General features: G+C 41.8%; 17 protein-coding genes across 29 annotated transcripts; 10 read left to right on the top strand and 7 right to left on the bottom strand.

Annotated features, from left to right (window-relative positions):
- Nucleotides 1–42,515: 42,515 nt before the first annotated feature.
- LOC306994000 (uncharacterized protein) lies at nt 42,516–48,102 on the bottom strand (the record flags this gene model as incomplete). The annotated part of the gene is made up of 4 exons (XM_079604271.1): nt 47,855–48,102; nt 43,551–43,627; nt 43,148–43,266; nt 42,516–42,705 (listed from the first exon to the last, which is right to left on the bottom strand). Exons 2-4 carry the CDS (start codon nt 43,590–43,592, stop codon nt 42,516–42,518), a joined length of 351 nt encoding a protein of 116 aa, XP_079460397.1. The 5' UTR covers nt 43,593–43,627; nt 47,855–48,102.
- Nucleotides 48,103–48,226: 124 nt separating this feature from the next.
- On the top strand, nt 48,227–162,631 carry spire2 (spire-type actin nucleation factor 2). 4 transcript variants are annotated; one of them, XM_079603000.1, is made up of 16 exons: nt 48,227–48,329; nt 86,460–86,777; nt 99,707–99,747; nt 99,839–100,216; nt 134,625–134,705; nt 134,843–135,007; nt 135,261–135,347; nt 137,319–137,439; nt 137,583–137,749; nt 137,965–138,187; nt 147,023–147,147; nt 150,889–151,026; nt 151,122–151,189; nt 151,317–151,344; nt 156,983–157,074; nt 161,745–162,631. In XM_079603000.1, exons 2-16 carry the CDS (start codon nt 86,507–86,509, stop codon nt 161,959–161,961), a joined length of 2,202 nt encoding a protein of 733 aa, XP_079459126.1. In that variant the 5' UTR covers nt 48,227–48,329; nt 86,460–86,506; the 3' UTR covers nt 161,962–162,631. The 4 variants fall into 4 exon arrangements, 3 of the variants coding, with proteins under 3 accessions (XP_079459126.1, XP_079459127.1, XP_079459125.1); XR_013796428.1 differs by lacking the exon at nt 151,317–151,344; XM_079603001.1 differs by lacking the exons at nt 48,227–48,329; nt 86,460–86,777 and adding an exon at nt 49,173–49,247.
- LOC306993338 (uncharacterized protein) lies at nt 129,868–180,604 on the bottom strand. 3 transcript variants are annotated; one of them, XM_079603042.1, is made up of 2 exons: nt 179,394–180,604; nt 129,868–129,975 (listed from the first exon to the last, which is right to left on the bottom strand). In XM_079603042.1, exon 1 carries the CDS (start codon nt 180,309–180,311, stop codon nt 179,397–179,399), a length of 915 nt encoding a protein of 304 aa, XP_079459168.1. In that variant the 5' UTR covers nt 180,312–180,604; the 3' UTR covers nt 129,868–129,975; nt 179,394–179,396. The 3 variants fall into 3 exon arrangements, with proteins under 3 accessions (XP_079459168.1, XP_079459166.1, XP_079459167.1); XM_079603040.1 differs by lacking the exon at nt 129,868–129,975 and adding an exon at nt 176,648–176,738; XM_079603041.1 differs by lacking the exon at nt 129,868–129,975 and adding an exon at nt 176,720–176,766.
- Nucleotides 164,386–190,764, top strand: sntb2 (syntrophin, beta 2). The gene is made up of 7 exons (XM_079603015.1): nt 164,386–165,156; nt 172,093–172,294; nt 173,033–173,240; nt 181,214–181,356; nt 181,531–181,727; nt 183,161–183,339; nt 188,592–190,764. Exons 1-7 carry the CDS (start codon nt 164,610–164,612, stop codon nt 188,682–188,684), a joined length of 1,569 nt encoding a protein of 522 aa, XP_079459141.1. The 5' UTR covers nt 164,386–164,609; the 3' UTR covers nt 188,685–190,764.
- A 41-nt stretch (nt 190,765–190,805) lies between these two features.
- vps4a (vacuolar protein sorting 4 homolog A) lies at nt 190,806–216,793 on the top strand. Of its 2 annotated transcripts, none has more exons than XM_079603025.1 (11): nt 190,806–191,083; nt 193,020–193,131; nt 193,759–193,903; nt 194,018–194,079; nt 197,647–197,766; nt 199,200–199,356; nt 199,434–199,582; nt 207,993–208,074; nt 208,148–208,367; nt 210,661–210,801; nt 214,934–216,793. In XM_079603025.1, exons 1-11 carry the CDS (start codon nt 191,063–191,065, stop codon nt 215,033–215,035), a joined length of 1,311 nt encoding a protein of 436 aa, XP_079459151.1. In that variant the 5' UTR covers nt 190,806–191,062; the 3' UTR covers nt 215,036–216,793. The 2 variants fall into 2 exon arrangements, with proteins under 2 accessions (XP_079459151.1, XP_079459152.1); XM_079603026.1 differs by lacking the exon at nt 190,806–191,083 and adding an exon at nt 192,129–192,240.
- A 907-nt stretch (nt 216,794–217,700) lies between these two features.
- Nucleotides 217,701–250,394, bottom strand: cdk10 (cyclin dependent kinase 10). Of its 2 annotated transcripts, XM_079603032.1 has the most exons (14): nt 250,100–250,394; nt 249,385–249,617; nt 248,309–248,381; nt 248,114–248,185; nt 233,935–234,037; nt 233,736–233,817; nt 232,168–232,235; nt 230,278–230,330; nt 228,781–228,850; nt 228,628–228,687; nt 223,807–223,930; nt 222,650–222,789; nt 221,676–221,728; nt 217,701–218,267 (listed from the first exon to the last, which is right to left on the bottom strand). In XM_079603032.1, the coding sequence occupies exons 3-14, from the start codon at nt 248,343–248,345 to the stop codon at nt 218,173–218,175; spliced, it is 957 nt and encodes a 318-aa protein (XP_079459158.1). In that variant the 5' UTR covers nt 248,346–248,381; nt 249,385–249,617; nt 250,100–250,394; the 3' UTR covers nt 217,701–218,172. The 2 variants fall into 2 exon arrangements, with proteins under 2 accessions (XP_079459158.1, XP_079459157.1); XM_079603031.1 differs by lacking the exons at nt 249,385–249,617; nt 250,100–250,394 and adding an exon at nt 248,481–248,619.
- ccdc136a (coiled-coil domain containing 136a) lies at nt 248,446–323,357 on the top strand. 4 transcript variants are annotated; one of them, XR_013796430.1, is made up of 11 exons: nt 248,446–248,757; nt 292,890–293,114; nt 296,964–297,038; nt 297,279–297,581; nt 301,357–301,392; nt 310,395–310,506; nt 311,011–311,290; nt 311,381–311,512; nt 317,194–317,259; nt 322,531–322,598; nt 322,910–323,356. XR_013796430.1 is itself a non-coding variant. In XM_079603029.1 (9 exons), exons 2-9 carry the CDS (start codon nt 292,922–292,924, stop codon nt 317,227–317,229), a joined length of 1,167 nt encoding a protein of 388 aa, XP_079459155.1. In that variant the 5' UTR covers nt 276,992–277,115; nt 292,890–292,921; the 3' UTR covers nt 317,230–317,346. The 4 variants fall into 4 exon arrangements, 1 of the variants encoding a protein (XP_079459155.1); XR_013796429.1 differs by lacking the exon at nt 248,446–248,757 and adding an exon at nt 275,461–275,562 and having other exon boundaries at nt 322,910–323,357; XR_013796431.1 differs by lacking the exon at nt 248,446–248,757 and adding an exon at nt 276,992–277,115 and having other exon boundaries at nt 322,910–323,347.
- Nucleotides 323,358–335,178: 11,821 nt separating this feature from the next.
- Nucleotides 335,179–356,192, top strand: flnca (filamin C, gamma a (actin binding protein 280)). Its single transcript, XM_079602980.1, has 47 exons — nt 335,179–335,920; nt 338,538–338,786; nt 339,845–339,942; nt 340,547–340,697; nt 340,948–341,066; nt 341,166–341,243; nt 341,354–341,516; nt 341,599–341,799; nt 342,423–342,560; nt 342,730–342,856; nt 343,157–343,293; nt 343,384–343,577; nt 343,672–343,785; nt 343,938–344,081; nt 344,232–344,355; nt 344,439–344,599; nt 344,693–344,783; nt 344,860–345,029; nt 345,141–345,258; nt 345,363–345,625; nt 345,711–346,308; nt 346,403–346,579; nt 347,128–347,290; nt 347,420–347,580; nt 347,661–347,828; nt 348,021–348,144; nt 348,252–348,408; nt 348,565–348,754; nt 348,852–348,875; nt 349,015–349,259; nt 349,445–349,544; nt 349,636–349,776; nt 351,206–351,334; nt 351,425–351,598; nt 351,712–351,873; nt 351,954–352,157; nt 352,252–352,404; nt 352,506–352,628; nt 352,730–352,966; nt 353,080–353,349; nt 353,445–353,582; nt 353,680–353,795; nt 354,143–354,275; nt 354,491–354,667; nt 354,775–354,993; nt 355,245–355,457; nt 355,546–356,192. Exons 1-47 carry the CDS (start codon nt 335,548–335,550, stop codon nt 355,731–355,733), a joined length of 8,097 nt encoding a protein of 2,698 aa, XP_079459106.1. The 5' UTR covers nt 335,179–335,547; the 3' UTR covers nt 355,734–356,192.
- A 10,179-nt stretch (nt 356,193–366,371) lies between these two features.
- Nucleotides 366,372–431,940, bottom strand: kif15 (kinesin family member 15). Of its 3 annotated transcripts, none has more exons than XM_079602913.1 (35): nt 431,818–431,940; nt 431,564–431,588; nt 429,327–429,510; nt 429,168–429,244; nt 429,058–429,095; nt 426,942–427,039; nt 424,922–425,101; nt 424,537–424,746; nt 423,003–423,128; nt 422,803–422,925; nt 422,579–422,708; nt 422,353–422,450; nt 420,846–421,043; nt 418,097–418,283; nt 417,023–417,164; nt 416,776–416,917; nt 416,514–416,696; nt 415,497–415,625; nt 415,312–415,417; nt 414,902–415,067; nt 406,330–406,480; nt 404,406–404,491; nt 404,054–404,132; nt 403,855–403,941; nt 403,023–403,127; nt 402,820–402,942; nt 402,412–402,558; nt 397,241–397,333; nt 396,979–397,143; nt 396,529–396,632; nt 396,386–396,449; nt 395,651–395,688; nt 378,430–378,562; nt 368,090–368,221; nt 366,372–367,000 (listed from the first exon to the last, which is right to left on the bottom strand). In XM_079602913.1, the coding sequence occupies exons 1-35, from the start codon at nt 431,834–431,836 to the stop codon at nt 366,941–366,943; spliced, it is 4,128 nt and encodes a 1,375-aa protein (XP_079459039.1). In that variant the 5' UTR covers nt 431,837–431,940; the 3' UTR covers nt 366,372–366,940. The 3 variants fall into 3 exon arrangements, with proteins under 3 accessions (XP_079459039.1, XP_079459040.1, XP_079459041.1); XM_079602914.1 differs by having other exon boundaries at nt 422,353–422,435; XM_079602915.1 differs by having other exon boundaries at nt 422,353–422,432.
- Nucleotides 431,941–434,527: 2,587 nt separating this feature from the next.
- LOC306993653 (histone H3.2-like) lies at nt 434,528–435,010 on the bottom strand (the record flags this gene model as incomplete). Its single annotated transcript, XM_079603599.1, has 1 exon — nt 434,528–435,010. The coding sequence occupies one exon, from the start codon at nt 435,008–435,010 to the stop codon at nt 434,600–434,602; it is 411 nt and encodes a 136-aa protein (XP_079459725.1). The 3' UTR covers nt 434,528–434,599.
- A 492-nt stretch (nt 435,011–435,502) lies between these two features.
- On the bottom strand, nt 435,503–436,005 carry LOC306993469 (histone H2A-like). Its single transcript, XM_079603266.1, has one exon. The coding sequence runs from the start codon at nt 435,972–435,974 to the stop codon at nt 435,588–435,590; it is 387 nt and encodes a 128-aa protein (XP_079459392.1). The 5' UTR covers nt 435,975–436,005; the 3' UTR covers nt 435,503–435,587.
- A 1,572-nt stretch (nt 436,006–437,577) lies between these two features.
- Nucleotides 437,578–440,555, bottom strand: LOC306994229 (piggyBac transposable element-derived protein 4-like). Its single transcript, XM_079604708.1, has 3 exons — nt 440,305–440,555; nt 439,465–439,542; nt 437,578–439,263 (listed from the first exon to the last, which is right to left on the bottom strand). Exons 1-3 carry the CDS (start codon nt 440,460–440,462, stop codon nt 437,685–437,687), a joined length of 1,815 nt encoding a protein of 604 aa, XP_079460834.1. The 5' UTR covers nt 440,463–440,555; the 3' UTR covers nt 437,578–437,684.
- A 15,822-nt stretch (nt 440,556–456,377) lies between these two features.
- Nucleotides 456,378–457,145, top strand: LOC306993344 (histone H1-like). The gene has a single exon (XM_079603049.1). The coding sequence runs from the start codon at nt 456,410–456,412 to the stop codon at nt 457,043–457,045; it is 636 nt and encodes a 211-aa protein (XP_079459175.1). The 5' UTR covers nt 456,378–456,409; the 3' UTR covers nt 457,046–457,145.
- Nucleotides 457,146–457,703: 558 nt separating this feature from the next.
- On the top strand, nt 457,704–459,057 carry LOC306993754 (histone H2A-like). Its single transcript, XM_079603753.1, has 2 exons — nt 457,704–458,462; nt 459,034–459,057. Exon 1 carries the CDS (start codon nt 457,749–457,751, stop codon nt 458,133–458,135), a length of 387 nt encoding a protein of 128 aa, XP_079459879.1. The 5' UTR covers nt 457,704–457,748; the 3' UTR covers nt 458,136–458,462; nt 459,034–459,057.
- A 624-nt stretch (nt 459,058–459,681) lies between these two features.
- LOC306993744 (histone H3.2-like) lies at nt 459,682–460,303 on the top strand. The gene has a single exon (XM_079603742.1). It carries the CDS (start codon nt 459,747–459,749, stop codon nt 460,155–460,157), a length of 411 nt encoding a protein of 136 aa, XP_079459868.1. The 5' UTR covers nt 459,682–459,746; the 3' UTR covers nt 460,158–460,303.
- An 856-nt stretch (nt 460,304–461,159) lies between these two features.
- LOC306993699 (histone H4) lies at nt 461,160–461,837 on the top strand. Its single transcript, XM_079603703.1, has one exon. It carries the CDS (start codon nt 461,180–461,182, stop codon nt 461,489–461,491), a length of 312 nt encoding a protein of 103 aa, XP_079459829.1. The 5' UTR covers nt 461,160–461,179; the 3' UTR covers nt 461,492–461,837.
- Nucleotides 461,838–462,260: 423 nt separating this feature from the next.
- LOC306993348 (histone H2B) lies at nt 462,261–464,669 on the top strand. The gene is made up of 2 exons (XM_079603053.1): nt 462,261–463,544; nt 464,613–464,669. The coding sequence occupies exon 1, from the start codon at nt 462,290–462,292 to the stop codon at nt 462,662–462,664; it is 375 nt and encodes a 124-aa protein (XP_079459179.1). The 5' UTR covers nt 462,261–462,289; the 3' UTR covers nt 462,665–463,544; nt 464,613–464,669.
- Nucleotides 464,670–467,164: the final 2,495 nt, after the last annotated feature.

The following is a 467,164-nucleotide window of genomic DNA, read 5'->3' as shown; positions in this document are numbered from 1 at the left end:
TTGGTGACTGCAAAATACACTGGCACGGTCGCGAATGTTGGGACTGTGCGAGCGAGACATTTTAGTGAAATCCGGCCGCGGCGGGATTTTAACACTGTAGCTTTCCTCGAAGCAGAAATGCGCATCCTGGCTGAAAACGGGGCTTTCCGGGACTCCGCGATTTCCTCGTGAATTCAGGAAGAAAAAGGCGCGGGTCGTGAGGACGGTAACGTACGTTCCTCTGCAGAAAAGCAGCCATCCAGCCGGTAAGCGCATCGATGCTGGTCTTTCTCCGTCGACGCTCACGAGCGGCGGGGGAGGGGAGATCCTCGGAGCTCGCCCATCCCTCGCTACCCGAAGCGAGGAGAGAACAGCAGTCGTCCTTCACAGACACGGCTTCATCTTCCTCATCCATGACGGACGCGGCGGCACACAGCGGCCCTTGTCCGTCGGTCAGAGAGTCGAGCGAAGCGGGCGGAGAAGCTAGCGGCAGCAGCGGCGAGCATCTCGTGGTGGAGGGAGGTTCCGGGCTCCGCTGAGCACGGCGCTTTTCACGGCGCGGCACTACAGCGGGCGGAAAAGGGTGCAGCTTCAGTAAATGAACGCCAGGCGAGTCCGCAGAGTCACCGTAGGCATCAAATCACAGTGATGGCAGCCGCCATCGACGAGAGCTGAAGCTGCGTGATACTCACAGGCAGGAAACACAAGCACGTGGTCCCCGTCGCTGAGCGGGGCTCTACACGAGCCACAGGAGGTGCGAGACATCTTGAAAAAGACGCTCGGCTCTTTTAGTGTGGAAAAACTGTGTGACGCGACGGCGAACACACACACAAAACACACACACATAATGTAAAGGATATTCCACGCCGGAGAAGCGCAGCAGGGAACGGCGGCTGAAGGCGGCGATGACCAGCGGCTTCAGGTAAGAGGCGCGTCCTGCTGAGGTGCTTGTTCCAAACGGCTGTGGCGGCTCGAATCCAATCCAACGATGCGTGCAGCTTCGTGAATTTAAGAAAATCGGCGTGTTAGACAGCTATGCTCGTATTTATAGGCCTAGGCCACGCCTGTTTGGGCGGGAGGTGACGCAGAAGGGCGCGAAGCGTCCTCATTGGTCAGCGTCCTGGCCTCGCATAGGCTGTGCTTTTCTGGCAGAGCAGCCAATGGGTGAGCTGTATTGCTCCGCCTAGGTTGTATGCTTCAGAAAAGCGTTTTACAATATTACAAAATTAAGGATTAATTTTTGGCTTCAATCTCGACAAAGAAATATCTTTCCTGTAGCGTTCTTCGACGCAGTACGAGAGAACTCTACGTAAGAGAACCCAAAATTCCTATCTCAAAAAATTAGCATATCATGAAAAGGTTCTCTACACAAGCTATTAACCTAATCATCTTAATCAACTAATTAACTCTAAACACCTGCAAAATATTCCTGAGGCTTTTAAAAACTCCCAGCCTGGTTCATTACTCAAAACCGCAATCATGGGTAAGACTGCCGACCTGACTGCTGTCCAGAAGGCCATCATTGACACTCTCAAGCAAGAGGGTAAGGTAAGACAGAAAGAAATTTCTGAACGAATAGGCTGTTCCCAGAGTGCTGTATCAAGGCACCTCAGTGGGAAGTCTGTGGGAAGGAAAAAGTGTGGCAAAAAACGCTGCACAACGAGAAGAGGTGACCGGACCCTGAGGAAGATTGTGGAGAAGGACCGATTCCGGACCTTGGGGGACCTGCGGAAGCAGTGGACTGAGTCTGGAGTAGAAACATCCAGAGCCACCGTGCACAGGCGTGTGCAGGACATGGGCTACAGGTGCCGCATTCCCCAGGTCAAGCCACTTTTGAACCAGAAACAGCGAAAAGAAGCAGCACTGGACTGTTGCTCAGTGGTCCAAAGTACTTTTTTCGGATGAAAGCAAATTTTGCATGTCATTCGGAAATCAAGGTGCCAGAGTCTGGAGGAAGACGGGGGAGAAGGAAATGCCAAAATGCCTGAAGTCCAGTGTCAAGTACCCACAGTCAGTGATGGTCTGGGGTGCCATGTCAGCTGCTGGTGTTGGTCCACTGTGTTTTATCAAGGGCATGGTCAATGCAGCTAGCTATCAGGAGATTTTGGAGCACTTCATGCTTCCATCTGCTGAAAAGCTTTATGGAGATGATTTCATTTTTCAGCACGACCTGGTACCTGCTCACAGTACCAAAACCACTGGTAAATGGTTTACTGACCATGGTATTACTGTGCTCAATTGGCCTGCCAACTCTCCTGACCTGAACCCCATAGAGAATCTGTGGGATATTATGAAGAGAAAGTTGAGAGACGCAAGACCCAACACTCTGGATGAGCTTAAGGCTGCTATCGAAGCATCCTGGGCCTCCAGAAAACCTCAGCAGTGCCACAGGCTGATTGCCTCCATGTCACGCCGCAGTGAAGCAGTCATTTCTGCAAAAGGATTCCCGACCAAGTATTGAGTGCATAACTGAACATAATTATTTGAAGGTTGACTTTTTTTGTATGAAAAACCCTTTTCTTTTATTGGTCGGATGAAATATGCTAATTTTTTGAGATAGGAATTTTGGGTTTTCATGAGCTGTATGCCAAAATCATCAGTATTAAAACAATAAAAGACCTGAAATATTTCAGTTGGTGTGCAATGAATCTAAAATATATGAAAATTTAATTTTTATCATTACATTATGGACAATAATGAACTTTATCACAATATGCTAATTTTTGGAGAAGGACCTGTATTTATATATGTCAGACCAGACACCGTCGGGTCTAGAATAATATACATGTCAGCACTATCACCGACATAATATACCCAATAACCATGACACCGTCAGGATACAGTATGGGAATTTTTAACCAGCAAAAAGCGGGTTTTATATATGAATGTGATTATGCACAGTAGTATTTAGTAGGGCTGCAACTAATGATTATTTTAATAATCGATTAATCTGTAGATTATTTTTTCGATTAATCGGATAAAAAATCAATAAAAAAAAAACATTAATTTCCAACCCTTTATTCAAAAACAGAACTGACAGTGCAAATTCACAGTGCAAAAAAAATCTTCAGAAAGTGCACAAACAGGCTCAGCTCCTTGAACATCCCTGAGCTGTTAAAGTAATATTTTTTTTTTAATTGACTAACACAAAAAACATACACATGTATGCTTTACATCTGCCAAATATATACGTTTTTTTTTAAGCGCACAAAAAGCTGTATATTTTTGTTTAAGGGACCTGAGCTGTCAGAACAATAAATAATTGTTAAAAAATAAAGAAAAATACAAAGCAGAAAACAGGATTTGTTTAAACGTCAGAACTTGTTCTCTACACTATACTCACAGACGCACACATTTCACAAAAAAATACAATGGATTGACCACCTCGTATGGTGTGTATTTTGCAGCTCATCCTTTCCGAGCATATAGTGAAGTTTCTCTGAATCATTTAGAGCAGTGGTTCCCAACTTTTTTTTGTCTGAGACCCCCTTTTTCCCAAGAAAATATTTTAGGGCCCCCCTTCACATTTAATGATATTATTATCGCTCTTATAAGCTTGCAGCAAGGATGACAAAATATGTTGTTTTCAAACAAACGGTATGTTTACTATTAGCCTATCAGATATGTTTATGCACAAATAATAGCCTATAATATTTAAAATATAATAAAAACATCAGTAGGCCCTTTGGAATTTAAGCCTAGGAGTAGCCTATAAATTGGCCCTATTTGAAATGCAATAACAAAAATATCAGTATTCACACTGGTGTGTAGGTATAGGCCATTAAAAGAATATAGGCCATTACTAAATGACTGCTGTCTGGGACCTCAATACTTGCATGTTATTTGTGAGGTTTTATCAATGTGAGGCTTTATCAATGTGAGGCTTTATTTTTGGCGATATAGCGAGCGATAATAAACTTGCGTTTATTATCAGAATAATGCTTCTTTCGGAAGAACAATGTAGCCGGAACTACTTCTCTCTGTGTACGTGTATGACGAGTCACGCAGGCACTGGGCTACTCCGCAGCGGCAGCGATCCCAACCAGTGTAAAATAGTCCCAATGTAAACACTTACAGTGTAGTGTACCATAGCGATTCAGGATAAGACAAAAACACGGTTTGGAAAATGGATTCATGATGAACTCGCTCAATTATATACATTTTGTAAATTTTGAACAGAAAAAAGTTAAGGACTTTTATTTAGTGCTCATTGCTTAAAACTTTTCAAAATATGACGCTACCCCCACAGAGCTCGCTGAGGCCCCCTTGTGGGCCGCGACCCCCCTGTTGGGAACCGATGATTTAGAGTAAAGAATGAAAAATTCAGTGCTGCAAATTGTGGAAAAAATATTCCCCTTGTAATGGTACTTGGGACAGACAAGAAAGTGTTTGCATCTTCTGTCTGTCTGCTAATTTAATGGATTTTTTATATATATATATTGTTGTCTATTTATCAAATTTCCATGTCTCTTACTGGTCCGTAGCCAGCCTATTGAAAGGGGGGGTTCTTTTTTTCCAAAAAGTGGACCTTTTTGCAGTTTTTCTCCACCTTTTGTATTTAATTATGATGGTTCAAATACTTCATTTTGGTGACCATTTATGTACATCAAATAGCCTACAATATTTTTGTAAGTGGAGCTCGTTACCTCTAGGGGGGTCCGGGGACATGCCCCCCCGGAAGATTTTTTTTGTACATTTTAAAGATAAATTCATTAATCTGGTGCACTTTGAGTCCCCTTAATTTACTGAAGACTACAAATTATATTATAATATTAATTCTCACTATGTAGGCTACACATTCATATTAACCTGTGCCTTGAAAACGGCTTTGTTAATGTTTTTTGTCCCCTCCCCTCACAATGACAGTAACGTTAGCCTTAACTAATTATTAGCTACATTACATGAATCACATTACATAGGCCTATTTTCAGTTAAAAATGGCGAAATTAGACAAAGTTTATTAGTTTGCCTGATTATTTCTAACATGTAGCCTATGACCTAAAACAGCTGTCAAATACACGGGTTTCTGTGCAACGTCATTACGTAGATGCACGCGCATCTAAGAGGCAGAAAGCAACAGTCTTTACGGCTATATCTAGCAGAAGCAGAGATGACGCGGAGCTGTTGTGCTGTAAACTAACCTAAATGCATAGGGTATGTCATGTTTTTATGATTCGCAAACTTAGTTGGACAATTTCATACTAGTCAACTAACTAACTTTTTACATAATGTTATATTAATATGCAAATGAAACACAAGCAAACAGATTAAACTCTGAAATTGCAGTTTATTATTGAGTCAACAAGAATTTACAAACAATGCGAAATCTACGTTAATTACAATGTTCTTTTACAGAACTCGGCATAACATATAGCGGTCTTGCCTCTTGGATGCGCGCGCATCCGGTATTGTTTGTATACAAGAAACCTGTGTATATGAAATGTTTAGTTTAGCTACTGTTGTGTTTATGTACTGGTCAGGAGGTGGCGCTGGAGTCCATACTCATGTCTTATAAAAGGTGTAGAGTAAGAATGAGAAGTGACACACCTGCTAGTAATCAATGTAATGCCTGTCCACGTTGGCTTGCTTGTGGAAGCTGAATAAAAAACACTAAGAATGGAGAATTACCTTGTCCTCATGCTTACCAGGATTTAACCATAACAAATTGGTGACGAGGATTTTGCTTTTCTTCATGAAAGATGTCTGCTGTTGCTTCATTTCCAACACCATTCTTGCCATGTCCTGGTGAGCCATCCATACCTTTCAACGTCTGGCTAAAGATGTTTGAGAACTACTTACTTGTTGTAAATGCATCAGGGGATGACTGGCCAGTTGCAAGAAAGAGAGCTTTGTTTCTTCATTGCCTTGGAACAGAAGGCCAGAAACTGTTTTATACTTTTCCAAATCAAGGAGAGACAATGGAGGAGGCTATTGAAACTTTGAAACTGCACTTTATTCCTCAACGTAATGTTGTTGCTGAACGTCATGCATTCAGGAAACGAATTCAAGCATCAGGGGAAACAATCCTGCAGTATGTTGCTTCTCTACGGGGCCTTGCAGCCACATGTGAGTTTGCTTCTAATAATGATGAAATGTTGCGAGATCAATTAGTAGAAAATGTAAACAGCCATGGTATTAGAGAACGGTTGCTGTTGGAGATTGATTTGATACTATTGCTACACAAATGGAGGCTGCTGCTGAACAAGCTAAGATGATTTCAAACCAGACTTCAGTACCTGTTCAAGCAATACAAACAACGGGTGTGCCTGCTGGTGATCGGTACAAACGAAAGTCCTCAAAGGTTTTTGCTACTTCCTCGACTCGTGCATGTTATCGTTGTGGATCTATCGAGCATCTTGCAAATGATTCCAGATGTCCTGCAGTTTCTGTGAAGTGCAATAATTGTCAAAAGTTTGGACATTTTTCAAGAGTATGTCGTTCAACGCAAACACGTTCTGTACGTGAGATTGAATTGCCTGAGCTTCAGATTCTTTACATGCATGATTCAGTATCTAATAAGATAAAGTGTATTGCTACTATCATGACTAAGTCTGCCTCTGTACCTGTGGAGTTGATTGTAGATTCTGGATCTTCCGTTTCCATTCTGCCAAAAGCGGTGTATGAAAAACACTTTAAACAAGATGTCTTGCTGCCTCCTTCTGTTAAATTAGTGACTTATTCACGTGATCCAATACCAGTGCTTGGCTGTCTACCTGTTACTGTTACCAAGGATGATCTTAACTGCAATACGTCAATTTTTATTATTGAATGTGGCTCTGCTCTTCTTGGAATGGATTTGATTAATGGACTGCATCTCAAGTTTGAGGGTTCTTCCATTCTTCCAGGACCGGCTTCTTCACCAATACCAGTAATGCGCCTGTCTACTTCTGTGCCTGTTGCTAAACTGGGATTTGCAAAAGACTTTGTGCATAAGGTAAAAATTTCTCCAGATGTGAAACCTGTACGTCAGAAACTCAGACGGCTGCCATTGTCTGTTAGAAATGCTGTCAGTGATGAACTTCAACGCCTTCTTGGCTTGGGTGTCATTGAGCGAGTGGATGCATCACCGTGGATTTCTCCAATAGTCGTTGTTCAGAAGTCGTTGGGTGGCATTCGCCTGTGTGTAGACCTGCGAGAACCAAACAAAGCTGTTATTGCAGACAGTTATCCGTTGCCCCATATTGATGAATTGTTGTCTATGCTGCGTGGAGCAACAGTTTTTTCTACAATTGATTTGGAAAATGCTTACTTCCAGCTTTTGTTACACGAAGAAAGTCGTGATCTGACTTCATTTATCACCCATGAAGGTTTATTCAGATTTTGTCGAGTACCTTTTGGCCTAGCTTCAGCTCCCTCTACATTTCAGAAAATGCTAGCAACTGTACTGCAAGGATTGCCGAACGTAGCCAATTATCTGGATGATGTTATTGTCTGGGGACGCACGAAAAGTGAACATGACCACATGCTCAAGGTGGTTCTTCAGCGCATACAAGATGCAGGCTTACAGTTGAATAAAGCTAAATGTCACTTTAATAAAAGCAGTTTGCGCTTCCTTGGTCATACTGTATCTGCACTGGGTATTTACCCAGATGAAGGTCATCTCAGTGCAATGCTTCATGCTCCTGTTCCTAATGATGCACACCAGCTCCGTTCCCTTCTTGGATTGTTGTCATGGTACAATAAATTCATACCAAATTTTGCCACAGTAGTAGAACCATTGCGTGCATGCATCAGACAAGGTACTGAGTTCAGCTGGTCAGATGAAGCTCAGAAGAGTTTCAGTGCTGTAAAAGAGTTGTTACTTCAAAGCCCTGCTTTAGCATTGTTTGACCCTAACTTAGCCACTGTCGTATCAACAGATGCATCAAATTATGGGCTCGGTGCTGTACTCTCTCAAATTCATGAACGTATTGTTGCATTTGCTTCAAGAACATTGTCAACAGCTGAACGCAAATATTCAACGATTTAAAAGGAAGCGTTAGCATGTGTCTGGGCTGTTGAAAAATGGAGAACTTACCTCTGGGGTCGGAAATTTCTTCTACGTACGGATCATCAGGCCTTGACAGTGCTCCTCTCCTCTAAAGGCACAGATCGCACTTGAATGAGGATAGCGCCTTGGGCAGAGCGACTTTTGTGTTTTAATTATGAGGTGAACTACTATCCTGGCTCTCAAAACCAGGTTGCTGATTATCTGTCTCGCCTACCCTTGCCAGCTTCTGATGAGGATTTTTCAGATACTGAACCTGAGTTTGTGGCATTTTTGTCTTCTGAAATGTCTGCTGTGTCTCCAACTGAATTTGCTTCTGTCTCAGCATCATGCTCAGAAATGGCTGCATTACGTGCTCAGATTAGTCGTGGATGGCCTTCTTCGTCAGCTGCTGTGGATTCTGTTCTACGTCCATATTTTCAAGTACGTCATGAACTTGCTGTGCAAAAGGACTATGTGTTTAGAGGGTCACGTCTTCTTGTTCCTGTTTCATTGCGACGTGTCTTAGTGAATTTGGCTCACGAAGGTCATCAAGAAATAGTGCGCACGAAACAGCGCATTCGTGAACTGTACTGGTGGCCTGGTATTGACAGCTTGGTCAAGGAACAGATTAAGAATTGTGAAGTTTGTTTGTCTTCTGATAAGTCTACAACTGTTTGTGCTGCACCTTTACAACCTGTACCTTTTCCATCCATGCCATGGGGAAAAGTGGCTGTTGACATTGTTGGGCCATTTGAAACCGCTACCTGGGATTGTCGGTACATCATGACATTGATTGACTATCATAGTGAGTGGCCAGAAGTAGCATTCACTTCTTCAATCACAAGTAGAGATGTGATCAACTTCTTGACATCAGTTTTCAGCAGATTTGGAAATCCTCATTACATTGAATCTGATAATGGATGTCAATTCAAGTCATTGGAGTTTGCTGCTTTTCTGAAAGATAGAGACATTCAACACATACATACGTCAGTCTATCATCCAGCTGCAAATAGAGCTATCGAGAGATTCCATAGAGTATTGAAGGGTTCTATTCAATCTGCTATTCTTTCTGGGAAACCATGGAAAGCAACAGTAACAGAGTTTCTTCAAACTTACCGTGCTACTCCACATTCTGTTACTGGACAGTCTCCTTCTGAGTTACTCTGTGGTAGAAAAATGCGTACTCGTCTCAATGTTCTTCCTTTCCCTATCATTTGTAAAGATACTGCCGTGAGTCAGAAAGTGTCATCGTCTCAAAAGAAGATGAAAACATACACCGACCTCAGACGAAGAGCTTGTATTCCAGAGTTCAAATCTGGAGACTGGGTGCGTATAAAGATTCCAGTTTATGTGCCTAAAGGACATCCTAGATTTTCAAAGCCTTTGAAAATTACACGTCAACTTGGTTCATGCACTTAACAGTTATCGGATGGGAAAACTTGGCATGCGTCTCGTCTCTCTTCAGCTGGTGCACCTTTGGAGAATGTCATTGATGGTGAACTTGTGTCCTTGCCTCTCAAGTCAGGTTCCTCATCTACTGTGTTACCTAAAAGTGAACTTGTGAACGTACCTATTGCAATTGCCCCTCCATCGGTTCCTGAAAGGTCTTCATCACGAGTGAGACGTCCTCCACGTTGGTTGCATGATTATGTAACGGAGAACTAAAAGAGATTGGTTACCTTGAGCTAATTGAGAAATTCATTCTAGTTGAATGGGTACTGTTGCAGAATACCATGTATTGTTAAATCAAGTGAATTAGATGTAACTATTGTATTGAACTGAAATGCACAAAGAATGTATTCTTGGGTGAGATTTACAGTTAAGTAACAGGGGAATGTTGTGTTTATGTACTGGTCAGGAGGTGGCGCTGGAGTCCATACTCATGTCTTATAAAAGGTGTAGAGTAAGAATGAGAAGTGACACACCTGCTAGTAATCAATGTAATGCCTGTCCACGTTGGCTTGCTTGTGGAAGCTGAATAAAACACTAAGAATGGAGAATTACCTTGTCCTCATGCTTACCAGGATTTAACCATAACAGCTACTTACACGATTCTTATCTCGCACTTGAGCATAAACTACTGACGCGTCGAGGTGCGCCTCGCGAGTCGCGCTGCTGCTAAAATTCACGCTCAACCGCTTCTGTGAACATAAAGCCCGCCTACTTTGATTTGATTGGTCATCTAAATTATTCTGACATTGACGGGCAGTGACGGACCAATGAGGCTCGGATGAACACACACACCCTGTCGTAATCTCACTTCTGCTCGTATTGTTTGGAATATTCTATGATTCATAAATATGCGATATGCCGAGCGAATTATACGTGCACTCATAATGATTTCTGCTTTTCCTCTTGTGTTTTCAGCCAGCGAAGGGAGACTGGATTTATCCAGCATGGTTGTGTTGCCATCCAGTGGATGATGGATGTTCTGCACTATTGAGGCGGTGTAAGCATAGACAGTATATAAGATGGACACAGCGACCCCATAGATTTCAACGGAGAAAAGTGAAGCCCATTTGAAGCACTCACTTCCTGATCGCCAGGTGTACTGCGCAGGCTCAAACTGAGCTTGATGACGTAGATGTGACGTGGGTCTTCTAGTAGCTGTGCCGACAGAAATCTGAATCATTTCCTTCCGAATCTCGCAGAGACGGAGAGCGTGATTATAAGTTGTCAATGAGCTAGCAGCATGAGCAACTTTGTGAATCTCTATGGGCTTCTCCCTTGACTTTATGTCTCCACGTCCCCCCGATTGCTTGCGAGCCTGTCCGCCGGTCTATACGGTAATTTCTCTACAGTGCGACAGAGAGTCGCGTGGGTATGACGCAATCGTTAGCCTATTTTTTACAAAAACGGCTTCTACGAAGTCATAACGTAAGATACAAAGTAATGGAGCCTTTTATACATTGTCGTGTTTCTTTAGAAATAAATAATGGACAAATGGAGTCTTTGGACGCTTCAGATGTAAAGTTATTCGCTGTCAAAGTGACGCAAAAATGAATGGGAGTCAATGGAATGCTAACAGCAGGTGAAGTTCTGCTACAATGGCGGCTCCCGCGGAGGCTTCAGTTTCCGGCGGATGGATTAACCCCTTGGGTGTAAGATCATTTTCACAGGTCGATAAAGTTTTCAGATATGTGTTTTTGGGGTATTAAGTAATACCAATTTAAGTAAAACAATACAAATACAACTTAACGCTTTTGTACTTTCTCTGTTTGTGTAAACCTACTTAGGGGTTTAGAGTATTTTTCCCCCCCCCCGCATTAATTTCACACACGTCTTGTACTACAATTATGTGGTTTCTTTTGTGTAATAATATTACCCTGAAAGAATGGAAGTGGAATGTGACAACATGCCCCATATGAGGGGGTCATTGTAACATGATCATACGATAGAATATCGTAGTTCTAATAGTCAATAATCATTGTAACGCAGTGTGACAACATGCCCCGCCTACACATCAGGGATTTAAACCTGTTGAGTATCTTCTGCTGGTTAGATCAGCTTTAAATAACTATCTCAACTGTTAAATAACAGATATAAAATTAAAATAAACACAATTTTGGCTATTAAATAAATGTTCAATGATATCTTCGAAAGATTTCTAAATTTTGTTGATATGGCAATTAGTAAATACGCTAAGTTTCGTCATGCTGGTACGTGTGGAAGTATTTAAAGCAAGTGTGTTATAACTAGCCTACACACACACACACACACAGTAAAGTCTGGTACATTTCAAGTTCTCAATAATTTATTGTTCAGTCATTGAGTGTCTTGTTAACTGGTTTTGAGATCTTTAATACATTGTCTTGTCAAGTCAAGAATATTTGTATAGCGCTTTTCACAATACAGATTGTATCAAAGCAGCTTCACAGTATTAAATTAAAATAATAATAAAACGTCCATGCTTGGTTATGCTAATCAATAGTATTATTCATTGATTAATTAAATTGAATATCCCCAACTGAGCAAGCCAAAGGCAAACAGTGGCAAGGAAACGAAAAACTCCATCAGGTGACCTAATGGAGAAAAAAACCTTGGGAGAACCCAGGCTCAGTCGGGGGCCAGTTCTCCTCTGGCGGTTATGAACTAGAGGCCGGATTTAACTGTAAGATTTAAAAATGTATATGAATGCCTGGCTGAAGAGATGCGTCTTTAATCTAGTTTTGAACTGGGAGAGCGAGTGCTTTCATTGCATGCTTTCATAAAAAACATTGCATTTCTATACTTCAGCCTCTGAACCGACGAATCCCAGTTTTCCCGTTATAGAGCGATGTGAACCAGTGCTCGGTGTGGAGTTTTTGTTGCTGGCTCGGGTTCTTCTTCTTCGGTTTCCCAGCTGTCATCTTCAACCCCGCTGGACGAGGTCCCACTGACTGACCCAGAGAACTTCACCACCTTTAGAGGTTTCTGTGATGGAGGAAAAAAAAGCTTTAAAGTCACGATTAATCGGACAGATTGTTTCTTTTTCTGTACATTTGAGTGAAGCAGGTTATCTGGGAAAAAAGTAGGATGGAGACTTTACATCAGCTAATTGTTGGTTGAATGTTGAGGTGGCAGGGCTAAATGCAGGCTTTTGTTAGAGATAAGAAAGGGGCGGGCTTTAATTATCCAGCATACATCAATTCACTGGAAGATTGAGTTTTTATAGATGTTTTAATAAGTGCTGGGCAACGATTAATCACATCCAAAATAAAAGATTGTGTTTACATAATATGTGTGTGCACTGTGTATAATTATTTTGTATATAAATACACACACACATCCATGTATATATTGTAAACTTCACACACAAGGCTGAGAGGGTTAGCTCTGGAATTCAGAGTAAATCATTCACCAGGCCGAACTTCACTGGAGCAAAACTTAGTTCTTTTTTTTTTGTCATAAAGCAGGGTTAAGGGTAAAGGGGAGAAAACTTGAACTTAGGTACTTCTTTCTCAGGTGGCTCCTTTTGCATCAATTTAGTTCTGGAAAAGAGGCAGAAGAGGTGTAGGATTAGTTGAGGAGATTCACTTTACTCACGCCGTCAATTAAGCCTCTATCTTCAAGAGGGTAGTTGGGCTGGCTGGGCTTGAATGCATCCAACACTGTGTCTGTCCTCTTCCCCTGCTTCTCTCCCTACTGTTCTTCTTCTTCTTCTTCTTCTTCTTTTTAATTGGCGGTTTGCAACTATTTCTTGTGCATTACCGCCACCACTGGACTGGAGTAAGGCACGGGAATTACTAGCTATTATTTACTGTTATAAACAAACTAAATATACCAGCAATTAAACTAATATAAAAAAAAAACAATAAAAAAAAAAAAAAAAAAAAAAAAAAAAAAAAACAAACACTTATATCCTTTTTAACAGGCCTGTACTTTTCAAAAAAAATAATAACAAACCAAAATTTTCCCTTGAGCTTCTGTTCAATAGTGTTTTAGTGTCTAAATACATTTTCTTTGTTCTCAACTCATTAACAAGCCTCTGCCTTGCCTCATTGTATTTATGACACTGCATTATTACATGCTCTACTGTTTCAGGTATCTGGCAATACTCACAATTTCCATCTCCATGCTTTTTTATTAAGAACATTGTACTATTTAACTTTGTATGACCGAACCTCATCCTAGTTAGTACAATTTCTTCCTGTCTTGTTCCGGTTATGTGTGTGTCTTTTCCCACTTTCCCTTGTATCCTATAAAGATGTCTTCCTGTGTACCCATTATCCCAAATATGTTGCCACTTTTTAATAGTTTTAGCCTTTACTATACTTTTTATTTCTGCTTTACTGTACTTTACATCTACATCTATATTGATTTTTTCTGTTGCTCTCTTTGCATGCTCATCGGCCAGTTCGTTAGCCTCTACTCCTATATGGGCAGGAACCCATAAGAATGTCACCCTCCTTCCTGATGCTTGTATTCCATTTGCCAGCTGTAAAATTTCGATTAAAATATCTTCCCTTGAATCAGACCGATAGTTCTGAACACTAAACATTGCTGAACTTGAATCAGAGGCAATCACTGCCTGCAGACAATTATTAGACTCTATCCACACGAGTGCTAACCATATGGCAACCAGTTCAGCAGTGTACACTGATAAGTCATCATTTATCCTTTTTGCCTTTGCTATTCCCATCTCAGGGATTACATAAGCTACCCCTACTCTCTTTTCCATATTTTTAGACGCATCTGTAAAAACCTTTACACACTCTTTGTATTTCCCTGTTATATAATTTCTTACCCCACACTTATCCACTCCATCTTTCTTTCTTTCCTCCAACAGTCCTAAATCAACCCTCAATTCTTCCAACATCCAAGGAGGCACTACTGGATATGCCACTGTTGGGCTGATGTTCAGTGAACCAATTCCCATATTATTCACCTTATCTTTTATAACCCACCCATAACTTTTAACTTTCAAACTTTCTTTTTCCTGACATTCTCTTAATACTGTCTGAGACATGTGGTTCTCTTTATGACCCCTGATATTTGCCCAGTATACCAGTGCTAGCTGGTCCCTCCTCAAATGCAGTGGCATCTCACCCACCTCTACTTGAATTGCAGCTACTGGAGAAGTTTTTATTGCTCCACTAATTATCCTCATTGCTTGATTTTGCATACCATCAAGTTTGCTTAAGCTTGTCTTGGAGGCTGATCCATATGCTATACAGCCGTAGTCAAACACTGATCTCATTAGACCTGTATAGATGGTTTTTAATGCTGACCTTGTAGCACCCCAATCTATCCCGCATAGACACCTCATGACATTTAGTATCCTTTTACATTTTCCTACCATCTTTTGGATGTGACATGCCCATGTTAACCTCTTATCAAACCAGACTCCCAGATATTTAAAGATCTCAACCCTCTCCAGCTCTTTACCAGACACCATTATTTTTAATTCTCTGCAAATTTTTTTCCTTGTAAAGAACATAACCTTTGTCTTCTCTATTGAGATTCTAAACCCCCATTTCACTCCCCATTGCTGAACTACATTCACAGCATCTTGCATCTTACGCACAATAAACTCAATGTTCCTTCCCTTCTTCCACATTGCACCGTCATCCGCAAATAACGCTACTCCATCTAGGCCATGCAAGTCTTTAAATATCTGGTCTATCATAATTACAAATAATAAAGGACTCACAATGCTTCCTTGAGGGGTTCCATTTTCTACTCTAAAACTCTCACTTATTTCCCCATCAATTTTAACTCTCAATGTTCTTTCAGATAAGAAGTCTCTGATCCACTGATACATCCGTCCCCTAACTCCCATCTGATTTAATTTAATTAATAGTCCTTCTGTCCACATCATGTCATAGGCTTTCTCTATGTCAAAAAACACTGCCACTACAGTCTCTTTATTCACTTGAGCCTTTCTGATGGCTTCCTCCAGGCATACCACTGGATCCATAGTACCCCTTCCCCTTCTAAAGCCACTCTGGTAACACTGCAACAATCCTTTTGACTCCACCCAATACATCAGCCTATCATTTATCATTTTCTCCATTGTCTTACCCATCTGCGATGTCAATGCTATAGGTCTATAACTGCTTGGACTATGAGGGTCTTTCCCTGGCTTCTTAATTGGTACAATGATAGATTCCTTCCACTCTTTAGGGATAATTCCCTCCATCCATATCTTATTGTACAACTTCAACAGGACATCCTTACCACTATCACTCAGATTCTCTAACATTGAGTAGCATATAGTGTCTTTTCCTGGAGCTGACTTTCCTAACTTCTTCAGTGCTCTATTCAATTCTCCTTTAGTTAATTTCTTATTCAAACTATCACTTTCCCCATTCCCATTCTCAAACACCCTTTGATATTTAGACACAGTTTCTTCTCTCCCTTTTCTCTCTTCATAACTAAGGTTTTTCTGAACTGTGTACTTTAGCTAGTGTTTTTCCTATAACTTCTGCTTTCTCCTTACTAGAAGTTATACTGTCATCTCCATCAATTATCACAGGATATCCATATTCCCTACCGTTTCCTTTCATTTTCCTAATCATCCCCCAAACCTTCTCTATTGGAGTAGTTCGTCCTAAAGAATCACAAAACGTCCTCCAGTACTCCCTTTTTGCTTTCCTGACATTTTGTCTTACCATTGCTTGCGCTCTCTTGTATTCTATCAAATGTTGGAAATTGTGTGTCCTCTTAAGTAATCTAAATGCCTTATTTCTTTCTTTAACAGCTTCCTTGCACTCTCTTGACCACCATGGCACTATTTTATTCAAGCGTCTAGGTTTGGATTTTGGAATAGTGGCATCCGCTGCTGCTATAATGCTTGACCTTATTTCTCTAGTTAACACTTCAATACTTTCACTACCATCAACACATGACAGCCATTCCTCACTTAGCTCTTCAAACTTATTCCAATCAGCTTTCTCCACAAACCACTTCTCTACTTTCACTTCTTTCTCTTTCTCTATCTCCACACCTATGTGTACCTTTATAGGGTAGTGATCACTACCCACTGTATTTCCTCTTAACACCTCCCATTCACATTTGTCTGCCACATTTCTCGTGCCCAAGGTTAAGTCTATTGCTGACTCTTTTCCCCTAGATATCTATCCTTGTACAAGTTCCATCATTAAGACATACTAGTTCTTTCTCTTCTATAAATTCTTCCAACACATTCCCATTTACATCATCTTTATCACCCCATAAGGTGCTATGTGCATTAAAATCACCACACCAAATAACTCTGCCCTCCAAATCTTTCCAAATTTCCTCAATCTGGCTGCTTTTTAACTGATTACATGGATTGTAAAAATTTATAATTTTAATATTACCCTCTTTTGCCCACACTTCCACAGTGACATATTCCAATTCCTCTCCTTTCTTAATTTCCTTATACTGCAGCCCTTTCTGTATAAAAGTCATAATCCCTCCACCTTTCCCATTCTCTCTATCCCTTCTTACTGCATTATATCCTTTTATGATAAAATCTAGCCTGGGAATTAACCACGTTTCTTGGACACATATAACATTGGGCTTTTCCTTAACATCTTCCACATACTTCTTAAACTCCTGGCCATTCGCAATTAAGCTCCTGGCATTCCATTGGAGTATTATTAACACCATTAAGAGGAGCCAACCCATGACTGTGATTGTTGAGTTTCCTCAAGGGTTTCTCTAATATTTTCCCACTGTAACCCTTTTACATCCAAATACTTCTCAGCAGTTTTTACTATAATCTTAATCCTTTCAGTCCTGCTAGTCGTCTGGGCTGTGCAGTTAATGATTTCTGCCATGAAAAGCACAAAGCCTATTTTGCTCACTATCAATGTTTCTTCCTGAATCCTGTCACACTTTACACATCCGTCATTGCCTTTACTCTTGTTCACTGCATTTTGTGGTATCTTTGGTACTCTTCTGGCTGCTTCAGCATACGTGATTTCCTGATTCACTTTAACCTTCTGAACTTCTTGCATTCGCTTGTACACTTCACACCCACCATATGCCGCACTGTGCTCTCCCCCACAATTGCAACATTTTTTCCTTACCCCTTCCTCACACTCATCATATTTGTGTTCACCGCCACATTTACTGCATCTTATTTTCCCTTTACATGCTGCTGCCACATGCCCATATCGCTGGCAGTTGAAACACCTCAAAGGGGGTGGTATGTACATCCTAACATCGTAGCTCATGTACCCTATAAAAACTTTCTCTGGAAGTCTTTCTTCTTCAAAGGTAAGCAGTACTGAGAGACTATCACATACTACACCATCTCTTTTTGTTTTTAATCTTTTTGCCTCACTCACCTTTACATTTTTTATATTTGTACACATTCCTTCCATTGATTCCTTCTCAGGGATTCCTGTTATTACTCCTCTAATTCGACTTTGAACTTTCACCCCTTTTACTTTCTGTCCATTTAATGCATTTGCCCTTACTGCCTTCTTTTGTTGATCCTCATCCTTACACTTTACAAATAGTGATCCATTCCTTAATTTTTTCACACTATTTACATCCCCTATTTCCTTATGTATGGCTTTCGAAAGTTGTATTGGACTCCATACATCAAATGTCGCTTCCTCCTGCACCAGTGTGATAAACACATTAAACTCTTTTACTTTTTCCCTATCTTTTACCTCAGAATAATCATCTGATATTTCCAATGATTTCTTTTTCTTCCGCTTATTTCCACTCCCACCCGCGCCCTCTACCTCCATCATTTCCTACTCCGTCCTTCCTCCAGTCCCACGTGGTGCGTTTACTTCCGTGCCGACCGTCCTGAACCCCAGGAAGTTTCGGTTTGGCGTCACACCCTCTCCCTACTGTGGCTTCTTTGTTCACTTTTATGTGATTACTAATTGGGCCCAACAGCCTGCAGCTGAGGCTGCCTGTCAGAGGGAAATGCTGCACACCTGTGTTAGAGCTGTCCTTGGTCCTGAACACCACTGTTTCACCCAAACCTTGTGCCCTCTGACGGTGCTCTCCATGGTGCTGTAGGTGACTGTGCTGCATTGTGATGGACTGTTTCCTTCTGGCCACCACAATATTTAATAACTATTTGCATGTATACACTGTATATTTACTTTACATCATTTATATTATATATAATTTTATTTATAATTAACACATTTCTCTTAAACGTATACAAGCATTTGTGTGTATTTATATGTACAAAATAATTATACACACACATTTTATGTAAACACAAACTCGTAAAAATGAATCGTTGCCCAGCATTATTTTTAACAATCAATTATGAGAAGAAACATGCATTGATGAATCACAATAGCATGTGTGTACAAATTAGTGTGAATTTTCATTTCATGCACACTCGTGTTCACTTTGCCACTGTTGTGGCAAAAATTCATCAAACAAACATCACTGCGTAAGGGAGACTCAGAGTCAAATTATAAAATAGAAGTATTTATTCTTGCAAGAAGGAGCAGTCTAATACACAGCTGTTACCCTGTGCAGAAGAGTGACACACCCCCAGACAGACTGAACCTGCTTTTTTCTCCTGGCTCTTCCAAGGTCTTCTTGCCAGAGCCATCCTCCCAGTAGTCTTCCATTCAGTAATTTTCCATAGACAAGGAAGCCATAACACTAGTTTCGATTCGTCACTAGAGCCAACTCCTAAGCCCTCCTTCACCAAATGGCCTTCTGACATCTAGGTCAGAGGTCCTCGTTCGTCTGTTCTCTGGAGTGTCTCTCCCTTCTGCCTTCCCAGGTACATAAAAAGAATCTTCTCTCACTACAAGTGAGAGTCACACATGTGACATTCTTTGAATCATCTATATTTTACTAAAGATCAGTGAATATCATAAAATAGCCACTACACTCCTCACTTTTTATCATTATTAATCAAACATAATAATAATAATAACAATAATAATAAAATGCAAGTTCAAGTCATTACATCACACATCATAAAAGATCATTCTCCTTGAACCTGTGAAGAAAAAGTTTAGAATGAAGAAGCATAAGGCTGTTTTTGTTGGGGAAAGCCCCATTAATTATTTAGCAAGCAAGTAAACAATTTACTAATGCCGGGCTCACTACCGCAGTCACACTAGTAAGGAAAAAGATTATAGCACAGTAGGAAAACAAACAGATAATAAATAAATAAATAAATAAAAATAAAAAAATAAAATAAAATAAATAAAAAAATCCCTCAGTTTCAAACCCTGTCCTTGTACGCCATCTCGTAACACGGATGACTGCTACTTTTAACCCTCTTCACATATCAATTGTTCTCAAAAAGAAAAGAAAACACCAACACATTAAACTGTAATCTCTACTTGAATCATCTGCATAATTTTGTTCATCATCATCATCATCCAGATAGACTGTCATTTTCACCAATGAAACAGACATTCCAGTTTTCTCATATTCACCCATGAATAACAAAATGATCAGAATAACACATACAATCATAACTCATACACTACACATTCAACATTTTCCCCATATCCATTTCCCTAACCATATTTTGTTCTTTTACTTTTAATTCAATCAGGCAGTGGTTCTACTTGATAAGCTTCAATAATCCCTATAATTTACATTAATTAATAGATCTTCTCTTCCTGAAAACATTTGCCTTAAATATTCTCTAATTAATCAGTAACCAATCAAATCATTTGTCATATACCAATATCAATACTAAGCCCTATTTCGATATAATCAAATAAAATCCTCAAAATCATCACAAAACCACATTCTTAATTCGTTAGTTGGCCAACATCCTCTCGTTCGCCCCATGGACTAATGGGATGGTTGCGGCCTGTTGGTGTAGGTGAGCGGCTTGGACCCAGGTGTCACCTGTGAATGGAGACTTTAAGTATTTTGTTAGTGATTTGTCTTTCCCTCATCCCTTTTGGTGTGACCTGTGGAATTTTTTTACCATCTGTTTACAAACTGAAACATATTATCATTAGACATTTCTTGCTTAATAAAGTCAGAGTCCTTTTCCCCTGAAAAACATATCCACGTTAACAAGTCAATATTCATACATTTGGAAAACAGAATCAGTTCAGCTTGATGCAATCCATCCTGACATTCTGAAAAAGGAAAATTTTAAAGTTATGCTCTGTACACCTTTCCACAATAATAACAATCAGGCCAGGACCGTTACCAAAATTCATCCATAGCCATTATTCAACACATTTTGCCCTGTCTCCCAATCCTCCATGCTCTCTGTAAAGCAAAACAAATTTCGAGGTTATCGTTAGATAGTAAAGTACGTAGTTTCCACGGCCTTCGATGTCCTGGCGTTTCCTGTTGAAACAATCCAGACAGCAATTTTGTTAGGCAGAAGAATGGCTTCTTTCAGGGCTTTACCCAATTACCCCTAGTGTTCTTCCCAACATTTATTCCTAATAAAACATAAAGCATCCCCCTTTTGATGGTCGACACAACTCGATCATCAATTTAACATAACATTTAACATAGTGTTTTCGATAAAGTTTACCCTCAACACTAACCCAACCATTGTCCTTCAGACAAATTTTCTCCAGACATCTTTCTCTGCCTCTGAAACAAAAATATTACATTCTTCACTTAAAGCCACAATTTCATTTTCTTATCGAAGTATTTGAAGGGCAACGGCCCTCAGTCTCGCCACGTATCCTGCTTTTTCAGGTCTGTTGTTTGGTCTTGCAACCATTTTTAAAAGTCAGGTCGTGCTGTACAGACTTGGTCAATGTCAGTCAAAAAAACAAAACAAAAACATTCTCCTCTTGTTTACGATAATCATATATGGCTCTCTGCATAATTTGATATTGACTTAGCCAATGTGTCACATCTTTGTTGTTGCTGTCAAATCTATAACATCTTCTTTTATTTCAACCCAGGATCTACAACTCCACAATTCCAATTTATATAAATACCTAAACTTATCCAAAAGTAATTCAAATCCACATCATAAATGACAAAAGTAATTACTATCAGACGGAGCGTGATCTTAAAGCTCGTCCCATGTTCTCTATCATCTTCTCATCAGATTCACTCAGCATTTGCCTTCTTTACAATTTGTCACTTGCCTTAACACATCTGTAATGAAAAAACACTCTCCAGAGGTTAAAGACACAATATACTCACTATTCAGGCGGAATAGCTGCCCTAAACTAACACAAGACATAAAGTGCTGTCCCCATCACACACACTTATGCTAGACACACATACAGCATGTTAACTGCTCATTTACAATGTTCGCTTTTTTTTTATATTAACTCTAAAAGTATAATATTTAAGGTTTAAATAAGATTTAACCTTCACATCTTTCTGTAGCTTTTATATAATTTTACATGGCCTTTCAAACCGTTTCAAATGTTCTATCTGTTCATTATTCATTTTTCTTTAGAAAAATCCGCTGGGTTGTTTTGGTTCATTATCATTATTTTGTTTAAACTTGCCTTACCATGCCTGATAACAGAAAGACAAACAGAGTACCAAATCCCTTCCTCCACTCAGCAGTCTCTCTTACACAAATAATCTTTTCAAACAGCCTCCTAAGACTGAAACTTAATTAATCATAGTCTAGAACCCTTAATAGTTCACAAATGTTAATATACAAATGTTTAACTCAAATTAGAACCATTACAATAATCTAAAATACATTATGCTATGAGCATTCCTAAGATTGTCTTTAATTTGAATACTTGTATAAATTCTCAATTCCTAACCTTTGTTATCCAAACTCTACTAAAAACTGTCTTAATCTTTAGCCACCCACCATGTCTCATGATTTTCAGGAGTTAAAACCATCTTATAGACATATTAGTTCAAAATCAACACTTCTATAATTTTCCTTGCCCATAAGGCAACAACATCATGTTCCTGATATAAATTAATATTAATATTATTATTAATGTCTCCCCAACAAATAAAGACAATCAACTCATGGTCTCAGCTGGCTCTTGAAAGCACATTTCACATTAGCTCTTTATCTATAATTTCCATCAGACTTGTCACAATTGAAAACAAGCCATACAGTGAATTGCGGGGTTTTCTCTGGTGAGTGGTATAGAGGAACTTACATTATCTCGGTCAAACAATGCTCTGCTGACCCCACAATGCTCTGCTGACCCCAGTTGGCCTCTAGTAGTCAGCGCTCAACTCTCATACCTTCTCACATATAACACCTCCATCCGGAGATGCAGTGTCCGGGACCCCCTGCGTTAGAATGTCTCCTGGCCAGGAAAATCATCCCGTCTTTGAGTAGCCACGTACCCACTGGTGACCCGCTCGCATCACACAATCAGTTTCTTCAACAGAACTCAGCTGTTTTTCTGGAGCTTAGGAAAGACACATTCAGGAGTCACCTCTATCTGGACTGCATGCCTAATAAATGTTAAGGGAGACAGGTCAATAACAACAGTATTTAATCCTGTCTGAATCAACAGTGAACTTTATTCACATCCATCTATTCAGTGTACATCTATAGCATGGTCATAGGTCCTGTGTCATGGTGAAGGCTAAGATCAGACAAATACGTTACTGGTCCTAAAATAACAAAGTACAAAAATGTCACTTCTGTCATTCAGGTCTACATTATTATTTTAAAGACTTCTTTAAAGTCATTCAGTTTTACAAATCTAAAATATTTAAGTACAAATTGCCCTCTGAATGGCAATGATTTCCTTTAACATGATTTCTTTTAACATCTGTGTCTATAATTTTCAACTGAAACACTGTGCTTTACTAAATAGCTTATTGTCATGACAGGCTAGATAACAGCCTTCTGACATTGAATGAGACAGAGACTCTGAGGCCTTCAGGACTTGGTACACTTTTTTGTCATACTAAACATTCTCTACTTTATCTTTTAATTCTGGCAGCTTAAGGCATCTTTGCCAGAAATTACATACGTTTTCAATATTAAAATAATTTTATAGTTGTCTTTTGCCCATACATCAGGGAATTTAAACATTACAAATTTCCACTCATATTGAGTCAGTTTCAGCCAAGTCCCAATCTTATCTTTTGAAACCAAAACATCTTCTAGCTGCTTCATGGTCAACACTACCAAGCTGTTTGTTTAATCAGATCCCTTTCTACATTTTTTACATTTAGCAACAAATAGTTATTCTATTTCTCAATAACGTTTCATTAAAACATCTACATTTTAGTTGTCAGGTTTTCAATTACAACTTTATCTGACAATATTTTCCATATTTTCTCTTCTAGGGGTTTACCAATCTACAATTAGGATCTTCCAAAACCTTTTTTTTTTTAAGCGTTTCATTATAAGACAATCATATTTTTAGTTACCTTTACTTTTACAAATATTTTGCTTATCTGCAATTTACATCTACTGGTACTTTAGTTCTTTCCTTTTAAAAGGATTTCCTTACGACTTAAATCTTTCAACTTTCTTTTCTCTTTCAATCTACTTACGACTTCCATCTATCAACTTTCATTTCTCTTTCAATCTACTTACGACTTCCATCTATCAACTTTAATTTCTCTTTCAATCTACTTACGACTTCCATCTATCAACTTTCCTTTCTCTTCATTTACTTGCACTTTTCACTTTCCTTAGCCCTGCATTCACATTCTTAGTTCTTTCTCAGACGAAAACTTTAATATCGTCTTCAAATCCTGTTCTACTTTCAAACCCACATTAATACACGTCACTTTCACATTCCATCAACTTTCTTTTCTACCTTTCTGAGTGGGCATTTACAGTTACTGCTAAATGCAGCTGACCACAATTAAAACACTCTCTGTCCCCTTGCCTATAGTTCGATCACCTTGAGCTTTCTAGCAGCACCAACTTACTGACACCCTTGAAGCAGTGTGTTCCAATCAGTTTGTAAACAGAGCTGATAAGCAGTTCTCTGTTCCTCTTATAGTCCACCAGTGGCGGATCACACTAGCCAAATCATAATCTTCATCATTATTATTGGCAGAACATTAATTTTCATAAACTGCACGGAAATCCATAAATTGTTTCTAAGTTGTTTTCACAAAGTTTCTGTTTAACTTTAACACTTGTCCAGGGAAAATTATCCCCGACCCATAATTTCCTTTATAAAACAGACAATGTCTTTTTCCCTCAATGACTTAATATCAACCAAATATCTGACATTTTACATTATTGAATTCCAAAATATGTCTTTACATCTCTCTAATTCGGTATTATTATCACCAACACTGATTACAATAGCAAGTACACATTTAACATCCGGAAGCCGGGCTGAATAAGCACGCGCTGTTGCTGTACTCCCAGCATAGCTGGAGTCTTTAGGTTCAAAAGATAATGGTCAAACCAAAAATAAACATAATTTCACTCTTTATTTTACAACTAAAATATAGAATTGTTCCCCATTTTGCTTAATGAAACATTCATTATCTTAAATCTTTTCAATCCCTGTTAATCATACTCAATACCTTATCAGTTATATTCAATCTTACTATATGGAAATACATTCTACATCGACTCTTTTATCTTTTTTCTTCTTCAAGCCAACAACTCATTGTCTTTTCACACTTTTACACACGTTGAACGCAGACACAACAACCTTTGTTTCTCTCTGCCCTGTTCAACTGATTCCCGCACCGTCTTTAATCTTGTTTCTCAATATCATACATTTCTGCCCTTAATTTCTATCTCATTTGACAAAACACCGGTGTACCAAATTTCGCAAGCTTGCTTTTGAGACTTCGCCATATTGACCGCTTATCTGCTTTCTGTGGATTTCTCTTTTACGCGCGTTCTCTTTATTTGTCAAGCGTCCCCGACAAACCCGACCTTTCTTTTAACCCAGTCGGACGGGTTACACTATTAGTGTCCTCCTAATTACGGTTTACCAAAAAATCTGTTACGACTTTCTTGGCTCCCCCTAATTAGCCTCAGCACCCAAAAATACTTTGCTCCGTGGTGGAACAATTAATTTCCAGGTACCTATCTGTATGAAATGTCTTGGTCTGTCACAGTTCTCAATTAATTCCAGATTATTTATCTGCTTGAAATATCTTGATCTGTCCGTAGATCTCAATTAATTCCAGATTATTTATCTGCTTGAAATATCTTGTTCTGACACAGACCTCAATTAATTTCAGATTATTACCACAGAAAACAGTCCCCAGCCAATATGGTTCAATTTCACTCTTCCCCCAATTAAACTGAATTTAATTACCTTACTCAGAGATGTTGTTCTGTGCCACCTTGAGTTCTTTTGATTTCCAGTGGTCGATCCTCCCGGGGCTCTGACATCGGCCGGCCTCTCTCTCTCAAGTTTACGAGGTAGAGCTGGAACTTACTCAGTCCAGGTGGCCAAACACCGTCCGATCTCAGGTCCAGGAGGCATCGTCCAAGGAATCTCACTTCTGACACCAAATTGTTGTGGCAAAAATTCATCAAACAAACATCACTGCGTAAGGGAGACTCAGAGTCAAATTATAAAATAGAAGTATTTATTCTTGCAAGAAGGAGCAGTCTAATACACAGCTGTTACCCTGTGCAGAAGAGTGACACACCCCCAGACAGACTGAACCTGCTTTTTTCTCCTGGCTCTTCCAAGGTCTTCTTGCCAGAGCCATCCTCCCAGTAGTCTTCCATTCAGTAATTTTCCATAGACAAGGAAGCCATAACACTAGTTTCGATTCGTCACTAGAGCCAACTCCTAAGCCCTCCTTCACCAAATGGCCTTCTGACATCTAGGTCAGAGGTCCTCGTTCGTCTGTTCTCTGGAGTGTCTCTCCCTTCTGCCTTCCCAGGTACATAAAAAGAATCTTCTCTCACTACAAGTGAGAGTCACACATGTGACATTCTTTGAATCATCTATATTTTACTAAAGATCAGTGAATATCATAAAATAGCCACTACACCACCGTTTAATTATTTACATTGTGTTTCACAGAAGGGTTGGAAGCATGATGAAGGCGAGTAAATGAAGAAGAAATTAGCTCCGCCTTTAAAAATGTGAATTAGGATCAAACCTGTTTGTTAGTCTCTTCTCGAGGATAGCGTGCAATGTTTTCTCTCCTTTGCTTGACCTTTTCCCAGTCGGCTTCCCAGAGTTTCCTCCTGTAGTCAGATTTCTGCGACAGGATTCGCTGGTAGATCTCCTGGTTTTCATGAGTACTGGAATACAGGAATACTTTGAATGTAATGGCTTGAACACAGATTTCCAACATGCTTATAGACATAACCATTCAACTTGTTCCGCCCGTACAGTAGTGACAGATGACTGGCTCAAGGAAATGGATCATTTAAAGATGACTGGTGCAGTATTACTTGATTTTAGTGCGCCATTTGATGTCACAATCTACTCATTGGTAAACTAGAATGCTATGGATTTAGTCCAACTGCCATCCAATTTATGATGAGCAATCTCACATGTAGGACGCAACGTGTTTATTACACTGGCAGCTGGTCTCACTCTAAGGTCTTGGACTGCGGTGTCCCGCAAGGGAGCTGCCTGGGACCACTTTTATACGGGAACCAATAGAACAGGTAGATAAAGTAAAATTACTGGGCACAATAACAGATAGTCAGCTGTCATGGGTAGAACATATTGATATCATAGTGAAGATGGGTTGTGGTATCTCTATGGTGAGGAAACGTCTTTCTTATGTCCCTACACACATTGTGGGACCGGTGGCTAAATCTTTAATTTTATCTCATCTGGATTATTGTGCCCCTGTATGGTCATCTACATCTAAAGGTCAACTAAAGAAATTACAAACTGCCTTAAACAGAGCTGCCAGGTTAGTATTACATTGTCCCATCAGAACAAACACTATCAGTATGCACTGTCGACTCTCGTGGTTAACGGTGGAGAAAAGGCTGGTTTTCAATACAACTACGTTTTTCATCTCAACCCGTTTTCTTATACAACCAAATTGTTAGATGTGATCAGGTTCATTCTCATTTGACTAGGTCAGCTGATGATGGCCAGATGATGTTACCACGCCCAAAATCAAATGCTTTAAAGAGAGCGGTTATTTATCGTGCCATCAATCATTGGAATAACTGCCCACTGAATACACGTAAAATGAATGGCAAAGACTCTTTCAGGGACCATCTGAGAATGCACTATTTCAAATTGTAACTAGGGAATGGACATATTTACTGTATGAATGTAATACTGTTAAATGTATTCTGATTAATTTTATGATGATGTTTGTAATGATGTCTACAATGTTTTACTGCTTTTGGATTATCATTGTTATGTGATCTTTTTTCTCTCTCTCTCTTTTTTTGTTGTGGAAGACTAGCTCGTCTCACTTTGGTGACAGCTAATGGGGATCCTGTTAACAATAAACAACAATGAGTCACCTGTAGAAGTTTCTCCTCTTCTTCTTCAGTGCGTTCACTGCACCGGGAGAGACTTCCTGAAGAAGCGTCGACACACTAGCTCGTTGTAGTAAAATCCCCTATTCAGAGATATCGACACGAAGACCAATCGGCTCCGGAGCGGAAGACATCCACTTCCGTATTTATACCTGGCTCCGGGGTGGGGGGTGTGATGCAATTCACGCATGCCAATGTCCATTGGCTCGTTTGTCCAGTACTTGAAGATGACTGGCTCCCTGGCGTGATCCCAATCGGTCCACACGTCGACTACGTCGAACGTGACAGACTTAAAGGGAACTCATTTTGCAGTTCTTCATCGTATAGGCCTATATCATGTTTACTCTACTCCACAACTTCCCTGTTGCTACTTACCAGTGGGATTAATATCCTGGCATGATTCAAAACTGAAAACTCGAAAAGATGCAGCTTCAGTAATTGAACGCCAGGCGAGTCCGCAGAGTCACCGTAGGCATCAAATCACAGTGATGGCAGCCGCCATCGACGAGAGCTGAAGCTGCGTGATACTCACAGGCAGGAAACACAAGCACGTGGTCCCCGACGCTGAGTGGGGCTCAACACGAGCCACAGGAGGTGCGAGACATCTTGAAAAAGACGCTCGGCTCTTTTAGTGTGGAAAAACTGTGTGACGCGACGGCGAACACACACACAAAACACACACACATAATGTAAAGGATATTCCACGCCGGAGAAGCGCAGCAGGGAACGGCGGCTGAAGGCGGCGATGACCAGCGGCTTCAGGTAAGGGCTCGTCCTGCTGAGGTGCTGTATCAGACGGCTGTGGTGGCTCGAATCCGGTCCTACGATGCGTGTACATGTAGCTTCGTGAAGTAAAGAAAATCGGAGTGGAAGTAGCTATGCTTGGTATTTATAGACCTAGGCCACGCCTGTTTCGGCGGGAGATGACGCAGAAGGGCGCAAAGCGCCCTCATTGGTCAGCGTCACTGGCCTCGCATAGGCTGTGCTTTTCTGGCGGAGCAGCCAATGGGCGAGCGGTATTGCTCCGCCTAGGGTTGTATGCTACAGAAAAGCGTTTTACATATTACAAAATTAAGGATTAATTTTTAGGCTTCAAGCTCTTCAATTTCAAAGAAATATCTTTCCCGCAGCGTCGATTCGACGCAGTAGGAGAGAACTCTACATAAGAGAACTCAAAATCTTACAAAAAAGTTTTGCAAAAAGCTTGCAAAATGTAAAAAAAAAAAAAAAAAAAAAAAAATCTCTGCAAACATTATGTTGTTTTTGAGATTTCCTTCTTCAGAACTGCAAAAAAAAATTGGACGGTGTTGTGCAATAATTTTTTCAGAGTTTTTAATTTGTCCCTGTTCTCCCAGTGTATAGTTTGTTTTCCAGATTTGAAACCAGAGTTGTCACGCAGCTCTGCTCTGAAACTCGGACTGAGCGAAAATGAAGCTTCGCAACCTCGGCCTTCTGCTCTTGGCCAATGCTAATGCTGTCTGCTGACGTACAGTCCAATCACAAGTCGTATTTACTGGAAAGGTGGGATTGACCGACGGCTCCGCCAATGACGAAAGCGCACAGGATACGCAAACAGGATGCACGGCTCTCAGGCCACAAGGCGGTCCCGTCTAGAGCTGCAAGAACCGCGTCCATGGCTGGGAGAGTATGGCGGTCCGGAAGGTCCAAAAATAGGACTAATCCTGTGGGAAGTCACTTTACTATAGCCACTAGCTACTGACTTTCCCACTAATAGGCCAGCGGTGGATCTGTATACGTACTCTTCTCACACAGCGAGCGACCACGCAGCGAGCGACTCACTTTCCTCACGCAGCGAGCGACTAACTCTCCTCAGCGAGCGACTCATGTACATTGGCCTAATATTATAATAAAATCGTACCCTTGGCCTTTTCAAATACTGTGGTGGTGCAATAAAGTGTTACATTTTTGTGTTGTAAAAGTAATTTATTCTGAACCAATGATTCTCATTGCATTTTTTTTACCTTAATAAAGGCAATTTCCCCCTAACATCTTTCATTTCAAATTCTATACATTTTAAGTCACTATATGGCTTTTACCAATCAAATTGACAATCAACTAAAATATTTTTTCCCACTGCAGAGAAAACAGAATCGGCATCAGAGGTGGCATTTAGATATACAAATTTGAATATGCAAAACAAGCATAAAAAACATTGTTTAGCCACTTTAAAATAGACATCCGTAAAGCTTTTGTGGATTTAAATAAATTATCTTTAAAATATAATAATCTGAAAAAGTGAGATTTCCATTTTTGATGATTCACATTGGTTTAAAAATAGGTAAAACTCATTTCAAAGTTACATACACCATTATGTTTTATATCACATTCGTTAACTGTATGACTTACTTTCATGTTGTTGTTTTTCTCTATCAGCTTATAACAGATTATTATTTGATAACACCATTCAAATGAGTATTCAACATGAATGCCCCGTGAAGTTATATGACATTTTAGTTTTTTAATTCCAATTGTGTTGATACGTTTTTGGAAAGTAACTTAAAAAGTCATACATAATGTTGAGTAGTTGTGAGGAGGGGCATCGGACAGGGGGTAATAGTGGAACAGAGTAACAGGGGCCCACAAAGATATATTGATATATATTACGCTGTAGTGAGGGGCCCGCCCCTTGGTTCTGTGACCGGGGCCCAACATTTGGTGCTACGCCCCTGCTTGTGAGTTCGATCTAGCTTGTAAAAGTTCATTTAACTCGTGTCTGCAAGTTAAACTTTGGGGGAGGGTTAATACAGAGCAAATACCACAAAATACAGAGACGTTGTCTCCATTTTGAGTAAGAGCAGCGGCCAGCAGCAGTCCTTACGTGAATTCGTATTGAGAAACACAAAATATTTTTCTATTTAATTTGTAAATATCAATTAAAGTGCCCCTATTATGGATTTTTGAATAAAACATTTCATGCGGTGTGTAACATAGTATGTGAATGTACACAGTCTGCAAAGTTGTAAAGCTAAAAGTGCTTGAGGGAAGTCTTTGGTCTTATGTCATTTGGTGATTCATTGTGTCACTGGTGTAACTGTCTTTTTTCTGTCACATAAAATAAAATGTCACATGTGACATGATAATTTTACATCCATTTAATTCTGCTACACTCAAAAGTTAAGATTTAAAGGATTGCATCATTAGTTGATTTTAACTGGTTTTCAAATATTTTCATCGTTATAGCAAATACATGGTTGCGCAAATTAACTAACATCATTTATTTTTGATGTTATAACACATTTCATAAAAACCTTTAATATTGCCAAAGAAGTGCCAATGACAAAAAAATGCGGTCTTAAAATAAATGCAAAAAATAAAAAAATAAAAAAATCATTAAGCTGTCCTCTATGTGTATTCATAAAGTCAAAGTAAATTCTAATAATGTGGTCTAAGTTTAAATGTTAGAAAAATAAATACATTTTAAGACATCTTGCCATACCAAAAGTGGACGTTTCTGTAGAATGACCCATAGCCTATATATTATTATAATATCTATATATTATCTATATTAGTTCTCAGTCCTCTTCTAGGTATACTGCACAATAATCATTGTTAATTAATAATTTTGTAAGGCAAGGGAGGCACGTCTCCTAAAACAATTATAAATAACGACTTTATTATACTGGTTCAGAATAAATGTACATTTACAACACAAAATTTAAACACTTTACTGAAGTAGCTATTGCGCCACCACCACAGTATTTGAAAGGGGTATGATTTTATTATAATATTAAGCCAATGTAGGGTAGACTGTGTACAGTTGAGACACCTTAGATAACTTGTGTGCGCAGCAAACACAAGTTGTGATTTTTGCTGTGCACATGCGTATTAGTGTCGTCTTTGATCCTGGAAAATCTGAAGAACGGACTGATCCGAAGATATCTGCAAAAGTTTTTTTTCTAAGTAAGGCGTTCACTTTTCTGTGCACACTCCACAATGAATAACTTATTATCCTTAAGTGACTGTTAAACGTAAGTGGTACCATCACAAACGTCATTCTGTGCCCAAAAAAATTTACATATTTCATGGTATTGTGTCATGCAAGGTCAATGCAAAATCTAGAGAAATGTGCGAGGTGGCCAGCGGGGGAGACACAACTGTACCCCCGATAGAGTTATTACATCACACGCTGTTTAGTTGTTCAGTGTTATGATAACAGGTTAAACGTCGTAATTAGCCAGCATAGGACGCAATTGAAAATAAAATCTCATATTTATTATATTTAAACTGTGTATTATTAATGAATATATTAAATATCTTGTTAATGTTTTATACATTTTAACCAGTGCTAATTTTCATAAAATTAATGAATTTAAATGGATGAATAAACAAAAATTGTTGCCCAATTGTTATTTTCTTAATTTGTCTTTATTTATTTATTATATTTGCAATGCATGGTTAGTTACCTTTCCATTATTAAAAATGGGTGTCTCAATTGTACCTTGGTACTGTCTCAACTGCACCACATATAGGTACAGTTGAGACGGAGTTGACACAAAAAGAACCTTATTTTTATTCGCTAATTGTGGAAAATATAAACTACTTATGGGTATTATTGATTGATAATATATTAGTCTACAAGCTAATTTAACGTCATGTGGCATTTCATATGGAAATTCACTTCTTTTCAGTATCTATTTTTGTGTGAAAAATCAAAATCCAAAAAGTGTCTCAACTGTACAGTCTACCCTACATTAGTCGCTGCGTGAGGAAAGTGAGTCGCTCGCCGCGTGAGGAAAGTGAATAAGTCGCTCGCCGCGTGAGGAAAGTGAGTCGCTCGCCGCGTGAGGAAAGTGAATAAGTCGCTCGCCGTGTGAGGAAAGTGAGTCGCTCGCCGCGTGAGGAAAGTACTGATCCACTTGTCCGACACGAATGTCGTGTGGTGTCGCGACGCCTCCCCACATGTGTACGTTGATGGGCGTTCCTCTAGTTTACCGCTATGGGCGTGGTTTTGAGCCAGCGGCCAATCTAGAACAAAGGACCCGCGAGAAACTTCCCCCCCTGTCTCCATGTGCTTGCTTCTGTGGAGTACAGCGCGACGGAAGTGTCGCACGGACAAGTGGATCACCGCCGTGAGTGGCTCGCTGCGTGAGGAAAGTGAGTCGCCCGCTGCGTGGTCACTCGCTGTGTGAGAAGAGTACGTATACAGATCCACCGCTGGCCTATTAGTGGGAAAGTCAGTAGCTAGTGGCTATAGTAAAGTGACTTCCCACAGGATTAGTCCTATTTTTGGACCTTCCGGACCGCCATACTCTCCCAGCCATGGACGCGGTTCTTGCAGCTCTAGACGGGACTGCCTTGTGGCCTGAGAGCCGTGCATCCCGTTTACGTATCCTGTGCGCTTTCGTCATTGGCGGAGCCGTCGGTCAATCCCACCTTTCCAGTAAATACGACTTGTGATTGGACTGTACGTCAGCAGACAGCATTAGCATTGGCCAAGAGCAGAAGGCCGAGGTTGCGAAGCTTCATTTTCGCTCAGTCCGAGTTTCAGAGTTTCAGAGCAGAGCTGCGTGACAACGCTGAGATTTTGAGTTTTTGTACACTTAGTTTCAACCTTTCATAACCATATTTTCAGTTTTGGCAGGATATTAATCCCACATTTAACTGGAAGATTACTCTCTGTGCTTCATCTCCGATCGCCTGCTTCCTGTCTTCTGCTTTCTGCCCGCTGCATCCACGCTCATCATCTACAAACAAAGAGATCATTAAATTTTTAAAAAATATTTTATTTCGGCTATTTTTAAATAATTTCTAAATGTTGTTTAGATTTGATATATATGTATATGTAGTAGACATGAAAGTATTCATGTTTTTGATGGTCACATGATCATGGTGGGTGGTCACGGGATTACGTGGGAAAGTGAATATTAGTCCCCTTTTCACTGACTGAGAAAGGGAGAGGGGGTGAGCAAGGACAATGTATTCTCTGTTGACCACTAAACTTTGTACCATCAAGAAACATCAGTCTGTGCAATAAAGAAAAGCTAGCAAAAGTTATTTTTCTTTAACAATGTTTTATATGTGCGTCACAAGTGCATAAAAAAAATAAAAAATATGTATATATATATCAGAGGCTAAAATCAGGCTTGGAAAAATGAAATTATGAAAAAAATACTAACATTATAAGGGAACCCCAGGAAACATTATAAAATAATAAAATAATCCAGTTCACGACCCCTTTAAACGGGCAGTTATGACCCTTGTTGCTGATTGGTCAATAGCGGTGTCATATATAAAGATCTGTGTATCATCCTTCCTTAGCAACCACCCGTAACAACATGCGTTTTTGTTGGTAAAACTAAACTAACAGCCCAGAATGTTTAAAAGTAAATTTTCCTTCTGAAATACAAAAATGTGTTGGAGATTTATTATAGTGCTAGCCGTTCTATAAATAAACGATTTATAACCGTTAATCGTGTTGTTGTTGTTTTTTGCACATTTAACATGGTTTATTAAAATACACCTGAGACAATGAAGCACTACTTGCTCTAGTTTAAGTTAAAGGATTAGTTCACCTCAAAATGAAAATTTCCTGATAATTTACTCACCCCAATGCCATCCAAGATGTTCATGTCTTTCTTTCTTCAGTGGAAAAGAAATTAAGTTTTTTGAGGAAAACATTTCAGGAATTTTCTCCACAACCAAATTGTTGAAGTCCAAATCAATGCAGTTTCAAAAGGGCTCTGAAGTGCTTCACAGGGCTCTGCACGATCCCAGCTGAGGAATAGGGTCTTATCTAGTGAAACAATCGGTCATAAAAAAAATAATATATATATATACTTAACCACAAATGACCGTCTTGTACCATCTCTGGATGCGCTACGTATTACGTCGTCACGTTGGAAAGGTCACGAAAAAAATAAAAACAAAACAAAAGTTGGAGGAGAATATTAGATTAATTTTTCGCCCTCCGCTACCTTTTTGAACCGGAGTATACAGACAAATAACTTGGATGACGTGACCCGTGACCTTTCCAACGTGATTACGTAATTCCTCGCGCGTTGCAGACCAGCACAAGACGAACAATTGTGGTTAAAAAGTATATACATTTTTATTTTATTTTTAGAAAATTACCGATAGATAAGACCCTATTCCTCAGCTGGGATCGTGCAGAGACCTTTGAAACTGCATTGATTTGGACTTGGTTTTGGACGCTGGATTTGGTTGTGGTTTAAGTCCATTGTGTGGAGAAAAATCCTGAAATGTTTTCCTCAAAAAGCTTAATTTCTTTTCCACTGGAGAAAGAAAGACAAGAACATCTTGGATGGCATTGGGGCGAGTAAATTATCAGGAAATTTTCATCTTGAACTAATCCTTTAACTGCCAATATGGCTTTTTCTATGGTTTGCAGGTTCACCCATTAGTGTGTATATTACAAAAAACTTTGCCCAACTTGTCTGGGAAAAGGGGGTTACAGGGCATTTTACACTTGAAGCTAAGTGGATACAAGATCTAATTTCTACCTCAGCATTACTAGCACGAGTCGTTTGATACTTATAAGATGTATTGCATACATTGTGTTTTGTTGTGTTGATGGGTTAGAATAGAAAAACAACACACTACATCTCACCACTGAAATTGAGGCTAGCCCACCGTAATCTGCTGTACAAGAGCAAGTATCGTCCGTACAAAATCTTAATATACACTACATTTTTTATTAAAAAAGCAAAGTTTAATTCTCAAGAACGCAGCTTCCTGGTCACCGACAAAGATTACTTTGGCTACGCTTGAGAATCTTTGGTCATTATTTACTTTGGTTGTCAAGGAAACGGGAGGTTTTCTAACGTTATGATTAGTAATGTATGTCTAGTAAAGACATACATTGTAAGTATTAAATTGCTAATTTCGAGGTCCGGCCCACCGCCTAAATGTTTAAAAGTAAATTGTGATCTTTGGAGTAGTGTGACAGTCGATTTGAGTAACAATTTGGAGATCCTTCTGAAATACAAAAATGTGTTGGAGATTTAATATAGTGGTCGTCCTTTTATAAATAAATTACCGTTAATCGTGTTGTTGTTGTTTTTTGCACATTTAACATGGTTTATTAAAATACACCATCAAAACGGTTCAATGTATTATTATATCAGCAAAAATAATGGTTTATTAATTATACATTAAAGGGACAATAAGTAGGAATTACTCCCATCTAGTGGTGAATTTGTATTTTGCATTCAAACTAATTTTGCTCTCCAGCGCCTCGCTTTTTCAAATGCGCATTGCATCTACGGTAGGCGATATGTACCAAAAAGCTTTGACAGAATGTCTTCTAATAGCACTTCGTCGAGTTTTCCTTCAGGTGAACAGGTGTGTTATTTCAAACAAACTGCAACATGACAACAAACAAACGAATGTTACAGTATGAATTACTGACTGTGAAAAACATGAAATATTGTAGTTATGCCCAGGGTGCGATTTGTGAAAAAAAAACAGAGGGGAGGGGGGGGATGTTTTGAAACATTGTTATTCATAAAAATAAATCATGAGAACATGAACTTCATCACTGCATTTGCAGGAATTGTAAAATCTTTTTTCTTATTAACTGAAGTAGCCTAACGCAATATTTTTACTCTAATAGCTTATCTTTCCCCACACATATGAACTATGATCATGCAATAACGTTAACTTTACATCGCGATGCTGAGCTACAGTGAAATGATAGAAAAGACATTATCTGTGATAGCAATTCGCCTCATTCGCGCAAACTGGACGCGCGAATGAGGCTCGCGTCTGCCGCGCTAAACACCGCGCCGCAGGACCTCTAGACGCGCATAAACGCATCTTTACATTGACTTTACATTGAAATCACAAGAGTGAGTGAGTAATCATTTTAAAATAAAATTGACTTTAATCAAACCACGGATCCGTGATAAGTTTTGTGATCCGTCTCGCCACTAGTGTAGTAGCACTGATCACTTTGAGGGGAGGATAAATTTATCCCCACCGGGGATAAAAATAATTAAGCAGAGGCAGGGATACATTGACCAGAAAGGGGGAAATCCCACGCATCCCCCCCGGCAAATCGCACCCTTCTTTATTCGTTATATTTTCTATATTATGTTCATTGTTAGATATCATCATCAGATGATTCAACAATAGGGAGAGGAAGAGGTAGAGGACAGAGAGGCAGTGGATCAGTGGGATCTAGGCGAGGAGGTGGACGACGAGGAAGAGGAGGAGAGCGAGAGTCAGGCATACAGTTCTATGCACGTAGCAAAATATTCACAACTTGAGCTAATGGATTGTTTTTGAAAAAGGAGAGCTATATAAAATTAGCCACATTAGCGACATTAACTCTTGTTTTCTGTAATCTACGGTCACGTTTCCTTTTACGTTCTATTTTTGACTTTTTTGGCGACGATGTTTTCTTCTCCTGTGGCGCGGCATATGTATGGTCCATAATAACAATGCAATCCAGACTTTTAAACTTGCCGGTGCAGTTTCAAGCTCCTCTCACTGCTCTGCACCAGCATTTCTGCTGGTTTCAGTCACGCAGACTGGCTGGCTCTGAACGAAAACGCGTTGTGGAAACGCGTTGGCTTAGTACTTTTTGTCCCTCTCTGCCATTATAGTTTTGCAAGATGGCGGAACTACATGGAAGCCTCCGTGGACCTACCCGTCCCATGTATATAAAGATAATAAATTCTTAATTTATAAGGATAAGTCAGATAATTGGCTGAGGTATTTGTACACCATTGAGGACATATTTATGAATAAAAATATTAATTTTAGATAATAAAATACCTAAAAAGATACTTATTGTCCCTTTAAAGTCGCCATGGTATCGCAGTGAAGTGCAGTTTATAGTGTGCCTTGTAATCTTGAATATGAATAACTTCCTCTCGCAGGATCTCTACTCTTCTCTGATGATGAGGGGGGGGCAACCTGTCAGTCACATAAGATCAGCCAATAGCAAACCAGCCAATCAATTCCCTATGCACAAAATTAAGCCCCGCCCTACTAGTGTTGTTTTGGGCTGCCTTTTTTAATTTTATGTTTGAAATTGCGCTGCTAGAGAAAGCGAAACTAAAAATCACCCGCAGGTGTGAAACGCACTTTAGCCTACAACTAAACTTGACGCGCCTTACCATGTCTAATATCAAGCACAAACTGCGATAAAAAGAATTTGACATGCAAGTACAAATGTAAGCTATCTGTCCTACAGCGTTTTTCTACTTTACCACAGTAAAGAATATGAATATAATAGGCCTAATTAAAAGCGAACCAATGAAGAAACGTTTATAATCCCCTTAGAAAATGGGTGAGACGTGAGTGAAGATTTGGGAAAAGAAACAAGAGATTCCATGCAGGGATGAGTCATGATTTTTGAATATTCGATTAGTTTATTTCATAGGTTGTGCGATTATTCTCTAAAATAAAATCTCCATGTTTTCGGTGCTGATGCGGTGGTGACACGTTCATGTAACCGGAGGGTGACGCTGCCAATTACGCACATAACAGCTGTCACAAAGAACCGACAAAAGTAATGATTATGTGGCAAATATATCAATGAGACATTTTAATGGAATAACTAATGGAATAATATTGTTAAATTCGCTTATAATCGGGTAACCAGATCACAAACCAGAATTCAAAGCAAGCTTAAATTTATGGGCTCACGCACAACTCTCTCATTCGGCGTGACGTTACATTTCGTCTCGTCTCGTTTTGGTCAACGAAAATGAAGAGACATTTTAGTCTCGTTTTTATTCGTCAACAATATTACATTATACATTTAATTATAGTCAGCGTCACACCACCAGCATTTACGTCTCGTCTTCGTCAGTTTTCGTCAAAGGTCGACGAAGATATTTCGTCATAATTTCCGTTGACGAAAGCAACACTGCGTCCTACATTTTTTCTTGTTGGAGAAACTGTTGTGTTGACAAATCAGGTCCTCCCTTGAAATCGGGTTGATTTTTATCTCAATAACTTAAAGGGATAGTTCACTATAAAATTAAAATTCTGTCATCATTTACTCACCCTCAAGTCGTTTCAAACCTGTATTAATTTCTTTCTTCTGCTGAACACAAAGGAAGATATTTTGAAGAATGTCGGTAACCAAACAGTAGACTGTACCCATTGACTTCCATAGTAGGAAAAAAAAATACTATTGAAGTCAATGGGTACAGACTACTGTTTGGTTACCGACATTCTTCAAAATATCTTTCTTTGTGTTCAGCAGAAGAAATAAATTAATACAGATTTGAAACAACTTGAGGGTGAGTAAATGATGACAGAATTTTAATTTTAAAGTGAACTATCCCTTTAAGTCTTAAATGCTTTTTTTTGGTTGTAAACACCTCTTTCAAAAAAAAGCTGGCTCATGTACTGGGGATCTAAACCATTCAGTGCTTTGAGATAATCAATCAATTATGAGAAGAAACATGCATTGATGAATCACAATAGCATGTATGTACAAAATAGTGTGAATTTTCATTTCATGCACACTCGTGTTCACTTTGCCACCGTTTAATTATTTACATGCGATTTCAAACCCACATGCCATGCTTTTTTTCACAGGCATTAACAAGAGCAGCGTGAGCATCCAAAATGTGTGCTATTGTGTTTCACAGAAGGGTTGGAAGCATGATGAAGGCGAGAAAATGAAGAAGAAATTAGCTCCGCCTTTAAAAATGTGAATTAGGATCAAACCTGTTTGTTGGTCTCTTCTCGAGGATAGCGTGCAATGCTTTCTCTCCTTTGCTTGACCTTTTCCCAGTCGGCTTCCCAGAGTTCCTTCCTGTAGTCCGATTTCTGTGACATGATTCGCTGGTAGATCCTCTGGTTTTCTTTAGTCAACTCTACAAGTTTCTCCTTTTTCAGGGTGTTCACACTGTAAAACCAGATATATAACATTATCATAACATGTTCATTACTTAAACATAAATGTTGAATGGAAGCTTGTTTCTGCCACAGAATAAAAACGGTACTACTTTTTATCTCACAATTCAGATTTTTTTTTCTTGGAATTGCGTGATATAAAGTTGCAATTATCTTTTAAATTGTTTTATTCTGTGGCGGAAAACAAGCTTCCATTATATATATATATATATATATATATATATATATATATATATATAAACAAATATAATATATATTTAAATAATGAAATAAAACATAAATAACTTAAACTTATTTCATTTTAGATAGTTTCTGAACATTTCTCGTTTTATAAATGCTTTCTTACATTGATGTACTAAAATAACAAACTAAAATTTAAATACAAATTTATAAAAACTATATAGAGATATATTTTTTCAAAATAATAAAAATGACAAAAGCATTAAAAAAGCACTAAGGATACTTTTACACAACAACAATGTACTATACAAACGGAAAAGTTCTTCCTTTGTGTTTTTCACGTACAGACGACAACATTGTTAAAACGATCCCTGTTCACACAAAGTTCACACGAGTTAAACCGCAGTATTCTGCTGTCATGCCAGTAGATGGCGATGTCACATCGTAATGAAACACGCGTCTATAGACTGAACACACAATATGCATACGCTGTTTTCACAAATTTGTGTTCATGTAGTTTTACACAGAGACGGTGACAATATCGTTTTCAAAAACTTGCACTTTGAATCCCGTTTTCCAAAGTTTTAGTTTTCAGCGCTGCAAAAATCAGTTGCCATGTAAATGAACGGCCAAAACGCATGGAAAAATTAAATCAAGCACGATTCAAACCTTTTTTTAACCAAACTATCAATCCTGCCATGATACTGTAGGATCCCTCAGGAATGATGGAGAATACGTCTCTCAATAATATTCATAAAGCTTTTGTCAACAGCCGAGCGTTAATGATTCAGACTGTCAGTTTGAGATGACATGAGACGCAGCGGGAGATCCGACAACTAAAACCCAGCTCAAATAAACACCTCACTGAGTTACTATGTTAACCAGCTAAACACACACACACACACACACACACCTGAGCTGTGGGCAATTGTTCCTGGAGTCCACCAGTCCTTTAAAGCGAGCGATAGCAGGAAGTTTGCTGGCCAGATGATGATTGTCTTCTTTCTGCAACTGAAGACAACAACTGTTATCATGCATTTCATTACTCCACGTTACTTCATAAAACATCACTATAATGCAAAAGTACTGTTATAGAGCTCACAAAATCATTGTTGTCTACTTATAGGCTAATAATTATTGGAGTACGTTCAACTGTTTGGTTACCGACATTCCTCAAAATATCTTCTATTGTGTTCAGCAGAAGAAAGAAACTCATACAGGTTTGGAACAACATGAGGACGAGTAAATGATGACAGGAAAATACATTCTTGTGTACATATTAATAAATCAGACATGCGCAGATATGTGCCGGTGTCTCCATGCCCTTGGTGTCGATGACAGGTTTCTCTGCCCTAGGAGGCCACTCCCAAGCCACGCCTACCGGTAAGAGATCGCACTTAAACAAAACAACAAAGCTAAGCTACTAGTGAGTCTGCCCGGTATTTTGAGATCGTCCAAAATGTCCAGGATTCGGCTTTTGCGTTCTCCAGTCGCCGTTCCTCATGTTCACTGCAGCGAGCAGGACGACTGGCGGCCGCTGGAGATCCTTTGGATTGGCCACCGAAGCAGACAAAGAGCTGTTCTGACAGCCTATAGGACGCAGAGTGCTCCAAATAGACCTTCAGAGCCCTGACAGGGCCAAGTAAATTGACTTCCCCGTCCCCATCGGAAGGGGGAAGAGCTAACAGTGTAATAACTTGTGCTCTGAACAGTGTTGAGAGCACCTTAGGGACATAGACATGTTTTGGTTTGAGAGTGACTTTGGAGCTACCTATACCAAACTCCAAACAGGAGGGGTTCATAGAGAGCGCCTGCAGATCTCACCTTCGCTTGATAGACGCCAGTGCCAACAGGAGAGCAGTTTTTAGAGGAAGTGCTTTGAGATCAACCGACTGAAGCGGCTCAAATGGCGGACCCCTCAGGGCCCCAAGGACTGTGGAGAGGTCCCAGGACGGTATAGACGGGGGTCTGGAGGGTTTCAACCTCCTGGCTCCCTTTAGGAACCGTACAACCAAGTCGTTCCTTCCTAGTGATTGGCCAGCCACCGGAGCATGATGAGCTGCTATGGTTGCACGTACACTTTGAGCGTGGACGGGGAATGGCCCGCATCCAGCAGCTCCTGAGAGTATCAACGATACCTCGCATGACTGGGGTTCAAAGTGTCTATCCGAGCACCAGCCGGAGAACACTGACCACTTCAGAGCATAGAGACGCCTGGTAGACGGGGCTCTAGCCTCAGAAATGTGTTCAGGACCTTCTCAGGAAGGTACCCAGATACCCGTTGAGGGGCCACACACTTAGAGCCCATAAATCAGGACTTTTAGTTTCATTAGTTTTCAAATCAGGACTTTCAGGACCATTAATCAGGACAATTTTATAAATAAAATTGACATTGACATTGACTCAGGAGAATGACTCCCGAGGACGAGAGTCCGGTAATTCTGCTAATGGAACAGCACGTTCTTGAAAGCATCACTCAGCTCACTCTGCTACTCCGGTTATCTCTGTATGTACATTTTAGGCAACAATAAAACTATATATTTCATAAAACACCACTCTGCCTCTTTTCGTTTTCATTTTAATACATTTTAAACATTATAGGCACACAAATGTGGTTCAGGCAATGCATATTGATTGTATTCACTGCATGTATAACGTTAGCCTATTTATAACAAAACAAAATATAAAAAACGCAAATAATTGCGTACCGTACTGTACCGTACCATGCAGTGGAAAAAGCGCTAATAAAGGCTCCGCCTTTAAAAATGTGAATTAGGATCAAACCTGTTTGTTGGTCTCTTCTCGAGGATAGCGAGCAATGCTTTCTCTCCTTTGCTTGACCTTTTCCCAGTCGGCTTCCCAGAGTTCCTTCCTGTAGTCCGATTTCTGCGACATGATTCGCTGGTTGATCCTCTGGTTTTCTTTAGTCAACTCTACAATTTTCTCCTTCTTTTTCAGTGTGTTCACACTGTAAAACCAGATATATAACATTATCATATCATAACATAAATAACATTTTCATTACTTCAAAATAAATGTCAAATGAAATAAAATAAAACATTAAAAAAATATTTTATTTTGGCTATTTGTAAATAATTAGGAAACTAATTATATTTTCTAATTATAACTAATTTTAACCACAGAATAAAAACGGTATGTTTGAGATAACATGAGACGCAGCGGGAGATCCGACAACTGAAACCCAGCTCAAATAAACACCTCACTGAGTTACTATGTTAACCAGCTAAACACACACACACACACACACACACACACACACACACACACACACACACACACACACACACACACACACACACACACACACACACACACACACACACACACACACACACACACACACACACACACACACACACACACACACACACACACACACACACACACACCTGAGCTGTGGGCAATTGTTCCTGGCGTCCACCAGTCCTTTAAAGCGAGCGATAGCAGGAAGTTTACTGGCCAGATGATGATTGTCTCTCTCTATGATGGCCATCCTTTCTTTCTGCAACTGAAGACAACAACTGTTATCATGCATTTCATTACTCCACGCTACTTCATAAAACATCACTATAATGCAAAAGTACTGTTATAGAGCTCACAAAATCATTGTTGTCTACTTATAGGCTAATAATTATTGGAGTACGTTCAACTGTTTGGTTACCGACATTCCTCAAAATATCTTCTATTGTGTTCAGCAGAAGAAAGAAACTCATACAGGTTTGGAACAACATGAGGACGAGTAAATGATGACAGGAAAATACATTCTTGTTTACATATTAATAAATCAGTCACCTGTGGTCTCTTTAGACTCTGTCGAATATGCGGTGTCTCCATGCCCTTGGTGTCAATGACAGGTTAGCGTTTCTCACCTGAGACAAAGAGAAAATCAATATATATGGTCATTCCTGGTGTGCGGTGACATTTTGGCTTCGAAAAAAAGTACATGATTTTCATGTTTTTAACATTCTACCAAAATAGTGACATGTTTAACTATAAGGAATACATATTGGTCAAGATCAGGGACTCAAAAAAATAATAGTTTTAACAGTTACTAATCACTGAAACTAATAGTGGTACTTATGTTTCTTTGAAAATAATGAAATAGATTTTTTTTTTTTTTACATTATAGACATTCACATTACAGTATAGGCTAACTGCGATCAATTTTAACATTATTAGGCTTTAAAAATAACTTTTAATCTTAAGATTAACCTTTTTAATAACAGTTTATTTTTATTAATCAGAATCTTTATATTATTATTACAATTTCAAAGAAAATTTTAAGAAATAAAACATTTCTGAGCTCCAAAAAATCAAGCAAAATTAATCAATGAGGCCCTTTTTATGCATTTTATATACATTTTATATATAATATAAGATTTTTTTCTTATATTCTTTTGTTCATCTTCATTACCTAGAGGTATAATTATACATAATTAAAAAATTAGTTAAAACACAGAACATCTAACAGATCATAGGCTAAGTTGTTTATGTTTTACAATGTTGTTATTTTTTAATTAACGAAATGTTAATCTTCATAACAGAAGATAAAATACAATACAACAATCTTCAAGATAAAGTAAATCTTCAAATGTGTAAAGAATTGTCACCTTAAAAACAGTCTTTTGTGGTGGAACAAGCAATGCTATATAGAAATATATAGTTAGCATCTTTAAAAGTGGTTTTATTATTTTATTAGTTCATTAACTAATTGTTAACTCAACTAATTTAATGTAAAGAGCTAGAAACTAGAATTACTAATTAAATAAATGTAAACTAGCCTAACGTTAAATGCATTGATTAGAGTTGCCATAGACTAAAGATTTGTCTAGTCGACTAGTAGTCATTCATTTAAGCAATTAGTCGACTAATCTCACGTTTATATTCATTTCTGCTTAAATACTGAGTGCATGGAGAAAATATATATATTTCTAAATCAGTGTGGGCTGCAAACATACATCTCCACTGTAATGCGCCTCAAGAGAGAATAATGCACCTTTCATATGGATTACATAGCCGAATCAGCCGGTATTTGCCTTCAATTCTATTTTTTTTTCGTTTAAAAGTGGACATTTCGAGTTTTATATAGAAATATTCATCATGTCTGTGAGGCTATACTGTGTTTCAGTTCATTACTGAGACGCGCTCCAGTTCACGCTACGGAGACCATGAGCGAGCAATGTTTGCTTTATTTTATTTTACAAAAGCACAACGTTTTCTTGTTAGTGTGAGTTTACACAAATAAAAGTAGTTGTGACTGATCCATCTTTTCTGTATGACCAGAAAAGATTGAGTATTTCAAGTTGTTTCCACTGTTGGTAGGAAAATGCTATTGTTCGCTCCACACTCCGCACACACACTTTGGATATCCACCTAATAATAGCGAACATTTATCTAGGGGTTAATCTAGGTATCTAGGTTGAAAATCTAGGTTAATCTAGGTTGAAACTCAACAGCAGTGCAAAATATGAAAAGACAATGCAGAAAAGCAGAGCGCATGTGGCGGAAGACAAAACTTGTAGTCCACTATAACATCTACAAAGACACCATCCATGCTTTCAATATGGAACTAGGCAAAGCTAGACAAACTTTCTTCTCAAATATTATAAACAGCAACTTAAACAACACACGCACTCTTTTTGCTACTGTAGAGAGACTGACAAACCCCCCGAGCCAGATTCCCAGTGAAATGCTCTCAGACAGCAAGTGCAGTGAGTTCGCTTCTTTCTTCTCTGAGAAAATCAACAATATCAGAAAGGTGATCAGCACATCCTTGAGTTGCACTGGGGTCAGACAGATCAGACCACAACCTGAGAAAGTAGTTACTATGTCTGATTTCAAAGAAATTGATGGAAAATTTTTAGAAGAAACCGTACAGCACCTTAAAACATCGACCTGCGCCCTTGACGCTCTACCCACATCTTTCTTCAAAAGTGTGTTAAACAGCTTAGAAGCAGATCTGCTAGAAGTGGTTAATGCCTCACTTCTCTCTGGAAGTTTTCCAAACTCCCTGAAAACTGCAGTTGTTAAACCCCTCCTGAAAAAGAGTAATCTGGATAAGACTATATTAAGCAATTATAGACCGATCTCAAATCTTCCTTTCATAGGCAAGATCATTGAAAAAGTTGTTTTCAATCAGCTGAACAAATTCTTAAGCTCGAATGGATACTTTGACAATTTTCAATCTGGTTTCCGATCGCATCACAGCACAGAGACAGCGCTCATAAAGATAATTAACGACATTCGCTTAAATACTGATACAGGCAAATTATCAGTGCTGGTACTACTCGACCTCAGTGCTGCATTTGACACTGTTGATCACAACATACTTCTTGACAGGCTGGAAAACTGGGTGGGGCTTTCTGGGATAGTCCTAAAATGGTTCAGGTCATACTTAGAAGCGAGAGGTTATTATGTGAGTATAGGAGACCATAAGTCTGAGTGGACATCCATGACATGCGGAGTTCCTCAAGGCTCAATTCTTGCGCCACTCCTATTCAACCTGTACATGCTTCCAATGAGCCAAATAATGAGAAAGAACCAAATCTCTTACCACAGCTATGCAGACGACACACAGATCTACTTAGCCCTATCGCCTAACGATTACAGCCCCATTGACTCCCTGTTCCAATGCATTGATGAAGTAAACAGTTGGATGTGCCAAAACTTTCTTCAGTTAAACAAAGACAAAACTGAAGTCATTGCGTTTGGAAACAAAGATGAAGTTCTCAAGGTGAACGCATACCTTCACTCTAGAGGTCAAACAACTAAAAATCAAGTCAGGAATCTTGGTGTGTCTCTAGAGTCAGACCTTAGCTTCAGTAGTCATGTCAAAGCAATAACTAAATCGGCATACTATCATCTGAAAAATATTGCAAGAATTAGATGCTTTGTTTCCAGTCAAGACTTAGAGAAACTTGTGCATGCTTTCATCACCAGCAGGGTGGATTATTGTAATGGACTCCTTACTGGCCTTCCCAAAAAGACCATAAGACAGTTGCAGCTCGTACAGAACGCTGCCGCCAGACTTCTGAGCAGAACCAGAAAATTTGAACACATCACACCAGTCCTCAGGTCTTTACACTGGCTTCCAGTCACATTTAGGATTGATTTTAAAGTATTATTACTGGTATATAAATCATTTAATGGCCTTGGACCTCAATACATTGCAGATATGCTCACTGAATATAAACCCAACAGATCACTCAGATCATAGGTTCACATCAGCTAGAAATACCAAGGGTTCACTCAAAGCAAGGAGAGTCCGCTTTTAGCTATTATGCCAGCCGCAGCTGGAACCAGCTTCCAGAAGAGATCAGGTGTGCTCCTACAGTAGCCACATTCAAATCCAGACTCAAAACACTTCTGTTTAGCTTAGCATTTACTGAATGAGCACTGTGCCACTGTTCGTCCGACTGTTTGCACTGTATTTTATTTTCTAAACTGTTTTAATTATTCTTACTTCCTTTATTACCTATGTAATTATTTTAATTTCTTTGTAAAGCACTTTGAATTACCACTGTGTATGAAATGTGCTATATAAATAAACTTGCCTTGCCTTGCCTTGCCTAGGTACACACACACACACACACACACACACACACACGGCTCCAGACTAACTTTTTATAGTTTTTAGTTGTTAGTCACATAATAAAAACACCATACAATGTTTATAATATATATTATTATATTTATTTAGCTCCATTCAAAGTAGCTATCTGTAAACAGGTAAAAAAAAACTGATTTAATAAAAAAAGACAGGAGTTATGCTTTTTTATATTCATGCAGAACAAATCTTTTTTTTTAATACATACAGCTCAAAACGTTTCAACAATTCAATATTAAGGACACAGACCGCATTAGGTTTATTATCCACTGTCACTGGCATTTTCTAAGTAAGTTACCCTAATAGGCTAGTAATAAATGAACACACATACAAAAATGTCTTTCGTCCTGTATGGCGTCCTGGAGAATATTTCTGTACGTCCTAAACACATTGCAGCTAGTCTCGAGCCCTGACACACACACACACACACACACACACACACACACACACACACACACACACACACGCGCGCACACACATCTCGGCATACCTTGTGGATCTCGCAGGTGGACTGGTCCAATTTCTGCAGCAGGAACCGCTAACGTTAGCTGGTAGGACTTTAGTATCTTGTGACAAATTTCGTTATAAAAATACGTTATACAAAAGTTCGTTATACAAACACAAAACTCAAACCAAACCAAACGCTAGAAACCAAAGCAAACCAAACCAAACGCTAGAAACCAAAGCAAACCAAACGCTACAAACCGACAGTTGTAAACAGTAAAGGCTTGTGACGTCACAGGGCAGCTGTGTAGACCGCCTTTGCAGTAGAACATCAGCGCCTACGTCACATCACCGCGTCATGGCGCCGCCCTCTGGAGCGTACAATTATTCATATTTTTCAAGATTTCTCGGCTAGCGTGCAGAAGAAGACAGCGGAGACGGTAGAGGCCCGAAGAAGACGACGACTGCGGGAAGCAGGATTCAAATATGCCTTCATCTACCCTGCCTGTTCAACGCAGCTGGTAAAGACACACACACGTCTACGAACACCACCTTCGACTCCGCAAATGTATATCCCCTCGCTGCCTCGCAAGTACTTATGTTATGACGTACGTAACGTGAAAAGTACTATTGAATATTGTCTGCAATTAATGCATAGGAGGACTGTAATAAACTGTTTGGCTCTGAGCAAAGTTCTTCTTCTGTAGTTTTTTTGGCAGTTTGCAAACGAGGTGCATTGCCGCCATCTTCTGGACTGAGGTGTGATCTCATTAGGCTGTCAGTTTACACGATGAAGATAAAAAAAATAATAAAATGAAAAATGTCTAAATCCTATTTGCAAGCTGTGCCACACAAACTCAACAGGTTTTTTAAACTCAATCCATTCTTCGTTACCCTCTCTAGTTCTTTCCTTTTTTCAGAATACTTTCTACATATCAAGAGTACATTTTCCATTCTCCAAAATGTATACATAGTCCATTCTGGTGTTCTCCTATTATATTTAAGCAGCCGTTTAATCTTGTGTGCCCTAATCTATATGCTCTACTACATATAGGGCTTCTTTTGCTAACTTATCCACCTTTTCATTTTTCCCACATGCGCTGGAACCAACATAAACTGTATATATATTTTTATTGATTTAAACTAAAAAATTAATTGATTTATTCCATCTAAAAGATCTTGCTTACATATTGATTTCCCACTTGAAATTATGAGCGACTCTGCCTTGTGTTTTTCCCATAGACAGTATGTAAACTGGACACAGCGACCCCGTAGGTTTCAACGGAGAGAAGTGAAGTCAATTAGAAGCCAGGCGAACTACGCAGGCTCAAACTGAGCTTGACTACGTAGATGTGACGTGAGCAACCTGTAGGTCTTCTAGTAGCTGTACCGAGAGAAATCTGAATCATTCCCTTCCGAATCTCGCAGAGACGGAGAGCGTGAGTATTAGCTGTCCATGAGCTAGCAGTGGGAGCAACTTTATCACTCTCTATGGGCTTCTCCCTTGACTTTATGCCTCCACGTCCTCCCGATTGCTTGCGAGCTTCTCTGCCTGTCCATACGGTAATTTCTCGACTTGTGCGACAGAGTCGCGCGGTTATGACGCAATCGTTAGCCTATTTTTACAAAAACTGCTTCTACGGGGCCATAACGTAAGATACAAGGTAATGGAGCCTTTTATACATTTTCGTGTTTCTTTAGAAATAAACAATGGACAAACGTTGTCTTTAAACGCCTCAGATGTAAAGTTATTCGCTGTCAAAGTGACGCCAAAATGAATGGGAGTCAATGGAATGCTAACAGCAGGTGGGGGTCGGCTAGCCAATGGCGGCGCCCGGGGATGCTTCAGTGTTTTTCCAGTAGTGTGTTCCTGCACAACCGGAGGCTGCAGTTTCAGGACTTTATTTTTTTGTGACAGCGCCACCTACCGAACTGGATGATATAGCGGCGGCTGCAGTTTCAGGACCCAGGTGTTTAGTTTGTAAGATCCACCTATTATCTTCTATGATTATCTTAAGTCTTGTTATCCAGCCGGGTTCGTCACTTATTTGTTTCCCCTGGAAACTTTTCTGTTGTGGTTTGTGTTATTTGCAATGTGTTTCTGTATTTGGTATTATTTTATTAGATCAGAGATAACATTTAAATCTGTCATATAATCATGTTACAATACAACCTTCATATGGGGCATGTTGTCACACTCCACTTCCATTCTTTCGGGGTAATATTATTAGTTACACAAAACCACATAATTGTACTAGACGTATGTGAAATTAATCCGGGGGGAAATAAATACTCTAAACCCCTAAATAGGTTTACACAAACTGAGCAAGTAAAAAAGCATTAGGATTAGCATCTGTAATATTACAGAGCACTTTTATAGCTTTGTAATCTTACTGGGTGACAACTAGAGACTCAGTTGTGTTCGTTTTTATTTCTCATAAAGGATTTATAGTAGCCTACTTAAATATCCCAAAACACATATCTGAAAACTTTATCGACCTGTGAAAATGATCTTACACCGCCTCAATAGTGCAGAACATCCATCATCCACTGGATGGCAACACAACTATGCTGGATAAATCCAGTCTCCCTTCGCTGGCTGAAAACACAAGAGGAAAAGCAGAAATCATTATGAGTGCACGTATAATTCGCTCGGCATATTGCATATTTATGAATTATAGAATATTCCAAACAATACGAAGTGAGATTTCTGAAGACAGGATGAGTTCGGCCTCCTGTTCTGGTGCATGGGGTTATTTAAAGCATTTATTAAAAGTGTTTTTCATCACAGAAGTCTCTGTCACAGACAAAACATCCTGTTCTTTTTTTCATGTGTAGCAGGGTGACTGAATCCACTATATCATTCACCTGTGCTTAATTTGTTACCACCCCGCGCCTTGTCCTATATATGAGATGCGTGGTGGCCACTTTGTATGCGTCTTGGTATCGCCAACTTGACGTCATCTGTGGCTGCCGCAGGTATGTGATTGTATGGGGAAACTCGCGCTTTCTCGTCTTGTGCTGGCAGTTTATACAAATTTCTCTTGCTGTCAGGTTGCGACGGTAGGCTGTTCCTCCCGCTGCTGTGTGTTTGCTGCCCACTTCTCTCAGGTATGTGTAGCCTCTTCGTTCAATGTGAATATATTGGCTGCGTTTGACAACTTGTGATTTTAATATCTGCAGTGACAACGATAGAATGTCATCTATATTACCTGAGTGAGAAGCTGTATTATATTATGGTGTGCGACTACGAAGCAGTTCTCTTACGAGAGTTCTCTCGTACTGCGTCGAAGACGCTACGGGAAAGATTATTTCTCGAGATATTGAAGCCTAAAAATTAATCCTTAATTTTGTTATTAATGTAAAACGCTTTCAGCAGCATACAGCCTTAAGCGGAACAGCTTGCGCGCCCATTGGCTATTCTGCTGGAAAAGCAGCAGCCTATGCGAGGCCCCTAGTGACGCTTGACCCAATGAGGACGCTTCGCGCCCTCTGCGTCACGTCCCGCCGAAACGGGCGTGGCCTAGGCCTATAAATGCTCGAGCGGGGCTGCCACACACTGATTTTCTTTACTTCAGCGAAGCTCCCGCATCGTTGGAATCTGGATACAAGCCGCCACAACCATCGAGAAAGCACCTCTGCAGGACGCGCTCATCTCTGAAGCCGCTGGTCATCGCCGCCTTCAGCTGCCGTTCCCTGCGACGCTATCCGGCGTGGATCTATATCCTTTATATTGTGTGTGTGTTTTGTGTGTGTGTTCGCCGTCGCGTCACAAATTTTTTCCACTCACAAAAGAGCACAAGCGTCTTTTTAAAGATGCCTCGCACCTCCTGCGGCTCGTGCAGAGCCCCACTCATCGACGGGGACCACCACGTGCTGTGTGTTTTCTGCATGGGTGAAGAACACGCAGCTATCGCACTCTGTGATGGCGGCTGCCATCACTGCGACATGATGCCTATGTCGACTCTGCGGACTCGCCTAGCATCGTTCGCCGAAGCTGCACTTCTGCCCGCCACAGTGCCGCGCCATAAAAAGCGCCGCGCTCAGCGGGTCCCGGAACCTCCCTCCACCACGAGAAGCTCGCCGCCGCCGCAAGCTTCTCCGTCTGCTTCCCTGGAGTCGCTCACCGATGGACAATGGCCGCTGTCTGCCGCCGTGTCTGTCATGGACGACGAACAGGAAGCCGCGTCTGTGGGGGAAGACGACTGCTGTTCTCTCCTCGCTTCGGGAAGCGAGGGATGGGCGAGCTCCGCGCTTCGCCGCCCTCTAGACATGCCCCCTTTCTTCATGAGCTTCACGAAGAAGTGGCGAAGTCCTGGAAAGCCCCTTTCTCAGCCAGAGTGCGCACTTCTGCCCCGACAGCATTCTACGCGGTGGACGGTGCTCGAGACAGAGGCTACCACTCTCTTCCTCCGGTGGAAGAGGCCGTAGCGACTCACCTTTGCCCACCCTCTGCTGGACGGCGGGCTAAGGGAGTGTTACCGTCGAGAGCCTGCCGCACGTCGTCAGCTTTGAACGGCCGCGTTTACTCCGCCGCTGGACAAGCTGCATCGGCGCTGCACACCATGGCGCTGCTTCAGATCCACCAGGCTAACCTTTTCCGCAAGCTGGACGAGGAAGGCCTGGGAGCGGTCAACGTGCCGGACTTACGTAGCGCCATGGACCTCGCCCTTCGCGCTACAAAGTCCGCTGCACACGCCATTGGGAGGATTATGGCCTCCGCGACAGTAGCAGAGAGGCATCTGTGGCTGACGCTCTCCGAGATGGCGGAGTCAGAGCGCTCTGCGTTCCTCGACGCTCCCGTCTCGACGACTGGCCTCTTCGGATCATCCGTCAAGGATTTCGCGGACCGATTCGCTGAGGTACAGAAAACGTCGCAAGCCATGACACATTTCCTGCCCAAGCCTGTTCGAGCTCAGCAGCGGCCCGCGCCCGCCGCGGCAACCCAGCAGCAGATGGCCCGAGACCAGAGACCACGCTCTCGCTCAGCCGGACGCCGCCCCCCGCCGCGTGTGCCTCGGCCGAAGATGTCAATCAAGCCCGAGGCCTCTGCGCCTTCCTAGCCCGGCTAGGAAAAAGAAGGTGTTCAGGTCCCGCTGCGGCCGGACTTCCACCCAAGATTCCCGCTCGTACAGCCCCAGCACTCGCGTTTGTACAAGTGTATACTGCAGCCAACAAACCGGCAGTAAAGCCCGTTTGCCTGCACACAAACGCCGTTTTCACGGCGACCCAGATAAATCTGAAAAAGAGTTTAATTTCTGGTATTTCGGCCACGGCCGATGGTGTAATGCCCACCCAGTGCCCATTCGTACACACAAGCACAGCCCTGTACAACACAGGGTCTGCACACATAAAATCGACTCATGTCGATTGTGCATCACACGTAGTGAGCGTGCCCACTATTCAGTGCCCACAACCACTACACGCTGCACGTCCCGCGGTTTCTGTAAAAACGAAACCAACGCACGGTCAGTCAGTCCTAACAGACAGTACCCCCAGTGTAATAAATGTGCCCGCTGTCACGCACCCACATTTATCCACGAACATAACGAGCCCTACGGGGCTCGCCCCGCGCGCTCTCTTTCAACTAAGAGAGTTGAGCGCGCACGGGATGCCCGCTCGATTAAACGCGCCCCCCGCCTCAAACGCTGCAAACACGGCGTCCATGTTACAGCACACGGTTGCTCTCGCGTCGCCGCCATTTCGCGACCAGGGGCCGGAATTCATTCGACCCCTAGTTACTCGTGCGGATGCATGGGAAAAAATTCCCGGGGTTTCAGAATGGGTGTTGAACATCATAAAAAGAGGCTATTCGCTACAGTTCTCTCGACGCCCTCGCCGTCACACGGCGAGAGTCGGGACTATGGTAAAAACAGAAGTAGCACACCTACTTCGGGCCGAAATAGCGAAGCTATTGAGCAAAGGGGCCATAGAGCCTTTATCTTAAGCTCAGAGCGAAGGGGGTTTGTACAGCAGATATTTCCTGGTGCCAAAGAAAGACGGGGGTCTCAGACCCATTTTAGATCTGCGGCAGCTGAACGAAACGCTTATGAAGCGAAAGTTCAGAATGCTCACGACCAGAAAAATCCTCGCGCAGATACGCATCTACTTATGACAATAGATATGAAAGTATTTTCAAATACAAATTGCGTCACGTCACAGGCGATTCTTGAGATTCGCCTTCGCGGGCCAGGCATATCAGTACACAGTCCTGCCATTCGGCCTGTCTTTAGCACCTCGTACATTTACAGTGTGCATGGACGCGGTGCTGGCACCCCTGAGACTCCGAGGCGTGCGAATTCTTGAATTATTTGGAGCCCAATCGCGTTCAGAACTCGTACGATGTTTAGGTCTCAGAGTCAACTGGGAGAAGAGTTCACTATTTCCCAGTCAAAGGGTTTTCTTTTCTGGGAATGGTACTGGACTCGCTGTCTATGACGGCACAGCTGTCATCACAGCGCAGACTGAGTATTCTGCATATGATAGCATCCTTCCGCAGCGGTCGCATAGTCCCGCTCAGGAAGTTTCAGAGGACGCTGGGCCTTATGGCCTCGGCGTCATCAGTACTACAGCTGGGTCTGCTGCGCATGCGCCCACTGCAGTTCTGGCTGAAAGCGCGAGTGCCGCGCCGAGCATGGGTTTCCGGTCTTTGTCGCCTCAGGGTCGATCAAGAATGCATGTCAGCCCTGACACCATGGAGAGCGTCAGACTGGTACCGATCAGGTGTAAGCCTGGGGACTTCCTCGAGCGTGAAGGTGGTGTCCACGGACGCGTCCACCTCAGGCTGGGGAGCGCTGCTCGAGGGCAGACCGTTCTTTGGCCAGTGGCCAGAGCGGGTCAAATCACTACACATAAACTGCCTGGAAATGTTGGCAGTGGACTTAGCGCTGAGGCGCTTTTGTCCCAGGATAAAAGGACACCACGTCCTGGTCTGTTCGGACAACATGTCAGTAGTGGCCTACATAAACCGCCAGGGGGGTGTAAGATCCCGAAACCTCTACAGGTTGACGGAACGCCTCTTGGTCAGGGCCCAGCACAACCTGCGCTCACTGAGAGCAGTACACGTGCCAGGGCACCTGAACGTAGGCCCGGACAGACTCTAACGGAACAACGTTCCTACGGGAGAGTGGTCTCTACACCCACAGACAGTGCAACTGCTGTGGAAAACGTTCGGTAGAGCAGAAACAAACCTGTTTGCATCTCAGGAGAATGCTCAAGGCCCGAAATTCTTTTCAAAGAGCATGAACGCGCTGGCCAGTGCCTGGCCCCGCTGTCCGCTCTATGCTTTTCCTCCTGTCTCACTCCTGCCTCAGGTGTTGGAGCGAATCAGAGAAAGCGGATGCTCAGTGCTACTCGTTGCTCCGCTCTGGACGAACCAAGCGTGGTTTCCAGTATTGGTGCAGCTGACGAGCACTGCTCCATGGCCGATACCGGTGAGGAGGGACCTCCTCTCTCAGGCCGAGGGCTCGATTTTGCATCCTCGCCCAGAACTATGGTCCCTACATGCGTGGGCTATAAACGGGTACCCACTAACCTCCCGAAGAGAGTACTAGACACGATCGAGCAGGCTAGAGCCCCGTCCACTAGGCGGCTCTATGCCTCTAAATGGTCTGTGTTTTCGGGTTGGTGTTCAGCCCGGGGTCTATCACCCCTACATTGCGGGGAGACGGAAATGCTCTCCTTTTTACAAGAGCTGCTGGATAGAACCCCATCCACGCTCAAAGTCTATGTGGCGGCTATATTAGCGTTCGTTAATCCGACGCTTGGCCGTTCACTGGGCAGGAACGACCTGGTGGTTCGTTTCCTTAAGGCGAGCTAGGAGGTTGAATCCTCCCAGACCTCCTTCAGTCCCCATCTGGGACCTTTCTACGGTACTGAATGCCATGAAAGGTGCCCCATTCAAGCCTGTACACTCAGTTGAGATGAAGCACTTGTCTTTCAAGACTGTGTTTCTTCTGGCTCTTGCTTCAGTGAAGCGCGTGGGGGATTTGCAGGCACTCTCAGTGAGAGCGTCATGTATGGAGTTCGGGCCTAACGACTCTAAAGTCGTACTAAAACCGAAACATGGGTACGTGCCTAAGTCCCGCAACACACCGTTCAGGGCTCAGGTCATCTCCTTGTCGGCTCTGCCGGCCTCCGAGGACGGTAATAGCTCCCTTTGTCCGGTCAGGGCATTAAGAGCTTATGTGTCTTATGCTGTTTTTCGACAGACGGAGCAGCTCTTCATTTCGTTCAGTGGGCGTTCTAAGGGACGAGCCGCGTCGAAACAAAGCCTGTCTAGATGGGTGGTGGATGCCATAGCGATGGCCTACGGATCGGAAGGTTTAACATGCCCACTGGGCATCAGAGCACACTCTACGAGGGGCATGGCCTCCTCGTGGGCTTGGTATAGTGGAATCTCGTTGCAAGATATCTGTATGGTGGCAGGCTGGGCCTCCCCGTCTACATTTATAAGGTTCTATAACCTAGAGGTTCCCGCGTTGCAGGCCAAACTACTCTCGGTCTAGAAGACCCAAAACGGTGTTCCTGCCCCGCCTTGCGGCCCAGACCACCTAATGTTCTAAGCATCACTCACTGACAACTGCGTCCTATGAGCATGCTATGACCCGCCATATATATTTATTCATTTACGTATATATGTTATTATGTCCTTCGGGGCACTATTATAAAGGGATGATACTATTCTAGCCGCTCTCCCTATAAACTCTCTGTAAGTTTTTTGTGTTCAGGCACTTATATGCCCCGGGCGCGCGCGCCCTGGGGTGTCTGTGTCGGATCGGAGCACGCACGGCGTTTTACACGGGGTTCCTGTAGCGTCTTCGACGCAGTACGAGAGAACTCTCATAAGAGAACGTACTCGGTTACTAACCTAACCTCGGTTCTCTCCATAGACATGTATAGAAAGGCTAGATGGCTCAAGGCGGAGTCAGCTGTGTCGTCACTTGGCGGCCATCTTAGGTCAGGAGACTGCGCTGCTGCTCCCTGCTGCTGTGGACGGAAGGTGAGTGACATACGCCAACTAAAATGCTCGTAACTTGCTGAATTCTTGACAGATTTACAAACGGTTTGGTTTATTACAAACCTTATTAACGTGGCTATGATTTGTGCTGATGCCGATGTTTAATAAACTCAGTGGCTATAATTTTTCACAAGTATGCAGTTAAATAGCCGCATCCCTGACGTTTATGACACACCAAGCCGTTTGAAAATCGGTTGAAAATTGAGCAAAATATAGTTATTTCAGCACTACATGCACAATAGACTTTAATGTTTTAACTGGACGAGCGGTCCTGTCCTAAGATGGCCGCCGTGTGACGTCGTCGGGTCCCATTGGCTCTCAGCGCCGGTAAGCCATCTAGCCTTTCTATACATGTCTATGGGTTCTCTCTAGAAGAGGGACGAGTACTGCGTCTCCGTGCCGTGCATGCCCACTCTGCGTCGCTTCATTGGCGAAAATCAGTGTGTGGCAGCCCTGCTCGAGCATTTATAGGCCTAGGCCACACCCGTTTCGGCGGGACGTGACGCAGAGGGCGCGAAGCGTCCTCATTGGGTCAAGCGTCACTAGGGGCCTCGCATAGGCTGCTGCTTTTCCAGCAGAACAGCCAATGGGCGCGCAAGCTGTTCCGCCTAAGGCTGTATGCTGCTGAAAGCGTTTTACATTAATAACAAAATTAAGGATTAATTTTTAGGCTTCAATATCTCGAGAAATAATCTTTCCCGTAGCGTCTTCGACGCAGTACTCGTTCCTCTTCTAGAGAGAACCGAGGTTACGTTAGTAACCGAGTACGTTTGTGAGCAGTACCTCCCCGTGGTATGTAAGATTATGTTTTTGGATATTAATAACTTACTGTTGTTATCTAACATTATCTTTCTGCTCGGCAGGCCCCCCCTGCATAACCGAGTCTCTTGCGCTAATTATGGGAACCGTGTATCATTGATGTCTGGTGATTGCGTATAATTATGACTGTTTTAAATATTCGCTGTTTTGCCTCGACTTAAGTGATGTAAACTTTTCTACTGCTACTACTTCCCTCGCATGTCGGTTGAGACGATTGTGCATTTAGTTGACTTTGTGGAAGGCCTGTCTCTACTGGTCACTGCCGATTGGAACTAACGGGTGCGTTCAAGCATTTCTTTTGCGAGCCTTGTGTAAACTGGCTGTCGCCATGAACCCCATTGACCCATAAGTGTGGATGTTTGATTGATTATTTATTTTCTTTTTTTCCTCTTTGTTTATTGTGGATTATTTTCTTTACTAAAGGTTAAAGCCTTGAAATATCTGATCTTGGACGCGTGACTTGTGTGTTTATTTATTTTTCTTTTCTTGTTGCAGGAGCTGGGTGGGGGGTTTCTGGAGGGCGAAGGTGAAGCTGCCAAACTGTAGGGTGTGCTCACATAGAGTGTTGTGTGTTTTCTGGCATTAAACCTTCACGTGTGCAGTGGGTATTTGCAGTGGCCTATTGTAGACTTGTAGTCAAGACCGCCTAAACCGAGACCAAGACACTACCAAGACCAGAGGGTATAGAGACCAAGACCAAGTCGAGACCAAGACCGAGACCAAGTCGAGACCGGAGGGGGAAAAAAACAGACTAGTGTTGAAGCTAAGCAATAACCTGTATGAATTCAAGAACAACAGCATACTAGGGTTCAGCCGCAGTTTACATTCAATACATATTAGACGGTATTACTTCAACTACACATGCAGAACAACAGAGACAGACCATGTCGTGTGTGTGACTGTGAGCTCACTGTAAATGTTTTTGCAGACTGGGTGAGATCAACAAATGTGTAGCAATTGCATGACGGCTGTTACTGCACTATTAGACTCCCTTAACTTTTGTGTACTGTTGAGGACTGACATGACTGGTTTATCTGACAAAACATCAAACACCATCTTGCTCCTCCAACAACTGTCTAAAGAATGAGAAATATGTAACCAATTGAAATTATACTTAATGTGTAGATGAAATCATAACATCATATTAAAGATACACAATTATAAACTTGGATTATGCCTAATGTTTAGTCAACACAACGGATATATGCAGACGATATTTAAGACCATTTATTTAGTTTAACACCATCTTAAATACAATACTGTAATCAAATAACACACTTATACAACCACACGCTCAAAATCATCTGTCAGTTGTGCAGTTACCCAAAATCTCCTGAATGAAGTTAAAACCCATCATGTCACTGATATGTGGTTTTTAAATGAAGTGATCAAAGTGCTCGTTGCCGGCGCTGCGATCATCAGTGGCGCGGATACAGTGTTTTCTCGTGTGACTCGCGCACACGCCGCACTGTCTTCACTCGGACGAGCGCTTCAATCCATTGCAGATACTCTCTATTCGTTCTGGTGAAATCACAAAACATAATGCACACAAACGGTTTGATACAACCACTGATGAACATAATCGGTTTTGATGAGAGAAGAAAAAAACTATACGAGAAAAGTTTTACCACTGGACCATGAAGATATACATTGTTCAAATAGGTGAAACAGCTGTGTCACAAAAAATACATGCATGTGATTGGTTCCATTTGAATGGCGCGAGATAATTAATAATGATGCATTATCGAACGTTGTGTCGTCGTGGATATTGTAGTATTGTATAAATCCCCCGACCACTATGTCGGTCTGAGACAGCGAGACCTAGACAAGACCGAGAGCTCCGAGACCAAGACAAGACCAAGACCAAAGACCGTCAAGGCCGTGACAAGACCGAGACCACGTAAAAGTGGTCTCGAGACCAAGACCGGTCTCAAGACACACATCACTAGCCTATTGTGGGGAGGGTTTGTCTTCCAATTTGGCAGCTGACCCATACCTCCAGACACCCCCGCTCTTAGTTAAATTTGTTTCTTTTAATTGAATGTGTGCGTGTATGTGTATGTGGTGCTGATTAATGGTGTCTTTCATTATAATGCTTGTGTCGAATTTTAAACTTTGAATTTCTAAGTATTTAATATTTTGTTGACGAACAAAAATAAACTTTTCTATTCTCTAGACTCATGTCTTTTCACCCATCCACGCAAAACGAACTGGTGTGCCCTTAGGGCTATTTACCTGGTTTTCCGGGGTGGCGTAGTCGAGCGTATTATATTGTCATTTCTGTTAGAAGTGTGGTAAAACCCTTGTTAGTTCTGTCCAGACTTCTTTTCTCGTACCCACATCGCTACAATCTGGCGTAGTCGGCAGGGTATTATATTGTCATTTCTGTTAGAAGTGTGGTAAAACCCTTGTTAGTTCTCTCCAGACTTCTTTTCTCGTACCCACATTGCTACAATCTGGCGTAGTCGGCAGGTTAAGGGTTTTGGTCCCTCTCTTTATGTGGGTTGGGTGAAAACTTGAGTGTATATATAAAAAAAAAATATATATATATGTTTTTGTATTGGTGTTTGTCTGTATTGAGTTTTTTTTTTTTGAGGCAAAACAGCAACGTAGCTACTGTGATCCGGACCTCCCCTGTCAGTCGGCCTCCCTCTACGATTAGTGAGTACATTTATCATGGAAGAGGAGTTGCAACAGTTAAGAGAGTTGGTGGCGCAGCTAAAATTGAATAATTTGTCCTGATAATGAAAAATTGCATCAGGAACGTACTGTCAAATTGCCAGGCCCAAGTGTAGCAATTAGTGCTCCAGTAATGCCTGTAGGGGCACCCGTACCCTCGGGTACGGCTGCCACCCAGCCGGAAAGATTTGTTTTCGTACCTTCTGAGAACCTTTTACGCGACCAATTTGTTGAACGTGGTGGATAGTTCTCTGCGTCGTGAGCTTAAACAGCTAGTTCGCCGCCAACCTACTTCCAGTTTGCTAGAGGTTCGTAGAGAAGCAATAAGATGGGAGCGGGAGGGAATGCCGGGTGGGGTACGTGGGTGAAGTCAGTCCGTTCCAGTAGTTCCTTTGATCCAATATGGTGTGCAGGGGGGCCGTCGCCAAATACTGCTAGTTTAAGGACAAACTCTGAGTTAAGTGAGTTGAGGGAAATGTTGAAGTCTCAACAGGTACAGCTAGATCAGCTCACTAAGGGTTTGGCATTATTACAGGGTCCTGCTCCTGCTGCTCGGAGTCAATCTCCACATTCGTCGGGTTATCTGTCGTATCCACGGAATAAAGTTTCTCATTCTAATCCAATAATATGTAGAAGATGTCAGCAGCTGGGTCATTTTGCTAGGGAGTGTGATGGGGAACGTATTCCTTCTCGTTCCAAATCTCCCTTCACGGCTCCTCGTGCAGGGGGGAGTGGGCAGCCTCATCTTCAGCGGCCGTCGGAAAACTAGTTCCCACCAGGCTGCAGAGCCTCCGCTCGGTTGGGGAAAAGAATGGCTTAGACGTTTGTCCGAATATTAGTCCGGTGCCTCATTTGATGTCGTCATGCCCGCATTTGGTTGTCCTTATTGGTGGGGTCCAAGTACCTTGTCTGTTAGATACTGGCTCTATGGTGTCCACCATTACTGAGAGTTGTTTTTTACAGCATTTTGAGCCATGGGGTCAAGATCGCCTTCGTTCGTGCCAGTGGTTGCAGTTGCGGGCTGCCAACGGCCTGGACATCCCTTATATTGGGTATGTAGAATTGGATGTTGAGCTATGCGGCCGGTTGGTGCCAAACTGTGGGGTGCTTGTCGTCAGGGACCCTCCTGGCAGCTTGTGTTCCAAAGTACCAGGTATTGTGGGAATGAATATTCTCAGTCGTTGTTACCAGGAGCTTTTTGGCCAGCATGGTCCTGCCCTCTTTGAACTACCATCCTTATTGCAGGCCCCCGATTTTGTAACTCAGGCATTTCAGCATTGTCATAAGGTGGGTGCCCGTTCGGATGTCGATCGGGTAGGTCAGGTTAGAATACGAGGCCGTCGGGCATGGCGTATTCCAGGAAGTACGTTAAAATTAGTACCGGCAACTTGTTCTGAGCAATTCTCACTGGAGACTGTGTTATTCGAGCCTGTAGAGTCGGGCCTACCAGCTGGATTGTTAGCATCATCATCGTTGGTACGGGTAAACCGTGGGACTGTCTCCGTACCAGTGGTGAATGTAGGGACGACGGACGTAATGTTTTATCCTCGGGTTAAAACGGGCCCTCCTGGGCTCTCTCACAAGCTTTTATGTGGTGAGTTTGCCCAGAGGGGTTACGGAGGTTAATTCTGTCCTTGCTGCTTTTGGCCCCCTTGGCGCCCAGGTCGCTCCCACTGTAGAGGAACAGATTAGGTCTATTAACCTGTCTGTGTTGTCGTCGCAAGATCAGGATCATGTTAGGACCTTATTACTGGAGTACCAGTGTGTGTTCTCTGCTCATGAGGGGGACTTGGGGTGTACTAGTTTACTGTCACACGACATTCCTTTGTTGGATGACACCCCTGTCCGGCAGCGTTACCGCCGGATACCACCCTCAGAATATGAGGTAGTGAAGGCCCACATTGATACACTGTTAGAGTCACAGGTTATACGGGAAAGTTGCAGTCCTTACGCATCCCCGATAGTCTTGGTTAAAAAGAAAGACGGTAGTCTACGCATGTGCGTGGACTACCGTCAATTGAATTCCAAGACTAGGAAGGATGCTTTCCCCCTTCCGAGAATCGAGGAGTCCTTGGACGCCTTGACCGGTGTCCGTTGGTTTTCCACTATGGATTTAGCCAGCGGGTACAATCAGGTTCCTGTTAGTGAAAGGGATAAATCTAAGACTGCATTTTGCATGCCATTCGGGCTGTTCGAGTGGAACCGGATGCCCTTTGGGCTTTGTAACGCTCCCGGTACATTCCAACGCCTTATGCAACGATTGTTCGGTGACCAACAGTGCCAGTCACTATTACTGTACCTAGATGACATTGTCATCTTTTCATCTTCAGTGGTGCAGCACCTGGAGCGCCTGGAAGGTGTACTGAGTAGGCTGAAGTGTGAGGGCCTTAAAGCAAGGTTAAAGAAGTGTTCGTTTTTTCGCCCGGAGGTAGTATACCTTGGTCACGTAATATCGGCTGATGGCGTTTCAACTGACCCAAGAAAGATCGAGGCGGTGGCTGCGTGGCCAAGGCCCAACAGCGTTTCCGAGCTCCGCTCTTTCTTGGGCTTCGCCAGCTATTACCGCCGCTTTGTGGAGGGGTTTGCCAAGTTGGCAGCCCCTCTGCATATGTTGGTAGCGGAGCTTGGATGTGTTGGGCCCAGGAAACGAGCGGAGCAGAATTTTGCTGATGCTTGGACAGTACAGTGCCAAAACAGCTTTGATGTGTTAAAAGCAATGTTTGTTAAGGCCCCGGTGCTTGCCTACGCAGATTTCTCCCTACCGTTCATTTTGGATGTAGATGCCAGCCTGAGTGGTTTGGGGGCGGTCCTTTCACAGGAACAAGAAGGGAAGGTGAGGCCTATTGCATACGCAAGTCGTGGTCTTAGGCCCCCTGAGCGTAATATGCTAAATTACAGTTCAATGAAACTTGAATTTTTAGCGCTCAAGTGGGCCATGACCGAAAAATTCAGAGAGTATTTATTGGGTAATAAATGTGTAGTTTTTACAGACAATAACCCCCTTAGCCATCTTATGACAGCAAAGCTTGGCGCCACGCAGCAACGATGGGCGGCACAGCTCGCATGCTTTGATTTTGAGGTCAAGTATCGCCCAGGCAGGGTCAACAAAAACGCTGATGCCTTATCAAGATGCCAGCCACTAGTTTCAGGGGTGTTGGACAACCTGCTGCCGGGGGCGGTCATTCCGGCCTCCATCCAGCATGCTGAGAACTCAAGGTCCTCGGCTAGCCAAGCCACTGTGGTTGCCTTACCGGGGCATTCACCTGCTGATTTGCGTGCTCTACAAGAGGCAGACCCAGTGATTAGGGAAGTTTTATTCTTTTTCAGAGAGGGTGAGTTCCCTGGGCCTTATGAGCGTCGACAGCTCTCTAGGGATGCATCGACCCTACTTCGTCAGTGGGATCGGTTGATGGAATCACAAGGGGTATTATACCGTCGCATTCTCCGCTCGGATGGTGGCGAAGAGATCTTCCAATTGGTGTTGCCTTCTGTTTTGCATGTGGAGGTCTTAACCGGGTTACACCAAGAGCATGGGCACCAGGGTATCGAACGCACCACAGAGCTGGTACGTCAGCGCTGTTATTGGCCAGGCATGTCAGCCATGGTGGCAAAATGGTGTCAGGAGTCGAGAGGTGCCAGGCTGCTAAGGATCTACAGCCAGGTGCCCGCAGTTTTATGGGTCTTCTCGACCAAACGAAATTGTGTCCATCGATTTCACCCAGCTCGAAGCATCCTGTTCAGGGTTTGAAAACATCTTAGTAATGACGGATGTCTTTACAAAGTATACTATTGCAGTTCCTACTCGTGACCAGCGGGCTGAGACGGTAGCGCAGGTATTGGTTACCGAGTGGTTCTATCGGTTGGGGGTGCCTGGGAGAATTCATTCAGACCAGGGCCGTAGCTTCGAATCATTCCTGATCCAGCAACTTTGTAAATTGTACGGGGTTGAGAAATCTCGTACTACTCCTTACCACCCTTCTGGTAATGGGCAGTGCGAGCGATTCAATAGAACATTGCACAACCTATTGCGCACCTTACCGGTTTCACGTAAGAGGGACTGGGCGTCTAGTCTCCCTCAGGTGCTCTTCTCCTATAACATCACCCCGCATCAAGCCACTGGGGAGTCTCCTTACTTTTTGATGTTTGGCCAGGAGCCACGTCTCCCAATTGATTTCTTGCTTGGTAGAGTTCGAGAGCCGGTGGCTGGTGATGTGCACGAATGGGTGGTGGAGCATCAGACAAGATTGAAAGTGGCGTTTGCGGGAGCACAAGAACGACTGAGACAGACGGCTGATCGACGCAAAACGCAGTTCAATCGACATGTTCGAAATTCACCACTGGATGAGGGCCAGCGCCATAAAATCCAAGACCTGTGGAGTCCGGTGGTGTATAAGGTGGTGGAGGCTCCTAGATCTGGGGGTGCCGTGTATAGCATTGCACCAATACATGAGGAGAGTAAAGTAAAAAGAGTTCAACGGTCACTACTAAAGGCTAGGATCCAAAGGGGCCCTGTCCCTGTTGTGCCCGATGGGCCAGTGGTGGAGCTTGAACAGGAGCCAGAGGAGGAGGTAGAGGAGGCAGATTTGTGGGTAGTAATACCTGAAGGCCCCCAACTTGTATCGGGCCCGGTTGGTTCCGCCCCTCCGGTACTCGAGCCTAGAGTGGTAAGAGAGCAAAATCAACCCTGTGGCCCAGAGGTTGGCCCATTGTTGTCCTCAGGTACTTCAGTTATGGAGTCACCTCCTGTTCTTGAGGTTGGCCCAGGGAGATCAAGGAGGGCCACAGCTGGCCAACATACTAATATTCATCGTTTACCTAGGGCCGTGGGGGAACGAGCGACTGGTGCTGTAATCCCGGGGCTGGTGTCCAATGCAATATCGGCCCTCTTTAGACCTTGGGACTAACTGGGCAAGCGAGTTTATCGTCGGGGCGACGATCTGTAATTGGGGGGTAGACTGTAGCAGGGTAACTGAATCCACTTAGGAGGATATCATTCACCTGTGCTTAATTTGTTACCACCCCGCGCCTTGTCCTATATATGAGATGCGTGGTGGCCACTTTGTATGCGTCTTGATATCGCCAACTTGACGTCATCTGTGGCTGCCGCAGGTATGTGATTGTATGGGGAAACTCGCGCTTTCTCGTCTTGTGCTGGCAGTTTATACGAATTTCTCTTGCTGTCAGGTTGCGACGGTAGGCTGTTCCTCCCGCTGCTGTGTGTTTGCTGCCCACTTCTCTCAGGTATCTGTAGCCTCTTGGTTTAATGGGAAGATATTGGCTGCGTTTGACAACTTGTGATTTTAATATCTGCAGTGACAACGATAGAATGTCATCTATATTACCTGAGTGAGAAGCTGTATTATATTATGGTGTGCGACTACGAAGCAGTTTGTGAGCAGTACCTCCCCGTGGTATGTAAGATTATGTTTTCGGATATTAATAACTTACTGTTGTTATCTAACATTGTCTTTCTGCTCGGCAGGCCCCCCCTGCATAACCGAGTCTCTTGGGCTAATTATGGGAACCGTGTATCACTGATGACTGGTGATCGCGTATAATTATGACTGCGTCGCTGTTTTGCCTCGACTTAAGTGATGTAAACTTTTCTACTGCTGTAATTCCCTCGCATGTCGGTTGAGACGATTGTGCATTCAGTTGACTTTGTGGAAGGCCTGTCTCTACTGGTCACTGCCGATTGGAACTAACGGGTGTGTTCAACCTTTTTTTTTATGAGCCTTGTGTAAACTGGCTGTCGCCATGAACCCCATTGACCCATAAGTGTGGATGTTTGATTGATTATTTATTTTCTTTTTTTCTCTTTGTTTATTGTGGATTATTTTCTTTACTGAAGGTTAAAGCCTTGAAATATCTGATCTTGGATCACAGTGACTTGTGTGTTTATTTATTTTTCTTTTCTTGTTGCAGGAGCTGGGTAGGGGGTTTCTGGAGGGCGAAGGTGAAGCTGCCAAACTGTATGGTGTGCTCACATCGAGTGTTGTGTGTTTTCTGGCATTAAACCTTCACGTGTGCAGTGGGTATTTGCAATGGCCTATTGTGGGGAGGGTTTGTCTTCCAATTTGGCAGCTGACCCATACCTCCAGACACCCCCGCTCCTAGTTAAATTTGTTTCTTTAAATTGAATGTGTGCGTGTATGTGTATGTGTTGCTGATTAATGGTGTCTTTCATTATAATGCTTGTGTCGAGTCTTAAACTTTGAATTTCTAAGTATTTAATATTTTGTTGACGAACAAAAATAAACTTTTCTATTCTATACGACTCATGTCTTTTCACCCATCCACGCAAAACGAACCTGTGTGCCCTTAGGGCTATTTCCATGGTTTTCCGGGGTGGCGTAGTCGAGTGTATTATATTGTCATTTCTGTTAGAAGTGTGGTAAAACCCTTGTTAGTTCTCTCCAGACTTCTTTTCTCGTACCCACATCGCTACACATGCATAACCATAAAATATCACGCATGCAAATGCATGTTCACCACAAACAGGGAATCGTGGTTATGAAAAACCTAGTTGTGCATGATGTATCGTAAGGTTTGAGTTGAGTTAGATTTGATAATGTGCTTGAAATCTGATCAGAAATAGCCTATAGTAAAAACCGTAATATTGTGAAAAAATATGATTTAAAGGGATAGTTCACTTTAAAATTAAAATTCTGTCATCATTTACTCACCCTCAAGTTGTTTCAAACCTGTATTAATTTAAATTAACACAAAGAAAGATATTTTGAAGAATGTCAGTAACCAGACAGTACTCTGTACCCATTGACTTCCATAGTATTTTTTTTTCCTACTATGGAAGTCAATGGGTACAGACTACTGTTTGGTTACTGAAATTCTTCAAAATATCTTTCTTTGTGTTCAGCAGAAGAAATAAATTAATACAGGTTTGAAACAACTTGAGGGTGAGTAAATGATGACAGAATTTTAATTTGAAAGTGAACTATCCCTTTAAAATAGTTTTCTATGTGAATATACTAGTGTCACATGATCCTCCAGAAATCAGTAAAATATGATGATTTGATTATCAAGAAACAATGTTAATGTTGAAAACAGTTATTTTTATGGAAACCGTAATGCGTTTATTTTTTAAGATTCATTGATGAAAAGAAAGTTCAAAAGAACAGCATTTACTTGGAATGGATCATTATATTTTTTACCAACCCGTTCTCATCAATCTGCGTATAAATAACAAGACTTTACACAAATTGCGTATAATGCATACTCCAAAGTCCAATTTTGCGTGCTTATGATACACCAATCCTTCCCATTAACTTCGGTGGAGAGCAGATGTGTCTAAATAACACGCATCACCTTCAACGGGGAATGACAATGACGTCACCAGCAAGGCTCAGTTCGCCCAGTTCACCTGCACCTGGTGCGCGTTAGGGATGGCGAAAACTAAAAAAATTCTTGACCGACCACCGATCCTCATTAGCCGGTTGAAACCGGTTAACCGATTAGTTTATAATATGCTACGCTATTTGAAATAACAGCCATTTCGAGCCGCGCCTGCAATTTCGCAACTCTGTCGCATCTCTCCGCCGCTCTGCCTCCCGCTCACACACACACACACACACGGCGCCGCCCTTCATATCGAAGGCCAAAAGGGCCAAAACGTGTGAAACTTACGCGTTAACACGCATTTACGCGTTAACACGCATTTACGTGTTAACACGCAATTTACGTGTTAACGCGTAAATGCGTGTTAACGCGTAAATGCATTTTTGGGACATTAGCACCACCTGCTGGTTTGCTGCTCAAACACAGAGAAAGCTTGTAAATACCAGTTTTTAATGTGAAATACATGTTCAACAATGTACTTTTCATCGGTTAAAACTAGGCATACATACAGCATATTTTAAATAAGCCTCTAAAAGTCATGCCATTTTCACAAAGTTTTGTTTGGATAATTACACATTTCCTTCAAATAGTATTTTCATGTAGCCTACACTTCTACTGTAGCATATTTCTAAAGCATCTTTTTATAATTTAACTATATGCATTATAGTATATAATAGCCCCTTCTGATAACACATTAAGCCTTGTGAATCTGATTGATATATAATATATAAATATACTTTTTAATAAAATAGCAAAACATATATTATTTGATTAAAATCAATGGTTATATACATTTATTCTTTGAAATGTGGGGTTTTATTTGTAAAAGTGGAGATATAACCTTATAATTCCAAACAGAATCAGAGCTCTCAGAATTATAAGGTTCTATCTCCATTTGGGCCATCTTAAAAAAATATAAAGTATAAACTATATTTTTTTTTTATATAATTGATATCGATGATTTAATTATCTTGTAGGCTAAATACCATACAAATGTGGGGAAATATTAAATGTGTTAAGACATAGGCTAGCCTATGCTAGTAGTATAACTCGCTGTTAATAGACATATCACAGGGGGTTAAATGACCAAATAAGTCGAAGAAAATGCATAACTCTGAAACAACATAAACTCTTATGGATTCCAACTGCAACGGCATTTTTGATGTATTGCATATAATGGCAGGCTGTCGCGCTAATTGCGAAGCAACAATCTCATGACAAAATTAAATAGGCATAAGTAGGCTAAATAAAATATATGGCATAGCCTATTCAACCCACCGTAATATGTTTAACAGTTTTTATTAGGCTATAACCGAAAGCTAGTTTGTTTTCACAGTTACCTGTAAAGAAGTGTAATATATAATTTGGAAAAATTATGTATAGGCTAGGCTATGGATTCCCGTCTCTCTATACGAAGCTCATCACCGGCGCGCACCGAACGGAAGATGTCAGGTGACGTAGGCTCATCGTAACCATTAGGTAAGCGCTTTTTCACAATCTCATGAATAAATACAATAAAATGAAGGTGTGCATCACTAAATTAATAGTCATGAGAATGATTACAAACAGTAACGACAGGCGGTGTCATCGTGACACAACACCTTTATTTTATTTGCATTATTCATGATAGAGTGACTCAAGCACTACGCTGAGCTTACCTCATGAGCCATCGTGAGCGATGAGCCAAGGACACTGATGGCAGTTTCCAGGAAACTGAATAGATAGATCACGAGTATTAGCACTCCAAATCTATCCAACATTTAGGCGAGAATATGCATATATATGATTACGTTTGGTCCTATATTCATTTCACATTTTAATATCCATTGTAAAATGACATTAAAAGCGGAAGTTCTGTTTGAGTTCATTTATTAAAAATTCAAGCCACTAGACTAGATTATTATTATTACGCATGTGTGTGTGTGTAGTGTGTAGTAATATATATATATATATATATATATATATATATATATATATATATATATATATATATATATATATATATATATATATGTGCTTCTCAATAAAGTAGGCTAGACTCATTACATGCAAAGTGAGATATTTCAAGCCTTTATTTGTTATAATTTTGATGATTAGCTATGGCTTACAGCTTTTTAACCCCCCAAATTCAAAGTCAAAATTTGAATATTACATGAAATCAACAAAAAAAGGATTTTAAATACAGAAATGTTCCTCTCAAAAATATAATCATGCATATCAGTAGGCTACTTGGTTTGGGCCACTTTTGAGTGAAGAATTTCAATTAAGTTCAGAAATTGGTATATACAAAAGTAAATATTTGCTGCATGTTTGTATTGGATATGTAATTGTTTGGGGTATCAGTATGTTTAATGTAATATAATGTGTAAAGTGTAGTGTGTGTGTGTTGATATATATCAATCAGATTCACAAGGCTTAATGTGTTATCAGAAGGGGCTATTATATACTATAATGCATATAGTTAAATTATAAAAAGATGCTTTAGAAATATGCTACAGTAGGAGTGTAGGCTACATGAAAATACTATTTGAAGGAAATGTGTAATTATCCAAACAAAACTTTGTGAAAATGGCATGACTTTTAGAGGCTTATTTAAAATATGCTGTACTTATATGTATATGCCTAGTTTTAACCGATGAAAAGTACATTGTTGAACATGTATTTCACATTAAAAACTGGTATTTACAAGCTTTCTCTGTGTTTGGGCAGCAAACCAGCAGGTGGTGCTAATGTCCCAAAAATGCATTTACGCGTTAACACGCAATTTACGTGTTAACACGCATTTACGCGTTAACACGTATATTGCGTGTTAACACGTAAATGCGTGTTAACGCGTAAATGCGTGTTAACGCGTAAGTTTCACACGTTTTGGCCCTTTTGGCCTTCCATATCCACTCACGTCACTTTTTTGAAATCCCCAACAGCGTGAAACATGAGTCCCGCAAACGCGGCGCCGAGGAGCTTGTAACGTTATGTAATCGGCGGACAAATGGCTCCTTAGTTTCTAAATGGTTCGGGTACAAGGTGATCGCGTTGAAAATAAAGGCGTTTGTCTAGCATTAGAAGCTCATTTGAAACATTGCCGCGGCTCATTTAAGAAAATGACAGCTCCGAACCGAAGAGACGCCGCTTTAGTGGCGCTTTAGTTTGAGGTAGTGCTAACAATAATAAAGAAAGATGATGATCATCATCACCTTATCTGTTACCACTGAAATGTATTTGTAATGTATTTTCATATTTAAGCACTGTATCACAAGTTGCAACTTACGTACATCTGTGTCATTCTGTTTGGTGAAATGGTCCCACACACTACTCTTCTTTGCACGCTTCCTCCTGTCGTCTGCCCTGGCTCTAACCGCGAGTGTGTTAGCCCGTAGCCTTTACTTTTCGCCAACCTTGTGAGCGCGCGAACCCAAACGCTGTGACCTTGCGCCGAATGTTTTTATTGGTTTATTAAGTACAAATGGGCGAGTTATGAAAAATTGAGTGAGAGGGATTTGTTCACTTCGCACAAAAAGATCTTGGAATGTGACGGCTAACTGTAGTAGCGTTTAGTCCACTGTCTATAATAGACTAATTTAGAGATCACTTTTTTTTTTTTTTTAACCGACTACCAACAACTTTGATCGGTTAACGTTGATACGATCAACCATCGGTTAAAGGTCATCGGTTAACATCCCTAGTGCGCGTACCGTTACACCTTCAAACAGGTAAGTAAGGGCAGAAATCTTTTTTTTTGTTTTTGTAATGAGATCACGGTGTTAACTGTATTATTTTAATTATTTCAGTGTTTCTGTTACGTGGGTCCATGTGTCAAAATGGCAGCGTTAATGCGTTAAAATTAGTTAGTGGAACCGTCCGTTAGCACAGCTGGTATCCATTGACATTAACACGGTGAGTAATGTCTTGTCCTGTTATTGTCACCTGCACTTCATGTCACGTTTACCATAGCCTTCTCTGTCGGCAATATAGGATTTATATGTGATAAATGCAAGGAGACAGTCAGGCTGACGGAGAAGATTTCAGAACTAGAGACACGCATCCAAACTTTAATCGAGAATAGTAAGAAGAGTGCTAGAGCTTTAGATACTATTTTGGATGTGCCTAGCCTAGTAAACTCTTTACATGAGTCGGTTCCGGCTGAAGTAGAGCCCGTGCAGCAGGGCAGATGGGTGACAGTGAGGGATCGCTCTAGTCGCGGATCAAAAAAACACTTTTCCGTTCCGATAACAAATCGATTTGCCCCGCTCAGTGAAACACCCACTGAGAATTATTCTGATTGGGCCCTGGTCAGTGTTGGGTATAGTTACTTTGGAAAGTAGTTAATTAGGTTACAACGTTACCATCAATTAAAAGTAATCAGTTATGTTACAGCGTTATCTATTCATAAAAGTAACGCGTTTGAGTACTCATGCGTTACCAAAAATTAAAAGCTGTTTGCAGCGCCTCACACATGCTGCAGCTTAATTGACAGACACGGCCCCCTTTAAATGCACCTAGAAGTCGTGACTCCTGGCAATGAATAACGTCAGTCATCCGACTAAATTAACACTGCAGGATAACAATAACAGGAAAGACAGTCATCAATAGGCTATTCCACATAGCGTTTTATTTATTTATTATCACAGAACATATTAATCAAAATTCACACCTTCCCAGCCCGGGTAGTAGAGATGCGTGGATGGGCTATTATTTCAATAAAAAAATCAATAATTATAATGCCGATATTATTTCAGTATAGAAATGCAGACATCCCAAGTCTACCGGAAGGTCCGGGAGTCTCCCGCATATTGATAGCGGCTCACTGATGTCCGCGAATTAGATTCTCTCCCGGAATCTAGAGCGAGCGCGCCCGCGAGACAGAGACTGTGCTCAAAACCGCGTAGCGCGTGCACAGCAGAGAGGGAGAGAGAGCAAGAGACCGCGCGCGTGTGCCGAGACTCCCGAGGCTGAAAAGCCTCTCCACGGGTTCGCTGGAGGGTGGTGGGGTATTGAAGCGCAGAAACACTGTCTTGATCCTGGGGAATTTTTTTTATTCGGGATTTTCCTTTCCTTAAAATAACGGATTACTTTTTTTTAAAAATAACGAAGTTACTGATTACTTAACGCACAAAACTAACGCGTTAAGTTACACATTTCACGAAAAAGGTAATTAGAGTACTCTAACGCGTTACTTTATAACACGTTACCCGCAACACTGGCCCTGGTAATTGGTGATTCGATCACACGAAAAGTGAAAATAGAGACACCAGCCACCATAGTCACATGTTTGCTGGGAGCCAGAGCGCCTGACATCAAAGCAAATTTAAAAGTGCTGGCTAATGCTAAACGTAAATTCTCTAAGATTATTATTCACGTCGGCACTAATGATGTTCAACTCCGCCAGTCGGAGATCACCAAAATTAATATTAAAGAGGTGTTGAACTTGCAAGTACGATGTCAAGCACTGTAATCTGCTCTGGCCCCCTTCCTGTTCGCAGGAGTGATGAGATAGTTAGTAGATTGTGTTCACTCACTGGCTGTCTGGGTGGTGTCCGCAAAATAATATAGAATTCATAGACAATTGGAAAAGTTTTTGGGGCAAACCTGACCTGTTGAAAAGAGATGGTATTCATCCCTCCTGGGATGGTGCTGCTCTTCTCTCTAGTAATTTGGCTCATAGTCTTAGAGATAAAACATGACAATCTGGGGCTCAGGTCAGGAAGCAGACAGACTGGCTTAACCGACCGTCTGCTAGCGGCCTCACGTCACCAAGGTCAGATAAATCCCATCACATAGACCCTCTTTCACCTAGATATCATCATATAGAGACTGTGTCTGTTCCCCGAACTTGGAAATCCAAAAAACTTTCAAACCCATCTAAGGTTAAAAATGTAATTGATGTTCAACAAATAAAAAACAGATATAATACAAATGAGCAAATGATAAAGCTTGGGTTGCTGAATATTCGATCTCTTACTTCAAAAGCGCTAATAGTTAATGATATGATTTCAGATTATTTCCATAGTAGGAAAAAAAAATACTATGGAAGTCAATGGGTACTGTCTACTCTTTGGGTCCATTCTTCAAAAATCTTTCTTTGTGTTCAACAGAAGAAATGAATTAATACAGGTTTGAAACAACTTGAGGGTGAGTAAATGATGACAGAATTTTAATTTTAAAGTGAACTATCCCTTTAATGTAAAAATATATAGTGTAAACGATAAATCACGTTTGAGAATTCTGCTGGCTACTGTATACAGGCCACCAGGGCACCATACAGACTTTATCAAAGAATTTGCTGACTTTTTATCAGAATTAGTATTGGCTGCAGATTGGCTGAAAGTACTAATTGTTGGTGATTTTAATATACACATAGATAATGAAAAAGATGCATTGGGATTGGCATTTAAAGACATTGTAAACTCAATTGGAGTTAGACAACACGTGTCAGGACCGACTCATTGCCGTAATCATACTCTAGATCTAATATTATCACATGGAATAGATGTTGATGCCGTTGAAATACTGCAGCAGAGCGATGACATCTCAGATCATTATCTAGTCTCGTGTAAATTACATTTAGCTTAGGCTGCAAAGCCGACTCTGTGTTATAAATATGTTAGACAGATCACTTCTGCTACTAAAGATTGCTTTATCAATAATCTTCCTAATCAGTTTCATCATCTCAGCATCCCGGATAGCTTAGAAGAACTTTATATTGCAACAGAAACTTTTAACTCTCTCTTTTCCAGCACTTTAGACACAGTTGCTACGTTGCGCTCAAAGAAGATTAAAGAACATAGTCCAACGCCGTGGCACAATGAGAACACTCAGGCCCTTAAGAGAGCAGCCAGAAAAATGGAGCGCAACTGGAAGAAAACAAAACTAGAGGTATTTCGGATTTCATGGAAGGAGAGCTCGATTGCTTACAGAGAGGCTTTAAAAGCTGCTAGATCTGCTTATTTTTCAACCCTATTAGAAGAAAATAAACATAATCCTAGGTATTTATTTGAAACAGTGGCTAAACTAACGAAAAAGAAAGCTTCAAGCCCAGAAGTTTCCAAGCAACACAGCAGTAATGACTTAATGAACTTCTTCACTTATAAGATCGATAATATCAGGGACAAAATTATAACTATGCAACCGTCTACTACAGTATCGCATCAGGAAGTGCGTTGTAGTCTCCCTGAGGGAAAATTTGATTCATTCATTGCTATAGGAGAGGAAGAATTTTGCAAACTCGTCAAATCATCTAAATCGACAACGTGCATGTTAGACCCTATACCAACTAAGCTGCTGATAGAGATGCTTCCAGATGTCATAGATCCTCTTCTTAATATCATTAATTCATCTTTGTCTCTAGGATACGTACCAAAAACCTTTAAGCTAGCTATGATTAAACCGCTTGTTAAAAAAACGCAACTTGCACTGCACAACACTGCATTGGCTGCCTATTAAACATCGTATACATTTTAAAATATTGCTGATCACTTACAAAGCACTAAATGGTTTAGCTCCTCAGTACTTGAGCGAGCTCTTAACGCATTATAGTCCTTCACGTCTACTGCGATCTCAAAATTCCGGCCAGTTAATAATACCTAGAATATCAAAATCGACTGCTGGCGGTAGATCCTTTTCCTATTTAGCACCAAAACTTTGGAACAGTCTTCCTAACATTTTCCGGGAAGCAGACACACTCTGTCAGTTCAAATCTAGACTAAAAACACATCTCTTCGGCCTAGCATACACATAACACATTATAGACTTCTATAATTCAATGTTAGGCTGCATAGTTTAGAACAGCCGGGACCAGGAACACTTCCCGTAAATCCTGATGTACTTGGTACATCATAAGAAGGATGGCGTTCCTTGCCGCTGTTGCCTTGCCTTCTGGCTTGCTTAGTTGGGGACATTTAATATTCAACAATATTATAGATCTGCCTTAAAGGTGGATGATGATGAAATTGTTTTTTTGTATTATTTTCATGTTATCACTGTGAAGCTGCTTTGATACAATCTGTATTGTAAAAAGCGCTATATAAATAAAGGTGACTTGACTTGACTTGACCAAATGGAAGAACCCGATACTGGTATGCCTTGCCCCTGAAAGCAAACCTCAGGAACCTCCTGTGATGAGGATGGATAAGTAAGCGTCCTTCAAGTCTATTGTGACAAACCGGTCCTCGGACTGAATCTGTGAACAATCATATTAGCGTAAGCATACTTTGAACTTGAGATTCTGAAACCTGCTGTTTAATTGACGCAGATCTAGAATAGGACGCAACCCTTCATCCTCTTTCGGAACAATGACGTAACGGCTAAAAAACCCTGACTGTATGCTGGGAGGAGGAACCCCTTCTATAGCTCCTTTTGCAGAAGTGTCAGTACTTCCTGCTCCATAACCAGAGCCTGCTCGAGGTCCACCACTGTGGGGAGGACCCCTAGAAATCTGGGCGGACGAGAACCGAACTGAATTCTGAAACCCTTCTATAGTGTGCAGGACCCACTGAGAAATATGTGGCAGTAGTAACCACGCTGCCAGAAATTCTACTACGGGCGTCTCTGGAGACTGGCCTCTGGATTTGGTTGAACAGGCACTTCGGTGGGGCAGGGAAACCGAACTGACAGTTCTACGACCCTCCTCGGAGGATCGTATAGGGACGCTGACACCTCGGTGCCCTGAACGGCGAACCGGCAGGGAACAACCGAACTGGCAGCGCTGCGACCCTCCTTAGAGAGTCGCAACCCAGAGGGCGCCGAAGAGAAACGATTTCTCAAAACCGTCCTACCCCGGAGGAGACCACCCTCAGAAGCCTGCAGCCTCTTTCTTGAAAACGGATTTTCCCCTCTGAGAATTATTGGCGTCAGGCTTCTTCTTTATAACTGGCTAGACTGCGACCGCCACCCAGGTCCCTCTCGATTGTGGAAGAGCCCGAATGGCGACGCACTGTTTTCTTTTTGCAGCACTTTATGCTGCGAGGAGCTTTAGTAGGCTGAGACTGCTCCCGCCCAGCAGTCTCAGGAACATTAGATCGGTGAGGAAGAAACCTCTGGAATGCTGCTGAATAGTTTATTCCTTCATTTATTTAAAAGCGGAGAGTTCAGAAGAACAGACATGTTTTATATTATTTTTCTTTACATCAGAAAAACTTTATATATATCACTCCGTGGCCACCAGCAGGAAACAACCGAACTGGCAGCGCTGCGACCCTCCTCAGAGAGTCGCCCTCCAGAGGACGCAGAGGAAAAACGATTTCTCGAAACCGTCCCTCCCCGGTATAGTTTGTCTGTTGCGCGACGCAATTCTCGAATAGCGTCAGCACTGACATCCTCACATTCATCCATGTCCTTATATAAATATATATATATATACTTTACCGACCAGCGCTGCCTAATAATATTTATCTATTATTTATGATTGCTGGTGGGTAATGTCGGTGTTATAATGACGCCGACTCAGGAGAGAGATAGCTTGCAAGCGTCTCTTTAACCCGAGGCTCTGTCATACCATGATACTAAATACCCATAACATTACTATAGTAGAAGTTTGGGGATTTAAACACATAAATAGAAACCGGATTATTCCACGATCTCGACACCTCAGTGTGGAGATAGGGAAAAAACGGCAATCCCCGACGAGGAGGCTGAGATATAGAGGTTTCCTTATATTAGCACTCTCATAATGTTGGCTGGCCAGTAAATATTTAACTTAGCAACAGCACTAGATAAAACCTCCTTTTATAAGCTCCTCTTTATTCAACAGAGTTATTATTCAAATATTTTTATTGGGTTTTGAATTGTATACACTTAACAATTAACAAGTCCCCATACAGCAACCCCAACATACACAATAATAAATGACAATAACAATAAAAAAAAATAAAAATAAAAGATAAAAAAATAAACTGACACGTTACAGAGTTACAGAGCCTGTGAATCAATTATGTCCCAATGTTTCCAGCAGGAAATTGTAAGTTAAAATAATCCAGAAATGGCTGCCAGACCGTATAAAATCTCTGGGTTGAACCCCTGATCGTATGTTTCAACTTCTCAAGTTTCAAGTGTGCCATTACATCCTCAACCCAGCACCTGTGTGTGGGAGGCATATCAGACTTCCAATTGCGCAAAATAAGACGTCTGGCCAATAGAGATGAAAACGCAATGGCGTCTGATTGTGCACCAGATATTGCCATCCCAGCAGGGGTCACACCAAATATTGCGATTTCAGGAGCAGGGCTTATCTCTCTATCACAAATGTAAGAAAAAGTGTCAAAAATTAAAGACCAAAACTGTATTAACTTTGGGCAAGCCCAGAACATATGATAGAGGGTAGCCGGAGCCTGACGGCATCGGGAGCAGGTCGGGTCGACATCTGGATATATCCTGGCAAGCTTGCTCCTAGATAAATGAAGCCTGTGGAGCACCTTAAACTGAAGCAAACCATGTCTGATACAAATCGAAGTTGAATGTATTCTCTTAATTGCGCTTTGCCAAGAGTCGTCCGACAATCTAAATCCTAGTTCCCCCTCCCATCCTGCCCTAATATGACTAAGTGACGGCGAGGCGATCATCTGAATATCCTCATATAATCTGCTCACTCCTCCTCTTTGATTTAGATCCAACTCCAACCACTCCTCTATCCAGTTATTTGACGAGAGTAACGGAAAGGAAGGGAAATGTTTCCGAACAAAAACACGCACCTGCTGATACCTGAAATAATGCGAACTAGGTATATTATACTCATTTACCAGCTGCTCAAATGACATAAGCCTCCCGCCTCTTTCTGTTTCTCCAGATGTGACCTCCTTATTCGTGGGATGGTCTTGTTCCAGATAAAGGTAGATATAGATTTATCTAGCTCTTTGAAAAAAGACTTTGGGATAAAAACAGGTATTGTATGAAACAAAAATAAGAACCTGGGCATAATTATCATCTTGACAGAATTAACCCTGCCAGCAAGCGATATAGGCAGCGCTGACCAACGGGAAAGGTCCTGTTTGGCTCTTTCCAGGGCTGGTTTAAAGTTATGCTTGAATAAATCCCTGTATTTACTGGTTATTGAGACACCAAGATAGGTAAAAGTGTCACGAGTTTCTTTTAGTTGATATGCCTCAAAAGACATCTGTCGAGCCTGGTCGTTAATAGGGAAGAGCAAACTCTTAGTAAGGTTGATTTTGTAGCCTGAAATCTCTCCAAAGTTAGCGATAATTTCTAATGCCTTAGGAATAGAGGTGCAAGGATCGGACAGGTACAGTATCAGGTCGTCCGCATATAGAGACAGTTTGTGATTTTGGCCCCCCCTGACAACACCAGTGAGCTCCTCGGCACTCCTAAGTGCAACCGCTAGTGGTTCGATGGCGAGGTCAAACAGAAGTGGGCTCAATGGACAGCCCTGTCTTGTCCCCCTACCTATAGGAAAATAATTGGAGATTATTTTATTAGTACGGATGGAGGCCTGCGGGGTAGCATACAGGATCCTTATCCACGAACGAAAAGCCGGTCCAAAGCCCAAATTTTTCTGAATGGTTTCATGCATATAGTCGTGTTAATAGTGTCCTATATGAACATATTCTGCATTTATTTTCCCCAGGTTTTTTTTTTTTTTCTTGAAAATCGTATTTGAATGTGCGGCAACTATAGTTGCCGGTGGGCAAATATGTTGTATGCACCCCCTCAATGTAAAATATGAATAGGAGGAGAACATTTGGCATCATGGAAGAGGTGTTAGTGAGATTCTTAAATCTTAAAACACAACAAACAATAAATCCATTTGTCTTAACCCTTGTGCGCTGTTCGGGGTCTTTTTGACCCACATTTCTAACTTTCATTCATGGATAACATGGATAATTTGACACGGTTTAGTGTAAGATTTTTGCACATCTTTTGGAAAATGCAGTTCCCTTTCAAGGCGGTAACTTCAACATTACGTCAACTGAGACGTATATGGGAACTCCTCCCTTCTCCATTTTTGCTGAAATCTTATAAGCTAACGCCAGCTGAGGGACAGCTGGCCAATTGATGCGAAGCATGCAAATACTGACAGGTTCGCGGGCAGTATAAAATGCATGGGCGCGACAATTGCGTCAGAATCTCTTTCTTCACACTGAATGACGAAACGTGCGCCCACTGCGCCGAGCTGCCAGTGCGCGCCCTCAGAGCCAGAAGGGAAGTGGCTCGAGCAACAGTAGGGATGAGGCCCACTGCCGCCAGCGAGCCGCTGGTGGGCCCTCCCCCGCCCGAGGACGAGGTTTTCGACGCTGTCAGCTTCGCGGACGCAAAGGGATATGCGGGAAGACGAGTCCATGTCGCTCTCGGCGTCGGAACAGGAATGGGCGTCTCAATCAGAACGCCCTGACCAAGAGGGCCCTGCAGACCTCCAGGAGGAGCTCGTCAGGGTCCTCGGTAAGGCCATCACGGAGCTGGACCTCACGTGGAGCGCCCCGGATGAGCCGGTGAAAAGCAAGCTGGACTCGTGGTTCCTCCAGTCGAACCGTCATCAGACTGCATCGAGGAAAAGTACCCCGTTCTTCCCGGACGTCCATGAGCACGTGGTGAAGTCGTGGGCTGCGCCCCAATCGGCGCGCACCCACTCTAACACGCAGGCCATGTTCGCGCACGTCGACGGGGCGGAAGCCCACGGGTATGTGCGCATGCCTCCCGTCGAGGAGACCGTTGCCGCGCACCTGTGCCCGTCTTCGACTGCGCTGGGTTCGGACCGCAGCCTGCCCTCCAAGCCGTGCAGGTTCACAGCCCACCAGGCAGACAAGGCCTATACATCTGCGGGGGAGGCAGCTTCAGCTCTTCACGCCATGGCAATCCTGAGGGTGTTCCAGGCAAAGCTGCTCCAATCCTTGGACGACGGTGCAGTGGACCCTGACGTCATCAGGGATCTGCGCGCGGCAACGGACCTCGCACTGATGGCCACCAAGCGCTCTGCACAGGCTATCGGCCGCTCCATGGGATTTATGGTTGTCCTCAACAGGCACCTATGGCTAACCCTAGCTGACCTGAAGGACTCAGACCGCAAGACGCTCCTGAACGCTCCAGTCACTCCCTCCGGCCTCTTTAGTGACGCCGTGGAGTCAGTCACGGAGCGTTTTTCCGAGACGCAGAAGCGCGCCAAAGCGATGAGCCACGTGATGCCCCGTCGCTCACTCCAGTCACCTGCGAGGTCCCGCTCTTCTTCGGCTCCTCGCCAGGCTCAAGGACAGCCTAGACAGTCCGCCGTGGCGCCCAGCGGCTGCCCCGAACCGGACGCTCGTTTCGGCCGGAACTAGCAGTGGACGGGGCCTGGAAGGAAACGCCAGGGTCAGAAGAGGAGCCCGCGCCGCGAGAGAACCAGCGCGCCGTCCTCGGCTTAGTTTTTGACACGGTTTAGTGTAAGATTTTTGCACATCTTTTGGAAAATGCCGTTTTTAAAGTAACAAATTATCACTTTAACCAGTAGATGGCTATTTGCTATTTGACTAACTGAAAGACATATTTTCACAACTTTTTCCAGTTGTATTCATATACATATTATGAATTAATAATAATATGTAGATATGATTTGAGAAAAGTATGCCTTTTAGAGCTCTGCAGCCATCTACTGGTTAAAGTGATATTTTTTTTACTTTTAAAATGGAATTTTCCGAAATATGGGCAAAAATCTTACACTAAACCATGTCAAAGTATCCATGTTATCTTAATGAATGAAATTTAGAAATGTGGGTCTTTTATAAGGTGAATTTGACATAAAAAAAAAAAGTCAAATGTTTTTTTTATATCTTAAAATATTTTTCTATATATTAAAAATATTTTTTTTACATTTATTTATATACATTTTGTGGAGTAAAAATGTCCAAATGTGAAGTAAAAACATTAATAAACTGAGTAAAATGACATTGTGAAAACAAAAACAAAAAACAATTTTTTTGTTACAATATCAGCCTACATTTTGTTGCCTGGGGTCTCTAAGACTCCAAACAGCCTGACTGTAAACCACAAACGAAACACGCACAAGGGTTAAGGCCCTTTCACACCAGACGCGTACACGAAAAAGCGAAACGAAAAAGCGAATAGTTCGCGTGCGAAATAGGGACAATTTGAGGAGGTCGTTCAGACAGTGGCACCGCATCTGACGAGACAAACCACTAACTTTCAGGGAACCAATCGGTCCGGAGCAGCGTCTGGCAGTCTGCTGAGGTGAGGGCTACGTTTACATGCAATCAAATAAACAATCCACTGTGTGTGATTGGCTGAAGCCTTTTCTGTCGCCGCAAAAGTAAAAAAAAAATCGACATCGAAGCGGAAAAAAAAAAAGTCGTTTTTTCGCCGCAGCACATTCGCGTTCGGTGTGTAAGCACTCATTACACAACAGCTGATCAAAAAATAAAACCATCGCGCGAACTATTCGTGCGTCAAAATCGCGTCCAGTGTGAAAGGGCCTTTAAAGTGGTGGAACATAGTTCAGAACAAAGTGCAGCCATACCATTGTGTATCAAAAAGTTAAATGAAAATAAATAAATAAATACAAATAAATAGAATGAAGAAAAAAATATATCTATATAACAAACAAAAAAACAAATAACAAAATGGCAAATAACAAAAATAACAGTGCATACAGATGTCATTTAAAGGGTTAAGTTATGTTTATGCACTAAACAAGACCAATAACCTTGATTTATTAACCTATTAACACAGTATAATCCATTTTCCCATGATATATGTACTTACAAGGCATTTGCCCACCTATAGTTGCCGCTTGGACTTTTGACTAAGTATACAAAAAACTATAGATCTCTTGTAAGATTTGTTTTGTTTGGATGATTCTAGAGACCTTCATGATTATGTAGATATATATATATGTCAACAAAAAAAGGAAAATGACAACTATATACTGCGGCAACTATAGTTGCCGGTGGGCTTAAATGTTTAAGTTAGAGGCTTCTACTCTATTCTTATTCACGTATCATTTAATTGGTTGATTGCCTAAATGCTAAAGCTATAAAAAAGTTAATTGGCAGGAGGAGGCACTTTGACAAATTATTATATGATCTTTTGTCTGATACAGGTTAAAGCATATCCCTGCCTATAAGAGACCAAATACAGTATACATGTACTGTGTATATCCAAACACTAAAGGTTTTTAGCCATAAGGGAGATCTGTATCAACATCGGTTTATTATTAATTACATGTTTTAATAAGAAAAGTGCTACAGTGAAATCATTATCATATCTGACCCAACACTGACCTTCTGTGGTGACAGTAAAAGTTGCTGTTTTAAAATAATGATTCGTTTTGGATGATTTTCAACTAAAGGAAATAACTTTGAAATAAGATCACATTTAACGTCTGGTTGAATTTAGTTGTTAGCCCAGCCAGAACTGCAGCGGGCGCATGCGAAGCAGGCCTAGCTGTAGTACTGATGATGCTGAGGCTATGAGACCCAGCATCCTCTGAAACTTCCTGAGCGGAACTATGGAGCCGCGGCGGAAGGTTTTCACCATGTGCAGAATACCAAGTCTGCGCTGCGGTGATAGCCATGCAGTAATGGACAGCGAGTCCAGTTCTGTGCCCAGAAAATATATTTTCTGACTGGGAGACAGATAACTTTTCGCCCAGTTGACTCTGAGACCTAAAACCTCGAGGTGTTCGAGTAATATGGTCCTGTGCTGTACGAGCTCTGATCGCGATTGGGCTAGAATCAGCCAATCGTCCAAGTAATTCAGAATTCGTACGCTTTGGAGTCTCAGGGGTGCCAGCGCTGTGTCCATCCACACTGTAAATGTACGAGGTGCTAGAGACAGGCCGAACGGGATGACTGTATACTGATAAGCCTGGCCCTCAAAGACGAATCTCAAGAATCGCCTGTGACGCGACGCTATTTGTATTTGAAAATACGCGTCTTTCAGATCTATTGACATAAACCAGTCCCGTCTGCGAATCTGCGCGAGGATTTTTCTGGTCGTGAGCATTCTGAACTTGCGCTTCACTAGCACTTTGTTCAGCTGCCTTAGATCGAAAATGGGTCTGAGACCCCCGTCCCTACCAGGAAATATCTGCTGTATAAATCCCCTTCCCTCTGAGCTTGAGATAAAGGCTCTATGGCCCCTTTGCTCAATAGCTTCGCTATTTCGGCTCTAAGTAGATGTGCTACTTCTTTTTTCACCGTAGTCTCGACCCTCGCCGTGTAACGGTGGGGGCGTCGCGAGAACTGTAGCGAATAACCTTTTTTTATAATGTTCAGCACCCACTCTGAAACCTTGGGAAGCTTTTCCCATGCACTCGCATGAGTAGCTAGGGGTAAAATGAAATCTGGGTCCTGGTCGCGAAATGGTGGCGACGCGAGAGCAACCGTGTGCTGTAACATGGGCGCTGTGTTTGCAGCGCTTGAGGCGGGGGGCACGCTTAATCGAGCGCGCTCAGCTCTCAGCGGGGCTCCCTGTCTCCCTGTGGGGCTCGGCATGTCTGGGAATAAATGTGGGTGCGTGACAGTGGGTACATTTATAGCACTGAGAGTACTGTCTATTAGAACTGACTGACTATTGGTCAACACTAATTGGTTTAGTTTTTACAGAAACTGTGGGACATGCAGTGTGTAGTGTTAGTGGGCACTGAATAGCGGGCACATTTACTACCTGTGATGCACAAACGACATGAGTCGATTTTATGTGTGCAGACCCTGTGTTGTGTAGGGCTGTGCTTGTGTGTACGAATGGGCACTGGGTTGTGGGCATTAGAGTTACACACATTACACCATCGGCCGTGGCCGGGACACCAGAAAATACACTCTTTTTCAGATTTATCCGGGTCGCCGTGAAAACGGCGTTTGTGTGCAGGCAAACGGGCCGTAATGCCGGTTTGTTGACTGCTGTATACACTGGTACAATCGTGTGTGTTGGGACTGTACGAGCGAGAATCTTTGGTGGAGGTCCGGCCGCAGTGGGACTTGAACACCGTCTTTTTCCTAGACGTGCTAGGAAGGCGCGGAGGCCTCGGGCTTGATTGCAATCTTTGGCCGAGGCCCGCGCGGCCTGGGGTGGCGTCCAGCTGAGCGAGAGCGCGGTCTCGGGCCTGTCGCTGCTGGGGCGTCACACCAGGCGCGTGGTGGAGGGAGGTTCCAGGATCGGCTGAGCACGGCGCTTTTTACGGCGCGGCTGCAGCTTCAGCGAATGACGCCAGGCGAGTCCGCAGAGTCACCATAGGCATCAAGTCACAGTGATGGCAGCCGCCATCAGCGAGCGCTATAGCTGCGTGATCCTCACCCATGCAGGAAACACAAAGCACATGGTGGTCCCGTCGCTGAGTGGGGCTCTACACGAGCCACAGGAAGTGCGAGGCATCTTGAAAAAGACGCTCGGCTCTTTTAGTGAGTGGAAAAATGTGTGATGCAGCGGCGAACACACACACAAAACACACACGCTTTAAAAGGATATCATTCCATGCCGGATAGCGATGCAGGGAACGGCAGCTGAAGGCGGCGAGATGTCGACCAGCGGCTTCAGAGAGAAGGCACGTCCTGCAGTGATGCTTCTCGACGGCTGTGGCGGCTTCCTATCAGGATCCAACGATGCAGGAGCTTCGCTGAATTTTAGAAAATCAGAGGTATGCAGCCGATTTCGCTTATTTATAAGCCTAGGCCACGCCTATTCTGGCGGGACGTGACGTAGAGGGCGGGAGGCGTCCTCATTGGGTCAAGCGTCATGGAGGCCTCGCATAGGCTGCTGCTTTTGCCGCAGAGCAGCCAATGGGCGCGCAAGCTGTTCCGCCTAAGGCTGTATGCTGCTGCAAAGCGTTTTACATTATTACAAAATTAAGGATTAATTTTTAGGCTTCAATATCTCGAGAAATAATCTTTCCCGCAGCGTCTTCGACGCAGTACGAGAGAACTCTCGTAAGAGAACTGCGTATCATATGCACGCTAAAACTATTTTGGGCGTATAAATGGCAGGAGCAATAACTTTCATAGTATAGATACGCACTTTCATGAGATCGGGCTGGCGCAGCTCTGTTTGGAACTATTGAGAGTTATTAAACCACGTGACCGCGTGGCGGCGAGATCACAGAGTGTCGCAACTCTGGTGAAGGGGAATTAGGCTACATAAGAAACAAATGAATTTAAATAACCACAATAAGGTAATGTATTTAAACCATGTTTTCTATTGGTGAACGTGATTTCAGCAAGTACAACATGTTCCTATCAACCAATCAGATTTGAGCTCAAGTAGCCTACCCTTTATTTTAGGGAGAAGTTATTGGCAGAGTTAGCAGGATTATGTTTTCAGAGAGGAATGTTGATCCAGGATCATGTCGTGAGTTACAAACCATCCTTTTAGTTATGTCACAACTGCACTTTTTTTTTTACTTTAATTTTTAGATTCTTATAAAACTTAATAACCGTTATTTTTTTGTTATTTAAAAAGCAAACAAACAGTTATATAGTCTAAACAATATTCAAGATTCGAGATCACCTTCAGTTATTTATCCTAACTAGTTCCTCTGCAAGTTGAGCTGATCTGCTTCATTGGTCCAGTAGCCTATGTGGGTGGAGCTCAGAAACACTTTGCAGAGGATGCAGAAAACGACACCCATCCAGACATGATGCAGGAAACTTGACCGATGCGAAAGATGCATCACATAACAACACACATGAAGGCAATATACTGTTAAGAAGTTTGTTCTTTTCACGCTTATGTTCTATGTTTCGCTACAATGGCGCATTCCGAGAGATGTCCTTCCGCCTCCGCTCGCCTCCTCATAACTGACTGACGCTTCTCCAATGAACCGCAGAATCATCACTCTGTTCTCACACAGATTCAAGAGGATCCTGAGGAAACTGTAGGCTTAAAACCGTCCTCGTCATGGCCAGATCAGCGAACAGAAGCGGGAAGGACGGAGACTCAAGGGTATGCGCTCCCGCGGAGAGAGGAGAGATCAGGGAACTGTCTCTGGAGGAGGTGCTGAAGTCTTACGAGCAGCCCATCAATGAGGAGCAGGCTTGGGCAGTGTGTTTCCAGTGCTGCAGAGAGCTGAGAGAGCAGAGAGCGCCTGCGCGACGCGTCCTCATCCGCGGTCCGGCTTCCATCATCCTGCACGGGGACGGGACCGTCACGGCACTCCTGGAGAGCAGCGGTGAGCTCTTGACATTCATTTAGTCAAACTTTCGGTAACACTTTACAATACGGTTAATTAGGCCAGTGACCAAAGAACGAACGGTCTTCAGCATTTATTAATCTTAGTTAATATTAATTTCAACATTTACTAAAATTCTACGTTATTAAAATCATTTGGTTGTATTGGTTAACATAGTTAATGCGTGACATGAACAAACAATGAACAGCTGTATTTTTAGTAACTAACATTAACAAAGATTAATACACAGTGTCCTTCAACAGGCTCAAGAATAATGCAGGTTGAAGGGTTTCTGAATAATTATATTATTCTATTTTACATGTATATTCCGAATGTATTAAATCAGCAATTAGGCTACTAAAACTGCATTTAAATTTTTTTATTTAAAATCAAAATAATATAATAAAGTTATGGATTTGATATGAATACAACACTGACAGCACTTAAATGCATCCGAATTTGGTTATTCTAATCCCCATTCAGTCAATCTTTTGTTTATCCTTTATTGATTCCTGGAGCATTCTTCTGCATCATGACTTGCTCTGTGTTTAGTATAAAGTGGGTGTCTCGTGTTGTTTTGCCGAAGGCTTTGTCTTTTAAATAATGTGTTTTATTGGATTTGCGATTCAACATGTTGTATACAGTGTTAAAACTTCTATGTTTTACTCTAAAATACTTCTGCATCAAGAGTGTTGTTGGTCTGACAAACTCTGGCACCAGGGGACGCTGCAGTGTTTGTTTAGGGTTGACTCTCACCCTACGCTAGTTATGGGTTCATGGATTCACAGCCACAGCTTGAGCTCAGCTTGACTGAGCATGCACTAACATTTGTCTTTTACACTATATTTTAGTAGTATTAGCATGGATTGTTTAAGGCAAATGACATAGATATAAGAATTAATACCACACAAGCTTAACTAAAAAAAATTCTCAACCGCTTAGAATGTGAATGAGAACCTGGAATGAGAAACCTAGGTTCAGGGCCCAGTTGTTCAAAAAAAGTTTTATCTGGATCAGAATGATCTTGATTTGGAAATCCCATTGTTTGCTATCCAGGATCAGGTAATCCATAACTGTTCATAAACACATCAGATTTCCAGTGCTCCAAATGGTTTTACATTTCACAATTGTAGGCTACTAACTATGAAAAGAACAACAGATTAGTCAGTGTGGGGTCAATTTAGTGCTCATTTAGTCCGTTTTCAATTTCATTTAAACATCTGACCCATATGCACTAAACACGGTGATGGAAAAATATGAGATGGGAGAAAAAATATATAGTTCACTGCGTTGAGCTCTTGCTAAAAAAGTCACTTGTTAAGAACTCAAAAGTTTTGAGAGTGAATGCAAAGTTTCTTAGGTGGACACAAAACATTTGCAAGACAACACAAAAGCATTCAAATATATTTTCCTTTCATCTCATATTTTTCCCCCTTCACCATGTCCCTTTAGGGGCTCCGTAGCCCCTCATGTGACTCACAACAAAAACACACACACACACATATACATGCAATAAGGGATGCAATAGTTAGAAACTGCTTTTGACTGGTTCATCTCTGATGATTGTGCCAATGTAGTTCATATTTAGGGATAAAAAAAACTTTTAATTAAATGTATCATTTTTGTTTAATATTGGCAGCTGTTTGGAGGATTATTTTATGGCATCAGAAAATGTTTATTTACTGCACTGAAAGGCACAGCCTAATGCCTTACTTCTACTTTATTACTTTAACGGTTAAACTAATAAAGACAAAATAAAAAATATAAATGTGTGTATATATTACATAATACAAATGTTGTATTTTTTGACCAATTTGAAAGTTTTATAAAATTTTAGTTCTTTAAATTCACCCTTCTGCTGAGATCAGAATAATCCGAAGGGATCCCAATCTTACAAACAAACAAAAAGTAACAACACATAATGATCGTTTTATGATCTAATCTGATTTCAGAATCTTTCTTTTTCTTGAAAAACCCATTTTCAAGATCTGATCCAATCCAATAACTGAAATCTCATATCACTTTTGAACTACTGGGCCCATCTCTTTTCTACAATTTGCACAATAACTAAATGAACATGGCTTGCTGATCAAAGCTGATGAGTTGAGACTAAATCTGTCACACGTACTGTATATCACATACATATCTATGACCTCATTGCATGTTTGTGATATCAGCTAAATTGGCAAATACTATACTAATGAAATAGGAATCACAATTTTACCAATCAACCAATCAAGTTTGGAAGTTATGAAGCTTGCTTAAATAAAGTTTATTTTCTATTTATGACTTTACATGTAAGAAATATGTAAAAATGGACATGCAAATGTAAATTTAGCAAAGATAAATGCAATTTATACATACAAATGTGCATATTATTTTCCTTGTGTACTAAAGTATTGACTTAAACCTGCTGTTGATATCTGTATCTAAAAGGCTTAGACAAAGAAAAAAAAACATTCAGACAAAACTTATATTCTTTTATTATATAGTAAGCAGTCAATGTCAACATAAAAATAGAACAAAAATGTAATTTGTATATAAGAAAATTTTTTCAAGGTTTCAAGGACTGGCATGGTAAAACAAAATATCTAAACATTTTGACCAGTACACACGTTTCCGTTTCCGGACCCCAGCCTGGTACCATCCGCGGGACATAATTGCAGAGTTTGAACGTTTCTAAGGGTACGTTTACATGACAGCGATGTACTAAAAACGGAAACGTTTTTCACACGGATCCGTGAAAACGATCCGGATCTGATGAAGGACCTGCGCCTGGACACGACGACAACGCAGTCCTGAAGTGTCAACTAGGCCTATATAGTCTCTCCCCTGTGAAGGCTTCCCTTTACCTCTGTACAGATAAAACGCTGTCGGGATAATTCCGGTTCACGTGGCTATGCGGAAGCGATAATTCTGTATTATACATTTTTCAAGGCTTGTACCTTGGAACTTATTTCATGGTTTGCGTTCTCGAGCGACCAGGCACTGTTTTGTGCAAATGAGCGGCCGGATCACATTAAAGGACAAGTTCGGTATTTTACACTTAAAGCCCTGTTTTCAGGTCGTTTCTGATGAAATAGAACGGTTAAGACTGAAATTTGGACAGATGCTGCTGTCCCGAGAATTTTCGGTTTCTTTCGCTTTCCCCCCACCTCCACAATGGCTGCATAGGTGCACTGGAATATCCTTCCTAAAACGCATTAAACTTTCGTTTACAAAGCCAATGTGGAGGTGGGGGGAAAGCGAAAGAAACCGAAAATTCTCGGGACAGCAGCATCTGTCCAAATTTCAGTCTTAACTGTTCTATTTCATCAGAAACCATCTGAAAACAGGGCTTTAAAGGGATAGACCACTTAAAAATGAAAATTCTGTCATCATATACTCACCCTCAAGTTGTTTCAAACCTGTATGAATTTCTTTCTTCTGCTGAACACAAAGGAAGATATTTTGAAAAATGTCAGTAACAAAACAGTTACCAGGTCCCATTGACTTCCATAGTAAGAAAAAAATACTATGGAAGTCAATGGGACCATCTCTGATGACTATTTTGAGTGTTTAGGATTTTTTTCTTTTACAAAGTACAACGGCTGCCTCGTTGGAAAAGTATAACTGTTCCAAAAAAGTATTATTCAGTCCTCCGATGGGGAGTGTGGCGAGCAGGACGAGGTCGAGGGACGTGAGAGCGGCGCGAGACCGGTGTCGCTCATCAGTAATCACGCCACCGGTCTCGCGCCGCTCTCACGTCCCTCGACCTCGTCCTGCTCGCCACAGGGAGGAAATAGAGACCGTTTTCGTATCAACGTATCTTTTGATTTGCATGTTTTTTAAATCATGTTTAAAAAGTTTGGGCCTCTTTATCTCTGTATTCGAGTCACATTTGCTAGGTGATATCGCAGACAGAAGAGAGTATCCGTTCGTTATGCCTATACCCAACAACACTGAATTGCTGAGTCTTAATGGGAGAAAATGTGAAGTCAGCTGATTCACAGACGGATGAGAACACAAGTACTGACTCACAGGCTTCCTCATCATCAATTCAAAATCTTCCCCACACAAAGTAAGGGAGTTTCAGTAGAAGCACTTGGATCAAATATCCACTGGTAAAGCTCATCCAACAGTCATCTCCTTCAGCGGGTGGACAGAAGTTAAGTTACCAGGCCCATCCAGCGTAACCAGTTCTGCTTCTGCCAGTCCCAGCTGCTAGTGAATTTAGGGATTGTAGAGATGCAGATTAAAACGAGAACAAGAACAGGATGGCTGCTATTGCAAAAGTTAAGGTTATAATGCTGCCTTCACATGCTATTGGAATTATTGTAAATATCCTAATCAGAAATTGGACATGAACGGCCTCTCAAGACATATTTATGACTGGGAAACTCTGAGATAATTTTGATTCCCGAGTTTCCGAGTTGTGCGGGCCATAATTTGTAAACATACCGGAAAAGAGAACTATTGCTGGAGTGACTGTTAAGTTGTATTTGTTTTTACCACAACATCTACAGTACATTGCTTTTTCTTGCCATTAGTCATGTATTTACATATTTAAATAACCATTTCCTGCAATGTTGTATGTATGTTACACAGCGAAAACATCCTTTATGTGACCAAAATTCCAGAATCGTCAGCAAACTGACAATAACACGGTGACTGTACACAATAGCAGATAATGTTTATATGGTTGTCAATGAATGGGAGGCTACATTTTATTTAAAGTTGGTTATTGACTAAATATCTTCAGTACATTTAAGATTTTCCCAAGGCAAGAATGAAATTAATTCCTATTCTTTCCAACGACAAAGCACTTGAATGTGACAAACGTCTCTGGTTACGTATGTAACCTTAGTTCCCTGAGAGGGAACGAAACGCTGCGTTTACGCAATGGGAACACTTCCAAGTGTCTCGTCATGAAGCACATGTATAATCAGTCCAATGAATGAGCAGGACGTCAGGTGACGTCATAGACCAGGAAACTATAAATCACCCCTGAACGCAGAGCGTGACAGCTTCTGAAAAACCTGAAGCAAGTCGATCAGGGCATGCAGGAAGTATGGCAGGCGAACGCAGCGTTTCGTTCCCTCTCAGGGAACTAAGGTTACATACGTAACCAGAGACGTTCCCTATCAAGGGAACTCCCGCTGCGTTTACGCAATGGGAACCCCATACCCACTACGCCATAATTACAAGTGCCCGTTCTGTGTGAGTCCTGCGCACACTAAGAAGCGAGCAACCTCGCCCCCGGAGTGGAGAGGTCTAAATCATAAAATTCGACAAATGTATGCGGTGAGGACCAGCCTGCCGCATTACAAACGTCATGAAGGGAAACTCCCGAAATCAAAGCCGTAGAGGCAGCCATACTCCTTGTAGAATGAGCACGGACAGCCAAAGGTGAAGGCTGTCCGACTGCTTGATAAGCAAGTGAGATGAGCAAGACTACCCACTTGCTCATAACCTGTTTCGATGCAGGGCAACCCTTCTTGGTTGAACCGAAGAAGACAAATAACTGCTCTGATCTACGCCACAGGGCAGCTCTGTGAACGTAGGCATCCAAAGCCCGAACTGGACACAACAGATTTAGTCTTTCCTGATCTGGGGTATTAAAAGTTGGACGACAGAAGGCCTGCAGCACAATTGGGCCTGCAACATTAGTCAGTATTTTAGGAATGTAACCCGGCCTAGGGTGAAGAAATGCCTTAACCATACCAGGTGCAAATTCTAGGCATGTTGGAGCAACCGACAGGGCCTGCAAATCTCCAATTCTCTTAATTGAAGAAATGGCAAGTACGAATAAAGTTTTTAGTGTAAGGAACTTTTCTGAAACCTCTTCAATAGGCTCGAAGGGGGCCAGGGCCAGACCCTCAAGTACAATGGCCAAATCCCAAGCCGGCGCTCTAGAGTGCAGTGCAGGCCTCAGCCTCAATGTGCCACGGAGAAAACGATTAACCAAAGGATCTCTCCCCAGAGAAGTAGCCCCCAGAGGGGTGAGATATGCCGATATAGCTGCTACGTACACCTTTAAAGTGGAAGGAGATAATCCAGCAGAGAAACGGTCTTGAAGGAAATCGAGAACTGTACCCACCGGGCAGTTAACAGGATCCAAATTACGTTCTCCACACCAGGTAGAGAATAATTTCCATTTCAAAGCATAAAGTTTTCTCGTGGAGGGAGCTCTGGATTGCAGGATGGTCTCCACGACCTCAGTCGAGAGACCGGATTCTATGAGCTGGGCCCCCTCAGAGGCCAAGCCCACAGTCTCCACAACTCTGAGTGAGGGTAAAATATTGTGCCCCTTGCTTGGGACAGCAGGTCCCTCCTGACAGGAATCTCCAACGGAGAGCCGTCCAGAAGAGACACTAGATCCGAGAACCAAACTCGGGCCGGCCAATATGGGGCTACTAACAATAGATGAGCCCCTTCCCGGCGAACCCTCTCCAGAACTCCCGGGAGCATTGATACCGGGGGGAAGGCGTACAGTTGTGACCTCGGCCACACCTGTACCATGGCATCCAGTCCGAGAGGAGCTGGATGAGTGAGGGAGAACCACAGCGGACAATGGGTTGTATCGTACGATGCAAAAAGATCGATCTCTGCTCGACCAAAGTTCTCCCATAGGAGCTCCACCACTTCGGGGTGAAGTCTCCACTCCCCGGGCCTCAGCCCCTGCCTCGACAGGATATCTGCACCCACATTCAGATGCCCTAGAATATAAACTGCCCTGAGAGACAGCAATTTCCCCTGGGCCCATAGGAGGATCTGATGAGCCAGTTTGCACAGTATACGAGACCTCAGACCCCCCTGATAGTTGATGTAAGAAACCACCGACATGTTGTCTGACCGGACAAGCACATGGTGGCCTCTCAGGTCCGGCAGGAAGTATTTGAGAGCATGAAATACCGCCATCATTTCTAGCCGATTTATGTGCCAAGAGAGCTGATGGTCCTGCCAAAGACCGGTCGCCGAGCGGCCACTCATGACCGCCCCCCATCCTGTGAGGGATGCATCCTTCGATAGCGTTAAGCGTCGACAAGAAGCCCCCAACACTGGGCCCTGGGCGAGGAACCAAGGCTTCTTCCACATGACCAAGGCACGTAGGCAGCGCCGCGTGACCTTGATCATGCGGAAAGGATTTCCCCTCGGAGAAAACCCCTTGGTCCTGAGCCACCACTGCAGGGGTCTCATGTACAGAAGGCCAAAAGTTATCACGTTGGACGCAGCTGCCATGAGACCCAACAATCTCTGAAACTGTTTCACAGTGTGTGACTGGCCTAGTTTCACTCTTTTTACGGCTGTGAGAATCGCAGAGATACGTGCTGGAGACAATCGTGCTTGCATGGTTGTCGAATCCCACACCACCCCTAGATAAGTGGTCCTCTGAGCTGGGAGGAGCACACTTTTCTTGGCGTTTAACCGTAACCCCAACAACTTTATATGAGACAGAACGACATCTCGATGCCGAACTGCCAACTGCTCGGATTGAGCTAGAATCAACCAGTCGTCGTGTAATTTAATACGTGAATGCCCTGGAGTCTCAGAGGAGCCAGAGCTGCATCCACGCATTTTGTAAATGTGCGGGGTGATAATCCTAGGCCGAACGGAAGAACCCGATTTTGGTATGCTTCGCCCCCGAAAGCAAACCTCAGGAACTTCCTGTGATGAGGATGGATAGACACATGGAAGTACGCGTCCTTCAAGTCTATTGTGACAAACCAGTCCTCGGACTGAATCTGTGACACAATCTGTTTTAGCGTTAGCATTTTGAACTTGAGTTTCTGAACTCTGCTGTTTAAATGACGCAGGTCTAGAATCGGACGCAACCCTCCATCCTTATTCGGAACGATGAAGTAATGGCTGTAAAACCCTGACTCTCTGCTGGTAGGAGAAACCTTCTCTATAGCTCCCTTTTGAAGAAGTGTCAGTACTTCCTGCTCCATGACCAGAGCCTGCTCTGGGTCCACTACTGTGGAGAGGACCCCTAGAAATCTGGGTGGACGAAAACCGAACTGAATTCTGTAACCCTTTTCTACTATACGCTAGACCCACTGAGAAATATTTGGCAGAAGTTTCCACGCTGCCAGAAATTCCACTAAGGGAACCAGTCTCTCGAGACTGGCCTCTGGATTTGGTTGAACAGTCACTTCGACGCCCTGAAACGGCAAACCGGCAGGGAACAACCGAACTGACCGCTCCACGACCCTCCTCGGAGGATCGTATGGGGACGCTGACACCACGGTGCCCTGTAACGGCGAACCGGCAGGGAACAACCGTTGTGGCAGCGCTGCGACTTTCCTCAGAAAGTCGCCCCCCAGAGGGCGCCGAGGAGGAACGATTTCTCGAAACCGTCCCTCCCCGGAGGGGACCACCCTCAGAAGTTTGACACCATAGGCGTCAGGACTTCTTCTTCTTAGACCAAGCCTTCTTAGATATGTCAGTCCTCAGATCTTGCCTATCACCAGATGGCCTGGCCTGCGACCGCCACCCAGACCCCCCAGGTTGTGGAGGAGCCCGAGCGGCGACGCTACGTTTCTGTTGCACTCTGTGCTGTGAGGAGCTCGTAGACGGCCGAGGCTGCTCTGATTTAATGATTTTACGAAAAGCAGTCTCGGGGGCATCAGATCGGCGAGGAAGAAACTTCTGGAACGCTGCAGATTGCTTTTTTGTTTCTTGAAACCTATCAACGACACAATTTATGGCATCGCCGAACAGACTTGTAGGAGAAAGCGGGGCGTCCAGAAGAACAGATCTATCTTTATCTTTGATTTCAGAAATATTTAACCATAAATGGCGCTCCGTGGCCACCAGGGCTGCCATAGACCGGCCCACTGATTTGGCCATCTCCTTGGTGGCACGGAGAGATAAATCTGTCGCGCAACGCAATTCTCGAATTGCGTCAGAGCTAACTTCCTCACTTTGATCGATATCCCTCAGCAGGTCGGCTTGATAAGCTTGCAAAATAGACATTGTATGCAAGCACGCTGCTGCCTGACCTGCTGCCGAAAACGCTTTACCCACAAACGATGATGTAGCTTTTAATGGTTTAGTGGGTAATGTCGGGGCTTTCAGTGATGACGCTGACTCGGGAGAGAGATAGCTCGCAAGCGTATCTTCAGCCTGAGGCATTGTCACGTAACCAAAATCTTTAATACCTTTAACATTACTATAAATAGATGTTTGGGGATTAAAAACTCTGAAAGATACCGGTTTATTCCACGATTTCGACACCTCAGTGTGGAGATCGGGAAAAAACGGGAGTTCCCGACGGGGAGGCTGTGATCTAGATGGAAAATAGCGATCATCTAGTAAACTCTTTTTAGAATCACATTCAAAATCATCGGCTGGCCAGTCAATATTTAATTTAGCTACAGCGCGAGATAAAACCTACATAAGCTCCTCATCACAAGAGGTATGAGCTGGCGAAAACTCATAATCCCCTGTATCAACACTGACAGCGTCCAATTCCTCGGAACTGGATAGCTGCGGCATTGGTGCCTCAACCCGGGGAGAAGAAACCGCAGGGCGGGCTTCCCCCTGGGCAGAGACACTGGATCCAGCAGGTAAAGGCTGAGATAGGGCGGTGCCCGTCTCAAACCCCGCTGCTAGATCCATCTGCGAACCCCAAGATACGTTTCGCCGCTGTGCCTCGGCAGCAGCGGGACCCGTACCTCGGGGAGCGCGGACCGAAGCGTCCTCCTCAAAGAACGCCCGGCGAGAGCGGAGCGTCCTCACGGACAGCAGCTCGCAATGCTCACAGTCAGCTCCCTCGAGAACTGACTGGGCATGCTCCACTCCCAAACAAGCAACACAAAGCTGATGTGTGTCCCCACCCGTGATGTAACGAGGGCAGGGAACAACACAACGCTTGAAATCTTGCTTGCTCGCCATAATATATATATTGAGTGTGTTTGTAGGAGTTCCTTGATAGGGAACTCATTATTATGACAGGGGTCAACACAAGATTTTTCCAGCTTGGGTCAGTTGTCAGATTTGTGTAAATTCATATTTATAAAAGTATTCATATCATATATTTAAATGTTAAAATAGTTTCTTTACCTTTGTCTAGATTTTTTTAAAGGCAACACCTTGTGGTACCATCCCAAACGAGTCACAAAATCACCATCACTAACCTTTACCTGACCTGCCCATCTCAACCCGAGCCTTTAGCAACTTTAGAAACGGCTAAATACACATCTTTTTCATCAACACGTGACACATTAATCACAACACTTACTATTCTATAATATTTTTATTCTATTCTATCTATTTATATTTTATATATACATTGGGGAGAACAAGTATTTGATACACTGCCGATTTTGCAGGTTTTCCCACTTACAAAGCATGTAGAGGTCTGTAATTTGTATCATGGGTAGTACTCTTCAACTGTGAGTGACGGAATCTAAAACAAAAATCCAGAAAATCACATTGTATGATTTTTAAGTAATTAATTAGCATTTTATTGCTTGACATAAGTATTTGATACATCAGAAAAGCAGAACTTAATATTTGGTACAGAAACCTTTGTTTGCAATTACAGAGATCATACATTTCCTGTAGTTCTTGACCAGGTTTGCACACACTGCAAGCAGGGATTTTGGCCCTTTCAGCTGCCTCCAAAGATTTTCTATTGGGTTCAGGTCAAGACAAGTTTATATGCTTAGCTTGCACAAATCTTTAGTTTACATAGTTGAGAGCAATTTCATATGTACAGTAAGGCAAATGTGGCATTGCAATCATAAACCTTTAAATTTTTTTTATTATCATTTCTTGTATTTGTATTCACTTAAAATGGTTCTGACACTAGTACAGTGTTAGTAGATCAGTCGAGTTACAAAAACATCTAGAAATGTAAATGATGTTTTATTAACAAAGTTCGGGAGGACCACGTTCAGATAATTAACCCTCTGGGGTCTGAGGGGTTTTCTGCACTTCTCTCTCTCTCGCTCGCTCTGAGTCTCTCGCACGCACTTCTCTCTCTCTCTCGCTCGCTCGCTCTGCGTCTTTCGGGCGCACTTCTCTCTCTCTCTCGCTTGCTCGCTCTGCATCTTTCGCGCGCACTTCTCTCTCTCTCTCTCGCTCGCTCGCTCTGCGTCTTTCGCGCGGCAGAGAGGAGCAGCGTTTTAATTCAGTTAAGTACAGATATTATGTTGCTTCTCTAATTTTACATGCAAGTATTGCCGAAATCACAGCACAGATATTGTTTTTATCTTATGTGTATTTGATTTCATCAGACGACGGATCGATTATCAGGATTTTTGTCCAGATTAACATCTTGGAAGGGAAAGCTGGTTTTGTCTTAAAGGGGTGGTAAAGTATGATTTCACTTTTCTAACTTCAGTTAGTGTGAATTGTTGCTGTTTGAGCATAAACAACATCTGCAAAGTTACAATGCTCAAAGTTCAAAGCAAAGGGAGATATTGGCTTTTAAAGAAATTGTTTTTTAAGGACTACAACAAACGGCTGGTAGGGACTACACGACATTCCTCCGGGTTTAGTGACATCAGCAAGTCTAAAATGTGCATAAACCCCGCCCCTGGGAACATGCAGTCCATGTTGAGAAGAGGAAGAGTTGTTGTATGTACATTTGTGAGTCAGCTCAAACTTTAGCATCCATCTTTTCACATGCAATCGAAAGTCACTCTGTGTGCATCTCACAACAGTTCCTATACGAGCGATTTATAGATCATCATGACAGAATATCCTAATTGAAGATATTTAACTCCACATCAGCAACATACATTCATCAACTAACCATTCAGAGACGTCCTGTTGCAATCTACATGTTGTCACTTCTTCTTGAGTCTCTCCATCTTTGTCTGACTCCATCTTTGTCTGACAGAACAGTTTCTGTCATTTTAGCGTGTCTGCTGCATGAGGTAATCGCAGCTGCTAACACAGGCGAGCTCTTGAAACCCCGCCTCTGTGCAGCTCATTTGCATTTAAAGGGCCAGGCACAAAATGGTGCGTTTTTGCAAATCCTCAAACAGTGACAACTTTAACATGCTTTATAAAAAATATCTGTGGGGTATTTTGTGCTAAAACTTCACACACACACTCTGGGGACATCAGAGATTTATTTTACATCTTGTGAAAATGGCATTTTACCACCCCTTTAATGGGTCGCGTTTCAGTCACTATTTCATATCAATTCGTTCTTTCTCCCTTTCCCCCCGTGATTTTGTCTATATCGCGAATATAAGATGACCCCCCATTTTTCAGCCTATTTTTAGGACAAAAACCTTGTCTTATATTCGGGTATACGGTACTTAAACAGAGAATATTTGTTTTCGTTTTGAATCAGATCATTTAAAACTACACACTTAAATGTTTATAAAGATATAGAGCTCATAAATGTGTGACAAGTATTCGCTGAGTTTTGTTTATGTTTAGAGATGTGCTCAAGAAAAAAAGTTCACGAGACGGAGAGGCAGAAAGCACACCCGATTTAATTTCTTTATTTTACAAAGCACAACGTTTTGTTTTGATTGTAAGTGGACACATACAAAAGTAGACATCTCACTGATTCTTTTTTCATATTTATTAAGTCTGTATGACCATTAATGACGGAGTATTTTAAATTTATTTAGCTGCTATGTGGAAAAAATTGCGCAAATCACGCCGGCGTGATTGCCGACCCCAGAGGGTTAACACAAGTGGAGAGCACTCGGCAATCAATGATAAGAGGTATAGATTCAGAAGTCTCTCCTCAATCCATTGACAGTTTAGCAGCATCCCTCTACCACCTCTTCTCCACACTTCTAGTCCTAACCAATTACATACGGGGGGAGTACTATGGGTTTGGGCCGAACTCCGAGCTCGGAGCCCTTCCCTCAGGACAGCACGCCAAATACACATTAAACTTTACCCCCTCTAATTGTATGTTAGTGTGAACTCTTGAATTGACTGTTTTCTTCCTCTAATCTTTTCTTTCCTAGATGACAGTAATGCTAACTGTGCTTCTGCTGCTGATGGAAAGGTGAGACTATTATGGCACATTATATAATTATGTAATATTTGCGGTCTCCATCCACTAACAAACCCCATTTCTTCACCCTACATGTGTGCAGCTGGTTCAGTCCATGGGTGCTGCGATCTACGGTGCTTTGGACTGGGGACTGGATGACAGTGAGGAACGGGAATTGAGCACTCAGCTTGAACAGCTAATTGAGTTTATGGTCGGTGGTCAGGACTGCAGCGAATCTAAACATTGTGGCAGTAATGCAGCTAAAGACGAGGGCTACAGTGGTCAAGAGGAGGAGGAAGAAGAGGAAGAAGAAGGCAAAGTGCATGGCATTCATACTGTTCATCAGGTGATGACACTTTGTTCCCGCCGACTGGCAAATCCAGCTTTGGCACCAGAACACTACCAGGCTGTGTGTCGGGCGCTTTTCCTGGAAACCCTTGAGCTTCAGACCTTCCTCAGCAGGATAAGAGATGCCAAAGAGGTAAGAAGCCATACTGATTGAACCATGGTGCTCACATGGGTCATGTCTGAAATATGGGTCATATTTCTTGTAAAGAATATTTAATTTCATGCATCTTTAATTAAACATGTAACATTGAAATAAAAGTAGAAATTGTAGGGGGAAAAACACAATCAGTGGTTGGTTGCAAACTAAACTAAACTAAAACTAAATAAATGTATTACACATCATTTCTGATATCATTCAGTAGAGAAAAAACTATAAATGCAACTAAACATATAACTAAACATATGCATAGTCAAAATAGTCAAATAAAAAGCCTCATCTTTTAAAAGAGAGGAGAAAGTCTTTGATTTTGTTATCAAAGTTCTTGTGAAATTAGATTGATGACAACAGGTACAGGTAGCATGACTTGCCTTCATCCTTGAAAATCATGAACAAAACTATGTAAGGTATAAGTGTCATGATTGATACAAAGAGGCTTTAATCAACACAGGGAATACACAAAACAAAATACTATGACACTGAACTGTGGGGTTTTACATCATACACAGATAATGATCAAACAAGGAACATGTGAGAACTAATTAGAATCCTAGAAACAAATGAATGAGAAGTCAGGCAAAGCCGGTGACAAAGAAAACCATAACTTGTAAACTATACAGAACATGATAATGAAACTATTAAACTAAATAAGACATGAAAATGAAATGATAACCCACCCCCCGGGAAGCGTGTCCTTGCAGAGCAAAAAAACAACAAAGACGGGAAGGAGGAGGCTCCAGAGGAGGATGAGGATCTAGAGACAAAGGTGACCGATAGGGCCTGACAGATGAAAACACCAAAGTAGAAATGATGAAGGGGGAAGCCAGGCAGGAGGCGATGGAGCCAGGGGATGACCCAGAGCAGAGACAGGATGAAGGTCCATGACAGATCTAATCGAGGGAGGAGCCCGGAAAGAACCAAAGTCAGACTGACTGAGGTGACGACGTGATTAGTGGAGACCCAAGCGGAGCTGAGGAGACGTAGACCCAGGGTGACACGAAAGGCCTGGGGGCCAAGGTGGAGCTGCAGGCGTGCATGGCCGAGGTGACGGAGCAGATGACTGGGAAGCCCAAGGATGATCTGATCAGCAGGGTAGAGGCAACAAGGGAGGGGCAGAGGGGCTAAATGGAGACAGCAGAGGAACTAGATGACTTTGGCAGAGGAGAGGAAGAGGGAAGCGTGGGTGGGGCCATCTGCGACAAAGGAGATTTGGAGTTGGACAGAATCAATGGCGACAAAGTTGACTTGGAGCTAGGCAAAGCCAATGGAGATGAGGGTGACTCAGAGATGGTCTGATTCAATGGTGACGCAGATGACTTGGGACTAGGCTGAACTGGCAGAGACAAAGATGACTAAGGACTGGGCTGAACTAGGAGAGACGAAGACATCTTGGGACTGGGCTGAACCAGTGGTGATGAAGATGACCTGGGAGTGGGCTGAACCAGCAGATACGAAGACAGCTTGTGACTGGGCTGAACCAGTGGTGACAATGGCGGAAACAGAGGGAAGGAGGAGCATGGCAGAGCCAGAAGGGTGAAGATTCAAGGCAAAGACAAAGATCTGTAAGTCTAAAGTAAAGTCAGGGTGACGATGGACCGGCGAAGCCTGAGTGAAGACAGACCACAGTGAAGGAGGGATCACGGAGGGATCCTCAGAACAACACAGTGCTGACAACCGGGAAGCCCAAGGTGGATCTGAGAAGCAGGGCAGATGCACAGAGGAGCCATGCAGAGGAGCTGGGCAAAGACAATAGGGACACAGGAGACTTGGAGCTTGGCAAATCCAATGGAGACAAGGGTGACTTGGAGCTGGTCTTATTTAATAGGGATGAAGACGACTTGGGACTGGGCTTAACCAGCAGAGAAAAAAGACGCCTTGGGACTGGGCTGAACCAGCAGAGACAAAGACGACTTGGGACTTGACGGGACCAGCAGAGACTGTAGACCATACAACATTTCATCATTCAGCTCATCAAATAATACATTATTGGGGACCCTCAGCAAAGACCACAAGAACCAGACAAGTACTCTGCACAGACCTATGACCAGCTTCATCTCCATACTGGTGTGATGAATCCGATCTTCAAGCAAAAGCTTCGACCGCTCACTGAGGCTGGTGTTGAAGAATACACAGAATGAGCAGTTGGAGTAATGAGTGAAGCATGTCAGATCCATGAAGTCTCTTGTATGATCCTTGAGGGAGCGATCACACTTTATGAGAAGAAGCAGGCAGACTCGTTATGAGGGTTCGGTGTTCTGTCACAGGTGTTGTGTTGTTCAAATTCGAAGAACGACGCATGACACAGAATATCCGATACAAAGATACTTTAATCAACACAGGGAATACAATGAACATTGATGACATTAACTGAGGGAGAACTCAATTAATGAGAACTCATGACAATGAAACAAACTAAACAAGACATGATAATGAAACTAAAAGTAACATGACTGTGACAAAAAGAAAAAAACAGCTAAGACTTAGTGAGTACTCACACTAGGGATGGTTGCCTTGTACCGTGCCCTGACTTGATTCCCTGAAGGAAGGAACAGAGGACGTAGTCGACGTCGACTGAATGGGGATCACGCTTAGGGAGCCTGTCTTCTTCGTACTACTATTTAATCAAGCCAATTCAACATTGGTGTGCATGATTACACACTCCGCCCCGCAGCACGGGTATAAACATGGAAGTGGACACGCACCAGTTGCTTTTTCGCTGAGGAGCGACATATGGGATCACCATAGGGATCGCAACATATAGACCCAGCCTAGCACAAGTTCTACCAGTGCATATGAGTGGTAGACCTGGCGACGGATGCGGCGGAGCGTCCGAAGTCAGTGCTAGGCTGGGTCCATATGTTGCTCCACACAGAGGGTGTGGAGGAACTCAACAGGGTTCGGTTTAAGAGGAAACTCTACTGAAGCAAGAATTACACACATATCCAGTCCATAGGAGGGGAATGTCGCAGCAAGCCGACACTTCAAACCGGGCTCACAGTGAAACTGGCTTCATGAGAAGGGAGTCCACAGGAAGCACCGGTGCAACTCTAGGTGCCCAGCCCCCAACTCTAGAATATCTGTCAGCGAAGCACGCTGTGTCAACGCCTAGGCTGGAGCACACACTCAATTCAGAGGAGCTCACCACCTAGGTGGACACGTGCATCTTGGGATTTTCACCAAGATGAAGGCAGCCACCATTTCAGTGGGCCAACCTCGCTTGGAAAGGTCCTAAGGCTTGCGTTCTGTGCACGTATAACCGCAATGAAGCGGACGGACAGAGAAAGCCAGAGCTGGGTCTGCCTTCTCCGGGGCAGCGCTTGCAGGCTCACCACCTGGTCCCACCTTTAGGGAGAGGTAGGAACCTTGGGCACATATCCAGGCCAGGGTCTCAGCTCGGCCCGAATTCCAGGCACAACTCATTGACCGAAAGCGAGAAAGTCCCTACCCTAGTAGAGACCACGGGAGCAGGAGAATCTGTTTTTTTAAAAACAGAGTTTTTTAACTCACTGCCTGCAGTGACTCAGGGGCGGTCTCTGCAGTGCAGTAGCACCAGAGATAAGGCCCAAGAGGATAAAGAGGGGCGCAAGGCAGATTAATTTTCCTTGCTCCCTCAGTAACCTGACGATCAGGACATGTTTCCCATACAACTGCATCATGTGCGTCAAAAAATAGAGGCAGCATCATTTTGAGGGTGGAGGACACGGCCCTCACTCCAACCCATCTTGCAGGAAAGAGAGCACTGAAATGACTGAACGCCTTCAGGATCTCCTCACAGAGAGAAGACTCACTTAACGAATAGGTTCCACTTCTATTTGGCATAAGCAAAACTTCCCTTTTAGGGGTTGCTCTAGCAGAAGTGGTGGTGACTACTACATAAACCTGTGGCAGGTACCTGAACCTCTGCGTCCATTTTTAGGACCGGCCTGGAATCCCTCAAGGGGTCTGAATGCGGGTGCCATCATGCCCTGTCCCTGAGAATGTATTCAGGGGAAAGTCAGGAAGGGCTGTCGAGGGGAGCAAGTTGAAGCGAACTAAGTCTGGTTGGGCCAGTAAGGGGCAACTATCAAGACCTGCTCCACTCCTGTCCTAGCACAGTACATGCAAGCGACATGCGCACAAGACAGGAGCACTGCTCAACACTAGGTGTTAAGAAAATCACTGAGCTTCAGGAGCATCTCTGCTCAACACCTTGAGTGTGATGATAATCACTTAACTTGAGCGGGCACCAAGCGACAATGAATCACATAGCCGCTTTTGACAAGGCTCACTGAGGAACGCATTTCTGCGGGGCCCCTGGGACCAGCTAAGAGTCAGTGTCTGTCCAAGGGTTGTCCGCCCAGGAGCCTCTGAAAGTTATTTCAGTGGGACCCTTTCTCACTTCTGTATATCACCTACCGGACACACACTCTTCTTGAAGAGGCGTGTTAGACCGAGTCCATCTCCACACCGTAAAAGAGTTCCTCAGCCCGTGGGCGAGAATACTCTCTCAGTTGACCTGAAGACCCAACTGGCTATGGAGCACTCGAAGGGTAGGACTCTGTACTGATACTTCGAACCCTCAAACGCAACAGGCAGGATAGCCAGTGGTGCAGAAGGTTAGAGATCTGAAGTACATGTCGTTCAGGTCAAAAGCTGCAGACCATGCTTGGGGACGGGGCATTATGAAAAAATGCCTCTCTGTGTTAACAACTTGGACGGAGGCTTTCAAAAAAGGGCCCGTTTCATGTGACACAGGTGCAAGATGGTCATGACCCATCACATACTAGGTACAATGAAGAACGGGTTTATATAAACTGGCCTGGAGGAGTGGCTATATCGCATCCTTCGCCAATAGGACAGTGACATACGCGCACAAGACAGGAGCACTTCTCAACACTAGGTGTGAAAAATATCACTGAGCTTCAGTAGCATATCTGCTCAACACCTAAGTGTGATGACTATCACTGAACTTGAGCGGGCGCTGAGCGATAATGAATCACATAGCCGAGTCTGATGGTCACGGTCTGGTCCGGACTGGTTCGGAAGCCTTTTCTGCTTCTACGAACTAGGCCCAGAAGACCACAGACGTACCAGAGGTGGGGCAGCGAGGTAGAGGACAGGGACCCGGCTCACACTCAGGGTCTGTCACCACAAGATGCGTGAGAAGGCGGATGACCAGGTCCTTGAACGCATCGTGCTGCCGACTGGCGAACAAGAGGGGGCTGAGGGGTGCAAGGCAGGTCGCACACCGCCAGCCTCGCTGCTGCTGGGGCCCCGCGGAACCGGAGGCAGATGCAGGGGGACGCCCTCGGCGACAAGCAGGCGGAGGAACGGCGGGGTGGAGGCAACAGCGGGCCGCCGGGGCAGGATGTGTCAGGTGGCCTCCGTCGTCTGTGCCTGGGAGGCGGAGAGCTATGGGTGGCGGGTGCAGCTCTCCACCGCGCCGAACAACCGAACCTGGGAAATTGGGGAGTCCAGGAACCGAACCTTGTCCGCATCCGCCATCTCAACCAGGCTGAGCCTAAGATGGCGCTCCTGGACCACTAGAGTGGACATTGCTAGACCGACCGTGCACGCTGCAATGCTCATGTCTGTGAGGGCGAGGTCAGTAGCAGTGCGGAGCTCACTCATGAGCGCACGGTCTAGACTACCCTCATTGCATGTCCATGAGTGTCTTGGCCTGATAGACCTGCAACAACGCCATGGCATGCAAAAAGTAGGCGGCTTGTCCGCAAGCTTTGTAAGCTCTGACCGTCAAACCTGATGCGAGCTCACAGGTCTGCGAGGAGAGACAAGGATCCCTCAGATGCAGCGGCCATTGGACACAGGTGTGTCGCAACAGAATGCTCAACTGGAGGGATAGCTTCATAACCCTTCACCGCTCCTCTCTCAAGGGTAGCAAGGGGGGAAGAACCAGGCAGTTTTCGGCAGTAAAAGGTGCCTTTCACGACGTAGTAAGCCCTCCATGCACTTCGGGAAAGAAGGGCACTGGGGCGGCGGCTGTGAATCAGCACGGCCCGCATCAAACTATCAATCATTCAACCGAGACTAAGCTGAACACGGTAGAGGGTTCCACTCGAGCCCGACAGCCTCGGCAGCCCATTTTAGCATAGGTGACAGTTCTGGCTTGGGCAATGTTACGCTCCAAAGGGAGATAACGCTCTGGGGGAGCCCCTGGTGAAACGGCCGGCCCACCCATTACAGATGGACCAGCACGCTCCACGGGGGACTCCACCGGCTGCGGTGGAAGGGAGGAGTGAGGCATCCAACACTATCCTCCTATCACCCACCCCACGCGGCACCCGAGGCCGAGGCGTGGTAATGGGGACCCGCACTTTGTGGACAAAGGCGAGTCTTGGCCAAAACATCGCGACATGAACTGTCCACAAAAGCTGCTTCAGCGTGCTGTAAGCCCAAACATGTGATGCAACAATTGTGACCGTTTCAGAGAGAGACAGGGAACGAACGTATCCAGAAACGCACATGAATGACATCTTTTTTTTTCTTTTTTTTTGAAAAAGACGCAAACGCACCTGTGGTGTTCTTTTAGGAAATGAGATTGTCACCAGTGCCGGAGCACACAGGGAATGACCGCGGCAACACTGAATCAGCAAACTGAAACTGTGAAGCACTCACTTCTCGCCCTCTAACCAACCGTCAAACACACAAACAAATTGAAATTTTAATGCTGTTAAAACAGCAGTTGAGAGCTTAAGAAGCTTGCGATCACCGCTGCACTCGTGCTGTAGAAACACCAACACTGGAGGTCTTCCCGCAAGAACACCGGCACACTTGCTTGTTGTGTAAACTCCTTATGCAATTGCTCGCACCTCAATCAGCTCAGTCTCAAACAGTATAAATAAACCGAATATCTGATTTATTTTATCAATATATACAAATCTTCCCTTTAAATGATCTCTTGTAAATTGATACTCCATAACTGGCCCCCACATCCGGTTTCAACTCTGTGATAAGCTTCTGTTACTCGCTAGGAAATGCATTCTAATTGAGTGGATTCACTCTAGACCCCCTTCACTCTCACTCTGTTATCGAGAAATCTTCCGATATTTGCCTATGGAGAGACTAACCGCAGTGGTTAGGGGAGATATTACCATGTTTGAACAGGTTAGCAGATAAAGCTATGCCTTTTGCTGGCAAACCAAGTAAGAAAAACACAGGGTCAAAAGTTACGTTAAAAATATCACCCATTAGATCTTCATTCTTACTCTAGGTTTTTTCCCGTGCCAAATGAAATATGAAAACCTTCTTTCCAGATCAAGAATATTCTTCATGGGAAACATGGGAAAAGTGGTAACATTTGCATCGGATATAATATTCTGGGAAGGATATTTGTTTTAATGAGATTAATTATTTCCATCCAAGATAATAGGAAGGTTAAACCAACGTTCCAAATCATCTTTTATACTTTTAATAAGAGGGATTAAGTTAAGTTTCCATAGCTCTATTAGCTGACAGACGAATTCCAAAATATGTGAAGCCTGTTCTAGACAATTTAAAAGGACAATTTGACAGTGAGCTAGTACAGAAATCTTCCCTTAGGGGCATAACCTCTGATTTATCATAATTTATCTTATAAAAGTCTCCTGACATTAGAGGAAGTCAGCCTTTGTTGAATAAAACCTGTCTGGTTTTTAGCTGAGGGAGCAAAGTCTTGCTTAAAGCTTAGAGAGCAACTTACAGTCTACATTTTACAGGCTCACAGGTCTATAAGAACCGCATTAGTCAGATGGCTTCTTTTTTTCTGAATCAATGAAATATATGCTATGTTTAGTAGCAGATAGACAGCCCTTTTTAAACTAATCAATGTACATCTCTGTTAGAGGTCTTAAAATAAATGTACCAGTTTTTTTTTTTTTTTTTAGAACTTCTGGTCAAAACCATAAGAGCCCTGGATCCCTACCACCTTCCAAAGACTTACAGTAATTGCCTCTAGCACTTCTTCCTTTGAGATGGGCTTATTCAGGTCTGCCTGTTGCTCCTCAGATAGTCTAGGGAGTTTGATTTGGTTTAAAAAGGAATTATATGAATTTTATCAGAAAAACTTCTGATAAAAACTGTCTAATAATAGTGTTAATTTGTTTTGAATCATGAGTTGAACTGCCCTTGCCATCTTTGAGTGATTAAATCATGCTTATCTCATTCCTGCCTCTAGCCAATTGTGCTAGTAAATGACCTGGCTTATTGCTATATTCGTAAACCTCTACCTTGCAAAGAGCATTGAGGTCTCCGCCTTCCTAGTTAAGATTTGATTTAAGGCTGAGTGAGCTGCACCAAATTCTTTCCGCAAAACATGTGAGGGGTTTTAATAAACCTATTCTCTAAATCCTTAACAAGGTGTTCTAACTCAAGTTGTTTTTCCTTAAGATTCGTTTTCTGTGCTGCAGAATAAGTCAAGTCAAATCACCTTTATTTATATAGCGCTTTTTACAATACAGATTGTACCAAAACAGCTTCACAGTGATAACATGAAAATAATACAACAAAGTTTGTTTCTAGAAGAAAATTGCATCATCGTCCACCTTAAGTAAAGCAGATCAATAATATTGTTAAATATTAAATGTCCCCAACTAAGCAAGCCAAAAGCCAAAGGCAAAACAGTGGCAAGGAACCAAATCTCCATCAGGTGACAGAATGGAGAAAAAAACTTGCGAGAACCCAGGCTCATATGGAGGGCCAGTTCTCCTCTGGCCAACGAACGAACAGTGTATGATTTGATTCGGGCAGCATTACAGGTCAGAAGTCAGATTGGATCTGAACATTTAGAGTATTTATCTATTTCCATCTGGTTGGAAGTCGGAGTCATCACGCCGGTATGGAGACGGGTTTGTTGAGTATGGCTGTCGTGTCGATGAGGCCTTCACAGGGCTGATAAGGCTGGCACTTCAGGGATTCGTTGTGGATGGGTCCAGGCGCAGGTCCTCCATCTGATCTGGATATGGCCCAGATCTGGCTTACTTCAGTAAACCTCAGAATAAACAGAAAGACTAACATTAGCGTAGATGCCATTCTTCTTATGATGATCAGGTAAATCAGGTGTTATAGGAAGTGTCCCCAGTTCCGGCTGACCTAATGTATGCAGCCTAATAATAATTTAACTGATTTGAATAATAGAAATGTATAATGATCTATATGAATGCCAATTAAAAGAGATGTGTTTTTAGTCTAGATTTAAACTGACGAAGTGTGTCTGCTTCCCGGACAATGTTAGGAAGACTGTTCCAAAGTTTAGGTGCTAAATAGGAGAAGGATCTACCACCTGCAGTTGATTTTTGATATTCTAGGTATTATCAACTGGCCGGAACGGTTCTAGCATCACGTTTCCAGATGCTAGAAATGTGGCTTTCAAATTAAAGATTGGTATCAAAGAGCATCCCCAGGTTCCTAACCAACGACGAAGAATGGATAGAGCAGCCATCAATTGTTAGACAGTATTCTGCTAATAGAGATATAAAACACATTTTAAATCTTAATATTAAGAAGTGTGCATTGTGCAATAAAGAAGTACTTCAAATAAGGTGTCATTATATTGATATCAGTAAGTCTCAAGCGATATGTCAGTCAAAATGACCCAAGGCAGAGCTTACTAGGGAGACCGCAGCTTCACTGCGTCTGCCCACAACTCCCAAGAGTAAGGGAAACTAGGCTGTTCGTGGACATTTGCCCATTCATTTAAGCTGCCATTGGACACTTAAGCACTCGGAGGGATCGCTGCACCAAATGGACGCCCATTTGCCGCTTAAGTCAATGGTGAAATGGACACTTTGCGTTTTCGAGGGGTAAGGCGTAGCAATGCACTGCATTGCCCATAGGGCCCTGTATGGACACCTCTAGGGGGCGACCACGCTCCATCGGGGGTGTCCACGGAGGGCCTACGAAGTCCACGGGGCCCCAGTGTCCAAGAACTGCACATACCATCCCCCTAACAGCCTATTCTTCATCCTTTCGTCCACAAAGTGCGTTAGGTGTCCCCTGACTGCTTAATACCTACCATAGTCTTCCTCTTGTCCACGGGGAGCCTAGACGTCCCCCTAACAGCCCGAAATGTCCACGGACAGCCTAAACATCCCCCTTACAGCCTAAATGAAGCCAGGGGGGCGGGGATCGATCCCGGACACGCCCCCTGTCCACGGACAGCCTAAACATCCCCCTAACAGCCTAAAATGTCCACGAGGAGCCTAAATGTCCCCCTAACAGCCTAAAGTGTCCACGGACAGCCTAAACGTCCCCCTAACAGCCTAAAATGTCCACGAACAGCCTAAACATCCCCCTAACAGCCTAAAATGTCCACGGGGAGCCTAAACGTCCCCCTAACAGCCTAAATGAAGCCAGGGGGTGGGGATCGATCACGGACACGCCCCCTGTCCACGAACAGCCTAAACATCCCCCTAACAGCCTAAAATGTCCACAGGCAGCCTAAACGTCCCCCTAACAGCCTAAAGTGTCCACGGACAGCCTAAACGTCCCCCTAACAGCCTAAAATGTCCACGAACAGCCTAAACATCCCCCTAACAGCCTAAAATGTCCGCGAACAGCCTAAACATCCAACTAAGTGTCAAATGTCCACGAACCACCTATGAAAATGCATGCAATAAGTTGCACGTGTCCTCGGCTACTGTTCGGCCCCCGGGGGTCCGAGGGGCCCCAAACTTCACATCCTGGTAGCCTAGGGGCCCCATTGCCACATACTATGAGGACGAGTCCCTAGGGCGCAGGGAAATTTTTTGCCCCCACCTAGGCCCCTGAAACTCAAGATCCTGAACGGGGGGCCCCTGGACTACCACCGTGCCAAATTTGGAGCCCCTGCGACCTTTTGACCCCTGCTTTCCAGACGTCCGTCCTGCAACCTATTTGACATAGGCTGTTCGTAGACAATTGGGCCAATTAAGCACGAAAACGGGTCGAGGGGACACGAGGCTCCAGATACGGCCCCAGGGGCCCCTGACGAGACGTGGGCGTCGATTTGGGGCCAATCGGACCTTTTGGTCCACTGTCCACGAATCACCTATGAAAACGCATGCAATAAGTTGCACGTGTCCTCGGCTACTGTTCGGCCCCCGGGGGTCCGAGGGGCCCCAAATTTCGCACGCTGGTAGCCTAGGGGCCCCACTGACACATATCAGGAGGACGAGTCCCTAGGGCGCAGGGAAATTTTTTGCCCCCCCCGTGGCCCCTGAAACTCAAGATCCTGAATGGGGGGCCCCTGGACTACCACTGTGTCAAATTTGGGGCCCCTGCGATCTTTTGGCCCCTGGTCTCCAGACCTTTTGTTACACCATCCAACGAACCACCTATGAAAACGCATGCAATAAGTTGCACGTGTCCTCGGCTGCTGTTCGGCCCCCGGGGGTCTGAGGGGCCCCAAACTTCGCATCCTGGTAGCCTAGGGGCCCAATTGCCAAATTCTATGAGGACGAGTCCCTAGAGCGCAGGGAAATTTTTTTGGCCTGCTCTGTAAAAATCTCTCACAAGGCCTCTCTCACTTATAGACAGAAAGACCCTTTCCAAAGGTCACAATGAAAAGATAGGGTAGGGTTAAGAAAAAGACTTGGGGTCGAGCTAGGACCCTGAAATTCTGGATCCTGACTCGGGGGCCCCTGGACTACCACCGTGCCAAATTTGGAGCCCCTGCGACCTTTTGACCCCTGCTTTCCAGATGTCCGTCCTGCAACCTATTTGACATAGGCTGTTCGTAGACAATTGGGCCAATTAAGCACGAAAACGGGTCGAAGGGACACGAGGCTCCAGACACGGCCCCAGGGGCCCCTGACGAGACGTGGACGTCAATTTGGGGCCAATCGGACCTTTTGGTCCACTGTCCACGAACCACCTATGAAAACGCATGCAATAAGTTGCACGTGTCCTCGGCTACTGTTCGGCCCCCGGGGGTCCGAGGGGCCCCAAACTTCGCATCCTGGTAGCCTAGGGTCCCCACTACCACATACTAGGAGGACGAGTCCCTAGGGCGCAGGGAAATTTTTTGCCCCCCCCTAGGCCCCTGAAACTCAAGATCCTGAATGGGGGGCCCCTGGACTACCACTGTGTCAAATTTGGGGCCCCTGCGATCTTTTGGCCCCTGGTCTCCAGACCTTTTGTTACACCATCCAACGAACCACCTATGAAAACGCATGCAATAAGTTGCACGTGTCCTCGGCTACTGTTCGGCCCCCGGGGGTCCGAAGGGCCCCAAACTTCGCATCCTGGTAGCCTAGGGGCCCCATTGCCAAATACTATGAGGACGAGTCCCTAGAGCGCAGGGAAATTTTTTTGGCCTGCTCTGTAAAAATCTCTCACAAGGCCTCTCTCACTTATAGACAGAAAGACCCTTTCCAAAGGTCACAATGAAAAGATAGGGTAGGGTTAGGAAAAAGACTTGGGGTCGAGCTAGGACCCTGAAATTCTGGATCCTGACTCGGGGGCCCCTGGACTACCACCGTGCCAAATTTGGAGCCCCTGCGACCTTTTGACCCCTGCTTTCCAGATGTCCGTCCTGCAACCTGTCAATTAAGTTACAGGAGGGCTCTAAACTTTGAACGGCTATAACTCAGGGGCCCGGCCACCTAGCAACACCAAACTCGGGTCAAAGTAAGGTCCCGAGGGGCCCTCTCCAACGGGCCATGGCCCGTGCTTCTAGCGCCCCCTAAGGCCGAGATACGGGGGCCAACAGGAAAGGGTGCAATTCAGAAGGAAGGGCCCCAGAGGCTCGGGACTCTGGGGTCTGAGAGGGCCCCTGGGGGACCCTCACCACCCCGAAGGACGACCCGCTGGGACTCGTACTTTCCGAGATATCGACCGTTTTGTCCAAAAGTCCCCTATGTATAACCGGGTGTATCTTGGGAGTTAAGCCGAATTGGAGCTCTAATCTCCGGGCAGGAGGAGGGCCCTTAGGGCCCCTTCAGACTCCACCGTCTCCAGCTCCTGGGCCTTTCCGTTTCCGAGATACGGCCACTTCCTGTCCAGCTTTGACCGGGTTTATCTCGGAAACCCAGCCGACTTGGAAGTCCATACTCCGGGGTTGGGTAGGCACCCATGGGCCCCCCATGACCCCAGAGTATGGAGCCCAAAGTCGGCTTGGTTCCTGAGTAATGCCCTGTCAAATATGGGACTTTGACCGGGTGTATCTCGGAAACCAAGCCGACTTGGAGGTCCATACTCCGGGGTTGGGTAGGCACCCATGGGCCCCCCATGACCCCAGAGTATGGAGCCCAAAGTCGGCTTGGTTCTTGAGTAATGCCCGGTCAAAGATGGGACTTTGACCGGGTGTATCTCGAAAACCAAGCCGACTTGGAGGTCCATACTCCGGGGTTGGGTAGGAACCCATGGGCCCCCCATGACCCCAGAGTATGGAGCCCAAAGTCGGCTTGGTTCCTGAGAAATGCCCGGTCAAAGATGGGACTTTGACCGGGTGTATCTCGAAAACCAAGCCGACTTGGAGGTCCATACTCCGGGGTTGGGTAGGCACCCATGGGCCCCCAATGACCCCAGAGTATGGAGCCCAAAGTCGGCTTGGTTCCTGAGTAATGCCCGGTCAAAAACAGCATCCCACCTGTAACTTAATAAGCTACTCACTGGACTTCACCACATGTGATGAAATCCCCCATTCTTTACAGGGATTCACCCGCTGAAAATTTCTAAGTCAAAAACAGCATCCCACCTGTAACTTATTTGACGGTGCCCCTGTGAGCAGTTGGTGGACAGTATGATTTTATGCAAATTATGCATAATTAATGGCTGTGATGTACATCAGTGTGTGGAGCTGTGTCCCCTGAGTGGTGTACAGTAGGTTTCACCTATAAATTAACATTTTCAGATAATCAGACCCAAGGTTCCTGAGGATCCACTTCCTCCAACCCAAGGTTCCTGAGAATCCACCCGCTGAAAATTTCTAAGTCAAAAACAGCATCCCACTTGTAACTTATTTGACGGTGCCCCTGTGAGCAGTTGGTGGACAGTATGATTTTATGCAAATTATGCATAATTAATGGCTGTGATGTACATCAGTGTGTGGAGCTGTGTCCCCTGAGTGGTGTACAGTAGGTTTCACCTATAAATTAACATTTTCAGATAATCAGACCCAAGGTTCCTGAGGATCCACTTTCTCCAACACAAGGTTCCTGAGAATCCACCCGCTGAAAATTTCTAAGTCAAAAACAGCATCCCACCTGTAACTTATTTGACGGTGCCCCTGTGAGCAGTTGGTGGACAGTATGATTTTATGCAAATTATGCATAATTAATGGCTGTGATGTACATCAGTGTGTGGAGCTGTGTCCCCTGAGTGGTGTACAGTAGGTTTGACCAAAAATAACCACATTATTTGTGAAATATGACCATTTTAATGCAATGTCCACCGGGAGCCTACAGGGGATCCGTCAAATAAGTTACATGTGGGCTCCAAACTTTGAACGGCTATAACTCGGGGGCCCGGCCACCTAGCGACACCAAACTCGGGTCAAAGTAAGGTCCCGAGGGGCTCTCTCCAACGGGCCCTGGCCCGTGCTTCTAGCGCCCCCACAGGCCGAGATACGGGGGCTAACAGGAAAGTGTGTAATTCAGAAGGAAGGGCCCCAGAGGCTCAGGACTCTGGGGTCTGAGAGGGCCCCTGAGGGACCCCCACCACCCCGAAGGACGACCTGCTGGGACTCGTACTTTCCGAGATATGGACCGTTTTGTCCAAAAGTTCCCTATGTATAACCGGATGTATCTTGGGAGTTAGGCCGAGTTGGAGCTCCAAACTCCGGGCAGGAGGAGGGCGCTTAGGGCCCCTTCAGACCCCACCGTCTCCAGCTCCTGGGCCTTTCCGTTTCCGAGATACGGCCACTTCCTGTCCAGCTTTGACCGGGTGTATCTCAAAAACCAAGCCGACTTGGAGGTCCATACTCCGGGGTTGGGTAGGCACCCATGGGCCCCCCATGACCCCAGAGTATGGAGCCCAAAGTCGGCTTGGTTCTTGAGTAATGCCCGGTCAAAGATGGGACTTTGACCGGGTGTATCTCGAAAACCAAGCCGACTTGGAGGTCCATACTCCGGGGTTGGGTAGGCACCCATGGGCCCCCCATGACCCCAGAGTATGGAGCCCAAAGTCGGCTTGGTTCCTGAGAAATGCCCGGTCAAAGATGGGACTTTGACCGGGTGTATCTCGAAAACCAAGCCGACTTGGAGGTCCATACTCCGGGGTTGGGTAGGCACCCATGGGCCCCCAATGACCCCAGAGTATGGAGCCCAAAGTCGGCTTGGTTCCTGAGTAATGCCCGGTCAAAAACAGCATCCCACCTGTAACTTAATAAGCTACTCACTGGACTTCACCACATGTGATGAAATCCCCCATTCTTTACAGGGATTCACCCGCTGAAAATTTCTAAGTCAAAAACAGCATCCCACCTGTAACTTATTTGACGGTGCCCCTGTGAGCAGTTGGTGGACAGTATGATTTTATGCAAATTATGCATAATTAATGGCTGTGATGTACATCAGTGTGTGGAGCTGTGTCCCCTGAGTGGTGTACAGTAGGTTTCACCTATAAATTAACATTTTCAGATAATCAGACCCAAGGTTCCTGAGGATCCACTTCCTCCAACCCAAGGTTCCTGAGAATCCACCCGCTGAAAATTTCTAAGTCAAAAACAGCATCCCACTTGTAACTTATTTGACGGTGCCCCTGTGAGCAGTTGGTGGACAGTATGATTTTATGCAAATTATGCATAATTAATGGCTGTGATGTACATCAGTGTGTGGAGCTGTGTCCCCTGAGTGGTGTACAGTAGGTTTCACCTATAAATTAACATTTTCAGATAATCAGACCCAAGGTTCCTGAGGATCCACTTTCTCCAACACAAGGTTCCTGAGAATCCACCCGCTGAAAATTTCTAAGTCAAAAACAGCATCCCACCTGTAACTTATTTGACGGTGCCCCTGTGAGCAGTTGGTGGACAGTATGATTTTATGCAAATTATGCATAATTAATGGCTGTGATGTACATCAGTGTGTGGAGCTGTGTCCCCTGAGTGGTGTACAGTAGGTTTGACCAAAAATAACCACATTATTTGTGAAATATGACCATTTTAATGCAATGTCCACCGGGAGCCTACAGGGGATCCGTCAAATAAGTTACATGTGGGCTCCAAACTTTGAACGGCTATAACTCGGGGGCCCGGCCACCTAGCGACACCAAACTCGGGTCAAAGTAAGGTCCCGAGGGGCCCTCTCCAACGGGCCCTGGCCCGTGCTTCTAGCGCCCCCACAGGCCGAGATACGGGGGCTAACAGGAAAGTGTGTAATTCAGAAGGAAGGGCCCCAGAGGCTCAGGACTCTGGGGTCTGAGAGGGCCCCTGAGGGACCCCCACCACCCCGAAGGACGACCTGCTGGGACTCGTACTTTCCGAGATATGGACCGTTTTGTCCAAAAGTTCCCTATGTATAACCGGATGTATCTTGGGAGTTAGGCCGAGTTGGAGCTCCAAACTCCGGGCAGGAGGAGGGCGCTTAGGGCCCCTTCAGACCCCACCGTCTCCAGCTCCTGGGCCTTTCCGTTTCCGAGATACGGCCACTTCCTGTCCAGCTTTGACCGGGTGTATCTCAAAAACCAAGCCGACTTGGAGGTCCATACTCCGGGGTTGGGTAGGCACCCATGGGCCCCCCATGACCCCAGAGTATGGAGCCCAAAGTCGGCTTGGTTCTTGAGTAATGCCCGGTCAAAGATGGGACTTTGACCGGGTGTATCTCGAAAACCAAGCCGACTTGGAGGTCCATACTCCGGGGTTGGGTAGGCACCCATGGGCCCCCCATGACCCCAGAGTATGGAGCCCAAAGTCGGCTTGGTTCCTGAGAAATGCCCGGTCAAAGATGGGACTTTGACCGGGTGTATCTCGAAAACCAAGCCGACTTGGAGGTCCATACTCCGGGGTTGGGTAGGCACCCATGGGCCCCCAATGACCCCAGAGTATGGAGCCCAAAGTCGGCTTGGTTCCTGAGTAATGCCCGGTCAAAAACAGCATCCCACCTGTAACTTAATAAGCTACTCACTGGACTTCACCACATGTGATGAAATCCCCCATTCTTTACAGGGATTCACCCGCTGAAAATTTCTAAGTCAAAAACAGCATCCCACCTGTAACTTATTTGACGGTGCCCCTGTGAGCAGTTGGTGGACAGTATGATTTTATGCAAATTATGCATAATTAATGGCTGTGATGTACATCAGTGTGTGGAGCTGTGTCCCCTGAGTGGTGTACAGTAGGTTTCACCTATAAATTAACATTTTCAGATAATCAGACCCAAGGTTCCTGAGGATCCACTTCCTCCAACCCAAGGTTCCTGAGAATCCACCCGCTGAAAATTTCTAAGTCAAAAACAGCATCCCACTTGTAACTTATTTGACGGTGCCCCTGTGAGCAGTTGGTGGACAGTATGATTTTATGCAAATTATGCATAATTAATGGCTGTGATGTACATCAGTGTGTGGAGCTGTGTCCCCTGAGTGGTGTACAGTAGGTTTCACCTATAAATTAACATTTTCAGATAATCAGACCCAAGGTTCCTGAGGATCCACTTTCTCCAACACAAGGTTCCTGAGAATCCACCCGCTGAAAATTTCTAAGTCAAAAACAGCATCCCACCTGTAACTTATTTGACGGTGCCCCTGTGAGCAGTTGGTGGACAGTATGATTTTATGCAAATTATGCATAATTAATGGCTGTGATGTACATCAGTGTGTGGAGCTGTGTCCCCTGAGTGGTGTACAGTAGGTTTGACCAAAAATAACCACATTATTTGTGAAATATGACCATTTTAATGCAATGTCCACCGGGAGCCTACAGGGGATCCGTCAAATAAGTTACATGTGGGCTCCAAACTTTGAACGGCTATAACTCGGGGGCCCGGCCACCTAGCGACACCAAACTCGGGTCAAAGTAAGGTCCCGAGGGGCCCTCTCCAACGGGCCCTGGCCCGTGCTTCTAGCGCCCCCACAGGCCGAGATACGGGGGCTAACAGGAAAGGGTGCAATTCAGAAGGAAGGGTCCCAGAGGCTCGGGACTCTGGGGTCTGAGAGGACCCCTGGGGGACCCTCACCACCCCGAAGGACGACCCGCTGGGCCTCGTACTTTCTGAGATATCGACCGTTTTGTCCAAAAGTCCCCTATGTATAACTGGGTGTATCTTGGGAGTTAAGCCGAGTTGGAGCTCCAAACTCCGGGCAGGAGGAGGGCCCTTAGGGCCCCTTCAGACCACACCGTCTCCAGCTCCTTGGCCTTTCCTTTTCCGAGATACGGCCACTTCCTGTCCAGCTTTGACCGGGTGTATCTCGGAAACCAAGCCGACTTGGAGGTCCATACTCCGGGGTTGGGTAGGCACCCATGGGCCCCCCATGACCCCAGAGTATGGAGCCCCAAGTCGGCTTGGTTTCGGAGATACACCCGGTCAAAAACAGCATCCCACCTGTAACCTATTTGACAGGGACAGTTACATTTTATGCAAAAAATCTCGAAGACCACCCTTCCAAAAAATTTGAAACTCTGGTCGATTGTAGGTCTCGAGAGGGCGTATCCAATGAGCCAACCCCCGTCCCCGTGGGCGGTCGGGCCAGGGAGTTACGCCCGGTCAAAGGCGCACCTTTTTCGCCTCATAACTCGAGAGCCCCTCGCTCAATATTCTCCAAACTCTAATCGATCGGTGGGCTGGACGAGGCCTTTCGAAAGAGCCCACCCACGAGGTCCAACTCGCCGGGGTCCCCGAGTTACGGCCGTCCAAAATCCCTGGTCCCGGCGAGCGGCGGCGCTGTAGGGGGCGTCCTCGAGGCCCGCGACCCTCGCGTTCGGGCAAGGGTCCCCGCGGGACCTCCTCACCCGAATTTGAGCTCTCTGGGTTTTCGCGTTCCCGAGATACGAGCGATTTTCTTCTGAGCCCGTGACGTCACCGGCGGCCGCCATTTTGACGCGCTCCCGGTGGTTTTCGGCTAATATCTCCGCGAAAACAGCACCAAAAATCATGAAACTGGTATCTTTATTTTCAGTTCAACTAGACGGTTTTAAAGAGCTCGGTTCTTGCCAGATCCGTTTAGTTTTCGCCGAGATATTTGCGTTTTTCGCATTCGTTTGGCTCTATCTCGGGCCCCCGGGGGGACCCGAGGTCGTGGGTGGGCTCGTTGGAAAGGTCTTCTCTCGTTCTAAACTCGATAAAAATGTGGCGTTGATTGGACGTGGCCTCGCCGAGTTATTGGCGTTTAAATAAGTTTTCATTGGGTTACCGTCCTTCTAACTGCATGTGCTCGTAGATGGGTAAGCCCGCGGGCGGGCCGTCCTACTTCATACCCGGCTCGGATTCCCCGGCCCCGCAGTTGTCCATTGGGCTTGTGGCTTGACTCTTGGGGCTAAGTTCACTCCAAAACCTAAAGTCCAAAACATTGCGGTACACTTGGGGATCCAGGCAGTCGGGACTCCTCGGCCAGCCCCGTGGAAGGTGGCCCTTTGTGGGTCAAAGACAGATTTAACTGCCACCCCTGGAAGTCCACCTGGAGCTAAGACGGTCTTAAAATGGCCCTCCGGGGTTGTATAGAGGGTACTGTGGTGGAGGGGGCACCCTGACACAGACCATTTCGAGTCCCACTCAGAGTCACTCTGGTTGGGGATAAATCTTGGAGGGAGAGGGCCTCCAGTAGCAAACCAAGCCCAGCCTGGGGGCACTCTGGCTGGGGATAAATCCTGGAGGGAGAGGGCCTCCAGTAGCAAACCAAGCCCAGCCTGGGGGCACTCTGGCTGGGGATAAATCCTGGAGGGAGAGGGCCTCCAGGAGCAAACCAAGCCCAGCCTGGGGGCACTCTGGCTGGGGATAAATCCTGGAGGGAGAGGGCCTCCAGGAGCAAACCAAGCCCAGCCTGGGGCCTCTCTGGCTGGGGATACATTTTTCCAAAACCCAAGTCCAGTTGTGCAGTACCCGTGGGGCTCCATACACTCGTGACTCCTCGGCCTGCCCTGGGAAGGGTGGACTTTCCTGGGTCAAAGGCAGATTTAACCGCCACCCCTGGAGCTCCACCTGGAGCTAAGACGGTCCTAAAACGGGCCTTCGAGTTTGTATTGGAGAAGGTGAGTGTGGTTGAGGGACACGGCACCCTCCCACAGACCATTGTGATACCCACTCAGAGTCAATCTGCCTGGATAAAATTTCAATTGGGCCATGCCATGGAGCTCTGGAAGTCCTGGAGGGAGAGGGCCTCCAGGAGCAAACCAAGCCCAGCCTGGGAGCACTCTGGCTGGGGATAAATCCTGGAGGGTGAGGGCCTCCAGGAGCAAACCAAGCCCAGCCTGGGGGCACTCTGGCTGGGGATAAATCCTTCCAAAACCTAAGTCCAGTTGTGCGGTACTCGTGGGGCTCCATACACTAGAGACTCCTCAGCCTGCCCGGGAAGGGTGGCCTTTCCTGGGTCAAAGGCAGATTTAACCGCCACCCCTGGAGCTCCACCTGGAGCTAAGACGGTCCTAAAATGGGCCTTCGGGGTTGTATGGGAGAAGGTGAGTGTGGTTGAGGGACATGGCACCCTCACACAAACCATTGTGGCTCCCACTCAGAGTCAATCTGGCTGGGGATAAAATCTAAATTGGGCCATGCCGTGGAGCTCTGGAAGTCCTTGAGGGAGACGGCCTCCAGGAGCAATCCAAGCCCAGCCAGTGGGCACTCTGAGTCGGGCAGAGGGTGGACCAAGGTGGGGGTCCCAGCCCGGAGCTCTGGTTTTCCAAGTCGGGCAGAGGGTGGACCAAGGTGGGGGTCCCAGCCCGGAGCTCTGGTTCTCCAAGTCAGTCAGAGGGTGGACCAAGGTGGGGGTCCCTGCCCGGAGCTCTGGTTCTCCAAGTCTGGGCAGACGGTGGACCAAGGTGGGGGTCCCAGCCCGGAGCTCTGGTTTTCCAAGTTGGGCAGAGGGTGGACCAAGGTGGGGGTCCCTGCCCGGAGCTCTGATTCTCCAAGTCTGGGCAGACGGTGGACCAAGGTGGGGGTCCCAGCCCGGAGCTCTGGTTTTCCAAGTCGGGCAGAGGGTGGACCAAGGTGGGGGTCCCAGCCCGGAGCTCTGGTTCTCAAAGTCAGTCAGAGGGTGGACCAAGGTGGGGGTCCCTGCCCGGAGCTCTGGTTCTCCAAGTCTGGGCAGATGGTGGACCAAGGTGGGGGTCCCAGCCCGGAGCTCTGGTTCTCCAAGTCGGGCAGAGGGTGGACCAAGGCAGGGGCTCCCTGCCCGGAGCTCTGGTTCTCCAAGTCGGTCAGAGGGTGGACCAAGGTGGGGGTCACAGCCCGGAGCTCTGGTTCTCCAAGTCAGTCAGAGGGTGGACCAAGGTGGGGGTCCCTGCCCGGAGCTCTGGTTCTCCAAGTCTGGGCAGACGGTGGACATAGGTGGGGGTCCTTGGCCAGAGCCCTGGATCTGTGAGTCGGCCTGAGGCTGAAGAACCCCGGCCGCAGGGAACCAGCGAACCGGGCCAACCGCCAAAACCTAAGTTAATTTTGGGTTACCAGTGGCCTGGTTCTCTGGTGGCGCAGGGTGGCTGGGACAGTAATGCCCGGGCTTAAGTGTGGGACCCCCGGGTTCGGCCGGTGCGCAGGTGAGGGTGCAGTGGGGTAGCTCTGGTTCTCTGAGTCGGGCAGAGGGTGGACCACGGTGGGGGTCCCTGTCTGGAGCTCTGGTTCTCTGAGTCGGGCAAAGTAGCTCCAAAACCCAAGTCCAATGTGCGTTACCCGTGGGACTCCATACACTCGTGACTCCTCGGCCTGCCCCGGGAAGGGTGGCCTTTCCTGGGTCAAAGGCAGATTTAACCGCCACCCCTGGAGCTCCACCTGGAGCTAAGACGGTCCTAAAACGGGCCTTCGGGGTTGTATGGGAGAAGGTGAGTGTGGTTGAGGGACACGGCACCCTCCCACAGACCATTGTGACACCCACTCAGAGTCAATATGGCTGGGGATACAATCTAAATCGGGCCATGCCATGGAGCCCTGGAAGTCCTGGAGGGAGAGGGCCTCCAGGAGCAATCCAAGCCCAGCCAGTGGGCACTCTGAGTCGGGCAGAGGGTGAACCAAGGTGGGGCTCCCAGTCTGGAGCTCTGGTTCTCCAAGTCGGTCAGAGTGTGGACCAAGGTGGGGGTCCCAGCCTGGAGCTCTGGTTCTTTAAGTCGGTCATAGGGTGGACCAAGGTGGGGGTCCTAGCCCGGAGCTCTGGTTCTCCAAGTCAGTCAGAGGGTGGACCAAGCTGGGACTCCCAGTCCGGAGCTCTGGTTCTCCAAGTCGTTCAGAGGGTGGACCAAGGTGGGGGTCCCAGCCCGGAGCTCTGGTTCTCAAGGTCAGTCAGAGGGTGGACCAAGGTGGGGGTCCATGCCCGGAGCTCTGGTTCTCCAAGTCTGGGCAGACTGTGGACATAGGTGGGGGTCCCTGCCCAGAGCCCTGGATCTGTGAGTCGGCCTGAGGCCGAAGAACCCCGGCCGTGCGGAGCCATAGAACCGGGCTGGCCGCCAAAACCTAAGTTAATTTTGGGTTACCAGTGGCTTGGTTCTCTGGTGGCGCGGGGTGGCTGGGACAGTAATGCCCGGGCTTAAGTGTGGGACCCCCGGGTTCGGCCGGTGCGCAGGTGAGGGTGTAGTGGGGTAGCTCTGGTTCTCTGTGTCGGGCAGAGGGTGGACCACGGTGGGGGTCCCTGCCCAGAGCCCTGGATCCCTGAGTCAGCCTGAGGCCGAAGAACCCCGGCCGTACGGAACCAGGGAACCAGGCCGGCCGCCAAAACCTAAGTTAATTTTGGGTTACCAGTGGCCCGGTTCTCTGGTGGCGCGGAGTGGCTGGGACAATAATGCCCGGGCTTAAGTGTGGGACCCCCGGGTTCGGCCGGTGCACAGGTGATGGTGGAGGCCCAAGTTGTGCAGGAGCTCTGGATCTCCGAGTCGGGCAGAGGGTGGACCAAGGTGGGGGTCCCAGCCCGGAGCTCTGGATCTCTGAGTCGGGCAGAGGGTGGACCACGGTGGGGGTCCCTGCCCGGAGCTCTGGTTCTCCAAGTCTGGGCAGACGGTGGACCAAGGTGGGGGTCCCAGCCCGGAGCTCTGGTTCTCCAAGTCGGGCAGAGGGTGGACCAAGGTGGGGGTCCCAGCCCGGAGCTCTGGTTCTCCAAGTCGGGCAGAGGGTGGACCAAGGTGGGGGTCCCAGCCCGGAGCTCTGGTTCTCCAAGTCGGGCAAAAGGTGTACCTAGGTGGGGGTCCCTTGTCGGAGCTCTGGAGCCAACACACTCCAAAAATCTAAGTCGAAAACAGCATCCCACCTGTAACTTATTTGACCGGGTCAAAATAGGCTCTCTGTGGACAGTCCAGATTTTTGCTAATAAAACATATTTAATGGCTGTAATGTACATCAGTGTGTTGATTCGTGTCCCCTGAGTGGTGTACAGTAGGTTTCACCTCATAAATTACAATTTTCAGAGAATCAGACCCAAGGTTCCCGAGGATCCACTTTCTCCAACCCAAGGTTCCTGAGGATCCACCCGCTGAAAATTTCTAAGTCAAAAACAGCATCCCACCTGTAACTTATTTGACGGTGCCCCTGTGAGCAGTTGGTGGACAGTATGATTTAATGCAAATTATGCATAATTAATATCTGTAATGTACATCAGTGTGTTGTGGTGTGTCCCCTGAAGGGTGTACAGTAGGGTTTGACCACAAATAACCACATGATTTATGAAATATGACCTTTTAATGCAATGTCCACGGGGAGCCTACAGGGACCCTGTCAAATAAGTTACAGGTGGGACTTCAACCAAAACATCCCACCTGCAACTTATTTGACGGTGCCCCTGTGAGCAGTTGGTGGACAGTATGATTTTATGCAAATTATGCATAATTAATGGCTGTAATGTACATCAGTGTGTGGAGCTGTGTCCCCTGAGTGGTGTACAGTAGGTTTGACCACAAAAAAAAACACATTATTTATGAAAAATGACCTTTTAATGCAATGTCCACGGGGAGCCTACAGGGGCTCCGTCAAATAAGTTGCAGGTGGGACTTCCCCAACTGGAACTCATAAACGGCTATAACTCCGCGACCAAGCGGCCTAGATGCACCAAACTCGGGTCAAAGTAAGGTCCCGAGGGGCCCTCTCCAACGGACCCTGGCCCGTGCTTCTAGCTCCCCCACAGGCCGAGATACGGGGGCCAACAGGAAAGGGTGTCATTCAGAAGGAAGGGCCCCAGAGGCTCAGGACTCTGAGGTCTGAGAGGGCCCCTGGGGGACCCCCACCACCCCGAAGGACGACCCGCTGGGACTCGTACTTTCCGAGATATGGACCGTTTTGTCCAAAAGTCCCCTATGTATAACCGGGTGTATCTTGGGAGTTAAGCCGAGTTGGAGCTCCAAACTCCGGGCAGGAGGAGGGCCTTTAGGTCCCCTTCAGACCCCACCGTCTCCAGCTCCTGGGCCTTTCCGGTTCCGAGATACGGCCACTTCCTGTCCAGGTTTGACCGGGTGTATCTCGGAAACCACGCCGACTTGGAGGTCCATACTCCGGGCACTGGGGGGTACCATTGGGCCCCCCATGACCACAGAGTATGGAGCCCCAAGTCGGCTTGGTTCCTGAGATATTCCCGGTCAAAGATGGGATTTTGACCGGGTGTTTCTCGAAAACCACGCCGACTTGGAGCTCCATACTCCGGGCACTGGGGGGTACCATTGGGCCCCCCATGACCACAGAGTATGGAGCCCCAAGTCGGCTTGGTTCCTGAGATATTCCCGATCAAAAACAGCATCCCACCTGTAACCTATGTGGACACTTTAGGCTGTTAGGGGGACGTTTAGGCTGTCCGTGGACACTTTAGGCTGTTAGGGGGACGTTTAGGCTGTCCTTGGACATTTTAGGCTGTTAGGGGGATGTTTAGGCTGTCCGTGGACAGGGGGCGTGTCAGTGATCGATCCCCACCCCCTGGCTTCATTTAGGCTGTTAGGGGGACGTTTAGGCTCCCCGTGGACATTTTAGGCTGTTAGGGGGACGTTTAGGCTCCTCGTGGACATTTTAGGCTGTTAGGGGGACGTTTAGGCTGTCCGTGGACACTTTAGGCTGTTAGGGGGACGTTTAGGCTCTCCGTGGACATATTAGGCTGTTAGGGGGACGTTTAGGCTCCCTGTGGACATTTTAGGCTGTTAGGGGGACGTTTAGGCTCCCCGTGGACATTTTAGGCTGTTAGGGGGACGTTTAGGCTGTCCGTGGACACTTTAGGCTGTTAGGGGGACGTTTAGGCTCCCCGTGGACATTTTAGGCTGTTAGGGGGACGTTTAGGCTCCCCGTGGACATTTTAGGCTGTTAGGGGGACGTTTAGGCTGTCCGTGGACACTTTAGGCTGTTAGGGGGACGTTTAAGCACTTCGTGGACGGCCCCGCCCACCCCGCGACTTCGGCCAATGGCGTGGAGCGTGTAAGGGTGAATAGGCTGTAAGGGGGACGTTTAGGCTCCCCGTGGACAATTTAGGCTGTTAGGGGGACGTCTAGGCTCCCCGTGGACGCCCACCCCTGACTTATTCGACGCCCGTCGAATAGGTTGCGGGTGGGACGTCGGTGAGCCACCTGGTGGCCGATGCCCGAACTGCGGTTTTGGTGAGGTAACTTCTGGCCCCTCCCATGTGGCCCCTGGGGGGTCCAGAGTCTTGGGACCACCTCTCAGGTGACCTTGGGGACGGCCCCTTGCGGGAAGGGGCGTCACGGGGCCCCCCAAAAATCATCTAGGGGGCGCTGCGCAGCGTCCACGGAGTGCGTCCCACTTCGCGTCAATTGAGTGGCGCCGTGTACCCGTTTCAAATCCACTTCCCTAAAGTGAGGAAGGGGGCAGACCAAAGCAATGCTGTCCCACCATCCGAACACCTGGCCATAAGCTCTCATGTGTAACCTAACCTACATGAAGCATAGAATAAGCCTCCTGTCCTCAGGACTTGAAGAGGCTTCAGGAGAGAGCCATGCTCTACTCTACCTTGGGCGGCAGTGGCTCAGTGGTTCATGTAGGTTGTCTACAAACCTGACCAAGTGTCGAGGTGTCCATGAGCAAGACACCTAACCACCGCCGTTGGTGTATGAATGGGTGAATGTGAGGCAATATGTAAAGCGCTTTGGTGGCCATTGGGTCTGTGAAAGCGCTATATAAATGCAGTCCATTTACCATTTACCTAAGAAAAACTGCAAAACTGCTTTCGGGAAGCCTAGTGAGAGAATACTTGAGAATGGAGCACCTATAGCGGCATCCATGTCCTCCTGCTTTTTATTACTGACCAGCCAAAAGGGCGTCGCCCCTGATGACACCCCACCTCCATAATATGGAGGGAGCCACGAAGAAAGAGGGGTGCCATGGCAATAACAACCACTTCTTCCTCAAAGAACTCCATTACCGAAAGACTTGCAAGGGACATTCCACCTGTTAGCCAAGTGGCCCTATCGGCTAGAGGTTAAACAGTCCTACGATTCTAGTGAGGAAACGTAGATTTTACCTCTGCCAAAGTACTGGCAGAGAGTGGGTCGCAATGGCAACAATATTCACCTTTATTGCTCCTCGTGAACTGCCAGGAAACAGTATTGGCATAGCACCATCACTATGTCCACACTATCACCTCCAGACTAAGCTGGAGGGGCAACAGATGAGGCAGTGGGACGCGGGTGGTTTCCATGCCCATTCTCCTCTCCTGTATAGCCCATTCATATATGATTACATGGGTTAGCAAAATGAATGCAACCTTGTATCTATTTGAATCGGAGGGGCTGACATATATGAAAGCTGGATGCTGTTAGTGGTCATAGATGATGTTAGCTTTTCAGAGTTGTTTTTCTTAGCCACTCTGATCTCCTTTGTCAGTGTGTTTTTGGCCTGATTATACAAGACTCTGTCCCCACTTCTGTAGGCATCTTCTTTGGCATGATGAAGCTGTCTGAGTTTTGCTGTGAACCATGGATTGTAATTGTTGTATGTTAAATGAGTTCTGGTAAGAATGCACATATCCTAACAGAAACTGATATATGATGTTACAGAATCTAATCCAGATCTGTCAGCACTCGGTACACTTTAAAGGGACTTGTAATGCCCACTCTGTTTATTTGGTCCATCTCTTCACAGTCCTTACTAAAGCTTTAGATGATTTAAGTTTCTGCCTGTAATATGGTATAAGACGAATCTGACAGTTATTGGAGAGCCCCAAAGCTGTTTGGTGTATGTGAGGCAACATGTAAAGCGCTTTGGTGGCCATTGGGTCTGTGAAAGCGCTATACATGCAGTCCATTTACCATTTACCATAAGACGAATCAGACAGTTATTGGAAAGCCCCAAAGCTGCATGTGGAACAGAGTGATATGCATCCTTTTATTTTGGTGTAAGTTCTGTCTCTGGTAGGACACATTTATTTTATGTGCTGTCTGTATTTTGGCAGTACACAGAAGAGAGTTGCTTTTTAAAGTCCCCGGGAATGATTATAACAGAGTCCGGGTGTCGTTGCTCCGTGTCTGTGATCTGATCATACAACTGTTGCAGCGCCGCATTCATACACGCTTGAATGAACAAGGAATGAACAAGGAAAACTCCAGCGGGGAATAGAAAGGCTTACAGTTGATTAAGAGCGCTTCTAGATCAGGACAGCTCATCTTCTTCTTGTTACATCTGTCCCAGTCCTTTTTTTGACCCACCGCCTCTTGATTACAGGTTTCCATGGAACAGAGTTTGAAAATTCCTTATTTGTTCGGAACAGGAGAAATGTTTTTTGGGGTAGAACAAAAACACATTTCTAAAGCTGTGCTGTGCACTAGTCAAGCATTGCAGTGCTTGACTGGTACGCCGGCTCGCTTCCCAAGCTTTCGCGTCTTAGAATGCTTTAGCTATGCCGCTCCAAATATACAAACAAATGGCTTCCTGAAGACAAAGACGCTGATTTCTCCAGGTGCCCTTTTGTAGCATATTGGCGTGCCTGTGCCATCACCTGACTATGGTAGCCAATCAAGAATGCAATGTATTCTCAATTTCACACATGCTTCAGACACTGGCTCACACGAAACGTTCCCATAGCGTCAACAACTCTACGACACAGCGCCGCACTCATGGAGTTGTCACACAGTCAGCATGTGTGGTTTTTAGATGCTGCTCCGACAGGGATCTGCAACAGATCTGCAAAGTCAAGGGACTGTTTCTGGTCTCATAGCAGCATGATTTATTAGAACTACAGGAATATTGGTATTTATCAAAATATGAAATATTTTGTAAAAATATCAGAAATATCACGAATGGATCCAATTGCGGCAAATATCTATCTGGATGTTCTGCCAACACTATACTAAGATTAAGGTTATGGTTAAGGTAAAAGATAAAAAAATGCTTTTACATCACATAAAACACCACATTATATAGATCTTATGCGCCAGAGAAACAAGGGTGCAGCCATCTTTAGAATATTGTCTTTGAACTTCCATTTTTGCGGTCGCTCTGTATATTTCTATGGCATTGCTGTCCAGAAGTATTTACGTATGCCGCTTTTCCATTACCAGAACCAGCTCAACTCGACTCGACTCGGCTCGCTTTTCGCTCCGTTTTCCATCGCAGATAGTACCTCCACAATAGTACCTGGTCGTCATAGCGACGCCGCAGGAAACTGCCGTGACATAATCTTCTACGCGACACACACCCGCTACCCACACACACAGGACAATGGAGGATATCGAGTGTATGCTGTTTTACATAATATTAGTAATGGGTATATCACGCAATCTCTGGCCAAACTATTTAAAAATGTCGGGGTTATTCAGGATTCTCCGTCTGGCGCGTGCAATGATGACGCAGTGAATAGTGACGATTCTCTCTGACCAATCAGCAGTCTGCCGTGTTTCACGTCACATTTTAGTATCGCCTCAGCTCGCTCAGAACCTCGCCGGAGGTGATACGAAAAAAAGTATCTGGAAGCAAGTACAGTTACAACTTTTACACAGTGGAAAACCAAACAAAGTCGAGTCGAGTCGAGGCGAGGCGAGCTGGTACTGTGTAGTGGAAAAGCGCCTTTTATGTACTTTACATTAAGTAAATCTCTGGTTCATTAAGTAAAGTTAACGAAAGTTGTCATGAGGATTGTAATGTTTAAAGCATATGTCTTAACAAATGTCAGTAGACCGGAAAGATTTTAAAACGAGCCGTTCATTCATAAATACGCAAGATCGCTGTGAAAATACAGACCGGAAGACATGCCTTTGGCTTGCTCAGTTGGGGATATTCAATTTAATTAATTAATGAATAATACTATTGATTAGCATTACCAAACATGTCAAGTCAAGTCAAGTCATCTTTATTTATATAGCGGTTTTTACAATACAGATTGTATCAAAGCAGCTTCACAGTGATAACATGAAAATAATACAAAAAACAATTTCATCATCGTCCACCTTTAAGGCAGATCTATAATATTGTTGAATATTAAATGTCCCCAACTAAGCAAGCCATAAGGCAAGGCAACAGCGGCAAGGAACCAAAACTCCATCAGGTGACAGAATGGAGAAAAAAAACCTTGGGAGAACCCAGGCTCAGTCGGGGGCCAGTTCTCCTCTGGCCAATGAGTGAACAGTGTATGAAGTTCAGAATGAATCAGAGTATTTGTCCAGTTCCGGTTGGTTGAAGTCGGAGTGGAGAGGAGGAGAGACTGGTTGACACTTCAGGGCAGCGGCGTCGTCGTGTCCTGGCGCTGGTCCTTCATCAGATCTGGATACGGCCTGGTTCCGGTGGACAGCGGTAAACCTCGGGATAGACAGAGAGACTAATATTAGAGTAGACGCCATCCTTCTTATGATGTACCAAGTACATCAGGATTACGGGAAGTGTTCCCGGTCCCGGCTGTTCTAAACTATGCAGCCTAACATTGAATTATATAAGTCTATAATGTGTTATGTGTATGCTAGGCCGAAGAGATGTGTTTTTAGTCTAGATTTGAACTGACAGAGTGTGTCTGCTTCCCGGACAATGGTAGGAAGACTGTTCCAAAGTTTTTGTGCTAAGTAGGAAAAGGATCTACCGCCAGCAGTCGATTTTGATATTCTAGGTATTATTAACTGGCCGGAATTTTGAGATCGCAGTAGACGTGAAGGACTATAATGCGTTAAGAGCTCGCTCAAGTACTGCGGAGCTAAACCATTTAGTGCTTTGTAAGTGATCAGCAATATTTTAAAATTTATACGATGTTTAATAGGCAGCCAATGCAGTGTTGACAGAACGGGGCTAATATGGTCATACTTCCTGGTTCTAGTAAGAACTCGAGCTGCTGCATTTTGAACTAGCTGTAGTTTGTTTATTAAGCGTGCAGGGCAACCACCCAGTAGAGCATTACAATAATCTAGCCTTGAGGTCATAAACGCATTAACTAATTGTTCTGCATTATTCATTGAGAGCATATGACGTAATTTAGATATATTTTTAAGATGGAAGAGAGCGGTTTTACAGATACTAGACACATGACTTTCAAATGAAAGATTGGTATCAAAGAGCACACCCAGGTTCCTAACTGACGACGAAGACTTAACAGAGCAGCCATCAAGTGTTAGACAGTACTCTAGGTTATTACGTGTGGAAGTTTTTTGTCCAATAATTAGAATCTCTGTTTTTTCTGAATTTAGTAGTAGGAAATTACTAGTCATCCATTTTTTTATATCAGCTATGCATTCCGTTAATTTTGTGAATTGGTAGGTTTCGTTAGGTTTTGAAGAAATATACAGCTGAGTATCGTCGGCATAACAGTGAAAGCTAATTCCATGTTTCCTAATGATATCTCCTAATGGTAGCATATACAGAGTGAACAGCAGCGGTCCTAGTACTGAGCCTTGTGGTACGCCATACTGAACTTGTGATTGATAAGACATCTCTTCATTTACTGCTACAAACTGATAACGGTCAGATAAGTATGATTTAAACCATGCTAGTGCAATTCCACTAATGCCAACATAATGTTCGAGTCTATTTAAAAGGATGTTGTGGTCAATGGTGTCAAATGCAGCACTAAGATCAAGTAATACTCATAGAGAGATACAACCACGATCGGATGATAAGAGCAAATCATTTGTGACTCTAACGAGAGCTGTCTCGGTACTATGGTACGGTCTAAATCCGGACTGAAAATCCTCGCAGGTATCATTTCTTTCAAGAAAGGAACACAGTTGTGAGGATACTGCTTTTTCTAATATCTTTGACAGAAATGGCAGATTAGAGATCGGCCTGTAATTGACTAGTTTTGTAGGATCAAGTTGCTGTTTTTTAACAAGCGGTTTAATCATAGCTAGCTTAAAGGTTTTTGGTACGTATCCTAGAGACAAAGATGAATTAACGATATTAAGAAGAGGATCTATAACATCTGGAAGCATCTCTTTCAGCAGCTTAGTTGGTATAGGGTCTAACATGCACGTTGTCGATTTAGATGATTTGACGAGTTTGCAAAATTCTTCCTCTCCTATAGCAATGAATGAATAAAATTTTCCCTCAGGGAGACTACAACGCACTTCCTGATGCGATACTGTATTAGACGGTTGCATAGTTATAATTTTGTCCCTGATATTATCGATCTTATAAGTGAAGAAGTTCATAAAGTCATTACTGCTGTGTTGCTTGGAAACTTCTGGGCTTGAAGCTTTCTTTTTCGTTAGTTTAGCCACTGTTTCAAATAAATACCTAGGATTATGTTTATTTTCTTCTAATAGGGTTGAAAAATAAGCAGATCTAGCAGCTTTTAAAGCCTCTCTGTAAGCAATCGAGCTCTCCTTCCATGAAATCTTAAACACCTTTAGTTTTGTTTTCTTCCAGTTGCGCTCCATTTTTCTGGCTGCTCTCTTAAGGGCCTGAGTGTGCTCGTTGTGCCACGGCGTTGGATTATGTTCTTTAATCTTCTTTAAGCGCAGCGGAGCAACTGTGTCTAAAGTGCTGGAAAAGAGAGAGTTAAAAGTTTCTGTTGCAATATCAAGTTCTTCTAAGCTATCCGGGATGTTGAGATGATGAAACTGATTAGGAAGATTATTGATAAAGCAATCTTTAGTGGCAGAAGTGATAGGTCTAACATATTTTTAACACGGAGTCGACTTTGCAGCCTTGGCTAAATGTAATTTACACAAGACTAGATAGTGATCTGAGATGTCATCGCTCTGCTGCAGTATTTCAACGGCATCAACATCTATTCCATGTGATAGTATTAGATCTAGAGTATGATTACGACAATGAGTAGGTCCTGACACGTGTTGTCTAACTCCAATTGAGTTTATAATGTCTTTAAATGCCAATCCCAATGCATCTTTTTTATTATCTATGTGTATATTAAAGTCACCAACAATTAGTACTTTATCTGCAGCCAATACTAATCCTGATAGAAAGTCCGCAAATTCTTTGATAAAGTCTGTATGGTACCCTGGTGGCCTGTATACAGTAGCCAGCAGAATTTTCAAACGTGATTTATCGTTTACACTAGATATTTTTACATTAAGCACCAACACTTCAAAATAATTATATTTACAACTAGATTTCTTAGTGGTTTTGAAAATTACAGCAACACCTCCTCCTTTGCGTTTCAGACGAGGTTCATGTTTATAACCGTAATCTTGTGGGGTTGACTCATTTAAAGCAATGTAATCGTTTGGTTTTAGCCAGGTTTCTGTTAAACACAGCACATCTAGGTTATAATCTGAAATCATATCATTAACTATTAGCGCTTTTGAAGTAAGAGATCGAATAGTCAGCAACCCAAGCTTTATCATTTGCTCATCCGTATTATATCTGTTTTTTATTTGTTGAACATCAATTACATTTTTAACCTTAGATGGGTTTGAAAGTTTTTGGGATTTCCAAGTTCGGGGAACAGACACAGTCTCTATATGATGATATCTAGGTGAAAGAGGCTCTATGTGATGGGATTTATCTGACCTTGGTGACGTGAGGCCGCTAGCAGACGGTCGGTTAAGCCAGTCTGTCTGCTTCCTGACCTGAGGCCCAGGTTGTCATGTTTTATCTCTAAGACTATGAGCCAAATTACTAGAGAGAAGAGCAGCACCATCCCAGGAGGGATGAATACCATCTCTTTTCAACAGGTCAGGTTTGCCCCAAAAACTTTTCCAATTGTCTATGAATTCTATATTATTCTGCGGACACAACCCAGACAGCCAGCCATTGAGTGAACACAATCTACTAACTATCTCATCACTCCTGCAAACAGGAAGGGGGCCAGAGCAGATTACAGTGCTTGACATCGTACTTGCAAGTTCACACACCTCTTTAATATTAATTTTGGTGATCTCCGACTGGCGGAGTCGAACATCATTAGTGCCGACGTGAATAATAATCTTAGAGAATTTACGTTTAGCATTAGCCAGCACTTTTAAATTTGCTTTGATGTCAGGCGCTCTGGCTCCCGGCAAACATGTGACTATGGTGGCTGGTGTCTCTATTTTCACGTTCCGTGTAATAGAATCGCCAATAACTAGGGCACAATCAGAATAATTCTCAGTGGGTGTTTCACTGAGCGGGGCAAATCGTTTTGTTATCGGAACGGAAAAGTGTTTTTTTGATCCGCGACTAGAGCGATCTCTCACTGTCACCCATCTGCCCTGCTGCACGGGCTCTACTTCAGCCGGAACCGACTCATGTAAAGAATTTACTAGGCTAGGCGCATCCAAAATAGTATCTAAAGCTCTAGCACTCTTCTTACTATTCTCGATTAAAGTTTGGAATGCGTGTCTCTAGTTCTGAAATCTTCTCCGTCAGCCTGACTGTCTCCTTGCATTTATCACATATAAATCCTATATTGCCGACAGAGAAGGCTATGGTAAACATGTGACATGAAGTGCAGGTGACAATAACAGGAGAAGACATTACTCACCGTGTTTGTTGACTGATTCTTACTCACCTGGGCTTTTATGAACTCAAAGGCGCGGGCTCGCGAGAGAAAAATAAATAACTGAGCGCACGGGTGGTGCGTTAAAAGGCTAGCGAGTTAGCGTGTTGTGCTGACAATAACGGAAGCTAGCAATGTCAGGTTAATCTGAGATGTTGGGTAAGCTGTATTTAGTAGTATAAACAACTAGAAACGATAATAAATGATGGTTCAAAACAGAAAGAAATACGAAGCTAATTCGAGGCTTAGACGCAGCAAACAAACTCACAGCAGCAGCAGTCACAGCGAGGCAGACAGGAGCAAACATGGACGTTTTATTATTATTTTAATTAATACTGTGAAGCTGCTTTGATACAATCTGTATTGTGAAAAGCGCTATACAAATATTCTTGACTTGACAAAAGACAAGCAAAGCGCTGAAAAGGGGCGGGGCTACATAAGGTCTATGTTTGTGGGAGAATTTAATATTCAAAGCTTTATACCCTTCTCTCGTATGTTCTGATAAGTATCTGATATTTTCCTGTAGATGCTGAAGAAGATCAGAACAGAGGAACCACACGAGGAAAACTCTACCACTGAGCTTGATGCTCTTCAACACACTGACTGGGTAAAAGACGTGCTTATTAGAACAGTAGTTGAACTGGTAGTTTCATATACTCATATTTGTCTTCGTGATGTCCAGAAGTATGAGCTATGATTAATGTAATAATGGAAACCGTGTGTGTTTGTCTTTTGTTCATTTAGACTCGGCTGTGGGTGCAGCTAATGAAGGAGTTGAGGCAGGGTGTGAAGCTCAAGAAGGTGGAGGAACAGCCGTTTAACTCTCTCCCCACCGAGTTCAGCCTCACGCCCTTCGAGATGCTCATGCAAGATATTCGTTCACGCAAATATAAACTTCGCAAAGTTGTAGTGAGTCCCTTCTAACTATGCTAACTCATGCTGAGGGCAGTGAAATGGCACTGAGGTAGCTGTAGTAAGCACATTTTAAGTGGTTTATCCCTGAATTAATCTTATCCTAACTCGGTAAGTCGACTATATTATGTGTGAGATTACGGCTTTGGAAAGACTTTTCAGCTGATGCAGCATGACAGCGATTAACCAATGTTTTTATATTTGATAATAACTATAATATCATGAATCTATGCCTCTTTTTCTTTTGCAGGTAGATGGAAATATTCCCACGTGTGTTAAACGAAATGCTCACGAGCTGATTTTGGACTTTATCAGATCAAGACCCCCTCTTAAACCAGTTAGTCGCTGATAATATTTTGTAACTTGTGCAATAACACCATGTCCTAACCAGACACAATACAAATACAGTTTCTTACATTGTTATTCTAACTAACACTTTTTAGTTACATTTACTTAAATTTCTTAAAAACTTAATTGTAAAAATCTAGTAATCTGTACTATTCACATACTATTCCATGATTACTCGGAAAACCCAGGTTCAGAATAATTGATTGGTTTGAGTGCAATTTTGTCAAGCAAAATTTCCTCCGAGCTTATTTCCTCTACTTCTGCCAATATCTTTCTCTAGTTGCATTCACTCATTTCCCAAAGTCATCTTGAATATTGTCAATACAACTGAAAACTTTGAGAGAACCACATAAGCTGACTTAAGCTGACCTAAAATGTTTTTGTTTGTAGTGGTTGTAGTAGATGTTTTGCAACCATCCCTTTGGTTGGGCACTTGGAACGTCATTTATATTATTGTAATTCCTATTGATGCAGCGATGAAACAAGAAATCACAGTTATTTGGTTTCAAAGGAAGGGAATAAATTGGTTGCTTTTAAAAGGTGACCTATAGCTTCTAACAAAATCATTAACTAGTCTATTTTTCATGTTGAATAATGATAAACATCCTGTGAAACTTTTCATTGGGTTGATACAATCCCTCTATATATTTGACAATATCTTGCAATTAAACATACTTGAGTCACACACAAACTTCAACATTCAGCATGACAAACACAACAATGGTGGCAATTAAATATTATTTATTTTTATCAATTGTATGCAATGCACTCTGGGAGTAATTCTGAGTAGCTATAGTAGGTTAAGAGTAAATCTAAAGTAAATGATCAAGTACTCTCTTCAGTTCTTTCTAGAGCTCTTGTGTAAGTGAACTATACTAACTAAGCATTTTTTAGCACAACATAACTACCGGTATTCCTATTTCACTTATTTTTTTAGGCCAATCGGTTTGCATGCTTAAGTCTAACTAATTACAATTTACAGTGTACTAGTCACAATCACGACAAGCAGAAGGATACTTTGTTTTGTCAGCTGGTTTCTATTTTTATTCTATTATTATTCTTGCGCAGGGCAACATCCATCGTTCCTCTCCACATAACTGTTTATTCGAACAGTGACCAACCACTTTTTCAGCAGGCCTTGTTTCAGAAGTATTTTTCACATTAAGTTTCTCCAAAAAAAAGCTTCTATAAAGAATTCTATTTCATGTACCAAACCAATCAAATTAACTGAAAATTTAATTTATAAGATTTACTTGTACTTGGTGAGCTGCAATGAGCTGCTTATTAAGCATTGCCAATAAATGTAATCGAATCAAAAACGTTAGTACAATATGACTAAACAATTGACAATATGTCAGTATGGCAGGTGCAAAATATTCACATAATATAAATGTAGAAGTAGTGAAGAGATATTTTAAGACAACTTTAATTCTGTTATTTGCATTGCTTGACAGGAGTGAGACACTCTTGTGCTGTGATTTCAGTTTTCATGGTAACTGCGACTTATATGATTGATCTCTGTTCATGATTATGGGAAGTGCTGTTTTTAAATCAGAATTTTAAAATGTTAATTTGGTCCCGTTTTATATACCGTTTTATAGGCGTCTTTAACTACTATTTATATATTAAAAATGTGATTAAATGCAGGTAGCTACTTTTAAATGTAAGAACAATGTAACAACATGTATTTATAAGTAATTTGCATCAAATGCTGTATTTTAACGTAAGTAGATAGTAGGTAGAGACACTTTTTTGTTTTTATTTTATTTTTGCTTTTAGTTACGACAACGTTAAAAGACAAACTACTTGTCACTGGAAATGTTTCACATTGTTCCAGGTTTGGACACGGTGTAAAACTTTTGCATTCACAGCTTTCTCTGAAGAAGAGAAAGAAAGAGTGGTTAAACCATCAGCAAAATGTATGTACGGTTTTGTTTGAAGACTTCCCTGACGTCCGCAGGTGTCTGAACGCTGCTTGCCTCCTGCCCCTCAGCGACCGCAGTCGCTCCATGATCGAGTCCTGGCTGAGATCAGACAGGATCACAAACTGAAACCTGTGGAGACACACAGTCCAAAGAGATGTATGTTATTCTCGTATCACACCGGAACAACACAAGCTTTTAGAAACAGCGTCCTTAACACTATCAGTCCTCCTTGACTTCTGTAGGTCTATTCAATCGTGTGTTACGTAGATCACTCACAGCAATGTTTTGTCACTCTTCAGCATTTGGCTCATTACCGTGTCTGGCACACACCTGCCAATGTGACATCAAATCCACTTCCTGCATTGACCTGTCAATCACAGGAGCAGGGTACCGCCCACCGTCCCGCATGCGTGTTCTTCTAAAAGCTCCAACACTGGAAGAAATGGAGGAGATGAATATATTTGAGGTAAGATATTTCAGTGCAGTCAGCATTTCTTTTCTGATCTTGCTCTTTCCTTTGTGGCTACAATGGTCATGGAGAAAATGTAGACTTTAAGACTTTAACCAGCATAATTCACATGATCATTTCAGAAGCCGGTTTGTTGGAAAACTCTCTGACTTAGTTTGTTTGAATTGTATTTTTAATTGAAATAATTGCGCCTCTATGTTTTTTTTATGAAGGATGAAGAATCTCCAGATGGTGTGGATATCAGGCGGGTGGAGAGCTCTCCTACACCTCTGAAGAGAGATCGCTCCTTCTCTGAACACGACCTGGATGAGCTCAGAGGGGAAATGATGTCATCCCGCTCAGAATCACCTCAGCTCACAGGCGCTGGTTCCCTGAGAGGAGAGAGACCTCGATCACACACACTGACGGGGGTCAGACCACCACACATCTATCAAGGTCAGACCTGGATACATATCTGGAAAGACGTAAAAGTAGCTCAGCAAATTGAACAAATATATAATTATTTTTCTGTCAAAAAAAGGGTGTCAACATTAAACTTGAACACACACAGTACAATTACGCTTAATACAACTAATAATGCTTAGAAACACAGTATTTCTTTTATTTAAAGACCCCCTGTGGTGAAAATAAGTTTTTAATGTTGTTTATGTGGTGTTTTTAATATGCTTTAAAACAAACCATGTGCAAATTCATAACTCAACAGCATTGCTGAGTATGAAATGGGTTTGAAATCGTTGGTATTTCTTACGTCACAAAAACCTACTTTGTAACCAGTCAGGTCAACGTAGTGGGTGAATTATGTATATAATGTATATTACGATGTTATGATGAACTATACGCCGTTCTCCACTGACATAGTTAAAAGTGTTTCTAAGGATGTTGAAGGCAGCTGTCTGACTCTGAGCTGAGGAACGCGAACATGGTTTGTGTAATATTAAATGTCATATTAATTACAGCTATGTGTCCGACGTTGTAGAGAGCAATACATAAAATGCAAAACCATTCTGATAGGCTACATCGACTTGTCGACGACCCTGAATGAGTGAGAAGCGGGGCTCATTTGCATATTCACGGATCTGCATACTATATAAAGCGAGGGGTTAGAGTTACATTCAAGTTATTTTAAGGCATGAATATAAAAAATTTCACAGAAAAAAAAGTTTACATATGCTATTTTGATGATCAAAGATGAGTTTTAAGGAAAAAAATTATTGACTACTGGGGGACTTTAACTTAATAACAATACATTTACCATAAATTACATGCTGGTACTTTTGTGAACACTGATGTGTGATAAAAGGAAAGCAGTTCTGTTTTTGAATCAGTTAATTGGAATGAACCCTATGAACAAACCGATTTGCAAAAGCAAAATGGTATCTGCTACACTATGTTGAATGAATGATGAATGAATGAATGTCTTTATTGTCATTGCATTTGTGTACAATGAAATTATAGAGCCACTCTAATAAGGTGCACCATTATAACTTAAACAATATAAGACTCCTATCATGACACACTCAATTACAATCAATATAAAACACTAAAAATATAAAAAAACTCCTATCACAACATACACAATTGCGGTCATACACATACACCCCCCCCCCCCCCCCCCCCCCCCCCCCTAATACACACACATACCCGCGCACCCACGTGTACATTCAACTTCTCACTCATCATTCATCCCAAATTTAATCCACATAAATTTACTCATTCATTTATTAGTGGCTAATAAATATCTTTTAAAATGTTAAGTAGCTATGCAAACTGCATCAAAAAAACTTAAAAGGTTTAGTTTCATTTAGGACTGTTATTGCTTTAGGAAAGAAGCTGTTCTTAAATCTACTAGTCCTTGTCTTTTGACATCTAAAACGTCTCCCTGAGGGCAAGAGTTCAAACAGCTGGTGACCAGGGTGAGAACAGTCAAGTGCAATTTTGGTTGCTTTTGACATCAGTCTTGAAGTAGCGATTTCCTCTAGTGAAGGGAGAGGACAACCGACGATCTTCTGTGCTGTGTTGATTACTCTCTGTATCCTTTTTTTGTCAGCTACAGAGCATCCAGCGTACCACACAGTTACACAGTACACCAGGATGCTCTCTATGGAGGAACGGTAAAAAATTACCAGCAGTTTCTCAGACAGGTCGTTTTTCTTAAGGATCCTGAGAAAATACAGGCGCTGTTGTGCCTTTTTTACCACTGCTGCTGTGTTGTCCGTCCATGTGAGTCGGTCCGAGATAAGGGTTCCCAGGAATTTAAAATTGTGCACTCTCTCCACCGGGTACCCATTGATGGAAAGAGGTCGGTGCTCAGCGCTGCACTTCCTAAAGTCTATGATCAGTTCTTTGGTTTTCCCAATGTTGAGAGACAAGTTGTTTCCTGTGCACCATGTGACCAGTCTATGGACCTCTGCTCTGTAGGCCGACTCGTCACCCCCTGAAATGAGTCCGACTACTGTTGTATCATCCGCGAACTTTATTATGCTGTTGCTGGGGTACACAGGGGTACAATCATGAGTATACAATGAGTATAACAAAGGGCTCAGCACACAGCCCTGAGGGGAGCCGGTGCTGAGAGTAAGAGTGGAGGACTTATGGGGGCCAAGCTTCACACTTTGGGGCCGGTTAGTTAAAAAATCTGTAATCCAGTGGCATATTTGTGTGGATAGTCCTAGGTCAGACAGCTTACTGGTGAGGATGTGTGGGATGATCGTATTAAATGCAGAACTGTAATCTACAAAAAGCATCCTCACATATGTCCCACTGTGCTCTAGATGGTTTAGGGCTGTATGAAGGGCTAAGGTGATGGCATCATCCGTCGACCTATTTGCTCTATATGCAAACTGGTATGGGTCTAGGGTAGATGGTAGACTGGTTTTGATGTGTTTTAATACCAGCCTCTCGAAGCACTTCATAACTACAGAGGTGAGTGCCACCGGTCTGTAGTCATTTAGACCGCTGGGGGAGGGTTTCTTTGGAACCGGGATGATTATTGATGTTTTTAGGCAGGATGGAATGGTGGCTTGGGCGAGTGACAGGTTGAAGATTTTGGTGAACACTGCAGTAAGCTGGCCAGCACATTCTTTAAGCACTTTCCCGGGTACACCATCTGGACCGGCAGCCTTACTTGGGTTCACAGATCGGAGCACCCGCCTCACTTCCCATTCTTGCACTGTTAGTGAATGAGTGCTGGAAACAGATGGAGATAGCAGCACACTCGATGTTTGTTTTCCCACCTCAAAGCGAGCAAAGTAATTGTTTAGTTCCTCTGCTAGCAAGGCATCTGTATTAGAGAGCGTGGAGTAGCTGCTCTTGTAGTTTATAATGTTTTTTACACCCTGCCATGTCCGCCTTGGGTCGTTCTCTGTGAAGTGATCTTCTATTTGTTTTTTATAATCCCTTTTCGCCTCCTTAATGGCCCTTTTCAGGTCAGCTCTAGCTGAGCTGTACCTGGCTGTATCCCCAGACCTAAATGCATCATCTCTGGCTTTTAAAAGTGTCCGTACTGTTTTATTCATCCAGGGCTTCTGGCTAGGAAAAACTTTGATATTCCTGTTCACAGTAACAGTGTCCACGCAAGCTGTAATGTAGAATAGCACAGTTTGGGTGTATTTATCCAAGTCTGGTTGTGCAAATATATCCCACTCAGTGTGCTCAAAGCAGTCTTGTAACTGTGCAAGAGCCCCCTCTGGCCATGTTTTAATAGTCTTTACTTCAGGCCTAGTTCTCTTCCTAAGGGGTCTATATGCTGGAATAAGGAGCAGTGAAATATGGTCAGATAGTCCCAAGTGTGGCAAGGGAACTGCCCTATATGCATGCTTAATATTTGAATAAACATGATCCAGTGTGTTTTGGCATCTGGTTGCACATTTCACATACTGGATGAATTCTGGTAGTACAGTTTCTAAGCGTGCCTGGTTAAAATCTCCAGCTATGATGTGAACGCCGTCAGGGTGGGCCCTCAGCTGTTTATTTATTGTGACGTGCAGGTGGGCTAGCGCTGAGCTAACATTAGCATCTGGGGGTATGTATATAGCTGTGACAATCACAACCGTCAGCTCTCTAGGTAAATAGAATGGTCTACACATGACTGACAGAGCCTCTATGTCAGGGGAGCAATAGCTGTGTATAGTTCTGCTGTTCAAACCCCAAGCATTGTGCACGTATACACACAGTCCTCCTCCCCTTGTCTTACCGGAGTCTTTGCTGCGGTCCTGTCGGTGCATTGTGCGTCCCACTAGCTGTACCGTGTTGTCAGGGATATCCGGGTGGAGCCAGGTTTCTGATATCACTAGCACACAGCAATCCCGCAAGCAGTTGTTATTCGCCAGCTGTAGTTCTATGTCGTCCATTTTGTTGACCATGGACCTAGCATTGGAGAGAAATATGCTCGGTAGCGGTGGCTTGTTCGGTTGTTTCCGTAACCTGGCCAGTAATCCGGCTCTGCAGCCCCGCTTCTGCTTCCTCTCCCTGCGCCGCCTCCGCTGTTTGACAGAGCCGATAACAATCCAGGGAGAGCCTGGTGATCTCGCTATCACCGGGGGAATGTTGTTAGTTCTCTGGTAGTCTTTAGTAATCACTCCATTGAGCTGTAATCCCAAGTTTATAAGTTCGTGACGCTTGTATACATAATTTGCTTGACATTGCTCCAAAACAACTATTAAACAAAGAAAAAAACTCCATACTGGGCACCAAATTAGAGAGCTGTAAGCCGCTGCACTCGCGCGCGCCGCCATTAGCCAGGTTAAATTCTTTTAACTTCTAAAAAACTTCTTGACGATACTTTTGACTTTTTTACAATGTAAAAGTGCGCTCCGCACATCCACATAAAATTCAATCAATAATTTTTTCAGTGTTCGTCGGTTTAACTCAGCAGTTCCTCTCTGCCCAGCCGTGCTTGCGAGTCCCAGTTTGTGTCTCTCCCATTCCTCATTTCCTGTTGGTTTTTATCCTGTCTCTCCACCCCAATTACTGAAACAAGAGACAGGTGTTTATCATTTGATCTTAACCTACTTACATGCTGCTCGTCCTCTGGCTCTCTCTCCCGTTGCAGACCTAGCTAAACCACGCCCCCATTGCCACAACGTTGTAGAACAAAACATCCAAGTATGTTCAAGTTATGTTGTCCACAGACCTTATTTTACTCATAAACTGAAAACCTCATTATAAAACCCTATAGGAAAATCTTGAAGATTAGTCGTCAGGGTTTTGACGTCATCCCTGCAACACTCTATTGCTACTTTGGCTAGTTACTCCTTAGACCCGGCACATGCTCTACACTAGTGTCAGTATATTACAAAATGCATCAGACTCCAATTCAAAATGCAATGCAAGTACAAAATGAAAATGAGACGATAACTAAATAAAAACCAGTTTATAAACCAATACCAAACTAAATAAAAACCAACACCAAACAAAAACCAACAACACCGGAGGGCGAAGGGGGGAACAAGAGTCAACGGGGCTTGGGAACTGGGGACAGAAGGGCTTGGGGACCGAAGTGCTGTGGCCAGCAAAGCACGGGGTCCAGGGCTGCGGAAAGCAGCGTAGGTGGAACCCCTCTGGCGGCCGAGCAGGACTTCAAAGACACTCTGGAGGCTGGCGGCGAAAACGGAATCCCTCTGGAGGCCGAGCAGGACATCGAGGACTTTCAGGAGGTCGAGTAGGACGGCAAAGGCGAAGCCCGTGTGGAGGACGAGCAGGTCGACGAAAGCAGAGCCCCTCTGGAGGCCGAGCAGGTCGGCGATGGCGGAGCCCCTCTGGAGGCCGAGCAGGACGGCGAAAGTGGAGCCCCTCTGGAGGCCGAGCAGGTCGGCGATGGCGGAGCCCCTCTGGAGGCCGAGCAGGAAGGCGATGGCGGAGCCCCTCTGGAGGCCGAGCAGGTCGGCGATGGCGGAGCCCCTCTGGAGGCCGAGCAGGTCGGCGATGGCGGAGCCCCTCTGGAGGCCGAGCAGGTCGGCGATGGCGGAGCCCCTCTGGAGGCCGAGCAGGACGGCGATGGCGGAGCCCCTCTGGAGGCCGAGCAGGACGGCGATGGCGGAGCCCCTCTGGAGGCCGAGCAGGTCGGCGATGGCGGAGCCCCTCTGGAGACCGAGCAGGATGGCGATGGCGGAGCCCCTCTGGAAGCCGAGCAGGTCGGCGATGGCGGAGCCCCTCTGGAGGCCGAGCAGGTCGGCGATGGCGGAGCCCCTCTGGAGGCCGAGCAGGTCGGCGATGGCGGAGCCCCTCTGGAGGCCGAGCAGGACGACGATGGCGGAGCCCCTCTGGAGGCCGAGCAGGACAGTGAAGGTAGAGCCCCTCAGGCGGCCAAGCAGGACGTCGAGGACTCTTACGAGGCCGTCTAAATAATGAGACTAAGTTTGATACTTGCATGTATGTGTCTCGCCCATTTGAATTAAACTGTCCTGATGCAATTTGTTGAGGCTCCAATAGATCTTTGCTGATGTTGTCTTGATGAGAGAGAACCAGTGTGAGTCAGAGGGTCTTTGGTAAATAGAAAGACAAGGCCGCAGCCTGGCACAAGCTTGGGGGTCCTTGGGGGACTTCTAGTTCAGCATCATCTTCACATTAGGACTTCTCAGGAAGGGCCAAAAGAGTAAGAGAGCAAGAAGCAAGAGAGAGCTAAGAGGCTAGTGGTGGGTTCACACCGGACACGAATAGCACGTCAAATTCGCGCCTGCCGCGTCTAGTTATACGCTTGACCACTTTGTGTCCATTCGCGTGTCAAGAGCGAAATTGATGCGCGTAAAAACATAAGTTTGAAGCGAAATTGACGCGCTTCGATATATTGACGTGGTCGATATGGGTCCCGACGACATTCCCCGCTTCAATTTCAATTTCACCGCACGCGAATAGCGCGTTAGGCGCGAGTGATTTCAATGTTAAGTCAATGCAAAGACGCATTGCGCGCGTAAAAAAAACCTGCGGCGCGAAAGAGGCGTAGAGTGCGGCGCGGTAGACGCGAATACGCGTCATTCGCGCGTCAAGTTTGCGCGAATGGCGCGACTAGGAAGGCTGCACGTCAGCTGGGACTCAAGGCTGCTCAGTTCAGGAACACTGGTCTGCTCAGGCTCTGGAACACTGGTCAGCTCTGGAACACTGGACAACTGAGGCTCTGGAACACTGGTCAGCAAGGACACGGGGCCGAAGAGAGGTTGAAGCGGGGAATGTCGTCGGGACCCATATCGACCACGTCCTCTCTTGCGACCTCCACGGGTCCCAGGGAATATGGCTAGGCAGGTTTCCTCAAAGGATTGCTTGTAGACAGAGGTTTGCTGAACAGGTATCCGTTGTGCTGACGGAAGGGAGGTCAGGGAAGCTTCTAGTAGCAGTACTGGACCTTTCCCTTCCAGCTTGACGGCTGGTTGCTATGGTCTCCTCAGTCTTTCGAGCACACATGGCAAAATACTCGAACAAGGTCATATAAGTCCCTGACTCTCCTCCAGGTAGAGAAACATTAGGACTGGGAGAAGCAGGCAAAGGGGCAGGCCGGGCAACAGACAAGGGAAACACAGAGACTAAATACACAGGGTAATGAGAAAACAAGGAACAGGTGACACTAGAGCTGGGGAACAGGTGAAACAAATTAGACAATGACAAGGGCGGGAAACCTCAAAGACAGGAAGTAAAACAAGACAAGACAAAAATAATACAGGACACAAAAACTAACAATCCTGACAGCGTGGTAGATGCACACATTTGAATTGTTACGTACTGATCTACCCAGCGGGACATAAGTTGGCATCATAGACTGTATAAAACAATAGATGTAGTGTCCGTTACGTCACCCGAAGGTTTCTGAAGAGCATTTTTGAAGCCCAAAGTGGGCAGAGCCGGCAAACCGAAGATGGGCAAAAAGGCTGGATTAGCTGAGGTGACGTGACGGCTAATAGTGACAGCAGCGGCAATCCACCTGTCACTCAAGTGGCCACACCCTTAATTATGCAGAACTTTAAGGCTTAATATAATTTAAACCGATGAGTTATAAAAAAAATCACTGCCCCTAAAATTAGCTATATAGACCAAAACCACTTTTTTGCACCAGGCTGCTTTTTTTCTGCTGTAAAGTTGGGCATTTTAACTTGGGGGTCTATGAGATTAACTCTCTTTTGGAGCCTGTCTCTAGAGGCCAGTCGATGAACTGCAGTTTAAGTCACTTCCGTGTTGGATTCAAGAGAGAGACCAGAAAGTTGCTGCTTGGTTGGCATACACTTGCTGCATGTCTCATAAAACTGCTAATAGCGCCGCGCTGCTGTGGAGGGAGGAATGTCAGTAAACAAGAAATATGGATCAATGGATTACGTGAACGATTCGTTCACCTAAAAGATTTGTTCAAAAAAGAACGATTCGTTCACGAACGTAACATCACTAGCCGCCACTGATCTGTTACCATGGACACGAACACTAATCATCACAACTGTTCGTTAGTTGATCATCACTGTGCATTTAAGTTCCTATCTTTGTTCTGTTCATTGTCCAGTATTGCTGTAAACATGCTATCTTGCATGATGGCTGTTACTGAAATAAACCTTGTATTATATTCTCATCATCTTTTTCTTCCTTTTGGATTGAGCGTTACAGTTGCCTCCAATAGATGTTTAAAGGGTTTGTTCACCCAAAAATTAAAATGCTGTCATGAATTACTCACCTTCATGTCGTTTCAAACCCGTAAGACCTTCGTTCATCTTTGGAACACAAATTAAGATATTTTTGATGAAATCCAATGGCGCGTTAACGAGAACACCACGACGCATGCGTGCAGGAGCTGGCGTTCTGACATATGACGTCGTGCTGCTCTCATGAAGGCGCGTCGGAGACGGATACGGAAGAGAAGAAATTGTTGAATAAAGTCTTTACTTTTTGTGCGCAAAAAAATTATATTTCTCGTCGCTTCATAAAATTAAGGTTGAACCACTGTAGTCACATGGACTATTTTAACGATATCTTTCCTACCTTTCCGGGCCTTCAAAGTGTTAATTAAATAAATAGCTGTCAATAGAGGGGCCCTGAGCCTTCGGATTTCATAAAAATATCTTCATTTGTGTTCCGAAGATGAACGAAGGTCTTACGGGTTTGAAACGACATGAAGGTGAGTAATTCATAACAGCATTTTCATTTTTGCCTGAACTATCCCTTTAAGCTAGAATATTTTAGCATGTTTGAGCACATTGATAGCATGTTTAAGCAGATTTAGCAGATAGACTACTGTATATATAAAGATGTCTGACTGTCTTTCTTTCTTCTCCACATTTTTTTCCTTCTTTCTTTCTCCAGCCTCATTTCCTGTGTGTGACAGGATGCCCCAGTCCACCTGTCACTCCTTTAGCTCTGAAGACAACAGCAATGATGGTGCAGAAAGTGCTGCAGCGTCTCACGGGCTCTCGAGACGTCAGTGGATGGTCAGTGGTATTTTGCCCTAGTTCTTAAAGGAATTAAGTGGGCAGCATCTGTAACATGCTGTCGATTACCACAGACAATTATTTCCCTTTGTTTCTTTAAATGAACATATTTAAGGCGAGACACGGCAGGCAAAAACATCGTTTTTTTTTCACTGGTCAATTTTGAGATTTTGGGCTATTTGTCTTCAATAACATGTCTTCTTTCAGACTTGTGGTGAAAAAAAGTCCAAAATACACATTTAGACCCATTTTGGATCTAAGACGTCTGAACAAAGCGCTAGCAAGGCGAAAGTTCAGAATGCTCACGACCAGAAAAATCCTCGCGCAGATTCGCCGAGGAGACTGGTTTATGGCGATAGATCTGAAAGACGCGTATTTTCACATACAAATTGCGTCACGTCACAGGCGATTTTTGAGATTCGCCTTCGAGGGCCGGGCATATCAGTACACAGTCCTGCCATTCGGCCTATCCCTAGCACCTCGTACATTTACAGTGTGCATGGACGCGGCGCTGGCACCCCTGAGACTCCGAGGCATTCGAATTCTGAACTATTTGGACGATTGGCTGATTCTGGCTCAATCGCCTTCAGAACTCGCTCACCACAAGACACTAATACTCGATCACCTCGAGTGCTTAGGTCTGAGAGTCAATTGGGAGAAAAGTTCACTGTTTCCCAGTCAAAGGGTCTCCTTTTTAGGACTGGATCTGAACTCATGTGCCAGGCCACCTGAATGTAGGCCCAGACAGACTCTCACGGAACAATGTTCCGACGGGAGAGTGGTCTCTACACACACAGACAGTGCGTCTGCTGTGGAAAACGTTCGGCAGAGCGGAAATAGACCTGTTTGCAAACCAGGAAAACGCTCACTGCCCAGAATTTTTTTCGAAGAGCACGAACGCGCTGGCCAGTGTCTGGCCCCGCCGTCCGCTCTATGCTTTTCCCCCTGTCTCACTCCTGCCTCAAGTGCTGGAGCGGATCAAGGAAAGCGGATGCTCGGTGCTACTAGTCGCTCCATACTGGACGAATCAACCCAGGTTCCCAGTTTTGATGCGACTGAAGAGTACTGCCCCGTGGCCGGTTCCAGTGAGGAGAGACCTCCTCTCGCAGGCCAAGGGCTCGATTTTGCATCCTCGCCCGGAGCTCTGGTCCCTACACGTATGGGCCATAAACGGGTACCCGCTAACCTCCCAAAGGGAGTGTTAGACACGATCGAACAGGCTAGGGCTCCGTCTACTAGACGGCTCTACGCTTCCAAATGGTCGGTGTTCTCTGGCTGGTGTTCAGACCAAGGTCTGTCACCGCTCCAGTGCGGGGAAACGGAGATTCTCTCCTTCCTCCAAGAACTGTTGGATAAGGGAGAACCCCATCCACGCTCAAAGTCTATGTGGCTGCCATATCAGCGTTCGTTAATCCAACGCTTGGCCATTCACTGGGCAGAAACGACCTGGTGGTCCGTTTCCTTAGAGGAGCCAGGAGGTTAAACCCTCCAAGGCCTCCTTCAGTCCCCGTTTGGGACCTTTCTACAATGTTGAACGCTATGAAAGGGGCCCCTTTCGAGCCTATTCACTCAGTTGACATGAAACACCTGTCTTTTAAGACCGTGTTTCTTCTGGCTCTCGCTTCAGTGAAGCGTGTGGGGGATTTGCAAGCGCTCTCAGTTAGAGCTTCTTGTATGGAGTTCGGGCCAAACGACTCTGTAGTCGTGTTGAAACCGAAGCATGGGTACGTACCTAAGTCCCTCAACACACCGTTCAGGGCTCAGGTCATCTCCCTGTCGGCCCTGCCGGCCTCGGAGGACGGAAATAGCTCCCTTTGCCCGGTCAGGGCATTAAGAGCTTATGTGTCCCGCTCTGCTGTTTTTCGACAGACGGAGCAGCTCTTTGTTTCGTTCAGTGGGCGCTCTAAAGGGCGAGCCGCGACGAAACAGAGTCTATCTCGATGGGTAGTGGATGCCATTGCGCTAGCCTACGCATCTAGAGGTTTGGATTGCCCCCTGGGCATCAGAGCACATTCTACGAGAGGCATGGCCTCTTCGTGGGCTTGGTATAGTGGAATCTCGCTACAAGATATCTGTATGGCGGCAGGCTGGGCCTCCCCGTCTACATTTATACGGTTATATAACCTAGAGGTTCCTGCGCTGCAGGCTAAACTGCTCTCGGTCTAGAAGACTATGTTTTAGTGTTCCTGCCCCGCGTTGCGGCCCAGGTCACTTCAATGTTTAAGCATCACTCACTGACATGGTGTCCCATGAGCATGCTATTACCCCTCATATATATATTTATATTAATCATATATATGTTATTATGCCCTTAGAGGCACTACTATAAAGGGATGATGCTATTTTAGCCGCTCTCCCTATACTTCTTGGGGTAGGCACTTGTATGCCAGGGCGCGCGCGCCCTTAGGTGTCTGTGTCGGTCCAAGAGCACGCACGGCGTTTTACATGGGGTTCCCGTAGCGTTCTTTTGACGCAGTACGAGAGAACTCTACGTAAGAGAACGTACTCGGTTACTAACGTAACCTCGGTTCTCTCTAGGAGAGGGAACGAGTACTGCGTCTCATGCCGTGCGTGCCCACGCTGCGTCGCTTTCGTGACAAAAATCGGTGTGTTAGACAGCTATGCTCGTATTTATAGGCCTAGGCCACGCCTGTTTCGGCGGGAGATGACGCAGAATGGGCGCGAAGCGTCCTCATTGGTCAGCGTCTCTGGCCTCGCATAGGCTGTGCTTTTCTGGCGGAGCAGCCAATGGGTGAGCGATATTGCTCCGCCTAAGGTTGTATGCTACAGAAAAGCGTTTTACATGTTTACAAAATTAAGGATTAATTTTTAGGCTTCAATCTCGACAAAGAAATACTTTCCCGTAGCGTTCTTTCGACGCAGTACTCGTTCCCTCTCCTAGAGAGAACCGAGGTTACGTTAGTAACCGAGTACGTTTTTGACTGTTTTTCTGCTCAGTTAAAGGCCATAAATGCTGTGTTTATAAGTTTTGATGTGATTAAGGTGGTTTGTATTGTTGTTGCTAATTATTTGATAAGATATTGTGTCAGTAAATAGTTGTTTCTACTAAAAAAGTATGATTTTTTACATTACAAATCTTTAAATGCCTTTTTCTCAAAATGGGTTTTTTGTCATTCTCCAGTATTAACATCTCAGCCTATGTAGCACCCATGTACACCAAATTTTCCAGTTATACACTTAGCAGTATTCTGAAGATATGTTCAGAGGGATTTGTTAATAAATCATTCCTGGCCTGATTTATGGGACATTTTAATCCAAAAAATATGGCGAAAATCAATTTTTTAAGGCTATGGACAGTATATTTTGATTTCCTAGGTAATGAAAGCATATATTCTGAAATCCCTCTGAACATCTTTTTTCATCTTGTGTGTAAACAAAATGAAAAAAGAATTTTGCACCTGGCTTTATCATATGTCCAGATCTATCTACCGAAAATATATGCAAAAGTGTGCATATTTAATGAGATAATACCTAATTTGCATAATTAAACATACAAATTTCAAAAACTTGTAATACATTTTTTTTATGAACTTGTGTAAGTAATCAACTGAGGAAGTTTCATGGTGATATCTATTATTTAAAAATTGTACCCTATTCACCTGTAGTGTCTCGGCTTAACAAAATTTCCCCTATAGTGATCCATTGTAAGTGGACTACATTATTGTAAAATTGTTACAGACTGAAGAACCTGAGTCTTCTCTTTATCTCACTCTCACACAGGAGGAATTCTGTCATCCAGTCGACAGTCTGGCCTTAACAGTAGATGAGGTCATCAACGTGCGCCGGATACTTGTCAAGGCTGAGATGGAGAAATACATGCAGAACAAAGAGCTTTTTAATAATCTGAGGAAGGGCAAGGTGTGAATGTGTGTATGATTCATGGATAATTTGAGTAACATCAGTCCAACAGCCCAAACTGTGTTTGTCTTTGTTTTGTTCATCTTGTTTCTTAGATATGTTGCTGTTGTCGAGTAAAGTTTCCACTGTTTTCATGGCCGTCCAGGTGCCTCCTGTGTAAAAGGTCTCAGTTTCATTTTCATAAATATTTAAATAGATATTACATATCATAGACAATAACTGAAACAAGGAATATTAACATGGTCTGATTCACGGTTTTGAACATTCAGTTGTGATTCTTTCTCTTTTAGGTCTGTCTGCAACTGTTGTAGTGCAAAGGTACTAAATATTTATTTCATATAAACCTCATGTAGCTCTATAGTAGTACGTGTCAAACTCCGCTGCTGTAGGGCTGCTGTCCTGCAGACTGTTACTCCAACCAGCTCCAAAACACCCGGCTGGACGTTTCATCTCAAAGACCTTGATTAGCTGGTTCAGGTGTTTAATTAGGGTTGGAGCTGAACTCTGCAGGACAGTAGGCGAATCCCAAACAGCATTTTTGCAACCTTCAAGGGCACTTCGGGAAGAGGCGCCATGTATAGGGGCGTTCCAAAAGAAAGTGAACATTTACATTTATTAGTCAAGTCGAGTCACCTTCATTTATATAGCGCTTTTAACAGTATGGATTGTTTCAAAGCAGCTTTACAGTGATAAATGAAATAAGATCATTAGTCATTAACTAAGGGGGCGCTAACACGACACCGTGTTAACAGAAAACCCTTAACGCGCTCCGGCCGCCCATCCGCACAAAAAGTGCCTGGTGTCTCGAGAACGCACTCTCTGAAATAGGTTAGAAGGTGCAAACGATTATCCGTTTTCTCTGCGCAAACCTCAGAAACGTAAACCCGCGAAAATGCAGGCGGCACTGTCTGCTGTTCGGTCGATAGGTATGCGCGTTTGAATATATATGTGCGCAGGCGTGTAGTCCTTCACAAATCAACCCTCAACAAACTACTTGTTAGGCCTTAAAAATAATAATTCAGAAATGTTTGTCGCGTCTGCGTAGCCACGCAAACCGGAATTATCCCGACAACGTTTTATCTGTACAGAGGTAAAGGGAAAGAGGCCTTCACAGGGGAGAGACTAGGTGACACTTCAGGACTGCGTTGTCACCATGTCTAGGCGCAGATCCTTCTTCAGATCTGGATACGGCCTGGATCCGGCGGACTGCGGTAAACCTCGGGATAAACAGAGAGTGTAGCGTAGCGGAGCGGAGCATATTAGCGTAGACGTACCAAGTACATCAGGATTTATGGGAAGTGTTCCCGGTCCCGGCTGATCTAAACTATGCAGCCTAACATTGAGTTATAGAAGTCTATAATGTGTTATGTGAATGCTAGGTCAAAGAGATGTGTCTTTAATCTAGCTTTGAACTGACAGAGTGTGTCTGCTTCCCGAACAATGTTAGGAAGACTGTTCCAAAGTTTTGGTGCTAAATAGGAAAAGGATCTACCGCCAGCAGTCGATTTTAATATTCTAGGTATTATTAACTGGCCGGAATTTTGAGATCGCAGTAGACGTGAAGGACTATAATGTGTTAAGAGCTCGCTCAAGTACTGCGGAGGTAAACCATTTAGTGCTTTGTAAGTGATCAGCAATATTTTCAAATGTATACATTATTTAATAGGGAGCCAATGCAGTGTTGACAGAACGGGGCTAATATGGTCATACTTCCTAGTTCTGGTAAGAACTCGAGCTGCTGCGTTTTGGACAAGCTGTAGTTTGTTTATTAAGCGTGTCGAGCAACCACCCAGTAAAGCATTACAATAATCTAGCCTTGAGGTCATAAACGCGTGAACTAATTGTTCTGCATTTTTCATTGAGAGCATATGACGTAATTTAGATATATTTTTTATATGAAAAAATGATTTTTTACAGATACTAGACATGTGACTTTCAAATGAAAGATTGGTATCAAAGAGCACACCCAGGTTCCTAACCGACGACGAGGACTTGACAGAGCAGCCATCAAGTGTTAGACAGTACTCTAGGTTATTACGTGTGGAAGTTTTTCGTCCAATAATTAGAATCTCTGTTTTTTTCTGAATTTAGTAGTAGGAAATTGCTAGTCATCCAGTTTTTTATATCAGCTATGCATTCCGTTAATTTTGTGAATTGATAAGTTTCATCAGGACATGAAGAAATATAGAGCTGAATATCGTCGGCATAACAGTGAAAGCTAATTTCATGTTTCCTAATGATATTTCCTAATGGTAGCATGTACAGAGGGAACAGCAGCGGTCCTAGTACTGAGCCTTGTGGTACGCCATACTGAACTTGTGATCGATAAGACATCTCTTCATTTACTGCTACAAACTGAAAACGGTCAGATAAGTATGATTTAAACCATGCTAGTGCAATTCCACTAATGCCAACAAAAGTATATTTAAAAGGATGTTGTGGTCAATGGTGTCAAATGCAGCATTAAGATCCAGTAACACTAATAGAGAGATACAACCACGATCGGATGATAAGAGCAAATCAATTGTGACTCTAACGAGAGCTGTCTCGGTACTATGGTTACTATGATTTAACGAGTTTAGAAAATTCTTCCTCTCCTATAGCAATGAATGAATCAATTTTTTTGTCAGGGAGACTACAATGCACTCCCTGATGCGATGTAGTAGACGGTTGCATAGTTATAATTCTCTCCCTGATATTATCATAAAAGTAAAGAAGTTCATAAAGTCATTACTGCTGTGCTGCTTGGAAACGACTGAGCTTGAAGCTTTATTTTTCGTTAGTTTTGCCACTGTTTCAAATAAATACCTATGTTTATGTTTATTTTCTTCTAATAGGGTTGACAAATAAGCAGATCTAGCAGCTTTTAAAGCCTCTCTGTAAGCAATCAAGCTCTCCTTCCATGAAATCCGAAATACCTCTAGTTTTGTTTTCTTCCAGTTTTTCTGGCTTCTCTCTTAAGGGCCTGAGTGTGCTCGTTGTGCCACGGCGTTGGACTTTGTTCTTTAATCTTCTTTCAGCGCAACGGAGCAACTGTGTCTAAAGTGCTGGAAAAGACAGAGTTTAAGGTTTCTGTCGCAATATCGAGTTTGTCTAAGCTATCCGGGATGCTGAGATGATGAAATTGACCAGGAAGATTATTAATAAAGCAATCTTTAGTGGCAGAAGTGATAGGTCTAACATATTTGTAACATGAAGTCGGCTTTGCATCCTTGGCTAAATTAAGTTTACACAAGACTAGATAATAATCTGCAGAATTTCAACGGCATCAACATTGATTCCATGTGATAATATTAGATCTAGAGTATGATTACGACAATGAGTCGGTTCTGACACGTGTTGTCTAACTCCAATAGAGTTAAGAATGTCTTTAAATGCCAATCCCAATGCATCTTTTTCGTTTAGGACTTTATCTGCAGCCAATACTAACTCTGATAGAAAATCCGCAAATTCTTTGATAAAGTCTATATGGTACCCTGGTGGCCTGTATACAGTAGCCAGCACAAATCTCAAACGTGATTTATCATTTACACTCAAAATTGTTATATTAAGCACCAACACTTCAAAATAATTAAATTTGAAACTAGACTTCTTAGTAATTCTGAAAATATTACTATAAATTACAGCAACACCTCCCCCTCTGCCTTTCAGACGAGGTTCATATTTATAACAGTAATCTTGTGGGGTTGAGTCGTTAAAATAATGTAATTGTTTGGTGTTAGCCAGGTGTCTGTTAAACACAGCACATCTAGGTTATGGTCTGTAATCATATCATTAACAAAAGTGCTTTTGAAGTAAGAGATCGAATATTCAGCAACCCGAGCTTTATCACTTGGTCATTTGTATTATATCTGTTTTTTTATTTGTTTTGAACATCAATTAAATTTTTACCCTTAGATGGGTTTGGACATTTTTTGTATTTCCTTATTGTGGGAACAACACACAGTCTCTATATGATGATATCTAGGTGAAAGAGGCTCTATGTGATGGGGTTTATCTGACCTGGGTGACGTTAGACAGCTAGCAGACGGTCGGTTTAGCCAGTCTGTCTGCTTCCTGACCTGAGCCCCAGATTAATTTAGCAGATGCTTTTATCCATGAGAACAATAGAAGCAGTTAAACTAACAATAGGACAACAATATGCAAGTGCTATGATCATTAACAGTTTAATCTAACGCAGTGTGTGTACTTTTTTTATATATATTTTTATTTATTTATAAACATAATAGATATAGAATAGAAGATATAGAATAGAAGAAGTATTAATGGATCCAGTGTTGCCGAAAAAGGTCTTCAGCTGTTTCTTGAAAATGGCCACGGACTCAGCAGCTCTGATTCAGTTGGGCAGGTCAGACCAGGAAAAGGTCCGAACAACTGAAATTGTTTTTAAACGAAATTGAAATTATTCAAAGCCTTCACGAAGGGCCCTTTCACAAGTCCGTTAGCGAAGGGAGCATGTGATGGTCACTTCAAGGAAGTCATTTAATCGTTTATGGTCATGTGACCCAGGTTGACCTTGTGATTCATTTTAAATCTAGTTGGAGTTAACGTATAAACAGAATAATTCAATTTGTTTGGTTGTGATAAATTACACACATTTTTGTCATGCATTTCATATTAAGTTTTATAAAAAGTTTCATAGGTAAGGAATGTGTTTAATTTTTAATGTTTGGTGCTTAACTTATAGAGTTAGGAGCAGATCAGGAACGCACACACACACACACACACACACACACACACACACACACACACACACACACACACACACACACACACACACACACACACACACACACACACACAAAGCTTATTTTAAAAACGTCATTATAAATGTAGATTTATCTGTATCATTTTAACAGCAAAAATAAGATATTCCTGTTGTCGCTGCTTTGCGCGTTGTCATGTTGGCACGTGAAGCTAATGAGGAAATTATGTGGTCTTTAGTTGCTCCCTTCGCCAAGTGCGTTCCAAACTACATTGACACGCTAGTGCCCTGCTGTCTCCAAAGTCCCACTTCAAGGGCTCTGGCACAGGGATGCTCACTTCCCATTGGAATCTGCCCAGTGGCCCTCCAGAAACTGAGTTTGACACCCCAATATGTTTCAATGTTTAGTGTCATCCATGTAACAAAGATGTTACTTTACAAACTTGTCCATCCACAAATCATAAGTAGTTCTCGCCAAATGATACTTGGTTAGTCCACCTCTTTTTTTCTTCAGTAAACAGATTTGACATTGGACGCTGTATAGAAGTTTTTGAGAGAAAAAAAGTTCTTATCAGCATTTACTTTAATTTATGACCATGAACTACATAGGATCAATAGTAGCCTATGCTAAACTAATAGCATGACTTTGCATTTTCCGGTGGACGACAGTGAGAAAACCTGTGTTAACTGGCCTACAAATTCCAGAAACAGTACAATCTTTACTGGCCTGAAATCATATTTTCATATTTATAGTTTATAGTTGATCTATATCTATTTATTTAACATGTTCTGTACCCAGTGAAGATATGTTATAGCTTCATAGAATTATAATGGCAAGTGAACCCATATTTAATGTGTACGGCTGTGTATTTTTTTAGTCTGTGTAGTTTTTATCATGGTTTTTGAGGATGGGACAATGTCATAAAATGTTGGCATCTGCCAGTAATCGATGAATTTCCTCCAAAATATAATAATTGTTTGATTGGTTGCACAGCCTTAAATGTCAGCAACAAATTATATCTTCCAAAAGCATATACGTTTATTTATTTTGCTAACTTGCTTTTTGCATGATTATTGTATTATATGTTACATTCTATTCTATTATTACCTGCTCTCCCACCATTCGAGGACCACGGGCTTCTTGTTTAAAATTGTTTGCTAAACTCTGTTTTCTCAATTAATTCTAATAACACATTATTTCAAACTCACAAACTCCATGAGTGATTTTGCTTTAATTTGTCCTTTTAACAGATGAAGATTCCCTACAAAAAGATGGCACACATTCCAGTGTACACTGTGGGATTTCACAGCAGTGCGAAGAGTCACAAGAGTGATGTCTATAAGTGAGTAAATATATACTATGTCTAAGTTAAAGGATTACAGCCACATTCCACACTGGGAACGGTCTGTGCTCACATCCTAAAAAAATGTTAAATATGCTTGTTTAGTAGCCTACAGTACTTCCGGTATATATTACTGTAGTCAGGGCTTGTCCAGTAAGCATTTGATGTGGGTTAAAATAAGTTTGACAATCACATATTGACCTGTCGCTGGTGATGGATACAACTTTGCATAAGTAGGAGAGTTTACTTATGTCGATAGCATTCTGACTCAAACCTGTCTCCTCTCATCACACTCACTAATTAGTGCTGTGTATTTCATTTTGGATTTTTCGAAGTTGTAAATAAAAGAAAGATTATTGTGGTATGTTTTACAAGAAAATACAGTTTCACTCTTTCTACTTCAAAGTTTCATGTTTAATTGAATGTGTTACTTGCAGTTTCTTTGTAATTGTTACATTTCCTAGCAATTTCTGAGTGAAAATTGTTTCTACACCATTTGTTTTTCAGTGTGATGTTCAGCATGATTATTGCTTTTATTTAGGCTTTGTAAAAGCAATACAAACCCTAAGTAAAATTCTCCTAACCATAATTATTACATAACTCCTGATTTTTTAAACTAATTTTAAACTTTTACTTTTTAAACTAAATCAGACTTACAGTTTATGGCAGTGGATAATAAAAAGGCAGAAAAATCCCATAAATTGAAGGAGGGACCCAAGCTATATCTCGAGGTCAAGAGTGTTATCAGGTGTATTCAGATGTAAAGTGTTTTTTTAAGCAAACTCACAACTGTATATTAGTTTATGTGTATAAAGAGAAAGTGTGTATTTTAATGGCGCATTCCCCTTGCGAAGGGTCACTATGCAACCTTGATAAGCGCATATGCACCAAATCTGGATGCTGAAGAAAGCATCAAAGACACTTTTTACGAGTCTCTTCTCACGGCTCTCCTTAAAGTTCCTCATACTGATAAACGTGTACTTCTGGGAGACTTCAATGTCAGAGTAGGCACCAGCAACATGCTTTGGTCTGGGGTAATTTGGAAAAATGGATTAGGCAACATGAACAGGAACGGCCTGTGACTGCTCTCCCTCTGCTCTGAGCACAAACTGGTCATAACCAACACAACTTTCCAAATGAAAAACAAAAACAAAGCATCATGGATGCACCCCAGATCCAAACACTGGCACCTACTGGACTTCATTATAACCCGGCAACAAGATCTACATGAAATCTCCAACCCCCGAGCAATGCGTGGTGCGGAGTGGTGCAGATACTTTAGGTGTATCTGATCAGATCCAAGATACACCTAAAGGTCCGACCTCAACACACTAGGCACCAACCCTCAAGACGGCTCAACTCCCGAGCCCTAAAATCCCCTGACATCACTGCATCGTACCGTCGCTGCTTGGCTGATAACCTTTCCTCCGCTCTCATTTATCCCCTACACAATGCAGCGGAAAGCGCATGGGCTAACCTTAGCTCAGCTATACAACATGCCGCTACTGACACAATTGGTTTCACTTCCAAACGTCACCATGTCTGGTTTGACGACAGCTCCCCCGAAATACTCAACCTGGAGGAGAAGCGTAAAGCCGTCACTGCCCACCTTCTGGAGGAGAAGCGTAAAGCCATCACTGGCACTGCCCACCTTCTGGAGGAGAAGCGTAAAGCCGTCACTGCCCACCTTCTGGAGGAGAAGCGTAAAGCCGTCACTGCCCACCTTCTGGAGGAGAAGCGTAAAGCCATCACTGCCCACCTTCTGGAGGAGAAGCGTAAAGCCTTCACTGCCCACCTTCTGGAGGAGAAGCGTAAAGCCGTCACTGCCCACCTTCTGGAGGAGAAGCGTAAAGCCATCACTGGCACTGCCCACCTTCTGGAGGAGAAGCGTAAAGCCGTCACTGCCCACCTTCTGGAGGAGAAGCGTAAAGCCGTCACTGCCCACCTTCTGGAGGAGAAGCGTAAAGCCTTCACTGCCCACCTTCTGGAGGAGAAGCGTAAAGCCTTCACTGCCCACCTTCTGGAGGAGAAGCGTAAAGCCTTCACTGCCCACCTTCTGGAGGAGAAGCGTAAAGCCGTCACTGCCCACCTTCTGGAGGAGAAGCGTAAAGCCATCACTGCCCACCTTCTGGAGGAGAAGCGTAAAGCCGTCACTGCCCACCTTCTGGAGGAGAAGCGTAAAGCCGTCACTGCCCACCTTCTGGAGGAGAAGCGTAAAGCCGTCACTGCCCACCTTCTGGAGGAGAAGCGTAAAGCCTTCACTGCCCACCTTCTGGAGGAGAAGCGTAAAGCCTTCACTGCCCACCTTCTGGAGGAGAAGCGTAAAGCCGTCACTGCCCACCTTCTGGAGGAGAAGCGTAAAGCTGTCACTGCCCAACTTCTGGAGGAGAAGCGTAAAGCCTTCACTGCCCATCTCTCCAATCCACAATCTCCCTCTCTGCGCTCACACTGGAGTAATATCCGTGCTGAGGTGCAACGGCGGCTTCGGATAATGGAGAATGACTGGTGGCTGAGGAAAGCCCATGAAATCCAAGGCTATGTGGACACCAACAACTCTCCAGCTTTCTACGATGCAATAAAATCCCTATATGGACCCCAAAAATGCAGAATCACGCCTATCAGATCTACAGACGGCACAATACTGCACAAGGACAAACAAGGAATTCTTGAGCGTTGGGCTGAACATTTTAACAACCTCCTTAATCAAAATAATCCGACTGACCCCACTGTCCTGCAGAAAACTGTCCTCCCAAAGCTCCCGCCTGTGCATGAGCTCGATGACCCACCCAGGTCCTCAGAAGTCCTCGCAGCAGTACGACGCCTCTAGGACAATACATCTGCTGGTCCTGATGGCCCTGCAAAGGCTCTAACGAAAGGCGGGTACCTGCTCACCAAAAACCTCCACCAACTCATCATGATAATATGGGCACAAAAAACTGTTCCACAAGGCTGGAAAGACTCACACATTGTTACCATCCACAAAAAAAGTGTGACAAGTTCATCTGTGGAAACAGTCATGGCATATCCCTGCTCTCTGTGGCAGGGAAAGTATTAACGATGGTCATGCTGTTGACACCATTGACCGCCAAGTCCTTTGGGTCATTCTGGAGAAGTTTGGGGTGCCACCAAGGTTTCTGGACATCCTACAACAGTTTCACGTTGGCATGCAGGCTTGTGTGATTGCGGGTACATCTCAATCTCCCTCCTTTCCTGTGCAGGTAGGAGTGAAACAGGGGTGTGTACTGGCTCCAGTGATCTTCAACCTCTTCCTGGCAGCAGTCACCCCCCTCACCCGCAACTCCCTCAGCCCCGAAGAGGGTGTTTGCCTACAGTTTCGTCTGGACGGGAACCTCTTTAACCTCCGCCGCCTGCAAGCCATCATCAAGACCACTACCATCACAATTCATGAACTGCCCTACCGCAATGCAGCACACACTGGATGTTGTATGTGCAGTCTACCAAGCTTGTGGCCTACAAGTCAACATCCAAAAGACAGAGATCATTGCACAGACCACGGTCCCCACACCCACACCCCCTGAATCCTACATCCATGGCACACCAGTAAAGGTTGTTCAACACTTCCGCTACCTGGGAAGCATCCTAACACCCACCTGCCTCAGACAACGAGATCCAGGCATAAACCTCGCCTCCTCTGCCTTTGGTAGACATCAATCTCGAGTCTTTGTTAATAAAGATCTCCATACCTTCACCAAAGCGGCCTTCTACCAGGCAGTCTGCGTTTCCACTCGGCTGTTTGGTGCAGGAGCTTGGACCCCCAACCGCAGTCATATTCAGTGTCTCGAGGGCTTTCACATCAGATGCTCCAGCGCATACTAAGTGTCACATGGAAAAATAAAATCCCCCACACGGACATCCTACAGCACACCAACTCCAGCAGCATGGAGACAGCCCTTGCTATGCGGCAACTGTGATGGGTTGGACGTGTAATCCGCATGCCATCCTACCGCCTACCCCGGCAGGTCCTCTATGGGCATGTACGTTTTTTTATTTTTTAATAAGATTTTAAGCTTTACAATTTTGCCTTCAAATCTTCCAAACAAATTTGTCCCCAAGGTCTCTGTAACCTTGATTTGTACTTTTCTTTAAAGCAAAAGGGGTGTCAACTTTTTAAATCAACATTATGCCACACATTTAGACGTAAAATTTAATTAGTTTCATAATTGCTAAGCTTTTCACTGTTATTGAACTGAATCAACTCTGAACTGTCTTGAGCTAAATAAAGACACCATTGTCTTCTAAAGCTACTTAGTTCAATGGAATTTATTTTATAATTAAAGACATTCAACACTAATACTTTTGGTAACACTTTATTTTTTATAGTGTCCTTGTTACACATTACATATACAGTAGTTATTTTAGTGATAGCTATAAATGATGCTTAATTGCATGTAATAACCCTAAACCAAACCCTGTAGCAAGTACTTGTAGTTCATTAATATTACGCAAGGACGCCTTATAATAAAATAAAGTGTTACCATAGCCTACTTTTATTTTCTGTGAAGCTGTATTTAACAATTTTATCACTGTATAAATAAATGAAATTCAGTTGTTTTATTTGCTACATGACTGGAGATTTGTCATTAGAATGTGTGTGTGTGTGTGTGTGTGTGTGTGTGTGTGTGTGTGTGTGTGTGTGTGTGTGTCTGCAGGTCTCTGTGTTCTCTCTCCAGACACTCAGTCGAGGAAGAGTTTCCACACCTGTACGCCGCGGGCTGCAACCTGAGAGATGTGTGCTCGGACTGCACCAAGTTTGTGGCTGATGTCATTTCCTCCAGTCGCAGAAGCTTGGACTTCATCAACAACACACCAAAACGAAATAAACGGACAACCTCGACATATACACAACCACATCACAACCATGTGTGAATGTATCAGCAGATGTCTGAATCCAAGACTCTAAACTCCCTCAGAAATATTCACCGTGTGTTAGACGATATGAATCATTTCTGCCTTATCACCCCCTCCTGCACTATGTACATCTATCCACAATACTGTCTGTATAGATTAAGCGAGGCAATGCTTCACCCCCTTTAGAAAAAAATGGCACAAAAAGCTGTCACTGGGATTATAATATGTACACTTTTGGTACCAATATGTACCTTTGAGGCACTAATATGCACTCTTCAGCTACAGAGGTGTACCTTTTAAAAGAGTAGCGCCCCAGTGACAGCTTTTGTACCTTTTTTCTGAGGGTTCTGAAGGCTTATGGTAAAAAAAGACAATCCTTTTGCTTGATTTTTAGCTTGAAAATTATTATAGCGGATCCAGGACTGTCCATGCTTAGCAGACATCCTTATACAGTAAATGCATATTTCTAATAGCAAATGTATTTTTATGCTATGGGACTCGATCTATTTAGCACCAGAGTGTCATGTAATTACCTTGGGACTGATTTGTGAAAGTGAAGGTCAGAATGAAGCAGATAATATCTTATTCTCAATAGAATAAAGTGGCCTTTTAATCCGCAGCTCGAGCTCATGTTTAACTCACTCTTATTTTGTAAGGTCTGCAAGTATGCAATAAAACCAATGCACACAAAACTGCTGCGCTCTCCAATGCGCTTTTTTCCTATTTCAGAGGAGACCATATGTGGTGTATTTTCTGATTATTGCGTTATATATTATTATGTGTTATTAAAAAAGACTATGGATGAATATCTCAAAACCTGTCAAGAACATCTTCAAGACACACTTTACCCCAAAATTCAAAAGAAAAAAACTACATTGATATTTTGCTCAAAGAAAACGAACAATTTATTAATTTCTGAGCTTTTTTGCACATACGCAAGTGATGAAAATGATTTATCATTTATTAACTGTAAATAAATTAACAATCTGTACATGAAAGCTGAGCCGAGACATTTAGAGTATGAATAACACTTTAAAGAAAATGAGAATAGTCAACATCTTTTACTGAGTCAATATTATTTAGAGCTGACAGACACATATGTGTTATATTGACCAGTAGATTTACCAAACATTTCACTTTAACACAACAGCGCTTAGTTTCCTTCAGTCACAGATCAAAATAGATACTATGAATCATGATCGGCCAAACAAAATCTTACTGAAAGCTCATTTTTTTGTTTAGATTTATGGCTTTGATTTTCTCACAGTTTTAGAGTAAAATGTGTTTTGGAAAATATATATATTTCATATAAAAATTGTGCAGTTTTTATAACAATACATGTAGATTTTTAAAAAACTTTTTTCAAGTTCACTTTTTAAAACTTTTTTTTTCACTTTAGTAATAATCCACCAAGTGTCTTCTTTAAAAAGAAACCAAACTTAATGAGCTCAAAAGCATTCAAGATTCATGACAGTTTAAGTTGGAAATTTCATTTTCAAGTCCATGCAAAAGTGAATAGATGGATTAGGCCTATAACTACTGCATAAATATAATTAAGTACCATAAATCCCTTAAAAATACAAAATATTAAATAAAAATCATTATCGAAGTAAAATATAGTACAATCATTTCATTGAAATACTAAAAAAATCTGTCATTTTACCAGTGTACAGTTCTGGCACCATTAAAGCTATATAGCTATAGTCATTGTAGTTTGTTATAGAGATGGAGACGTTTATATTAATCCTGGTTTTCTCCAGAGATATATATATTAATTAACTAAATTAATGACTTTTTACAATAAAAATGAACCATCACTGAATTTACTTAAGCTGGACTGTGACGCTATTTTTCTTCTAAAAACAAACTTTGTTGCATTATTTTCCTGTTATCTCTGTACAACTGCTTTGAAACAATCTATATTGTAAAACGCACTATATAAATAAAGATGACTTGACTAGTCAGTATCAATCTACTAATGCCTAATAAATAATAAGTTTCTTGGCAACAGCAACACCTGTGTTATAGGCTAATGAATTATATTGCTTGGCAGATTAAATTATTTAGTTGGTCCATTATTAATATATATATATATATATTTTTTAAATTAATTGAACACTAGTGTATTTTACCTTATAACTATCGGTGTCGTTTTATAAAAAAAGATTAGATTTGAATAAATTATTTTTCAATGAGAGAGGCGGGGATTTAAAAAAATTAAAGTTTTTCTATCATACCCATACCAAAAGAAAAAGGCCAATAGTAAATAAAGCAATAAGTCCATTAATACAGTTACAATATTTTAACCAAATTCAATCTGCACAGTTTCCCCTGGTGAATCTCTGCTCAGCACAAACTCCAGCGGGTTGCTGTCACTGTTGGCTTTAGTGAGGAGGGAGGAGACATAGTTTTAATTCCCCGCCCCTTCATGAATAATTAATTAGATACAAATCTAATGGTTATCTCCGCCGTCCGATCTAAGGATGTTTTTAATTTTATAGTTTCTTCGTGCAGTGATCACACATTCAAAGCGCTGCAGAGATATAACGATGTTTTAACTAATAAGTTACAGACATAAAATCGGATCCTCTCGCTTCCTCTGGGGAAATGTGCGTGTGAGTGGGTGTGTCGAGGGTTTAAACTTTATGATGAGTTAAAGTTTGATCATGGCCGTGTGGACCCGCGCGGAGAAACAGGGTCTTCTGGACCTGCTCCTGAGTGACCGCTGGGTCCGGGTCTCCGCGGAACTCACACGGGACACTCTCACACTGACGGCGGAGGGCGAACCGTGCAACCCCGCGGGATATTCGGAGCACAACTCGCATTTAAGAAACGGCGTTTCCAATGGCAACGACCAGAACCGAGATGTTTTTCAGAGCCGCGGACAATACGACAGCCCGGGTCGGTTCAACGGGACCGGCTCAGACTCGGAGTCCAGCGGTTACTGTGACCCGGCGGGGCCGGAGGGGGTTCGGAGAGTTCGGATAGTCAAGCAGGAGTCCGGCGGACTGGGGATCAGTATTAAAGGGGGTCGGGAGAACCGCATGCCCATCCTCATATCAAAGATCTTCCCCGGTTTAGCGGCGGATCAGAGTCGAGCCCTGCGCGTCGGCGACGCGATCCTGACCGTCAACGGCAGCGACCTCCGCGACGCCACGCACGACGCGGCGGTGCAGGCGCTGAAGAAGGCCGGGAAGGAGGTGACGCTGGAGGGTAAGACGATCACTCGAGCCGCGGGGATTCAGCAGGCCCGCACGAAGCGTCTGAGAATGACACACAGTTGATCATTAGTCTAGGCTATTATTTTGAGTTCAAACTGGTTTTAACTAGTAAACAGTAGTTAATTTTACTCTTTTGAAAGAAAGATAATTCAGGTTGATAAGAGGCACGAGTTACATTAACATTTGAAAATCACTCGCAGAAGTTATGAAACTTATAGAAGTAACGTTAACGTTAGGCTAAGCTACATGCATATGTCTTTTCTGGTATTAAGCAGATCATCTACCTCGCTCCAATAGCATGTGGTTATTAATGTTTCTCCAAACATCCGGCGTGAATGTGTGGGAATGGGATATAGAGAGAGGGAGATTGACAGTTGTACTGTACTTGGCTATCAAGGCAATCTTTTTTGTGAAGACATCTGTTTATCGATTTTCGTCTCAAAAAAATCAAAATTTCATTTAGTTTTTTACAATTCCTATTTTTTTAATGGAATGCTGCAGTATTTATTATCAATTATTTCTCCATGCACGCATTTAATTTATTTTGTAACAAATGTGTCCTTGTTATCTTTAATCAAAAACAATTACATTCATTTAGTTTGCAACACCCACTTTCTACAATCCAATCGATTCTCAATGGACAAAATCAAGTTCAACCAACTTCATGCTTTTTGTTGTTGTTGTTGTTGTTTGTTTATGGAAACATGGCTATTGACACCGATATCACAAATCGATTTGATTTCAAATCACAAGCTCTTGATTTAATTTTGATTTGTTTAGATGTATATACGGTACAGCACATGTCAATTTTTAATTAGTCTCTTAAAGAATTTATACATATGCATATTGCATAACTCCTTCCAAATCAAATAGACCACCACAGTGCAACACAGAGAAATGGAGACTGACGGTGAAATAAGTGGAACAGGTCCGCATGAGATGGGCTCTGCTCACACACACACACACACACACACACACACACACACACACACACACACACACACACACACACTATCCTCTGTGGCACTGGCCTAATTAAAATCAGAATTATATTTGATGGTCCTGGTGGATCTAATGAGATCTTAAAATGGCTTAGAAATTATCCAATGATGCCGCACAATACCAGTACTGGAATATTCCACTGGAAAAGTGAAAAAGATATGCATCTACAACATCGAGATGCTGTGTGACATTATTACACCGAGCTCAATCAGCAATGAGTGATTCATTCAGCTCTAGCTTAGAAGAGCTTGCAGAAATGAAGAGAAATATATCCAGCCAGCCATAATTAGCAGCTTTCAATAAAAACATAACCCAGTGACATGCTTGATAGTTCAAGAATCAGTCTTCTAGGGTTTGAACCTGCAACCTTTGGGTTAAAGGATTAGTTCACTTTAAAAAAAAACTTTTGCTGATAATTTACTCACCCCATGTCATCCAAGATGTCCATGTCTTTCTTTCTTCAGTCGAAAAGAAATTAAGGTTTTTGATGAAAACATTTCTCCATATAATGGACGTCAATGGGCCCCAAATGGTTCAAGGTCCAAATGACAGTTTCTGTGCCGCTTTAAACGACATCAGACGATGAATAAGGGTCTTATCTAGCGAAACGCTCGGTCATTTCAAAAATAAATAAAAAAAGTGTGCGTTTTATAAGCACAAATGCTCGCCTTGCTCTGTTCTGTGATGCGCGTTCGTGACGTCACGTAATACGCAATTACATTGAAAAGGTCACGCTTCTATGAAAAGTAAAACATTTCTGTCCTGACGAAAATTTCTTTTAGGCTTTTTAATATTACAACACCCAGGATACGCACACGAAATGGCCATTTTAAACGATAAACTGACACAAAGACATTTGAATATGTGTGTATGGTCCTCCTTCCGCACATTTGTAAACACTGACTCGTCAAGCGTGACCTTTTCAACGTAATTGCGTATTACGTGACGTCACGAACGCGCATCACAGAACAGAGCAAGGCGAGCGTTTGTGCTTATAAAACGTAAACTTTTTTATTTATTTTTGAAATGACCGAGCGTTTCGCTAGATAAGACCCTTATTCATCGTCTGGTGTCGTTTAAAGCCCGTTGAAGCGGCACTGAAACCACTTATTTGGACCTTGAACCGTTTGGGGTCCATTGACGTCCATTATATGGAGAAATGTTTTCATCAAAAACCTTAATTTCTTTTCGACTGAAGAAAGAAAGACATGGACATCTTGGATGACATCGGGGTGAGTAAATTATCAGCAAAAGTTTTTTTTAAAAGTGAACTAATCCTTTAATGACCTAATTAGTCGCAAATAGGTGTTGTTGCTGCTAGTTTTTTAAAATGTATTTATTGTTTTAATCTGACCATAGGGTTTAAACAATTGTGTAGTAGTAGCTTTCTTGCTGCTTAAAAATATACTTTTTTCAGGGAATGTAACGCTCATGTTGCCAGAAATTGGTCATTATTATTAAAAGTAAATGGCTTTGCCAGTGCAAATTGCTGTCAGTGTGAATGCACATCGAAGGGATCTAGTCCACACAAAATTCATGAAAATCATTTACTCACACTCATGCTTAACTTACTGTCTTCAGGAGAACACAAATGAAGAATTTGGGAAAATGTTTCCATCTATGAAACCAGCCTGTGGATGTTTGGAAACACACATACGTACACCCTTATTCTTGTCCTGCAAATACTTGCACGCATTCATCTATCCAAACTGAATTCCTCAAATGTCTTTGGCCCAGCCAAGTGTTTTTCTGCTCAAGTATCAGAAACTATGTTCGTGTGTGTGTGTGTGTTTTCCTCACACAGTCCTGTATGTTCAAACTTCTGTAACAATTAGCTAAACGCATCAGCTTTCCAAACATTTAAATATAAAAAGAATTCAAGTATTTTATGTAGGTCATAGATTTCAATGTGGCTTTTGGATCTTCCTGGTAAATGTTAAAGTCCACATGATATCAAAATCCATATTTACTTTGTTTGCCTAAATTGATCGTTTTGTGGTGAACAATTCATCCATGCAAGTCAATCCACACAAAAAATGTTTTTGGCTTCATAATCTTTAATTAAAATCTGAAAATGCCCCTCGCCTCTGCATTGGAGGACCTTCCCTGATGACGTAGGTTTGACGGTTTTGGTGTCTGCTTAACATCCGTAACCACGCCCTGAAACACCTTCAAAAAAAAGTTCTAGACCCAATCAGGTGCTAGTTGGGGAAAAAAGCCACGCCCACTATTTTTCCTCATTTAGTATTCCGTTTCTCTCGGAAATACGTCACAACACAAGGTTGTAGGGCTGTAAACGATTAATCGCGATTAATCAAATCCAAAATAAAAGTTTGTGTTTACATAATATATGTGTGTGTATTGTGTATCATTATTTTGTATATATAAATACACACACATGCATGTATATATTTAAGATTTTTATTTATGTATAAAATAGTTATATTTATATTAGGGCTGTCAAAAGATTAATCGTGATTAATCGCATCCAAAATAAAAGTTTGTGTTTACATAATATATGTGTGTGTACTGTGTATAATTATTTAGATTTATAAAAAAAACACACAATCATGTATATATTTAAGAAAAATTGGTAATATTTATATATAATATAAATTATATAAATGTATATACAGTATATAAATGCAATTATTTCTTAAATATATACATGAATGTGTGTGTATTTATACACAATAATTATACACAGTACACACACACATATATTATGTAAACACAAACTTTTATTTTGGATGCGATTAATCTTTTGACAGCCCTAATTTATATATAATATAAATCATATAAAAATATATATGCAGAATATAAATGCAAATATTTCTCAAATATATACATGCATTTGTGTGTATTTATATATACAAAATAATTATACACAACACACACACATATATTATGTAAACAAACTTTTATTTTAGATTCGATTAATCGCGATTAATCGTTTACAGCCCTATTACAAAGTAACTTCAAGTGCATTCCATAAAAAGAAGCGAAGTAAAGCAGTTTTTAGGGAGTAATGCAATATCGTAACACATTAAATGTAATAGAAACATACCCCAACACTAGGGGTGTAGCAGTACACCGAAGTCACGGTTCGGCACGTACCTTGGTTTTGGAGTCACGAGTTCGGTACAACAGGATAAAGCAACAAATCCCCAATGCTAGGTTTCTCTTAATCTATTTTGCACAGACAGTAGTGCAAGTTACAGTTTGTTCCACCTGGCGGCATTTAGTCCCCCTGAGGTAGTTGTACGTTTGACTGAACTGTTTGCTTGTCTTTATTTCTTATTGTAGAGCTTCTTATACTTTACACTTATACTTTAGGTAAGGGATAATGTACGTCCAGCCGGTTCTCTCAGAATAAACCCCCCACAGGGTGATGAGGACCCCGACGCGAAGTTCAAGTTCAAACTAGACGGACATTTAAGTCATGCGGTGCGGTTTACAGTTATACCACATTACACAGCATTTCGCCACATAAATAATTATGGAGATAAGAGACATTGATTTCAGATTAAACCATTTTAAAATCGTACCTGTTTGTTATCCTATAATCCAACAGTGTACAAAACAATAGTTGTTGTGAATTCCCTGCTGGGAGGAGGTCACGTCACAGCAAGCTGTTGCATGCAGAGACTGAGGGACTGTTTGCGCATGCGCAGTGTGTTCGGGAAAACTTCCTGTGTAGTCAATAGTTGGATTTCCACCGACAGTCCGTGGTATTCATTATTACTTTGTACAACAGTGTGCGTCGGTGATGATGTAAGTTACGTGATGAGTAGATGTTGTTTATATATTTGAATGTGGCGTGATCTATTAATATTACTGGGGTAATATGTTTATTTGTTAACTTCATATGTAGCATGTGTTGCTGAGCCCGTGAAACAGACGGCCTGACATGTTATTTAGTTAATTACCTCACATTTCATTTACTTATTCTACTGTTTATTTAGCTGTGTAGTTTTGTTTATTGAAGGCCGTTATTATTTTGACGTTAAAGGAGAACTCCGGTCAATTTTAACATTGAGCTCTATTTTTAGTAAATTTGGAGTGCTGTCAATACAGAGAACAGCGACAAAAATCGTGTTGCCTGCCTTAGTTCCTGTTTTCGGTCGAAGTCCAAACTATTCGATTGTCGATTTCACGCGCGTGATCATAGGTAACTAAACCTATGCGCGTGAACTCGACAATCGACTACTTTGGACTTCGACCGAAAACAGGAAGTAAATACAGGTATGTGCGCTGGCTGATATAACATCATTTTTATTCATATCTTTCACATCTACTGCAGTCAGATTCACCGTGTTCACTCTGAAGGAATCACTCAACATGGCTGGGCACTTGTAATGACACATCAAGGATGATAAGAGAAATAAAAGCAGGTTTAAAATTTGCCCCATTCAAGTCAATAGGGTGCAAATTTTAAAAAGAGGATAACACAGTGTAGGCAACACCGATTTTTGTCGTTGTTCTCTGTATTGACAGCACTCCAAATTTACTAAAAATTGAGCTCAATGTTAAAATTGACCGGAGTTCTCCTTTAATGTGTTAAACTACAGATTGGTAGCTGACAGGGCTTTCTCAGTTTAGCTTGGTCACGTTACCTACCTATGGCGTGAAGCTGTGGTGGTGTTTAATGATCCTACACTGACCTTTAGTGGCGATTTGCAGTATTACACACTGTTCATATCTGTTGTAATTCATATTATTTACCATTGATGCCACTAAACTTTAATTAGTATTAATATTGTTTTACTGTTGTTAATTTCTGCAGGCATCACAAACCACACATACACATATTACAGTGCCCTGTAGAGTTGTAAAAGGACCAATAAATTCATCTAAAGAAAGAAGTTTCTGCATCTTCTCTGACCGGAGGATTAGGCCAGTATACATACAGCCAGTATTTCATCACCGCAGCTGTTCCGTTACAATAGTCACAAAATGGCAGCAGCTGCGTATGTATGAAACGAGAGAGTGAGTCCCCTGGATGGCATAATTAAATAACTACACAAAATATTGATTTGACTGAGTTTTAATATTTTATTAGCTCCTAATATTTTAAATCCGCTCCTAGTAAACGTGTAACACTGACTTCAGTGACCCGGATGAGCCTAGCGGCTGTTATCAGGGAACAACACACCGCTGGGTGGCACTATTGACCAATCAGAATCAAGTATTCCACAGAGCCGTGTAATAATAATGGATATTGATCATTAAAACTGACATTTAACAAAAAGTGACAGGGTTGTGTCATTTTATTATACATGTCCACAGTGAAGATAATCCGTGAGGATAATCAGATAATCCGTGGATTGCTGTGACTATTCGTCGTCTGACTGTACACACACCGAACCGTGACAGTTCGGGACGGACCCAATACTGAATATATATATATTCCTAATATCTTCATTATTAATCCGTATAGTATCTTTATTCTGTTCATTTCTTTTATGTTTAAAATAAAAAATGCATGAAATACACCGATTTTTATCGAACATCCCCAATATAAATATCCACATCCTTCCAAATTTTTTTTTTTACATTTTCCAGAACATGCTTGACATAAAAACAAAACTTGAAGTTTAACAATATGGTTTCATTGTTCCTCCAAACTGCTCTCCGTTGGTTTAGAGGATTTTTTTTCTCCAAACATCCCTCTATTATTGTTTTTCATAGCTTTTTGGTTTTATTAGTGTTGTTTTTCCTTATTCATGCATGTCTCTTTAGCATTCTAATGCGTCAATAAACTTTAAGCAGTAGCTACAATGTTTATATAATGCAGTATGTATGAAATGTGTGTCTGTGTGTGTGTTATTAGCCCATTCCTATACATTATGTGATGAAATGAGAGCAATGAATGCAGTGTTTTTCTTGTGGATGTTCCTGATGGTGAACTGTGTTTTGTGTGCAGTGAAGTACATCAGGGAGGTGTCTCCACTCTTCAAGAAGTCCTCTATGAGTGCAGATCTGCCCTGGGATGGACATCTTCAGTCTCCAAACCTCAGCGGCAGCGACGAGTCGCCCAAGAGCAGTGTGACTCGTGACAGAAAGATCATCCCGCTTAAAATGAGCTTCATCAGCCGAAACCTCACCATGCCTGACCTGGAAAACAGGTATGTGTGTGAGAGGTGTGTGTGTGTGTTTGTGTGTGTGAGGTGTGTGTGCGTATGTGCGTGTGTACTTGTACAACTATCTTTGTGAGGACCAGTTTGAGTTTTAGACCATTGGAGTGAGGACAAAGAGAGTTAAGTGAGAACATTTTGGCCGGTCCTCACTTTCTGAGACCGCTTTAAAGGCCTGTTTGAGGGTCAAGACTTGGTTTTAGGGATAAGGTTATAATGAGGTTAAGGGTCGGTTTAGGGTCAGGGTTCGGGTTAGGCACTTAGTTGTGATGGGTAAGGTTAGGGTAAACTGCTAGAGATTGCATTGTGTCAATGAATGTCCTCATAAAGATAGATGTACATGTGTGTGTGTGTGTGTGTGTTTGTGTGAGAGAGAGATTACAAAAGTAACCAAAAGCAGCATTTTGTTCCTGGGGTTTTACAGTAGCAGCTACATTTGAATTTGAATCTCATAAAACATATCCAGGTTTTGTTTCAACCCGAAATAAACTCTAGCTTGCTGTGAATTATTATTTCAACCAAATATTATTCATGATATTACAATAATGACAGTATTTGCTTATTACAAATAAAAATAGTGAAATAAATTCATAGAAACTCTGGTATTATTTTGTACATTCAAAAACTTGATACTTAACTCATTACTTTCAAGAAGTTCTGATTATATAATTACTTGTAAGCCCAGCACTGGAATGATAGCAGTTTTCTGTAATGCTTTGTTTTGCACAGGTTGTTGGAGCTTCACTCTCCGGACGGCCAGCACACTGTGGTGTTGCGGTGTAAAGACGGGGCCACTGCTCACTCCTGGTTCACGGCCATCCACACAAACATTGCTGCCCTATTGCCACAGATGCTGGCCCACGTCAACTCCTTCCTGAGCAACCCTAGCGCCAACGCACACTGCACGCTCAAACACATCGGCTGGCTGGCAGAGCAGGTATCTCAAACACACACACACACACACACCGAATGTCTCTTGTATTCTGAGGTCAATCATGACATGCAGATCAAAACACATGTCAAGTAAATGGTCACTTTACCAAAGCTTTTGTGATCCTCATTAACATGTACAAACAGCTGATGCAGTCTAGTAAATCTAAATATTACATTTTGACTTCTTTAACTCTTTCCCCACCATATTCACAAAACTTTAGTTGCCCCCAGAATATTTTGTTTTATAAATATGGGCCCTATCTTGCACCCAGCGCAATTGACTTTGAACACCGACGCATGTATCATTCCTATTTTGCACCCGCGCACAGCGGACTTTTCCCTCCACAGACGCACGTCGGTAAATTAGGGAATGAACTTGCGCTCGCAGGGGCGGTTCAGCGAAAAGAGGAGGCGTGTTCCGGCGCAAACGTTCCCTGGTGCTGTTTTGGAGTTTAAGAAAACAATTTTGCCACTGACCAGGAAAAACCCAGTCTAAAGACAGTGGCGTTTAGTCATATGCTATTTTAAGGGCGCGTGCTTGGCCATAATGTAGCATGTGAACAACGCGCATACACTTTGATTCTCTAATCTAAACAGACGCAGCAGTTTTCATTTTTGCAAATCAAACATTATTACAAGGAAAAATATTAACACACGAGGGAAATCATTGTTGTGTCCGTGAAGATGTGAAAAAATAGGCATAAATCTAGATTACACATTTACCCAAATTATTATACGCCTGTTTAACCGAAGCTAATTAGTGTTGGTTTCTCCATCATCCCCAATGTCACTTCTCTGTGTTTTACGGTCCTGACGAGAATGTCGGCCTCCTCGGCTGTGAACCGCTACTGGCGTGCGCTGGCAAATCCGCAGTTAGAAACATATAATGCGCTGTTGCATTCTCAATATTTAGTCATTTTACCTCAGATACAGGATTATGTATATGGAAGTAAAATTAGGCCAAATGTTTTTTAAACAAAAAAGCTTGTTGAATTGCACTAATTGAAAAAAATATGCATTGCAATAAAGTGCTTGCATTTTTATGGGCTGAAATTCAACATGGTTTAAGGCCATTGCAAAATTTTCGTATGCGTTTTTTTCGTATTCGTGATTCGGTGGCTCTGAATTGTCAAAGCACCATTCAAACACCATTCAAACTGCTTGTTACGGATGCGAAAAACGCAGAAAATCGAACCCGTTTCGATTTTTTTTTATGACGGACGAAAGTTTCGGAGGCAGTGTGCAAGCGTGATTGACAACGTGAGGTTGTATTTATTTTTTAACGTGCGAAAATTCAGGATGCGAATTTCGGACTCAGTGTGCAATGGCCTTTAAGCTGTGAATATTTCAATTCAAAACATTTCATACACATTTTCATTATTAAAAATTCAATAATCCGTACTCACCTTTCAGATTTCACTTCCAAAATATGAATTCTGTTTAGAAATACAACCTATAATATTCGACAGGCAAATTTCGGAAATTTCAAATTCGACTGAAAATTACATTTCAACATTTCACATGCATGAGTGTCAATGCATGATCTATATATATTTAACATATATATATATATATATATATATATATATATATATATATATATATATATATATTAGTGCTGGGCAACGATTAATCACGATTAATCGCATCCAAAATAAAATTTTGTGTTTCCATAATATATGTTTGTGTACTGTGGATAATTATTTTGTATATATAATATAAATACACACACGTGCATGTATATATTTAAGAAATATTTGCATGTATATACTGTGTATAGATTTATATATAATTTATATTATATATAAATAACAATTTTTTCTTAAATATATATATATGTCTGTGTGTGTATTTATATATACAAATATTTATCCACAGTACACAAACATATATTATGGAAACACAAACTTTTATTTTGGATATTATACATTCTACATATATTTCTCTCAGTTGTTTAGTTTACTTAACTTCATGTGCACCGCCGTGCTGAAGAACTGGGGGTTTCCTCAATACGTCATTCTCCAGGATTCTCCTGCCATCGGGACATATAAAATGCTTAAAGGGATAGTTCACTTTAAAATGAAAATTCTGTCATCATATACAAAATCATATCATATACAAAACAGTTACCAGGTCCCATTGACTTCCATAGTATATATTTTTCCTACTATGGAAGTCAATGGGACCTGGCAACTGTTTGGTTACTGACATTTTTCAAAATAACTTCCTTTGTGTTCAGCAGTAGAAAGAAATTCATACAGGTTTGGAACAACTTGAGGGTGAGTATATGATGACCGAATTTTCATTTTAAAGTGAACTTTCCCTTTAACTTAATGGACTAATAGTGTGATATAAAAAAACGAACTTGCACGGTATTGGGAATGTAGGCTATACTATATAGACTACAGGCAAGCTCATGGACTCGTAACGTGAAAGTCTCACTCTAAATCTTTCTCAGTGATATACTGGCATAAAGTTGGCTTGACATTGGAAGTTCGCTAGAGACCGTCTCTAAAGTTACGACATTGGTACACACGTTTCTAACTTGTATAGCATTTGAAGAGAATTACTTACAGCCATAAAAACTGTAAAGTGTTCATGTAGCTGTCAGGCATGACCTTTTAGATTCTTGAAAAAATAAACTAAGTCATGTGTAAATATCCCTATTTTTTCACTATGGCATTAGCTCATGTTTATTTGATCAAATATCAGGAATCTTGAAGGTGTGCATCATGCCTGACACCTACATGAACACTTTACTGTTAGTTTAATGACTGTAAAGCCCCGTTCACACCGCCAGCGATTTTGTCGCTGTGTGTCGCTAGTCTCTGTACTGTGAAGTCGCTTGTGGGCGTTGGTAGTGCGGTCGCTCTGTTATTGGTTGACTGGACGATCTGGCCATATCTATACTAAATACCATCAAAAGTGAACTATATAATTATAGGCTCAAAAGAAACAGTATGCTGTTGGGAGAGTGTTTTTATATTCCCATAGCAGTATTCAGTGGATTAAATCATTTACTAGATTAACGATCGATCAAGCAACAAATTAAACTCACTCATACGGTCATAAATGACTAAAACGTCATTCGTATTTGACAAATAATAAATTTTCTTGTCCCTAATAGTCAACACAATGCAGAGGAAACTGTAAAGTGAACTGCAGCAGTGCTAAACTTGCATCAAAAACGTACAACACTCAAACTATAAATGCATGAAATAAACTCACTGAGACTGTCGACAGTTTCTTTTCCATGCATCATTTTATTATATCCATGAATTCAATTCAATTCAATTCAAGTTTATTTGTATAGCGCTTTTCACAATAAATATTGTTTCAAAGCAGCTTTACAGAAAATGCATTTCAAAAATATACATACAAAAATACAGTTAGTTAATCATAAAATTTAGGGCATAACATATCGCCGGCGTTGGGTCGTCTCTTCACAGGCGTCGAGTCGTCTCATCACAGGCGTTGGGGCATCTGAAGTCTCCATGAGAGGCTGGATACATAACTGGAGCTGACGAACTCTATTTGAGTTAACAACAAAAAAGGCAGATGGGAAATAATTAGCGTAGCTAACTGCTGTTCATAATATGAATGCATTTGATCTGATTTAACTGTAGTATAAAAGGTATGAGATGCATCATGTGAATGCTTGGCTAAAGAGATGTGTCTTTAATCTAGTTTTAAACTGGGAGAGCGAGTCTGAACCTCGGACAATATCAGGAAGGCTATTCCAGAGTTTAGGAGCTAGATGTGAAACGTCCATCTAGATTAAGGTTGTATTGTAAGAGGTTTTGTGGGCAGTTTTTTGGACCAATCAGTAATACCTCCGTTTTATCTGAATTTAATAGAAGAAAATTACACGTCATCCAATATTTTATATCTTTAACACACTCTGTCATTTTAGATAATTTAGTGTTATCATCTGGTCTTGATGAAATATATAATTGAGTGTCATCAGCATAACAGTGGAAACTTATTCCATGTTTTCTTATAATATTACCAAGTGGCAGCATATAAATTGAGAATAGCAGGGGGCCTAATACAGATCCCTGCGGCACTCCATAATTTACTGACGTTATCTTTGATTTTTCCCCATTTAAATGGACAAAATGGTAACGGTCTGATAGGTACGATCTAAACCAGCTTAATGCCTGTCCCTGAACACCAGTGTAATTTTGAAGTCGATCTAAGAGTATTTTATGATCTATAGTGTCAAACGCAGCACTAAGATCGAGTAAAACTAGTATTGAGATACAGCCTTGGTCAGAAGCTAAAAATAAATCATTTGTAATTTTAACTTTAACTAGCAGTTTCTGTGCTATGATGTGGCCTGAATCCAGACTGAAACTTTTCATAGATATCGTTTTCTTGCAAGAAAGAGCACAGTTGAGCGGACACAACTTTTTCTAGTATTTTAGACATAAATGGAAGATTTGAAATGGGTCTGTAATTTGCTAGGTTATTTGGATCTAATTATGGTTTCTTAATAAGAGGTTTTATAACTGCCAGCTTAAATGTTTTTGGAACATGTCCTAAAGATAGAGACGAGTTAATAATATTGAGAAGAGGCTCCACTACAGGTAACACTTCTTTCAGTAGTTTAGTGGGTATTGGATCTAATAAGCATGTTATTGTTTTAGATGCAGTGATAAGTTTATTTAGCTTTTCCTGTCCTATAGTTGTAAAGCGCTGTAGTTGTTCTTGAGGGGCGATAATTGAGGCTGAATCATAAGACGCTGTCAAAGATTGTACATTTACAATTGTGTTTCTGATGCTTTCTATTTTCTCAGTGAAGAAATTCATGAAATCATTACTATTAAAATGTAACGGAATATTTTGTTCAGGTGATGTCTGTTTATTTGTTAATCTAGCCACAGTGTTAAATAAAAACCTTGGATTGTTTTGGTTATTTTCTATTAGTTTGCGGAGATGCTCAGCCCTGGCTGCTTTTAGAGCCTTTTTATAACGTGACATACTGTCTTTCCACGCAATTCTAAAGACCTCTAAATTTGTTTGTTTCCATTTGCGCTCTAAGTTACGAGTTTTTCTCTTTAATAACATGCGTAGCACTGTTGTACCATGGTGCTTTAGTTTTCTCTCTAACCTTTTTTAATCTAATTGGTGCAACAATTTCTAATGTACTAGAGAAAATGGTGCTCATACTGCTAGTCATTTCCTCTAGCTCATCTGTTTGTTTGGGTTCACTGAGAAGCTGAGATAGATCAGGTAAGCTATTCAAGAATCTATCTACAGTGGTTGGAAGGATTGTTCTGCCTGGTCGATAACGCGGCGCAACATGACACATTTCAGCCGTACGTAGTATGCAAGTTACCATGTAATGATCAGTGACATCATCACTTTGCGGTATAATATCCATATCGGTTGGATCGGTTCCATATGATATAATTAAATCTAGAGTATGATTAAGACGATGAGTGGGACCACTAACGTTTTGCTTGACCCCAAAGGAGTTTAATAAATCCGTAAACGCAGCCCCTAACGCATCATTTGTGTTATCAACGTGTATGTTGAAATCTCCAACAATTATTGCCTTATCGACATTGACCGATAGATCTGAGAGAAAATCTGCAAACTCTTTTAGGAAATCAGAGTAAGGCCCTGGCGGTCTATATACGGTAGCCAAGGCTAGAGATAATAGGGATTTCTTTCTTACATCTAGGAGCGTAACATTTAGCACAAGTACTTCAAACGAATTAAACCTGTGGCCTGTTTTCTGAGTAACATTAAGAATATCTCTATAGATTGTTGCAACACCGCCGCCACGACCAATCAGACGGGGCTCATGCTTATAACCGTATCCTGGTGGAGTGGACTCATTAAGACCGAAATAATATTTCGATTTAAGCCAGGTTTCAGTAAGGCAGAGTACATCGAAGCTGTTATCAGTGACCATTTCATTTACGATCTAATGTTTAGAAGACCTAGCTTTAGAAATTGTTTTTGTTCACTAATATTGAGATTTTCTGGTTTAATCACAATTAGATTTTTCTTAGATCCTACAGTAGATTTATTGTTTGGCCTCACTAAACGAGGAATAGACACAGTTTCTATAAAGTGTTCTACACTGGTTGGTACTTATATCAATTAATTTGGGACAGCAAAGAATGTGATTTGGACTTTGACTTACTAGTCATATGGTGTGTAACGTCTTGGAGATGTTGTCCGACAGAACAGCCGCTCCGACTCTGCTGGGGTGCAGGCCATCAGCACGGTAGAGCCTAGGTCGCTCCCAAAACAGATTCCAATTATTTACAAAGAGCAGTCTCTGTTCATTACACCATGACATTAACCATTCATTTAGTGCAAACAATCTACTGAACCTTTCTTGTCCTTGTCGGTACGTGGGAAGCGGTCCAGACACGACGATCGTTGCTTCAGGCGATGTTCTGCGTACCGTCTCGATCAGGCTCCTATAGTCCCTCTTCAGAACCTCCGTCTGCCGCAGCCTGATGTCGTTCACCCCCGCGTGCAGCACGACAGCTCCGACGCGCTCGTCACCGTTCAGGATCTCGGGGACCTGCGCAGCGACATCGAGAACACGAGCACCAGGAAAGCAGTGAGTGCGCACCATACCTTTACCTGAGGTAGCGCGGACATGCCGGACCATGGAACTGCCGATGATCACAGCGTCGTCGCGTTCCGTCTCGCGAAGAGGGGAGAAGCGGTTCCGGCTGGAGATCTCGAAGACCAGGAGGGGCGGAGAGGTCCTTGCTCTGGTCCTGGCTCGCGTCTTCCGTTGTGGAATCATCCAGGGTCCATGGTGCTGTGTCGGTGCCGGGGTGAATGAGGGCAGGGATGCTCGGGTCCTGTGCAGAGAAATACACGGAGTAGAGGAGGCCGGAGTCGAAAAGTTACTAACCACTGACTTGTGAGCATCGGCGCGTGATGCTTCAAGCGCTGATCGTCGGTCTCGCAGCTCGGCCTGCCTCCCCAGCAGATCACGGATCTGCTTCTCCACGGACTCCAGCTCCAACCACACCGAATGCAGCTCAAACGTGTCCTCACCTGCACTCAGAGGTAGACACACATCTGATGTATTCGCCATTATGACAGATGAACAATAAATTAGCAGTGATGCTACCAATATCACTACTAATTTAGGACTGAAATCATGGATAGAACCCGTATCCTTCCAGTGATTCGAGTTTAAATAAGACGGTCGATAGGCGAGACCACGCGTGCAAATGCTAGCGGGCTAACGTTAGAGATAGTAACGGAAGTTCGGAAAGTTGGATATAACCAGCGATATCAAAGCAATCCGATTGTTTTTTATAGAGAGTAGTATCGGAGATATGTTCACACGCTGGAAAAATAGAAAATGCTCGTTTATAAATGAGTGTAACGAAGAAAAAAAATCAAGGATTTATGAATCAATTCGACGGAGCTCCAAACACAAACAAAGCAATTCGAAACACAACACAAACTCCAAACACAAACAAACATGAATGTGGTTAGTCAAATCATAAAACAGTGAAATCGCCCTCGAACTCTGTCTTGCCTGCACTCGAGACGGTGACGTAACGTGAGCTCCACTGAAAGTCTTCTTTCCTATTGGTTGTCGCTCGCGAAAATCGCTTCTCATTTGCATAAAGTTGACATTTCTGAACTTTTGTCGCTTGTCTCCTGTCGCTTGACACGCCCACATTCTGTCGCTCGTGTCGCCGGAAGTCGCCAGCGCTCCACTGAAATGAATGGGATCTTGTCGCTTTGTCGCTGCGTGTCGCTGGCGTTGTGAACGGGGCTTGAGTCAACTTTTGAAACTAGAGTCTATCTAATGAATGGGAAATATATCCACATTTTTTTTATTTAAAGCTGTGCGATGATATATTTGCATATAGTAATGTTCCAAGCAAGACGGTTGCCTTGTTTACAGCATTCTTTCAGAGAGATTTTTTCCTTTGCATATGAAAACTGTATGGATTATGAATTGAGTGTCTGATGTTTTAGCTTGAGCTGGATGGCGGGCGGCATCAGCACAGACGTGTCATCATGGCGCTCACAGAGAAAGACATCTTGCTGTTCCAGTCAGTGCCGTGGACGTATGAGAGCTGGACCTCTCCGCTCTTAACACACCCACTACTCGCCACACGGTAAGAGTTTGAAGCATTCGTTATTTAGTTTTTCCACCCTATCTGTGACCCCTCCATTTAAACAGGCTACTTAGCATCTTCTTTTTATTTTATTGTCTTCCCAGCCTTTTATTCAAATATGAATAAGGTTAGCCTCTGAATAAACTCACACTTTTGTATTGGTTCTGTCCACAGGCTTGTCCACTCAGGCAGCGTCCGCAGTTCTCCGGCTCTGGGTGCAGATTTGGTGTTTGCTACACGTACAGGCACAGGTCGAGGGATCGAGTCTCATGTGTTTCGTGTGGAGACACACTGGGATCTGTCCACATGGACACGTGCACTGGTGCAGGGCGGACATTCGGCTGCTGAACTCATCAAAGAGGTTTCCATAGGTGTGTGTGTGTGTGAATATACAAATAAGGAATCTACTCTTCGTTAAGACCCACCTTAAAAACTTTACAGACCAATCCTACCTTAGAAGATGTCCATCCCTGTATTATTATTATTAGACACTTTGGGATTGTTTTTGTCATTATGTAAGTCCATAGAAGGCATGAAATGAAAATTCACCTCATAAATTTTCTAAATGCTTGTTATAGATCTTATTGTGAATGATTAGTGTAAGTTTCCTTTTTTATTTTGTCCTCATAATAATCAAAAAGCTCGATCTTCTGCTGAAACTGACAGACTTCTCTCTCGTGACATATGCAGGACTTCTCCAATCATTTAGTTCACTTAAACCCCGCCCCCGCAAGCTTGTCAAGTCAAGTCATCTTCACTTATATAGCGCTTTTAACAATGAAGATTGTTTCAAAGCTGCTTTACAGAGATAAACTTATAATTTAAGGTAACAGATTGTTTTGGCTTTATAGCGGTTCTTGAATAATGTTACTTTCCAGCTAAAGTTAGTTTTGATTGATTCACTTCCGTCGAAAGGATCATTTGTTATTAAATTAGGGGCCGCTAAGACGACACCGTTCTCTCTACACAGACTTTAAACGCGAACCTGTGAGAAACGCTGATGGCGCTCACGTGCGCATCAAGAATTAATTCTATAGTTATGTGCGTTTGAATATATGTGCACATGTTTGTAATTCTCTACAAACCAAGCCTATACAAACTACTTGTCCTGCCTATACATTTGATACAGAATTTTATTTTATTTTATCTCTCCGAGGTAGATGCGCAAATTTTCCACAATGCTTGTGTTCATTTGCCTCAAGTTTTGAGTGCAACACCCACATCTTAACATCCAATCAACAACAGCCTCGGTTGAAATGTTAATTTTGTTTATTTCAAATAATTTTTATTTATTTAGTTTTGATTGTGGTTATGATGGTTCATAAATGTTCACTGTACCATATCATACCAATTGCACTGAAATTCTGCCGTTTTTAATCAAAATACTTTTTGTAAGTTAACAATTAATGAATAAATGAACGAATTAAAAGATTAATTAATTAAAATGTACTTTTAATGTTATACACTGAGTAGATATTAATCTTGTAAGATTAATATCCATACAGTGAGTACACAACATTTTAAATTCTGTTTTTCTTTGAAAAGTCCAAATTCATTCCCGTGGGATGTTCTGTAACACTTGTCTGGTAAACCATGGGCTTAGCACAGGGATAACTGAGCGGGAAAAAGGCTGGATTGAGAGATCTACTGTATTTCCCTGTGGTGTGGAACAATAGCTGGCGGGAGGAAATGTTGGAAATATTTAGTGTTTTCCTTCCTGAGTTCCAGCCAGGCAATAAAATATAAAGTCACATGAATTCACCCTCTCATGGTTCTTATCTGTGTGTTTGTCTGCACTCCTCAGGCTGTGTGTTGAACGGACAGGACGTTTGTCTGATCCTGCATTATGACAGAGGTTTCACCGTGACGCGGGAATCTGGGGAGTCTGTGCTTCTTCACTTTCCCTACGAGCGGCTCAAAATGTCTGCAGATGATGGAGTCAGGAATCTTTACCTGGACTTTGGTGCTCCAGAAGGCGAAATGGTATGACACGAAATATCATATTTACCCGTGACGATGTCATGAGTCCTTAATGTCATTTAGAATGAAAGTCTGTTGGTCAACATGACGGTTCGGTATGTACAGGCATTTTTACTGCATGATAAATATAAGCAGCACGGAACAACGGTTCATGTGTTCATTGTCTCTAAATTAGGACCAGAAATGGATAAATATTAAGTCTGCTGTTTAAATCAAGTAAAGAATCAATGTAGAAGAATAGTTATTATGTGCAAAAAGCAGGAAACGGGAATACCATTTTTTGAGCTTCGAAGCTTCAGTAGTAATGAACATCGAATATTCTAAGCTTCGGAGAGAGGGGCTGAATATATTCTTATCTCTAATAAAGGCAGGAATCTCTATATGTCTGTCTGTCCGTTTGCATTTTGAGTAATTCGAGAACCGTTCATCCAAACGACTTCACAAGGGAGTGCAGTGTCGTATTTGCTGCAATATAGATAGGCGAGACGCGACACGTTCAGAATTAATAAACTTTTAATAAACTACAGAACAGCGCGAGCGGGAAGCGGCACGCCTCACGCGAGCAGAGCTTATATGCTCCAGAACGGACACTGCACTAGTTATATAAAACAAACACACACACACAGGTATTTTAAGTTAATTAATATTTAAAAAAAAATATATAATATTTATATTAAAAAAATATAATATTTTTCTCACTGACAAAGTAGGGTAGATTTAAATAAATAAAAACTAAATTTAAATAAATAAAAACTAAATTTAAATAAATAAAAACTAAATTTAAATATAGAAAAACTAAATTTAAATTGATAATAACAACGGGTAAAAAGGATAATACATTTTGTTTCTATTATTATATTTTCCACAATGTCAAAGCAACGCAGCTTAACCCAAAACACAAGCTTCTGTCCACAAGCTTCCACAAGTCTACAAGCTTCTGTCCACTTCTGTCCATACAAACTCCGCCATCCAAGTTGTATGTTAAGTATTATATTTCACCAGATTTTATAGTGTAAAACATATCCAAGCGCGAATGAGAACCGTTTTGAGGGGGATGCCAGGTGTGCAAAAAAACAAACAAACAAAAAACACGAATATTCGAATGTCAAATTTTCAAATCGAATACCAAACCCACTGAACGAATATTTGAATATTCGGGTCCAGCCCTAGAAACTCTGTATATTTGTGCAGTGTGCGCATGTCAAAAAAATGTATTCTGATTTGAAGCTTCTGACATAAACGCGCACTTCAACCCGATCACTTGTTTAGCGTTCATGTAAACACTACATTCAGATTACCTAACCCTACCTTACTTAAACCTAACTCTACCTTACTTAAACCTAACCCTACCTTACTTAAACCTAACCCTACCTTACTTAAACCTAACTCTACCTTACTTAAACCTAACCCTAACCCATCAATCGGAATGAATTCAGGGTGTCATAAACACTAAACTTTTGTTGTTGCTCACTCTTTATTTCCGTTTTCTGCAGTAACTGAGCACTTCATATTCTTTATCCTGACTGAAGCACTTTTGTTTCAATCTATAAGAATAATATAATCAGCCTATGTTATAGTTTAAAGGTAAAGATATTAATATTAATAAGTTGAGAGTCTTGTGTTTATTCAACAATGATTTCACATTTATTGTTTACGGCTAAATAAAGATTAGAAGATTAACATACATTTATTTGAACCATTTGTATTTCTAAAATATTATATAGTTTTAAAGGAGGAGGTTTCAGAGAGTTGGCGAATTCATTTTTCAGAAGTTTGTAGGTACAGACATTCATTGTGGACGTTCTTGGCAGTTTTTCTAAAGCTTTTATATTGTTCATATCTATATCGGAATTATATTGTATTGACCGTGATATAAATTTTGGCCGTATCGTCCAGCCCTACTCTAAATGCATCCTTAGTTTCCTGTGCAATGAAGGAAACAACTTCGCGACCTTGCCTATCCCAAAATGAATCGGCACCAGTGACGACAGGATTTTTTTTGAGAGAAATTGCCTAATTACACGTCTAAACATAAGTATTGTGTTTCAACTTATATCTGTATCTAATGATGCAAATGTAAAAATAAAAACACCCTTTAAATCGGTTCAAATGTTGACGTATATCTTACTAAGATGCAATTATATATAGTTTATACTCTTATATACAGAAATGGACCACGGAGAACACATTTAGACAGTTTGTGAAACTCAAACTTTGTTTTCAGAGTTTTATTTAAGTTTCAGAAAAGTCCAGTACAAACGTCACAGTCACTCATCAAGGGCAGCTGACACAGTTGCTAGGCGACAAGAACAATCCTCCGTAGGCCTGACCGCTCCGTTTGACAACGCTCGCTCCGACCTTCATGGCCTTCGAAGTCTGCGTCCTTTAAAGAACGCAGCATCTGAACTGGGACACAGCTGTAGTCTTGTAATAAGCCTTTAACATTTTTTTTGCCAGCATGTTCTGAAGATGATCAGAGCCAATTTTACTGAAAAATTAATGAGCTGGATAGAGAGCCTAAGTCCCTCCCCTTCCGGTTGACCACCATGGGGCCTTATTTCGGAAAAATATTGTATGGTAGTCAATGGCGAGAGACAACAAATATTTTGATCTCGTTTGAATTGTGCCCTGAATTACACATATGATGTTTGTCCATTTAAAAGATACATTTTAAAGTCGAGAAAGTCTGTGAATAGGTATAAGACTGTGAAAATACGTCATTACAAAGACTACAAACCCAAAAGGCGCTCATGTGACGTCGTACCTTTTCTCTCAATGAATGAAGCTGACTTTACTGAAGCTGACTTTACTGAAGCTAACTTTACTAACTTTACTGAAGCCAACTTTACTGAAGCTAACTTTACTGAAGCTTACTTTACTGAAGCTAACTTTACTGAAGCTAACTTTACTGAAGCTAACTTTACTGAAGCTAACTTTACTGAAGCTTACTTTACTGAAGCTAACTTTACTGAAGCTAACTTTACTGAAGCTAACTTTACTGAAGCTAACTTTACTGAAGCTTACTTTACTGAAGCTAACTTTACTGAAGCTAACTTTACTGAAGCTAACTTTACTGAAGCTACTTTACTGAAGCTAACTTTACTGAAGCTAACTTTACTGAAGCTAACTCTACTGAAGCTAACTTTACTGAAGCTAACGTCTGTCATGTTTTCTATAGTCTTACGTTATAATCGTAACGTTACGCCGTCATGCCGGAGTGTGTTGTACCAGACTGCACACACACGAGCAACGGTGACGAGAGATGTAGTTCATTGAGCAATTTCCACATAAAACTAAATGTTACTCTTCTGTTTTATGACAAACTCTATAAAGTGATCATAATTTACGCTATAATGGTCAAAAGTATTTGGACTACATTTTTTTCATTTAGTTGTTTCAATCAAACCCATTGCCCGTGGTGCTGTGATAGGATGCCACCTTTGTAATAAGTCAGTTCGTGAAATTTCATCCCTGCTAGATATTCCACAAAATTTCAAAGACCACGTAAAGTCATATAACAAACTGGTGCTGAGGCGCATGGTGTGTTAAAGTCACCAACTTTCTGCTGATTCCACAGCTGAAGAGAACTTTTGTTGTGGTTATTATCAGCACAAAAAACTGTGCGGCGGGAGCTTCGTGAAATGGGTTATCATGGTCGAGCGGCTGCATGAAAGCCTCAGTTCAATGCCAAGTGTTGGATGGAGTGTGTAAAGCACATCACTGGACTCTGCAGTGGAAACTTCGAATCACGCTTCTCTGTTTGGCAGTCTGAATGGTCTGGGTTTGGCGGATAGGAGAACGTTACCTGTCCGACTGCCTTGTGCCAAGTGTAAAGTTTGGTGGAGGAGGGGGGATAGTGGTGTGGGGCTGTTATTCAGGGGATGGGTTAGCTTAGGACCCTTACTTCCAGTGAAGGGAATCATAATGCTTCAGCATGCCTAGACATTTTGGACAATGCTATGCTTCCAACTTTGTGGGACAGTTTGGGGACGGCCGTTTTGTATTCCAGCATGACAGCATGACTGTGTCCCAGTGCACAAAGCAAGGTACATAAAGACATGGTTGGATGAGTTTGGTGTGGAAGAACTTGACTTGACTGACCCACACAGAGCTTCAACCCCATCCGACACCTTTGAGATGAACAGGCCTTCTCGTCCATAACCAGTGCCTGACCTCACACACAACCGGAATGAAAGGGCAAAAAATCCTCACAGAAACACTCAATCTTGAGGAAAGCATTCCCAGAAGAGTAGAAGGTGAAACTCGAAAAATTTGAGTATCGTGCAAAAGTTAATTTAGTTCAGTAATTCAACTTAAAATGTAAAACTAATATATTATATAGACTCATTACATGCAAAGTGAGATATTTCAAGCCTTTATTTGTTATAATTTTGATTATGGCTTGAAAACCTTTTCACAATATTCTAATTTTGAATTTGGTATTTTAATAAGCTGTATGCCATTATCTTCACAATTATAACAAATAAAGACTTGAAATATCTCACTTTGCATGTAATGAGTCTATATAATATATTAGTTTCACCTTTTAAGTTGAATTCCTGAAATAAATGAACTTTTGCACGATATTCTAATGTTTCGAGTTTCACCTGTAGCTGCAAAGAGGCAAACAAGCCCTCCATATTAATAATGTCTATGTATTTTGAATGCAATGTCATTGTTGGTGTAATGTTCAGTGTATGTGTGGACTCATAATCAACATTTCAATTTAGATGAATCGCATGTTATAGGATATCAGAGGACAATTCAAATGAATATGAAGATATCATTTGCAGCTCAAAGCTTTATTTCCCTGAAGCATTTATCTTAAGGTCCTTTTCATTTAATATTTAATATAATATGTAATAATAATACATAATAAACTTTGCTTTAAAGGCGCTATATAAAATAGTTTCTCAAGGCACACAATAAAAATACAAAAAGAGAGAAAAAAACAGATGCAAAGCATACAAAAAACAAGAACACACTAGAATACAAAATAATTGTAAAAAGCTACGGTAACCTAAAAAAAAAATGAGTTTTTAGATTGTTTTTAAAAATGCGTAGATTTCGTCCATCTTTAATATGAGAAAGAAGTGCATTCCAGAGTCCGGGAGCATACGATGACGAGAAAGCCCTCCGTACAGATAACCTGACCTTTAAAACTGTGTGAACCATTGTGCAGAAACTCTTCATGTGAACTGTTTTGTCGAAAGGAAACAAAGTAAGGACTTTTTTTCTTTGTTTCTCTTGTGTAGGTGTTTGAGCTTCACTCGGGGCCAAAGCCTGTGGTCTTCGTGCTTCATTCCTTCCTCTCCGCCAAACTGGCTCGCTTGGGACTGCTCTCATAAACCCACAGGAGATGATCGAGGTTCACTTATTTCTTTGGTTTATTGACAGCTACTATTTTACTCGAGCAGTGTTCTCATAGTGTCACTTGTCCTCTAACTGACACATTCGTTCAGCTGTGTGTGTGTGTGTGTGCGTGTGTGTGTGGCTTTCTAAAGCAGAATACAATCTTATTTTCCTCTGATCAGGAACACCAGTCGTGCCTTTTCATCTGGAGTCAACAAGCTTTTACAGATATTTTTTGAGGCGTAAGATCACAGTAAAGCTTTGCAAAATAACCAAAATGAATATTATTCTTGTATTATCTATGTTGTTTTTCATGTAACTCTCTTGTATTTATGTTTATATGCATTGCATGGCAAAGACTGTTACATCTATGTGTTATAATCTTAATGAATGTCATGTGAACACGGCAGTAACAGACTGCGGTTCATGCGAAAATGAAGCTTTAAATACATTCTCTCATGACGGACCAAAAATAACCTCCCTAAAGCTTAAATTCTCCTCTATAAGGTGTTGAATAGGATTTATTGAGTTCAAAGAATATTTTGAAATCAATATAAAGTATAGGAATGTTTTATATCTGTTCTTTACATTTCATGAACAATATTTTTTCTCATTTATGACCAAACCAGATCCAGGCCTTGATTAGTTTTGTCCTTTTCCGCTGTACATTAATGATCTGCATTAGATAAGTGATTAGTCCTCATTACGGGATTCCCAATATCAGCGAATTTTCTGGTTTCCATGTTTGGAAATGTGAAGAAAATGAATGAACTTTGAAATGAAAGAAATCATGGAGAAATTATTTCTATAGTAAATAGTTTTTTTTTTTTTTCTTCTAGATATAATTAGCTCTTAAACAACTCAGCCTTTCGTGAGTACAATCTTTATAAAACAACTTTTAATCGTCCGGTTATCATGCAAGACTGAAAAGGTCGTGGGAATTCGCCGGTCAGGTGGTTGTGGCGGCCGTGTTATTAGCACTGATGTGGTTTGTTTTGGCAAATTCACTTCGTCTTATCAGTAATATCAATTATAGCATCAGTATATATTCTTTATTAACATATTAGCTTTTTATGTAATGCATGTAATGAGTTTGAGCTCATTATCTCCTACAGTAACCAATCAGCCTTTAGACTTTGTAAAAGCAATCACAGAAAACATGCCTTCGAAACCTTCATTGCATAGACCGCATGCAGAATGGAGGCAGTATGTGTTTATAGGAAGAGAATATGAACAATATCACAATGTATAGAGGTATTAATGTCTTTTAAATGATTGTATAAACCGCATTCCTTCACAAAACCATTGCACAAGGTTAACAGAAGCAATATTTTCGCATAAGAGTCACTCCACAAGTAAGATGGTTAGGTCCTTTTTTCTCTCTTTTTTAAAGGACCACAGATACAACCTCTGATGTGTTTAAGTGCCCTTCAACTTTTATAGTCTATTGTACGTACTAGTACAATAAATCTTTGAAAATGAGAGGGAGTGAATTTGTGAAAATTCAAGTGAATTCTTAGTCACATGGAGACCACCTTGGTTTCTTCTAAAGTGTCTATTAAAATAAAACATGACACTTTTGTCTGTGATTACGGATAGTTTTTTGAGGTTGGTGATCCGTCATAGTTTTGGACATCTTATGTGCTGCCTCATTATTTTCATTAATGTTATGATGTCAGACCTCGTACTGAGACCCATTGCATTGCGCATTGTCTTAACTATGAAACTGTGTTACAAACACTTGGCCAGGTTAATAAATTGCACTTGTGTAAGTGATATGTTTGGACCTGACATCAGCCTAATATTTGACATGACAATGAATGTACTTTATAGACCCATAGATACATGCCTCGTTTCATTATTTGTGTAGGGTTTTGAGTTAATAGATTTATTCTTCTTTATTTTGAGGAAATGTTTAAACCAAAGTTCACTTGTGGCAGCTTGCAGTACACAATCAAATGCGAAAAAAGCTAATTTGTTTGTGCGTGTATGATAATTCAAAGCCTGTAACCAGAAGCTATGCATTATGTCTGTATGTAGATTTCATATATAAATAAAACATCCTAATTAAATGAGTGATGTATTATATTTAATTCCATTACGTGACATTACTACTTGTATTATTTTATTTTATTTTGTTTTAATCAAGCTAGGGAACAAATGTGAACAGCTTTTGTTTCCGGGGGACAGTGCTGTGGTGAACACTGGATGGTAGCAACTTCCTTTTTCTATGCTTACTTATACCACATAATATGAACCTTCATTATACTATTTTATACTATTTTACTGTTGTCGTTATTTAACGAGCAATTTAAATATAGTATAAATAGTAATAATAGGACACTGCAGTGAAACCGCAGGCGCGTGAGATGAAATGACAACGTCAACACTGCAGGTGAGTTTACATTAGCTTTAGCTTTAGCATATCATCATCATCCTTATTTAATAATATAATTTACTGAACATTGGCTGAACAAATAATCTGTAATTACTGGTCTTTCATAATTCACACACATCAGGGGGTTTGAAGGGTTGTAAACATGATATCAGAAATCGGCGGAGATATTAAAGGGACATAATAAGCAACCACAAAACAACATTTCAGTTCATATTAATGTATACGATATTTAATTTAATACTGAAGCGCTATCAAGCGAAATGTATTTGTAAATGTACAATGCATTAATGATTTTATTTTTGTAATGGCTGATGTAACGTTATATTACCAGTAACGTTAGGCCTTTCTAGCTGTCATTCTCTCGGTCTACAATTTAATGACAGCAAATCAAATGTACATGCAAGTGCTGAAAGTAAATAAGCATTTACACGTATTTTCAGTTTTCTTTACACCATATTTTCACTCTAAATAAAGAGAAAATATTGAATACCATTCTACATAAGCTGTTGGAAGGGTTTTGACACACACTTGTCTATTTGGAGAAGGGCCAAATATAAAGGTAATACAGTTTAAGTGAGATGTACACAGAATTTCTGAAACTCAATATACACATAAATCCTCCCAAAACATTTTGAAAACAGAAATTGAGTATAATTTGCAAGGTTACACTTTTATGTCCCTTCCTAACACATTGATTTAAGACAAAATGTGGACTAAGACACAAAGTTGGGTGAGTAATGAGTATTGCTTCCAATTTATTAAAAAATACTTGAATATCTTTAATATTTCTGGCTTGGAATAGACTTTTAAGTGTCAAGTCAAGTCAGGTCACCTTTATTTCTATAGCAGCTTCACAGTGATAAACGGGAAAATTATGTATTTTGGCTGAAGTCAGTTCAGTGCTGGTTCAGATCCGTTGTAAAAGATCTTCAATTATTAAAATACTTATTTTTATTTATAAAGCAGTTCAGCAAAAAAATGATATCATCCTCCAGCTCAGTTCAGTTCTCATACAGCAGCGTCAGTACAGTCAGATCAATAATATTGTTGAATATTAAGTGTCTATCAGGTGACAGAATGGAGAAAAAACCTTGGGAGAAACCAGGCTCAGAAACCAGTTCTCCTCTGGCCAACGAACGAACACGGTGTGATAAGTGAGAATACTTCTTTACAAATGGGTCTGTCAGTCTCCAGGAATAAAATGTTTAATTTTGGTTCCAAAATCTGATTCTTTTTGTCTGCAAAGAGGAACGTCTCATAAACAAATAATGTTTTGAACTAGGAGTTTGCCTAATTTCTCTCAATCAAAACAATTGCATAATTATAAAATTGTATATTAGACCCAATAAATTGACCCACAGGATAAAAAAAATTTTTTTTTTGAAATTTGAAAAAGTGTATTTTTGAACTCAAAATTCAAGATTTTTAAATGATTGTTTATGTAAATAATTTGTTACTTTTCAGAATTTGTACAGTAAAGATAAGCAAGCCAGAGTTTTGTTTTGTTGGAAAAGAACAGTGCAAATACGATCTGGTCTCTTATAACCAATAAAAATGGCCTTAAATATTAATATAGTGATATGAAAGTTGTTTCTGGAGGTATAGGCACACCAGTTTTCATTTGATATAATATAATCTTTGTTTACAGTCAAATGAATGAAGCTGCAAGCTTTCCAAAAGTCTTTTTTTTTTTTTGTCTCTTTCTTCAAAGATTAACTGAAAATTGTAATTTTGAACACCCTTCAAGAAATAATACATTTCTTAGAAAATATTTGATATAATTTGTTTTTCTCTAACCTGGAGGGGAAAAGAAAAGATTGAAAAATCGGACCTCTGGTTGAATTGGCCTGAAATGGCCGTTTCTAAATAATATTTTGGTCTGTCACCGAGTGACTATTTAAACCAGTAACTGTAAATGTCTTTTCTTGTTCAGAAAGCGATTGAGCTGGTGACTAAAGCCACAGAGGAGGACAAGGCCAAGAACTATGAGGAGGCGCTGAGACTCTACCAGCACGCCGTGGAGTATTTCCTGCACGCCATCAAATGTGAGTCAAGCTTATTGCTGAATGAAGTTATTGTCCAGCTAGTTTTAGTCAGTTTTTGATTGATCCACTTCCATTGCAAAGATCATTAGTTGGTTAGGGCCGGTAACACGACACCATTTTAACTGAAAACAGAAAACTTTTAACGCGTTCTGGCAGGTCATTTGCACGACAACTATGTAGCAAGTTTAAAAAAATGTTGATCTCTGTGTAAAGTTAAAAAATGTGAATCTGTGAAGACGCTGACGGCGTGCACATTCGTATTATGCGTTTAGTCTATAGGTATTATAATATATATGTGTGCAGGCGTGTAGTTTTTTTTTTTTTTTTTTTTTTACAAATTCACATCACCAAATGACTTGTCTGGCCTTAAAAATGTATAATATAGAATTATTAGTCGCTTCCATGCGAACTGAAATAATTTTTGACAACGTTTGATCTGTACAGAGGTAAAGGGAAGGAGACCTTCATAGGGGAGAGTCATAAACTATTTCCTTTCAGGCATTTTTGGGGGTTTCAGTTTTTTAATGAAAGTGAGATCGAACTAATTACATTTTCTCAAGATTCTAAACGTGTAAATGTAGCATTTCTTACCAAAGATTTTAAGAGTTCGATGCTTTTGTGTCTCAGATGAAGCACACAGTGACAAGGCAAAGGAGAGCATACGTGGGAAGTGTATGCAGTATCTGGACAGAGCCGAGAAACTCAAGGACTACTTGAAAAACAAGGACAAGCAGGGCAAGAAACCAGTGAAGGAAACACAGAGCAATGACAAGTTTGCCTTCATTCATTATTTGTTCTGCTGGATGTTGTTGATTAATTGAGTATAGTGCATCGCTCACTGTGTGTGTGTGTGTGTGTGTGTGTGTGTGTGTGTGTGTGTGTGCAGAAGTGACAGTGACAGCGAGGGAGAAAATCCAGAGAAAAAGAAACTCCAGGAGCATCTGATGGGTGAGTCTTGTGTTTCATTTTTGTTAATGCAACCAATACGACAATTCACCATGACGTCACGACAGCAATAGACGTTCTTCCGGGTGGCAAAAGCCGGAGCGTTCCTATGGCAACGCTAGTAAATTGCTTGGAAAGGAGACCCACTGTCGGCAGTAAAAATGTAATAAAAATCAAAATGTTAATTAACCCTTTAGAACCGAATGTGTCGTCGCCGACACAGATCAGCAAGCTGCGTTCATTGTACCGTAACTCTTCAGCCGTTTGCACTATCAAAACCATTCAAATTGCCCCTGACAGTAGACAACATGCGCGTTTCGGCAATATACGGCTTATTACGGTAATTTCATGCTTTCCGTCAGCAAATGATAGCAGGCTTTCTGGCAGAGCGGGAAGGAAGGATTCGAACCGAGAGATACGAAGCGCGGCAGGTTAGAGTGTTTTGGATTGCATAAAATAATAAAAGACACGAACAAATACATGGTGAAAGAAGTGGTAGACAGCAGAAGAGGGGATTGGGATGCTTTTTAATGAAACTTGGGAGGCGGATGGCCGTTACTTTTCCACGTATCTTTACATGTGGTTAGTTTCTTTCGTTCGTGATTTTTCAGTTTTTTTCTAAATAAAAATCGGAAAAATGTATTCTCGTTTTTTTTATTTTTGTCTATTTAAATTGTATTTACAAACTCACCAGACACAATAATGGTCAATAACTGTAATTTTTTTGAAAGCTAATCTTTTTCTGAAAAAGATGACAACTTGCACATGAAGATAGCACATTGTTTTAGAATTTTACAGTCATAAAATCAAAATATGTGAAAACCACCCATTTTAGCTTCAGGTTCTAAAGGGTTAAATATAATGCGTTTTTTATCATAATAACAACTGTATTTAATTATATAAGTAAAAAATATAATATTGTAAGCCTACACATAATTAGCTAAATACTTTTTTCTAGCCAAAATAACGTGCTATATGCTATAAATCATGGTCATTAAATGGCTTTCCTGAGGTAAATGTTATGTGGAAAATTCGCGTATCTCCCCCGTAGTGATAAAATAAAATAAAATTCTGTATCAAATTTATAGGCAGGACAAGTTGTTTATTTTAGGCTTGGTTTGTAGAGAATTACAAACATGCACACGTATATTCAAACACACATAACTATAGAATTAATCCTTGATGCGCACGTGAGCGCCATCAGCGTTTATCACAGGTTCGCGTTTAAAGTCTGTTTAGAGAGAACGGTGTCGTCTTAGCGGCCCCTAATTTAATAACTAATTATCCTTTCGACGGAAGTGAATCAATCAAAACTAACTTTAGCTGGAAAATAACATTATTCAAGAACCGCTATAAAGCCAAAACAATCTGTTACCTTAAATTATACGTTTATCTCTGTAAAGCAGCTTTAAAACAATCTACATTGTTAAAAGCGCTATATAAATGAAGATGACTTGACTTGACATGTGACATAATTGTTCTCCAGCTGTTATACTGACCTCTGTGCGGTTGAAAAACACTGATTGGTCGATATTATGTATGTATGAGGAATATACATTTGGGTAAGTTGCGTGAGAAAATGGATGTGTGGCGTGAGAGCGTGTGAGTCTCACGGTCAATGCGTGAGAGTGGGCAGCGCTCTTTTCCTTCAGGCAGTGACTGGCAATGAGTCTGATCTTCAATAAAGGCAAGTTTACTAATATAGTCTCAAATTTCCCCGGCTGAAGATAAATGCTCTGCCATGATTTTGTTGATGGACCGTTTTGAGAATAACGTTACACGAAGCAGAGTTGAAGGGCAAGCATGTTGGCAGCAGAAAGGTAAACGTTGGATGAATCATATAATTTAGGGGATCATTAAGATTTCCTACTTTTAGCCAGTGTTGTATAAAGTACTAGAAAGCAATACTTGAGTAAAAGTACAAGTATGGTACTAGAAAAAGACTTTGGTAGAAGTAAAAGTTACCTTTTAGAATATTACTTAAGTAAAAGTCTTAAAGTATCTGATTTATACTGTACTTAAGTATGAAAAGTAATTTTCTGATATTTAATGTACTTAAGTATTTTAAGTAAAAGTAAAAAGTTTTTTTTTTTTTTTTTAAGCAAGCGGTTAACTTTGATTGTGAACTTTATTGTGGATTTCTTATACTAGGCATACTATTAACTGGTACAACCTGCTGTTGTTTGTGTTTTGTAGCCTCCAGCCTGTACTGTACTTGTGTTATCGTTTATCTCCCACTCCATGTACCTTAAGTTAACTGCTCTACTAAGAAAAAATATATTTTCAGCCCTGGAGTTTCATGCCTTAGTCCGGCCCACTTTAGTTCCCGACTGACTATATTAAAATAATATAATTAAACCCTCAGTATATTAGTCTGCAATAGTGCACTGTTCTGTATAGTCTTCAGTCTTATAATTCATTGTATTTTTCAAAAATGTAATTTTATATTCAGTGCACTAGCCGTACACAGGGTTTTATAAATACAGAGGTCTCAAAAGTGATCTTGCTAGGGGGTTCGGGGGCATATTATTTTTCCACTGTCATTGGCAAAAAACATATGTATATCTCTGTTAAATAGGAATCCATTGTAATAAAGTTATTCTCATTCTGGGCACAGTATGCAAAAGGCTATTGCTCTACCTGCTCCCCTCTCTCATCTCCATCTCTCGTTCTTCTTCTCTCAGTCTCTTTATCTTTACCTGTAAATCTCCCCTTCCCGAAGCTGAGCTTTGATTACAGTCTTTGCAAACTGATTATTTATGTCGGTCGTTTAAAACTTCTATCGTAAATCAGCGGTTTAGTTTAGCCACTTGCATCTTATCTTGTGAAGCGTCGCGTTGGGATTCGCGCGCGGCCGCGGCTCGCGCTTCCATGGCGGGTTCAGTTTTGCATCCTCCTCCTTTGGCAACAAACAAGCATTACGCTGAAATAGAGTGTGCGTAATGTAATCTAGGAGCAGTGATTCGCCAAACCTCAAACCACATTTCTTCTGATTTTATTTTGTAGTAACGAGTAACGAAGATGCTTAGTGGAAATATAGCGGAGTAAAAGTATACATTTTATCTAGGAAATGTAGTGGAGTAAAAGTGAAAGTTGACATTCATTTAAATAGCGAAGTAAAGTACAGATACGTGAAATTTCAACTTAAGTACAGTAACGAAGTATTTGTACTCCGTTACATTACAACACTGCTTTTAGCACTACTTTCGATAAAACCCTACACCTTTTGCTGTATATCTGGCGGCGCAACCCCAAACACAACACGTTTTCATCATCGTTTCAACTTTGATCAACAACAATGTTTTTAACTATGTGACTGTTACCGCAGCTGGCTGGATCTCTTCAGTTAGTCAGTCGAAGCCGCTCGCGTTCTGCCACCCGGAAGTATCTTGGTGCCTATTAAAGGACAAGTTCGGTATTTTACACTTAAAATAAACCTAAAGTTCTCGGGACAGGAGCATGTGTCCAAATTTTAATCTTAACCTTTCTATTTCATCAGATATGATCTGTAAACAGGGCTAAAAAGTGTAAAATACCGAACTTGTCCTTTAATGTTATTGATGTCTTCAGGTGCGATTGTGATGGAGAAGCCCAATGTGAGGTGGAATGATGTGGCCGGACTGGAGGGCGCAAAAGAAGCCCTGAAGGAAGCTGTCATTCTACCCATCAAATTTCCACACCTGTTCACAGGTCAGTCTCAGAATCAATTATGTAGCGTTCACATGTTTTTCATCAGGAGAGATCGGGGACAATTATAAACACACAGAATAGAATGAGGCATTTATACAGCGCTTTCATATGTACTACTGTACACCCAAAGCGCTTTACAATCATATCAGAGGTTCTCTCCTCAACCTCCACCAGTGTGGCTTTCTTGTATTCAATTATTTTTCAGTTTAAATCAGAGGTCTTCAAATACGCTCCTGGGGACCCACTGTCCTGCAGAGTTTATTTCCTGCTTCAGCACACCCGTCTGTGATTTATTATTATTATTTTCTTCTTCTTCAGTCCTGAAGAGCTTGATTAGCGCAGGTGTGTTTGAGCTGAGCTGTGCTGGACAGAGGCACTGTGTCTCTGAATATGCCTTCTTCCATACTGTATAGTGAATAGGGTTGGGTATCGTTTGAATTTGAACGATTCCGATTCTGATTCCTTGTTTCGATTCTGGATCCTAACGATTCTCGGTTCCGATTCTTTTAAGGAATTCTTAAAAAAAAAAAAAAAATTTTTTAATTTTTTAAATGTTTTATATTTTATATTATATTAGGTATAAGTTTTAAACCTGCTTTTATCCTCTTAACATCCTTGATGTGTCATACAAGTGCCCAGCCATGTTAGATGATTTCCGACTCCAAATACCTGTATTTACATCCTGTTTTCGGTCGAAGTCCAAAGTAGTCGATTGTCGAGTTCACGCGCATAGGTTTAGTTACCTATGATCACGAGCGTGAACTCGACAATCGACTACTTTGGACTTCGACCGAAAACAGGATGTAAATACTGGTATGAGCGCTGGCTGATATAACATCATTTTTATTCATATCTTTCACATCTACTGCAGTCAGATTCACCGTGTTCACTCTGAAGGATCTCGCAACATGGCTGGGCACTTGTAATGACACATCAAGGATGATAAGAGAAATAAAAGCAGGTTTAAAACTTGCCCTATTGAAGTCAACAGGGTGCAAATTTTAAAAAGAGGATAACACGGTGTAGGCAACACCGATTTTTGTCGTTGTTCTCTGTATTAACAGCACTCCAAATTTACCAAAAAATGAGCTCAATGTTAAAAATGTTCTCCTTTAACGCTGGAGTAATGGATACTAAAAATACAACTTTGCCATCACAGGAATAAATAGCATTTGCATAAATTACATATTAAATTAAAAAACTGTTTTTACTAAGCAAAAAAGAATAAGAGACGCTTTCATTTCAAAAACATGATAAAAGCCTTAGACGGCGGTGTATGTTTCTTATAAATAATCTGTTCTAAATTAATATGTAAAAAAAAAAGTACCTTGATGTCCTTATGTCATTCTTAAGCTCATTCTTTTAATGACTCAAGATGCTGTTTTTTTCCCATTCTTTGCAAGACTATAATCTGTGTGTACATTGTGATGCAGGCAAGCGCACCCCGTGGCGGGGCATTCTCCTGTTTGGGCCGCCCGGCACTGGGAAGTCTTATCTGGCCAAAGCTGTCGCCACCGAGGCCAATAACTCCACCTTCTTCTCCGTGTCTTCATCTGACCTCATGTCCAAGTGGCTCGGCGAGAGTGAGAAGTGAGCTTCAGTCTCTGCTCCCTGTGCTGACCGTCTGCAAGTGCAGGACTCTCTGAATGATGTCTTGTGTCTTCCAGACTGGTGAAGAACCTGTTTGATCTGGCTCGCCAGCACAAGCCCTCCATTATCTTCATCGACGAGGTGGATTCTCTCTGTGGATCCAGAAATGAGAATGAAAGTGAAGCTGCTCGGAGGATCAAGACGGAGTTCCTGGTGCAGATGCAGGGTGAGAAACACTCGATGGCAGTTTGTGACTGCGAACACAAATAACAATATTACTGTTGCTGGAGCATCTACATCGTAAAACGGACACTAAACCCTTAGAACTGTCAAATCATGTTTTATCTGTTAGCATTCTTAATATATTCTATAGAATATAGTAAATGTATACCATGGTAAAGAAAATTATAAAATATATATTTTTGCATCACAGTGGTTCTTGTAAATATTTAATTTATTTTAATAAAAAAATGGGTTAAATATAGTAAAACACGGTAGGGTTACACTTTACTTTAAGGTGTCATTGTTGCGTCGTAATTATATATTTAAGTACTGAGTAATATTAAGCAACTACATGTAGGGGAGAGCCGGGACGATTGAAACAGCGCCTCCTGCCAGTTAAACCTGGTCATAGGAAAACCGCTGTTAAGGCTTTTCAACTAGTAAACACTCAATATGACTCAAGGAGGAAGTGTAAGATAATTAATTGTAAACGGATTTGTCTGTCTTCGTCAAAATAGCCTATTAGAAAGATTACACAGAATGCGCATATGCTTATCGCCTATGTTTATTGGGCAATAGAACAAAAATGGTTAAAATGATTTTTTTTAAATTAAAATAAATGACAAAATGCGTTTGTAACAATATGTACATAAGTTACGTGTCAGGTATTGTTCATAAAAACAAGCATTAGATGAATAATTGCCGTTTAAACTGTTATGTTCTCTTACGAGAGGTTCTCTCGTACTGCGTACTGAAAGTACGCACCGGGTAAAGTCTCTTTGCTCGAGATATTGAAGCCAAAATTTATCCTTAAATTTCTATATATTGTAAACGCAGTGCAGCAGCAGTCAGACCTAGAGCGGGCAATCTAGCGCGCTCATTGGCTGCTCCGCGGCAACTGCTGCAGCCTACCACTGAGCCCCTAGCGTGACGTCACGCCCAATGAGGGCGCTTCGCGCCCTCACGCGGCAAAGCCCGCCAAAATGGGAGTGGCTTAGCGTATATAAGGGGCCGTCAGGCTGCTAACACTCGATTTTCATCTCTTCAGCGACGCTCTACGCTTCGCTGACCTCCGAGAGAAGCCGCCGCCGTCGAATCCAGCGACCAGCCAGCTTAGGACAGCGCCTGAGGAAGCCGGCCGTCTTCGCCACCTTCAGCCGTCCGTGCCAGCTACGCTATCCGGCGACAAAAGTATCCTTTCTATATACCTCTCCGTGAGCTCGCCGCCGCGACTCACGTCCTAAAAGAGCAGGCGTTTGTACAAAAATGCCTCGTCTTTCCTGCGGTTCGTGCCGAACCGCGCTCAGCGACGGAGACCGCCACGTGATATGCGCTCTCTGCCTGGGCCGAGACCACGCAGCCATCGCTCTCTCGACGGGTGGCTGCATCGAGTGTGATGAGATGGCGATTTCGACCCTGCGGGCTCGACTCGCCCTCTTCGACGTCGAGGCTGTCGCTCCGCCTCTCTCCAGTGGCCCGCGAAAGAAGAAGCGCCGTGCCCAGAGACTCCCGGAGCCCGTCGCTCGCGAACGCTCGCCGGAACCTTCCCCTCGAGCTTCGCGTTCTCCTTCACCGCCCCCCCTTCCCGACGCGCAGATGACGGCTTCGGCCCTCACTGCCGTCGACACAGGGGACGAGGCGGGGGACGACGCCATCGACAGCTGTTCTCTCCTGGCGTCGGACAGTGAAGAGTGGTCTGGATCAGCACACTCCACCTCCTCTTCGACGCAGGAACCTGGCAAGGCCCGGTCTAATGTGGACGCCGAACTTATCCGCCTCCTCACCATGGCCGTCGACCAACTGGGCCTGGACTGGTCTCCACCGGAGGCGCCCGCGCCCAACAGGCTCGATGGGTGCTTTCTACCTAGCCGCCGCCTAGCGCCTGCCTCTAGGTCAGCACCCTTCCTGCCGGAGCTCCACAGCGAGCTCTCTAAATCGTGGAATGCTCCATTCTCCGCGAGACTCCGCTCCCCTGCTTCCTCGACTCTCTCCCAAGTGGACGGAGCCGTCGAAAAAGGTTACAGCCGGATTCCCCCAGTGGAAGAGGCGGTCGCAGTGCACCTTTGCCCGCCATCACCAAAATGGCGCTCAAAGTCTGCCCTCCCGTCGAAAGCCTGCAGGACCACCTCAGCCCTTGTCAGACAAGCCGCTTCCGCCCTGCATTCTATGGCTGTCCTCCAGATCCTCCAGGCTGAACTCCTCCGCCGTTTGGACGAGAAACGCCCGGTTCAGGACATCATGACGGATCTGCGCAGCGCGACGGATCTTTCCCTCCGCGCCACGAAATCCGCAGCACAGGCAATGGGACGATGCATGGCTTCGCTCACGGTAACGGAGAGGCACCTTTGGCTGACGCTCGCCGAGATGAGTGAGGCTGAACGCGCCGTGTTCCTCAACGCCCCGCTCTCCCCCGCCGGCCTCTTCGGCCCTGCGGTGACCGGGATTGTGGACAGATTTTCTGAGGTACAGAAAACATCTCAAGCCATGAAGCTGTTCCTCCCTCGACGCGTTAGCTCCGCTGCAGGCCGCTCCCAGAACCAGCCTCCTGCACGAAGCTCATCGCAACAGCGCCCATCGCAGCCTCCATCAGCTTCGCAGCAGCGACAGGGCGGCCGCCCTCGATCGCGCTCAAACAGCCGTCACAGACCGCCTCCCCCCCGGGGACCGCGACAGAAGATCGTGCTGAAGCCTGAGGCCGCGAAATCCTCCTAGCCACCGCGAAGAGGAAAAGATGCGCGAGTCCCGCCGCCGCCGCCGGACCGCCATCAAAGTTAGCCGCTCTGTCAGTCCCCTTAAACAAGGCTACTGCAGTTGTGTATTCAGCAGCCAACGAGCCACTCACAGTACACGCTCGCCTGCACACAAACGCCGTTTTCACGGCGACCCAGATAAGTCACAAAAAGAGTGTAATGTCTGTTCATACGGCTCACGCCGATTGTGTTCTATGTGTAGAAAATGTGCCCACTCCAATGTGTTCACCCCTACACACAAGCACGTCCCCCATATTTGTCACAGAGCCCACTCACATAAAGCGGGCACGTACCGCTCGAGTGTTAAATGTAGGACTTGTGCCCACGTCCCAGTGCCCACACCTACAAAATGTCCGCTCTGTTGTACAGTTATCTCGGGGGGCGAAACTAATAAAGCCAATAGGCCGTGTTTATATATAAGCGCTGCACATGCTCACGAGCACGCGCGCTCACTGACGAACACTGTTCCCCCCATATCGCTCACAAGCACCGCTGTTCGCGCCACAGACTATTCTCCGTCCCTAGCGACCGAGTTACTGAATGTGAAACGGCAGGCTGCTGTAACCAGCGAGCAGCATTACTCAGCAAACGAGGGCGCGCGCGCCGCGCTGATACCTCCGTTTCAGTTTCTCGAGCCCGCGCAGTGCGGCGCTCAGAACGCGGAGACCATTCTGCCCCTAGCTATGCGTGCGAAAGCATGGGAAGCGATCCCGGGCGTGTCAGAATGGGTGCTGAATGTTGTAAGACAGGGCTATACACTTGTTGTGGAAATTATTCTATTTGAAAAGTGAGGAGGAAAAACAGACAAGTGGAACCTTCGAAAAGTCAAAGTATCAAAAGTTTATTTCTTGCAAGAAATTGGCATTCACATACAGAGAACGTCTGATATGAGAAGGCAAAGGTCAGTCCCTTTTGCCAAGATTATATACCCTCAACACATCCTGAGTGGGTTGCATCTTGTCATAAAGATTTGTCTCGTTTACCTTAAAAGGAAACGTCTGTATACGTCCGTGTTCAAGATCTCGTCTAATCATAAATTCTATCTGAACAGAACAATGCCTTGTCTGCCCAAAAAAACCCCTCTCTCAGCCCCTGCTCTTTTCACACCTATTGCCTATCTTTAGTTCGAACAAAGCTACACACACACATATTTTCTTCACACTTGGAGTACAAAAGGTCACTTGCTACTTAGTTCTTCTTAGAACATATTGTTCCTGCAAGCTTATTCTAACTTATGCATCTCTAAATGTTTGGTTACATATTTTATTATTGTGCTTCAGCTTATATGATTATATTCCTTTAAATGCTTATGAGTAAATAAAAGTTCAACGTTAATACAAGTCGTATATATTCAAAAACACATCTAAAGTAAAATAAACACATCTAGAGTAAATGAAACACATCTAAAGTAAAATAAACACATCTAGAGTAAAAGAAACACATCTAAAGTAAAATAAACACATCTAGAGTAAAAGAAACACATCTAAAGTAAAATAAACACATCTAGGATTAAAATTTCCACCACACACTGCAGTTCGCTCGCCGTCCCCCGCGCTTCCGAGCCCGTACAGTGACGAGCGTGAACCCAGAAGTAGCACACCTACTTCGCGCAGAAATAGCAAAACTGTTATGCAAGGGGGCGATAGAGCCGGTACGTCCTTCTATGAGCGAGTCAGGCTTTTACAGCCGTTATTTTCTCGTGCCCAAGAAGGACGGAGCGCTCAGACCTATATTAGATCTGAGACATTTGAACAAAGCTCTTATGAAAAGACCGTTCAAAATGATCACGACCAGACAAATCCTCGCGCAAATTCGCCCGAGGGACTGGTTCATTTCTCTCGATCTGAAAGACGCGTACTTTCAGATTCAGATCATACCCCGTCACAGGCCATTCTTGAGATTCGCCTTCGACGGTCAGGTATATCAGTACACCGTCCTGCCGTTCGGCCTGTCTTTAGCACCCCGTACATTTACGAAGTGCATGGACGCGGCGCTCGCTCCCCTGAGGCGTCAGGGGATGCGAATACTGAACTATCTGGACGACTGGCTGATTTTAGCACAATCAGAGGCGGAACTCGTGTCTCACAGAGCTGTGCTACTCAGTCATCTGGAAAACCTGGGTCTCACGGTCAATTGGACCAAGAGCTCACTGCTGCCCCGTCAGTCAGCTTCCTTTCTAGGAATACAGCTCGACTCGGTGGCAATGACGGCTCGCTTGTCAACACAGCGCGCGCGCCGTGTTCAGCGTTTGGCCGCATCTTTCCAGAAAGACAAAGTGTTTCCCCTGAAAACGTTTCAGAGATTGCTGGGCTTTATGGCCTCGGCCGCAGCAGTGCTCCGGCTAGGTCTATTGCGTATGCGCCCCCTGCAACGATGGCTCAACGCTCGTGTACACCACCGAGCCTGGGCTTCCGGCGGTTACCGAATCAGTGTGACTCAGAGCTGTGTTTCAGCTCTGCAGCCCTGGCTAGTGACCGACTGGTATCAGCGGGGAGTTATGATGGGAACTGTCTCGTACCGAAAAGTTATCTCGACGGACGCTTCCAACCTAGGTTGGGGCGGGGTATTCGAGGGCAGACCGGTCTTTGGCCTATGGTCAGACACGGAGAAGCTCCTCCATATAAACTGTCTGGAGATGATAGCGGTCGAGTACACTGTGAAACACTTCCTCCCTTTTCTGCGGGGCCACCACGTACTGGTTCGAACGGACAACATGTCTGTGGTGTCGTACGTGAACCGCCAGGGCGGTGTCAGATCCAGGTCACTCTGCGATCTGGCGGAACGCCTCCTCGTCTGGGCTCAGCACCACGTGCGCTCGCTCAGAGCCACGCATGTGCCAGGACGCCTGAACGACGGACCGGACAGACTGTCCAGGAACAACATTCCCCTCGGGGAATGGTCCCTGCACCCTCAGTCAGTCCAGTTATTGTGGCACCGCTTCGGCAAGGCGGAAGTCGACCTATTCGCGTCGACAGACAACGCCCATTGCCTAAGATTCTTTTCGAAGAACGAGGACGCTCTGGCCCAGACATGGCCCAGATGCCCGTTATACGCGTTCCCTCCGGTCTCATTGTTACCACAAGTAATCAAGAGAATCAGGGAAATGCGTCACTCGGTGCTCCTCATAGCCCCCCGATGGGAGAACCAGACATGGTTCTCGGAGTTGGTGCGGCTGTCAGACTCAGCCCCATGGCCGATCCCGGTGAGGAAAGACCTCCTTTCCCAAGCCGGCGGATCGATTTGGCACCCTCATCCAGAGCTATGGTCTCTGCATGCATGGATAGTCAACGGGTACCCGTTGCTTTGCCAGAAGGGGTCGTGAACACGATCACGCAAACTAGAGGCCCCTCTACCAGGCGGCTTTATGCGTCTAAATGGTCGGTGTTTACTAAATGGTGCACGGACAAGGGCATACAGCCACAAACGTGCGGAGTTTCGTGGGTGCTTTGCTTCCTTCAAGAGATGTTGGACAGGGGCAGGTCCCCCTCCACGCTCAAAGTATATGTCGCGGCCATCGCAGCGTTCGCCGAGTCGACGCTCGGCCAGGCGATAGGAAGGAATGAGCTCATCATCCGCTTCCTTAGAGGAGCCAGGAGGATGAATCCCCCACGGCCCCCCTCGGTTCCTATCTGGGATCTTTCCCTGGTCTTAGAGGCCCTGAAAGCGCATCCCTTCGAACCGCTACACTCTGTGGAGTTGAAGTACCTCGCGCTCAAAACCGTGTTTCTGATCGCTCTTGCATCAGTTAAACGTGTGGGTGACTTACACGCGCTCTCTGTGAGTGCTACGTGCCTCGAGTTTGGACCTAATGACTCTAAAGTCATCCTTAAACCGAGACATGGTTATGTCCCCAAAGCGATCGGTACCCCGTTCAAAGCACAGATCATTTCACTCTCAGCTTTGCCGGCATCGGGCAACGAGGTCGATGCGAACCTCCTTTGTCCTGTCAGAGCACTGAGAATTTACGTCACGCGCTCCGCCGCCTTCAGGCGCTCGGAGCAGCTTTTTGTTTCGTTCGGTGGGCGCACCAAAGGTCTCGCCGCCTCGAAACACAGCCTATCCAGATGGATAGTGGACGCTATTGTTGCGGCTTACGCGTCAAAAGACCTGCAATGCCCCTTGGGCGTTAGGGCTCATTCCACCAGAGGCATGGCCTCTTCGTGGGCTTGGTCCAGCGGGATTTCTATTCATGACATTTGTACGGCGGCAGGCTGGGCCTCCCCGTCTACATTTGTTAGGTTCTACAACCTAGAAGTCCCCGCCTTGCAGGCTAGACTCCTTTCAGTCTGAAAAAAAAAAAAAAAAAAAAAGTCCTAGCGACTCACTCGTGAACTGCGCTACAAGGGTAGATGTGTTCAGTATAAGACCGGCAGTGCCGCTCTGTATGTATATCCCCTCATAAAGTGCTTATGTACAGGTGCGAGCCCACTCTGTTGGCCACCTAAATTTCACTTATCCATGTCCCCCGGGGCGTTCCCCCCTGGGATTCATATAGTGACTGCTTAAGCGCACACGGCGTTTACAAGGGGTTCCCGGTGCGTACTTTCAGTACGCAGTACGAGAGAACCTCTCGTAAGAGAACGTACTCGGTTACCTAACGTAACCTCGGTTCTCTCTAGAAGAGGGAACGAGTACTGCGTTCCCTGCCGTGTCGCGCTTCGAGCTCATTTCGCTTCAGTGATGAAAAAATCGAGTGTTAGCAGCCTGACGGCCCCTTATATACGCTAAGCCACTCCCATTTTGGCGGGCTTTGCCGCGTGAGGGCGCTTCTGCAGCAGTTGCCGCGGAGCAGCCAATGAGCGCGCTAGATTGCCCGCTCTAGGTCTGACTGCTGCTGCACTGCGTTTACAATATATAGAAATTTAAGGATAAATTTTGGCTTCAATATCTCGAGCAAAGAGACTTTACCCGGTGCGTACTTTCAGTACGCAGTACTCGTTCCCTCTTCTAGAGAGAACCGAGGTTACGTTAGGTAACCGAGTACGTTTCATCCGTCCCACCCCTGTGTTGCAACCGTCCCGCCGGGGAAACAAAGCACAACTACCGTTCAATTTTTACTTAAATCATTCTATATTTGTAATAACAGATGATACTAAGAGAACACATATGTGAGTTGTTGATCACACACAACAACAAAAATCGATCTGTAACCTTATCTTAGAAAATTACGTTTATCTGAAAAGTGTTTCAACTGTGCCGGCGCTCCCCTACTTACTATAGGATTAGGATTTGTTTGAGGATTAGTTGCATGTAATTATGCATAATTTACTGTTGTTACTATGGTAAGTACATGTAACATATGTAACAAGGACAGGGTAAAAGTGTTACCCACGGTAGCATTTTAAAACGTGGACATTTTTGCACATTCCCTCATTAATAAGAAGAGACTGTTTAGATACAATATAGTTTTTGTTGCATTTTGTTTTTAATTATACCAGTTTTATGAGCTCCCGTTCCATCGGGTCAGAACTGGTGGGGGAATTAAACTGGAACCGGGAATACGACAGGTGTATAAAGGTTTTGAATGTAGTATGCGGGTTACATTTTAAATATGATTAAAAATATTGACCCACACACAGAATGTTGCAGGATTTCCTCATAATCTTCTATAAGCTCATCTGTCTTGACATCGTGTAATGGTTTTCTGGCGTCTCTCTTTGGCAGGTGTTGGTAATAGCAGTGATGGGATATTAGTTCTCGGTGCTACTAACATTCCCTGGGTCCTTGACGCTGCTATTCGCAGGAGGTCAGTGTAATAAATGTAAAACACAGATCATGTTCTACACCCGTGTTTAACCGGTCTCCCCGCGGTCTCGCAGGTTTGAGAAGCGCATCTACATCCCCCTCCCCGAGGAGCCTGCGAGGTCGGCCATGTTTCGCTTGCATCTGGGCAACACTCCTCACAGCCTGACCGAGGCAGACCTGCGGCAGCTGGCCCGCAAAACAGACGGGTATTCTGGAGCCGATATCAGCGTCATAGTACGAGATGCTCTCATGCAGCCGGTCAGGAAAGTGCAGTCCGCCACGCACTTCAAAAAGGTAACCACAGTTATCAGCGGTGTCAAGGTCATCAGTTAGGAAATAAATGTGTTTTAGCTCAGGGTGCAATAGATCGTGTCCAACTGATAAACTTTCACTCTATAATGGTTCAACTTAACAGTTAATCAGTGAATCACATGCTGGATCACGGATCAACTGCTAAGTTGAACCATTATAGAGTGAAATTTTATCAGTTGGACGTGTTTTCTCCTGCCAATTTACACATTCAAACTATTTTTAAATGCGGAAGAAGAGGCGAAGAAGAGGGGGATATTAAGAATATCTTCTTCTATTATTTAGTTATTTACAGTCATGCCAATAAAGCACTATTGAATTGAGAGATACACTTCAGATAAGCGCTCGAATTCTCTTTCGGGTTTCCTTGAACTTGAACGGACACACACACTCTCAAAATACACGTCTCAATACCAGTCTTGGCAAGTAGTCTCTCGGTTATGTCATAAGTAAACAGTTGTGATAGAAACCGGATGTTTTTCAGTTTATTCGGTCTTAAAGTGAAGCCTAATATTCCTTAATGTTAATAAAACAACAAATACATCCAGAGTTTTGTGATCAGTTGCACCACTAGCTCCAGCTATAAGCAGCTCTATTATTCTACTCTATTCAGATCAATGTTGTTTCAATAACTGTCAATGTTGCAAATTGCGTCAACTATAAAACGACTTGAAAGGCTCAGCAGAAGACAACAGTGCCATCGTCCATTCAGTTCAGGTCAAAATCAACTCAATGAGAAGAACTGATGCCAGGGGTGCAAACAGCGCGCTTTTCGGCGCCTCCCGGTTTTTTCACGTCAGTTTGGGTGACTTGTGTGAATCGTGCAGATCCGAAAAGTTTTTTTTTAAGGGGGGGTTTAGGGGGTCTGATTATAATTTAACCAACAGTAATTCTGGATTGCGTCCACCAACAAGTAAATAGGAAATAAGCGAATCAGAACACTGCGCGCCAAACCAGCAGTATGTGCGCAAGCGTGAACCACTAGTGTTTCTGTCTCACTCTGGATCTGCCACTGCATCACATTTCTCTCTGCGTGGCGTGTAGTGTCCGTTTTTATGTCGGCTCTCATGTTAACTGGTTAGAGCACAATGCCTGCATGACACACACACTTCTCGAGCTGCGCCGAAACCGCGTGCTAAAAATAGAACCGCAACCGACGCCTATTTTTCACGCGACACGCAAGAGTGTTGGAAGTTTTCAGACATAATAGAAGGCGCAAATACATATTAATAAATTACATTTTGATGCTTGAAAGTCTCTCGGTTTTGACAAATGCATATATAATTGTAATAAAAAAATAGGCCTAATTATCGATTTTCAAATATTGCCCCTGTCAGAACTAAATATTCTGTAGCCTATTTTGCCGTCAATACTGCCGACGTTGTCTTTGCTGTATCAGGCTATATTATGTTTAACATCCAAATGTAGATGCTCTGTCGGCGCACAGAGCCACGCAGTCGCAGACAGCACGTGAAGTTTCCTGAACACCGAATTCCCTTTTCTATCTTATCTATTTGTGTTTGAACAGACATGTGCACGAAAAAATAAGCCAGTGTCCGTCTCAACGAGTTTCCCTGTAAACGCAGTCAAAACGGATGCGTGTCATTATTACCAGTATTAGATACGAATTAAGGGACAGCACCCAATATACCTGCAGCTGTTTGTGTCACCAAAGTTAATCAAACAACAAAAGAGAAAGAGAAAAATCACGTTTTGTCAAAATATAAACTATATTAATACTTAATACAGCTAATTTACCTGAAAAACAGAAAGCACTGCTTCATTTCTTGTGTATTTGTGTTTTATTGTATTTATATTTGTATTTTGTTTATTAGTTTCTATGCAGATGCACTAGGCCTGCCCTACACAATTACCCCAATCATCCTAGAATTATTAATTCTTTACAAAAAGAGCTATTCAAATCATCAGGTGAAATTGTTTTCATGAAATAGCAGTAATATATATTTGTATAATATATTTGCCGCAGGACTAGGGCTTCGATTACCTCTCTCTTTTTTGACCATACATGTGTTTGCACCCCTGTGATGCACAAGGATGATTGAATTGTACATCAGAGATACAGTAGCTTTCTATTGCGTATCTGGTTTGAGACCGCTGATGAATTAATAACATGAGTTATTACATGCATTAGAGGGGAAAGTGACGAACTAAAGACATAATTAGTGTGTGGCTTTTAAATGAACGGTTAAATCTGTAACCTCAAACTCGATGTTCTAGAAGTGTATTTTTAGGGTATTTTGCTCTCTTTGCTCATCAGGTGCGAGGGCCGTCCCGCAGTAACAGCTCTCTGATGGTGGATGACCTCCTGACCCCGTGTTCTCCCGGTGACCCTGAGGCCATAGAGATGACCTGGATGGACGTACCAAGTGACAAACTACTGGAGCCCATAGTGTGCATGGTGAGATCAGTGACTTCTTTTCACATTAAGCTCTGAACTCATAATGTGCTAAGTAGACCAGACATAAGTTAGGGCTGCACAATTTATCGAATTTTAATCACGATCAAATTTCGATCAAATTCGTGTGATCGTGCGATATATAAAATGCGTCATTCCGTTCATAGAACGCTCCATATTAAAGTTTTTTATTTTTTTTTGCAAAGCCAATCTAGCGCTGGCTCCATGACGAGCCAATAATCAGAGTGGTTCCCTGCACCGCGCAGCTTAAGGCAAGTTCACACTACAGGATTTTAAAACGTCAGGCTGAACTGTGCAGTTCACACTACATGACTCGCTCTCTGTGAAATCAGGAGTGTTCAAGTTGTTGAGCTGTTCACACCACACGACACAGCGTGATTGATCCGCAACAGGAGGTAACTCACTACACGAGGTGACAACAACTCTGTCACCCAACGATTCTATCTTGTCTACAAACCACGTTTTATCATGAAAAATCACGCGATAAAACAAACCGGAAATGACGCAATACAGCACGCGCGCCACTACCCAGCGAAGAAGAACACAAGTACACAACACGCGAGTCTTTGTTTGAATATGGACGTCAGACAGAAATTAGTGCTGCAAACTGTTTGCGCGATGATTTTCTCTGAAAAAAAAGAAAAAAAAAAAGCGTATTTTCCATAGACAGTATATAAACGGTATTTTCCCAGTGACCTCAACCCATGCTTCATGACATCACATGTGGTTGAGTCGTGCAACAGCTCCAGATATCTAGTATGCTAGATATTTTTCTGGGCTCGGCGACGCGTCTGCGAGGGGTCTGCTTTCGTCTTGATGCGTTGCGATGCGTTGTTGGCGGGCGTTCATTGGCCGCTAATCCCCCGCGATTTGCACGCGATAACAACCCGACCTGTCGGCGAGCTCAACGATTTGCAAATCGGGCTTAAATCGGGCTTAAATCCTGTAGTGTGAACTAGGCATTAGTTTCTAGATGTAGAAACTTTAATGTTTTGCCGGACTGGACAAAAGCAAAGCGAACTGGGCGAGAGACCGAGTGTGTCTGCGCGCGAGCAATAGTGCGCGAGAGATTTCAAATAACAATGACTAAATTTTATTCACCGACATGGGGATCCCGCTTACATGGCTACCTACCAAATAAATCAATAATTTGACACAAAATATTGATTTAAAAAGGAGTTTATTGATTTAAAAACAATTGTATTGCTTCCGTTGAAGGACACCGTGTCCATGGCAACGGTGTGTTATCTAGAAATAACAGACCGCATTCTACATTAGAATTGAACCAAGCCATGTAATAATAGGTAATAATAATTATAATAGAAGATACTATCTCTAGTCTATCCTAATATTAATTATAATTACAATGTATATAAAATATAAATAAAGAATAAATAAAAATAAATAATTTATTATTTTATATTGTAAGGCACACGCGCGCAATTCTATATTGTTTGTTTGTGTGTTGTAAATTTTGATGTAAATTGTCTATGTAAACTTAGCTGCCTATCTTGGCCAGGACACTCCCGAAAAAGAGATTTTAATCTCAGTGAGTTTTCTTCCTGGTAAAATAAAGGTTATAAAAAGGAGATGCACTGAATTTTGGTGAATAAGAGGACCCATTTTATTTTGATGCACATATTTGTACATTAGCAGGAAATGTAGCACAATATGGACGTGAAAGCAGTTATCAGGGATGTGATTTTTCCGGATTAATCCGGAATTCCGGATTTTCCGACCAGAAAATGTGACCTACGTGAATCATGCAGATCTGTAAAAAAAACAACAACAACACACACACAAAAAAAAGGTGCTCCAAAGTCCAAACCGCGTAGCGCGTGCATGACAGAGGGAGAGAGAAGAGAGCAAGAGACCGCGCGCTGGTGCCTCATGAAGCACATGTAAGACAAACTCTACATTATCCCGCTTATTACATGGCTACCTACCAAATAAATCAATAATTTGACACAAAATATTGATTTTAAAAGGAGTTTATTTATTTAAAAACAATTTATTTTGCTTCCGCTAAAGAAAATAGTCCATCTCACTTTTCGTACTCAAGTAGAAGTACAGATACTTCTGTTAAAAAATGCTCTGATAAAAGTAGAAGTACTGATTTAACTTCTTTACTCAAGTTAAAGTACCAAGGTACAGGCTTAGAAATGTACTTAAAGTATAAAAGTAAAAGTAGCCATGCGAATGATAACCATTTTTTAATGCAAAGCTAACGTTACCTGGACCACACAAATCCTAGAGTGCAAGCTGAGAAACCTAAGTGGATATGGAAGAAGGGTTCTTTATAAACATTGCCTACATTTTAAATGGTCTCAGTATATTTTCCTGCTTTTTTGTCCTTAGCCAATCACATGCCTGAGTTATAATTAGCCTGTGACACTAACATTTGTTTTGGTTCATATCAACAAATAATCGTGATCTCAATATTGATCAAAATAATCGTGATTATCATTTTGGCCATAATCGTGCAGCCCTATTATAAGTACTAATTATTTCACACATATATAACCATAGAAATTAATGATGCTCCGAAAGGAGAATTCTGGTCCAAAACCAAAAAGTCTGGATGCACTTGGCCGAAAACGATTAAAAATGATTTATTATTTTAAATGAGCTTTTTTTGTATAATTGTATTAAAATTAGACTTTTTAACAAAATTCAATAATGTTAATGATACTGAATAAAAAAGTACAGTGTGTTAAAAGTAACACTAAAATTGGACAGAAAATATAGTAACTATTTCCCCGCCAGCGTTTGCCGGCCATTTTCACGAAAACGTCATGGCCCACACTGAATATTGTGTTGCATGAATATCTGAACATGCAATATATCAAAAGAAAGAACAGAACCTTTTCTTTTAAACTAACAATTGTATTTATTTATTCTAGCTTCATGCATTCTTTTATATCAACATTTGAAAAAAAAAAGCAACATTTTGAGCAAAAAGCGGAGAAAATCACGTTTTTGTCAGACTACATCCAGATGGGATTCAGAACGATGATCAAAACACAGATGAGTAGATCGAGTCCATCAACACCTCAACGCTTCACAGTCCTGTAGCTCGTCCTGGCTCGAGTTTTGATTTTTATGCTGTTTAATGTTGATGATCGTGTTATCGTGATATCGCTCGTTTCTGCTTCTTCTTCGCCTGTTTTGATCCGGAGATTCAGTACTTATTCAGAAGATGTGTAACAGCGCCCCCTACCGTATAACACGGAAAACCGGGATATTCTGTCAATGGCGGAGAAAGAGTTAATATTAAATATAAATATATTATTCTTTATTCAATTATATGCAACACAGGCGAGGGGCGCCCTATATTTAAAGAACTGATTGGTCAGATGGCCTAGTCAGTTGTGATTGGTCGACGGCTTACAGCACGTGTCAGAAACGAAACGATGATTACAACTTCTGCTCTTCCTCAGCACTAGATTCACAGCGATACGAACAGTAGCGATGGTGTCGGTTTAACCGGATCAAGTCTTATTGTTTGGAAGTGCATACAAAGTGGATTTGCTTTCACAGTGTCTTCTCGACATGAGGAAAACACAAACCAAACGTTTCCAGGCCTCAGCTACAACTACAGTGTGTGAGGGTCACAGTAGTTCACGGGCAGCCAGTGGAGACCATTATGCAAATCTTTTACAAACCTGGGTTTGTTCAGGAAGTTACCGCACTGAAGACCGCTAGAATTACTGATGTTTCAGGTTTTCACAATCAGACTAACTCAATTTGATATTTGAAGACCTTTTACATTCACACACAACTACATTAAACGGCTATAAGGTAACATCCAAAAAAAGACACAATAGGTGTATTTTAATATTAAAAGTTTTGTGTTTAAAACTTTAATCTCATAGCATTATGTATGTAATGGAAGTGTAAGTACATCTAAATGTCTTATATTCATCTTCTGCAATGTGGAAATACTTGTGTACAGTAAAATGTGCAAAGAACTTGACATAAATGATGATATATCTAATAAAGCTAGGAAAAATTGGCTTTTATGAAGGTGAAAATGCCCCTGGAAATCAGTTTAATGTGTCAAATACACAGCTAATGTGCTGTTGTGTAACGGAGTGTGTGTGTGTGTTTGCAGTCTGACATGCTGCGCTCTCTGGCCACCACACGCCCCACCGTCAACAAAGATGACCTGCTGAAGGTGAAGAAGTTCACAGAGGATTTCGGACAGGAGGGCTGAGCCTCCACATGCTCAGTTCACACACACCGACTCATGTGTCCAGCAGCTGTCCCAACTCAACCAGGACAACCACTGTAACTGACCAGCAGGAGCATGTGACCTAACACCGCCCAACACTACTGAACATCACACTCATCACTTTAATGTTAATCCAGAAGCATGAAGCTTGCTGTACATTGTTTTATGTTTACATGATCAAATTAGTTGAAGTGTTCATTTCATGAAGTTGTTTTGCCTGTCTGCCCTTTAACATTTCAGCTCTGAGTATTTATTTTAATTTATTCTCTATAAGCTCCTCCAGATCGCTTTGAGCTTGATCAGTATCTGTTGTGTCCAGCGCAGTATTGCAGGACTTTAATTTCTGAACGCCGCCTGGGTCGATCTCACCGAGACGATGCCCGGGTCACTTTCAGCCCTGAATTAAAAGGAAGGAAATGTATTATTTATGCTGATGATTTTTATCTCTAGATATAGAAATTTGCTTTATGAAAAAAAAGTGTCACAATGCAAAATCTTAATGGTATTAAAATAGGCTTGATGATCTTTATTCATATTGTAAGGAAAGAAAATCAAGCCTATTTTCCAGATTTTCCCCCTTTTGTCTCTACAGTGAATACATTTGCCAGCCTCGCCATCAACATTTCACTGTGTGTTATTGATAGCTGAAGAAAACCACGCTGACCTGATAAAAAATGACTTTTAAAACAATGTGTGCAGCTGTATTTACTTCAACCGATCCGATCTGCTTAAAATGGATACACTTGTCTTCTAACAATAGTTGTTACATTAACAATTTTGATTTAATCAAAGGATAATTTTCTCTGAACATGCTGTGTATGTTTTCAGAAAGGGAACATAAAATGTTTCGGAAAAATGAAGAATGCTGTGAAGTAAATATGTAGAGTTAAACGGTTAGTTCACCCAAAAATTTATATTCTGCAATAATTCTTTCCCTCGTGGTGTTCTAAACCCATAAGACTTCGGTTTCATAAAACATCTTCATTTGTGTTTAGAAGATTAACCAGAGAGATTTCTGTCCCTTCTAATGAAAGTCCAGGTAACCCAAACTAGAAAGTGATTTAATCCAAGTCTTGTGAAGAGATATGATTGATGTAGATGATGAACATTTCATTTAGTCTTTTATTCCTGATGAAGAACTGACGGTGGAAATATTGTGCTGTTTATTAATAAATGTTTTTGGAGCTGTATGCGAACATTACTCTTTTTATTCTTATTCACACACACACACACGCACATTACACATGAAGCTTGTGTGTGCAATGAAAACCAATGAGGTTTGTTCTAGTGTGTGAGACACGCACATGCTTCTGTGGGTGTGTGTTAATCTTTTTATTATTATTAATAAATGCTTAACTTTTATCTGTTTATCATATAAAGTGATTGTATGTTCACATGTATACGTTTTACAATGCCTTAAGGTTTTGGTTATCTGGACTTGAAATGAAATGACAATCTTCTCAGGTTTCAACACTTTAAGCGGTGTTCAATAGACATGAAAATGCAATTCCGAACTTAAATGGTTGTAATTTAAGAATGCTTTGGAATATAGATGTATTATTGGTCTTGTTTTAAAGAAGACATTTGGCAGATTTTTGTAGAAGTGAAATAAATTATGGAAATTAAACAGAAAAAAAGTTATAGAAGTTTGAGTTTATGAAAATGTACAATGTTAAAATTTAATTATTCATATTTTACATAAAATATATATTTTCAAAACCTGGTGGACTCTAAAAATGCAAAAAAAAAAAAAAATCAAAGCCAAAAATCTGAACAAGTTGTTTTTCAAATTTAAGGTTGATACTTCAAAAAATATGACATTACTGCCCATATAAGGGCGCCTCCATTTCCATGTGTTGTTTGAGTGATCTGAACCATTATTTTTTACAATTTTCATACAATTTATGAAGTAGACATCCTATTCAGAAGTAGTATTGGAAGTTTGGCAGATTTTAAAATTAATTCAACCTCTTAAGAAACAAAAAGATCACGTATGTGCATTATAGCTCGCTGCCACATCACAAATGGTGAATCTATATTTTTTCTTTATATTTAAAACATTTTCAGACCTTTTTTTATAAAATAATTGAATGGATGCTATCTTTTGAACTCTTGGCATGAAAACAAACTGAGGTTTCTACCATTCTTTCATGATTTTCATGTTCATCACTATTTCAAAATAAAGGTCTTAGGAGTATGAGAATATTCTTGTTGCAAATTGATAAATTACGGCTCCTCTGTAATTTACATTGAAAATCAGTCACCAAATATGTAAACTAGAGATTGTAAGCTTTCAAATGATATATAGTTTGTCAAGATTAGTTTAGGTTTAGTAAAGCATATTACTGTTTTAAATATGTAATGGCTGTGCCAATATAAGGGGTTAAAATTATATTGTTTTGCATTTCTAAGATTAACGAAAATATTATGGGTTTGGAATGACAGGAGGGTGAGTACATGATATACAATTTTAAGTTTGGGGTGAAATGTCCCTTTAAATGTGGTGTAAATCCAGGTATTCATTTTATGTGGCAACCAATGAGGATATTCCACAAGATCAGCATTCTTACTGATACTGATATTGTGAGGAAATGTTGTAGATGTATGTATATTTGTTTTACTAGAAAGCATTCATGTGAAATTCCTTACTTTCTGCCAAGGTTTATCAGAGAAATACATTGGATTGCATCCAATTAATTCTGAGAATAAAGCTGGCGGGACAGACACCGGACCCATCGTGTCTCGGACACTTATCAACCATACTCTTCAAATCATACTTTTTCAAGCTCATTCTAGGCCATTGGTTTATCAAAACTACATACATGAACAAAAAAAAAAAACAGGTTAAGCCCACAATGGTTACATTTTTATAGAAATAAATCACATAAGTGACATTAGATTGTATTTAGAACAGTTTTTTTAATATTTGTACAAAAAATGCAGCAGCATAATTTAAGTATAACTAGCTTAACAAGGATATTTGTATTATTTACAATGTATCTTGTGTCTGTAAGTCTGAACTTTAACATGTAATTTGCAAAATATCTTACAGTATAAGAACACAAATGTCCATTTGGAAAGTGAAACTCGTTTGCGATATCCGTGACTGCCGCAGAATATCATACTTTGCTTCTTTTGGACTGGCTCTCGTTCCCAGAAGCACACCGCTTGTTTCTGTGGTGAGGAAACGTGGGCATCAGCTCTGGTTCACATGCTGCAGACACAAACATGGAGAACACATCTGCTTAAAACAACATCTCAACACAGAGAAATGCGTATCACTTTACAGTGAGCATTTTTTAATATTGGTTCATGGTTTAGTAAATGATTAAATTAACATGACGCAATCAAAGGTTGTATTTGTTAACGTTAGTTAATGCACTGTGAACTAACATGAACAGCTGGATTTTTATTAACTAACATTGAGCAATACATTTGTTACAGTATTAATTCATCTTTGTTATTGTTAGTTAATACATTAAAGCTACAGTATGTAAGATTTTAAGCCACAAGAGGGCGCTGTTTCCAACAATAACAAAGGCGAAACTTGATGATGCTATGAAGGAGAGTGGAACGATGGGAGATGTAGTTTTCAACATCCAGAGACGCATGGAATTAATGAATCATGATCACGGATGAGGTCATTTATTAGTTTTTGTATTACCTGTACGTCTGAACGCAAAATTTTATGCCATGATAATGAATTAACTACAAGGAACTCGAAATGTTATGCTATATTATCCTGTTACAGCTATTTGTCAAATGATTTGTTAGGTTAATGCTGTGTAGTTTTAGGATGTTTATAGTTAATGAAGTGTTGTTTTACGTGTTCAAACCAATCGTAGTAAAATTTAATTTGAACGGACATTTGCAAGTAATGGCTTCATATTTTTTAACAACAGATATCCGATTGTATTTAATTGCACTGCCATAATCTCGGTCACGGACTGGCCGGCCAATGTGGGCTGGCCCACCTGGTACACAAATATATTAAAATAATGACGGAAATCATAATTACACAATTTTGTATAATTTATACTGTTGATATATCGCATCACGATAGTGTCGTGGGCAAGTGTGCCATCATAAAACCTGGGAGACCCGAGTTCGTGTCCCAGCTAGAGGAACTTTACTGATTTTGTCCCCCTTCTCTCTCACTCGCGAAGCTCTCTCCATCTCGAAAACGGCACACCGATATTTATCCTCTTTTTATTCCTCCGTTTGTCACAAATTCTGCGTGTCTCCCCATATGGACGCTTACGTTTTGTTGGCACTTCAATACTCGCCAAAGAGTAATCGTGATCCATGATGTACACAACAGCTATAACCACCACTTCCGCATTTGTCCACGTGATATTGCGGAAACCAAGGATAGAGCGGATATTGCGTCATTGACAGGCCAGTCCCTCCAGAAAAACGCGGAGTTTTTTTGTGATTGTTGCGGGCAAAAATCCTTGATTATGCGGCACGTTTTCTTAAAAAATGCGATGGAATATGCGGGATATTTATGCAATTTAATGCGATGAAATTGCGGGAACTTGCCAAAACTGCGGTTTGATGAAAAAGAGAGAAATTTTTTTTTTTCCCCAACACCCTATTCACTAGGCTACTATTTTAATGTAAAGAGTCATTTCTTATTACTTCCTATGATAAGCAAGCATACTACCTCACATAAAGTGCTGGGAATATTTAAGTTCTCATCTTGTTTTATTTCAGACCTTAATAAACACATGGCTCAAACTTACAAAACATTGATGAGTCGAACAAGTTCTGTAGCTTTACAAAATGAATATGCTACAACTTCTGTAAAAATGACAAAGTGGTTGTCCAGCGTCGACTTCCGCCTGTGGTCCAACACGCAGTTGCACGGAGTACAAAATAATTTGCCCCCACTGTCATGTAACGCACTGGGAAACTGCTTTGCGCGGTCTTTTGCGCTTATGTTTGTTGGCAAATGAGAATGATTTGCGGGCTTCATCATGGTTTCATCAGCATCGCAGGGTTTGCAGCTTTTCAATGATGTCACGCAATTACGTCACTTCATAACGTTCCCATGGCAACAGGGCAAATGGCTGCGCTTGTGTGAAGTAAACGCAACATTTTTCAACTTTCTGCTAAGATATATGTGACTTTTTGCAACGAAAATGCGGGGATTATGAAATCATGCAAGCCCGCATATTTTGCGCGCGGAAATCTGCAATTTATGTGGCGAAAGTGCGGCGTATTTGAAAAAATGAGCCCCCCCCCCCCATGGTTGCATTGAATCATGCGATCACATAATCGCGTTTTTCTGGAGGGACTGACAGGCGACATTTTTTTTCGGGACGGACAATTATTTAAAATTGGAATTTCTCTGAAATAAAAAATCTTTGGAGACTTTTGGGATATTGTAAGTACATAACTGCAGGAAATATATCACACTGTCCAAGTGATTTTTGGATCTTTTATTACAAAATTGTAAAATATTGCAGGGTTGCCAACTTCGGGACTTTGGCTGGAGTGAGACTTTGTAAAATTTCAGTGCGCGCAAGCGGAGACCATTTTTGGTAACCCTAATTTAAAAAATGTCAGTCCTTGTTTACTTAATATAAACCCATATTTATGCAACAACAACAAAAAAAAAACTAATAGAATGGGAACACTTTTTCAAAATGTACAATTAATTTATTGACTGCACTATAAAAAAAAAAGATAGAGGTGATTAAATAACAAACATGTAAAACAACAACATCAAAACAATAAGAAATCCATAATAGTTACACATAATAGGGACACATAATAGTTACTCCACCTCCCCAGAAAACCGAAAAAAGGTTCGCTCAGCATCCACATTTGAGCAATGTTGGGTAAGTTACTTAAGTTAAAAAAGTAATTAGTTACTTCACACAAAAAGTAACTGAGTTAGTAATTGAGTTAAATCATTACAAAAGTAACTTATTACCAGGGAAAGTAATTTTGTTACTTAAAAAAAAAAAAAAAAATACCCCCAATATTAAATATGTTTAATGAATGCAATGGACACTAAATAAAACAAATTATTATTATGAAACATTGTATACACTAACAAAAAGTGCTCTCAATATAATAGTGAACAATGTACCAACATAAATAATAATAATAAAATATAATATCTTGGGGTTTTATTTGTAAAACCTACAGGTCATCATCAGAAGATATTTAAGCCAAATTCTAGTCGTGCATCAGTGGCTCCGACTCCGAACCTATGCTCCGAACTCTCTCTGAACTTCTCACACGCAACTGACGTATCAGGTGCAAAGGTTTTCAGCGAATCAACGATCAGCAAATACTGCAGTAAGAACGTTGTTGGCAGATGTTACAGCTGTGGGCTCAGCTAAACTCCTCTCCTGTCATTAATACACTGTGGTCTAGTCAATAGTCATCAATAGAAAATGAACGGATTGAGAGGGGAGAAAAATGGATTTTGGCGTGACATTTCTTGCCTGTGCGTGAGAGCGTGAGATTGATGCTGAAAGCGTGAGTATCACGCCAGATGCGTGAGAGTTGGCAACCCTGCATATTGTATCTTTAACTAATGTTAACCAATGAGACCTTATCATAGAGTTACAGAGAAATGTGTACAACTCAATAAGCCTGTACTTACGCAAGGGCTTTTCCTTGAAGTAGGAACTTTCCAAACAATCTTTAGCTGTGGCTCTATAAGAAACATGCAATATTAAATGAAATCAATCAAAAATAATCATGACATTATTTTAGGACCACAAACATCAACTAAACTGTTTGTCACTTAGATTCAAGCTACTGCAACATTTAAAATGCATATCTAAATAGAAAAAAACACAAATATAATTTAAATTAAAGCACCCTAAAATAGTTTCCCACCATTTATCAAATATATATAATTTATATATATAAATATATATATATATATAATTTATATATATATATATATTATATATATATATATATATAAAAACAAAGATTCAGGTACAAATTGTAAACTTTTAATATCAACATTTGTCAAACATTACAAAAAATAATAATGTGTAAATAATAAAAAAAAAAAATAATAATATGTCAAAACACATCAGCATGTTGAAACTTTGCATGCATGTTCATGATGATAAATAAGAAAAAGTCACAAAATATCAAGAAAAAAAACAAAGGTTTAATTTTATTTCAGGTAGCTTGAAAAAATAAATGATAGCTAATTTTTGCTATCTGTGGCTGACAAAATATTTTTCTGTATTGAAATAAGTATGGGAAAGCTAATTTTTTAGCTTCATAAGGTAGTAAAAAGCCACAATAACAAAATTTAACCAATAAATGTTATTATTTTGGGTCGGTACAGTTGCCTTAGAGCGTTAAAATATGTGGGTCAAATTGACCCGCGAACATCACAAACGTAATAGTAATTTTGTTTGTATATGTCAAACACATCAGCATGTTGAAACTTTGCATGCATGTTCATGATGATATATGAGAAAAAGTCACAAAATATCAAGAAAAAAAAACATAGGTTAACCAGTATTTCCAACAACTAGAAAATCGAAACGTGTTATGTTGCGGGTCAATTTGACCCAAGGGATATACATATGAAATGTGTGTTTATTGTACCTGCGCTGAGGGTTGTACATGAACAGAAGGTTGAGCAGTCTCAGACCAGCTTCTGTTAACCAGGTGAACTTGTTCTTCAAGTTGTTGTAGGGCTGCTTCCTCAGACTGTACTGCCCAACCAGAGGTAGACGCGAGAATCCCTACAATTCACAAGAAATTCCATATTTAAAGTCCCACTGTGGTAAAAATCAAGTTTTTAATGTTGTTTATGCGTCTATGTGGTGTTTTTAATATGCAATATGAATTTGCAAATGGTTTGTCTTCAAGCATAAGTCAACACCATTGCGGAGTATTTTCTGCAGTGAACCAAAGACGCGGTTTGAAATCGCTGGTGTTTCTGACATCACAAACTACCTTGTAACCAATCAGATCAACGTGCCGGCGGGGTTTAGCATATCATTACTATTCACTGAAGCAGGGGAGTCTCAAGAGAAGCAGTTTATCCCGGTGTATTTTTCTGTTGATATGAAAAATCGTGTGCATTTAGCAATATAGCGGGTGAATTATGTAAATGATTTATATTACGATGTTATGATGAACTATATGCCTTTTTCCACTGATGTTCTGAGTGTTTTTAAGGATGCGTTTTTTTAGAAGACCGCTGTCCGACTGAGGTGGTGAACGGGAAACATGGTTTGTGTAACATTAGCAACACATTATTAGCTGTTTGATAACGGTAATTTATATGAATAGCCTTTTGCTTGAATATGTTATGTGTCCGACGTTGTAGAGAGCTATACATAAAATGCGTTACCATTCATGGAAAATTTTATTATGCTGAATAATTCACTTTTCCACTTCTTCTGAATCTGTTTCAAACATACAGTATATGGTTAAATTAAACTTGCTATAGTAAATTCGACCGAGTGGATCTCTGAGCTTGTGTGATTGAGAGGAGCCGGGGCTCATTTGCATATTCATGCATCCGTGTGTACTAAATGAAGCAATTACATTCAAGCAAATTTAAGGTATGAAGAATTTTTTTTCACAGGAAAAAAAAAAATTAATATGGAAATTTTGGTGATCAAAAATTAGTTTTAAGGGATACAATTATTGACTATAGGGGGGCTTAAAAACATTGATACTACAAGTATTTTTTCACTTCTAAAACACATTTCCTACATTTATGGATCTCATTTTGAAGCTAAACTCAGTACCGGCCAGATGCTCTCGTTGGGCGTTCCCAAAAGCTGTACGATCAAATCCAGCTGCTGGATCTCTGAAGCTCCAGGCAGAAGAGGCTTATGGGCAAGAAGCTCCGCAAAGATGCAGCCAACGGCCCTGCAAGAGGAGAAGAGACATCGGTTCATGAAGCACTGAAATACATTTCACTGAAAAGATTCTGCTCTGGGTTTGTGGGAGTCCAAGATCAGGAAAGGGAGAGAAAGATCTACAACCTAGACTTTAAAGCGACAGATTATGATTATATGTAGAGTAACCGCTGATAACTTTTAAAGGAGAACTCGGGCAATTTTTAAGTGAATCTTGACCGTTATACCTTTGTAGTAGAGTTCTGTCTATAGAAAAAAAAAAAACGAACCGGATTGCTGCTTGCAACATGGAGCTGCTACCGCTAATGCCCAGAGCTCCCACTCAGCTAAAGCGGCAGTTATGGGGGCATATTCATAAAGAGTGTTTTTGTACCTCTTAACAGACACAAAATGCAATTAAAATGTCTGTCCAACATGAACAGGGTCCTCCTTACATGACAACAAGATGCGTTTAGCAACTTAGCCATTGTTTAAATTCACCTAAATAGTGTTTGAGACGGCTAGCTGTAGTCTCGCGCTGAAGTCCCGTGGGAACTGCCGTTGTAGCCGGGAAATGTAAATAGAAGTGTGCAGGTGGAGGAGCGTCGTGTGTGTGAAGAGTGATGATCGGAGTTGCTCACAAATGAAGAAAAAATGGTTCGTAACGTAACTATGGGGAATATAGAAGATTTTGAACACATGGAAGAGGCTTCTGAGTTTGATGGTCGTCCTTATTTATTCGAACCCGAGTATACAGACGAAGAACTAGCCTCACACTCTTCAGTCAACAATACCTTTTCCCGGCTACAATACAACGGGAGTTCCCACGGGACTTCAGCGCGAGACTACAGCTAGCCGTCTAAAACACTATTTAGGTGAATTTAAATAATGGCTAAGTTGCTAAACGCATCTTGTTGTCATGTAAGGACCCTGTTTGTGTTGGACAGACATTTTAATTGCATTTTGTGTCTGTTAAGAGGCACAAAAACACTAATTATGAATATGACCCCATAACTGCCGTTAGCTGAGTGAGCTCTGGGCATTAGCGGTAGCAGCTCCGTGTTGCAAGCAGCAATCCGGTTCGGGTTTTTTTTCTATAGACAGAACTCACAAAGGTATAACGATCAAGATTAACTTAAAAATTGCCCGGAGTTCTCCTTTAAGTGTAACTCTCCACAAAATAGATGACGTTACATTTTGTTTTGAAGGAAAGGGTGTTTTTATCAATGTATTTTTTATCTCTCTTGGGTGATCCGATCACAATTGGCCAAATCACTTTTTAGACCTTTTAACATGCAACTCAAATGTGTCTTCTGTGACTCTCTCTAATCAGATTTTGAGTCTCTGATTGCATACATTACTAGGCATAGGCATTACTATGTTACGGTGTTGATATATGCATGCATAAAAAGATAAGGGGTGTTTTTCCCCCATATTAATTTTAATCTTAGTACAAACATCAGAATTCTCAGGTGTTGTAGAGCAGATGTAGCACACTGAAGTTTTGTGAAGTCCTAAGTATATATGCACTTTTTTATTTTCATGTCACCAGCCATTTTTAAACCCTTTTAGTGCAGCGGTTGACTGCAGGGGTGGGAAGAGTACTGAACAAATATCCTTAAGTAAAAGTACCATTCCATTACTTTCCAAAAATTGCAGTGTGGGAAGAGTAAAAGTACTTGTCCGAAAAACTACTTGAGTAAAAGAGTAGCTTATTTACTCATGAGTAGTGAGTTGTGAGTATTGAGCTGCACCCTTATAATAAACATATTCACTGTAACATATTCACTATAATCACTGTAATTCACATTCTCTTTTGTAGTTTGTCAGAAAGAATCAAGAATATCTATCATTCAACAGGTTTAATTTTGACTTTTTAAAATACATTACTTATTAGTGATAAACTGTATCTAAAACAACAGGGAAATACTACAGAGACGAAAAGATGAAACAGTTACAGTGATGTGATATAATACAGTGATAAGTCACGTTCGCATTATGTCAAAACTGAAAACTCAACTGACGAATTGGAATCTCGCCTGAGAGCCAAACCACTTTCGAGTGTAAACTGAACGAGCCAATGGACATTGGCGTGTGAGATTTGCATCGGCCACCCCTCCCCGCAAAGTAGGTATACAAGGAAGCGTGTTTGCACTCGCATATTGAAGCTTTTGTCGGTTTACAAATGTTGACGAAACCAGAAGAAGCTCCAGTGGTCGCCATTTAAAGGGACACTGAACTCTCTAAAAGAGCATTTATCTGCAGTTGAGCTAAGAGAGTTCCTGTGCTCACTGCAGGCTTCTGATAGTCTTGCACGCTGTGCAGCAATAATTCCCCTGTGCGCTTCAGCACTACGAAAGAGCCATTTCCTTAAAAGATCAGGTACCATTCCACCCGTTTGTTTCTGGATGTGGTCGTTACCTGGCCCCGTCTGACAGTCACGATTGGTGCCTCACGTGAGGAGTCATGTACCCACTGCGGAAAGAAGACCATCAGTGCTGCGGTCGAAGCTCAAATACCCCAAACGAGGTGGAGTCCCCTCACCTATGCCCCGATCTAGTTGCTCTGCCCAGCACAGGGCTACTTCTGTGAATACACGGATCAGATGTCGATCGCTGCATCGGAGGGTGGGCTAGAGTCCTGTGGGGATGAAGACCCGGCTGCGTTGCTCCCTTCGGGGAGAGTAGTGTAGATCGGTCGGACCCAGAGCTTTCCCGGGCGGCTGAGAGAGTCGGCTCGAGTGGAGGCGTCCTGCCCGAGTGCCTTTCTTTCCGGAAGTGCATGAAGAGGTTACCAGGTAGTAGAAAGCAATTTTTTTCCCCACACTACCCTCGATGTTGGGGTGGCCAAGGGGAACATGGAGATCCCCCCGGTGGAGCGTGCAGTTGTGATGCAATTGTGTCCACAAAGCGCTGCCACCTGGCGGGGTACCGACTGTACTGGCTTCTGTTGAGAGGGTGGGGGACTTGAAGGCATCTGCAGTCGACAAATAGTGCCTGGAATTCAGACCAGCCAACTCTCACGTAATCCTGAGACCCCGGCCCGGATCCATGCCCAAGGTTCCCACCCCTCCTCTTAGGTATCAGGTGGTGAACCTGCAAGCAGGGCCAGATTTATGCATAGGCATTCTAGGCACGTGCCTGTTCTCGCATGACCAGGGGAGGGGGATAAATAATTTTTAATTACTATTATTATTTCACTCTAATGCTAAAACTATGTAAGACTTTATAATATATATATATTTTTTAATATAGTACTTTTTAACATAAATCATTACTACTTTTCACCCTTTACGCATTTGAAGTGCCACAAGCAGTTTGGAGAGTCTCTGCTTATTTACTATGCAAGGGTAAATAAAGAACTGGCTCTCTTAATAAGTACAGTGTATTCTTTACTTAAGGAAACACTTTATATATAATGTAATATGTAATATATATATATAATATTTACTTGAGGAGTGGAGAACAGTGTCAACGCTTCATTATAATGTGAGATTTTGGCCAAATGACAGAGAAAAACTGAAAAAAAAAAACAAGCCCCAACATAGCTAAAATAATCTTCATAACCTTTAAACAGATTTAAAACGTGATGTGATGGACTGACTGCCTCAGATTCAGCTGTTCTAACAACGAAAAAACTTCATAACTTATTTTGTGCTTGATTTTAGTAGTGTTAATAATGACACATGTGAGTATATGATCACATACAGTGAGTATAAAGCAACAATATCATATTTGACATAACAGTTTAATTATTATTTTTAAGTGTTTTCCCCCCATTTCCTTCAAAAATAGCGGTTTTGGTCATATGGTGTGAGGGTCCAAAATTTGCTTTTGCCTATGTCACAATATGAGGTAAATCCGGTCCTGCCTCCAAGCGCTGCCACCCGGAGGAAACAGATCCAGCCTTTGCTTTGCTCTTTGTCCCGTTCACATGGACCGAATGCAGAGCTTCAGGACCTCGGACCAGCTCTTTGTCTGCTCTGCCAGCAAAAGGGAAAGGTTGGCCCACTGGATAGTGGACACCATAGTCTTTGCAGATCAGGCTCAAGACCAGCCGTGACCCCTTGGGGTGCCACATTTACTGTACCACAGCCGGTACACACCATCTCAGCTCCTCAGCACAAAACTGGAATGTGCGAGTGCAAGCGCGCTTCCTTGCGGGCCGGGGGGTGTGATGCAAGCAAATCTCGCACGCCAATGTCTATTGGCTTGTTTGGTTTACACTCAAAGGTTGATTGGGCTCTCAGACGAGATCCCAATTCGTCAGTTCAGTTCTGACGTAACGTCTCCATTCCCTCCTTTAGGGAACAGGGGTTACATTGACCTAGACGTTCATATAATTGTAGTATAATGACAATAATGGAGATGCACTGTTAAATAATAATAGCAGTAAGAGTAATAATATCAAAGCTGATGCAAAAAAAAGGGTGCTAGGTTCAGTAGGTGACTTAAATATATAAAAAATATTGATCACACTTTCACATTTTTTTCTTATACTTATTTTTACGGACTTATTTTGTTTCCATTTTGTACTCAGTGACCAATGGTATCATTTCCATTGACAGCTGCCAATCTGAAATACTGTCTCGACACGCACAACCAAAAAGCTTATGTCTTTAAAGACTCTCCGTTCCTTCTGCTTCTTTCCACTCTGTCTTGACTAATATCTAAAAAGGTAATCTGATTACACAAGACTTTGTTCTGGCACTGTTTGTCCAGTTCTCACCACATGTCCAGGGCAGTCGTCTGAGTTTTGGTCCCTAGGAGGAGCTCTGGTGCACGATACCTGTGAAGAAAACATTGTCAGTAATGGAAAGAGGGATTTGATGGATTAGCGGGATGATAGAGAGACTAATCAGCCTGAAGTTTATCTGCTTACCACAGAGTGACTACTCGAGGAGTCATGGGCTGTAAAGGGATACCATAAACACGCGCCAGACCAAAGTCAGCTGAGGAAAAAAACATCAGACATCCATCAATGACAGAAAACAGAAGTCCACATACAGAGCAGCTCATTGAGTTCCTGATTCAGAATATGTGCGTGAATCTCATTAAACCTGCCAAGAACATTGTCTAGGTCATAGTTCACCCCAACATTTAACAGTTGGGGGGGACAATAAACATAAAATTTCTCAACAGGGGACACAAATAATGTTGTGTAAGGATAACTGTTCTTGTAAGGATAGGTGTACAGTGGACAACAACACAAAGCGATAGTTGTTTAAATACGACTTAGGTTCATAGGTTCACCACGCGGTCATATGATAATTAAATTATCTAGCGTCCTCATAGTAATATATACATCGTATTTTAGGTTACGTCTCTTTAGGGACGTCTCTTACTTAGATATTCAACTGTAGCAAGCCCACTGATCTGCCACTTAACATTATATTGAGCAAAGCCCAACACAACGGTAGATCTACAATATTAGCCTAATACCAGTTTACACATAGGCTTATCACCATGTTAGTTGTAGTGGGTGACTTACTATCCAACAAGCTACGGTATTAAACAAGCTAGGTAACGTTTTAATCGCCAATATAGCGGACTCATAGAAAAATACATTGGATATCATAATTTTATTTGATTGATTTATTATTACTCAACTGATGCAGATGATTCTGTATTAAATAGAAAATAATCACTTCATCCGATGTTTAAAGTGAACAAGATAAGCCTAGTTTCCAGCAAGAGATTCCTGCCAGTCCTGTTGTCTCTATTGTAAGTTAAATGAGTCAGATTACTGAGACTCTCACCCTTTGTCTTCATTGGCCCTTGGAGCCCCTGTCCCAGTCTTTGAATAGTTATGCTGATTGGATTAGGATTGGTAACACTCTAGAGTCTGGGGCAGGTTCCTATAACTGTATACTTAATTTGCATCCTTTGTTTAAGGTTGTCACATTTCTAAGCACTACTCAAAACTAGCGTTCCGGAGGGTACAATCTGTTTTTTTTTTTGGTGGGGTTCCCCTTTTATACCGCGTTACTGGTGTCGATTCAACCCACAGACTTCAAAAACAATCTGGGGCAACAGTGTAAAAGCAGCCCATTCGGCGGGAAAACCGCAGACTTGGCAACACGGCCACAGTGGACCAAAGCACTGTAAGGCAAGGGAGGGAGGACTCAACATTTTTCTTTTTACTAACTAAATTATTTTAAATGTATATAATTGTATTATTTAAAATACACAGCATGATTTTTATTGATAATTTTCCCGACTCCCCTGCGATTTCTGCCTATGCATAAAGATAATCAAGTCTACTTACAAGAGCATTTTCACATTATTCACGCCAATTAAGTCCCATTTCCACTCAAATTCACACTATTCTCTACATTTTATTTACATAAAAGAAAGTTTTTTTTTTATTTCCACTCACCTATCTTAACACAGCCCTTGTCTGTCATCAGGAGATTGGACACCTTCAAATCCCTATAAAAAAAATCATAAGCATCAACATGAGAAATAACGAAATTCATAATTTAAGTTCCACATTATTCATACTGGATAATCAGTATATGTCTGTCTAAAGTTTGGAAACATTAAAATTTTTAAAGGTTTTGACAAAGTCTCTTTTGCTCACCAAGGCTGTATTTATTTAATAAAAAATACAGTGAAAAAAAAAACAGTGAGTAATATTGCGAAATATTATTACAAATTAAAATAACGGTTTTCTATTTGAATGTATTTTAAAATGTAATTTATTCCTGTGATCAAAGCTGAATTTTCAGCATCATTACTCCGGTCTTCAGTGTCACATGATCCTTCAGAAATCATTATGAGGATTTGATGCTCAAGAACATTTCTGATTATTATCAATGTTGAAAACATCTGTGCTGCTTAATATTGTGGAAATTCAATTGCGATGCTTTTTTCAGGATTCTTTGATGAATAGAAAGTTCAATGAACAGCATTTATTTGCCTTTATTAAATATACATTTTATGTAACATTACAAATGTCTTTACTGTCACTTAATAAAGATAATAGTATTTATAAATGTATAAATACTGTGTAAAATGTACACAGTAAATGTAAATTCTCTCTTTTTTAAATTTTACTACACTTTTTATTATTTTTAAATGGTTTTACTTTTTCCACAAAAATGTTAAGCAGCAAAAACTGTCAACATTGATAACCATAAGAAATGCATCTTAAATGCAAATCAGCATAAAATGAATTCTGAAGGATCATGTGACACTGAAGACTGGAGTCATTGTGTAATTTATTCATCACAGTAATACATTACATTTGAAATGTACGGAAGAGGATTAGGGCCAAGCAATAATAAAAAAATAAAACCATCTCGAGATTAAAGTCATTATAATGCGAGATTAAACTCGTTAAATTTCGAGAAAAAAAGTCAAAATACAATCTTGAGAATAAACTCATTACATTTCGAGAATAAAGTCGTTGTGTTTCGAGAAAAAACTCGTTAAATTGCAAAACTGTCTCCATGTTTACTTCGTAAAAACCTTTGCATTGCTGCCAGAATACCATTTTCGGCCCCATGTCGGCGCGGATCATCTCGGGACACCCTCCTATGCCAGTAACTGTTTTTATGAAGTAACTGGCTATTACTTTAGGATCGTTGTTGGTTGTGTACAGAATGTACCGTAATGACTGTAACCATCTGTACAGCCATTAATGGCAATGCCGTACGGTTTTAATTTATCATAGCTGTCCATATGCTAGAGTGCATTTGGGCCTTCGCAAGTGTACTGGCGTCTTCTCAAGCGTCTCCTTCGTCGAAATTCCACACGTTTGTGTACAAGATTGTATTTAGACTTTTTTCTCGAAATTTAATGATTTTTTTCTAGAAACACAACGACTTTATTCTGGATATTTAATGAGTTTATTCTCAAGATTTTATTTCGACTTTTTTTCTCGAAATTTAATGAGTTTTTTCTCGAAACACAACGACTTTATTCTCGAAATGTAATGAGTTTAATCTCGCATTATAATGACTTTAATCTCGAGATGGTTTAATTTTTTTGTTATTGCTTGGCCCTAATCCTCTTCCGTAGAAATGTATTCAAATAGAAAACAATAATTTTAAATTGTAATCATATTTCACAATATTACTCTTTTTTTATTAAATAAATTCAGCCTTGGTGAAACTTTTGACAGGTACAGTAACACTCAGTAGCAGAAGGTTATTAAATGTAGAAAAGAAAATGTTCACTCAGTGTTCACTGTGCAGTTGAAGAAATAGACCTGAAATGTCTCACTGAACAGAACAAGCTTTAATTAATATTAGTACGCTCTGACCTGTGAAGAATGAAGTTGTGATGTAAATACTCCAGTCCTTTAAGCAGCTGAAGAACTATACACTTCACCTGTGAAAGCAAACACAATATCAGTGCAGCTGCCAGCAGCAATTCCGGGACCAAAGGACAACAGTGCCATATATATATATAACGAATTAATTCAATTAGAGATAGCATTTCCAATGATAATTGTAATAAACATCTTGTTGGGTGTCCTCGACATTGAATTATTCATGCATTAAATGCAAACCATTTGACCTATCAGAAATTCAAAAACTTTTAACAAGCATGATCTGAAGATGGTCACATGGTCACAATTTTGTGGAGATCTGAAAAATGCTGTAGATCATCAAAGTAGGGGCCTCATTTATAAATACGCATACAATCATACTTGATCCTAAATTCCATGGCTTCCATCAAAACGGGATTTTAAAACTGATGTGAAAAGTTCTTACGCGTATGCCAGCAGAAGAGCATGTATACAAACGTTCTGTGCTTATAACCTAACATCATTTATTATATCTAACATCATTTGCTAAAATGTAAAGATAGAGAATCATGTTCAATATACACTAATATTGTTATATGTACACATGAGCAACATGAACTCTAATAACATAATTCTTTATGTTTATGAATTTTCTTGTGTGTGAATTTACACATACACACGCTGGCCAGAAACTGGGCCATGCCTAGAATATATAAACCCATGATGATGAGCGTCATACTCCTTATGAACCATAATTTGAAATTCTGTATTCTGCCCATTCAATAGATGAGTCGAAACGCTCGTTCACTTGAACTAAAGATGAACTGCATTTTATTAAGAGGGATGCAGTTAAGAACGTTTTTGTGCGTACAGCTGTTGTAGGAACTTTTAGAAAACTGTCAAACATCCAAATATAGGATATGATATGATTTTAAACGAGGTTTTAATTTAAATACTTGTATCACTTTAATCTGCATGACCAAATTCATTTAAAGCGAGCACTCAGGACAATATTTATAAAATGTTATGCTTCCTCCAAATTTCTTAGGTACTTTCAGAGCCTGGTGCTCACGTGACCAAAGAGTTGGTAGAGCTGAAGAGCAATATAGCCCAATAAAGAAGAGTATTCACAATATGGCCACGGTCATTTTCAGATTTATTGACCTGTAGTGCCGTAACTGCTCGGTATCTTCAGGTGTGCTGGCGATGACATATCAAACTTCGCTTCAACAGGGTAAAGAAGCATTACAGCCTCACTTCATGTTCTCTGACAAATTCATTGAAGCGTATATAAAAACGGTTTGGTATAATGAAAAGCTTTTAATATCTTTTGATCATGATGTCCTCAAGATGCTCTAGCCATAGGAAAGAGATAAAAAAAAGCATGTCTATTTAAAAACAAGACATTCATATTGATAAAACCATACACATGCTGCAGACTGTTGCTTCTTTCTTAATATCTGTATGTGTTTCCAAAGTCAAATTTCTCATAAGAGAATTCTTACCATGTCTTTAAAAACCTATTCTGATTTCAGACGTATGGCAAAGTGTATGAAGATGAGGGAATTCCTCAAACGCACCTGAGCTTCAGAGAAAGGCGACTGCATGTTCTCTAGCAGACTGGCGAGATCTTGCTCACAGTAACTCATCACCAGAAAGAGGCTGACGTTAAAAATAATAAAAATAAGGCATTATGAAATAAGACACAGTAAAACAAGACTTAAATACATTTCATACAACTGTTTATATCTGTGAATGAACAGTATTTGCTTTAGTCACCTCTCTAAATGGCTTCCCACCACCACCTCCTTCAGCTCTACAATGTTTGGGTGTCTCAGTCTGATCAGCAAGTTAATTTCCCTCAAACTGCTGATGGGAATCCCTAAACATAGAGAAACAACATAAATACCATACAAGGTTTCGGTTTCTACCGATGTGAAATGCAGTTCAGGTGTTCCTTGGGAGTGTCATATTGTATATTAACTATATTTGTATTTGATGAAAATGTAAATGTGTATAATAATTAGTTCATGTTACACTTAAGGGATAGTTCTTTACTCGCCCTCATGTCGTTCCAAACTCGCAAGACTTTCGTTCATCTTCAGAAACACAAATGAAGATATTTTTGATGAAATCTGTGAGCTTTCTATCCCTCCATTGACAGCTACGCAACAACCACTTTACACTTCAAAAAGTTCATAAAGAGATCGTATAACTAATCCGTCTGAATTGAGCAGTTTAGTCCAAAATTTCTGAAGAGACTTGATTGCTTTATATGATCAACAGATTGAATTTAGGCTTTTATTTACGGTAAACAAGATAAACAAAAGCTAAAGCATGTTCAGTTGACGTACAAGAGCCAATGAGGTTCATTCTCATGTTACGTTGCTCATTTGAAGCTTGCCAATGTTTTTGTGTGAATAAAAGCCTAAATGAAATCCGTTCATCACATCTTCAGAAAATTTGGACTAAACCGCTCAATTAATATGGATTAGTTTTACAATCTCTTTATAAACTTTTTGAAGTGTAAAGTGGTAGTTGCACAGCTGTCAATGGAGGGACAGAAATATCTTCATTTATGTTCCGAAGATAAACAAAAGTCTTATGGGTTTTGAACGACATGAGGGTGAGAAATGAATGACAGAATTAACATTTTTGGGTGAACATTAATGTGTATCATTCACTAAACCTCATATACTCATTTCAAACCTGTACTTTTTCCATGAAATACAAAAGGTGAAATTTAGCAAAAATCCAAGCTGCTCTTTTTCATACAATAAAAGTAAATGGACAATGGGGCTATCAGACACCAACAAGGACAAAAATAAATCCATATGGTGTGTGTGCTATACTCCAAATTTTCTGAAGTTAGGGTTAGCATTGTGTGTGGACACACATTTACAAATCTTACCTTTAGTCCTGACTCTCAAACTTGGCTGCATATCCTATCTAATACTGTAAGATCTTAGCGCCGCCTTTGAAACTATAGCCTCCGCCTTGGACCTTGGCGCCTTGGACCCACCGCTCTGCACATTTTGTATGTCGCTCTTATCTGATGCCTGCTATATAGACTAAAGACAGATTTCAGCAATCCTTTAAGATCATTACAAATCACATAGTACGACATGGATCTAATAAACTTGGGTTTATGTAAGGTGAATGTAAGGTGATGACACCTACTGAGGCTACGACGCAAGTAAGTATAGAAAAATTTAACTGAATCCGCATGTGCTAGTGGTAAACAAATATAGCTAGATAAATCACACTTTGGGACTAGGGGTTATGTCAGTGTTTCCCACAGGATTTTGTGAAACTGAGGTGGATGAACATCGGCCTCTCTAGGGGGGTCTGGGGGCATTGCACCCGGAAGAATATTTATAACATCTTTAAAGTTAAATTCATCAATCAGGTGCACTTTAAGAGTTCAAAATTAAGAGCTCCAACCCATTTTCAGCGTGTAAATTGAACAAAGAAAAAAGTCTGTGCATTGACTTGTACCTGAACTTTAAAGGGGACTCAAATCTCTTTTTAGTTGTGATATAGTGTCTCAGTCCCCATTACAGTAATTTAGCTATGTAACCATATATTGTAAAATAAACAATGAAAAATAAATGAAACTTTAATAATTAGTTCTGTCCTAATTTCTATACTTGAAAGAGATAAACATGTGAGCTTTGATTTTGACGAAAACTGCAGTCAAGCTTTTATTTTAGTGGAAAACAAGTTTACAAACTCGTCTCATTACAAATCTAGTGAAATGCTGTAATCGTCAACTATGCAAAAGTGAAAATAATGCTTAACTGGTGCCCGTTACGATCCCAAATGCCTAATCGCGCTTTCGATTTTAGTTTGTTTGACAGCAATGGTGCAAAACATGACATTAAAGACCTTTTATGTTATTATGAGAAGTTGAAATATATTTTCGGGCCACCACAGATAAATCAATGTATGGCAAACACTGTGTGTGATCACTTTAAAAAAAAGAGGAGGAAGCGAAAAAGGAAAATATGGATGCGGTATTGACTAGGGAAAAGAGGCCAACTTGGAACGCCAATTTTGTAAAAAGAGCTTTGCAAGTAGTTTTAAGTTTAAGCGCCATGTCACGTTGATCAATAAGCCATTTCATGTTGCATTTTGATGTAGATCGTAGCAGCAAACTTTGATCGCAAAACCGTGACAAGAGCCATCTTTGAACCTAGTAGCCCCGACCACAGAAATCGCCACGATTGGTCATCTTTCGTATGCGACAGCCCAAAATCGTACATTGTGTACTGGGCATGATACAGTAAAGCTCTCACCTAATGAGCTGATGATCTACATCAGGTGTGCTAAATAAGAGAGACATGCAAAATGTGCAGAGCAATGGGTCCCCATGACAGGGATTGAAAAGGGTTTAGATTAGGTGTGCAAAACTCAGTTCCTGGAGGGCTACAGCCCTGAAGAGTTTAGTTCCAGCCCTGCTCCAACAAACATACCTGTACCTGTAGTTTTCGGGAAAATTACAATGTGAAGTGATGCCCTACTCACACTGAAGGGCAGAGCCCTTAAAGTGGGAACTTTGGAGACAGCAGGGCACTTGTATGCCAAAGTTGTTTGGAACACACTTGACAAAGGGAGCAACTAAAGACCACATAATTTCCTCATACCTTCACATGGATTGTTAACACTACAAAAGCTAGGCAGCGACAACAGGATTATCTTTTACACTAGGGCTGCACGATTATGCGCAGCTTGTCGGTGAACCACAGCTCTGTGATCAGTAGTAAATGCTGCTCCATCTTCAAGCCTTCTCGGGTATTGTCAAAATAATAAAGTATGTTTATACTTCAATGCTAATCGACATAGGCCTTAACCTTTATCTCTGTATAGAATACTATGAAATAATGTTGTGTGCCTTATTCTATTAGTCGACATGAAATCAAAATTGACCCCATTTACTTTGTTAGCGCATATTACTAGTCTTGTGGTGAACAATTAATCCGTGCAATTACATTAATACACAGAAAAAAATTGTTTGCCGTGGTTATCTTTAATCAAAGTCTGAAAAGTTACTTCCGGTCTGGAAAGGCATTCCTTTTCTGATGACGTAGGTTTGACGGCTTGGGTTGAAAATGCTTAACCACTCCCTCAAACCGTTAGTCTGCTATGAGCGAGAGATGGAGAGCTGACGTAAAACCCTGCCCTCTGTTCAATATTCCCTTTCACTTGGAAATACGTCACAACACTGGAGAAAAGTTGTTTGCAGCTTCCGGTTCACGCGGACTTTAAGCCACATTATCTCACAGAAGGATGTTTTCAAACACTCAAATGACGTTATAAAGTGAGTTTGGAGTAAAAACGTCACGGTTTATTTGACTGTAACCCTGTTCCCTGAAAAAGCGGGAACGAGATGCTGAGCGCCATGGGAATTGTTTGTGTACGACCGGCTGTCATTAATGTGTGTAAGACATCAAATAAATTGGCTTTGAACTTGAACCTCTGTCGATGACGTCACTGGAACACACGCTCGTCAGAGGCTACAAATAGATGTGCAATAGGTGACCTCTACAGGTATAACTGTTTGAAGAGACATCCAGGCACATCCTCAGTGCAGCAATTCCTGCTTTTTCAGGATACAGGGTTGCAGTCAAGTAACCAGAGATGTTCCCTTTCAATAGGTACTCTCAAGCTGCGCTGAGCACTATGGGAGCAAGAATAGCCACATCGCCGCATTGATTGTTTCTGGACCCCTCACGGTTGTGTAGTGTGTGCTCACAAGCACGCGGAAGGTCTTAAACATGAGCTTGGGATGTTGACTCAAGGACTTGTGAGCTAAGAGTAGCATGAACATCCAATCTATACAATCTTATAAATGTATGGGGAGCGGACCAGACTGCCACATCACATACTGTACTTGTTATAAGGCGGCGCCCCTTGCCAAAGCATTCTACCCTGGTAGAATGGGCCCTCATAGGCTAAAGCAATGGCATCTCTCACCCAGTGTGACATTGTTTGCTTGGTGGAAGTCGCTCACTGGTTACGACCCTCTTAAGGTGTGTTCACACAACAAGCGACACGATACTATTAATTTCAATGGGGAGTGGGCGATTTCTGGCGACACGCACGACAGCAACCGTTGGTGACCGGATGGGGCGTGTCTGGTGTTGAGATCTGCTTAACTTTATGCAAATGAAGAGCGACTTTTGGGAGCGACAACCAATGGGAGTGAAGTCAGTGGAGCGTGCGTGATCCAACTCTCTTCAGTGCTGAGTCTGACCGAGGCAAGTTGAACGAGAAGCTAACTTTAGCAGTCAGAAACTGTCCTATAATTTATGATAGATCTCCGTGTACATACAGTGGTATTCACCGTGCTGACTCCGAGCCTGAATGGTTTCGTGAGCCCAGATAGACCGGTATTTACCCGTTTGCTGCAGTTAAATAGCAAAGAGCAAAGAGCACTCGCTCTTTGCTATGCATTATATGTACTGATTCCATTTATATTTAGACTTTTTCTTCCAAAATATTTGTTTGTAACAGCATGAAAACTGATTTGTTGTCTACAACATGGAGTAACATCCGTGAATGTCACTCACAAACATTACTAGGCAAACCAGTAGTGGTTACGCCCACTAGCGTCCTAACCGCCAGCCACTGGCGACCTGCAGCGACAAAGTCGCTTGTAGTGTGAACGCAGCTTTAGCAAATGAAAAGCTCTGACTCCCGCCACTAGCTAGTGCGGTGGACGTAAGTCTGAAGAGCATGGACTGGACTCAGTGAAGTTTCACTTCAGTTAATTGGGTCTGTATGACATGCAGTACACCACCTTTCAAAGACACCCCATTTAGTGGCATAGATACTTCTCGTGGAGGGAGTTCTAGCACTGAGAGTGGTCTCCATGACATCAGCTGAAAGCCCAGAGTCCCTCAGTTGCCATGAAGTTCCCCTGCACTTGAGACAGAAGGTCCCTCCTGTTCAGTATCGCCCAGGGGTTTATGTAGGTGACAACCGTAGTGTTGTCCACCCGCACTAGGACATGGTAGCCCCTTTACAGGTGGGAAGTACTCCAGAAATACAGCCATCAGTTCGAGGCAACTGATGTGCCAATCGAGATGATGACCTAACCAGATCCCCCGGGCTGGACGGCCACCTAAGACCGCTCCCCGCCTATATGGAAAGTGTCTGTCGTTAGCATATTGCGATGACAACACGGACCTAAGCGGTGTTCCAGTCCAAAATTGTCATGCCCTTCACTTGCTAACTTCCCTCCGTCTCGTTCACTCGGATGTACGTCATTGCTTACGTTGCAGGAGTGCCACTACAGGCGGAAACTGCAATCGGCTGAACTGGACCGTCCGAATCCCTTGATCACTTGGAATCAGCTGGAGTTGATTTATTATTATTTTGTTTAGAATTTGTTTAATGCAGCATCCAAATGTATATAGGAGTGTTTTGGTTGTTTTAAATAAAAAATATATAATTAATATATCAGAGTTGTTTGATGTGGTGGTGATTAGACGAGATCTGTGGTGACGTCACAATCGTACTTCATTATGGGACATATATGTGCGTGAAGTGTACATATAAAGTAGACTCAAAATCGGGGAAACGAGGGTCTGTCCATATAAACTTCCCTCGTCCACTTCCTGAAGTGGAACGCACTTCAAAATGGCGGCAGGGATTCCCCCGAGGGCAAGTGCTTAGGGAAGTTCGCAAGTGCGTGTCTAAAAGTAGAACGCAGCCCTAGAGAGGGACCCAAGGTGAGGAACCGGGGTCTGAGCCAGATAGAAAGGGAACGAAGCCGCAGCGCGTAACCCTTACCATAAACATCATTGTATAAAGTGCAAGAAGCGTTCAAAACGTAATTTCCATAAACATGGTTTTTAGAAAGGACACAAAGCCCTCAATGCATGCCTTTGAGCCACAACTGAAGCGGTCTCATGTGTAAAAGCCCATAGAGATCACCGTGGATGCAGTTGCCATGAGCAATAACACAGTAATGTCCTGACGTAGCAGGATGTTGCTTAGGATGCTCAAAAACGGTGACTGACCATTTAAACCCCCAAGTACGTTGGCCTCTGGGCGAGAGAGAGAACGCTTTTCTTGGCATTGCGTCTCAACCCCAGAGAGACAAGATGAGCGAGGATCGATCACGTTGTCGAAGCACAAGCTCTTGAGACTGGGCCTGTATCAGCCAATCGTCTACATAATTCAAAATGTGGGTGGCCCTGGAGTCGCAGCGGAGCCAGACGTTTTATGTATGTGCGGGGAGGCTAGGTTGAATGGAAGAACCCGGTATTGGTAAGCTTCACCACCGAAAGCAAAAGGTCCATCTATGGTATAAAATGACTTTATCTTGCTGGAGTTTATTCCTGTTCTCATGTAACTTTCTCCCAGGTGTCTCTTAGATCACAGCACTGGAGTAGAGAGCACTATGAATTGTTCTTCATGTGCACAGTAACTGAAATTTAAACTGTTAAAAGAAAAGGCTCAAACTATTGCATTGATATAATACACTACGCATCAATATCTCTTCCCTTTTGGCTTTAAACTTTTCAATGCGAAGCTCTGCGACTCCATGTTGCTTCAAGCGCATCATTCTAGGAGCCTTTAATAATATAATACTTTGTGCAATGAAAGATTATTAAAAGCCTTTCTTCTTCTGTCCATCTATAATATGTTTATGCCTCATTAAACACCTGCGCTATACATTTAAAACAAATATCTTTTCATTTTATAGAAGAAAAATATTTACTTGTTTTTAATGAATATATTTTACAACAATACAAACATTTTAACAGATTTAGTGCTACACTTAATCACTCATCTCCATGAATTTTTTTTTTTTACTAAATGTTTTACTAGATTTAATACAATTATTGTGCACTCATGATTTTTCTAGAGTAACGTTTGATGCTGAATTTCCCACTAATCTAGTTTATAATCATATTTTGTCATAGATTATGATAATATAATATTTTCATTTGTTTTTTTATTTTATAATGATGTTTATGGAAGTAAAATAATGCCAAATGTTTTTGAAATAAAAAGCCTGTTGAATTGCACTACTTGAAAAAAATATGCATTGCATTAACCATGCTTGTATTTTAATGAATTGTATTTTTAGGGCTTGCATTTTTATGGGCTGAAATTCAACATGGTTGTATATTTAAGCTGTGAATATTTCAAATCAAAACATTTAAAACACATTTTCATTAATAAAAATTCAATAATCCATATTCACCTTTCATATTTCACTTCCAAAATATTCAAACTGTTTAAAAATGCAACCTATAATATTCAACAGGCAATTTTCGGTCCATTTTATTTCACTTTACAAATTCGCTTTCACAAATTCAGTGGTTCAAATTCGACAGTAAATTCAACATTGACATCCAGGAACTGCAGGAAAAGCAGTAGATTACCGAGCATAATCTCCATCTGCTGTTAATCGACCTCACCAGCAGGGGGTGCAAGCGTGTGTTGTTGACGAAGACCAGAGCAAGTTAGAGCAAGCCATTCATTCATTCATAAAAACTGATTTATAGAAATGTAAGTGTATTTGTGATTATTATGAGGGCTGTTTTTATGTTTAATTCAGTGCCACTGTGTAGCCTACATTCATCTTTCTCTACCGTGAACGAGATTATAATGTTATTCGCCCGATGCTGATGTACAGAACAAATGTTACATTTGAGGTAGACATATAGCCTATTTCTCTTGGTTGTTTAGTTGCCTCAACTTTATATCGCGGCGATGTGGTGCGCGGGTTTCCCTCAATAATTCAGGATTGCTGGGCATATAAAACGCTTAGCTTAATGGACTAATACAGTGATATAAAAGACCAAACTCACACCTTATTGAGAAGGCTGTACTATATGGCTACAGGCAAGCAGATGGACTCAGAATATGAACTTAACACGCAGAGTTTCACGCTGAGCGTTTCCCAGTGATATACTGGTTATAAAGTTGGCTTTCGTTGGACGTTCGCGCATTTAGGGACCGTCTCTAAAATTACATACGACATTGGTATACACGTTTCTAACTTCAATAGCATTGGAAGAGAATGACTTACAGTCATAAAACCAACTGTAAAGTGTTCATGTAGGTGTCTGGCATGATGCACACCTTTTACATTTAAAAAAATATATTTATTCAAATAAATAGAAGTTTGCTATTGAAGTTAGAAATGTGTAGGGCAGGCCTATCTTAATATCGTATGAAACTTTAGAGACGGTCCCTAAATGCGCGAACATCCAACGTCAAGCCAACTTTATAACCAGTATATCACTGGGAAACGCTCAGCGTGAAACTTTGCGTGTTAAGTTCATATTCTGAGTCAATCTGCTTGCCTGTAGCCATATAGTACAGCCTTCTCAATAAGGTGTGAGTTTGGTCTTTTATATCTGTATTAGTCCATTAAGATAAGCGTTTTATATGTCCAGCAATCCTGAATTATTGAGGGAAACCCCAGTACTGCAGCACATCGCCGCGATATAAAGTTGAGGCAACTAAACAACCAAGAGAAATATATGTCTACCTCAAATGTAACATTTGTTCTGTACATCAGCATCGGGGGAATAACATTATAATCTCGCTCACGGTAGAGAAAGATGCATGTAGGCTACACAGTGAAGACACTGAATTAAACATAAAAACAGCCCTCATAATATTCACAAATACACTTACATTTCTATAAATCAGTTTTTATGAATGAATGAATGGCTTGCTCTAACTTGCTCTGGTCTTCGTCAACAACACACGCTTGCACCCCCTGCTGGTGAGGTCGATTAACAGCAGATGGAGATTATGCTCAGTAATCTACTGCTTTTCCTGCAGTTCCTGGATGTCAATGTTGAATTTACTGTCGAATTTGAACCACTGAATTTGTGAAAGCGAATTTGTAAAGTGAAATAAAATGGACTGAAAATTGCCCGTTGAATATTATAGGTTGTATTTTTAAACAGTTTGAATATTTTGGAAGTGAAATATGAAAGGTGAATATGGATTATTGAATTTTTATTAATGAAAATGTGTTTGAAATGTTTTGAATTGAAATACTCACAGCGTAAATATACAACCATGTTGAATTTCAGCCCATAAAAATGCAAGCCCTAAAAATACAATGGATTAAAATACAAGCATGGTTAATGCAATGCATGTTTTTTTCAAGTAGTGCAATTCAACAGGCTTTTTTATTTCAAAAACATTTGGCATTATTTTACTTCCATAGATGTTTAACACACAAGAGTAATTATCAACACACAGATGTACAGAAATTCTACTTTTTTTAAATCACTGCGCTGATATCGGATCGTTACCGGCCGATACTCAGAATTTTTGGTATCGGATCTGAAAAATGGTATCGGTGCATCCCTAGTCAAAACACCATTTATTGTTTGAATTTTGTGATAAAGAAACAGAATTTGAAAGATGACACTTTGTGTCTTTTTAGAAGCAAGAAATCACAGAGCTATTTGCAATTACAGGATGAGAGGCACGCTACAGATAGTGTTTAGTAGGAAAAAAACTGCAGACCTGGAAACCCTGGCTTGAACTACTTTCGTATTCATCAGCATTAACCCCTTAAGCCCGGAGGGCATTTTTAGAGTTGTTTTTTCTGAGTGACATACACAAAACTAAAGACTCATAACTCCAAAACTATAGCAAGGAGAGTCAAAAGGTAGGTATCGTTTGATAGAACACTTTTCGATTAAAAGAAATATATAAATTACATTACATTTAGACATTCTCATGCCGAAAAACTGCTGATAAAATACAAAAATATATCATTTTTATTGTGATTTAGCAAATCTTTCTTGTTTAACATACAATAACTCAGGAAGGAAATACGGTAGGGGGAAAGTTTCCCTAAATGTGAGCTGCATCTGGATCAAATTTTGTGGTGAGTAATCACACGTCCTCACACATTTGGAAGGCATTTATAAAATTGTTGTTTTCTGAGTGACATACAAAACTAAAGACTCATAACTCCAAAACTATAGCAAGGAGAGTCAAAACGTAGGTATTGTTTGATAGAACACTTTAAAAATTTTGTCTCTCGCTGTGAAATGCCTCTTTTTATGAACAAGTTAAAGGGATAGTTCACTTTGAAATTAAATTTTGGTATGTTTTAGCTTACCTGAAGTGCATCCAAGATGTAGGTGTCTTTGTCTCCGCAGTAGTTTCAATTTTGATATTTTTAGGTCAAACCGTTCTTGTCTGTCAGTCATATAATGCAGGTATAGGCACTGTCCCTAATAGCATGCAGAGAAAAGTCCAAATTAAAAAATTCCCCATCGTAAGTGCACATTGATGGCCTAAGACACGAAACAAGCGGTTTGTGTGATAAAACGAACAGTATTTATATCGTTTTTATCTCTTTTACACAACCACGTCCAAGTGATCTGTTTACACCGGATTTCTTCCCCGGAAACTAATCTAACCGCCTTCGATTGGACGTTGCATTTTTAAACTCAGCAGAAACGCGTGTGATTGGCTGTACGGCTCAACGTATGCCTTTGATTGACCTGAACAATGAAGCGAGTCGTGTGTCAAGATAGAAGGCTTACAAACTGGGAATAAGTGAAAACTCAACACTCCCGGATGAGTTCGCGCGAGCTTAGGTCATCAATGTGCACTTACGATGGGGAATTTTTTTATTTGGACTTTTCTCTGCATGCTTTTGGAGACAGTGCCTATACCTGCATTATATGACTGACAGACAAGAACGGTTTGACCTAAAAATATCAAGATTGAAACTACTGCGGAGACAAAGACACCTACATCTAGGATGCACTTCAGGTAAGCTAAAACATACCAACATTTAATTTCAAAGTGAACTATCCCTTTAACTCGTCAAGGGGGTCTCTCATTTCTGGGGCCAGTGTAATCTGACTCATAATCCATCTCGCCAAAAACAAGAGATGCACTGTCCTCTGCCCGAATCGAAGAGGCGCTTCGAAGTCAGGCAAGAGGACATCCCGATCTGGAAAGAGAGCGAGCGATAGGGACGGACCCGTCGTGAGCACTGAACAGTTCACAGTGCTCACAATCTCCGTGCTCCAACACAAGAGCAACATGCTCTTACCCAAACACACAAAGCAAAACTGGTGTGTGTCGTATTCAGGCATGGGCTGTGAACACGGAGAAACGCACCGTTGACCTTGAGTGACGCTCATTTTTCACTTTACGCTGTAGACAACTTTTTCAGCACGCTGCAAACTGGAATCTAACTTTTGACTAGAGAGTGGCAGAACAAGTGTAGCACACCCAGAACAGTCTCTGAACACAGAAACCTGTAGAGCGCACCTGTTGCACATCTATTTGTAGCCTCTGACAAGCACTTGTTCCAGTGACGTCATCGTCATCGTCTGAGGTTCAAGTTCAAGGCCAATTTCATTGGTGTGTTACACACTATTCACAGCCGGTCACACACAACGTGTTCCCATAGCGCTCAGCGCAGCATTGAGAGTGGCTTTTCAAAGGCAACGTGTTATTAAATGTTGTCTTTTGTTGGACAAGAGGTTTGTAAATATATTTAAAGGGGTGGTTGAGTATGATTTCACTTTTCTAACTTTAGTTAGTGTGTAATGTTGCTGTTCGAGCATAAACAACATCTGCAAAGTTACAACGCTCAAAGTTCAAAGCAAAGGGAGATATTTGCTTTTAAAGAGAAGGACTGCAACAAACGGCTGGTATGGATATGATGGTATGACAATATGATGTCATATTGCTCATGCTCCGCCCACGACCGCTGACGGACTGTCCCGTATTAGCATATTTCCGCTCTCAGCCATTGGTATACTATCCGCCAAGGCAGCACTTTACATGTCTTGTGTTAACCCGCCCCGTGTAAGAGGGGTTGGGTGAGCAGTTGCTCAGTATCATTTAAAGAGACATGCACCGAAACGGGTCGCTGTGAACAGAGCTGTTACCTTGAGGAGGTAAAAGGGTGTTGCTTTAAACAACCATTGAGGAATTGTAACCAAAGTACCCTAAAGAATCATACCAACTTGTGGAAAATGGGCATCCGATGACCCCTTTAAGCACTTTACATAAAGCATTAAACGCATTTCTTACTGTACCTATGAAACTTTTTAAAACTTAATATGAAATGCATGACGACAATGTGTGTAATACATCACACCAAAACAAAACAACTTGAATTATTCTGTTTATAATTTAACTCCAACTCTCCCGCCATAATCTAGATTTAAAATGAATCGCGAGGATTCGCCATCCTGGGTCACATGACCAAAAAAGATTAATAACTTCCTTGAAGTGACCATCTCATGTTCTCTTTGCTGACTTGTGGAATGGCCCTTCGTGAAGGGATTCGGCTGTTCACTTTCTTTGGAACGCCCCAATAAATGGTGTCCCCTTCCCAAAGTGCCCTTTAAGGGTGCAAAAATGCTGTTTGGGATTCGCCCTTGAAATAAGCCTGAAAGACATGATAAGCTGGATCAAGTGTGTTTAATTAGGGTTGAAGCTAAATTCTGCAGGGCTGTGGCCTCCAGGAACTGAGTTTTGCACCCGTTTTAGATCCTACCTATCTGATAAATCATTTGTGCTAACTCAGAGATCAAGCACAACTGAGTGCCACAGGGATCAGTATTTCACAGTATCTGCTTCCCTGGAGGAGATTTCCCCACATAATCACCTCTAAACATAAAATGCTAGAATAGAATTTGTCACTTGATGGCTGTATCATTACAGCTAAGAATGTAAATATGTTGTGTTTGATAGCAATTTGCTTTTGATAATCACATTGTAGAACCACTAGGCTAAACAATGTGTTCCTAATTTCAAGATTATTGCGATGCTTTATTGGGTTTCTGTTCTGCAAGCTCAATAATTAAAGCTCCATTTGGTTTAAAATGCAGCTGCTAGAGTGCTTACTAGATCCAAGAAATATAAATAATAAAGATAAACAATCCATTTGGCCCCACACAATTCTGAAACCCGTATCAGATGTTCATTTTCGCCAGTTCTGATGCGTGTGCAAAGTTTTGTGAGTTTTCAAGCAAGTTTAATAGGCCCTAAAAAATGTGATTCAATGTGGAGAAGAGAAAAAAAATAAAAAAAATAATAATAGGAGTAATTCCAAGAGGGACCTGAAGATAAATATCACAATATTAATTTAAAATTGAGGGATTAAAAGACTGAAATACTACCATAGCTCCCTGATAGGAATGCTTCAACCTCTAGTATACCGGATTCACGTTTTTGAAGTTTACATGGAGATGATAACGTTTTAATTTTTTTTTCAAAACTTGTACCCTGGAACCTATTTCAAAGTTTGCGTACTCGAGCCACAAAACACTGCTGTCGTTCAAATGAATGGCCAGAACACAATAAAAGTTTTCTGTTTTCAGTTTCAACAGTGTTGTGCAAGCGGCCCCTAAGATAACTAATTATTTTTTACAATGGAAGTGAATCAATCAAAAACTTACTTTAGCTGGACGATAACTTTTTTCTAGAGCTGGTGTAAAGCCAACACAATCTCTGTTCCATTAATTTCCTAGTATCAATGTAAAGCTGCTTTGAAACAATCTGTAGGCTACCTATATAAATGAAGGTGACTTGACTTGTAACTTTCTATCACAGTAAGAATAGATATCATGTAGCTTCAAAGCATCTTAGCGCTTTGAGGTGCCAGAAAAGGCGCTATCTAAATGTAACAAGTTATTATTATTATTATGTAGCTGTGTATTGTGAATAAATGTACTTGCACAGTATACTATACATGCAAAGAACCATTGCAATTTCTTCTTTTTCCTATTTGGACAAAATTGCTTTCAGATGAATGTAAAATGGTCCACTTTTCATTGCATGAAATAGAGTAACGTTAGCCTAAGAAAACATTACACGATATTCTTTTGTGTTTCATGGAAAACGAAAATCATACAGGTTTGAAACGACATGAGAGAGTGTATAAATTATGACAAAACTAATTTTCCCTTTGAAGTATCAAACTGACCATCTTTCTCTTTATCCATACGCACTTTCTTCAGCGCAACAATTTCATTTGTCCTTGTATCACGTGCTCGGTCTGTAAAACCACAATCATTCACTCAATCAAGAAATGATTATATTTATGTATGACACATCACAGATATAATGATGCATTGTATTTTCATTGATATGAGCATTATTGGCTGTTTGTGAGACTCACACACGATCCCATATGTTCCCTCTCCAATCCGATTCATCTTCTCGTACTCCTTCACACTCCTGCATTTCCCCAACTACACACATCACGCACAATTACTGCAATAACTGTTTATGTAACTCTTGTTTTATAATACAAATACAGCTTATATTTATTAAAAGACAGCCGGTCTTACCCGTTCTCTGTGGGGTATTACAAACGTCTTGTTTGTTTTTAAAGATTTCAGCTTTAAAGGCTCTAAATCTGTTTCTGCTGTGCTTTCCATCTCCAATCACTCCAGAATCGTCCGGATCAATGATTAATACAGCACTTTAATGTTTCATTACTGTAAGTTTTCACGTAAAGACAGAGCAAATCTAACTTAGTGCATCTCAAGTAAGCGGAAGGGTAATGAACTCCGTGAAAGCTTACAGTCGCTCATGAACGTCCACATGGACAACCATCAGCGTTTGGTGAGTTTATGTTCTCGCACAACACAATAGTAAATCTGATAACTGAAAATAAATATAAGACGCTGATATGGGAGATCAGGCAGTACATTATCACAACCAGATACTTCAAATCAGAGTATTTGTAATTGATTTATTTGTTTTTGAAAGGGATTTATTTTTATTAGGCCTATCTCATTACCTTTTTGTTGATTTATGGTAATTTAAGTATTTGTTTAAAATGGACGGAGTAGCAGACGGTGGGCTATGTGTCTAAACTATACATTTTTATTTTATTATTCTGATTTAGATACAATTCAACTTTCTAAAAAAGCACACAAGACAACGCGGTCACGTAGCCTACTTTTTACATTAGAGGATGGCAGCTTCTTCTTTTTATTTATTCATTATTTATTTTTTGTATTGGATCGTTGAATGGAAATATGATTTCCAAATGTACCCGTACCAGTCCTTGAAATTAATACAGAACTGTTTTGAGTACAAAATGCCACTGGTGACATAAACAGTGGAGGATCTGCTTTCTGAAACTTTCTGACCCTCTGAAGGAAATATAACTTTATATGGAAACGAGTCATTAGCTCGGTAACATTTACCCCCATGACTAGAATAACTAACATTTGTATTTCATACCTCATTAAATCAGTCTGTGCCTTTGACAAAATGACCTCGACCAACAACCACAGGACTTCCCATGGGCCGCGGCTCTTTATTTGCATCCTCTATTTTCAGACTCACTGGCCTCTCCAAAAGGTTTTCTCTAGATGGAGTTGTGATGATGATCACGGGTACAGCAGAGTTATTTAATGATGAAGGTGGTGGTGGAGATGATAATGATGTTGAATCACTGCTGGGAGACTCCTCTACTGTGAGAAAGAAAAAAAAAGTACAGTTTTATCTTTCTTTATCAGCATTTTACAAATTGCAACCACCCATTCATTAATATATAAACCGTATCACTATATTGAACGTTTGAATTGAATTGCTTAGCAATTACAATGAGTAGCCTCATAAAATATTTAATTAATAAAATATTTTACAGTAGCCTATGCTATATTTACCATTAGCCATGATCATAATGTCATATTTTAGTGTGTTTGTTTAGGTTTTCTCTAATCACACTGAAGTGCACACTCCTTTAAATTGGATTACTGGGAAATTTACGTCAGAAGAAAAACATTATAGATTAACCTAATTAATCTGACACAGCAGGACAGACAATATCGCAAACAGTAGCCTAGTTAAAAAAATTAAGTTCATTCAAATTAATGTCTAAATGGATATTTTAAACTGTCACCTCCTACGTCTCGTTTTTGAAACATAAAGCCGATAAAATGGTCGTTTTTACCTGGGAGAACCTGCTTTCTCGGTGCAGAGCCCATTCCCCATCACGCAACGGAATTATTCTCTCTGTAATACTTCTGTTTGTGAATATTTCTTTCTCCTACTTAGGCATTTCTCGCACCGGCATTCTTCCTCCGAAGCGGACGGAATACTGTAGACTTAAATACACTGACAGTGACAGTCTCCTGCAGACGCAATACTTCTTCAACTGCACCACCACACCACACCGCTACACACACCGCCGAGCAGAGACTCCCCGAGCAGTTTAATCCGATGCCTCGAGCAGGTTCTTTTTTTATGAATTAAACACATACAGCGCAACCACTGTTGTACGATTACCAAAATGAATGACTCAAATGACTCGGTTCTTTTTCGTGAATCCAAAACAAATCTCTCACTATTTATGTTAACTGTGAACATTTATTTTTATTCTTTAGATTAGTTAGTTTGTTTGTGTTTTTGTTGAGACTGCATCAAAACGTTGGATTTATGCCGCATTTATAAATACCATAAGTCATTCGTGTAAACTTTTTAATTTGTGATGACGCATTTCCACTATTACATTTTAAATTAGAAATGTTGAACCTATAATTTAAACACACAGGCATATCATACTTAATACAACAAAAAACTATGGACTGAATTGCGATGCGATTCATTTATGCTTGTGCCTGTTTCACTGAAAGCATTATATGTCAATTGTTGAGGAAAACTTAGTCAAGTAAAAAAGTTTAACCTTTCTCTTAGATTTTTCTGTAACTATTTATATCTGCATAATCAATATAAGCAGGTAACCTTCATTTATAGCCTATGGGCCTTTTGCTTTTTACAGTAAGGATTCAAAGCAGCTTACAGTAATAAAAGGAAATTAATGCAACAAAGATTGTTTTGGATGTACAGCAGCTCTAGAAGAAAGTCATTGTCCAGATTAAATAAGGGTTTGATCCTGTAGTTCGTTATAGAGATGGAGACGTTTATATATTTCAGAACAACTCGTACTTTTATTAGCCACCATGGAGAGCTTGCTAACAACACGATGCCATATCACAACCCTCCGCCCTCGTTCCCAGGGGGCACTTCAACACAGGGAAATACCACATAGCTTCCTTAAACCTAACTTAAAGGATAATTCCGGTATTTAACACCTTGAGTCTATATTGTAGTTTGTTTTGGATGAACAAGAGTGGTGGACAACATTTTTTTGACAATGGTTCCTCTCTCGAGTTTTTGACTATAAAAGAATTGGCCATGGACCCATTTAACATTGGAGTCAATGGGCATGTCCGAAAATGTCATTAAAACAACCTTTAACATTATTTTTCAAAACTGTGCAACTCACCGAGTGATTAGTGATGTTAGTTGATGTTCCAGAACCAATAAGTGTTGCGAAATACAGTTTCTGTCGTGTTTTATTCATCATTTTGTAAAATCCCATTGTTGAAAAAATAGTTCCACTATAGCAAAATAAACGGATTGGAATCATATATTGCGACGATATATTGGTAACGCTTTAGATTACAGCCCGGAAAGTACTGCGTAATTACAATGAAATTACAGTGTAACTTTCGGTAATTACAGTGTACCTATAAAGTACTTATGTGTAAGTATAGGGGAACAATATGTAAAGTCTTGGGAATAAAGGGGTAACAACCAGGAAAATACTGCGTAATTAAAACTAAATTACAGTGTAACTTTCGGTAATTACAGTGTACCTATAAAGTACGTGTAATTATATAGGGGAACAATGTAAAGTTTTGGAATAAAGGGGTAACAACCAGGAAAAAACATTTTTATTTAGGCAAATTATTTATACTGTAAGTATTTTAGAACTACGGGGTAGGCTACTTATACTATAATACAATCTTACTTTTGGGAGCAATTTAGCGAGTAGGCTACATACACCTTTTTGTAATAATAGTGTATACAAATACATAAAGGCTTTTTTTCAAATTACGGGGTAGCCTATATCAGTGCATTTACAAAGTAGGCTAATTTGTTTTTATTGCAAAGGTGCACTGATTAAGTTGTTTCAAGGCAAGTAAAACTACAACTTTTTTTTTTTTTAAATGCTGGGGAAATATACTCTTGTTTCTTGTAGTTACAGGGTAAGTATGACATTGCGGGCCGTAAATTAAAGTGGTGCTTCTTACCCTCTTGTTTCATGTAGTTACAGGGTAAGTACAATAAAAAAACACATGTAAACACACAATCTGATATCACTTGGAAAACTTTATTTGAAAAACAACTTATTTCAAAAAAGATTTACAACATATTACACTTATTATTCTTTATTCCTTTTTTAAAATCAACTTTTCATTTCAAATACTAAAGTCCTGACAGAAAGTATACATTTTTTGCATGGCTTCCTACTTCCTCCACCTCCTCTTGTTCCTCTTCTTCTTTTTCTATCATTCCACTGATTAGCCTAATCTTAAGAATGAGTCTTTTGCTATTCTGTATTATGTATTAAAAGAAAATACAGTACACCCAGAAATGTTCTCGTAATTTACTCATCTTTTCGCTACCGACCAACTGTCACCAGCGTCCAGCGAGTGCATGAGAGTCGGCTTGGCTTCGTGTTTGGTGAAGCTTCACGCGTTCATTACGTTCTCGCGGGAGTTAGATGTGAAACTCGCGCGAGAACTGCCATCTCTGTTCTTCTGTATTGTTTGTTTTTCATTATTATTATGTGTTATTGTTTGTATTTTGTTGTGAGCATTAATAAAAAATAAAAAAATCGACATTCGGTTTCTCGGCGCGCTTACGTCACGCGTGTCAAGCGTGAACTCAACCCTCTCATGCACGCGCAAGTGACAGTTGGTCGGAACGGAAGCGATAGTCTTTAAAATGTTTAAATATTTGGTATTTTTCTTACAAACACTTATCGTCTCACGTCAGAAGACATTGATTCATCCATTGGGGTCGTATGGATTACTTTAGTTATTGCTGTATGTGCTGTTTGATGTCAACTTTTAGGAACACATGGGCTTGCATTATGCATTCACAGAGATTATATATTTTTCTAAAAAAAAAAAGTGTGTTAATCTGAAGAAGGAAATTCATATACATCTCGGATGACATGAGGGTAAAAGATGAGTAAATGGTGAGGACATTTCTGTACTGTATTTTCTTTTAACACATAATACAGAATAGCAAGAGACATTAGATTCCTTCTTAAGATTCATCAGTGTAAAGAAAGAAAAAGAAGAAAAGGAACAAGAGGAGAAGGAAACCAAGCAAGAGAAAGTGTTGTAAATCCGTTTTCAAATAAGTTGTTTTTCAAATAAAGTTTTCCAAGTGATATCAGATTGTGTGTTTACATGTGTTTTTATTGTACTTACCCTGTAACTACATGAAACAAGAGGGTAAGAAGCACCACTTTAATTTACGGCCCGCAATGTCATACTTACACTGTAACTACAAGAAACAAGAGGGTAAGAAGCACCACTTTAATTTACGGCGCGCAATGTCATACTTACCCTGTAACTACATGAAACAAGAGGGTAAGAAGCACCACTTTAATTTACGGCCCGCAATGTCATACTTACACTGTAACTACATGAAACAAGAGTATATTTCCCCAGCATAAAAAAAAAAAAAAAAAGTTGCAATAGTTTTACTTGCCTTGAAACAACTTAATCAGTGCACCTTTGCAATAAAAACAAATTAGCCTACTTTATAAATGCACTGATATATAGGCTACCCCGTAATTTGAAAAAAGCCTTGTATTTGTATACACTAGCCTATTATTACAAAAAGGTGCAGTGTATGTAGCCTACTCGCTAAATTGCTCCCAAAAGTAAGATTGTATTATAGTATAAGTACCCCGTAGTTCTAAAATACTTAATAATTTGCCTAAATATTTTTTTTTTTTCCTGGTTGTTACCCCTTTATTCCAAAACTTTAAATTGTTTCCCTATATACTTACACGTACGTACTTTATAGGTACACTGTAATTACCGAAAGTTACACTGTAATTTAGTTTTAATTACGCAGTATTTTCCTGGTTGTTACCCCTTTATTCCCAAGACTTTACATATTGTTCCCCTATACTTACACATAAGTACTTTATAGGTACACTGTAATTACCGAAAGTTACACTGTAATTTCATTGTAATTACACAGTACTTTCCGGGCTGTAATCTAAAGCGTTACCGATATATTGTTTATAATCATCAACGAACACCACTAACCACTCGGTGAGTTTAACAGTTTTGTAAACGAACATTATTGGCTGTTTTAATGACATTTTCGGACATACCCATTGACTCCAATGTTAAATGGGTCCATGGCCAATTCTTTTATAGTCAAAAACTCGAGAGAGGAACCATTGTCAAAAAAAATGTTGTCCACCACTCTTGTTCATCCAAAACAAACTAGCTACAATATAGACTCAAGGTGTTAAATACCGGAATGATCCTTTAAGTATGTTATAACTAACTGGATGACACATCATCAGTTATCTACAGATCCATTCATTTCCATTGTAAAAATCATTAGTTATTAACTTATGACACGGGCAGAAAACTTTTAATGTGTTCTGGCCGTTAATTTGGCGTTTTGGTGGCCCGAGAACACACACTTTGAAATAGGTTTCAAAGTGCAACCATACAGTAGTTGTTTCGAATCGATTTTACACAATCATCATGATTAATAATTTGCATAATTCTGAACAGGACAGCAATTTATCAGTTCATTAACACATTACAAAATAAACAAGCTCATAAATAACAACAAAATATAGGCCTAGTATTAAAATGATAGCTTTAATAATACATGTTATGGTTCACTGGAGTCACATGGGCTGCGTCCTACATCATATTCTCTCTTGAGTAGGTAGGCCTACACTGTAAAAAAAAAAATTTCATCCCAAGTCAAAATTTTCTAGTGACTGATAACATCTACATTTTTCAATTAGTCTGACATATTATTTCTCATTGAGCCAATGTTAACAGACTATTGCAACAATTAATTCAATTTATTTTACAGAATTTCACTTGGGCCAATTTAAACATTTAGATGTGACCAGTCACTAGAATATTTTGACTTGGAGAGGTTGCATTTTTTTTACAGTGTATGTCTGCAATTCGTTTTTTTAAATCATAAAGTAACAGCATATTTGAAGATTTGCATGTATGAATCCTCTAGTATGAGTATCAGCCATATTCCATTATTATCACTCACATTGTGAACTATTTCCCCCTGAAATTTCCTTTGAGAATAGCGACCCCTGCTGATCTATCTGTACCTGACTATCCTGACACCACTGGCTCCTCCGAAAATTGTGATCAGCCCTTGAATTGTGCTTTTCTTGTAATTATTACAAAATTAGCCCCTTCATCTTTCAAGTAAAAAAGCATTTATTTTATTTGCGGATGCACCAAGAGAAACTAATGAAAAAGCCATTAGAAATAATAACAATTAGCCTACCGTACTTTGGTTTATAAGAACACCAATTCCCGGTCAACCCTTCTTTTTAATTAAGAAAAATAAAACATTCTAACAGTCTAATTTGTATTGAGAAAATAAAAACAAGAGAGAAAAAGAAGATAAAAATGAAACGCTGGGACAACTGTCCACGCCCCTGTTTTAACTGTCCAGCACAACCTGGAGTTTCATGTTTTTTTGTTTATTTTACCAGAACACAGACATTTAAAGGGATAGTTCACTTTAAAATTAAAATTCTGTCATCATTTACTCACCCTCAAGTTGTTTCAAACCTGTATTAATTTATTTCTTCTGCTGAACACAAAGAAAGATATTTTGAAGAATGTCAGTAACCAAACAGTAGTCTGTACCCATTGATTTCCATAGAAGGAAAAAAAAATACTATGGAAGTCAATAGACTACTGTTTGGTTACTGACATTCTTCAAAATATCTTTCTTTGTGTTCAGCAGAAGAAATAAATTAATACAGGTTTGAAACAACTTGAGGGTGAGTAAATGATGACAGAATTTTAATTTTAAAGTGAACTATCCCTTTAAATTAATACGTCACATCCACTGTCGAACTTCAAGGGAGAATTCTGCCTTCATTTATGTTTTCTCTCTTCTGGCGCTTTGTCCTCTAAAACAGCAAATTCATTAGTTCTCCACTTTGTCATCTCAAATCTGCATCCCATCCACATAAGCCTTCGCTCCAAGAAAGAACGGCATCTTTCCAGCTTTTCTGGTAAACTCCACCTCTGGCCACAACCGCTGTCTCGCTGCTCTGTCAGTGGGCATACACGTCTTCCTATAATTGCAATTTGTTAATCTTTAAAGGAGTAGTTCACTTTCAAATGAAAATTAGCCCATGATTTACACACCCTCAAGCCATAGGTGCGCATATGACTTTCTTCTTTCAGACTGTCAGGGATCAGCCAGGCTCCACCACCACCCAATCACTGAGATCACTATCACCTGAATATTAATTACCAGCACCTGTACGCCATCACCACAAACACTTATAAGCACACACTTCACCCTGGTACTTTGTCTGGTCTCGTAAATGAGTAGGACTCTCAAAGCTTCTTCGCCTACCTTCCAAGCAACTCTCTACGGAGTATCTCCATCGTCTAGTTTGAAGTCTTCTGTGTCTCCAAGTTCGTCACCCTCTTCATCTTAACCATCGTTGTCTGAGTTTATCTCTCTCCAACACTGGTGTGTGCTTCCTTCACCACGGCTTCTTCCACCATCATCAAGGACAGTCAGTATCCACGGTTCCACGCCCTTCATTGTTTACAATCCACTACGGTGCCCATTGCAACTTCTCATTGTGTATCAATAAACTGGTTACTCATTTCTACTTTCCTGTTTGGAGTGTCTGTTTCGTTACAGAAGACCAGACCCAAAACCGCTGAAGTGAGTTCACCCGATCCATTTCAGGATCTTGTGGATGCATTCAAACGCACGCTTACCATGTCGACTTCCGCACCACCCGTCATCGCCCCTCCTTCACCACCAGTGGTCTCCAGTCCAGTGGCCAACCCGGCGCCCTACTCAGGTCTGGCGGAGGACTGCGATGGATTTCTTCTTCAGTGTTCGTTGGCCATCGAGATGCAGTCGCCCCGTTTCCCCACAGAGAGATCTAAAGTAGCATTTATTATTTCCCTGCTGACGGGACGGGCTCTCAATTGGGCTCGCATCCTCTGGAATCAAGATGCCGACGCCACGCAGTCTGTGAGTAACTTCACCACTTACTTCCGTGAAGTTTTTGGAATTCCAGATGGTGATTCAACTGCCAGTGAACAGTTATATCATATTCGCCAAGGGAAGGAGTCCGTGTCTGATTACAATATCAAATTCCGGACTCTAGCGGCCGCCAGTGGATGGAATGAGTGCTCGCTCCTCACCACCTATCGGCAGGGACTTAATCCTCGTCTACGACTGCATCTCGCTGCATACGATGATTCCCTGGGTATTGAGCGGTTTATGCAGCTCGCAGTTCGTACCGATCGCCGTATGCAGCCCTGCATGGAGGATCTGCATGGCCAGACGTCACATTTTCTACCCCGCCAACCAGAGAATACCAGCACTCCAGAACCAGTCCCCATGCAAGTGGATAACACCCGCCTAACATTTGTGGAGCGACAGAGGAGGATGACTCAGGGTCTATGCCTATACTGCGGCGCCGGTGGACACATTGTCTCAGCATGTCCTATTCGTCCACCACGACCCCTGGTGAGTGTTATTCATTCCTCCCTGGTCAATATTAAACCACTCACCACTGAAGTCATCCTTATCACTTCTCACATCTCCTTTCCAGTACACGCCCTCCTTGACTCAGGGTCAGCAGGAAACTTCATTTCAGACTCCCTCTGCCGCCAGCTCAACCTACAGAAAAGGCCCACTGAAAACCACTACCAGGTACACTCGATAATTGGCAAGCCTCTCAATAAGAAGAACGTCCGTTTCTCTGTGGGACCCATCCACCTGCAACTTGGACTGCTTCACTCTGAATCCATCACTCTACTGGTTCTGGAGAATTCCACAGCTGGGATTATCCTAGGGCGCCCATGGTTCATGCAACACAATCCCATCATCTCCTGGGTAACAGGAGAAATCTTGAAGTGGGGCGATAGCTGTTTTCCGGGTTGCTTCCCACATCTTCCTCAACCGGTGATTCACATTCCTATGAACTCCACTTCCATCGAGAGCCCTCTGGAACAGCAGTCCATTGACATTCCGACCTGTTACGCCCCCTTCAGTGATGTCTTCTGTCCCAAACGAGCGTCATCCTTGCCACCACACCGACCATGGGATTGTGCTATCAATCTCCTTCCGGATGAGCCAGTGCCCCACGGTAAGATCTACCCACTATCACTTCCAGAGCAGAAGGCCATGGAGGAGTACGTAGAAGAGGCCCTCCAGCAAGGCTACATCCGCCCTTCCACCTCCCCTGCTGCTTCGAGTTTTTTCTTTGTGGCCAAAAAGGACGGAGGTTTGCGGCCCTGCATCGATTACCGGGCCCTCAACAAGATAACCGTTAAGTTCAGATACCCACTTCCTCTCGTCCCAGCAGCCCTTGAACAACTTCGTGGTGCAACCGTGTTCACTAAGTTGGACCTCCGCAGCGCGTATAATCTCGTTCGGATACGTGAGGGGGACGAGTGGAAGACGGCCTTTGTAACCCCAACTGGCCACTATGAATACTTGGTCATGCCATATGGCCTGGTAAATGCCCCCTCCGTATTCCAGGACTTTATGCACGAGGTGCTCCGGGAACTCCTCCATCGTACTGTGATCGTCTATATAGATGACATTCTGATATATTCCCGGAGCCTGGCAGAACATCGCCACCATGTTGCGGAGGTCCTCCAACGTCTCCGGGAACACCAGCTCTTTCTTAAAGCCGAGAAATGCTCCTTCCACCAGTCTACCACCCAATTTCTCGGCTACAACATTAGCGAACACGGCATCCAAATGGACGAGGGGAAGGTGGAAGCTGTTCGAAACTGGCCAATTCCTTCAACCATTAAAGAACTTCAGCGTTTCCTGGGATTTTCAAATTTCTACCGCCGTTTCATTCACAACTACAGTTCCATCACCTCCCCGTTAACCAATCTTCTCAAAGACAAGCCCAAATCTCTGTCCTGGACACCAGCAGCCACTCAAGCTTTCCAGAGCCTCAAGAATTCTTTTACCAATGCGCCGCTTCTAGTCCACCCTGATCCGAATAAACAGTTCATAGTTGAAGTAGACGCCTCGACCACCGGAGTAGGAGCGGTATTATCTCAGCAGCAGGGGACTCCACCTCGTCTCCATCCATGCGCCTTCTTCTCCAAGAAATTATCCCCGGCGGAGATGAATTACGACATCGGTAACCGAGAACTACTGGCAATTAAGCTTGCTTTAGAGGAGTGGAGACACTGGTTGGAGGGAGCTAAGGAAAGCTTCTCGGTACTCACCGACCACAAAAACCTCCAATACCTCCGAGAAGCCAAACGGCTCAACCCCAGACAGGCAAGATGGGCTTTATTTCTCACCCGTTTCCATTTCACAATCTCATATCGTCCTGGTACAAAGAATTGTAAAGCTGATGCTCTATCCCGTATCCATACCATTGAAGAGAAGACTGAGGAACCTGAGCCCATCTTATCTCAAAGGATCTTCGTATGCCCCATCCAGTGGTCTCTCGATCAACAAATCTCCTCCAGTGTCTCTGAACCATCTCCGCCGGGGTGTCCTCCCGGTCGCACCTATGTTCCCAGGTCTCAACGTATCAATCTCACTCACTCGGCACATACTTCTGTGGGCACTGGCCATCCAGGGGCCAACCGCACTCTCTCACTGCTGCAAGACCGCTTCTGGTGGCCTAACATGGCTAGGGATGTGAGAAGGTACGTACAAGGATGTCATGACTGCGCCATCTCCAAGAGCCCACGCCACCTTCCATCCGGCAAGCTTCTTCCATTACCCGTTCCTCAACGACCCTGGTCACACCTGGGAGTAGATTTTGCCACAGACCTCCCCCCATCCGATGGTAACACCTGCATATTCGTAATAGTTGACAGATTCTCAAAGTCCTGCCGTCTGATCCCCCTAAAGGGCTTACCCACAGCAATGACTACTGCAGAGCTCCTCTTCAATCAGGTATTCCGGCACTATGGAATCCCTGAAGATATAGTATCCGATCGAGGCCCCCAGTTCATCTCACAAGTTTGGAAGGCTTTCTTCAAACTCCTAGGTGTGACCGTTAGTCTTTCATCTGGATACCACCCACAGTCGAACGGGCAAACGGAAAGAAAGATTCAGGAGGTTGGGCGCTTCCTACGAACCTTCTGCCACGGCCACCAGAATTCGTGGAACCAATTCCTAGGCTGGGCCGAGTACGCACAAAACTCCCTTCGTCAGTCTGCCACTGGACTCACTCCCTTCCAGTGTGTGCTCGGTTACCAGCCTCCACTGTTCCCATGGTCCGGGGAACCTTCCGACGTCCCCTCCGTTGACTATTGGTTCCGAGAGAGTGAGAGGGTCTGGGACGACGCACACCATCATCTTCAGAGGGCAGTGCGCAGACAAAGGAACCAAGCAGACATTCGGAGGGCAGAGCCACCTACCTTTCAGCCAGGACAGAAGGTCTGGCTATCCACACGAGACATCAAGCTGCGCCTGCCCTGCAAGAAGCTGAGTCCCAGATACGTTGGTCCCTTCACTATCATCCGACAAATCAACCCCGTCACCTACCAACTCCAGTTACCCTCGCACTACAGAATCCACTCTACATTTCATGTCTCACTCCTTAAACCTTATCACTCACCTGTATCTGTTCCCTCCACAGAGCCTTGCCCGACAGATGAACCCCCTCTCCCACTGATTCAGGAAGATGGAACCATCTATACGATCCGGGAGATCTTGGATTCCCGGCGCCGTGGTGGTCGCTTGGAGTATCTGGTGGACTGGGAGGGTTATGGACCAGAGGAACGTTCCTGGACACCTAGAGATGACATCCTAGACCCTACTCTCCTTACTGCTTTCCATGATTCTCACCCAGATCGTCCAGCACCCCGAGGAAGAGGCCGACCACCACGACGTCGGGGTCCACGGCCCTCAGGAGCAGGCCGTGGAGGGGGGGGTACTGTCAGGGATCAGCCAGGCTCCACCACCACCCAATCACTGAGATCACTATCACCTGAATATTAATTACCAGCACCTGTACGCCATCACCACAAACACTTATAAGCACACACTTCACCCTGGTACTTTGTCTGGTCTCGTAAATGAGTAGGACTCTCAAAGCTTCTTCGCCTACCTTCCAAGCAACTCTCTACGGAGTATCTCCATCGTCTAGTTTGAAGTCTTCTGTGTCTCCAAGTTCGTCACCCTCTTCATCTTAACCATCGTTGTCTGAGTTTATCTCTCTCCAACACTGGTGTGTGCTTCCTTCACCACGGCTTCTTCCACCATCATCAAGGACAGTCAGTATCCACGGTTCCACGCCCTTCATTGTTTACAATCCACTACGGTGCCCATTGCAACTTCTCATTGTGTATCAATAAACTGGTTACTCATTTCTACTTTCCTGTTTGGAGTGTCTGTTTCGTTACACAGACGAATACAACCAGAGTTATATTAAAAAAATATCCTGGCTCTTCCCAGTTTTATAAAGGCAGTGGATTGCAACCAACAGATTGAAGCTCAAAAACGAGCATCCATCCATCATAAACGAACTCCACACGACTCCGGGGGGTTAATAAAGGCCTTCTGAAGAAAAACGATGAGTTTGTGTAAGAAAAATATTAAAGGGGAGATAAAATGCCATTTTCACAAGATGTAAAATAAATCTCTGATGTCCCCAGAGTGTGTGTGTGAAATTTTAGCACAAAATACCCACAGATATTTTTATAAAGCATGTTAAAGTTGTCACTTTTTGAGGGTTTGCAAAAAACGCACCGTTTTGTGCCTGGCCCTTTAAATGCAAATGAGCTGCTGTAGAGGGCGGGGTTTCAAGAGCTGTGTGTGTGTTAGCAGCTGCAATTACCTCACGCAGACACACTAACATGACAGAAACTGTTGCCTTTAATGTTAAAACGGAGTCAGACAAAGATGGAGAGACTCAAGAAGAAGTGACAACATGTAGAAGCAACAGGACGTCTCTGAATGGTTAGTTGATGAATTGATGTTGCTGATGTGGAGTTAACTATCTTCAATTAGGATATTCTGTCATGATAATCTATAAATCGCTCATATAGGAACTGTTTCACAACAAGACAGAGTCGGAAGTACCGACCCACTGTTTACAAGTATGATGTATGTATGTTGAAAGTGTATTTGTCAGTTTTTTTTTTTTTTTTTTTTGTGGTTAAAAAGTATATCATTTTTATTTATATTTAGAAAATGGCCGATCATTTCGCTAGATTGTGTAGTCTTTGTTAAACTTCAGTTAGCATCGGTCTTTGTCAGACACGTGGGTTTGTTGTGTGTGACGTCACCGCGCCGCCATTTTTGAGGTATCGCTACTGACTGTGAGCATTGAAGAGATTACAATAGTAGAGAAAACAAGTAAATAACTGAAAAGAAAACTGAGAAAAGGTCGTACCGATAAATATGGCACTCGATAAATATGGCAGGTACCGTTATTTGGAGAAATTGTCATCCATTCAGAACATAGATCCATATATGAGCCAACTGCAGTGAGTTGGAGTGCTGATCGCGAATTGTTTTCCTCATCCTCATACTTGGACATTGTCAACTATCTTGTTTATGGTATAAGCGCATATACCAGTGAACAATTTAAAAAATATAAATCTCTTAAAGCCCACGGACATTTCATAAACGGCTGTGTACAGGATTTATTTACATTCCCACCGAAGGACACAGTAGTAATATCAAAGATAGGTTTGCTGTATTGATGATGATGATAATGTCATGTTAAGGATGTTTTAGTTTGAAAAAAGAATGAAAAACACAATTCTCCAACATCAGAATACCCCAGCATCGATACCTTACAAATGGCGGTTACGCCCATAATGCACTTCGTGTATCGCGAGTGTGACGTCACCTGACAAAGACCGATTAAGACACGTACACACAGGAGTTATAACGCTTAGCTTCTTTACTAGCATGTCCAGAACTTAACTCACCCCGTTGGCCACATGCCATACACCCCTCGGTCATACCAACTACACAAACTGTATGGGGGTGTCCTGGTCAGAACCATTCACTGCATATACTACATCTCCCTTCTTAAGCTTTAAACAAAGTATTAATCAGTCATAAAGCAAGGACATTATGCTGAAAATATCACCAGTGTATAAAATAAACGTTTGCTGTGAACAAGCAATAATAACACTAAACAAGCATACTTAAGTAAGCACATAATCCTTAAACCGTGCCGGTTGTCTGACGATACGTCCGGCTCTTGTGCATTCTGGACGTCGCACCCTCCTTTCCACATCTTGAGGAGGCTCAATTGGAGCAGGTTTTGGAACAGTGTCATTGTCATTGTCATTGTCAGTGTACAAGGTTGTGAGTCATGATGGACCTGTCAGGCCTGAGGTGGCGTCTGTTCCTGCGGTAGATTGTGCCCGATGATGTGACAACGTCATATGAGCGGGGCTCATCTCGGATACTGACAACTGTAGTATACAATCTACTGACACCTACAACCAATGCCATCATTATGTTTTGCAACAATTAGGTTGCAAAGGTCTTGAGACCGCTCTTTGCTTTTACCCATCATGAGATGTGTCTTGTGTGATATCTTGGCAATGATACCTTTTTGTAGGCCATCAGTTGGGACTGAACCAGCTTAATTTGCACTGACAGGGGGCAGGATAGCTTTGTAATTACTGATAGTTTATTATCTTGGCTTTCCATGCCTTTTTGCACCTTTCTTTCTTCATGTGTTCAATACCTTTTCCCTGTGTAATTTCACATTATTACACATAACTTAATTTCTGAACTTATTTGTTTTGGTTTCTTTGTATGTATGGATTGTTTGTGTTGTTACCAACATCTGGTGCTCGAGGCCGTCCCCGTCGCCGCCGTCCTGTGCGGCCTTCAGGAGCCGCCCATGAAGGGAGGGTAATGTCACGGAGGCTACACCATTGTCCACACCAGACCCTTCAGACCCACTCGTTCAGTCTCACCTGAATAGCACACACCTGCACCAGCTCATCAGTACACCGGATATAAGCTGTCACATTTCACTTCACCATAGAGTGCCGAAGTTATGACGTCACTTTGTAGGCCAAAACGCGGAAGTGAGTTAGCATTTTAGCACTTCCGGTTCCCTCGCCCTAAAGTCTATGGGTTTTTTGAATGGGTTTTTGCTAAATCGCCTGAAATAAGGTCTGTGGTTAACAAAGCCTCTAAATATTTTCACGTTTTGATCTATGACATAAAACACACCAGTTATAACCTGCTTGTGATTTTTTAAACTTTATTGTTACTTAAAAACGGTGGTTGCTAACAAGTTGCTAAAAGGGACTACATCCTTTGGCGGGGACTTTAGACGTCATCATGACAAACAGGAAATCTCTCACTACTAATCCACTCTTCAGCTTCACGTTCTTTATTTCTGTGGAGAGACTGTTCGACAATGGTGTTTTGTTTTGTCCCGAGATGCAACCACAAGTCGTCGAATGAAAGATGCTCGTTTTACCGTTCTGAGATGGTAAAAGCGCGTTTTTTTCTGGCGAATTAGCAAATGGTATGCAAACACAATCAAACATAAAGTGAAAAGATAATCTTTATTAAAGTTTATTTTGGGCACAATGATGAGGCATAATAATCTTAATCACAAAGAAAATAATATTAAGGTTTATATAAACTAACAAAATAATAAACGAATAAATAAAACATTAATAAAAGATAAAAAAATCTCAGAGAGGCACGTATAAACAAAATTAGTTTCTAACATATTTGGAAAAAACGAATGGGCAATATTTCTCATGAAAAAGTGGATAAGTGTTCATACCATAGACAGCGCAGATCATAATGAGCGAGCGTGTTTTTTAAATAAAGTTTGAGGAAGCTTGATGATGACGTTGATCCGCGACCATGGTCAGAGTTGTGTGCTGTAGTCCATTTATAGCCTACCGTTAGCATTTTATATCTGACGGCTTTATTTAGGCTTCAAAATGTATACATTTTGGATTAACTTGTAAAGATTATCTTGATAGACAAAACGTGTAAGGGTCACAACTCTTTGTTGAACACAGATCTTATTTTTGGCGATTTTCCAAAAGTCTATGGGGAAAATGCAAAGCTTTTCGATCGAGGGAACCCATGCACCGCTAACTTCCGGGTTGGCCTACAAAGTGACGTCATAACTTCGGCACTCTATTGTCTGGTCTCGTTGATACCTACCGTTCAACTTACCTGACTTACCAGCCTTCGACCCTCTTCTTCAGTTCTGATCAGCTGTTTCTTTGTAGATGCTGATGACTGGAAGACAGAGACTGTTGAGCTAAGTTCATTCAAACGACCTGCATACCATCTACTCACCTGTTTATTTCACCTGCTCTCTACCACCGGCATTAACGTTGTTTACTACATTACCTGTGTTGCATCCTTCTTTACTTAATTTCAGTAAACTAACCACAACATTCCAAAGTCATTAAGAAATTGCAACAATTTATGATTCACTAGGAATAATAGTAAATTTTATAATGGTCACTGTTCTGAAATAAGATATCATTTGAGGTATGCAGCCTACAAATGCAATCTCCAGAGGATGCAGCCTTTGAAATGAGACTCAGATTGCATCATTTCATTTAAACAGGTAAAAGTTTGTACCACCAGTAAGCAGTAGCTCCGAACTAAGATTAAACCACCAATTACTTAATTCGTATCATATTTCCCCTAAACTCATATTTCCCCTAAACAAAAACATCCGGGACTAGATGTTTGAGCCCCGAATGATTAGTCCTAGTGACACCACTGCACACAGGTGAGGCGACAACACAGTCAGGTTCTGTCACATCCGAGTCTTTGGTACTGTTGTATTACAAATTTATTAAAATGTGTTGCATAGATGTTAGTATTATTACTTCACAGCACTTTTGTGGAAACACTTTTTTGATCAAGGTACCATCGATCACTCCGATGACCTGTGGGATGTGATGATGTATTCTATTTCTGTATGTCCTGTCTTGATACTGGACATTTATTGTGTTTCGCAGCAAGCGGAAGTAATGCATTGGTGACCCCTCGAACAGCTCTTGACACTGATGCCTTACTTAGTCCAAGTCCATCACCAAGTACCTGGAGTACCAAGTACCAACTGCCTGTTGCATACAATCTCAAGGCTGATAGAAGTTAGACTAATGCCTGGTCCATTTCCCGGGACGATTTTAAAATTGTCGGCCGATTTCCCAAACATGAGAGACCCCACACACGGCGATAAAAAATCACGGGTCTAACAATTTTGGTCGTACAGTGTGTGTGGTGCGCAACCACATGGCAAAATCAACACATCACACACGAACCGATTTGACTCCCGAGCATTCCCAGGTCAGACGGGAAATCTCGCAAAATCCCTCGAGATCAAACGTGACTTCAGAGTAAACAATCAGGGCGGACGAAGAGGATGCAGTGGCGATAGTTTGTAGTTTGTTTTTAAGATTTAAGCTGTTTAGATTTTGTTTCCTGGTGCTTCCTCGCCACCTTGTCACCTCGCTTTCTGAATGGCTACAAGCTACAGTCCACAGGCTGCGTGCTCGTTTGTCCCCGGGGGACACCACACACGAGGAGAAATCGGGCCAAAAAAATCCAACATGTTGGATATCCCAGATTTGAGATCGGAGCGGTCCTGACGTCCTTCCGAGCAGACGACAGCAGTCTTAACACACCACACACGGCAGGAATATCTGATCAGATTATTTTACGATAATCGGAGCATCCTTAAGATTGTCGGAAGGGGTGAATCGGGGCTAAAATCGGCCTAAATATTCTGCCGTGTGAACCAGCCTTTAAGGGGACAAGGCAAAATTTCTCCAGGTGGCACACATCAGCTGAGGTCCAATGCTATTTAGCAGTTGGGCAATTTGCCCTCTTGGCAGACGGTATCACCCAATTATGGCCATGTCATTAAGGATATTAAAAGGGTTTTGGTGCTGTCTGATGAAGTCATTTAAAGTCACAAATCTACTTTGGTCGTCTCTGGCTTTGTCTTTCTCTGAGCCTTAATTGAAGAACACGTTGTAGTGCAGCCATGATTTCCACTGCAAGTCATAGCTTACTTGAAGAAACCATGTAAAGGTTGTCAGGCTGTGATAATGTTCACATTTCCCACTCCCTATCATCAATTTCAGTAATCACATTAGGCCCTGCATTGAAGAAAAGACATCTTCCTTTAATCTATCCTCTGTTTGTAATGTTCATAATGATTAAAAGCTGGCTTGTAAAACATGTATGTTTTGTCTGTACCTGTAGAAATGTATTGGCTAGTTGAAGTACATATATTTGTGCTATCTGTCACCCTTAGACTTTATATATTAATAATATTGAAACTTACATGCTTATGTCTGAAAATCAACCATTAGCCATTTACTTCAGAATCACTTGGAAGAACTCATAACAATTATTATAGTATTTCATAGGGCCTTATGCCTTGTGTGGTTCAACAAACACATGGACATCAAAACATTGCATCAAGTTTTATTAATCACAAACATTGCATCTAGTTTGATTAATTTGGCTTATTTAGTTACCCAGGACCTGCAAAAGACATTATACAGTGGGATGAGTCATAACAACATATAGAACACTTTTCACATTGCACAAGAAATGACAGAAACTTAAAGGAGAACTCCAGCGCAAAATGAATCTTTGGTCTAATTACACATTGTTACCTAGTCAACCGTTATCTGAGATTTGTTTTCATGATTATCGAATGTAAATAGTTTTATCTCTAAAAACAGTTTAGCCTATAACGCTAGTATAACCAGGGGTGCACATAACTTTTTCAGTGAGTTACTCAGATGAGGACCAGGAGATGGTGTTTGGTACTCACCCCATATGTAGCGTGGCCACAGCTGTCAATCATGACGTCACATTTCCATTTTTATAGCATAAAATAACTAACTAAAACCAAACTTATAAAATAAAAATAAACGAACACTTAAATTTACATCAGCGCGAAAAGAACGACCTAAAATGATAGAATTTTTTTTTATTTGAAGTGTTATTTGATTGTTCAGATATATGTATTTGTATAAATTAAATATAATTAATCCTTATTAAAGATATTAAAGAGCAGTGAATTTTCTCTTTTTATTTTGTTGTTTGATCAATATTAAGTGTACAGAAGGCATTAGGTTTATTACGCACTGTCACTTTAAGAGTGTGCAGATCCAATTGCACTGATGCACGGTACGTTCTGTAAAGACATAACCGACTGTTTTTACGTGAATACTCTCCAAAACGGACATTTAGACATAATGTTGTGTGTATTTGTCCATTCAGACGCGAAAGAGAGCTCGATTCAGTCCTTGCGCGCAGCGTCTATGTGCGGGGCTGCACGCTTCGGGTCGTGTGTGTGTGTGTGTGTTCGCACAGAAAAACATACCGAATAAAGCTGTCTTTCGCGTCGTCACTCTTATTCAGATCTATCCATATGTCTGCTCTTCTCTTTCTCCCAGACGTTTACATTTTTTAACGATTTGAGACATGCATGAAGCGCATGCCGACTCGGTAGATCAGCACGTTACAATTCACATGTGCGCATCTTCCACAAACGCAAATCAGTTCTGACTGGATCACTTCCCCAATCGTCCCTCCCTTACATTTCCGTCTAGTTTTTATTCGTCATAGTGGTCGTCATTTAAAACAAGGTTTTTATTTAGTTATCGTCTCGTTTTCATCTGTGAAAAATTTTAATTAACACTGCCTAGGTTGCATTTTGGCGACAGTACGCAAAGGCGCGTAGTAACACAAGTGGCATTACGCATTCCTGATTTTTGTCGCGCATGCGTACCTGCGTACCAGTTATGTGCACCCCTGAGTATAACGCTAGTATATGGGGCATGGAGTAATGACAAATAAAAATCGCTTGTTAATACCACTAACAAGGCTCAAAATAGCCCCACACTAACACGGCAGCATAATGAGGGTCCCTACCTTCAAAACGAAGCATTGAGAACTTTGACAGTGTCCAGACAGTTTAATAAGAAGATATTTTATACATACAGTCAACTTCACGTATACAAGCAGAAGCCATCTTTGAAAAACAGACTCGATCAGTCGATCAACGAAACGCCGATCTAAATGCGCTGGACCATATGAGATTCTACACAGTTCAGCGCATTTGGATCGGCGTTTCGTTAATTGACTGATCGAGTCTGTTTTTCTAAGATGGCTTCTGCTTGTATACGTGAAGTTGACTGTATGTATAAAATATCTTCTTATTAAACTGTCTGGACACTGTCAAAGTTCTCAATGCTTCGGTTTGAAGGTAGGGACCCTCATTATGCTGCCGTGTTAGTGTGGGGCTATTTTGAGCCTTGTTAGTGGTATTAACAAGCGATTTTTATTTGTCATTACTCTATGCCCCATATACTAGCGTTATACTAGCGTTATAGGCTAAACTGTTTTTAGAGATAAAACTATTTACATTCGATAATCATGAAAACAAATCTCAGATAACGGTTGACTAGGTAACAATGTGTAATTAGACCAAAGGTTCATTTTGCGCTGGAGTTCTCCTTTAATGAATCCCCATTGAACAATAATCATATTACCTGAGTCTTCTGGCAAGATAATTGGCACAGAAATTGAGGGCCGGGCAAAGCTCACCTCCTCTTTGCAAGCCTTTGGCATTGCCTAATGTCTTTCACGATATACAGTTTCTCCCTCTCCAGCTGCACTATGTCCTGACTACAACTACAAACATTCTCAAACTGCTGAGGTGTTGTGGCTGCAGTCTGGACAGCTGAAGATGGAGGCTGAGGTCTGGGAGGGTTGTTTGGAGGACCAGGAGATGGTAGGTGCTGGGAGATGGCATATTAAACTGATAGTTCCTCTGAGCATGAAGGACCTGGCTCAGGCTTAGGTTGAGTTACCCCTACTCCTCCATTGATATCAATACCACCACAAGTCTGAAGCACTTGTTCCAAGTATTGACAAGGCATTTTCTTCCTCTGCTGTGAGAAAGAGAGACTCATTGGTCCCACCACCTGTTTTTTTTTTTTTAATTGCAGTCCTCTGCAATGTCCTTTTTGCCAGGCTTGCAAAATCCTGCCACTTCTTGCGGACCTCCTTCCCTGATCTTTGAACACCCCTGGTTGTAGTTAATTTGGTAGCAATGTCCTCCCAGATGTTTTGTTTTTCCTTATTTGTATGGTGTTCTTTACATCTGTTGCAAATAACATCTTTGTTTCGCTCTATCTCCTCTTGAAAGACATTCATGTAATCTTTTTGAAAGGTATTTTTTCTTGCTTTTTTTTGTTCAGCCATTTTGTCAGTGCCTCCGCCTGTAGGTGCTTTATATACATATGTCTTGTTGTCTTGATTTTGAATTGTCTTTTTTAATAAACCACATTTGATGAAGATTATTAGGTTAAATGTTCAGGATATGATTCCATATAAGGTTATATTTCAGCACTGCGTCAATGGACAGCGACTCTTAAGTAGCACGTAGAATGCATTCTCGCGTTAAATGTGCAGTATGTAAGAATGACTAGAGGTCGAAATAGGTACTGCAGTCATATCGGAGATTGTGGTTTCTCCCGCCCCCTCCTCCTCAGACTGGACGGCGCTCACACGGGTTGCCAGTTTGAGCACATTCAACAGGAAGGAGCGCAATGGACAATGAAAATTGGCAATGTGCAGTATCACATCCGTCCTTTGGATGAGACGTCCGTCCTTCAGGTGAGACGTTAAACCGAGGTCCTGTCTCTCTGGTCACAAAAAATCTCATGGCACTTCCCGTAAAGGTGTAGGGGTGTAACCCCGGTGTCCTGGCCACATTCCCTCCAATGGCCCTTGACAATCATGGCCTCCTAATAATCCCCATCCTGAATTGGCTCTATCACACTCTCTCCTCTCTCCACTATACCTGGTGTGTGGTGAGCGTACTGGCACCGTTGTACTGTGGCTGCCGTCGCATCATCCAAGTGGATGCTCACACTGGTGGTGGTTGAGGAGAGACCCCAACATGATTGTAAAGCGCTTTGGGTGTACAGTAGTACATATGAAAAAGCGCTGTATAAATGCCTCATTCGTTCGTTCGTTCGTTCGTTCATTCATTCGTTAATTCATTCGTTCATTTATTCATCAAAACAATAACAAACATTCCAGCCTGGTAATGCACATTTCAAAGTAAAATAACTGGTTGTAGAAGTGTTTTTCAGAGAAACGAGTATGTGAACTTAGCATTTTGTAAAAAAATAATAAAAAATTTGCGAAAAAGTTACATACAGCACCTTTTAATTATGTGCATTGTAAAGTGCATTTTTGGGAAATGCGCGTAGGAATCGCGGTGAGTGTTCGTAAACTTGCACGTAGGGAGCGCTCTTAAAGGGGAACTTGGCCAATTTTTTGCTCCCCCTACAGCTTCAGAATATATTTGACAACACTGTCGAAAAACTCGTTGTCGACTCTCAGATACCAGAGGATAGTAGATCAACGACATCAAAGCAGACGGGACATTCTTTACAACGTCGTCTTCATTCGGGTTCGAAAAAGGAATCCGACGTTTTTAATATGTTACAAAAAAATTATGGAAAAATACATGGATACCATTGAAAGGTCTTCAATGAGAAGGATTGATATTCAAGGACTCCTAAAAGTGGACAGAGTTTGAGCAATCATTACCTGTAGCTCATGCACTAAGCTACAGACGGCATTACCCAGCAGCACGTCACATTTACCTCTCTCAGGGACGGTTTAATAACAGCAAAGCTGCCTAGATCCATAACTGATCCACTGACTGTCACAAAACCATCTTGCCAAGACTCTCAATCTATGAGGACTGCTAATATATTTATTTATTCATTCCAAGTACCATTATACCACTCAGGAATATTCAGTACTGATAAACTTATGAGTGTCATAGTGCTATTATATAAAATGTAGGGCAAACTATGTTGGTCAGAGCTTTTTGCATTTCATTATTTGTTGGCATGACAACTAACAGAGAGATGACACATATGGGTTATGGAGAAGAGAGGTGGTCTTTATGAATGCGGTTGTTTGTTTGTAGAGATTCTTTTGTAAATTGGTGACATCATTTACTGTAAATCCTTCTACGACCTTCTCATATGGCATATAAAGGGTTTTATTTTAAAATGATAGAAAAACTGAGCAGTGTACTAGGTGATTATCAGGCCACTGTATCGCTAGATGCAGTGAAGAAATAGTTTTTCTTTGGTTTTAACTGTCATATTCATCACCCGTGGCATGTGCTCTTTCCTTTCTGTGTTATAATCTCAAACTGTCCTATTTCTATTGTACACTTTTCATTTAGTTGCTTAGCAACAATGCACTGCCAGTGGAAAGTCTGATGATAGGAATTACTGCTTCACTTTAAAAAGGAAATAAAATATATACTAATTCTATATATAATAAAGGTTAACTTCCCAAGTCAAATAGCTAATGTCTGTTTATGAAACTGAACAATATTTAGATTAAAAAAATCTTTATGCATTAAATTTACACATCCATTGCAATCCACAAAGACTACACACTAACATTGGAGAAAGTTTCCTCAGAATCTCTGCTATAGCATATTGTGCATATTTACATAAAACATAGACATATGTCTTTGCTGAAGTACACATACAGTGTCTGAAGCTTATAGGGTGTTGTATATTTTAAAAACACTCCAGCTTTCACTGCTAAATTTCTAAAATTCACTCTAACAGATCGAACGTAAATGCAGTATGCAACACAGTGCAGGCTTCATATAGAGTATATTATATTCACTTAGGCCTATATTTGTGATATATATACACTAATATTATATACACTAAATATTTGCGACACTGTTGGACATAAAGTGAGTCAATGTTATTCCAGTAGCGCCAGATCTAGTGTACATTGTTGGTCACCTGGCAAGTTTCTAAGTAAAATGTACACACAACTGTTAATTACTCGTTGTCTACCGAAACAATACATCATATTTCATATGAATGCAGCTAAGAGTACTTTCACATGGCCATTCCAAACCATCCGTTTTAAAATAATAGTATAATTTTCACTGAAAAGATAAAAACTAAAAAAGGTTCTTGAATTCAACTGACTGCTCTGATCTCAGGTTAACAGTTCAATGGGATTTGGATCTTTTGGATTTGTGACGTGAAGTGACATATAATGTTTCGTAAATGATGACTTTTTTTATTTTGGTAAAACGAAAAATTGTAAGTTATTTTTTTAAAAGTACTTCACAATGCCCCATGATATTTTTCTAGTATCTTCCAAACGCACTCCCACACTGGAACAGAAGATCAGTGTCCTGAAGCATTTTATATTCCCACAAGACATGAGAATGTATGTGTGTATGTGTTTGTGTGATGTTTATGTGTGTCCCCAGTCCAGTTCTACCCACCCACACACAACACATAAAGCAGTGGATGGTTTGTTTACAAGCCCTCATAACTAACATGCTGATCCCTATACAGAGGCTTTAGGGCCAGCGCAAACCATATTTTGGCGTTAAAAAACACTTAAAGGATTTATTAAAGACACGCAGTGAAAAATTCACGCTGAAGAGGAGTGGGCACAGACAAAAATTGTTTTGGAGGAGAGTATTTGCGCTAAGTAGTGGTCATTATGGAAATGATCCGGATGCTTCTGTTCCTTCATGTGCATATGTTTATATGAAATATAATGTGTCAGTAGATCAAGTGCAGAACTTTCCACTCCCATCGGCATTTTTTTGGAATTTGCGTTGTTTAGTAAATCTGGCCCTTAGTCTGTAAAAATCTAAATGTCTAAAATATGGAACATTATTTAAATATATTACATGGATATCTGGGTTATTTTATTGTTATTGGTTAACTGTGGCATTCTGTGAAAAATATTTGTTAAGAAACCCCGTTTTACAGAAGAGGCTTAAAGGATTAGTTCACTTTAAAAAAAACTTTTGCTGATAATTTACTCACCCCGATGTCATCCAAGATGTCCATGTCTTTCTTTCTTCAGTCGAAAAGAAATTAAGGTTTTTGATGAAAACATTTCTCCATATAATGGACGTCTATGGGCCTCAAACGGTTCAAGGTCCAAATGACAGTTTCAGTGCCGCTTCAAAGGGCTTTAAACGACACCAGACGATGAATAAGGGTCTTATCTAGCGAAACGATCGCTCATTTAAAAAATAAATAAAAAAGTTTAAGTTTTATAAGCACAAATGCTCGCCTTGCTCTGTTCTGTGATGCGCGTTCGTGACGTCACGTAATACGCAATTACGTTGAAAAGGTCATGCTTCACCGAGTCAGTGTTTACAAATGTGCGGAAGGAGGACCATACACACATATTCAAATGTCTTTGTGTCAGTTTATCGTTTAAAATGCCCATTTCGTGTGCGTATCCTGGGTGTTGTAATATTAAAAAGCCTAAAAGAAAATTTTCGTCAGGACAGACATTTTTGACTTTTCATAGAAGCGTGACATTTTCAACGTAATTGCGTATTACATGACGTCACGAACGCGCATCACAGAACAGAGCAAGGCGAGCATTTGTGCTTATAAAACGTAAACTTTTTTATTTATTTTTTAAATGAGCGATCGTTTCGCTAGATAAGACCCGTATTCATCGTCTGGTGTCGTTTAAAGCCCTTTGAAGCGGCACTGAAACTGTCATTTGGACCTTGAACCGTTTGGGGCCCATTGACGTCCATTATATGGAGAAATGTTTTCATCAAAAACCTTAATTTCTTTTCGACTGAAGAAAGAAAGACATGGACATCTTGGATGACATGGGGGTGAGTAAATTATCAGCAAACGTTTTTTTAAAAGTGAACTAATCCTTTAAATCTAGTCACAGACTAAAATGCATGTTTGAGCTGTTTTAACTGAAAGCGACTTGCACTGAGATCTTAAAATATGTCAGTGCCATTGTTTTGTCTCAAGATGCACATCAGTAATGTTTTTTTTTTCTCCTTCTAAGGTATGTTTATAAAACTACTTAAATGTCCTAATTGAACTAAAGCTTGGCTTAATCTAAGCCCTGTCTGTGAAACCAGGCAACAGATTTCTTTCTCAACTGGTTTCATGTAGCTTGTAACCCTCTGTGATCTTTTTCTTCTCACATAGTAAATAATTTAATTTATATAAATATTTAATGTCCATTTCTACATTTATTTGATGAGTAGCTGCATGTGTAATAATTGGCTCCGCTTGGCGTAGGCGTCCTGATTGCCCTGTCGGTTTATTTGGTGGTTATGACTGGCGGAGTGTACGTTATCTCTTACATAATTTGTTGCTGAGAGAGAAAGAGAGGGAGAGGGAGGGAGCGAGGGCAAGAGTGTGTCAGTGTTTCTCTCTTCACTCCGTGTGCTCTTTTCCTGCGGTTCTCATGGACGTGGCATCATCATATCAGCAGGTAAACAATCTGTTCCTCTGTGTAGATTGTGTAGAAGGTTTTACTGCAGATCCTGCTCAATGTTTTGCTGAGTGGATGATTTAATTGTCTTATTTTAGTCTCAATTCTGTTTTTGTTGTTCTGCCAGTAGTTTGTTCTCTTTTTTTTTTTACCCAATGTTAAATATTGTTCATTAACAGTTATATAAAACTAAAGGTATTAGTAGAGTGTAACGAGTATTAGTAGAATGTAAGTAAACAATTTTGCGTAAGTAAATGTATCTTTTTTTCAAAGATGTTTCATTAGTTGTATTGGAAGATGAGGTGAAAATACAGATACAGTTTTATATCACAAAAAAAAAAATTTATATTTGCTGCTAGTAACAATTCTCATTTCTGTAAATCATTGAGATTTTGCCATCTGAATGATCTAGAGCGTAGATGAACAGGAAGTTACAAGGAGTGGTGTGTCGTTTTGATGGTGTGATGAAAATACACAAAATGAAAATGTACTTATACTGAATTCTAGCAAGGTTTGGACACCAATATTCATAACAGAGCTGATCCATTAAGTGAAGAAGCGCAACCAAAAGAACACTTTATTATACTGTAAGTGGACAAGTAAAGGTAAATCCTGTCACTTTTAAAGCTGTCATATAATATGCAGTATAAGAGTACTGCATGACGAAAGGTGAAAATTAACTTAATCTTTACTATTAAACTGATAACGCATTTGTTGTTTATAATTCATGTGTTGATTTGAAATCGAGCTGAATCTCTGGTGAAAATGCAGAGGGTATCACAAACAAACCCTTTATTTCCATTAGTGGTCTGTGAAACCGATAACGCATATATTCTCTTTTCCATTAATTAATGTTTTCTTTGATCCTCCTCCATATTCACTGCCTCATTTCACCCCTTCACTCCATTTTTTCGAAGAGTTCTCTCTTTCGCCCACACAGCACATTGTTGTACCAGCCAATTCGCAGCACCCACACACACTCTCGCCCACCAACACCCATCCACCACACTAATGCAGTGATGCCCTGATCCCACACACATTAACACCAAACCACAATAATGCAAAGGAGCAAAGATGCCTTTAGCACTGATGAGCAGAGAGAGAGAGAGAGAGAGAGAGAGAGAGAGAGAGAGAGAGAGAGAGAGAGAGAGAGAGAGAGAGAGAGAGAGAGAGAGAGAGATGTCATGCTGTTCTTAAGCGAAACTAAGCAGCTTGTATCTGGTTCACCAGCACTTCCAATCCTCATGCTGGGAATCAGAAACCAGCAACCCATATTGGTCCCAGCATGCAAAACATACCTTATGCTGGTGATCAGCAATTCAGAATTTTTCATCTAGGACTGTCTTTAAAGCAACACCAATTAGCTTTTGCTCTCGGGGTCCCCCTACAGTTAGGAAACAGTATTGTCTTCTACTACTGTCGCAAAATCTGTCATGGTTAGACCAGGGGATATACGTGCATTTGTTGACAAGACGATACCCCGAACTCTGCAGAAGGAGTTCTCACGTCTTGGGCAGACTACCTGTGTTGCGTGTGAAATGTCTTCATCCCAGGTACAGTGGCATATACGTCAGCATGTCATATGAACATAATTTCATGGGTTTCATTTTTTTTTAAACGCCAAAAGGTCGCGTAGCTCACGTTTACAAGCCAGCGTCATTATAGTAGCCTATTGGCTACTGTTTTACATAATGGATATCCTAATTCAATTCAATGTTTGTGTGGTAGGTAATAGCCATATATCGTCAATATTATAATATCAAGCAACCATAGATGAATCTGCAAATTTGAAAAATCGATTTGCATTATAGCCTGAGGACACTTTCGGCAGAAAAATAAATAAATAAACAAACATGACTATCAGCCTGCAGTTATTAGGATAGTTATCCTAAAAGATGATTTTGTCCGTCTAATCATGTAGCTATTAATAGTCCGACAGCATGACGGTCAAGTCAGCATCGGTCCCTCCTCCTCCTCCTTTAGCGAACGCTGGACCAAGATTGATCCTCGTCCGGCCTTTGATTTTATCACTCTCCCCTTTTCTCTTCCTAGTCTCCTCCGACAAAACCTTTGCCTTCTTCGGTTTAGTTGCTGCTTCGGCCGTGACAACAACATACAGACGCTATACCAGCCGGCAAACAAACGCTAGTTGGGCTCTCACGTCCGAATTTGAGGAAGTGGGGGGGAAGTGAGGTGTGCTGTAAAGCAGTCGAATATTGTAGTTCTTCTTGTGCTCGGGTTATTACCCGAACCCCGAAGTTCTGTAGTGCCAGTAAAAGCGATACAGACCCCGTCAGGCTATGGCAGACGTGTCATTCAACCTATTGTAAGTCGATGTACCATCACAAGGGTCTTGGAAATATATTATGAAGGTTGAAAAACTACTTGGTGTTGCTTTAAAAGTTGGTGGTGCAGGGACCCACAGTGGGCATTGGGACATGGGCATTTGAGCCGTGGTGGATCTGGGTCTGGGCCTTGAAGCAATGTCATACCTGGTCTTTGGGTCTTGGAGTTGTGGTGGACCCAGTCCTGAATCGGGGAGCAGTGGCCGTTGTGCAGTGGCAGACCTGGATCAAGGCCTTTTGGGGCAATGCGAAAACAGACCATATAATAATTGCAAGGCTGTGAAAGAATAGGACCAAGAGACTGTGGCAGGGCATGGAGCAGGACCGGACCATAAGTCTATTGTTGCTTTTGACGTGACACTCTTATCCAGTGACGATAGGATGTCAGTAGATGTCAGGATTTCCACATCCACAAACAGCTTAATGTTTGGCAATATTGCATAGTACAAAGTTGCAGTAAACTTTAGGTGTCTTAAAGTGCCTGATGTGACCTGAGTACTAACGCTTGACTAACCTGCTGCTCTCTCCTTGGCACCTCACTTCTCACTGCTGCTAGGTGAGCTACAGAAGTAATATGGCGAATAAGTGCAGTTGTGGAGGGCCGTTCAAATTAAATGTCTATTAGCCTATAGTGTGATGCCACAATGTGTAGAAAGAAGATTTTCTTTTTCTTTTTTGCAGTAAGGAGGAATTTATGAGGTCTAAAACTTACTTATAAGCATCGACGACGTCCTATATGCCAATTTTTTTTTTTTTATTCCTTACATCATGACTTCTTAATGGAACAATTAAGGAACGAGAAAGATTCAGAGAAATCAGAACCAAACACAGAACTGTTGAATTCTGTAAAAGAGTTAAAAAAAAAATGTAACTGTTAAAAATATTTCCATCCCTAGACCTCATGTCTGATCTAGGTTCTGCAGGTTGAGCAACGCAACTTAAAAAAGCAGACAAAATGTGAATATGAATTTGCACAAACAATTAAACGAATCAGAGAATTAAAACTGAACAAACACCTAGGCAAGAAAATAGATATTCAATCAGTCATAACACAGGCCTGGATTTACACTAGTTACGCTATTTTTTTCAGGGGAAGAAGAGAGTTTCTGCTGTCATATAAACCTCATGAAGAATTGGGTGCATCTAAATCCACAGTGGCAGCGGAGACCCTGATAGAGCCATTAGGAAATCTGCTTTCACTGACCAAGAAAGAGCAACCGAAAGAACATCCATTTTTTGGATGTATTTACCAACCACCCCCCCCCCCCCCCATGTCATACAGCATGGTAAAATGATGATAGAGCAGCTCTATATTATACCAGAGACTGAGGCTATGTTTACACGGAAACAATCTGAAGAGAAAACGCAAATGTGGCATTGCGTTCTCACTTTTTGATTCTACGTGTAGATGAGCGTTATGGGGGGGAAATCTGGTGGCATATGGTGACGCAAAAGTGTCTTTTCGTCGAAGGTGCTTCACGTTGCCACCTAGAGTGCATACTACATCGAATTTCACAATTCGATGTAGTATGCACTCTAGGTGGCAACGTGAAGCACTGAAAGTGAAAGAGACGCTGACACAGTTTTTCATGTTTAATACGGTAAAGCTGCTGCTTTAACCCTCGGTGCTCTTCCCGTGTCGCTCAAAAATGACAGAATTTTTTTATTTTTTTTGTCAATGAAATTAATGCTTTATTTTAGTTTGATAATGTTTTGTTATTTTCCTGTACTGGCGCATGCCTGTGACGTAAACGCGTACACGACAGCTTCACTGTCTAGCAGACTTTTGCGGTTTTACCGTTTTTACCCTTTAGACGGGAACGCGATGGTGGAGCGTTTTTAAGATTTCCACTCTGGAGGGTGGTTTCACTTTTTTGCGTTTTTAAGCCCCAAAAACGGCGTCCCCGCGTAAACGAATAGCACATCCGATAAAACAGGGCCTAAGCTGCAGGCCAAGGTTAAAAAATCAGGCAAGTTTAAATGATTTTGGAACTGATTTTGACTATAATTTTAAACCTGACCTTACAAAAGGCTGCTTCAGTTCTATGAAGGGTGCTAGAGGTTGATAAGTACATTCAAACAAAAAGCAAGAGCACCATCCATTTAAAATGTAACATTAGCATATTGGCCACACAGATTTAACAATGCACCAGTGCGTAGTTTATACTCTGGAGAATGTCAAATGTTTCTATATCTATGTGTTTTTGCAGCATTGAGCAATGTAGCCAATCAGACACGTCTGTTGATCTTGTAACGTATAGGCAGGGACGAAGCGAAGAGAGAGAATCCATATGCAAACACAAGTTTAATAGACAAACATAAACGCAAGACAATCCAAAAACAAGGGTAACATCCACAAAGAGGAGGCAGGGGAACAACGACAGGAATACACAAACAGCAACAACGACTGACATACAACAACTGAAGCACTGAGGTTTAAATAGACTGGTTAACAAGGGGCTGACGAGGGACAGGTGTTGGTGATTGATGTCATGGGAACTAATAAGGGTAACTATGGTGGCAAACAAGGTACAAGGCAAAACAGGAACCAAACACAGGAAGTGAACACAGAAACAATGGGGAACTAAGAATATACTTCAACATAAAAGTCCTACAAAATACAAGACAGTACAGGGATTGTGACAGATATCCGGAACACATTGGCTAATCGGAAGAACTCAGAATCCAGAATTCAATTATGTTGTAAAATTCATTAGTTATTAAAGGGTAACTAAACCCTAAAACAACTTTTTTTTTTAAACAACAGCTTTATTAATACTGTTCATTAATTCAAGTAAATTTGTTGACATTTGGGGTATAAAGTGTTTTAATTCTACAATATATGGTGTAAAAACGCCTGAGTGCTGCCCTCTTCAGGTTGAATGGTGGCTACTGCAGTTGAAGTTTCCTATTGGATGTTGTGGTACTGTGTGACCCAGGTACCAGATCACCACTCCCTTGCCTACAGAGAGACGTGTCTCAGGTGCACTGAGAATATAATCCATTTAGATTTTTGATGAAAGGTTTGTCTTTATTGTGACTGAGAGGACCAACAGGCACTTACATACTGCAAAGTTTCAGGAGTGGCATTCACATGCGCTTCACTAGAGCACCATCACTAATTTCAGAAGCACCCTTATGGCGCTTTTCCACTGCATGGTAAGGCACGGTTCGGTACGGCACGCTTTGGCGCTTTTCCACTGCTTGGTAAGGCACGGTTCGGTACGGCACGCTTTGGCGCTTTTCCACTGCTTGGTACGGTACGTTTCGGCTCGGTACGGCTCACTCTGTGGCGCTTTTCCACTGCATGGTATGGTACGGTTCGGCTCGCTTCGACTCGCTTTAAATGGTACCACCTCTGTTGAGGTTCCAAGCATACCGTACCGATACTAAAATGTGATGTGAAAACACTGCAGATCACTGATTGGTCAGACAGAATCGTCACTACCAGCGTCATTGTGTTTGCGCGACACGAGACACCAAACCCGCTAGATTTAAATAGCCAGTAACAGCCACCGCTGTAGCACCTGTTTTTAAACTACTTGCTTGACTTGCTTGAAGAAGAAAAAACGTCCAAAAAATAAATGGCTGAATCGTGGTCAGTGGACAAAGTGCAGATGTTCCTCTCGTTGGTTGCCGAGAATCGGATAAACTATAACGATCAGTCTATAATCCCACCCACTTTGAAGCATTACTAACTGCAGTGAAAAAGCAAACCGAGCTAAAGCGAACCAAGCCGTGCCGTGCTGAGCCGAACCGTACTGAGCCGTACCGAGCCGTACCATGCAGTGGAAAAGCGCCATAAGTGATGTGATCTGGAACTGGGCTTTCTTCCGTGATTCCTTATGTCAGTGGTTCCCAATCCTGGTCCTGGAGTACTCCCAGCACTGCACAGTTTAGACGTCTCCCTAATAAATAACACCTTATTCAACTCATCAGCTCGTTAGTAAAGACTCCAAGACCTCAGATGGATGTGTCAGATAAGAGAAACATCCAAAATGTGCAGTGTTGAGGGTGTTCCAGTACCAGGGCTGGGAACCACTGCCTTATGTCATGACTTCTTTAATGGAAACAAATGAACCAGAACAAAGAAAAAGTACCCTACAGCAAATGGCAATGCTTATTTAGTAGATCACTGTCCATCGAAGAGTGCATCCTCACCTCCAGCTATTCTGGAAGGAGGGCAGCCAAAGAGAAAGGAGTTATATCATCTTACTGCAACTACCTTTATTTAAGCTGGATAGAGAGTGCGACGTGTGAGACAGTGGGTCACATAATCTCGTTGTGACTCAAATCACTTTTGAATCTGTCATCTGTGAAATCTGTGGCTCTGCGCAGCTGAAAGCGCTCATCTTGTCTGCCGTGAACAACTTCGTGTTCAACACCGACAAAGTTAAACAAAGCTTGGTCCTGGTGGGTCATAACCTCCTTTAACTTTTCATATGCAGGGCTAGTGGAGGAGGCGGTCTCACTAATAACTAATAACATCTGTCTCATATGCCTCTACATCTAGCTCCTCCGAACTAGATGTGGCCAATAACATCCTCAAGAAGAGAGCCACAGACCGGCCTTCCTGACCCGGCATGAGAGCAATGGAATTTCATTTGATTTAATTAACATTTTTATCAAACATGGACCTTTTTTAAACAAGCTTGTTTCTGCCAATGTAGGCTCATTTTGTAAATGTTAGCAATTAAGTTAGACAAGCGCAAACTGCATGGTGGTAATATGCCAGTACAGATGTACCGGCACGACCACCCACACTGCAATGAGATTATTTTCACGCTCATGTGGACGCAAATATAAACCAGGCTTCAGAAATGTAAACTGTTGAGAAAGAAAACGTTGTCAGGCTGCGTGAATGGAGGACTCAAAAGCAGAGGGTCCATGCTACAGTTTATTAGACACTTTTGGGAATAAACAACATTCAAAATTTAGTGACACACACAAACAAAAGGGATGTGTGAGAGCTCCAGAGCCATCCACACATCATAGATCCAACAGCATTTGAGACAAGGCACACAAAAATCTATCAGAAACAGCAGAGAATATAAGGGAAAAGCGAACAAGCGACACGAGCTGCAGAAAATGACAGGACAACACAGACAACAGGGAAGCCGAAGAAGCAACCGGGCAGAGGTCTGGGGCTGAAGGGGGGAGCGAATGACGGGCTTGATCTTAGAGACACGAAAAACTGGGTGGATATTCTTAAACTGGGGGCTTAATTTGAATCGAGGTGATACTGGACTGAGCTCCTTGGTGATGGAAAACGGTCTAATAAATTTGGGACCCAGTTTATGTGAAGGAAGTTTGAGAGGAATATCCTGGGAAGATAACCAGACCTTCTGAAAGCACACATAAAGTGAGGGCTTAAAACGGTGGCTTGTCTGCCGACGCCTTGTTTCTGTCACAGTCCGAGTGAGGGCTTCTCTTGCGATCCTCCACGTATGGAGGCATCTCTGGAAAAAAAAGGGGGTGTGCTGACAGAACAACGCGTTGGATTCTTGGGAGGGGAATAATGGTGGCTGGTAGCCTAAACAGCACTGGAAGAGAGACAACCCTGTAGACAAGACCAGGAGGGAGTTATGCACATACTCAACCATGGTTAATCTGGAACTCCAAGATGATGGTTCTGCAGACGAAACAGCGCAATACCGTCTCCAGATACTGGTTAGCTTAGCTTGGCCAGAGACTACATTCACAGGGAGGCCATAATTATGCAAAATGTATAAGAGTCACTGTCTCCCTCGCTGAAGGTAATTTGGGGAGGGAAAAAAATTGGGCCACTTTCCAGAACCTGTTCACCACAGTGAGGACTACCATGTTGCCGCTAGACAGGGGTAAGTAGACCTGTGATGAAATCCACAGCTATTTGTGACCAGGGTCTCGAAGGGACTGACAGTGGCTGGAGTAGCCCTACTTGGGGTCGACTGGCGCTCTTGCTGACAGAAACCGGACAGGCCTATACGAACTGGAACTCAGGAACGAGAGTCCCAAGCCATGGACGGCCACCAAAACCACTGCTTTATTGGACTGCAAGTCGTTACTGGGTGGCGAGCTAGTACGGATGAGTGGCCCCACTGTAGGAAGGTAGTTTGGGCCGATTCGGGCACAAACAAAAGGCTCTCAGGGCACCCCATGGGATCCGTGACATTGCACAGAGCCGTGCGGACTCTGGACTCCACCCCCCAGGTGACCCCAGTGAAGGGTGGATCTAGGTTCAGCCTCAAAGATCTGCAAAAGTGTGTTGGGCTTACCATTCTTGGACCCCGGGTGGGAGGAAATTGAACTGACCGAAAAACAATGCCCAGTGAAGCCTGTCGAGAACTTAGCCGTTAAGCGCTGCGAAAGTACTTTTTATGTGGTTTGTAAACACAGCCTGACGTTTACAGAAGGCGCTACACACACACACTCCAGAGGCCAAGCTAAAGAAGAGCTTGTGAGAGGACACGCTGGAGGACATGCTTTCCCTCTGATGCTGGGAAAGAAGAGCTATTCGGTTGTCAACTTGGATGGCAAGGTCGACTAATCCATCAAGGCTGGGAGGAAATTCGAGTGAATAAATCTCGTCCTTGATGTACTTTGCCAGCCCGTGAAAGAAATTATCCCACTGCCCTTTGGCATTCCATCCGCATGACGCAGTGAGCGTGCAAAACTCAATAGAGTTGTCAGAAACAGAACGACCTCCCTGTTGCAGCAATGATAAAGCCTGCGCTACCTCTGTCTCCAGAGCTGAGCGGTCGAAAACTTGAGAAGCTCCTCTGAAAAAATCTTCAACATTCCTGTCCATTGTCCCACATGGCCATTCCCCATTCTCTCGCTTGCCTGATCAGAAGCGTGATGGTGAAGGACACTTTAGGTTGCTCTGTGGGAAAACAGCGAGGGCTGGAGTGAAAAAGCAACTCCCATCTCAGGGAACTTGCACTACAGCTTCTTCCATTAAAGGGATAGTTCACGTTAAAATTATAATTCTGTCATCATATACTCACCCTCAAGTTGTTGTTGTAACCTCAAAAAGTCTTTTAGCTGCAATTTGATTGTGTTGTACACGTGAATGCCAGCATGCCGTGATGGTTTAAATTATCTCTGCTTATGATGTTTGCAAATTGTACATTGACAGTATAGATGTTTTACTGCTTTCTGCAAACACTACAAGCATATTTTTTATTACTAAAAAGAGTGTTTTTTTCTTTTCTTTTGTGACATAAGGGAACAGAAGATGTGAATCACTTCTTCCTTTTTGATTTTGTCAATCTAAATTAGTTGTGTCTGCTTTTATCTTGTTCTCGTTTTTAGCTTTGGTGCTCAAATGGTTTTTGATGTGCTGCTGTGGGTTACTGTGAACACGAGGAGCTGCTTCAAAGAATCATGGAGGGGGTGGCATAGATTATTCATAGACGCCTACACAGCTACACCAATACAAGACATGAACAGACAATATACGCACACATTTTATTTTATTTTTAGAATAAAAAAGCATTTTCTTTATTTTATAGAGCAATTTTCCAACCGAGGAGGTATTGTCGGATTTAGCTCCCTTTGGTAGTCAGTTTTGTCCTCAAATCATAACATGTACACATACACACGTCTATTTGCCAAAGTAATACCAAAGTCAGGAGGTGCATGAAAAGGTAGATCTGCTCTGATGCTGTTACATATAAATATGTTTCAGAAATTCAAGGCAATTTCACAAAGGCAGAGAAAACAGCATTTTTATCATTGTACTTCAAGCAGAAAAATATGTCATTTAATATTGCTGTAATAAATGAAATCTGATTTTATGTATAAATTTAAAATACTGTGAAAGTCAAAACTAGAAAATCATAAGCTAGAACAAAGAAAAGAAAAAAGGCTTATACTGTATCATGGATGAGTCACTCTTCATACTGTAGCTAACACTATGCTTCCTTTGATGTATCACTTCATTTCCCAGTCACAACTTGACTCTATCAAACTTTAATGAAACATCCTCATCCCAGCGACAGATTAATCCCTTCATGGATGAGAATATTCCCACACTGACGTCAGAACAATATGTTTGACTGAATGTGTTCCTTATTACCACCCATTACAGCTCAGCATGCTAAATTACATGAGCAGAAAGCACTGCTTTATAATTGAAGTTATAATGTTTTCAATGACTTTCTTTCATTTGTTTAATAGAATAAACGTTCATACAAATTCAAAAACGCACTTCCTTTTCATTTTAGAGTTGTAATCTGAATTGCATTGGCCATACGTCACAGGATGTTGGATTCGAAAGTGTCTTTTTAGTGTGAATTTTTTTCTAATAATACATTTTTATCAGAGTTTTTTTTTGGAGACATAAAATTCCAATAACAAAAGTCAAATACAGATGGTACTCAACCAGAATGCCTATTAGGCCTACCACATTTCAATCCTTCTCAATGAGCCGCGGCGGCAGATTACGCAATAGAGAGAATAAACTGACACTTTTCAAAGTCTGCGATTGTAGCGCCTCTTAGCGGTCAAAGGCAGCAAATACACACCCGCAATTTTACCGCCGCGGGAACGGCGGCGGTAAAAGTCGTATTCTGGTTGAGTACCATCTGTATAGCTGCAAAAACAGGCTGCTTTCAGGTGAGACCCCAAATTCGTCAGCTCATTCTGACGTACCATACATTATTAACCAAGACATTTTCCTCTATTCCCTGCCTGTTTGTTTCCTTGGTTACTCATTTTGATTGAGTATACTGTTCAGGTGTGTCTGGGTAATTATCACATTAGCTCCTTTGTTTGCCCTATGTATTAACCCCTGTGTTTGGAAGACTGCTGTGATTCCTGTTTCAACTTGATTTGCAAGCGCCCATTACAATTATAAAACAGTATAGCTTAGCATAATGCTGGAATGCAGAAATAAACAGTATTAATCATATTACTTAAAACAAAACATAAAGTAAATTAATCAAATTATTAGCCTGCGCAGGTTCTTCTGACCTGCTACCAGGTTGTGAGAATGTGCTGTCATTAGCCCTATTCGGACGGGATTAACTTTATAAGGGTAGATGAAGTAGGCTAATGTAATTTTACCACAGGACGTCAGTACCGGTAATATTAATGGCCAATTCGCACGGGATAAGATATCTCAGTAAAACTAGCTGAAGTGGGACGAGTAACTAGATTTACACACCGCTGTCACCCTCCTGTCGTCATGTGTGTATTACGTTGCTTCCCATCACATGCTTAAACACATATAACCTATATTTATATATATATAAAACGGTTATGTCCGGTCGAACGATGTATTAATTAACTTCAGATTGGATTGTGTTGGTAATAGGCACTTACCCAACCCTAAAATATGTTTCATGCCTCTAACAAGAGCTTTCAATCTTCTTTCTGATCTGAATGGTGTGTGGAAAACACTTGAGTGTGTTCCAGCATCTAGAACGCAACTGAATGCTTTTCAAGCGTCTTCATAAAAACTGCGGAAAACTACTTTTAAACAAGAAATGACTAAATATTTACGTACATATTTACAGCCGGTCTATTTGCATGGGATTAGTATTACCTTAGGTAATTTTTCCGTACCTTTTTACTGAAGGTAAAAGTTGGCGGAATCTTTACTGACATTGTCAAGTCAAGTCATCTTCATTTATATAGCGCTTTTAACAATGTAGAAGGTTTCAAATCAACTTTACAGAGATAAACGTATAATTTAAGGTAACAGATTGTTTTGGCTTTATAACGGTTCTTGAATAATGTTATTTTCCAGCTAAAGTTTGTGCTGCTAGATTGATTCACTTCCGTCGAAAGGATAATTTGTTATTAAATTAGGGGCCGCTAAGACGACACCGTCCTCTCTACACAGACTTTAAACGCGAACCTGTGATAAACACTGATGGCGCTCACGTGCGCATCAAGGATTAATTCTATAGTTATGTGCGTTTGAATATATGTGCGCATGTTTGTAATTCTCTACAAACCAAGCCTTAAACTACTTGTCCTGCCTATAAATTTGATACAGAATTTTATTTTATTTTATCACTACGGGGTAGATACGCGAAATTTCCAGAATGCTTTGTCTGTAGAGTGGTAAAGGTATCCTCCATAGGGAGAGGCTAGTTGGCACTTCAGCACTGCGTGCCACCACAGCGCTAACTTGACTACCAAAAACTCTCTGTTAACAATGTTATAGTTACGCTCAGCAGGTGATAAATGATGAGACAAAAACGCGCAAGGATGCATCTTATCGTCTGCGGAAGAACGTTGGGAATGTACTGCTCCTACCCCCACCTCTGACGCGTTGACCTTTACCACGAACTGACGGGATGGATCAGGGGCTACGAGGATGGGTGCCGAAACAAAGCGGCTCTTTAGTTTGCCGAATACAACCTTACGGGACTCTGGACTTGGCCAATCAACCGCTGGGGAGTTGGACAGGCCGAACGGCATTACCAAGTATTCAAAGTGCCCCCTGGGGGTATTGAACGCGGTCTTCCATTCATCACCCTTCCTTATGCGGACCAAATAATAAGCGTTACGTAAATCCAATTTTGTGAAGATGGATGCTCCCTGCAATCGCTCGAAGGCTGAAGACATCAACGGTAAAGGATAAGTATTCTTTACCGTGATGTTGTTCAACCCCCGGTAATCAATACACGGGCGCAGAGAACCGTCCTTCTTCCCCACAAAAAAGAACCCCACCCCCGCCGGAGATGAGGAAGGACGAATGAACTCGGATGCTAGAGAATCAGAAATATATTTCTCCATAGCCTCCCTCTCTGGAACAGAAAGTGAATATAACTTGCCCTCAGGCAGAGACTCACCTGGCACTAAGTCTATGGCACAGTCATAGGGACGAGGAAGAGAAGCAGCACGAGACGTACTGAACACTTCCCTCAGGTCCTGGTACTCCTCGGGCACGTTAGACAAATTCACTGCCTCCTCCTGGAACACAGAAACAGGCACAGAAGAACACGCAGACACTAGACATGACACAAATTACTCCACGCAGACACAGAATTGTGGCCCCAATCATTTCTGGGGTTTTGTTGAGTGAGCCAAGGATGACCCAGTACTACTGGTGCAAGTGGTGAGTCCATGGGGAGGAATGTTATAGTCTCTGTGTGGTTGCCAGATGTGGTGAGAGTGATGGATTCAGTAACGTGTGAAATGTTGGGGAGTTGCTGGCCATTGATGGCTTTAACGGATATCTTGTGCGTGAGGGGAGAGACAGGGATTTGAAGTTGTTGAGCCAGTCTTGAGTCCATAAAATTACCTTCTACCCCAGAGTCCAGTAAAGCCTTGGTGTCGTGCGTGTGGGTTGCCCACCTAAGCCTTACCGGGAGGAGAGTAGATGATGAGGTCTTCTCGGCGGAGATCCCACCCGATAGTAGCCTCATGGTTACTACCGGGCTTGATCTTTTACAGGGCAGGAGTGGATGAAGTGGCCCGCCTTCCCACAGTATAGGCACAGTCCTTGGGATCTCCACCTCTCTCGCTCCTCCCGGGAAAGCCGTGCTCTACCCACCTGCATGGGCTTGGGATTGGAGACGGGGCTGACCGTGTCTCCATGTCGGCGCGTGAGTCCTCCGCGCCGAGAAACTGATGACTCTGCTGAAACCAGTCCATCCTGCTCCAGCGATGCTGAGAGAAGCGAAATCATCCCAACTTGTTGTGCCTGCTGCATTCATAATGTGGTCAGATCGTTCTGTGACAAAGACAGGAGAAGGATGCAATTGCAAAAACGCTTTAATAGAGTAGGTGAATACAATGGTCAGTCAGGCGAAACACAACACAGATGGTAGGTCAGACGGACACCAGCGCTGATGGTAGGTGACGCAGGGGCCTCGGTGGACAACCGGTGAAGGTGCTCGGTGATCCAGTGCGGAGGTGCAGTGAACCCAGACGAACGACACGACGAAGAACAAAAGTATCCACAATCCAAACACACAGCACGGGAACAGGAAACACACCGGGAACCCACAACGATCTGTCAACATGAGACACAAGTTACTGAACATATAAAGGGACCAACAATTGGTACTAGGCTGGCGCTGCTGATCAGCAGTGATCAGAGACCACGCCCACAAACAAACACACACACGAGATGATAGATCTCCCTCTTGATCTCCCTCTTGATCTCCCTCTTCTTCGTGCGGTGAGTGCAGATCTCCTCTAAAGTTTGTTCTTGAGGCTGTCAGCATAACTTCATTGAGATTGCGGGCAAAGAGTCCATGTCAATAATACACAGACACGTTTTTCCAATCCACTACACTACTTTTCCATAATTTTTTCAATCTAAACAAGCGCTAGACGGACGTGTATGTCCGTCTTACATCATGTGTCAAGTTCAAGTGTTACTCGGCGTGTGGCAAGTCGACGTGTATGCCCGTTTGCTGGAAGCTGGTTATTTTTGTCGATAAAGTTTTAAATATGGACATTTTTCTTACACAAACACATTGCTTCACTTCAGAAGGCCTTTATTAACCCGCAAAGCCGTTTCAAGCACTTTTATCACGGATTTATGCACTTTGATAGCCTGGCTCCGCCCTCCTACGTACTTCTGCTCAATTTTCATTTCCCTTCAGTACTACGTCTGGGATTGTCGTATATTCTTGGTCTTTCTCCAGTCAATTTTTTACCGGTCCAATCAGCGAACAGAGGGAGTGGCTGAGAACGATGACGTTTAGGTTGTGCGCTAGTTTGAGTTGAAGTTTCGTCACGACCAAACGTTAGCGATTGGTTATGGCAGATCCAGAGTGGCTCTGGGCAGATCCAATAGTTTTAAACTTCAACAGAGTACCCGCCTTCAAGGAAGTTAACGCTTGTCAATGGAGAGAGGCCAGACTCTCTGTACAAATTAAATGTACGACTTTGATGGACTTCCATAGAAAAATATACTCATTGCCTCCCATTATAAAACTTGGAAGAGCCAGGACATTTTTTTATATACTTAAAGCTGCAGTCCGTCGTTTTTCCTCTTTGTCGCCATCTCTGTTCGAAATCTGCAATTGCAGTTATTCGCGGAATTATTAACTGTGCGTGGGTAGTAAATCGGCATGAAACAGCGCGGATGAACACAATGTATTGAGGAGAACCTGTCGCTGCCGCGTCGCTGTGGATACTGTAACGTTACTGTCATCAGCAATCTCAGAGTATACTTTTTGAAAGTGTCAACATTAGAATTTTCATCGAAAAATGTCATCTGAACAAGTAAGTAACATTCACTTTTGTTCTGACCAAATTCGGGGGGTGGGGGGAAGCATTGCAGTAGGCTATAGCATGCTGATTAAATCTAACGATTGCTTATATCACGTCAAAACGTGAAAAATATATTTTTTCTGAAGTCCGAAGTCTTTGGGTTTTACAACTGGTGAATCTCCAGTTGTCACTGGTGATTGTCGCTTTAAACTTTCGGGATCCGCCATACCAAGTGCTAAGCTAAATCTCCACCATCATCCCACACACGCTATAATAGCCGACTAGCCGAGACTCCTTCTCTATGTGTACAGAAGTGACGTAATGACGCAAAGACATGCTCGAAATTCCCGCGGAAATCCACCAGTACCACTAGAATTAATTTCATTATTACAAGCTTACCGTTTTGAATCGAGGTAAGGCAAGCAGATCGTTTTGAACACTGTCTGGTTACGTTTTTTTTCAAAAATGTATTTTTTGATATTTTTAAACCCAAAAAAGTGCCGGACTGCAGCTTTAACTCCGATTGTATTAGTTTGAAAGAAGAATGTAATTTACACCTAGGATGGCTTCAGGAGTATATCATGGGCTAATTTTCGTTTTTGGGTGAACCATCCCTTTAAATCAAACAATGATTTTACAAGATATAAGACACTTCCTCTTTCCCTTTTTTGTCCTTAGTTTAAGCCCTAATTTAAGATAATCCAGTCACAGGTCTACATTTGCCATTGAAATTATTCTGATGAAGTTTGAAGCAAATCGGGTAAAAAAAAATAAGGCCTGGCCGTGGATTCTGACCAGTGTGCAAATTTAAGAGACCCAAAAGACCTTAAATAATAAAATAAGAAGTATCCTAAGGAAAACAATAGGGCCTTTGCTCTTTCAGGGCTTGTGCCCTAATAATAATCCTTAAAAAAACAATAGGGCCTTTGCTCTTTCAGGGCTTGGGCCTTAATAATAATCCTTAAAAAAACAATAGGGCCTTTGCTCTTTCAGGGCTTGGGCCCTAATAATAATCCTTAGAAAAACAGTAAGGACTTCGCCCTTTCAGGGCTTGGGCCCTAATAATAGCTCTTAGCAAAACAATAGGGTTTCCACTCCTTCGGGAGAAATTTGATTCTGCCACACACAGTTGCTGAGGTTTTAGCTAAAACGTAAAGTTGCTTATTATAGCGCCACCTTATTATAGCTCACCAAAAGCCCTTGTGAGTTCTGGAGCTGGAGAAGACTCTTCACCCATTGTGAAAGGGGATGCAGAAGCACCAATTCAAAGACAGGATGATAATGCATGGGTGTTTTGCACGCCCCTCTTCGCCACAGGAGGGAGCTATTAATCAGATTATTTATGATAACACAAATTTCATACTCAAATGAAGTAATCTAAAAAATGTTTTATTGACAAAAGAGTTATAAAACCAGTGCCGATGATTCATGCACAAAATGTCAAAAAATCTGTAATATTTAGGTTGTTTTGAGGCAATGTGTTGTTATGATTATATAATTTGTGTAATTGACTACTGTGATTTTAAGATTAAAATCTGATTAAATGAGCTGTGTAGATTTTTTTCTTTTTAAATAAACATATGCACGTCTGTGAAGGAAAATTCATTTAATTGTTTATTGTGATTATTTATTTATTTACCATTGTTAATGTGTAATAGCCATGATGCAGAGCAGAAACCAAATCAAAACCAAAAGAATTCCTTGAATTTATTCCCTGTTTGGAAGTTTGTAGAACACACAGAGACACATTGAGAAAAAAGTGTTGATTATTCATTAGTTCAGTTGTAAACATTGTTTCCTTTCTCTACTGTTCAGGTGACCGAGTGATCTGACATCAGGAGAGTGTCATGAGCACGGAAAAAGAGCGCAGCGTCCTGAATGATGCGGATGAGGAGAAGGAGGTGAAGGATGAGAAGACTGCCGTGTCTGAGGAGCAGGAGCTGGAGGAGCTGAGGGCTCAGGTACTGCAGCTCCTGCTCGAGCTGGAAGAAGCTCGAGACACGTCTCAGAAACATGAGGAGGGCTTTCTGGAGCTGCAAGGTGAGAATCCCTGAAAAACACAGTAATGATCGTAAAGTTCCATTTATTATTTACTTTGAGGACCACTTTTTTTGTGCATAATTTTATGTGAATCATACAACCATTATGGACATGCCTATACCCCCCACCCCCCTCTTTCTTTCTCTGATCATTTGAAATAAACACAAATTATTTGTGCCACATGCCATAAAGTTGCAGAAATAGAGAATGAGTCATTTTAGTGCCTAGGTTTCTTTTATTTTATATTATTTTTTACGGTTTTGAATGAAATGTTTTTATAATACAATGAATGGTTAAATGTCAAACTTGTAACTTTAAACAATTACAATTTAAACAATGGATTATATGACTTAAAATAGTCATATGCATTGGGCAAATGACTAATACTTACAGTAACCTGTACTGATAACTGTACCCGGTGCACAATGTCCTGAAAAAATTATGTTTCTTTACATTTCTTAAAGTTATTTGTCAGAGATATAGATACATGTATCTATACATGTCTGTGTATTGAGCTCCATGAGTTGTTTGACTCAATGACAGGCCCAGTAAAATAGTATCTATATATAGCCCTTTATAGCTCTTTAATGAGTCACCTGCTGTTTAGCAGACAGACTCCTGGGACTCTGGTAATGGTCTCCGTGAGCGGGGGTCTGTGACTGTGGGCTGTTTGTGTGTAACACGACAGGCATGTGAAATGACAGCTGCGTGCTGAGGGAAGATTCCAGACGGGTTGTCCTGACCAGCTCTAGGGCAGCAGATGCTTTTATTCCGGGATCATCTCCAGTCACCATGCTCTGCTGTTCCTGCTCATTCATGATCGCAGACATAGCATAGATCAGTCTCACCCTCTAAAGTTGTCCTGAAGAGGTTTCAAGTATTTTTAAGTTGCACATTTCGTGACTGCATTCTCATACCGAAACAGAACATATAGTATAAAGACCCAGAAATTAGACACTCTGAGTCTGGCCTAATGCTTGAAGTATGGGGAAAGAGGGCAGGGGGATACTCTCCATGTTTATGTAAAAACATGTTTACTGTATGTATATAAGTCCCATTGACATTAAGAGGGACAAAGCCTCCCCTGCTGAGTTTTGGGTTGCTTTAAAGTCTTTTAATTTTACTGTGAGAATTTACTCTCTCTTAAATATTTTCCTTGCACATAAATGTCCATCCATTCCAAACCGCTTGTCCTCTGTAGGGTCGTGGGGATGCTGGAGCTCCAATTTATACTACTACTGTAAATTTGGCTTTGTGTTGTTCTGGACAATATGTAGCAAGTATTCTGGCCCCACTTTATATAAGGTGTCTTTAACTACTATGTTGTCACGGTTTGTATTAGAAACGCACACAAGGACGAAGATGAAGTCTTCAATAGAAGTCAAGTCACCTTCATTTATTTAGCGCTTTTAACAGTATGGATTGTTTCAAAGCAGCTTTACAGTGATAATAGAAATTAGCGTAACAGTGAAGTTGCGAAGATCATTAGTCATTAACTCAGGAGGCGCTAACTCGACACCGTTCCAACAGAAAACCCCCCAACGTGCTCCCGCAGCCCATCCACAAAAAAAGTGCCTGGTGTCTCGAGAACGCACTCCCCGAAATAGGCTTGAAGGTGCCAACGATTATCCGTTTTTTCTGTGCAAACCTCAAAAACACAAACCCGCGAAAACGCAGACAGCGCGCACATGCGCATCACGTGTTCGGTCGATAGGTAAGCTTTCCTGTAGCTCAAACAGTGGAGCGCTGGCGCCTGCAACGCCAAGGTCATGGGCTCGACTCCCAGGGAAAGCAAGAACCGACAAAATGCAAATGTGCACCCAAATGCAGTGTAAGTCACTCAAACAGAAGCACTATTATTCTCAGAACACATAATTAGCTTACTCACACTTAGTGACACTTAGAGTCTTAGGTCCCTTTTTTAACGATCTAAGCACATGGTCTAAAGCGCAAGTGCACTTAGGGTGTGTCCGAATCCACTTTTGCTAGTTTAACGACGGGAAATGGGGTCGGTGCGCCCGGCGCATGGTCTAAAAGGGTTGTCCCTATTCTCTTAATGAGTAATGGGTGTGTTTTGGGCTGCTGTGCGTCCCTGTGTGTGTAATAAGCAGAGTGTACGCTGTGGACCTGCTTATAGGTGCACATTAATAACAAAAAAACGCGCCAACAAAGCGCCTGAATGCAACTCGTTTTCATACCAGCATGCTCATGGGCCCACAAATGGCCGCAAATGCATTAGCTATTTAAATAACGTGGCGCAGGACGTGAAAATGATAACTGCGTTGGACAGTAATGCATAGTTAAGGCCCTTTTGGTGACTTCGAGATTATATATAATCTTTCTGTCTCCAAAAATCATCAATTGCCTCCTGTGAAATGTCTCCTATTGTGACAGCTGCCATAGCGCCTGTCACCGAATGTTGACTGTTTGTCCGATTGAGTGGAGGGGGCATGGCTTAGCCATAGGTCAATTGGACAATTGAATCAAATGCGATTTCATGGACAGGTGTGGGCTATTTCTTAGTTTTTTCTTCATCAGTTAAGCAGGTAAAAGATCTGGAGTTGATTCTAAGTGTGGTATTTGCATTTGGAATCATTAGGCTTAAAAAATTAAATAAATCCATCCGAGAGATAGCAGGAACATTAGGAGTGGCCAAATCAACAGTTTGGTACATTCGGAGAAAAAAAGAATGCACTGGTGAGCTCAGCAACATAAAAAGGCCTGGATGTCCACGGAAGACAACAGTGGTAGATGATCGCAGGATCCTCTCCATGGTAAAGAAAAAACCCATTCACAACATCCAGCCAAGTGAAGGACTTCAATCAAGAGAAGACTTCACGAGAGCAAATACAGAGGGTTCACCACAAGGTGCAAACCATTCATAAGCATCAAGAATAGAAAGGCCATTAGACTTTGCCAAAAAATATCTAAAAAAGCCTGACCAGTCCTGGAAAAGCATTCTTTGGACGGATGAAACTAAGATCAACCTGTACCAAAATGATGGGAAGAAAAAAGTATGGAGAAGGCTTGGAACAGCTCATGATCCAAAGCATACAACATCATCTGTAAAACATGGAGGCAGTGATGGCATGGGCATGCATGTCTTCCAGTGGCACTGGATCACTGGTGTTTATTGATGATGTGACAGAAGACAGAAGCAGCCGGATGGATTCTGAAGTGTATAGGAATATACTGTCTGCCCAGGCGCTTCAACGGTACAGATGGACAATGATCCAAAACACACTGGACCCACTAAGGGAAAAGAAGTGGAATATTCTGCAATGGCCGAGTCAATCACATGATCTCAACCTGATCGAGCATGCATTCCTCTTGCTGAAGGCAAAACTAAAGGCAGAAAGACCCACAAACAAACAACAACTGAAGACAGCTGCAGTTACGGCCTGGCAAAGCATCACAAAGCAGAAAACCCAGTCTTTGGTGATGTCCATGGGTTCCAGACTTCAGGCAGTCATTTTATTTATGATTATATGAATTTGTCCAATTACATTTGAGCCCCTGAAAATGGAGGAACTGTGTAAAAAAAATGGTTGCAGTTCCTAAAATGTTTACTTGATATTTTGTGTTCAACCCCTTGAATTAAAGCTGAAAGTCTGCACTTCAAATTCATCTTGATTGTTTAATTTTATTCTGTTGGCATACAGAACCAAAAGTATGAAAATTGTGCCTGTGTCCAAATATATATGGACCTAACTGTATATACATACACAATTGTGTATAAAAACTATATTACACAAGCAAGAGTGCTGTTGTATCAATCACCCTTTCGGATGAGGTATGAGGTTGCTGACATTTTATATATAATATGTGTTTTTTTCTATCCCTGTTCAGGTCTTCTTGAGGAGGAACGTTTAGCTAGTGCTCATCAGGCAGAGGCCTTCACAAGACAGATCCAGCGTCTGCAAGGTAACAGAGACTCTGAATACACAAACCCAAGATAACAGGAGGTCTATTTGAAGTTGCCCCACAGAAATATTTACTTAAAAAATATGAATAGTATTGCATTAGTTGACTAAATATCAAAGGAAGTGCAGTTTTTATTTAAAATATTTGTAAGGAAGGAGGTTGAAAAAAATGCTGCCACATTTTGACTGAGTTTGGTTTATAAAAGTCATACGTTTCTTATTATTTCCCAACCCCCTGTAGCCCAGCTTCGTTCTGTTCAGGAAGAGATGGACAGTCTAGAGGAGGAGAAGGAGAGCGAGCTTCTAGAAGCGCAGGAGGAACTGCGGACAGCGCAGGAGGAGGTGCTGGTGCTGCAGCAGGCGGCGGAGGAGGCTGCGGCCGAAAGGGAGAACGACATCGCCAGCCTGCAGGAGGAGCTCTGCCGCTTACGGGCTGAAATCTCACGACTGGAGAACACGGGGCAGGAGTATGAGCAGGAGATCGTCACTCTCCGAGCGGAAATAGAGATGAAGAGCCAGTTCCGTCAACAGCAGAGGAAAGAGGGTGAGAACAAAACACAGCACTAAAATAGCTCTTAGTCAGATTGTCAGGTTAACACATTTCATATTTTTCAGATTTTTACTTTGATACCAAGTACTTACATGAACAAATGTGAGAACCTTATTATAATGTTTTAAACAAATGACTGAGAAATTACCAGAGATGAACAGTAACAAAGTACATTTACCAAACAGTAGTCTGTACCAAACAGTAGTCTGTACCCATTGACTTCCATTGAAGGAAAAAAAAATACTATGGAAGTCAATGGGTACAGACTACTGTTTGGTTACCGACATTCTTCAAAATATCTTTCTTTGTGTTCAGCAGAAGAAATAAATTAATACAGGTTTGAAACAACTTGAGGGTGAGTAAATGATGACAGAATTTTAATTTTAAAGTGAACTATCCCTTTAAGTACAGTACTCAAGTAAATGTACTTTGTTACTGTCCACCTCTGGTCCGGGATGATTTTGGTGGCAGGGGATGCATTTTGGTTGTAAATGAAAGTTGAGTTGACGGCAGAACCCGACGTCAGATTGAAGTCAATATCCATCGTCGGACAGACGTTGGATTTTGTTTGGAAATGAAATTCTGGTTCGACGTCAGAACTCGACTGATGTTGGTTTCTGACGTCAACCCGATTTTCAACCACAAGACAACGTCTGTCCAACGTTGGAGATTAACGTCAATCTGACGTTGGATTCTGACATCAACCTGATTTTAATTTTCAACGTTGGTTTTGGTCTTCTAAATGGGCATTTTGTCATTATTTTGGAGCACACTAGCTTATAGATAACAGTAAGACTAACATATTCTCACACTAAAAGCCAAAAAAACTGGGAACAGCCATTTGTGTGTCCGAAACCATTGTGGACGTTATTGAGTGACTTATTCAATCCCACTACTGGAACTGTGTTCTAGAAATACATTTAATATTGATATGAGGGTAGGCATAGATTCAGAGGCATATGGTACTGTAAGTATTACATGCAACAATAATAAAACAATGCATTGACATTGACTTTCATACTTAAGTACTTTTAAAAACGAGTACTTCTGTACTTTTCCTTAAGTAAAAATCGGTCTTTACAACTTTTACTTGTAACGGAGTAATATTTGACCAGTAGTATCTGTACTTTTACTCAAGTAAGGAAGTTGTGTACTTTGTCCACCTCTGGAAATTACAACTAAAACTTAAATTAAAATGGGGAGTTACAATTGAACTGACAAAAACAACTTTTCATTACAACAGTTTAGCTTAAAACTGACTTAAAATTGTTAAAACTGATGGTGTTAAATCCCAGATGTTAAATAATGTTAGTTCACCCAAAAATGAAAATGATCCCATTATCTACTCACCCTCAAGCCATCCTAGGTGTACAGTATATGACTTTCTTCTTTCAGCCAAACACTATCAAAGTTATATTCCCAGCTCTATTATAATAGAACCTGAGTTTTTGAAGCTCCAAAAAGCGCATCCATCCATCATAAAAATACAGGTGGAGCTGGGGGAGCTTACAAAACGGGAATTTTTAGAGAGAAATGTGGAAGGTGCTTGAGTTTGTTGCCTAGCCCTATTTTTTTTTAACTCTTACCTAAGTTTAAGCTACTCCTACATCCTATGTCATACGTCGGGTCAGAGGTCACTCTTCCGCCGAAACTAGACTGGCCGTTACCAGAAGCCAGTGATTATAGTTTATAAAGTTATAAATATGGATATTTTTCTTACAAAAATGCATCACTTCACTTCAAAAGGCATTTATTAACCCCCTGGAGCCGTAAGGATTACTTTTATGATGGATGGGTGCACTTTTTAGAGCTTAATTTTTTATATATCTCTGGCTGTGTTTGGCTAAAAGAATAAAGTCATATGCACTATAGGATGGCTTGAGGGTGAGTAAATGATGGGGTAATTTTCATTCTTGAGTGAACTAACCCTTTAAGTTTTTTTTAATATTGGTGGAATAGATCTGCTACGCATGGGTTAGGATAGGGTTGGTGTGGACAAGTATCGACTTGCTACTGCCAATAGATACACAGACATGCTGCTGTGAGCATGTAAGATATGCTGCTGCTGCATAGACATGCATAAATCCCGTAGCAGATCTAGACAGGTGGAGCTGGGGGAGGTGGAGAGTTTCAGAGGAACCAGTTTACAGCGAACACTGAACCAGACTACTGTATGTTGAGAAAGCAATGGGATAGAGGCCAATCAGCTTGTGCTATGTGTAAATGATGTGATTGCTAGCAGATTGCATATAATGGACCTATCAACTACTGTAGATATATATTGAAAATTAAATACAATATTTCTAAAACTTTTTAATATCACATCTGTCACCATGCAATCACTATAGTTAAAATAATATAGTTAGATTAAAATACTAGTTAAATTAAAAAGTTAATGAAAATAAGTTACAGTACATACAAACACAACACAGCCACAAATCCAATTTTAAACAGGATATGCAGGTTTCAATAGAAAAAAAGGGAAATAGCTTTTTTTTTCTTAAAAAGCTAATCCCTGGTGGGAAACTAGATACCCCAGTTTAATAGTTTTATATAATAATATTGTGTTTTATTATTACAAGCAATAATTAAAACAGCTCTTGAACAGTTTATAAAACCTGACAGGTGAATAATTAATGTAAGAAAAAATGATGTGGACGTCGAAGATCTCAAAAATGAAGTTTATTACAGCAAAGTAGTAACAAAGTACAGACAGTACTTCGGATTCAGCGGAGTCATACAGAATGCATCTCCTCCGAGCCCAAACATTTATCCTCCATTTAGTTTGTCTCCCCCCTCTACATGTAAATTAAGCACATCGTCTTTCCCTCTCAGCATGAGGCAGAAACTCTGTCTTAAATGTAAATTGAGGATCTTTCCTCTGTGCCCACATCTTTGATGTTCTCTGAAATCAGAACAGCAAAAGGTTAAGGTGATAAAATCTATCTGAAGTGGATCTTCTGTAAAAACAGAATGGTCAAATGTTTAAGGTGACAAGCTATTTGAAGTCCCTGTAATGGTTGTTGGTTGCCCTCTGTGATACAATTATATATATTACTGAGATTGGATGTAATTGTCTCTATATGATAATTAAGCTCTTTTAAGTGAAGGAACATTTTGTATAAATATATATATTGGAGTGGAAGTTGGATCGGGGCAGACTATAATTTCTTACATTAATTACAATTAATGTGGAATACTATTCTGTTATAATTTTAGAAACCTTGCCCCAAAAGCTAGAAGCGAAGGTTCTGATAATCTCAAACTTTTTTTATTTCAATTTCACAATCAGTTCAATTAATTGTATTTTTTTTTTTCATGTAATATGTTTATGTTTTTATTTAGACAATGTCTGAAACATCCACTTATGTCCATGTTGACATCATTTTGAAATCAATGCATGATAAATTCACTTAATTTCTAAAGCTGGTTAGCGTCCTGCAGTGATGGCCATAAATCACACTAGTTTTAATAAAGGGTGGAACCCTGAAGCATTTCAGAAACGTTTGCAGCACTCGGTGTCCAGCGGGGAAGAGCTCCTTCAGAATAGCAGATGGTGTGGGTAATTGTCATTGTTATGTGAAGATGCAGTAAACCCTGACACTGAAGCTTTCGAGAGCCTGGATGACTAAATGCGTCCCACGGGATGATTGTTCCAGTCAATGTAAGGCCAAGAAAGGGGTGAAGAAAAGTTTGTAGCCTATTGGTCACAATGTGAGTAAAAGCATTTGGAGGAATGAATTGTAAATAATTGAATTGTTATTTTCAGGTGTGGAGTTTGCAGATATAAATAAGGTGGTTCCAGGTAAGATTGTAAACTTACCTCTTTCATAAGGTGCTAGAATAAAATACTAATAATAAAAATAACCAACTCACTTCAGTCACTAATACAATTATTGGTTCCTTGACATGTTTTTTTTTTTGTTTTTTTTTGGTGTACTAACTTTTTTAGTAAATGCAACATATTTCAGTATCGTTTGTTTATTTATTTATTTATTTATACAGCACCTTACAGGCTATAGTAGTTCCAAAGTGCTGTACATTACAATAGAAAGCAAAAGAACAACAAGACACTAACACTAAATTAAAATGCCAAAGAATACAAATAAGATTTTAAGCCATCCATAAAAACATTAAGGGCCCTATTTTAACGATCTGAAACGCAAGTGTCAAAGCGCAAAGCGCAAGTAACTTTGTGGGGGGATCCCGGCGCTGTTGCTATTTTCCCGGCGGGATAAACGACTCTTGCGCCTAGCGCAAATCTAAAAGGGGTTGGTCTGAAGTAGCTTCATTATTCATAGGTGTGGTTTGGGCGTAACGTGAAATAAACCAATCAGAGCGTCCTCTCACATTCCCTTTAAGAGCAGGCGCGCTTGTTCCATGGCGGATCGCTATTATAACGGCGGATTTGCCAGGCGCACGCCAGGAGTTCACAGCCAAAGAGACAGACGTTCTCGTCAGGGCCGTAAAACACAGAGAAGTGACATTGGGGATGATGGGAGAAACCCACCCAAATTAGCTTCGGTTAAACAGGCGTATAATTTGGGTAAATGTGTAGCCTAATCTAGATTTTTTTTTATCTAGATAGATCTTTTTCACATCTTCACGGACACAACAATGATTTCCCTCGTGTGTATTTTCCTTGTAATAATGTATGATTTGCAAAAATGAAAACTGCTGCGTCTGTTTATAATTATTAGAGAATCAAAGTAGATGCGCGTTAACACGCTATATTATGGCCAAGCACGCGCCCTTAAAATACCATTTCACTAACGCGCAACGCGCCACTGTCTTTAGACTGTTTTTTTCCTGGTCAGTGGCGGAATTGCTTTCTAAAACTGGAAAATAGCACCAGGGAAGTTCTCTTACGTAGAGTGCTCTCGTACTGCGTCGAAGAACGCTACGGGAAAGATATTTCTTTGTCGAGATTGAAGCCTAAAATTAATCCTTAATTTTGTAATAATGTAAAACGCTTTTCTGAAGCATACAACCTAGGCGGAGCAATACAGCTCACCCATTGGCTGCTCTGCCAGAAAAGCACAGCCTATGCGAGGCCAGGACGCTGACCAATGAGGGCGCTTCGCGCCCTTCTGCGTCACCTCCCGCCCAAACAGGCGTGGCCTAGGCCTATAAATACGAGCATAGCTGTCTAACACGCCGATTTTCTTAAATTCACGAAGCTGCACGCATCGCTGGATTGGATTCGAGCCGCCACAGCCGTTTGGAACAAGCACCTCAGCAGGACGCGCCTCTTACCTGAAGCCGCTGGTCATCGCCGCCTTCAGCCGCCGTTCCCTGCTGCGCTTCTCCGGAGTGGAATATCCTTTACATTATGTGTGTGTGTTTTGTGTGTGTGTTCGCCGTCGCGTCACACAGTTTTTCCACACTAAAAGAGCCGAGCGTCTTTTTCAAGATGTCTCGCACCTCCTGTGGCTCGTGTAGAGCCCCGCTCAGCGACGGGGACCACGTGCTTGTGTTTCCTGCCTGTGAGTATCACGCAGCTTCAGCTCTCGTCGATGGCGGCTGCCATCACTGTGATTTGATGCCTACGGTGACTCTGCGGACTCGCCTGGCGTTCATTTACTGAAGCTGCACCCTTTTCCGCCCGCTGTAGTGCCGCGCCGTGAAAAGCGCCGTGCTCAGCGGAGCCCGGAACCTCCCTTCACCACGAGATGCTCGCCGCTGCTGCCGCTAGCTTCTCCGCCCGCTTCGCTCGACTCTCTGACCGACGGACAAGGGCCGCTGTGTGCCGCCGCGTCCGTCATGGATGAGGAAGATGAAGCCGTGTCTGTGAAGGACGACTGCTGTTCTCTCCTCGCTTCGGGTAGCGAGGGATGGGCGAGCTCCGAGGATCTCCCCTCCCCCGCCGCTCGTGAGCGTCGACGGAGAAAGACCAGCATCGATGCGCTTACCGGCTGGATGGCTGCTTTTCTGCAGAGGAACGTACGTTACCGTCCTCACGACCCGCGCCTTTTTCTTCCTGAATTCACGAGGAAATCGCGGAGTCCCGGAAAGCCCCGTTTTCAGCCAGGATGCGCATTTCTGCTTCGAGGAAAGCTACAGTGTTAAAATCCCGCCGCGGCCGGATTTCACTAAAATGTCTCGCTCGCACAGTCCCAACATTCGCGACCGTGCCAGTGTATTTTGCAGTCACCAAATCGGCATCAATGCCCGTTTGCCTGCACACAGACGCCGTTTTCACGACGCCCCAGGTAAATCTGAAAATGTATTTACTGGTGTCCCGGCCACGGCCGATGGTGTAATGTGTGTATCCGTAATGCCCACGACCTAGTGCCCATTCGTACACACAAGCACAGCCCTACACAATACAGGGCTTGCACACATAAAATCGACCCGTGTCGGTTGTGCTTCACATGTAAGTTAGTGAACGTGCCCGCTTTTCAGTGCCCACAATCACTACACACTGCATGTCCCGTGGTTTCTGTAAAAACGAAACGAATGCACGGTCAGTCGGTTCTGATAGACAGTACTCTCTGTGCTACACGGTGTCCCGGCCACAGCCGATGATGTAATGTGTGTATCCGTAATGCCCACGACCTAGTGCCCATTCGTACACACAAGCACAGCCCTACACATACAGGGTTTGCACACATAAATCGACCCATTTCGATTGTGCATTATAGGTAGTGAGCGTGCCCGTTTTCAAGCGCCCACAATCACTACAAACTACATGTCACACGGTTTCTATGAAACGAAACCAATGCACGGTCAGTCAGTTCTAATAGACAGTACTTCCCAGTGCTATAAATGTACCCGCGTTCACGCACCCACATTTATTCTCAAACATGCCGAGCCGTACGGGGCTCGCACCGCGCGCTCTCTCTTTCACCTGAGAGAGCTGAGAGCGCGCGCGGGCTGCCCGCTCGATTAAGCGCGCCCCCGCATCACGCTGCAATGGCGCCCATGTTACAGCACACGACTGCTCTCGTGTCGCCGCCATTTCGCGACCAGAGCCCGGTTTTTCAACCCATGCAAGCACAGCCCTGAACAACGCAGGGTCTGCACACATAAAATCGGCTCATGCCGATTGTGTTTTACATGTAGTGAGCGTGACCCACTGCCAAGTGCCCACAACCACTACACACTGCACGTTCCGCGGTTTTCTGTAAAAACGAAACTAACGAACGGTCAGTCAGTACACAAAAACAGTGTTCCCGGTGTTATAAATGTGCCCGCCACCAAGCGCCCACGTTTATTCACAAACATCACGAGCCCTACGGGACTCGTCCCGCGCGCTCTCTCTCGACACAGAGAGCTGAGCGCGCGCGGGATGCATACTGTGTTAAACATGCCCCCCGCCTCACACGCCACGGCGTCCATGTCACAGCACACGGTTGCTCTCGTGTCGCCGCCATTTCGCGACCAGGGCCCAGATTACATTCAACCCCTAGTCACACGTGCAGATGCATGGGAATGACTTCCCGGGGTCTCAGAATGGGTGCTAGAGACTATAAAAAGAGGCTATTCGCTACAGTTTCATCGACGCCCTCCCCGTTTCACGGGAAAAGTCGAAACCACGGTAAAAACAGAAGTAGCACATCTACTTCGAGCCGAAATAGCGAAGCTATTGAGCAAAGGGGCCATAGAGCCTTTATCTCAAGCTCAGAGCGAAGGGGGTCTGTACAGCAGATATTTCCTGGTACCGAAGAAAGACGGGGGTCTCAGACCCATTTTAGATCTAAGGCGTCTGAACAAAACGCTAACAAAGCGGAAGTTCAGAATGCTCACGACCAGAAAAATCCTCCCGCAAATTCGCCGAGGAGACTGGTTTATGGCGATAGATCTGAAAGACGCGTATTTTCACATACAAATTGCGTCACGTCACAGGCGATTTTTGAGATTCGCCTTCGAGGGCCGGGCATATCAGTACACAGTCCTGCCATTCGGCCTATCCCTAGCACCTCGTACATTTACAGTGTGCATGGACGCGGCGCTGGCACACCTGAGACTCCGAGGCGTTCGAATTCTGAACTATTTGGACGATTGGCTGATTCTAGCTCAATCTCCGTCAGAACTCGCTCACCACAAGACACTAATACTCGATCACCTCGAGTGCTTAGGTCTGAGAGTCAATTGGGAGAAAAGTTCACTGTTTCCCAGTCAAAGGATCTCCTTTTTAGGACTGGATCTGAACTCACTGTCTATGACAGCACGCCTGTCATCACAGCGCAGGCGAAATACCCTGCAAATGGCGAAATCCTTCCGCAGCGGCCACATAGTGCCGCTCAGGAGATTTCAGAAAATGCTGGGCCTCATGGCCTCAGCCTCTACAGTGCTGCAGTTGGGCCTGCTGCGCATGCGCCCACTACAGTTCTGGTTGAGAACGCGCGTACCGCGCCGAGCATGGTTACACGGTCGTTATCGCCTCAAGGTCACTCAGGAATGCATTTCAGCCCTGACACCATGGAGAGCGTCAGACTGGTACCGGTCAGGTGTAAGCCTGGGGACTTCCTCGAGCCTGAAGGTGGTGTCCACGGACGCGTCCACCTCAGGCTGGGGAGCACTGCTCGACGGCAGACCGCTCTTTGGCCAATGGGCAGAGCGAGCCAAACTACCGCACATAAACTGCCTGGAAATGATGGCGGTGGACTTTGCGCTGAGGCGTTTCTGTCCCCGGATAAAAGGACACCACGTCCTGGTCCGCTCGGACAACGTGTCGGTAGTAGCCTACATAAACCACCAGGGTGGCCTGAGGTCCCGAAACCTATTCAGGTTAGCGGAACGCATACTGGTGTGGGCCCAGCACAACCTGCGCTCGTTAAGAGCAATACACGTGCCAGGCCACTTGAACGTAGGCCCGGACAGACTCTCACGGAACAATGTTCCTACGGGAGAGTGGTCCCTACACACACAGACAGTGCGTCTGCTGTGGAAAAGGTTCGGCAGAGCGGAAATAGACCTGTTTGCAAACCAGGAGAACGCTCACTGCCCAGAATTCTTTTCGAAGAGCGCGAACGCGCTGGCCAGAGTCTGGCCCCGCCGTCCGCTCTATGCCTTTCCTCCTGTCTCACTCCTGCCTCAAGTGCTGGAGCGTATCAAGGAGAGCGGATGCTCGGTACTACTGGTTGCTCCATACTGGACGAATCAGACCTGGTTCCCAGCTTTGATGCGACTAAAAAGTACTGCCCCGTGGCCGATTCCAGTGAGGAGAGACCTCCTCTCACAGGCCAAGGGCGCGATCCTGCATCCTCACCCCGAGCTTTGGTCCCTACACGTATGGGCCATAAACGGGTACCCGCTAACCTCCCAAGAGGAGTGTTAGACACGATCGAGCAAGCTAGGGCTCCGTCTACTAGACGGCTCTACGCTTCCAAATGGTCGGTGTTCTCTGGATGGTGTTCAGATCAAGGTCTGTCACCACTTCAGTGTGGAGAACCGGAGATTCTCTCCTTCTTGCAAGAGCTATTGGATAAGGGAAGAACCCCATCCACGCTCAAAGTCTATGTGGCTGCCATATCAGCGTTCGTTAATCCAACGCTTGGCCGTTCACTAGGCAGGAACGACCTGGTGGTCCGTTTCCTTAGAGGCGCCAGGAGGTTAAACCCCCCAAGGCCCCCCTCAGTCCCCGTTTGGGACCTTTCTACAGTGTTGAACGCTATGAAAGGGGCCCCTTTCGAGCCTATTCACTCAGTTGACATGAAACACCTGTCTTTCAAGACCGTGTTTCTTTTGGCTCTCGCTTCAGTGAAGCGTGTGGGAGACTTGCAAGCGCTCTCAGTGAGAGCTTCTTGTATGGAGTTCGGGCCAAACGACTCTGTAGTCGTATTGAAACCGAAGCATGGGTACGTGCCTAAGTCCCTCAACACACCGTTCAGGGCTCAGGTCATCTCCCTGTCGGCTCTGCCGGCTTCAGAGGACGGAAATAGCCCCCTTTGCCCGGTCAGGGCATTAAGAGCTTATGTGTCCCGCTCCGCTGTTTTTCGACAGACGGAGCAGCTCTTTGTTTCGTTCAACGGACGCTCCAAGGGGCGAGCCGCGACGAAACAGAGTCTGTCTCGATGGGTAGTGGACGCCATTGCGCTAGCCTACGCATCTAGAGGTTTGGAATGCCCTTTGGGCATCAGAGCACATTCCACGAGAGGCATGGCCTCTTCATGGGCTTGGTATAGCGGAATCTCGTTACAAGATATCTGTATGGCGGCAGGCTGGGCCTCCCCGTCTACATTTATTAGGTTCTATAACCTAGAGGTTCCTGCGTTGCAGGCTAAACTGCTCTCGGTCTAGAAGACTATGTATTAGTGTCCTGCCCCGCGCTGCGGCCCAGGTCACTTCAATGTTAATATGTATAAGTGTTTCTGCCCCGCGATGCGGCCCAGGTCACTTCAATGTTTAATGTGTATAAGTGTTCCTGCCCCGCGCTGCGGCCCAGGTCACTTCAATGTTTAAGCATCACTCACTGACAATGTGTCCCATGAGCATGCTATTACCCCTCATATATATCTATATTTACATATATATGCTATTATGCCTTAAGAGGCACTACTATAAAGGGATGATGCTAATTTAGCCGCTCTCCCTATACTTCTTGGGGTAGGCACTTGTATACCAGGGCGCGCGCGCCCTTAGGTGTCTGTGTCGGTCCAAGAGCACGCACGGCGTTTTACATGGGGTTCCCGTAGCGTTCTTCGACGCAGTACGAGAGAACTCTACGTAAGAGAACGTACTCGGTTACTAACGTAACCTCGGTTCTCTCTAGAAGAGGGAACGAGTACTGCGTCTCATGGCCGTGCGTGTCCGCGCTGCGTCGCTTCATTGACGAAAATCGGCGTGTTAGACAGCTATGCTCGTATTTATAGGCCTAGGCCACGCCTGTTTGGGCGGGAGGTGACGCAGAAGGGCGCGAAGCGCCCTCATTGGTCAGCGTCCTGGCCTCGCATAGGCTGTGCTTTTCTGGCAGAGCAGCCAATGGGTGAGCTGTATTGCTCCGCCTAGGTTGTATGCTTCAGAAAAGCGTTTTACATTATTACAAAATTAAGGATTAATTTTAGGCTTCAATCTCGACAAAGAAATATCTTTCCCGTAGCGTTCTTCGACGCAGTACTCGTTCCCTCTTCTAGAGAGAACCGAGGTTACGTTAGTAACCGAGTACGTTTTGCGCCGGAACACGCCTCCTCTTTTCGCCGAACCGCCCCCGCGAGCGCAAGTTCATTCCCTAATTTACCGACGCGCGTCTGTGGAGGGAAAAGTCCGCTGTGCGCGGGTGCAAAATAGGAATGATACATGCGTCGGTGTACAAAGTCAATTGCGCTGGGTGCAAGATAGGGCCCTAAGAGTTAAAGCCCATCTTTCAATTTAATTGTATAACTTAATTTATACAGAATCTTGTATGAAAATGTCAATTTAAAAATACATACATAAGAATACATATGTTTTACAACACCCACGGGCAGAAATTAAGACAAAAGTGTACCTATTCTGAGCTAGGCTCCCAAAAACCGCCCTTTCCCCAGAGAAGGCGTCATATGACGTATAGTAACGACAGGCAAACATAGGCGCTGCTGCCCTGGTTCTCAGTGTGGGTTTACGTAGTCTGAGAGGTGGTAACAGAAAAGAGAGATTGTCGTTATCGTTATAGTTGAGTAGGTTTGAGTTGTCTGTCACAATGGTGAATTCTTGTGTTTGTTTTGGATGCAACAACTCCAACTTGTCTGGCCATCGGGTCCACCGATTTCCAAACAAGAAACACAAAGATTTCCGTGCTTGGATACGTTTCGTCCAGGCAAGGGATGAAAGGTCTGACCTAGCTGACCGTCACAGATGTAAGCTATAGCCTACAGCATTCATTTAAAATCTGGGATCTAAATTAAACTGACAATCTACATGGATGCTTGAAAAACAACAAAGTCGACAGGAATATTGCTAAATATGATTTATTATAGATTCTACAATGTGATAAACATGGAGACAACGTTAGCCACAATTAGCTATAGCCTGTGGTCACTCACCAAGACACCTGCCCAATTCTCCACCGATTCTCCTCACACCACAACTCTATCTCTCTCCTCTGTCCATTTACCCTTCCCCTTAACTCTGCCTGACATCTCTCTCGCCTAGGCGGCTCATAATTATACGGTAATGGCCCATCGTAAGAGTTGACATGAACCCCAACTGCAACCTCTTCACTGTCTGCCTCTATTACGAAGAGATGAGATTTACCGGCCATTGCGGCACGTCCGATCAGAGCGTTTTTGACAGCGGAAGTAATTTTACTCACAATTTCTTTAAAAAAACTTTTTTAATGCACATTTATGATTAATTTCTTCACGCAAATCGAGTTCCTACACTATTTATCAACACGTTCATTCACAGGGATCTTCAACTTGAAAGATGGGCTTTAAGGAAGATTTAACACCCATTGGCAGATTATTCCACAATCTTGGACCAGCGACAGAGAAAGCACCATCAACCTTCAATTTGAGACACCCATGAGGAATAGTTAGAAGAAACTTGATCGATGATCTTAGTATTGCGCTTGGACTGTAGGGCTTGATAAGTTGATAAGTATTCTGGCGCCATTCTGTGAAGTATGTCAGAATGTTTTACTGTATCCTAAATTGCGAGCAACGTATGTTTGGCAGGTCCCAAAATTGGTTTCGATTTGGCTATTGCCCTTAGAAGAAGCAACTATGAACCACCATTTTTATCTGTCGATCAATTATGATAGATGAGTCAAATGACTACAATTCCTTGCTTTGTTAAGAAAGTGTCTCTCTACAAACATAAACTAGTATTGTTAATAACCATGTAAAGCTCATAGCTTTCTATTTTCTTGCATTACATGATCAGGTGATGTGGGTCAATTGATGGATGAATGTAAGAGTCTGAGCGAACAATGTCATGCACTGCAAGATGAAAACACAAGACTGACTCATAGATTGCACATGCTACAAAAGAGGAGGTGAGAAACTACACCCTTTGATACTCAATTGTCTCTGGTTCTGGCATTTTATGACATCTGGAATTTGTACATATGTTGAATGAAAGCATTTATCACAACTTTTTGACAAACTATTGTTGAAATTTTCTTTCCGGCATTGATAATTCCTATTGGAACTGGAAACTGGGGCCTAAAAAAAAAAAACTTTAGGAACATAACATTTGAATTCGGGATCACGCGTACTGTGTACAGGGAGCAGCAGTACTGACCACACATTTTAGATGTGTCAGATTTGCCTCCATTTAGTTAGCAACACCCAATATGATCCAGCAATTCCAGATGACCAATTTAAGTCCTGCCCAACATTTTTTCTCATTCCAGAAGCCGGTTCACTTGGAAATACATCACAATAGGGAAGAAAAGACAATCGCAATTTCCATTTCATGCCGACTTGAACAAGTTTCACTAATATGTAGACGTTTCACTCCTGTATTTATGCATCTTGTTTTGGCTTTTATGTCACAGTTCAGGCAGTTCCTACATATCTCTTAAAGAAGAACAGGAAGAGACAGAAGAGGGAAACTATATGCAGTGTGGAACAGAGATGGAAACCGGAGGTTCTTATATGAGTGTGAATCAAATTGGCTCCAACTGCAGGCTGGTGGATGCAGGTATCCAGAAGAATATATCGTTTGATGGCAAACCTATCACCCCCACTAGCTGGACAGGAGGTTTTTCAGAGATCCTCTCACTGAGAGATCAACTTAAACAAACAGAAGAGAAGGCCACACACGTGCAGCGAGAGGTATTCCTGATGTCCTTTTTTAATTTTTATTTTATTTTAAAGATTTTTTAAGAATATGTTCTCTACATTTTGCTTAATTGTGTCTTTTAGTGTGATGGAGTAAAGAATGAACTAGAAAATCTGCGGGAAATGTATGAGACCAGTCAGAAGGAGCGAGCGGAACTGGAGCTAGAGTTACTGCGCTGCAGGGAAGAGCTGGAGAGGACTGCTGACGCAAAAGAGGTACATTGATTATTTAAAAGTAGGTGTAAGACTGGGAAAACTGGTTGGAAAGATAGACTGGTCTATGAGACAAAGGACCTTGCTGGAAATTAACATCTGACCTCCCCCATGCAGTCTCACTCCCTCTCACAAACACCTAAAAACTCACACGTCAAGTCAAGTCAAGTCATCTTTATTTATATAGCGCTTTTTACAATACAGATTGTATCAAAGCAGCTTCACAGTGATAACATGAAAATAATACAAAAAAAACAATTTCATCATCATCCACCTTTAAGGCAGATCTATAATATTGTTGAATATTAAATGTCCCCAACTAAGCAAGCCAGAAGGTAAGGCAACAGCGGCAAGGAACCAAAACTCCATCAGGTGACAGAATGGAGAAAAAAACCTTGGGAGAACCCAGGCTCAGTCGGGGGCCAGTTCTCCTCTGGCCAATGAGTGAACAGTGTATGAAGTTCAGAATGAATCAGAGTATTTGTCCAGTTCCGGTTGGTTGAAGTCGGAGTGGAGAGGAGGAGAGACTGGTTGACACTTCAGGTCAGCGGCGTCGTCGTCGTGTCCTGGCGCTGGTCCTTCATCAGATCTGGATACGGCCTGGTTCCGGTGGACAGCAGTAAACCTCGGGATAGACAGAGAGACTAATATTAGCGTAGACGCCATCCTTATTATGATGTACCAAGTACATCAGGATTTACGGGAAGTGTTCCCGGTCCCGGCTGTTCTAAACTATGCAGCCTAATTATATAAGTCTATAATGTGTTATGTGTATGCTAGGCCGAAGAGATGTGTTTTTAGTCTAGATTTGAACTGACAGAGTGTGTCTGCTTCCCGGACAATGGTAGGAAGACTGTTCCAAAGTTTTGGTGCTAAGTAGGAAAAGGATCTACCGCCAGCAGTCGATTTTGATATTCTAGGTATTATTAACTGGCCGGAATTTTGAGATCGCAGTAGACGTGAAGGACTATAATAAGTTAAGAGCTCGCTCAAGTACTGCGGAGCTAAACCATTTAGTGCTTTGTAAGTGATCAGCAATATTTTAAAATTTATACGATGTTTAATAGGCAGCCAATGCAGTGTTGACAGAACGGGGCTAATATGGTCATACTTCCTGGTTCTAGTAAGAACTCGAGCTGCTGCGTTTTGAACTAGCTGTAGTTTGTTTATTAAGCGTGCAGGGCAGCCACCCAGTAGAGCATTACAATAATCTAGCCTTGAGGTCATAAACGCATGAACTAATTGTTCTGCATTATTCATTGAGAGCATATGACGTAATTTAGATATATTTTTAAGATGGAAGAAAGCGGTTTTACAGATACTAGACACATGACTTTCAAATGAAAGATTGGTATCAAAGAGCACACCCAGGTTCCTAACCGACGACGAAGACTTAACAGAGCAGCCATCAAGTGTTAGACAGTACTCTAGGTTATTACGTGTGGAAGTTTTTTGTCCAATAATTAGAATCTCTGTTTTTTCTGAATTTAGTAGTAGGAAATTACTAGTCATCCAATTTTTTATATCAGCTATGCATTCCGTTAATTTTGTGAATTGGTAGGTTTCGTTAGGTTTTGAAGAAATATACAGCTGAGTATCGTCGGCATAACAGTGAAAGCTAATTCCATGTTTCCTAATGATATCTCCTAATGGTAGCATATACAGAGTGAACAGCAGCGGTCCTAGTACTGAGCCTTGTGGTACGCCATACTGAACTTGTGATTGATAAGACATCTCTTCATTTACTGCTACAAACTGATAACGGTCAGATAAGTATGATTTAAACCATGCTAGTGCAATTCCACTAATGCCAACATAATGTTCGAGTCTATTTAAAAGGATGTTGTGGTCAATGGTGTCAAATGCAGCACTAAGATCCAGTAATACTAATAGAGAGATACAACCACGATCGGATGATAAGAGCAAATCATTTGTGACTCTAACGAGAGCTGTCTCGGTACTATGGTACGGTCTAAATCCGGACTGAAAATCCTCGCAGATATCATTTCTTTCAAGAAAGGAACACAGTTGTGAGGATACTGCTTTTTCTAATATCTTTGACAGAAATGGCAGATTAGAGATCGGCCTGTAATTGACTAGTTTTGTAGGATCAAGTTGCTGTTTTTTAACAAGCGGTTTAATCATAGCTAGCTTAAAGGTTTTTGGTACGTATCCTAGAGACAAAGATGAATTAATGATATTAAGAAGAGGATCTATGACATCTGGAAGCATCTCTTTCAGCAGCTTAGTCGGTATAGGGTCTAACATGCACGTTGTGGATTTAGATGATTTGACGAGTTTGCAAAATTCTTCCTCTCCTATAGCAATGAATGAATCTAATTTTCCCTCAGGGAGACTACAATGCACTTCCTGATGCGATACTGTATTAGACGGTTGCATAGTTATAATTTTGTCCCTGATATTATCGATCTTATAAGTGAAGAAGTTCATAAAGTCATTACTGCTGTGTTTCTTGGAAGCTTCTGGGCTTGAAGCTTTCTTTTTCGTTAGTTTAGCCACTGTTTCAAATAAATACCTAGGATTATGTTTATTTTCTTCTAATAGGGTTGAAAAATAAGCAGATCTAGCAGCTTTTAAAGCCTCTCTGTAAGCAATCGAGCTCTCCTTCCATGAAATCCGAAACACCTCTAGTTTTGTTTTCTTCCAGTTGCGCTCCATTTTTCTGGCTGCTCTCTTAAGGGCCTGAGTGTGCTCGTTGTGCCACGGCGTTGGACTATGTTCTTTAATCTTCTTTAAGCGCAGCGGAGCAACTGTGTCTAAAGTGCTGGAAAAGAGAGAGTTAAAAGTTTCTGTTGCAATATCAAGTTCTTCTAAGCTATCCGGGATGCTGAGATGATGAAACTGATTAGGAAGATTATTGATAAAGCAATCTTTAGTAGCAGAAGTAATCGGTCTAACATATTTATAACACGGAGTCGGCTTTGCAGCCTTGGCTAAATGTAATTTACACGAGACTAGATAGTGATCTGAGATGTCATCACTCTGTTGCAGTATTTCAACGGCATCAACATCTATTCCATGTGATAGTATTAGATCTAGAGTATGATTACGACAATGAGTCGGTCCTGACACGTGTTGTCTAACTCCAATTGAGTTTATAATGTCTTTAAATGCCAATCCCAATGCATCTTTTTCATTATCTATGTGTATATTAAAGTCACCAACAATTAGTACTTTATCTGCAGCCAATACTAATTCTGATAGAAAGTCCGCAAATTCTTTGATAAAGTCTGTATGGTGCCCTGGTGGCCTGTATACAGTAGCCAGCAGAATTTTCAAACGTGATTTATCGTTTACACTATATATTTTTACATTAAGCACCAACACTTCAAAAGAATTATATTTACAACTAGATTTCTTAGTGGTTTTGAAAATATTACTATAAATTACAGCAACACCTCCTCCTTTGCGTTTCAGACGAGGTTCATGTTTATAACCGTAATCTTGTGGGGTTGACTCATTTAAAGCAATGTAATCGTTTGGTTTTAGCCAGGTTTCTGTTAAACACAGCACATCTAGGTTATAATCTGTAATCATATCATTAACTATTAGCGCTTTTGAAGTAAGAGATCGAATATTCAGCAACCCAAGCTTTATCATTTGCTCATTTGTATCATATCTATTTTTTATTTGTTGAAGATCAATTAAATTTTTAACCTTAGATGGGTTTGAACGTATTTTTGATTTCCAAGTTCGGGGAACAGACACAGTCTCTATATGATGATATCTAGGTGAAAGAGGCTCTATGTGATGGGATTTATCTGACCTTGGTGACGTGAGGCCGCTAGCAGATGGTCGGTTAAGCCAGTCTGTCTGCTTCCTGACCTGAGGCCCAGATTGTCATGTTTTATCTCTAAGACTATGAGCCAAATTACTAGAGAGAAGAGCAGCACCATCCCAGGAGGGATGAATACCATCTCTTTTCAACAGGTCAGGTTTGCCCCAAAAACTTTTCCAATTGTCTATGAATTCTATATTATTTCGTGGACACCACCCAGACAGCCAGCCATTGAGTGAACACAATCTACTAACTATCTCATCACTCCGCCGAACAGGAAGGGGGCCAGAGCAAATTACAGTGCTTGACATCGTACTTGCAAGTTCACACACCTCTTTAATATTAATTTTGGTGATCTCCGACTGGCGGAGTCGAACATCATTAGTGCCGACGTGAATAATAATCTTAGAGAATTTACGTTTAGCATTAGCCAGCACTTTCAAATTTGCTTTGATGTCAGGCGCTCTGGCTCCCGGCAAACATGTGACTATGGTGGCTGGTGTCTCTATTTTCACGTTCCGTGTAATAGAATCGCCAATAACTAGGGCACAATCAGAATAATTCTCAGTGGGTGTTTCACTGAGCGGGGCAAATCGATTTGTTATCGGAACGGAAAAGTGGTTTTTTGATCCGCGACTAGAGCGATCCCTCACTGTCACCCATCTGCCCTGCTGCACGGGCTCTACTTCAGCCGGAACCGACTCATGTAAAGAATTCACTAGGCTAGGCGCATCCAAAATAGTATCTAAAGCTCTAGCACTCTTCTTACTATTCTCGATTAAAGTTTGGATGCGTGTCTCTAGTTCTGAAATCTTCTCCGTCAGCCTGACTGTCTCCTTGCATTTATCACATATAAATCCTATATTGCCGACAGAGAAGGCTATGGTAAACATGTGACATGAAGTGCAGGTGACAATAACAGGAGAAGACATTACTCACCGTGTTTGTTGACTGATTCTTACTCACCTGGGCTTTTATGAACTCAAAGGCGCGGGCGCGCGAGAGAAAAATAAATAACTGAGCGCACGGGTGGTGCGTTAAAAGGCTAGCGAGTTAGCGTGTTGTGCTGACAATAACGGAAGCTAGCAATGTCAGGTTAATCTGAGATGTTGAGTAAGCTGTATTTAGTAGTATAAACAACTAGAATTTATAATAAATGATGGTTCAAAACAGAAAGAAATACGAAGCTAATACGAGGCTTAGACGCAGCAAACAAACTCACAGCAGCAGCAGTCACAGCGAGGCAGACAGGAGCAATCGATCCCACAAGAATATATATGTGGTTTAATGTGAATGATTATCATTGAGTGTTATGTTTAGTGTCGTTTGGAATGTCTCAGAGTGAGTGGTACAGATGTCTCATTTCCAGATAGGTAAATCAAAAGGAAATAAAGTTTTTAGAAGTTTAGAGAAACTGGCTCAGAAATGAAGAAAGCCATTTGAGGAGTCACCTGGTCAAGGAAGATAAATAGGATTCGAAAGACGGAACACGCAAGAAACCTTCCCCGTATTATTGGAAACCCTCATTGGACCAATATAGTGTGGCTTACATAGGTGAAATATATATATATATATATACATATATAACTAAATTCCACTGCATCCCTACATTTGATGGAGACAGAAAAATTTAATAACGTTCCATCCTTCCAGAGCATTTATGAATGTTTCTACAAATATGGATACCTTTTAAACAAAAACACGCTTTAAACATGCTTTTCACTATTGCACTATTTTTGTCATAACAGAAGGATGCAACACAGGTAAAATACAAATAACAAGTTTATTTGCAGGTTTGGTAGACAATTGAAGTAAGCAGGTGAGAAACTGAGAAATAGGTAGTTGTAGAAGGAATGGCAGTGGATAACAGTCTTATCTGTTGCAGATGCAGATTGTTGGTGATGGTGGACCGGATGGCTGAAGCTGAAGGCAGACAACTGATGTTGATGAGGTGATTAGTGACAGCTTGTGATGATTGTGGAATGGATGCAGGTGGTGGACCAGGAAGGATTCTGTTAGATGTATTGCTGAAGATGACTTAGGCTGGTGACTTAGGATTGTGACAGTCCTCTCCCACCCCTCCCAGATGGCGTGACCTCACACCTAATAGAATCCATCCAGGGAGGGAGAGCGGGCGTCCTGGTGCTGGACAGGATGGCCAGTGGGGAGCAGGTACCCGGGGCAGTGCCGGCAGGATGGGTAGCCTCCAGTGTGGCACTGGTGGTGCAGGTAGCTCAGGGGATCATGAAGGATTGGCCTCCATGGCCTTGATATTAGGGCAAACAGGAAATTCATGAAAAATCTTTCTAGTTGTATTAGGGCAGACAGAACATTTGGGGACGACCCTCTTGTTCATATCTGGGAGAACAGAGAACTCGGGAACAACCTCTGTGGCCGTATCTAGACAGACCGAAGACTGAGAAACGTCCTTCATAGTCGTATCTGGACAAACTGCAAACTTGGGAACGACCTCCCTGGTCATCTCTGGGCAAATTTGAATTACTGGAATGAATACCTCCACTTCGATACAAGTAGTAGAGCAGTGTGTGGCCCAAACACACATTATGGCCAACGTCATAACAGGGGGAACAATCATTGGTAGAGGGGTTCCAAGCCCAATTCTCTGGGCTTGGAAGTATCTAGCTGGGTGATGGAATGATGGTCATGCTGGCTGGATTCTGGTGGTAGAGCAGGCTGAGCTCAGGGATGACGGCAAACACGGGTCAGGGGCTGGAGCCTTCACCGGAGTGTACTCTTAAGTGGACTCTTTGTCTGGGGAGAATTCTCATACGGACTCAAGGACTGGAGGTACATTTAGAGGTAACTCACCGCTTTGAGTGGGCTCTGATTCTGATTCAGTGGTTAGAGTGGCCTCCAATGTAGATTCTTGGGCCAGAACGGGCTCAATACAGAACTCTGAGGCTGGAGCGGACTCATTACTGAATTTTGGGGCGTTTCTTCTTCCTCTGCTTCCTCCTTTGAGTTCAGGTTAAATGAGGCGTTGAGGCTTTAGTAGTCCTTGGACTTGGCTCAGACTCTGGAGCATGCTCATGGGTTGGAACAGAGTCTGCATCTGGAATGGACTTATCACTGAATGTCAGGGCTGGAGCAGGCTCAGGACTGAATTCTGGGACTGAAGCGGACTCTGGGATTTCTCTCCCTGGAACAGACTGGTGAATTTCTCTCACTGGAACAGACTGGTGAATTTCTCTCACTGGAACAGACTGGTAAATTTCTCTCACTGGAAAAGGCTCAGGAATTTCAAAGATTGGAATGGATTCAGTGATTTCTCTCACTGGAACAGGCTCAGGGATTTCAATTGCTAGAACGGATTTGGAAGCGGATTTTGGATGTAGGGACCTGATAGGGGAAGATATCTTCATCGCCTTCCAGACGGAAATAACCACAGGATTCATCCTTCCGGGCTCAAGGGAATACTGGAGACTCAGGCTTGGCGGACATGACTGCTGGAGACGCTTGTGCTCGCATGAGGAGTGAAGATGTTGAAGGACTTGCGAGGAGTTCGGTGGTGTTTGGTGGCCCAATGGACAGAACCTCTGATGCCAGGATGGGTGGAGTGGACTGGAGAGAAAGTGACTGAGTGGAACTGGAACTTTAAACTCGCCAACATTGAGGGAAGAACCACTTAGCCACAGCACATAATCAATATAGCTCTCAAGGGAACCAGTGGTAGCTGACGCCGGTATCTGCTGATAAAGATGGTCATTCAATCCTCTCCAAAACATGATCTTCATGGTACTATCATTCCAAGGGACCAAGTTGGAAAGCTCAAGAAATTCCTTTATGTAATCCTTAACTGGACGACCATCTGGGAAAATGGAGATGAGCAGATTCGCTAGACCACAAGGGGTGAGGAAAAGGCCCATCTGGGTCTGGTCTTCTGTCATAAAACAGAAGGATGCAACACCGGTAATATCCAAATAACAAGTTTAGGTTTGGCAGACAATAGAAATAAGCAGGTGAGAAACTGAGAAATGGTTAGTTGTAGATGGAATGGCACTGGATAAGTCTTATTTGTTGCAGATGCAGAGTGTTGGAGATGGTGGACCAAATGGTAGGGATGGCTGATGCGATAAACTGACATTTTGATGCTTTGTCGAGATCCCGAAGCGTAGATGCTTCAAAACACTGGTCTGAAGCGTGATTCAAAACACCCATGTCACGTGACTATTGGACTATTAAATGGCTTCTTGTCAAGGTTGTTTAAGATCAACACGTGCAAGTGACCACTAGGTGTCAACGTGGAGACGGGTGTTGTTGGATTGTTTCGAAGCCTCAAAACAATACGGCACATTTGCTTCAACTGTTTCAGTGTTTCACGAAGCCTTGATCTGCCCACCACTACGAATGGGCTGAAGCTGAAGGCAGACAACTGAAGGTTGAATTGTACAGGTGAGTGTCTCTCAGGTGAGTGTCTCTCAGGTGAGTGTCTCTCAGGTGAGTGGTCAGCTTTGAACAACGAGATCAGACAATGTGTGGAGTGTCCTTACATCTGGTGCGGAGTCGATGAGTTAATTAGTGACAGCTGATGATTTTGGAATACGTGCAGGTGGTGGACCAGGGAGGATTCTGGGAGATGTAGTGCTGAAGGTGACAGGGATTGTGATTTAGGATTGTGACAATTTTTGACTAACAAATTCTTTATTAATGAATCATTAATTAATTAAGTTCAATACTTTTGTATTAAAAGAGGACCAGCTATCCAAATTAACGAGTCTCATTCTTTTACTTTACAGACATAGGCCATGTCAGATAGTTTGGATGTTGTGTGTCAGAGAGTGAGTGAAATCATTAGCAATGTATCAGCAAGTGATGATTTCAATGAAACGTTAGCAGTGGGATGTGACAGGTGCAAAGAAAACAGACCTTCCAGGGCATGTTCATTTAGATACGATTGTGTGCTTACCAAACGACAGTAAATTAAGTAAGATCATTATTCCTAATCGTCACTCACCAAGAGGTTGATGACTTCACCTGTTTCCTCTGCGCACCACATGATTAAACATTATAGGTCATGGACACCTTTGCCCTTTCGCTTCCATATTTAGTATGTCCCTTTTTTGCTTTAATGACAGTAGCACTTGTGCTGGTATGGATAAAACCTGATTGTCCAGCATGATTTGAGAATGTACCAAAGAGCATCTTGGGTCCCACTTTATATTAGGTATCTTTAACTACTATATGTACTAACATTTAAATTAATAATTTGATATGATGCACTTACTGTGTACATGTTTTTATATATATAAAAAAAATACTGTAACAATGCATTTTACAGTGTCCTGGTTGCATATATTACATGTACTTAATATAGTATTAACGTCTGGGTTACTATTGTAACCCCTGTTCCCTGAAGGGACGTTACGTCAGAACTGAACTGACGAATTGGGATCTCACTTGAGGGTCCAATCATCTTCGAGTTTAACTAAATGAGCCAATGCACATTGGCGTGTGAGATTTGCATCACAAACTCCGCTCTGCGAAGCTATATCTTCCTTATATAAGGAAGTGCGCATGTAACGCACATTCAGGTTTGTGCTGAGACTATTGGATAACACTGGGAAAGTGTACCTATGGAAAGGGATGCTACGGAGACCACATATCATGTGGGAATTTACATATATATGGACTGGCCAACAGGGCAGTACTATATATGGAAGGTCTCTGGAGTAGCTCCGGCCTAGTTAGGGGGGAGTCAATCCCGGCAGAGACACTTCAAGGCATATGGGTGTCTCGTAGAAGGTGAAGTGATGGTGTCTATCATCTAAGTCCTGTCCAGAGACCACACTTGGAGGTTACAGAGGTCTTGATGCGAGAGCCAAAGGGCCGCGAGGAGCATGAGTTCTGAAAACCAGGTCTGGTTGGCCCAGTAGGGTGCAACTAGCAAGACACTGTCTGTGCAAGTAGGCTCACTGGGGAAAACATATACTTGCGTAGGCCAGCACATCCATGTTTAAGGTCCCCTTGGTCAGAGAGGAAAACAACTGGCAGTGGGACGTGTCCGGAGTGGCAAACAGGAGTACCTGTGTGGCTCCGAAGCTTCTCCAGATTAGCTGGACTGCCTGGGGAAAGAGTTTCCATTCTCCTGGAAGTATAGGCTGTCATGAGATGAGAGCTCATCGGCTGCACGACTGGAATATGAACGGCATGAAAGTGACCTCAGATGCTTCTGACTCCAAAGAAAGAGATGGCGTTTGAGTTGCGACATGTGACGGGAGTGTAGGCCTCCTTTGTGTTTGATGTACGTAGCGGTCGCAGTGCTGTCTGTACAGACCAGTACGTGCTTGCTTTGAAGTGGTGATTTGAAGCGACCCAGAGCAAACCGTACTGCTAGCAACTTAAGGCAGTTGATGTGCCAATGCAGTCGGGGTCCCGTCCAAACACCCAAGGCTGCATGCCCGCTGTTACGTGGCTCAGTAGCTGGTGGTGGATGCCTGGACACTTGTTCTAGGGGAACTCCTGTCCAAATAAATTAAGGGTCTGGCTAAGGGCTGAAGGTTTGGCAACAGGCCAGGGTAATTGTAACCCGGATGCGTGCCGCGTTGCCACGTCCATCTCAGAACTCGACTGTGAAGCCAGTGCTGAATTGGCCTCTTATGAAGCAATCCGAGCGGCGTTACTGCGGCTGCGGACGCCATATTGCCCCGGAGCCTCTGAAATAGTTTCAGTGGAGCCGTCGTCCTGCCCTTGAGCGAGTTTAGGCAGTTCAGCACCGACTGAGGCCGTTCCTGCATGAGGTCCAAACTTGACAATGTCAGAACTTCCCTCATGCAGTTTTTTGAGTGCCTTGCAGGAGGGCCATGGCATGCAGGGCAGAGTACTACAGTTTTGAATGTGAGTATAGTAGTTAAAGACAGATAATATAAACTGGGACTGTTCACATGGTCAGTGCCACAAATTTGATTATTGACCTAGAAATAGTGCAATATCATAAATATTGAATGCCAGATATATTTTACAGTGAGATACACATACTGTAGGCTAGGTGAACATTCATAGATATGTCTATACTGTGTGTTTGAGCTTAGCTGGAGACTAATGATCACTCAATCTGTATTATATATATATGTAAAAAAAACGTAATATTACAATCTAGTCCATATTTAATATAAAAAATAGTGCACTATTCATTCAGTCATTACTTTTGTTCTCCAAGATATCTACCATGTCATCATCACCCAGTTTCTCTTTTCCTTTCTAGGAATGATGCTCATATAAACCATTGATTTGTTGCTGGCGGTCTGAACTATATCGTATAAAGAACAAAAGGTAACATTAAACACAGAGATATTGTTATTTATATGTTGGTCTTAATGGTGTTTTTTTTATGCTATGTTTTGTAAAAACAAACTTTATGCTTTCTAATGACTTCAGTAAATTAGACATTGTCATATTGTTATATATTTATTTGTTTTGTTTATTATAACAAATAATCTTGCTTTTACATCAAGAAATAATAGTCAGACTGATCAATGAGAAATGTGATTTATTTGTGTGCCAGATTATTAACATGCCAATTACTTTTTTCTTACCTTTGTATGTTCTCCCCTGATGACCACCACAAACATCAATATGACCAGCACTCATCACAGCCTCTACAATAACATCTGGAGCTCTGTTTTTTTCTGTGTCCTTTTGTCTTTTCGCAATAATAACCAAGACAAAAAGTTCCCACTGCAGATCACTTTTTTTCAGCCTGTTCTGAATCGCACATGACTGCTCTTGGTAGATTTCAAAAGCAGCGACCGCTTACCTCTGTTATATTCTCTATTACACTTTTTCCTATAATATTTCTCATTTCACATGTGCTTTATATTAGTTTAGTAAGTTTTAATGATGTTTTGGATTTATTCACCATGGCTACTGATTGTGTTGTGTTGTAGGCTTAAATGTATTCAATGTCATGATGACTACATTGATGAATTCTTCCGAATACGAGATGAAGTGCAAGAAAATTAATTGTAACAGGCCAAAACAAGCACTGTTAAGGTCCAAATTGGAAATAAAATTTGAAGTTTGTGAAAAATTTAAGAAAAAGTCAAATAAAATAATAAATAATTACTTAAAAAAATACTTAATTATACTATTATAATAAGTATTACTTATAAAAATAGTTATTTTATACCTTATATATTATTTTATGAAATTTTACACAATGCAATTGGTTTGCAATAACTGCTACAATCTGTTCTTATTATTTTTATGCATGTTACCGCATGAGGCAACACTATATAGTGCCATAATTGATTGTATTTAGATTTGTACATTGATAAGAAGAATGTGTTATTACAACAAAATGCCCCCTTAATTGTGAACCGAACATCATTAGTCAACAAACAACGCACATCATTTAACTGTGGCATGCATTTAGTTCATAAACTCCCAAGGTCATTGATGTAAAAACTAAATGTAACCTCATATTTAGCAAATAGTTTAACAGCGTACAGAAACCACTTTAGTGAAGAGATGTCAGGCTACAGGATTTAAATGAAACTGAGGTTGGGTTGTTTCCTCAAACACCTGCTGAAAATGTAGGCCGATCATTGACATGCACAATATTCAGTAGTGTTCTATAGGGTTCAACAGATGGCCATTCATAAAGGGCCATAACTGTGACCGGTTCCAGTCAATTAAACCTTAACAAATCTTTTTTTGAGTCATCTGAGATCTCTTTTCATCATGTTGAAACACAATTACATTATTTAGCAGGTTATCAAATTTTGTCAAATCTGACCTGACCTGCTTGGAACTCTTTATCAAAGCCTTATCATCAAGAAAGTTCACATATTTTTACTTTTCCTATCAATGACCTTGATTGTTTAAACCCTTTGTTATATAAAGATAGGTCGCACCTGTGAGCCCCAAACACCTCTGATGCTTTGAGAAAAGGCCAATGAGAATTGGCAAATGGAATTTGTTTGCCACTCCCCTGGACATACGGATATAAAAGTGTGACGGCGTGTATCACTCATTCCGGTTTGTGCTGGGGAGCCGAGTGAGTGTCATCTATACTCAATCCATTTATCCTATGGAAAAGAAGTGAATTGCTGGTGTGACGACGCATTGCAGTGGTCTTTCTCATGGTCCAAAAGTACAGAGAAAGTTCCCCTTGGCGCTTCAGTTTTCTCTAAAAGAGCATCCACAGATTTGGAGTGTTTTTTAAAGATGCCTTTCCGCTTGTGTGTTTCTGGTTGCGGTTGATATCTCTCGTCTTCGGACAGCCACGATCTTTGTGTCGCGTGTCTTTGTGAAAACACGCTAAGACAGCTTTCGTGGATGACTCATGTCCTCAATGCGAGAACATGACCATGGCAGCGTTGCCATCGTGACTCTCTTTTCTGGTTAGAGAGAGAGTCGCCTCAGTTGCTTGTCCAGGTCCTTCTGAGATGAACAGGGCTGCAGCATTGCAACCGTTGTTGCTCTTGGATAACTTCGACGGTGTGTCACAGCACATGGCACACCTAATTTCTCATTCGGGGCTCTGGATGAACAACTATCGATAGGACTCGACTGGACTTCCACCCTCGGGTCCAGTAGCCCAGTCTGAGTCTGATGCAGAGTTGGCAGCCATGCTTTTCTGGCCTGCCACGGTTGGATGATTGGTTTCTGGGTTCGGGGTGTATACGGATGTTTCACAGGTGGAGTGTGCGGTTGCTGTGCATTTATGCCCACAAAATGCTGCTAGCTCGTTGAATCCTCCCAGACTCTCACCCAGGGCCTGTAAGTTCACTTTGTCTTTAATGGAGAAGGTTTACAGTGCTGCTGGACAAGCCACGTCCATGTCCATCCGGCATGCCATGTCCATCCGGCAGATCCATCAGGCCAAATCTCTAAAAGAGCAGCACGAGGGTAGTTCTGAGCCGGGACTGATGCAGGAACTGTGCTCTCCGAGCAACGGAGGTTACGGCGCAGGCTCTGGGCCAGGCGTTGTCCAACATAGTGGTCCAGGAGTAGGGGTGTAACAATACATCGATATGGATCAATGCATCGATTAAATGTCTAACGATACGATGCATTGATGCCACACATAAAATATCGATATACGGTACCTTTATTTTACATTTACATTTGGCAGACGCTTTTACCCAAAGCGACTTACATTGCATTTCAAAGTCCACACTTACATTCTTATTAGTTCTTGCTTTCCCTGGACTCGAACCCATGACCTTGGCGTTGCAAGCACCAACGCTCTACTGTTTGAGCTACAGGAAGGCAATATTTTGACAGTCTCCACATCCTCATGTAACTTTTATCAGCTGAAATAGACGCCTGACAAGATTGACTGAACCCTTTGTCACAAAAGCCGGTATTTTCAACTGTCAAGGCGTCGCGAGTTCATGTTTTACAGCAGAAACAACAAGACTCAAAGTCTGTTTTAGCGAATCAGTGCGCAGTATTCAGGTCAGGTGACAAGGCTGCTAGTCACTTTGAAAAGACGCGCTAGCTGAAAGGAGTTTCGTCAAAGCTGACTTAAGTGAACGAGGATGGATTTCAACGAACTTGATATCTTCTTCGGGGCGTAAAAGAAAAATAAAACCTGAAACTTTTTCACGGATTCTTGCTAAAGCAGAACGTTAGTGGCGAGGGAAAAGCTCACTGTATTGCGTTTACGTTAATCACAACAACAAAGTTTTACAGGCGTCTATGTTAACTGAGGAGATTAACGTTACAAAGATTAACCAAGTGTTTTATTGTGTATCATAGCAATTACTTGGCTTTGTTTAACTCTGAAACATGAGATGTGGAGTTATCTGCTTTTGCCACAAAGAAAAATAAATATATAAAAAAATACTTTCAATGAACTTTAATTTTATAAGTTACCTGTATTTTTTTAGTTATTATTACTTAATCAAAGCAACCCAGCTGCATTTTGATTGATATTCAAATGCACAATAAAAAAAAAAACATGATATATGAACATGAACAAGAACGGAGTTATCTGTTTTTGCAAATGAACTTCTACAACTTGTAACAAACAACTTGTAAATGTCCCAATTTGGGAGAGAATTATCAAAGAGTTTAATTAAACTTTCATGTTATATATTTTTAGATGCATTTGTGAGTTAATAAACGTAACTGGTTGTGTACACTTGGCACATAATAATATTGATTAATCGATCGATATAGCCCTGAATCGAATCGCAGAATTTTTTGAGGTATTGGCAAATATCGTATCGTATCGTGATGAACTGTCCGATTTACAACCATATCCAGGAGCGCCATCTCCTTCCTGAGATGCAACAAAGTCCACTTTCTTGACGCCCCCCCATCTCACAAGGTGACCTCTTTGACGGCACTGTTAAGGACTCGAGGACTCTGCAGTGGCACATCAATTCGATGCCAGGTCCAGTACTCGTGATGCATGCCCTTTCAGGTCTGCCCGTATACTTAGGCTATAGGTGCTCCATAGTGATTCCCTAATGGTAATCCCACATGATGTATTGTCCACGATACGGTTTCCCAGTAAACCTGTGTCTTCCCCTTGGCAAAGCTTCATCTCTGCCACCAGTTGCATTCGTAGTAAGGACAACAGGGACCTCGTTCCACATGTGGTACTTCCTGGTTGGTAATTCCATGCGATGTATTCTCCACATATTAACCTCCCTTAGGGCAGGATGTGGTCTTCGTAGTGTTCTTCCCCCTATCTAGGAGAATAAACGCTCCCCAGCGCTGATTCTGGTCTGCACAGCTGTGAGAGTCCCCCGTGTTACGAAGGACTACGCAGCTTGCGTGGGGTGTTGGGTAGGTTATAATAATAATAATAATTTGTTACATTTATATAGCGCTTTTTCTGGGACCTCAAAGCGCTTCACATATGGAAGGGGGGAACGTAAATATGAGACGTGGAGTCCCTCTTGCCACAACTCTAAACTCCCCAATGAAATCGGCCACTGTCTCGGCTCCTCAGCATGGACCTGAATGAGTGATGCATGCCGTCTCCCTTATATATCTGTTATGTCCAAGGGAGTGGCATGCAAATTCCTCCCACCAATTCTCATTGGCCTTTTTGCAAAGTATCAGAGGTGTTTGGGACTCACAAGTGCGACCCCCTAGTACATCTCGTTCCGTTACAATAGTAGCCAAGACGTTCTTGGTTGAGTCAGCCATAAGTCAGCTGAGATTATCAAAGCCTAGCAACAAATAGAATTATTATTATTTGTATTATTATCATCATTATTAATAGTAGTATTAGTAGTATTCAGTTGTCACAGTGGTACCAAAACAGTTGTATTTAAATATGTAAAATTTCTAGAATATTTGTAGACTTTGAATAGTAATATATACAGTAGATGAACCATGAGGTTTAATGGTGATTAATGTGGTGTTAAATCAACAATGAACTGAATTCCACTGTATCCATACATTTGATGATGACAAACAAATAACGATCCATACTTCTAAAATATTTATGCGTGTTTCTACAAATACGGGCACTTGTGCTGTGGACACTTTAAAAAAATAAACTCTCTTTAAACACACTCATCACAATTACACATTTCATTTGTACACTATCAATGTCCAATTCTCCTGTGATTTTTATATAAATAATATATTATAACATCACAAACTTCAAGAAAAAAATATAAACTGTTAAGGCTACTTTCATTTTGTATCCTAAATGTAATCATATTTTTGCACTTGTTGCACAAAATTGTTGATTGTGGTATTATGCCTCAACAAGGGACGGTATAGTAATCTGTGTAAAATATTATATAAATCATTTTCACACAATAAAAATGGTTTGTAATTTCAATCATTTATATTTTGCTCTGTGTTTGGATAATTTTTTTTACTGTAAATGTTCATATTTTATGATTTCTAAGCTCCGGCAAAATCACAAAACACAAATATTATTATAATATAAACCATTATATTGTATGTATGTATGTGTCACAGGAATCTTCCCCAACAGCCATCACAACCTCAACACCTGCCACGTTCAAGCTCAAACTGCACAACCTTTTGCTATGGTTTCCGGGTTGAACGACATGTTTCCTGGAAACGGTGTGCAACAGTGTTTGAGATACGTTTTCTCTTGTTTGGTTGGTGTGTCAAAAATGTCAGCCCAATCGGCAGCAACATGTATATAAACCACGTGGTATTAAAGAGACAGCTTGTGCAATGGGTCCAAATAAAGTCGTTTACAAATGTGTCCGCTACAGCTGCTACAGATACACAACAGTTGAAGATATTAGAAGACATGTTTGTCGTAAAAGTTTTATAGTAAAAATATAGCATATCAACAGTGATCAGCAATAATGAAGCCTAATACTCACAATAAAAATAATAAGGTCACATAGATCATAACACAGTCTCGGAGGAAAGAAGTGGATTATTCTTCACCTGAAATGTTTGCCTTTTCATCCTGAAATGCAAGGCAAATTTTGGATCACAATAATAACGAACCACAGTTTCCACAAATCCCTTCACTCGATTGGGATGTTCTCTTTTATTCTGTACAGCAAGGACAGTGACTGTAACATCAAGCGTATTTTGCAGTATTAAACACGTATTTATACCGATTTCATCCGGCTCTGAAAAATTCAAAAAGAAGAACACAAAGATTGGCCTTCTCAGATGCCATAGTTGCAACTCTTGCGTCATCAGAACGTCTCAGGTTACTAATGTAACCATTGTTCCCTGAAAAGGGAACGAGACGCTGCGTCAAAATGACGCCATGGGAACGCCTCCAGCGTGCACGCGTCTGAAGCATCACTGTCAACTCGATCATCACGAACGCCACGGGCGGGTGACGTCATGACCAGGAATTGATAAGCCACTTCAGGAGTTTCAAAGTCGCAATCTGATTGGTTGAATTCTACAGGATGTTCGGGAGATGTGAGTGTCACATTCTTTATCGATCCGCCTGGAAACAAATGCCGTGATTCCAAAACCTCTCGTGGAAGAAGAAAGGCGTTGTGCGTTGAATCTGCCGAAAGTATGTGAAGTTCGCGGCTCCATTGTTGCAGTAAACTTGCACAAGGTTCTTAAATGAATCATTTATTAGATGCACGCCAGTCTGTTATTGTAGGGACATCGACATTATATTGTCACACCCCTAAATATAATGTGAAACAAAACAAACTGTGTTTGGTTGCGTTACATGTCAGTCAAATGTCCTCTTGGGTGGTCCTTGACCTTGCCGTCAGTCTGAAGGTCTGGCAATGCGAGACTAATCTGATCCAACCACCCATATATAGGATTAGGGATGTAGAATATGATCATGTATTAATATGTGCTTTAAAAGTAATAAACAGCCAATATCCAATTAATATGCATGCTAATAAGTAACTGAGAATTGGACCGTATACTAAAGTGTTACCATAATTTTAATAGCTATACAAGGCAATCAGTGTATTAAGACAGATCATATATATTTATACATTTGTTTATATGATATGATCTTCCCCCTTTTTTTTCCCCTTTCTTCTGTCTCGTTCACTCGGAAGTATGTCATTGCTTACGTTAAATGAAACGCCCTTAACACTTGATCATGGAATCCACAATGGAGCTGATTTATTATTTAATTTTTTTCCCCTTATGAATTGGTTTTACGCACCATTCTATAGGCCTGTGTGTATGCTTGGGGTGTGAGATAAAAGATTGAAAATTATAACAATACAACAAATTATAACAGTCAGCTTATGGTAGCTTAATGTCAAAATAACTCCAGTATCATATACTATAGTTTTGTGGGGTGGGGGTAAATTAAGTGCCACCAGTTGTGATGTCACAATCATGTTGCATTGTGGTCTATGGTTCTACCTGAAGTGTACATGCTGAGTAAACTTGGTCCCTCTGTCAAAATTGAGGGGTTGAGCGTCTTTCCAAATAAACTTCCATCGCCCACTTGACAAAGTTGAATGCACATTAAAATGGTGGTGGGGATTTCCCCAAGGGGAAGTGCTTAGGGAAGTTTGCGAGTGTGTGTCTAAAAGTGAAGTTAAATGCAGCCCAGGAGGACACAGAACTAAAACACGTGACAAACCCCAATACAGAAACAAACCGATAATTCCTTACAGTAACAGTGCAGGGATTTTCTTTCAAATTAAGGGGTGCAACATATAGTATTAGTGGTAATATCATTGCTTCACATTCAAGAATAAAAAATAGAGGTCTCTAACTTCTTAAACAAACTTCTAGAAGACTTTCTAAACACCTAATTTGTGTATTGTGCTATATATATTTGTATGATACTGAAAAAACATTAAATGTAACTTTCTTTTAGATGTTCTTTTAGGATCTTCTGAAAAATAACACTAAGAAATATGAGACTTCCTCAATGACACTGCACACTTCACTACACTGATATTTATTAATATGCTTGGAATTCAGTGTCATAAATTGTCATATTACATTCAAGCCAAGAATTCATTCTTGCAGGTCTGTTGACTCGGGCTCTTCTTTTTCATTTCTGCTGGAACATTAGGTCAGACTCAGGCATAACAAGACAACTTGTGGAGTTAAATCTCATCAAGCTAGAAGACCATCGGAACCCAGCTGAGACCAGCAATTCACCTTTGGCTAAGCCCCGCCCCCCTTAGTTACTGTTGCTACGTCCGTCAACTGGGCTCTGGTTTGGTATCAACATGGCTTATGCTGTGACTCTTCCTGCTGAGATTGTATCAAACTTTTATAAAGCAGCAAATAAAGTGTCTGATAAAAGTAGGCAAAAGGGGCTGCAGTATGCGTTCGAAGGCTATATTCAAGACATACCGGTGAAACGCAAGCAACAACAAGGCATCCAAATAGAGGCAAAAGCATAACGGTCGCAGTCAAAAAATGAACCACCGCATATCCTAATGGAGACGGAGGCTGGGACTAACAATATCAAGAGCAACACTGTTCATGCAAAGCTGGGTGGGTCTCTATTCACTTCTATAATCGTTATTACAAAGCAAACGGACTACGCGAGTATAAAGTTGTATTTATTAGCAGCGTGTGCTAGCGTATCAACAATTAGGGTAGAGAACCGAAATCATAAAACTGTCTAACTAGTATAACTTCACAGTAAGGTTAAAAGCACAATGTATCTAAGAGAGCACAAAAGTGTGTTGTTGATCTTGAGGGGTTTCGCTGACTGAGGACGTCCACGTCCACACAGTTTAATCCAAAGACGACACTTGTCAGGATTTGACTTCGGTTTTGGGAAGGGGAAAAAACGGACTCCAACCTCTCTGGGAAACACATATCTGTGTTACAAATGCCCCAGGCACAACGTTTAACCATATTTTTGATAAAACTACGACGGTAATAGCCTGCCGAGACCAAAAATATGAGACGCCTGTGTTAATGAGCTTACAGTCGCCTGTGTTAATGAGCTTACAGTCTCCTCTCCACCAGTAAGCTGGTGTGTGGTGGGCGTTCTGGCGCAATATGGCTGCCGTCGCATCATCCAAGTGGATGCTGCACATTGGTGGTGGTTGAGAAGATTCCCCCCTTCTATGTATAGCGCTTTGAGGTCTCAGAAAAAGCGCTATATAAATGTAACAAATTATTCATTATTATTATTAATTAAAGTCAATGGAGCGCTGTGAAAAAGTGTCGGACCTCTATGGGAGCTCGTTCTTGGCTGCGCTGTGATTGGTCAATCTACATTCTAGGGTGTGGCTTAGCCAAAGCCGAATTGTTGGGAAGTGTTTTGTTTTTTTCCCCAACAAGGAAGAGCTACGTATGATCCATCATTGGCAAGAAAGAACCTGTGTTTGTGAACTCTTTAAAAATATCTACATTTCTACATTGGTTGCTCATAAAATGTGGTTTGGTCTTCATCTAAGTAAAAATTATAGACTGACACAATCTGACTCAACTAGTAACCCATACTTTTCAGAATTGTATTGAAGACGGTGTTCATTGACAAGGCACAACGGACAAAGTAAGCAGGCATCCTCCCAAGATCACTCTAAGAGCACAATGAGCAATCCTAGAGTCTGGGAAGAGTCCTCAAAACAGCAAAAGACTACAAACAGAAAATTCGACAAACTGCTGAATTCTTTGTTCATTTTTCCGCTATCAGAAAAACACTGATTGTGAAAGGAGAACAAATATGGAAACCGTTGCTGTCTAGCATATCTCATATGTTTGGCCAAGACCACCTGGTGTCCCACAAATCATCTGGGAAAATGTCTTGTGCACAGTTGAGAAAAAATAACACTGACTGTACACCAACACCAAAACCTCATCCCAACTGTGAAGCATGGCGGAGGGGGCATCAGGGTTTAGAGCTGCTTTGCTGCCTCAGGAATCACTAAAGGAACAATGAATTCGTGTATAAACACATGTTACAGGTAAATGCCAAGACGGCAGTCGATTACTTCAAGCTTTAGAGAGGCGGTGTGATGCAACATGACAATGATCCAAAGCAAACAAGCAATCAACAATGAAAGAATGGCTGAAAAAGAAGAAAATGTGTTCACCTGAGGCCAGTTGAGATGCTGCGGTGAAGAGGGCTGTGCTATCAAGACAGATCTATAAGATCTGCTACTAAAGGAGGATCTACAGTTAAAGTTACTCAATTTTAATGCACTTACTTTCTCTAGCCAGCATTATCAACGATCACTCAGTGTCTTCAATAATTTTTTTAAAAGTTTGTTCTACAGGTGTATCAACATTAATAAGAAAATCAGTCAGTGTGCTGACCAAATTTTGTCTGAAAAATAAACCTCGGTCTTATCATTTTTTTGTCTCTTACAATATAATATTTTTGTGTATTTTGGGTTACAGATTTGAATGAGCGTGTAAAATGCAGGTTTAATCATTTGGTGTGTCAGTGATGTGTCAGTAAGTCCGAAGTGTTTATCTAAATCTGCCATGCTGAGTCACTTTGTCTGGTCATCGCTCTACACAGAGGGGACAGCCCAAAAATACACATTGGTGAACACAACACTATTGCAACTCAAGACCTATATAATCAGAGACTATAAATGAACAAGAACATTGACCTTTCTTAGAACATTTCAGGATGAAGTAACAAACCTTGACATACACAATCTGCTACATGTTTGCACCCCCCCCCCCCCCTTTCCTAGAGACTATGTGATGGTTTAGGCTACATGATGTTTTACTTTGAACACTTGTCACTCATTTGCTCAATAAACAGACCAATATCAACTGCTGTCACATTACCAAACCACAGTAAAGTGCAAGAGCACATGCCATGCTCTGACTGGATTAAAATTTGAAAGCATTTTCTGTCACGTGACACCTGATACCAGTCACATGTTTAAAGGCAGAGGGATCCCAATGTCCTGATAAAAAAGCACTTCACATTTAAGTATTGGGTTGATAAACTTAAAAAAAAGAAAAACAGATAACTGACAATGAATGAACAAGATTTCTGATTGATCTTGTTACAAGCGTATTTAATTTATGATTTATGAACTTCTGCTTGAAATTTCAGAAAAAATGCGCAGTAAAAAGCTTTGTAGGTGTAAACTAATGTAAGAGAGTAGCATAACACACATTCAAACATTGACAAGACTCGACAACAATGAACAGAAACAAGGGAACTTAAATACAAAGCTGACAGTGAAGAAGTCAAATCAGACACCATGACAAACAACAATAATAGTGCAAACAGGAAAACAAAGTCCAACTGTGACTAAATATAATATAGGCTTAAACTTAGAAAATAGGCTTTATATATTATATTATATTATATTATATTATATTATATTATATTATATTGTATTGTATTATATTATATTATATTATATTATATTATATTATATTATATTATATTATATTATATTATATTATATTATATATGAAGCCTATTTTCTAAGTTTAAGCCTATATTATATTTAGTCACAGTTGGACTTTGTTTTCCTGTAATATAATATAATATAATATAATATAATATAATATATAAAGCCTATTTTCTAAGTTTAAGCCTTTTTTCAAGATTGAGGCCTATTTCAATTAATAGTAAAATTCCATGAAATTGACTGAATAATCCTTACCCGTTATTGATATTATCAATTAAGAATTTAAATTTGTAAAAAACATATAATAAAAAAGTGTGAATAAGCTTAATAAAACATTTTGTATAAATCTTAAACTATAATATATTTTCATTTTTAATTAATGAATATGAATCACATAGCTACACTCAAAAAAATGCTGGGTTGTTTTAACCCAATTTTGGGTCAAATATGGACAAACCCAAACATTGGATCAAAAATGCAATTTAAAAATTTAACCCAATGGTTGGTTTTGTCCATATTTTGTCCAAAATTGGGTTAAAACAACCCATCATTTTTTAGAGTGAACTAAATGGTCCATTCCCAAGTTTTTTTTTTTTTTTTACTAAATGTTTTATTATGCTCTAGTTAGTTTGTTCACTCATTTAAAATGTTTAATTTACAATATGAATAATATGTAAGGATTATTCAATTCAGTTTGATGGAATTTTACAATTAATTAAAATGCGTAAATCTTTAAAAAATGCGCTATTTACAGTAGGATAATCTGTTTGTAATTACATATCGTTCCTCATTCACTAATCATTTATTATAACGTGTAACAGCCTATGTGACACGCATAATGTAAAGTGTTGCGCCGTCACTCTCTATTTTTGCTGTGACTTTGTCATGCAGGGCTGGTGACCGCACAGTTTACAAATGAGAGGACATTCACCCGCCCACTTACTCCGACAGTCCAGAAATAAGTGTGTCTCAACTGGCCAATCACAGACTGTCTCATTCATTTCCACCAATCTGATCTATGATAGATATCCTTCAGAATTAGAAATCTAGTTCGTCATACTCCAGTATACAGCATGACATCAGTGTGATGTAATCCCAGGGGTCCTGGGTGCATTTAAGCCCCCTTCATTCACCCTCTCTTCATTTCAAACCGAGTCTCACTCCTGCGAACTGTGGAGCGGCAGAAGTGACTTCTTCATTTGTCAAAAAGTGATATTCTTCAAACGCGAAGTGTCCATTAAGAAGAAGCGACTACATTTGGCAGGGTACTGAGAATTAAAAACGGGGACTGGCCGCCTTGTAAACCGTAAATCGGATAATCTATCATCGTCCTGACAGAAGATCCCTTTTCACAAGTATCTGTGAAAGTCTATCTGTTTTTTTTTTGTTTTTGTTTTTTTACTTCATCCGAGTTTTGATCTGTTTAATAGCGAGCGCGCATCTGACACTCTCCCGCAAAAGTGACGAGCTGTGAGTTTCTCGCATTAGAAGTATAAAAGGAAGAGTCCATCATGAGCAATTACACACATTTAGACGATCTACCGCCTCAGTATTACCAGGGCACAGACCTTGGGGAAGAGGAAGAGGACGAGATGCCAGCAACAGAGAAAGATCTGGCCGAGGACGCGCCGTGGAAGAAGATCCAGCAGAACACCTTCACCAGATGGTGCAACGAACATCTCAAATGCGTCAATAAGAGCCTCACTGACCTCCAGAAAGACCTGGCCGATGGGCTCAAACTCATCGGGCTTCTGGAGGTCCTCAGTCAGAAGAAAATGTATAGAAAGCATAACGTCAGACCAAACTTCCGACAAATGAAACTGGAGAACGTGTCGGTGGCGCTGGAGTTTCTGGACAGAGAGCGAATCAAATTAGTGTCAATAGGTAAGTTCTGATTTAACTAGTTAGACAGGAAAAAAACACCAACTCTTAAAGTTAAATACGTTTCTGTTTTTATATTTAAGTTAGGCTATATAACATTGTTTTGACACTATAACATTTCGTTAACACTTCAGATAAGGGAACCCATCAATTAACTCCTAATTGCTTATTGATAGTAGCCTATGCAAGGTTTTGTTTAGGTATGGTTAAGGGATCTAGAATAAGGCATTAATATGTGCTTTATAAGTACTAAACAGCCAATATGCGAGTAATATGCAAGCTAAAAAGCAACGAGTTAGTGAATATGTGTTCCATTATCTAAAGTGTAACTTACCAACGAAGAGTTACAGTAAAGATCGTCCCAGTGTATAACAACTTCACATGGTTGATGTTTAAAATATTTGTAGCCTACTTCTGATTTACTTATTAATAAATGTGAATTATTCATAAATTATTATTTGTTAGGCTAATTACTTATTAATAGAAGTGAAGTTCTACACACACACACACACACACACACACACACACACACACACACACACACACACACACACACACACACACACACACACACACACACACACACACACACACACACACACAGCCTGCCGGTAAACATTATCAGCATTCAGATACTCACTTCTTTGCCTCCATCTAAAGTTCGGGTGTCAGGTCAGATGGTGTAGTATTTCAGCACCATGTACACATTGGGCTTCCATGGGTCAGTGAAATGGAAAATAGTAACGGCCACAGCTTGTTTGTTATATTTTCTATGAGGTGAAAGGTTACCTTAATCTGTCTCATGTAAAAATTTGTTGGAGTGTTAATGAATACAGAGTCACTGTAGGATTGCAGTTTATTGGTCGATGTTTAGAGCTGCTTTGATAGATTAACAGACTTTGTGTAAACCAGTTGTGTGAAGTTGTTTAGGGGAGATTTGACTACGTAAAGGGTTAATTCACTCACAAATACATTTTTTTTTTTTTACTCACCCTCATGTTGTTTCAAACCTGTAAGACTTTTGTTCATCTTTGGAAGACAAATGAAAATATTTTAATGAAACTGAGATATTTCTGTTCCTCCATTGACAGCTACACAACTACCAATTTGACGCTTCAAAAAGTTAATAAAGAGATTGCAAAACTAATCCATATGATTTGAGCAGTTTAGTCCAATTTCTTTTGAAGAGACACGATCGCTTTATATGATGAACCGATTTAATTTAGGCATTTATCCACATTTAAAAATTGATCAGTGAAAACATAAACAGAAGCTCAACTTTACTTGCCTGGACATGTGAGAACAAACCTCATTGGTTCTTGTAGAAGCTCAAACATGATGCGTAACACGAGAATGAACCTCATTGGTTCTTGTAGAAACTCAAACATGATGCGTAACACGAGAACGAACCTCATTGGTTCTTGTAGAAGCTCAAACATGATGCGTAACACGAGAACGAACCTCATTGGTTCTTGCAGAAACTCAAACATGATGCGTAACACGAGAATGAACCTCATTGGTTCTTGCAGAAGCTCAAACATGATGCGTAACACGAGAATGAACCTCATTGGTTCTTGTAGAAGTTCAAACATGATGTGTAACACGAGAATGAACCTCATTGGTTCTTGTAGAAGCTCAAACATGATGTGTAACACGAGAATGAACCTATTGGTTCTTGTAGAAGCTCAAACATGATGCGTAACACGAGAATGAACCTCATTGGTTCTTGCAGAAACTCAAACATGATGCGTAACACGAGAATGAACCTCATTGGTTCTTGCAGAAGCTCAAACATGATGCGTAACACGAGAATGAACCTCATTGGTTCTTGCAGAAGCTCAAACATGATGCGTAACACGAGAATGAACCTCATTGGTTCTTGTAGAAGCTCAAACATGATGCGTAACACGAGAATGAACCTCATTGGTTCTTGCAGAAGCTCAAACATGATGCGTAACACGAGAATGAACCTCATTAGTTCTTGCAGAAGCTCAAACATGATGCATAACACGAGAATGAACCTCATTGGTTCTTGTAGAAGCTCAAACATGATGCGTAACACGAGAATGAACCTCATTGGTTCTTGTAGAAGCTCAAACATGATGCGTAACACGAGAATGAACCTCATTGGTTCTTGTAGAAGCTCAAACATGATGCGTAACACGAGAATGAACCTCATTGGTTCTCGCACATCAATCAAACAAGCTTGAGCCTACATTTACTATAACTGATGTGTGAGTTGATGAACGTTTATATGTGAATAAAAGCTTAAATTAAATATATTTGTCAGATAAAGCGATCATGTCTCTTCAGAAAATTCGGACTAAAACACTTAATTCATATAAATTATTTCTACAAACTTTTTGAAGCATCAAAGTGGTAGTTCCACAGACTGTCAATGGAGGGACATAAATCTCTCAGATTTTATTCTTCATTTGTGTTCCGAAGATAAACAAAAGTCTTACGTGTTTGGAACGACATGAGTGTGAGTAATTAATGACAGAAGTTTCATTTTTAGGTGAACTATCCGTTTAACAGCCCGCATCTGGATGTCAGTGTTATTTCTGAGATGCTAAAGTAAACTGATGTGTGTGTGTGTGATTGTCTTTGACCTGTGTAGACAGCAAAGCCATTGTAGATGGGAACCTGAAACTGATTCTGGGTCTCATATGGACACTCATTCTCCATTATTCCATCTCCATGCCCATGTGGGATGATGAGGATGATGAAGAGGTTAAGAAACTCACTCCCAAACAAAGATTGCTGGGCTGGATTCAGAACAAGGTTCCAGAGCTGCCTATTAACAACTTTAACAAAGACTGGAGGGATGGCAAAGCCCTTGGCGCCCTCGTGGACAACTGCGCCCCTGGTAAGTACACATTATCAGGCTGTTTGCTCGATTTGACTTTGGGCATTTGTGTTTTGGATTAACAGTCCTGGTTAACAATCACATTTGTTCAGAGATTTTGGGTTCTCACGCTATATTCAATGCTTTGACCAATTTGATGGTTATCTTCTTTTTAGATTTTTTTAGACAAAAGTGCAAGAACACAAGATAATTCATTGTCATAATTGAGTTTCAGTGCCAATATAAAACGAGTAAAAAGTATATGAATATGTAATAAAATCCTTAAACACTAAATTAGTATATACAGTCTTAATAAAATTCTGAATGGTTTTGTGCGACTATCCTCCTTTTCTCCTTTACTTATAGAGAGCTTAACCCATTTTATTGTCATTAGGAAGATAAATAATAACATGGTAATAATAAAATATATATATAAATGTTTAAACTGAGTCATGACCTACTTCCTGCGCCACTCTTTGCTCACATGGAGCCGTCCTGAGGAGAGGGGTAGTGAAGTAAAGTGTTTACTTCAGTGTAGCTGATATGAAACAGTCCCTGTGAGACAGTCATGACCATACAGGGTGTTGCTGGCTTTTGACAAATCACAGCATTACCATTATCATTTTATATTTTGGTTACATTATATGTTTCTTTTGACATTTTTAATAAACAATTTATAAAGAGCAGACCAAGTTTATGGGAGGCCTGATATCATAACTGATTTATAAAGTTAGGTCATTTCAAAACATTTCAATAAAATGTTTCCTTTACTTTTTAAGTTTAGTTTTTGGCTTAAGACCTCGTTAATGAAGAACTGTAATGCACTGTAAAAAAAAATGTTGGTTTAACTTAAAAAAGCAAGTTACCTTGTTGCCTTAAAATTTTGAGTTCGTTGTAATTAAAAATTTGAGTTAATACAATGAAGAAGAATGGTTTAATAAACAGAAACTCAAAATAGTATGTTATCTTCACACAGTAGTTATCGAAGTTGATTTGACAAAAGATAAGAAGTTCTGATAACAAATCATGAAAATATTTTTTTACAGTGTTCACTCATATCAATGTAACTCTTTCTGCAGGTCTGTGCCCTGACTGGCAGAAATGGGACCCCAACCAGCCGGTTGCCAACGCTCGTGAGGCCATGCAGCAGGCTGACGACTGGCTCGGTGTGCCACAGGTGAACCTCCACTCAACATGAACACCACTCGTTTAGCCAATTCATTTGAAATATTATACATAAAAGTATAAAAGGAAGCCATAAGGAAGGTAGTGTAGGCATGGGTTTGTGTAAAATGTTAGTGGTTCCTTCACTTTGACACGTAGTGGTGCCTGCTCCGTTATCCTCATGGGATAAGTGTGAGATTCCATGGATGGTGTAGCGTGTGTGTCATACATTCTTGAGGCTAAATTCCCTGCTGACTGTTGGGGGGGTGTGGGAGGGGTCTGGCTCCTGGTGAATCCTGCCCTTGGCTTGTCGAAGGCCGCTCTCGAACCTCGGCTCTGTGGATAAATATAGCATCTGAAGAGATTGCCACCACCTTGTGATGGTAGAACCAATGTGATGGTGAAAAGGAAATTCTGGAAGGGTGTGGCTTCTTTCTGCAATGTTTATGTCATCATAAACAGGCTTTCTGACTAGTTCACTAGTTTCTTCTGCAATGGAAATCTGGTGTAATAACTTTTTTTTTTCCTGAAAACTTTTTGAAAGCAGTTATTAGTTAATGAGCCCCTGTATGCTTAATTCTGAATTCATTTGACATGTATGCATTTTTGATCTCTAGGTGATTGCTCCAGAGGAAATTGTGGATCCAGATGTGGATGAGCATTCAGTGATGACATACCTCTCTCAATTTCCCAAAGCTAAACTGAAGCCTGGAGCCCCTCTTAAGCCAAAGCAGCTGTACCCCAAAAAAGCCAAGGCCTATGGACCAGGTGAGCAAACTAAGGCTTATACTGTTCTCCAAGTGCAGCTGAAACGTCACGTGTTTGTCAGCACAAAAGCTAATAATACGTTTTTGAGCCACACATACAGATTTAGTAAAATTAATTTTAAAATAAGGGCTATTTATGCTGTATTTGCGTACTTTGCATACAATCAAGTATTCAATATGTACATTCTGAGTATTGCTGTTGTTGAAAGACTTGTATGTATGACAGTTTATTTTTATTTGTATGAGAACAGGTATTGAGCCACAGGGGAACATGGTTTTGAAGCCAGCTGTATTTACTGTAGAAACACTGGAGGCTGGACTTGGTGAAGTGATTGTGTATGTAGAGGACCCAGAGGGCCACACTGAGGAGGTGAGAAGTGACAGATACTGTACGTTTCTCTAACATTCTGTAAATGTTGCATCATTGTGAAACAAACCAAATCTATCTTTTAATTTTCTTAAAATTAAGGCTAAAGTTGTCGCCAACAATAACAAGAAAAGGACATTCTCTGTCACTTATATGCCCAAGGTTGAGGGACCCCACAAGGTATGCATTAGTTAGTACAAGAACACAGTTGGTTGTACAGTGTCCATTTGAGGATATAAACTGGTTTGCTTCCAGTTGCATGGTTGTTTATTTGTTCTATTATATCACAGGTGAAGGTACTCTTTGCTGGTCAGGACATTGATAAGAGCCCCTTCATGGTGAATGTGGCGAAGGCTCTGGGGGATCCCAGCAAAGTTCAGGCTCGAGGACCAGGTCTTAAGGCAGATGGCAATGTGGCCCATAAACCTACTTATTTTGACATCTATACTGCAGGTGAGCAGAATGCACAAAATGTGTTTTGGAAGAGTTTTTTCTATATGAAGTTGCTCTCACGGTTCTGTCTCACTCGTTTCAGGTGCTGGGGCTGGAGATGTTAGTGTGGTCATTGTTGACCCTCAGAATAAAAACAACACTGTGGAAGTTATTCTAGAAAACAAGGGCGATAACATCTTCCGTTGCACCTACAAACCTCTTCAGGAGGGGCCGCACACCATCCATGTGACCTTTGCTGGGCAGCCCATACCTAACAGCCCCTTTAAAGTGCACATCTCTGAGGGTAATCATCTTTTCTTATATATCTTGTTGAATTAATCAAATGTCTTTAAATGTGTCAGCCATATTGGAACAGTGTGCAACAAAGAAAGTCAAAGAATCTCCCCTTGGTCACACCAAAAACACAATTGTTTATTTTGTAGCGCACCCTAAACCTTCTGCCGTGCCTCCGAAGCAGATACTCCCTCATTATTATTATTATTATTATTATTATTTATTATTATTAAAAGAGGCATGGTAGGAAAAGAGCAATACCAAAGTTATGTGTTTGTATTGGAGGAACACATGAACTTAGTACCATGTTGAAAAAAAAAAGCATTTACATTTTTTTTAGATTTTATACATCTTTATAAAAACAAAACATTTTGTAATACCGTCAGTTTGGATGTTTATAAAATGACCATTCTAGCAATCTGTTATTGTAATACTGATATGTTTTTTGTATTGTATTCTATGAATGTCCTATATTTTATTCTTGACTTGTCCAGTTTCCCTGTTTGTCATCAGAGCAACTGACCAGAAGCACAGCACCTCGCTTGATCTTACTAACACTGCTTCAGTCTGTGCATTTAAAAAAAGTTTGGGACATTTTACAATATGTTGATTTTGTTTCTTTTTCCCCATCAGCCAGCAATGCTAATGCCTGTCGTGCAACTGGCCGGGGACTGCAGCCTAAGGGCGTTCGGGCTAAGGAGGTGGTGGATTTCACCGTTTTTACCAAAGGAGCGGGAAGTGGAGAGTTAAAGGTCTCTGTGAAAGGGCCAGGTGAGTCAGATGTGTTACATTTTCTTACTTGGCTAGATACTTTGCCTATTAATTGTGTACACTTTGACTACATAATGAATCCATTTGACATCCTTGCTGCAATTCTTAGTCTCTACATTTAGAAACATTTACATTCAGAATGCCGAGTATTCTATGCATATGTTTTCAGGAGGAGTAGAGGTGCCTGTGAATGTACGGGATGTTGGTGATGGAGAGTTCAAGTGTGATTATTGCCCTGTTAAGCCTGGAAAATATAATGTAAACATCACATGGGGAGGCCAACCTATCCCACGCAGGTAAGAGCTAGTTGTACATCTTAGCTAACCACTGTAATGCAAATATACACACCTTCCTCTAGGTTGCCATGATTTTTGCCAAGCAAGACATATTCCTGGATCAACAATTTTTGTTGATTCTGGAACAACATTTCTGTCCAAAAACATTGCCCTAACCCTATCCCTACCCTTATCCCTAATATCAGAGGGAAATCACAGATGAACAAGGATGTTGATCCAGGAACATGTTCTACTTGGTGAAGTTTCCTCTATTATATTTTATGTTCAATCTCATCACTGTTTAAAATGTCATAATTTTAGCCCATTCGAAGTGGAAGTCAGCAAGGAAGCTGGACCACAAAAGGTGCGGGCTTGGGGTCCTGGCTTGAAGACTGGAATGGTTGGAAAGTCAGCTGACTTTGTTGTTGAAGCCATTGGAACAGAAGTAGGAACTCTAGGTAGGTAATTCTACATAAGGAAGACAATAATTAAGATTTTTTCTTGTATGTGTCCAGCTGATTTTTATATACCATCTCTTTTCTTTAAAGGGTTTTCAATTGAGGGTCCTTCTCAAGCAAAGATTGAGTGTGATGATAAAGGTGACGGTTCCTGTGATGTGCGTTACTGGCCCACCGAACCCGGAGATTATGCAGTTCATGTCATCTGTGATGATGAAGATATCAAAGACAGCCCATTCATGGCCCATATCCTTCCAGCAGCTAATGATGTCTTCCCTGAGAAGGTGGTTTACACATGGAAACAATAATCAAAAGTCATCTCTGATTTTATTTTGTTGTCAGCGTCAGTGTTATTGATCTGATGAATCTCATGTGCAGGTCAAAGCGTTTGGGCCAGGCCTGGAGCCCACCGGAATCATTGTCAACAAATCAACACAATTCACTGTAGATGCTCGAGAAGCTGGCAAAGGAAGTCTGAAGATCTATGCTCAGGTTAAATATGTGTAATATTCTCAATGCTTTGGCCATGATTGTAGACATCTAAGCATTAGTCCTGCCAGTACAAGCAGTGTTAACAGGTAACAGATGACAAAGACACATACATGCAAACGTCAATTCTTATATTTCTGCAAACTTTCTTCTAGGATGCTGAGGGCTGTGTGATTGACATTCAAATTACTGATAAGGGAGATGGCACTTTTGTTTGTGTGTATGTTCCTACCAAGCCGGTGAAGCACACCATCATAGTTACCTGGGGGGAGGTCAACGTACCCAAGAGTCCCTTTAGAGTGAGTATTCCCAGTGTAGCATTTCGGTTTGTATTATAATGTGTTGTAACAGCACCGTTAGTTGAGTCATTGTTTTCTTTGAGGTTTCGCTTTGTTCTTACACATCATTGCTGATTTTATAGACCATAGCTGAAAACTTTGTTTTTAAAGGTTCTTGTTGGTGAAGGCTGTTACCCTGACAAAGTGAAGGTCTATGGGCCTGGAGTTGAGAAAACTGGCCTAAAAGCAGATGAGCCCACCTACTTCACTGTCGACTGCAGTAAAGCTGGCCAAGGTTTGCATACACGAGTTTGTTTTATCATTATTTGAAACTGTAATCTAGTTTTAATGTGGCTAACCCTTCTGACTATATCTTAGGTGATATTAGCATTGGCATCAAATGTGCCCCAGGTGTGGTGGGTCCAGCAGAGGCAGATATAGATTTTGACATCATTAAAAACGACAACGACACCTTCACTGTCAAGTACACACCCCCTGGCCCTGGCCGTTACACAATCATGGTGCTTTTTGCAGATCAGGTAAAGCACTGAACAAACTTCTTGCTTCTTGCCTGCACCCAAATGCACACTAATGCTAAGTGAACATATATAACCATTCTCTGCTTAAAACAGGAAATCCCCAGCAGCCCATTCAAAGTCAAGGTGGATCCGTCACATGATGCTGGTAAAGTCAGAGCTGAAGGTCCTGGACTGAACAAGACAGGTGAGTGCAAGCCGTAACATTAAGAACTGAAGCCCCAGAGAAATTCATTTTAATTGACAAAACTCTGCCTCTACAGGCATTCAAGTGGATATTCCAACCCATTTCACCATCTTCACAAAGGGAGCAGGAAAGGCGAAACCAGATGTGCAGTTCAAAACTGCTTTTAAAGGAAACGCTGTTAAAGATTTTGAGATCATTGATAATCATGATTACTCCTACACTGTGAAGTACACTGCTCTTCATCAGGTCAGGGGTCACTATCATCTATTCCATGCCATTTGCTTTGAACATGAATATTATTAAGATTGGAAAGTTTATGTATCACCATCAATAAATGCCTAATTTTCTGCAAATTAGGGTGAGTTGACTATCATGGTCACACATGGTGGAGATCCTGTTCCCAAAAGCCCTTTCAAAATCACAGTTGCCCCTTCACTCGATCTTGGCAAAGTCAAAGTTCAAGGCCTAAATGAAAGTAAGCACTTTAACTCAACAGTTAAACCACTTGCCAGAGTATTGTACAACCTGAACTGTATGCATACTGCTCTAATGCTTACTAAACCGCTGTATGTGTTGCAGAAGTGGAAGTTGGAAAGGACCAAGAGTTTATTGTCAGCACAAAAGGGGCGGGTGGACAGGGTATGGTACAAGTGAGCATAACCTCACCCTCTGGTAGACCAATACCTTGTAAGTTGGAATCGGACAAGACAAAAGAGGCCACTTGTGTGAAATACATCCCACCTGAGGAGGGTCATTACAAGGTGGACATCAGCTATGATGGGAACCCTGTCCCAGGAAGTCCCTTTTCTGTGGAGGGACTCATGCCTGCCGATCCTTCCAAAGTAAGAGCACAGCTTATTGGGAATAAAAGGTCTCATGACTTATTGTGTGAGCTCTATAATTTATTGTTACTGGATTTCCCACTAGGTTCGTGCCTATGGACCAGGACTTAAGGGTGGTATTGTGGGTCAGCCTGCACCGTTCACTATAGACACAAAAGGGGCAGGTGCTGGTGGTCTGGGTCTAACATTGGAAGGCCCCTGTGAGGCTAAGATTGAGTGCCAAGACAACGGTGATGGAACCTGCTCTGTTTTCTACTTGCCCACTGAGGCTGGTGACTACAACATCAATATCCTATTTGGGGAAGCTCATATCCCTGGCTCTCCTTTTAAAGCTGCTGTCAAGCCAGCTCTGGATGCTGGCAAGGTTATAGTGAGTGGACCAGGACTAGAGAGGGCTAAAGCTGGTGAGGTGGCCAGTTTCACAGTGGACTGCAGTAGAGCCGGAGAGGCTGAACTCACCATTGAGATTGTGTCAGATTCAGGGGCTCAAGCTGAAGTTTGTATTCAAAAGAACAGTGATGGAACATTCTCTGTCACCTACACCCCACTCTTTCATGGGACACACACCATCACAATTAAATATGGAGGTCAGCAGGTGCCCAAGAGCCCCATACATGTTCAGGTGGAGCCGTCAGTGGACACGAGTGGGATTAAAGTGTATGGACCAGGAGTCGAGCCAAGAGGTAATATAAAAAAAATTAAACAACAACTTTCTGTGATTAACTTTCCAACCGCAAATCAATTATACCTTATTTTCCTGTTTTTCTGTCACTTAAGGGGTCCTCAGGGAAGTGACAACACACTTCATTGTGGATGCCCGGGCCCAGACTAAGACCAAAGGAGGGAATCATGTCAAGATTCGCATCATCAATCCATCAGGCGCTAACACAGACGCATATATCACTGATAAGGGCGACGGCACATATAGAGTGGAATATACTGCTTTTGAGGATGGTATGTCACTCAAACACAGAACAAATTATGTTTAAGGAAAAAATATGTTGAAAGTGAGGGTTTTTTCAAAGAGTTTTAAATATTTTATGTATATAGCATACAATGGATTGGGTATATCATCCCTTGGGATACACTTTCCCGCAAAGTTTAGGGGTTCCTGCAAAGGGGGTTTGAGAAGCTTTTAGAGCTTAGAAGCGGTACTCAATGAGTGCATATGACAGATGGAGAGGGAGTTTATAAATAGGAAATGCATTGTAAAAAGAGATCATTAAATAGTTGTGTGCCTGGCTAGGGCCCTCTACAGAAATACATCTTATATTAATACCAATGACAGCTGCAGTTCACGGTTAAAACAGAGCCTATTACAAATACTTTATAGAAACACGTGAAAAGCTAAATGCTGTCAAACTCTGAAGGTTCTTTCTTATTTCATAGATGCAAATATAAACGAAATAAAATAATATTCAATAATGAAATATGTGCAAGACAGCTATATGTAGCCTATGAAGTTTGGTTCTTCAAATGAAGTTCTTCTTTGCTTTGTGTAGGTTTGCACCTGATCGAGGTCTTCTATAATGATGTTGCTGTTCCTAAGAGCCCCTTTAAGGTGTCAGTTGTAGAAGGTTGTGACCCAACACGTGTTCGAGCTTATGGTCCAGGCCTGGAAGGTGGGCTAGTTAACAAACCCAACTGCTTCACAGTGGAGACAAGGTATGGACTCTGTATGCATATACTGTAGCATCATCGATGCCCTAAAAGAAACGGTCATAGTTGCTTTAAAGCTCGATTAGATGTGTGAAGTTAACATCTAATTGTACATCCATTCTTATCATTTTGAAGGGGTGCTGGGACAGGTGGTTTGGGTTTGACCATTGAAGGAGCATCAGAATCCAAAATGTTCTGTAAGGACAACAAAGATGGTAGTTGCAGTGTTGAATATATGCCTTTCACTGCTGGAGACTACGATGTCAATATCACTTATGGAGGCCATCCTATTCCAGGTGAAATATTGTCTATCTAATTACCTATAAAGATGTTAACTACCAATACAATATTACATATTTGGGGTTACTGTTCTCAGGCAGTCCATTCCGGGTGCTGGTTAAGGATGTGGTGGATGTCAGTAAGGTGAAGTGCTCAGGTCCTGGACTTGCTAACAGAGTTACCGCACATGTTCCACAAACCTTCACTGTGGACAGTAGCAAAGCAGGACTGGCTCCTCTAGAGGTCCAGCTGTATGGACCAAAAGGTACAAAACATGAACCCCTCCAGTTCACTAAAAATATGCTCTGATCCAGTCTAACACTAAATAACTTGTTCAAATACTTCTACACTGTAGAAGAATTGCTGAATTCGAAGTACGAGTAGTATACTAGGATGCGGTTCTGAATTCAGTATATGCCTCTGACCGTTGAAATCTTGAACATGTTCTGTCTTACAGGAACTCTTGAGCCTGTTGTTGTAAAAAACAACCGAGATGGAACACACACCGTCAACTACACCCCTGCACAGGAGGGGCCGCACACAGTGTCTGTCAAATACGCCAACCAAGAAGTACCTGGCAGGTAAGATCTTAAAGTCATGCATTTTAGACTATTTAATTGTTACCTTATGACAATAATGTAACTTAAAGACATAATTTCCATCTCTTTTATTTTGTGGTTGTAAACAGTCCATTCAAAGTCAATTCAGGCCCCTCACACGATGCCAGTAAGGTGCGGGCTAGCGGACCCGGTCTGGACACTAAAGGAGTTGCTGCCAGTCTACCAGTGGAGTTCACCATTGATGCTCGTGATGCAGGGAAAGGCCTTCTGACAGTTCAAATCCTTGTGAGCACACACATACATATATATATATATATATATATATATATATATATATATATATATATACATATATATATATATATATATATATATATATAAAACCTCAAAATAAGGCATATATTACCAGAGCAGTGCATTTAAACATTGCGTTCTATTTAGGATCCAGAGGGAAAGCCAAAAAAAGCCAGCATTCAAGACAACAGAGATGGAACTTACACTGTATCTTATGTGCCAGATATGACTGGCCGCTACACCATAACCATCAAGTATGGTGGAGATAACATTCCATACTCACCTTACAGTATCCAAGCCTTACCAACTGGTGATGCCAGCAAGTGTCTGCTCACAGGTATTCTTTCCATTTTGGTGCTTGGTGTTTTGTGCTTTCTTTTCGTAAGTCTGATTTTACTGATTTTTTGTTGTTGTTTCTTGCTTTTTATTTTCAGTGTCTATTGGAGGACATGGTGTTGGTAAGGAATACGAAAATGAATTTCAAATAATTGTATGAATTATTGTATAATGGTGATATATTCTATAATGAAATATTCTACCATTACAATATTCTACCATAAGTTCTTCAGTTTTTTAACAATGTTGTTATTTGAGCAGAAAATCTTGGGCCCAATATTAAGATGGCAGAAGAGACATTCATCACTGTGGATGCCAAGGCTGCTGGAAAAGGGAAGGTGACATGTACAGTTCTGACCCCAAATGGCATTGAGCTGGATATGGATGTTACAGAAAATCCAGATGGCACCTTCGACATATATTACACTGCACCCGAGCCGGGAAAATATGTCATCACAATCCGCTTCGGAGGGCAACATATTCCTAAAAGCCCTTTTCAAGTCATGGTGAGTGATATTTCTGAACAGGTGTGTTGAACTGTGTATCACCGGCCTGATAATCCAATTATAGATCTATTGATATCAATACCAGGGACATTACAACAGAATGGATCAAATATTCAGTACTGCAGTGACAGTAAGCAGGGCACTTTTTGAAATCATTGTTGCTTGTCTTTCTTATGCTATCTCAGGCTACAGATCAGCCGGTTGCACCGAGAGACGACGCAAAACCCATGTTTCAACCCCTGAACTTAGTTATCCCATTCACTGTCCAGCAAGGAGAGCTCAGTGGTAACATCTTTAATCATGTTAATTTAGAGCAAAAATCATACTACTTTTGTGTGCAGTTGTTGGAAGTATCCCACGTCTGTTTTATTTGCAGGGGAGGTGCGTATGCCCTCTGGTAAGACAGCTCGTCCCTTCATCAGGGACAACAAAGATGGAACAGTCACAGTGCAATTCCAGCCTACAGAGAGAGGCCTGCATGAAATGGACATAAAGTATGATGGCAACCACATCCCAGGTTGGACCCCCTTTTCACATTATGTTGCGAAATGGCCCAAAAAGCATTTGAGCACTCAAGATGTACTTAAAATAAAATAATAACTTTTATTTGATAATATCAAACTCATTTGCAATTGCAAACACACAATGCTAGCAGTTTCGCTTATATCATGTTGCTTTGATTTATAGTTATATTGACAGGAATGTATACTTTTATGTGGCTTAAAGGTAAGGTAGGCAATTTTGGAGAGGCTAGCATAGCAAGCTAGCTTTGAAAGCATAAGATACCATTCTCCCTTCAGAGCGTCTCCAAAGCCACACTCCAAAACACATGAACACGCACAGCCAGGCTAGAGTCTGCAAAGAGTCATGAGAGATGGTGTGAAATTGCCTCTAGCACATAACATTGTAATAATAATTGAACCCCATTATTATACCCCCGGGTCGGCCTACAAACTCTTTGTGAGTCTTGAAGCTGACTTTTGCTGATGACACTGCAAACTATCTTCAGTAAAACATTTATTCAATTTACCGTATATAAGACAAGGTTTTTGTCCTAAAAATAGGCTGAAAAATGGGGGGTCGTCTTATATTCGCGATATAGACAAAATCACGGGGGGAAAGGGAGAAAGAACAAATTAATATGAAATAGTGACTGAAACGCGACCCATTATGAAAAAAAATAGCTTTCCCTTCCAAGATGTTAATCTGCACAAAAATCCTGATAATCGAGCCGTCGTCTGATGAAATCAAATACACATGAGATAAAAACAATATATGTGCTGTGATTTCGACTATACTTGCATGTAAAATTAGAGAAGCAACATAATATCTGTGTTTAACGGAATTAAAACGCTGCTCCTCTCTGCCGCGCGAGACGCAGAGCGAGCGAGCGAGAGAGAGAGAGAAGTGCGCGCGAGAGACGCAGAGCGAGCGAGAGAGAGAGGTGCGCGAGCACGGGCGTAATTTGTGGGGGGGTTGGGGGGGAGATAACCCCCCCAATATTTAAATCTATGCATTACAACCCCCCCACAACCCCCCGAGACGCAGAGCGCGCGAGAGAGAGAAAGGTGTGCGCGCGTGCTGGAAAAGAGAGAATGAATTATCAGTGCAATTTTCAAATAAAATTATTTTCTGTTGAAAACCAGATTTTTTCCACAAAAATCTCTTTTTGTCCCAAAAATAAGTCTGGAAATGATTTTCATTTTTTGGTCCTGAGATAAAAAAAAAAGAAAAAGATTTAGACCACTTCTATTATTGATTGCTATCAGGATGTGAAGGGAGTTTCTACCAATATAATAAAAAGTGTTTATGAAAAAAATTGCTTACCCTACCTTTAAGTGTTCAAACATGTACTCAGACCTGTTTAATTTAATTAATTTAAGATGTCAGTGAAATTGTGTCATGTAGGTTACAGAATCACAGCTTGAATGTAATTATGTTCACAGGAAGTCCTTTGCAGTTCTATGTAGATGTAATGAACAGTGGGATGGTGACCGCTTATGGACCTGGTTTATGTCATGGGATAATCAATAAACTGGCCACTTTTACGGTTGTTACCAAGAATGCTGGACAAGGTACATAAAGGTGTTTGCAGAAAAGCAAATTTATAAATATATATTTTTTAAAAGTGTGCCAAATAGTCCATTTTGTTTGCCCCTTCACAGGTGGTTTGTCCCTTGCTGTAGAAGGTCCATCTAAAGCTGAAATCAGTTGTAAGGACAATAAAGATGGTACGTGCACTGTGTCCTACTTGCCCACTGCACCCGGTGATTACAACATCATTGTCAAGTTTGACAACAGCCATATTCCTGGCAGCCCCTTCACTGCAAAAATTACTGGTATGATACGAAATGTGTCACTTGTGTTTTTAGAAATTAGACCTGGTAAAAATAACTGAACTCTTGCCCATGGTGACTTACAATCCTTACCGTTAATATGTCTGTGTTTGTAGGTGATGATTCACTCCGAAGGTCTCAGATGAACGTTGGCACGGCGGCGGACGTCTCACTGAAGATCACAGAAACAGACCTGAGCTATCTGACAGCTAGCATCAAAGCTCCATCAGGAAAGGACGAACCTTGCCTTCTGAAGAGGTTGCCCAACCAGCACATTGGTAAGTACAAGAGGCCATGAAATGCTTTCTGAATATACTAGATTGGCTTTGATTAATCTCTGCTCCCCTCGCTTCACCAGGTCTCTCCTTCACCCCAAAGGAAGTGGGGGAGCATGAGGTCAGCGTGAGGAAGAGTGGGACACATGTGAACAACAGCCCTTTTAAGATAATGGTAGGACCAACTGAAATTGGAGAGGCCAGCAGAGTCAAGGCTTTTGGTAAAGGTTTGGTGGAAGCTCATACCTTTGAAGTGGCCGAGTTCTTTGTGGACACCAGAAATGCTGGTATGTTCTTACAGTTTGTCTATGCATGATTTCAAATTCAAACCTGGTGTAATACACCTAGTTTCATTTATTTCCACGCTGTCTTGATTCAAAGGATATGGAGGTCTTGGATTGTCCATCGAGGGTCCAAGTAAAGTGGATATCAATTGCGAGGATGTGGAAGATGGAACATGTAAAGTGACATATTGCCCCACTGAACCAGGCAACTACATCATCAACATCAAGTTTGCAGACAAACATATACCAGGTTACTTTTTCAGTGTTTCTTTACAGTGATATGCTCATGTAGGCTGGCAGTCCATTACGGCAGAGATTTGTAACATTTTGTTTGCCCGGACCACTCCGTAGGAAGTCCTTTTACAGTGAAGATAACAGGAGAAGGAAGGATGAAGGAGAGTATAACAAGGAAAAGGCAAGCTGCCTCTATTGCTTCAGTGGGCAGCGCATGCGACCTAAACCTTAAAATCCCAGGTAAAAACTAACACCAATAAAGAAGATTGTGTGAGTTAGAATACAATTACATGTGACAGTATTAGCCAAGGTTTCTGAAATCTGATTTATTTTCTACTTAGGAAATTGGTTTCAGATGATGTCAGCACAGGAGCGCTTAACTCGTACCTTCACACGCAGTAGCCACACTTACACACGTACAGAACGCACCGAAATCAGCAAGTCACATGCTGGTGAGACTAAGCGGGAAGTACACGTAGAGGAGAGCACAGAGCTTGGCGGCGACCCTTTCAGAGATGTATTTGGGTCCTTCCTGGGAAGAGAACGACTGGGAAGCTTTGGTACAGTGCGGCAAGAGGGTAAATCATTATTATGCTGTACACCCTCCCTCCCCCCCACCCTCTTCCCCTTCCCCCACCACCGCCTATAGGTCTTGTTACATCGTTTCCTTTACTTGTTCTCCCTTTTCCAGGTGACACAGGGATCCAGGGAATGACAGCCCAGGTGACCAACCCTGGTGGAAATGTAACAGATGCAGAGATTGTTGATAGTGGGAACAGTACCTACAGAGTCCGCTTCGTACCTGTCGAAATGGGTTCTCACACCGTCAACGTCAAATACAGGGGCGAGCATGTCCCTGGAAGCCCCTTCCAGTTCACAGTTGGGCCTCTCGGGGAAGGAGGTTCCCACAAGGTCCGGGCTGGAGGCACAGGCCTAGAGAGAGCTGTTGCAAGAGTTCCTGGTATGTTTTCTTCTTATTTCTGTAATGCTAGAAATGTGCATACATTTTTTTTCTCTTTCATTTACTGCATCTCTCTTTTCATTACCCTCTGACAGCTGAATTTAGTATTTGGACAAGAGAGGCTGGAGCGGGCGGTCTGTCTATTGCTATAGAGGGGCCAAGCAAGGCTGAAATCTCATTTGAAGACAGAAAAGATGGATCCTGTGGTGTTATTTACATTGTGCAAGAGCCAGGTAAGGTTTACAAAGAAGTTTGCTATGATTTGAGTTAAAATCAGATAGCAAAACCAGATGAAATCATTGCATTCTCATTCCCCATTTCTCCTCTCAGGTGACTATGAAGTTTCCATCAAGTTCAATAATGAACATATCCCAGATAGCCCCTTCATTGTTCCTGTTGCCACATTGTCTGATGATGCACGTCGACTTACTGTTACAAGCCTTCAGGTAAGCTCTAAGTTAGTCACAGCTAGCCTGTACCTTACAAAACAATAAGGAACAATGAGGGATATTATATAACATGCATTGAACACATGATAGTAACTATACAGCAACAGTGAACTCTTTCTGCTCTTTGAGTCATGGCTCAGCTATTTTTGTGCTCGAAATGTAATTCGACTCCATGTCTGTCCACGGCCATGCTATAATTTTATTGAGCAAGGATTAAGTGTTCTTATGTGTGCTCCATCCATCTATCCATCCATCCATCCATCCATCCATCCATCCATCCATCCATCCATCCATCATCTTTTTGGAGTCAGAAATCAAACTTTCATTCCTCTTTTCACTTGCAGGAGAAGGATTTAAAGGTTAACCAGGAAGCCTCATTTGCGGTTCAGAGGAATGGAGCGAGGGGTGTCATAGATGCTAAAGTACATGCCCCCTCTGGTGTAGTAGAGGAGTGTTATGTCACTGAACTGGATAGCGGTGAGTTGTAGACTTGACTTATTTAAAAGCATGACAACAAATAACCCATGTTCTTAAGACAAATATAAACAAGTCTTTATTCATCTTTATTCATATAGCGCTTTATACAATACAGATTGTAAAAGATGGCAAATGCTTACTGAAATGTTACTTTGTTAAATGTTAATGTAACAACCTTTAATTGTTACAACATTATAATTCCATCCTTTTCATAGACAAGAATGCAATTCGCTTCATTCCACGTGAGAATGGTGTTCATTCAATTGATGTGAAGTTCAATGGAAGCCATATCCCGGGAAGCCCATTCAGAGTCCGTGTTGGAGAAGCAGAATCTGTTGGAGATCCAGGAATGGTGTCTGCCTTTGGCCCAGGACTTGAGGGTGGACGCACAGGTATTAGTCCACTGTAATATTCTGATAAGTGCAAAAATGAGTGATATAAATCGGTTATAAATCACCAGGAGATCCAATTTTAATCTAATGTTCTTACTGTTTTGTAGGGGTTCCCTCTGAGTTTGTCGTCAACACATGCAAGGCTGGATCAGGCGCCTTATCGGTTACTATTGATGGTCCCTCAAAGGTCAAAATGGACTGCACTGAGTGCCCAGAAGGTTACAAAGTGTTGTATACACCTATGGCACCAGGAAACTATCTTATATGCATCAAATATGGTGGCCCACAGCATATTGTTGGCAGTCCCTTCAAAGCAAAGGTTACAGGTAGGATGAACACAAATTTATTGAAATTCGTTCTTTGATGTGATGGAATGTTCCCTGATTTTTGTTGTTGTTGTTGTTAATTAATACATAATAATGCCACAAATGCTGCCATTGAGCTTAGATTGTATTGAACCAGGAACAGTTTTACCCTAAATAAGTCATAGGACATCCAGTAAACTATGTAATGTTTGCACAGTTAGATGTTGTGATTATGGGTTTTAACATATATATATATATATATCTTGTTGTAGGTATGCGTCTGTCTGGGGGCCACAGTTTGCATGAAACTTCATCAGTCATTGTGGAAACTGTTACAAAAACCTCTAAGATGGCCGGAGCTTACAGTTCTCTGTCCAGCACACAGTCAACTTCAGATGCCAGTAAGGTTGTATGTCATGGTGCTGGCCTCTCCAAAGCCTTTGTGGGCCAGAAGAACAATTTTTCCGTTGACTGTAGTAAAGCAGGTAAAATAAAACCAAAATTAAGTCAATAATGGTTTATCACCAACTAAATACATAATTATTCAGGGTATTTTATTTGTATTTTTTTCAGGTTCAAACATGCTAATGGTTGGTGTCCATGGTCCCAGAACTCCATGTGAAGATGTGGCAGTTAAACATATGGGAAACAAGCTTTACAATGTAACCTACACAGTGAAGGAGAAAGGAAACTATGTAGTTATTGTTAAATGGGGGGATGAAACTGTACCAGGAAGTCCCTTCCATGTGAGCGCTCCCTAATCACCTAAAGTCAAACCTCTAGAGTTCCTACTTCTCTGAAGAAAATCCTATTTTATGACAAAAGCTGATCTTAGAGGCCGCTGCTCTTTATTTAATGCTAACCTATTTGACACAAATGCATTTAATACTGTGTTGGATGCCACAATGTACCATTTTTTTGTTAAAAGAGTGAAGAGTTTTAATTAATTAAAAAAGGAATACAGTTCAATTTAATAGGTATGTCTTCGAAAGCCTGTTTGGTTTAATCACCAAATGACAAAATGTGAGTATTTTACAGAGAGAGATTTTATTGTTCTTAAAGGCATGAAAAATTACAGCAAAATGATTTTGTGTTTTGACAATTTCAACAGTGTATAGATGTATCCAGTGCTTTTATATGCTTTATAGAATGTACTTTTTGTTATCTTAACCAATGATTTAATATGCATTATTTAAAACTTAAATAAAGAATAAAACTAAGTGTGTTGTTTTTTTCCACACACACAAACACAAACACAAACAATGCTCAAGTTCATGTGTAGAGCCCCAGGTGATACTTCGAGCACAGTTTTATGTTGTGTCGAGCCGCATTAGTGTTTTAAAAATAGCGATTTTGATGCTATCATTGTAGTGCCCCTAGCACTCCCATTCAAAAGGCATTTTGAGCTAAGACGAAAATACAGTCAATCTTAAAAGTGGCGTTTCCATTCTAATTATTAATTGTACACTAAAGTTTGACTCGGGTAGATTAACAAAAAAAGCCTATGTTCAATTTTGGCGACAGTTACCCTTTAAGAACGCAAACACACTCTGTTCAGTCAAAGTCTAGACCAGGGGAGTCCCATATTTAACCCACTGATCCCCATTCGCATTTGCATAAGCACTAGCTCATATTACAGTTCACAATTTCCCAATCGCTAAGACACATTTCTTGAAACCCATTTTATCACAACATTAAACACAAAACCAATTCTTAAAACTACATTCACAAAACACCTGACTCTTCTGACAAAATCAAACAATCGGCTCAAAACCATTTCACATGTATACTCAAAATCAAACAATGTTTTCAGATCACACAGCAATTCAATGTATAAACTGTAAAGGATGATAGGAATTAAGTAGGAATGTCTGGCTTCTGGGGTGTCTAAGAACAAGGAGTGCAGAAGTAGTTTCATTTGACCACATTAATCCACAGAGCAAATGAACAGGGAGTACATCATTGGCCTCATGGGTACAGTACATCAAGTGCATGGTCTAAACATAGACAGTAAAATAAATGGACACAGAGACCCAATAGACTTCAATGGAGAAAAGTGAAGTCAATTAGAAGCACACACTTCCTGATGGCGGAGCGTTCTGCGCAGCCTCAAACTGAGCTTGACAACATAGATGTGATGTGAGCAACCTGTCTGACAGCTGTAAGTCTTCTAGTAGCTGTGCCAAGAGAAATCTGAATCATTCCCTTTCAAATCTTGCAGAGACTGAGAGTGTGAGTATTAGCTGTCCATGAGCTAGCAGCAGGAGCAACTTTATGACTCTCTATGGGCTTTATGCCACGTCCCCCCGATTGACCCCATTTACTTTGTTAGCGCATATTAATAATAATAATAATAATTCATTACATTTATATAGCGCCTTTCTGGACACTCATAAAGCGCTTTACATATAAGGGGAGAATCTCCTCAACCACCACCAATGTGCAGCATCCACCTGGATGATGCGACGGCAGCCATATTGCGCCAGAACGCCCACCACACACCAGCTTACTGGTGGAGAGGAGACAGTGATGAAGCCAATTAGTATATATATAGGAGGATGATTAGGAGGCCATGATGGACAGAGGCCACTGGGCAATTTTGGCCAGGATGCCGGGGTTACCGTAAAGGAAATGGGTTCCATGGGATCCCTAGGTTTCTCAAGTTTAGAATTGGGCTTTGAGAAAAAGGTACTTGATTTCACTTGGAGAGGAGAACTTGAGGTCTCAGGAGAAGACAGTTGTTGTAACTTTACTCCAGCTTTAAGAAAATCAAATTTCTAAGAATCCTTAACAACATGAATAATTGTTGTAGCTTTGACTGAATGAGATGCCTGCTTTTGTATATCTGCTGGAGGCAGATGAATTCCCTTTGTCTAGCAGAAAGACTCAACTTGTAACCAATTGAAAAAGTCCAGAAGATTGTAAGAGAACGGACCTTGGTTGATCTTTACATGGACCTCTTATATTCACAGAACTGCTCACTGGGTAGTTTTTCTAAAAGTCTCTCTACATGAGACACACGTGTGCTCAGAAAGACCACCTTTCACCAAGATTAACCAAATAATTCATCTTTGTCATTAGGATACGCAACTTGATCCTACAGAATTAGTCAACTACAGGCCGATCTTGAATCTACCTTTTCTGTCAAAGATACTAGAAAATGCGGTATCTTCACAACTATGTTCCTTTTTAGCAAGAAATTATATCTGCAAGGATTTTCAATCAGGATTTAAACAATACCATAGTACTGAGACAGCTCTCATTAGATAGAGTCACAAATTATTTGCTCTTATCATCCGATCGTGGTTGTATCTCTCTATTAGTGTTACTGGATCTTAGTGCTACATTTGATATGACCACAACATTCTTTTGAAATTATGTTGGCATTAGAGGAATTGCACAAGCATGGTTTAAATCATACTTATCTGACCGTTATCAGTTTGTAGCAGTAAATGAAGAGGTGTCATCGATCACAAGTTCAGTATGGTGTACCACAATACTAGGACCGCTGCTGTTCACTCTGTATATGCTACCATTAGGAGATATCATTAGGAAACATGGAATTAGCTTTCACTGTTATGCTGATGATACTCAGCTGTATATTTCTTCACACCCTGACGAAACTTACCAACTCAAAAAATTAACGGAATGCATAGCTGATATAAAAAACTGGATGACTAGGAATTTCCTACTACTAAATTCTGAAAAAACAGAGATTCTAATTATTGGACAAAAAAACGTACTCACGTAATAACCTAGAGTACTGTCTAACACTTGATGGCTGCTCTGTCAAGTCTTCGTCGTCGGTTAGGAACCTGGGTGTGCTCTTTGATACCAATCTTTCTTTTAAAGTCACGTGTCTAGTATCTGTAAAAACCCTTTTTTTCATCTTAAAAATATATCTAAATTATGTCATATGCGCTAAATGAAAAAATGCAGAACAATTAGTTAATGCGTTCATGACCTCAAGGCTAGATTATTGTAATGCTCGACTGGGTGGTTGCCCTGCACGCTTAATAAACAAACTACAGCTGGTCCAAAAAGCAGCAGCTCGAGTTCTTACCAGAACCAGGAAGTATGACCATATTAGCCCCGTTCTGTCAACACTGCATTGGCTCCCTATTAAATATTGTATCAATTTTAAAATATTGCTGATTACTTACAAAGCACTAAATGGTTTAGCTCCGCAGTACTTGAGCGAGCTCTTAACGCATTATAGTCCTTCACGTCTACTGCAATCTCAAAATTCCAGCGTTGTTAATACCTAGAATATCAAAATCGACTGCTGGCGGTAGATCCTTTTCCTATTTAGCACCAAAACTTTGGAACAGTCTTCCTAACATTGTCCGGACAATGTTAGGAAGACTGTTCAAATCTAGATTAAAAAACACATCTCTTTGGCCTAGCATACACATAACACATTATAGACTTCTATAACTCAATGTTGGGCTGCATAGTTTAGATCAGCCAGAACCGGGAACACTTCCCATAAATCCTAAAGTACTTGGTACATCATAAGAAGGATGGCGTCTACGTTAATATTAGTCTCTCTGTTTATCCCGAGGTTCACCGCAGTCCGCCGGATCCAGGCCGTCTCCAGATCTGATAAAGGACCTTCGCCTAGACATGAAGACAAAGCAGTCCTGAAGTGTCAACTAGTCTCTCCCCTGTGAAGGTCTCCCTCCCTTCCCTTTACCTCTGTACAGATAAAACGTTGTCGGGATAATTCCGGTTCATGTGGCTATGTGGAAGCGAAAAAAAAACTGTATTATAAATTTTTCCAGGCTTGTACCTTGGAACTTATTTCATGGTTTGCGTTCTCGAGACACCAGGCACTGTTTTGTGCAAATGAGCAGCCGGATCACATTAAGGGTTTTCTGTAGAACGGTGTCGTGTTAGCGGCCCCAAAAGTTAATAACTAATGATCGTTGCGCCGGAAGTGAATCAATCAAATCTAACTGTAGCTGGACAATAACTTGCTGCTGTAAAGCCAAAACAATCGCCGTTACTTTAATTTCCTATTATCACTGTAAAGCTGCTTTGATACAATCAAATTTTGATACAATTTGTTAAAAGCGCTATATAAGTGAAGCTGACTTGACCACCACGGCCCATGGATGAAGTAGTCCTAACAAGTGCTTGAACACGCAGGGAAATCTGATCAAGTGCTTGACCATCTCCAGGATGAAAAGCTGGCATATCAAGAATAGCTTCTGAAGTTCTTTCAATGCAAGCTGTCTTGGTTGTCCATTACGTTCATCAATATTTCTGATTGCTTGTGTAAAGTGGAGGGGTGTGGACATAAGCCAACGCAAGTCTCTTAGCTTGATCTACTTTCAGATGGTCCATCAAAATACGATACTTGTACTGTTCAGTCCAACGTGGATCCAGCAAATTATACAAGGCCATTTTCAACATCATATACTGGGTTTCATCCTCTCTTGTAGGGTAAGGAAAAGATGGACCTTCTATGAATCTCTCATGATGAGGTCTATAATACCCCTTTTCCACTAGCAATAACCAGGTTCTGGTTTAGAGCTAGAGCTATTGCCGGTTCGGAGTTGGTTCTACTGACGGGTCTTCTAAGAACCGGTTTGCCTTTCCACAGGCTAGAGAGCCACAACAGAGCCAGATCTTACGTCACTGTGTATACATCTCATGTTGCCCAGCAACGCTAGCGTGGCAGCGCCAAACAAAAACACACCAGGCTTGTTCGAGATGGTTCGGGTTTTTTGCAGACATCGCCGCATGACATCAAAGCACTGCGAAAGTGATCCAAAAGCACAAGGAGTCTTATGCTCTCCAAACACTCCCAGAGCTCTGATCGGTCCGCGCCGCTCCGATGCATCTCGAACAAGCCTTACATCAACAATGGCGGTCGTTGCGTTACTATTCATGTTAATGGCTTTGCGAACCTACATCGGCATCCTAACACGGCGAATCCAACGCATAGACGGAGATTACAATCGAGCTGCTATTAGCTCGATTAGCAGCTATTTAAAAAATGGCGGTCACAAGTTTCTTTTCGTCTTGTTGGTCACGGTAACCCCACCCCCAGCCCCTGACGCAAGCGGTTCTTAGTTCTAGCCCAGCAATGTTTTGGTGCTACTTAAGAACCACTTTTACTGGTTCGGAGCTGGTGCTTTGGTGGTCGAAAAACAAAGAACCGATTTGAAACTAGGCTCTGGCTCCGAACCAGCACCAGCTCTGCCTTGGTGGAAAAGGGGTATAAGGGACTGATGCTGAAGGGGCTGCAACAGGAAATACTTGATGTGGATATAACTGAGAAACAGGTGCAGAAAGGAACAGGTGCAGGTCTGAGAGGGCACCGTTAAAGGGTAACTAAACCCCTGGTCAGAGCCTGACTCCACCCACTGGCAATATTTGAAAAATGCTGGAAAAGTGGGCAGAGCCCAACGGACGAACCGAGGGCAGGGCCTGAGCGGGTGATTGACAGACCCGCAGTGACGCAGTGATTGACAGCTGCTGTCAGACTCGCTAAGATGGAGAGTGACGCAAGTAGCTTTACAACAGAGCGGTCATTTGAAGTCGAGGACTTTTCTCCCCCACCTTCCCCTGAAGTGGACGAATTGTCTGTGGACACAGAGCCAAAACCATATCAATTCGAGCCGCGAGCTCAAACTGCGGAGTCGCATCGCATTAACTCCCGCATCGCGATCGGCATCCGACGATGCTAGCGAAGCAGCCGCGCAAGAGAGAATGGGTCCAGTATCTGAGTGGATTATTATTACTATTGACCTCCGTTAAGCATATTTTGCCGCTATGTGGAAAAAAATATACAGCAAAACGTGCCGGCGGTTGTGGAGTCCATGCAGGAAGAGCAGCATTTGGCACACAAGTGCATGTAAACACTGGCGCTAATTTCCAAGTCTGGGGGAAAGTTATAGTCTAGCAGTGCTGTTGCAACCGGCAACATTACACCTATACCAGCCTAACCACTGTACTAAATACAGATAAAGCTAATGCTAAAAATCTACACTATCCTAACTGATGCAATACTATGCTACTAACTAACTATGCTTCTAACAACACTAACAACTATGCTAAATAACTAGCTAGGCTACACGAAATAATCGAAATAACTATATAAATGCTATGCTAACTAGATGCTAAAATACGCTATCCTAAACGTTTTCAATACTCGTAATTCCAATTTCCAACGCCTGACTCGCTACAGTCAGTGGTTTTGACGGAACCAGATGCTTTTATACCAGCGGCTGCCAGGGGCGTGGCAGAGGAGCGTCACAGAGTACCCTACGTCAGAGAGTACCCCTACTTCAGGAGATTCCGTTTAACCTGAAGAGGGCAGCACTCAGACGTTTTTACACCATATATTTGAAAATTAAAACACTTTATACTCAAATGTTAAAAAAAGTACTCGAATCAATGAACAGCATTTATGAAGCTCCATTCTTACAGATCATTAACTAAAATAAATTGGTTTAGTGTTTAGTTACCCTTTAAAGAGTGTATGCTTGGATATTGAGGAACATAAGTGACCAGTGGGGGCGGTGTCACAGTAGCAGGTTGAATACTGCTGGGCAAATGTACTGACACAGCAGGCTGGTAAGGGACTGCAGCTGGTATAAACAATGGCTGAGACAAAGTTGACTGAAGAACAGGAGCTGACAGTGCAAGAGCATGAGATACTTGAATTGTGATATTGAGATACTGGCGGTAGATCCTTTTCCTACTTAGAACCAAAACTTTGGAACAGTCTTCCTAACATTGTCCGGGAAGCAGACACACTGTCAGTTCAAATCTAGACTAAAAACACATCTCTTCGGCCTAGCATACACATAACACATAATAGACTTATATAACTCAATGTTAGGCTGCATAGTTTAGAACAGCCGGGACCGGGAACACTTCCCGTAAATCCTGATGTACTTGGTACATCATAAGAAGGATGGCGTCTACGCTAATATTAGTCTCTCTGTCTATCCCGAGGTTTACCGCTGTCCACCGGAACCAGGCCGTATCCAGATCTGATGAAGGATCAGCGCCAGGACACGACGACGCCGCTGACCTGAAGTGTCAACCAGTCTCTCCTCCTCTCCAGTCCGACTTCAACCAACCGGAACTGGACAAATACTCTCAAATACATTCTGAACTTCATACACTGTTCACTCATTGGCCAGAGGAGAACTGGCCCCCGACTGAGCCTGGGTTCTCCCAAGGTTTTTTTCTCCATTCTGTCCCTGATGGAGTTTTGGTTCCTTGCCGCTGTTGCCTTGCCTTCTGGCTTGCTTAGTTGGGGACATTTAATATTCAACAATATTATAGATCTGCCTTAAAGGTGGACGATGATGAAACTGTTTTTTATTTTTATTTTCATGTTATCACTGTGAAGCTGCTTTGATACAACCTGTATTGTAAAAAGCGCTATATAAATAAAGGTGACTTGACTTGTGGCTTGTGGGAAATTAAGACGAGCAGATGAGACTGAAGGTAGAATATGAGCAGAGACATTATGTTTTACAGGAGGTGGAGACTGAAGCTGGAAAGGAGCTTGAACCTGAGATGAGAGATGTTGAATAACTCAATTAGGTGGTGGAACAAAACCAGGCTCTGAATGTCTAGTAGAATGGTCATAGACCTGTATTCACCACAAACTCCTAGCCCTCCCCCCCCAGACAGCACGCCAAATATGCATTAAACCTTACTCCCTCTAATTGTATGTGAACTTGTGAAAGTGCCAGTTTTTAACCAGGTGTCCATTTTGATGAATGTAGTAAGTTCATTTTTTTTAATTAATTATCATTTAGCGATTAATTTAAAGCTTGTAATGTGACATTTTATTTCTCAGTAATACTTTGACATGCAACGTTAACCTAAGTAAAATACGTTTAAAAAAAACGTTTTGGGAACCGCTGGCTGACTGTATGTGCTGCAAGTATAGTATAGCATTGTATTGAATATTGTATAGTAGTCTGTATATTCAGCACTTGCATACTGTAAAAATACAGTAGCCCAAAAAGTCAAAGAAACTTCAAAATGAAAAGCATGTTACTGTAAACCCAAAAGAGTTGCGTAACTGCAAAAACGGAGTGAGATTCATTCTGCCTCAGCATCACATCTTCATGTTGGGTCCGGCCTGAGGACTGTCCACATCACAGGAAATATAGTCTCTTGCCAGGCAAAAATATCTGGTGTGCCGGATTCAGTTTTTGATACTCCATACTCTTCATCATCCTTATCCTCTTCTTCCTCATCCACCACCTTTTAGTCATACTCTTCCTCCTCTCCTCAAATTGTTTCCATCTATTGTTCACATCAACATTCAGTGCACCTGTGCACTCGGAACTGGCTTATTTTGTACAGTTGGTTTGATCACATCATTAGAAACAAGTGTGAACAATTGAGAGTAAAGTTTGAGTGTAAACCATGCAGTGAAGTGCATCACAGTGCGAAATGTTTTTTACTGAGTGAGAATGTAAAAAAGACACTGTGGTGGTTGAGGAGAGACCCCGACATGATTGTAAAGCGCTTTGGGTGTACAGTAGTACATATGGCAGTGCTATATAAATGCCTCATTCTATTCTATTCTAAAATGTGTTGAGTTTTGGTAAAAGTGTGCATGCGATTTGCAAATGGTGTCTAACTGCCTGAACTTGTTTAATGTTTGGCATATGAATGATGAACGCTTTTTGAAATGATACATTCGAAGCATAACAACTGAATGTTTAAGAAACATCAGTCAACCAAAATTTTTTGTATCATTTACAACATTGTGGTTTAATTTGAGGATGATTTGAAAATGTGTCATGTCTAGAAGCAATCATATCTATGGGAATATTCCAGGTTCAGTAAAACTTTATATCAATCGACAGCGTCACGTTTATCATTCCCTCTGTGAACATTTATACTTCACATTATAGAGATTTCACTTCTAGACAGATTCAGACCGCTGTGCATCTGCTGCTGCCCGGAGAACTGGCCAAACACGGTGTCTGAGGCAACAAAAACACCAGCTCGAAGTGAAGTGTGGCGTGACGCATCCAAAATACCCTAAAGAGCCATCAAATGATCACATAAAGAGTGTGTAGATGTTCGTTACAACCCAGTTTCTTTTCCAAAAATGTATGTTCTTCAAAAATGATAAATCCTCTTTTTTGCCAACTATTTTGTTAACATTTTAATGCTACATATTTCAATACTCACTTCAATCAATGTTCTCCAACATTGACAGAAATAAGTGGCAGATAGTAGTAATAGTATAATAAAACTACATTTCTTATCAGTTAACATAAGTCATTTCAGCTTACCATTAGCATGAACCACTGTAGTGAAACCACACAACAACAATTAAAAAAGACAATCCAAACTTCATTGGAGTTTAAAAGTTGTGTTGTGCAGTTCACATTTCTGTTGTGAGCCATGGACTAAAGCTATACTCTCTCACTACTTAGAGATAGAGGGCCCTATCTTGCACCCAGGGCAATTGACTTTGTACACAACGCATGTATCATTCCTATTTTGCACCCGCGCACAGCAGACTTTTCCCTCCACAGACGCACGTCGGTAAATTAGGGAATGAACTTGCGCTCGTGGGGGCGGTGCAGCGAAAGGGTGCAGCGACCCCAGGTATAATAAGGTATATGAGCATATCCGGGTTTTTGCCGGTGTTTACATGGCCGTGCGCGACCGGGTTATTGCTAATATTCCGGTTTTGAACGGGTTATTGGCTGCATGTAAACGTAGTCAGTGGTGCGTTGCGCGATAGTCATATGGTATTTTAAGCGCGCATGCTTGGCCATTATGTAGCGTGTGAACAACGCGCATACACTTTGATCCTCTAATATAAACAGACGCAGCTGTTTTTATTTTTGCAAATCATACATTATTACAAGGAAACATTAACACACGAGGGAAATCATTGTTGTGTCCGTGAAGATGTGAAAAAATAGTCATAAATCTAGATTACACATTTACCCAAATTATTATACGCCTGTTTAACCGAAGCTAATTTGGGTGGGTTTCTCCCATCGTCCCCATTGTCACTTCTCTGTTTTTTACGGCCCTGACGAGAACGTCGGTCTCCTCGGCTGTGAATCGCTCCTGGCGCGCGCTGGCAAATCCGCCGTTATAATAGCGATCCGCCATGGAACAAGCGCGCCGGCTCATAAAGGGAATGTGAGAGGACGCTCTGATTGGTTTATTTCACGTTACGCCCAAACCACACCTATGAATAATGAAGCAACTACAGACCAATCAATTTTAGATTTGCAGGAAAATGCAATCCGCCCACAAAGTTACTTGCGTTTCAGATCGTTAAAATAGGGCCCAGAGAATGCTATTTTACACACCTATTTAAAACGCATATTACAGACATTTAAAAACAGAAGGGGAGTGATAAGAAAAGTCTCTCATGTTTTATATAGAAGTTTATGTAATGTCTACATTCAAACAGTTATTTTTTTTATATGTAGCTAGTTCAAATTCAATATTCTAACCCTTAAAATAATTTTTTTTATTACAAATGAGGTAATTTTGTGAAATTTGGTTCACTTCTGGGTACAAATTTAACACCAAAATATGAACAAGCAGTTACACATGTAAAATGCCTTTTGAAGGGTTGTTTTAATAGTCTATTGTACAAAAATAATTGCAATTAATAAATTGTGTAGCTACCGTTTAGAACAGAAAGGACATTTAAAAAAGGAGAACATGAAAAGAGATAAAAATGGAAGCAAAAATCAAAAAAACCCTGAATGAGACACACACACACACACACACACACACACACACACACACACACACACACACACACACACACACACACACACACACACACACACACACACACACACACACACACACACACACACACACACACACACACACACACACACACACACACACACACACACCTTAAAAATCATCATGTCATTTAGTTTTTACTTCCAGCATGTGAAGTAGGAAGTGAAGTGTGAAGTGAAGCATGTTATAGGCCGGTTGCAGGACTTTCTTCCATCTGAAGACACTGCTTGAGTTTGCCATTTTCCTGCAAACACAGAGACAGATTTAATACAATCCTGACACAGCAACTCTTTACTTTACAAATGATTTCCCATTTGAGAATATGAAAGCATCAAGAGATAAGAGAGACGCTTTATGCATATCGGATAAATGTGATATCTGTAATGTCCCTGAAAATGTTGAGCATATCTTAATAAGGTGTAAAACATAATTCAGAGAGGAATATTTTACAAGATAGAATGTATGAGCTGGAGTGAGAAGGGAGTTTACTAAGGATTTTAGGGACAGAGGGACACTCTTTCAGAGGTCATTTTCCAGGACTTTCCCAAGACATATCAAATTGAATTATATATACTGTATAGAAAACAGATTAAACTGATATCTGGGTGGTGATGGCGCAATGGATAAGACACATGCCTTTGGTGTGAGAGACCCGGGTTCGAATCCACTGTGAGACACCAATGTGTCCCTGAGCAAGACACTTAACCCCTAGTTGCTCCAGAGGCGTGCGACCTCTGACATATATAGCAATTGTAAGTCGCTTTGGATAAAAGCGTCAGCTAAATGAATAAATGTAAATGTAAATTTGGTCCCTGGTTTTCTGATGTATCAAATACTTATGTCATGCAATAAAATGCAAATTAATTACTTAAAAAAAAAAAAAATCATACAATGTGATTTTCTGGATTTTTGTTATAGATTCCGTCACTCACAGTTGAAGTGTACCTATGATAAAAATTACAGACTTCTACATGCTTTCTTTGTAATTGGGAAAACCTGCAAAATCGGCAGTGTATCAAATACTTGTTCTCCCCACTGTGTATATATATATATATATATTTTTTTTTTTTAACTCTCAGACAACACTGCTTTGGCTCTGAGGGCCCAATATCCTCATCTTTGATGACTATTTTGTCTGTTTAGGATTTTTTTCTTTTACAAAGTCCTACTGTTGCCCAGATGAAGAATAATATATATATATATATATATATATATATATATATATATATATATATATTCCAAAAAAGTATTGTCCGGACTTTTATGTAAACGAGTGAATCTTCTCTGTCTTATACGTCGCTGGTTTTATGCATAATTATGGGTTCGTACTGACCTCCTGAAGTTTGGTGATCTCCTTTTTCAATTTGACCAGGTACTCAATCTTCTGCTTGGGGTTCTGATGACCCAACAGTTTCCCATTTTCCTCGGTCAGAATGTCCACCTGCTTTCTCAGAACCTCAATTTCCTGAAAGACACCACTAGGGTTACAATTGAGGATTTACCGGTACATTTACACACATTTAAATGAACTTAAAGGGACAGATCCCCAAAAATGAAATATTCTGCCATCATTTGCTAATCCTCATTTTGACATCCAATTCATATCACTGTTGATATCAATAACATGTCTGCGAATGAGATTTAACTGCTACAGATGAAGATTTTAATTATTTCTTGAATTTTGGTCTCTTCACAACAAAACTATTGTATATAGAGATTCATAACAAATCTTAAAAATAGTTTTCTGATTCTTGCGCTACATATTGTCCTTTAGTGGTCCACATGGGCTGAGAATAAAATAATTCGTATTTTAAGCAGTAATGTCCAACCAATCCTCTTTCCCCATTATCAGGGTTCAACATAAAGGATTTGGCCATTGGTTCACATTTTTATTTGTTGGGGCCCCACCACAAAAACAAATTAATTAATTAATTAATAATTAGAGTACAAGGTTAAATGGGTCAGAAACATGGAATACAATAACTAAAGGTTTGAAGAGACAAACAATGTAAAGATTGTTTAAACATTTTTAAAACAGTTTTTTATTCAAATTTCAAAACCACAGTAAAAAACTAATAGCCTAACTAATAGCTGTCTGAGAGGCGGCTTTGTGCACACGGACAGAAAACATTGTGCTTGAACGGTTTAAAACAGCGTCCAAGTTAGAACTGGCCTCATTGGACATCAGTCAGCGTCATCAGGAAAGTTTTTCATTTGCACTTAAAAAAAAAAAAAAATTCACCATGGAATTATAAGATTTTATCTGACATTTTTGTCAAAATTTTGTTTTTCACATATTCTTATTCCGTGACAACTTATTAATATCATGTGAAACTTTTTTAAAGTCTTTTAACCTGCTCAATCACTTCCATCTCAGATAGGGTTTTAATTATTCTTATTTCTGTTGATTATTTTAATTTCTTCTATGTAAAGCACTTTGAATTACCACTGTTTAGCTTTGCATTTACTGAATGAGCACTGTGCCACTGTTCGTCCGACTGTTTGCACTGTATTTTATTTTCTAAACTGTTTTAATTATTCTTATTTCTTTTATTATTTATGTAATTATTTTAATTTCTTGTATGTAAAGCACTTTGAATTACCACTGTGAAGGAAATGTGCTATACAAATAAACTTGCCTTGCCTTGCCTAAGTTGTGTACATCTTTTTATGCTTAACTTCAACCAGAAAATAATTATTCATCCTAAAATATGAAATAAATCTCATAGAAAGCATTAAACTTAACTTACTCACACATGTCGACACTAATTTTATGTTTTAAAACAAATTATAAGTAAACTGTTTGTTTTTCTTGAAAATTATTGCTTTATGTTGTTTTTATGTTTGCTTAATGTTTTGCAAGATAGAACCTTATAATTCCAAGCGGAAAGTGATTTTTTTTATAATTAGAAGGTTCTGCATTTGACCTGTTCCAAAAATCCCCATTTACAAATTTGAGAGGATTTTTATATTGTACATTTAGAATACATTTAGGGTCTCTGTCATATTCATGCATGAGAGACTTGTTCCCCATGTAATTTTTGCTATATGGAATGCAAAATCTTTGAAGCTCAATATCTCAAAACCGCTCAGAATGCAGATCGAACCTTACAATTCCACGGTGGTGAATTCCCTCAACTGTTCCAAGCCTTGTTTTGTCGACAACACTGCTCATTTCCCATGTTATTATATCAGGCTACCAGCTAACCGCAACATTTAAGAAATTTTTATGAATTTTCATCTTAAAACTCACTTTCAGACACCAACAAGTGTATGAAATAACTTCCTTGCGATACGATTGGGAATCTGATCACAGTATGAGGCAGAAATATATTTATATGCGATGCTGAAGGCTACTTATGCTGATCTTTGCGATAATGAATACAAAGATGTTTATGGAAAATACCAGAGACTGCTAGTAAAACTTTGACAAATCATATATGGATTATAATCGTGTATTTATTCGGTTTCATGTTTTATCTGTTTCTTCCCTCCTTGTGATACCGGACTAATGCATCCGCAAATATGTCACGCATTCCGGTTAACTCGTATAACTAATAACTCTTCGTGAGCTTCCTCTGTTGCTCTGGCTGAAAGGATAACAGTATAGTGAGACGGGAGAGATCACAAACCTCCTAGCAATTATTGTATAATTTTGTGGAAAATTAATAAAAATGCTCAGAAATGTGACGTAAACATATTTTATCAACATTTTTCTAAATTTGTTAGCCTTTGGACTTAAGGCTAAAGCCTTAATAAAGTTGTTTTGTGCATTCCTATGATCGTAAATGAATGGAAGCCGGTGCAACTGAATAGGTTTGCGTTCTTTTTTTATGTGAAATGGTAAATACCAGTTTGATTCAGCATGAGATTGATGTGCACTACTGACACAAATTAATAAATTACTGTCACTGTAACATTTTTTATTGCAAAACATTTGTCAAATATCAATGCTAGAATCTTAAGTCTTTAAGTAAAGCCAAACTTTCACTTTAGTCATGCCCATTTTGCGATCTAGCTAGTTCAGTCAGCTGGTGAAATGGTGAGGTTGTGTGACGTTCTATGGAGGCATGTTAAAGGATTACTTCACTTTTAAAAAAACTTTTGCTGATAATTTACTCACCCCGATGTCATCCAAGATGTCCATGTCTTTCTTTCTTCAGTCGAAAAGAAATTAAGGTTTTTGATGAAAATATTTCTCCATATAATGTACTTCACTGGCGACCAAACGGTTCAAGGTCCAAATGACAGTTTCAGTGCCGCTTCAACGGGCTTTAAACGACACCAGACGATGAATAAGGGTCTTATCTAGCGAAACGATCGGTCATTTAAAAAATAAATAAATGAAGTTTAAGTTTTATAAGCACAAATGCTCGCCTTGCTCTGTTCTGTGATGCGCGTTCGTGACGTCATGTAATACGCAATTACGTTGAAAAGGTCACGCTTGACGCGTCAGTGTTTACAAATGTGCGGAAGAAGGACCATATACACATATTCAAATGTCTTTGTGTCAGTTTATGGTTTAAAATGCCCATTTCGTGTGCGTATCCTGGGTGTTGTAATATTAAAAAGCCTAAAAGAAAAATTTCGTCAGGACAGAAATGTTTTACTTTTCATAGAAGCGTGACCTTTTCAACGTAATTGCGTATTACATGACATCACGAACGCGCATCACAGAACAGAGCAAGGCGAGCGTTTGTGCTTATAAAACTTAAACTTTTTTTATTTATTTTTGAAATGGCCGAGCGTTTCGCTAGATAAGACCCTTATTCATCGTCTGGTGTCGTTTAAAGCCCGTTGAAGCGGCACTGACACTGTCATTTGGACCTTGAACCGTTTGAGGCCCATAGACGTCCATTATATGGAGAAATGTTTTCATCAAAAACCTTAATTTCTTTTCGACTGAAGAAAAAAAGACATGGACATCTTGGATAACATCGGGGTGAGTAAATTATCAGCAAACGTTTTTTAAAAAAGTGAACTAATCCTTTAAGGGCAGGTTTTAGTGTAACACTTAGGGATGAACCATTTTGGAAAATAATGTAATTGCGATTTTTTAAACCAATATTACGATTTAATATGCAATTATTTTTAAAGCTCTTTGTCTTCTGTATTATTCTACAAAGACAAGCAATAAATCATTGTATAGTAGGGATGGGAATCTTTAGGCACCTCATTATCTGATCTATTAATTAATCTTATTAATAAAACTTAAAATCTTTATTTAATTATATATAAGTAGTTTTAAAAATAATTACACATTACATTTTCTTATTAAAACAATTATATGTTAAGAATTTTAAATAGGCTATATAGCTTCAAAAAAATAAAATCTAGTAAATAACAAAGAGAAACAAAAAGAAAACATTACAAGCAATAAACAAAGAGTGCTTTCCGTATTTAAGAGTACTGAACGTTTTCCATTCAAGAGCTGTGATTGATTTTTCTTTCTCAATTTAGATACGATAAGCTGAATTCACTCTAAAGCAGATATATTTTGAAATATAAGATGTGGTTTGTCCTGTCTGTTTAATCCCTTAATATATAAATGACTGTTTACATTAAATTCGCGTCATAAAAACATTTTGAGATGAAAGTACATTTAACCACGTAGACAGAGACGGAGTTGCTCACAGTCGCATGCACGAGCGGCCCTTATAAAGCGCGCGTGAGTATTTGAAATTGAAAGCAACCTTCTTTCAGTGATTTTCATATTTTTAATATAAAAGACGAATGCATTTCAAAAGACAAATGATGCCTTCGTAGAGCATTTGTAAGGAAAATACCGGCGGCGAGACTGCGCACTGCAAGAGTAACATCAAGCAAAGCGAGTGTTTCTCAGAGCATAACCTGTGCAATGAATGTCCTTGCAATTCGCTTTAACCTTTCCGAACTTTATGAAAGAACATTTTTCGGGAGGTTCGAGTGGTGTGTGTGTGCGTGTGTGTGTGTGTGTGTGAGAGAGAGGAATTAGAAGCAGAATATGGTTGTTTCTAAAGCACACATTTCTGTGTCAAGTCAAGTCACATTCATTTATGTGCAGGAGCAGGAAGCTTCCACTTCCTGCTCAGCTACTGTTCGGACGCTCTTGCTTACTGCTCCGCGCTTTGCTCTATCGCTTTTATATTTTTTATATTTTATCTTCTTTTATCAACTAATTTTAACCTCAGCAAATCAGCACAGTGCTCAAACGCTTGGATTACTACAAAAAAGCTGAATTATTTTATTCGACCAGCCTCCCACTGAAAGCTTACATTCCGGGGAAGAGAAAACACAACTGCATAAGGATAAGAGAAAATGCCTCTTCTGGAATCTACTTGCTGCACTAACTGCCACAGACTTTTACAAAGGATTGCAGTTCTTGAAACAAAGTTATTTGCGGGACCACCAAACCAGACGGAACACACAACAGAGCTCCGTCATGGACGCCCTCAGCATACAGCAGGTGAGCCCCATGAATCTACTGCTCCTCAACAGGCCATACTGAGTGTAGAGAAACAAGCCGATCGACTTACAAATCGATGGCACACACAGGGAGCGAGACCCAAAGGCACTCGAGACATCAGATTGTCACGAGTATCACATATTGCCGCAGTAGCATGCTCTACCCCAGATACGGCTCTGACAAGGATTGCAAACACTGGTCTCCTACCACCGCCTATACATCTTGAGAACAGATTTGAAGTATTAATGAATGTAAATGAGGAATCTCCAAACGTGATGAATGTGATCGAACACAGACTGGATAAGCCAGTAGCTAACACTGATGCTAACTTGCGCTCAAGGTCGAGCAGACAGCGGCACTCAGCGCAGAGCACAGCCGAGCACACGACTCTGATAGTAGGAGACTCCATTATCCGAAACACTAGTAGCAGGGATACAACTACGTGCTGCCTTCCACAAGCAACAATTTCTGATGTAAACAGGGAACTTGAGAACATTCTGATGAAACATAAGACTGCAAATCGACTCATCATTCATGTGGGGAAAAATTATATTCATAAAGAGCAGTCAGAACTCCTTAAGAAGGATTTCAATGAACTTCTTGAAACACTTAAAAGACTGAAAGTACAAACATTCATCAGTGGCCCACTCCCAGCAAGAGGAACAAACAGGTTTTCACGGTTGCTTGGGCTTAATACATGGCTCCAAAAAACCTGCAATATAAAAGGAGTGAACTTCATTGACAACTTCAATCTTTTCTGGAGTCAGAGGCAACTGTTCCAACAGGACGGACACCACCCAAACAAACTTGGTTCAAGAGTGCTAAAGGACAATATCTACTTCTCCCTCAATCATCCTTCTGCAGTGTGTGCCAATCCACTCAACCTGAATGGCACACACACACCTGGACACAGTATGAATGACCACAGGACTTCACTCCAGCACCTGAATGGACATGCGGTTGACACGTCACACAAGGACAATGATAACACCACTCAGCCACAACAACTTCTGCTCACGGACACAATCTCAGCTGAGCCCTGCCCACAGAGCTCACCACAGACAGACTGTGACATACTAGAACTGCTCCAAGATTCAACACCCAAGGACGACTTCCTGGAAAACAGCCAGGGAAACCAGGACCGCATATTACAGCCTCCGATAACACCAGAACAACAGCCCCTCTCACCAGACACGCTATCTCTATCTCCAGCATCTCCACTTCTGTGCTTTTTAGAGAGAATGGAAAAACTGGTCTATGCTGGAACCAAACTATCCCACTCTTTTGCAAGCCCCCAGATATCAACCAAAAAACGGCAGGCCCCAAAACCACCAAAGCCTGCGGGCCCCGCTCACCCTCCCCCTCCTCCTGCAAGAGTTCTTCGGGCTCTGCCACAACGACAGGGGTCACACCCTCCTCCTTCTGCTCGAGGTGAACCAAAAACAACTGATACCAGCTCTCATTGATATGTGCCGGGTCCCCGCTATGATAACAGTAACTTTCTCAAATGTTTACAGAACAAGCGGGAACCCTGTGTGCCTGTATCTTTCTCTATTGCTGTTCGATTACATGATAGAAAGTCTAAGGCCTTCAAAAGCCGTACAGCAAACCCATCTAATCTGGTGCCTATTCACACGCCAAACTAAGACTGCTGTGCGGACAAAAAGTAAGACTGTAAAGTTAGCACTCTTAAACATCTGCTCACTTAAAAATAAATCACTTCTAGTCAATGACTTAATAACCACATACAACCTGGATTTTATGTTTCTAAATGAAACTTGGCTAGAAGACAACTGCAGTGCAACTGTCCTCAATGAAACATCCCCCCCTAACTTCACTTTTATGAGTGTCTGCAGAACGGGTAGGCGAGGTGGGGGAGTAGCTGCTCTTTTTAAAGATGTCTATCCATGTAAGCAAATATCATTTGGTAATTACCCGTCTTTTGAATATCTGGGTATTGTGTTAAAAGGTGCTCCACGCATTTTACTAATCATTGTTTACAGGCCTCTAAAATACTCTTCAGCCTTTGCTGAGGATTTTACAGAACTGTTATCAACCATTTCCTCAGAGTTTGACTGTTTTGCTATTGCCGGAGATTTCAACATCCACATAGACAATGCAGAAAACAATATGGCAAAAGAAATCAAAACTGTTTTAAAAACTTTTGATCTGACTCAGCATGTACATGGACCGACACACAATCGTGGACACACTCTAGATTTACTTATCAGTAAGGGTCTAAACATTTCATCGATTGTTATTAAGGATGTAGCACTGTCTGATCATTTCTGTATTTTCTTTGATATATTGATCTCTCCTGCCATTGAAGCTAGATCTGTGCCTGTCAAGAAGAGATGCTTAAATGAGAACACTAGTGTACTATTTATGAAGGCTATATCTTTAACACCAAGCATATCTGCTGACTCTGTTGATTTTCTCCTTGATTCTTTTAACTCAAAAGTTAAAAGTGTAATTGATGATATTGCTCCTGTGAAGGTCAGGAAGAGTGGTAGACAAAAGGCACCTTGGAGAAACTCAACAGCAGTGCAAAATATGAAAAGACAATGCAGAAAAGCAGAGCGCATGTGGCGGAAGACAAAACTTGTAGTCCATTATAACATCTACAAAGACACCATCCATGCTTTCAATATGGAACTAGGCAAAGCTAGACAGACTTTCTTCTCAAATATTATTAACAGCAACTTAAACAACACACGCACTCTTTTTGCTACTGTTGAGAGATTAACAAACCCCCCGAGCCAGATTCCCAGTGAAATGCTCTCAGACAGCAAGTGCAGTGAGTTCGCTTCTTTCTTCTCTGAGAAAATCAATAATATCAGAAAGGTGATCAGTAGGCTACATCCTTGAGTTGCACTGGGGTCAGACAGATCAGACCACAACCTGAGAAAGTAGTTACTATGTCTGATTTCAAAGAAATTGATGGCAAAATTTTGGAAGAAACCGTACAGCACCTTAAAACATCAACCTGCGCCCTTGACGCTCTTCCCACATCTTTCTTCAAAAGTGTGTTAAACAGCTTAGAAGCAGATCTGCTAGAAGTGGTAAATGCCTCACTTCTCTCTGGAAGTTTTCCAAACTCCCTGAAAACTGCAGTTGTCAAACCCCTCCTAAAAAAGAGTAATCTTGATAAGACTATATTAAGCAATTATAGACCGATCTCAAATCTTCCTTTCATTGGCAAGATCATTGAAAAAGTTGTTTTCAATCAGCTGAACAAATTCTTAAGCTCGAATGGATACTTTGACAATTTTCAATCTGGTTTCCGATCGCATCACAGCACAGAGACAGCGCTCATAAAGATAATTAACGATATTCGCTTAAATACTGATACAGGCAAATTTATTAGTGTTGGTACTGCTCGACCTCAGTGCTGCATTTGACACTGTTGATCACAACATACTTCTTGACAGGCTGGAAAACTGGGTGGGTCTTTCTGGGATAGTCCTAAAATGGTTCAGGTCATACTTAGAAGCGAGAGGTTATTACGTGAGTATAGGAGACCATAAGTCTGAGTGGACATCCATGACATGCGGAGTTCCTCAAGGCTCAATTCTTGCGCCACTCCTATTCAACCTGTACATGCTTCCAATGAGCCAAATAATGAGAAAGAATCAAATCTCTTACCACAGCTATGCAGACGACACACAGATCTACTTAGCCCTATCGCCAAACGATTACAGCCCCATTGACTCCCTGTTCCAATGCATTGATGAAGTCAACAGTTGGATGTGCCAAAACTTTCTTCAGTTAAACAAAGACAAAACTGAAGTCATTGCGTTTGGAAACAAAGATGAAGTTCTCAAGGTGAACGCATACCTTCACTCTAGAGGTCAAACAACTAAAAATCAAGTCAGGAATCTTGGTGTGTCTCTAGAGTCAGACCTTAGCTTTAGTAGTCATGTCAAAGCAATAACTAAATCGGCATACTATCATCTAAAAAATATTGCAAGAATTAGATGCTTTGTTTCCAGTCAAGACTTAGAGAAAATTGTGCATGCTTTCATCACCAGCAGGGTGGATTATTGTAATGGACTCCTCACTGGCCTTCCCAAAAAGACCATAAGACAGTTGCAGCTCGTACAGAACGCTGCCGCCAGGATCCTGAGCAGAACCAGAAAATATGAACATATCACACCAGTCCTCAGGTCTTTACACTGGCTCCCAGTCACATTTAGGATTGATTTTAAAGTATTATTACTGGTATATAAATCATTTAATGGCCTAGGACCTCAATACATTGCAGATATGCTCACTGAATATAAACCCAACAGATCACTGAGATCATTAGGATCACATCAACTAGAAATACCAAGGGTTCACTCAAAGCAAGGAGAGTCCGCTTTTAGCTATTATGCCAGCCGCAGCTGGAATCAGCTTCCAGAAGAGATCAGGTGTGCTCCTACAGTAGCCACATTCAAATCCAGACTCAAAACACTTCTGTTTAACATTGCATTTACTGAATGAGTACTGTGCCACTGTTCGTCCGACTGTTTGCACTGTATTTTATTTTATTTTTATTTTTTTTACTCTAAACTGTTTTAATTATTCTTATTTCTTTTGATTATTTTAATTTCTTCTATGTAAAGCACTTTGAATTACCATTGTGTATGAAATGTGCTATATAAATAAACTTGCCTTGCCTTGCCTATATAGCGCTTTTAACAATATAGATTGTTTCAAAGCTGCTTTACAGTGATAATAGGATATTAAAGTAACAGATTGTTTTGGGTTTAAAGCAGCTCTAGAATAAAGGTATTGTCCAGCTAAAGTTGCAAAAACTAAAAAAGCTAAAAACTAAGCTCAGACTCGATTCTGAAATTCTCTGAATCGATCCAGAATCGTTGGAGAGAGAATCTATAACACAAGATCACATAAATGAAACAAACAGTTTTTTTCCTGTATGCCAGGCCTATATGCTTTACTCTCAAGAGTCACGTGACCAGAGTGTAATGGCAGCTTTTGCGGTTAAAAAAAATTGTGTTATCACATCGCGATATTATCGCAAATGCAATTAATCGTTCAGTCCTAGTAACAGAGCCCAATAAAGTTGCGTTTCCACAGTCAGGCCAGTAGCCCTGCAGCAGAAACACAACTTGATTTTGAGCTCTGTGCTTGAGGTCCAAGGCTATTGGCTCCGCCCGTCATGTTGTTAGCCCTGGCTTGCACTGGCCCGACAGTGGAAAAGCGGCTATATTTTTCTCTCTAACCTGGTGCAGTTTTTCTTGTTGATGGTCTTTCTCCCGCAGATCCCGCAGCTCCAGGCAACGATTCCTAAGTTCAGTGGTCAGTTCCTGCACACACGTCTGAGACTGGGCAAGAGTAACCTCATTACGCTGGAGTCTGTAACACACACAAACAGGGTGTTGGGTAGTTTGTTAATGGTGTGGAGTTTAATGGCAACCAATTCAGACATTTGATGTAAGGGAATAAAAACATTTGGACGGTGAAAGGTTGGAAAAGGTTTGCAGCATGACATTAACAGGCCATCAACTGAAACATGTTTGGCACTTCAAACACTTCCATTGTAGATCTGGTTTAAGGACTGGTCAAAGCTACCGATGTGCATTTCAGAACATTTAATGAACAAAACCGGGTTCTGTACATGGCAGACAGTAGTCGAAAGCCGGGCGATAAAGGTCGGTTACGGGAATCAGTCCAGGAAACATCCACAAATCGGAGCAGACAAATCAAATGAAAAACTAAACAGTGCGAGCGAGGCTACATTAGTCACATTAGAAAATTAAGTTGTAGGTTGTGTTAGAATAATTAAGTACCTTATTTAGCTGAGGTAGGCTAAACGCAATACTCACATATTGCTCGATGAAGAATGAGACAACACAATGAGCCCAAAGGGCGGTTGAAATTTAAAAGGCAGATTTTCGCGCTTCAGGGCAGTGACGAGTACATACTGTATGTAGTCCAGTGGTTGCCAAGACACCATAGGCACAACCTTAAGCAATGGCCCTGAACGGTGGTTTAATGTCAACATTGTGACAACGCTGTAACAACCTTCACCACACAACATAGTTATAGCAACCTTTTGGTCATGTTGTTAAAACGTTGTTAGAAGATTGAGTACGTTGTGCCAACGTTCTGTGTTTGCTGGGCCTACGCTCAGTATGTTTTTGTTACGTTTGTGTTTGTTGAGTTTACTGTAGTTTTACGTGGATGCAGGTCACTTGCTATGATGTACAGTCGACAATAACTTTTGGACCTATACCACATGAGCAAAAATGCTTTGAATATTCTCCCGGATTACAACATAGCATCAGGGCTAGCCTGGAAGCTAACATTGGACGGGAAGCTCCGCAGGTAACGCAGAGGGCCGAAGCAGAAGTGGGGAAAGGAGTCTCTACCAAGTATCTTTCTCGCAAATGTCTGATCAATAACAAACAAAATGGACTTGGGGCCGTATTTAAACAATCTAAGCGTACGGCGCAAGTGCACTTAGGGCATGTCCTAATCCACTTTTGCTAGTTTAACAACAGGAAAAATTGTCGGCGTGCCCGGCACATGGTTAAAAGGGTTGTCCCTATTCTCTTAATGAGTAATGGGTGTGTTTTGGGCATAACATGCAATAAACCAATCAGTGTGTAATTTCCCATTCCCTTTAAAAGGTCCCATATTGTACACATTTCTTGAGTTTTATTTTATATTTGCAGTATAAGTACCAAAAACCGTCTCAATATATATTTTACAGCTCCTTTCTCAGGAGTTCTGCTAAGAACAGGTCGATTTTGGCCTGTCTAATTAATATTCATGAGCCTCTCTTCTGATTGGCCTGTTGTTTTCTGAGTGACGCACGGCTAGGCCAACCACAAGTAACTAGGGTCATGTATGCTGTAGCCTGCCGTGGCTTGGTGATGCTCACAAGTAAGGTAAATAAAACACCTGTAATGATGGACATTGCTGAGGGAAATGTTATCCGGCCTTATACAGTGGGGAGAACAAGTATTTGATGCACTGCCGATTTTGCAGGTTTTCCCACTTACAAAGCATATAGAAGTCTGTAATTTTTATCATATGTACTCTTCAACTGTGAGTGACGTAATCTAAAACAAAAATCCAAAAAATCACATTGTATGTTTTTTTTAAGTAATTAATTTGAATTTTATTGCATGACATAAGTATTTGATACATCAGAAAAGCAGAACTTAATATTTGGTACAGAAACCTTTGTTTGCAATTACAGAGATCATACGTTTCCTGTAGTTCTTGACCAGGTTTGCACACACTGCAGCAGGGATTTTGGCCCACTCCTCCATACAGACCTTTTTCAGATCCTTCAGGTTTCGGGGCTGTCGCTGGGCAATACGGACTTTCAGCTCCCTCCAAAGATTTTCTATTGGGTTCAGGTCTGGAGACTAGCTAGGCCACTCCAGGACTTAGAGATGCTTCTTACGGAGCCACTCCTTAGTTGCCCTGGCTGTGTGTTTCAGGTCGTTGTCATGCTGGAAGACCCAGCCACCACCCATCTTCAATGCTCTTACTGAGGGAAGGAGGTTGTTGGCCAAGATCTCGCGCTACATGGCCCCATCCATCATCCCCTCAATATGGTGCAGTCGTCCCGTCCCCTTTGCAGAAAAGCTTCCCCAAAGAATGATGTGTCCACCTCCATGCTTCACGGTTGGGATGGTGTTCTTGGGGTTGTACTCATCATCCTTCTTCCTCCAAACACGGCGAGTGGAGTTTAGACCAACAAGCTCTATTTTTGTCTCAACAGACCACATGACCTTCTACCATTCCTCCTCTGGATCATCAAGATGGTCATTGGATGGTCAACTTCAGATGGGCCTGGACATGCGCTGGCTTGAGCAGGGTGACCTTGTGTGCGCTGCAGGATTTTAATCCATGACGGCGTAGTGTGTTACTAATGGTTTTCTTTGAGACTGTGGTCCCAGCTCTCTTCAGGTTATTGACCAGGTCCTGCCAGGTAGTTCTGGGCTGATCCCTCACCTTCCTCATGATCATTGATGCCCCACGAGGTGTGATCTTGCATGGTGCCCCAGACCGAGGGAGATTGACCGTCATCTTGAACTTCTTCCATTTTCTAATAATTGTGCCAACAGTTGTTGCCTTCTCACCAAGCTGCTTGCCTATTGTCCTGTAGCCCATCCCAGCCTTGTGCAGGTCTACAATTGTATCCCTGGTGTCCTTACACAGCTCTCTGGTCTTGGCCATTGTGGAGAGGTTGGAGTCTGTTTGATTGAGTGTGTGGACAGGTGTCTTTTATAGAGGTTACGAGTTCAAACAGGTGCAGTTAATACAGGTAATGAGTGGAGAACAGGAGGGCTTCTTAAAGGGCACCTATTATGCCCATTTTCACAAGATGTAAAATAAGTCTCTGTGTATGTATAAGTGTGTATGTGAAGTTTTAGCTCAAAATACCCCACAGATAATATTTTACAGCATGTTTAAATTGTCATTTTTTGGGGGCTCAGAAAAAAAACACCATTTTAGTGCGTCTCCTTTAAAGGGGTGGTAAAATGCCATTTTCACAAGATGTAAAATACATTTCTGATGTCCCCAGAAGTGTGTATGTGAAGTTTTAGCACAAAATACCCCACAGATATTTTTATATAGCATGTTAAAGTTTTCACTTTTTGAGGATTTGCAAAAACGCACCGTTTTGTGTCTGGCCCTTTAAATGCAAATGAGCTGCTGCAGAGGGCGGGGTTTCAAGAGCTCATGTGTGTGTTAGCAGCTGTTATTACCTCATGCAGACACACTAAAATGACAGAAACTGTTCTGTCTTTAATGTCAAAACGGAGTCAGACAAAGATGGAGAGACAACATGTAGAATGCAACAGGACGTCTCTGAAAGGTTAGTTGATGAATTTATGTTGCTGATGTGGCGTTAACTATCTTCAATTAGCATATTCTGTCATGGTAATCTATAAATCGCTCGTATAGGAACTGTTGTGAGATGCACACAGAGTGACTTTCGATTGCATGTGAAAAGATGGATGCTAAAGTTTGAGCTGACTCACTTCTGTGACAAAATACTATACAAATATTACAAATACAAATATTTGACTTGTTCCCTCAACTGCGTGTTCCCGGGGGCGGGGTTTATGTACATTTTAGACTTGCTGATGTCACTAAACCCGGAGGAATGTCAGGTTGTCCCTACCAGCCGTTTCTTGTAGTCCTTAAAAAAACGATTTCTTTAAAAGCAAATATCTCCCTTTGATTTGAACTTTGAGCGTTGTAACTTTGCAGATGTTGTTTATGCTCAAACAGCAACATTACACACTAACTAAAGTTGGAAAAGTGAAATCATACTTTACCACCCCTTTAAAAGTTAATGAGATGCGGTTCAACGCACAGGGGGCGGAGCCTAACCAGCTTGCACTCAGAGCCAGGACAATCTCATCTCACAGAAAGATGATAATATCAAAACAGAAACTCACAGTAACGGTGTTCAAGTCGGACAATAATGCCCACAGAGCTAGAGAATATCTGCTGAATAGAGATAGAACAGGTATATTTATTTTAATTACTTTTATAACTTATATGCCATCTGCTCCACTATTAATACAAGCCTGCTGTAGTAGACCCTGTCTGAATGATGACCAAAATATACTGATGAGTTCAATTAAGTTTATTGTACATCACACAAAAAATTAAGCGTTAGTTTTACTACAGAAAATCACTGTAAGAATAAACACAGTATAAGAAGTGCGCATTAAGTCTTATCCATAAACTCTCTCTCCCTTTCATTATCATGGAATATAACATTACACAGCGAAGTACACAAAACACTCGTTACAACTAACAGTAAACAAATATATACACACCTTTTCAGTGGGTGCTTTATAAACTGGTAAACTGTATATCTGTAAAATGACTCGATGAGCTTGAGCTGTCAAAGTACTCGCTCTCACTTTAATTTCTGCCGTGATCAGTGACGTTAGTCCTGTCGCTCCGGAGACTGTAAGCTGGATCACGAGAGCAGTTGTACAGATCAATCCTCGAGTAACAACGAGAGAAAATGAAGACTGCTATGTTTATTCTAACATCCAAAAAACAAAACACCTCAATCACTTTCGGAGACATTCTACAGCTGCTCCAGCGTCGAAACAATGGCGGACTGTGTCCAGCTCACTCAGGGCGGGTCTATGCTCAAACTGCAGTGTCAATCAGTCATGGGCGGGGCTTGTGCAATTCTACGTCACATTGCATTGATTCTGAGAACAGCTCGTTCTGAGACAGTGCTTATGATTTATGGGGATTTTTTTAAAAAACACTGGTTGCATTTTTATCATTATAGGGTGGTTGTGTACACACTGCCAACACACATTTATGTTCAAACACCATGTAAAACTGAATTTTGCATAATAGGTGCCCTTTAAAGAAAAACTAACAGGTCTGTGAGAGCCGGAACTCTTACTGGTTGGTAGGTGATCAAATACTTAAGTCATGCAATAAAATGCATATTAATGATTTAAAAATCATACAATGTGATTTTCTGGGTTTTTGTAGTGTACCTATGATACAAATTACAGACCTCTACATGCTTTGTAAGTAGGAAAACCTGCTAAATCGGCAGTGTATCAAATACTTGTTCTCCCCACTGTATGTTCGAGCCGGACTCGGACCCGAATCGGCGAAGACAGGAGACAACCAACCACCTCCTCAAACGCGGATGTTTCAGAATAGTATTTTTTTTTTTTAACTTTGCTGTTATTGTAAGAGTATTATAATTACCATCACATCAATGCTGCATGCAGATTTAACTTTAATGCTAATTTAAACTGTCTGTAAAGCTCAGACTTTTGAAATAACGTTACCCATGCAAGTTACACTAAACGTTAGATTCTGTTAGCAAAACAAAAGACACAGAGACTGAGTGAACGCAATCTCAGTCTTTAACTCAATAAGAATAACATACACCAAAATACAGCCAATGTCTCTAACTCAGGAAAACAAACAACTAGGACCGGGACTTTAACGCGTTAATTAAGATTAATTAATTACACAAAAAAATAACGCGTTACATTTTTTTAACGCATTTTTATCGCACTTGTTTTTGCACCGCGGAACGTTTCTCACTGGATGAGTTTAGGCGGACCGATTACACTGGAGCACCAACTAGCGCTCATAACTTCCATAGACAGTTCTAACTAAACAATAACAGTTCTAACTAACTTCGGACAACAACAAACCACAGTGAACATGAACAAAGAAGCTGACGAGACCGCTTTGGTTGGCCCCGTGGATGGGACATTTTGTTATAAAAAACGAACGGATGGAAGCGTCGATAAGAGCATGGTTGTGTGCAAGCTATGCAACAAGGAATTCGGAACGGCTATTGCTACACTTAATGGCAAAAATAGCACTGGTCTGCTGGACTTGGTTGAACAAAAATAAACAATATTTTGTTGCTTAAGCTTATGTATTCAGTCATTATTCAATGGTATACTAAAAATCCATGTGAAAAAAATTACTTCTCACTGTTCTCAGGTCAAATATTTATATGCGATTAAAATGCGATTAATTAATTACAAAGCCTCTAATTAATTAGATACATTTTTTTAATCGAGTCCCGGGCCTACAAACAACGTATTTTTTTTTGTCTTGTTTCCAACAGATATTCTATCAACGCTTAAGAGGTCAAAACAACACATCAGCATCAATTTAAAAACACTAAAATTAGTGTTGCATATCCGTTACTATAAACTATAATGAAACATGCAGAACAATTAGTTCATGCGTTCATGACATCAAGGCTAGATTATTGTAATGCTATTATGGGTGGTTGCCCTGTACGCATAATAAACAAACTACAGCTGGTCCAAAATGCAGCAACTAGAGTTCTTACCAGAACCAGGAAGTATGACCATATTAGCCCGGTTCTGTCAACACTGCATTGGCTCCCTATTAAACATCATATACATTCATATACGCATTATAGTCCTTCACGTCTCTATTGCGATCTCAAAATTCCGGTCAGTTGTTAATAGGGGTGTCACGATTCTCAAAATCCTCGATTCGATTCAATTTTTTTTTTTTAAAGCACAGGTTGCTATGCCATTTTTAGACCAAACTTGCATAATATCTGACCTTTGTTCGCAATGTACCACAGTACATTATCAAATTTAAAACATTTATTAAAAACATTATGTAACAATAACTTATATCTTCAGTCAAATAGAAACTTAAGCAAAATAACCTGCCATCTAGTTTCTCTTTTGTAACTGAAAGTCAGTCTGTTTGTCACTACGTCATCATAAAAAATCTAGGTCTTAAATCAAATTAATGTTCTTAAATTAATTTGATTTAAGACCTAGATTTTTTATGATGACGTTGTTTGAACATGATGAGTGAAAGTGTGTTTATGTATTTACCTGTAAGTGTCTCTGTAACTATTTGTACGTGCGTTGCTGCCACTTGTCAGGACACTCTTGTAAAAGAGATTTTTAATCTCAAGGAGTTTTTATCCTGGTTAAATAAAGGTTTGAATGAAAAAACAAACAAACTGGAGTCTTCTTCACAGAAGATGACATTCAAGTTCACAACAAAACAAACAAACAGTTGTTTAACAAACGGTTTAACAGATAAACCTATGAGTCGCGCAGCACCACGTCTTTAAAATTTGAACACATCATTCTCTATGAGTGTACACGCGGCGCCCGGAAGCAACGACTCGACGCAGCAACAACAAAACGTCCTCGCGCGGCGCAAGTCATTGAAATTAATGGGTTTCATAGCACAGCGCCACGCATTCCGCGTCATGTGTGAAAGTCCCTTGACTCACTGCACTTCAACACGTTTTTTTTCCCCCCCCACTTGACAAGCCGACCAAACGTGACATGGGGGGGGGGGGGGGGGGTGGCAGCATCAACAATTACATTTTTTAATTCGAAGTTCGATATTGTGACTTTATTTCGGTCACCCTTGGTTGGTAATACCTAAAATATCAAAATCAACTGCTGGCAGTAGATCCTTTTCCTATTTAGCACCAAAACTTTGGAGCAATCTTTCTAACATTGTCCAGGTAGCAGACACACTCTCAGTTCAAATCTAGACTAAAACACATCTCTTTGGCCTAGCATACACAACACATTATAGACTTCTATAATTCAATTTAGGCTGCATAGTTTAGGTCAGCCGGAACAGGGAACACTCCCTGATGTACTTGTTACATCATTAAAAGGATGGCATCTACGCTAATATTAGTCTCTCTGTTTATCCGAGGTTTACCGCAGTCTGCCAGATCCAGGCCGTATCCAGATCTGATGAAGGACCTGCGCCTGGACACGACGACAACGCAGTCCTGAAGTGTCAACCAGTCCCTTCCCTGTGACTGAAGTCAACGTGATCCCGGCCATATCCAGATCAGTTGTTGGACGTACCCCTGAAGTGCCAGCCGGCAGGATGATTCGGACCTCCAACCAGATGGGAATGGGTAAATACTCTAAATGTTCTGATCCAATCTGACTTGTAATGCTGCCTGAATCATAATCATACACTGAAATCCCACGTTTTTTTCTCTCTCTATTCTGTCACTTGATGTAGTTTTGTTGCCTTGGATTTTGGCTTGCTTAGTTGGGGGCATTTATTAATTCAACAATATTATTGATCTGCCTTACTAAGGATGATGATGATGATGATGATGCAGATCTAGATTTTCTTCTAGAAACAAACTTGGTTGTATTATTTCATGTTATCACTGTGAAGCTGCTTTGATACAATCTATATTGAAAATAAATAAATAAAGGTGACTTGATTTGACTTTGAAATGTATAATTTCAGATTATGCTGGCTCCATAATGTAACAAAACGTGTTTGAAGTTTATTAACGGGTTGTGCATTTGAGGTCAGACCGAACAATGTAGGGACTGTAGCATCTTTAATGAGTAGCTTCTTTGAAAAACCAGCATTGAATTGTGCCTGATTGACGAAGCAGTCACTTGTGAAATGCGCAGAACAGACGGCTAAGGTCGAACTAAATTGCTGTGGTATTTCCGAATAAACAAACATTAGCCACTGGTCTCTTATATTAATGTTGTTCGGAAGACTGTGCAATGATGTAGTTTCCTGACATCCATTGATTGAACAGCGTGTTCTCGACATGTTTCCGTGTTGTTGTTCTCAGCAACGGCATGGACGCTATGTTGTCTGGGGTTGGGTAAAATGAGGGAGGGACGGTGGGCAGTGCTCGGGGTGGTCACTGAAGGCGGTGACAGTAGTTCTGACGTCACATTTTTACAGAAGTCACAACGGCTCGTGAAAAGGCACAGCTACTTTATGGAGTGACTGTTTTGAAACTTATATGGTAGTTACATAGCCCCTAGACCTCTGTTATCAGGAAAAAAGCCAGAAAATTTCAGTTGAGACAATAATGGGACCTTTAAAAGCCAGTTACGCTCGCGCCATGGCGGATTCGCTATTTAGATGGCGGTATTTGCAAGCAGGAAAACTGAACGCGTCTCCAGAGCGCAAACGGATATCTTTATGTACACAATAACAATCTTTTATATTGTAATCCTTTTATTTTTGTCATGTTTGTGTGCTGCTGGCATCCCTGTGTGTGAAATAAGCAGAGTGTATGCGTGTTGTGGACCTGCCCTTAGGCACACATTACTAACGCAGTCATTTAGACCAGGTTTCAGTTGGTCAATGGCACAGTCTATTTCAGTTGCCTCAAAATAGCAATGCACCAACCAAGCACCTGAACACACCTCGTTTTCAGACCATGGGCGCACAAATGGCCGCTAATGTATTTGCCATTTAAACAACGTAGCGCATAAAATAACTGCGTCGGGCTGAAACTAGCAAACACTACTTGCGTCGAGCCGCATTGCGCCAGATGTATGATAGGGCCCTTAGACTCACTGCACAGAGGGACTGCTGTGCAATGATATACACGGAAACTTGGCTGGACAACAACACTCCCGATGATGCCATTGAGTTAGCTGGACAAACTGTTTATAGAGCCGACAGAACACACCACTTCGGTAAGAAATCAGGAGGATGATTATGGATCTAAAAAACTCTTGGTGCACGAACTGTCTTGATTAACAATCACTGCTGTACCAATATGGAGTATTTATTGGTTAAATGCAGACCTTTTTACTTAGCTTGTGGTGGTATGTATACTGCCATGATATAAACAGAGAATTTCCATCGATAACACTAAGTTGGCACTAGTACAGCTGCATGCTATTATTAACAAGCAAGTCTCTGTCGATCCAGATGGAGTGTTTGTTGTTGCTGGAGATTTCAACCAAGCCAATCTTCTCCCCAGGTTTTCCTGAAATGCCCTACGAGGGGCAACAATATCTTAGACCAGGTGTATATTAACATATACAAATAGGGGCCAATAAGGCATGTCCTTCCTTCCATCTGGGGCTCTCTGACCACCTGGCTATATTTCAGTTTCCAGCCTACAGACCACTAATACAGACAAGGACACCAATAATAAAAACTGTGATAGTGTGGCCCACAGCAAGCCAAATCTCAGCTCCAAAACTGCTTAGAAGGAACAGACTAAAATATGGACTTGCACTATCAGCATCATCACACGAAGCTGGGATTAATATAGATGAATATAACACCTCTGTTATGGAGTACATCAACTTCTGTGTGGACAGTAGGGCTGGGACGATACACCTATCTCTCGATTCGATAATATCACGATACTTGGGTGCCGATACTACAAGTATTGTGATTCGATATTGCAATATATTGCAATTTTTTAAACCATCGGGAAAAGTTAAATCATACACCTATACAGAGAGTCATTTCTGTCAGGACCACTATCGTCAAATACGATTGACAATTAGTATACAGTTAGGATTGGCGGTATGGTTCTGTTCTGGGCAAGAACTCCCAGCGGATCCATGCAGCAATAACTCCCCTTAGGGTAAACAGAAGAGAACCAACTTGAATGTATTGCAGATATCATAAATTAATTTTAATGTACAACATAATTAGAGAATTTTAGTCTGATTCAAGGGTAATCAGAATGCCAAATCCTGACTGACGAGAGGAGGAGCTGGGGATGGAGGAGGGTAATTAGCTCCTGAGAAACGTGATAGATGCTGATAATACTGAAGGAGCTTATGTATACAGTGATAGGCGTCATATTACTATAGGTAGACGTGGATCAGCTACGTCAGACTAACGTGACCTGCCAGAACTGACGTAGCGCTTGATATTTACAAAAACAAAATCACATCTTTCTGACTTTTATTTCAGAAGCATCATACAATACTACTTACTCAGGAATAAATTATTCAATATCAAATACATTTTTTAAAAGTCACTTTGTGAAAAACATTGTAACCGATAAATGCGTTATTTTAAAGCTGCAGTCGGCAAGTGAGGGGACTTCGGTCAACAACAATTTTTACAACAATGAGAGTTTACAACTCTCATGCCCCTCCCCCTCTACCACAGAGCACCCTCCCATCGAGTTTGCGAGCTCGTCAGTGCGTGTGGACTTTCTCTCTGCCATCACGCTTCGTACATTCCAACACACCTGAGAACTTCAGGCATGTGATATTGTAATGTGCGTTAGGGGGGAGTTTCTATCAAAAGCTGATTTTGATCGCTATCGTAAACATCAGTGTTCATATTTGAACTTAAAATTTTTATCCAAGTACTTCTATGATAATTGTAACTATTGCATCACAGAAATAATGATACTATGAGGTTGAAAAGACTTTTTGTGAAGCGGTTTCATGACAACTCTCTCAAGGTCAGCAGCAGCGCCAACACAGCTTTGAATGCTGCGATATGATTTTGTCAAAGTTTAATAGACAGATAAATTGAAAGATCGCGTGGGTGTTTGAATTGAGATCATAGTCTTTTAAAGATGAATGGTGCAGCTCTATTGTCTTATCTCTCTCTCTCAGCATACGAGTAGTGCGAGGGCTTTTCAGTGCGTTCAATCTCACGTCTCTTCCACGCGTCCACTTGGTTTATTTCGTCACTCAACACTCATAGATAAACACATTTCATCCTCTGTTGGAACGAAAGTGGCTAACTTCTGTCAACCTCATCTGCAAGCAAGGACAAAAATAAAGCAATTGAATTTGAATTAATATCGATTCTGTAAAAAAAAACAAATCTTTAGAAAAAAAACGATTTATAGCGAAGTACAACGCCTGCTCAAGGCACGGGATCAACAAGGCCTTTTGCAGTGCAAGCGCAGATCTGAACGGTGTCTAACATGCCGTCTTTCTGTGCAAAAGCTGGTGTAAGCATAGCAGGACAGAGTCGTGCCCTCTGTCAGCGCAGACCGCCAAGCTGCCCGGTCTTCCGCAACGTAATGCCATTGGTGAGGGTTGATGTTAAAGACATTCCTGTCCCGCTTGGGTCGGCCACGAGGGCGGTGTCCCACAGCTAACTCCCCATGGAAGATGGACTTTGGGAGACGTTCATCTGGCATACGACGTACATGGCCGATCCATCTGAGGCGTCTCTTCCGTAACGCGGTGTACATGTCACTGCTGTTAGTGAGCTTCAGCACGGTGGTGTTCGGAACCCGATCCTGCCATGACAGGCCAATGATCTGTTGTAGGCAGCGGAAGTGAAAAGCATTAAGCTTGTGCTCCTGCCGCCGGTATGTAGGCCACATTTCGCTTCCATATAGCAGAACGGATAAAACACAGGACTCATATACGCGCACCTTTACTTTGAGAGAAAGGTGGCTGTTGTTCCAGACGCGAGACTGAAGCCGCCCAAAGGTTGTTGAGGCACGACCGATCCTGGTATTTAGTTCAGCATCACTAAATACCAGGATCGGTATATTTTGGACCTCGGTTTAACGTCTCATCTGAAGGACGGACGTCTCATCCGAAGGATAGATGGCACTGATCTATCACATTGCCATCACAAGTATATATAACATACTGTATGACATCATGGTATGGTAAACTGTAATCAGGCTGACAGGTAAATGCAAGGGATACCACAGTACAGGATAAGTACAGCATACCATCAGAACCCAACTACGAGACCTGGACTCAATTTACACCTCACTTTGCTTGCGGCGAGCTAAAACATTATAAAAGACCATCTCATCCAAGCCATCACCCGTTTAACCTTCTGCCATCTGTGAGGAAATACAGGAATATCGCTCTGACTTCCCAGAAGAATTTTTTTTCTTTCCCAGGGCTGTGACAATACCGAGACACTACTGCTACCCATAATCCCTCACACCTCCTCAGTGTCCAATAATCAAGGTCCACAGAGAGTAACATGTTAAATTCCATTATTGTCCATTGATGCTCATTTTCATCTCATGTTTACTCATCTCATTTCTTGTTATTTAATCCTATCTTATGTTATTTATTTTCATTCTGTTAACTCCATGTTTATTGTTTTCTAATATTTGTTGATATGCTGAGTGAGCATGGTGACTATTTGTAATTTTGTTGTTTACAATGACAATAAAAGCTGTATTCTATAATAGCAAAAAAACGAAATACAAAAACTGAAAACTGTGCGATAAGTAGTGCTGAGTTTCGGTTCACATTCAAGTATTTTAAGTCGTTTCTGCTGGAAACTAGTCAAATGATCGCGCAGGGGCCTCATGTGCGCACACACACACACACACACACACACACACACACAAACACACACACACACACACACACACACAGGGCATCAGGAAAGTATTCACAGCGTTTTACTTTTTCCACATTTTGTTATGTTACAGCCTTATTCTAAAATGGATTAAATTCATTGTTCCTCAAAATTCTACAAACAATACCCTAAAATGACAATGTGAAAGAAGCCTTTGCCATGACACTCAAAATTGAGCTCAGGTGGATCCAGTTTTCACTGATCATCCTTGAGATGTTTCTACAACTTGATTGGAGTTCACCTGTGGTAAATTCACACACCCGTCTATATAAGGTCCCACAGTTAACAGTGCATGTCAGAGCACAAACCAAGCCATGAAGTCCAAAAAATTGTCTGGAGACCTCCGAGACAGGATTGTATCAAGGCACAGATCTGGGGAAGGGTACAGCATTTTTTTTGCAGCATTGAAGGTCCCAATGAGCACAGTTGCCTCCATCATCCGTAAACCGGAAGAAGTTTGGAACCACCAGGACTCTTCCTAGAGCTGTCCGCCCGGCCAAACTGAGCTATCGGGGGAGAAGGGCCTTAGTCTGGGAGGTGACCAAGAACCCGATGGCCACTCTGACAGAGCTCCAGCGTTTCTCTGTGGAGAGAGGAGAATCTTCCAGAACGACAACTCTGCTGCGCTCCACCAATCAGGCCTGTATGGTCGAGTGGCCTGACGGAAGCCACTCCTCAGTAAAAGGCACATGACAGCCCGCCTGGAGTTTGCCAAAAGGCACCTGAATGACTCTCAGACCATGAGAAACTAAATTCTCTTGTCTGATGAAACCAAGATTGAACTCTTTGGCCTGAATGGCAAACGCCATGTCTGGAGGACACCAGGGACCACTCATCACCTGGCCAAACCCATCCCTGCAGTAAAGCATGTTGGTGGCAGCATCACGCTGTGGGGAGGAACTGTGAGACTAGTCAGGATCGAGGGAAAGATGGATGCAGTAATGTACAGAGACATCCTTGATGAAAAAATGCTCCAGAGCACTCTGGACCTCAGACTGGGGCAACAGTTAATTTTTCAATAGGACAACGACCCCAGCCAAGATGGCTTGATAGATGGCAAGATGAAGATAGGTGTGCCAAGCTTGTAGCGTCATACTCGAAAAGACTTGAGGCTGTAATTGGTGCCAAAGGTGCTTCAACAAAGGCTGTGAATACTTATGTACAGTACATGTAATCTTTTCGTTTTATATTTTTAATAAATTTGCAAAGATTTCAAACAAACTTTTCACGTTGTCATTATGGGGTATAGTTTGTAGAATTTTGAGGAAATAATGAATTGAATCCATTTTGGAATAAGGCTACACATAACAATTTAAGACTTTTTTTCAAATTTGTGTATGGTTTATAAAATCCTAAATGGCATGGCTCCTTCTGTACTATGTGATTTTGTTCATTTTCGTTCTGAAAACTCTGAGATCTACCAGATTATCATCCATAAGTAATTGTCTTGTTCCTTTTCACCATTCTGCTTTTGGACTATTGTCTTTCGCAGTGAAAGCTAAGCTACTAATCATTGGAATGCCTTACCAGAGGATAAAAAAGGGTGTAAGTTTTTGGTCTTTTTAAAATTGAAGTTCAAATATTTTTTATAATTGAACCAACTCTGTAAACATTGACATTGTTGCAGTTTAAATGATTCCTTAGTTGTAATACATACATGCATATTAAGGGCTTAAAATTAACAGTTGCCAAGCGCTAAATGCAAGTAAAAATCAGTTGCCAGTTGGCTAGAAGCAATTTTATGAATTCTAACAATGCAATGTTGAAACATGTACATGAACAAACGCTCTGTACAGTTGACCGGTCAGTCCTTTTAAACAGACAGTTATGTCTTAAGTGAATGGAAACACAAAACACATACTCCGTGCGTGCATTAGGTCTTAAAGTGACAGAATCCTAATAATCCTGCAACTGTGTTTTTAATGTTAATCAAACAACAAAATCACACTGCTCTTGTACTATGTAGTGTTATTTACTTTATTAAATTTCAGTACCTGAAAACTATTCGAGCTGCCTGAAGAGCACTGTATATTTCATTTGTATACCAGTATTTGTCGTTTTGTATTTATTTATGCGTAATTAGATTTTTGTTCTTATTACATTTTAAAATATCTTGAAAATGTACCTTATAAATTACTGGTAACACTTTGCAATTATGTTTCTGAACTAATAATGAACCGCACTTAAAAAAAAAAATATATATATATATATATATATATATATATATATATATATATATATATATAATATTATTCTTTTTACTTTCATTTATTAATTTTTTGTTACTGTCAATTTCAAGATTTACTAATACATTATTAAAATCAAAAGATGTATTTGTTAACATTAGTTAATGCACTGTGAAGTACCATGAACAAACAATGAAAAGCTGGATTTGTATAAACTAAAGTTAACAAAGATTAAATTGTTTAACCCTTTAGCTGTCACTCCCCTTTTTGAGAATGGACATTAAAATGCACTATTCAAGCTAAAATGGTTGTAATTCAAGAATGCTTTGGAGTATAGACCTAAGTTTGGTCTTGTTTTAAAGGGAAAAAATTACAGATTATTGCTGATGTGAAAGCACTTCAAAAAATTAAAGTATAAAAAAGTTATGGAAGTTTAAATTTACATTAAATCCAATATAATTTATTTAATATTTTTCTTTTATATAAAATATATATTTTACAAAATAGTTTTTACTATAAAATTACTATAAAATCAAAGCCAAAAATCTAACCAAGGTGTGTTCCAAATTTGAAGTTGATATCATAAAAATTGAAGTTCCCATGAGATTTTGTTTAGGCGTATTACCAAAAGTAGCCTCCGGGTGTCATTAAATTCCATTGAATTTAACTGTATGCATTCTGCCATAATAAATGTATCAATTTCTGTCCAAATATCACTTCTGTCACAAAATATGGAACATTGAGACTCAGACCTTTCTGACAATATGTGTTTTGTCAAGATTAGAAAATATTTTGATCATAAATTATGAAACATAATGATGCCCAAAAGGGGAGGAGCCTGATACAATAATTTAGAGTAATGTTTCTATGGTAACACAATGTCCAATTTCAAAACAGTTTTCACAGGATGAATTCTGAGATCGTAAGCTTTCAAATGATACCTAATTTATGATAACTACTAAAATATGTAATGTAATAAAAAAAGGCGATAAAAAAGATAATATCATATTTTAGAGGATAATATATATATATTATAATTTTTAGAAGATAATATTATTTTATAATTTTTTTATTGACAAATACTAGATTATATGTTTTCTTATGAAATTTTAGCATGAAAACCAACATTTTAATGACTAAAAGTGTGTGCGTCGACTTTTTTGTGACAAAGGTCAGAACTCCTGTTATGATGTAGATTTTTTTGAGGTGCGCTCTTGTCATAAATTCATCTATTACTGTTCCTGCATAATTTGTAACAAAAAACAGTGCTGAAATATCTATTAAGGAGTCTTAGACTTTTCCAACAATATATAGTTTGTCATGATTAATTTAGGATTTAATTGTAATATAGTGAGGTAAACGTAGGTGTCCCGTATACGGGACAGTGACAGTTAAAGGGTTAACTAATAGTCTAATAGCATTAATCGTTCAAATTTCTTGCTGGCAGTTAACAGTTAACCAGTTAATTATAAGCATCCCTAGTTAAAAGCCTTTTTTTTAAGGAAAAAATCAGCACAGGACACCCTAATACTACGGTCAGCTACTGTTCAACAACAAATATTTTGTTCATTTTTCCATTTAGCTTCAGATCTCAATTTATTTGAAAAAAAGATTTTTATTTTTTAAATATCATCTCACTTACGCTGTCTGAGCATCAGTTAACTGCATCATCATGGAGCTCTGAGAAAAAAAAAAGAGATTCAACTTAACTCAATCCAGTGCCTCGATTAAAAGGGTATATAGCATTTCTAATGTACCTTTTTACCAAGTTAGTCATGAATAAATGCAATTGAATTACACCAAAAGTTATAAAGACACACAAAAAAACCCTGAAGCAATAACTTCTTCAAAAACATAATTTCAGACATTTACATTTTGCTACATTGATGTTGCTCTGATCTCCATGTTAGGAGGGCCTTGAAAACATTCATGCATGTAAAAATGTTCCAAGTGAAAGTAGCTGTTCAGCGACACCATTGCTCAATACTGTTGAAAGCCATGAGACGCAGATAACAACTTCACTCTCTATCACACACGCAAACACAACCTAGTTATTCCAATAACAAATACTACAGTAGCTACTCAAGTCAACTGTTAATCATTTTCGAAGCAAGATGCTGAATTAGTGGCATATAAATTCTACACATAGATTACCAGAAAAGTGGTAACAGTGATATAAGCGATAAAAACTGACTCTGAACCATTACATTTTTCTTAAATATAAAAATTATATCTTTATATCTTACATCATTAAATAAAATTATAGCGTCGCATCACATCATTGACCCAGGTTATTGGAAACAGTCTAGACTCGAGAGGTTTGATGTAATCTAATTCATATACAGTAGAGATTTTTTTAGATCTTGCCCGGACATACTTTCACTTTCCTCTCTTCTTGTAGTTCTCTCAGCACAGAAATGGGTATGTTCTCCTTTACATTTCTATAAAGACAAAGCAAAAAGATAATTTCATAGACAGAACACACACGTATGAACGAGTGTATGAGTGAATCCTCCTTACTCTTGCGCACAGCTATCCCGCTTTTGCTGATTCTGGATGGTGTAAAACTGGTCCAACAGTGTTTGAATCTCCATCCGCACAATCTCTTTTTCATTCAGCTGGGCCTACAGATGCACAGGCAAACATTTTTATGTAGAATGAACCTCCTGAAAACTATATTAAAATTTGTAAAAAAAAAAAAAAAAAAAAAAAAGGTACACTGTTATGAAAATTAATTTGGCAAAATACAGCCTGAATTCAGAGATGATAGACAAAACTACCCAAAGGTGAACACTAAACAGAGAATGATAAAAGAGAACTCCTCCCTCTCAATTAGATGAACAGTTTCTTGAATACAATAAATAAATAAATAATTACAAATGAATATATTTAATTATATAATAAGCTGTGAGATTAACCAGAATATCTGCTGTAACCGAAGTGGGAGCTGTGCGTGTGCACGAGCATAACCTTTAATCTGTCGATCTCTTGGTTCTTGGCTGTGCGCTCTGCGTTGAGTTCCTTCAGCAGAACCTCCATGGTGATCATTGAAGAGCGTCGACTCTCCAGCTCTCTCTCTTGACACTCCAGCACCTGAGACAGACTCGAGCTAAAGCCACCGGGGGTTTGGGGAGTCTGAAAAGATAGACAATGTTTGACAAAGGCTTAATTTTTTTAATTGACTCTTTCATTACAATCAAGAGCAAGCACTCTCTCTCTTACACACACACACCTGTATTTTTCCTTTGGGTGTGGCAGCAGCTGGAGGTTGATTGACAGATTCTCTCACTCTCAGAAGGTTAATCTGATCATTCAGCTGCTTCACCTGTGAATGTGTGTGCACCAGAAATCATTCTGTTATGTTTTCATGCACATTGTGGACATTTGTCTGATTCAACTAGCTTGTACTAAGAAAGCTTGGTCACACTTTAGATTATGGTCCAATTCTCACTATTAACTATGACTTTTGCCTCAAAAAACGTTTACGGCTTATTAATAGTTCTTAAGATATTTGTTACGTTTAGGTAGCCTGGGTTTCCCCAGACTGCCTTTGCGCAGCGCGATTTTATTCTCGCTGAAAGGCAGTCTGGAAACCATGGACCTGATTTTCGCCTTGTTTAGGGAACCAATCACAGAACGGGGAGGGAGCAGCAAGACGATGACGACATCTTTGCGACACAACTAAGCAGTTTGTTTATATCTATGGAGTCAACATGGCAGCAGACGCGAAGCTACCTTTTGATGCAGCCTCACCCCTCATTTACACTGCATACCTGTGCGGCGCATTACGGCTCCGACATGGTTTTATTCCGTCCTCCACGCGGTGACAACTCACACCAGGAGCATTTCAGAAGCGAAGCGACTGGATGCGCGAGACCACGTGATTTGCCTGTCCGACGTGTTTTTTCTTGATTTTGGGGTTTCTAGCTTACAGTCAATGGTTTCTACCAAGAATATATTGGTGTGCAATACAATTGGGAGTCTGCAAATGGTGTTTATTTTGAAATTGACAGGGTTGTTTTACTTTTATTTTGTATTTCTGGTGCGACTTGGACGCGCGTCCGTCAAAAATAGACTAGGCGCCTATATTTAGCGAAGCGGCGCGGAAAGCCGCTTCTGGGAAGCTCCTGAAACGCTCCGCGTCGCGGCCGGTGTAAACACAAGCATCGACTAGAATGGGCGCGATCAGCTCCGGTAGCCGTGTCGCAGACGTAATGCGCCGCACACGTATGCAGTGTAAATGAGGGGTCATGGTGCGTTCACACCGGACGCGAATAGCACGTCAGGCGCGAGTGATTTCAATGTTAAGTCAATGCAAAGACGCACCATTAGATATTGTTCTAAGTAGTTTAGATCGCAATTTTATTTAAAAAAAGAGCAGCGTTTGGCGTTAAACCATTTCTCTACATGCGTCATCTGGTATAATGGAAACGATTGGCTATGAGCTACGTACAGGCGCATTTGATAGACATTCTTAGCACCCAATAAACGGCGCCGGCGCATTCGTAAACCACGCCTCAAATACGAGAAAATGCGCATGTGGTTCCCAGACCCAAGTCTCAACGAGAATTGGGTCTGGTTTAGGAGTAAGGTATGTAGAAAATGGTCATGCAGAATAAGTCATTAATATGTGCTTTATAAGTACTAATAAACAGCCAATATCATAGTAATATGCATGCTGAGAAGCAACTAGTTAATAGTGAGAAGAGAATTGGACCCTAAACTAAATTGTTACCGAGTGCTTTCACACTGGCAGTTTAGCTCGAAACAGGGCACGGTTTGCATGAAAAATTGGTAATGTAAAAGCTGTCATAGGAGCGCATCGGGGTATCGAACCCGAGAGTACCTGTAGGAGGTGGTCTGAGTTCGAGAAGCGTTTTCTCCACCCTTTTGAAAGTTGATGAATACTGTTAACCTACCTATACTTGAATATATATTGCATTTTAATAATTGGATTTCACATTGTTTGCCTGCAGTCTAAGACACATCAGAACAATTCCGAGACCCATTTTTGGTTCGCAACACACCAGTTGAGAACCACTGGTTTAGAGTTCATTATTCCAAAATATTTGACTGCAATATACCACGACTGTTCAATCAGAATCAAGTAGGGCTGCAACTAGAGTGCGGATCGGGCCGAATTTTTCAGTCCGAGCCCGGCCCGCGTCCGACAGAGCAGTAACCGAACCCGACAGGCATAAAGATATTTATGTTCGAGCCCGACCCGAGACCGGCAGTTAAAATCCCATTTTTTTCTCATACTAATGACAATTGTACGTTTGTTTGTGCGGAAAGCCCGCTTTTATTAAGCAACTGTAGGAAGGCAATCGGAAATGTCAACAGGACAAGCGCATCAGCGCGCGGAGCAACAAGCGCTCTTAACACCTGGCGCGCGCACATTATGCACGTGTTTCGTTGTCACGGCTACATAAACAAATGTCCGCACACAGGAAGACGGATGTTATGGTAATATTTTACATGTATTTTAATCACAAAAACGAACGTTTGCATCAAGTGAAAGCATCAGGCACATCGGCTACCTACATAATAAGCTGTTTTAAATTTAAAATGTTCAATGCCTTATCGCGCTGATGTGACCGAGCCCGACCCGAACATCATTTCTAAATATCTGTCCGAACCCGGCCCGGCCCGTCGGGTACCGGCGGGCTCGAGTCGGGTATCCATCCTCTAGCTGCAACAACGAATCTATAAAATTTGAATATTAAAAGTGTTGGCAACGAATTTCATTATCGATTCGTTGTGTCGTGCGACTATTACACCACTCAATAAGTCGCGGAGATGTTTCATAGACAGTAAAATAAATGGACACAGCGACCCCATAGACTTCAACGGAGAAAAGTGAAGTCAATTAGAAGCACACACTTCCTGATGGCGGAGCGTACTGCGCAAAATGGCAAGCGAACACAAGGTGGCCCCAAAAAACGCTACAAGGACACCCTTAAAGCGTCCTTGAAGAGCTTTGGACTCGACCTGAAAAGCTGGGAATCCCTAGCACAGGACCGACCTGCCTGGAGAAGAAAAGTCCAGGACGGCGCAGTCTTCTGTGAGAGTAGGAGAAGCTCCTGTGCTATCTTGAAGAGGCAGCAGCGCAAATCTACCGAGGAAGGACATGTGGCTGCACCTCAGAGCGCTACATCCTCCCTGACCTGTCCAGTGTGCCACAGGGAATCCGGGCTCGGATTGGCCTCTTCAGCCATCTGCGCACTCATCATAACCCAACAAAATGACAAACGTGCCATGGTCATCATCAATTTTGATGGACGAACAAGAGAAAGAGAAGAGAGTGTGAGGGTTTGTGAGTGTGTGCATCTGTGAGTGTGAGAGTTAGTGAGTGTGTGCGTCTGTGAGAGTTAGTGAGTGTGTGCGTCTGTGAGAGTTAGTGAGTGTGTGCGTCTGTGAGAGTTAGTGAGTGTGTGCGTCTGTGAGTGTGAGAGTTAGTGAGTGTGTGCGTCTGTGAGTGTGAGAGTTAGTGAGTGTGTGCGTCTGTGAGAGTAAGAGTTAGTGAGTGTGTGCATCTGTGAGTGTGAGAGTTAGTGAGTGTGTGCGTCTGTGAGAGTTAGTGAGTGTGTGCGTCTGTGAGAGTTAGTGAGTGTGTGCGTCTGTGAGAGTTAGTGAGTGTGTGCGTCTGTGAGTGTGAGAGTTAGTGAGTGTGTGCGTCTGTGAGTGTGAGAGTTAGTGAGTGTGTGCGTCTGTGAGAGTAAGAGTTAGTGAGTGTGTGCATCTGAGAGTGTGAGTTAGTGAGTGTGAGAGTTAATAAGTGTGTGTCTGTGAATGTAGAGAACAAGTTCTGACGTTCAAACAAATCTTGTAAACTTTTCTGATTTGTATTTTTCTTTATTCTAAATTATTTATTGTTCTGACAGCTCAGATCCCTTTAAACAAAAAAATATATTTTTTGTGCACTTTATTAAATAAAAAGCCTATATATTTGGCAGATGTAAAGCATACACGTGTATGTTTTTTGTGTTAGTCCATTTTTATTTTTTATTACTTTAACAGCTCAGGGATGTTCAAGAAGCAACCCGTTTGTGCACTTTCCACTGTAAATTTGCACTGTCAGTTCTGTTTTTGAATAAAGGGTTGGAAATTAATGCTTTTTTGTTTTCCGATTCATCGATTAAGGCGAGACACGGCAGGCAAAAACATCGTTTTTTTTCACTGGTCAATTTTGAGATTTTGGGCTATTTGTCTTCAATAACATGTCTTCTTTCAGACTTGTGGTGAAACAAAGTCCAAAATACACATTTAGGTCTTTATTTTACTACACTTTGTCTATTTGCGTCTGTAGATTTCTCCGAAATTCAACAAAAGTGGGCGTTCAAAATCAACGCGCTGCTCCGCGATCTCTCTCTTCTTCCTTTAATCACGCACATCGTTGGAGAGCGTTCTCTCTCCTTTACAATGCTGTCGGATCCAAATATGGTCATTTCCTTTTAATCAGCAACCAATCGTGAAAGTATAATGGGCATTTAACCCTAAAAGCGAAATCTCATTGGCTGATGTCAATTTCTGACAACGTGATTGGTTCAGATGCATCACGTGACGCGCTCTGACATTTAGATGTGTGTTTTTGACTGTTTTTCTGCTCAGTTAAAGGCCATAAATGCTGTGTTTATAAGTTTTGATGTGATTTAAGTGGTTTGTATTGTTGTTGCTAATGATTTGATAAGATATTGTGTCAGTAAATAGTTGTTTCCACTAAAAAAGTATGATTTTTTACATTACAAATCTTTAAATGCCTTTTTCTCAAATTGAGTTTTTTGTCATTCTCCAGTAGAAACATCTCAGCCTATGTAGCACCTATACACCAAACTTTCCAGTTATACACTTAGCAGTATTCTGAAGATATGTTCAGAGGGATTTGTTAATAAATAATTCCTGGCCTGATTTATGTGACATTTTAATAAAACAAATTATGATGAAAATCGATTTTTTAAGGCTATGGACAGTATATTTAGATTTCCTAGGTAATGAAAGCCTATATCCTGAAATCCCTCTGAACATCTTTTTTCATCTTGTGTGTAATCAAAATGAAAAAAGAATTTTGCACCTGGCTTTATCATATGTTCATATCTATCTACCGAAAATATATGCAAAATTGCACATATTTAATGGGATAATGCATAATTTGCATAATTAAACATACAAATTTCAAAAACTTGTGTAAGTAATCAACTGAGGAAGTTTCATGGTGATATCTATTATTTTAAAATTGTACCCTATTCACCTGTAATGTCTCGCCTTAATAAAAAAAAATCGTTAGTTGCAGCCCTAGAATCAAGTATTGCAGAGAGCCATCGATAATGACAGGTGGACTCTACATTAACTCCTACATATTTGATTTAAAAACTGCAGCATGAATTGAGGTAGAAGGGGCAGTACCTGTTCCTCTAGGGTGTTTATATTGTTCTCTTTCTCTGTGTTCAGAGTCCTAGACCTCTCCAATAAAGCAGCTTGTTCCTCCACCACTTTACTGAGTCTCTCCATCTCATCAGTAGCATAGCACAGATCTTCCTGCAGCAGCTCCAGCTGTGACACACACATACTTCAGTTTCGGCTTGTGAAAAAATATCAAAACTTAACCCAGTTACACACACACCCCAACAACACGGTTAGAAGCAAAAGGTAAACCCAGTTACACACACACCCCAACAACACGGTTAGAAGCAAAAGGTAAACCCAGTTACACACACACCCCAACAACACGGTTAGAAGCAAAACTTAACCCAGTTACACACACACCCCAACAACACGGTTAGAAGCAAAAGGTAAACCCAGTTACACACATACCTCTACACGGTCAGACGCAAGACGCCTCTCTGAAGCTTCTTGCAGCTCCTGTAGTTCATTCTGCATTTGTGTTATGTTATCTTTCATCTGCTCTTTCTCAGTACAAACTGTGTCGTACTTCCCCTGCAGGTACAACACTTCATATATCAATACAACCTACCTAAAGCATTATGAGCATGTAGGGTACGGATAGGGCAACTCACACTGATGTCAGCGATCTCTCCTCGCAGCAAACACACAGTCTGATCTCTCTCAGCCACCTCACTCCGAAGATCTCTGGTCTCCTGCATAAACTCCAGCACCACATCCTACACACAAACACACACATAGTGAAACCCCAGATGTAACATAGCAGAGAAAAAACGAAATCCTATTGTTATTCAGTCAATCTTAGTCCTATAGGTTACAATAATAATTATAGATACAACGTTATCTTGACTTGTTTTCACGATAGATCTCGAATACATATAAATTATGTAATAGCAGTTACATGTATATTTAGATTAACCTCAATATAAACATCAATATCAGAAACCAATAAGATCATACACAGTAAACAACTAATTGCACAAATCATGATATTTTCAGTATTCAACCTAATGAGATCAATCATAAGTTGCTTGTGTTTATGGTTTACCATGAACACACTTTAAAGTCAAAATTGACAATTCTTATTTTTAAAGGAATATTGCAGTATTTTTCCAAGTTTCACTTGGATGTCTGTCACAATAGAGAAGACAAGACTATTGCAACTTGAGTTTCATGCTGACTTTAAGATCAGTTTTTCCAGTTGTTTTCAGAGTGTAAATTTGAGTATTTTACTGAAACCTCAAGTGTTTATTAAGTATTAATTTCTACACCACATTTGCATTGACATTAATGTTAACATTAAGTTATAACCATTAAAATGTAATATAGCATTAAATACATTTGATGACATTTCTTGATACCCAATGCATAAATTGTTTTTTGATTGACATTTTTACAGTGAGAGAAAGATTCCTGCTTTTTGTGAATAGTGTATTGCATTCTCACTTTGTCCTGTTCCATCTTCTGCTCGAGGCTGTTGATAGTCATGTTGGCTGAACACACACTCTGCTGTAGAGCATTGATCTCATCACACTGCACAGACACATCAGAACCAAACAGACATGTAGACGTCACGCAATACAGCATCAGAATATCATCATGCAAATTACAAAAGACTAAAATTGTTAACGTCAGACACACATACCTTTTGTTGATTTTTGTTTGTCAGGTCAGTGATGTGTTTCTTCAGTGAGGCATTCTCTTCTACAGACTGCACAAGCTCTCTGAAAAACACTCAACATCAAAACTTCTATAGGTGCACATAATGCAAATTATAAGTCCATTCATTTCTCTCTGGCTCTCTCCACACACACACACACACACACACACACACGCCCCAAAAGTATTTAGACACTTATGCACGCAAGACAAGATGGAGGAAAACAACAACAACAAAACTATAACTATATAGAGTTATATCAACAAGTCATTATTTACACGCTTACTCTATAGTATCTAATACCAAAATCAGATGGGGTTTTGACTTTTTCACTCACTTGGACATACTCTCTTGGTTAGCGGTCAGCTGGGATCTCACACTGTTGTTCTGCTCTTTCTCTTCCTGAAGAGTATGCAGCAACTCCTACAAACAAAACCATACGGTCAATGCTTTGATAATAGCTAGACCTTCAACCTCGTCCTCACAATAAAATGAAATAGACATCTGACCTGAAAATCATTCGACCAAACATGTTTGAACCACTAGTAAACCTGTATAATAAACGTGAACAGTATAGGGCTTTACACACTTGTAATAGTTAACCCTGAATTACCCTGGGTTAGACTGCTTCACACTGGTCATAATTTATTCTGGGTTTAAAACTGGGTATGCATAAGACATTTCACACTGTAATTAATGTGCAGCACCACCAGGATGATGCGACGTCAGCCAGACTGCACCAGTACGCCCACAACTAGGGGTGGAACAGTTCATGAAAAAAAATCCGAACCGTTCAAATCACTTTGAACTTGTGTATTGTTTGGGTCCAGCCACGCGCAGCGTAACGTGTGTTTTTTTTTTTTTTTACCACTTGGCACCAGACGCGATGCAACTATGGGATTCGCAATTTGTAGGCCAACAATTGTAATTTTTTTTACATTTTTCTTTTTTAAACAAGTAAATGAAAAGCCTGTTGAAATTAACAACATCTCCCCTCTTGCTGTATCAGAATCTCAGTAACTCACCATTTCTTCGCTGATTTTCACTTTTGTTGTCGTATGTTTTCTCAACGAGCTCCCCTACAGCTGTGGGGCGTATATTTCACAACACGGTCATAAAAAAAACCTCCTCCCCCTTTCTACCGCTACACATGCATTTGTTATTATCGGAGCCGGCCAACTTGATCGTGTGGAGCTATGTCTACCGAGGTGGGTAATACAACATACACAGTATCATAGAACATTGACATGTATGTCGAATTACCATAAAGCAGTTTGTGTTTCTCGCTTCTCACGAGACTTTCTATTTCCAACTTACCGGGACGTTAGTCCCCATGTTGCAAAGTTGGTTTTCCCCCTGGGAACACCAAGTGGGAGTGGGGAAAGTCACAATTTTCACCAGAACAGGTTATTTAACCATCCTAATTATTTCTAAACGGTTTTATTAAATTTAAATAGTTGCCAAGTTCCCCTTTAATTTATGATTGTCACAATAATGTGTCTATTCCTAAAATCAAGCTGCCTCATTCTTTCAGTTTTTTGATTACATGACCTTGAGAGTAATGTATTTTTTTATATACTGTAAATGGTAGATTTATAAGGATATACATGTTATGCTGATGTATGGTATTTTTAAAGTGTAAAAAAAACACAAAAAAAAACAAACAAACACATTAACAATGTATACCATATCTAACCATAAACCGTGACCAAAGAGCCGTGATACAAACCGAACCGAGGATTTTGTGAACCGTTCCACCCCTACCCACAACACACCGGCCTATTGGTGGAGAGGAGACAGAGTAATGAAGCCAATCAGTATATATGGGGATAATTAGGAGGCCAATGGGCAAATTTGGCCAGTATGCCAGAGTTACACCCTACACTTTTTTTTGGACTTTTTCAGACTATAAAAAGTAAGAATCAATTTCTTAACTCCAGTAGATGTATTTTCTGTCACCATTTGACATTTTTTCCCCTTAAACACTGGAACTTCTTTTTATTCAACAAGCAGTGACTGTGTGACTGTCTAAAGCATGCGGATATGAGGAATGCAATTGGGTGTCTGTTAGGCTTAGTCTTAACATTCTAACACTGCACTAGTTTGGCACCACATTGTGGAGTTAACAGTGCAAAAGCGGTGCTCGAGGGCAGGGTTTCATAAAAGCTGTGTTTAGCACGGCAATATCCCAGGGTTAGGCACACTGTGAAGAGCCCTTAAGTGAAAATTAAAACTGTGTGAGTGTGTGAATGAATACTGACATCAATCTTGGTTTTCATTTCTGAAAACTCTCGGCTCTTGAGCTCCATCTGCTGTGTGTGCTGATCCAACTCAAACTGAAACTCAGCCTGAAGTGTGTCATACGTGTCCTGAAGAACACGCTGTTGTTCCAACACCTGCTCCCACTCCAACCTGAGACAAACAGATTATACTGAGCATCATTGTAATCTAAGACAGACAAGTTATACTGGGTATAAATGTTTTCTGAGACAGATAGACAGGTTACAAAATGTTAGAAAAAAAAAAAACATCAATCTGAACACCCCAGTAATCGAACCTTTGACCTACACTGTCTGCATGTTCCCTTTCGAACGGTCAGTCGTATTGCGTAGCTATTCGCCATGGGGAAAACTATTTTATAACGCAGTGCTACTGCACAGCCATAGTAGTGCAGATGCTTCTCGCACGTTTATTGGCTGGTCAGTGGTAACTGCACGAACCTATGGCAGAGCGGCATAACAGCTCGAACCACAGCCCACCGAGCTGAGCGCAGAGCCCGCCAGAATGGGCAGGGCATCTGCCTATAAAATACGCTCGTTTCGCCATAGATTCAGATTTATCTCCTTCAGCGACGATCTGCGGACCTCGCAGAACAACTCTACTCGAAGCCTTTACCTTCTTCGTCGAGAAAGCAGAGCCAGCAGCGGAACAGCGAGCGAGCCAGCAGACTGAACCAGGCCAACGAGAATTCATCCTCTTCAGCCAGCTGAATTCATTGCGGTGAGCTTGTCGTGCTGTTTCCGTGCGATCTCCGGCGAGCACCTAAGAGAGGCACATTTCTAAAAGAGCAAGCGACATTGATGCAAATGTCGCGCCACGGCTGTGGTACATGTAGAGCCCCTCTGCTTGCCGAGGATAATTACATTGAGTGAGTCGGCTGCCTGGGCAAAGCCCACGCAGACGCTGCTCTTACTGAGACGAGCTGCTCTCTCTGCAAGAGTATGTGGCTCTTATCTCTCCGCTCTCAGATCACATTCTCAAGCTCTCTCGTTTCCTTTTTCTCTCGAGTCTCAAAGAAAAAAATGTCGGAGTCAGAGGGCTGAGCATTTGGAAGTTAGTGAGCTCACGCTAGCTCAGACCCCGCATGCCTCACTTTCTCCACAGAGTGAGATATCACCTGTGCTGTTCTCCCATTCAGACCAGCGGCACTCCTGTGATGCAAGCGGTGATTTGCGACTTCGGGCGCAGAGGACTGGGCGGGCTCTGTGGATGACCCCGCCCCCATGCCATATAAAGGACGCAGTGACTCCAGAGCTGGACTGGACACTTGGATGGAAATCCAAGGTGGCTCATCCATCCAAACCCTGCAAAATGACTTCAGCCCTCGCAGGCAAGGCTTACAGGTCCTCTGGCCAGGCAGGCTCCACCCTCCACTCAGTGGCGGTCCTCCAAGTATTCCAGGCAAAGCTCCTCCGATCCATGGACGAGTCTGGACCAGACCCAGAAGCTTTTCGTGACCTCCGCAGTGCCACAGAAGCACGAAAGCCATCGTGAGGGCTATGACCAGCTTAGTGGTGCTGGAGCGCAACTTATGGCTAAACCTAACAGAGATAAAGGATGCGGATAGAACCGCCTTCCTCGACTCTCCTATTTCCCCCACTGGTCTCTTCAGCCCTGCTGTGGATGGTTTCGCTGAGCGCTTCTCGACCGCACAGAAGGCATCGCAGGCCATGCAACACTTCCTGCCCAAGCGCTCCAGCTCTGCAGCTCCGAGTCGCCACAATCCCACGCCAACTCAGCAGCCAGCCAAGCCAGCGCATGCAGCCACTCAGCCTCATCCAGCGCCTGAGCAGCGGCAGCGCACCCATCAGACAAAACGATTCCCGCCTACGTCAGGGACCCCGGCCTAGAATTATGCTGGACCCTGAAGCAAAGAAGCAGTCCTGATCAGCAAAACAAGAAGAGGGGAGAACTAAGTCTCGCCGCAGCCGGACTACCCTCCAAAAAGCCCAGAGTGTTCCTCCAAACGCCCTGTTCAGTTCTGGCCAATGGAGCAGATGCTGTGATGGCAGCTCGACCGCTGTTATAGCGAACAAAATAAAAAACTAAAATACTCCGCAAAAGAGCACTTTTCCTCTTCCACACCACAAGAGTGTCGGTTCCCTGCTCAAATGCAGCGCGCCATCAACCGAAATTATCCAACCTATAGCCAGCCGGGCCGAGGCATGGAAAGCCATCCCTGGTGTGTCACGATGGGTTTTGAACACAGTAGAACGAGGCTACTCGCTCCAATTTGCTCGCAATCCACCCCGCTTTGCGGGCATAGACGACACTTTGGTGAAGACCAACGTGTCTCACGTCCTCCGCACAGAAGTGATGAGTTTACTGGATAAAGGGGCGGTAGAGGCAGTGCCTCCATCCCACAGCGAGTCAGGCTTCTACAGTCGATACTTCTTTGTTACAAAAAAGGATAGCGGCCTCAGGCCCATCCTAGATCTCAGACATCTGAACAAGGCCCTTATAAAACGGTCATTCAAGATGTTAACCCTGAAACAAATCCTCACGCTAGTTCGCCCGGGGGATTGTTTTTTCTCAGTGATCTGATGTATGCATACTAGGGCTGTAACGATTTACGATATTAAACCGAAATCGCGACACTCAGATCCACGAACCTGTGTCGTGGTGTGAGAAGGCAGATCGCGATCGACACACCCCTTCCCAGACTTCTCTTTCTTGTCCAGAATAGATCCTAGGGCTGTGACGGGGTCTTTTACATATTAGGTATGGCAATTTCAAGCAAAAATAATATTTGAAGATCGCTGGGTATCATTTGATTATTATTCAAAAATCGCACCTCTCCCCCACACGCACACACGCGCGCGCGAGCACACACACACACACACACAAGCAAACACCAGAGCAAGTGAGCAAAGCGCACGGTGTGTGTGTGTGGGGGGCACCGGCGCGCGGGTGAACTGGAGCTCACCTCATAAACGAATCGAAACTTATATAGAAAGCTTGAAATACTTTTACTTGATTTAACGTTAATTCAAAACATAAAGAAATGGCTGCTTAGGCTAATTCGTAGGAAGTGTGCATTTCTCTATGCACGTTCACTTTGTGGCAAACGTTATTCCTGCGCTTGAGATGCGGGTCATGCGGAATAGGCAATATATTATTTGTGGTTTACAGCACAGACAATAAGCCTCGGTTTACCTCAGAAGAATTTTTAACATGCTCGAATCATCTCCACAATGGAGTACAGTTCTGTTTGTTTTTCAAAAGTATTTTGTTACAAGAAAACAGAGTTATAGCTTTAGCTATTTATTTATTTATTTGGCTTTTAAAATCCTCCCTCCTCGCAAGAATCGCGGTTTGTATCGAATCGTGGGTCAAAAATCGGGATACGAACCGAATCGTGGGTTTGCTGTATCGTTACAGCCCTAATGCATACTTTCATGTCCAAATTGCCCCCGTCACAGACTGTTTTTGATATTCGCGTTCGAAGGCGTGGCCTACCAGTATACAGTCCTGTCGTTCGGGCTGTCCCTGGACCCACACACTTTTACAAAGTGCATGGATGCAGGACTTCCCCCCTGATGCTGCGTTCACACCAAACGCGAATAGAGCGTTTAAACATTTTGAATGCATTCGCACATCCGAAATAGACGCGCGTAAAAAGCAAGCGTTTGAAGCAAAATTGACGCGCGTCGAGGCGGAATCCATTTCTTGAGGGAGGGGCAAGTGCTAGGCGGTGGACGTGGTCTGTTTGCAAGAGAGGCCGCGAAACTTAAAAATACTACAGTTATTGTGTCACGAAATTTAATTTTAAGAGTTGTTCAGTCGAGAATGTAGTTGTTTAAAGCTCAAATTCACTGTCACATTCATAGTTAACATATAGCTGAACAATGTCATTCCTTCTTTCACGCAGGCATTTAGTCCTATTACAAAATAATTTATTGAGGCCAAACATATAAAATGGCATTATAAACTGAAAAGCGGGCCTGCCCCGGTTTATGACGTCACTTCACCACGTGACAGCAGCAAGCAGGCTCCTGGTTGGTTAACGCGGCGCGAATTGACGCCAAAGTAAAACATTTTCAACTCGGGCGTCAGGCGCGAATTCGCGTCAAACGCGTGAATGCACAAAGCACCACTAGCGCGTATCGCGCCAGACACTCAATTCGCCTCATTCGGAAATGGACGCGCCGCGCTAAACGCCTCATTCGTGTGCCGCAGGACCTCCGGACCCGCCGCGCTAAACGCCTCATTCGTGCCGCAGGACCTCCAGACGCGCGTAAACGCGTCTTTACATTGACTTAACATTGAAATCACTCGCGCCAGACGCTCTATTCGCGTTCGGTGTGAACGCAGCATTAGACAGAAGGGAATGCGCATCTTGAACTACCTCGACGACTGGCTCGTTTTGGCCCAGTCAGAGGTGGAACTGAACTCACAGATCTGTGCTCCTCAGCCATTTGGAATGACTGGGACTCATAATCAACACAGCCAAGAGCTCTCTGTTCCTTATGGTCTGTTCCTTATGGTGCGTTCACACCGGACGCGAATAGCGCGTCAGGCGCGAGTGATTTAAATGTTAAGTCAATGCAAAGACGCATTACGCGCATAAAAAATTCCTGCGGCGCAAATGAGGCGTAGAGTGCGGCGCGGTAGACGCGAATATGCCTCGTTCGCGCGAACGGCGCGAATTGAGCGTCTGGCGTGTTACGCGCAAATTATTTTATGTAGTGCTTTTTGTGCATTCACGCGTTTGACGCGAATTCGCGTCTGCCGCCTGAGTTGAAAAATCTGAACTTCTGCATCAATTCACCTGCTTGCTGCTGTCACGTGGTGAAGTGACGTGATGAACGGGGGAAGTCCCGATTTTCAGATTATAATGTCATTTTAAATGTTTGACCTCAAATTATTTTGTAATGACTAAATGCCCGCGTGAAAGAAGGAATGACATTGTTCAGATGTTAACTATGAATGTGACACTGAACACTTGCAGTCATAGGCTACATTTCTGAATGAGATGAAGAAAAACTCACATAACGTTAATTGAAGTCGTTTGACCTACGTTATAACGAGTCATTAATGTATTTTAACTTATGTGTCATATAAAAGAACCGAAGCTATAGATTGTGAATTTAAACATTTCTCGTTTACCAGCGGCAAACGACAGGAGGACTATCTGAGGTAAGGCTGTTCCAGGCGGGTTACATGAGCGCTGAGCACCCGGTGATTGCCTGGATCTCACAACTCTGAAACGTCAGATAACATTTTTTAAATAGGCGCTCTCTTTATAAACAAACCACAGATTTGAGCTTTAAACAACTACATTCTCGACTGAACAACTCTTAAAACTACATTTCGTGACACAATAACAGTAGTATTTTAAATTTCCCGCCTAGGACTTGCCTCTCCCAGAAGAAGTGGATTTCGCCTCGGATGGGGAAAAGTATAAAGGGGAAGAATGCGAATGCATTCAAAATGTTCAAGCGTCAAACTAGACGCGGCAGGCGCGAATTTGACGCGCTATTCGCAATCGGTTGTGAACGCACAGTTAGTCAGAGGATCTCCTTCCTGGGTGCAGTTATAGACTAGGCTCAAATGAGGACGTGGCTGTCAAACGAGCACATTCAGGCTATTCAGCGACTCGCAAGCTCGTTCAGAGTGGGGACCAAGCACCCCTAATAACCTTTCAGAGGATGCTAGGCCTCATGTTCTCTGCGTCATCAGTATTTCTATTGGGAAAAACCCCCCCAGCCTCTTCGGGTCAGGGGTAAGCTTGGGGACAGTCTCAAGACGGATGGTGGTTACCACAGATGCCTCCAACACAGGTTGGGGTGCTCTGTGCGAGGGCAAACCGGCCTCCGGCTCTTGGACGAGCATGGAGAGACGGTTGCATGTCAAATGCCTAGAAATGGTGGCGGTTTTGCTGGCCCTCAAAACCTTCCAACCACACATGGCAGGTCACCACGTCTTGGTCCGGACGGACAACACGACAGTGGTGTCCTATATAAACCGCTGAGAGCGATGCATGTGCCAGGAAAACTGAACCAGGGAGCAGATATGCTGTCCCGGGGCAATGTGTCCCCAGGAGAATGGACCCTCTATCCCAAACGGTTCAAACGACCTGAAAATTTTTCGGGAGAGCAGTGGTCGACCTCTTCGCCTCCGAAGAAAAAAACTCAATATTTTTCTCGAAGGGCAGGGATGCGCTGGCCCAGCCTTCCCCTTTATACTTTTCCCCAGGTCACGCTCCATCAGCTCATAAAAAGGATCAGGGAGGGCAGACACACAGTCCTACTAGTGACCCCCCTCTGGCGGACACAACCTTGGTTCCCTGAGTTGATTCAGCTGCTCTCAGCAGCCCTGTGGCCGATACCCCTGAGGGAAGACCTTTTCCAGGAAAACAGGACGATTTGGCACCCCCGTCCCAAACTATGGGCCCTCCATGTGTGGCACCTCGACAGGAGCTTGCAGACCTCCCAGCAAGAGTCCAGAGCACAATTTGCGAGGCTAGAGCTCTGTCTACGAGACGTTTCTATGCCCTTAAAGGTGGGGTAAGTGATTCTCTTTTTTGTCAATTTTTTTCAAAATCACTTCAAATCCTATTCCTAACACACTTACAGCCACTGAGTTAGAAGCACTGAAATGAAAATTAAGCAATTTAATCATCTGTGGAACGGGCAGGACTCGAAAAACTCCAGCCAATCATTTCCAAGACCACCTAGAATCATTGGACAATAAGTTCGTCAATCAAACGGTTGTACCATACCACCCTCCCCCTCACGCGCGTGACCCCTTCGTGCGCATACTCAAAGCTCGTGACCCAGTCACAGTAAGTGCAAGTCGCCCCGGTACAGTAGGTGGCGGTATGCACCTGAACAAGTTGGTTGCGATCCGCCAATACAACCAGAAAGAGAGACAGTAGAGAGAGAGTAATTGCAAGTTGCTTCCGTTTGGAGAATGGCAGACAAGACACCAGCACAAAAAAGGAAACCTATATTTCAGAGCAATTGCGAACAAAACGGCTGAAAGAGAAAAGGCAAAAACAAGGGTAATTCTAGGTGCTGCTTTTCAACATTGGCGGCAACTGAAAGACCAGGAAGGACTACCAACAGATGCGGCTGTGGCATTTTTTTCTGCTGGACAGGTGAGAAGCCTAATGAACTATTAACCCGCGCGGACATGTTATGGTGTTTTTTTTGTCATTTACACGACAGTAAAACCACAAAGCTAACGGGTCTTTATGAGCTCTTGCCGTTAGCATATTAGCATGTTGCTGGTGTTAACAGGTAAATGATGACGTCAGGCAAAAACTCCAACCTACGCTAGCCTGTCTCACTCTTGCACATCTGAGTTTTCGCTCGTGCATGATTGCACGTCCATGTTCTTTGAATGGGTGGAGTCAGGGCCAGCGTTGGAGGAAAGAAGGTAGGACCATTTGAGTTATGTAGTTTCAAAATCTGCCGGCAGTTTTGCAAATCCCATACCCTACCTTTAAGTGGTCTTTGTTCTCCGGCTGGTGCTCAACCCGGAACCAGAACCCTGCTTTATGCAAAGTATCTCTGATACTTTAATTTCTCCAAGAGCTACTGGATACGGGCCGCACACCATCCACGCTCAAAGTCTACGTGGCGGCCATCACAGCCTTCCATGCCCTGGTGGCGGCCAGTCGATAGGGAAAAGCGACATGATTGTCCGCTTTCTAAGGGGAGCAAGGAGGCTCAACCCTCCACGGCCCCCTACAGTATCCTCCTGGGACCCATCAAAGAATGGGTCCTCAGGGCCCTCAATGGGCCTTCATTCAAGCCACTACAATTGGCCGAGTTGAAACCGCCCTCACTTAAGACTGCTTTACTGCTAGCCTTAGCATCAGTCAAACGAGTAGTGGACCTCCAAGCACTCTCTGTCAGCGCTTCTGGTATTTGGCCCGGGCGACTCTTAAGTCACCCTCAAACAAGACATGGCTACGTGCACAAGGTGCTTTCAACCCCGTTCACTGAGCACTACCACAAAAACTTTGTTTTTAACAGAATACCAAATAAAAACAAATTGTTTTGACCTTTTTAATTTATAATAATATGCTTAATATTTTTTCCCCCCTCACACAGAATACATGAGACTTAACATGAAAATGTTAAGCTGCTTTTCTTTTACGGTCTGTGACCTAATTTAAGATAGACAGGCTACACTGGGTATTCTTCAAAACCTCAGAGATAGACAGGTTACTGAGTACAATTATAATCTGAAGGAGATCAATTCAACTCTCAGAGAGACAGTTTCTATAGAGTATGTTTTAGTTTAATTTACACTACCAGTCAAAAGTTTGAAACCTTTTGATATGAAGGCTTCAGTTTAACATAAAATGTATTAAACCAACACTGGCTGCTTTGGAGAAGTAGCTTTGTTTATTAACCGATAGAGCATTTAACAAGTTCAGTTTTTTAAAGGCTACTTTTGGATAGTTTTGATTTGGTTAATTTACTGCATAATTCCTTGATTTAAATTATATATACAATTTTTTAGAACAATAGTAAATAAGGCGGAGGTGGGGTCAAACTTGTGGCTGGCAGTGTATTTGATGTGACGGTGTGTTTGTACTTGACGGTGTCCAGCTGCAGCTGTGTGCTGATCAGGCTGTTAGACAGCTGTGTCGTCTCTCTCTCGTGTTCTGCTTTCTGCTGCTGCAGTTCTGTCCGCGTGGTCTCCAGCTCTTTATCAGAGGACTGAAGGACAACACGCAGATCTCGCACCTCCACCCGAAGCACTGCAGAGAGGTCACAGCAATCACAGACGGATTCATAATTTTGTACACTTGGTTCATTTTAGGAGCCTAAAAGTGACAAACTCACATAATCCATCATATTGGCATCTAATTCAACATATTACTCAGTCTCACTTACTGCGCTGCAAGTTCCAAGTCATTATTTCTTCAAGGTGGGTCCCAGCATTAAAAAAGTTTGGGAACCCATGTGACAAGGAGTTAAGCATCTGAACCACTCAAGACTCACCATCCATCTCTCTTTTTTTATCTTCCAGCTGCTGTTCCAGGGTACTGATTTTCTCCTGCAGATGATCCTCTTTTTCCAGCAGGGAGTGTCGCTCCGCACTGAACAACTACGGTTAGAGAGCATCATCAAACCCATTTGCACAGGAAACAGAACACCAGAAAAACTGAACACTATTACAAACACACCTCCTCTGTGCGACTGGACGTCTCAGTGGCTTTGGTGACCTGTTCTTCCAGCTTGCTGATTTGCTGAAGCAGTTTCCTGTTCTTGGCTTCCTCCTCGTCTAACTGGCCCTGAACACCAAGAGCATGTTCCTGAAACCAAACCAATAAGCAAGTTTAAACAGATTCCCACAATCTACAGTAAACTGTAATATTTATTTCAGTAATCAAATTAAATTATCAACATTTTATGCAATATGATTTTTTTCTTTCTAGAACATGCACTGATGATTTCCATACAGTAAGAATGCAAAAAAAGCTCTTGTACAGTAGTTTGATGGTAATCTGTAGTCTGCCCCCAATAGTCACCTAAACGCTAGTTGACGAGAAAAGGCTTAGTTATTAGTTGGTTAGTTGCAGAAAAGAAAAAAAACTGCACAGGAGGTCTATGAGGGACAGATTGTTAACGGCGGGTCCTTGAGGAAATTGCAGTATGTCGAGTAAAGAATCCAAATGTGCGCCTATCATATATTGACCTCAAAATCAATATATGAAAAAGCAGAAAGCTTTATGCGTACACTTGAGTGCGGAATAGGCTATATATTACTATACGTTTACATTTATTATGGTTTAGTATTCCCCCTAGTATATATTTAAGTAATTAAAGGGATAGTCATCATTTACTCGCATTCAAACAGGTCTAGAACAACTTGAGGGTATTTCTTCAGCTGAACACAAAATAAAATATTTTGAAGAATGTCAGTAACCAGACAGTCGATGGACCCCATCGACTTCCATATTATTTTTTTCCATACTATCGAAGTCAATGGGGTCCATCAACTGCTTGGTTACCCATATTCTTCAAAAAGCTTATTTTGTGTTCAGCAGAAGAAATACATTCATACAGGTCTGGATCAACTTGAGGGTGAGTAAATGATGCCAGAATTTTTGGGTGAACTATCGGGGCAGTCCTAGTATGCTGCTTTGAAACTGCAAAACAACCCTTAAAACGGATTAAAAAGTATGGTTCTTTGTGAGCACCTGCATTTGCTTGAGCTCTTCAGTGAGCGCTTCACAGGCTAGCTCGTTCATCTCAGGGGGCGGCGGTTCACTCTGGATATCATCAACGTCCATATCCTCGGCCTGCCCATTCAGATGCTCTGGGCTAGACAACGGCACCAGTCGATTCCGCAAGTTATAGCCTTTTGTGGGCGTAGTCAAGATCTGAGGAGCAGCAGCAGGCATTATAAGACATTTCGATTTGAAATAATTTTTAAAACAGACCAACTTAAAGTCCCTCTACCTTAATGGTCTCAGCATGAATCTTGTTGAGTTGAGACACTTCCTGTTTGCTGTAGGCTTTAGTGGCTTCGAGGATATTCTCAAGGTGTTTGTTGGACTTATCCAGATAGCGTTTCTCAGATTCCAGCTCAGCTACCTGTTTTCTGAAGAGTATAATGTTCACATACTAGTCAGAATGATCAAATTTACAGTCACCAAGGACACCGCAAGCGTTTGGGAAGAGACACATGAATGTGACGTGAACATACTTGTTGACATCCTTAAATTCCTCAAAGGCTTGAATTGTTGCTGTGAGCTCTGACTGTTTCTGCAGCAGCTGAACCTTCATTCTCTCCATGGAAACTGATGACAGCGTCTCCATGGTGACAGGGGTGGAGTAGATGGGGGGAGCTAATAAACAAGGCAGTAACAGTAGTCTTAGTGATCTGCTTGTGCTTCACATTTAAAGAGATTTGCAAAAGTTAACTTGGTCATTATATAATTTGTGTATAATTTTTAACAAACAAAGGTACACATCACTACAAAAAAAGATGAATTGAAAAATAAAATGTCGAGTACATCATAAATCCATCTTCCAAAGTGTGTGTTAGAAATGGTGAGAGAACATTGTGCTTGGTACATTTTTCGTCTTCAAACCAAACTTGGGTCTTTAGCTGACACAGTTTAAATCTCATCTGGCTAGAGCTCTTCTCATAAAGCATTAGGTCAGTACGCGGAGAGTCGGCATCTTTATGTATTCGACCACATGATCGTTTACACTACTAAAGCAATCTGGTCGAATGGGTTTTCAACTACCTCTGGAAGTGGTCGAATGTAGGGAAGCTCAAAACGTTTTAGACCCCGTTTACACCTTTATTTAGCATCGTTCACTTGCATTTTGGTCGATCGGATCACATCACCAGGTGTGAACAGGGCCAGAGAGAAGTAGCTTCAGCTACAAAGTTCTTAATGTTTAATTAAATCATGCGTGTTTAACTTTGACAACCCTACTTTATACTAGGGCTGTAATCTCCCAGTCGATTGTTGGTCGATACGTTCTGGCTCGACCAAAATTCTGATTGGTCGATTTTTTAGCGCGTTCAACTTCATTTCATTCGTTTTGGCACATTCATTTCATCAGTTTTGCCGCGTTCGTTTCATCAGGTGGAAAGCACTAATTGCTAATGGGGGTGTTTTCAGAGCACCCCTGTTTCACAGGCAAAAGTCTATCTTCAGAACACCCCCCTTGGTTTTCAGGACTTCAGTCGACCAAGATTTTCTTTGGTTGATTACAGCCCTACTTTATACATATCTGCCTAACAACTGTGGTTGGAGTTCTTCACCTGCTGTGGTTTCCTCTGGTCTCTGAGCTTCCAGCAGCTCTAGAAAGTTTTTCTCCAGCTCAGTTAACGACTGAACCTTGTTCTCAACGGCAGATCTGACAGAATCCAGAGCGCGCAGGGCTCGATTCTCCTCACGCAGGGCACAGTTCTCCGCCGCATACCGCATCATCCGTGGGTGGTGTTCCACCTGACAAAAGGAAAAATATTTTTAAGAAAATGTTTGTATAGCTGTATAACTACTACTAGAAATATATTATCAGGTCAACACCAGGGTTTTTCCTGCATAGAGGACTATGAGATGGCCGCTTCCGTCAAATTTTGTGCCACCTCTCTGACTCTCGACAAATCTCGGACAGTCACATGCTCAGATACACTTTTCCCACCGTGACGATTAAGTTGCGGGTTTCCGGCCTGTGTCTATTCTCAAACCGTATAGTTTGCCGATAGTGCTGCGCGGATCATAATCCGCGGGTCGGCGGGTAAGCAGGCTAATAAAAACATAACGTTACAATTAATCGAGGGTGGATGACAGAACTCAGTGTTGAGTTTAATAAAGACACGGATCTCTCATCACGGTAAAACGCAACTTGCCCAACCGGACAAATGCGCTGATTAAAACAATTTCCAATATAAAATTTTTTAAATTAAATAACTAGGGAATCACCGAAAACACGAGGATGAGTCTGATTTTATTACATTTAATGTAAGTGGCGATTGATAGCCTATAGTTGATAATATACTGACGGTAACAAAGTTGCGCTGTTTCAATTTGAAATAAAAGATGGAGCATATATTTAATAAAATTAGGGGAAAATGCCCTTTATAAAACATAAAAAATGTATTCTGGTAAGAGTGTTTTCCAACCGTGAAGTAATAAAACATTGACAATTTAAGTTTGAAGGGAGCCTCTGTTTAGGCATTTAAAGGGATACTTCACCTCTGGAAAAATGAATGTGTATTTAAAATGGGTCATTTATGTAGAAGAAATGTGAAATTATTTTTGAATTTGGAGCCTTCTAGACTGAGAAAAGCCAGAAAATGTATTTTTGGCTTATGGGGATGAAAGACAACAACTCCCAGAATGCTTTTGCTTCACTGCCCTACGAGGCCACTCCCAAGCCACGCCTACCGGTAAGATCGCAGTTAAACAACAAGGCTAGGCTACTAGTGAGTCTCCGTGACAAGTCTGCCCGAGATCGGCAAAAATGTCCAGGATTCGGCTTTTGCGTTCTACAGTCACCATTCATCATGTTTCCTGCGGCGAGCAGGACGAGGCTGACGGCCGCAGGAGAACGACTGGTGGCCGGTGGCGTGATTACTAATGAGCGACACCTGTGAGAAACACCGGTGTCGTATCTCTCACGGAGGAGCGGGAATTTTCTTAGCAATGCTAAAATGCACTTTAACCCATCACTTGTTTAGCGTTCATGAAAACACTACATTCAGATTAACCAATCGGAATTAATTCTGTTAGATTGAAAAAAAAAAAAGTTGTGTAAATGAATGGCGACTGCAGAAAGCAAAAGCCAAATCCCGGACATTTTGGACGATCTCGACAGAACGCGCATCACAGAACAGAGCAAGGCGAGCATTTGTGCTTATAAAACGTAAACTTTTTTTATTTATTTTTTAAATGGCCGAGCGTTTCGCTAGATAAGACCCTTATTCATCGTCTGGTGTCGTTTAAAGCCCGTTGAAGCGGCACTGAAACTGTCATCTGGACCTTGAACCGTTTGGGGCCCATTGACGTCCATTATATGGAGAAATGTTTTCAGCAAAAACCTTAATTTCTTTTCGACTGAAGAAAGAAAGACATGGACATCTTGGATGACATCGGGGTGAGTAAATTATCAGCAAAAGTTTTTAAAAAAGTGAACTAATCCTTTAATATTTAAAAAGAATGCCCCCAGACTTGCACTTGATTGTGCTGCACGCATCAGAAGATTATTGCGGAGACAACTGACGTTGATGGAGGAATTTTCAGCTTTACTCGCAAACTGCAATTCCTGTTCTTCAATAAGGTAAGAACCAGACCCATTATAGACCTAAATATACTAGATTTAATCAAATTAATTGAAAAGTTTACTGTCCAAGTAGTAATAGAAGATGTCTGCTGTCATAATGGTGACAGTAACGCACTGTTCTGTGCTCTGGTGCGGTTAGCGATCACAGTACGTGCCTGAGCCCATCTGAACCGTGGTCTGGCTCACCTTTTCCAAGCAGGCCAGGGACTGTTAAGCGAACCGCGACTGGGCACGGTTCAGATCGACTAGTGTGAGTCTAAGTCGGCTCCTTTTCCCCAAAATTGCCCCAGTGAATAACAAAGAATAAAGAAACAAAAAGGAGTATGTCTATCTGCAATGGCTCCAGACATGTGACTAAAACATTATTTCATACTGACTGGAACATTTTGTTGATAGTAAAGTAAAACATTTAAAAATAACATTACTGGGCAGACATTAGTGTCTCCATACTAGGAATCCATTGTCTCACGATCTTATTCGTATTTGTGCAAGAAATTTGTGTTTAGTGTAAAAGAGCTTTTTTGTTATTGGTCTAATAAAATGTAGATATCTAATATCAGCACATGCCTAAATATTGAAATCTGAAGCCATTATGTTATGTTCATTTCATTTTTCCACTCCACTTTGATTGTTGGATCAAACGCATGCGGATCCACGCAATCGCTGTTGACTCAAACACCACCGTTATGCAGTCTGTCCACCTTATTGTATTTAAGTGTGTCTACCTGATCTCGAAGCAGACGGATCTCTTCCCGCAGCTCCTGGTGCTGCTGCTCAGGATCTGATCTCTGGCCTGTCTGAAGTTCTTTCTTTAACTGCGCGATGTAATCATCTCTGAACTTCATGATCATGCGGTTTGACTGGATGAATTTCTCCTTCTGAGCCCAGGCAGCTTCCAGCTGAGATACTTTCTGCTGAAGAGCCTGAAAGAAAGACCGCAGCGGAGGCAACTCTGGTTAACACTGAGCATAATGGGAAGTCGTCAAACATGACGGTGAGTAAATTACAGAATTTACATTTTTGGGCATATATACTCTATACATTTTAATTACTTTTAACTTTTATATTTAAATGATTGATTTCATATTTTTTTTGGTGTGTACATTACTAAATCATGGGTACAGATTAGAGATCGACCGATATATCGGTTTCCCGATATTTAAGCATTTTTCCATAATCAGGTATCGGTTTTGTAATTTCGGATTCACCATTAAACGGTGCCATCTTGTGGCCATTTTGATAATTCCGCCATTGCAGCATCGCGTCTGAGGAGAGACGAGACAACAACAACTGCGTGCACAGGTATATTTACTACTTGCTTCACTTTAATTATTCAACTTTATTTAACATAACAGAGATTAATGCACAAATGAGATCTGAGACACAAATGCCTGATATGTAGTTTATTTATGCAGCTTGGCTTTAAAAATAGAGACGAACTCAAGTCACGTAGCCTAATCCGCCATGTTTTGTCTCGAAGACGTACATTTACATGAAACAGACATGAAAGTGCATGTTAGAAATAAAAGCGCTGAATTTAATAACCTCTCTGTTGTATTTGCTCACCATTAGTCTCATAAAAAAAAATTAGTTTGTTCATATTGCTGAGCCACTGCGTAAATGATCAGGAGTGCTCAAGGCAAGTACCACCCGCCACTGTATGCAACTTTTAACAAGATTCACTTGTTTAAAACACCCTAAATAAGAGGCGATCTAGCGCTGAAATGTGTAGTTTATGAAATCAAGTGATCAAAGTGCTCGTTGCCGCTGCATCAGTGGCACGGATACAGTGTTCTGTTGTGGCTCGCGCAGTCTTCTTCACTCACGCCACTATGAGTGCGGATCAGAACCTCCGACACGCTAATGCAGAAAAGTTCTGCATTAAAGTACATTTGTAAAACAGTCGGATCTATGTATTTGTTCATGTGAAAATTCTCGGCACTATAAACACTAGATCTCATTAAACAACAAATCGATTGCTGGATATGTATGTTATTGTACATACATCTGATTTATTATTTAACATTATATTAGCAACACACACACAACATCAACACACTTTGTTTTTAAAACAAAGTTATGCCACTGCAAAGCTGTTTAAAATTAATAATTATACATTTCTCCATTTCAGAATGCTGAAAGATTTCTACATTACAGTTCTGCTCAACTGGGACTATTAAGCTTTACTTAAATAGCAATGCAATTTTTAAAATCAATTAAAAAAAAAAGCACCTTTTTCTCCTCCTGTCCTTTCTTCCAGAAGCTCATAGCCTGAATAAACTGTGTCTTATAGGAAACTTCAGGATCAGAGTCTGCTGCAACACAAACATCTGTTAATGAATGAATGAATGAATGAATGAATGAATGAATGAATGAATGAATGAAGCTCACTGTAATTGAGGTTTCTGAAACTGTCTAGGCAGATGGAGTCTGTATGAGCTCTGTAATGTGTGTATACCTGTTTGTTGGTCTGTTGGCGTAAGCTCTTCAATGCGCCCTTGCAGAGCATTTGCAAGCTGCTCCTTTAGTTTTCTCACTTCTGCTTGCAGTTGTCTGACATTACCCTGAGTGTCCTCATTTACCATAGCCTACAGAGACACAAACACACAGATCAGTCTTCACATCTCTTCAAGAATGCTGAGAAGATCATGAATGTTCGGATGAATGCTTCTACTGTTCAACCTTATTTTTGATGAGTTTGGCTCTCTGAGCGAATTGCAGAGTGGACAGCGTCTCTCCAAAGCACCTGGAACCCGGATGAACGTTAGCGATGATGTACGTCTTAGCATTTCCGCCCAGAGAGTCCTGACAATATGAACAGCAGTCAGCCACGATTCACTCATCTGCATTCATTCAGAATAACGCTCTCAAAGCACCCTCACCCTAAGCAGGAAGGTCAGTTTCGAGTCTCTATAACAAATATGACGGTTTTTCCCATTGGACACATCCATCAGGGCCATGATCACCTGACCGAGACACATCAGTGACCGGTTTATGCTGCTTGCCTCCTAAAGCATACAAATCAAAGGTTACAGTTAATTTTAGTAATAACAGTGGAGGAACAGAAATGTCTTTAAAGCAGTTGTTTTAAAACTTTTCAGTTGGTGGGCAACATCAACAGTAAAATTGCAGAACATCTACCAAGTATCTAAAAGTTGAATTAGTGTATGGTTTATAAAATAGATCTTTAAAGAGCCTCACTTTTACGATCCATACTTAACTTTACCACAGTGAGAATAACTACATGGCTACTTTTGCTTGACAAACAGAAAGAAATTGGGCTGCACACTTATGTATAACCACAGCCATGTTAATAATGAAGCAAGAAACAAACACCATACAAATAAATTATAACAGTGTTACGAGTTGATTTTGTCAATTACATTAGGACAGCATGATTGCCCTATGACATACTGAGGTAGAATTAAAACATTAAAGGAACACTCCACCGTTTTTTTTTTCATATTAAACTATGTAATTCCCTTAACTAAGACGAGTTGATACTAGAGCCCGACCGATATATCGGCAGGCCGATATTAGGCATTTTCCAAACTATCGGTATCGTGCACGCGAGGGGCAGCTTATGGGGCAGCGACTGCAACATTCACAGTTCATGGAGTTCGTCTCCTTAGGTTCTACCTCAACCAGCTGAATTTTCACAGCCAGTCTTCCAGAAAATGGTGGGTTCGGCCTTTTTCGCCACAAAAACATCTGACTCTGAATCTTCATCCGACTGTGACACTGTACTAGGGCTGCAACGTTTCAAATAGCTCACGGTTCAGTTTGTATCACGGTTTTAGGTTCACGGTTTCGGTATGATTCGGTATGTGTTCAGGGAAAAAAAAGACTACTGTCAAAAAAAATTAAGAAAATAAGAACAAATAATCTAACCACAAGCAAAAGCACAAATAAATACAATAGAGCAAAGCAGGGTTCCTACACATTTTCCATTTCAAAATTCCATACTTTTCCAGACTCAAATTTCAAATCTTCTCTGTAGATTTTCAGACCATATTAAAAGTGCCCCTATTATGCTTTTTCAAATATTCCCTTTCATGCTATGTGTAATGCAGCTCTCTGCAAAGGTATGCAAAAGAAAGAGCACGCAATGGCAGTGGCCATTCCCTATTCTTCTCGCACTCATTGGCCTGCCACACATTCCAGATTCATTGATAAGCTCCTTCCATGTTTAACATGAAAAAAAAAAAGAGAAAAATTTACTGGTCGCACATGATTTACTGGACATGACAAATTTACTGGTCGACTAGATGTCAAATTCAATCGCACACTCTCAAATTTTGGTCGCAGTCTGGAGCCCTGTAACCTGAAACTAAACCCTTATTTTGTTTAAAAACAGAGGAGATTGACAACCACTGCTTTAAAGTATTTTGAGAGGTAAATGTTGAACATAAGCACCTTGAGCCGTGAACCCTCTGCATGCGTGTCCTTCTGTCTCTCTGAGCCGGCAAGATCCACCAGGTTGAGCTGAGAGGTCCTGATGTTGACCACTTCATGTCCAGTTTCCTTCGATTCCAACGTCATGGTGAACACTGCGTGTGAACGAGAGGATTCGCGGTTCATTGAGGTGGATGCCACTCGCCGGTTCCGCCATCCCATCGACAACACCTGGAAACACATCACAAGGTCACAACAGAACTGGCAAAATAGTATAATTAAAGATAACATATAACCAGGTTCCCACAGTTTGGGAAAACCTGAAAATGTGAGATTGCCTAATTTTAAGTACAGGCATTTCTAAGCTGTTGCTAGTGTGTTTTGTTGAGGTCAACATGTGCAAGACCTGATAGGCCTCTGCAGCAGACGCGGCGTGTTTCTCCACGGCTCCTTCTACAAAGACGCCCCTCTTGATGTCCTCTCGCAGGAACAGGCTGGTGGACACGCTGTCCAACAGGTCATAAATCTGCTCATTGTAGATCTCTATAAACGAACACTTGCAGAGGAAGCTCTTCGTCCCACCAGACTGCACAGAAAACAGAAATAATTAATAAACACCACAAAGCACAACACCAAATAAATCATTTACTGTACCCACTGATTAAGAAATGTTAAAGACTTAAATGCATCTAATCTATAATTAAGGAAAAGAATACAAAACACTTGGAAAAATAATTGTATTCTGTAGTGCCCTTATCAGCTTGTCGTTCACTGAGGTCATTTCAGACGCGTTCAAGCGAACACTAATAACTAGGGGTGTAACGATACCCTCGTGTCGCGCTTTAAGACATATCACGATGCGATATTATTGCGATACTCCAAGACATATGGTAAAAAGTTAACAAAAAATGTACTGTTGATTCAAATGTTAAATTCGGTATTACATTATGGGTGTAAATTAATATAGGCTTGGACTAAGTGCTGGAAACCCAAAGCACAGGACAATAGTGACACCAGAATAACAATATTCATGATTCTGAAGCTGAAAATACAGAATTATTTCAGACGAATATGCTTGCTCTGTCACTGACTAGATATATTTAAAATAATGTTGGCCACTTTTTACTGGTACCATCAGACATTTGGCATAATCAGGACCCACAAATATTCCCCCATTGCATTATTATACATTATATATAGTAGTTTAATGTTGTACTGACACTAAACTTCTGAAAACTTGATTTTTTTCTCTCTCACATTTTGGGTGAATTATATACATATTGTTGAATTTTTGTACTGCGATGTATTATGACAATACATTGTTACACCCCTACTAATAACTAGGGTTGCAAAGGGGCGGAACATTTCCGGTAAATTTCCATGGGAAGTTAAGCTGGGGAATTTTGGAAATAATGTGGCATTTTTCTATAAGACAAGAGCTTGTAAGAATACTAATGCAATGGCATGAACAGATATATAAATAGTAAGGATAGCTAAACAACTGGAATGATCTTCAAAACATATAGCAGGATCTGCCTTATGTGGTAAATAAAGTTATGCTAGCTAACTTATCAGCTTGCTATCCACTATGAATACATTTGTATGTGATATATTCATATTATGGGGAAATATATTTATTAAATGTTTAAATTGCAAATATTATGTATATTATATATATATATATATATATATATATATATATATATATATATAATATTCTTCTTAAAGTAAGAAAACTTACTTCACTTTGGTCTTCTGTGCATGTGATTGAGGAATGGCATGGATATTCAAGTGTATTGCAATGGCATCTGTTTGTTTTAGTCAAGATTATGCTAAAATATACTTTCATCAACTTTATTTAAGTTCCCTATGAAGAGCCAACCCTCAACTTTGAAAATTCCCAGTTTATTCCCATAAGTTCCCATGGAAAGTTTCCATCTTTGATGCAACCCTACATCTTTTGCAACCCTACTAATAACACATTAAAGATACATTTTACTATGACACACTGAGGGGGGAAAGAGAATAAGAAATGTTGTATCAACAACTTTTGTAACATGTAACAAATGTTTCATTTCGTACTTGTTCTCCTACAAAAGCGTAATGAACATGCACTTGTCATGACAACAGCAAAGTTCATCGTAGCTCTAATTACACCGAACAAATCCCACATCAGAGAGCCCTATTTTACTGTGACGAACCGACCGAATTCAGTGTGAAGAACACAGACATCATAGAATCATTAAATAAACAACACATACATTTCACTCATTTCAAAGTTTTTAGCTGGTTCTGAATAAGAGGTTCTTGAGAGTCCCATGCACACACCATTTATTTAAACAGCAATAAACCTCAATGAATGTGCAATTAATTGGCAACATTAAATGAATCTAGAATTATTTTATGTTTAATGAAACTTGTCTCACCCGTTCCACCTCTCGATTGATGAGGAAGAAGAGGTATTCAAAACTACGAGGAATCACACCACGCAGCTCGTCTGAAAAATTATCCAGCTCTGAGGGACCTGCACACACAAAACACACACACCTTTCAGTGAGTGTATTCACACTACCTTTCATACACACTCACAACATATGCTTACAGTGGTCTCAAAAAAAGTAAATGGAAACTTAAACGTACAGTATGTATTTTTTGGCCACTAGGGGTCACTCAATCAAAATAATAACAAAAGACACTTTGATGACGTCGGGAAAGAGCGTGGGCTCATGGGAGTTGTTGTCATTGTCAATGACAACCAGCCATCTAGCATCTCCAGCAGAAAACATGTTCACTGACGAGGTAATGTATTGGTATTTATATTATATCTCTATTCTTGTTACGTTTAGTTAAGGCTATTCACTTTATGTAATGCCATTCTAATGAAATTGCTGCGAGGTAACGTTAGCTAAAAAGACTTGCTAACTTCTCAGTAACGTTAGCTATTGTAAGATGAGTCTACTAACGTTAATGTATTCAGGCGTCTCCTACCCTGGTCCTGGAGAAATACTGTCCGGACTGTTTTATCACACCTATTCTAATAATTAGCTGTTTGATAAGCTGAATCAGGTGACATTATGTGTGGTTGGAGTGAACATTTTACAGTATGATGTTCATCTGTTAAAGAGCACATCATTTGAAAATTTGCATTTGAACCAAATGCTCAAAAAAAAATTTTTTACACTCTAAAATACATCCCATCCCGTACATGAAAAAATGCATGACGTGTTGGTGATATCATAATTTAGATTTATAAATTGAATTTATTTAATTTAAAATGTATAAATATAAATTTCAGTTTTATTGATCAATAATAGCCATTATAAAAGTGTAAGTAGCCTAAAAGGTATAAGAAGCTATACAGGTCAAGAAATAAAGTAGACTAAGTTAAACGATTCAGTCAAACATTAAGCAGGCTACAACGTTAAACGCTAGGAAACTTCACTTTGCCCTCAGCCAAAACGATTTGAAATCAATTTGAAACGAAATGATAGATTCATGAGACCAAAGATCGCCCGTTAGATACACAAGACGAATTATATCTGATGTTTAACCACTAGACTAGAGTCATCAGAACCAGCGGCAAACGTCAGGAGGACTAGCCGAGGTAAGGCTGTTCCGGGTTACAGGAGCGCGAGCGCCCGGATCTCACAACTCCGCAGGAAGTAGAGGAGTCAAAGGTTATATGACGCCATTGACGGGCGACAAAACGGAAATAAAGAAACGGTACGTATCTTCGATTTAAACTATTCATTTCTCAGGGTTTGACAGTTGGTGGAAACTGTCGGGATAATGTAAGTACACAATTAAAAAAAAATATATAACATAGATATAGTGATTTTTCCTATTTTTAAAGCAGAAAAAAATACATATTGTGCCTTTAAGTCACTTTAAGTCACTTGAAACGTCTAATTGACAGAACAGTGAAGCTGTAAGAACAGTTGTTTGATCAGATGCTGTTTTATGTTATCTAATGTTCTGAGACATTTTTAAATGACCGTGTCGACTGCTGAGATTTGTAGTGCATGTATGCAGTCGTTTCACTTCAAGGTCACTCATATTCATATTCAAACTCATATTAACTAACATTTGACAACTACAAAATAAGAAAAACTTAGCTTGAGCTAATTTTCTAAACAAATGCCATGCGTTTTGTTATCTATTGCAATGTTATTACAATAAGGTTCATTATTTAGCATTAGTTAAATACCTTAGTTAACATGAACTAAGAATGAACAATATTTCTACAGCATTTATTAATCTTAGTAAATGTTGAAATTAACTAATATTAACTAATACAGTCAGTATTACAATCAAAGGTTGTATTTGTTAACATTAGTTAATGCACTGTGAACTAACATGAACAAACAATGAACAGCTGTATTTCTATTAACTAACATTAACAAAGATGAACTAATATAGTAAAGAATGTATTGCTCATTTATAGTTGAGTTAAAGTGTCTAAACACTTTTTGGGAGCTACTTCATGTTTGCCATGTATGCACACAGTCAAAAAACGAACTGACACGAGATCTCAGCACTTACCCAGCATGGTGAAGGTCTTTCCTGAGCCCGTCTGTCCACTGAAAAACAAAACACAACGTCATGTATAGAAATGATAGAGCCTAGTCGATTCAAGCCACACAGGAACTCACTAGGCAAAGATGGTGCCGTTGTATCCGTTCATGCACGACTCCACGATGTTTTTAGCCACGCTGGAGAAAACCTCCTCCTGAGAGACACAAAGAGCAGTGGATGAGATGTTCCTCGACTGATGTTCACCCAGAGAAGACACATCTGAAGCCCCGTCTCACCTGGCTTGTGTTCATGTCAGCCACATGGTCGTAAGTGAAGGTCCGAGGCTCTGGTTTGCAGTGCAGTCTCACAGTGTGCGGTGAGCTCACGGTCAGGCACAGACTGTGATCGCCGTCTGTTGTTAGCCCAGTGCCTTGAGTCAGTGGCCGTACCCGCACAAACACCTTGATGGCATCTCCATCACTGCATGAGGATGTCAGAGGAGGAACTGAGTCTCTCTTTATATCCGCATTCAGTTTAAAGGGATGCAACCGTACACATTTATATGATCATTTTACTCTCGATTTTTTTTTTTTTTAAGCTGCGTTCACTCCTGTAATAATCTGTCTTCTTTAAAGCTACACTGTGTGATTTTTACCCCCATCTAGCGGTGAAAAGGTGTATGACCATCCAGTGAATATAAGTTTCTGTTCCTCTCAATTCCGATTTCGTTTTAACTCCTACGGTGGCCAATGTAGTCCAAGATTAACATGGCTTCCAGTTCGACCTCGTCCATGAGTATTCCTTCAAGTGATGAGGTTACTTTAGAAAACTATTATAATTTGCAGTAATTTAATTTGTCAGTTAACATATAGGTTATGACATCTATGTAAAATGAATAATAGTTTTATGTTTTTGTTATTTTTTTTACCATTTCATTGCTAACATCAGCTATCAGGTTCCCAGACGAATGCAAGCTAATCTTAGTAAAGTAACTTTTATCAGTGCTATCATTATTCTGTATATTGTACGACATCAATAGCGTAAGGCAAAGTTTGCATTGTAGGCTATATAATTTTCTCCGTGAGCAGAGATCAGTTGATGTGACGGAGGGGAGAGGGAGAGGGAGAGGTAGAGGGAACGGAAAAAATAAAAACAGGGCCGGTGCCAGTGAATTGCGGAGACGCGAAAGGCGAAGCTTGAATTAACGGGTATGTCCCTCTTTGGCTAATGTACTTTCAAGATGGAGGGGCAACATGGCGACCGACATTCGAACCCCTCACCCGTATGTATTTTCAATGGCATATTATACACTCACGAGAATACTTTATTACTTGAACGAAGTAAATATACATTAATGAGCACATATATTTTTGAAAGAACTAAGTGTTTTTAGCTAAGAATAAACTAAAAAAGTTACACAGTGTAGCTTTAAGTGACAGTTTAATGACCAGTGAAAATAAGGGGAAGAAATGTCAAACAAAGCGCAATTAATAATTTCTCCCAGACAAATGTCAACCGATTAGCATGATTAACTCTGTATATCCTAAATAACTATTCTGTTACCTGATAGAATCACAAAAAGGGAACAAACTCGGTGGCAGTGCTGGGTAGATTACATACAAATTGTAGTTAGTTGCCGATTCCAAATTACATTACAAAAATAGTTAGATTGCTCATTTTAGGTAATGTATTCTGACTGCTTTTTGATTACCTTTGACCAAACTCGTTCATCACATTGATCTGGATAGGATGATCTGGTATCATATTGATATAAAAATACAAAGAAAATATATTCCCATCTTTATCAATAACATGAAGTGCATTACATATTAGACTATGTCAGGGTTTCCCAGAATGGGGTTTGTGAATTTAATCAAAAGCTATTAAGTAAAAAAATTTAAATATATAAATTATAAAATGAAAACAATCAAAATAAAACATTTACTATATATATATATATATATATATATATATATATATATATATATATATATATATATATATATATATATTACCATGTGACCATTAGCTGACATCAGAGAACCATGAACTTAATTTTATTATTATTATTATTGATTTATTTTTTATTATTGACCTATTAACAGGGCTTCCTTCCAGTAAATGTATTAGGGCAAAGAGGTTTAACTAACAAAATAAAGTGGAAGAATCCCTGTATTGTGTACCTGGAAGACCTTCTGAACGGATATACACAGTATAGGCTTTTTTTTTTAGAAAGGAAAATTTAAAATATAGCAAAGAAGAATTGACTGCTATTGTAAGAATAACATGTAACCATATAATCAACATAAAAATAGCTGTAGTCTGATTATTAGTATTTTAAAATGTAATACGTAATCAGATCCTAAAAAATGAGTAATTAATCTGATTATAATTAACATGATGTAAGTTAATCAGTTACTCCCCATCACTGCTCGGTGTATAGATAAACGGAAACTCATCTCTCAGTGTTAGCTCGCAGTCAGCAGTGTTCACTATCTTCTGGCTGTGTGTAGATTGATGTAACTTAACTTACCTGTTGTTGTTTGATTCCGCGGTTGCTGAAGGGAAACATAAAAGATAAAACACATAAAATACACAAAACTATAGTAAACATGATGCTAACATTAACGGCAACGAAGCTCGTCAGTAAACATTGACTCCAATAGTAAATATCTTCTGTTTATTCGATGTAATAAACAAGGTAAACATTTCGGCTATTTGCTTTAGTTTCATATGCGAAGATTGAGATCGTTAAATTAACTCATAGCATGAGTAAATAATCCTCACCTTTGCCTTTAAGATTCATGATTCATTCCTATATTTTGTTTTTCTCCCTCTCACTGTATTCGTGAAGGATCAATACAAAATTTGGCGCCTTGTTCTTCTTCTTCTTCTCCTTCGGGTTTTAACGGCAGCTCGCGACCTGGATCCCGCACTACTGCCATCTTGTGGAGTCATGAACTCCTGCATTCTTCACTGTACTTGCATTATTTTCCCTCTCAGTTCTGTTTTAATTATGACATTTTTCGAAATGGTCATTATCTTGTCCGGTTGTGCCAAATTCCAGTTTTTCCAAGCGTCAAGTGTTTACTTAAAAATCTTCATTTGTGTTTATCTGAAGAAATAACAGATACATCGCCTGAATAGCTACTTATAGGGAACTGACAAAACAATGACCAAATACAGGTACTATGATGACATGAAAATTAAGTTGACTAGTTACATACTTAAATACGTAAATATTGTCATTAAATTACTTTAACCAGTTTTATACTGCAATTATGGTAAGCTTTCTTTAAGCAGAATTATTTAAGCAAATACGTGTCTACTATTTTACATATTTTGCTCTATATTCACTGTTCAATAAAAATATCCATAAGCCAATAACAAGACAGACACCATTTTACAAAAAAAAATGTTTTATTCAATGTCAAAATAGTAAATTCATTAACAATTCACAACAATGCAATAGTTCACCCAAATGCCTGGCATTCAGCACTTGCTTCTCTAAAGACCCAATATGGAGATGATCTTTACAATCTGACTTCATCTGAACAGCCAAAATGCATTATTTTCCGGTTATCACTGTAAAGCTGCTTTATAAACAATCTGTATTGTATAAAGCGCTATATAAATGAAGAAAATGCCTGAAACTAGCTGAGAAGTCGTCGCCTCCCTCTCCTCCCATAGACATAAATGATGTTTATACGGTACAATCTATATTCTATGCCCTAGCCGAAAAAAGGGGAAATGTTTCCATCTTTGCGGTGACATTTTGTCCCAATAACAGGGTTTACAAACCATACGCACACATCCGAATCAACAGTAGTGCCATTTTGGAGTTTTATCTAAACAGAATCGCTTTAGCAATGATGAGCTATCCAACCAGTTATCAAAATGCAAAACAGGTTGTATGATTGGTAACACCTTGGTTAATCATTTTATGTATGCGGATGATTTGGCTATTTTCTCTCAGTGCTGGTTTTCAGCAGTTACTGAATATCTGCTCTGAATATGGGATGAAATATGATGTGTTGTATAATGCCCAAAAGAGTGCTGTGTTGATATGTAGGACAAAAGAGGACACAGATCTTTGTTTTCCAGATTTGTATTTGTCAGGGCAAGTGATGAGTGTCTGTAATACAATTAAATATCTGGGTCATTACATTACAGATCAGTTATCTGATGATGAGGATATAGAAATTCTTATTCATAAATTCATCTCCAAATTTGATTGATATATATATATATGAACAATTATGAACAATTCCAGTCCGGTTTCCGCCCTCTTTACAGAAACAGCACTCCTTAAAATCACTAACGACCTTCTCCTAGCTGCTGACTCTGGTTTACTGTCCATTCTCCTTCTGCTTGATTTGAGTGCGGCCTTTGATACAATTTCACACACCATCCTTCTAGACAGACTCTCCTCTATTGGTATTACTAACACACCTCTTGACTGGTTTTATTCATATCTCTCAGGCCGCACTCAGTTCATTCAGTTAAAATCATTCACCTCTCATTCAGTCCCTGTCATCACAGGAGTGCCTCAGGGCTCTGTCTTGGGGCCCCTGCTGTTCATTATTTATTGCTCCGTTATGGATTAGGTTTAAAAAGGCAAGTATGCAGAAGCTCATGGTTGCTTATAATGACTGTATGAGGATACTGCTCAACAAACCCAGGGGCTCCAGTGCTAGTGACTTGTTTTGTAAGGTAGGGGTCAGCACCTTTCATGCATTATTGAGGAGACTCGTTTACAAATTCATTTGTCGCCTGAACGACTCCCGGAACAGCATTGTTATGTTACTAGTAAATCCTAGGTTTAGTGCCATACGATACCAATCATCATTATGGAAACACTGGTATATGTGTCTTTACAGAAATGCTGTATTGTAGTTTCTTCTGTTTTTATTTTCTTGTATATGGTTATCTCTTTTTTTAATGTATGTTGTATATCATGTCTGAGCCATCTGAATGGACCATGAGTCTGGAATAAAAAGTTGAAGAAAAGCACATTAAAACTTAAACTGAGGGCAAATCACCCTTAAAAGGGCAACCGTCCGAATAATAAAGTGCATGTGAAGTCAGTGCAAAGTTAAAAAAATGCTTTTTTTTGTGCAACAGTCACAAAAAGACTAATTTTTGTACCACTTTGAAAAAAGATATACAGTAGTCAACATTTGAAGTGGATCAAAAAAGATCGAAGTTGCTCTAAGACAAGAACGGGTATTCAAAAATAAGGAATGTGCAACTTTGATTAAATGTTTTGATCCACTTCAAATGTTGACACTAGGTTTTATGTGTTGCTGTATTGTTGTGCGTTTTGTTCTTATCTGCTGGCTGTACAAACAATTGCACCTCGGGGACAGTAAAGTAACATTTACTCACACACATATATATATATATGTACACACACCTTACTTCTGAACCCAGTTTATAAACGCACAGCCATGATTAACAGCGATAAAACCAGCTCGTTATGGTAATATACGGTTTAAGAAACTGGCTCTTTAAATACAGTTTTGGTGGCTCTTAAAAGAGCCGTTTGTGGGTTGACGCAGACGCGGGTTTAAGCGCGCTCTCCGCGGATGCGGCGGGCCAGCTGGATATCTTTGGGCATGATGGTGACCCTCTTGGCGTGGATGGCGCACAGGTTGGTGTCCTCGAACAGACCGACCAAATAAGCCTCGCTGGACTCCTGCAGGGCCATGACAGCGGAGCTCTGGAAGCGCAGGTCCGTCTTGAAGTCCTGGGCGATTTCTCTCACCAGCCGCTGGAAGGGCAGTTTGCGGATCAGCAGCTCGGTGGACTTCTGATAGCGGCGGATCTCCCGCAGAGCCACGGTCCCGGGCCGGTAACGGTGAGGCTTCTTGACGCCGCCGGTGGCCGGAGCGCTCTTACGGGCGGCTTTAGTAGCGAGCTGCTTCCTCGGGGCTTTACCACCGGTGGACTTACGAGCGGTCTGCTTGGTTCTTGCCATTGCTGCGGAGTTCTTCTCTGTCCTGCTTGTGCTGGAAATGCTGCATGTGTGTTACACACCCGCTTTTAAAGCATTGTACCGCCACGAGCTCATAGTCTCGCGAGTATGCAGAGGCTTGTGATTGGCTAGTGTGTGACGTGTGCTTATGACTGCTAGCCAATGACTGCGTGTTTCCTCTTTTCAAACAAGCGGAGAGTTTCCCGCTCAATGTACTTTGCGCACGAAACTTATACTTACATTGTTGTATTTGTTCTGAAATATTTACTTAATTCGTAATGGTTGTGCAACTCTCGGATTCTAACATAATTTACCAGAAGTATAGCAAATTAAACAGGACACAACCCAAAGAACGATATCATACATCTCAGGATTAACTTATGTTCACAAGCACGTAAACTGTGTTTCTGCTATTATATGTCATTGTTCATACTGAGTAATCGTATAACTTTATTTTTTTTAATAATCGTTAATTGATCATCACTCTCTGGTTATTCATTATTAACAAACAATGTGCTCTCTATGAGATGAAATGGGTGGCTCTTAAAAGAGCCTTTAAGTATTAAATAAACGAGACCGTTTATTTAGATTTGGAGGGTTTCTCGGTCTTCTTGGGCAGCAGCACGGCCTGGATGTTGGGCAGCACGCCGCCTTGAGCGATGGTCACTCGGCCGAGAAGTTTGTTGAGCTCCTCGTCGTTGCGCACCGCCAGCTGCAGGTGACGGGGGATGATGCGGGTCTTCTTGTTGTCCCGAGCGGCGTTTCCAGCCAGCTCCAGGATCTCAGCGGTCAGATACTCGAGCACCGCCGCCAGATAAACAGGAGCTCCGGCTCCGACGCGCTCGCCGTAGTTTCCTTTGCGAAGAAGCCTGTGAACACGGCCGACGGGGAACTGCAGTCCCGCCCTGGAAGAGCGAGTCTTAGCCTTCGCTCTGGCTTTACCACCGGTTTTACCTCTTCCGCTCATTTTGTTTTCTTTACTGCAGATATTGCAACTTTCTAAGAAGATGTTCAGAGAATGAAAACCCGTGTCTCCACTAACAGTCTTTAAAGGAGAGTGCAGGTCACCCATTGGTTTAGAGTCTATAAAGATTCAAACCAATCACTGGCCTTCGCTCCAAAGCCCAGCCCCCTATTCTAGCGGGAATAATAATGCAGTAAATAAGTATGTATCAAGTATTTCTGACCATCAAGATAGAAGAGCTGAAACTATTGAAATATTTGTGATAGAAAATTCATGAAAATGCTTAACAGATGTTTATGGAATTACTATTAATTTAACGATGTCTTTTTTCCTGTGCACACAGTTAATATGTGTAAAAAAAATTGTGAACTAAAACATACTGAAATAACTATTTAAACAAGATTTTCAAATAATTCTTCAATATCAACATGCTACTAGGGTTTGATACGCACACTTTATATGTACCGGTATATGCACACCATATAACATCTATATAGGATATTATACACTGTTCCTACCAAAAGTACCGGTACTACATATTTCACACACTATATTCTGTGCACAATGGCCTTCTGTTCTGATACTATGTTATATATTATGTTCCTAATGTAATATTGGAGTTTTATATCACCGCCCATATAGCCGGATGTGGGATTGTTTGCATTGTCACACAATTCTCCAGCATGTTGTGGGTATATATTCTGTTTGTGTGTTGTATCCTATTTGAACTGTGATCACTGCCTGAAACCTCATAAGATTTTTTGACAAAATCTCTGGTGCTGCGGTTATCACTCCGCCCAAGTAGCAGTGCTTCGCCTTCAGAGAATATAGTTCCCAGTATTTATACAGTAAAAATATGTCTGTCTCATGTGATTTTTTTTACACTCTGTAACTATACAAATCACAACATGTAAATAGGAAAATGTTTGCGTTATTTTGTCACTTATTTTGATTAGTATGCTAGCTGCAACCATTTACATCCAGTATTTGTGCTAAGCTAGGTTAGCGGTGGGTGCATCAAACAGACTTATAGCACGCACGGAGATGAAAAAGGTATGTATGGACTAATCTAACTCTGGGGGATAAGGAGAATAGGCTAAAATCCCAAAAAGTCAGAGTGTTCCTTTGTTAGTAGATTAAACCATATTCGCTCAATGTAGTTCTTGCCATGTTTAAAATACGCTACTCCTAAATGTAGTCACAATTCATCCTTTATCGGGTCGCATCAGATCAATGAGCGGCAAGTCATTTCTACTTTTTAATCTCATAATTTCGACATGTGGCGGGAATGGGCTTCCATACAATTCTGACTTTTGTTCCCTTCTAGTTTAGATCTCGCAATTCTGAGATTAAAAACACACAGATTAAAAAAAGTCCAAATTGTTAGATAAGTCACAATTACCTATTTTTTTTAGTGGTGTGAACCAGCTTCAATAGTATTCAGCCCAGATTGTATTAGAATAATAATGCTCCTTTGATTTAATTGTTTCATAAAAGCAGTGCGAGAGACCGTGCCAGTGGTCATAAATACAGCATTCAGCAACCAGGGAAATATTGATCCGTTCCCTAAAGGGTCTATTAATATGAAAAAAAGAAAAGAAAAGTCTCATTTTCAACGTAGTTTATTTACAAAAATAGTGTACAGTTTACTCCAAATAAAAAAAAGAGGGTGTGTAATTGAAGGCACATTGTTGTGCACCCAGGTTTGAACACTCACACATTGTTGTGCCATTCCTGGAAACAGTTTCTGTTCAACTGAAGACACAAATGAACGTCACATGCCTGGCATTTCCATGGCGTTTGTTGCTTCTTGCCACGCACTGCTTTGCAATGCACACATATGCGGCGACCAACAGTGGCAATACGTCTGACATTGGAGGTCAGCTCGGCTCCTGGAACCGCCACATGGTCATTACTGGTCTGTTCTGGATCTGCTTTCTCAGACACACCACAGAGCTCTCCAACAAGCTCTTCCATAAACGCCTTGTGCGTCATGTCTCCGTGAAGCTCCTTGTGCAATATGAAAGCATTGGCGGCAGCAACGTCCAAGAAGTGTAGAAAGACTTTCCTGTACCACTTCATGGTGTTGTGCTGTGCAGTGTAGTACTGCAAGAGCTGGTCGGACGGGTCAACACCGGTCATGTGCTGGTTGTACGCGGTCACAGGCGCCGGACATGGAAAAGTCTTTGTCTTCCGTGCATCTTGTGCTTTCACTTGCCGTTGCACACGTTGTCCTGTATAGGCAGCATGGATGGTGGAACAAACAGACACCTCTTGTTTGTCCATCCACTTCACACACACAAGAGGCCCATCCCGAATCCACCGGATGGATCCCCTGCTGGACTTTTTGGTCAGTGAATTAGATGCGCTCTGTGGGAAGTCCTTCCTAGAGTCTCTGTAAGTCCCACAAGCACCAAACTTCATAGCAAACAAGTCTGTTAAGAGCTTTGGAGTTGTATAGAAATCGTCCATGTACAAATGGTACCCAGAGCCCAAAACTTTCTTGTCCAGAAGAGACATCACAGCATCATAAGAAAGCCCACGGCCTGTGGGAAAGATGTTCTTGCCCGTGTACACAGAGAGGTCCACAGTATATCCATTAGACGAGTCCACCAGCTCAAAAAACTTGAAGCCCAGCTTTACTGGCTCGGCTTTCATGAATCTTCTCATTACTCCATTTGCTCTGCATGCCACCAGTCTTTCCTTCACAGCTAAATTTCTTCTGGGATGATAAAAGGTTTTGCACGCAAGACGTATGGCGTCCATGAGGGGTCTGACCCTGAAGAGCTGGTCATGTTCAGCTGTTCCCCTCTTCTTGTCATTTGCCTCGTCTGCCTCTGGGTGACTTATGTGCAAATTCCATGAAATGGTGCGGTATCGGTCCCTAGACATGACTGTGGCGGGAAGAGGAACAGAGAAGAGACTGTCCTGCCGCCAGTAGTCAGCGATGGAGCTCATCTTCACCGAGGCCATGTAGAAAACGAGTCCAATGTAGCGGTACAGCTCACCAACACTGACATCTGTCCAACTGTATTTGCGACCCTTTGCGAGTGCCCTGGCAGCCTGAGCGTTTGTGTTGTGGCACAGATTTGACATGGTGCTCTCTGAGAAAAACAGCTTGAAAAGACTCATAGGAGAGTGTGAGTCAGCAAGACCCGACTGCGGCCCAGGTTCCCGAGCCGGCAGGAATCTCAGAGACTTTGGAGCCACATCGACATCAGTCTCTCCTCTCCACGACAGAGTCTTCTTGGTTCTCTTTAAAACAGGAATCTGGCCACTGTCATTCTCACATCTGTGGGGGGAGAAGACAAAAGTGAGCATGTTGACCAAAGGATCACAACAACATTATCAATTACTAATACTGATATTTTGCCCACTCATTAAAAAGCTATACACATTCATCCATACACATATACTTTGCTTAGATTAATTTTGATTACATTCACTGTGAAATAATGTCACTTGTAAAATGATGGGGTAAACGTGCACTTACTCATTAAGATTCTCAACCGCGTTGAAAACTGAACGATGTTTGTGTCCTGTGAGAGGTCCACGTGAAGGAACCACATTCCTACGAAAAGAAAAATTACAAGTACAAATATTAGTACACATGTGTTAGCTTATGTTGTCCAAGCTGGCAAACCAGTGCATGCATAAGCGATAGACCCTTTTCACATTTCCAGGTTTCTCCGAAGAGAAAATCATCAGTTGGGTAAAATTCAAAAGTGGTGAATGGGAGACTACATTACATATACATATGTGTTTTAATGTGCTCAAATACAACAGGTAACCTTCACAATAGTGTTTTTACAATTTTCAAAAAGAGTAAAAAAATCGAGAGCGTGATAACGGCAGTCAAGAGAAAGATGTTGATTTCACTGTAACTCACACAGCCACAATATTAGAAACACTCTAGTTTTTTTGTAATTTTATGCAATGGTAACATATCAAGTTATAAATGTACATTTAAATAATAATAAATAAATGATGTGATATACACATACAGACACTGTGCAGGATGTACGATGCGGATCACCATTAAAACTAGTCATCACAAGTCTGCGAAAAGGGTCCATTGATAATTAATGGGTATACCCCGGTCGCGCGCTATTCACATTCAAAACATTTACACCTCAGCAGTTAAACTCCGTTTCTCTCTCTCTACATTAGAGACATGTACGTTTGTTTTGAAAGACATTTAGATGTAAGTTACTAAAAGTCCACAGGACAACACATTTCACTCAGCATATTACAAACTGGTAGATTTCCGTCTTGTCATATTGGTTTGAAACAGTTATGCGACTAATAACTAAAATGAGAATAACCGGCTTACTCTTCAGAAAATGTGTCCTGCGCTGGATCAAACTGATCATCGGACTGCAGGCCTTCATCATCAACGTCTTCATCATCTTCTGACTCTGAGGAACAAGTGGATTCTTCCTCACTATCTGTGACCATCCGAAGAGCTTCCTCGTGTGCGCGACGTGCCATCGTGAAGTAAAGTCAATAAAGCCAAACAAAAGTTTGCCGCCAGTTTTATCCTGTTGATCGGGGGCGTTTCCCACATTCAGGACATTACCATGTGAATGACGCGCTGCCGGTGGGTGTGGCCAGACCGGCGGGAACAGGAAAAGCCCTTCAACTTTTTTTTTTTTTCTTTTCTTTTTTTTTAGCCCTTCAACTTTGTAATTTGGCATAACTCTCTTTATTTCTGGGTTTTAGATGTTTCTTCCCTCTGTCGTCGGCCGCCTTGGTGAGCGCCTTCTTTGAGGGCAGATTTCACTGGTGCGGGAATGTTATCTTCGGCTCAAAGTGGATCTTCTTCTTTTGATATTTGGGGCAGACTAAACGCTACAATGGCGTATTGCTGCCCTCCTCAGTTCATTTGAAGAATTAATAGATTTAACAGATATCCTTATAGTCCAGTCCGGTGCAATAAACAACTAACAATTTTTGTTGTCTCATATAGTCCTTAGTACAGAGTAATGATTTTATTAAATAACTTGAAGCTCCAGCTTCCAACACTTCTGAGTACATGATATTTATTTCTATGACATAAACAGCGCAGTTTCTACTATATGCATCTGCCATCTGGATGTTTTCCAAACCATTGCCAGCCCATAATTCAATGCACAGTGCCCCGATCTACGCCTACGTCTCTGTTATTCAGCTTTAATTAGTATAATACATGCAAAATCAGACAAAGCAGATTTATGAATGGATATATTTATCATTACACAGATTGAAAGAGGCTGGAATAGTGGTGTATTTTTGTTGGGTACCAGCCAGTGGTGTAGTCTACGTGATACGCAGGTATACACCGTATACCCACTAGGAAATGCCAAGTATTTCCGTATACCCACTAAAAAAAGCGTGAGGATACGTAACAACTTCGTTTTGTGACAGAACTTTCACACTTTCATTCATAAATTCACCGCGTCTGTGTTTGCAACGGACACAGATCAAATCGCGTGAATATTAAAAGCTCAAAGAGACTGCAGTTGTTCAACGCGTCTCTGGGAATGAGCGCTCAATGTGTGCTCTACTACACACACACACTGAAGCAAGCGCGTGCTTGTGTCAGCGCTTCACTGTAGCTATGTATGAGGACATGATGTAGGCTACACATGACACATGAACTTCATCACAGAGCTGCTATGAGAGTCACTTCATGAGAATTTCACCATTTCATTTGATAAAACTATCGTCATTCATTCGTATCATACACACACAGAAACTGTTATGTCTTTACGACAACCTGTCAAAATAAAAGTTCAGTATAAACTCAAAGAAATTATGAAAGAAATTGCACAGTAAAATGTACTGTAAAATAATAATAATGATGAAATCTATTAAAACTTATTTTAAAAAGGAATATCACACAAGTTTTTATACATGTTTTAATTTAAACAGTAAACTTGCCAAAACAATAACACAATTTTCTTTCAAAAGCACCATTTCTAAAAGTAAATTTGTATTTGTGCCTATAATGTTTTTTTATTATTATTATTATTGTCAGCTGATAAAACCTGTGCTTCAGGGACCATATTCATATAACATCTAAGGCTAAATGTAGAAAATCAGTCCAGTCTCCTCAGCTGTAAATGTCATTGGCTGTTAAAGTCTTGTGTTGCTTATAATAAATTGACATGTTGATAACACTTAGTCTCATAATGCTCTCAATTACATGTCGTTGCATACTGTATGCATTAGTGAGTGTGGTGGTGCTTATGGGGTGATGAGACGGGTTCGGGGGGGGGGGGGGGGGGGGGTACTACCCTACTGTGTAGTGAGTCACAGTATACTCACTACAAAAAACTAGACTACACCACTGGTACCAGCACATGTTGGGGTATCTGATAAAAAGAAGAAGCACTAGACAAGAGAGAGAGGATGTTATAAGAAAAAACAGGGAACATCGATTTGAAAGAAAAAGGACGAATAAGTGGCAAGATGGGACAGAGACAGTGACACGGGGAGATGGTGTTATAGTATTACATCACATCAGGATACATCACCAGGGAGAACAAAAAATAAGTATTGCTGTCTAGATTAAGATTAGGACACACACGATTAAAATAAACACTGGCACTTTTATTATAGGTTTACATGAAAAGGGATTATGCGATATGTGTGATATATTTGAAAGTGTATGTCATGTGCTTTTTATGTGTAGGCAGTTATAATATATAGCCTATTGTATAGATTATTTAATCACTTTAAGAAAGGGGAGTATAGAATTATAAGGTCATTCTTCTTGTTTTTCTTTATTTTCTTTCTTGTTTTTCAGTTTTTTCTTGATTTAAGCAAGGCTTTTGATACGGTTAATCATGAGATACTATTAATCAAATTGGCACAATACAATCTTTCAATAAACACACAAAACTGGTTCAACTGAGTGGACGACATCAGTAGGCTACGTGCGGATGAACAACATTATCCCCATTGAAAAGATGTACAGTACCATGGGGGTCCTGCAAGGGTCAATCTTAGGGCCGCTGCTTTTTATATATATAAATGACCTTCCACTAGTATGTAATGATATTGATTTAATAATGTATGCAGATGATACTGTGCTGTATGCCCATGGGAAGAATGCTACTGATTAAAATTAACAAATGTAATGCATACGGTTGTTGAATGGAAATTCATGTCTCACTTTGAATACTGAAAAGACGGTAACCATGTTTTTAAAAAATAGATGCAAACTTAAGGAATGTCCTGAGGTCTTAGTAAATGGGCATACAATTTAAAATGTGGACGAATTCAAATATTTGGGTGTTACCCTGGACCCAAGTCTTACTTTTAAAAAACTGAGTAATGCACTGAAAATGTAATCTTATAAATTTCAAACATATAAGAAGCTCTCTTACCATTGAGGCATCAAATACCTACTTTAAGTGCAATGATTGATCCACACTTTTTGTATTGCATGAAGAGTTGGTAAGACAGCCTTAAGACCACTTGATTCATTATATAAAACAGCCCTTAAGATCCATGATAATAAAGCACGTCAATATCACCACTGCAAAATAATTACTAAGTACAATATTTTAAATTTTGGAAATTTTATAATGCATTCAAATGTTTGTTTACTTTTAAAAATCATTCATAATGCTGTCGCTCCTCCTCTAAAAAATGATTACGCTCAACTCAGAAAAGCTACTCGGTCGGCCACTAGAGGAGAGTGCAATATTCCCAATCGCAAAACTTAATTTGGCAAATTAGCCTTTTCCATAACTCTCCCCACACACCTTATTACATGTACAAATCCTCAAACCTTTTCCAGTTTGACAAAAGCATGGTTATTGTCACAACAAGACATTTAAATTATGAAGTGTGTGTGTGTGTGTGTTTGTACTGGGAGAGGTAAGGATTTTGATTGCATAGTTTTGTTGGGGTGGGGTTGGTTTTAGGAAGGGGGAACAATTGAACACATGATAGTTTTAATTGTAAAATTTAAAAAGTGTGACTGGTTGTAAAATGGTATATTTTAATGTGTTACTGACCTGCCAAGGGACTACGGGCGGAAAATAGCACTTGTACAACCTGGCACAATGCATCTCTCCTTGTTTTTTAACGTTAATGTTAACTTGTGGGTCTAGGTCTAGAATATAATATGTGTGGATGGAATTCTTTGATAATTAACACCGGGTTAAATTTCGGACTCATCAACCATGTTAATGTGTCATTCAGTACAGTAGGTGGCGATAATGCTCATAAGGAGTTAATTGCTATGAAGAAGAAGCTCCCACACAAGTTTCATGATCATTTTCCTTACTCTCCCGTTCACATTTTGGTAAAGGTGTAGCTTGGTTTTTCCCCACAAGGTTTCACCAACTTGCCTCATTTTAAAATCAGTAAAGGAATTCCTGGATAAATTAGTAATGATTTTATTAAATAACTTGAAGCTCCAGCTTCCAACACTTCTGAGTACATGAGATTTCTTTCTGTATGATGACATAAACAGTGCATTAGAGCATGGCGCAGTTTCTACTTCTCCACTTATGCATCTGCCATCTGGATGTTTTCCAACCATTGCCAGCCCATAATTCAATGCACAGTTCCCCGATCTACGCCTAGGTCTCAGATTCTTCTTCAGCTTTAATTAGTATAATACATGCAAAATCAGACAAAGCAGATTTATTAATGGATATATTTATCATTACACAGATTGAAAGAGGCTGGAATAGTGGTGTATTTTCGTTGGGTACCAGCACATGTTGGGGTATCTGATAAAAAGAAGAAGCACTAGACAAGAGAGAGAGGATGTTATAAGAAAAAAAAAGAGGCAAAATCGATTTGTAAAGAAAAAGGTCATGAATAAGTGGCAAACTATGGGACAGAGACACAGTGACACGGGGAGATGGTGTTATAGTATTACATCACATCAGGATACATCACCAGGGAGAACATAGAAAAGAAGTTTTGCTGTCTAGATTAAGATTACACACACGATTGAAATAAACACTGGCACTTATATTACAGGTTACATTCAAATGGATTATGCGGTGTGTGATGTGTTTGAAAGTGTATGTTATGTGCTTTTTATATGTAGGCTAGTTATAATATATATTGTGATACATTATTTAATCACTTTAAGAAATGGGAGTATAGAATTATAAGGTATAATTCTAGGGTCTATAATATGTGTGGATGGAATACTTTGAGCATTAATCCGCGTTAAATTTCGGACTCATCAACCATGTTAATGTGAAAAACGTTGAGTAGCAAGTGGACAAAAACGTTAATTTCCATCCCTGACACACACTGCTCAGAGATTCACACACACTGCTCAGAGATTCACACACACTCTTCAGAGATTCGCACACACTGCTCAGAGATTCACACACACTCTTCAGAGTTTTGCACACACTGCTCAGAGATTCACACACAGTGCTCAGAGATTCACACACACTGCACAGAGATTCACACACACTGTTCAGAGATTCACACACACTGCTCAGAGATTCGCACACTATTCAGAGATTCGCACACACTGCTCAGAGATTCACACACAGTTCAGAGATTCACACACACTGCTCAGAGATTTGCACACTGTTTAGAGATTTGCACACACTGCACAGAGATTCACACACACTGCTCAGAGATTCACACACACTGTTCAGAGATTCACACACACTGCTCAGAGATTCACACACTGTTCAGAGATTCACACACTGTTCAGAGATTCACACACACTAATCAGATATTCGCACACACTAATCAGATATTCGCACACACTGCTCAGAGATTCACACACACTTCAGAGATTCACACACACTGCTCGGAGATTCACACAAACTGTTCAGAGATTCGCACACACTGCAAAGAGATTCACACACACACTGCTCAGAGATTTGCACACTGTTTAGAGATTTGCACACACTGCTCAGAGATTCACACACAATGTTCAGAGATTCACACACACTGCTCAGAGATTCGCACACACTGCTCAGAGATTCACACACACTGCACACACACACACTGCTCCGAGATTCGCACACACTGCTCAGAGATTTGCACAAACACTGCTCAGATATTTGCACACACACTGCTCAGAGATTTGCACACACACACTGCTCAGATATTTGCACACACACTGCTCAGAGATTTGCACACACACTGCTCAGAGATTTGCACACACACTGCACACACTGCTCAGAGATTTGCACACACACTGCTCAGAGATTCGCACACACACTGCTCAGAGATTCGTACTCTGGAAACACAAGTTCCGTAATTACTAAAATCAAATCCAATGCTTTTCACCTCCATACTGTAGAAGCCCTTGCCTGAGAGTGATACATTGTTGATGGAATAAACTACTTAAAACATAATCCTTTTCAAAATGTGTGTGGCTCTTAAAAGAGCCGTTGGGTTTGTGTTTCTCCTATTTCAGTCGTTTATCCCCCGAAGCCGTACCTGTCTCTTCAGCGTGTACACAACATCCATGGCCAGGTTGCTCACGTCACATCTACGTCATCAAGCCCAGTTTGAGCCTGCGCAGTACGCCCTAATTGGCTTCACTTTTCTCCATTGAAACCTATGGGGACATCTTATATACTGTCTATGGCGTTTATCAAATATATATTAAATCTCGAAAGAGTGAGTAGATGTATAAATAGACAAATAACGTTGACACAGGAAAACAACGAAACCACTTTTTTGTGGGGGTAAAGCCACACCTTTACCCAAAATGTAAACAAGAGAGTAAGGATAATGATCCTGAAAAGTGTAGGACAGGTGATTCAGTGGGGCTATAAGGGGCAATGGAGCAAACGTCTGTGCTGCTCGCCTTTTCTAACCAATGAAACACCTTCAAACCATATACAGCCAATCAGAGACAGACAATCCAGCCATTTGAAATTACAACAACAGGCTGGACATCATTTCCAGGTTCTTCATGGGTTGATTCCTTGAAAGGCTCTGTGGTGGGAGTTTGGTCTGGAGTATGATCCTTGTTGCTGTCTTGGGGACAATCGGTTGATGCTCTGGTGAAAACACAAAAGTATAGATTAAGAGTATGTATACACAACTGATGACAGTTTGTCATTTTTTTGTCAATCACTCTCTGTTTTCTGCAGTATACTAGCTTTCATTAGTAAGTAAGTAAATTTGATTTGTATAGCACATTTACAACATAATATATATTATAGATAGATAGATATTGACAATGACAGTGACAATCACATAGTCAGTGGCTGCCAAATGCAAGTCGGTAGAGGTGTGTGATGATTTCAAACCAGTTACAGATGTTATGGTTTTTAGCTCATTGTGTGTTATTAAACCTACAATGAATTGTGCAAAAACTTTTTGGTTTATAATTTTAAAGTCCATGGAAGTGGGGTTGAACAGGTTAAGAAACTTTGATATATTCACCTGGGAGGGATGGCTTTCGCATAGCCTTGTCTGCTCGATCTTATATTTCTGTCGTCTGTTGAAAACCTCCGGTCTCATTTCTTCTTTTCCTCTTCTCTGGAGATGGAACGTAGTTGAAAATAGATGGAACAAAGTCCGGACTCAAGGGATTATCACTCTTTCTCCCTACAAAATAAATAGAAATTCAGTATCGAACTGGGTTTTGTTTACTAACTTGTTACGTTAGCACTTAGCTTACAAAACATGACATTGTTAGCCCCACGAATTGCTATCATTCAAGCTAGTATTAAACTGATCAGAAACCACAATTATAGCCTATTAAATAATGAAGATAGTTATGTTAGTAAAACGAAATTACGAATATAATCATATTTTATGAAAAAGCATTTCATATTCAAAGCTGGAATCTTCACAAAGATCTTCAACCAGTCCCCTGTCCACAGTCCCACCCTGCCTGAAATCATCAACTATAGTCCCCCTGCCCAAGAAACCGTACTCGGTTACTAACGTAACCTCGGTTCTCTCTAGGAGAGGGAACGAGTACTGCGTCGAATCGACGCTGCGGGAAAGATATTTCTTTGTCGAGATTGAAGCCCAAAAATTAATCCTTAATTTTGTAATATGTAAAACGCTTTTCTGTAGCATACAACCCTAGGCGGAGCAATACAGCTCGCCCATTGGCTGCTCCGCCAGAAAAGCACAGCCTATGCGAGGCCAGTGACGCTGACCAATGAGGGCGCTTCGCGCCCTTCTGCGTCATCTCCCGCCGAAACAGGCGTGGCCTAGGTCTATAAATACCAAGCATAGCTGCTTCCACTCCGATTTTTGTCACAGAAGCGACACATCGTGGGCATGCACGGCATGAGACGCAGTACTCGTTCCCTCTCCTAGAGAGAACCGAGGTTACGTTAGTAACCGAGTACGTTCTCTTACGTAGAGTTCTCTCCTACTGCGTCGAATCGACGCTGCGGGAACCCCTGTAAGACGCCGTGCGTGCTCTTGGACCGACCCAGACACCCGAGGGCGCGCGCACGCGCCCCGGCATGCCAGAGCCTACACCAAGAGTATACAGGGAGAGCGGCTAGGATAGCATCATCCCTTTATAATAGGGCCCCTAGGGGCATAATAACATATATATGTAAATAATAGATATATATGGGGGGGGGGGTAAATAGCATGCTCATGGGACACATTGTCGGTGAGTGATGCTTAAACATTAGTGACCTGGGCCGCAGTGCGGGGCAGGAACACTATACCTGGTCTTAGACCGAGAGCAGTTTAGCCTGCAACGCGGGAACCTCTAGGTTATAGAACCTTATAAATGTAGACGGGGAGGCCCAGCCTGCCGCCATACAAATATCATGCAAAGAGATTCCGCTATACCAAGCCCACGACGAGGCCATGCCTCTCGTAGAATGTGCTCTGATGCCCAGGGGGCATTCCAAACCTCTAGATGCGTAGGCTAGCGCAATGGCATCCACTACCCATCGAGATAGGCTCTGTTTCGTCGCAGCACGCCCTTTAGAGCGCCCACTGAACGAAACGAAGAGCTGCTCCGTCTGTCGAAAAACAGCGGAGCGGGACACGTAAGCTCTTAATGCCCTGACCGGGCAAAGAAAGCTATTTCCGTCCTCAGAGGCCGGCAGAGCCGACAGGGAGATGACCTGAGCCCTGAACGGTGTGTTGAGGGACTTAGGTACATACCCGTGCTTCGGTTTCAACACGACTATAGAGTCGTTGGGCCCGAACTCCATACAAGAGGCTCTTACTGAGAGCGCTTGCAGATCCCCCACACGCTTCACTGAAGCGAGAGCCAAAAGAAACATGGTCTTGAGAGACAGATGTTTCATGTCAACTGAGTGAATAGGCTCGAAAGGGGCCCCTTTCATAGCGTTCAACACTGTAGAAAGGTCCCAAACGGGGACTGAGGGAGGCCTTGGAGGATTTAACCTTCTGGCTCCTCTAAGGAAACGTACCACCAGGTCGTTTCTGCCCAGTGCATGGCCAAGCGTCGGATTGACGAACGCTGATATGGCTGCCACATAGACTTTGAGCGTGGATGGGGTCCTACCCTTATCCAACAGCTCCTGCAGGAAGGAGAGAACCTCCGTTTCACCGCACTGAAGAGGTGATAGACCTTGGTCTGAACACCAGTCAGAGAACACCGACCATTTGGAAGCGTAGAGCCGTCTAGTAGACGGGGCCCTAGCCTGCTCGATCGTGTCTAACACTCCTCTTGGGAGTTTAGCGGGTACCCGTTTATGGCCCACACATGAAGGGACCATAGCTCTGGGTGAGGATGCAAAATCGAGCCCCTGGCCTGCGAGAGGAGATCCCTCCTCACCGGGATCGGCCACGGAGCAGTACTCTTGAGCTGCATCAAGACTGGGAACCAGGGTTGATTCGTCCAGTATGGTGCTACAAGAAGCACTGAGCATCCGCTTTTCCTGATTCGCTCGAGCACTTGGGGCAGGAGCGAGACAGGGGGAAAAGCATAGAGCGGACGGCGGGGCCAGACTCTGGCGAGCGCGTTCGTGCTCTTTGAAAAGAATTCCGGGCAGTGAGCGTTTTCCTGGTTTGCAAACAGGTCTATCTCCGCTCTGCCGAACGTTTTCCACAGCAGACGCACTGTCTGTGTGTGTAGGGACCATTCTCCTGTCGGAACATTGTTCCGTGAGAGTCTGTCTGGTCCTACATTCAGGCGACCAGGCACATGGATCGCTCTCAGCGAGCGCAGGTTGTGCTGGGCCCATACCAGTATGCGTTCCGTCAGCCTGTAAAGGTTTCGGGATCTCACGCCACCCTGGCGGTTTATATAGGCTACTACCGACGTGTTGTCCGAACGGACTAGGACGTGGTGTCCTTTTATCCGAGGACAGAAGCGCCTCAGCGCTAAGTCCACTGCCATCATTTCTAGGCAGTTTATGTGCGGTAGTTCGACTCGTTTTGCCCATTGGCCAAAAAACGGTCTGCCTTCGAGCAGTGCTCCCCAGCCTGAGGTGGACGCGTCCGTGGACACCACCTTCAGGCTCGAAGAAGTCCCCAGGCTTACACCTGACCGGTACCAGTCTGACGCTCTCCATGGTGTCAGGGCTGAAACGCATTCCTGATTGACCTTGAGGCGATAACGACCGTGGACCCATGCTCGGCGCGGTACACGCGCTTTTAGCCAGAACTGCAGTGGGCGCATGCGCAGCAGGCCCAACTGTAGAGCTGTCGATGCTGCGGCCATGAGGCCTAGCATTTTCTGAAATCTCTTGAGCGGCACTATGTGGCCGCTGCGGAAGGATTTCGCCATCCGCAGGGAATTTCGCCTGCGTTGTGATGACAGTCGAGCTGTCATAGACAGCGAGTTCAGCTCCAGTCCTAAAAAGGAGATCCTTTGACTGGGAAACAGTGAACTTTTCTCCCAATTGACTCTCAGACCCAAGCACTCGAGGTGATCGAGAATTAGGGTCTTGTGGCGGATGAGTTCTGAAGGTGATTGAGCTAGAATCAGCCAATCGTCCAAATAATTCAGAATTCGAATGCCGCGGAGTCTCAGGGGTGCCAGCGCCGCGTCCATGCACACTGTAAATGTACGAGGTGCTAGAGACAGGCCGAATGGCAGGACTGTGTACTGATATGCCTGGCCCTCGAAGGCGAATCTCAAAAATCGCCTGTGACGTGACGCAATTTGTATGTGAAAATACGCGTCTTTCAGATCTATTGCCATAAACCAGTCTCCTCGGCGAACCTGCGCGAGGATGGCTCTGGTCGTGAGCATTCTGAACTTTCGCTTTGTCAGCGCTTTGTTCAGATGCCTGAGATCTAAAATGGGTCTGAGACCCCCGTCTTTTTTCGGTACCAGAAAATATCTGCTGTACAGACCCCCTTCGCTCTGAGCTTGAGATAAAGGCTCTATGGCCCCTTTGCTCAATAGCTTCGCTATTTCGGCTCGAAGTAGATGTGCTACTTCTGTTTTTACCGTTGTTTCGACTTTCTCCGTGAAACGGGGAGGGCGTCGATGAAACTGTAGCGAATAGCCTCTTTTTATAGTCTCTAGCACCCATTCTGAGACCCCGGGAAGTCTTTCCCATGCATCTGCACGTGTGACTAGGGGTTGAATGTAATCTGGGCCCTGGTCGCGAAATGGCGGCGACACGAGAGCAACCGTGTGCTGTGACATGGACGCCGTGGCGTGTGAGGCGGGGGGCATGTTTAACACAGTATGCATCCCGCGCGCGCTCGGCTCTCTGTGTCGAGAGAGAGCGCGCGGGACGAGTCCCGTAGGGCTCGATATGTTTGTGAATAAACGTGGGCGCTTGGTGGCGGGCACATTTATAACACCGGGGACATTGTGTTTGTGTACTGACTGACCGTTCGTTAGTTTCGTTTTTACAGAAACCGCGGAACGTGCAGTGTGTAGTGGTTGTGGGCACTGGATAGTGGGCACGCTCACTACATGCAAAGCACAATCGGCATGAGCCGATTTTATGTGTGCAAACCCTGTGTTGAACGGGGCTGTGCTTGTGTGAATGAATGGGCACTGGGTGGGCATTGCAGTTACACACATTACACCATCGGCCTTGGCCGGAACACCAGAAATTAAACTCTTTTTTAGATTTATCTGGGTCGCCGTGAAAACGGCGTTTGTGTGCAGGCAAACGGGCTTTACGGCCGGTTTGTTGGCTGCTAAATACACTGGTACAAACACGGAACTTAGGGCTGTACAAGCGAAAATCTTTGGTGGAAGTCCGGCCGCAGCGGGACCCGAACACCGTCTTTTTCCTAGCAGGGCTAGGATGGCGCCGAGGCCTCGGGCTTGAGTGAAATCTTGGGCCGAGGACCACGCGGTGGCGGGCGGCGTCCGGCGGAGCGAGACCGTGGTCTCTCTCGGGCCTGTTGCTGCTGGGCCGGTGCGGGGCGCTGCTGAGTTCGGGCAGGCGGCTGTTTAGGGCGGCCTGTTACGGAACTGGAGCGCTTTGGCAGAAAATGTCTCATGGCCTGCGAAGTTTTCTGTACCTCGGCGAATCGGTCCGCGAAGTCCTTCACGGAGGATCCGAAGAGGCCCGTCGTTGAAATGGGAGCGTCGAGGAACGCAGAGCGCTCCGACTCCGCCATTTCAGAGAGAGTCAGCCACAAATGTCTCTCGGAAACAGTAGCTGAGGCCATAATCCTGCCGATGGCGTGTGCGGCGGACTTTGTAGCGCGAAGAGCTAGGTCTGTGGCGCTACGTAAGTCCGGAACACTGATCGCGCCCGGGCCTTCCTCGTCTAGCTTGCAGAGGAGGTTAGCCTGGTGGATTTGGAGCACCGCCATGGTGTGCAGCGCCGATGCAGCTTGTCCGGCGGCGGAATACACGCGGCCGTTCAGAGCTGACGATGTGCGGCAAGCTTTCGATGGTAGGACTCCCTTAGCCCGCCGTCCAGCAGAGGGTGGGCAAAGGTGAGTCGCTACGGCCTCCTCGACCGGAGGGAGAGCGTGGTAGCCTCTGTCTCGAGCACCGTCCACTACGGAGAATGCTGGCGAGGCAGAAGTACGCACTCTGGCTGAAAAAGGCGCCTTCCACGATTTCGCTACCTCTTCGTGAAGCTCAGGAAGAAATGGTGCGTGTCTGGAGGGGGGCGCAGCGCGGTCTCCAGCGAGGAAGCGGCCATCCAGCCGGTTGAGTGCAGGTTGTTCGGGCGTCGACCACTCGAGGCCGAGGCTCGACACGGCCTGTGTGAGCAGACGCATCAGCTCTGTCTCGATGCTGATCTTCCCTCCTCGACGTTCCGGAACGGCGGGGGAGGGGAGATCCACAGAGCTCGCCCATCCCTCGCTCTCCGAAGCGAGAAGCGAACAGCAGTCGTCATCCCCCTCAGATACAGCTTGCTGGTCGTCCTCCATAACGGACAAAGCGGCGTGCTGCGGCTGTTGTCCGTCGGTGAGCGACTCGAGCGAAACGTTGAGAGGAGCTAGCGGCGGCGGCGGCGGCGAGCTCCTCGTGGAGGGAGGTTCCGGGACCCGCTGAGCGCGGCGCTTCTTACGGCGCGGCGCTACAGGGGGCGGTTGAGCAGCTTCAGCGAAAGATGCCAGGCGAGTCCGCAGAGTCGCGATTGGCATCATGTCGCAGTGATGGCAGCCGCCATCACCGAGAGCGATAGCTGCATGTTCCTCGCCCAAGCAGGAAACACGTAGTTCGTGGTGGTCCCCGTCGATGAGCGCGGCTCGGCAGGAGCCGCAGGAAACGCGAGACATCTTTAAAAAGACACTCGTGCTCTTTTGTGAGGAAAAAATGTGTGACGCAGTAGGCGAACACACACACAAAACACACACAAAGACTGAAAGGATATTCCACGCCGGAGAAGCGCAGCAGGGAACGGCGGCTGAAGGCGGCGATGACCAGCGGCTTCAGGTAAGGGCTCGTCCTGCTGAGGTGCTGTGTCAGACGGCTGTGGTGGCTCGAATCCGGTCCAACGATGCGTGTAGCTTCGTGAAGTAAAGAAAATCGGAGTGGAAGCAGCTATGCTTGGTATTTATAGACCTAGGCCACGCCTGTTTCGGCGGGAGATGACGCAGAAGGGCGCGAAGCGCCCTCATTGGTCAGCGTCACTGGCCTCGCATAGGCTGTGCTTTTCTGGCGGAGCAGCCAATGGGCGAGCTGTATTGCTCCGCCTAGGGTTGTATGCTACAGAAAAGCGTTTTACATATTACAAAATTAAGGATTAATTTTTGGGCTTCAATCTCGACAAAGAAATATCTTTCCCGCAGCGTCGATTCGACGCAGTAGGAGAGAACTCTACGTAAGAGAACTCATATCTCTAGCCTCATATCATATCGCTACCGTCCAGTGGCACTCACCCCAGTGGTGATGAAGTGCTTTGAGAAACTGGTCCGTAGTCACATCACAGCAGTCCTGCCCTGCAGCCTTGACCCCCACCAATTTGCTTACAGAGCGAACCGTTCCACAGAGGACCCCATAGCCATAGCACTCCATACTGCACTTTCACATCTGGAGCAGCAGGGGAGCTATATGAGCGGATGCTCTTTATGGACTATAGCTCTGCATTTAACACCATTCTCCCTCACAAGCTAGTGGTCAAACTGGAGACCTGGGGCCTGGGACCTTCCACACACCACCTGCATGTGGATCAATAGCTTCCTCTCTGACCGCAGACAGAGGGTTAGAGTGGGCCACTACACATCAACGGCCCTCCCCAGGGCTGTGTGCTCAGTCCCTTGCTCTACTCCCTCTACGTCACACACGACTGGCTATCAACATGGTGCAGGGCCCACAACCTGCTCCTCAACACCTCAAAGACCAAAGAACTCATCATAGACTACAGGAGAAAGAAAACAGTGATCCCACCATTAATCATCAGCGGGGACTGTGTGGAGAGGGTGGCAGACTTCCGCTTCCTGGGAGTCCACATTGAGGAGAGCCTATCCTGGAGCGTGAACTCCTTTGAGCTACTGAAAAAGACCCAGAAAAGACTATACTTCCTGAGAATACTCAGAAGGAATAACATCACACAAAGACTGCTGGTGTCCTTTTACCGTGCCTCCATTGAGAGCATAGTACTAACATACTGCATGTGCGCTCCAGAGAGTCATCAACACCGGCCAAAAGGTCGTCGGCTGCCCTCTCCCCACACTGGAAGAACTACACAGTTCCCGTTGTCTCAAAAAAGCACAGAACACCATAAAGGACGTATACCATCCCGGTCACTCACTGTTTGAACTGCTGCCTTCAGGCAGACTGTACAGATCAATTAACACAAGGACAAATAGACTCAAACCGTTTTTTATCCTACAGCAATAACCACCCTCAATGCTGCAAAAAATAAAAATAAAATAAATAATGTGCAATGTGTGAAATAGATCAATGCAATGACTGACATATGCATGTCTCTAGATGTATGTTCACACTGTTTTTTTGTGTGCAATGACTGTGTTCATAATGTTTTGAGTGTGTATGACTGTAATTATGTATGCTGTTATAAGTTCATATTAGAATTAGCACTTCAATTATATTTTTATAGATGTTGTACTAACTGGAGAGCATTTTACATTTCGTTGTACCTGTGACAATGACAATACAGACTTATTCTTCTTGAAAAAGCATTTAATAGTGGTTTAATCAAATCACATGTGCTTTAATATGAACATGTATTCATTTAGCAGACACTTTTATCCAAAGACACTTGAGGAGACACAGATTAGGAATACAATCTTAAGGAGGCAATGACATAAGAAATGCCTGCAAGTAGCACTGCAAAGTTTCAAACAATGTCCAGAAAAGTACAAGCTATATAACAAGGAGGAAATAATTGAGAAAAAGAGGTTGTTTTTAAGTAATTTGCTATGCCTTGCTGTAAATGAACAAGTCGTTCATGAGCCTTTACACAATCCTCATTCATTTTATTTACGTGATATGTGCATCAGCATGGAAACGTGTTTAACAAGTTAAAACATGAACACTTGTGTGATCAGGCGTATATGTAATATTGTGAGTTGTGTTATTATTATTATATCGACAGATCATCTGCTGGCCGGACATGAGAGACTCGAGTCTCCGGATGATCGTGTGCTTCAAGCTGCCCAAAATAACATCTGTATGAAAGCCTCCTGACGCCCCTCACTGATGCCGATTTCATTAAAGTATCTTCAGACTGTTTGCTGCACATAAAGAAGACGCGTTCAGACATTTATCAACATTTCCACTTAAACTATTTATAAAATGTACACGCGGCTGTTCCCCGTGGCTGATGCTCGCCTTGGATTTGATCTGATGAAGGCAAAATAAACATTTCCTCTTCGCGTATATTAGTCTCAAATGAAAGCTCAGAACCTCTGCTTGGTGTTCACTTTGTTTTGACTGTGCTAAACTATTTTACCGTTCCAGTTTTGCCTCAAATGTAAGAGAAGAAAACACACGCATAAGGGGTTCGTGGACGCGCACAGACGCCGAGCGGACAGGCTGAGTCTATAAGGTTCTCATGTGTTATTTAAGAGCGCAGCGCAGCGCGAGCGCCAGTCATTGCTGAAACCAGAGCCAGCGTTTGAAAGACTACAGATCCGATCAAAGAGAAATGGCAGAAACCGCACCCGCACCCGCTGCTGCCGCCCCGGCCAAAGCGCCCAAGAAGAAGTCCGCTGCCAAAGCCAAGAAAGCAGGACCGGGGGTCGGCGAGCTCATCGTTAAAGCTGTGTCCGCATCCAAGGAGAGGAGCGGAGTGTCCCTCGCCGCGCTGAAGAAAGCGCTCGTTGCCGGCGGCTACGACGTGGAGAAGAACAACTCCCGCGTCAAAATCGCCATCAAGAGCCTGGTGACCAAAGGCGCCCTGGTGCAGGTCAAAGGGACCGGCGCCTCAGGTTCATTCAAGCTCAACAAGCAGCAAGCCGAGACCAAGAAGAAAGCGGCTCCTAAAGCAAAGAAGCCCGCGGTCAAGAAACCCGCTGCTGCCAAGAAGCCCAAGAGCGCTGCGGCAAAGAAGCCCGCCGCCAAGAAATCGCCCAAGAAGCCCGCCGCCAAGAAATCGCCCAAGAAGGCCAAGAAACCCGCCGCCACGGCCGCTAAGAAGGTGACGAAGAGTCCCAAGAAGGCACAGAAACCAGCAGCCGTTAAGAAAGCCGCCAAGAGTCCCAAAAAGGCAAAGACGGCTAAACCTAAGGTGGCAAAACCTAAAGCCGCCAAGCCTAAAAAGGCAGCGCCCAAAAAGAAGTAAAGTTCACTGTTTGTTCCTCAACGGCTCTTTTAAGAGCCACCCACTTATTCTGAATAAGAGCAGCACTCTTTTATATTAATGATTTCTGTTAATTTCGAAAGTAGATAATAGAGATGTGAATTAAAACCTTTTAGACTCATTCATTCTGAATAAACCAGAATAGCCAGTAAAAAAAAAAAAAAAACTTGAGTAAACCATTATTTATACATAAAAAAGCCATAAAAACGGGTTCAGACAGTGATCAGAAATGGCATGTTGTACAACACGGTGCTTTGACAGAATATACACAGCACTATGCTGGGGAATTGTGATAATACAATACAAACAATCCAACAATGGTCAGTGATAAAGCTCCAATATTGCAATAGGAACATAATACTGTCCAGTATCAGGTGGTCAATGTGCACAGCATATATTGTGTGTGAAAAGGTGCAGCGCTTTTGGTAGGAACAATGTACAATATCCATGTTTGTACTTATTTAAACAACAAACATTTCAATGGTTTAATCTCTTGTCTTATTTAGTCACAATCACAAATGGGGGGTTGGACTTTGGATAGAAGTTCAGTGATTGGTTTAAATCTTTACAGACTTTGAACCAATCAGCGACTGGCACTCTCCTTTAAAGCCTGTACGTGTAGACTAGTGTATCACAATCTATTGTTATCGCTTCACTGTGAAGTTAGTCGTAACTAATTTAGAAGATGAGCGGAAGAGGCAAAACCGGTGGTAAAGCCAGAGCGAAGGCCAAGACTCGCTCCTCCAGGGCGGGACTGCAGTTCCCCGTCGGCCGTGTTCACAGGCTTCTCCGCAAAGGAAACTACGGCGAGCGCGTCGGAGCCGGAGCTCCAGTTTATTTGGCGGCAGTGCTCGAGTATCTGACCGCTGAGATCCTGGAGCTGGCTGGAAACGCCGCTCGGGACAACAAGAAGACCCGCATCATCCCCCGTCACCTGCAGCTGGCGGTGCGCAACGACGAGGAGCTCAACAAACTACTTGGCCGAGTGACCATCGCTCAAGGCGGCGTGCTGCCAAACATCCAGGCCGTGCTGCTCCCCAAGAAGACCGAGAAACCCTCCAAATCTAAATAAATGTATTCAAATCTGTTTTATTTAGACCAAAAGGCTCTTTTAAGAGCCACCCATTTCATCTGATAAAGAGTTGATTTACTTTTTAATATTTATAAACCCCATAACTGCGTTTTGATTGTTTTCATTATACATAGATTTAAAACTTTCACATTGTCTGCTGTAGCGGACAAACACAGCTGTACTACTACAGTTATACTTTTTTAAATTGTCCATTGTTTATAAGAAGTTATGCTTTCCTTTGGGTGCCACTATACAACTGGCCAACAGATGAAAACTAGATCTTGGCTAATGTAATAGTGTTAATATGCACTGTCCTGGTAAATACTAGTGATGGGCAATCCGGCTCTTTTTCGTGAGCCAGCTCATTTGACTCAGCTCACTGAAATGAGCCGGCTCTTTTGACTCACAAACGGCTCTTTAAAAAATAAACGTTTTAACTCCCTGAAAGTCCACCGCGCAACAGTGCAACGTGAATATTCACATTTTTTATTGTCCATAACAACCCGAAAAATTGCCTGCTTGCCTTGCACATCTAATTAATGTGCAAAGTTTTCCGACAATTTAAAAAAAAAAAAAAAAAAAAAAAAATTGTCACGCCATCCGCCCGATCAGCGGTTTATCCGCATATAGTGTGTGTGTGTGCGTGCGTGCGTGCTCGGCCCTCCCTCATGCAGTATAATTGGTTGACAATTATTATAATTGTGTTTCTTTGAATTAGTCAATTTTTTTAAATAAAATTAAAATAATTAATTATTTCTTTATTACATAATGATTTAATTTCTATAGGCTATATATTTTTAAATAGAGTCGGCTCTTCAGATATGCGAGCCAGCTCCCGTCGTTCACCTAAAAGAGCCGGCTCTTAGATCCGGCTCATTCGCGAACGACCCATCACTAGTAAATACAAATAAAGGCGTTTGGTTGAGGGGGTGAAATGACCCATCAAACCAGTAAAATATGATTACTCCGCATCATCGACGATCTCTGGTAACGTTACACTCGTAGGTGTGCGTGTTCGTTATAAGCACATGATGGTCTCCTGTTTGTCACCAAACTCATCTCCCTAGATATTACAATATAGTCGGTCTATCAAGCTCTGATAATGTTTTGAATATTTTAATAAATTATCCAAAATAAAAAGCAATATACATCTCGGGTTCATGGTAAAAGAAATTGGTCAAATTGGGTGTTTTGCCCTTTGGTAGCAGGGCTGATCTACGAAACGATCCCCTATTTTACGGGACTGTTGGAAACCCAAGTGTGTCTCGCTCCAGATCTGCACAACCACTGGGAATTAAGGCGAGTATTTCAGAACAAATTAATACAACATTGTGATATAAAGACCAGGGAGGTGTCATTATACACTGTTTGATGTATAAAAGTATTCAACAGAACAAAGTAGCTCGAGCGGGAAACCTTTCACTTGTTTGAAAAAGAGGAAACGCGCAGTCATTGGCTGGCACTCATGCGCAGACGTCACGTATTAGCCAATCACAAGGCCTGCATCCTCGTGAGACTATGAGCTCGTGGCGGTACAATGCTTTAAAAGCGGGTGTGTAACACACATGCAGCATTTCCAGCACAAGCAGGACAGAGAAGAACTCCGCAGCAATGGCAAGAACCAAGCAGACCGCTCGTAAATCCACCGGTGGTAAAGCCCCGAGGAAGCAGCTCGCTACTAAAGCCGCCCGTAAGAGCGCTCCGGCCACCGGCGGCGTCAAGAAGCCTCACCGTTACCGGCCCGGGACCGTGGCTCTGCGGGAGATCCGCCGCTATCAGAAGTCCACCGAGCTGCTGATCCGCAAACTGCCCTTCCAGCGGCTGGTGAGAGAAATCGCCCAGGACTTCAAGACGGACCTGCGCTTCCAGAGCTCCGCTGTCATGGCCCTGCAGGAGTCCAGCGAGGCTTATTTGGTCGGTCTGTTCGAGGACACCAACCTGTGCGCCATCCACGCCAAGAGGGTCACCATCATGCCCAAAGATATCCAGCTGGCCCGCCGCATCCGCGGAGAGCGCGCTTAAACCCGCGTCTGCGTCAACCCACAAACGGCTCTTTTAAGAGCCACCAAAACTGCACTGAACGAGATCATTTCCAGTTAAAACTCAATATGAGTAGAAAGTTGCGTTCATACATCACATTAACACTGGGACACCTTTCTCTAACTCATCAGTTATCATCACTATCAGAATTAAATATAAACCTAACCCTGATTATAAAATACCAGACATGAGGGAATAAGTATTTGTACATAATAAAAGCATATGTATCTTACTGCTTGCATAATGTTTTTTTTTTTTTTTTTCTCAGATCTTGTCATTTCATGATTACACAATGGCCTTTAGGGCAAATTATATATTAAATACCTTTTATTGAAATAGACAAAACTATAATGCACAATTTGATTGACATGTAAACTGCGCTCTAAGATGCCAATGTTGTTGTGGATGGTTTCAACAGAGCTAGAAATGTAACTTCTTATTTCGGGTAAAGCTGCTTTTCATCTTCAAACAGTCTTCCCAAACAGTGGTAGTTTTTTCCAACTCTTTTCTCCCAGCTACTCCATAATAGTGGCATGGTCTGTTTTTAAACTTTTATCGCAAATCGAATGCCAAAGAAGAGATTATTATACAGGTGCAAGTTCAGCTAAAGGTAGAGACATACAGTATAAACTACTGAGGCCTGAAATCACTTATATTCTGCAAATATATCCGAATTTGTCTATTTAAAAAATAGATACTATACAGTATTTCTCTTCTAGACTAGCACATTTTTATTACCACTCAGTATCTCAATACGATGATATTATCATTTTCATCAAATTAAATAAATCTTATAAAACATGAAAGAAGTCGGACAGGCCTCGTTAAATTAAGGTTTGGGTTAAATCACAATGTTTTGTGCTGGAACTATATTGAGGGGAGGGGCGTTTTGCGCTTTGTGACGCGATGTTGGTTTCCATCAGGTCCTGTAAGTAAATATAAAAGGCGTCCTTGCAACGTTGACTGTACATTTGCTCTGATCGTGTGATTCGTGTCTGTGAAACATGTCTGGAAGAGGCAAAGGCGGTAAAGGACTCGGCAAAGGAGGCGCTAAGCGTCACCGCAAAGTTTTGCGCGATAACATCCAGGGAATCACCAAACCCGCAATTCGTCGTCTGGCTCGCCGCGGCGGCGTCAAGCGCATCTCCGGTCTGATCTACGAGGAGACCCGCGGAGTGTTGAAGGTGTTTCTGGAGAACGTGATCCGCGATGCCGTCACCTACACCGAGCACGCCAAGAGAAAGACCGTCACCGCCATGGATGTTGTGTACGCGCTGAAGAGACAGGGACGCACCCTGTACGGCTTCGGGGGATAAACGCCTGAGACCAGGAGAAACTGAACCAACCCAACGGCTCTTTTAAGAGCCACACACACTGTCACACAAAGAGTTTTGCCACGTTAATGTCAGTGACTCATGGTTTTCTTAAAAGTAAACGATACAATTCTGAATAAATCACAGAATAATAATTTTGCAAAGATTTTCTTTTCTCCACTGAATATAAGGTTCTTTAAAATATTTTAACCGTATATATTGCATTAATGTCACAAAAACAAAAATTCTATTCACATTTCTTCAAGAAGCACTTTTCATATGGATTAATCTATCCTATTGGGATTTAAAGTGTTTCATGGAAACAAAAAAGTTAAAATGGTTAAAATAAAAGTGACGTCACACAGCGGAAAGGGGGCTTTGAGAGACTTTCTGGTATAACAAAAAAAAACATTTTTAAAGAGATCTTATCGCTGCTATTATTAATTCCCCTCAAAAATGTTTTTTTTCAGACTACACGATCATGCATAATGTTTGTCTTTTTCTTCCAAATGTAATAAACCCAAAATAAATAGCGGGAAATGAACAAAGGAAACTGTCCTGTGGGCTGTCACTCAAACATTTGTGGGAGGGGCTATCATTTAACCGCTCGTGATTGGCACTTGTTCCTCTCGTGATTCTTTGAGTTATCCAATAAAATACGAGTTTATGGGTTCGGCCTATGGAAACAGGCAATCAGCAAAGTCTCGAATCTCTTTGAAAATTAGCATAAGGAGCGAATAAATTGCTCTGTATCGCGCTGGCGTTTACATCGATTCGTCAGTTGTCTGATCTCGCATCATCATGCCTGAACCAGCAAAGTCCGCGCCTAAGAAGGGATCCAAGAAGGCCGTCACCAAGACCGCCGGCAAGGGAGGAAAGAAGCGCAGAAAGTCCAGGAAGGAGAGCTACGCCATCTATGTCTACAAGGTGTTGAAACAGGTTCATCCTGACACCGGCATCTCCTCCAAGGCGATGGGCATCATGAACTCCTTCGTCAACGACATCTTCGAGCGCATCGCCGGTGAGTCGTCTCGTCTCGCTCACTACAACAAGCGCTCCACCATCACCTCTAGAGAGATCCAGACCGCCGTGCGTCTGCTGCTGCCCGGAGAGCTGGCCAAACACGCCGTGTCCGAGGGCACAAAGGCCGTCACCAAATACACCAGCTCGAAGTAAAGCGGCATCTGAAGATTTCAGCCACCACAAAGGCTCTTTTAAGAGCCACCCACTCCCTCCATTGAAGAGCTTCTGGTGTTTGTTCTAGTTTAAATAGTGAAAATCTGATATTTTATCGAAGTGGCGTGGATTATTTTTTGTTTGTTTGTTAGGTTTTAATTGGAATGTTTCAACAGCTAAGAGGTGCTTAGTAAGCTCTATTTCATCTCACTTTCTCCTTCACTCACCTGAATAACGAGTCAGCGACCTGAAGTTTCTCTTATGAGCCCATTTTTTGATAAACGCTTTTTGTTATAGTGGTTGAAACATCCTGATGATACCACTCAATGATAGAAGTGGTCTAAACATAACTAAATGTTCATACATGCAGCTAAAATAAAATGCATGCCTGCCTTTCCAACATGTTAAAAAAGCACTTCAGATGGTTAAGAATCTGTTGCAAATACCACTTTCTAAACTAAATAATGGTAAGTGCAGAAAAAACTTTGTCAATTGGTGAATTTTTTAAACCGTAATTTGGTCCGTGTTTCATCCAAAGCTGTTTTTTTGTTAATAAATTAAGCGAAAGTGACAAGTTGAAGAAAGCTTTATATTTTCATTCTTGTTTGGTTCGGTCAATGAGGTAATAGTTATTGAATTGGGAGAATGAATGCATTTACTCTTAAATTCTTTGTTTTATTTAAAAAAAAAAAAAAAAAACATCCAGGTAAACATGTACTGTTCTGCAATTAAACACTCTAAAACTTAATAAAATCAAGGTCATTATGTAATAACTTGCTACATCATGAGAAATCTACATGTTAATGGGAATCAAGTTTACTATAGGCTTCTACAAAGCATGTCATACAAAGTTCATTGTTGTGTAGACGGGCATTTGGCAGTAGTATATTCCTGCACAACCGGAGGCTGCAGTTTTAGGACCCCAGTTTTAGGACCGCAGTTTTAGGACCCTAGTTTTTTGTGACAGCGCCACCTACCGAACTGGATGAAATAGCGGCGGCTGCAGTTTCAGGACCGCAGTTCTAGGATCCAGGTGGTTTAGTTTGTACATCAAGATCCACCTTGATCCTAAGTCTCATTAGAAAAAATATGTATATTTTAACAAATAAGATTATGGAATAGAATAGCTCCTGCAGCAGGTGGATTAGAGCAAGTAGCATCAAGCTACACGACACAATTTAAAAGATTAATATTAAACTTTTACTTAAAGCTCACTTTAAACCACCATCGAGTAAGATAGGATATTTGTACCATATTCCAGTCGCGGTTTAAAATGGTTTTAAGTCATAAAAAGATGTTGAAATATGGTACAATAAAGCAATTTATATGCAGCTAATGGCTACACCTTGCTTGGCAATACTGTAAACATTCTTAATTCATATGAAAATACCCAAAATTGCACGAAAATCACACACAAACCACATATACTCGAAATCGTGCATTTATTAGCTTCTTGTTTCAGGTGAAGAGATGTGTCTTAGCTTTGTTATCACAGATAACAGGACCGCGTCATGCAGAAGGGCAGGATTATTGTCACGTTGAACCACGTGAGATGATTGACAGCTGTACAGCGAATGAGACTTGCGTACATTACTGACGCAAATCAGGAAGAGGAGACCCAGATCTCTCTGTGTTCGCTGTTTGAGTTTTATCATAAACACTATCGAGTCTTAAATCTTTTTAATGATGCTCAGTTTGTCCAGATAAAATAAGTAAGAGTGTGATGTTTTAACGAGTAATGAATGTTGAACAACAATCTGTTGTGATCAACAATGTGATCTTTTATCTTTGCCGCGAAAGGGGTTAAATTTGTGTTTTTGGTAATCCAGTTCTGTAGGTGGCGCTGTCACATTAAACTAGGGTCCTAAAACTGCGGTCCTAAAACTGGGGTCCTGAAACTGCAGCCACTCCCGTTGTGCAGGAATACCCTTCTCGCTTTTGGGCCTAGTTAAAGGTGAAGGTGCACTTGGTAACTTTTTCAACTTAATAAATCCGTTTAGAAATCATTTGGATGGTTAAATAATCTGTTCTGGTGAGAATGGTTACTTCCCCCGCTCCCCCCAGCGTTCCCAGGTGGAAAACCAGCCTTGCAACAGCGAGAAACTGCTTTATGATACTGTGTATGATGTATTACCCACCTCGGTAGACATAGCTCCACACGATAAAGTTGGTGCGTCTGGGACTCATTTGTTCACCACACCGGCTCCGACCATAACAAAAGCACATGAGCAGCGGTAGAAAGGGGGAGGATGGCGCCGGCGCGCCGCAAGTGACTTTACGACAGTGATGTGAAAAATATACGCACCGCAGCTGTAGGGGGAGCTCGTTGAGAAAATCAGCAAAACGGTGGCTAGAGTTACCGAGTGCCGCTTTATGTCGATTCCTGATTCATTTTAATAGTTTGTGCTAATAAAACATTATTTTTAGTGAAATTCGCTTCCCAAAAGGGTGTTTTTAAAATAAAGTCTAATAATAAAACTCAATTTTTGGATTTATCATTGTCATTTTCTTAAAGATTAATGCCACCTGACCGGTCAGATGATGATGACTGAAGGACAATAAGAAGAACTCTTTAATTTTGCACAGCTGTCACTGTACTTGTCACTGGATCAGCTATCATGATGCTTTTTTAACTGTACTGACATTTAGCAGACGCTTTTATCCAAAGCGACTTACTTAACCCTCTGGTTGTGTTAATATAAGTGGACTAAAACTTACTGTGTGTGGTAATGTTAGATGGATGTTTGATGCACGTCAGAATAGGATGAAATTAATATCTGTGGAAAAGAGGCCTAAAAGCAGTCAGAAGACATAACAAAACCTGTGCTGAATGAAAGAAAACAAGTTGACAAATATTTGGTAATAATATAGCATATTGAGAGGTTTACAAGCATTTGTATGTGGGCAGGTCATTTTTGACCCAGAACACTACAATTGTGACTTTGTGCCATTTTGTAAAAAATAAAACTGTTTCCAGACAAACACTAGTGTAATAAATTGGACAGAATATTTTATAATAGTATACATTTTGCCAAAATAATACTTTTAAATGATGGCAAAAAGACTGAATCCAATATTTAGAGATAGCATGAGCTGTGTCCCAATTCAGGGGCTGTATCCTTCGAAGGCCAGTTGCGTCATCGGTGCGTGGCGATTCTAAAGCGACTCCAAATGCGGGGAAACGAAGGATACATCAGAAGGATCCTTAGCTATTTTAACCCACAGAATGTGATTTATTTTTTTCAGAGGTTTAAGTCAGGTACTTTATTTGATGACTACTTAAATATCCCTTTAAATAAAACACCACCAACCCCACCCCTGCACATTTTACATCCAGAATACCTATTGCACGACTATGCACAAATTAGCAAATCACTAAAAAATGTTGGTGTCGTGAACCCTTGCGCATGCATAGGAAAAGTATAACCAGTGGGGAAAAAGGCGCTTTAAACCTTATTTTGGGGCAAAGTCATCAAACTTTTTCAGCGATTTTTATCATATTTTACCGCTGTTTCTATACATGCAGTTTTTATGTCCAGGTGACCAGTGAAAGTGCAGTTCTGACTCTCTGCCCATTCATTTGAGCCTGGTCTTGTTAGTCCGAAATAGCTGCCCGGAGGCGTTGCCAAGATGGCGGCCGAGTGGCACGACTTGCCTAAAAGGACTTTGGCACGACACAGGACTCATGGTAGCGTTCACCTTTTCTTCTCTGGACAATCGATTTTCCAGATGTTCCAAACAGTCGAAGGATGCTTCATCAAGATACAATAACTAAAACATTTTGTTAATTATTTTTCAAATGTATTATCAATTCACTTACGTGATGTAAAAAGGTGTGGTGGACCTCCATCGCTTTCAGGAAGATGGCCCTAAACCTGGCCTTCATCATCCCAAAAGCACGCTCTATAATGGAGCGTACCCTGGAATAATGGAAATTAAAGCGCTTGGCTCCCACACCTCGTACTGGCCTCTTGTAGGGAGTGATGAGGGGTAGGGGGTGTCGGATACATGGGTACCCTCCGTCTGCTAGGATGAAGTGCCCTGGAGGAGGGTACACTGACCTCCTGGTCACAAATAGCCTGCAGGATTATGAATGGGAACAGTTTCCTGTTCCTGTAGATCTGACCATCAAGGCCGCTTGGTGGCTTGATGCGGACATGGTCGCCGTCGATTTACAGCTTTCAAGAAAACTCTGTCTTGCCAGCCCTGCAAACTGCCTCCAGGTCGTCTGGGGTGTTGGGGAACCGAATGACCTGGTGGCGAATGGCCACCACCTCCTCAATGCGGTGGACAGCGGAACGAGGCATGTCAAACAGTCCGGAGACGGCCCTGTGTGATGTACCACATGCCAGCCAGAAAAGAAATACCAGGGTCTCAACAGGTCCAGCAGAACCCTCAGTGCCTCCCTGCTCAGCCAAAAATCAGGCTACTAAAAACTACTAGTCATATTTTAAACCTTATGTACAAGTGTTATCTTGCATACTGTAATGTACTTAAGGT

The sequence above is a fragment of the Phoxinus phoxinus genome, assembly GCF_949152265.1.
Source record: "Phoxinus phoxinus genome assembly, chromosome: 25".
Classification (NCBI taxonomy): domain Eukaryota; kingdom Metazoa; phylum Chordata; class Actinopteri; order Cypriniformes; family Leuciscidae; genus Phoxinus; species Phoxinus phoxinus.
This window is presented reverse-complemented; position numbering and strand designations above follow the sequence as displayed.

What these genes read in the sequence shown, in the direction of transcription:
- vps4a (XM_079603025.1), top strand. Translation starts at nt 191,063, where the DNA reads ATGACAACGTCAACACTGCAG. An exon ending in GTTCCTGGTGCAGATGCAGG is followed by an intron (nt 199,583 to 207,992) that starts GTGAGAAACACT and finishes TCTCTTTGGCAG; the next exon opens with GTGTTGGTAATAGCAGTGAT. An exon ending in TGGAGCCCATAGTGTGCATG is followed by an intron (nt 210,802 to 214,933) that starts GTGAGATCAGTG and finishes GTGTGTTTGCAG; the next exon opens with TCTGACATGCTGCGCTCTCT.
- LOC306993344 (XM_079603049.1), top strand. Translation starts at nt 456,410, where the DNA reads ATGGCAGAAACCGCACCCGCACCCGCTGCTGCCGCCCCGGCCAAAGCG.
- LOC306993744 (XM_079603742.1), top strand. Translation starts at nt 459,747, where the DNA reads ATGGCAAGAACCAAGCAGACCGCTCGTAAATCCACCGGTGGTAAAGCC.
- LOC306993348 (XM_079603053.1), top strand. Translation starts at nt 462,290, where the DNA reads ATGCCTGAACCAGCAAAGTCCGCGCCTAAGAAGGGATCCAAGAAGGCC.
- LOC306994229 (XM_079604708.1), bottom strand. Translation starts at nt 440,462, where the DNA reads ATGGCACGTCGCGCACACGAGGAAGCTCTTCGGATGGTCACAGATAGT. An exon ending in CAGGACACATTTTCTGAAGA is followed by an intron (nt 439,543 to 440,304) that starts GTAAGCCGGTTA and finishes TTCTTTTCGTAG; the next exon opens with GAATGTGGTTCCTTCACGTG. An exon ending in GCGGTTGAGAATCTTAATGA is followed by an intron (nt 439,264 to 439,464) that starts GTAAGTGCACGT and finishes CTCCCCCCACAG; the next exon opens with ATGTGAGAATGACAGTGGCC.
- sntb2 (XM_079603015.1), top strand. Translation starts at nt 164,610, where the DNA reads ATGGCCGTGTGGACCCGCGCGGAGAAACAGGGTCTTCTGGACCTGCTC. An exon ending in ATGCCTGACCTGGAAAACAG is followed by an intron (nt 172,295 to 173,032) that starts GTATGTGTGTGA and finishes TGTTTTGCACAG; the next exon opens with GTTGTTGGAGCTTCACTCTC. An exon ending in CATCAAAGAGGTTTCCATAG is followed by an intron (nt 181,728 to 183,160) that starts GTGTGTGTGTGT and finishes TGCACTCCTCAG; the next exon opens with GCTGTGTGTTGAACGGACAG.
- LOC306993754 (XM_079603753.1), top strand. Translation starts at nt 457,749, where the DNA reads ATGAGCGGAAGAGGCAAAACCGGTGGTAAAGCCAGAGCGAAGGCCAAG.
- LOC306993699 (XM_079603703.1), top strand. Translation starts at nt 461,180, where the DNA reads ATGTCTGGAAGAGGCAAAGGCGGTAAAGGACTCGGCAAAGGAGGCGCT.
- cdk10 (XM_079603031.1), bottom strand. Translation starts at nt 248,570, where the DNA reads ATGGAAAGCACAGCAGAAACAGATTTAGAGCCTTTAAAGCTGAAATCT. An exon ending in CGCCTTTCTCTGAAGCTCAG is followed by an intron (nt 232,236 to 233,735) that starts GTGCGTTTGAGG and finishes TTGCTTTCACAG; the next exon opens with GTGAAGTGTATAGTTCTTCA. An exon ending in ACGACTGCCCTGGACATGTG is followed by an intron (nt 223,931 to 228,627) that starts GTGAGAACTGGA and finishes CTCCTCTTGCAG; the next exon opens with GGCCGTTGGCTGCATCTTTG.
- flnca (XM_079602980.1), top strand. Translation starts at nt 335,548, where the DNA reads ATGAGCAATTACACACATTTAGACGATCTACCGCCTCAGTATTACCAG. An exon ending in TGCTTCACAGTGGAGACAAG is followed by an intron (nt 347,291 to 347,419) that starts GTATGGACTCTG and finishes ATCATTTTGAAG; the next exon opens with GGGTGCTGGGACAGGTGGTT. An exon ending in TGTGGACACCAGAAATGCTG is followed by an intron (nt 352,158 to 352,251) that starts GTATGTTCTTAC and finishes CTTGATTCAAAG; the next exon opens with GATATGGAGGTCTTGGATTG.
- LOC306993469 (XM_079603266.1), bottom strand. Translation starts at nt 435,974, where the DNA reads ATGAGCGGAAGAGGTAAAACCGGTGGTAAAGCCAGAGCGAAGGCTAAG.
- spire2 (XM_079603000.1), top strand. Translation starts at nt 86,507, where the DNA reads ATGGCCAGATCAGCGAACAGAAGCGGGAAGGACGGAGACTCAAGGGTA. An exon ending in CTCTTCAACACACTGACTGG is followed by an intron (nt 134,706 to 134,842) that starts GTAAAAGACGTG and finishes TTGTTCATTTAG; the next exon opens with ACTCGGCTGTGGGTGCAGCT. An exon ending in AGGTGCCTCCTGTGTAAAAG is followed by an intron (nt 151,190 to 151,316) that starts GTCTCAGTTTCA and finishes TTTCTCTTTTAG; the next exon opens with GTCTGTCTGCAACTGTTGTA.
- LOC306993338 (XM_079603042.1), bottom strand. Translation starts at nt 180,311, where the DNA reads ATGGCGAATACATCAGATGTGTGTCTACCTCTGAGTGCAGGTGAGGAC.
- ccdc136a (XM_079603029.1), top strand. Translation starts at nt 292,922, where the DNA reads ATGAGCACGGAAAAAGAGCGCAGCGTCCTGAATGATGCGGATGAGGAG. An exon ending in GGGCTTTCTGGAGCTGCAAG is followed by an intron (nt 293,115 to 296,963) that starts GTGAGAATCCCT and finishes ATCCCTGTTCAG; the next exon opens with GTCTTCTTGAGGAGGAACGT. An exon ending in CACATGCTACAAAAGAGGAG is followed by an intron (nt 310,507 to 311,010) that starts GTGAGAAACTAC and finishes TTTATGTCACAG; the next exon opens with TTCAGGCAGTTCCTACATAT.
- kif15 (XM_079602913.1), bottom strand. An exon ending in AACGGCACCATCTTTGCCTA is followed by an intron (nt 429,096 to 429,167) that starts GTGAGTTCCTGT and finishes TTTGTTTTTCAG; the next exon opens with TGGACAGACGGGCTCAGGAA. An exon ending in AACAAGAAAAACTGCACCAG is followed by an intron (nt 368,222 to 378,429) that starts GTTAGAGAGAAA and finishes GGTGTCTTTCAG; the next exon opens with GAAATTGAGGTTCTGAGAAA.